The 453,475-nt window shown below is 36.2% G+C and overlaps 5 protein-coding genes and 1 long non-coding RNA gene across 24 annotated transcripts; 5 read left to right on the forward strand and 1 right to left on the reverse strand.

The window, feature by feature from the left end:
- Positions 1 to 8,894: 8,894 nt before the first annotated feature.
- On the reverse strand, positions 8,895 to 10,360 carry LOC102689666 (coiled-coil domain-containing glutamate-rich protein 1). Its single transcript, XM_006631104.3, has one exon. It carries the CDS (start codon positions 9,918 to 9,920, stop codon positions 9,258 to 9,260), a length of 663 nt encoding a protein of 220 aa, XP_006631167.1. The 5' UTR covers positions 9,921 to 10,360; the 3' UTR covers positions 8,895 to 9,257.
- On the forward strand, positions 10,351 to 71,069 carry iars1 (isoleucyl-tRNA synthetase 1). Of its 2 annotated transcripts, XM_015348263.2 has the most exons (35): positions 10,351 to 10,442; positions 15,164 to 15,300; positions 16,548 to 16,671; positions 17,804 to 17,960; positions 18,612 to 18,731; positions 19,218 to 19,300; positions 20,900 to 21,017; positions 22,095 to 22,242; positions 25,525 to 25,612; positions 27,351 to 27,411; positions 28,103 to 28,198; positions 29,704 to 29,826; positions 31,704 to 31,795; positions 35,230 to 35,328; positions 40,741 to 40,867; positions 42,694 to 42,767; positions 43,483 to 43,677; positions 44,258 to 44,344; positions 45,337 to 45,420; positions 47,966 to 48,110; positions 48,462 to 48,582; positions 49,034 to 49,125; positions 49,423 to 49,500; positions 49,915 to 50,036; positions 54,475 to 54,577; positions 55,309 to 55,392; positions 58,582 to 58,756; positions 60,111 to 60,223; positions 61,474 to 61,569; positions 62,620 to 62,796; positions 62,954 to 63,074; positions 63,405 to 63,530; positions 66,847 to 66,990; positions 68,178 to 68,330; positions 70,514 to 71,069. In XM_015348263.2, the coding sequence occupies exons 3-35, from the start codon at positions 16,553 to 16,555 to the stop codon at positions 70,594 to 70,596; spliced, it is 3,804 nt and encodes a 1,267-aa protein (XP_015203749.1). In that variant the 5' UTR covers positions 10,351 to 10,442; positions 15,164 to 15,300; positions 16,548 to 16,552; the 3' UTR covers positions 70,597 to 71,069. The 2 variants fall into 2 exon arrangements, with proteins under 2 accessions (XP_015203749.1, XP_006631076.2); XM_006631013.3 differs by lacking the exons at positions 10,351 to 10,442; positions 15,164 to 15,300 and adding an exon at positions 15,352 to 15,458.
- Positions 71,070 to 75,887: 4,818 nt separating this feature from the next.
- atp2b2 (ATPase plasma membrane Ca2+ transporting 2) lies at positions 75,888 to 245,004 on the forward strand. Of its 14 annotated transcripts, XM_069189445.1 has the most exons (27): positions 131,864 to 131,962; positions 132,620 to 132,696; positions 159,332 to 159,862; positions 184,110 to 184,307; positions 190,948 to 191,205; positions 192,616 to 192,741; positions 195,209 to 195,334; positions 196,311 to 196,343; positions 197,853 to 197,945; positions 201,696 to 201,737; positions 203,551 to 203,715; positions 205,076 to 205,290; positions 205,722 to 205,964; positions 220,947 to 221,188; positions 221,488 to 221,722; positions 226,383 to 226,562; positions 226,837 to 226,924; positions 227,736 to 227,842; positions 229,536 to 229,727; positions 232,135 to 232,348; positions 232,556 to 232,767; positions 232,917 to 233,024; positions 233,288 to 233,470; positions 234,559 to 234,645; positions 236,297 to 236,346; positions 238,419 to 238,451; positions 238,611 to 238,722. In XM_069189445.1, the coding sequence occupies exons 3-27, from the start codon at positions 159,664 to 159,666 to the stop codon at positions 238,621 to 238,623; spliced, it is 3,642 nt and encodes a 1,213-aa protein (XP_069045546.1). In that variant the 5' UTR covers positions 131,864 to 131,962; positions 132,620 to 132,696; positions 159,332 to 159,663; the 3' UTR covers positions 238,624 to 238,722. The 14 variants fall into 14 exon arrangements, with proteins under 14 accessions (XP_015203688.1, XP_015203689.1, XP_069045546.1 ...); XM_015348207.2 differs by lacking the exon at positions 238,419 to 238,451; XM_015348206.2 differs by lacking the exon at positions 238,419 to 238,451 and having other exon boundaries at positions 234,559 to 234,730; positions 238,611 to 238,655.
- A 15,663-nt stretch (positions 245,005 to 260,667) lies between these two features.
- Positions 260,668 to 264,642, forward strand: LOC138238444 (uncharacterized). Its single transcript, XR_011189490.1, has 2 exons — positions 260,668 to 261,455; positions 262,999 to 264,642. It is a non-coding gene; the product is annotated as an uncharacterized lncRNA (long non-coding RNA).
- A 15,425-nt stretch (positions 264,643 to 280,067) lies between these two features.
- Positions 280,068 to 323,613, forward strand: slc6a11b (solute carrier family 6 member 11b). 5 transcript variants are annotated; one of them, XM_015348193.2, is made up of 15 exons: positions 280,068 to 280,116; positions 282,361 to 282,594; positions 285,241 to 285,375; positions 285,525 to 285,665; positions 286,692 to 286,776; positions 289,704 to 289,836; positions 298,915 to 299,049; positions 309,429 to 309,532; positions 310,622 to 310,746; positions 313,282 to 313,394; positions 315,224 to 315,361; positions 317,054 to 317,156; positions 317,615 to 317,715; positions 318,000 to 318,170; positions 320,292 to 323,613. In XM_015348193.2, exons 2-15 carry the CDS (start codon positions 282,375 to 282,377, stop codon positions 320,442 to 320,444), a joined length of 1,857 nt encoding a protein of 618 aa, XP_015203679.1. In that variant the 5' UTR covers positions 280,068 to 280,116; positions 282,361 to 282,374; the 3' UTR covers positions 320,445 to 323,613. The 5 variants fall into 5 exon arrangements, with proteins under 5 accessions (XP_015203679.1, XP_015203680.1, XP_015203681.1 ...); XM_015348194.2 differs by lacking the exon at positions 280,068 to 280,116 and adding an exon at positions 280,619 to 281,515; XM_015348195.2 differs by lacking the exon at positions 280,068 to 280,116 and adding an exon at positions 280,619 to 281,452.
- A 45,401-nt stretch (positions 323,614 to 369,014) lies between these two features.
- slc6a1b (solute carrier family 6 member 1b) lies at positions 369,015 to 381,905 on the forward strand. Its single transcript, XM_006631020.3, has 15 exons — positions 369,015 to 369,833; positions 371,192 to 371,588; positions 371,888 to 372,019; positions 372,432 to 372,532; positions 372,819 to 372,928; positions 373,088 to 373,220; positions 374,016 to 374,150; positions 374,240 to 374,343; positions 374,783 to 374,907; positions 375,165 to 375,277; positions 375,548 to 375,679; positions 377,913 to 378,015; positions 378,241 to 378,341; positions 378,805 to 378,972; positions 379,803 to 381,905. Exons 2-15 carry the CDS (start codon positions 371,351 to 371,353, stop codon positions 379,908 to 379,910), a joined length of 1,803 nt encoding a protein of 600 aa, XP_006631083.1. The 5' UTR covers positions 369,015 to 369,833; positions 371,192 to 371,350; the 3' UTR covers positions 379,911 to 381,905.
- The last annotated feature ends 71,570 nt before the right edge of the window (positions 381,906 to 453,475 follow it).

A 453,475-nucleotide genomic window follows, 5' to 3' on the forward strand; every position in this document is an offset into this window, starting at 1 on the left:
CATGTTCAGTTGTTGCTTGGATTAGTAATTCCTTGCCGTGACGTTATGTAGCACAATAAGCGCTGGAATAGTTGTCTTTGCTCGTAATTCATAAGCAGTGAAAGATGTATTTGTCTTAGCAATGTCCCTATATCCAGACAATGATCATGATTACTAACAAAGACGACGCAACAACAAGCCGCAAAATTACCAAATAATGTCTTTGTGAAAACAGAATGTAACAAGAAACATACATGTAGCTGGAAAAAAAAGCTCCAATGTAAAGTTTGCACAAAATATACTGTATATGTATGTAATTAATCATCAATCTGTAAATATTAGTTGTGGGAACTGAAAGAATTTACAGAGATTCAGGGCTGAACTCATGGGGAAAGGGAGTATAGGAAGTGAAGAGATCTCTAATACTGTATATACTCGTAGCTGAAGCAGTGTGGATGAGACTGCTAAAAGTTGTGCTGTATGATGGAAGTATTTGAGAAACTTGTCTTTTAACAGTAAGAGTCTCTGTTTTCCAGCCTCTTGGCTTCTCTTTTTTGATTCTTAACTATCTTTGATAATAAAATGACTTGTTTAATAATTGTATTAATAGCAATTTAATAATAATATTATGTTTTTAATAATAGCATTAATAATACACACACATAATCACAGACGGTTACTCTTGACGCTGAGTTCCAACATGGGAACAAAGAGCTCCATAACTTGGAGGATCTTTTTATGAACAAAATCTCTCTGAGGTCCTATGTTTTTATTACTATTATTCTTTTTTGTGAGTCTGACAGATCTAGTTCAACAGCTATAATATTACATTTAGGTACTTCAGTGAGATAATTATGTGTGGAGCAGAGGAGTGTATTGTTTGTATTGGTGAACCAAGCACTGAGTCCTGTGATCCATTCTGATTGACCACAGTCACATGCTGGGGGGGGGTAAATGTTCCATTTGAGTATCAATTATCTGTATATGCCATGGATGTTGTGGATGAGGCTAAGTAAAAGGACCACAGTATTTTAATCCAGCCAAAAAGATAATCTTAGCGTTTCACCGAGGCATTTACAACAGTGAAACAAAGGGGAAACAGGACGTACCAGTATTATGATCCCTCTGGTCAGTAGCTCAGCCTTAAACAAATGTCAAACAGGAATTCATACAAAACACTGAGGAGTATAGAAGCTCAAAGTGGCTATTACCACTTTAGTAATAGGATAACTTGATCTACAGTAAAGTAGCTTACAAGGGCTATGAAGCTACAGTACTTTACATGCAGGCACTGGAAAGAGACTTAGAATCTGTTAGGATCTTTTCTGTGTATTTATGTTCATACATCCATTAAAGAAAATATTAACAATAAATTAGAACATAAGTAATTTTAAACACATTTTGCAATAAACCTAATTTAAAATTCCTCTAAACATATATTCTTCTGGAGAAATTACGAACAGTAGTACAAATTTCTGCCCATGTTTTATATACATTTCTACTGTTATACCTTTATTATGACCCCTCTCTTAGACATTTTCTGCTGGTAAAAGCATGTGACTTCATCTTTAGTTTTTTCCCTACATGTCATCTTTGTCAAGTCTGCACACTGCTAGAACAGTTAACTCCATCCCAGGAGGATGTCAAAATCAAAACTATTCCCCCCCACCGTCTCTGCAAAACGTGCTTGCAAATGTATCTGTCCATGGGAGTTTGTATTTGAACAAGCGCTCAAATTACACAGGGTCAGCATTTTAACACTGCTGAAATCTAAGGCCTGTCACCAACTGCCCTACATAAGCTTTCTTGTGCTTTTGATTGGATACAGGGCCTGGGGAGGCGGACTCTTAAGAGAGTGCCTTTGCATTGTGGGTGTGTGACAGCTCAGCCAAACACAGCCACAGCGAGTGAAAGGGCTTCAGCGAGATTTGCTCTGCCTACCCTTTATTTCATTAATCCAACTCGAGGCTTCTTCAGTGCGTGTGGGGGATGGGTTAGGACCCCATTCACCATCCATACTGCAGCCCCATTTGTTTCTGTAAAAGAGGGGGAAGGAAAACTTTTCTGTAATATATCGTTGAACAAATCCATGACTACAACCACACGATTGGTGTTTTTTTCATACAGCTCTTTCACCCCGTACAGTAGTCTTGTCGACACGGGAAAAGAGCACTGCAACTTTCTTAACTGCTTTCCTAACGCAGCTCAATCTCATCAGGAGCAGGAGGGCCATTAACAGTAATAGCAATGAGACTGTTAACACCACATCCATTAATGAACCCTGAATGTACCTTCATCGACTTTTAATTCCTTTCCTTCACGCCCACTTTCAGACACGTCTTTGCTCTGTCTGTCTTCCTGTAATAGATATAAAATGCAGACATTCTGTAATCTGGAATATAATAATATACAGTGTGTATGGTAGATTACGTCCTGCCTTCACATTTTACCCACCCCCTGTCCTTTCGCCTTCTTGCTCTCACTCTTGTTTTCTCATTTCCTAGCTTGCCCTCTCCAGCTCTCCACGGGGAACTTTCTTCTCTTGGTTTCTTTCTTTTATTCTTTTATTTGGTCTGTTGGTGTTGATTTCTTGAAAATTTTTCGAGATTTATTACAATGAAGAAAGAGGAACAGATCTCGTAAAAAAAAATGCCGATCCAGATGTGGAAACTTTTAGCAACAGTCTCAGAAGACAAAACAGCAGCGATGCAACATGTTAGGCTAATAAATCTGGAAAAACCCTGGGATTACCCTTAGCATTTCAACTGATGGAATTTTATTGTCCTTCCATCTTACACTATTCAGACATGAAAGCACAGATCTGTTGGCTGGGAGTGGAAAAGCTAATAAACCTGTAATAAAGAAAGCACAGAATGTTGGCCTTAGAAATTAACAGAAAAGAGTTTTTACACACTTGCTTTCCAGCTCAGGAAATGGTAACTACAGTAAGCCTAAGGAGTCTTTCAGATTGACTTTTTTTGCAGTGACTTTATTTTGTAGTGATGATTTTGTTCAGATTGTCATGAATTCTGATAATTCTTCAGATAGAATTAAGATCAGTCAAGAATTCTTGACCAATTCACCTTTTCACTTTAGAATTTGTAATAATTGTAATTGGATAAAATTATTTCTCTGTTTTGACTTGGTGATGCTGCTCCAAAGAACATTTCTGTGTATAAACAAAACTCAGAACTAAGCACTGATCACATTCCTATAGTCACCAAACCACAAAACACACATTGCATTATTTACATCTTGTTGAAAAGGAAACAACCCCCTAATTACAACATTACCACTTCCTGTGCACACTGCTTTGAGTGAAATTTACCATGCTTACATTTGCTTATACATTTAATTTAAGTGACACATTTCCAATTCATACTGTGTGTCTGTACTCAGGATTTTGAAGTGGTATAAAAAAGTTGTGACAAAGTACATTTTTCTGTTTTTTTTTCACATTAATTACTGCTGACCTTTTCACATTTACATGACTTTGCAAGAAGTATCAGGAAAAAAAATGGGCAAATTCTAGTATCCTCTCCAAGACAGGGAAGTTTTGTGAGACATACTGTAAGCAGGCAGAGTTCTCTCATTTTCTTTTGTGAGGTAGCGTCTAAACTGGTAATTAAGCATTTTGTTGGAGATAAACCTACCTAGAACTACCGTGTCATTTATGTATGTGCTTTTGAGAGAAAAATATTATTTTCTTCATAGATAGGAACAAGATTAATACAATTGCCATCCATTTTTCTTTCCCACGTGTTTTTATTCTTGATCATGTAGACTAGGGTTTAACTTAAACAAGACTAAACACCATGTTCTTTTGTGCAACAAAAAAAAGGAAAAGCACCTCCAATAAAGCTGAGAGTTTAGTAATGGATAATGTCAACACACTTAAGCACAAAGCATGCCACACTGATCTCTTCAGCCAAGACAGCATCATACAGTATAAACAAAAAGGCTTGTATGATATTGGCAACAGAAGCTTATCTGTTAACTTTTAATGTGTTAGGTAGATCATGATCTGGCTCATTCATTTTTCTTCAGTGGTGACAGAGATCGCCTGCCTTTACTTCGAGGGTATCGTCTCCTTGTCTCCTCGGCAACACAGAATCTGCACAAATACAGGAAGTGCTTTTTCTCAGTAATGTTTTTCTCAGTAAGTTAGCAATTGATTATTTTTCAAACAACAGAAAAGGAACTGACCTGATACACGACCTTACCAGATACTCTAAAAGACAACATTACAGGCTTGTATCATGTTATGTACAGGATGCATTTAAGGTAATTATTATAATCTTCAATCCACATGTATTTCTACAGGCGGATACAGCAGGGTGTATGTATACATTTTTACTGTAGATTCTGGATGTAACAGCATTTAAAAAAAATTGTTGTGTTGTGGAGTATTGTGGGATCCAATGAAGCACAGTGGTTAGCACTGCTGCCTTGCAGCACTGGGACCTGGGTTCAGTTTCAGACCTGAGCTGCTACCTGGGGGTTTGTATTTTCTCCCTGTGTTTGCATGGGCTTCCTCCCACTGTCTGAAAACACACTGCTAGGTTAATTCTCAGGCTTCTGGGAAAAGTGGTGCTACATGTGAGTGTGTTTGTATGCCCATGCTGCCCTGTGCCTGTGGCTTGCTGGGATAGGCTCCTTCTTTCCTCTTTCATAATATGTCAGTCGACTACTTGGTTGTTTAAGATATCACGGTAGTGTCTATAAATGACGGGTCTTAAAGGCTTACCTTGAACTTTATCAGATGAACACACCAATTCACTTAAAAAAAGAAATCAATTTTATAAGTCATACAGAGCACACAAAGCTGTCATACTGTATATCATTAACAATAATGTAATTCTGCGTGTGATGTGCTTGGGTTGCCATGCTAATATGTCCTTAATGTAGACGTAATGGTCTTCGTGCCAAAGCACTGCGCGCACAGTTAGTCTTCTATTTAGGTCTTTCAGAAGAACTAAAATGTAATTAAAAAACATTTCTGAAGATGATCGTTACAGCCAGATACTTAACCAAAAAAGAACGTTCAAAGGCTCATATGACAACCTCTGCTGTGGCTAGAACATTTTCATCATTTTGGGATTGGTATTGCATCCTTGAACAAGTCCTGTCATGTGCAACCACCTCTTAAGGCATTGTTCACATAGTCTGTTTAATACGCCTTCATAGTCTGTTTCAGACGAATTCAATGTTCAGATACACGGGGACAGACTAATTGTACCTCTCACTTCAGGGAAACCATCTAGGAAGCACCCTGGAGCCCACTCCTTTCCCCCAGATATGCAAGCTTCACACAATGAGTCTTTCAGAGCACTGTTTGCATTCACAGATTCAGAGCCACTAGCGCTCGAGCCAAAGACTTTAAAATTGACGAAATTGTGAACCAGAGCAAACCGCAACGATTGAATAACAGGTTGGCCCAAATGCAACGTGAAAAACTCACCACCCACGCAGAAATGTTTTGTCAGAACACATCACTCTGGCATACACTGATCCTACGCTAATGCGAAAAGTTCTCGATAGACACTAAGCAAATACCTCGATACCTACTGCAGCAGAGAAGGCTCCCCACTGGTTTACAAATGGCCTCTTTCACTGCACGTACAGGAGGTGTTGTAGTTCATTCAATGATTCTCAAACCTACATCGCTGGTGGAACTGAGAGTTCTGAATCAAAAGCTATGGAAGAATATTTAATACAGTTTTAAATAAAAACATGTTTAGTCAACAAATTTGCACTTCTTTTATTTTCTGCAAAAACAGCACAGCAAGTGGCACACATTAACTCCATCAAGCATAGTACACAGTCCATACTGCGCATTTCCAAATATTTTACATTAGCAGTTTTCAAGGTGAAGCATTCCTGATGGGCAGTAATATAAGAAGGTTGCAGATGATTTGTTAAAAACTGGCTATTTGAACCTTCATGCATTTTTGGTTACGAGAAGTTTATTGATCTGAGTGACTCGTTCTTGTCTTGAAGGTTGCCAAGGAATTAACTTCCAGGGCTTAGCTTGGCAGCTTGTTCCACACATAACACATAGAATTCAGAAAGAAAGTTTGGCAAATTGTGCTGCTTAATTTTGTGAAATGTCAGATTTATGATCACATATGTCCAATCAAAGCCTGAGTTTCTAGAACAATACAATTAGTTTGAGAATTAAGGGAGATTTCACCACCAGTATTTTTTTAATGTCTTTTAATGTTGTAAGTCACAGTGTGATCTAGAACATTAATATAATAGCCACAAAATATGATTGCATGATACTAATATTATGAATGCAAAGATTAAACCTATATGTTTCTTTTTTTCTTTTTACTGCGAGTATTAGGGTGTTGCTAAAATTGATATTCTTGCTTATGTATTGTAAAGTCGTTTAGTGAAAATGCATCTTCAATATTTAGATTTTAAGGATTTTTCACAGAAATCATGCAGAGTTTTTGTGTTGGACTGAAAGCAGTTGTATACAGTACAAAGGAAAAAAAATTGTCCATTTGTGGCTTCTGAAGGAAAAAAGAGCCATGTCTATTTACTGGCGCCAGAATTTCATCTACTGGCACTGTAAGAATTACGCCAATGCTCGAATCCAACATCATTATACTAGATTTGCATTGTTGGCTCCAAATGTGTAATCCACCCTTTAAAATACCGAGCATGTAACAGTGTTTTATGATAAAACATTACTTTAGTCCAATTATAATTTCCGATAAGATTATATGTTGTAACAACAATTGGGGGTGTTTATCATAATTATGAATTTGCAATTATAGTTATTGTATGGTATCATGTTTTTTCAGAACTCAGCATTACCAAAATGTAATCATGCCCATTTAATCTCAGCCATCCATCCATTTTCTGTAACCCATTTATCCTTAGCAAGTCGCAGTGAGTCAGAGACAAACCCAGCAGACACAAGGGTAGAAGTGGGTCTATACTCTGGAAACCTAAAACACGAACATATATTTTGCGCATATTTTGCATAAACGTGAATTTAAACAATCGTTGATTTTTGTTGGTTTTGGATCCATTCATTGCTTTGTCAATGAAAAATACGGATGACTTGTGTAGGGTGACAAGGTGGCACAGTGGTTTGCATTACTGCCTTGCAGCACTGGGCCCCTGGGTTCAATTCCTGGGGTGCTGTCTGTGTGGAGTTTGTATGTTCTCCCTGTGTTTGTGTGATTTTCCTCAAGGTGCTTTGGTGTCTTCCCACAGTCCTTACTGGTAGGTTAGTTAGCTTCTGGTGTGTTTGTGTCTCTGCCTGCTCTGTGATGGACTGTGTCCCATCCAGTCTGTACCCTGTCTTACACCCATTACTTGCTGGGATGGACTCTGGCTCCCCCACAACCCTGAACTGGAAGAAACTGAAATGAATGCTCTGTGATTCTGCTTTAAAATATGGTGGGCCTTGTAATAAAAGTCATCTTGCTGTGACAGCTACAACTGTCATAGCATTCTGCTACTAGGTAATGCACCAACTGTTAATGGTTAATTTCATTTTCATCAAATCCCTTACAGGGCGATAACACTGCAGGAAGCCTAAATGTAATTTTATATACATTTAATTTTAATAAATGGTATTGGTAGCCCTTTCAGGGTTATCTGCAAGAGAAGACATTTGTAGTTATAGGATTAATAAAATAACCCAGACCTCGTGAGAGCCTTTCATTCATTTCTAAGAAAATAGCTCCTTTTATGTGACCATTCTGTATTAAACTCGCAAAGCACCCCGAGTTTATATGTGTTAATATGTGAACACATGCTTAGCTCAATATGTACTCTGGAGAGGGAGAATTTTCCCCAGATGAAGAGGCTTTCTGATTGTGGGTATTAAATAGGATGACTTAATTGTTCACGTCAGTGACTTTCAGCTTCATGAATTAACTAGGGGATAATTACCTACTCTTTAACCACTCAATAACCTACCCATCATAAACTTAAATATTTAGGCAAGCAGGGACTAAGTAAACCAAATTAATCTTAACACCTCCTCCCTGTATCTTGGAAGAGGCACCACAGTAAACTGCTGATATGGAAGTGCTTAGGCCTCTAACTCTGCAGATCTGTTTATTTTTCCAACAGGACCCTTCTTAAGTGGTGCACTTTGTAGACCTTGTCGAGTCCTTAAAGAGAGAGGTGGTGTTCTATAAGAATACCTTGTGAGCAAGGATACTTTATCAGAAGCCCTTCTTCATGCAGTCTACTGTATATTACAGGACTGCAGGAAACCATGTCATTCTTCTAGTGTTAAAAGAGACAAGAACTCTGCCTACCAGAAGTCTTTCATAGCTAAAAACTGCTTTTCTAGGAGGGATATTTTCAAATCTTTTCAAATGTGAAGATAGTGAATAATATATTTCACATGTACTGCTTTTTGATTTCGCCATGCCTTGCCTTTTAATTTGATAACCGCAGAACAGGATGCCCTATTACAGTAAAAGACGTTTGCTCACTATTTCCCCTTTTTTATGTCCTCTTTATCGATCATAAAAAGCACTTGGTACGTCTCCATAGTCTACAGAGACAAAAGTTTGTTAATGTTTTTAATACATAGCTGATCGAATTCTACAATCGCCTTTCCTTCGCACATAACGTACTTATTCATAAAACACTGAACCTCTGCTAGTTCAAGAGGGTGTGTACTAGATCTCACTTGCCAACGTGAAGCAGGCATTTTCTATTTCTTTTAAAACTCACCCCCTACGCTTAAGTCAGCTAAAAAGACTAAAAAAAAATTAAAGTCTTTCACTTATTATTGCTCAACGATCAATATGTGATCTTTTAAAAAGTAGGCGTATACAACACCAGCCATTTCAAAGAAATGGAAAACAGTTACAAAATGGCTACATTTAAAAAAAAAGAGAATAACACTTCAAAAAACAACGGACTCAAGACAGTGGACGTTATCACTTTTATTCGAATAAAGTTTCGGCACAGTTTTTACAATTGCATTGGCATCAGGTAGCAGTGGGTTAAAAAAAAAAATGCAAAGAAAAGTCCGACCCTTTCAGAAGTCCGACACCGATTGGCTGTTTGGGAGGACTCCCACTTAATACACCCTCCTTGTCTGGACGCAACACAACAAGCTCCGGATAAACATTTGGCAAAAGAGACCGAATGAACCAACTTGGTTACAATGACAAAATAAATACCTTTTGGTTTTTTTGTACGTTATATAAAAAAAGAGGTCGTGGTAAACGGCACGTTTGACAACACGGACAGGACATGTTGCCAATCAGTCCCCTCCTCAGCAGACAGATCTAGGAAACCGCGTTAAAGAACTCGATGAAATCCTTCTGCATGAAGTCCTCACTCTGCAGCACGTCGTCCTCGGAAGGGAAGTACTGCATGCTCTCTTCCTGGTGAATGTCACCAAAGCCGAAGAACGGGCGCTGCTGGCGCTTGGCCGGCTGCCGGGGGGACAACCTGGCCGAAGGAGGCGGCGACGGGTCCGGGCTGTCCATCAGCGCGCCCCGGGCGTTCTCCAGCACGCCCAGATAGGAGTCCATGTCCGTGAAGTCCACCTCGCAATCGGACCCGCTGTCCGTGCCGACCGAGTCGGACCGCATGTGCAGCAGCTGGTACTTCTCGTGCATTAAGAACTGGTTAGTGTTCCGGGGGGCCCTCATGCCCGGCGCCCTGTTGCCCTTCACGTTGACCGGGCGTAACGACACCGCGCCCGGGGGCCAGGGGGCTGGCCGGCCCTTCCTGCGGTAGCGCTGGGGGTGCCCGGGCGCCCTGCCCCTCCTCCCCTGGTAACTCGGCCTCCTCCCGCTCTTGTGCCAGCGATGCCTGCCGCTTGCTCTCCTGGAGTCCCCGAGCTTCGCTTGACTTTTCTCGGCGTGGCTGTCGGCCCGGCCGCCCAACACCCGCCACTGGCACATCAGGCCCTTCCCGCACATGTTCCCCTCTTCGAAAAACATAACCTGCCGTCTCCTCCTTCACATAGTCTTCACAGCTGCGGGCAGCTGTCTGGAAACAAAGAATCGGTTTCTCTGTTTTATCTTCCTCCCTGTGCTTAACCACACCGCTATCCCCTGTTAGTCTACCTTTTCACGATTTTTTCTGATTTTATCTTTACCACGGGCTTTTGACAGTACATAGCCTGGTGGTATACCTGCCTTGCAGACAGCTTGACCCGCTCCCGGCTGTCTATTAAGGTTGACAGTCACACCTCTTTTTTCCCCTTCCTAATGGTTAGCTCTTTCTTCCCCTTAAAGATATGTCCAAAGTCAAGGGGTTAATGTTTTCAATGTTTACCAGACCACACGTGAAACAACCTAAGTTGTTTTCAGTAGTTGTTACTATTAAAATTCATACATGTTCTCTCCCCCTAGCACCACAGCCAACCACACTAACTAACAGTTAACAACCTTCGCTGTGGGCCCCAGACGCTGGTATTTATGGACGTGGATCAGCTCAAATCAACGTGGACAGAGGGGGAGGTAGGTTTTTATTTTAACTAATTCATAGACTTCCCTGATTATTTTAATAATAACATACACATACTATTGAATGCTGTACCGTATTTTCTGAAATTACGAACACTTGTGTTTTAGTTCTATATACTGAAGCATGATTTCACAAAAAACGTTAACATTTCTTCCCGATTTAGGAGTGGTTTAGCTTGTTGCGGTTAAAACGCTGTGAAGAGCTTAACGCCAATCTTCTTTTCTTTGCGTAACTGTCAGAACGCACCGTGAAAGAGCTTTGCAGGAAAAGCGTAAAATAGTTCAAGAATAGTGTAACAAACCTTACAGAGAAAATAACATCAGGATGAAACCTATTTTCTACACAGGCAAGGGGGGTGCGACAACTGTGTTTTTTATGCGTTCAAAATTTACACGCGGAAGTCCCAGCGTTTCTGTAAACAGTTTTCTGTACTTATCACTAATTGTTGAATGTTTTACAACTGCAGCGTTACTATGTCGTTGCTTATACAGAAAGCACAAAATTGTTTTACAGTGACGCTTTCCTAATTAAAAATGGTCCATTCCGGGAATTATTATCGTATTAGAGACTTAAGCTAAACTGCCAGGATATGTATACTTTAATACTATTTTTAAGCACGAAAACGTGTGCTCTGTTATTTCCCATAGTGTGCAATATAGCATGCATTTCCACCGTCTGAAGTATTTTGTTAAAAGTCCTAATGTATTAAAATGGAGATGACTTGTAAGTGGGGCAGTTTTATAGAAAGTAAGTTTTACGGTACAGATTAATTCATAGAAATGTCTCATGTTGGATTCGTGGGATAGTGATAACTTTCAAAATTATCCGTCTGATCATTTTTATGATCAACAATAACTACTGGGGGACTGAACAGTGTTTCTCTATTGCGTACGTGCAAAACATGTGCGTCTCGTCCGAGTTTTCTCGGACATATGGTACAGTGCATCACTAATTTATCACGACTCGGCCTACCCTGAGGGGATTTTTTTTTTTTCACCATTTACATTTCTTTACCTGGTACTCGATTACTTTGGTGTTATTTAATAGAAAATATACACCTCAAGGATTGGCCAGCCCCATATAGACTTTTCGAGGCTTCTCCACAACATTATTATGAAATATATATACTCTTGGAAATAAAAACAAAGCACTAACTCTCAATTTTGAAAGAGTAGCTCTTTCAGAGAGCAGACTCCAATAGCCAAGGAACAATGTACATTATTCACGTATTAAGTGTAACATGGTCTTAAAGTGTTGTTTTTGGAAACTAAAAATGTGTGTTCGTTCAGCATTTGTATTCAATTTGTGGGTGTGATCACAATGAAGCGTGTCACTTTGAGCAGCTGTTCCACATCCGAGCTATACTGAGACCCAGGGCTTCAGTGGTGGGATTTTAGTCTGTTTTTCTGTGTGTTTGCATTTTTTATTCCCTGTTTGCGCTTGAAGCCGGGTGCTAAGTAATGCCTGTTTTGTTTCCGTGTTAAGTGTGCGGTCAATCGTGCTGCTACATGTGAGGCTCCCAGATTTCTCACATTTCAGCTCAAGTGCATTCTAAGACTTGACCACTTTAGTCATAACTGATTGTATTGCGTTTTGACTCTTGTGGGATGCATACCGATATATACGTCATAATACCTGTCCTGTGGTTTTACATCGACAAGCATAATCTGTTAAGACGTTTGCACTTTGCTCAAATGTGAAGTGATATTAATACTACTATTATGTAATTGTTCAAATGTGGGTGGAGAACAAAGAATGTCTTTATTCTATGCCATACAACATTTATCTGTCAGTTTCCTGAGAAGAGATCATTTTAGTCTCAAACAGAGGTGGGCACTGACAAATTCAACCCAATGACTTCTTCAGACCCAGTAATGAAATATGAACCAGAGAATAGAAGTGGAAACTACTGGGAAGTGCAGTTCAGACTGAAAACAGGAAGCTTTTTTTTTTTACAAAAGGTTGTAGGGTTTGTGGGTGTGTGGAACAAACTATTCAGCCATGGTGTTGAAGCTGATAAGCAGACGTCTTTTAAAAAAATGGCTGCTTGCAAATGAATGAGCTACACAGGCACCTCATCCCATTTGTAACCTTTCTTATGTCCTTATGAAAAAGGCCACACCGTAACAAAAAAATTTAATTGTTAGGAACTTTGTAGAGTAGTGATATGTCTTTATAAATACCTAGGCACCCATAGTGTGAAAGTGTTATTTCATATGCAATATACTATACACATATTTTTCTACCAAAATAAAATTTTATCACATGAAGAAGGCTCCACAGCCGAAACATTGTGTTTCCTTTCTTCTCTTTTCAGCATGGAATAAACCTATTGTTCCCTTACATTGTGTCACATGCTCATAATAGTTTAAATTGCAGGATGTGGTCAATTTAATAAACAAGATTGTTGTAACAGATTGGGGAAGAAATAAATATGTGGATTAATTGGAGGGTCTCTAATTCACACATTCAGAGCTTTTTAGTTCAGATGATAAAGTATAGTGGAACAAATTGCACAATTAGTTGTAATTAATATATTAAAATAAAGCCACGATGAGCTAACATCTCATAAAACAGTATGTAGCATTAAACAAATAAAATCTACAACACCTACTGCCCGTGTTAGAGACTCATTTCTGAATATGAATGCAGAATTTATGCTTCACAAGCATGTTTCTTCATAAGGTGTATTACTGCTGTTAAAGTCCCTCCTTTTTTTCTGATAAATATTTTTATCTGTGTAAAATATCTCCTTCACTCATATTACTTGATTCATTTGCTAATTAAAAGAGCCTCTGTACAATTTTGTATAACTAATACACTATAAATATATTCGTAAAAATAAAAATGGCCTCCTGTTTTGGGGCTGAAGAAGTTCTTTACAGTAAATAAAAACTTGTGTATATTGTGTATACACTTTCTTAGGACAGCTCAAAGAGCTAACAGATACCTGAGAGGTTCCTTTCTGGAGCAAAGTCCGACCAAATATTTGCCTTTTTCTTAAACAGTCAAATAAATTAAAACACCTAAAGATACACTACAACAGTGAAAATAAAACACGTCCGAGTGCTGTACAGAAGTTATAAGGAGTTTTATTCTAAAACAAGATGCCTGTTTTTCATGTTTTGTATGATGTATTTATGCATGTATGAACATGCCCAACGTGAACCTAACATAATCTATGTACATTGTACTTTCAGTATGTATACACCTACAGTTTTGCTAGCTGAATCTTAAGGAATGTTTACTAAAATTTAAACACATCTCAAAGAGAACAAGAGCTTCATTGCCTGTAGTCTGCATTATCAATGCATCTTTCAAGTACTGTATCATCCACCACTGTTGCTTGCTTCTCACCCATGTCAGGATACATTCTTTGATTAGGTTGTAAGTGGCTCTGTGGCTAAGGACCTGTGGCTGGAAGGTTTCCGGTTCGTATCCCGCAGCCGGCAGAGGAATCCTACTCTGTTGGGCCCCTGAGCAAGTCCCCAACCACTCCAGGGGCGCCATATAAATGGCTGACCCTGTGCTCTGACCCCAAGCTTCTCTCCCTGTCTGTGTGTCTCATGGAGAGCAAGTTGGGGTATGCGAAAAGACAAATTCATAATACAAGAAATTGTATATGGCCAATAAAGTGATCTTATCTTATAAATACAACACAAGTTGATTTGTGTGTGCTACAGGGTCAGGACAGCAGGAGATTTTATGAGAGGCTCCTTCACTGTTCATCTGTTTAATAATTAAAGAAACTAGATAGACTAAAAACTCAGTGTCAGGATCTTGTAGGCTAAATTAAGGAAAAGTAAATGAGTAGACAGGTGCAATATAAGCCGAGTGTGGATACTCAGACGGCTGTCCGCGATGGTTGTAGTTTCTTAAATGGCAAATGGACGGAACAATCTTCCAAAATGTTTGTGTTGAAATCCCTGTGAAATGGTAATTGTAGCCATGGTCTGTTGTTTTAAGAACACAGGAAAGGCTTGAAAACATGAGGCCATTCCACCCCACCCAGCTCGTTCGGTTACTTCATGCTAACCTGAGGACTACACCCAGCTGTCTCTAAGAGGCGATTATTTGAAAAGATAAGTCAGAGAATAAAACTATTAGATATTCATTAAATAGAACATATTCATCACAGCAATAAAAGTCAGCTTCAAAATCCAATGAAAACGCCTTTATTTTTAGAGGCTGATCAGCGCTGTTCTAGAACAAATTCCTCTACTACGGTGAAGACATTTTTACATCATTTGAATAATATGCTGCGCCACCTTGTGGGGATAAAAAGTCATTGGTAGCTTTGCTTTTAAATGTGCTTTTCGTTTTTTCTTGACGAATTCCTTACACCAGAGATATTCATATAATTTGTAAGGTGTGGCGAAGTTTACTTTTGCTGTCTGATAGGTTGTTAATAAAATAATTAATGTAATATTAATATATCTATTATTTGCGTGTCTTCAGGAAAATCATATATTGGGTGTTATTCTATTAATTATTTTCGTAATATTTAGTGCACATTGTTTTGTCCAACTCGTTTTGTCATGTTTACATGAGATTTTCTCGCGCAGATAGAAACTATTATGCGATTTAAAATGTCTCATTAACGGTAGCCATCTTGACAACTCAAAACAGAGCTCCCCAAATTAGATCACTTAAATTAAAATGGTGTACAAAATACCATACCAGTTCCCTAAATTTCTATTTCTGTCTCCCACAGTCCTTCGGGCGACGTCTGGCGGAAGTAGAATACTTGTGACCTCATGACGTAGCCTCACTTCCTTTCATGCTTTCGTCCAGTTGCATCATTTTTCAGGAACCGGTTGTCGTTGCTCCTCTGGGTGACATACAGTGCATGTGAGTTTTTTCTCCTTTCACAATAAAACTCCTGACATTACTGGAAGTGTTTTGTGATGCAGCGTTGACTTAATTTCATAAACCTCTTGATGTTTGTTTCTAGTTTTGTGTGAAATGCATGGACAGACTGTTATTGCAACTCAGCTACAGTATGAATGGTTTGTCAGCATGTCATAATTTATAAACCAAGACCTTGATTGATGAAAGGTAGTTTAAAAGATGTCGTGTTGTGGAAACATTTAAAGAAGTTCTTCAGGCAAAAAAACAACATTTCTTTCTTTTTAAAAACATGGTTGAGGAAAAAAAACACTGTTTAAAGACATAAAATACAAGACCTTAAATGTAAAGTGAAATACGTTCGCAAGAGTGAATGATCAATGAGCATTGAATATGCAAGAAAATGAATCTGTTAATTCGTAATTTCCGTGATTCAGTTTCCTCTGTTAAAAATTGGTGCTTGTGTACGAGGCGGGGAGGATTTGGCGTTTGGAGATAGAGACGCTGGGTAGCAGGGCTTTTGGGTTGGAGTTCTGTTATTAGACGTTGTTTTTTCAGTTCAGCGGGTTGCAGTTGTTTTCTTCATGGGCTGGGCTTGTTGAAGTCTTGCAGTCGTAAGGGAGACACATTCAAACCCTGAACCCTTTCCTCGAGTCAAGAAGGAAAAACTAACACCTGTCTCCTGAGATGCACAGACCCTTCTCCAGTCCCGAGTGATCCTCAAGTGCTTACTCGAAACCGATCAGCCCTGCTGGGAGAATAGGGTGTTACTTAAGTTAATAACGTTGCAGCTTTCAAATGATGGGATCTAGTTCTTTTTATAACTTGTAGTTGCAAAACAAGCATTTCAGCGTAGAAAGATTTGGGGGCACAAGTGCCAAACACCGGAAAGTCACTTTCTTTTTATCGTGCAGCATTTTCATTTGCACTTTTAGAATTACACTTGGTGACAACTGTTCTACGTCCTTCCTAATTCATTAAAAGGGTCAATCATTGTCTGTTACACTACCTTTTGCATTAAATTACAACAGAGCACTTGACAGAATTGTTATTATCAATAAGCAAACAAATGAGCATAATGGATCTGTATTGCATTTTACTCCTTTCTTTTGGTTTGCATTCTTTCTTTATGTATTTTAGCTTTTATTAAATAATGTTTATGCAATGGCTATCCAGCTGTGTTTTTTAATAAATCAAAGCTTAATATCGCTTGTGTAATCCAGAGCTAAAATGATGTTATGTGTTCTCAGGCAGGATGGTTGAGGCAGTCCCAGAATCCATTCATTTTCCCTCCGAAGAGGAACATATCCTTCAACTGTGGAAAGATAAGAACTGTTTTCAGGAGTGCCTCAAGCAGTCAAAGAACAGACCGAAGTAAGTACAGTGCCACTACAGGAAAATGAAAAATAAATGAAAAGCCTTTATTGATGAGCTATTATTATCCTTACACAAATGGGTGACATTTAACTGATTTCTTTTCCAGTGTGTGTTGAATCAAAGCCTCTGATGTTCTGCTTTACTTCACTTGGATTGCTGTCACAGTGCTTTAAAGCTGTGGTTCTCAAACATCTTAGATTGCATCTTAATCTAATGTGCTGTACCCATCAAGGATGGGCGTAGTCTTGGTATCTGCCCATAACTCTTAGTGCAGTATTGCAAGGTCTACATGCCAGAAAGCAGGGGAGATACGTAACTGCACGTCATATTTTAAAGGTGCTTAATATCCATAAATATGAGTACACCTGCTTAGAGTGGAGTTGTATAATCCATAATACACGACAGAAATAACTGGTCAAATTCTTGTCTACTTGCTGTGTTGTCAAACTACCTTGATAAACAATGAGCTGTTCTCTACAAATTGGAGGTAAGATTTATTTTGAGATATCAGGCTTATATCTTTGTCTTTTACCTACTGTCCAAACTCCTGCTTCATGTACCCTCCAGAGTTATTTAAAATAGACAATATTGAACAGGGAATAGTTTCAGATGTGAGTATGGCGAAATATGTTTTCTTGATTTTTCATGACAACTTTTGAAGGTTTTGACAATCAACACAGAGGTTGTTTACGTAACTAAAATGTCAGAACGCAAGTTTGTTTCTCCAGTGACTGATGGGAAGGCCCTGTACTCTTGCCACACGTTCTGACACTCTATGAACACAAAGCTGTTGCATCTGTTTATCAATGATATCCTCTAAAACATTCACATTATGTCAAATCAATTTATTTTAGGCTCCCGCATCTTTGAAAATGTGCGAAGTATGAAAATATTGAGGACATTTCTCTGTTTAGTATTGGGTTAATGATTGCTTTGTGTCCCACTGATACAGTCCCTTATTGTTGCTTGGTCCCAGAGTGTCCCAGTCAAGGAGCATACCAGCACAAGCCATCAGCTTTAGCTTTTAGATCATTTAAAAAAAAGGGGCAATAAAATATACAAAATTCAAAACATGCGGAATGGATGTGCAGTCTGAGCCTGTGAAATTGAATTCTTGTCGAACTTACAGATTTACTTTCTATGATGGGCCTCCATTTGCCACTGGACTCCCGCATTATGGACACATTTTAGCAGGCACTATTAAGGACATTGTGACCAGATTTGCACACCAGAGTGGATTTCAAGTGGAAAGGAGATTTGGGTGGGACTGTCATGGGTTGCCTGTGGTAAGAAGACTTTTATATGTGCATGTACAGTATACAGTATTTTCTTTAACGTGACAGTGAAATGATAAAAATCTATTATTTTTTAATAATATTTAATCATGTGGAATTGTAATGGTCTCAAACCACTGTGATGTTGCGTGAGCAAGACACGAAAGTCAGTTTGTGCTATAAAATTGTGATTTTATTATAGAACAGTAACAAACACAATAAGGTGTAGTTTAAACATAAAATACAACTTTTCCTCCAAGGAGCAGGATTGGACGTTTCTGGTCTAACAGGAAAGTTTGATTTCCGTGGTTTTCTGGTCCACTGTGGTATGAATATAGTGGTAGTGAAATTCTTTGAACTTGTTTTGTCTGCAACCTAACTTGGGCCATTAAATGATGCTAACCACAGCTCTAATAGATGCTGGGTGTTATAGAATTCAAAATACAGCTTTTCATGGAGCAGAAATGAAGATGCCTGTTTTCTCTTTGGTCTTTCCACAGACATTATTTTTCATCCTGTGTGACTTTTGCTTTGCTGTTAGTTTTTCTCTGTGTTGTCCCAAAACATCAGCTTTTAGCCGTTAAAGTTGTGTGGGTAAGATGTTTTTAATTCTTCCATGATTTTGGATCTTGCTGAACTCAGTCCATGCGTGTTGTCTTTTAGGAATATGAGATAGATAAAACTTTGGGAATCAAAGGACCAGAAGATGTTGCCAAGATGGGGATTGCAGAGTACAATAAACAGTGTCGAGGCATTGTGATGAGATATGCAAATGAATGGGAAGTAAGTATGTTTTTATTCTTTGCTTACTTAATAATTGCCTTTTTTGCTTATGTAGAGGGTGTATTAGAATTTATATAGTTTTGGCAAATTCACTGGAGGTTTTGCATGCTTTTATTTTTATTTTATATATACTTTTTGTGTGATTGAACCACTCAGCTGGCAATGATATGCTTACATAACTGCATACATTGTGTTTTGTGGTGAAGTTGAAGGCAGGTCTTTTCTACACATTCCAAGTAAGAAGTTGTTTCAAATGTAAAGTTTACGTTTTCATGTACACTTGACATGCGTTATTTTATGTTAGGTAGTGTCCTGTTATGTGGCTTTTTAAGACACAAATTTGAGCACCATGTGCCCAGAGTGATAGATATGAATGTAGTTTTGCGCAGAAGTGAGTATTTTAAAATAGTTTTCATTGTATATAAACGTATAATGCTGATACTCACTAAAACTGTTCCTTTGCTCCTGTACATCATTGTACATCAGGTGTCTGTAAGAAGAATGGGACGCTGGATTGATTTTAAGAATGATTACAAGACTCTGTATCCCTGGTTCATGGAAACTGTTTGGTAAGTGAACCATCTCCTTGAATTATGGGTGCCCATTGTCATTTGAATTAATTTTGTTATTGGCTCAGTTCTGACAGGTTTCGTAGTTTTTTTTTAGATAGGCCCAGAATTTACTGTAATATTGATTATCAATTAAGAAAGCTCACAGTGTGTCCTGGGGTGTATTTGAGGCGGTTATGGAAAAACAAAGCAATTGTTTAGCATGTCTTAGTTATGTGCAAGTGAATAATGTAAAACCAGATCTTACCAGATTCGAACATACCACAATTTCAGTTCAGGTGTTGCTGTGCCTTTAATTGATTTTTTTTAACTTGTCTGATTGTGTAAGAATAGTGTGTTGGTAACTGCTTTCTTAGTTTATAACCTAATGACATTGACTGATACCTATATAGTGATGTTATTAACTAATCCAGTAATTCTGAAGTTTTAATTTGTTCACTATTAACAATGTTTAATATCTGATATCTAGTTTCTACCGTTTGGGGAAAAATGTAAAATTAGTGCTATAAAAGAAACCTATATATATTTGTTGTTCCATTTTCAGCAAATTCACACACATTTGTGGTGCATTCCATTTAAAATATTAAGAATGGGAGCTTACAAGCTTGAGTTGGTTGTAATCACAGATTTCTGGATTCTGTAAAGAAAATGAGAAGACACTTATTTGAATTGGGAAAAAAAATGCCTTACTTGTATTAATATCCAACTGTGGTGTTGTATTTTGTAATAATAGTGGAAAAAGAGCCAGTGCATTGGGGAAGCTCTTTACTAGATGGGTATATTGTACAATAACCTAACATTCTCATGATTGCATTGAAGGAAAAAGTCTGTTAGTGTGAAGGTAACTATTGATGGGTATTACTCAAATTTAGTGGTTCAGGTGGGGAGCTGTGTCAGCATGTGTAGGCCACAAAGGAACAAGTAATAGGTTTACTCCACGCTGAAAACAGAAGAAAGGAAGCACAACGTTGTTTTTGGGATGGAATAAGCCTATTACTTGTTCCATTACTTAAATTTATCTGTCCCTTGTAATGTTCCAAAACCAGAAATGTAAGTGTGATCATTTTGTGATCATACTAGATCCCAGTTTTCAAGTTAATCTTAGAAATTGGCATATTGAAAATAATAAATATTTAGTGAGTACCACATGGTTTTTTGATAAGGTGTGTCGTGTGGAATGTATGTCTTTGGTGATCAGCTTAATTTTGGTATTCCAGATATTTTGGAAATCAACTAAATCTATTTTTTTTAAGACAATGAAGATGGACCCAATTGATCAATATGTTAGGTATTCTGCCGTGATAGATCTAATTTTTTGTGAGCTTTTAAGTTGTCAGATGGGTGTACTAAGCAAACATAGTGTAGAAATATGGCAGAAACAAATAAGTAGAAATTCCAAACTAATTGAAAAACATTATTTTAATTTACAGTATATTGGAATAGCCAAATAATGTTTTGTGCATGTCACTTGAATTTATTGTTGCCCTCTTTACTTGGAAGTACCATATTTATGTCTGCTGCAGTTAGGTTACCACGGCAAATGTGTAACTCTCCTGTGAAAATCCCACATTTCATATGCGTCATGGGGTTCTATTTCAGGTGGGTCTTCAAGCAATTGTATGACAAAGGACTGGTGTACAGGGGAGTGAAGGTCATGCCCTTTTCAACTGCATGCAACACACCCCTGTCCAACTTTGAGTCACATCAGAATTACAAGGTAAAGCAAACCAATTTTGTGTTTTCCCTTGTTGATCAGAGTGCATGACAACCCACATGGGATGTACTTTTGTAACAGAAACTGTCTACAACTGTCTGTCTCCCTACATATAAAGCTCTATTCACACTGGGCATGATGCAAATACAAGCAGAGAATTTAGAAGTACAATCCGCACTTTTAAACAATAAATCTCACCTTGCACGACGAGATGTGGCTGCACTGACCCTGAACTGACGCAGGGGTGATGCGAAACAAAATGCAATTCACTTCCACTTTCCCACACTCTTCACATTGCTGTGAGGCAACACCGTTTTGCCACCTACAAGACATTTTTCAGAACTTTGGCAAGATCTGGTTCCATTTAGCTTTCGAAAGTACCATTTCTCAATGTTGTACTACACAACTATAGGTGTAAGTATTTAGCATTGTCATCTCACAACTGTATGCACGAGAAAGCAACAATGCTTTTTACCCAAGTGCTGCAAAACACTTGGATTTAATAAATTAACAAGTGTTGCTGCTGTATTCAGAACACTTTGAAAACCTAGTTCTATACTTATAATCCTCTAGGTTTAATGATCATTTCCATAGTCTTGCTGTGCAAGTAGTTGAAGGTATGACTGAGCGATTAAAAATAATTTGCTTTAGTGTAATCACCTTTCGTATAGATGAGTATTACATCAGCAGCTTTCTAGTCAATGGGTTCTGTGCCAATGTCGAGTGACTGCTTGTAGAACTTTTGTAACGGCCCATGGGTGATGAGAGCAGCATACTGTAGCATGAGGTGAAACGTTTTTAATTCAGTAGCCCCAGCTGAGAATGATGTCCTAATATGAAAAATATTATTTTCGTAGAGATAGTATTTTCGCTCCTTGTGCACTTCCTTTTCATTGTATCTGTATTGCTTCCAGTAGGAATATTAGATATTACTGCAGATGTATCATTATATTCTGTGAAAACTGTATTGCGCTTGGAGTAAAAAAGCCTTGATAATGATGGTTAGGCTTAGTGCTCTACAGCTACCTGCTTCTCTGTTGAATCCAGTTATTTGCACTGTCGCAATATTTTTCCTTTTAGGATGTCCAAGATCCTTCAGTAACTGTCAACTTCCCGCTGGAAGAAGATGAAAGTGTTTCTCTAATTGCCTGGACAACCACCCCTTGGACACTGCCCAGTAATCTTGCCCTTTGTGTGAACCCAGAGTTAACATATGTCAAAATAAAAGGTAATTTTGCAACACTGCAGCAACAGGTTGAAGGAAACTGAGCTGTTACGTGCTGTATATTTAAAAATGTTTTTTTTGTGTTCTTTTCAGATTCATCTCACAATACAGATGCATTACATGCTCAGTCTGTACATGATTAGTCATGCTTATGTATATTATGATCTGTACATATTCTGCATATTGAGTTGTTGTCACTTCTGGCATCATTGCTATCTTATACCAATACACTTGACCCATGGATTTACATCAATCGAGGATCTGCCTGGCTCGAATCATAAAACTCCAGCCTTGTAACATACATGAGTCTGGCATGAGACTGAAGCATGTAATGCGTATGGTTACTCATCCCAACATTTTATTAATCACACAACCAGAACAAAAGACTTTTATAGTTTCCTGTTATTGTTGCTACATGCAGTGCAAGATTGTTTATAAATCTGATTGAAGGATCTGTATTGTTGCGTGCACAGGAAATGTGCTCGGTTATACCCATTTCGTGTAAAATGTGAGATCATATAATTGTTGTAATGTGTTCTATTCTGTTTACTCTCATTTTCAGTAGTTACAGCAAACTTGAATCAGTTTTCATAGAAGCATATATACAGTAACTGGCATTAGAATATTGTCCAGGATGTGGCTTTAATTCCAGTTTTGAATTTATAGTCTTTAACAGAGTAAACCTAAGATAAAAAGTTAATTTGATTTGTTTGGGCGACTTCTGTGAATTTCATGATTCGAGCCAACCAGATCCTTAATTGGTATACAGTATATCCATGGGTCAGGTGTGTTGGTACAATCATCACCGATCCCAGAATGGCAACAGCTCAATATGTAGAAAATGTTCAGATGAACAGGTAAAGGTTTATTCCATGCTGAAAGGAAAAGAACAGTGTTTCGGCTGTGGAGCCTACTACAATACACATAAACACGAGTAATCATTTACTCTGAGCATGTAATACATCTGTATTGTAAGATGAATGTTCTGTGAATATTTTTACAGAGGCGCAGAAAATGATGCTTCACTTTAGGTTATTTTGTTCTGCAGTTTTACTGCAACAAGTCAAGTCAGCAAATAAATGTCAGTCTAGATCGAGATGATGCAGCATCAGTCAGAAGTCTACTTTGAATGAGTCATTTTTGAATTATCATCTGTTTGAAAAGCAGATCTACCATCAAAAAAAACATATATACAAAACTGCACAATTGTTGTTCAGAACAACAACAACAACAGATGAGGAATGATGAGATAATTAATATGGAACAATAATGAGAAATGCTCCAACACTCTGAACTACCAGAAACAAGCAGATTCAGAGGCTTTATGTACACTATTTTTGGGTTTAGTTGGCCGGGCACTGTCTCCCCCACCTACATGGTTATGTGACATTGGGTGGCTTGTTTTTCAATTGTAAAAGCAACTCAAGCAATCTGACTCCAACCTGGCTAGCCTCGGGCGGCTTGGGCCTTTCACTGAGAAAGGAGGCATTTGATTAGCCTAACAGGGAGTTATGAAACAGTCTTAAGTTGTAAAGGTGCTCAAGTGGAAGTTGAGTCCTGTCTTACAGACATGATTGATTTAATTAACTGGGTGGTGCGTGAGTAGCCTAAGGTGTCCTAGGCTGGCTGCTCCACAGTGATCCACCTCCTCGCTGGCACTTACAGTGCGCCTGTGACCTTCAGGGACGGATGCTCTGCTCCTGTGAAGAGCTGTATTTCCTGTAATGCACCATGGAGCTCACAGCTTGTTAATGGGTGGGGGGGCTGGCAGCAGGTGGCAGTAGAGAGCAATTTCAGCCTTTTTTTTTATTCCCTTGTGCTCGTACAGTGGGCACAGTGGCATGCTACGATATTCCACCATAGGTGACTTGGAATTATGGATACAAAGGAAATACTTGCAGATCCCTAACAGTCAGGAAACACGTGAGAAGCATAAGGTTTTAAGTATATTGGAATTGCACTAATTATTGTAGAAATTATTTTAGGGATGTTGTTGCATGTGTTACTTTGAGATAATTAAGAGTCATTAATTTTTGCAGAAACATGGCAGAATAAAACTATTTAAAGTCCTGCGAGTGAAATGCACTCTCAGTAGCCTGTATGTATGCATCTATGAATGAATCTTTAAATAATTTTCGGTACTTAATTTTATCCTTTCAGTTGTGTGTTTACTTGTACAATCTGGGGAGACAGGTGACACGCTAGATCCATTTTGACAGTGGGCAAACCAGCTTTATTCTACAGAGTAAATTGGCTAAGAAACACCGTTTTTATTTATAGAATACAATGAAAGCATAAAATAATGCATCTGTACCTGGCTTGTGAATGATTGAATGGCAACCATTTTAAATATCCAATCTAACATGTACAGCATTTGCCACAATTGTACAATAATTAACCACAAGTAAGGCAGTAGTTTTAGGAGAGAAAAGGAGATTGTTCAAAACAGTCACTACAAAAGGCCAGTATAACATGACACCCAAGTCAAGGTGGTATTGTGAGTATCTTTCTCCCTGAGAGCTGAGGCTCCGTTGTTGACCTGGTTTTATTAGTGACATGATCTGTATTTACCAGTAGGTGGGGCTGTTAAGCTGTACAGTCTCTATCCCCGGACTGGCATACTGCAGGGAGAGAGAACCAGAATACAAATGCAGATTGTGCTAGTGTTGTGCATTGCTCCTATCAGTGCACATCACTTGGCAGTCAAAGCATTAAAGTAATGTATCTGCAGAATGCGAGGAAGTCAAAATCTATATTTACACTACCTTACTGTTAAAGAAATATTATTGGAATTATGATTCACATGTGGGCTTATTTTTATCCCCTGCTCCTTAATTTAGTTCTGTTGAATATGCCCCCTCATGTTTTAAGTGGCACAAGCAATGCTTCTAGCTATTTTTGTATATTAGTCAATTGTAAAGAAAAAGTTCCCCTTTTCTGTGATGCTGCATATAAACATCGTGCCCAGATAAATGTCATCTTCCTTCTGTTGTTGGGCATTAAGTTTTACTTTTGTTTAGGAAGAAAAAAAATGCTTTATGATCGGATATAGGAGGTTAGCCAAATAAAAGATTGAACTGCCTGGGATAACTAATGGGCTCATTATAAAGAAACAATTGGCAAACTGCCTGCTGTCTAAATGCAAGATTGTCCTGAATGTCCAAGGTTTTGAACAGATGGCGTTCTTTGGGTTGTATAATTCTTACCTTATCTTCCTCTGGCAATTGCACTGTTTTGTAATGATTTCAATTGGCCTAATCTTTTAATTTTTTTTTTAAATTTCAGATCACGCTACTGAAAAGGCTTACATCATGATGGAAGCCAGGCTAGGAGCGCATTACAAGTCTGAGAGTGAATACACCGTTCTCGAGAAGTGAGTGCGTGTAGTCTTCTTAAAAACCCTCGAGGTCTTGTACTTGGGGAGAAATATTTTTTTTTCTGTGGATTGTGAACTAGGCCAGCTGTTTAAAGGAGGATAAACAGAAAATTGACTAGTTATTGTGTTACTGTGGAGTTCGGTATCACCATATTAAACGTCCTGTCTTTGTCCTGGCAGTGTGGTGGCTGGCACTGGGGTAATGGCTCCCATTCTGGGTGGAGGTACATGTTCTCCCCATTTTCTTGAGTTTCCTCTCAGTGCTTGGCTTTGCTTCACCCTTCCAAAAACGTGACCGGGACTGATGTGCCGTCCGGGGGTGCGGTCCCGACTCGTGCTCTGTGTCTGCTGGGTGAGACTTTGGCAGGTTCCAAGCCTTTATTGCAGGGGTTTAAAATCATGCGTTATACGGACCGGGTTCGACCTGCTCAGTGCAGGTCAAAGCCAGTTGCAGTCGGAGCCTCTGCCGAGATGTAAGTCATGCCTTATCTGTGGTGCCTAGCCCACAAACCAGGCAGCACCTTAATGGACTCATATACACAAAGCACTTCCTGTGGTTCTCTCCCCATGTCCTCTTGCTGGGTATCTTGTTCCATAGCCCCCAAAACCTTGTTTTAAATATATTTCCACATAGTCGCACTTGTGTCCTTAGGTTTCTGCATTTCGCTGGTTGGCCTTATAGCCTTCTCTGTTCAAGACTGAAAGGGTTCAGTTCTTTCAGCCTGTCAATCGAGGACATTCCCTTAACCGCATGAATATGCACCTAGACGGGTTCCCCAGCAGCAGTATCTTTTCAGTAGTGTACTGGCCAAACCTGCACACAGTCTGTATGGGAGTGAAGAAGGTGACATTGCTTTGGAAGAAGGATGGATATAATTACTTTGACAATTAGAAATGTTTATACCATACTTGCTTCTGACGTCCATTTAAAAAAAATGGAAATAAGTTGTTTGACCCTGGGTAAACTAATGGATGGATTACATTTCAGCTTGGTAATTAACCAATTTGTAGCTTTGCCTTAGCGCTAATGTACATTTGTGACAGACATAAGCGCTGCTGTTTATTGGAGTGATGTTATTATTTTGCATCACTTGAATTCCTCGTTTGCTTTAAAAATACCCCGTTGCAATATTCAGTATTTTGCGAGGTGCTTAGCATTGTCACCTTATTCTTTATTATGGCATGAAAGTAAAACTTAAAGAAAATGTTGTGTTATATAGATGTTTTTAATTTATAACCAAATCTCATAAATTCAACCGGTTTTTAGTTTTTGTTTATTTCAGCTGTAATTTCAGCTGTTTATTTCAGCTGTAATAGTTGGAAATTCAAACCAATTTGTTTTGCATATTCAGAACTTTTGTAATAAACAACCATAATTTTCCTTCCGTCATGCTGAAATATGTGTCTTTAGGAGTGAAAATGGTTCGTATCGGTGAATAAACAGAGCATGAGCAGCAAAGTAACCAAGTTATCAAATCTGCATTATAAGAGAATGACGTGAGACAGAACGCATTACACAGCCCAGTGACTTGGCTGTAGCTCTGGAGAGATGTGTGGGCAACATGTTAATGTCCCATTGCAATGAATGTTCACCAGGCACAGTGCTGGAATGAGGTAGATTTCTGGATACCTTATCCAGAATGGGGGGGCACATTTTTCAGTTCATATTTTCTAATGCAGTACAGTAAAACTCAAGGCTGTGACCTTGTTAAAATGTGTGTGTATGTTGTTACAGGTTCCCTGGCAAGGCCTTGAAAGGCAAAAAGTACAAACCACTCTTTGACTATTTTATAAAGGTGCGTATACCCATGGCAGGTGTCTTTCTGTGTGTTTCATAGTGATCTGATATACAGAAAATACAGAAATTATTAAGACTCAGTCAATCGGTAAAGGAAGATCAGAAAGTTTCCTCCAGAAAAAGGTTTTGCATCGGTCTCGCTTGGCAGTCACCTGTGAAAGTCATCAGGTCTGATAAGTGTGAAACTAAGAATTTGCCTCATTTGGCCCGTAAACAAGGTCGAGGCTAACTATTATTTTTAGTCACTTTTCGATAATAATGGCATGTTCTTGGTTAGCAATTTACTGATTTCAGATATTTCAGAACATAACCCCCACAGCACCAAAGAGAACCATTTCCCTCACCACACACGATCTCCAAGGTTCACACCATAGTATCCCAGTAATCGGTAGTCTTAAACCCATAACCGTGAATTTTGAAAAGTCCCATAAAAATAATGCTGAAAGGTTCCAGTGATGTCAGTGAAGAGAATTTAGTATTTCCTAACAGAGTGCCAGTATAGTTTTAACTTTGGTGTGACCTGATTACAACAAGATCTGTTTCTGCTGCTCTGAAAGACCAAGGCTGGAGTTATTTAACAAGAGTACTAGGTGTGAGCAAGGAGAAACCTTGTCCAAAATGGTAAACAGAGACTACAACTCATATTTATAGAATGTATTCATGTTTAATTGATCATTTTCTCTTCTTAGTGCAGAGACAATGGTGCCTTCAGTGTGGTGTTGGATAACTATGTCAAAGAAGAAGAAGGTACAGGTGTTGTTCATCAGGCTCCTTATTTTGGGGCTGTAAGTAAAAGTCTTCTACTCTTCCTGCCTAAGCGTGTATGTTTCTTCAGTTCCAGGGTTAAATAAAGTATGCCCTGTATGGGTTACTTATTGTCAGTTACAGAATTCTTATAGCAAAATCCATGTTAGCTGAATTTCTGAAGTCAAATTTGTAAACATTGTACTGCTCCATATGGTACAAAGTATGTGAAAATAATAGTTTTTAGGTCTGTGCCTTAACAGAGGGCAATTGAGGTTGATTTTATAGTTCCAAAGATACACAACCACAAAACCACTGACAAGGGGGAGGGGTGTAGTTTAATGCCCTGATTTTCTCAGGCTTTTACCTCTTTTCCTCTTGCACACCAAGTGCCAGTGCCAAACCACTCAGTGAGCCTGTCTGGTGTCTGGTGTCTCTCTTCAGTGCTGCTACCCCAACTGTGGCACATGGCATCATACAGGGCATATGACAGAAGCAACAGCACAAGTCATTAACCCCAGTATTACAGGGCAGTGGTACTGCTGGATGTCCTATCATTTTTGTACAAAGGTACAGAGCCATGGAGAGGAATATGCTCACAAGAGCAGCTATAATTTTGTTGTGTGGGCGACCACACTTACCCAAGAGAGGCTTTGATTGCATTATAGATTTTTGTGTCTCTTGATGGATCCTATTAAAATCCTGTCCTACATTTCTGAAGGAGAAATGTGTCCTCCTACACAGCTGAATTATCTTCACCTATGTGCCTAGAAGCTGTGATATTTTGATGTGTCTGCCAAAGAAGAGAGAGAACCCATAGTGCTGTATTTCTTTTCAGTTACAAAAGACTTGAGGGAGTCAGTAGAAAGGATGTCAACAAGGCTTGAGTTTGATAGAAGTCTGAGTATTGCAGTATATGGTCAGGTACCTTTTTTATAGACCATACAGGTTACAAACTGTTGTCCATTTATTAAATCTTGTTAGATCTTGTACTGATAAAACATGAGCTGTATATAGGTTTTGCTATTTTTCATATACAATTGAAAAGATTTATAAGAGGCGCCTTTTTTATGGTTACCACAAGGATATAATCTATAAAAAGTAGACATTTCATTTCCTTGAGAAGGTGAAGTTTTCTAAGATCTATATACTAACGTTGGCACACTGGAGATTTTTTCTATTTTCCTACAGGTAAGGTAGAGAACTCATTAAGTTAGGCCAAAAAAAATGGAAAAGACTTCAATAGAGAAAATAATAATAGCCCTTTTTTACGAGACAAATGAGAAAGGCAACTGTAATTTATGGGCAAGGGTAAAACTTAAATAAACCACATCCTTTAAATTTAACTCAGAAGTGATTGCTCAAAGAACTCTAACCAACTAACATAAATTAGTTTCTTTGATCAAGATTTAAAAAGGAGGAGAAGCCTGAAATCAAAGGAAATGGAGTTTGATTTTTAGATAACTGTTGCATTTGCGTTTCTTGTTTGGAATTACTGACTGAATGGCTTGAGCAGGGTTTTGTGACTGCTACTTTGTCACCACAGGATGACTACAGAGTTTGCATGGATTACAAAATAATCCAAAAAGATTCTACCCCAGTCTGTCCGGTTGATGCATCAGGCTGTTTTACTGCCGAAGTGAAAGAGTTTGCTGGACAGTATGTGAAGGTAGGTTCATGACATGATTTTAAACTTGCACATCCATCACAAAACTGCCTTACAGAACTGTAAAGTGTAATGTTTTTACCCTGATTTTTTTCACTAAAATCTGCCACAAACTAAGCTGTTCAATATGCTGAGTATAAATGAAAAGAAAAAGCATTGTTGCTGTTTGAAGTTCTTCAATGTTTATGCTATTGCACAGACATTGTTACCTCACAGCATGTAGCCATGCATTTTTGCTGAAACATAACACTCTGCTGCAGTCCCATGTGAGCATCTTCGAGGAAAAGCTGCTGTTTTAATGGGAAGCTGAGCCAGGGGCTCTCATCACAGCAGTAGGGTGAATTTGGTAGTGTTCCTGTTGCTGTCAGCCTGAGGCAGCATGGAGCTCCCAGGATGCAGAAAACACATTAAACAGCTTCCAGTGGGACACTCTATATATGCTATCAGTCCATAACAGGAAGTGACAAGTGTGGTACCGACTTCGGTACATTGAGCATATTTGTATTATGTAACATTTTCTATTGCTAGGCGCAGTTGGAAACTTTGTTCAAAACCATCTTATACATCCTGACAATAGAAATATAAAATAAGTCCAGGTGCATGCACTTTATGATTGCTTTGTTAATCTTTACCCGGTTATAATATTTTAATTTATTCTGAGGTTGCTCCAGTTTTAACGTTCACTCTGTGTATCTTAAGATGCTGGGATAATTAGGTTTTTGCGGTATTGTTCTGTATTGAAATAATTGCAGTTATTTCTTGATGTTTTTTTTCTTTGAGAGTCTTAATTGCCAACATTTTGTGAAAGCTTCGTTTATAAGGTATCTCAAACGGTGGGTGTTTCTTTTTCACTAATGGAACTCTGCAGCAATCGTACAAGGCATGCTTCACACTGTGAAAACAGCGGTAAAACACTTACATCATTTGCCCTTAGAGACTACATGTTCAGTGCTTTAAGCGTAAGTTATTTGTTGCCTTGGCACCACCTTCAAGTCAAAGGTAACCTGACTTTTTCAGGCCTGTTCATTAAAAGGAGTAATAGAAATCATGTATGCAGAAGACAAATTAGAGCAGACCTTGTCTGCTGCTCATTCAGATTTGCTTTGAAAGACAGCAGAATCATAGTACAGAGTAACTAAAGCAACCTGTTAATTCTTTTCTAGGTTACCATTAACAAGCATAGTTCTTTCACTGTTTCAACAAAAGACCAGATCTTATGCTTTTTTGTGCCATGTGCAAAGAATCAGCTCAAACAGGAAATATGGTCCAGCTAGCAGACTCGGCAGCCTACAGTTGCCTACAGTTGCAATAAGAATGGCACAATTTCATGTTTTTCTGCGCAGGATATATCAAAAGACATAGAGAATAGAATGGATGGAAGCTGGCTGGCAGGGTCTCAGGATATAATATCACTTGTCATATTTCTGGTGTTTTTGTTTTGTCAAATACATCCAAGTGTTTGAGATAATACATATTTATTATTGTCCCACCGTAAGATCTACACAAAGACACGAAAAATTTCATCAAAACATGGGAGCTGCCTCATTTCAGCTCTTCCTCGTGCTCCAGCCCTTTTAGAACAGCCTCTCTCTGTGCTCTTCCTCAAACGTGTGTCCTTCCAGATCACCCACGCTCCACACTCTTCCTCATGCTCCAGTGACACATTTTGCCATTGTACTGCATCAGTGATCCCTTTCCCCTCTGCTTTCTATCTGAATGGAAATGATTTCTCAAAACATCCAGCTGAGGCAACTGTTTTTCATGTAATTCTCTGTCACTTTGATGACACGGACGTCACATCAAACATGGCAAAATTAGGTAAAATTTCCGATTGTGCCTGTTCATAACTTTAAAAAAAGCTTTTCATTTGTTCTCTGTAGGATGCAGACAAACACATTATCAAATTGTTGAAAGAAAAGGGCCGTTTGGTGAATGCCAGCACATTCAAGCACAACTATCCATTCTGCTGGAGGTAAGTGTTAAGCAAACTTCTTGACCTCCCTATTAGGATTGTAATGTCTACATCAATAGTGAAAATATGCATGCTTGATGTTATTTATTCTTAACTGGTTTTAGTCATGTTTGGGTTCACTGCATTGACAGGAATAAACATTCTGATTCAAGGTCTTTTGTGGTTTATTGATGTGAAATCAAAGCTGGGAGAGCAGTATCCTATGAACCAGGGCTTGGTTGTATTTATGAATCTGAATTGGGGGGAAAAAAAAATCAAATTAAAGACTGTGCCCTTCAGTAAAATCTGCCTCTTTGAAACGTGTTCATAGCTTGTCGTTCTGGTCTTTCCAGTTTAAATGAGGCACTTCGTCTGCTGTAAGCATCTCCGGTCATTTTAAAAAAATGACCACCTTGTCCTGTTGGCCTTGTACCTGCACCCCTGACTTAAACCTGCTTTACAGTCTTAGGTCTTCATGTTCTGATTTTTTTTCAAATGTTCTTTAAAGTGCACGGGATAAATGGTGTTTAGTCACAGAAATATGATTAGAACTGGGTCTTTATGTGGGTATAGCGTGGGAATCACAAGTTGCTCATGTTGAAAAGGGAGTCTCTAAAGGCATTTGCTCAAAAGCCCCTCAAGACATGGCTCGATTGAGTGTTGGTAGGTGATTGTGACCGAGATTCCCCAAATAGGGGGCCACCACGTCTCCTCAGCTCCTGGTGAAACAGTGACTCTTGTGACCATCTGGGCTCTCACAAGAGAGACACGGCACACTTTCCACCTGGTTCTACCTCTCCTATAAGGCTCGGTGGAGCCTGCATCACCTTTGCAGTGTTGAGTGTGTATAAAAAAAAGTAATTGGCAATCCGTAATTAAAAAAAAAAGTTAAAGAGTTAAATTGAATCCCCCTTTTTGCCTGATTGTGCCGTACATTAGGCACGTTCTGAACATAATCCCTGTGTGTGATGGTGAGTGGGAAATCAATGGAATGACAGAAGTTGGGGAAGGTGAGGTAACCTTTCTGTTACTGCCGTGATTTAAATGTTTCGCCGTATCTCAGGAGAGCACTCTTTATTTACTTCATGTGAATAGAGGATATTGCTTCCTCCAGTAGACACCGAATGTCCCTGGAGTCCCATTACTTTCTGACCTCGAAAATTCAATGCAGTATTGGCAATGTAAAGTCGGGGGGGGGAAACACGAGCTGACACAAGACTGCTTTTCATCCCTGTCACTTGTTTGCATATCATGTCAATATCTTTTCTGCTCCCTCAGCACTCGCCTGGGTCAAAAGACTAAATCTGAAAGGTTGTGGCGTCTTGCTCGTCCAGCACAAACTGCTGATGAGAAGGTTTAAGAAATGATTCAGACTGACTGTTTGGTCAGTTTTGTTGGCAGTTTTTTCCATCACTTAGGTATAGGTATAGGAAGGTCATTGTGACTGGATGATCCTAAAATACATAGGCTCATTGAAACACTCTAAACATGTATCTTATATTCCTTCTTTTTTAATGTATATCATGCTGCCTTATTTTCTAGTTTTACAGTTCATACAGCCTTTCTTAGCCTTTTCTGTTACTTTGTCATGTAGAAGAATCTGTCGTCAGATGATTACTGTCCCCAGGAGCCATTTGTTTTTATGTACAACTTGCAAATTTGGTGCTTTCTCCTTTTTTTTTCTGGTTGGTCAGATCTGAAATTACTCTTAGCCGAGTGTGTTTCAAGCCTTTTGTTCCTTCTCCTGGAAAACATGTTATTTTGTTGGGTCTGTGGCTTTTTAATAAGCAGGACAATGAATGCCGTCTTCCTTTTGAGTCCTTTGGCTCAAATTGAAATAATTTGATTATCAGAGTGTTCGTTCCAGTTTGGTTTAAGGAATTTGCGCTGGAAGATACCGATGACGTGTTTAATATGATTTTTAATAGAAAAGAACCAACTGTAGACTGGCTGAATGTGCAACTCGGAATTCTTAGACTTTTTGGGCAGTTTTCAGTTTTTCTGTGTTTTTCAAGTTTGTGTCTGTCTGCCCTTGTGCGTGTATGTACGAATGTCCAAAGCAACTTCTTTTAATTTGGGGTTCAAAATACATGCTTTACCGTTGACTGTTCCGGAACAGTTGTTTGTAATGGCTTTTGCATTTGAATTTGTTAGTTTGGGGAAGAATTGGCAGGTCTGCACATAGTTGGTTACTTCCGTTAGTTTACTCCTAAATGTCAATGTAGTGATTAGACAGCCGCAGAAAGTTTAAACTGTTAGTATTCATTGCATTTTTTTTTAATTGAGGCCTTTGTTTGCTTTCACTTATTCTGAAATTGTACACAGGTTGAAAACAGCTGCAGCTGGAAATTAGCCCAAGCAGTTTCTCTTCCTGTTGGCAATGAGCTACATTTTCCTATCCTTTTCAACAGTGTCTTCTGGACTGTTGGAAGCATATACAAAAAAACATTCTGGATTTTTACTTTATTTGAGCATCATGGAATGAAGCTCCAAGCCGTAGGCTTTCAGTGCAGTATTTCAGTGTGAAAGCCTCAGTCTGCCAGCAGATGGCACTGATGACACCAGATTAATGACGTTTAGTGCTGGTTTTAGACAAATGAATGTTGATGCCCTGACATTTCTTTTCAATACTGCTGGATGAAGGACTTGAAACTAGTCCAGATCTTAGCTGGCTTGAAAAAATCCCTGTTTCCTCTAGAAGAGGCATAACCTTTAATTCTCCTTGAAATGTGACATCACTAGAGCTGTCCTGGGATTGCCCTTTGAGCATTTGAAAATTACCTTTCACTTATTACTTCTGTGATGAATTGCTAGGACTTCTCTGAGGCAGAGTTGGTGTTTTTATTTATTTTTGCTTTTAATATGGGAATGCTGTGAATGGTACATAAACTTGGGCACTACACTACACTTAAATCATAAAAAGCCAGTAAGATGAAATAGTTTCAAGAGAACATCCAGACTTGAGTTAGTCTTATGTAAAGGAACTTACTTTGTATGCAAAGCAGTAGCTACACTCTCATCAATAGCTGAGATTTAATTATAAAAAAATCTTGTCTGTGTTTAGTTTAATTTGTCCAAATTAGATTGGATTTTCATAAGAGAAAATTGAGTAAAATGTAGGTATTCACAGCATAAGTAAGGAATGCATTACCGTGAAGATATGCATTTCCAATTGAGCTCATAATATCAACAGTAATGTTCTTTGCTTTAGCAGTTGCAGTGAATTTATTTTTCTTTAAAAAAAACTTGTTTGGGTGAAGACATTGGAGAGTATGTGGTATACTATGTGCACAGCTGTCTTCATGACCATGGGTATCAACACTTTGCGTGCTTAAGATTTTCATGTTAAATCCTTTCATAATCAGTAGGATTTTGTGTGCTGTTATAAATTCCACTATTTTCACATTGCAGCATTTCCTTCGTTTATTTTGTTGTTTTTTTTTTTGGATTAACAGATCAGACACCCCGCTTATTTACAAAGCGGTACCAAGCTGGTTCGTGGGAGTGGAGCACATGGTGGATAAGCTGCTGGAGAACAACAGCCAGTGCTACTGGTAAAGCATGTCTTCTCTCTCCCTGTTGTCTGTCTCTTTTCTTTCCTTGCCTTCTCCTGAAATGGTTCATCTCGCAAAACTAACAGTCCTCATGATGATGGAGTAGTGCGGTCTGATCTCTTTGTCTTGTCAGGCCCTCACTGCTTCACTGCAGAACAAGGATTCGCAGCCAGTTGTGGTGGGGTTAGAGGTGACCGATTGAACCTTCGCTATTTCAGTCTCCCCATCCTGCAGAATCCAGGGACAGAGAGTCCTATCCTAAAATAATCCATAAATCCACACGGATTTATATAGCGCACATGCTCTTTATTATTTTATTATACACATTTTTTGGTTCCGAATCTCAGGCATAAATGGTTGAGTCACTCCCACTCGATGTAATCCATTTATAAATCATAACTTTTCAGGATAGCGTAGGTGGAAAGTAAGCGTTAGGAACACAGACGTGATTGCTGTCAGCATAGTGCACAGTTTTGCAGACATGATGCTTTTATAGGGATTCAGAGTTTCTTCGCAGAATAATTGGTTGGGTCTTGAAACGGGGGATGGGGGCTTACATGTCATTTACAAGCATAAGAGGTGTGCTAACTTTGTTTTGCACATTTTTGACTTGTGTACAGTGGGATGCGTTTCTGGCATAAATGTTTTTCAAAGACAGCTTCCTGTTGTTATAGAGGAGCTACAAGAAATTAATCTTAATAACGGGGTTTTTATTTTCAAATATTTGAAAATGTAAGTGATTGTTTAAATGATTTTTTATCTCATATTCTTTTGTTTGAGCAGGTTCAGTTATTTATACCTCTAGCTCTTGATTTAGTGCTGTGCCATACTGTGTGTTAATCTTATGTATAGTCTGTTTTCATCACAGTGTGTTGTGCAAGTTAGTCCCCAGCTCGGTGCAGTGTATAGATGTACTCGGGCTTCGTTCAGACTTGTCCCCTGAGGGTCCTGAGTGATCCAGGAGAAATGAGGTGTGTGTCTATTACACTTTCGGATGCAACAAAGCTAAGAAGCCTTTTGTGTAAGCTTTACTTAGAGGATGTTTGAATGAATCCCCAGATAGACTTGTCTCAGATTGGGCATGTTACCTTGGTGCTCCATATTAGTCTCTCATTTAATCAGCTTTTTCTTGTTTGAATGTGATTGAAGCAGGCATTTTACACTTAGGTCTTAATAGTGTACTTTTTATTACTTTAAAAGTGCTGTAGTGATTTGTATAGTGTTAATGATTGACTGCTACTGTATCTTGAATCCCAGGCAGCTACAGTTTAATGAAACTCTGTAACTAAGCTAATTTATTCTTAGATTACCCCCCATTAAATCTTGTGGGCCAGTTTTCAGCTTTTAGAAATTTCAGATGATTGCTAAACATCTTATGTACCAAGTGGGTGGTCCTGCGAGGGTGTTGAGGAACATTACTTGTTAATTGCCTTTTTAGTATTTTATATGTAGCATAAAGCAATAGCATATTAATAGAAATTTTCTTGGCAACAGCAGTTTTTACTTTGTGCTCCCCATACATTACTGTCTGGCACTGCAGGGCATTTTTTCTAGTAGGAAATCTATAGCTTGTGAAAACCAATCATCAAATGGAAATGTAGGTTTTGCTGGGAGGCGACAATTAAGCTGGAAGCAAGAATGAAAAAGGAGAATCTTTAGCCTTTATGTCAGACACACTGAGGCTTTGAATTGAGGGTTTTGTTTTGTCACTTCATTTTTCCTCCTATGAAATGGATAAACAGATTAACTACTGTGACTCACTTTTAATTGAACCAGGATCCTGAAGATAAAGATTGTCTTGGATTTATTCTTTGAGCTGTCGGGCAACACAGCTTTAGAACAGTTCGATCACAGCTTTCACTTATTATGAAAACACATATATATATATATGAAATATCCAAACACATTTAGCACGTGACAGCAAAATAAACTGTAAAATCTAAATATAGTGTGGAAAGACAAATCATTAAATTGATATATTGGTTGCTTAAATAGAAATGCCTTCTTCACAAATGGGAATTGATGAACTCATTGCTGGCCTGGTGGAACCTCGCTGTGATTTGTACTGTGCCGGTCTCTTGGGGCACTATTGTGTTCCAAAAAAAAAAAGGAATCTGAGGAAAATAGAAAAAAATATAAGCAAAATGCCTTGGAGGTAGCTCTAACCTTTGCAGTCCAACTTATTAAAGGAGGCTTTGTGTTTTATTTTTAGTGAGAGAAATGGCAAGAAATAGAGGGGAAAAAGGCAATAATTTCCAGCTCGTAGATGTCAAATTTAATATGAGGAAACTTGCAGATAATTACTAAAATTATGTGCAGCAGGGCTCTGATTATTTAAGGGAATAGTTCTGAACGCTTATTAAAATGTTCTACATATCTGGCTTCACACGAACAGGTGCGTTTCAAGAAGAAGAGGGTGCATGAACATTCTCTGCTTTCCTCTGGAAGAATATACTGATTAAGTTAATAGGAATTGTCCTGCGATGTTTTGGCACAAAGTCCGGGGTGTAGTCCACCTTTGTGCCTTATGCTTCTGAGATTGCCACCTCCTCTAGCAGGAGTAAGCAGTTTTCTGACCATGGATGAACAGATAGAATATATCAATCCTAAAGGCATGAGCGCAAGTGGGGTTATATAGTGCAGGTTAGTCCTTCTTTCTCTTTTATGGCTTGGAGCTCTTGTTCAAGAATTTTCTCCCAGTAAATATTCTCTTTTTAAACCTATCCTCAAACTAAAACATAACAGTTATAATACTTCCTAACATGTTAGTCATTCTGTTCTGGTAAACAAGCCCCCCTTTGATATTACACTATAGGTTTTGGGTGGGATGTCCCTTTGGGAACTCCTTGGGGTTTCTGCGCCCCTGCATGGCAGCAGGCCGACACCCTTCAATCGAAATGAACGGTACAACATGAGCCAGCGCACACACATGGCACCTGATTTGAATGTGCATTTTAGAACCGAGAACACAAGGCAAAATGGGGAAAAGCGGCCCAGCTGCATTAGCGAAGCCGATGTTTTGGCTTCTTTCAAGAAGTAGTTGGATGAGATCTGTGGATTAATTGGCACCTCACTACCAAACGTGCTAGCTCATCCGATTGGCCTCCTCTAGTTAGAAACTGTTCTTGTGTTCTTAACCACTGGTCTAGATGCAACTTGTTTGACTCAGAGGTATGGTGATCATTGTGGCTTGCCTGGATGTGATATAGACTTGGCCTGTGGTTTGCCATGTTGGCAGTAAGATCTGTCCTCTAGTGAACATGGACGGCATGTAGATTTACATTGTGAGCAGGTGAATGGCTGAACAGTGCACTGTGAAGAGTGCACATTTCCGACACAGGGGATGAGGGCTGAGCATGCCTACAGTATCTGCTAATGCATTGAGGCAGATTGACAGGTGACACATCTGAAGCTAGAATATTAAAAATAATTCCATTGGTGATTCCAAATGGAAAGTACAACACAATGCCTGCATGTCATTTACGGAGCTGTTGAATAGAAGCGAACGTGTATTGGTACTAGCGAACGGCATGTCATTGATTAATTCAATACATAAACTGCACTTTTCAAAAAGTGATTTATGGTGTGAAGGAGATTCCTGACCTTATTAAACAAATGCGAAGAAGGTGGCTTCTGATTTGATGTGTCACCTGCCATTGAGCACAGGTTAGAAGTGTGTTTTTGAAACTGTGACTGAACTGATATAGATTTATTTCTTTGGTGGACCTATTTGAAAATGGCATTAATCTAGTGAATGTAGACTTCAGTCAGAGCCTGCCTTATACTCATAGAACCTTGTCTTTTACCATCAGACTTTTATTAACACAAATTATATGCACTCAACACAAAATATTGTATTAAATGTTAATATGTGCCAAGTGGAAGAAGTAGTATGAAAAATATATTTTGTTTAAAAAAATTGGATAAATATGGGTCCAAGTTATAAATGGCTAGATAAGATCAACAATTATTGCTTCTTTATTTTATGTGCAGACATAAACACAAAAATCTGAAGAAGTAATACTTAAATTTTGGAAAGTTGCTTTAGAAAGGAGTAATTTTGGCACAAACAAGAATAAGTGTATAAACATGTAGGTCCTGCTAAACCGAGATGGTCTTAAGGGACTGTTGGAAGAGTTGTGTCAATAGCGTTTGAATAATTTGTTTGATCCAGAGAGCTCAATAGCTGATCTGAAACACTTCTGCCTTATCTATGCTAAAACTATTTTATCATGTTTTTTTCTGCTGCCCGAGATGCGTTCTAGACTTTTAGTGGAACACCAGAGTGAAATACTTGCTTAGTACATCTGCCTTTTCCATTCAACACTTCACACTTTTCCATTGTTATCCCAGGTAAATTGTGCTTCATCCTGGATGATTCTTTTGCTGTTGAAATTCTGATCGCAATATTTCCTTCCTCTCCTTGACTTTCTGATGTCCCTTTTAATATGAGTTCTTTGTACTTTCAACTGGTTCCTGTTATGTTTAATTGTTTTGAAAAGTGCTTTCTTTTCCCATATAATTTTCCAAATAGATATGTTGAGCCATTTGGGAAACTGTTGTTTAGCTTTTGTTAACTCTTGGGATAAATTTCTTTGCTTCTCGCTGAAGTTCTTTAAACTGTTACCATCCATCTTCCACTTATTGTATATCTACCCTGTCCCCTTCTATTTCTCTCTTTCTCATTCCTTCAGAGTCTGCTTTCCTGAAATTGCAAAGGTTTTGACTTTGGCTCAGCCTGTACAGTTTTGCTTTGATGTGAACCATATTATTAAATGATCACATAATCACAACTAATAGTACTGGTTTTATTTTTGCGCCCCGATACTGTCTTGGCACAAACACTCATTCAAGTGAGAAACGGCACTGTCACTGAGATTGTATTTTTCTGCATTTGTGGTTGAGCATGCAAATCCTGAAATTTCAGCTGTGAGTTTAGATCTCATTGCTTTTGTAGGTGCATAGCCACCGTATGTGTATAAGATGGCTATTTGTAGTTTATGTAACAGCGTTTATATTTTATATAGAAAATGCAAGTTAACTGTAAAATAAGCTAATAAAGAGTTTAGCTTTATTGCAGTGTAGGTATGGAAAGACCTTACAGTTTAATTTACTTCCATGTTTGAAGCTGATCTGTTTAATGAATGCAAGACTCATGTGGGTAAGTGCTCCTGGCTATCCACTCTGTGTTCTTGATTCAAGAGGCTGACCCATCACTATTTTCCTGAACAGATGTGTGGTGTAATAAAAGAATATTACATAAGCTTTCTTGCATAACACTGCATTCCTGCCAGAACCATGTTTGAAGTTTTTTTCATCTCAGTGAGTGGAACTCGAGTTCCTAAACTTGTAGCCCCTCACCACTCTGGAAGACTAACTATGTTCTTTCTTTTTCTGTGCACTTGATTTCAGGGTTCCCGAGTTCGTGAGGGAAAAGCGGTTTGGTAACTGGTTGAAGGAAGCACGTGATTGGGCAATTTCCAGAAACCGATATTGGGGAACCCCAATTCCTTTGTGGGTCAGCGATGACTTTGAAGAGGTCAGTTGAGATGCAGCCTTGTTAAAATGCCTTTTGATAAAGAAAATTTGTTGACATTTTTAAACTCATTTAAACTTTTTATAGAATATTGTAAAATATCAAGTATTTGTTAGAATGGTATTATGGTTTATTTGCTTATTCGGCTGACTGAAAAAGTTTACTTTAAAGTGATATAAAGTAGAGCAGTAGTTTTTTCACAGTATTTTACAAGTAAATGATCCTTATGGATTGGATTCATCTAATAAGCAGAAAATCATTTTAAAGAGCACACTGCGTTATAGGGAAAGCTTTGGGAATTTGATTTTCAGTAGTTTTCATTGACAGAGTCCCTTGAAACCAGTTTGCTAAGTTATGTTAATTTTTTGAACACCAATTCCCATCTTTATTCCTGCTATGTTAACTTTTTTGTTTCTAAACTATTGCCAAGGACAAGAATTTGTAAGGCTGCAACAAAGATTGGTTATGTATTGGAATATACATTCAGATTGAGATTGAATTGTTTTCTTAGCCCCTGTGTGGCCTGTTCAGTGCCAAAGCCAAATAGCATCATTATCCTGGGCTTCCTGTTTCTTTATTTTCCAGGGTTTTGTTTTCTTGTAATAACTTGTGCCATAGATTGTAGCATCTATCAAAATACAATAAAAATAAGGGCCACTGAAGAATTTGATTAGCTTTGCCATCAGGTACCCCCAAGTATAATCGCCACTCTTTAAAAGTATGTGAAATGCCAATAGTTGAATAGTTAATAGTTGAAATTCTCATGTGAACTTGGGAAGCCCAAAATCTTACATTTTTAACCCCTCAGAAGCAGAACTACCCTTTTCACTTGCTGTGCCCGAAACATTTCTTCAGTATACAGTTCAGTATATTTCAAAGGGAAAGCACGCAGATCTTAAATTTACACGTTTAAAAACTTGACAAAGTTCAGAACATTGCATCACTCCCACGAGTATACGAACTACATCCTCTTTAAGGGAAAGAGCCATTGGAGACGGTAACCTAATTTATATTATCTTAAAATTAGGTTGTTTCACATTTTGAAAAATGAAATGAGCCTCTGAATAAAAGAAGGACAGTGACCTGCTTCCTGAAAATAGCATAATGACTATTTCCAATCCCAGATCTCTGGAGTGCATCTGATTCCCTGAGCCTTGTGCAGGGCAAGAATGTAGTTTTCCAGTTCTCCTTGCTGTCACTCTCTTATTTAGGTCATGTGCCTGACCCTTTAAAGGAAATTAAAACCTAGCACTTGCTTTTACAGAATGAAATAATGCATGCAGTGTGCAAAAAGGGCTCTGCTTTTTTTCAGCTTTATTTAAAATCCTGTCTGCATTCTTTGATTTTCTATTGAAGAAATACAATGAGCAATGCAAGCCTCTTAAAAACAGTAAAGTATAAATATATATAGTTTTAACAGTTATAATTATATATAGTATAACAGTTACTTCCATCAGTACTTATTCTGAAATTCCTCTTCTTGTCATAGCAGATATAAGATTTCTAATTTAGACTTATTATCTTTTCTTGTAGACAGTGTTGGGGTGCGTTTGTGTCTAATCACTGAATAAGTTATGCTGTACCATTTTTCCTCTTGTTCTTGAAAGGATACTGCTTAACATTTTTTGCCATCAACACCACAAACCCAAAATATTTTAATATGTGTAATGAAACGGAATATTGCTTTTTTTTTCCAGACAGCTTTGATATGGAGTGTAGTTGGCCAGCTTAAGTAAAACAATCCTTTTAGTTAAATTAAATGATGCAATGGAAGCACTTTACTAATTCTTCCGGACAGATTATTTTAAGATGTTTTTTGCTCTTTACAGGTGGTGTGTGTGGGGTCAGTGGCTGACTTGGAGGAGCTGACAGGAACAAAAGTAACAGATCTTCACCGAGAAAGGTGAGATATCTGTACGCTGCTTTGATTAATCTGTTTCCTCCTGTGGGCCTATGAAACTTTGATAAGCAGCTTCTTTACCCAATAGGAGCACTTCTGATGTGTAAAGCATCCCAAATCAATCAAATTAGAACCAGCAGTCATACAATTCAGGGAATAGCTGATGTTTGTTGTCTGCAATACTCAGTACTGTGCTGTAGGTTGTAATACCATGACTCATTGTATTTAAGTACCAGAATACTGCTTATAAAGTGTGACCCTGGGCCGTGTCTCCTGCTAATGATTAAAAAAGCTACACAATTTTTAATATCTAGTGATGTTTAACTTGCAATCCAGCCTGCGGCTGGAACAGCAAATGTTATGAAGGATAGACAGTCATGCTGAAAGCTTTTATACGTTCTCATTAACTGTAAATAATCCAGCTACGCTATTTGGAGAGGATTGAATTTCTGTTTTATCTCTTTAGGCAGAATGTTTTTTTTTGTGATTAGTTTTGCTCCAGCAAATAAAAAAAAAAACTTGAATTTGGCAAGTCATAGAACGTACAGCTGTTACTTTTCTTTTCTGTATCTTTAATCCATCTCTATTGTGTCTTGGCTTTTTTCCCCCGAATCTTTAATCCATCCCTATTGTGTCTTGGATTTTTTTTTTACTCTGTAACGCCTGAAGTGAATCGGATTCAGTATTTCATGCCCCGTGTGTTACTCTCTCGCTACAGCATCGATCACCTGACCATCCCGTCCCGCTGTGGGAAGGGGGAGCTGCGGAGGGTGCCGGAGGTGTTCGACTGCTGGTTCGAGAGTGGGAGCATGCCTTACGCGCAGGTCCACTATCCCTTCGAGAACCGGAAGGAGTTTGAGGATGCCTTCCCAGCCGACTTCATCGCTGAGGGCATCGACCAGACGAGAGGATGGTAAAACGTGAAGCACAGAGAGTAAAAAGCAGAGGCTGCATTTGCTGGGAAATGTCACGCTGTGGCCTTTGTTTTAAAACTGCGGCTGTAAATTCCGGACCTATCAGGAAATTGAGTCTCGGGTGTTTAGAAGTGTGAATCTGTTGGTAGCGTTTGACTTGCACGTATCAATGACTGTCCATCTCATCCATGATGAGAAATACCAATTTAAGATTAAAGAGCACTAATTGTTCACACGTTTTCTTTATCGTTGTAAGAGGGGCAAGAGCAATTTACTTGATTTATGAATTATGATTTCAAATGGTTGAAAGGGAGAGGAAATGGAGTGAAATGCTTCACTACAGGTCAACGGTGTTTTGAGATTATCCCATTTTTTTTCCGGTGAATTTTTTTTAAAAATAGAAATACCAAAATCGCCAAATATTTTGTATTGTTTTGTTAGAAAACATTTCTTGACGGCATTTTTAATCTATGATATGTTATGTCTATAACTCCTAATTTCTGTGAGTGAAAAGTTCACATTTTCCTTTCTTCTGTTAGACGAATCGACACTGACATTTCTGGCTTCATTTTGTTGCAGGTTTTACACACTACTAGTGCTGTCAACAGCTCTCTTTGGTAAACCTCCATTCAAGAATGTGATAGTAAATGGACTGGTTCTGGCAAGGTTAGTTTGTTTTTTCTCTTTTTTTTCCTGCGTTATGTTTTAGAACTCACAGTAAAGTTTGCATTGGTCATAATAGCGTGGTTGTCTACAATTATAAATCTCTTAATAAACTGAAGCTCTGCAAAGTTTATTTTGGTGTTTATACTAGAAACATGTTAAACCTTTCAGTTGACATATTGTAATTGTAAAATAATTAAAGCATTTGACAAGATACACTGTGAGTGTGGGGTAGATCAAACACTTAAGTATTGATCTCCCACAGTTCTAGACTTGGCATAAAACGTGTCCCTTTGTTTTAAGGGACCATTTGGCCTGTCAGTGATGATTAAGAGATGAAAAATAAGCATCTTGTCATTGTGTATTACCTGCGTGTATAGATGGAGGTACAGAGGGTGTAAGAACTATAAGACACAGTAGGCAGGAGAATGGTTGACACAGGTTTGCCCTGGGCACACGAGATATACAGTACTGCCTCATCTGTGTTAAGAGTGTGTCAGACATAGCTTCTTTGTCTTCATGCAGACTGAGGTCTGTGTAGTGGGAAGAGACCAAGCCTTTGTGAAAGACTGCAATCTGTTGTGGAGTGGTGACTGCCACACCATATGTTAAAATATGTGGAAACTAGGAAAGATTCCAATTTTCAAGGGTAACTATGTAGGAGGAGGATGAAATATGTGAAGTTAGTATGTGTTTGTTTTTGATTGTCCAGTGGACAAGCCACCAGATACTTCAAAGAAGATGTGAGTCTAGCTGGCATTTATTTGTGTTGGTTTAGTTGTAAATATGGGTTGATAGCTAAATGAAAGCACCTTCTGTGAAAACATTTTGATTCTTCCTCTGTAACTCCACCATTGTCAGTCTTTCTTCCAGCTAGAGGATGAGTCGAAAGGCAGTGGCGATCATATTTCCTACTGTCGCGCTGGCTATTTTCAAAAACTGAGATGCTGAAGTCTTTTACCATGAAGTTAATAATCTTTATTTTCTTCTCGTAGTGATGGACAGAAGATGAGCAAGCGCAAGAAAAATTATCCAGATCCTGTTGAAATTGTGAAGAACTATGGAGCAGACGCATTACGGTTAGCGTTATTCTGTTTGTGCATATCTTTTTTAAAAGCATTTTTATGGTTGTTAAAAATCTCATTAGGTCAGAGCCATGTAAAATAGGCTAGCAGACGCAGAACTTGAAATGTAGTGGAATTAATAATCAGTAATCCTACCTGTTTTAAATGTGAATCATATCTCAGTTCATGAGTGTACTGAAAATCCATTTTCTTCAGTGCAAAATCTAAATTGTTCGTGTAGTTTAGCCTCTCAGAAGATTATTCCTTTTAGTTTGATTAGGGTTTAGAGCAAATAAAATTGTGTTTTTAATGAGGTGAGGTGTTATGCTGTTGGAGAGATGTCTGTGACCACAGTCTTATTTTGTTTGCATTAATGACCACTGAATTCCTTCTGTCTTTTTAGCTGAGCTTCAAAGCATTTAATAGTATCTATGGAAAGTGGTAAACTAAAATATACAACCAGTTTGGCAATTAATTTTAATGGCTTGAGGTACGTACCACAAAGATAAATTGGCTCCACAAAAGGGAAAATTGCTGCATTATTGTGTTAATGCAAAAGTATTGACTGGGAAGATAAGATGGTGTCTAAGAAACAGGAATGTGATAATTGTTAATATCCTTAATCTGCATCAGAGCAATTCATATTTACTTCTTTATACAAAGTCCAATGATGCAGAAATGATTGGAAACAGCATTCTTTTTTAATTGCATTCTTTGGCCATCTTGCTGTGTACTTCTGCTATGCTAGTGATTACCCGGGTACTTGTGAATCAAGAAATCGTGACATTAAGAATGTCTTCCCAAGCCAGACAGCTAGTAGTGATCTTGTTCACAAAAGCTTAAAGACTTTGTGTGTTTGCTTGCCAAATGTCTTGTTGAAACCTAGTACACGGGGTTATAGAACACTCCAAAAAACAGTGTTAATGAATGCTTATCTTGCATATTATGCAATACAGTTTATAGAAAAAATAGTCACTTTTAAGTATAGAGGTACCTAGTGTTCTGCAGGGTTCAGGAATGTGAAACCCATCATCATGTGTCAATCTTGAGGCTTTGGTGGGCTTGTGCGGCACTTAAAACTAATGAAGTATTGAAAGTTCCAATAAATATCCAGAAGTTTAGGTCTCGACCAAAATGAGAGAGAAAAACAACATGGCTGTAAAAAGACTTTAAAATCATTTTTGTTTTAATTATGGATGGATGTGGTCTATGTTCAAACAGAGAAGGCTTCTAAAAAAATGCTGACTCCCGGTTTAGACTGAATTATTCCAAAAGTCAATTGCAACTGCATGTTGTTCAGTATTGTCCTGTTACCACTAATGATCACTCATTATCCTCTGAAAGAAAATAATTCATTTGCAGGGAGCAAAATTATACACTGCGACAGCAGATACATATTTGATAGATTGTGGGAGTTTCAGTTAATTTCCTAGCACATCTGTGGCCACTAATTTGTATTGGTGCTTTGGTATGAATTTTTCTGGTGTTTGTTCATTTGGGTTACATTTTATAGAAAGTCACTGCTGGAAAAAGTATTTATTCTAAATTGCTGTGCTGACCATTACTGTGGTGCTGTAAGAATTGATAATATATTTTTTTCTCAAAAGAGAAAAAAAAATCAATGCTAGGAAAAATGGAAATGAACAAATACCTTACATCTCCTTTTGACATGGTGTTTTGAACTTTAATTTCTGAAATTCCTCCATTTTTGTATATCTGGGGAGAATGTTTTACTTAAAGCTTTTCTTTTACAGTCCTTTGAATAAATTATGAGAAGAATGCAGGAAAGTGCATTAAGATTTTATAGCTGTATGGACAACATGTTCTAAAGATCCAATCTAAAAGTTTCTGTCTTTTGTTTTATAACAGGAGTGTTAAATTTAACACTTTCATGAAAGGTGTAGGTATTGAAGCTTATCAAGAATAAGGACATCTTTTAATTTTCATAGATGGTGTTTTATGGTGTCCAAATATGATTGATTTATATTATAAATTTAAAAACAATGTAACCTCAGGAAACATTGCTGTTATGTAGCAGATGCATATGTTTAGCTGCAAGGCAGTATATTTGCAGCAGTTTAAAGTTTTCTTTAATTGTTTCTGCAAGATTTTCAGCCAGTGCATCTTTTTAGTGCAAATGACTTAAATGTAGTGCAGATGTATATTCTGCAAAATGTAATTTGTCATCTTTGATGTTTTAGCATTCATTGGGACAATCTAAATAGTTTAATATGCAAATTTCAGTACTTTTTTCCCCCATTTGCTTTACTTGTCTGTCTGAGAACAGTACGGGTTTGGTTATAATTTCAGCATGACTGAACTTTAATGCACTTATTCCATAAGCAAATTTGAATTTCATCACATCTTGACCTGAGGATTTTATGTTTAAATTAACACAAAACGCTGTTTCTGTTCTGGAATTTAGGGGTTCTTGTGCTGGGAACCTAAAAACATCCAAGACACTCATGTTTAAGTCAAGGAATGACTGCCTGACCTCATTCAAAATAAAGAAAGATGTGAGCGAGTGGAAGAATTTATTTCCTTTAATATTTTCTTCAAGGCTGTACCTGATAAATTCCCCAGTGGTGCGTGCAGAAAATCTTCGCTTCAAAGAGGAAGGAGTGAGAGATGTGCTGAAAGATGTCTTTCTTCCCTGGTACAATGCGTACCGCTTCTTGGTTCAGAATGTTCAGAGGTTACACAAGGTACATGAAAACTCCATCCCCCCACTTTTTGACATGTAAATGTGCTAGAAATGTTTAATACAGAACACATGTGAAAAGATCACCCTTTAATTTAAGGAGCAGATAGTGGTTTTGCCTTGTGGTTACTTGAAGCTGCGGTTATTGAGTTTTTTTTAAATAGGAACAGCAGAGTAACTTCTGATAGTCTTCCTCCTTTTTTCCTGGTGATATTATATGGGTGAAATGAGCTTTTCCTATATTTAAATAAATAAATTGGTGTTCTGTGTCCCATTTTTGTAATAAATATCTTATTTTGCCGTGTTTTAAATGGTGCCAGATGGCATTCCAGTATCTTTTTGCTTCATGTTGTAGGAGGAGGAAATCCAGTTCCTGTATAATGAAAGCACAGCCAAGGAAAGTGACAATATCATGGACAAGTGGCTTCTGTCATTCACACAGTCTCTCATCCAGTTCTTCAAGGCTGAAATGGCTGGTATGAATCAGTGCTGAGTTTGTCAAGGACTACTAGAAAGCTTTCACAGATAATGTGTTAAGAAGAAGAAGAAGAAGTAAAAAAATGCCACTCTTCTTTAATTTTCCAGTCATTACCCTTTTTCCTTAGAATTGTTATTCTAAATTTATGATTCTGATTAAGGGGCTATATAACTGTTTTTAAATATTTTTAACTGAAAAAATGTTTGCAGGGTTTATCATTAACGGCAAAAGTTGCATTTGACGTCGTAAACCCCAGTGATGTGTTTGTTTTACTTACGTCTGCTTCACCTTTTTTTTGCAAAGTGAAGTGCGCGAGAATAATTTGTCAAATCATTCATTATATTCAGTTTATTTGGCAGTCCGTGAAAGAAAAATATAAGTGCTTTCAACTTTCCTAGCTTCATGCCTAATGTGCAAGGAGAAAATTAATTCAAGATTCCTCTTTCTAGCTTATAGATTGTACACTGTTGTACCAAAGCTGGTCAAGTTTGTCGACATGCTTACCAACTGGTATGTGAGAACGAACCGCAGACGACTGAAGGTAAGCTTTTTAAACGTATCTGAAATCTTTACATTTTAGCATAGGAAACCTGTCTAAAGTAGAGAAACTTTCCATTAGCTGATTTCTTAAACAAATTAGCGTAACACCAAAAATAGGTGTTATACCATATAGGCATTGGTAACATTGTTTACAAAAATCGATATCCACAATAGCTTTAAACACAGTTTAAATGGTAGATTTTTTAAAATTGTTTACAATGCTGTCTTCATACAGAATTTAAGGTATGAGCCTATGCTTTAAAAAAACAATTTATTTTGTTGTTTTGCTGGTTGGCAGGGGGAGAGTGGGACAGAGGACTGTGTTTGGGCTCTTGAAACCCTGTTTAGCGTTCTCTTCTCCATGTGCAGGCTAATGGTGAGTTACAGTAGTTATACATGTTCATGTAATTCGCTACTTATCAATTTTTGTTGCTTAAATGTATAAATGTTTTTCTGATACAGCTGAATCATTGCGTCTTTGAACATATTTGAATCTTTCTTGTGTACTCATTAATGGGTGTATTTAATAGCTAGTGTGTTAAGTAACCATTTAACCATATTTGCTGTAAAATCCTTGTCACCTGGCCTTCCCACTGAATGTTTTTTTCACCTGTGCCGAGGTGAAGGGAAGAATGTGATTGATTTTGAAGTTTGTGAATTTCGCTTCTTTTGAGTTAGTGTTGCAAACAGGCTGGGGGAGTAGATTATTAAGAATGCAGCTGTGGATTTGAGACTGATTGATTGCGATAAAGGAAAGGACAACTGTGCCATTAGATTTGTGATTCTGCAGGCTCCCTTCACTCCATTTATTACTGAGATGATGTATCAGAACCTGAGACACTTGATCGATCCAGCCTCCGTTGAGGAAAAGGACACTGGCAGCATTCACTACCTTATGCTTCCTCAAGTCCGGTAAGTCTAATATGTGCCTTAAGCGAAATACCACCACTGTGTCAGTCAGGCTTACTTGAGGTTTATCAGTGATGATGTTGGGACTTACTGTGACATTTTATCAAACAGTTGAGCAAACAGTTTCTCTTTGCAAAGAAATACTGAAAACTTTGGAGAGAACTGAATTGATTTGAGCAGAGTACAGTATGTGACTGTGGTCAGTGGACATTTTAAGCTCTTTTATTTCTATACTGTAATCTAAAAGGTAAGAAAAATAGAATTAGTGGGTTGTCAAATAAAGCATCATCTAAAACATCTCTAACTCTTGTTTTTTGTTCTTTTGTGTGAATATTAGACAATATAACTAAATGTTGCTAGAAGTTATTTTCTGAACATTACGTTTTTTCAGTAAATTTTTGGAGTACGATGCGTCATGCACACATTTCTAGTAAATCTTTAAATAATATTGCCAAAGCTTAGGTTTGAGATTAAAATAGCCATTTTATCACGCAGTTACAGTAATTTCAATATTTAATTTAAATGACTCTAAAAGTAATTAATTCAGGATAGCTTTTTTGTTGCATCAAGATTTGTTTGTAATTTTGCAGTATACATAGATATCAAAAGAAGTAACCACCCTTTTATAAAATCAGTCAAATTCTATAAGGGTAATGAAAATAAGTAATACAAATGCCCCTTGGTTATTGCATGTAATCAGTCACATTTCCATTTGTTCAACTCTGTGGTGTCCCTGAGGATGTTTGGTAGCTTTTCCTCCTATTTTTTTACTTGATTGAAGTAGTCCTTAGTCTTTTAGTTTAGAAGTATATCCACACCAAGTAAAGTTATCAAGTATAAGAAAGCTGATTATTCCTGGTAATGGTCTCTGCATCTCAGAGCCTAGCTCAGAAGCATATCACACACAGGTCTATGACAGCAGCCCATTGCAAGGCACGCACAAGCACATAGGGATCATTTAGAAACATCCACTGTAAAAATCAGAATCGCCAGTTCAGTTTTTTCATTGCTTATGATATAAACTGCATAACCAGACTAGTCGACATGTATTTGGAAGGTGGGGAAAAAACTGAAGCATCAAGTGAAAACCCATATGAGAGGGGAGAACATGTGAATTCCACAATCCAAAACCAAGCCCAAGATGTAAGAGGTGGAAGGCAGCAGTGTTAGATGCCATTCCCCCATGCTGCGCTTTGTAACTTCATTAACCATTTCCCAAAGCAATTAATAATGTCATCCTCTCTAAATAGAGAGGTGTAAATGTTTGATATATATGAAGATATTTGTCTGAACCCTGCACCCCTTTGGTTCTCCAAACATATCCTCACCCCTTCTCAATAATCATTCAAGTAATTTTTGTTTTTGGAGATGTACTGTAGGGAGAAAAAAAATAAATAATTGCTTACACTTATAGCACTTTTCTGGACACTCCACTCACAATGCTTTACAGGTATTAGGGACTCCCCTCCAATGTGCAGCATCGATGATGCGAAGGCAGCCCTAGTGCGCCAGAACGCTCACCACACATCAGCTATCAGTGGGGAGGAGAATTCATAGATGGGGATTATTAGGAGGCCATGATTGGTAAGGGCCAATGGGAAATTTGGCCAGGGTTACACCCCTATTCTTTTCTAGAAACGCCCTGGGATTTTTAATGACTACAGAGAGTCAGGACCTTGGTTTGTCGTCTCGTCGAAGGATGGCGTTTAAAGTAAAGCGTCCCCATCACTATACTGGGACATAAGGATCCAGGGGGCCTGCAGGGTGAGCGCCCCCTGCTGGCCCCACTAACACCTCTTCCAGCAGCAACCTTAGTAAATCCCAGGAGGTTTCCCATCCAGGTACTGACAAGTCTCAGTGGGTTGCCAGTGGTGAATTGCAGAGTGATAGGGCTGCTGGCATATCACTCAGGCAAAAATCAGGCATCTTGCACCCTAAGAACCACTGGTCTATATCGTTAGGTTTTCTGATAATTTATTGGGTTCTTCTCTCATTTAATTTTATTGTTATTCCTTAGCATTTCTTTTCAATGTTCCTAATCATATTGGAGGTGGCAGTGTTTCAAAATAAATGATGCAAATGGTTTTGGAGATTAAATTTAAGTGACTTGAAACAAATTGGCTGGCATTTTTTATTTTCTAGTGCTCATTACTCTTTCCTGATATCATTGAATGAATGAAAAACTTATTTTGAAATAAAACGTCTGTAAAAGCCACAGGAATAGAAATGTTGCATTTCTTATAGAAAGTATGGAAAGGGATTGTCTTGAATTATTTCAAAATTGTGTAAGAATGAAAGTTTCATAGTTAATCCCATTCTGATTTTTTATTACAATTCCCTTTAAACATACAGAAACATTTTGATCATGGGGTTATACGACATTAAACCAAAATGTTAGTCATATTTTTTTATCTATTTCAATAAGCTGTTAATGTTCTAGTGCAAGTATTTTTAAGTTACAGGTGCAGTCCCAAATCAGTATTACAGTAGTTTCTCTTGTACTCTTGCATAACTTTTTGAAGGAGGCTTTTAACAGTGTGGTTACAGTTTCACAAATTCGTGCAGTTCTCTAAGCATTAACCAGCTGGTCAAATTTAGCAATCTTTTTCATACTCTGATGATATGGTTGAAGGTGACCTATGTCATGCGTATCAGAAATGAACTGATTAATTGACTGGAACTTCTTGATATTGAATGTCAAAGCTTAAAATTGTTTAGTTATTGCATACCTTGCAGTACCTTGAGCATTACAAATACAGCTCTTTGCAGAAGCTGAACTGAATTACTGGGATCTCAGTGGAACAGTCACAGTTGTGGACATTACAAGTTGTTGAGTTAATTTGTCTTCCTGGTGGTGCAGAGAGGCTTTGATCCATAAATATAATCAAGAAACCGATTTGATTTATTGAAAAGTGAAGCCAACAGAAGTGCAGCTGAATTTATATAAGATACTTATATTATTCCATTATTATAAACCTGAGAGGAATAAAAGCAAAATCTCGCATTGTGTGAAATAGGTAATAATCTGGTTGTTCTTTAATGATAGTACTGCATACTTGATTTAGTATAAAAATAACGGAATTCTCAAATTCCTTTTTTCTGCCCTGTTTGCATTATTATTGTTGTTAGGTTTTGGAAGCCTTTGTGAGTATATCCTTTAAATTCCTGCTTTTGGAATGTACATCAGGCTGCAGTTCAATTAGTCAGTTTGAGATGCATTTACAAGCCCTTTTTGCACAGCTTTTAGCTTAATGGTTGATCTGCATCATCTCTTCGTCACATTTTTGTGTTCTTTTGACACAAAAAGAAGTTCTATTAAGCTCCAGAGGTCATAATGTACTAAGCAAACATATGCTAGTAATTTATTTGGTGGTCACAGGATGTCTGCATGCTGAAAGTAAAAGCTTTCTCCAGATAATCCCACCTATTGCTGCCTGTTGAACAATATTATATTGTGGCAATAGTGTTTATTTTGGTGCCTCAGAAAGTGACAGCTGTAGAGGGGACAACAGTTTGCCAAACATTTTAAAGGCACATTAATTTGGAGTTAAATTAGGTTCGTATAATAGTATTTCGAGTAACGACTGTTTCAAGTATACTGTTGAAACAACTTGGTATACTGAGAGTGCAGTGAGCAACTTTTTTCAGTGTCTGATCGGTGTGATTTGTGTCTTAGAATTAGGAGATAGGGGTCAGTCTTCATAAAAACTCAGCTAGCTTACATTTATCAATTTTTTTTCAGAGTTGTTAAATTATACAGTAATTGCGGTGAACTAAAATGGCAATAGATTTTACCCTTTTTCTCCAGAAACGTCTCCATTCTTTCCAGAGCTTTATATAACTTATCGGGTTTTTCTGGTTTTATATTTAAATGCAGTACATTCTTGTTTTCTATTTTTTGCATTGTTAAAATGCATTTATTGTCATCATATGCACTAGTATAGGGGATGTAAATTACTTTTAATAACTCCATAATCTTCAGAATATTACCATTATTAAAAATGGCGTTAAGTAGGTAGGGGCAGGCTTCTGCTCATGATAAAATACACACTTTTAACAAAAGGTAGGTTAAGTAAAGCTATTATTTGGTAATTGTATTAGAGATGTGGTACTTTAAAAAAAACCTCTCAGCAGTTTGTAAGTTCTAAATACCAAATGATATTAAACATGATTCTCATAAAACATGTATTAAGCATTTACTATTAACAAATTACTTACTCTGTTATGTGTTGAATGTTAATATGAACCCATGCATATGTTGCACCTAAAGCCAAGGAGTTGTTCTCATAAATGTTGAAATTGTAAATTCATAATTTCACGTTAAGAACAACGTTGATTTCTGGCCCATGAAGTGCAATTTGTTGTTGCTGTTCAGGAAAGTGCTTCATCTGTATCTATATGTGTCTCCTGAGCCAGTGTGTCCTTTCTCCTTCTATTACAGAGAGTCTTTGATTGATAAGCGTATTGAGAGTGCTGTGTCTCAGATGCAGTCCGTCATTGAGCTGGGTCGTGTCATAAGGGACAGGAAGACCCTTCCGGTGAAGGTAGGCTATGGTTTGAAATCTGTTGCTTTGAATAGAAACTTTGTGCTATTCCAGCTGGAGTTGTTGGTGCTGGTATAATTGTGTAATGTTACAGTAAAACCTTAATGAGAAAAAATTTAGTAGAGTGGTATTACATTATGTACATTGATTGGAGGAGTGTACTTTGGTATTCTCTAGTTTAGACATTACATAATTACCTTTTAACGTTCTTCTTCTGTAAATTTTTTTCCTCTTCCACTGCTTTCCACTGTGATAGTAGACATCCTTGGAAATGGTTTATTTAGTTGTGTGTTAGTGCACTGTAATTTTTTGCATGTTTACTGTATGCTTGTGCTATAACTAGAGTCTTTTAACTTTGTATTTTATCTGAGGAGCTCCTAAAATAAAATGTCCCTTAAAAAATCCTTCTAGTTTACTAAATTTTGTATACAAGTTTCCATTGATTTGCTGATGAAAGTATTCAACTGGTTTGTATTACATAGATAACCGGATTGAATTTCTCACAAAGGAAAAACATAATTTCATTAGTAGCAAATGTTTTTTTTAAGGCATGGCATTTTGTAATGAAATATTTTCCCAAGCTTGTTGTACTGTTAAAATGAAAGTTAGAATTTTCCAGATAAGGTTTTGCTAGAAGAAAAAAATAGGCATTTCACTTCCTATAAATAGCTGTGACTTTTATTTTATTGCTTCTTTGTTTAAAATCTTTTATTGCTTCTTTGGCATTTTAGTATCCTCTGAAGGAAGTGGTAGTCATACACCAGGATCCTGAAGCTCTGAAAGACATCCAGGCTTTGCAGAAATATATTTTGGAGGTGAGTTAGCAGAGAGTTTTTAAAATTGTTTTAACCTTTCATCTAAAATAGAGTTTTGGCCTGTGTGAAATACCAATAAATGAAATGTTAGTTTGTAACAAAAGCTACATCTTTATTCTGTCATTGGGATTGTTTTGAAGATGTACAAAGATACTTAAATGTGTCTGGGACAAAGCTACCATGTATGGCTGTAAGGGTGAAAAGTGAGGCTGAGCTGTTTTGCTGTCTGGCTCTGGTCATATAAATGCCAAGAGACAAAAGGTCTTCCAGAGAAGATGCAAAGGCCAGCCGAGCTGAACTCATGACGAAACAGTATGTTAGGAGGACTGGTTCAAAAGAATTGATTACGTAGGTGCATATGATATGGGCGAATGGGCATTTCTCTGAACATGTACAAGCAATCTAAAAAAAGCTGCAGATGGTGGAATACTGTTTTTCCACGTCTGTCACAGGAGTGAATGTCATACAGTAGCAACACTTTACAAAGGTTTTAATGTAAGTTTATTTTCCAGGTAATTGTACCTCTCCTTGTGCCATAAAGCTATAAAACTTGATTCACTGTGGTGTTTACTAATCCAAATACAAAGTTTAGCTAAGAGTTTTAGCTGAATGGCCTGTGAGGGGTTTCTCTGAAGACTGAATTGTGTTAAACTACGTTAGCATGTCTTAGTTTTTAAATAACTTATGGAATATTTCACAATACAATATAATGTAATTCCTGCTAAGGACAGCTTTTACTTAAGTACAAAGTTGACCAAGAACCTTCTCTGTTAAAATAAATGTCAAAAACCATTACCCAGCTGTTAAAAATAAGTTTGTAATTTAATTATTTGGAAATCAATTGTTACCAGATATACGTTTTATTTTTTGTGGCTAAATCTCATTGCTACTTGAGCTTAATTATGCTGCATGTGGCCATATCAGAAACTCTTAATTTAGAAGATATCAGTTATTCTAAACACTTTTAACAAACTTTTAACAGTATTTAAAAAATGGTATAGCCACAATGAAATAAGTGGGGCATACACCATACAACAAAAAATCCAGTGATCATTAAATTTATTATTGCTTTCAATATTACCTTAATGTAAGCACTGGTAGTCTTGGAGGTTTTTTGAAGTGTGTATTGTGAATAGTGAATGGAAACTGTAAAGTGTATTTGAAACTCAAAGTTTTAGATTTATTGTTATGTGAAACTAAACTTGAATCTTTTTGTGTCTTCTATATTATCTACTAAAATTCTGTAAAAATGGAATATAAGACCTTTTCTTTTTTAAACAACTGGTTAGGAGAACATGTAGCACTATTTGTTTTATTGTGGTGAAGGAACTATGCTGCTTCCCACTGAATTATTTTATCCTCATTAATGTTCCTTCCATGGAATCTCATACACTGAGTGAGCTGAGGTGTTAGTTATATTAGAAAATTTTGTCTCATTGGGGTTGCCAAGAGATAAGATTGTAATGCATATTTTAAAGAAAATATAACATTTGGTTTCAGTGAGGGTTTTCAACAAAGTAATAAAGTAATTAAAAAACAACAACAAATTGAAACATTTTCTTTTATGTTTGGTGTGGCGATGGAAAATTGTACATTTAATGTTTCCTCTTAAATCTGCCATTTTGTAACCTTTTTTTAGTCTTTCATAATTTAAATTTATGCTGCTTTCTTTAATACGGGCATGTTGAGCCCTGTATCTGGTTGTCTTGTGCAGATGAACTTCTCAAGTGCACTTTTGGTCATCCTGCTGTCTTTTGTTATATAGCCAATGAAATGGATGATGGACAGGGAAGGCGTGACACGTAGCTAAATATAGATCAAGCAGAGCTATGTTAGTTATCTACTGGCAGAAGACTCCTGGTCGGAAGGAACCCTTGCAGCATTGTGATTAATTGTTGCCGTCTTTCAGCAGGGTATTTAGAGGGCATTGGCACATGCGATTGAAAAAAGAAAATGTTTCCGTTAAGGTATAAATGCGATTAGTTGCTCAACACCACAACGATTGATGTCGAGGGGTGGTATGCACACTGTGGTTTAATTATGTTACCATACAGAGAGACACACCATACAAGATGCCATTACTTTGGAATTATAGGAGGGTTGTAACAATGTAATTTGGTTTTGCTAAAGTCATTGGACCAAATTAATGTGCAGATGGCTTTTAAAAAAATGGTGCTGTATCCAGTGATATCCTATGGTGGATTTGCTTATATTAGCAGGCTAGAGATCCAGTAAAGAATACTTTTTTCAACCCAGTTCAGCCATTTGAGATTTTGCTGTTTTATTTTCAGGAGTTAAAGAATTGCCGGTGTATCTGATCATGGATTTTATAATTATAATTTACAGAAGCATCGGATATGGTTCTGAGAATTAATAAGTCTGCAGTGATACAAAATGCACTGAAAAGCCTATTGAGATTTTACTGGACAGTCAATCTTATTAATATGATAACTTATGCGTGAAGTGTGTTGTGTTAGGCAGAACTAGGTTAAGAGTAGATGCTTTTTGCTGTCAGGAGAATGTGCTTTAAATACTGCAAGAACTGCTTTTCATAGACCATGGATTAGTTCTAGACAAAAATGCTGTTTTAGCTTTATCATACCCTGAAAGTTATAAGCTGGATGTGCCTGCATGATAATTTTGCAAGCAAGCTATTTTGTGGTTTGGCCTCATTAGTTTTCATATTTTATTTAAACCACATTGACAGTTCTGAAATCAGTCTTAGAAAAAACCCAAACCTTGGTTGTTTGAAATAGCTTCTCCTAAAGACCTGTGCTAGACTACAGGGAATTTCTAGATTATTTCCTAAAAGTGTACTGTAAATTGCTATTCATAGATCCATATGTAAATATCCCTCCATAGATTTGAAGAGACAGACATGCATTCTGTCATGCATCTGTAGAAAGGGATTTAAATGAGAAGAAATACTGTATTACAGAACAGACCTGTGTCTGTTTTCAATAGTGGTTTTGTCACAAAGGTTCCTGAACTCTCATAGCACAAGGAAACTCACTTTAGGCAGGGCATGATTTAGGACTTCACAGAATGTTCCAGTGGTAAGTGGGTGATGTTTTTTTTGTCCCCAATGTGTCATCTACTAGTAATATTAATTATTCTAGGATGCATTACTGTAAAGTGGGGGGGGGCATCTCTCACTTCTATTTATTTTTATAATTCTTTGTCCTCTAGGAGCTGAATGTTCGCCACCTCACCCTCTCTACCGACAAAGACAAATACGGCATCAGATTGAGGGCAGAGCCGGATCACATGGTTCTTGGCAAGCGCCTGAAGGGAGCCTTTAAATCTGTCGCAGCATCCATCAAAGAGCTAAAGAGTGAGCAACTGGAGGTGTTCCAGAAGACAGGTGCGTCGCTCTTGCTATAGTGCACTTCTGGAAACGTTTTTACTGTGGTCCTCTCTGCTGCCCGGTTGGTTGTGTAAATGTTTACCCCACGAGGATTCGTACTGCCGCCACTCCAACTCGAGTTTTGTTGGAAACAGCCAACAGCAGCCCTTGATTTGACATCTTTCTGTTGGAAAGGCCCGCTCACACAACATCCGTTTAGTTGAAAAATATATTTTCTCTGGGTGAGCTATGACGTATTTTTGTCTGAGAAAACAAGGATGTTTCAGGGCAGATTTAGTAAATGGTCAAATGGTGCAGCACCAAGGTGCACCTTGAGAGGGTTCGTTTTCTTCTACTAAATGAGACTGAGGATATTGCTGATACAGAAAAACATAGGAGTTGTAAAAGTAGGTGATCATCTTTTATACTACCCATGTCTCACCAATCATTGAGATGCATTAGTGAGAATGCTGATAAAAATACAGTTTTTACCCTAGGATGACAGAAAGTACTCTTAGAGAAGTCTTTGATATTCTGAAAGTATTGCTCTACTCTAGCTTGAATGGGAAGAATGTGTTTTAAGTTTTATTTACAAATTAGACACAGTGGGTTTTTAGAAAATGTAGAACACTTACATAAGTATGCCACTTGTCTGAGTTCTGTGATGGATACATCACAGATACATAGAGGATTTTGTATTTGTATAGACAAAATATATGTGGAAATGTGGGAAAAAGTAGGTGACCTCCATTTAATATTGAGTTTCTTAATGTACTCGAGCCTGTGAAAATAAGATTGCTGGTCTGTTTTTATCAAGTGGGCTAAAATTTGAAATGAAATGTGTCTTATTTGGCTCTTCTTCCAAGGAGAATGATTTTTTGTTCCCACTGGAAGACATGGTTGTACATTAACAAGTATTTAAAACAGGTACCTGTCTGATATATTCCTTTGACAGTAATAATAAGCACCAGATCCCAGCCTGCCTTGTTAGCAATGTTAATTGCTTTAATTAGTGTCATCTTCATTACTGCATTAATGTTTTTTTTTTTCAGACCAATGATCAGATTTTAAGTTGTATGCAACCACTGCAATCTAAGATTTTACATATTGCCAGTACTCCTGTTGGGGGAAAACAAGAAAATGGTTATTGAATTTTTGAGCTATTATAATTTTTGAATATGATCTGTTTTCCTTTCGTTTCTGGGTAATGATCTTGAGCATGGACAATATACTTTATCTGCTGGGGTTTCTTCTAGACAACATAGTTTCTATTATTGGTACAGTTTTTAGGATGCACACATGTGCTCTGTGTGATTTCACCTGGTGAGTAAAGGGAGTTGATTGGTTGATTTCATCGCTGTGCTTGTTTCAGGATCTATTGTGGTGGATGGGCATGAACTTCATGCGGAGGACCTGCGTCTCATGTACACCTTTGACCCGGTCTCAGAAATGCATGCGCAGTATGAAGCTCATTCAGATGCACAGGTACAGACCTGGAAGTTGCAGTATCCTGAATTAAATCAAATGAAACACATCCTGAATTAAAACTGTGGCCCACAAGTCTGATTTAGTTATAACACAAGTGCTCATTAAAGAAAAACACAACAAAATAATGCTTATTACGATGTAGCATTTCTAGATGCATGTTTTATGGATAAAAGACATGCATGTGGGGTGGATTATAGATTTTGTTTTATGGAAAAATGTTTTGAGAAGGAAATCTGTAGTGCTTTGCTGCAGACTGTTCTTGAATTCAGATTTTGAATTTGTTTCAGCATGAAGTGTGCTACATTGGAAACTAGCAGTCCATGCATCTGAAGTGATGCCACCACATTCATGTTGAGCTGTCCTAATAGCTTGGTTAATTTGGCTCTCATTTCCTCCAACTCCCAAAAGGAGTAGTTTCTCAGTTACAGTTGACAAAAACAGACATTATTACCTTTTATTCAAAATAGAATAAAACCTAAAAATAAAAAAAAACACCTCAGTGTGAAATTGGAATTCTGTCAGAGGGAGAAGACCAGGTGTCATGAAATCAGCACAGATTAATGATCAGTCCAGCAAGTGAGCTCAACTCACTGGAGCAGGAAATGAAGGTAGATCTTACCCTGCCAACCATATGGCTGGCATCTGATCAGAAGGCTTGATTGACAGAAAGTGGTCAGAGAGAAGCCTGTAGCTCTGACGGGATGAACTGTGAAGGGAGATTGAAATTTCTCAGAAAAGGCCACGGGATTTAATACATACAGTATCCGTATTCATGAAAAAACAAAAAAGAAAGATTTCTCTTAATTCCAGAACACATTGTCCACGTCATACCCAAAAATGTTTCCTAATTCTTTTAAATGAAAATTTCCTTTTTTAGGATCAAGACTGAACATTCGTAAAACTACAATGCATCTTACAAAACCGCTCTGAATTACAGCGCATAAATGCAGTTTTAGTTACTTGGTGTCTTAGTTGGATGGGGTTGGGGGAGCACACAATATATTACATTTTTAACTGGTTACTCCCAGATGTAGACCTTGGGTACCCTTCCATGATCAAAGGTGCTTGTTTGATGAACCGTTATCAAATCCTCATGTTGCAGCTTTCATTAGACTGAAATGTATTATTTAGCTTTCCTTTCTGACATATAAATTCAGTATTCTTGACATGTGCTGTAATTCAGACCAGTTTTGCCAAACCCATCTGAATGTATTGCTTGAGGTAACACAGGTTGCCTGTACTCCTAGGTTTTGGTTCTGCTTGATGTTACCCCAGACCAGTCTATGGTGGACGAAGGTGTGGCCCGGGAAGTCATCAATCGCATTCAGAAACTTCGCAAAAAGGTTGGGTTTGCGGACCTTGTTTTCCATAGCTCTGAAAAGTGTTGCCTGCTTTAAACTAAAACATCTGTGGAGTTCATTCTAAAAAAGGTGAATTTCCAGTGTAGAATTTGTCTCCTTAAGAGGAAAGGAAAATGTTCACACGTAACCTTGCTTGTTAATTGTCTTCCAGGAAAAAGGTGGATGACTTCAGAGTCACGTACTGTAGTCTGCAGACTTTTACAGAAGTTTGTGACTTCAAAGTGCAGGCAATAAGTCATTTTTCTTCTAGTTACTACTTTGCTAATGTTTAGATAGCTAAGATCATTAATTTTTCCAAGCTTCTGGCTGCGTTTTTGTTGGAAATCTTTCCATTCAGCTTTAAACAACTTGTTTCTTCTCCAGCAAATAAGAAATGCATTGAAGGACTGTGCAATTGTAGTTCAACATCCCATAAGCTACATTGCAAGAAATTTTAATTCTGACCTTCAAGTGTACCGGGATTTAAACTGTAATAAGGATTTCTTTAATAACTTGGTCCCTTAATAAACAAACATTTTCCGTTCAGAATTTGGGCCCCACTTGTCCCGAGGAGAGTTTGGCAGCTAGCCAACATGAATTCCTTTGTAATTGAAAATCAAGGAATTTTCCATCTAACCACTGCTCAACACTGCGAGAGTAGCAGTATCCATGATTCTGGATGGGAAACATTTAGGTGTCTTAAATGGATGATACCTTATATTTCACAAGTTCTTTTAAATAATTCAGTTCTCTCTTAGAAAAGCACACATTTAAATTATGTAAAATTTTATTTGCTCTCATCTCTGCCTTTTATTTAGTCACTGAACACATTAATACAGATCAGTATGGTTAGAAGTGTCACTGTTAGGTCTGCTCAAACTGTAATTGGCAAAAATGAATTTGGATTTACTTGTTACACTATAGAAGTAGAATAATGTAGTTCAGTCCTCTGTGATTTGGAAGGCACACAAATCAGTTCTGCCTGAGGAAATTCAATGTATGTGTCAGTGAAATCGTTCAACTGTATCTTAATTGTTTTTGTTTCTGTTAAAGGGTCACCTGGTTCCCTCTGATGACATAGTTGTTTACTACAACTCCCAGCCTGCCAGTGAATACTTGGAGAAAGTTATCCAGGCTCACACTGAATTTATACTAGCAACCATCAAAGCTCCTTTGAAAGCCTACCCTGTTCCTAAGAATGCAAGTGTAATTGTTCAGGAGAAAACCCAGGTACCCCAGATTGGTTGTTCTCTGTTGTGTTCTTCACCTCATGATGCCCATTGTTCTGAGATACCAAAGTTATTCCAAGATGCCTGACACAAAGGGCATTGTGTTTGCATTTGGGCTGTTTCTAGTGGGGTGATGTGCTTTCTTTGTGAATTCCTAGCTGAAGGGATCCGATCTGGATCTGACAATTGTGAAGGGAGCTGCAGCTGGTCACATTCCTCTTTCAGGACCTGCATGTGCCTATGTCAACTTAAAAATAAAGCTTGACAACAAAGAGCAAGGTAAGGCTTCCCCCCTTCTTGGCTTGAAACACATTTGCACTTTTCTTAGGCAGAATAAATCAAGTGCACACACTTTCATTCCACCACTGCTGGCAAAGTCTGTAAATTAAAGTATTTGAAATCCCCACCTTACATACTTAAAAATAATTCTGCATGTAAATGTTCTTTTAACATTTAGAAGATTTATATTCTGTGCTCTGCAAAGCTTGCATTTTATTTAGGACACAAAAGGCATTATTTTTAGCATAATTTGGTACATAATTTATGTGAGTGCATTTGGTTTTGGAAAAATGCAGAACTGACCTTTATATTCTTGCCCTTGACTTGCAGTTGGTGTCGTTCTGCTGGAGAATCCTAAAGGAGACAACAAGCTGGGTTTAGAGAGGCTGAAGGCTGTGTGCTCCTGTGTTTTTGGCCTTCCGAGCACACAGTGGACTGTGTACAATGGCAAGACAGGTGAGCGATCGAAGTCAAAGGAAGGGCAAAGATTCAGGTGTTCTAGTCAGTTAAAATAAGCCAAAGTTTTAATTTTGAAAGATAATTTATCTTTTTTTTTTTCCTGTTGGTCTTTAAATTTTATACCTTTAGTATAAATGTTTGGGGAAAAATATGGGCATTTTTTAATGAAGATTATTTTTTAATATCTCAGTTATGGCACTGTTTCTTAATTGTTTATTTGTTAGCGAACTACAGTAATGTTTTTTGCTATTTCGTAGTTCAGCAGTACTTAATTTACAATTAATTTCAATAGCTTTCGTTTGTTCGTTTTTTGTTTTACATTAAGGGAAACTTCTGTTTATTTCTGAATGGAAATTCAGAAAGGACAGAGTTTTATTAATTGTTTCTGTGGCTGCTTCTACTGTTTAATTCCAGTCTTGCATAAAATTTTATTCACATTACACCTTTAATTACACATTTATATTACCAAGTATAATATTACCACCTTTTGGGCAGTGTGTAATGACAGTCATGTGATATTTTATTGCAGTGTAAAATGACACTGTATAATGTAGGAGTCAAAATACCAGAGTTATTCATAGAACGTTTTGTAAATTTTAAGCTGCACTTGGAAAAACTGTGTCTTGGATATTAATTTCAACAGACTTGGGAAAGTCGGCCCTGTATTTAATGTACTTTTCTTGAACATTTTTTAGTGATTTATTTCTAAAGCTAAAGTGGGTCAAAATATCCCCTCTAAATATTATATTAATTGGTATTAATGAACTATTTGCCTTACAAATTGATGTGTGTAGATGGCACTTTACATTTATGGTGTTGTTTCATGGTATCCTGTGAGGTTTGAAATTAATTTGTACCAGGTAAGTCCATGCTTTCTCTAAATATGAACATACACAATACAAATCTGTAAATCTTTCTTCAATGTTAAAGGCCTTTGAGAGCTTAGATTATTTTTTTTATTTGATAAGAGTTAACAGACATCTAATGTTTCTGTTGACATTTTTATTCTCAAGGCTCTTAGCCTTTTAGAGTTGAATCTAATCCTATTTACAGGAATGTAGTAACTCTGTAAACATACAGTACAACAAATATATATTGCAGTCCAGCAGGCCTTATGTCACCCTTTATCTAAAATTAGGATCATTCGTGAGATATTGATCAATTGTAATGAGCTCAATTAAGATAACTTTGATCATCAGAATAGCTGTCATATTCTGATCCATATCATTTCTAAATTGAAAAGATCACTTCCAATTTAAAAGTTTTTCCAAATTTTAGAAATTGATGTCTTATTAAACATTCTATGTTGGGGCTCATTGGCAGAGTTAGAGATGCCTGCTTTAGGGTAACATTTAGTGGCATGTTATGAATTGAAACAGCATTATTTTATATCTGGAGTAACAAATGAAAGTTAATTGTGTACAACTATACATCGCTGTATGTCACTATATAACTTTCATCCTTTTGTACATTATGTGCTGCTGGAGCTCAGTCATTTCAGCTATGAAAAGATAGTGTCAGATAGCTGCTAACTTGATTGATTAATTGAAGGACTGACTAACAAATAACTATATGAATTGAACAATAAATGTGCTTCTTTTTACTGTTTTTTTTCCCCACTATTTCTCTGAAGTATTTTTGGCTCATATGGCCAGCAAATGAGAAATAATAGCTTTGCTTTGAATTAATCTTTCCTTTGAAAATAAATTGAGCAGACGGTTTATGTGAGATATGCCAAAGGCTTATAGCAAAAGCTTCAGGTGAATAGATTTTATCTTGCGATGTCCTAAAGTAAAGTGAGGCTCCGATAAAATATGATTGATGGTCTCAAAATAAGCAGGCTGTGGGCAAACATTTTGACAAACGGCTATGACATGTCTGGTACAGACCAGCGTTTTGAAGTGTGATAGCTAACATCTTGGGAATTATGAAGTTTTCAGATTATCATAAGAATTGTGTGAATTTGCAGGTTCTATGGTTTTAGAAGCACGATTAAGACATTTAGACAGTTGTGTTTTTTCCTCATCATTTACCCTTTTCCATCATCTAAATTTCTTTGGTTGAAGTGTGGTTCAGTCAACTGTAAATATTCTGTAATGCCCAGGCTGCGGGGTCCAGAGCAGATGTACTGTACAAGAGGAGTGGCTGGTTTGTTACCCAGGGTATCTGTTCTTTTGATACAGGTCAAGTAGCTTTTCCTGCACTGTAACTGCTGTGTGCCCTGAAAGTCTGCGCAGGCTTTTTTCTGTTGAGGGATGAGCAGACACCAGAAGTGACTGCGGCAGTAGTCGTCTCCGAGTTACAGATGGAGAATTCCACATCTGAATGCCCACTAAAATTAAAGAGACGCGGGACCTGGCAAATCGCGCAGACTGCGGCACGGGAAATTGAGAAACCCGAAAGCCTTTCAACATGAGAAATGCATTATATTTGCAAATCTACGATTTTTTCCAAAATGATATCTATATATCTTAAAGCTGTAGAATGTGGTGGTCCTAGAATAGTGTTGATACTGGTGTCCAGTACAGGTAAATGGTGGAAGGTAGCTTTGTATAGTTGTACTCAGTGGAGAGTGTTCCATTGTAGGGCAAGAAGCTCTAAATCCCAGTGTATTCCAAAGCATTCGTTTCAGACCTTTGAGTTCTTTCTGTGTACTTTTTACACTTAAAAAATCGTTTTTACAATGTGTTGAGTATGTGTTTGGGTTCATCTTTTGTGAATCTGGATCCCAGTGTATAGGACTCTAATTGACAGTGTGCAAATCTCATTTTCTTTTTTCAATTAGATCTTATTTAAGTGTGATTTATATTTATACTGGATGTTCCCATTTTTATTCCTTGAAAAGACTTTACTGCCTGTTATTTTTAAATATAAAAAATTCCCACCTTAAACATTGCTGTACTACATTAAGCCAATTAAAATGTTTTGAGGATCAGTCAAGTTTTTCTAGTCATTATTTAGGCCTCAAATAAAAAAACACAACTTCATGATAATCTTCATGTCTTGTGAGATCTTATACTTGAACTGTATATCTCCTGATTGAGAAACTGTTGTGAACGTTGTTTGATGGCTTTTAACACTTTTAGAATGTGCGTCTTGGAGTGGAAATTTCACTGAATGCCTGTTTGTGATTTCTCGTCCTTTGACAGTTTGAGAAACACAGGAATCATTGACTATTTCATTTTTATTTGCCTCTTTGAAGAAAAAAATGTCACGTTATTTTTTTGCACATTTGACGACCAAGCCAGTCTTCTGTCCGAAACATGAGTTCGGAAGATAATGTGCGTTTGATGTTTTCTCGTATTTTTTTTAGAACTGAGCAGCAAGACAGACCTGCTGGCTTTGAACAAAAAGACTCTGACTGTGACATCGGGAGCATCTCCCACAGAAGACCCCAGTTCTGAGACAGTGCTCTGCCCCTACATTAACCTGCAGCTGCTCAACGCAAAGCCACAAGGTCAGTTCACCTTCAGTGCAAAGGCCCATTAACGAAGGATCGGTTATGGTAATTATTTTAAAATCACAGAGGTACTGTAAAAGGTTTGAGGTTGCTACTGCTGAGGAGGATGGTGTTTTTCCACTCAAACTGCCAACTTTGAATTGAGAGTTTTGAGAACGGAATGATAGAGGATGTCTCGGCCACCATATTGTCAGTATCAGTAGGCCTCTGACTTTTCTTGGTTTCTGGAGGGACCATTAAAGACAAAGCAGACCGCAACAGCCCACACACAAGTCAGTTCAGGAAATGTGAAATACTTAGAATCATAGTGGGGAGTGAGGGAAGAACCGATGGTTGCAACAGTGCAGAAATTCAAGACTAGACTGGCATAGCTTCTCAATAGGCACAAATCAAAAATGGCGTCGCATGACGAAATTCAGGATTGTATTTTGAAGTTGTTTTTCGTACTGCTATGGGCAGAGAATTCCTTTCTTGAAGACCCTGGTGATGAGTGATGAGTTCGGATAAAAAGGTGAGATGGAAGCATTAACAGCTGCCATGCCCAGCTGCAGTATGTATAAATAGTGAGGACGTTCTGATGACCTCTACTTTACAGCCATGCTATTATTGCAACCACTAAGTGGGTCCTAGGCAATCTGTATCTCTACTAGCTAATGTACTGTACTACTAAATAGAGGTGCACAGTAAAACCGGTATCCCAGTAAACCATGGTCCTTTAGTCAAGCGGTACGTACCGTGGTACGTTTTAGACCATACTGGTACGTTCTGTAATTTCCGGCAGTTTCCAGCTTACAGCTGACAGCTTTGTTACTTACCATGAAAGTTGCTTTTTCAGATATTTACTATGTTATGCAGATTCAGAAAATAGCTAGAATATTTGCAGTATGAGCAGTATGAATACAGATCCTGTAGTGTAATTTACCAGATTGCCTTAAGCGCTGTACTGATTGTTGAAATGTATAAAGATGAGAAGAAGATGTCAAGTAGTTGACCTAAATACTCAAGGATATGTAGACGTGCTCTCCTTGTGGTTGTAGTGCCCTGCAGTTAGTATCCTTTTTAGTCTTTTGCAATGGTTAGCACTCTAGACCCTGAATGTTCAGACTTCAAGCCACATTGCACTCTGTTTTCAGCTGATCCAGATGGCCCCCTCTCTTTTGTAAAACACTCTTTTGCTCTTCTAGAATGCCAGAATGGAGAAGTGGGAACTCTGCTGTTGGCTAACCCCTCTGGCCAGAATGGGCTTACATACGAAGGGCTCCTGCAGGAAGCGGCAAAGGTGTTTGGGCTGCGAAGCCGAAGACTCCAGCTATATCTTGACGAGGCCCTGAGCGAAGGTAAGGCCTTTCAGCCCCAATGACTATAAAGGCTTAGCTTTTAACGCATAGTGGAGGTATATGGAAGAAGACAATGGACTTACCACTTTTTCTAGAACACTTTAAGTATGTGTGTAGCAGCTATCACCTTCTGTTAGAGCTTAGTTAATCTTCAGTAGGGAGAGAATTTCTAGTTAATGAGCTGTAGCGTGCTCCTTTGTTCCATCACTCTTCTGTCAGGGCAAAGCAGAGGGGAGTCTACTGCCACTATAATCTTGAGCTTTGTTTTTTTAATCACGGACTGGGACAATGGGTACAAGTAGTGCATCTTGGGACCCTTGTTGAACAAGTTTCAGTCTTTAACAGTTACCACTGACTTGCATTTTTACAGTCTTTTTTTTTAAGAATTCGAATTTTTAATCATGCTTGCGATGTTAAACTGAATTATGCCTATTGTTTTAGATGGTAAAATCTTTTATTACAGAAATGGTAATAAAAAATAAAGAATCTGATGCTTCCATCGTGCATATCGCACACCCCAAAAATGGAGCAGGATCGTTTTTCCCCCTTCTGGGGAAACTTTGGAAGAGGATAGTTTGCAATGTTTGTATATTTGACTTGATTATAATTAAAACCATTAACATGACCAATGGCCCTTGTTTGAATTTGAGCTTATTGGAATATTTGTTTATAGTATTAAAGGAGATGTGGAGCATTTTGCTCAGACTTGGTAGTTCACTGAATTTGTAAAGGACTTAATGTGAAAAGACTGATTACTTAAGATTTTTTTCTCCAATATCCATATGCAAATATGTTAGCAATTAAATGTATCCGTGAAGTTTTATTCATCAGTTTATGATACATATTCATCTTTTAATTAGAATAAAGGCTATGGAAATGCAAGAACATAGATAAAACAGGTTTTTAGGGCATTAACAAGTGATGGACAGTTACAAAATTAGTTTTTTTAGGGATCACAATCACCACAGGAAAGCACCTAGCTTATTATAGGCATGATGTGAAAAATGTTTTTGGTCAATTTTAGTTTCATATTTGGTTATTTAGCTGAAAGTTTGGAAGTTTTTTTTTATTGCCAAACCTTGTTTATTGTTCCCTTTCTGCATTCCTCAGCTTATATAATTCTCTCAATAAAAGTAAAAAAAAAACAGTCAAAGAGTAAAAAAATCTCTTACAATCTTAATGGCTGTTTACATTTTGTTCATCAAATGCTTTTGGCAAAAACAATTTGAGACTTTATGTAATTTAAAGATGGTATGGTCGCCTGTTGTTTTTTCCTTTCAGTAAAAAATCCATGTTTACCAAATTTTGTGTATTCAAGGTTAAGAAAGAAAATTAAAAGAGCTAAACATATGCAAGTGAACAAAAAAATTGGTTCCAGATTCTTTGATATATACTGAGTATCCGGACAAAACACTAAGGCAGTGCCTTATTGACAATGATCTATTAGTGCTTAGAACTTGTAAGCACTTGAATAAAGGTTCTAAAGTTGTCCAGAGTATTTGTTTTTTTTATATACTTGAACACACGAAAGTAGGTCACATCCCTCAGGCACCTAGAGCTCTCCAGTCTGACATCTGAAACAATGAATCAGGGCTATGATGCAGAAATATTACAGATACATTGCAGGAAAAGTTCTCCATTCATTTCAGAGTCTGTTCTTGAACGATGGCAGGTTTTTATTATCCAGTGCAGTTGACGTGCTGCAGATATTTCTGGTTATTTATGGTGTTTCTTGAAGAATTGCAGTTTTATTTTCAACAGTGGTAGCTACAGTTATTTGTGATATCTTACAACCTAGTATTATCTGTATTTGATCTACATTTAACATTTTGAAGCTAAATTCTTCAATTCGCCATAATCCATTGAATTTTCTTAATTTGGAGAGTCTTGTCAATAACATTGACATCATACTGTTTCATAGTGTGAGATATTGATTGTTTTAATCCGTGTTTTATTTCTGTATTTTTTGACAAATCCCAGTTTGTCAAAAGATGCCATCAAGATATATAAAATATTTAGAAAGTGCATCATCATAAGGTTTTATTACAAATAATTATTTGTCGAGAATTTGACAAGACATTTGGGAGTGTTTCCTTTTACAGATTTTGTGTATCTTACATTAGCAAAAGCATCTTTATTTCTTATTATGCACACATTATAAAATGCATCTTTATATATTTCAGAGATCACAGAACAGACCTCAGTGAAGACACTGAACATGAAGATGGTGTTTGTAAGAGTTCTACCTACTACAGCAGAAGCATAAATGTTTTTAAGAATTGAAATGGTATTCACTATTGAAAATGTAGATCCCAGATCTAAGTATTGTACCACAAATTGGTTGGTTTAGTCCAGGGTTTCCCAAAACTGGTCCTGGGAATCCATCAAAGCTGTGAGGTTTTGTTCCAGCTGAGCTCTTTACTTAATTGATCTAGCTGCTTGATTGAAATCCTTGTCATTGTTTTTTTTATGCAAAACTATTAGTTACTCACAAAATGTAACAGGTATCCTTAAGCATGTTTATGAGCTAAAAACTGAGTTCATATCAATCCTATTATCAGATCACTTAAGGATTTATTAAGTTAGTGAGAGCTCAGCTAGAATGACAGCCAGCCTGGACTATCGACGCGGAGGAGGGTTGGGAATTGTTGACTTTGTCTGCATGCAGAACTTTTGCAATCTGCATTTCCTTTATTGTTTCACTTCTAAAGTTCTATGTAATAAAAGGTAGTAAAATAATACAGTACATGTGAGGTCAGATACCCTCCTGTATTTCCATTGAGTCGTAAATTTTTACAAGGATTGTTTTTTTTAATTCAGAAAGGATGTTTGTGCTCTATTCTTTGTATGTTTTTCCTCAGAGGGCTGTCTCAATATCATATTCCTGCATAGAATGGCTTTTGATATCAGGAGTTCAAAAAACAGAACTTAAATTCCCTCTAGAAAGATTCCAGTTTGGGGAATTTTATCTTCCAGAAAAGCAGTTGGCATTTTTCTCTCTTGGAAGCATTTTGACCTCATACAGCCTCTGCGCATGTCCAAGTCAAGGTCATTCTCCCTTTCGGAGATATAAAGGATAAAGGAAATGCTCTGTGCTGTCACACTGTTAATTCAGGAAAAATGTTTTTTCAGTGATTCGTGTTGGGAGTTAAATGACATCATTCTTAGCCTTGCTTGCAAACTAACTACAATTTTATTATCTCCTAAATTGTGTAATTCTTGGCATTAGGTCCCTGCTGTGGATTGGGGAGTTAACGAAACAGGAGCAGTTGTTTTAGGTTCTGTGGTACCTTTTCATCAAGATAGTGTATCTACATAAATTGGCAAAATGTGAGCTTTTGCCATATTGGCGATGGGAATCATTTGGTGCAGAGGTATGCATAATAAAATGGCTTAAAAAATGTTGTTCCTGTGTTTTCTTCATATGCAGTACAAGTCAGAACTACTGTCTTCATTCTCATATCCACCTGGTTTGGCAGTTGAACTGTAAACAAAGTGTGAGTTAATCATTGATTAGACAGACACCTTTGATCTGTAATTTTCAGGAGCTTCACCCATTTGTAAAATCCATCAAGTCACGACATGTGGTCCATATAAATCACAGCTAAATATAAAGAGCAGTGTTCCAATGGGCGTGTACCAGAGAAGATTTAACATGCAGTTAGATGAAAGCTCAGAGATGAACAGCTCGTTCAGCAGTTCACTTCTGTTACAGATGATGGTGCTGTTGCTGAAAGGCAGTTGTGTAACTCGGATTCCTCACGAGAAAAGACCTTTTATGTATAGCAATACAAATTCAACATTTCATTTTGGGAAAGCATGCATGATTTTGATGAGTCTTTGGAGATTTATTGCATTCATATCATGTACATTTCTACTGACCCAACATTGCGTATTGTAAATTTCAGTCAATTCCAAAGGGAAACCTTTTAGCTATGTTTGTCAAATCATAAGTGTGATGTACTTGAATCCTGGATTTTTTGTTGTAAGTACTGTAGAGCTTGCCTCAGAAATGTTTGTTTATGCTAATGTTAAGCAAAACCGAACTGTTAATGGTAGTGGTTACAAAGACATATGCAGGGCTGGAGCATTTTCCCATTTAAAAATACTAAGCTATGCATTTATTTGTATATTCCTCATTCGCATTCATTATCTTTTCTTTAAATGTCCTTTGTGTTTTGTGTGATATTTTAAATATTGTTATTGATGTAGATAAGTTGGTGAAGTGAATTTGTTAATAATCCAACAATTTCACTTCACATTTGAGGATCACTTCATCATAGGCCCTTTGTGCATTCGCACTCAGTCATTGCTAAAAAATAAGTTATTTTGCAGCTAGCATTAAAAGCTTTTTAATCCTGTTTTTTTTAAGCCTCTGGTGGACATACTATAAGTGTACTATTTGTTGAAGACTAGGCTAAATGAATGAGGTGAGAAAGCTTGAAGACGGTCAACATTCAAACTTCTCTCTGCATCTCGCAGGTGATTGATAACCTACTAATATTTTATTTGGCTGATGCTTTTATCCAAAGCAGCTACATTTTATACAGCTGGGTGATTTACTAGCATAATATGGATGAAGTGCCATGCTCATTTACAAGCGCCTTCCACTTGCAAGTCCAGAGCCCTAGCCTCTACTCCATATCGCTGCCCAGGGTTATGTGGCTGCTGTAGTTGTGTTCATCTTTGATGTGTTTCAAGGTATCTTTCAGTTTATTAGGTTATGAAAACGATGGAAAAGGACAAAACTTTAGAAAAAAAGTGTACAAAGAAAATATAAACTTAAAGTTGTAGTTCAATGAACCTTTAAGCCCACCAACAAAGACGATTGACTAACTGGTTTGTGGAACATGCTGTAGAAAGCCTTCCGATACCAAAGCATTTGCAGTTGCCTGGCACTTAAAATATCACTGTACTAAAGACACCACCACCTGTGGAAATTGTCGTGGAACAGAAACACCCTGCAAATGAAAAATGATAACTGATCTTCAAACTGGAGACACTTTCTTCTCTGGCATTATGCCGGCCTCATCCACAGAAGTTTTGAAAAACCCGTCTGCTGCCCTGTGGTTATATTTCTTCTAAACAACTGAAGAAAGTGTTTTGTCTGGAAAAAACCCTGGAACAAATGGCTTTTTAATTCCTTACAAAGAAGTTTATGTTTAAGAGACCCATCTCACCCACCACTGAGGTGAACCACACTCCTCGGTGAACCATGGGAGCCATTTTGCCCCCATTACACAGCAGTTCAGATGAAGATGAAGAAGTGGGAAATTAACTCTTTGAATTAAAGAGGAACTTCATGTACTGTAGGCTAGACTGTGCAAATACAGTGTGTAATTAAGTCAGGAAATGGGTGTTAAGATCCCTACACTTGAGAACAAATTGTTCATTGGCCAAGTCACTTGGAAATATATAGAATTATATTAATATATATTATTTTATTATACATATTTCATGTCTTAGCTATAAGACATCATCTCATACAGTATAGAGTCCCCTGTGACCATAGTGAGGTATCATCTTATAAATTGTGGTCCAGGATGAACAGTGTAGCCCACTGCTCTACCAGTGCTACAGACGGCAACACCCTCATTTCTTTTGGGGGGTCTCCCATCTCAGTACCGATCAGGCCCACCTTTGCTTATTTTCTGTGATCTGACAAAATCAGGCTACATAGTGGTAATATAATGTAGCTGCTAAAGATCTTCCCATCATTTCTTAGTCACATAAGTGTTCAGGGTCTGACTAGTTACAGGTGTCACTTGTGAGGGTTATGATATTTAGGGCAATGTAGCACATCTGTTGCTTGTCACAATGTGTTATGTAAAATTGTATAATAGTCTGTGGACGTGATCCATCATGACTGGCTATAGCACCTTGAGCTCTGCTATCAGTGGTGTTTTCTGCCAACCTTGCTATTCCAAGGAAAAGCCCTAGAGATAGTCTTGATGGATGTGGTCATCCCACTGTTGTGTGGAGGAAAATGTTTGCACGAACACCCACGGTCTTAGCTCTTGTGTACAGGCTAGGACAATCTGCTTGATAATGAAATGTTCCTTAGCGTGTTATGAGGTTAAGATGAAGAATAAGACCTAATCTGCTTTTTTGAAAAGACTTCTGCTCTAGAAAAAGTTCCACATAAAACCACCTCCTGGATATAGCAGAAATTCAATCCGAATCCAAAGTAAACATTTTTCCATCTTCAATGAATGTTCCCCTTGGTGTACTTTATAGTGCAATATTTGGACTTTCTTTAGGAATGTTTACGCTAAACATTGTACAAACATTTTTTCTTTAATTTCAGTTTAGTTTAACATTCCAGCAAAATATACATTAATATGCATTTAGAAAATATTTCTAAATAATATGATCTTGTCTATAACCTGTTTAAACCAATAACAAATGGCTAACTATAGTGCAGAGTGTGTTAACAGTTTGAATAAAAAAATAAGGAGCTATATATTTGATTAAAATGAACTGAAAAGGAAAAAAAGTGCCTTGCAGGAATATGTATTTTGTCGGTCTGTCAACACAAAAAATAAGCCTCTGCATCTTTAAACATTTAGGGCTGACGGTAAGGACTTTGTCAATGAAAACCAGACCGAGTGCCCCTTTTTTAAGGTCTTTCTTTTTTTCCCAGGCCTTGCTTGTGTGGTACGTAATGGAAAAAATCTTAGTCAGTTAAAAGTAGTTTCAGCTTCTCTTGCCCTCTCCGGCAGGATCTTTTACAAAACTCAACACTCTTCATAGGAACACATAGCAACAGAAAATAGGTAAGAAAGCATTTGGTATAGGGTTCTAAAGACGTAAGAATTATCCCTTGTATATATGCTTTCTTAGAGCCCCTGTCCCAGATTTACAAAGGGATTTAAAAAAAATAAAAGTTACATTCTTGCGCATTTAAATCATTATTTTATTGTTAAGAGCGCAGTTAAATCAGCTGAAAGTTTATATAAAAACACACTGATCGGTGGATGATGCGAAATAAACATTCATGCTGCACCTGGACCAGTAATGCAGAAATGGACTAGATTTATTCTAAGATCTTGTCAGGTTACAACATTTAACGTTATAATTTAGAATCGAGAATGCAAACTGTTGAATTACATTACATTTTTAAGAGTTATTGCTTTCGCAAAGGTTCTTAATACTACAGCAGATCTGACTATGCTACAAGTTGAACTGGTGATAACGTCAGTCATTCCTGTTTGCAGGCTCTTAGAATAATGTCCTTAAGGCGCTCTTTCAAAACAGTTGTTTACTGTTAAAAATACTTCCGTGCGTTAAATCTAAGATTTAATGACAGAACCCCACGTCTCCTTTACTTCATGTCTAACAATGCAGACATTTTAACCCCAATATTCCTTTAAATGATCGCTACACACCTGCCTTTGATATACGGACAGGTATGTCACCTGTCGAAAATTTTTATAATGAGATAAAAAAAAAAAGATTTTGCATTGTATTCGCAATCTGTAGTGTCTAGGGGGCCCTACAGGTAGAAACCAAGTCATGGTCTTTTAAGTTTCTTGGTTGATCCGTCTGGGGAGTCACTGTGGACTTGCAGCAAGCTGAAAACGGATCTGTTTAATTCCGTGCGTTTAATAAGGCGCCCCTGGAGTGGAGTCGCTCTTCTGCGGCTTAGCAACAGCATCCCTCCTCTGACGGGATCACTTCGCTTTTGTGCCGTGCTCAGCAAACGCAGGTAAGACGACGTTTATTATCATAAGACACATTAGCACCGGCGTTGAAATCAGCCTTTCATTTGGCGTTTCAAATTACAGATATGATTGAGCAGCGCCATATTTTAGTATTCTGTGGAAATGTCATGTGTATGACCTTGCGGTGGTGCATTTCTCAAAATGCGCTGTGCATGTTAAAATATCCCGTTTTTTTAATATATTTTAGGTTGAGGTTCAGCAACTTTTTTTCCATCATGTGACTTGATGAAAAATACTGTATGTGATTGACCTGTTTGCGCTTGTCACTTAGGCTCTTAAATGAATGTAAGTTTTAGTTTTAACTGGTATAGATTTTTAATATATATATTCCTACGTTTTTTTCCCATCTTATTACTAACATTCTGTTCGCTAGAACATTAAAGCAGGAATCTATTAAAAAAAGTAGCTTATCCTTTTATCCACACTAAGGTCACTGAGATACTCCGATACTGCAAATAAACTGCTTTTGAAAAAGTTTTAATTTGGGGGAATTTTAGTATGTCTAGCCTAAGAACACAATGTTGAGATAATTATTTTATAGATTTTTTTTTTAATTTTTGTAGTTGGATATTATGTAAAAAATACAAAATTATCCAGCAGAAGGTCAGATATATAAACCCCTTCAAGGTACGAAGAGATTCAAAGCTTGAATATGTTAGTGAAAAAAAATCCTAAAACAGTGTTTTTAAGACCTACAGTAATTTGTAAAGACTATTTTAAAACCTAGTGCTTTTAAAGGAATAAAAACTGAGATGCACTCTGGAATTTTCATATAATTGAAAGTGGAAACTAACCTTCTCAAGATTAACCCTTATTCAACAAATGATACAGTAGAAAATAATTGTTCTGTTGGCTTTATGTTCCATGGGAATTGCTTTTCAAAGGATTGTTAATCACCTTCATTTTCAATGATAAAAATGCATTTTTACTTAAACCATATATTTGATGATGAGCAGATGGGCTGAAGAGGGTTTATTATCTTTAAACATATTCCCAAAACATAGGAAGATCTATTTATGATGTTAGCTTTAATTTAAGCCATAAACCAGGCTTCAACTGTCTAAACTGGACACTGTCATAACTGGAGATATTACAAAATGTTTGAGAAGAAATCATACCAGGCAGAAACTGACTCGTTTTCTAGAGGCAAGAAAGTGTTAATTCATTGATAATTTCATTATTCATGAATTATACTCTTATTGTCTATGAATTGATTTACCCACACTGTGGCCAAAAACGGCATCTCTGGTGGTATTTAGTAATTTTATATTTAATTTGTAAAGCTTCACTCCAGCTTTTCTTATTTTGCCCAAATCTGCATCCTTTCACCTGAAATTAGGAATTCCAGAATGGTAAAGTGTGAGGAAAATATATTGTAATGATAAACATTGGCCTAGTCAGAGTGTATTTGTTTATATCCAAGGGTAAAAGACATATCACAGGTATTGCACAATACAACTACAAAAGTGTATGTTCCTCTCTTCCATATTCACTATTCACCAAAGTCATCTCTTCTGTCTTAAAAGATGGCTTTGGTCACTGCTGCCAAAGTTTGGTAGAGTGAAGTACAGTGCTTCAGTCTTGACTTTATGGGACCTAGCCTTCACGGGAAATGATGTGGTGCAGTAAACCTAACAGAAAATAAAAATTAAAGGAAAGTCGAGTGTAACAGGGTGTGCCTGATCCAGACACAGAAGTGATGTCTCCCCCTCTGAAATCTAGACAGTGAAGAACTCTGTTGCAGCAGAGGAGGGGTCTACTAGCCTGGTGGAGCTATCCACTGTCAGGGGAGTGGTGCTACTGTATCATGTGTGTTAAGATCAAATCAAGGCACAGACAGGGAGCACAGCATGGGTTGTATTAGCAGAGTTCTCCAAATGATTGTGACTGAGGTTCAAAACCATTCATTTCCTGAGTCCTTAACTGTGTATAGCTCGCACTGGATAGGAAGGTCTGCTCAGCAAATCTAAAATAATAGTGTGATACTTCAAGGGACATTTTTTGTCCATGAGGGAAGACATATGCTGTAGGTTGAGATGTAGACATTAGACTGACTTGAAGCCAGGCCAGTGTCAGGGCCCTCAGAAAAAAAGCATGGGGTAACAACCTAATTTGTGTAAGAGGTCCCAAAAACATGCACTCTTCAAAATCCTTATTGTTATGAGAACAGAAGAGAGTCCAGAGTTAGGAAAAGCCACGTAATCTACAGTACCTGTTTACTTAGGTGAAGTAAACCAGACAGACTTTGGTCAGGTCTGGTATTCCTTAGGAGAAGAGTACAACTCCCTAAAAAATCTGTAAAGGTTGTTTTTAAGCCTAGTCCTTTTAAAGGAATGAGAACTGAGATACATCCTATAATTTGCGTAGCTTTGAATGCGGAAACTGACCTTCTCAATAATAAATCTTTGTCAACAAAAGATACAGTAGAAATTAAGCTTTCTCTTGGTTTTATGTTCTGTCGGAATTCCTTTTCAAGCGATTGTGAATAAATTAGCTTTTCAATTTGTAATAATTGAAGACTACAGCTCCCAAAAAATGAAATAGAGAATAAGGACATCTTGGAATCTATGCCTAGACAGATTGCCATTTCTCCAGCCATTTCTCCAGGACTGGTGCAAATCATAAAAAGAGGTGATTGCACTTTTGGCAGCACAGTCCTGCCAGCCTATGAACTATATCAGTAACTTTGCAGTATGTGTTAGGATACAGGGGGATTGAGGTACAGAGGTACAGAGAGGCATAACAAATTCCTAACATATAAGATGTTTAAATTTGTAATGTGAAAGCAAGCACACAAGCTAAAGCTAAATAAATTAAATAAATCATACTGTGGTGAATGAAATTGCAATTGCTTTCTGCCAAAGCAGAGGTGACTCGCTTTCATTTCCGTTTTGGTTATGGTTCAAAAGTTTTACAACCTAGTGTAACAACCGTGCGTTGTTTCTTAATATTTAAATTTTAAAATTGAAATGTTTGATATAGCTTGTGAATGGACTTAAACTGCAGAATGATGTTTCTCTCTGAAAAGAAGTGTATAAAAATAACAGAACATTATGGAGTGGGATCAGGGCGAATGTGTTTCGGGATCATTCTAAGACATGGGTGGAATATCCTACACAGAATGAACTTAAACACATATATCAGTGGGTTGTATATGTGAAGTTTTTTACACAGATCACATATGTGCATTAACTTTTTACCTGTCTATAAACCAGTACATAAGCTATTGATTTAATGATCAATGATTTCAAAATACACAGGGCCTTCAAAAGATTCCACATATTGCTGCAAACTAATGCATTTCACCTTCCGTTTGTTTGTTAGTTAAAATTATATTATAGAGCACATTGTTTTTAAGAGTTTGCTAATATTAATCTCTTTTAATTATTTCTGTTATGTACTGTAACTTAGAGTATTTAGTGACGATGTACACAAAATAGGTATTTGATACAGCCTAAAACAAGGTAATTGTACTTCTAACAAATCCAGGTGTGCAGTTGTACATGTTTTACCATATGTGTTATGTACATACTGTATAGTGAACAATCTATCACTACTGAAGGTTTAGTGCACACAGTAAGTAAACACAAACATTAGTGCTTCATTTATACATTTATTCCTTTCCCTTTTTCCTTCTAGTTATAATGTAGGCATACACTGAACACAAAATAAGAATTGCAATAGCCCAGCTGTAGATGCTGTAGTTGTAGTTGTGGAAAGTTCTACTGTCTTAAAGGGTCTCTGATGTAGGTAAGTCTTTACGAAGTGCTGTTCCATATGCGCTCTCCTTCATGTAGTCACAGGACCAGAACTTATGACTGGCTGTGCTTGTATATGTCTCTTTATTGGTTTGGGATAGCCTGAGTTAAGCCAGTGAACCCTGGAGTGGAAATGAGGCATAGTAGTACCCCATGTCATTAATGATCCAAGCAAATAATGCTGTTTCTAAACACAACCAAAGTTTTTCCCATTAAAAAATAAAATAATTGCTTTTACATTGCATTCAAGTTATTTTTTTCCCCTGTTGGCCATATCTGTTTCTGAGGGTTCTCAAAATGTTTTCAGCTACACTTTTGTTTGGTACAGTAAATAACTACAAAAATGTCACCCTGTATCAACCTCTATGATCAGAAGGCTGGAATTTTCCAAGAATTTAGCAAACGCAAAAAGTCTAAAGCACAAATAACCCCTTTACTCATCTGTAGTCCTGGAATTCCTGATTTCCTCATTTCAAAATTCATTCAATTACTTCTGTGCTGTTCTTGTCCTGGGCTCATTTTCCTGTTATGTCTCTTGATAACTGTCTTGGCATAAAAAAAGATGGAAATTAGGGTTGCATCTGTGGATCTGTCTGGTGAGTGTTAGTAATGAGATGAGACTGTGTTTATTAATCTGTCATGGCCTAGGGCACACTTAACACCTGTCAAAGCAGAAGTGTTGAAGGTGTATCTTCTGCGGTGGTTGGCAGAACTGGACGTTTCTCTATGGCTCTATAAAGAAAGGTTGAATTGACCGGGTCTGGGTGGCCAATATGTCCAGGTTTATGATAATTCTTTGTACAGAATAGGAAGTAAAAACAAGTTGTTTATTCATTGGTTCCATATTACTGTTGCATGAATTGTTAAACGAGGTGTTCACCTTATTTGACACAGAAACCTTAACAGCAGTTCATATGAATGCTTTATTTAAAGAATCTCTCAAGGGATTAGTTCAAACATCATTCACTGCAGTGCCTTTCTAGAGCAAATTGTGAAATGCCAGCTATGAGACCTGCTCTGAAATTGGTAATGCAAGGGAAGAAACAACTTATAACAAGGTCTTTTATCAAAATGAGAACGGTTTGCAAATTAAAGCAAGGGTACTGTCATGATATTTAACCAGTGATTAGCCAATCATTTCTAAAGAAAACTGTTTATGTGATTGATTGCTGTCTTTTTTTTGTGTAAAAAAATGTGTATTAATTAAATGCATATACTTTTTGTCCTAGAACAAAAACACTTCTTTTATGGCAAAACAGTTTTTTATTTAGGAGCAACCTCTCTTGTTTGTCACCCATTGTTTTTATCACTTAATTGCCTTCCTAATAAAAAATGTCATAATGAATATTAAACAAAGGCAATGAAGAGGCCCATGTGAACATTTAATACTCATGTAATGTAATCAAAATGTCAAACCACAAACTGAAGTGAATCAAAAACTTTCTACATGGTTTGTACACAAGCAAAGTTAGAATTTGCAATGATAAAATTGTCTACTTTATCTTTTCCATCAAGTGTCCTAAAAACAGGCCAAGACTGATCATGTAGAAGAGTACAGAATTGACAGTTTGATCTCAAGCTTTGTTTCAGTTCTAGAAAAACTATAAAAATTTCATTTGGTTGGTTTCTGGTAGCTATGTACAGCAACCAAAAAGGACATTGTCTAGAAACAGTTCTAATACAGTATGTGCACCATATTAGTGCTTGACTTCAGCAGATGATAACAGTGGAAATATTAAAAAATGATTTAAAGTCGTGAAATTCAGTGACAAGGCCCAGGTCAGATGACTGCTTCAGGACCCACAGTGAAATCGGACCGTCGAACAGAAGTGGGAGCTAAGTAAGTGTGCTACGCCTGAAATCACAATGTAAGTCATTGCGCCAGGATTTGTGGGGGTGTGTAACAAACTGCACGGCCATGCTGTTGAAACTGATTCTCTGGGATTCATCTAGACAGTGGCATGATAAAATCCTTAAGCAGACAAATGCACAAGATGGGCTCGATTGCTTTCTCTTATTTCTAACTTGTGAAAGAGGTTATGGAACCGAAAAAAAACCTCAACTCCCGCATGGTGCTTGCAACAAAGCACCTAAAGTAATTCAGCAAACACATGGTAAATGGTTTTCAGCCAGACAAGACAGGTATTGGAACTTTTTGGTCTGAATGAAAAGTGTTCAGTCTGATGCAAACCCAACATAGAGCATCATTCAGTTCATGCCTTCCAGCATCATGCTATAGGTGGGTAGCTGCGTCAGCTTGCGTAGACTGCAAAGGAACAAGTAATAGGTTTCCATGCTGAAGAGAGAAGAAAGAAAACGCAACATTTCAGCTATGGAGCCTTCTTCAGGTGTTCTGCTCTCACCAGCAGAGACTGGGAAGCTTGTCAAGACTGAGGGGAATATAGATGCAAAGTACCAGCAGATCTTAGAGGAAAACCAGCTTCACACCTTAGACTGGGTCAAAAACTTACATTTACCAAGGACAAAGACCCAGGGACCCAAAGTCAAAATTGTTCCGTACAATGTGGCACACATTGTAGAAATATGGACTGCTTTCCCACGTTGTCAAGAAGATGTAAATGATCAATTAAAATAAATAGATATGAATTGTGGATTCTTCATAATGTTTTATTCATAGAGTTTGAATAGTTTTTTATTATGTTTTTTTGTTAACTCATATTACTTTCCTCCTTCATTTAACCCTCTGTTTCATAATCCTAGATTTCACTTAGCACTTTCAATCCTGTCTTGTATGTATGTACCTTGTTGTTAAACGAAATTAACCTTCATGACCATGGGAACATAACACATGGTCATAATAGAAATATTACCCAGAAAGGTCTAATAGAAATCTTGAGGTTTATGATATTTATACAAAATTCGGAAATTTATGAGCTTAATAATCACTCCTCATACAGTCTTCGTCTATTCAGCCTCAGAGATGCAGGTCGATAACCCATAACAAATTCCATTTCAGCACTAGGGCTTGGGTGTGGGCAGTCTTGGCAAAAGATGTGCAGAGGTGTGATTGATTATTTAATGACTGATGTGGCACATGGAATATTGAACTCTTAATTTAAATAAAAGTCATTAAGAATAAAAGGCCATAGATTAGGCCTGTAATAGCTTACTGTACAGTATGTGCCCATTTAAAAAAGTGCTAGCTCATCCTGCCATTGATCGTTAAGTAAGTCAACTCAAACATCTGTATGTAGGACAGAGTTGGAGAAAGCTTATATAAAGCGGAGGTGTGTTACCCTGCACCCAGAGCACCATAGTGGGTTCTTATTTTCACTCCAGTTGAGCTTTGAATATCATCCAATACCTGGATTATATATATTTGGAACAAGTCAAGGTTTATTTGATGCTGAAAAGAGAAGAAAAGAAAAGAAACACGATGCTTTGGCTGTCGAGCCTTCTTCTACTGACGCAGCTACCTAATTGAACTACCTCAATATTTGGAAATACATTTTCAGATTTTCATTTTTTCCTCTCATTTTTTTGTTGACATGCTGAAAGTACTAAAGTAGGAGTGTCGCACATCTCATTCTGCTCGCTTCTACGTAATGCAAACCTCTTGAAGTTAAGCTTTGTTCTTCACAGGTTAAATATGACTGGAACCATAGAAATGAATGAGAAAATAATCTCAGCAGAGGCCTGCTGGTGCTCTGTTTAAAACCTGAGGTTTATAATGAATTCTTTATTAATTATATCAGCAGTGGAGGAAACTTCATTGTGTTAACATCGCAAACTACAGTAGGTTCGTAGATGTCATGATATTGTTTTCAAGGAAAAGGCTGCTTGTTCCATACACACATGCTAACACTCAAGAGGCCTGGCAGCTTGGCGAAGCTTTCTTAATGTTAATAGCTTCCAGAGCTCTGGTATGCCATGCCAGCACTGAAAACAAAATGTCAAGAAGCTCTTTTTTCAATTAGCTAAAGAACTTGTAATACTCTGTTCCTAACGTACGTTTTGTTGTGAGGATTAATTCTGGCTGAAAATAAATCTTTTAAGAATTCAACAAAAAGGGAAAGGCAGCCTTTAGTCCTTTATATTAGTGTTAGCATCTAAAAAAAGTTGTTTTATTTCCCTGAAGTAATCTTATTCTACCAAGCTGCCCATGTGCGCAGCTCATGATTCTGATTCAGGTGCAGGGTTCTGAACCTGCCAAAGGTTGAGATATTATTCAGTTAATAACAGTGGATCAAAGAATGAAGAAACTATAGCTCCTGACTGTGTTGTTTACTAAAGAAGAAAATGAGTAAGATGGCAAGGAGTTATACAATAAGGAACGGTGTGCTTTAATCAGTCCAAATTTGCTTAAGGAAGTAAGATCAGGATTCCTCAAACTTTTTATACGGTTAATTATCTCAAAGGGAGGCACAATTTATATGTATGATAGTATTTAAGAGGAATGAGTTCAAATGAGGACTGAACTTAACTCTTTCAATATCTACAATTTGTTTTTTGTATTGATGGGCATATTTAGGTCCAGTTAGAAGAACAGTACATCTTATAAACTAGGCTAGTAGGCCTTTATTCTAAGCAATATATATCTTAAGAGCAGAAAATGTATTTTTGATGATGGCCATGTAATTTCTTCAGTCTTTATTGTCACCTTTATTGTCTCTTCTAGAATTCCACAAAACATAAATAGCTCTGTGATTGTCTATACTTTTTAGAGTAGAAAAAAGAAAACAACTTGTGTGGTTTCTGAGCATGTTTTAATAAACTGAGTGTAAAGTTGGAATGTAGTAAATTTGTTTGAAAAGAAGCATAGTTTTAACAATATTTCCTGTTTTTTTTTTAAAGATGATCTGGTGAAAGCATTTTAAGAAGCAGCCGTAAAGTTAATTAATTAAAGTTCATTCCACAGAGTTTCAAATCTTTGCTTTAACAGCCTCACACGCTATTAATCCAAAAATACTTGAAAAGAGTGAAAATCAATGTTTCCTTCAAATGGTCCCAAACATCACCTTCAAGGGGTGAAACTGCGATGTGTCAAGTCTTTCAATATCAAAGTCACTGCCTAGTTAAATTAAATGTAACAGACAGGAGATAAAAACATATTCCTTTACTCTTTGACCTTTGTCTCCTATGCTGTGGAGAATGACATTCACCCCTGTTGATTGAAGCATTTGGCTCCTGTTTGTTATTTTTTCATTGGAATGTAGCCTCGTCATGTTGATTTTCGCAATGCATGAGCATCGTGCTTGATTGTAATTAATTATGAATTGTGATATTTTTGTTTAGTTTTTCCACAGCTGCCGAAGTATAATCAGGTTTTCTTTGTTGCTTACAAAGAACAAATCCTCACTAATTAAAAATTAATCCCAGGCCCAGTTAAGAAATAGCAATACGTTGGTAAAGACACATTATCCTGTATGTATAGGGGTGCTATAACCAGAGTGATTATTTTCCGTAAATACACTTTGTCCTCATGTCAGAGAAATGGAACCAGTCACTTACATTTCTTGTTCAGAGACTTAACATTCCTGACATGCCTCTTTAACTTGCAGTATAATGGCTGAGTTGCATTTATTGGTTATTAACTTATTTTGACCAGGCATGGGTATGACTGTGTCATTCTGAAATTCACAACACTGCTTATATTAAAGGTAGCAGGGGCCGTTTTCATTCAGTATTAACACAGCTACAGCTTTGCAATCCTAACCATGTGCATATACATATCTGAGGTATGTGAAGAGGAGTTGCTGAGGAAACATATTTTAATATTATGAAATTATATAGAATTGAGATTTGTAAAATAGAAGTCTGTGGAGAGCGTTCTTTTTGGGTGTTCAGCTTGTAATTGAATTTAAAAGGCCCAGTAGTAGTGGCCAGTAGATGTTTACATAATATGAATAGTGACCAGTAAATTAAATCCAAAAGGTTCACGAATTTTAAAATAATAAAGCCCAATTAGTGTATATGTCTGGAAAAAGTTAGAAGGTCCGCTCTTTATAAGAAAGAGAAACACATATCAAACCAATGTCATAAGGGGCAAAATGCAAAATTTAAATTGTTGTGGATGGTTATGTTTCAACAATAGTTGATTATTCTCCAGTAACATTTATTGTGTTTTGATCTGCTTAGATAAAGGTCTAATTCAGATGAAAAATATTGACCTCCATATGTTACTTAAATTAATATTGCTCCACAGAGCTTGTTCAGTTTTGCAAAGTTTATACAAACTTTCATGGACTGTATCTCACTCTTTAGCCTCTCAGACTTTTAGGCTGAAGAAGCTGATGACAAACGACCCTCCAAAAATAGATCTAAGATATAAAAAATCTTTTTAAAAGGAATTTTTTTTAATTTTAAAGTTACATGCAGTACACATAAACCAGTATGTGTGAACTGTTCCATTAAAATGTGGATTGCAAACTTTATTTTCCGTTTAGTTGAGTAGCAACAGTTGCTAAGATATCAAAATTTGTATAGAAAATGTTCAGTCACATGCTAATCAAAACAAAATGCCATTCTAGGTCTTCAAAACACAGGGCAAAATCAGATCTAGGAGAGCTGGTGTATACAGTATAAACCAATCTCAGCTGTTCTTTCAGTGTCTTTTTATGTTTTTTTCTGAAGGGAACATAAATGACAGATCTTCAAATTATATCTATAAAAATAATGCTTTGATGGTAATAAAATTAGTCATTCTTTCATATGTGACCTACTTTTCAGCTGTAGCACTGTGTAATGAAGTCGATACATTAGTGCCATTGAAAAGAATAGATGATATCCAGTTCTGGGCAAATGGTGCTGAAGTATAGAAAACCTACCTTTTCAAAGCTTTTCACCATGTGAATGTTTTCTATATCTGCCAGTTGTTTTTATAAGATGAAATGTGTACATGGTGCAGTCCTGGCAGTTGTTGACCATCTGTCAGTCAAGTTGTGCTTAACTGGAAAGAAGCTGGTTCGGAAATGTGTTATTTTTTCTCAGATAAGAAACTAAACTCCTTCTGGTTATATTGAAATAGATCAGATTTGATTTGATTTGCAGATTTGACAGGACTATAGTTGGTCAAGCTGTTTTTTGTTTGGCCTTATTTTCTCAGAGCAGTAACTTTAAAAAAAATGCTAGCAGGTTTGTCAAGTTTGTACCCTAGTCATGAGACAGCAAAGTGACTGAAGTGAGTAGCCCCACTGAGTGCTTGCTACACAATTTTATTCTGGTCCAGCTGAATTAATGTATGCTTAAGTCAATGCAGCTTCTTTTGTTTTCGTGACAGGATGAAGAATGATCCATCATTGATTTGTTTATGTTTGTGCATTTCTATGGGTTGTTGTCCATCAGTGACCTTGGAACCTGTAGAAGAGATATCATAGTACCTAAATTAATGTTCTAAATTCTGGAGGGCCCTGAAAATGTCCTTTCTTTTCATATCAAACCTTCCTCCACCTTCTTCTACCAAATAACAAAATTCTAAATTAAGCTGGGCACATCGTGAGCTATTTCTTTCTCCGGTTTCATCTTCATTCCATTAGCTAATGGCTTAAAGGATTAAGATATGTGGCAAGATTAAACACAAATACCTTCCATACTAAACAAAATACGGGCAAATTTTGTGTAGTGTTGTTTGTCTACATGAAATGGAAAGTCAAACTTAGAAAAAAACAAAGACCACTGTAATATTTTTGATTCTGTTATAAAGTGAAATGATGACTAATGTAGTGTTCAGTCTTAGCTCAAGATACTGTATTTACAAATTTCTTATGTAATGTACTGGCGCAGTTCAGCTCTAATCAGACTCTGTTGGGTCCTTTTTTTATGTGCTTTGCAGCATTAGTATGTTATATGAATATGATAACCATTGAAAAAAATGTTTTGCTTTATTCAGTATGGACATGTAATAACTGTTGTGAAATAATGAGAGCTCCTTAACAAAAATGAATTGGCTATTGAAAAAATACATTATATAAAAATCTTCAATCAGTTTCTACCGTAAACAATATAATACTATATGTTTTCTCGTTATAATGTAAAAAATATTTTGGTGGTATTATTTGTTTTCAAATCAGGTTTGAAAATTATTATACATTTAGAACTTGACACATCACAGGTACAGTATGTGACACTGACAATCCAAACTGGTGCGCTCACAGAACTACTTTCATACGAAGCAAGGCAGCTAAAATGTTGGCTAACGTTTAGACACTTTTTACTCAGATACCACTTCAGAAAAAAGTATTTTGGTCTCAGAAAGAATAGCAGTGCCTAGAACCTGCTGTAACATCCCTCTGTAGTACTCCATCCATGTCAAAGGAGAACATTGAAGCTGGAGACTCTCCACCTGTGCTCTCAGTTACAAGAAACTGTACAGTGTACAGTACTTTGAAGCCTGGTAAGTGAATGTGGACAGCTACAGAGGGAGATGAAAAGATGAGAAACATACAGAGGAACAGCACCAGACACTCCAGGCTTTCCATCACCACACTTCACTAAATGACTAGGAGTTCATTAATGCCTCTGGACTGAAGTGACTATTTAATTATTGAGTATTGAGTACAGTATACCGTAAGGTACCACCTCCCGTATTCCTTCCTAAAAGCACCAGTTTCTTCTAGTTAGGTTGCAAATTTAAGAAATCTATAGTGCTGTCTTTGTTTTGCATGCAGTTTTTGTTTGAGACAGAAATCTAGCAAGAAAAGCAACTGATCACCAATTGGGAAGGCTGTTTATTATGTTGTCTGCTGTGGGTATGAATTCCTCTTTGGTTACAAACCTTGAGTGGCTATAACATCACATTTTACTGTTGTGGTCTTCGCGTCAAAAGTTGGTTGGTTGCTACACTTATTAAATTCTAACTACCCAAGTGAAACTGCTTGATTCAAGTCTTAATTCACTGTCATGGTAGATTTAATAAGGACATTGCAAACTAATGAATAGCAATTTCAGCAGATCATATTGTTTTGGCAAAGTAACGCTTATCAGATGGCTGGTGTTGCCTTAGTGTGGGGGATTGTTAATTCTTTATGAATTTGAAGCAACACTTAAATATCAGAGTCTTGAAAATGACATAGAGAAAGATTAGATAACATTGTGAATTGTGAGTGTTGTTCTTGACAATAGTTTACTTCTTAACCCCTTAGTTATAATTAGATGTGTTCCCAGTATAATCAATAAATAGCAATTTATTAATGCATTGTCTTACCACAAAAAATGATTATTGTTTCATTTTAAGCCATTGCGACATTATTGTATGCTTTTTCATTGGAGCAAGTGTTCAATGAAGCACTTGGTGAAATGTGTACCAACAAATATGATCAATTCATCAATACGCACAGCGGACAGTATATCACATAAATAGCTAGGTTTTCATTTAGTAAGCCTGCTGAGCAGTGTTTATTCAGATGTTCTTTTACAGAGCATCTCTCAGATTGAATTCACGTCCTGCTGATGAGCTGTGCTAAAAATATATTATTATTGTTGTTTTTGGATAATATGGTTCAGTTTATTTACTCCCTACTTCAACATGTTTTCGATGTCATACAAGTATTTAAAATACCTTGGGCTTATGTTACATGTAACCGCAGGCTGAGTATTATTTAAACGCTAGCATGAAATTATAAACATTTTATATTTTAAATATTTTTCTTCTACTATGAGTTATAAAAACATCCATCCACTTTATCCAGTACGTGAGGGAGCTGGTAATGGGCTCAAGGTGGGAGACACCCTGGAAGAGATGCCTGTCTTTCACAGAGCACACACAGACACAAACGTGCACACACTCACACCAGGACCAGTCTTCTCATGAGCCAGTACACCTACAGTACCAGTATCTCCTGTCTTTGGGCTATGGAAGGAAACAGGAGCACCAGGAGGAAACCTGTGTGAACATGGAGAGAACATACAAACTTCACATTGATATAACCCCAGTAGTTGAACCCATGGCCCCAGTGTTGCAAGGCAGCAACACTAACATCTGCACCACTGTGCCAACCCATAAAAAAACAATTTAACACAATCATTAATGTCATTGTTATTACTTTATCATATTCCTACAACCTCTGTCAGGCCACTCTTTCAGTATTTTTCAATTGTTCATGGCACAGTTGTTTTCTGTAGCAAAGTGTAAACTGTTTTTATTTAGTTGAGAACAGTACTAATATACTTCAAACATGTATAAGCCGGGACAGTGATGCAGAATGCAGTATGATCAGCTGTCCCAATTTACATTTGCTGAAACTGTGTCTGTCTGAGATGCTGCACTAGAGATGCTTTCTAGTTCCAAATATTCACGTTCAGGTGTTATTTTGGGCCAATTTCCATTCCTCTTCATTAATTAAAAATACTTCAAACCTGACTTCAGCAAATCAATAATTTACTTTGATGTCTTCCAAGAACACCGCTTAGTGGAGTCCTGTACATGTGATACAATACCTTAAAGGTTTGCGTATGTTATATGAGGTTGAGGAATGAGTTCACCGAGCCTGTATCACATGGCCTGATCACTGGATGGATGACTCCCACCAGTAATTAGTCTTTTTACGGAGGGTCAGGCTTTAGCATTAATCTTTAATTATTTTCATCTGAGGATTTACTTGTCCAGTGACCCATTTTCCTATTTTCTTGCTAAAGAAAAGGTATGCTATATCTTGTATTAATAAAATCTGGATTTGAAGGTTCCACATCAGATTGTATGGAGGATTTGCCTTTAAAATGAGTTTCTTTTATTTCTGTTTTTGGTTGTACTGTACACATGCTCCTAAAAAGCACAGGTTTATGAGTACTAAGACTTTATGAACTACTGTAGGTACTTGTGTGTTCTCATATTACATCCTAGGATCAAATTGACAATCCTTCAGAAGGTCACCACTAAGCCTTTAATTACCTATTGATTACCAGGTCACTTGAGACTTCTTTTTATAAAGCACTTTGACAGTGGTCCTTCTGGTATTCCTACCCTTTTATATATTTACATAAATTGTATTATTTATATAACAGAACAAGTAATAGGTTTATTCCATGCTGAAAAGAGAAGAAAGGAAACACAACATTTCGACTGTGGAGCCTTCTTCGGGTGTGAGGAACCCGAAGAAGGCTCCACAGTGGAAACGTTGTGTTTCCTTTCTTCTCTTTTCAGCATGGACTAAACCTTTACTTGTTCCTTTGCAGCCTACGCATCCTGACGCAGCTACCCACCTGAATTATTTATATAACTATAGCAATTTTGTCATGCTTATCACTGCACTCAAGATTGATTATATTACTGCAATATTGTTGCTAATAGATTTAAGACCTGTCATTCTAATTTGAGGTTGAGTTTTTGAATACCTGAAACTTCTAAAAATAGAATAGGCCTACTCAGATACCGAATTATTTGAAGTTCCAACCCCTAACAATCCTGTGTCTTTAGAACATTTTCATCAGTACAGCGGTCAAACCATGTAATGGACTAATTACCTTGTAATGTACTATTATATGGTATTTTGTAGACTCATTACAATAGTAAATTAGGTTAAAAACAAGGTGAACTTGGCATCGGTGATCCCTAAGATACTTTTTTTTTGTTGTTCTTCAGCTTATGACAAGAAAAATTGGAATAGTCATGATTTGGAAGGCATGTGAATTCTTAACTGTATCATTCCAAAGTTGTGTCATCGTAAAAGAATTAACTGCACCAGAGGGAAAACCAGATCTAATAAAATCCCACATTTATTCTGGCACGTGGTAGGACTCGCTGCTGTAGGCCTTCAGAATATTGCTGTTTTCATGAAATACATAAATAAAAAAGGGCAGAAAGGATATCAGTCTGATCACTCAGCTGGATAATTTGTTCCCCACGTGTTTGTTTCATGCTGTGACTTTGCTTAGGCTGGATTGACTGCTGTGAACCAGGGCAGTTTTCCAGTGCGACGTACTTGTCAGTCCTCAGAAAGCCAGAAGTGATAGCCTTGTCTTGCACATTCTGTCTGCTCAGGCTGTTTTATTAATGCAAAATTGCCCCCAAATCTGCCATCAGTGCCGTGTTACTGGCATTATCGATGATGCTCCTCTTTCTTAGGTGACCCGCAGACATCTCTAAACAAGCGTCTTTGAAGGAACACCTCATGTGAGGTTTTATCAATAGTATTCTAATTATTATTAGAACCTCTAATCTGTTGCCTTTACTGTAGGAAGCATAATCTTTGTTGCTTCAACTTTGCAATTTGATTACCCTAGTTTAGCCTGCTTCCTTGTGTGAACAGTTTCTTTCTTTGCGGTTGTATTTTGCCCTCGGAAGAGGTTATACCTTTCATGTAACATTTTAAGCTCTTCTTTTAAATTATGTTGTCCCTGCTCTGCGATGCTATTTTAGAAATATAGGCTACATTTTACAATCATGATACACAGCATAAAGTGGGGAGGGAACACCCTGTCAAACCCTTTTCTTAATCGTGGTAAGCCACACCCTATCAGTCACAAATGGCAGCATTTTACAAAATGATATTTCAGTGGACTTCCATCTTACTTTAGCCAAATGTAATTAAAATTTAGTACAGTTAGTTACAGTAAGTAACCTTACTGTTAATGAGGGCTTAAAGAGTCTTCTATCCCCTTAAGAGGCATCTAAGATACAATATTGGGGAAATGATTCAGCATTATTTTGTGAGACTTTAAGTGACAAGTTAAATTGTTCTATGTAAAATCTGAACGACACCTTACAGGGACCTGAAGCAGATGTGTGAAATGACAATGAAAAAAAGAAGCCTGTTATTTTATATCTGATCAAAGTGTGGAATGCAAACAAATTAAGTCTAAGCACACAAATCATGGGAAGAGATGGTTCATTTCCATTCCTGCGTTGCATCTGCAAACTATTCTTCTAAATGTAAGTCACGTAATAAGCTCCAGACAAGTCAAATTAGCGGCAAGTGACATTATCTTGAGACCAAACAATGCTGAGTGAATCAGCTTTTCTTGCAGGTGGGTTGCAGTCAGCATCTCTTTCCAAAGCCTGCTGTGAGACCTGAAGCATAAGGGATCCATGTTGAGACCTCACAGCTTCATGATCTTAAAGATGAAACAGCATTTGTTAAGGGTGACACATTGTCTGAGGCATTGTCTGAGGCTTGAAAAATGTTTTTGGTAAATGGAACTATTATAAAGGCATTTTAGTGTCATTACCCCCAATTCCTGGGCTGTGGCAACGAGCTGCGTTCATGGATTATTAGGGTGATCTGGATCTCTGGAAATGGTTTTGAAAGCTGAGTCTCGGCACCTAAAGAAATGGAAAACACAATGTGCTAACCAAGAAGACGCAAAGCAGGCTGTCATGAAAGAGGTTCTGAGTTGTGTGCATGATTGTTCGAGTTTTTTTCCACTTAAATGTGTTGTGGATGAGCAGTTAGGGCTCTAGAATCAGCACTGGCAGGTTGTGGGTTTATATCCGAGGTGGGTCACTGCTGTAGTACATCTGGACACGGTCTTTCTGAAGATTCTTTCAGCAAAATGACCAGCTGCATAAAAGTATTTGGATATAATTTAGATTAATAAAACCACACAACAAAATGTTCTAGTAGTATGTAGTACAGTCTTTTAACCAGTGTTGTTAAAACACTAGCTTAAGGCATGTGTGACCAGTAGTAGTCACTTTTATTTTAGCTTGAGATGAAATGACTCAAGTGAAATTGTTATACCCATTTATCTTGCTTTTTTGTCACGATCTACATGTCATCTTCCACTCTTTTCACAGAGGGAAGAGTGAAGCATTAATGGAAGTCCATTGGAGTGGCTACAAAACTTCCATCTAGGTCATGGGTCATGGGGATGATCTTTCCCAGACATAGAATGAAAACATTTAAACCAATTTAAAACCCAATACAAACCACTCATCTAGAAATGAGGGTTCCCAGTCCTGGTTCTGCAGGCCCACATACTTTACCTGCAGGCTTTCATTCCAGACAAGCTTGTTACTGAATTGAATCCTTAAATGAACTAACAAGTTGCTTGCATGGGGACCTTTCAGCTGCTCCAGACTTGGAAGATCTCAAGTTACTTATGAAGTGGAATAGTTCACTTTAATCCTATTACTAGATCAATCAAGGGTTGCGTCGTGCAACTCAGGGCTGAGAGAGAAAGAAAACCAGCAGGGTGTTTGGGTCTGTACTCTGGTGTATTTTTACAAATGCTTTATTCTTCCTTCTGTGGGAGGAGTGGAAAATTATTCCCCGCTTATGATAAAAATCCTTCCTGACATGTTTCTGCCCCATTACTAAGCAGTTTTATACCAAATGAGTATCATGTCTTGGAGTTCTTTTGATTCACTATGTTTGCTGACCCTGACAGTGCCACATACAGTACAACAAATGTACTTCAAGCTTTAACACAAGCTGACAGAGACTTACTGTTGCAAAATATACACCAAAAATAAAGAATGAAATTCTGTCAAGTGTTATGACCGCGTTTTGTTCTGGAGAAGCAATTTTACTGTTTCTTTTGTTATATTTAAGTATTTCTAGAGGGTTTAATGTTGTAGCTGAGTACTGTGGCATTTCATAGTATTGCCACACTGATTTTGGAAGGGCTACTGAATCAGGCACCTCTGAGCAAAACCGAACAATAATGTTATGCAAGAAATACAGCTGTTGAATAACTGAATCATTAAAGCAGAACAGGTTAGTTATTGCTGGAGTGGCGGCTGTTGTCAACTGAAAGAACATAGAACATTATTTATTTCATTGATAGTTTTGTGGATGAGATAAATGCATCAATAATTGAGTTGTCACATACAGAAGAGCTAAGTGGAATACTTACAGTAGGATTTTTGGCCCATGTCTGTTGTGGTTCGGGGCTATTAATGAGAGAAGTGGGGGATGGTTGAAATACTGGAAGAGCTGTAACCACTTCAAGTAGAATTTTTGTAGTGATTTGGGAATGAACGTCTGTGCTAATAGAAGGTACAGGATCTTCCTCTACGTTGGATTAGAACTAGTTTTACAGCAAAGTCAGACAAAAGTGCTGGTTGTTGATGCACATGGTAGTCTAGTTACGTGAGGTCTAATTCATAACACAGTTTTCTGAGAGTAAGGATAAGAAATAGCTTGTCCTTGTAAACTGCATGTTATAAAATGCACAGATGTTACCTGTCTAAAGAAAGTACTAAGCACCTTAAATCTGTGTTTTTTAATAAGATAAATGGATGCAAACTTTATAAGCACATTTGAGGACATTGTACTGTATCACATACAGGCCCATTTGTTAGGCTCATAGTCTTCTGATTTTGAATTGCTTTGAACAGCGTTCTGTCATCAATTCCCAGAAGTAAACTTCAGGACACATTGATTATTTGACAGCTAAAATCCTCTGCAGAGTTGTCTGTAAATACTTTTTTAGAGCATTCCCACTTTGACAGTGCTCATAGTATTTGTTTCTTTTCTGTGGCAAACATTTGATATATTTTTTGTTATTGACAAAAACATGCAGTTTAAATTGTATCACTTTTGAATATTTTACAGCTTGTATATATATTATAGCCTATGGTGATAACATGGTGATAATTTACTCATGCAGGGATGATACAGTACTTGACTTTTAGCAAATAGCCGCTTTTCATTGCTTATGGTTTTTTAATATGCAAAATAAAAAAGTCAAATGTTTTGCCTCAGAACTTTAGAAACTTAGATGACTCAAACCAATAATTGTATCTGAACCACTTGCCCTAAACCTAATGAAACATGGATATATAAATGGTGTTTAAAACATTTAAATGTTTAATTGGTATTCTTCACAATAGGCTTTGTTACAAATGTTAAAATATGCTCTACAATGAAAAATATGGTCGCTAATGGAGCATAACGTTATTAATGATGTGTATAAATTATTCATTTTGTTTATACAAATAGGTCGTAAGGTTGTGCTGATACCTAGAATCTACATGCTGTTACTAAATTGCAAGATTTTTCTATATTTTGCAAATGTAAAGTAATACGTTCCTATGCAATGGTGCATTCACATTTATGAAAGCTATGGGATTTCTAAGTCTTGGTTTTTAGTCTTACCTTAGGTTGTAGCTGAAAGAAGTTGACATGATGCACATGATATTAGCAAGGAGCAATATGAACCTTCTCTCATCTAATGAACCTTTTGCTCCCTGTGTGCTATTACTGCGCTATACCCAGTGTGGTTTGCTTTCTTGGGAGAATTAAATAAACAATTTACATTTAATTTAACAGCAATAAAGGGGCGTAACTCACTCAATTCACTTTGTTAGGCTAGCTTTTAAGCCTTGCAGTAAAAGAAGATTTTAATTGCATCATTGTCTGTCGTAATGAACTCTGCAATACATTGCTGGTGGTGTTTGTCTTGTATTCCATGTTCATCTTAAAAAGAAACGAAACCCCGACCTTTTCATTAAATTAATGATTTTTTTAGCGAATGATGATTTGAGAATTCATGCATTCTGCTTGCTGTAAGGCATGGATTGAAGTGCAGAATAATCTGTGTTATTTTGGCCTGCATTACATCAGTCTACATCAGAATCTCAGCAGCGGTGCTATATAATCACTGCTATCGGGGGCAATTACCCTCCCAAAGAACAATGACTTAAAATTTCTTTCTTTCTTAAGCTTTTTATGTTTGACTGATTGTTTATTGAAATACTTGCTTGTCATGGTAGGATGTAACTCTAAAGACATCACTCTTACAAACTCCGTATGTCGATGAAAAAGTTCGAGACAGATCTTCCAGTGGTCCCTAGTTGTATGATGGTAGTCTCACACTCAAGGTTTCTTAGATTGTTTAAAAGTTTCTCTCACCATATTTTACAAAATAATTTCGACAAACTCCAGCAATAATAACAAATATCAAACTACATGCATTGCATCTTGAGTCTTTTAAGCATATTCCTCTCTGGACAAAAGGACAACTGGGGCAAAGCTGAAATGCACCCTGTGAAAGAAACAGAGCTAGTATGAGGAAAACTGGACAAGCCTGAGTGTTGCTGGCTTTAGCTGTGAAGCTGGAAATAGCACGCTTCTAACTTTCTGAAGAAGGCCAGTAGATCATACACATCCACATCAGAATCTGGAAAGGTGTGCTTGTTCTTAAAATTGGGTTTGAAATCGCACATTAACTGCAGACACCTTTTACTGGATGGGGAATCAATTTCATTAACAATTATCAGGTATTTCTAAGGGAGCAGGAGGTATATTTGGTCATTGCGATACATAGTATACCTGGAAAAAAGTGCAGACAGAATGTGTAGCCTGGACATACACCATTCTGTCCTGCACTGGGGGAGAATATTTCTATTAACTCAGATGTTTCGTTAGTTTGTTCCTACTCCTTTACAAGAAGTAAGCGAATGAACTGTAAAACCATGTTGCTTTTATCATTAAGCATGTGTTAGGTGTCAAACACGTCATGGACTTTAATATACAGAATTACCAGCTAGTAGCAAGGATGCACCCAGTTGTGATTTAATGACCTCAGATGAAGAGCCAATCAGTAAAATACTCTGATAATTCTTGTCAAACTGAACACTAAAACCTAATGCAGAAGTATGAATGCAGCATTTATACTTCCTTGTTTCCCTTTGTGTGCTTCTGTAAACTGTACTCTGGTTTGAAATGTACCTTGTATGGAGAATAGTGTGCTGAAGATTTCTTGCTTTTACTTAGATGGCCAGCTGTCAGCATGACTGGTGTTGATTAAGTTCATTTAAATCTGTAAAACATAGAAACAAATGGGAAACACGCTGATTCATGATTTGCTTTTTTTCTTCTTCAACTGCAAGATGAATCAGACATTTCTCCCCATCTGCAGCAAAGAAAGTTACAGGATCTGCCCTTATTGGTTTGGGAAGAAGACGGACTGGATTCTTGACTCTAAATGAGTGCCAGAAGAGATAATAATCCGAATGGAAACAAATAGAAGACAAAAAAATCAAAAACCCACCATACTCTCTTTAATGTGGATGCCCACTAATACTCTTTTTGCAGATATGCCTTTCATACCTTCTGGTACATTGTGTGGTAGTTTTAAAAGCCCGGTGGCTTTTTTGAATTAAGACTTTTTTCTTCACTAACCCAGCCAGATCTTTAACGGCAGTTTGCAGCTGACAATCTGAGATAATTTTGGAAGTGTTGACAGGAGTATCTTCCAAGATCCTTTTGTTCTGATTTGCTCAGGGGCAGGAATGTCTAGTATGAGTCGCTTACTGAGGTTCCCAAAATGTTTTAGGATGAGCCTGCTTTCTTGGTGTACGGTATGCCTGATGTTCTGTGTTGAAAATGACGATGAACAAAATTGATATACAAATTCATTACTGTTTCCATCAGCTTCGTTTCTGCTGTGCCCCCAGTCATTTCTAATTGTGTCCTGTGCAAGACTTCCTTATAGGAAATCCTAGGAGATCCTTTTCATCCATTAAGAAGCCTCAAAATGTGTAAATTAGTTTTAAATTCTGTTGGGATTGTGTTTTGGGATTTTCTTCTTTTAGAGAATTCATTTTAATTTATTTTGAGATGCCCATTCTCTTGCTGCTGGCTATTTTTGGTTTTGCTAATTTAAATAGAATGAACTGATCTTTAGACCCATCTTCCCTTTGTAAATTATCAGTCTTTTTAATTAGGAATTCACTAAGGGTTGGGGTGAGTTTTGGTTACAATGGAATCCAAACAAAGTAATGAATAACAGTCCAGAAAAAATTCAGAAGTCTAGAATTTTACAATTTATTTATTATTTTTTCTGACACTCCTCTGTGTTTCAGGTTGAGATTACAGAGTACCATGACAAGTATCCATTATCTAGAGTACTGGTTTCCAGTCCTAGTCCTGTATCTACAGTACAGTATATCTTACTGAGCTGTAAATCACTGTTGTTAATTGACATCCTTTAATTGATCTTGGTTTGACTGCCTCTGTAGGTTTTGTTTTCACAATGTCAACATACAATTAGGACGTCTCTTCTCAACTTGTATATTGAGTGTCTGTTTTTTTATTTCTGGCTAAAGAGTTACTTGATGAGTGATCAATTTACAGTATGATGAAGACAAACAAATGAAAATGACAATGTATCAAACATTCCAGTTGGTCACATTTCGGTCAGCACACCTGAAAAAAGGGCTGTTCTGAAACTCAGAAACCAGTAAAGGGTAGATATAAATTTTAAATCCTGTTCGATTTTTAAGAGCTCAAAGCAAATTTAAAAGCCTCCAGTAGAAATTGGAAAACCATTATCTTGTGAAGAACTCAGCTGGAATGAAAAAAAAAAACCAGGAGACACAAGGGTCAGCTCAGGACCAAGGCTGGGACCATTGAACTGTATCATATTGTCAACATTTTTCTCTATTTAAAGTGAACTGTTGAGACGTGGAACTGAGAAACGTGAACCTTAGCTCATTTTCATACTTATTCAAAGGGAAACGTTGTTTACTGTTCGTTGTTCTTCATTTTTTGAAAAATAGCATGGGCAATGTGATCCTGTGATTGCACATACCACAACAAAGGCTTAAATTTAATTGACACTACTGTACTACACTGACATTTCTGTAGTTTATGGAAAATAATTTTGAATAAAACTTTGGATTTTTAGGTAAAAAAAAACCTGAAGAAATGAAGATTTTGCATGTCGCAAGTATTTAAAAAATCTGTATGAAAATTCTTCAGTGCCACAATGCTTGTTGTCCACTAAGGCTGAAACCAAAATCTTCAATCTTAACAATATTTATTTCATGTGTTGCAGTGTTGTAAATAATGAATAGTATGTGGACATAGTGCGAGTGTCAGTTCCTTTTTGGAAGGTACATATGGCCATGTACCAAGCACTGAAAAGTGAATGTTACATTCTAAATATAGGATAAACCCGGTTGTCTCTATTTTAAGACAGTGCTGCTGGTGAGAGATCTCCAGCTCTCACGTAAAGGGCATGGGAAGTCCTTTTTCCAGCTCAGTAAGGACCTTGAATATTGACGGCATGCTTCTGTATCTCATCTTGCATGAGATACATTTGCGAACCGGGGGTGTTTAGCTCTGTGTTCTGAATTAACTTTTGCTGTAATTCATTACTCACCTACAGTGATATTTCAACTACGTCTGGCCTCTGCTCTTCTTTATTGCAGCTTCAGAATGAATAAACCCCTGTGAATGAGATGTAACTGATTTTGTGAATTTATTTGAATGCAGAATTTCTTTTTCTAATACATTTGAGCGATGGAGACGTATTCATGCCCCTAGAGTGTTGCTTTCTTTTTTTACAGCAGGATAAAAAAGAATAAATGGACTTAAACTGCTTGGTAGCACATTTTATCAGCAATCCTGTTACTTTGTGCTGTGCTTATCGAAGACAGACGGGTGGAATTTGATAAAAATAGCTGTGCAATCCATTATATATTGTCCTGTAATGATTTTGAGGGACAGATTATTTTGGATTTAGAGGATAATGTTGAGGGTTGTCTGTGAAAACATTGCAGTGGCACAAGCTGTGCAGCTGTTGAGGCTACAGTGTTAAAGCTACAGTAGAGAACTGGTTCACTCTCACTCTTGTTCCCCCGACTCTTAAGATTGTCCAAATCCAAGAAATCCGGCTGAAATCAAACGATACAATCTCTTTTACTTTGAAAAAAACTGGCAATTATTTAACTGTGGTCACCTGTTGTGAAGGGTTTGCTGCAGCTGTTCTGTACTGCCCTTATGTGATCTCATGGAGCTTAGATTTGACTTGGTTGTAACTATGCAGGACACCACTGTTTCTTTCATAATGTCACAGGAAGAGCTCCAGCTGAGAGTTGCTTGCTGTCTAGGCCTCAAAATGTGTTTTCCCATGACAAATACATTGTCTCTATGGAAAAGTGTGATCTGGCTGTGCTGACTGTTTATAGTACCGAAGAACACAGGATGTTTATGTAAATTATCTGATACTTTCACACACGTTTTAGAGTAAGTACTATTTATTTTTTTTTCTGTTCAGCATACAGATTTGTAGCAGTGTTGAGTGGTGTTAACTCTTTTTGTTGTTCAGGGACTACTCCTGAAATGTTTGCTCTGCAGTAAGTGAAGGTTTATTTTTTGTTGTCCTGTGCCTACAACTCTAACTACATAATGCATATCTTGAAAATTTCAAATGTGTGTATTGTGTTGGGACAAAGTACTTTAATTGTGGGTAGCATTTCTTTTTTGGCAGATACTAAGCTTTCTGTAGTTTAAAAAAATAGTTAAGAACAGCAAGAGTACAGTACATTCATAGCCCTAGTGGAGAAATTGGAAGGGAAGCTGATTAATTCCATAATGAAATAATGAAAGTGAAGTGATATCTAGGCATAGCACAGTTATCCGAAAAGTGTTTTCGTACAGCTCTAGGGCCTGTTAATACAGAATAATTACTATAGCTGTCATTTATAATACTTAAATGGTAGCAAAATGCAGAAATTAAATGACATATATTTAGTGAAGTTGTTTGGTCTGTTAATTCATTTTTTGGAGATTGTTTTATCTTTGAAACAGTGCAGAACAGAGACTGTCTGGTTATTCTCAAACTTCAAGAGTATCTTTGCACATCAGCAGTACTAAATTAAGAACAAAATGTTTTTCATTCAGAGTTAACGTACATGGAAAATCTTGAAGTGAGCCCATTAAGTCTTAAAATGGAAAATAAAATGTATACTCTGTGCTTACGTGATTGTGGGAACATTTGCTTTAACAATACTGATGCCAAGTTCAGAGACACTTAGGGGGTAGGAAACACGTGGGAAGATCCAGTTCAAAATTTCAGATATGAAGTCAATCAGGATTTGTTTCTTTTTTAACATCTGCAAATATTTATATATTTATAATATACTGCAATATGCTGAAACATTGTTATGATTCTTGTAAAAGTGTGGTTTTGGCTTGTTCACTATGTGTGTATAGTACTAACAACATGTTGTCTCCTCTATACTGAACTGTATGTTGGTTTTTGACCTACATAAAACTATAGGATTCATCCGGAAGTACTTGAATGTAGGACACTGCACCCATGCTTATTCTAAGAACTAGAATTATTCATTAAGAATCTGTGTGTCAGGTCTCTGTGTAGGTGTTATTAATTGTTTTGTGTTTGCTGCTAATACACCCTGCAACCACCTGAAGCTAAGCAGGTTGGAGCCTGGTCAGTGCCTGGATGGGAGACCTCCTGGGAAAGGTATTACCATTTCTGAACTGGCTCCATCAGTCTGCTCTCCTCCCCACTGAGAGCTGGTGCGTGGGGAGTGTACTGGCGCACTCTGGCTGCCGTCAGAATATCCAGGCGGGGCTGCACATTGGTGGTGGTGGGGGGGAGTCCCCATTACCTGTATATAGTGTAAGGAATTTGTATTAATTATTAATTATAGTGAAAAAAACAACTTTCAGTGATTTCTGTGTAGATATCAAGCTTGAGAAATGTGCATTCATGAACATCACATCCCAGCAGTAAGCAAAAAGTAGTTTTGGATTTTTCTGTTTCATCATTCGAAAACTGTCTTGTGTGTTTTACAGAGTAACATTGAACACGTGGGAGGGCTATATCACAATTGCCACAGAGAGTGGCAATGTTTCTTGTTGGAAGCACGCTTAAAAGTATAATAATTATTGGAAAATAAAAGACGAAAGTAATTTAAAGAAATTATGCAGCTGCTGAATTATTTTGGGATTATCCTTTACAATATTAATATTGTTTAGTCCCATTGGTTCCTCTCTTTTTTATGTTTAAGTTAGTAATTTGTGGGGAAACAAATATATCTGACGACATGAATTTTAAGTTCTGATTGCATGTATATACTGTAGATTGCACGTACATCTGTACATAGAAGTAATAGAAGAAAATAAGTTTTATTTTTCTTTTGCTAGAGTTTCAGAGATCGAACACATTCGTGTTCTAGTTTCAGCATCATGTGACTGACACAGCTAGTGATGGTTTCTTGAGCTGATTTAGAGGAGTTGGCTGAAAATGTGGCCAGCCATTCTGCTACATTACATTGCTGTAGGCTATTAGTATGCCTGCAGTATGCCATCAGTCTAAACAAACCTTATGGCACAGTAAATAACTATCCCCAGACTCACACTTTGCAACCTAGTCAAACATAGTCAACTCGTGTAAACCAGGTACCGATGGAGATGAGAATATAAACTATATTTTCCTCTCAAGGTGCATGCATTTGTAAGATCAAGTTTACAATAAGAAACAGAAATTATATTTAAATTACATTTAAAAGCAGAACTCAAATGGGAAGAATCCTATACTGTACATGTTCAAAAGTATGGAAATAACAATAAAAAGAGAAAACATATATGTGAGATAAAACAATGCATTTTAAGTTGTGATTTTAAAACACCAATGGACTTATAGTCTCTGAAGACTGAGGAGAGAATACTGCAGTTTTAGTGCAAGTGGTAATGTTCTTATTTAATTGCAGCTGTTATCAAGCTTTGATTCCTGTTGATGATGAATGATTTGGAAACCATTTTATAAATATCTGTGCTGGCATTGCTTTTTGCTCTGTTTATAGTATTGTAGGTATTAAACGAGTGGGGTCATTAATGATAGTGATGTTGATGATCCAGTGCCATCCGTGTTATGTGATTTTTATGAGGTATCATCTGATCTTTACTTGTGGGGGAAATGTACAGTAAGTTGTCCAATCCATGACACACTGAATCGACAATAACGGAAAATCTTGGCTCCATCAGATAGTAGTTTCTTACATTTTGAGCAATGGAAAATACTGCCCAGTGGAAAGAGCCCTTATAGTCATGAGAATAAATAACTTGATAATGATAATGGCAGACTCAAAAGAACAGCTTAAAAAGACATTAAAGTGCCCTACGAGATATTATCGATGAAGTCATGCAGACAGGAGTGGGACATATAAGAGAACTGCACACAACCTTTAAAATGTGTCAACTCACTCCAGGGGTTGCTCATTTCAATTATTGTACATAATTAATTGGCTGTTTATAATAATTACATAAGCGAGAAAATGGCCCCCTTGGGAGGCTGTTCGGTGCTTCCTGTCAAATTGGTTTATATGCTTTTGGGAGCCCGCATTTAGGTGACTGCAGGAACACATTAGCATGTCATGTGGTCCAGCGTGCTTTCGTCATCTGATGTGCTAACAAACTGGCATTTTTAATCTAAATAGATACTTCAGGAAGCAGCTTTGCTGTATACGATTGGATCTTCACTTCACGTCCATTGTAAGGGACTTGCAAGGGTGAAAGATTTCTTCATGTAAGATCTCATGTGCACTACTGGGGGAATTCCTGTCCTCTTTCCATCGGAGTTCGATTGTATAGATGTTTGGAATTTCATCTTTATTTCTTTACCTTATCAGGCCTAAAGTTAATTAGCTTGTTCGTTGTCACTGTTGTTAAATGTTCTGAAGGCTTTAAGATTCATCTGGATGTAAAACAAAATCAATACAAACGTAATTGGATGCCCATTTCTGAAAGTAGAGAAAAATACACTAAGCCTTATACAGTTTTGGTGTCTTTAGAAAATGGATTAGTGACATTTCAGTTAATCTGTCTTTTTGAAATACTTTGATTCACAAGCTATAGTGATTTATTTTGGTATTTTCAAATTCTGTACTGCTAACTGGCTTTTACAAGTCTTTAAATGTGTACTTCCTTAAAAAAGTATCATAACAGCAGTGTGAACACCTTAAAGCCTGGATTCATCAGATCTCGTAAGCTAAGCATGGTTGGATGTCGATATTGGGCTGTGGGACATCTTGTAACGGACACGGACTGGAACCCATGTCAGATCTTGTAGAAGACCCTATGCGATGCGGTTAGAGCTGGAGAAAACAGGAGGCGTAGTAAAAAGGAACTCACAGGGGTTTAATAGTGCACAAAATAATAGTGACAGTCCGTGAGACGGTGTACGGGGAAGACAAAACGGCATCCAAATCCAAACGGGTCCAAGGGCAGGTCAAAGCACGGTCCGAAAGTCCATCAACTGGAAATCCATCCTGGGACGTGACAAAGTTAAAATCCCCGGGAGAGGGGAGCACACGGACAAACGAAACATGGAGGTCCAAGGGTGACGGGGCGAGATCCTCCAGACCCCGGGCTCAGGAAGCAGGAGGTGTCGGGGATGAGGCCTATGCCCTCAGGAGACGGACGTAGGGTTTCCTGGTGCTAGGCGGGCCTCGCGACATCTTACCCTAATGATGAGCCCCGAGGACTGGAGGAGCTGGTCTTTAAATAATAACACTAAAAGGGTACACCTGGAGAGCTAAATGACACGAACAATAATGAGAGCAGTGGAGCGCCCTCTAGGGAGGGATGTCGGGGGTGACACATCTTAGAAAGTCGTATGTTCTCATACAGACAAACCACTTGAATGCAAGTTACAAAAAAGTGCTTTCTGGGACCTTGAGACATAAAGTATTTCTCTGCTTTAATAGAGCCCTATCATATTTTTCAGAAAAGATTAAGGGGGTGTTAAACCATTCATTCATCCTGTGTCATAAAGTTTCTTATCCTGCTGAGGGATGCAGCAATCTATAACTGATCCTGAAAATGTAGGGCACTCAGTTGTCAGTGAAGGGTATCGACTTTGAGCTGTATACAGTACATATGAAGATATTTCCAAGCCCTCTGGATTAAAAAAAAGATCAAAAGAAAAAAAGACGTTGTAAAGCATCATTCCATAGGAAATAAATAATATACTCTTACTGAACTATCATATCCCCACTTGGTATTGTTTCATATATATGTGAGTGCTTCTTTTAATTCTTTAATACATAATTATTTGACTCAGATCCAGCCGCACACATTGAAAGGTTAAGTTCTTTTGTTAAATATCTCTGAGGATTAACTACGTTCAGTTTGAAATAACACCCTCCCTCAGAAGGGCAAGCCTTGTTTTATGGGTATTGTAATATATTAGCCACCCCAGAGTTTGTGTAAAGATCTTCTGGAAACATGCCCAGGAGCCTTTTTCCGAGATACGTTTTGTCCAGTTCCAGCTCTATCGGTGCTACTACTTATTAGCCTTAGAGTCAATGTTTGCTTTCACAAAGAACAATAAGGAATCTACAGATTGCTTTTTTCTTTCTCTAGTCTACATTAATTAAAGCTTGCCAGTATACAAACACAAATGCACATTTATAATTGGGTTGTGGCTGGTAGCCATCAGATATTCTAAAACTGACAGGCCATTCATTTTAATAAAAAAATATCCATCTAACCTTCCAAAGCTAGTACTGTAAGCTTTTCATTTATTATTTGGAATGAAGTCATCAAAGTAAAATTCCCCCTGGGACAAGTCCACTCTTAAAAGCACAAAGTTCAGATATACTTTGAGGTACAGGATTTCAGTGCATTAGCTGATCTATAGTCATTACCGGGAAGCACTGAAGTCTTTCAGGAGAGTATGAACTTCACAAATGTGTTTGGATATAAGCACCTCTCTAGAATTACAGTAAAAAGGAGAAGCAAGCAGTTGGGTTGTTTTCATAAATGCTAGATAAATAGGATGTACAACAAAGATACTGTATAGTTATCCTTGTGTAATTCTCTGGTTGACACCAGATGTGTCATAAGTACTTTTGGGATTTTAACCACATACTGTAAAGAGTTTCAAACTCAGTTCCTGAAGGGCCTACTATAGTATCTTCAGGCACTCTGTGTTACATAGCCTAATTTTTAAAATGAACAGCAGAATTACAATACAGTACTCCTAACTAGGCTCTAAGTATTTTATTCTATAGGCAGCTGTGCCTTTTTTACTGTACAGTACGTTTTGAGTAATCCACTCTAAAAGGCATTAAGAAAAATTACATTTATATCTAAGTAAGAAAATGACTAGGCAAATCATTTAATCAACTTCTCAGGTTGGAACAAAACACAGAGGACTCTAGATCCTGGCAGGCCATTTACAAATCTTAGAGTAAAACCTTTTACAAGTTTTGAGGTTGTTGATTATCTACTGTATGTAAAATTAAACATGGCCTTGACATAGTGTTTATTGGAACTGTTTTTGTACTAGATAAAGTACTGAAGATAGTTTTCTGAGATTTCCTAACTAAACAATGCTGTGTTATTATTCCAATTTCATTTACTCTGTATGTGTTCTTGCTACCATAATAAGCAAGCTTTTGAAGTACACCAGTACTGTGATCTGGAGTGTTACCAATACAAATGACAGTATATCTTTAATTTGCAAGATTCAAATCCTTCCTGTTTTTATTTTATACCCACTTAATTTGGATTTGCCAGTTTAACCTAAGTCTCAGTTTGCAGCTACAAACTGCAGTACTTCATGGAGAGAATGACAAAGGCCAGACAGGCTCCTCTTACAGTATGTGCCCAGCCATTAGGTCATTCATCTTTTAACATGCAGCAAACGCCTGACAGGCGAATCTGCAGCTATTGGAGGTGCGTCTCTCCCTGACATCACTGCCAGCCTGCAGGTGCTCATGAAGTCTTAGGAGATGCAATTTTGTCAGGAGTCAGGAGAATCCTGGCCAAGTAATCCCAAGTAATGGATCTTTACAAATTAGTCAATTCTGCCTGGGAAACCTGGTCACAGTCGACTAGTGATGTGACCCAGACTAGAATATGCAAGTTCTAGGTCATTGAGCTCCACCAGCAGTTTGAGAGAGCATTTTCAATGTCTGAACCACTAAGGAGTCCCAGAGTGGAGTGATTTCTTTCTGTAAATCTTGGGGAACAGGACAACAGGCACCATGTTGCCAAAAAATGTGGCACATTTAACCATCAACATTCAAGCCTTTGTGTAGTACATTTTAGTGTAATGCTTCACTGTGTATTAATTAAAACTTAGCCTTAGGTTTACAAAGGGTTATGCATTGAATTGACTTATAATGAGGAAATAGGCAAAATATTCCTGTCCTGTGTTCTTTATTTTTGTTGTTATTGATCTTGTCATGGGTAGTCTGTAGCTAGTCTCATTTTAAAAGACATCCTTGAGACACTGAAAATTGCCTGCAGGTGATCAAGGAAGAATAGCAGGATGTCCATGTGGACAGAAAAAGCTGTCATATTTTATCTTCACAGGTTAAAGATAACCTCTACACAGCATGAAGCACTCAAACTGTGAAACATGGTGTGAACAATCTTCACAGTAGGCATCTTTGAAAAATAGTGCGCAATGTGACTTTAATTTGTTTAATGTAAATGTTGTATGCATTATGAGCTATAGAATGTGCTTCTGTCATGAAAGGCATCATATCTGAGGCATACCATATGCCTCACCATAAAGTGTTTAAAAATTAATAATCTACACTAATTGCAATTTAAAAGAAGAAGCAGTTAAAGTGTATGTTGGTGTAGTACCTTTTAACTTGACCAGACTTTCCTTTGTTGTGTTTAAGCAGAGTTCCACAGTGGCTTTATTGTGAAGTTACGTGGCCTGTGTGGTAATGACTTCATTGAATAACTGATGAACGTGCAAGCATCTCGATTTTAAGATAAAAATGAATTTCAGATTGAACTTGATACAATTTGGTATTGGATGATGAACAGAAATTTAAATAAAACACTGAAAAAAGGTTGGTTCAAAATGGATTTTAAAGTTATCTTGAATGTTGTCACATACCAGTTTTTCAGAAAAAACACTTCTCTCATTTTATGGTTCAACATTGAAACACATATTCAGTATTGAGTGCAGAACATAGAACTACTTAAATCATACTTGGATTTGATTTCTAGCACAGTAGTTTAAATTATTTACGGTAGTTGCATATTGAGTTGTTTGTTCTGTATGGTTATACAGTATGCCTGTTTCTCTGATATTATATTATCTTTGGTTTCAGTCATTTTCATTGTATGATATGATAGCTTCTGCATAGATCCATAGGTCTTATCTTTGTAACATTTTTATACCAGAGAACTCAACATGTCGTCAGCTTTAGAGTCTCAGAAGAATACAATGTTCTGTGAATTTTCTCAGTTTTGTTGAACAAGCTTACTAACCCTGAGTTTTCCTGAGAGACTTTTTTTAATCTTTCTGCCCTTTTGTTTTTTCTCTCACTATAGAGTTCCACTTACTCTTACTTTGTCACAGCACTTAAAAACATAAAATGCCACTACAGAACATTACCAATGACACTTCCTGACTAAAATGTGTTCTTGCAGCACTTTATCAAACTTCTTTATGTTAAAGAATGTCAAATATTTCATTTAGGTTTTATACCACATTGCAGGAAAGTGATATTTAGACTTTTTTTATTTCATTTTATGTTTGGTTAACTAACTTTTTTTGAATGCTTTGTAACAATAACAGTTGATTGCCTACTATTGAGCATAAGGAGGAAACAGAGGGCTGTGTACTTGTGAAGATTTTTGAAATGTTAAGATGTTCTGCAGTAATTAAAGACATCAACATGGAAGAACAAATGTATTTATTGTGCACTGAACATCCAATACTACACGGCAGTAACTGAACTGTACTGCCACTGTATCTAAAACTAAGCATTGCAGGACTATTTGACTGTACAACATTGTGTTTTCTTTCCTGAAGCTCCCTTTTATAAGGGAGATGCCACCTGCTCATCCTCCCTTGCAGAAGCTCACTAGGGGATCCTGTCATCCATTACTCAAGAAGGGTGCCCTTGCTTTGACCGTGAGATGCAGTAGCTATACTGCAGGGGACTGTTCAAATGCATGTCACAGAGTGTGGACTGGCTGATTGCAGATCTGTGATACAGCAGGCAGCCCTGGTTAGCATTCATCACACTGCTTCACCTGCTGCTGTTTAATCATACACTCTATTGTCATTTAAGCTGCCTGGTACAAGCCAGCTTTCAGCAAATGTGCAGAAATTGATCTGCGCATGAATTGGGGGGTGGAGGGGCGGGGGCGGGGGCGGTGGTGGAGGGGGCTGGAGAATAAATCAGAGGAAACTCTTAGAAACCAGTCTGATTCTACTTATACATTAATGCTGATAGCCGGACAGCCAGAGAGCTTCAACAAGGAATTTGAATCCTGATATTTTTCTTCCGTTTATTTAAGATATTGTTCTCAGAACATTCTTGTTTTTCTTAAGGGGACATACAGTATATATATATATTTTATCTTGTATGTTAGTGGCGAAAGTATAGATCCTTGAAGGTGTTCTATGTAACAATGTTGCTATTCAAAAATAAAATAAACATGAATACAGCACTTTTTTAAACAAGGCCGGTTTTCGTTTAGTTGGTCACTAGTCATTGACTTACTTTTGAGAATATGGAGTATAATAATACGGTGATCTGTAGGGAATATCTGCTTGTATGCAATAATACTGTCACCCTGACCTCTCTAGATGTGTATTAAGACTTCTCAAAGTTGCTTTTAGAAAATGTTATATTTTAAGGTAGAATGGGTACAGCCTTTAGAGAATACGTGCCATTATTTATTGCAAGACTGATGTATATCCTTGGCAAATCATATCTGGGTCAAAGAATATGTTTTGTTTCAATTATGTGACAGTGACTTTATAAGGTGGGGCAAAAAAATGTGTACTTTTGTATCAGCAGTACACCAACCTGCAATATACACCGTGTTTGCTTGAGCATCTAAACCTGCACACACTTTATAGGCAAATGCATTGCCAGTTATTCAAGCTCTGTCTTGTGAATAACAATACTGTCAGGAAGCGTTTTTCAGGACCCTATTCAGACAATAGAATCCGGAAGGGAGTGCAACACACACGGGGAAAAGAGGACTAGGAACCGGGCTGGTAGACGAACAGGGGGGCGTGTCGACGGTGTGCTGGGGCTCAGGGGGCGTGGCCAAGGCAAACGAGGCTAAAAGGAGTCTGTAGGGAAAGCCAGGGCAAGCAAAAGGTCCAGAGCCTGGTAATCCATCCATGACTGACACAGACCCAGATAGTCAGGACGCCGTTGCGAAGCCAATGCCATCGGTCTACTCCCGGACTCGCGGGTAGGCGGGCTTCCGGGCTATTCTCCAAAGCAGAGCCCAGATTGGTAGGAGCGTCTGGCTTTTATAGGGAGGGGCTAGAACAGGAGGCAGGTGGAAAATCCACACAAACCTGGAAGTGCCCTTAAGAGGAGGGACTTACGATTGTGACAAATACAGAAGGAACCCTGTATATAATGTAGATGAACTACTACCTGGATTGTATTCAGGTATATTTAAATTATAAATGATTATTAGTGCTAACGTGTTTCCTATTTTTTAATTTTATCACCATTGTTTATATCCAATCTGGAATCCCTGTTTGTTTTGCTGCTTACAGTAGCTCACTGCTGCAGTTCAGTAGTGGGACCATGATGCCCTGTTACCGGACTCTGCCACGATGCCACCTGTCAGAGCCATTTGTTTTTCCACACATACAGTAGCAGGTTGTTACTGCCTTGGAGAAAAGACAGTACTGATTGGAGGTCCAGTTTTATAGACGGGTGAATGTTGTTGATTTGTGAAGCCAAATTTAGCGCAAATTAATGTAGTTAATATGAATGGCTGATAATCCACTAAAACCTTTGAGAACTCTTTGCAGTTGGAAATCTAGACTTTAAGGATCCATTTTTTTCTCAAGTGATTTGGAGCTGTGTGTCACATTTGTTTTCTTTTATCTTTTATGTTGGCATGTTTTTGTCGTTTTCCGAACGGACACAAAGGTACAAATGTAAATGAACGGACTTGCACATGTATTTCATTGTTCTTGAAGGGAGTAATTTATTTTAAAAAACATACAGTACTTAACTAGGCTACAAACAGCTGTCTAACACAAACATAGCTGTTACCAAGAAATAATAAGGTGCTCACAAATGGCTCCAGTATATTTTTTATATGATCTTCTTTAGTCAACATCTTGTTGACTAAATGTTTGTGTAAAGTATAAACTCACCACAGTGTTGCCATAGCCAAGGAGAATATGAAATAAAGAAGAAAGTGAGTGTTCATCCAGCTGTGAAATTTCTTCTGACAGTTGAATATGCATTCATCCTTTAGGCAAACAGCAGATAAAGCATCTGAGAAACAGGGATTGCACATAATATTAATATTGTACTATACTATTGCAGTATTGAAATTAGGATTATACTTCAGTTTTCTGTCTTAATTCTTAATGTAGTTAATGTTTTCATAAATGCAACACTTAAGGGTTGTTATGTTATGTGTTATGTGACTTGAGAGTTATATCTGTGTTTGGGCTCTGAAGTTGCAGGCATGAAAGTTTTTTTTTAATGTTACCAGTTACTTTTTCACACCTTGGCTTGCTGCTACAATCTCTGAAACCTGCAAGACACGTCTTTTAACATGGTGTCACAGGCAACACAGCCCTAAATCGGAGGTTCAGTGCCGATTGGAGGATAGGTGCATCAGTCACATTCAGCACAGCAAGCCTGTAATCACCTAGGACACCACTGGGGGCACTGTTGCCTTATTCCACCTTACCCTCTGCGAAACGCATCCAGATTTGCATGGAATCCATGATCATAGAACTCAACCTACCATACCTTCACTGGTTGGGCTACAAGGGAGGCAGAGGACAGTGTGAAATTACAATCAAAGCAATGGCCCTGAACTTGTTTTTAAGTGAAACGATGTGTTGGCATTAGCAACTGGGTAGTGGCCTTCGTTTTACTGACTTAGATTTCTGTCGCAATGTCTCCTTCATCCATTCACAACAATATGGTAAAATTTAGTATAATTATTTGGCACAAAGAGCCTAAAAACAGAATGAGTGCTTTAGAAAAACTCAGATATTGTAATTTATCATGATTCAACTTAAATTGGGAGAAGTTCAACCATAGGCCTTTAATTCAGTTTTTATGCTGTAGGTAAAAGCTTCAACAGAATGGTTACCTGTATATGTTTACATGCATTATACATTATGCATTTAAGAGGCAGTGCATTATTTAAAACTCAAATAACGTCATGAAGATACATTTTTACAGAAATACTTGTATAATTTCTTTGTCTAATAATGGTTGCAAATCTCTGTAGTAATTCTACAGGAATTGTACAGAAATTGTACTTCCTAAAAATGATTAAAAATAGATATATAAACCGCCAATATTCTTATAGCATTTTGAACTGAAACCCTCTTTTCGACAGCACTTTTCCCTTTACTTCTGTGCAAATCTGATTGCTCTTTGGTAACCGTGACGCTTCATGCATTTCATTTGTATAATCTATTGTAAACTGTTTTTTTATTCTGTTCATTTACTTTTAAAAAAACTTTGGGAGTCCAGCAGTAAGGATCATACTTGTTTGGGACTAAGTTGCTAGCTCTATGCTCTATGCTAAGTTGTAAAGTCTGTGTTGGTAATTCGAAAATATGGTGCATTAGGTGATTGTTAAGCACTATTGTTGAGAATTTCCTGAATTAATTTACTTAATAAAAATGAGACCAACTTGTAGTCAATGCAAATCACATTGTGCAAAATAAACAAGAAACACAAACCACAATTGCTATCATGTTTTTTATAGGACTGCACCTAGATCAATGATACAAAATTAATAGACTTAGAATTGCTTCAGTGTCTACATATTAAAAACAAATACTGTAGATGCAAACGCAAGAGAATAAAGACATCATTTTAGTCAATTGGTGTTTGTAGTCTGTGCTTAAATTCCGCAAAATTGCCAAATCAGTAATACAACTAAACATTTGAAATACACCACAATGACATTTACAGGGATATATTATGAGGATTAACAGCAGTTGAGCTGCTTAAATCTGCAGCCTGTTGTACGTTTCGCTCCTATTTTGTAAGCTGTTACCAGATTTACTCCTGAGCAAATTTCATATAGTGTGACTTGAGAATGTTCAAGTACCCATCGTTACTGAAAGAAAATCATTGTGCCTTCCAACTCAATGTCTTTAGGTGTTGTAATCCATAAAGAATAAACATAAATATTTAAGTAAAAAAAATAATTAAATATATAGCACTTTTCTGTCATCTTCACTCAAAGTGCTTTCCAGTACACTCACCACACATCAGCTATTGGTGGGAAGGAGAGCAGAGTAATGAAGCCAATTCATAGATGGGGATTATTAGGAGGCCACGACTGGTAAGGGCCAGGGGGAAATTTGACCAAGATAATGGGGTAACACCCCTATTTTTTTCAAGAAACACCCTGGGATTTTTAATGACACCTCAGTATTACTGTATGTCTCATCCAAAGGATAGCACCTTATTTGCAGTATAGTATCCCCAACCCTACTGGGGCATTAGAACCCACGCAGACCACAGGGTGAACAATCTATACTGGTCCACTAACACCTCTTCCAGCAACCTCAGTGGCCAGGTACTGACCAGGCTCACAACCAATTAGCTTCAGTGGGTGGCCAGTTGTGAGTTGCAGGATGATGTACTGTAGCTGTGGGCATAACCAGTCCTTTAATGGTGCAAAATCAGGTCTAATCATGGTCAGAAATTCCTGTTTATCTGATATGGATAGATAAGTGATTGTTGCTGTAGTTATTGACAGAGGATATCCATACCACTCAGAATAAGCCAGGCATTTGGCATACTTACTGTATTTATTTTTCCGTCCTGGAATGTTTCTCTAACAGCGATGCTGCTTCAATAGTGCAGCAGTTGTTTAAGCCATTTTAAAATGAACTTATGAGGAGAGGTTCACATACGAAAACCCATAAACTGAACATTCAGTTTGCACATTTTGGATTTTCTTGAAGTTAATGCTCAAACTATTGACTGATAAAAAGACCACTGAAACAAGCTTCTCCCACTTACCATGTTCAGTTTAGTACAGCTGGCAAGGTATTCTTAAAAAGAGCCAGGTAAACTTTTTTTTTTGTTTTCAAAGTACAAGAAACCTGCTCATCCTAATTACCAGTGTCATATGGCAGTCCTGTCCATTTTGCCCCTGCCACTGAATACTGTATAGCCTAAAGGTGTATTACATTTCTTCAAGATTAGGCCGGATTCCTAATCAAATTATCCTTTAAGGCAATCTTGGGAGAAAAGCGTTTCATTTTATCGCGGGGGGTAATTCAGAGTTTGGATGCTCTAGATTTTTTTTGGCATTTACAAACCACATGTTGCTCTGAAGCTCAGCCACAGCTGATTGTGAAATCACTGATCAACCCTTGTAAACTGTCTGTTTTGACTTAGAAAACATACACAACATGTCCATGTTTAGCTGGGTTGCTAAATAAAGTCATGCAGTGCTGCAACATTATATAAAAGGTCCACATTATCCTGCTACCTGAGTACCTTATTTCCTCACAGCACATAGAATAAGAGCAAATACTCTTTATTACCCATTAATTGTATTACACATATAATAAAAGCGCTTTTGTCTTCCCAATTAAAATGCATTATTTATTCTCACTTTTGTGTATTCTATTAAGTGATCCTTAGCATAATTATTAGGCTGACTGTATAGAATATTAACTCTGTAGTTCAAGTTATTGCAAACAATTTTTCGAACCATTGCTATGGACTGTTTAGTAATCTTGCCACCTAGTGGCTCACATTTGGAACTAGAAAAAATAAAAGATGATTGAAATATTGTCTGACTGTACTTGATGTTATGACTCTTTTTGTAATTAAATCTGATCTTTTGGCAGTTAATCAAGGTGTTAAGCATCTGAGAGATGTGGCAGCATTGTGACCAAATATGCTACTGAAAAGCCAAATATAATTCTGTCCTTAAAAATGTCCCAGCGGGAGCAACAACCACAACATTGTTATAGCAGCTAATTTCTTTTTACAGTTATTCAAAGGTAACATTTTATTCTGAAACATAATCTGTGATCTTTTTAGCATTCAGTACAGAGGAAAGTAAAAATTGGCATTATGAAAAATACTGTGTGCTCTTGTTGCAGAGCTCCATTTTAAAATTAGTGTATTCATACTTTCTGACTTGTCATACCTCATCTCAGTATGTGGTCATGTGGTGCAATCAAGCAAAACTGGATTGCCTGAAAAAGGTTTTCAATGTTAACAGTGGAGTGTTGAGTGTTTAAATATCTTGTTAATTGGTGATAATTCATGTGTATTTCTCAGCACAAAACATTGCTCTGTACAGTGTGTACAGTATAGCACACCTATGCACTTTAAAGCTTGGAATAGAATTAAATATGATAATGTACAGATATATGGAGTTGTAGTCTGTTTTTTGGAATGGCTTATTGTATTTAAGTTATGTTGTTGATTTGTTACTGTGATGTCTTTTATGGTATTTGGCATTTATGAGCTGAGCATGTTCTTTAGATTATATAGTGTAAGATTCCAGACATATTTCTTTAGAGCCTTAAAGAAAAGGATCACTCTTCCTAGATGTTTCTATGGTGCTTTACCAAAATGGAAGGCTGAGAATTAAAAGAAAGAAATGCAAACTTGATATGACATCCTTCATTTAAATGGGCATTTACTTTGTAATTTCAATATAACGCCAAATAGAAAAGGTATTTATTAATTGGTATGCTAATAACACTTCATTGTAAAACCGTGTTTAAACACTATGAGTGAAACCCAGCCAGGTAGTTAATAATTTATGAGGTGTAACTCCAAACTTCTAGATATGAATTCTAAGACACTGTCAGATTATTGTGTCAATCTCTAAATGTTGTACTGTACAGGATGTCATGTATTGATTATAAAAGGAGCCAATGGAATCAATTTTTCAGACTTGATTTCTTGCATTTCATTCATTCTAAAGTGCTTTCCAGCTAGGAACAGACCCACTTCATCCATTCCTGAAATTTACCACCCACCTGGGTAACGCATTGCAGCCCCACTTCACAGCAGATCATATAGAGAAGTGAGAAACAGCTAAATTTATAAAGTCTTATGATGCCGCATGTTTCGGCTAGTTAGTTAGTTCCTGCCCCCTGCCCCCCCCATAAAAATACTGTACTCCATAAAATCTGTGCAAAACCTGATCTAGCAAAGATGTTTTGTATGTTATGTCACAATCCTCACTCACATTACCAGGCTGGTAGGTTGCATAGCAACAACAACTTGGAATACCAGAGAACATTCTCACCAATGGAATGTGGCAAAGAGAAGGAATGAAAATCTCTCTGAGAAATGTCATTGGAGGTAAATTAAGGTAACAGTAGTGAACAGTAGTGAAGATTTCATGGTCCTAGAGCCCTCTACAATTTATCTTCAGTGTGGAAAGCATAAAGTGATCTGTAAATTGTAATATTCCTGCATGGTCCCACAAAATCATTTTGAAACTCCAGCTTTTAAAAGCTTCCTCTTAGCCATTCAATTTGTTGTAATATTCCCCAAAAATCAAAATCTTGCTAATAAAATGAGAAAGATATTTCTGAAATGCAAAATTGAATGTAGGGTTGTTTGGAAGAAATGAGCAATTGCTATTACAAATACCTGGGCACCTCATAACCTCATGGGATATCTTTTGAAGAAAAAAAAATGGCCTTGAGTTGAATCATATACCTCATTTAATCTGGGACCAATCTTGCAAATTGAACAAGGGCAGGTATTAGAGAAATAATGTACAATTCAAGAAACAGAGAACCATTCTGTGAGATTTAGGTTTGGCTGTACAGTATGTTGCAAAGCACAGGCTGCCATTGACCCCTCTCATTTCAAGTACTATAGATGGGTAGATTCATATCCTTCATGATGAGCTGCCTGCTGTAGAACACTGTACCCTTGTACCCTTGAGCAAGGTGCTTCAGTCCAGCTGCTCCAGTCCGCCCTGCTATACCAATGGACACCGGCATTCTTGAAGGTAACTCCATCCACTTAATGCTACAAACACCAGAATAGGTTCCAGCCTAAGGTCTCATAAAATGGTAGAATTTGAGGAAGGTTATGTTATTAGTTATGGAGGAGATCAGACGACTGACACTGAACCAGTGTAAAATTGCACTTTTGAGTTCTTTATTCTCTGTCTGTATGCTTGTCACTAACTCTCCTTATATGCAGAGGCTCTTCTGCATATGGCTCTGTTTTCCTCTTACTGAAATGTGCTCATCTTATTTACCATTCCCTCAGAGAAATGCATCTTCTAAAGGGAGGTATTCTCTGCTCCACAGCACCCATCTGGATGGCAGGGAGCTTTTTGACACTGCAGGTTCCAGGCCACTGCCTCATTGCAGCAGGCTGTTGAGACCAGAGCTGAACATGAATCAGCCTTCTCGCTTTCTGTCTTTGATTTTTTTCAGCTTCCTAAATGACTTGTACCTCGCTATTTGAAGTGCAGGCGTTCTTGCGTGTGCTCCTGTTTATTTTCACTTTGACGGCTGAGATCTAAATATTTTGTTGGCCCTCCTTCAAACTTGATTTTAGGTGTCACAAAAAATACAGCACCAAAAACTATAATGCGAACCAAATCGAAAAGCCTCTTCTGGCTTAAATGGCTTCTGCTAAGGAGATGCATGACATTTTCATGCGCCTAAAATAACCTGCCTATCCATTTGTGTTCTCTTTCATGACACCATGTACACTTAAACAACAGCAGATGAGCTCTAGTGACACTGGTCTTTCACTTCGTCTTGTCCATGGTCAGTCTCTGAAACCCGAAACCACCTGATATTCCTGAGTGAGAAGCAGCTTCTTTTTAAAACCTGAGCTTCACAAAAGGCTTTTACTCCTGAAACTCTATTTCAGTTCTATGCGATTATTCTTTGACTATTCTTGGCATTTTAAAAATGCAAAATGACTACAATTTGTAATTAAAAAGATACAATAGACATGAAACATAATAATAAACCCTTACTTTTTTTCCTTTATATCAGGATAATGTAAGTTATGCCAGTATAATGTAACCCAAATCTGTCCAGCTCCCATAGTGAATTTTAGCCAGCAGGTTCTCTGTATATTTACTGTACTTCCACTAAGCCTTTTCTCTGCTGTCGATAGTGCACTCACCTTCCCACCAAAATTTACTAATGCTTACCACTAGGCAACATAGTGTGTAGCTATCGTATTTACAGATGGAGAAAAGAGTTTCCCAATCTTCTGTTATGTCAAAAATTCCACATTCAGTCTCTTTATGAGCAAAATTGTTGGACAGTGCTTCTGAGAGAATATGACCTCCTTGCTTGGGATTCAGAACCCTGTTCTAAGAGTGTACAGATCAGAATGTGGAATGCAATTCTCAGATCAAGGCAATATTGACATACAGTACAAGACCTTTATACGTTAAGCCATGAGCCAGTCACACTGTCCTAATTTTCCACTGGTTAGTGAATACAGCCATGTACTCTAAATACAGAGGTGTATATTGCTGCACACATCTTGATGCTATATTTGTCACTGGGGGGAGGGATACTGTATGTGATATGAGCTTGATAACTATGAATGTCATCCTGCAGAGTAATTCAGTGTCTCATAAAATAATATAAATGTTATTTGTCATGAGACACATACAAGCCTAACTGTGCAATGTAAGGTAAGCATATAAAAGTTAAATATATTAGCAATTTTTTTTTGAAATTCTTAACAATACCAAATGTATTAGTTAACTGTATATTGAAATGATGACTGAACAGTTTCCATAATTAAGCTTGCATTGAATTTTTTTAAAAACAGAACAGTTCCAGCTAACATAATCCTTAGTAGTTCCCAGTTTTCAGAATTACTTCATCGCATAGGTCCAAATATTTTTTTATGTATCCTGTTTGGATTCCCTACATGACATTTAAATTGAATCACCATTTGAACTTGTGACATACTGTAGCTTACCTTATGTTGTGTGTTTGGATTTACTTCTGGCATGATTAGTGTTGTTTCATGATGTGATTTTTGTATGCTGCTGCCAGTTCTTTCTGCGAAACTGCTATTTACCAGCCGGCATTGTGATCATTGCAAATAACAGGGATTGGATAGGTGAAACAACAGTAGCACTGTGCTGCAAGACCCTTGGAAAGCTTACAGTGTTGCAGCTTTGCTAAATACAATATGCTTCTGATAAAATACATTTAACTATTTAAAACAACTGGAGAATATATATCAATATTTTTATAGAAGGGCTGCATTAGGATCTGCATATCCTGCCCTGTAATGCTTAATTTTTAACAGATGATTTGTTTTGTCCTCTCTTTTTTTACACTGGTTATCTGACAGTGGAAGAAACGAGCTGTTTATTATCCTTTCTTGGATTTCCTGCTGTTTCGTTTTCCAAGACACACAGTCTTTCTATGTGTATATTTCAGAACCGCTGTTTTCTGTTGTGGCTTTAGTTTGTGTTTGAATGCATGTTCAAATATGCATTTTAAGTAGGTTGATGATTAAAAGAACAAAATGGTTTTGTTTAGTAGCATAGACTTAGTGCCTTTGTGATGTCTGTGAATAGCCTCATTTGATGTTTTGGCTCTCTTTAGCGGAGGAGAAACTGCTATTAGTAAATCAAGTCCTGAATGGCAGCCACATAACACCATCTCAGGCAACCGGAGCAAAATTCTCACTCTCGGTAGCTTTAAATTCAGGGCTGCATATCTCCATTTAAAGACATGCCATTCCGTATGAGTTATTTAAATAGAAACTTGCCAGTTTGTTTTCAGTTTAAGCATTTGCCAGTGAAAGCCAGGGAAGGAAGCAGAGAAAACTGTGCAGAGAATGAAGGATCGAGCAGTTGTGATTATGAAGATGTTTGAATTGTGGGACGAGAGACGATGACAGATGTGTGTTTTAGCACTTGAAAAATACACTGCGTCACTAATGAATTATGCAAAAGCACTTGCTTAGGAATCCAAGAGCAGAAAAATGTGTTGAAATTTGCATAGGAGGAGTGCAGCATCCCCCTTAATGATACCTGTATGAAATAAAGTAAATGGAGCTGCAATTTGGAATCGATTTCCATCATAGTCGTTTTCATTTTCCAGAATGTGAAATCTTCACCTTTCTTTCTGTCGGAGATTTTTGACATTAAAAAAAAGTAGGACGCGTACTGTAGCATATACTGAATATATACAGTAGATGTAGAAAGTAAAAGTATGAAATGTACTGTATGTACTTATTAATATCAATTGGTTCGCAAGCTTTAACTTTGGTTTCCCAATTTGATTTTTGCTAATCAAATTTTGTAGACCTTTGTGAGTTTGCTTTGATGTTCAGTTTTAAATAGACAGATAAGTATGAATTAAAGACACAAAAAACTGCTCTTCAATCTCTCTTGGGTTCATTTGGCTTTGCGTCCTGAAAGTTTAAAGTGAAATATTGATTCCCATTCTTCCAAAAGCTAAATGTAGTTCAGAAGAATTTAACGATGTCTGCAAATGAGACATAGCCAGTCTGGCCTTCTTCCGCCTTTTTTTTTTATTAGGTGATTGATCAAGGAATCTCATCAAACCATTTCCTGAAAGAAGCCAGGCTATCAGCTTCAACAACATGGGTAGTTTGTTCCAGACTCCCACAACTCTTGATGTAAAGAAGTGCCTCCTGATCTCAGAAATTCTTTCCCTTCGGTTTTTTTTCTGGCATCCCCTGGTTTGCTTTATACTGTTGATCTCCATTGAGAGGACTTTGTCAATACCTTTGATTCTGAATACCTGAATCAAGTCATCTCAAAGTCTCCTTCCTGTCATAGAACAATCCTTTAAGATGTGAGTGTACCTGGTACTGAGGATAGCAGCATTTTTTAATGTGGAGTCAAAAACTACACATAGTATTGTAAGTGAGGTCCTACTGGTGTAATGTACAGTACATTTTTAACATAATATCCATTCTGATCTTTAACTGAGCATTTTAATTGTTTTCTCACATTGCCTAGAGGAGGAAAATGATGTATGAACATAAACACCTTGATACACGTTACTGTACTTTGGAAGTATTTTCTTGTGCTTGACTCTGGGTGCATGCATCTTTCTTGTAATGCATGTTGTAATACAATAAATGTTGCAGCACTCTTTGTACAGTGTAATTAAAAACAGTTTTAAAACAGTGTAAAACACAATGTAAATAGAAATCCTTTAGGCATAGTTTCTTAGCAGGCGCTGACAAAACAACAGCAATTTCAAGGCTACACTTGTGTTAATCTCCTTTTTGAAGGTTAAATTGACATGTCACCTCTTGCTGTCAAGCAGACTTTGTGTGCGTAGCCTGGGTCTGAGTTAAGTCTCTATCATTTCCAGCAAGAGTTTACTTTTTAATTGGGTTAGCAGTTCCCAATTGGGAGTGAGCTAGAATGGTAAATTATATCAGCCTACATTTTTTCTTTCCCTATCTCTTTCTGCAGCTGCAAGGTCAGGATCTCTTTTAAGAGCTAGGCTGCACTATTGGGAGGAATATTTTTTGTCTCCAGTGCAATATCTGCTCCAGTTTTCTTTTGGTACGATATAATGTATGTATACATTTATGTAATGTCCCTGGCACAAAATTCGACACAGACATGCTTCCAAGTAGTACAAGCATATCGCAACAGTAATTTTTTTTCTGCTCATTTTCCAAACTGGTTTGGGAAACCCTATCCTAGACAGTTTTAAAATAAATGATGTGACCCCTGGTGTGCATTAGTGGTCTCCAGAAAATTGGTGAAGCTGAGAAAACTAGTCATTTTCTTCTTAGGAAAATACTGGTGAGGCAGCAATATCAATATTATGTAAGGTCTGTTACTCTGGAACAAACAATGCAGATGTATGTTGGCTTCATGTTAGTATTATAGGCTGGCCCAGAGGCCTCTGTCTCCAAGAGAGGTGAGGACTAAGACTGCTGACTTTTCCAATACAGAAAAGCAGAATCAGTGGCTCCCGGGGGAGAGATAAGCTCTCACAGAGATGTCAGGATACACATACAGTAGACTTCCAAAAGAACCATGGAAGACTGTTTTATATTAGCTTAGGTTGTATTGAACCAGAAAAAATGAACAAGAAACCATTTAGAAATTACAATACCGTTATAATAGTTTATTCGTTGTTTTTAAAATATCTACTAATATCATTTGATCACATATCTGTACAATTTGTAACCTCATGTTGATAGGATTTTTTGTGATTTCATAACCATTATGCATTGTAAGTGGAACATTGTCCTTCAGGTATTGCATCAGTTTTGTCTATTGTATTGCACAGGTGCAGTATGATAACATCCATATCTTACTCCCCAGTCTTCAGGTAATGCATTTCAGTTAATTGTTCTCTATGAAAAACATTGCCGTGCTGTTTGTGTTCCACTCTAGTGTTTTTCTAGAGTTAGGTTTTCCAGTAATTGAAATGGATTAGATATTACTGAATTTCAAAGAGATGAACAATGACTGCAGTTTAAGATCTGGAAAGTTTGTACTCTGATTCAACTTGTAAAATATTTTTACAGTAGGTGTACAATGTGACTAATGAAGTAGATGGTTTAAATCAGTCGGCTGCTATTTGACTTTAAAACTAATACACACTAATTTAAAATTTATGAAGGGCTGACCGTTGGATGGAAAAAATGTTCCTAAACAATGATTTGCTAAACTGATCTAAAATTCATTTTTAGGGCTCTGGTTAAAAAACATCCTGAAATTCTGTGAGAAGACAATCATATTTACAATGATGAACCTATGGAAATTACAATGATGACCTAAATGGAAACTTTCTTTTATCCAGAGAGAAAAGAAATTAACCATTAACTGTTAAAAACAGCAAATGCAGCAGTGAAAAGTGATCCCGAAGCCTAACTTTGTCATATGTGTGTTAGTTTATCCTAGGTTCAGTTTTATATATTACTTGTCTGTCAGCTGCAACTTATTGTAAATTACTAGATATACAGTATTCTTTTTGATGATCTTATGATAAAATGGAATGACCCTTACAACGATTCTTGTAAGTACATCTGTACTTTTCTCTTTTAGATTTAATTTTGATCCATGTAGGAAAAGATGTGTTTTAGGCTGTTTGTACATTATAAGTATTCCCAATATGAAATAGAAACACTTTGCATAGGAACTATTTATAATAGAAGTATGTATTTTTATGTGCAAATCTTTCTATAAACCAAATTAAATAATTTTTAAATAAAATTTATAATGATTTTACAGGATCAAATTCCCTATTAAAATGCAATTTATTATCTATTAATTTTGCAACTCACTTCAGAAACTGCTTTATGTTGGTGACAGTTCAGTAGAAAACAATGATGAATATTGTTACACATTGACATTCATTGCTATCAAACTGAAATTTTGAAATGTCAAGGTAATGTTATTGATTTCCGTCTCCTATTTTGTTACATATTGTACTAATAGATACAGTATGTAACAAAACTTTACACTTTACACTATAGAGTATTTTCCATTGTTTATTTTATTTTTATGTAGGATACATAAAATCGTAATACTAATTTTTGTAAAAAGTGTTACATTTCCTTACTGTCCATTTTCATATTTTGGAGTTACATTCTAACATTCTAATTCATAACTGTAAGTTACCTGAAGATAGACTGGACTTTTTAGGTTCATGAAGGAAAGAAGGTTTTTGACAAACTTTAGTGATTTTAGTTTGGATTATGTTTCATTTTCCTCATCAATTTGACTTATCAAGCATGGCAGTTAACTAACCTACCCTTAGTATCTGTTATACTGTAGCTGTTTGACATCAACTCAGAAAAAGGTGGAATGATACTGAATACACTGTTTGTGCAGAGTGTCTCTTGAAATATACAAGTCAAGGCCAAGATTTAATGTGTCACAACAACTGCTCTCAATTATATTATATAACACCCAAATCCTACATTGAATATACAGTACATGTATGTGCTTATTGGAAGTGAAAAAATATAAAATGTTATATTATTTTTGATAATCATATAAGAAATGTCTGCATTCATGTGTAATTCCTTTTTATTTGCTGTATTTTAGTATGTATTTAGGAATTATTTACTGTAGTATGTACTGTATAATACCTGTGTTGAATGCCAGAGATTTGTGACATCTTGCAAACTGATGTGTGTTTTCAACCTTTACAATAGGAAACATTTATCAGTTACAGAAACTGCAGCTTTGAAGTGTATACCGGTCTTTGTAATAGTTAACTACCTGGGTTGGTGATTTTTTTTATTTTTAATGAACAATGTAAAAGTATTAATATGTTACTTTTTTTTTCTGCTGGTTTTAAAGAGTTGGTAATTAACCTTTTCTGGAATTGATTGTATTGGAAACAATTGTCTAATCAGGATACAATGTTTGGAAAAATGAATGAGTTACTGAACAAGTAAAAATGTCCAGAGATCCATCTTTTTCGTGAGAAGTTGGTTGTAAATCTTTTGTTAAAATGCAGGCTCTTCTCCTTAACAGTAAAGAATAGGTGGATGGACAGACATACACATCTTTTTTATGCAGGCTATTAACATATTAGTTTATATACTGTAGTAGCATAGTATATTAAACTAGTAGCTTTATGGAGGATCCTGGTCAACCTAATTCTAAAGCCAAGTCTGCGTAGCTTATGATGTATGCTTTTAATGTGTTTGGAAACTACAGTAAATTTCATCTTAAAACAATATGAAACAGACTCTTATAATTGGAATCATCATTCTGCTTACAGACAAATATTAGGACCAATTTGTGAAAGGAGAATGTCTAGGGTGAATGTCTGAGAATGTGTGCCCTAAAGCAGTGGTTCTCAGTCCTAGTCCTGGAGTACTCCTGTCTGCCTGCTGTTTTGTTTTCTAAATATGCACTTAATCACCATTACTAATTGGTACCTGTAACTGATTTGCTTGCTTATTTAGACTTTTCTTCTGCACTCTGTCCTTGGTTTCAGAAATACCCTAGTTAAAATGCAGTGTTTTCAACAACTTCAGCACATAGAACTTACTGCAGTGTCTCCTCAACCTGGTAATTAAGAATTTGCTGACTAAACAGCTTTTCATAGGCAATCAATTGATGACGAACAGACAAAGGTGGGGGAATGATACTTTATCAGACTACTCCCAAAGTGAGTCCGTTTTTTTCCAGTTGCTTATATTTCAACTTGCAGTCCCGAGACTCACAAATTACCGAAATTTCCAGAGTTACAAACCACATTCAGCTTTTTAAGTGCTGAAGACAAAATTTGAAAAAGAAAAATAGAAATATTTGGAAACAGAAAATTAAGCAAATTTAGTTTGAGATAAAGACTTGGCTGCTTCAAAACCTAGACAATTTTAAACCAAGACCTAACTGTAGAAGGAAAAAATAATAACCAGCAAGTAGAATAATAACTGGCAGCAATTATCATTGGTGATTAAGGGCCCAGCAGACACAAAAAACAACATACACAGGAGTATTCTATAACAAGTGCCAAGACTTACTGCCCCTAGGAAAAATAATGGAGTAAATGGTGAAACAGTCTTAGTGAACAATAAGCTAATTCAATGTAGGTGTCGCAAAATCTTTTGAAAAGGTTACCAATTAGATTATGAAAATAAATTTGTCTAACGATATTTCTGAAATCATAATTGCTCACTGCTTTGAAACATTTATAAATAACTGATGGGTTTGACAATTTGTGAACCGTGTTCTGTTATACACATTTATACAGTAGTTCATTTGTAAAGAAAATAAAATCTTTTAAGAGTATGTGTTTGAAAGTGTCTTGGATAAAAAAAAACTTCATTAAGATATCCTTGTCGGTTTCATCTTGGCCTGAATGAAATATTGAAAATTTCTAGAGATACAGTATGCTTTCCACAATGCCTTCATGACCATACGCGAAGAAAAGTCCTGGGTTTGAGACTTTAAAATACATAGGTGAGTGGAATTGTGTGAGGTTAGGGTTTACCCTTCCTCCCAAAAGTCTGTTATAAGCTCCATTTAAAGACGCCGAAGCTCAGTATCATTCTTTATGATCAGTATCAATAAGTATATGCAGTGCTGTATTTACAGAATTTAGCATTTCTAGTGTGTGATTCAGAGGTAATGGAAGGAAATCTTGGGACATGGAGGTTATCTTGACTTGCAGCTGGGATCAATATCAGCTTGAGTTCCCTGACTTTGCAGATTTTGTACGGCTTGTTCTTTCCTTGTTTTCATGGGCGTTTTCTGTATGGTTTCCCTCCAAACCTTCCGAAGATATGCAGGTTAGGTTGGATTGGCTGCTCTAAATGACCATTTCCTGCAAGTTTAAAGGAGATTTCATGCTGGGGTGTCTTGTTCTGACTACAGCCAGAATTAGCTGTGAGACCATGGAGCAGTGGTTCCAAATCCAGGTCCTCATCATAGGTTGAATAATTTCAGTGTTTTATTAAGGGCGTCCTTTGAAATTTGCTTTCAGGTATCAAAATAAGGAATGGATATTTGTTGCTGTCGGAACTACTTTTGGTAGTGATTGCTGCAGGCTGAGTTGAGTCCGAGAGCTCCTTCATGGGTTATAGCTGTCAGTCTTGATCAGCAGCCAGCCAGAGGTTATTCGTTTGAGATCTGCATTAATGTACTAGTTTGTGACTTTTCTTGAAAGGAAATTACCTACTATATTATTCGCAGACGAATGTCTGTCCTTGAAAAATACCTCACGCGGCAGACTGGAATTCACACTAGCTGTAACAGAAACCACTGATACATTTTCACAAAAGTGGTACCCAAACTAGAGATTTACTGTATGGCTTGCTAGTATAGATGTTCATGTGGTCATGTGATGGACTAGCCAAGGCGAGCACTGCTGCGTGCTCTAAGTCCTACTGTACCTTGCAACCTACAGTATGCTTTTGAAGTGACTTCCTGTGATCCTCACCAGGACAAGCAGCTTTCTTATAATAGATGGGTAGATGGCCTTCCTGCTATTTAAAGCTATGTGATGTAATTGTACATGATGGTAAAGGACCATGCACACTTACCATACCTCCTATCTACCGTAGACTGTTATAGCTACAGTATATACTTCTTCACACAAACAGTTTTGTAGTTTCCCCAGCAGGCTTGGTGTTTATGGAGCTGTGACACAGCTCTCACTGATAATGCTGAAATCTCTCAGGTTCCCGATCAGTCAATGAGAATGCTGTTGTGAATGTAGATGAGGATACTATGGTTGGCCCATGCTTATCCAGCCATGATGTACAATATTTTAAATTCAGTCAAGAACTTTCTGTCAGAAACATGTTGTTATGGTTTGTTTACAGAGCTGTGATGAAACTACTATGAAGAAATATTATTCGGTGGATACGGTTAATTGTATGTCAATCAATTCGTCCATCCATTTTCGAATCATTTGTTTCCAACGTCAAGGTGGAGCTAAAGTCTTTCCCAGCAAGCAACAGGTGCAAGGCAGGGTATACCCGGGATGGGATGTCAGTCCATTGCAAAGCTCACACATGCACACACTCCAGAGCCAATTTTTCCAGAAGCCAATTAAACTACCTGTATGTCTTTGGCCTGTGAAAGGAAACTGGTGCACCCAGAGGACTCCATGCAAATATACTGTAATGAGAACATAAAAACTGCATGCATATTGCACACCAGGAATTGAACACAGAGTCCCAGTGCTGCAATGCAGCTACTGTATTCTAACCACTGCACTGCCCTTGTACTACATATGAATGTTTATGCATGTATTTTACTTATATAATAAATATAATATCTAATACTAGTGTGTTAGTAATACACTAATGAAGTTCACACTTTTTGTCTGTGAATACTGGTATTCCAGTTGAGTACCATAGTTCGTTTATCAGTCTCTATTTTTCATGCTGTCAGCTTTCTTTGAAACGTCTTAGAAAAACTTCAGCTTCAGTGTAAAGCTGTCGAAAAAAAGTTGCGCAGTTTAAAATATGTTTTAAAAGGTTACTACGTTAAAATAAGGTTTAATCCGCTTACAGGGTAAGAACTGAGAATGAGACTGACAGTGAGTTTAGATTAAGTCAGGGCAACATTTTCCTGCAATTTCCAATGGATTTCATCCATTTATTATTTGATTGCAAGTTTTTATTAACTAATAACATCTCTCACGTTAATCTCTCACGTTAACCCAAATGCACACATATATTATTTTAAGTTATGTAAATATTTAAATACTACCAGAGTAATTACTTTTTCACTTTGAATACTATAGCAATGCCTAATGGATCATGGGATGGATTTCCTCTAATTACATTTCGAAACTGTAAATCAAGGATTTCTATACACAGCTAAGGAAATAGGACTATAAAAATGTTGATGGTGATAATGTTCGATTTTGTCCACTCTTGTTTGTCCTTTAGAATAGGACAGCAAGTAACCCTCCTTCTGGCTTTCAAAATGATAAGTGACTTAATAATAAAAATAACTATTAATGATAACAATAATATTAACAATAAAAATCTACTCGTATTTGTAAAGCACTTTTACATAGAGGAGGGGACCCATTCCATTCATCAGTGAAGAGTAGCACTCACCTGAATGTCACATGGGAGTCATTATGCATCAGCAGTCCCACTGCACAGGAGATCAGGTGGAGGAGTGAGAAATTCCTTCTATTGAATTAAGGTGGAGAGTTTAGGAGTCTAGGTAGGGTATAATGGGTGTAATGGGCATATATAGGGTACAATGTGTTCTTTTAGCTGCTTCAGCACGCCAGTCTGAACTGATAGTTAAGGACAATTTGAGAATCATCATTGATGATGATCAATCTAGAAAAAAGCACGACTGCCAGGTTTATTAGCAGAACACTCACCGCAAATTTCCGAAACCATTTAATGTACATTTCCAAAACACGTGTATGCAGATACTAACTGTCTAACAGAATGATTGAAAATAAAGTAATCATGGAAAAGAAATCAGGAGCCACAGGAGCATCACGCGGAGGCTCTCTGTCTGCAGAGTCTCTTTTTTCTGCTGCACAGCTAATCCTTTTTTGAAACGAAAATTACTGGGCTGATTAAGCATCTGTCCTGTTTTGGAGTATGATTTTTTTCCGTTAATTGGACATTACAAATCTTGCGTTAGTTCGACAGCGTCTTTCTTGAGTAAAGCTAACAACACTGACTATGTTTTCATTCATTTTGATCTAAAGACATACCCACACTCAAAAAAAAAGTAATAAACTGTGACAATGTGAAAAGCAATTCCTTGGCACCTTTTATTTTGTATTCCACTGCAAGGCTTCTGAACTCCACAATTGAAATATAAAGTAATCTTTTTCACCCTGTCATATTGGATGTACAGGTAGTTGTTTTTTTTCCTACTAATGTATCCTTATGTTACTGTCCACTTTTGGAACCTCCACTGTTTTTTTCTTGTTTTGTTTCCATTATGGCTTCTTAATTGTTATTCTATAAAGCATTGCTCGACAGCTGGCCTCTGTCGCCCAGGTGACAATAGGATGACTCACAGCATTAGGATGAGGTAAAAGCAGCACTGCAGATAACAAGCACAAAGGCAAGGGAAGATGGACTTCTGGGCTGATAGGTCTGACTCAGGGGTTAATAGCTTGATAGCATCCTGCAATATTCTGCAATGCTCTTTAAGTGCTTACAAAGATAGTATGCAAGGAATACCAATGTATTAATATTGCAGGTCTATGAAGCTGAAATTCTGCTGTCCTATTCTACTAGGATGTAAAAATTGCATTACACTTGGAAGGTAGCTCTGGATCGATTGAAAACTGCTCTTATCTAAGATTTCTAATGGTAAAATTTGTATATTGTCAGTATGTTAAATGAGACGGTGGGTAGACTATGTTATGAAACTGTTAGGCTGTTATGTCAGAAAAAAATCATACTACAGTTGGAAGACTTTTCACCCTGGGTTTTACAAAGTGGAAAACTGTGCCAGAATGCAGATAGATATGGGGTGTATTAAAAAGAGCCTTACATCTTTGTAAAGTTTTGAATCAAATGACAAAGTAATAAGCATCTGCAATTAGTGTCATATTGAATTCTATTCTTATTAATGTGTCAGAGGAAAGTTTATACGTATTGAAACTCTACAGATTTTTTCATGATCTGCACGAGTATTTGGTGCATTGCATCCTTTGAATCTGGTGCAGAACCATTGACCTTCAGCAACCAAATTAGTATTTGACTACCAATCCTAAAAGTAGTTCCCTGCATAGAAATACTAGGGATTTTACAATAAATAGATTGGAACAGTCTTTCACGGTGTTTGGAGTTTCTTTAGTATATTTTTAAGTTTTTGATGTGAAAGCTTTTCTGTACATAAAAATAAAACTAACATTATTTGTAAATTATGTTTACTTGAAAACCAACTGCTTTTAGGTTGTATTTCTGTACAGTTTATTGATATGAGTAAAGTCTATATTTGAGCCAGATCGCTCATTGGGTTGGAGATTATTCTGGTTTCTGAACAATTAACAGGATTGAAGGATCTTTGTTCATCTCCCAGATACTCGCAGTAATGCTGGAATCCCTTTTTACAGTTGTTTGTATTGCAGCAATTGAGGTGAAGTATCTTGCTCAGGTGTGCAACAGCAGGGCCTACAGCAGCCACTCAAACCCATGACATACAGTTTTGAGTCATGGAGCCTCTGTAGGACAATTTTAACTGATCCTCCAGTAGTGCATTCCTGTCCCAGGGTCCTGTGAATTATGGAGTTTGTATTCCTTATATTCCAATAATACTACTGAAAGATTACAGTAAAAGAAAATAAATGGAAGAAATAGCAATGCACCTATAACAGATTCAACAAAGCAATATTAATGTTAATGTAAAGCAAATTTTTCAGAGTAACAAAAAACACACAGTACTGTCTATTACAGGACTGTAGTCCACCTGCATTTTACTTGTGTATCCTCAATATCAATATAATTAAAAAGCAGATTTCTTATAATTTTATTTGATCAAGTGGAGATTTTTTCAGAAGATCATCCTCGTTCTACAATATTTGTATTTGATTGGGGGGGCAATGTGGCTTTGATCAGTCCTCCTCCTTGGAATTTTCACAGACGGCTCTTGATGGTGCTTGTCCTTGAAGGTGTCTTACTTTTTCTGATGAAGTGGCGTCTTCCTGGTGGCTTGCCATGTTCCCCTTTCTGTCATTTTCCTCCAGGGATGCAGTTCAACTGAAAAAAAGGGGGCAGTACATTACATTTATTGTGTGTGTGTGTTGCTCTTACCACCTCTGTTTCAGGCTTGTGTGCTAGATTTGCCTGTAATGACTGGCTTAATGCAGTATTATACTGTATCTAGTCATCTTTGTGTTTTACAATGTACCAGTAAAAGTCATACCAAACAACGGCATTCCAGTGTTCTGCAGTGCCCCCCACCGATACCCCCCCCACGACTATCTCCCTCTGTCTCCCCCCTGTTGCTTTCCTGACATGGTACAGGCTGCAGAGGGACTCCTGTAATGTAGCTCCGCTTATCAGACCCTTACAGATGCTGAACAGTGATTACTCTGCTGTGTAATTGAAATCATTTTGGATTTGAGATGATATCTTAGCCAAGTAAGTAATGATGCTCCCTGCATGAAATTAAATAAAAAAAAGGAACAAATGTATTTTATCCCCCATTTCCTTTTTTATTAAATAGTAAGAGAGAAACAAAATGAAGAGCATGATGTGTGTAAACCTTGGTTTGCTTGTTTATCGATAGAAACATGCTTCTCTCCTTACGGAGGGGAGAGAGTGGTGTCAGTAGTGTGTGTTTGTGGTGGAGGTTGTTGCCTGGGCAGGAGGTGGCTGGGGAGGGGGGAGTTCATTTGGTTTCAGACCATGTCATATGCGCTTCTGCGAAGATAATTGTCTTACACAATATTGTATAGAGAAGCAATCATGTTGTGAGCAGCTAGCGGGATGGTTTTGCCTTTTATTCTGTCCTACGGAGAATGCAAAAAGAAATGTTTTCTTTCAATTTTTGGATGCTGAGATTGATGGGATTATGCCAGGCATCACCTCAGTTTCTTCTTCTTTAGTAGTCCCCTTGGACATACCTCTGCTAGAATGTAATTTGCTTGCAAGTGGCAGAGGGCTCTGTGCAATCTCTTATTGCTGAGACTGTTCCAGGGGCGTGCGGCGATATAGAAAGTTCTCTTCCTCAGGACGCCTTTGGGTTTTGTTCTGTTTTTGTTTGTGAAGAAGAAGCAATTGATTCTTTTTCCACAGGGATGGACATGGCTTCCGGATTGGTAGTAGTTTCATTGCGTAAAGCAGGCAGTGGGAGATCACCTGAGACTCTGAGGGTAAGAAAAAAAACTGGTGCGAGTCTAACTCTCCAAAAAGAGTACAACGTGATCCTTTTTAAAAGAGTGAAATCATTACTGGTTGATCATAAGGAAGGATGTCTGGAAAAGAATAAATACTGTATATAATGTGTTAAGAGCTATTTGAATATGTTTTGTGCATCTAGCGTATAGCGCATTTGTAATTTATAATTTAAAAGCTTGTAGTGTAATATATTCACAGAAAAGCAAATGTTAAGGTACCTCTGATGGATTCCTCCTCCTCCAACACACAGATCTATGTTTGCACTACCCATTAATCCGAAAAACTGATTATGATGTGTAAAAGCTAGATTTAAAAATCTACCTGTCGATTTTCTATAGATATTAAAGATACAGTAATTAAATTGAGCACATTCAAAATGTACTGTTACAACCTAATTTTATGATTTTTTCCCCTCGTTTCACTGCTACAGTGTGAGACAAAAGTTAGATTTTATGGTTTAACCTGTTTCTACATATTTGACCTTCACCTGGTTCTCCTAGTAGATAAAACTAATCTAATTTGACAAAACATTCCAAAATTCTACTTTGTCATTGTTGATTGAAAAAAGGCAGCATTCAATATCTTTGTGTAAACATGAAAGTGCACACTTACTGTAGCTCTATCGTCTTGATTAGGTGGTATGTAGAATTAGGTGGTATCAGGTGAACACAAAACCAAAACAATCTTAAGCGGTGTACTTTCTTTTTCACCACACTGACTATTAAAGGTTTTTTTATTTTTTTGTGTTGCTCTTGTGGCTAGCAGAAGAGTGGTACTAGCCTAGTTGACTGAATTTACTATTGTCATGCCCTGACCTACTGTAAGAAGAGGTTATTTCTTTTTGGTGTTTAACTATGATGCCTTGAAGATTATTTGCTTCACATTTCCAATGGACCTTTATTTATTTTAGTTTATTGTTGATTTTATACTCACTTTCTGCACATGGTAGTTTTTAAAGAATTAAAAACACGGCACAGTATATGTCCTGCATAAAATGAGCAGTCAGAAATGCATTGGCAAAAAAAGCTTCCATGCAGCTATACTGTACGTAACAAGTGAAAAATGACACAAACTACATTTAAAAGTTTGTCATTGCTTCATATGCATTGCCCTTTCCTCAAGGAAAATTTAACAAACACTTTCCTGCCTTATTGCTCAGCTTCTTTTTCATTGTTTAGTTTTTAATAGAGAATATGAATCATCAGAAGCAGGTAAAAAAAAGAAGCTATATGTATGCTTTGTGCTTTTGTCAGACTCACTGTGCTATCAACGACTGCAGAAGGCTGAGCACTCTATAGATGTCATAAATTACAATGCAGCATTATAATCCCGTGTATATCCACTGGCATTAAATGAAATAGCTCTTTGTTTAAAAAATAGAACAAAAAATGTAATTCCTAGACAGTTATTGTATTGCTTTTAGAAAGAACATAAACTGTTAAGTATTTTTTTCAACAAAAGCCTTACAGCATTTATTTTCTTTGACTTTTATATTATTTAAACCAACAGGCTCTGATCCTGAAATATTTAGTTTCTCTGTGTAGATTTTCTTTTTTACAGGTAAGGATTTGTTTTTCCTGCGAAGGAAAAACTTTTTCTTTTTTGTTGGCTTTCAAAGGGTACAGGAGAGAGCACTGGCCTAATTCTGATTGAACCCAGTGGAGTTCTTCATTTTAATTATTTATTAAGAACTGTAGGGTACTGAAGTTGACTGCTTAAAGTATGGTATTTCTGAATCATATGTGATTAGTAAATGCAAATCTATATATGACCACAGATGTCTGTTTCTATCATCCTAATAAGAACACCTACAGTAAATTAGGTATTTGGACTGTCAAATACAATGTTTCAGCAAATGTGGGCTGTACCTTCTGTTTATTTCTCTTATTTGCATGAACGTGTAAGTAAAGCTTTAATTAGCGCCTAACAGCTCTTTACAGCCAACATGAACAGAGCCATTTCTTGAGAAAGAAAGGAGCAGCACTATAAGGACCATCAAGAATCAATATTTAATAAGAATTCAAGCAGGATTTGTTTAGAGATTTATTTTTAATTGAATGATGGTTATGAAACCAGAGCTTTGGATGTTGTTAGTGTGGCTTACCTACTACTCCAGTCTAAAGGCTTGAGATGCCTTACAAGACTGGAACTTTTAAGAGTTCCTGCATGAAGATCTGAAGACACATTTTTCACTATTTGTCATTGCAGTAATGTCTTTAGTGAATCATAGGCAGCATAGTTTTCAGTCCTATAAGCTTATGTAATTTGAAACCCGCTGAAAAGACTGGAGAAAAAAAAAATCTGAGATTTTAATTGCATACCATTTTAATTTTCTGTATTGTTCACTGTGTACATATCTGAGTACCTGACACTGAATGTGTCATTAATGCATGTCCTCAGTGTCTGTACTAACGATTAAGGAGATGCTTTATATGATCTACTGTACCTCTACTGTTGATTTGATAAGTTTCTAAACCTGATTGATAATTATGAAAAATCATCAGAAACCTTTAGTCTACAAGACACTGAACTAATAGTGTAGGAATTGCCCATGTAGTCCTATACAATGTATACAACCTGTAAGCCAAAGGATTTGCTGTATGTTTGTTTTGGTTTATTTAATATTTCAGGAAGGTCTAACTATAGACAAGTAGATATTTCGAAATAAACATTTTGCTGTTCCAGGCTTCTTTGTTTTATCTCATTATTTCATTTTTTATTAATGTGATGTTATTTTGTACTCTTTCTGATTTTTGTATATTCTGATACATAACATACAGTATACAGAACATTCAGCTGAAATTGATTTAGTTCAATATTTTAGACACATAACCTTGATATCAAACAAAAGAAAAAGTAAACATATTGATTTTATTCAAAATAAAAAAAAATCAAAGCAAAAACACTCAACATTCATTTTTAATTTAGTACAGCTATGAAATTTTTACATTTGAACAGCCACCAAACATGCAGATCGTTTTCGTGCAAATGCCAAGCTAAAGCCATTCTGTTGAGTTTTGTTTCTTCCTGTAATGGTAGCTAATGCAGCCTGAAAATTATTATGCAGATGGATATTGGCCACAGGTTATTGTTTTTGGGCTGGTGTGGTGTCCCTAATCTTTCTAGGTCATGGTCTATCTCTTACAGAGCCTGTTTTTTCTTTGCACCAGTGTGCTGATTGGTGAATCAGTATGTTACTTCCGGGCAACATCTTCGACAGACAGCCAATCTCCAATCATCTGGATAACAGGTGATTGTCATTTGTTAAGTGAGGTGTCATTGTTCTGCTATCTCAAGTACATTCACTTAATAAGGAAGTATCGTATACTGTGGCCACTTCTATTAGAAACTTGCAGTAGTTTTGTACTTATTTTAAACTAATCTTTTTACCTACAATTTCAGTCGTGTTTTTCAACTTAGCTGTTAAAGTGTTAACAATTTTTACTTAGTTCAAGTATTAAAATGTGTGAAGGCATATGCCAAGTTTCTGAGCTCCTTAGTTCAAACAAAATAAATGGTTCTTGTGTTTGATTACCAATACACTGTTCGTGCTGTAAGGAAAACACATTTCTTAGTGAAATGCCTTAGTTTCAGCAACCTGATTGATGTCCAGTACCCAAGAAAATCCTCTTTCAACCAGCCTTTGGGTCTCACATGGGAAACCCTGTTGGAATTTAGTTACTGAAGACAACTAGGGGTTTTGCCATGAGAACTAAAGTCAGAACAGGTGATGCTCATAGTGTAATGATGATGAAAACACAAATCCAGTAGTGTAACGCTTAGTTCAGGACCCTATACAGACTGTATAATCTGGAAATAAGTGGAGAAGGACATCAGGGGAGGGTAAAGCAGGATAGTATCGGTTGACAAACAGGGGGCCATGACGATGGTGATCCAGTGCTCGGGGGGGGGAGTGGCGCAGGCGAACAAGATCAGATAGTACAAGGGGAAAATCCGGGGTGCAGTCCAAAATCCAAAACTAGGTTAAAATCCAGAACGGGGTCCAGGACAGGGACAAGGAATAAAACCGAGGTAATGTGGCAGAAGCTCTGAGCCCCGGACTCAGACGGTCAGGACGCCGGAGTGAAGCCGGTGCCGTCGGGTCTCTCCTGGACCCACTGGTAGGGGGGCTTCCGAGCGTCCATCTCCCAATGCTGAGGCAGGAATAGCAAGAGTGCCAGGCTTAAACATGGGCAGACTAAACTGGAGGCAGCTGGACATAATCAATCTAAAAAATGAAAGGGCTGGAGCACCCTTAAGAGGAGGGACAAGTAGTTCTCAATAAGTATTCTTATACTTTTGCATTCAATTGTCATGCAGCACATTGAGAGTGACTGGGCATGCCAACCACTTGGCAAGAGCTTGTATATATACTGTACGTCTGATTACAAAAGAAGAATATTTATTGTGTTTATGCTCCTAGAATAAAGGGATTTGATTTGCTTGTTAAATATGATACAATTCCATCCAATTTTATATTTTTTTCAGCAAGGTCTAACTATAGACAAGTATTATTTAAATTTCATTTGAGTTGGGCCTACAGACTGATATAATCTGCATCTATTAATCCAGTCACTATAGAAATGCATTTCTTAGATAGGCCAAAACACATTTATTATAATGATTAATTATTATTAACAAAACACCGTTATTAATTTCTTATTAGCATCAACATTCAGCTAAGACAAGAAATCAAATTAACCTGTTAATGCTCTCCAACAATTTATAGAGGTGCATAGAGTTTTTCACTGGTACATGGAAACAGCACCCATTCATACAAGGGGTTTGCACAACGTCTGTTGCCGAACTCAGTCCCAGCTATTCTTATTTATTTGGCGTTAACATTACCGGAAAGAAGAAAATCACAAAAACTGCGTACAAAGTTTTCAGCTGTCATGTGAAATAAAAAAATAAATTTTGCATTTCGTGTTGACGTGAAAGTGTTGCAAGCAAATCCTTTAAAAAGAGAAGTGTTATACTTGAGAAGAGCTATGTAATCAGTAAGGGTTAAATGTTGGTAAGTATTTGATCCGGTCTTACTTTGTTCACTGTTTACAATTTTCAGTACAATTAACTTTTCCTGAGAGCATAATTAACGTGTTTCAGCTTGATTCATGACTTTGTTGATTAGCTATTCCATTGTACTTACAAGCTGTCTCAGTATTATGACTGAATGCAGAAGATCTGTCCCTCAAGGGCTTGCAACCAGAAAGATTAGGCATGTTCAGAGAAACTTGAGATACCTTAAAGTAGAATGTCACAAAACAAATCTGTGCGTTGTAGCATTTTATATTTTTTAACAAGCAAAGGCTTAGAGTGTATTTCGTATGATTCAGACAACTCAGCCACAAGTGATTGACAGAATTTAGCAGCTTTTTAAACTTTTTTTGCCTAGAGTAAAAAGGAAAAAAATCCATCATGCACCAGCTTCAAAAATTAGTCACAGTGACATTTGCCTCTGCTAAAATCCTTATCTTCATAAAAGGGTGTTAAAAATATCATGATTGATGTTGAGAGAGATGGAAGATGGAAGTAGTTAAAGGCTATTTCCACGTTGTCACTGTCAACAAACTGTAGCTGTCACTTTGTCTGCAGATGATGGACATTGTGACCTCAGGGGACAGTCCTCATTTTGCTTCTTGTTTGTTTGATTGCGCTAAATCTGCTCCAGATCATCTAAAACTTCTCTTGAAAAAATATTTTAATTAAATATAAAAACTGAAGGTGGGAAATTCTGGTTTTTGTTGACATAATTTCCTATTCACAAATAAATTGTACTCTTTATTTTAACAGTTATTCATATGGGGCCTTTTGTTCTTGGGTATTATGGTACCATATGTATAAATAAGTGAAATAAACAATTTTTAAATCAATGTATTTGTTTTAACTAGAATATTAAATTGGAAGATCGGATAGGTTTTTATTTTGCCTGCTCAGGTATTCACAATGTTGATTTAACATTGCGAGCTCCACGCATTTTCCTCATTTACAGTACTAGACCTCTTCTTCTGAAGGGCCAAAACTTTATGATGCAGAAAATCTGTCAGAATGTCCTTGACATTTCCTGAAGCTTTACGATGCTCTCTAAAGGAAATTGTTAATGTTAGAATGTGATGTCTTTCTATAAATTCTCCAAGACACAAGCCTGTTTCACTGAGATTTAATTTGAAATAAAATGCATTTTTAGCTGTTTTATTAATGCAACCTTTCCTTTTGGTGGATTCCTTATTTTGTAGAGTATATACTTGAAAGCGTAGTATTATCTTTTAATTTGTTGTTTCAACAACATTGTATTATGTACACATTATGCCCACTGGGTTCACATTAACTTCTGGAATGTTATTCATCTAGTTATATGATCCAATACTCTGTTTCGCCATGGAATTCATTAGGAATTTCTGTATCCTACTGCTTCGTTCAGTTTTTTTTTGCTTAAATGATCTGTGATCAGTGAATGTTGCCTGCTTTAGGAGAACACGTTTTTTTGAAGCCTTATTTATATGTTGATAAATCTGTTAGCATTCCTTGGAATTCCACCTGTCAGTCACAGCTTGATTTTAAATTCTGCTTTCATTGATTTGCTGGATAAAAAAAAAAATCTTCCAGATAATATCAATACTATTCACGAATGGCTATGTGGAAGGTATTGCTTAAGCTATGACATTTATTAATCTGCTCTGTGTGGCAGACTTTTCTCTGTTTTCCCCATTCTATTTATTCAGAGGCACAAGTGAGTGCACCACCACATCTCACTTTGTCCTCTTCACTTTTTCTACACAATGGCTGTGCTGGAGTGCTGGAATATATTTAGAGCAATAGCTCCCCAGTGATTTTTACACTGTGATCTGGTACTCATAAAAGGGGCAGCACATTTTTTTTTGCTGAATGACCTTGAAAGCCATGTGCATTTTAAGTAATGCTGCTTTCTTCCCATGAAAAATTGAACGTGCACAATCATACTGTACTGTACTGTATATCGCACCACATTATTTAGATTCAATAAGAAGTTGTTTTAGAATGCATGGCAAAACTTATTTAATTAAAGGTTTTCATCCACACTGTAATCAATAAAACTTATAATGGCAAGATCTGAGGCTGATTTTAAGGGAAATCGTTCATTGCAAAATCTACAAGTCTTTAGCCTTTAATGTGCTTTCTTTTGCTTTTTTCCCTTAATATACTGTCACCAGTTCCTGTAGTGCCTTAAAGGTTTTCCTGTGCAATAAACAGTGTTGAGACACTGCAGCTAAGCATGTTATGCAGCTAAAAAAGTGATAATTAAAGATCAGCAGCACTTTATATACAGTACTGTATATGTATTTGTTTCACACAGGAAGCATTTTAAGATAATGGGCCAAATATGATATTACAATTTGTACCCTTTGATGAGTGGATACAGTAGTTAACTTGAATACTTCTTTTGCATTTTCTAGCTCTGCTCCTTGATTAATTAATCCCTTGTGCAAGAGAATAGCCTTCAGCTTGTTTAGAATTATTTTTTCAAAGGTCTCATCTTTGAAGTCATATTCAACCCATCTTACTTTGTATATGGTTGACTGCTAAAAGATTGTGTGCCCAATCTTAATTTTCAACATAAACACTGGCAGAGTATTACTGTATTATTAGAGGCAGGTTTTTTGTTCTCAGTTTCTAAGTGACAGATGTTATACTACTGAACAAAACGATGAAAGGTTATGACAAATATGACAAAACACCCAATGTTAAATAATGTGAAATAAGAGTGTGCACAGTTTTTGTCAATACTGTATAATATGAAGATACATGATTCATAACTTTATTTTTAGAATCTGAATATTAACCTGAATATAAAAGCGAACATGTATTTTAAGCTTTAATTTATTACACTATATAATGATAGATGGTGATAAGTATAATCCTAATGATTTTACCTATATTAGTACAACATAACATTACAAGAGAGCCAAAAAGAAATTCTATTACTACTTGCATTTGTTATTATGATATCAAGCTGTGACAATATTTAGAATCCACCATTTAACAAAAAATATTTGTATAATTGGTACCATGTGTTTTCCTTAAGATAGTCAGTAGGGGGTCAATGGATTTCAAAGCAAGTTGGTGGGCATACAGTATTACATTTCTTTTCTTCTTTAGCAAAGGTGGTGAGAAAGATGGTGACTTTATGTGTTTTAATCCCAAGAAGATAACTCCTGTTTTTTCCCCTTGTGGATTTTCTACTTCAGAATGATGAACATACAAGTAGATGTATTATGAAAGAGTTATTTGACAGTGACTAAAATATATTATTACTACTGTTTTTACACACAACCTGTGTGTTTCAGAGCACTGCACATACCCGTCTTGATACCTGGCAGCATTTCTGGTTTATGAGAAGGTCAATCTGCAAATGGTCCCGTTTAATGTCCTAGTTTTACTGTTTAGTGAATTAGGAAGCAGACCAACATAAACTTCCATCCATTATCAGAAAGCTGCTCCATCCTGCGGAGGGTTTCATGGGGATCTCAGACCCATAGAGGGCAACGTGAGACTTCACTCTGGATGGAACACTGGTCCAAATGAGAACACCGCGTTTTCTAATTACCACACATGTATTTTAATTAAACAGAAGGATCGATTGATACTTATATTGATTTGTTTGTTGATTTATTACTGGTGATTATTTTTGCTGTCATTATATCGCTTTTATATTCTGCAATATATGTCTGTCAGTCTTTTGTGTTCCTCCCGAATAAGCTTCAAACTATCTAAAAAAGTTTCATGAAAGCTGATAAACTCCCACCATATTGTACCGATTCCTGTGAGAAGGTTTAGAACTTGGTGGGAAGCAGTTTTAAAACATATCGATAAGGGCTGGTAGAAGCTGGCCTCATTAAAACCTCTAGGAGGGGTGTTACTACCCATACCTGGTCAAGTAAGGGACACATAGGTTATTATCCTTGAGTCCCAGAGTTGCCATAGTACCTTCCTTATTTGGCCAAAAGTTTCTGTGATGAAGATGTAGAAAGACTAGAGGGGAGGAGATATTATGGGGGGTTGTAAAATGGGAGGGTAGGTGGAATGGCTAAATGATAATCAATTACTGCAGTGTGCAATTTCTTAACCAGTTAGGGTTAGAAAATTGCCTGTTAGTGAAAGTGTATTTATTTCTACGAGCTTACTCCTGGTTTTTGAGATTCCTGTGGTTTGTGGATCTCCCGTTATGTACCTTCAGAATAAAGGAAGAAGACTCACCTGACTACTGTCTCTGGTCTGATTCATCTTTGAGGCTGTCCTGACTGCTTGCCTCAGGTCTTAACATCAGGAACTCCCATACAGTACAATTTGAATATGTCTATTAACTTAGCCAGCATGCCTTTGGAGTGTGCAAGGAAACTCATACAAACACGAAGAGAACACTCTGTGCTCTTAAAATATAATTGATTCCTTTCTTTAAAATATTATGGAAGAAAAATATTGTTTCTGCCAGGAAGACAGAATGATTTTTTTTGGTGTAAGATACATTTAGTGGCTTCAAAACACATAAAGTATGTATAAGAATGCATGTATTGTTATACAGAATATCTTAATACCAGTTTACCATGAACATTCTTCCTGATTCTTTTTTGAGGAACAGGGGAGCCCTAAGAAAAGCCCTTAAAGCAAATCTCATATTAATTTAATAGGGAATTATGTATTGCTTCGTATGTTATTGCATTAGAAATGTAGACACCCATAGATATCTCTTTAGTCTCGTAGTGCTGACATGGCCCATTTAACTTAAACTTTGATGGAATATTGGCTTTTCCAGTACTTGAAACCCCAAACTATGCCACCCTGAGAGTTAATGATGGTTGAGCCACTGGTGTTTTTATTCCTTTCAGCCTCAAGAGAATGACAAACTGCAAATCAATTAAAAAAAATCAATGTAATAAGTTTACATGCTTGGCTGCTTCCTTTCCTTATGAGGCTTATGAGGAACTAGTACCTTTGTCCAGTTCTTCATAGCTACTGTAATATGTTGGCGCAGCAGTGTGTGGGGAAGGTTTGCGAATGTGCTGAAGCTGAATCATGTTCTTTGGAGGCGGTTGATGCCTGCTCTTGCCTTTGTTTTTTTGCATGACCTTTCCTGCTTCTGTCTCGTTCTGATTTTATCTGAGTGTCATGCCTGCTCTCTGGGTCGGTGCTCTTTTGACTAACCTCCTATTGTAGGTGCAGCAACAGCCTGACACTCTTGTGAGATAGAGCATGGTGTGCGTTATTGCCTCTTCTGAATGACCTTTTCCAGCAACCTCACTCTCCAGGAGGGGAGGTTGGAGCGTTGCTCCTGCAATGTGAAATGACTGTAAGGTTGTTGCCTGTGCTACAAATAGTGATTTATGCAGGAGCCTAATGGGCAGTACAGCTGATCTGAAAATGCTCACTATGCTAGCTGGTAACTGGCCTTGAGGTGGGCTTGAGGCTGTTTGCATGACTGTTAAGCTATGCTGCTGTATATAGTGTACGGTATTCTCTTGCAGGAGTGGAGTAACATTCCTCTGGTGATTAATCTCGCTTAGCATACTCTCCATTTTTTCTATTTGGGAGATTTAAATTTCTGAAGTAATGTATCAAGAAAAATATCTGGGGCCCAATCCTGACTTTTTTAAGAGTTGTAATGACTAAGTATTATATCTAGGTGTTTTGACACTAAATTGACCCAAAAAAATGTGTGACATTTTTTAGGTATCATGAGTTGGCAGAATTCTTCTAATGTAGGACTGAGACATTATTGCATATTTCTGACTCAGCTGTCAAGTGACAAACAGCAGATGGAAATCTTGGGTCAGCCATTTTTAAGAAAAAGGAAAATTAAACACATTCTGCTTTTTTTCATTGTGTGAGTTCCTTGGCAGTTTCTGCAGGGAATCTTTATTTTTTATTTAGGCCATCTGGATTAATTAAGTTAAGTTAGTGAAATGCATTTTTCATTTGAGTAATACAAACCAGTTTATGTAATGCAATCTACATATTTAATACACTTTAACAAAATAATGTTTTTTTAATCAAAAGCCTTGCTGCAATTCTCATTTCAAGAAATCTAACAGATTGGGATGATAATCATTTCATTAACACAGGAAGTAGATCTACAGAGATTGCACATATATTATTGGGTGTTATGCATGACGTTTATGGTACTGCACATGTTTATAGTATAGTATACAGTCATTTATTTGTGATACATTGAGTCATTCACAATTTTTACATCATTTAAAGTTGAATGTATATAGAATGAGTAGTTTTCCTTAACTGGAAATGACAACTTAATGCAGGCAAGCAGCTAAACACACATTTTGCAAATCCAGCTTTTCCTGCTGTGTGACAACACACCAGAAATAATGTTAAGGTACTGGGCTGTTTTGGATTTATAGATGATAAATTTCAGTATCATTTAATTAAATTTGCTGTCCCTCTCAGTTCCTGTTGAAGGTTAAATTATGGAATTTAATTGAATTCACCTGTTGTTCTTAAAATACAACAAGCTTAATTTGAGACATGTGCTCTATCATATACTAATGAGAAGATATAATTACTGCTTACCACTGACAATGTATTCTAACCTAATTAGAAGCTGTGTGTGTAGTATACAGAGTAGTTTAATAGTTTTCTTTTTTCTCATATTCATTATTGTATTACATCTTACAATAAGTTATAAAATAAAAAATAGAATGTAATCTTAAAAACAAACTTCAAATACTAATACCCTGTATACTTCAAGAAGCATTATTGAAATATACATCTGCACAAAGGGTTAAACTCAGGTTTACTTTTTTAGTTATGTCAATGAAGTAAGAGCAATGGTACATTATTTAATTGCGCCTGAGTATACAGAGATCATACAAGATCAATATGTATTATCAGTGAGCATTATAAGCTTGGAGAATTGAATGAATTTAATCCTTTTCCCTCTTTTCTACTGGGAATTTCAGGTCCAATCTATTAGAATATGATGAATTACTGTAGACAGGTCTTAGGTTACTGAAGTGCTCTCTGCAACATCAAATCTGTGATCTTCACTCCCACACCACTGTATTTCACTTGAGTGATTGTCAACAGCTCCATAGCTGAAGGGATTTGGGATGTGGTGTGATTGGGTGCTCCATCAGAAGATTAAACGTGTGCCTTTTATCATTCAGAAATGGATTCTCCTCGGGCAAGCAACCAAAAGAGTTGACAAAATTGCGAAGCAGTTATGAAATGTGGTGAATCGGCAGGTGGCAGTGGGGTGGATACCCCACGCCAAGTGCACAAACAAAAGGAAAAAAAAATGTGGGAGCAAAACTGTAAGTTTATTATTTTGCAATTGTACTTTAGCATGTGTTTCTTCCCAGTAATGAAAGTTGCAATGCAGTTACAGATCAGCGGGTTCAGATGTGCTCCCGGTAGTTTGTCTGTTGAACCAGGACTTTACCTGTTTCATTTGTAACTTACTTTTGAAGGATTTCTGTGGTGTGTTTTTCAGGAGCACTCGTTAAAACATTTGCTTAAATTATCCCATTTGTTGCTTCATCAATTCAGCCCAGTTCTCAGCCTTTTGCTGATTTTGTAATAGAACAGATCCACAGTTTTGACACATGCCTTATAGAAGGAAAACATTACCGAAAACATCGACAGTATGTGACAAAGAAAAAGCAATGCTTCTATTCTTTTGAACATTGCAATGGTCATGGAGTAAAAATAGCAGAAAATATAGTGTTTTCTGTATCTAGCCAGCAGCCATATCACCCTGCATCTCACAACTGGCAACCCACTGAAGCTAAGCAGGTGTGAACCTGGTCAGTACCTCCTGGGAAAAACTAAGGTTGCTGCTGGAAGAGGTGTTAGTGAGGCCAGCAGGGGGCGCTCACCCTGCGGTCCAGGTGGGCCCTAATGCCCCAGTATAGTGACGGGGACACTGTACTGTAAATAAGTGCCGTCCTTTGGATGAGACGTAAAACCGAGGTCCTGACTCTCTGTGGTCATTAAAAATCCCAGGGCATTTCTCGAAAAGAGTAGGGGTGTAACCCCGGCGTCCTGGCCAAATTTCCCATTGGCCCTTACCAATCATGGCCTCCTAATAATCCCCCTCTATGAATTGGCTACATTACTTTGTTCTCCTTCCCCCCCCCCTCCCACTCTGACGGCAGGTTGGAGTATTTTTCGGTCGAAGTTAATGGCAACGTCAGCTCAAAGATTTGGTTCAAACCACCAAATGGAGACTGGTGTGCCCACAAGTGGACCTTGCTAATGGGGGATTAATGCTAGGAACGAGAGATATTGTTTTCTGTATCTGTGAAATCGAGTTTTCAATTTGTTAAACGAATGCAATCACAAAGTAAGTGCATTATGGGGAAATTTCAATTGTGGCTACACTAAAGATAATAAGCAAACAGGAACTCCATGATGTATTAGAAATGCTGTAGAGAATGCCGGTAGCTGCTAATACATATTTTTTAAATATACATTCCATTTAAAAAATATATTACAGCTTATATGAAAGGCAGATGCATTAAGGCTGCCTTTATAAAAAATAAATCAGTCGAGTAACAGTTTGTGTTCAGCGATGTGAAAAACATAGCATGTAATTTTTATGCACTTACTATAAGGGCTGACATCCCCAGAGCAATATGTGATGTGATTCATGAAAAACTCACTATGTCAAAGGTGACTGGTTCTGTGCTTTTCAGACTACAATCCTCTTGCACACAAATATGACTTAAAGCAAAATGATGTTCCTTGCTATATATCCTATATTGGTTTCTTAACGAGAACATTGCTTCCTGTACACAAGATTCTCTCTGGTGTTTCAATCAAGGACACATTTCAAATGTTACAACTGGCCCAATAGGTGCAAGACTAATTTCTAAATGCACTAGGCTTTAATTGCCAAGGGTCCTGCATATTTATGTTACATTTACTGTATGTGGAAGTAAAAGTGAATTGGTCCATTGCTGAAGGTCAATAATGAATGTAATTATTTTCTTTTATATTCTTTTATTATTTTTATTTAAAAAATAAAAAGGTTTCCAAATGATGTTGTAATTGTAGCTTCAATTAGAAAAGCATCCTATAAGTCAGAATTTGTGAATCTTGCTTCTGAGAATAAAAGGAATGTACAGTACTATGACTCATTAGGAATGTTGGATTAGATTAAGTTACCTAGAGGGAGAGGTACTGTAGGTCTAAAAAGCAGACATGAAATCAGGAAATTCTGATTCTATTCTATAATTCAGCATTTGTGTTCCTCTTTTATAAACCTTTGTTACATTGAAGTTGAAAGGTGGTTGGATCAAAATGGACAAATATTTTATTGATGAATCTGTATCTGTATAGGGCCCCAACTTGATAAAGCCTTGAGAGCACTAGTTATCAGTTCTGCAGAGCAGTCTACAATGCATTTTATTTTTCATTTTAGTTAATAAAGCTAACAAATCTTTAGCATATAAGACTTTCTAATTTGGATTTAAATTATATCCTTTACACTGACATTAATTGAAGCTAAATACAGTCTAAGCCTGATTAGAAGCAGCATACATTCCTAGAATTCCTGCTTTAAGATTTCCTTAACCTGTTTGAATCTTTTACAGAAGTGTAATGGTCATGTGTAGAAGATAGGAAAACAGACTTGGAAAGACCAGATGGAGGTAGAATATTACATTTTTATCATTTGTTTTTTCATTAGTGCGTGAGAGGCCTTCAGAATCTTTGCTACACACAATCTCTGTGTAAAGAGATTGCAATAATTATTGAGATATAAGTAAATGCTGACCCTTCAGGTTCCAAGAAAAATAGATTAGGCTTTGAATTACTGTAAATCTTTGCTTATTCTTTATGTGCTCTCGCTAGCTACCTTTCAAAACCACAGACTTTTCATCAGAAAATGAAAATGCTACAGTGGGAAGATGCAAATGCAAGATTAAAGAGATCTCTAGGACTGCATTACATCAGAATGCTGTGGTTCTTGATTTGTTTGGTACAGCATGAGTCTCACTAGCTAGATCTTAGATCTTAGAGTTGTTTTATAAAACACTATCGAGAAAGCAAATTAGTTGATTGTTTGTAACAAGAAGATACATGTTACTGTAAGTCACGTGTTGGTGGCATTGGGCTTGAGAAAACAGTTATCAAAAAGAATTAGGAGTTTCCTGTATGTAGTTTCCTCATTGTCCTTGCCCAGACAACACAGTGAACCACCCTATTGTAAATGTTCAAGTGAAGGTTAAAGCATATTTTAAAAACAGTGAAATATGCAATACAGTACATTGGTGAAATCGAATTTATGATATGGTGCACAATTGTAATGGCTATATTACAAAAAGAACATTGCAGCTCTAAAATCAGTTCAAGGAAAGGGCAATGAAACTAATTCTTGGCAAGAGGATACAAATGACAACTAAGAATGCATTTCAGAATAAAATTAGGAATCCTGCTTGTACATAAGGGGCTGTGGGTGTCTAGAACAAACTGTCTGGACAATATCTTTGGAGCAATATTGCTGGGTAGCCTGTTACAGACTCCCACAGCCATTTGCGTAAAGATGTGCCTCCTCTTCCCCCTCTAATGTCTGGAACCTAAATTTGCCCCAATTCTCTAGAATCTCCATCCCCAATAACATGTATTTCTGCAAATCTCTTGATATCTGCTGAGTTGCAAAAAGACATATTCACAGCTTATGTGTGTGTATACATGTAAACCTTTGTTAAAGACACTTTTGTACAATTAAAAAAATCTACTGTGTTTGTCTATAAAATGAACAGAATGCATGTATGAATTGGTTAACTTCTCCAATTCAGGGTCACAGTGATCTGGAGCCTGTTCTAGCCAAGGTGAGATACAGTACATCTGCTTGGGATGCCAGTCCATTGTAGTGGAAAGAAAATGTGAATCAGCATAATAAGTTAATCTATGTCATAGGTTTTCAATAACTGTCAGTTCACAATTAGCTTTCCTGATTATAACTCTGTGATTCTGTTGCAGGTATATGTGATTTTTTGAGTTTCAGTAATTCACTGTCGAAGAATGCCCTCTTTTTATTCACAAGAGTGAAATGGCACAAACTCATGATGTACTCATAAATCTTAAAATAATCACGAGAGAGACATTCCAAATTGCTCATCATTTGCCATACAGAAAATCATCAATTATGTGGCTGATGAGTGAGCCCTGTCTTAATCACAGGTGGATTATATTTTTTCTGAGACTGATAAATGACTTGTAACAGAGTGTAACAAAAAATCTGTAACTTAAGGGTGCATACATGTTTTTGTTTCACAGAAATACTTGATTCTATAAATTATAATTGTGAGGAGTTTGTATGTTCTTCCTGTGTTCTGATGGGTTCCCTCTATATAGATTTTCTCCCCAAAACATATTGGGTTAATTGGGTTCTGGGCCACATCATGCACATTTGAAAGTTTTAACACCATGGCTGGTCCAGACTCAGCCTCTTTTTTATAATTCCCCAAATATTATTCAGGCTACTGCAAATAAATTACAGATACCACATACTGTAACAGCTGGTTCATGTGTGCAGGTCTTCAACACCACATTACCACAAAGAAAAAGTCAAATAAAAAAAAAATGCTGCTATCTTAACACAATCATCGCATCGAGTTTGGCTGTTCTCAAAATTGGAATACTTCAATGGCAGACAAGTGAAAGGTAGAAATATTATTCCTGTGAATGATACATATGATTCACCGCCAAGAGTGTCAGCTGATGGCGAAAAGCGGATATGTTATACTGTATGTTGACAGATGTTGACAAATAAACCTGAAACTGCACACTGAAAGATGGATGAATAAGCAAGACCATTTAAACTCTTTTTAGACATTTGCCATATGTTGTCTTTATTGGTTACCAGTTTTCAACAATTGGTTACCAGTGCCTTTCTTTTACATAATTCATTAATGTCGAATTGCCTTGAAATTTTCGTTTTTTCTTTAAGATCTTCGCTTTAAAATGCTGTATTCTTGCTTCATTGTCTTAATCACTTTGTCTTTATTTAGCATAGTTCTGAAAGGTGTTGATTGCTGTTGAGGACTCTGGCGAGGCCACACAAACACTTCATTCTTTACCATCTCTATAAAGAATTATTAAGTGGGATAAATTACTTAAATACTGGATAAATTCTGTTCATTTTACACAATTTGAGTTGGAGGACTTTGCTGATTTGTAAGATTATATTGCATGTAAAGAAATCATAATAATTAGTGGCTGAGCAAGGACATCGATTTCCAATAAAATCTGATTTTAAATCTGACTTAAACAGTGTGCACATTTATTTATTGTTATCCATTTGTTCTCATGGATTAACTTCTGTGTTATTTGAATGGTATTCTACAACCATTTTTCATCAGCTACCCCGTGGAGGCTATAGTTCAAAATGCATTTTCCGCTGTTTCCAAGAGTTTTTCTGATGTTGAAGGTGAGACTACATTTCTGTGCTCATCTTCTTCATTATTTTGTAAGTGGGCTGTATTAGAAAAGCTAAAATACAAATACAGTTTGTCAGATCCTGCTTCCTCAAAGAATTAACTGGATCACAGACATAAAAGATTTTTAGCTTGAGGGATTTGTCACAAAACTACTCATAGTGACATCTGAAGCTGAATTTTATAGTGCCATATTGCCATATTTCTTTGTTATCTCTTTACCATACACTGCCTTCAGTTATGGTAATGAAACATACTCTAGTGCTATGATCCTGGAATATTGAAAACTGGTACTTATCTCGTTGAGTTTATTTGAGAAAATATCCCCTTGAATGGGGCCAAACTTAAGTTTTAAGGGGCCTGTATCATCTTTTGCTGTACCTTTTCATTTAACAAATATTGACATTCTCAAGTTATTTTACAGTGCTGCAGCAGTCTCGTCTATTTCCTCAAATGGTCGATTTGCCATATTGGTACCGAAAATGTTATTTTAGAAAGAAAAATGTTATTCACAATGACCTTGACACTAATTGAAATTCAACATAACATTGCAATACTGCTTAAGAAAGAATTTAAACAAAATGCCCTCCTGATGTTGCAGAGGCCTTGTTATATTACTAAAGTTCACTCCTACTGGTGCCAGAGTTCTGTTTCTAGGTTTCTCTCTGCGCCAACCTGATGCAGTGGATTGATAAAAGGGCTCACAGCTTCCCAGCTGATGGCAATTCGCTTTGGAATTGAAGTTGGCTTCATTTCTGCACAAGTAGCTATTATTTTATAATCAAATAATGAATGCTTCCCTTGTGCACATAAAGCCTGGGATTTCCTGCAGCGTTTAATCAGTACGGTCTGTAAAAACCTGTCTGGAATTCAATGGTGCAGCAGATTAAGGATTTAAAATCACGCTGTCAATGTGGATCCGAGGTTTCATAGAAGAGGCTTGTCCCATAAAGACAGAAAAGCAGGAATTAGATAAAAAATACAGCTTTACAGCTTTACAGCTGAACACACTTTGATCCACTGGAGTTAATTTTCAAACTTCATTTTTTTTTTTGCGGCTGCGCAAAGCCATATTCCTGAGAAAAGTAGTGAAACAAGTGGAGGCCAAACCAGTATCATGTCTGATGTATGTTCACTGGAAATATTATTAAGGTTTTACTTCCTTGGATTGCTGTGTATGCAAATCTATGCAAACTGTGGTTTCAAAACCAATAAGTGATGCAAGTGATTATATTCATTTGCCTGTAGAGCACTGTACAAATGGTAAAAATACTGAATTAATGTCTCCAGAGCAACGAATGCCCGTTGTTGGGTTATTTTGGGTACATTTGTAAACTTGGTTGCGGAGTATCAGACAGCATCAATACGTCATTTACACTTTAAAATTGTATCAGGAGACAGAGCTCTTAGAGACACCGTTAGAGTTTTGTTCCATCAACAGTACATCACCTATTTATTTTTAATTCTCATGTCAGCTTCCAGGAAATAGTAATAATGTATGCAGTTGCCATAGCTACATGCCCTGTTAACTTAAGAATTCCAAAATTAGTGTCTCGACAGGATACGTGTAGAAAAGGCAAAAAACATTGATTTCTGATTATGTGCTGCCTTTTTAAAAGACGGCGTTAATGTACTTATGGGATATCTCTTTCATTAAATGCAGTTGTGAAATTAGGCATTTAAAAAGCAAAAGCAACTTACTTTTTCTGAAGAATGTAGAATACTGGAAGCTTTGACCCTTACTCTGATTTATTTTTGGATAAAGCTTTGCCTTAGATCGAGGTGTTCACAAGAAATCTCAAAACCCGTTTTGCACGGGTTGTTCAGAATTGTCTTGTCAAATAAATCTGCTTGATGTGTTTTTCTATAACAGCCCCTAAATCTATCCTCCATTTTTTTGGGTAATATAGTTTGATAAATGCATGATTCCCCCCACCCAGTATGACTGATGGATGGGTTTGAAATCAGTGTCTTAGAATGTTTTGCACTCTGCGATTCAGATATTACAATGGTCTTTATTTTTTGTATTTCAAAGCACCCTGTCTAGTGCTCTCTAACTCCATTAAATCAGCTCTAGTGGAGACCAATCAGCAATTTATATTCTTGTGTTGCATTGTAAGAAAGATAAAAGCAGGTGACTGTAGGCATCGGAGGCAAGCTGAGTGTTTGATGACCCTGTACAATTACATAACTACGTTTGCATGCAACTGCTTTCACATGTACATGAGAGAACAGTTGTGCTTCAAAGGAAATCTCAGCGGCTACTGGAACCTCGAATGCCATTAAATCTGCCCCTTGCCTTCATGTCTATCAGATCTGCTCGTAAAAATGTTGTTACCACTTTTCAATTAAAGTTCCACTAATAAAAACGGTAAGTGTTTCAATTGCTTTTCAAACAATTTCTTAAAGCGAATTTTTAGACGACATATATTGTAGCTAAATTTCAACAAGTTTCATGTCTGTAGTGGAAACAGGCAGAATCCAGTGATGAACTGGTTTATTGTTACAGTACATTGGTGATTTGGGAGGGTGAGTGGCAACCACAGGTAAATAATTAGTGTAAGTTGAGCCCTAGACTCACCGTAGTCTTGAATAACTCTCTTCTCAATGCTTGAGTATTATGATGAAATAATCTGTTGGATCATTATTTGTTTCTCGATATTCTACCTCATTAACAACAACAACAACAACAACAACCACTTCTGATTTGCTTTGAAACGTGTTAAGCCAACCAGAGGTACTGTACATGACTGAAACTATCGATTCAGGAGAATATAAAATGTACTTTTACAATTTTTACATAAAACACGTACTGTATAACAAACATAGATGTGAACATTTAAACTTAATTGTTACCGGAGGATTCTTCAGGACTCCTGCTGTTATATTGAAATATTCTATAAATTTCACATGAAAACATATTAAGTACTCCTTGTGCTCGTATATTTTTAACCTGGCTATTAATAGCTATCCTATTTAGCCTCTTATATTGCTTTTTCATAATAATGAGTGTAATTGCACGTTTTCAATGTGGTATCTGAAAAAATGTTAAGAGTAATGTAAATTGGATTTAATGTAATGGCTCCATGTGTTTACTTTTCTGAGCCACCAGTGAAGATAATATGCATGAGGGAAAATTATACCCTACATCAAGGTTTTTGCTTTAGTGCCCTGTGCTGTACTGCTAATTTAAATGTGGAGCAAAAATAGAAAGGTTAAATGGTTTTTGAGATAGTTCCTGATAGAGTGAAAAAAAACATAGTGATGTCTGCATCACACTAATTATGGAGAAGCAAAATCTCATTTTTTCTAGTCACATTTCAGAAAATAGAGGCAGGGTGCAGCATGTAGCCATGTCTGCTTTGAGGGGTATTTCTGTCATCTTATTTCAGATTCTTTTTTGGGATATTCTGACACTTACTTAGAGTTAATAAGAGTGTGGTTTGTGTCGTTTTTAATAACAATAATGAAAAATCCTCAGAGGCAGACTGAATAGGATCTTGGCTAATAGGAAAAGTCTCAGAAATTTAGGATCTGAATATATTGAAGTCCTCCTACGCATCAACATATAAGCCAAAGCATGTAACCGCAAATTATATTGCTAATCAGCTGTAACATTTTGTAATTGCCTTAAAGAAGGAAACTTCTTAGCTGACGCATTCCAGGAAATGAAAAGCACTGTACATAAAAATGCATGCCTATGCTGTAGTAATTACCACAGAAACAGATATCAGTGATGCTTAGGACAGTGCCATTAAAGACATGACTTGATACAAAAAATTAATAGAATTAGATGTAACCACAGTTCTTCTCGGGGATGAATATGGTGATGTACAGTAGTCATCAGAATATAATTTCCCTGTTTGTACAGTTCAAGATGAATGAATCTGGTGTAGTGAATTATTTAGGAAAAAAAATAATTCCTGTAAAGCACTTGACATAACAGCTAATACCAGGCTAAGGTCAATATATGTTTAATTTTATGTGAGAGTCATGATTTACCCATTTAGTGCCAGTTCTGGAAACAATGAGTACAAAGCCTTTACATTTTCGCATATTGTACATCTGTGCTTTTTCTTTTTTTTCTTTTTGGCTTGGTTTCTTTAATTAATAAAACCTGTTACAAATGGAAATCTTCTAGTCGTGATGAAAAGACGATAAATGTACTGTACTGTATATTTTAAGCAACATAACAAATTTAATTTTATGTTCTTTGTTATAGGAGATCCTTATTATGGGACTTTTTTGTTTACAGATTTAGCATTTTAGACAAAGCACATAAGCAGCCAAGGAGAATTCTGTCAAGTAAAAAGGAGTATTTTTAGTTGTCAGTCTCATTTGCGAGGCTTTGTTTTTGTTTTGCCACTAGAGAAGAAAAAGATTAGTCTGCGTGCTCCAGTACCAAATGACATCACTGCACTGGATTACTGGAATGGGGAAATCCCATCATACTGTAGTTAAGCAATCTACTGATCCTGCCCCCATGTCATGTTGTAGTGGATTAGTTCTGGACTATTATATAATGTTAGCTAACTGGAAGCAAAGATTTCTTTCTGAAACGTATACAGTATTTATCTGTCCCATCTGATTCTATAAAGTTATATACAGGTTAAAAGAGACAGACTGCATTCATGTTTTGTCCAGATTGTACAATTCTGCATTCTCCTTTTGTCCAGTTTTTTATTCAATGGAATTTAAAATCATATCTTCAGTTTGGTTTATAAAAACTGGATTTGGGAAATCATAAATATGCACTTTGCTTTAGATACGTATTGATGACTTGAACTTCTGCATGTTTCCAGAGTATCAGATACAGTAAGTGGCCCGATCTTCTACAGGACGTCTTGTGTATGAGAGTGCTGTCAAAACAGAGTAGCTGCCATTTGTGTTTTAATTGTGAAGGTAAAGATGATGAACGTGGCTTGAGCGCTGCAGGTGTGTCTTTGTGATGAATGTATCCGAATGCAAACCACCTTCTCTTGAATGTGTATGAAGGAGAGGATCACTCTTTCACCTTAAGAGTACAATTGCTCGTTTGCTGTTTATGACTGCAGCAGCTGGCCAGCTGTGTCTGCCCTGGTCTTCCTCTTGACTGCACACAAGAAGAAAGAAAAAAAGAGCACTGGGGGTTTTATCTGAATTTAGAATCTACCAATTCATTTCATTTTCTTATTGTTTACGTTGAATGGCTTTTTGAGATATGGGAGGAGCAGTGCCATAGTAATTTGTGTTTTTTAATGCAATCTTTAACTTTGAGTTATTTTCACATACAGTACTTCGTCCCTTTAGAATGTAAGTTCATTCCATGCCATTAATCCGCATTTTCCATAAATTAAGACTTTTACTGTGTTTTTATTAATTTGGTAATTGCATAGCATGGTCAGATGTATAATTCACTGATAACACAATACACGGGTGTTTATCATTGCAAATCAATCTAATTATGGAAACAGGAAGCAGCATCTAACAAGCCTTTGACCCAGATATGATATACTGTATAGCAACTGGGTTTGAATTTTAAGTATGCTACATCAAGTAATGGTAACATATTCCTGCAAATAGACACCAAACAGAAATCTGATGACATTTTACACTGATTCTCTAATAAGATGAACAAATAATTTATTTATTTTTTAATCTGACTAATGGTAGTTTTTAATGACATTTTATAGAGGATTGCATGGAGCTAAAAAAGACTGGTGTAGTATTTTTCATAAGTCCTATACAGTACGTAGGACTAATGTACTGTATATAGTATGTACATTGTGTGAAACTGAAATTTTGGTAGGTGATTGCTAAAAGAATAGATTAGACACTGTGGAAGACTGCAGTTATTTAAAAGTTTGCAGCTAGTGCACATATTCGAATCACTTTGTCTAACCCTGTTGCTCCAAAAGTGTACAAGGCTAGGCCATCTGTGATAGCATTTTTAATACAATTACCTGTATAATATAGTTTCTGTCTCCCAAGTCCACAGTTGATTAAAACTCCCCAAGAGCCATTAGTTTTCTTTAATTTGACAGAACTGGCACAGCTGGTAGACTGGCATTTCTTAGAGTGGTAGTGCAAACATTAATCCATTTTGATAGGGCTGGGGACTTCAGGAGATTCTTCTGCCCGGCAGCGAGTCTTAAGCTGGTAGCCTGATGGAAAACATTGCGTGTTGAACAACCTTTGACAACTAATGCCCATAATGTTATTTTTGTCTCTGGTGCATTTGTAAATTTATTAGAAACTTTGGTTTAAGCGAAACCCTGGCAGATGTGAAAGGTGTGGCAAAAAATATTGAAAACAGATTAGACAGAGATACAGCAGCAAACCTTTTTAGATGTGGTGCCAAAAATGGGATTTTCATACTGTATATACATCTGCCTATATAATACACACATAATCTAAATACATAAATGCCAAGGGTGCCAGTGCTTAATTTAGGATGTAAATATTGTACTAAGATGGCATTAGGGGAACTTTTCTTTGTTATAATTTATTCACTTATATAGCTAAATTTGCAAAGAACAATGCAAAACAGTAAAAAAGTCAAGAGCATTGCATTAACAAGTAATATCAATCGCATTAAAATAAACAATTACACAATAAGTATCAGTAATGTTGGCTCTAATTGTTTTTAGCTCTTTATATAAGGCAGAAATATCCTGCATTACCAGTCAGGGAGTATTTCTAGTGCCTACACTGAAACATCATACTGTAAATACACACAGTGGTAACCATCACCAGTATACTGTGTTCTTTTCAGATGTGTTGTATTCACATCTTTAAACATCTCTTCTGTTTTTACACTTGTGAAGTAGCTATTTAAAAAAAAATAGCAGGTAATGTACTTTGTGCTTAATTGTTTTTTAGCCATATATTGCTGGTTTCAAACTATCTTGGAAAAAAAGAGCACATTCACAATACAGTACTTCGAGGTGTAATTGGTTTGAAGAGGCTTAGGTGGTCTCAGCTACAGCCTTAGCCCCTGCCTCCTACAGGCTTCACTACTATTAAACACTAGACAGCTTTAAGCAAATGGCTTCAGTACTATCAAAAACTAGACAGCATTAAGCGAACAATACTTTGGGCTTTCAGTAACAAAGAAGAGAATGGTCTGACAATGAAAAGAAAATAGGACCTTTGGTTTCGTTCAGTGCAAAAGCATGTTGCCATTAGTGACACTGGCAGGAGGGCCTTGCTGTCTCACTGCATACTCTGACACTTGTTAAAGGTTATATAACCTTTTCAAGAAGACATAAACCAGCAACATTTGGGTTATGTAATTCTGACCAATTGCAGGTTTCCTAATATTTTTACACTGTATTGGAGAAATCTCTTTTTGTGAGGTTAGCAATTCCTTTCTCCCTGCATGTCCCAGTGACACATCTATGTGTAGCTTACTACAATTACAGTTGATGGTACTTAAGACAGATTGATTTTGATGATCAGTTTACAGGTCCCAGAGCGCCTGAATTTACATACCACTATTCTCTGATAGGGGCAAAAAAAAATCTGGTCACTAGGCGTGCCATTAACTACAACTTGGTCTGCCATCTCAAGATTGAGAGCTGTGCTTAGATATGGTTTATGAAGGATTAATATTTCATGCTTAGAATTTGTGTGGTCAAGAACTTTGAGGACTTAGAGTATTAAAGTATAAAAAGAATTGGATATCCTCTCCAGAGATAAGGTTCTTTAAAGATCTAACTACTTCCTGCCTATCTAGGGACATAGTCACTTGCAAACTTGAGGCTTAAACAGAAGATAATGGGGTGAAACATATAGTGCATGGATAATACATTTTTTAAAGTGAAAACAGTATGCATAGTAATGTAATCTAAAACAGAGAAAGCAGAATCCTGCTGTGTGTCTCTAGAATCAAAGCAGTTACAGTATGTTAGGGTGAAGTTGGTCATTTTGTTGTGTTTTCGTGGAAGTCTCAAGAATATGGTCTGGGGGCAGTTATTTACTCCAGGTATGGGTCAGAGAAAATTCACAACACTTACAGCTACAGATGATGACTCTAGATTGGTTTGAAGAGCTCTGTGCTGTGATGAGTGTTACAATGCCTCTGGGAATCAACACTATATAAATTATGGTGGGTGGTGAATACAGACGGTACGCTTCAAAATTGTTGTTGGCTGCAATTATATTTAAAATAATAATAATTATAGATTCCACAAATAATGTATTATTGAGTAGCACTTACTGTATATAAATAGAGGCAGATATGATAACTCTGGTTGTTTTAAAGTAATGTAAAATAGAAAACCTTATTCATTTGAAGAAAAAAGGCTAGTGTCAAAGTCATATTATATACACCTTCTGGGAAAGTTGAATATTGAAAGCTTCAGTATTTCCCATTTTGATTCCTTACCATTGTCATAAAAATGTGATGACATAATTATAGTTATAGTGTGTTGCTTGGTTTCTAAATTTAAGTGCACTGGTTTGCTCTAAAGAGAAGAAGTCTATCTAAAAATAAGTTAGACTGGACTATTTTGTGCACCTGAAGTACAATTTCCATCCAGTTCCACATTTAGAAATGTGTTAAACATTAGAACAAGGCTGCTAAATAAAATCTGTGTGTCTTGTTTAAAACTTATAATGTTAAATACGTAACAAAATACGTCACATTTAAAATGTTATGTTGTTTGCTGAAAAAGAATGATGTCTCTTCCTGCTTTTTTTTTTGTTGCTCATTTACAATGCTGTTTATTCATTTTCCCTCTGTGGAATTCCTTTGTGCGTGAATTGTTCTCTTTACCAGAAGATAAAGTTTATACGGCAGCCTGAATTCACTATACGAAAAACCAGAGTCCCATCTTAGGCTGAAAGGCATAATGGTTGAGCTATTAATATTCATGAGCCATCTCACAGAGCTATTGCTCTCGGGACTGATCGAAGTATGGCACACTGCTGCCGCTGCTGCTGAGAGGAGAGTGCAGTGCATGTGACACAGACAGCACTAACACAGTTCTGAGAAGGCAGCTCTGGCAATGACAGAGCAGCATCTCACAGCAGAACCTCTTGCTGCACCAGAGTCTTGCACTCTCCCAGCCTCCCGTTAGGCACAATGTGGCTTCTTGGATTGGCTTGGTCTTTTCCTTGATGAACCATCTGCCCTTTGTGTTAGTGCGTTGAAGCCTGATTCTTTGTTTTTTCTTCTCTTTGCTTGCTTTTGAAGGATTAATGAACAAGATGACCATGTAGAAAGTCACAACCTGAGACATCCAGAATGGGAAACTATATATGGAGCGGAGCTGGTCTGCAGCCTTGAAAGTGGGAATCCTCTGGACTTTAACTGGGCTTTTGGTACTCCTGGATGGTATTATTATTATTATTTTTTGTAACCAGAGGAATTCTTCATTATATTTCCTTTACAGACAATCAACTGGATTTCTTCTTCCCTTTTTCAAACAGAGCCCTTGATTTGTTATATACCACTGATCACTTAAGAAGCGTTTTGTTTTGTTTTTTTAACAAATTCACCTAAAGCGACAAGCAATACTAGCCACGATGGGGGACATGACAAATAGCGATTTTTACATAAAGAACCAAAGAAATGAGGCCAACCATGCGGGAGAGTTTGGCTGCTCTCTGGAAGATCTGCGCTCCCTTATGGAGCTGCGAGGCACGGAGGCTGTAGTCAAAATCCAAGAGGACTATGGGGACACTGAGGGGCTCTGCAAGCGCTTGAAAACATCGCCAACAGAAGGTAGGCTGTTTGCTGATATGGGTTGCAACTGTGGCTTCTTCTTAGAAACTCTTCTCACTGAAGCCGAGGATGGCACACGGCCCTTTTTTCCTGACTGTGCAACTGCTCAGTCCAAGCTATTACTGTTAAACTTAAGTTGCCATTAAAGCAATTATTACAAATTACAGATGTCTTCGTGCCTACAACCCTGTTTGTTCTTAACTAAATGGCATCAGCGCTGGCCACAAGAACACATCTAAGTTTCCATTTTATCAAGCATTCACACAGTGGAGTTAATGCGCAAAGAATTGCTCACTGACAGCAGATCAATGGTTAAACAAAATGCACATCTTTATAGATCTAAAGCAACACCAAGAAGTATACTTAAAGACTCTGTTTTCTTTTTAGGATGTTAGTTATTAGGTGAAAATGTGGTCTTTACAATGAATAAAATTCTAAACCTGATACAGGGCACAAGGAAAAAATGAGCTACAAATGATCCTAAATTGTCAATGTAATGTTAAACTCTTTAAGCTTCAGCTTTAATTGAAACTTTGTGAAATATATGAATAGATCTATTCCATAGATCCTCATATTCCTATTGTAATTTTCCATCTTAAAGTTCTTGAAAACCATAAATAACTAAAGAAAAAGAGCTTTTTATTCCTTAGCAAAGTGCTTGCATTATTGTGTAGTTTGTTTTAATAATCCGTGACAGCAGAAAAAGACCTTTTATAAATTTCTGCATTCGTTGTTCATGGCCCAGTTAATTTTGAACATGCTTTGGTAGTGTCACAAGCTACAACACTGTAACCACAGATTAAATCCATTGGGCTTTACTGTATGTCATTTCAGTATTCTGAATCTGTGTCTACTTTCTGAAAATATACAATTAGGCTGAAAATAAGGCGCAAGGACCCATTTGACAGCCTCAAGAGAAAATTAATTTATCAGTGACATTTTTCATAGTATTAGAAAACCGAACAGTGGTGAAGACGTTTAATTCTTAGGGTACAAAAGACATTTTGCCGAGATTATGTGATAGTATAATATAGTTTTGAGAATGGATAATTGTAGCAGTTTTATTATACTCTGCAGAAGAAATGCCATGGTTTAAAGAAAAGCCCCAAAGGGGCTTGTAGGTGATGATGTCTGTGAACCTCTAACTCTTATGTCTAAAAAACAAACATTATCTTACCAGATAGCCATTGTTCAACTATGAAAGTCTTTAACATTTAAACTGGAAGTCCGTGTCTTCCAGCCAGATGCAATACTAAATTATTCTTCTGACACCCCACATTTAATTAACGTTGCAAGAATCTGCTTACATGAGTGTCCTCTAGTTAGTGTGATGTAAAACTTGTATTGTTCTGTTCATGCAAGTCAGGTTGATGGTGAAAGTGGTGCCTGGTAATGAGGACAAATGATCATATCACATCATGTTCACGTGCTGGGCAGGCATTCACTTTCACAGCTCAGTTGCCTTCATGTGCTATTTTATCTTTGTCTTATAGCATTATTAGTTATGTGAAAGGTTATTTGCTGTTTGCAGCTCTTTACTTTGCTGAGGAGGATCTTAAACCAAGCAGTTTCGCACGACGCTCCAAACTATTAGATTGGATCCCTCCACCATATACAGCCTACATCCCCTGAGCTTCAAGTTTCCGACATGTTCACATGCTTCATGGATAATGAATTCTGTGCTGCCAGTTTCGGAAAAAAATAAGGGTAGATGGGTACTGTGGTGTTGTCTTCTTTCTAGGAAAAGGAGATGGAAGTATTCAGGGACTCAGTCTTTAGAGAAGTTGATATCTTAATGTACTTAGCAACAAGTAGTCTAATGTGGTTTGTTGCCTGTGGTGTGACCAGGTTGGAGACCTCCCAGAGCACTCCTGGTGAACTCAGTTGTCATGGCTGTCGTTTAACCAATAAAACTGCAAAGGGTAGGTTTATGGTTCTAGAAGACTATGTTTGAGAACAGTATCCTACCAGTTGTCTCCACTGGTGACGTACTTTCATGACAGCTAAGTATAAGTGAGTAAGAAGGAGATCAGAAAATGAATGTGGTTAAAATACTACAGTAGACAACAAGGGTTTATGTTACAGTTCATGCACCTTCCTTTTGGAACAGGTGCGACTCCTGCAAACCCAACTGCACATTCAATTATTTCTATTACAATGTTGAGCATAAAAACAAAATCTAATAGCCCAGTTCTCATTCAGTATTTCTTTTTTTTGTATTCTGGACTCCTAACGTATTGCATTAACTAATATAATTAAATGGGTTAGAAAATATATTAACCTGTTGTCTGGATTTCTTTTGGCTCTGTTGGCTTCATCTGGCCCTATATTTGTATTTTTTTAAATAGTTTTCTGAATATTCTGCTAAAATATTCACTTTAACAGGCACTATAGGATTGCTGTTGTTAAACATTTTTATATTTATTCTATATTAATTTTTTTCGTATTTGATCAACTTCTGGGGTGGTCTTTTCTGGGTTCCACTGTCAGAAGTTATAATCTTATAATCAGTATCTGATGCTTTAGAGAAGTCGTCCTCCCATGTGATTTAAGATGTTCTATTTTCTTTCTGGTAGTCCATCAGATTTCAGCAGAATTTGACTCTGGAGTGGTGCCCTAAAAATAAATGATCTTTCTAAATTTTCATTCTTTATTTCCCAGTGGAGCTTAAACAAAATGTTCTCATTTGCAGGGGGAGGGGATAATTTACTACAATTAACAGGAGGCGGCAAGTGGTTTAGCAGATTTAAAAACAGTTTATTATGTGGGTGGATATTTTAATTTCAAATTTAATAAAACATAAAAATGGGCATAAATAATAGTTGCTGAAACCTATTTGGGGTACCAGCACAAATGTTTGAAATAAATGAAATGGAAACTCATTTATTTGAAGACACCTGCAAATTAAAATTGTATATTTAAAGAAGATACAGCTTGCTTATTTTAATCTAAAAATGTGAAAACCCAGCTTCCCGTCTAATTAATGTTTTAAGAGCAACACTTTCACCCAACTGAGGTGCACTTATACTTAATGAAACCAGATCACTAGGTTCCCTAATGTCTGTTTGTCATGTTACATGAGACAAGTAAGCATTGTATTATGCTTGCTTTGTCAAAGTTTATTTAGTTACATAACAATCTTATTTTGAAACCTTATCCTTTCAAAACAGTGAATTTAATTTTTTATCAAGCGTTTAAAGTCCTCTACTAACTAATCAAATGTCTTTAAATCAATTATCTGTATAGTATAGTACTATGTCATTTTTAATTGGATTTATTGCAAAAATATGCAAACAGAATTATGTGTATAATTCAATAGAAACATTTCAACACAGCAGGAACACCCATGTTGTGTACTTTAGTTGTGTAGTATACCTCACTATCAAAAACATTACAATAAATGTGTGTTTGTTACTGTATTAAAATTTTATACAGTACTAGCATTGCTATATAGATTATAGTACTGTATATTACATTATACAGTATATAATAGTATATTTTATAGGTATAATTATATTGTAGTTCAGGTGGGTAGCTGCATCAGCATGCATAGGCTGCAAAGGAACAAGTAATAGGTTTATTCCATGTTGAAAAGAGAAAAAGAAAACACAACTTTTCGGCCGTGGAGCCTTCTTCAGGTATGTGTATATGATAAATTTATCAGCAACTCAGTAGTTAAGATTCAAATTCAACCTGTCATTACTGTAAAGTGAAGTGTGTAGTATTTTTTGTAACCAGACATGTTTCTAGAGGAACACAAACCTACACCACATTTTAGGTAAGATCTCTCAAGTTTGTAAGATCACTAAATGAAACAACAGCTTTAGAAAAAATCTTTTTAACTATCATTACTACAGTATTTTGTCAGCAGTCGGTATATTGTTATTACTCAATGATATGCTCTAGTAAGTGTAAGTCATTTGTCAAAAAGATAATTCAATAAAAAAAAAAAACAGGAAAACTGCTGCTAGTCCAACTTCAAATGCTGCCTGTCCTTTTTAGTAAGATGTTTTAGGACTAAATGTAGCCCCTTGTAGTGTCCTCACTGTGATGCGAAATAGAAAACCCGATATCTGGAATTCCAAGTCCTTTTTGGAAAGGAACAATTTGATGCCATGTCTATCTGGTAGCAGTCTAGCTGGAAAGATATAGTAATATCGTTGATATTTTGAGAATGTTTCTGCAAAGCTTGAGGTTACAGTTACATGGAACCCATAAGTAGGATTCAATTCTCCATTTTCATTATTCTCAATTGTTGTCTGGAGTATGATACCTTTTGACTTTTCTGGACAGGGACACAAGCTTGAAAAGAAAATGAAAAGCTCTGTGAAGTTGTGGCACTGATTGTAATTCCTAGAAGGGGAGCCTCGTTTTGTAATGATATGCATTTGTTGTTAAATTTTGCATTCCACCTGAACAGCTTGTGCTTCCCTAATGATCATGCTAATCTACTCTTCCAGCTCCGATTGTCATTCCCCTCTGAGTTATCCTATTTAATCTTCACACCACCAGGAATTGCCAAGATGGAACACAATCTCTTTTAATAAGAACTGTTTTTTCCTGCTCCCAACTTGCAGGTCCTTCATTCCACTGGAAATTCTTAAAAAGAGAATCTTGAATCTCAATGGACAGATTATAAATTACATACTGTATAACCACTTGCTAGGCAGTAACAGAGCCTTTCAGATAGATGACCTTGAGATAAGACTACACCAGTGAAAGGCTATTAGGAGTCTCTGTTTGAAGGAGTGTCATATTTAAGTTTTATGTACAGTATGCAGTTCCTATAAATGACTCATATAGCTTCTTTGGGAAATTGGCTCTTACCAAAATGTGCTGCTGTAGAGTATGTAAGAAAAATGTGGAAAGGAGTGTACAGTGGTATGTTACATTTATTTTAACATGATTTCCCTGGAACCCTTTAGATCTGTTTAATTTTTCAGTCTGGTAAATCACTGTTACTCAGAAGTCTAAACTGCTTTGTCCATTTAGTCGCATGATGTCATGTTAAGAAAATGATAATGTCATGTCATGTCAGAATTCCAAGTAATGTCTTACTACTTGTAACATTTACAGTCGCCATACTTATATGCTTATGCATCAAATTTAACATTAGTTGTTATTATTTGGCATTTGGCTCAAATTCCCCTGCTTAAGAATAAACATGTAGTCTAGACACATGTATAGCACAGCGTTTGTATAAACAAGACACTTTTGCCATCCATATGTTCTGTTCAATATGGTTATAAGTCATTCTATATTAAGTTAGGTTGTTCAGGACTACATGTAACCACATAGTTCTTGCTTTCTAAATGTTGCTTTTTAAATACAATGATATTATAAATAAATATAAAGATTATAATAAAAAACATGGAGTATTAAAAAGTACAATTATTCAGTTAGGTAAAGACGTCCTGGTTTATTTGCTCTAGTTTATTTGATGCCCCCACTACTGTCTAAATCTATCCATTGAACATCTGCTCAATTTCCTTAAAGGTCTTTGGGTATACAAATATGGGAAGTTTTATTTTTTAGGTTTGTGCAAAATCCCATTACATATATTTGTTTTTTCTGAAGAGATCTCACTGAATGTTCAACACAAATCAAAGAGAAAGGATATCCTTTTACAACAGACATCTTTCTAACTTTACTAGGAACTGTATTGTGCTAGTACTGAACTATCGTTGTTCATGCTGTAAGTCTTGTTCTGTGCAGATTCAGTTCCCATACAGTAGTGATTGGTAAGAAAGTTTGCATTCATATCAATCCCCAGTTGTCTTTGAAAAAACAGTGATATATTGAGAAAATCTGTTTCAATTGATTTGGCAAAGATAGACTTGGCCTTTAAAAGTCATAAAAGAGATTTTTTCCTCTCAAAGTTTCTTTGATTTTCCTGCTTTGTATTGTGGTACAGGAGCCTTGCATATTGCATTCTGTGCTTTAAGCCTGTTTGGCTTATTCTGGTTTTCCCAATGTTAATGTGAATGTTACAGAGAAAGCTTTTCCTACTGTATTTTGTGCAATTACCACATTCTACACACTGTGTGGTATTTTAGATTTAAATATCTTTCTGTCTCAGTTACATATTCTTGAATGATCTACTCTGCCTTTGTAAAAATAGATCCAGCAACGAGTAAGAAGTATTACAAGTCAGATATTTCCTTTGAGTCCAAGTAGTTGCTTCGACACAGTTGCACAGTCCCTTTCACAGATTCATTCCGACATTTGACACTTGCTCACACCAGAAAGGTGCTCGTGCATTTCCTTCTTTATTGGTTGTCAGACCTTTTCACAGGAAATCACAGATGTTCTGATGGCATTTTCAAAGCACCGTGTTCGGGGAAGAAGTGAAAGGTCCTTTCAAGATGGAAATGCATAGACATCACTTTGGATGAGTGAACTATGACTTGTAATACAAAATGGCCTGATGCCCTTGGATGGTGAATCATTTGGAGTGTTCTACACCTTAGTCTTCTGATCTGTCAGTTCTGGACACAGGGGGATCCTGACAGCTGCCTTGCTGAATTAACTTGGTGACGGCTGAGGAGAGCTGGCTGCTGACTAGGATTGGTTGCATTTTTATTGTTGTTCACTTAATTTACAATTTGAATAAGCTGCCCATAGTTATAGTTCTATTCAATAGGTGGTTTCCAGTTGTATAGCATTATTTAAGATCCCTCCTTTTCTGTTGGTACTGTAACTCTTCACATTCACAGCCCTTCTGGATGTTAACCTTGGTAAATTTGCTATAGTGTACTTGCACTATGGTTTTGCAATGACATTCTGTGGTGCTAACTTACTTTTACCGTGGTTTACTACAATGGACCATGGGAATGTCATGATATATAAATGTAAGTGTTCATGCAGAATGTTTGCTATAATAAAACTGTGGCATTTCCATAGTGTACTAAACCTCAGAGAAGGCATGCTAAAACTATGGTAATACTATGGTAAAATTACAATAAAAGTGGAAAACTATTATGGTTTTCTGGTATAAAGACTATGATTGGCATGTTAACACTTAATGGAGTGTTGTTTCTGGAGTTAATCTAGATTTTGTAATAGAGGAATTTCCAAACTCAGATTATGTGCTACAGGTTTATCTCTGAAGATGGTCCTGCACAGTCAAAACATTGTGTTTCCTTTCAGCATGGACTAAACCCGTTACCTGTTCCTTTGCAGCCTACGCATGCTGACGCAGCAACAGTACCTACTTGAACTGCTTATAATATTGTTATGTCAGCCTTCTCCACCTCATTTAAACCTTGTTCATATAGGATTTGTTATTGGCAATTTTAAATGAACTCTGAGGGTAAAATGGACCCAAACTGTTCAGTTTAGATAACCAGAATGATAATCAACTGTAGTCTAATGTAATATATTTACAACTCAAAGCTCATCAAAGTAATATACTTTTTTTTCAGAGCAGGAGTAAGTTGTTGTGGTGTATTTCATGTATAAATGGAATTTTATCATAGATCATGTACATTTCTTGATTAACCTGATTAACAGTACAGTACAACATCTTATAAATCTTTGGTTTGCTGTACATTGTTGAAAAGAATAAATGTGATAACCCAAATATGTTAGCAGTGTACAGTATGATGTTTGGGACCCTTGTTATCTGGTAACCAGAATAAGAAGGTGCCTCATTTAAAAAATGTGTACATCAGAAAGGCACATGCATCTTGCACAAATCAATTAAAACAAGAGTTATGATTAATTTTATCCTGAAATATTTTGGACTGATAATTCTGAAACGCAACACACTTCAGATGGAGATGTTGACCCAAAAACATGATCAAGTCTACTGTTAACTTGTATACTATATAGCATAATAATATCCTCTCCTTTCAAGTTCCCATCATAGTTTATTCCAAGAATAAATTATTTCATGTTCTGCACATAAAATAGCACATTATCAACACAAGGACATCTCAAGGTCACCAGCAAATATTATATTAAAGAACATTTAGCATGATTTGTCTTTTCGTTTTCTCAAATAAACATTCATTTGATCATTTTTATTCAGAATGCTGTAGCAGGGAGAGGCCAATCAGGGTTTATGTGGCAAGTACGGTAGTTATGTTTCTGTGTGTGAGAATGTGTGTTGTCTGATGGATTCCTGAATGATAAATGATAGATGGATCACCTGGTGTTCTGTGCAAAGGGGCTGCCATTAGATCTGTACTAACTTTGGCTTTTGAAAGGCATGGTGAGTGTAAGGGAACTGTTTAATTATTTAATGTCTGTGTAGGAGTGTAGACTGCCTACCTACATGAAGCATACGTTCTACTATTTCAAAAGACCAATGCCCCTGTTTCCTTTGTACACTCATGGGGTTTGCTGACTTACTGTTTATCATATATTCAATACCAGCTAAAGTGAGAATGATAATTTAAGATGCACCTTCTCTAGGGATGACTTGTGTAAGCCATATAATATGAACATATAAAGACTTTGAGAAAAAGATGTGCAACCACAGGAGTGTTAAGGCTATTGTTTTTTTACTGTACTGTGTCTATTGTTTTAATTATTATAAAATAATTTCAAGGATTCTAAAGAATACAATGTACTGTACCTTTCCCGCTGAAAGGAAATGGCATTACAGGCCTACTTGTATAGTACATTACATTTTTTTAATTTGATTTTAGAATAGTAAGGTGTTTTTCGCAGTTTTTGTATTATGTGAGCCAAGTTTGGCCCAATAATTTCTATAACAATTATTAAAAAACAAAGAAGTGAAAAGAAAAAATCTTGTGAATTGATGGAAAATTTTACAACTGCTTTTTTCCTTAGTAAATTGGGTGCTTGGTATTTGTCTGTACAAAATCATAGAAATTCTGCTTTAGCCTCCCAAAACAATCTCTCCAAATCCTTTTTTATGAATTAAAGAGGAAGATATTGAAGTATCTGTTTTTTGCACATTTTCCCTTGTCATTTTCTTACTTCCCTATCATCTGAGACTTAACTGTGTGCAGTTCAGCTCTTCACTATTGTATATTAAAGGCTGGAGTTCTGTGTTAGGAGCTTGTATCAAATTCTGTGCTCTATGCTACAAAGGTAGAAAGAAGGTCATAAGTAAGAGCTTTCAAGAATGAAAATAATTGGTGCAGATATACTGTATAAAAACTGTAGGTAGTTTAAAGATTAATGTCTAACAATTGTAATGAGGTTTTCTTAACAATAACAAAAAAACAAAGATTCTGTATTACCTATGAATATGAAATGGCAGTTCATTTTTTAACCAATCATGCTGAGGATGAATTTCAACTCCTGAAATGAAAAACCAAGCCAGCCAGATCTGTAATGGTGCTCTGTGTGTGGCTCGAGTGATTTATGTGACTTAAATTTCTGTTCTTTTGCTTTACAAAAAAAAGACAAAATATACAGCAAAGCACTTAAAAGTTAATGGTAAACGGGAATGCTGGGTTCATGTAAGGTAATACTCTTGCCTTAAAAGATTAAAGTTAAGTTTAGGAATGTGTACTCATGTCGCTGTTCTTAGAAATAAGATTAATAATGGATAACTTTCTAATTTGATACCTTCAGGTTTACTGACTAATCTACTATTCAAAATACTGTTAAATGATAAAATGCATTAGATTAGCCCTATAGTTAATGTAGGTCACAGAATGAAGGTATGGTATACGTTTCTTGACGCAATGTAAGTCTATCACAAACTTTAAACAAGTCTCCCTTTACTGGTTTACTTTCTAAGATGTCACAGTAAATGAAGAGTCACTGAGTGGTGTCTATTTACAGTACATATAGTGTAATCGTACATTTACCATGATATACAGTAATTCGTCTTCACTACCAATTCTACTATAATCTGTTTCAAGTTTGTGGCTTTGAAGAATGGTACTGTAGGTACTGTAATTTTTTGAGAGCATGGTACTTCTTTAGCTCAGATATTGTACCTACATAGCTTTTTGCTTTTGGTGTTCACAGTTACAGTAAGAACACTAACTACAAAACAAGGTGAGATGCTTGTCACTCATCATCATAGTTTCCTTGTGTTTACCTCATTAGTTCCTCAAGTAGAAACGACAGGAGCTGCTGATCAGAGCAAGGGTGGTGGGAGTAACTACAGTACATGGGCTAGTTGGACCAAATAGCATCCTCTCGTTTGTAACTCTTCTTATATGATCAATAATCCCACTTCAGCATTTGATCTGAATATATCTGCAAATGGGCAAGCACAATTAAAGAAACAAAAAGGGGCTCAATTTCAATTTATTCAGTTTTTCAAATTATTCTGATGTAAGGGTGCACTGAATATGGCAAGCAGAATTCTGAAAAACTGCAGTATTTAGATTAGTGCCTTGTTATTAAAAATAAATATTATAGTTACATATTTTTCAATGTGCACTTTTTTCCTTAAGAATTTGGTATGACATATACAAACAGATATTGTACAACAGCACAAAGGATTCGATTTATTTTTTGCCAATAATACACATATTAACATAAGTATTCAGCCTAATCTTAAATTAACTGATTCTGCTTTATTACTTTGTTTAGATGATAGAGCAACAAATCTTCTTCCATCCAATAGTGTCCAAGACTAGTCATGATGATCTGTTTCCCTTATAAACCCCATGAATGGGGGATTTTTGATGGTATTCAAGTCATTCCTTGGTCTTTTTATCCTTTTTTTTGGCATTTGAGGCACATTTGCAGTGTTGTAATGGTTTGTTTTTTCTTGCTCCTTCAGAACATTGCTCATATTCACTCTTGCCTTTTTCATTCTGATGTTATAAAGATATGTGCATTTTTCTTTCCATTTTCAAATGGATAAATATCTTAATTGATGGTTCAACTAAATATATTCTTAATGAGTTGCAATATGTTCAGAGCCAAACTGCCCAGGTTCTAACTAAAACCTACAAGCATTTTACTGCTGTTCCAAATATATTACTTTAAAATTAAATTTAAAAATAAAAAGTAAAATGCTTACTTTTAAGGCTTAGAATGGAAGTGCTCCAGATTGCATGAGCAATTTCGTATCACCCCATATACTGTGTTTCCAAGTTGTCTGTGCTCTCCATACTCCAGTCTTCTTTCTACAGTATGTCCAATATAAGGTGAGAAACTGGGAGATCATAATTTCTACTTAGTTGCTGCTAGACTGTGGAATGTGTTTTCCTCTCATGCTAGATCCTGTAAGAGTATTAATGCTTAATTTCATTAATATTGAAGGATTTAAGTTGCACTGAGATAATTGAGTTCCAGTATTGGCATGCCCAAAGATTACATTTCCCCAAAGAACTTTAACAGCACAACACGAAGACAGACATACAGTACTGTAGCTCAACACAAACTCTGATCTGTTACGGCTAACTATGGAAAATGCTATAAAAAATAAGCTTTCTTGTTTGCACCCCACAAGAAGAAGATTTGACTTTTGGCACACATTGGCATGAAATGCCGTATATGGTATAAACAGCTGTGTAGGTTTGTCAGAGAAGGATCTTTCTGCTAGTGACTTTTTCATGGCCTACTTTCTCAACTGATCTGCATTTTAATGTGCGTCATTGTGATGGGGATACATCTGACCCCTCAAACAGAAATCTGACACTGACACTACAGTTGCTCGACACATGACATACGCTGTCATTGCTTCTTTTTTCCTGTTCTGTTTAATGGAAAAAGCAAGCACTTAAATAGTTTTATAACTAAAAAATGTTTTTTTGTAATTAAGGAGCAAAATTGGAGCTTATATTATGTTGTATTTGGAATCTGGACTATGGCACTATATATATCACTTGTATAAATATTCTGTAATTAAAGACAAAGGTGAATTTTAAGTTCATAATAAAATAAAGTTCTGAACTACATTTACAAAGTGAATACCATTATGAGTGTGTATAAACTTCTCCAGTGATCTGTGTTGCACTGGTTTGATATTAAACCCTTGGGTTGCTTCTTGTCCAGGCCATCAGTCGTTTCGAAATGGAGAATTTTAGTGTCTGCAGCAGCTGTTATCTAATTAAGTTGCCATTTAACATTAGCATACCATTTCTAGCCTCATTAATGAATGAAGCAAATGTGGCAGATGTTTGATAAATCTTTTAGAGCCCCTTATTTTTTCTATGACTCTTCTGAAAGCTAATTCCTAAGGCTTCTGAACTTTCGATGGAATGCATACCTATTCCATTACTGCATCGCTGGTTCTTTATAGCACTGGTGTGTTGTAAGAAAACCCTACAAAACAGCAGCAGTAAAATATTGGCATTGGCGATCCAGGCTTGTTAAGTCTATCTCCTGTTCTCTTTTCTTGTTTAGAAAGCAATGCCAAAGTGAAATTTTGCATGTCATTGCATTAATCTTTCTGCCATTGCGTAAATATGTATTGTCACAAAGGGTAAAGGGTGAACCTGCTCTTCTGACTTAAGTGGATCAGAGGCAAAAACATTCAGCATCAACTTTCTCCAGTTTAATTTGTTCTGTCACCCCTGCCTAGGGATTTCTCACATTACTCTATACACACCCGCCCCCTCCTCTTCTGGATTAACAAAGCATCTATCAACCTAATTTTATGACAAGAGAATGAATGTGGTGGCGAGGGGAGACAAGGAGGCAAAACAAGTCTGGCCTTCTCCTTGTAAATCTCCAAGACAAGCTTGAAGATCTAGGTGACACTGTACTACCGTATGATTCCACTTTGAAACTGTTGATGTCTGGGATCTTTTCAGCTAAAAAAAAAGACCCTTTTCATGTTATCATCGGGGTGTTTTACTGTAGATCTATAGGACACTAAAAAAATCTTTGCACATTGCAATGCAACATCACATTCCAGTCCCAGTATTCTTTTACAGAGGAGACATCCACATGCTCAGAATAATAGTCATTATCTAATGCACGTAGGCAGAGGAAAAGCACCCATCAGTGTTTGGAGACCATCCTGGTCTCTTCATTTTGCCTGTCAAAAAGGCTCATATGATCTCCAGGTTCCAATGTACATTTCACCGCTCTGAGTGTGTAGTTGAACCCTTTGTAGAACTAAACCAGATATTGTCAGAATTTTAGATATACTGTAAGGAGTAATTATAAGTGGTACCTAGCTATTTTAAGTAAATACAGACAGTTAAACATGTTTTTCTCTAACTCCCTGCCTTTTTATTACATTTTTATACATATTTATTTTCATTTGTGTGGATTCCTTTTTGCCTTATGCTTGTCTGTCCATCCAGCCATTTTCTAATGTTTCTTCACCTAATTCAGGGGGGAAGCCAGGGCCTCATATTTGTAAAATGAACAATGGTTAAATATAAAGCATGATAAAAATAGTTACATTGTTATAAATGAAAGTATTTGTGAATGAGATTTATGAGTGAATTGAGAATTCAAATGATTTCAGATTTAGTTAATGTTACCTCCTCCCTAGGGGGTATTTGTGAACTGGAGAGAAGGTTATGCTTCCAGCTTGTTTTGTATATCACCAGCCTGCAATCACTTACAGAATGATTCAGTCCTAATACAGTTAGCAGTATTTTGATAGTCTTGGTGTTTGGCAGGTCTCTGCTATAAATGAAAGCTACTGTATGATAAAGGAAAGGTATTCTCAGAAGACCATATTTTATTTCAATTACAGTGTAGTTTTTGATGCTTTTACTGTTATCCATAACAGCTACAGTACATAACACTATTGATACTGTAAGTGCGCTAAAATAAAATGCATGTGTTCTTTACATTGTTACTGCCAGTCTCAAGCTTTATTTAGAGACAAAATATTTAGCATTTAATTTAAATCTGTCTTTGCAGTGCAACCACACGAACCAACAATATATGGAGAGGTATTGATTCTGCAGAAGAGAATCAATATTTTTTATCATCACACTCTCTGTTGCTATGGAAACTAGTGTTTTTGGACATAGTTCTGCGTCCTGGAAAACCACTCTATCAAAAGGCATTCCGTTTTGGGAGCAAAATATATTACAGAGCTCATTTCGGAATAAAAAAACTGGCCACTTTCAAAATGTGTCTTGATAATGTGTTCTTACAAATGTCAGTATATTGAAATGCTTCAGGCAGCATTCTAAACATACTGTACTGTATGCAGTTCATAATTTACAAAGTAGGTGTACAGGTGAGTGACTTACTGTACATTGGTGACCTACAGTACAGTATTGTAAATTTTATAGTTAGAATAAAATTACATTTTACATTGCTAGAATGATTACAAAGCATTCCAGGTGCTAAAGATAATTTGGTAAGGAGATTTGATTTGGGCACATTTGCAAAACCATTGGCAAAAAGACATGTATGTGCTTACATGCATGTATTTTTGCTATGTGAACTACTTCATGTGAGTATATTTAATAATTAATCACATTTATTATGTGTTTGGTATCCTAAAATTGTAGATTTTGAGATTTGTAAATGGGCTTATTTAAAGAGTGGTACTGGACCCCTGATATTCAGTAATCATGTGTAATTACATCTATGTGAACTATATACATTTTGCTGTGGCTGAACTGACACACCACCTGTTTCCATGGCAACCCAGAAAATCTGTACAGTATGTTCCAAAGATATGGCACCTAAACTACTCTCTTTAAAGAGGTAATTTAAACACAATTGTATGCAGATACTTCTCTGTGCCTTCAAACCTTGTGTTTGTCCATCTGAAAATAGCTGCCTGCATGCCTTCTGAGCCATGCAAGACTGTGGTCTCTCAGAAGTATTTAAATTCAGCCTGTGTGGTGCTTCTGGTTTCCATGGAAATTTATTTTTAGCTGCGGTAGAAAAAAAAGCAACTGTTAAAATATGCAACACCTTTTATTATGACAATGTAATCGATTTTTTTTTGCTCCATTCTCAAACACTCAAAACATTGTGATTTACCAAATTATTTGTTTCAGAATATCCAAATACAGTAATGACAATTACTGTATTTGTAATGTATACTGTACAGTAATGACAATGACATACATTACTGCATATGAGTAGCACAAGACATTGAGCTCTGTTATAGTCAGATCAGAATAGGTTCTAAATTAATCGTTGATCTTTTTTTTTAATTTTCAACTTTTCAGTCTTAATGCTACCCACCCTATATTTGACATCTCATTATTAGTGTATGTGTGTCCTGCTTTTACACCCAAATTAATGAGGGTATTCTGCACTTCAGTGTGTGTCCCCAGAGTCCTCAGATCGCACAATCACAGTGATTAATGAGGCAGTGGGAAAAGAGGTCAACTTCAGATTTTCTGTATCTTACACTGGATCTTGGAAATAGACTGTTTCACCACTTCACTGTTCCTACTCCCAAGTTGGGAGTCATCCTCGGAAAGGGGGTCCTACCCTCTTATAGTGTCAGAAACAATTAACTGCTAATAAATAAAAACAGTCTCCACGGGTTTTTTTCCAGTGAAATACAAACGGTGTATTTCACAGAGCGGTGGCACTGTGGCTAAGGAACTGTGCCTGTGCCTGGAAGGTTACCAGTTCAAATCCTGTGGCTGACAGAGGAATCCTACTCCGTTGGGCCCCTGAGCAAGGCCCTTAACCCCAACTGCTCCAGGGGTGCTATACAGTAGCTGACCCTGCGATCTGACCCCCAAGCTTCTCTCCCTGTCTGTGTGTCTGTGTCTCATGGAGAGCAAGCTGGGGTATGCGAAAAGATGAATTCCTAATGCAAGAAATTGTAAATGGCCAATAAAGTGATCTTATCTTACCTTATAATGTGTATAACATTTTTTCGAGTAAATGTCGTTTTTATAATGTAGAGAATGCATCATGACTGTACAGTATGTTTTGTAAATGACAGTTGCATAATATTGATATTATCAATAATATCAGTAATTGACAGTTACATGGTATTCATATTTTCTTTTTGTTCTGTCTTGTTAAACTCTGGACAGTCAATTGTCTATCCTTTTTGTATGCAATTTAATGAGATGCTAAAAGAAATACATGTCAGGTCAGAACAGTATGTCAGATCTACCTTGTGAATTTTTTTTGGAGTGATATATAATCTAATTACTATCACGTGAGTGTTGCCGAGTGGCCGCAGAAAGTTACGCTGTTCTGGGTTCCTCTGGAACCCACTGGTATGTTTTATGAGGTTGTCAGTTTCCTAGAATTGTTTTGACCTCTGTTGAAGGTTAGTGATGACTTGATTTTTATTTAATCTTGCTGTGTTGGAAAATGTACAGTAGTGTAGTTTATTCTATTACTACAGTATAAAAGGCTCTAAAGGACTTTTGTTAAAATAGTACTGCACTACTCTTCTTTTTTCAGCTGTGTTTTTTTTTTGTAAGTTACAGGTTGTTACATCTGTCAGCAAGTCAGTATCCCTAGTTTGCTTCTTCATTATTAAGACATCCTTTGAAGTTTTTTTAGAAGCTCTTTTCATTGTGACATATAGTACTATGTCCAAAAAATATTTCAGGATGTCCTATATGTCATTGCATTCTAATCCCTGCGTACCCGACAGCTGATTAAGGAATCTTTTCAATCATATTGCTCTTGATTCTGAATATAGTTAAAAAGAAGAGTATTTTCCCCTTCCAAAATATGTGGCTTTCATATGTAGCAAGATCTGTCATGGCTTGGCATCAGTCCCATACTTAATTAAAAATAAATTTCACGATGATTCTGTTCAAGATTTTTTAAAACTGATGCTAAACCTGATGAAATCTCTCTCTGTGTGACAGATGCTCTTGGAATTTCTTTACTGCATTTATTTTTGAGTATTTATTAAGATAGTTCAGCTGGGACGAAGTTTGCAAGAAAATGTGCTTACCATTCAAGAGTAGCCAGTTTATATAAATACAGTATAAAACAAAATTGAATAGCTGGCTGAATTATTGAATAAGAACTGACTAGATTGTCAGAAATTGTCTGAAATAAAAATGCCAGTGTTTTTTTTTCTAAATCAAAGTTAAAGACGTATGGAAAGCTATTTGATTATCTTTTTTTTCTATTTGCTTTCTGTATGAAATTGATTTTGTGTAGCACAAAGTTATGCAGTTTTGTGCACTCTTTCTTAAAATGGCAGTTCTAACTGAGAAGTGACAAAACACGATATAGACCTCAGCATGCTAAAGAACAAACATGCTTCAGGAGGTAAAATAATGCAACCACAAGAATAACTTGATCAATGAATGCCGGGACTTTGATTGTGAACATCTTTACTTCTTTCTTATTTATTTGGAGGCATGCTGGACTTTAGGTCCTAACAGAAGTTCCATTGATTTAGTGTGAAAGTATGGAACAGCAGTTCAAAGGGAAAAGACTGAAATCCATCTCATATCCTAGAAATGAGAACAATTAGTCAGCAATTCTTAAGAATACTCACACTACAAATGATGTGAAACTGCCTCTTTCCACTGTTGGCTTCTAAAGGTTAGTTGTGAGTTACTCAATCTCTAGTTTCTTGATAGTTTCATACAACCATCCATTTTCTACCCACTTAATCTAATACAGGGTTGCATGTGGCACTCTGTCATCCTGACAGTTACTATATACAGTATACTGTACAGTATGTGTCAATAATATAATATCAATATTTTCTTTTTGTTCTGTCTTGTTAAACTGAACAGTCAATTGTAATACCAATGTAAGGATGCTGCCTTGAACAGTACAGCACTTAAAAATCATAGTCATAAAATGTCTTAGCAATATGAGTTTGAAAAACTTTTTTGGTAGAAAGAATAGCAAAATTATTACGTTCTCTTCTGTAGCTACTATAGTATAGTTATCAAGGTGCTGCTGAGAGAACTGGGAGCACATACAGTAATACAAATGAGAGGAGGCTGTTTGGTCTATCCAACCTGTTTAGTTGATAGATAAAGGTTGTTAAAAGAACATTGATGGTTTTTAAATTAGTTTTCTTCAGAACTATGACCCAGATAAGTGAATAAATTGGTATAGTATGAAAAGCCTAGGAGACATAAAGACTGAGGAAGATGTAATCCTAACAGTAGTAAAGGTTAAAAAAAACAAGAACTAACCAGGAACCTTCATTTGAAAAGTTCCAAAACAAAGCTGTATTCTCCATTGCATTGTCTTGGTGCTCATTAGTCTGTAATACAGCTTTAACTGGGGAAAAATACATTTGAATAGGCATGCAAAAGGCCTTTCATGACAAGCAACCCTCTAATGCTCTGATGTTTTCTTATTACAAGTTAGTTGGTAAGCATACTCTGTACTCCAAGGGGTTGCTTCCACTAAAGATGTGGTGTGATTATTCCCTTAGGCTTTGATGAGGGAGATGTTAGCAGTGGACTCTGTAACCTGATGGTATGCAGAAGAGATCAATGAACTCCCTCCTTGCAATGCGTAAATGAAAAGGAATATGAAATGAGACTATATTTAGTCTTCTGTTCTATTCAGAACTTGGAGCTTCTGGTAGTTCTTTTTTTGTTCTCAGACGCATTTTCAATCCCTTTCCTTTGTACATGGTTTTCAATCCCTAGTGGAGGAACTTCAGGTGGCTACGTATAAACTGCTTCATCTTATAGCGCTGGAGATATTTACATTTAAAGTGTTAGAAAAAAAATCCAGCCAGACTGCAGATTGGATTAGTGCATCTCTTTTGTTGTCAAAGTAATGCAAAGTGCATGATATGAAAGGAACATTCCCGCTTAACAGCAAGAACTGAATTAAAGTATATTCTTAAAATAATAACCTTGAAAATGTGTGCTAAAATACTTTTAAATCCCCCCATTTAGCATTCTTTTTATGCTTGCATGCTTTACCATAATCTCTATTTATATTTTAATAGAGATTCAATACTGAGGGTCACAGAGAAGCGAATGCTGGTTGTTATCGTGGACCAGTTCTACTGTAATCTAGAGATCTATAGGTACACAGCTGTAATTGTTTAGCAGCTAAAATAATAAGAGGATCCAATCCTATTTATCAGGTACCCAACAAAATAAAATGTGGAATCTTATTTACCCAGCTGCAGTTGACAGTTATCAGCTCTAATATTGTCTGCTTCCTGTATGGTTTGCTATGTTGGATATGGCAGTGAGGTACATACTGTAGTGCTCCATATCAGTTTGTCTTAAAACACAAATGGAATATATATATATCACATATTTAATACATGATATAACTATGTATAATATATAATATAAATATATTAATCTCTAGATCTTTAATATTCTAAACAATTAATTATACAAAATAGTAACATTTTTAAAGATTTAAACATTTTAGCTGCATACTTCACTATTGTGCTGTCAAAAGGAATGAGAATTAGGAATGGCATAGTGAAACTGTGAATTTATTAGAAAAAAAAAACAGACACATGTCAAAGTAAGATAAGCGTTCATTTTCTAAGAATCAAATTATTATATTATTGAAATATATATATTATTTATTTGCGTTTAGTAGACAGGTGCCAAAGATTAGTCCTTGTTAGGATTGGATGACCCATCTCACTAATATGACTGAATTTGCCTGTATACTTGTATATATTTTTAAAATGAAACAATTTGTGTTCCCATGAAGAGGTATAGAATACAGGATTTTGTTACTGAGGCACTGGGGCTCTTTCCAATGTGCTGTATTGTATACTGAAGGGATTATCCCAGCATACTGTGGAGACCTTTTTTCCACAAGGATTCTAGCTGATTATTCAGGGATTTATCTTGCAGCTCCAAGAGTTTGGGTATTTTCAGGCAGGAAGAGTGTAAAAACAAATGTCCAGACAATGGGATTCCAGTCCTGGCAACATCTGTCTTAAAGTTCATTGCCAGCTGCCTGAGGGGTTATTTTGAGTATTTAGACCTTGGGAGTCCTTTCTAACATAGACCTGCCAGTATCCTCTTTAAGTACGTAAAAACAGAACGGGAGGCCTTTCTCTTTTTAGTCAATGTTAACTACGTTCTGTGTGACAAACTCCATCACTGCATACAACTTTTCTGTCTCCTGAAGGGATTTAAGTAGGCTGTTCCTTTCCATTTGATTAATGTTGAGACTTCTTTTCAGTCCAGTCTCAGGCCTGGTTTGTTAATGCTGTTTCTTTCAACTTCATTTTATACAGATGTACAGTACCCCAGGTTACTTTTTTTTAAATCTTGAGTGACAAATTTAAAAACCAAGTGGTGTTGTCCTTTTCTTTGGAGAAAGTAAAAAAATATCTTGAAACCTATACACCTTTCATTTTTTCTCAGCCCTGAAAGGCTAAGTCTAAGCCATGTCTGAGTGATATTCTGGAAGAAGAGAAAGAAAAACTAAAAAAAGCACTCTTGAGATGTGGTTTTTGTCTGTCAGTAGATACATTTTCCCCACTGAAATGGAAACATTTATCCAGCAAACTTAGAATTCAATTACAGGGTTTCTGTTCACATAATAAGGCAACAAGAACTTTTTCAGTGCAATGGATTGGTGGAAGGCCAGGAAACCAATATTGTTGACATGAGGAAAGATTTTGCAATTTAGTTATCATTTATATCCAGAGATGTATAACCTCAGTCGAACCCCAAAGAACATTATAAATCTTGCTTAATATGCCAGCTGTACATTCACAAAATGAAATGCATATTCTCTAAGGAGTGCACATTTTTGCTATTGGTTTTTTGTCTGGGTTTCATTCATCTTTTTGGCATCAGTGCTAATGGACTGTGAAAACTGCCAGTTACCAGGCTGCTTTCTCAAAATACTGAATTTCAAAATAGCCGAGGCTGTTGAATGGCTTTAGTGATATATGTTGTTAAAGGATCCATACAAAGCAAAAATGGCTTTTACCATCTAGTATTTTGTAATGTTCTCTGAGGAAATAGATATACAGTAGGTTTAGTGTACTTTTTAAAAACAAATATGAGTATATAAATAAAAATGTCAGAAATTTCAGAAAGTTTCAGAAATTATTTTTATTTTAAATGAACTGGGAAGCTTAAGACATAAATCCATTGTTTTTTGTTTTATGAAAATGCCATATATTTTATCATGCTCAAATGGTCTTCTCAATAATGACCTGAGATCATTTATCTTGCTTAAGCTAGCAATCTCATTGCTTTCAAAATGTGGGACTTACAAAAATAAAACCTAGTTGATGAGGGAGCAGTATATGGTACAGTATTACATGCATCATTCAATGTAAGACCAGTCCTTTTGATTCTTTACAATTGAAAAGCAAGTCATTATTAATACTGACATTCCCTGCCGTTCAAAAGTTTATGTTATGTGTTTTTGTCTCCTTATTTTAGTGGGATTTTCCTTTAAATAGAAATACTAGCTACAGTACAAGAAACATCCCATCACAATATTAATTGAAAGAAAGCTAAGCACTGTATGTTTCCTATTGAAGTGTAGTAATTCAACTGACATGGATTTTATTGTGACTTACAGTAACAGTAAGGACATTATAGCTCTAAGGCCTTATAGAATTTGTAAAAGGACTACCTAAGTATTAAAGTAGTGCTGTATCCCCATCCTGTATAGGAAGAGCTGGTGTGTGAGGCAAGTGCCATCTGTTGGCTGCAAACCTGGTGGTTACACAACACCTATATACTGTACTTGCCCCACTTCATAAAGAAAACTCTAAAAAATGTTCTTAAATCTGAATGCAGATGAGGGCCAACCTGGTGTCCATGTATGTCTTACTGGAGGCAGGCATTTAATATCCAAATTAATTGGTAAAAAAACATAGACATACATAAAAGCAACAGAGAGATAGTGTGGATTGGGAACTTTCAGAACTGCCGATGAAAACGACGATGGAAGTACCAGTCATGGTGAGGCCTGTGTTGTACGTCTAGCTACTAATTCTCATTTTGTGTTTAATCTCTTAACAATTATAGAATGCCTTCACAATCTGAAAACCCAATTTACAGTACTCCCTCTATTTTTAAGGACACTCAAATGAGAATTGCTTTTGCTGGACACTTACTGTGGGCCGGTTGGTGACAATGTTCATTTTGTCCAATGAAACGCACCATTAAACTCTTCTTCCAAAGGAACCTTTGGATTTATGTTTGCTATATGTTTCCTTGTTTACCGAAGGCTTTGGCAAGATGTCCGAAAAATGCTGCATTTTCTTAAAAGATCCCTCTGGAGACTAGATTGGGATTATATTTACAATTTCAGATAATCATAACTAGGAATAGGTGACATATTAAATATTTTGTGGAATTACCTTAAACATTAATGACAGTGAGAAACCAGTTTTACAGTATGTGCACAGACAAAAGGCAATCTCAGATATATTTTATTGTGAGTGTTTATTAGAAAGTAATTGTAGTTCATGAAACACTCAGGGTTTATTGTGTTTATTGAGCAAAGGGAAATTGACTTCCTTATTTCTAAAACTTATATTAAAATTAAATCTGTATCTGATTTTTTCTTTTTCTTCCATTCTGACATGAGATCCAGAGTTTTTACACGTAAATTTACTTGAAAAGTTAAATCCAGCATAGTTTATTATTATTGTTTAAAGAGATTTACTGTTAAATGATGACACATCAATAGAAAAATGAAGTAGCTGAGCTACCGTTCATCCGTGGCATACTGCTAAGTATGCCTGAAGCTTATGTGACCTGTTATAGTGTCAGAGTAATTTGCATGGCATATAGTTTGTGCAGAGGAGTGTAGGGCAGAGTTTCAAAGTCTTTTATTTCAAACTTCCTTACATACAGTGCATGAAAATAAGAGAATTGCTAATGAGTCTGAAGTATAATTGAATACTATGGAGGGCAGGAAGCCTGAATCGTGTAAGCAACCTGTTACATTTTTATATGCGGGCATTCATAATGAAATGATTCCTCTCACTGAAAGATAGGTTTATATGCTTGTACTTACATGGTTACTGTAAGTAACTGATGAGATATTCATCTCACTGAAATAAAAAAACCCAACACTATTTCTTAAAGTTACAGTAAATGCAGTATGTGCTGTGGTTTCCATTCCATTCTTACAACAGGTGCTTTTTGTAGTCCTTTCTTAATGTGTAACTTTGACTGTTGATAGATTTTAACTTAGAATTTCACAAGATCTGCCTTAGAAAATGTATTATTCACTCTTCCTTGGCGCTATGAGAATAAGTATCTATGATGGTACACTGGAGAGCTTTTCGATAATGATAATGTAATCACAGCTTAAGCAATCTTCCAAAAATACCATGGGATTATATATTTTGAGGTGCCCAAATAACAAGTAAGAATTCAGTATACAAGAATTATTTTTGGTTCTGTCTTCTCTATAAGGTGAGAACATTATACTGGGCCTGGTGCAGGATGGTATGCAGGGCCTCTCTCAGTTCATTTATCTATATTGGAACGTGTGGGGGGACGTAGAGTTCCCATTACACACTTTATGCTTTTGTGGGGGGCTCTATAGGTTGCCCTTCCTATATCTCTGCAGCTACAGTAGGTCCCTGTCTTCATTGCACACACGTAGAATCCAATTACCGGTTGTAAGCCAACTACAGTACCTCTTTTATATCAAAGTTAAACAAACACAGAACGTTACAGAATATTAAGACCTTTGTTTCTGAAATGTTTTTGGAATAATTGACACAATCACACATCCCTCAAATACTTCTCAGTGCATATTTTATCACAAGGAATAATGCATTGGAGTGAAAAAGTAACATGTTTTGTAATGCTGTATGAAGAATGCTGATTTTATACTGTATGTAAGGCTTTCATGAATTTATGAATTTATGTTTATATGTAACACAAACACTCCTGTATTATTTTGTTTCATATTCTAGAGAGTAGTCTAGTACATAATTGATTTGTTTTATGAGGTGTTCTCTGTTATACTGTGCATCTTTTTCCTGTAATAGCTATAGTCGGTTGTAAGTGCAATTTATTGATGAAGCTGTAATAGTGTCCTAATTTCTTAAAATGTTTTATTTACTTAAAAAAGGCTTTTAACCAGCCCAGATTAAATAAAACATTCATAATTTGTCCATTAGTTTTTCTAGTAATTAATATTGTAAACGTACAATATCTATGTATATACTTTATACACAGAGCAGTAAAGGTTTTAGTTTTGGTTTTGAAATCTCCTATTTCTAGATCTTACGTTGTTTTTTCTCTTTGTTTATCTGATATCAGATAAAGTTTTAAGAATTTAAACCAGATTGCAAACACATCCTTTCTTTCAGTTTCTACTGCAGAACATAAGTCAACGTTTGCTCATGGGCCTGGGTAATTTAAACTAGTCCTAAATTACAATGTCTTAAAATACTGTTTAAAGCTATTTAAATGTGTCATAAACCTTGAAATTAAAATGTATTCTGTGCTATATCATTTAATGTCTTGTTCTCACTTTACAGGCTTGCCAGGAATTGAAACAGACCTAGACAAAAGAAAAGTAATCTATGGGCAAAACTTTATACCTCCAAAGAAGCCAAAAACGTTCTTACAGTTAGTCTGGGAAGCACTACAAGATGTGACTCTTATTATCTTAGAAATTGCAGCCATTATTTCCTTGGGACTCTCATTTTATCAGCCTCCTGGGGAGGGGAATGAAGGTAAGAACCATTCCAATTTTTAAAGTAAAGGTGTATTCTTTTGTTTTTATTTTAAATGATGAACTGCATTCTGCAGTCTTATTCCTAGATTGAGATGCTACTGAAATTATGTTCAGTGAGCTTCAGGTGTTCGTAACACCATATGTGTACTGTATGTAAAGTATGTAAAGTCAGCAGCCTTCACCAGCTCTTTGTATCCATTTTGCAGATGATCATTGTGGATCTCTTTTTATTCTTAATAGCTGCATGCTCTTAATATACACTAGCAATTTGAACTGTATTCTAATCTCGCAGTCTATTTTTCAATAGGAACAGGAACTTATGCTGCAAGGTTCACTTCTCTTTAATTCTTAAAGAATTAAATTAAATTTTTCTGCAATGCATTTATTTTTTATGTTATTTAAGTGACTTTTTGCAACGTTCATACTGCATATTAGAAATAAAAGCAATCTGAGTACAAGAAAATGTTAGGAAGGTAACAACACAAATGTTTCAGAAGGCTATACGGACGTAACTGGGAGTTGAAATGAAAGAATGATGTGCTAACAGATGTGAAAAGGTGTACCAAATGAAAAATGAATTGTCTCTGGGGGCCTAAGCAATAAGAACTCATCATGGAGAAGAGTGCAGAATCAATTATAATGCCCATGCAACCAGAAGTGATGACGGTTTAAAAGACTTCTAATTAAAATGTATAAATTGTTGCTAATCCAACTCATTCATTAGAAGAAAAAAAGTCCTGTTACCAAAAGGCAACCATGTCATATACCTTTACTGCAATATTAGTAAGAAATTTAATGGTAGAAGCATTATTTATGTATATTTATTCTGAGACGGAATGGTACTCGAGGATGCATCACAGAATGTCCATTTCCCTATGGTCCTTCGGTACTCAGTATGTATTAGAAAATACAAAGTGTTATTTCCTTAGGAGTCTTTCATAAGAATGGCAATGCATTTAAAGCTATTTAAAGCATCACACCAACATCCATTGAAAAAAGGCATTTCTGAAGTTTGAGTTAATGAACTGCACCAGAGATGTCATTAAATAAATAACCTTTAGGTCCAGACCATACATCAAACCCTTCTGCTGTAAAATATGCAATAAAGAGATAGCCATTAAGCCTGAGTGCTGGAAATGCTGAGTAAGTTATATCCATCATTATAACAACTATAAATTCAATGACATAGCATGCTGCAAATGCTTATTAATCTTTTAATTTTTGGGACCCTTAAGTGAGTAAAAGAAATAATGAAAAAATTACAGATGCTCTGTAATATTAAAGCACGTGGAGAAAAACAACAAGTGAAATTTATTTGATTCGCTGCAGAGTGCGGGCTCTTGGGTTCAGTGTACATAAAGAGCTGCACGGACACACTTAATGTGCCTGCTAAATAAAAAATCGATATACTGGATCAGATGTTTTATATATCCTAGGGACCCTGAATTGGAATGCAACAATTTATTGGGCTCACAGCCCACTGGATATTGCAATGTAAGGTTGTAATGTACAGTAGGTTTTGTTAGGTGAAGTTTTTTCTCTGGTTAAATCAAGATCCTGGTTGTTTCCCCAAAGTGTTACACTTTACTGAAGAACAGAAAGAAGCTGTTAAACTACGTTAATAATGATCCGGTTCAGATTGTTAAGAGATGTAGTCGCATCAGCATTCCAGGAACAGGACTCGGTCAGTAGAGGCATTTTACCAGAGCATAAACTAAGCCCTCTAGTCCAGATATTGATGGATTCAAGCTACACTATCAAATTGGCCAACTGTAACAGATTCCCCAGAGAGTGGCACTCAGTGAGATGTGTTTGGAAGGTACTCTGGGCTTCAGGTCAGCTAGTGTTTACAGCAGTTGCCCCAGGAACTTACCAGGCACCTGTTGTCAATGAGGACTGTATTACTCCTCTGACTGCTGGTAACTTGCCAGGAAGATACTGTGTGTTGTGCAACATTTTCCTAGAGGGTTGTGTGTTCTATTACTGTTTCCCCGTGGTGCTACAAAGATAGATATTAAAAGGATAATATGTTATTTTTCATTTAAAATAAAAAAAAACATAATTGTAAGTGCAATAAATAACATGGTAAAACCTAAGCTCAGAACACCTGTTGCATTTGTAGAAGTTTCTATTTTTTAAAAAACTTTTCACTGACTCCGTAGGAGTGGTATCTGTAACAGATATGTTATATCATTACATATGACTGGATGTTAAGCACCTCTCATACAACAATGTACTGTATTATATGCGCGTGCAACAGTGAGTTAACTACCTTGATTGCTTCATATAAAATCAGGACAAATTTGTGAATTATAAGTTTAATGGCCTATTTAATAATAAAAAGGAACATTTTACTATTTGTTCAAGTTAAGATTGAATTTTACAATACATTAGTAACACTGCATTTACTGTAGAATATCATACTGTTACAAAATTAAAATGACAGAAATACGCCAAGCTGGATAATCAATAATTAAAAATAAATAATCATAATCCCCAAATCATAAAGATTATGCCAAGAACATACCCTATCATCTGGCACATGGGGTTTAACAAATGTTTATTAACAATGACAATAACATGCTAACCAACACAAAATGCAACATATACACCTACATCCTCGTCTCTCTCCTTGTGTCTTTCTGTCTGTCCCCTCTCCTGCCTCCTCTCTCAGTCTCTCTGCCCACCTGTGTTTTTTTCCCTCTGTTCTCCGACTGTTAATGGTTCTTAATAATTTACGCAGAACTTAAATTACCAAGCTAAACCAGATGATTCCTTTGATCAATGTGTTTCGCATCCCATTCAATTCAATAAATATCTCAGTTCCTACTTGTTTTTCAGACGTGCAAATGTTGACACCAGCTAGATGATGACCATCATCAACTGCCTCTTCCAATACTATTGTACAGTTTTCTTTTCCACATTATTAAAAGAGTGTGGCTGCTTTGAAATCAGTCCCAACGACATACAGTACATGTTAAACAACAACATTTCTTCGGTCTTGAACAGAGGAGACTGTGAGGGGACTTGAATCAGTCTTTAAGTGTTACTCAAATCTCCTGACAAAGTCAACCTAAAACATTTTTTCAGGATTTATAATGATCAGAAGGTGAAACCAAGAAGAAGATTTAAGGCTGTGTTTAGCACTTGGGACATGAGGGTCCTACAAATCTGGAACAAGCTACTGTACACAACAGTATGAAGCCAGTATCCAGTATTCTGTATTTCCCTGAGATCTTCAAATCATAAAGCTACCTGTCACCAAATGATGCAGATGAATTGAATGCATCCTCTTTGTTTTACTGTTCAGATGTGAACGTGCCACACTGACCCCCCAGTATACCACTACTCTCCTGATACAAATTTAGGAAAAAACAGACAAATATGCTGAAGATAATTCTAGACCTATGCAGAGGAAAATTATCTTCCATTTTCTCAAATGGTATGATGTTTCTAAAACTTCGAGTACTATAAAATACATATTATTTCATAGTGGACATTGGAAAAAAAGCATCACTACAGAAACATTCTATAGGCTATAATAATATTTTCCAAAAACAGAAAAATGATACATAAAGATATATAATGCAGAAAATTATAGTACCAAAAAGTTGTTTTTGGAATGATTTATGTTTATACTCAAACTCACCAGTGGATGTAATTCTGATACATATCTAAAAGTATGCGCTACTCTTTTTATTTTTTTAAAAAACTTCTAATTCTAATATGTAAAGTTAATGTTTTTTATAAAGTATAATTTCAGATTAAATTGTTTATATAACAAAGGAATGCCCATTAAGTGCCTCTTTTGTGACAAGAAAAAAACAACAAGAATGTGTACAGTATCTTTCTTCTTTTATGTGTAATTTTGAATTGAGCACATTGATGTAAGGAAATTAATGTATTCTGTAACTTCATTTATTGAACATCCTTGCAGAAGATCATGATGTATTTACAGCAGAGAACAACAAATGCCATGCAAATATTTTTCCCCATTCTTCTGGGATTGTTTCTAAGTGATGTTAAATGTCACTATTATCTAACTATTCCTTCTGACAGTTCAGCACCATGGAGAGCAACCAAGCATAAACATTTCATCCAGCATTCAAAATTGCAAACAGATATGTAATATAACAATTTATTCATTAGTATTATTAACATACTTCTCTTTTTTAAAATAATGTTTTTATTTTACTAATATAGCTCATTTGATGGAGCTGTATAAAATGTGTAAAAGAAAATGCTTCAAGTCTCATCTTCCATCTATTTCTCTGCAGAGATGAGAGATGGGTGTCAAAAAGGTGGCTGGTTGTAAATTAAACAACCACAGCAGGCACAAATTAACTTTAAATGAATCATCTGACATCAAAGTTCTGGTTAGCATGACACTGAATTTAAGAAAAAAATCTTTTTTTTCTTTCATTGTGGATCCAATCAAAGCTTTGTTTTATGACCATTTTGAGTTAAATGTCTCTTTTCCCAAAACATTAATAAAAAGAAAATAAAGGGATATAATAAAAAAATAACTATAAATAAACTATATTTCATTTTAAAGCAAGTAAAATGAATAAATATTTAAAAGGAAATCCAGAAATTAAAGCTAAAAACATGTCAAATATTTCAGAAACTGAATGCACACTTTCATATGCCTAAATACAGCACAGGCTGCAGAACCAAATGTGTTCCCCGTGATTGTTTATGATGTCTTAGCTAACAAGGCAGCAGGGAAACATCCATAACCAAATATTAATTTAAATTGCTCACTCATCAATGAATTTATATTTAACTGGGGTTGTTTTCCACCCCTGCAGTGTTAGGAGAGTAACTGTGGCATCATACATCTGTGCATTTGTTTCCAGGAAACGTTTCTAAAGGAACCAGAGTGTAAGTGCTCTCTAAAACATTACAGTACTTCCTTGGGGAGATATACTGATGGCAGAACTGTGTTAGTTATTGGCAAAATAGATTCTTCTACGAACTGATTGAATGTATTCCTTTCTAAAAGAAAATGATTTAGTTACAAATTTATTTATTAAAGTTTATCACAAGCTAAACAATTGTTTTGGTTATTAGAAAAGGGTTTGGCAAAGTGTATAAATAAGTTCCATTGCTATCTGTTATAATGAATATTGTACTAGAATTATATTAAAATATAAGAACCTATCTCAACTGTCATGATAGATCATGAAGCATTTAATATTTTTTCATTATGGCTGGCACAACATTATCATTGAAGGTGATTGTAAAATTAAAAAGGTGACTGTAGAGCCAAGGAAATCATTAAAATGCAATCAGACCATTTTTACTCACTGAGATAAAAATTAATAATGTAGGTCAAGTACAGAGTCACGGACTTCTAAATATAGAACAAAATGACTCGACTGAGATTTCACTAAGGCATCCTAAGATGTAGACATAGCATACATTGTTTCCTGTAGAGGCAAAATGTATTTAAATTCAGACCAGCGTTTTTTAACTTAAAAGATAATTCTTTTAAACCCCAAAAATGAATTATTTTTATTGTTTTATGAAGCTTAGCTTAATTTAATAAATGTATCATTATAGCACAGATACAGTATTGTTATAGCTATTTTCAAGAGAGGCAACACTTACAATCTCTATACTTTTTTAACTATGATATAATTTAGTCTCATTCGTGACTATATCCTTATAATATATCCTTATATTATATCCTTTTTTTCAAGCAATTGTTTGCTGCAATTGAATATCTCTCCTGATTCTGAAATAAAAAAATAAAATTGACCATATCACTACACTTCATTTGAGTTGTGACTATTAAATTAATTTAATAAATATATGCTTGTGAAACACTTTTGTTAACAGGGTGGAAGAAATGAGCATCATGGAACTAAAAGTGAATGTTCTATTTGAAAGAAACACACAGTGTCAGAGATAAATTAATATACTGTATATCTGAGTGCCCCTACCTGTTTTAAATACTTGCATGTTTTCACATTGCTTTCCAAATCGCTTGTTTGGTTGGAAAAGTGTGTAGCCAGCAATTTGAAACAGAAAGCTGTAATGAGAATTTCATTATTGAAGTAGAGTATTTTATTAAGAAGTTATCGCTTTATCATTCATCAGAAGCAGAAAGGAAGTTCCAGTGATAGAACCTTTGAAATGTTATTGCTTTGTGATTTGTTAAAGTAAAGGTCTTTTTTCATGATGTGAAGAAATGGCATATTGTACTCTAGATGCCAATGGAACAGTAAGGAGAGTACAGACAATTTCATTATGGAATGACTGTGGCAAAAGGAACCTTCTCTTTCAATTAGAAACGTTTAAATTGGCAAACAACAGATTCATTTACATGGCATAACTTTCAAGATCTGTAAGTTAAATGGAGTTAAATAATTCTCCATTTTTCCATCCATTTCAAAGCATGTGCAAAGTTATGGATAGTTACTTTCATTCCACTCTCTAAAGTGACTGGCTTCACTGAAAATGGTACAGAAATACATTTCTTTTTGTTGACTGGCACAACATAAACTCTTCATGAATGAAGCAACAATAGTGAGTTGGTGTAGATTTGCCAGTTCATCCTCACTTAGTGAATGATGCTTATGAAAGGGTTTTCCATGACAATCTCTGACGCTGTATGTTGTGTCTTTCTATAGCATGTGGGGAAGTTTCAGCTGGAGCCGAGGACGAAGGAGAGTCAGAAGCTGGCTGGATCGAAGGCGCTGCGATTTTACTCTCTGTTGTCTGTGTTGTACTTGTTACTGCCTTTAATGACTGGAGCAAGGAGAAGCAGTTTAGAGGTTTACAAAGCCGCATTGAGCAGGAACAAAAATTCACTATTGTTCGAGGTGGACAAGTTGTCCAGATTCCTGTAGCGGAAATTGTTGTTGGTGACATTGCACAGATCAAATACGGTAGGCATTTTCTGAATTCTTCTAAAAAAAAAACCCTGAAAATGATCATAACTGAAAATCTGTTTTCTCACATTTGAACGCCAAAAATACTTTTTAATATTCTGGCCCTAAGATGGCTTTCCCACCTTTTACTATTTTCTTTTAATACATGTGATGCTTTCTTTTAAATACAACTGAGTAAAATAGTATTACTGTTAAGCAGAACCCTAAATCATAGTAGTATGACATCTTCAAGCTGTCTATATTGTCTGGGTTGTTTGGCTCTTAAGATTCCTTGAAAGGAAAAATTGAAAAAAAAATCTTTCCTGTGATCTCTGCCCTTCTTATGCTTTACATTATGTCAGAATATATGTAAAAATATACATCACAAAATTAAACATTCAGCTGACTATCCAAACAGATGTTTATAACCAGTCCAATGCTACCCACTATAATCCATATGGAAACAGGTGTTAAGGATTTGGCTTGGTCTGGACGTCCCAGAACATTCAGTTTCATGAACATGAGATCTCTTTGGAACTCAATCCAGCTTTTGATCCTTTCATATGCTTGTCCTGCAGTGACATGAACTTTTCATGAACATGAACACAGATTTCACACTGTGAAACAATAGAAAATATTATTGTTTCATTTTATATTAATTTTATATTAATATAAAACATGAATTTAAAATTGTGGGACAGCGAAGATGTTAACATTGACATTTTATTGTATAATAGTTCTATGAATTTTATTGGGTTAGGTATATTGGATTTGTTTTTAAAGAACCCGTTTAAGAAACAGAAAAAAATGCTTTAATGTCTAGACTAATTTTCAGGTGTGAATAAGTAATGGAGCAGGTGTTTTTTTAGTCACCAGTTGACCATTTTGCCACCATTTGTGTTAGTAATAACTGCACACTGAAAGCAGCCAAGGATAAGCCATGTGATCAGGGTGGCACATTGGTTAGCATTGCGCCTTCACAGTGCTGGGTCCCTGGATTCAATTCTGATCCTGGGGTGCTGTGTGTGTGTGTGTGTGTGTGTGTGTGTGTGTGTGTGTGTGTGTGTGTGTGTGTGTGTGTGTGTGTGTGTGAGTGTGCTCCGGTTTCCTCCCACAGCCCAAAGGCATAATGGTACTGTAGATTCATTGACGTCAGGGAAAATTGAACCTGGTGTGAGTGCATGCGGGACTGTTTGTGCCGTTATGGACTGGTGTCCTGCCCAGAATGTATCTTGCCTTACACCTTTTGCATGCTGGGATAGGCTCCAGCTCCTCTACAGCCTTGAATGTGATGAAGCAGCTAGAAAATGGATGGAAGGATATAATAATTTATCATATTTATTAAGCTTTTAACTACAGTACTGCTGAAATAGATGCCAAATGTATTACAAGTGCAAGACAGCTGTTTTTTTTTGGTTTATGTTTAAGGTGACCTGCTTCCAGCTGATGGAATTTTGATACAGGGGAATGATCTGAAGATAGATGAAAGTTCTTTAACTGGAGAATCAGACCATGTACGAAAATCAGCCGACAAAGATCCCATGCTTCTTTCAGGTTAGTGTGTATCACATGATTCATTATGTACCACAGTATACAGTATTTATTTGGTAGCCTCGATGATTATGGAGAGGCCTTTCATATTACTAAAAGTGCTTCAGTAAGTTCCAACATACAATAATATGTTAAACCACAAGCCACAACTTTCAATGAGAGTTTATAGGTTAGGGCATTTGTTGATTTTTCAGAGGTTGTTGATGATTATATGATTCAAATATGAATATCTTCAGCAACAGTCCACAGCTGCTCCCTAGTTGGTTGTTGCTATGTGTTAGCGAAAATAACCCGATTGAGTAACCCTGTGTCTTGAATTAATTTGAAATCTGTTGGTTGTTGAGCCACTGAGTCATGATGAAAAGGGCTCTTAATTATGAATTGAATATTAATGAAAAGAGTTTTCTTAGCTGTGTGATTTGGATTGAGCCCCCTTCAGACTTAATTTGTGAGTGAAAATTATATGTGTATCCATTAATTATATATAGACGCATCTTTGAGAAAAGTACGTGATTTCAGTTAGATTCTTTTAGTAACTCTCCTATTGTTCTTCATAGTTTTACACGGTATTCCAATAAATATTCAAAGTCTTTTGCATGTTCAAAAACTGAATTCTCAAACATCATTGCAAAATTAGCATAGCATTGCTGGAATGGACCTGGTATTATTTGATTAGAGCTCACTCAGTTTAGAAAAGTAGCAAGTTTCACTCAGTTGGCAAATGGCCACTCCTGTAACTTGTTGAGTGCTTGCAGTGATGTCAGTGATAGATGCAACAGTCCTCCAGTCAGCACTGAGCCTCCTGTAAGTTTGGTACTTGCAGGTTGTCGAGTGATGCATAGCTCTAAAATTGAGCTTTCATCAAGAGCATATCCACAAGTCCCTGTCTTTCCCAAGTGGGTACAGGAGTCACTACCAGAGAGCCTAATCTTTAAACAATTGCACATTCCAAATCGAGCAATAGAAGATAAGAAAATAAATAGTGATTCCAAGTTTAATTTATATTAAAATTGTGATAATTATTGACATTACACTTTTTAAGCCATTGGAATTATATTGATGGAGTGTTGATATATGTTGTACCTTAGCTGGGTGTTTTAAATCATTCCTGAGGTTGTAAAAAAGCTTGTATGTCTTGCTGTACAGTGCTTTTCTTTAAAAAAGGGCAAAGAAGGTGAATATCATCACATTTAGAAAGAACCTTTGTACTGCAGATGTTATCAAAATAAAGGCAGAAATGCCATAGGAATTAATTAGCTTGAGATAGATGGGATATTATACCCATCTGATTTAATCAAAGAAGCTAGTGGAGAACTAAGGAGGTCAAGAAGACCGAGAGTCAGTCTGCCAACTACAGAGGCTCAAAGTTTAACAGTGTTGCTGAAAAACGTCTCGGATGGCAGACTTTGCCGTCCAATTAAATTACCTTTCACTTCACCCAGACATTCCTAGTGGATTAAATAGGAAATGAGTAATAGAAAAGTTATATACAAGTTTAAGTTCATCTGGAACATTGAAATGTTCATATGTTAATTTCATGATGCTCGAGACTGGTTTATACAAAAATGCCATAGTGAGTTTATATTTTTCTTCTCTGCTCACAGCGGAGATACTGTATTATCTGTATTATCTATAAAAAACATCCATCCACCATCATTGTACTGTTCAATATTATATCTGTAATGTTGTGCTATTGCGATGGGACTAGTAATGTGATCCTGGAATGTATGAGAACCCAAGTGCTGGACAAGAACTGTGTTTGGGAACCTACAAGCATCCTGCAGGGAACTGCAAAGGACTGAAGTGAACCGGGCTGAGTGGGGAGGAGAGCACACTCTGGAGTCACAGAAAAGCTCAATCTATAGCGAAGGGGCGATTCCAAGGTCAAAATCCAAGTTAAAGTTCAAATCCTAAGCCGAGCCGACACTTTGAGGTAACAAGCCATCCGGAATCCGAGAGACACGCTGCGGACAGGAGCTGGGGTCAGAGCCGAGAAACACACGGTAGCCAGAGGTGAAAAAGACACTGTAGACAAGGCCAGGTGAGGTGAGGAATCCTAGAACGGCATCACTAGAGAGACAATAACAAGCCCCGGGAAAACAAAGAAAACAGTACCTGGAGGGCTCAGAGAAGAAACTCAGTGACAGAGCCCCCTACCTCTGCCAGGTCCGAGTATTTATGTTAAAAAACACTTGGAATGGAAGTGGATGTAATCCAACTTCAGGTGCTCCAAGTCCAAAGACGATTCATTTCCACCGGTAACCGACGAAGGGAGACTGATTTGACAGTGAAACACAAAATGGATGCCGCATCACTGCCAGGACATAACTAATACTGTATGTTGGGGAGATCTGGAAGGGTTAAAACAACACATGATTAGAGCTTTGGAAAAGTAGTTTAGCTGCATGGCAAATAGAAATGTGTGCTATTTCAGCTCCTAATGACCCAAAACATGTGGTGTTTGTCCCAGGTACCCATGTCATGGAAGGATCAGGGAGAATGTTGGTCACAGCTGTGGGAGTTAATTCTCAGACCGGGATCATCTTCACCCTGCTTGGGGCTGGTGGTGAGGAGGAAGAGAAAAAGGAGAAGAAAGGTACAGTCTCGACAGATTGTCATCTTAATTTAAGGCCAGCGTCTGGGGCTTTGGGGTTTCCTTCACTGACTACTGTACAGTACATCAGAAATGTGTCAGTTAAGACAAAAGTGGAATAACAGCGAAGACTTTACCTTTGTGTGTACTGTGGACCATTTCTGGGGTACCCATAGAAATAAAAACTGAAAAATATGTAAACCAAATATTTAAACAGTATATCAGTACTTACAATACACTGTATAATGTTCTTTCTAGGTTTGATATCAGTAGTACTGTATGGGTTTTTTTTTTTTGCTTTGCAAAGGCAAAGGCATAGCAGTAAAAAAAAGCAACTAGAAGTGAAATAAATGCGAATTGAAGAATATCACAGAAACTGAAACTTGCGAACTTTACAATATTGGTCAGGTGATCCAACATGTTTCTTTCTATAAGACGTACATATAATCACTTTAAATTAAATGCACCAAATATTGGTTTCAATCATTGCATCTTTATGACAGTAATGCAGTTGTCATTCTTTTTCTGTGGGATTATGGACAAATGAAAGACAGCTTCTGTATGCGTAAGGTAGCCAAATTGTGCTTGAAATGGAAGTGTTTTAAGGCATTTGCATGTTTCATAACTGTTTCTTTGAACCCACAGGAGTCTCGTCTAATGTTCCACCAGCATAATTACATTTGCAATCTTACTGTTAAGCTGCTTCTCATTGTGATGTGATGCTTTTCTATAGCTTATATCCAGCATCTATTTTAATATTACTATTGCTCCAAAAGTATAATTTGCAAATTGAATTTTATCAGTGAAATTTTTATAGTCAGATTTCTGACAGAATATGTCAGAATTCCTGACATATAGAAATACTCCCACCTACAGTATCTATCAAAATGTGGTTCTCTGGGTAAAAAGTGTTAAAATCTCACATGACATCTGCGTGTGCAAACCTTACTGTCTTATCATTCTGAAAATTATAACACAGGTGAGAGAGTGGAAGATGGAGAGCAGCTACCAGGTACAGTATTTCCAATTTCCATGTACTGTATCATCCACCCCAGCTATAGACCTAACACTAAAGTTGCAGGTGGCTTGAACTGCTTTTCCCCAACCCACGGCACCCCACTAAACCAACACCCCCAACACCTTCCCACCCTTTCTGTTCAATTCAGGATTAGGCCATGGTGATTCTTGACTTAAAAAGGAGAGCTGTGCAAAAATCATCTTTTTAAGTGTGGAAAAAATAAAACATTTCATCCATGTTTCTGCATTGACTATGCCGATTCTGAGGTTGATCTAATCCTTTTGTTCAATCAGTTTCTATGCATGGTACTTGTCCATTAAACACTACTATAATCTAAGAGGCTAGTGTTCCCAGTAAATATATATCAATATATACTTACTGAATAACTTATAGAATAATTCATTGGAAATTTAATTTAATTTTAGATTATTTCCTTCATAGACAGATTTTGCTGGCCTTCCATGGTTCAGAGGCTAGTTGCACTGTTATACAGGGTTTGCATTACATTTTTATGTATGGGAATGATTTGTACAGTAGATACTCATTACCACAACACATCTTGTTCTCTTTTTGGCCAGTTGCAGTTTCATCAAACAATGCAAGTAATGTTTCCTTATGCTAAAGATAAAAATGTCACACTCATGAGCTTGCATGCAATATACTGTAAGTTAGGAATCTGTATGAATCTCACTAGGTGAGTGAGACCTTACATAGAGTAGGTTCTGCTCTATCACCTCAAAAGTTTGTAGGGATACTGGCCTCTTCTGGAAGTGATGGAAATGATGATGGTTGATCTGTGGAGACAAGATGAACTAAAAGAAATCTGTTTTACAGTGTACAAGTTCCTACATTATGGAAAATGTTTAACACATACACTGCATTACATAATCAGGAATGACAAATAATGGTAGAATGATTTGTGTTTTCCTTGAAATCTTTCTGGAAGAATGTTACTGTTATTATTGATGTGTTTGTTCTCTAGCAATGTGTGATGAAGGTAATATTCACACTTTAAGTATGTGCTATGGAGTGTTGATTCATGCTGCCTTATCTGAAATCAATGATTAGTCATTTCTCCTTGTTTTCTTCTAGTACTTTTTGGCATTCCATGAAAAGTGCAACACAGATTAATGTTTTGCATGTACAAAACTGCAAATGCTTTGTGCTTCTTGAATTACTATTCCCAGAAAAGAAGAGAAATCAATCGACTGTTTACTTAGTTAGCAGCAGGAAAAACTGAGATAACACAAGTGCAAGTGAAATCGGTCTGTCCTTGTGTATTGTGTCATTGGTGGTTGTGCGTGTTTTTTTGTCATTCCATACTATATGTGATGTGTATTACTGTATGTTGTACCGTGAATGTGATGCTTGACACATTTCGTTACCTTAGTTCCATATACAGTAGTTTAAAAAAGTGCAGTACCAATCTCAGTAAATAAGGTATTTTCTAAATCATGTTATTTTTGTTCACTGTTATCCTTTTTTATCCATTATTATTGCTAGATTGCTCCCATCCCTCTTCCCACCCCATCTCAACAATAGCTACAGATGGTGCTGCTGGTGCAAATGCCTCTGGTAATACCAACTTAGTCAATGGTATGTGGAGAACACAGAACTTGCTTCTGTCTGATGGATATCCTTTTTCTCCAGCTGTTTTGAGCCTTCTCTTCTGCTGACTGTAGTGCTGTGCTAAATGCATGTCACCAACCTGTAAAAACAATCCTTTATTTTCCATCACAATGTAGAAGTGCATAATTCCAAATAGGAATGCCACAATAAGTAGTACAAGCAATATTTAACAAAAGGATCCTATGAGGAGTTTAGGAATACAGCCCCGGTTTCCAGGTGAATACAGGTGAATAATTGCATACAGGGTTGGTATTAAACTCTGGGTCACACAGCCTGTGATTGCATTTTGTAACTAATCTTCAAAGAATATTAATCTTCTAGAGTGCATTGTAGCCAGGGGAGTAGCCTCTTTATAATTGCTTTAGGGACCCTATATTGTTGTTGCAGCCCTTATTCCCTTTATGATTATTTTTCCCTAGGGGTTATACTTCCCTTTCTGTTATGTTGTTTTTAGTGAATAAGGTGCTCTGTGTGGTAGAAACAAGTTGAAACTTTTTCATCTGGCTCACTGTACTTTAATTATGGCCAGCCTGATAGACCAGACAAATGTGTTGTAGCTGAGCCCACAAACACAGAACACTACTGTATATACAATATGTTAAACACAAGTCAGTTTAGATACAGTTAGAGATTTATCCAGAATGGAGCTATTGTATTAGCGTATGGATGGTGGTGTGCTAGTATGAAAAGCTCTAAACCACTTACTGTAGAACTGTATCTGACTAATCTACAAAACCGAGCATTTTTTCAAGCAGTTAACCGAAGTCAAATGGATCCTTTTGCTTTACTGCACACTTCAAATGTTAAATATTGTGATCAGAAATTTTTAGATATTGTGGCAATTCCTTCAGCATGTGTACTTTATTATCAAGTAGAACATGTTACTAGCATGTTGGCATACTATGCATTCTCTCTTCCTACCTTTAACACTCACACCCCCATCTCCCAGTTTTTCCCCTTGAAAAGGCTTGATTACAGTATATAGAGTCAGAACTGCCACATGTTTTCGCAGGGAACTTTCAATAAAAGCTATAATGGGATTAATATAATTTTTACTGGAACTGAGAGAATGCAAAATACATTAAATGGAATTTATTAGCCTTTAATTAGTATAATCTCAAAGGGATAACATATCCCCCAATTTTAAAACCATCACCATTTCCCCCCAGGATTTATATTTTGTCCAAATTGTGTTCATTTTGCCATTTTCAAATAATTTAAAATTCCAGCATGTTTCTTACAGACTCTGAATTATCATCCTTAAATCTCCACTAGAATTGCAGTTAACCCCAGGTAATCTGGAGGTTGTGAGGCTCAGCTTTGACGTGTGACTGTCATTTCTTCAGGGTGTTTAAGAAGTATAAGGTACAAAGATAAATTCACAAATAAAGACAAAGACATTAATGTGTAATTAAATTTAAACTTGATATTTCAAACTTTAATAACTGATAAATGTAATTTACATGTTGCACAGAATCATGTGGGAAATTAATTCTTTAAGCAAGTAAAATAGCATATGCATATGCAACGCTTGCTTGTACTTATTTGAAAAGTACAGTAAGCAGGTAATTATTTTGTTTACAATATTTAAGAATATTTAAGAAATTTCTAAAATCCAAGCATTTTTATTTCATTGAGAGTAAGATGTGAAAATGTAGTAAGGAAAATTGATGTTTAAGTACTGCTTTCTTCCACTTTTTTAAATGCAATACACACTCTTAGACACACAGACTGATCAATATTTGCTATTGAGCTGTGCTGAGAAACAAGTAGCTGGTGTACAATCAAACATTATGATTATTGGTAAGGTAATAAGAAAAGATTACATTAGCATTTGGTTCCTCTGCTTTGTGACATCTTGCATTTCTATCTTAAAAACACTAATCAGACTGGAACTGAGCTATGTCTCCTTGGGATGACAGCATGTTTCTGTAGCAGGATCAGTTCTTAATCTCAGTAGCAATGGAAATGAGTGTAATTTCCTAAGCACAAGGTCTTAGCTGTGATTTTACAACTTGTACAGTGAACGCAGCAGTCCATACAAGGGATTAGGCAAAAACAAAATACATAACATTATGGAGAGGTGCTAAATGTTTAGGGGGACGGTCAGGACTGTTTGTCATTTACGACCCCTTGCTTTTCTTCTAAAAAATGTCCCGTGTTTGTTACTGTTTTTCCTTGTTTCTTTTGTGCTGAAGCATGTGCTCTTCCTTTTAACACATCTGTAATGCATGCTGTGTATTGTGTTGTGCCTGTGTTGCCTTCCCACTCATGTGCGTGTTTAATATGTGAACACTGTGTTTTTAATGCCCTGTACTAGGTCTTAATGAATTCCTTTGCATAATTAATATTTGGAATTTCATCTAATTGTTGACGTGAGTACTGTCTGTTGCTGAAACCAGTCTTTCATCACCAAATAAGGTCTACATAATACCTGTTACAAGGAAGTGTTTACGTAAGGCTCATGCCAAATCCTAAATGCAGAGTAATTCATTGCAATTCAGTAATTAAGTAATTGATTGTTATTAAAAAATTATTGTGTTCCAAAACTGAAATTTATTTCCGGTTGGAGGGTATATTTTATTTAATACAATACTACTCACACAATAAATGAAATATGTCAAAATCTTTATCCACATCTGATGGATAAATTACTACACTTTACAGTAGCATCTAAAACCATTCATACACTCATTTAATACACTGTAAATTTGAGCCAAAGAATAGAGACGAAAATAGGAAACTCCATCTAAAATTAAAATATTGAAAACAAAACAATTAGATCTTCTTTACCACTTTTGGTATAAAAATATTGAATGCTGTTCAGTATTCTTTTAGGTTAATAACTCCAGATGCCAAATTAGGAAAAAATGTTGTTATAGTTGCTGAAACCCAAATACATACAGTATACTATGGAGTTGGTTATTATTTCAGGAAAGGAAGCCATCAAACTATTTATCGTGCCAAACCACAGAGGTTTTTCTTAGGTTTCAGTTGAATGTAAAGTATTCATTTTCATGTTCTCTTCACTAGCATGTGATAAATATAGAACTAGTAGACTTACCTTTACTTCATATTTTGTTCTACAAACCGGTTCAAAACATTTGTACAGTATATACATATTCATAAACACATACAGTAATTACTGTATTTGAGTGTGCTGTGTATCACAAAAACGGTTCAGTATTTTATAGAGTCATTTTCTTCAAGTTATTATTTTCCTTTGCCAAAAAACATCTGTTCCCAGAGTTTTTAACAGATGATGACTGCAGAAAAATATTTAAATCCAGACACCAAGCATTAATAATAGAACAAAAGTGAATTTGCTTGAAACAAGCGACTTATCTAATTTTACAGAACGATATCCAGTAACACAGCAGTTTTCCTATTCATGTTACTTCTAAGCTGATATACACCGCATTAGGAGTATTTTTTTCCTTGGTCATCCATTAAATATGCAGGACTCTGTTAGCACAGGACTGGAAATAGTGACTCACTGGACAAATCTAGTGATTAACCGCAGGACAAGCAAAAGCTTAGCATAAATCTCATTTATGATGGAGCATCTTGTGTATGTTGCTGTCATGGAGATGTAAAATAAATATTCATTTTCTGTGTCTTCCTTCTTTATTTAATTTCACTGTAATGTCTTTGTGATAAATGTTTTATTGTCTGCTTTTGTTATTTTTTGTTGTGTGTTGTATGTCTTCATCATAGGTAAAATACAGGATGGAAATATGGAGAACAACCAGAGCAAAGGTAACCTGCTTTCTATTTCCGTTTGTTTTAACTTGCTTTTTCCACAGTTAAAACATGAGCCCACTGCTTGATCTTGACCGCCTTCGTTTACAGTGGTTTCAAGTAGCCTTCCAGTTGCTTTCCATGTGATTTTCCAGATATACAGTATTGCTTTTTTCCTGATATTTTTTACTCTTTCATTCAAAATAAGTATTTTTTGTTTTATGATGTTAGTATGAACTATTTATGTGCATGTGCTTTTCAGTTTTAGTATCTGGAAACGAATTAATTAATGATGAATAATTCTGGTATCTTAGAAAGTTTGCCGGTAATATTATTGTAATATTGTGTGCACCACGGGTGACTGGTGAATGTCTCAATTTATTTCTTTGAACTTTGTATTTTATTCTTGTATTGGAAATGGTATTATTATGAAAATAAATATATGGCTTTATGTTTTCAGAGGTGTTGTGAGATATACAAACACACGTTCATTTGTGGCATCTCTTTCTTTTCACTGCATTTTACAGTAGTAGTTTAGTTTGAGACTTCCTTTTTACCTTATTTGTAAACTCAGCTGTGTTACTGTATGTTCTTGCTTGGCATACAATGCATTTAGTTCTGGAATGTAAATTGTCTTTCCAACACAGGAGAGTGGAAAACCTTGAGGTTACTGCTGTAATTAGTGTTGTTAATGACATTTCTGTGTATCACAGGTTCAGGTTTTGAAGTGTCAATCCGTTATCCCAAGAACCTATGAGCATAAAATTACTACAATACGGTCCATGTGATAATAATAATTGCTTACACTTATATAGCGCTTTTCTGGACACTCCACTCAAAGCGCTTTGCAGGTAATGGGGACTCCCCTCCACCAACACCAATGTGCAGCCCCACCTGGATGATGTGATGGCAGCCATAGCATACCAGAATACTCACCACACATCAGCTATCGGTGGGGAGGAGATCAGAGTAATAAAGCCATTTCATAGATGGGGATTATTAGAAGGCCATGATTGGTAAGGACCAATGGGAAATTTGGCCAGGACTCTGGGGTTACAATTCCTTCTCCTTTTGAGAAACGACCACAGGGAGTCAGGATCTTGGTTTTACGTCTCATCCGAAATGGACGGCACCATTTTACAGTATAGTGTCACCATCACTATACTGGGGCATTAGGACCCACATAGACCGCAGGGTGAGCGCCCCCTGCTTTTCCCACTAACACCTCTTCCAGCAGCAACCTTAGTTTTTCCCAGGAGGTCTCCCCTCCAGATACTGACCAGGCTCACACCTACTAAGTTTAAGTGAGATGCCAGTTGTGAGTTGCAAGGTGATATGGCTGCTGGGTACTGTACTCTTTTTGATATGTCTCCTATACGGAAATAAACATTATATCATTGAAAGTGAAACGTTTAGGGGTTTCAGACACATTTTCTTCCTCATTTAATATTCTTTAATATTTAAAGCTTGAGGAAATGTGCTTGAGCTGTGGGACCAGTGATGTTTGAATGGCATGTGTTGCAGTGACTGCGCACTTGCTTACCGCTTTTGTTCAAATGCCCCCATGAAAAGCTGTTTAAAAGGAGTTTAAGTGAGAAAATGTCCACACAAAGATTGCATACATGTGTTTATGGACATGTGGAACATTTGATTCACAAAGGGTGGAAGGCTTACTACAAACTGAGTTCAACAACAAACAAAAAATGTCAATAATGCTATCTTTTCTTAGGTTTCGGGAATCCAGCCTTTGTATAATCCAGATCCTTTTCCTCACCCTTTCCTTTACAGCAAAATTCATATAGTACATTCAATGCTGTGCATTTTGTTTTAGCTAAGAAGCAGGATGGCGCAGCAGCTATGGAAATGCAACCTTTAAAGAGTGCCGAAGGTGGAGATGCTGATGACAAGGAAAAGAAAAAAGCCAGCATGCCCAAGAAAGAGAAATCTGTCCTTCAGGGCAAATTGACTAAGTTAGCAGTACAGATTGGGAAAGCAGGTAAATTCGAATTAATTGCTTCCAAAAGCACAGGGTTCTCAAAAAAATAAAATGTTGTAACAAAATTTCTGAATGTTGTTTGAAGGATGTAGTTTGGTTATGTTAGACAAAATTGTTTCAGTGAGGCTTTTACAAGGTTCCTGGAGGAGTGCAATTTGGTTATGTGAGATGTTCAGACTTAATATTGCAGCCTCATTACATAATACATTTACACTGTGCGAGATGTGCAAGAACTTAGAACTTGCTACTGTATTTGGAGGTGTTTTCTACACATTGTTAAAGATGTGTCCCCTAGAGTATACACATTTGAATGGCCTGCCCCCAGTGTTTCTTACAAAACGGTACAGTAGCTTTCTTCTTGATGGTACACCATTTTTAATTAGCTAAGTTTGTACTACAGGCTTATAAGGATCCCAAACTTTTTCAAGCTTCATAAAAATCAGTGGGAAATTTATTATGAGAAGCTGTCATACTGATTAATTGATAACGTTTATAAATCCATCCTAACGTGGGAAAAGCACCTCAATTGTATTAATTAATCTTGACAATGTATTATGCATGAAGACTGAAAAAATACAATTAAAAGGAAATTTTAAAAAAGCAAAATGTGGAAAATCAAACGATATATACTCCCCCACCCTTTTTTTTCTGTGTGTTGTGTTGTTTTTTCTTCTTTTTGCTTTTCTGTTTTGTTTTTCATTATTTTTAGACCAATACATTTATTTCCATTTAGCATTTCAGCAAAAGACTGTAACCAAGAGTTAACTGATTCTACAAAGATGTGACGAAAGATGTTAATCGATATAATGTTCCTTGTACAAAATCCATCTATCATAAAACTCCAGGGTTAGAAAATAAGCTGTGAGAATGGATCTGCATGCATCTATTATTGACTTGCTTCTAGTATGGGTACTTTATCAGGTTACTGTAAATAACAGTGACCGATTCCTCAACCCATTGCAGAATGGCCATACTTACACATTTATAAGAGAAAGGTTTTTTGTTCTTCTCCAGAATAGTTGACTCTAAGACCTTCTTCCGTGAACATCTTTCAGAGCCACCTCATATGTGCAACAGTATTTTAAACAGAACCAGAAAAGCCAGACACTGGAAAACAGAAATTAAAAGGCACTGTAAATCTATACTAAACTCAATGTACCTTAAGGTAGATTGTTATAAAGTGTCTCTTTCTAAGAATGTTCCTGCAATTTAATAACTGTGGCCTTAAAATGTTCACCTAAAAGATTACATTAACAATCTATAGCCCTGGTACTAGCCTGCGTTTGTGTGAACTACACCTATATATACTGTTATACAGTATGGTCATTTAACATTTTTAACATTTTTTGGTGGATTGCAGGTCTGGTGATGTCAGCTATAACGGTCATCATTCTAGTGCTGTACTTTGCCATCGAGAACTTTGTAATGCAGAAGAGACAGTGGCTGCCTGAATGTACTCCAGTATACATCCAGTACTTTGTCAAGTTTTTCATCATTGGGGTCACAGTCCTAGTAGTTGCTGTCCCTGAAGGTCTTCCTTTGGCTGTCACAATCTCACTGGCCTACTCTGTGAAGGTATTTTGCCTCGTGTTTTCTGTTGTATACACAATTAAAGGAAACATCAACAACATACCCAGTATAAAAAATGCCATAGACCCATCGCTGCCTTTACAGTGCCACAGAAATCAAAGGAGAGTGGTTTAATCACGTCAAGCAATCTATGAATCTTTTCAAAAATAAGTTTTGCTCTTCTTTACTATTTAAGAAAACAAACTCACAAATTCAAAATTATGTAGGAAACGAACACAAAGCATATTTTTACTTTACCAACAAGAACTTCATGTAGAAATGATATGATAAAGTTTATCTTTGTTTTATAAATAATGCGATTGTTTTCTTATAATATGGTGCACTGTATATGTCAAATGGATGTGAAAATACTACATGCAGTTAGACAATAAGCACTAAAGAAAGTTTAAGCGATATTAATTTAATTTTTTTAACAGAAAATGATGAAGGATAACAACTTGGTGCGACACTTGGACGCGTGTGAGACGATGGGTAACGCGACAGCAATCTGCTCTGACAAGACGGGGACTCTCACGACGAATAGGATGACCGTTGTCCAAGCCTACATTGGAGATGTCCACTACAAAGAAGTCCCAGACCCTGATTCCCTGCCTTCTAAAACATTGGATATTCTAGTCAATGCCATTGCTATCAACAGCGCTTACACCACTAAGATCCTGGTAGGTGGAAAACGTTTCTTTTTCTTTATCGGCTACTGTTGCCTATGATGCTAGGTTTCAGAAAAAAATCATTTCATTCTGTCGTTTGCTTGATTTAGTTCAACCCACTCTGCCAATACAGCATAGCAGCAGTAGTGCTTTGAAGGAAACTGATGTCAATTTTATTTTCATATTTTTCTCAAGAGATGCTGAGAACGTTTCACTAGACTGTAATGGTTCAATACACACCCTCAAACGTGACCTATTAACCTGATATTAACTGATCCACGGAGGAGTATTTAATTATTTCTCTCAATGAAGAATTGTGATTTTAAACACCTAATGGCATGAGTGAGAGAAAAAAAATAGCTAATTTTAACTAGGATCCCTTGATATATTATAAATGAAGTTGTGCATTAGACTACACTATGTAAGAATCATATTATCAAGTCAATATGTATATATTCCAAATTAGCAGAGCCCCTAAAGCATAATGCTTTAAAATAGAAGCAACCAAAGGTCTTAGAAGTTAATCAAAATGCACTTAAAACAAAGTCAACATGGGATGTGTCCTATATTCCACCCTGTTCTGTGGAAGAGAAGGTCCCATATAGCAGTAATTGGAATCACCCATTTTGCCATCTGTTTCAAAAATGACAAAAGCAAGTCTTCTCATGATTGCCTGAAAGTCATTAAAGCAGAAATATTTCTATGTGATATAGTTCAAGGGCAGTTTTTGGAATGTGCCTGTTAGGTGCTTAGATGCTACAGCCTGTAGTAAAATGTAGTGTTAGCACAAAAGAGTGAAATAATCTGTTACATTTATGTTAAACATTGCTCAGTTATTTTTGTAAAGTACATTCAAAGAATATAGGCACATTATAAATACCGGTACTGATGTTTGTGCTATATAATTGGACGAGGCCTTCCTTTTCTTTAATGCTCTTGGATACTCATAAGAGGATGCTTTGGCAATTCACTTTTCCCAAAGGGAGGCCTTTGGAGTTACCGAGGCTTTTGTGGTTTGTGTGGGGGTTTTAGACAACATTTCCTTGTTCATAGGAAAACATCTATACAGAGAAAAACAATAACATTTTGAAGGGTTATTGCGCGTCTGAGAAATGTGCATTAACTAGTGTATTTTGCAAACCCCTTAAACTGCTGTACTGTATATGACTGGTTTAGGAATCTTCAAGAAGCTGTCTTATTATTAAAATGTCCAATAGAAAAAACAGAGCTGGCCTTGGAGAACATGGGCAAATGTTGTACCGACGTGCAGTAGTGTCTTTGTGGAGATGTGTGGCATTGCAGGCTTTCTGCTGGGCCAGGGATTTTCCGGTTCTAGGGCTGTATGATATGCTGGCCCCTTCTCTTCCAGCTGGTTCCAGACAAGTTCTTTGGGCGGTTTTGTGCGCCACCTGTGTCACTATCAAAACTGTCACCGGTAAATGTCAGAATAATCTTCTCCCCTGGGTCTCGAGATTCATTATGCCATCTGCCTTGCTGACACTAAATGAACTCTCTGCGGCTGATTCAGTTTTACATACGTACTGTACAGTATGAATTCTGCTGACTATTTTTCTCATTCAAATATTTTTGTCATGGATAGCGGATTTAGAAATGAGTGCAGTAGGTAAGTATTTCTTTAGTAAAGAGTATGCAGCAAGAGCTTTGGTAGGCATTTGATGTGTTATTGTGAAGTATGAATTTAATATATATAATATTAAATATAACTTTAATAATAATTTAAATTTATATTTGTGTTTATTAGCAAATGTAAAAAAAATATCTTGAGGCATATTGTAGTCAATAGTCTTATAGCCTAGACATAGCATTTTCATACATTTATCACTCTGTTCAAAACAGTCCTGTTTATGATCTTTTAATTAAACATTTCAATTTTGTCCATTAAAATCCAATTAGGTGTCATGCCATTCAATTGCAAAACCATGAATTTCTCATTACTTTAGCACATCATGGGTGTGGTAACCAGCTGACAAAATAAGCATAAGATAATATCAGGTTTGACCAATTTTATAATTGAAATACATGGATCCTATCAGCAGAAAGCAATTATACTTTTAAAGCCACAGATGAAAAACTCCCAATTCAGACAAGAAGCCTTTTTGGGTGTTTGGGTGTATGTTAAACTTCAGAACATGCTGGTTCTGTCAGAATTTTACTATAGATTGACCGACAGTTGCCATCAAAATAGAACATTTCTAACTGCTTGTCATATTGCAGTCTACTTTGACACAAAAATATGTACTCATGTTTTTTCTGGATTTTCAGATTTTGTCACTTTTAAAAAAGAATTACATAAAGGAATGAACATGAAAAAGGGCAAAGGATGAGAGGCAAGGTGTTTTTAGTGTAATTGCTATAAATTAGTTAAAATAATTAATTGTAAAACTCAGAATCAATAAGTATCCATGACAATGTATGATGTAAAGAAGAAATATATATCATCCCTCACAACTAGTCAAATGTAATCCTGAAACCACACTTAGTGGGTTAATATTATTAGCTCAGCAGAAAATCCACAAAATTGATTAGAGCCCCTTTTTTGGTAGTATTCCTTGATGGCATTAATTATGGTTTCTGCCTAAATGGTGGTCTTTTCCCCGGTTACCTTGTGTGTAATTATTGCAATTAATTATACTGCCAAGCTCATCATGCTCATATTTAGATCACTGGAAAAAATAGCCGCCCTGAAGGTCTAAGAAACAGTTCCTGTGACCTTGAAAATGGCTGCTTAAGACTAGTATGGATTCAATACAGATGTTTCATTTACCCTGCCCACTCTATATGGTGGCTTTCACCATTTTACACATCTTATGCAGAGATAAGTTACTTGCATTAAGGTTATGTGAGTAATTGTGATTTAAATCATAGTTGCTTTTTACTGGGTCATGTTTCTAAAAGTAGGATTGAGGTTCTAATACAAAAGTGTTTCAAGAAGTAAAGACAAGTCAGCACTGGTTATACTTTAGGTTTTCTTTGATGAGTTTAGTTTACTCTCCGTAAAGTGCGATTGCTGCCTGGGGAGTTTAAGTTCTGGGACAATAAGCAGAACTCCCTCATGGGGAGCACCTCAAGAAAACTGTACAGTGGAGCAACAACACCAGATCATGGCATACAAAGTACTAGCATTGTATGCCATTCAGTTATTCATTTTGATACAACATTATACAGTATATTGTGACTGCAAGAAATAAGTATATTAAATTTAAGGCATGCAGAGCAACTCTCAGGGGAAAATACCTGTATCAAGAGATCAACCTATGAGCTCAGTTAGCAACTTTTCTCTGATGGGGGTCTTATGACGGTCTTAGGTTGCCTGATTGGTTGATATGTAAGGGTTTGAGTTTGTCTGACATGTCAGTGTGATGAAGCCACTGTTTAAGTGTTTGTTCCTAACCTACCCTACAGATACACCCTTTTAAAGCAAATACTATATAAAGTTTTACTGGAGACAGTCCAGAAATCAAAAAAGAAAACCAGCTTGGACCTTGAAAAAAAAATGTAAGTGTGCTTAATGAAAGGATTTACAATTTTAATCTCCTTATTTATAAAAGACATTGCATCATAGCAGATCAGCCTTGAAAATCCTAGTTGAGAGGCAGTGTTTTCCTTCTGGTAACTAAAACAAAAAATAAAACATGAGGGGACTTGGGATGTACAGTACTCATTGCGAGGACAATGAATACATCCTAAGTCCCCTCATGTTTTAGGCAAATGTATAATTATTACATTTAAAATATAGCAGAAAAGATAAGATTAGTTTTATGCTATGATTTTAATTGCATTTTTTTCTCTCCTGGTCTTAATTACAGTCAGTGAAGCTTCTTAAAGTTGAAATACATGAAGAAATGTAGAAATACCAAAGTAACTGTGTAGTTTGCAAGGGACACCAAAAATAATAATGTAATGCGCATCAACCTGTCTTTGGTTATTGAAGAGTTCAAACTTTTTTGTTTGGTTTATAGGAATTCCATTAAAATATCAGTTTACCAGATAACAGGAAGCTACTCTCCACTAGTCTGCAAGAATATTGGAAAACCACATGTTTATTAATATAGCTAATTATATATATATAATATATAGCTAGTTTGGCTGGGGATTTTGATATTATTGTCACTCTGAACACTCCATTACAGTATGTAAGTACAGTCAATTTAATTGTCATAATTACAATTATATTAACACTTGATTGTGTCAGATTTCTAACATATGACATAATGCATGAATGTTTCAGACACTGTTGGTAAAGATTTTAATAACCAACAATTTTTTCAAGGTACAGTATAGTACATACAAGTATATTGTAGTCAAATATAGGAACCTTGATATACCTTAGATTTCCTAAAGTGCAGTCTATTAATTAATTCAACAAAATGTATCCCATTTCTGTTAAAATGTACTTGGCACGAGAACTTTACATCTTCAAATTCGGAATTAAGGGTATTACAAGACTTTGCCTCTATGTTTTGAAGCAAGCCATCCTCCAGCCATCTGTTAATACCAAGAACTGAGGAAAAGTCTGTTTCCCTGAAAAAAAAAAAAAAAGACTAAGCAGGCCCTCAGCTCACTCTTCATGCTCAGCTTCCTGTGTTGTCATAATCTGTCTCCTGGGACGGCAGAGGATAGCTCTGATATCCATTTCATTTTCATTTTCTTTTCTTTTATGTGGGCTGAAGTCAGCATGAGCTTGTGTTCACTGAGCCACACCATTCCAGCTTCTGTTGCTCCCCAGTTCTGACAGAGAAAGTCACACAACCTCATGACATAATTACATCTGGCTATTCATCTGGTAATCATGGCTCTCTGATTAACTAAAAAAAAAGAAACCAGAAAAAACTAAGAAAATTGAAATGGAATTATGACTTCATTTTGTAGCTTTTAATCCAAATATTTCGGACAGAAAACAATCTCTGCTTTTACTCTTTTGTGTCTGCCTTAAAATGAGTTTTTTTCTCCAGGAACACGATACTCTAAACCTTTTCTAGGTGCAGAGTTAAAGTTTTGGCATGTGTGTATTTGCAGGTAGACATTAGAGATAATTTCATTTAAATAGAAAAAAAAACATTTGTATGGACTAAATGAGTCTAACTGATAACTGTTATTAAAAACTAGAATAGTCTTTTTCACTCTGTGCTTCTTGGAAGCAAACTTCATGTGTTACTGAAGCAATTACTATGATGCTTTGAGAACAAAATGAAATATCAAGAAATAAATATAATGGTCTAAATATATGATGAAAATGTATTATGGTTTGTATTCTGTATTTTTAATTTGATTTATATATTTTTTATATTTATATTTTCATTTTTTACTGTTCCTGTAATCTTTAGTTAAGATTGCATTGTGAGGACATTGTATGGAAATGCAGATCTACTGTACTCCAAGCAATCTTTAGATTAAAATGAAGTATTATTCTTTATTCATGCTGATTTCACCTACTATTTTGTAACTTAATTATTGGTAACACATAGGCTGTCTGCACGGGCCTGAGCAACATTTCAAGAGAACTAATAGGATCCAAAGATCTTTTTTGATGGAATTAATAATGTCCTTCCGCAACAATTTTAATATAATTGTACTGTTACACTGTAAGTGTAATCAGAAAAATTAGCACAAACAGCTGTAGCACATTTTATTGCATATTTTCTACGACATTCAAGCTTACCTTTGCACATGCTTTCCAATTATAAAAACTATTCTGCATTTTTCAATAAACAAGATCGATGCCTGCTTTGTAATTTCAGAGAGTATAAGTTCTTAATACATATTGTCTATCACAATAGTCTGACGCAAGGGCTGATCTTTTTGTATTTTTCAGACCATAAACTGTACCAGGATCTTCTCCACATTAGCCTAATTAGCCAATAAAAACTAGCTTACATTTTTTTCCAGTTTTGAACACATTATATTGGTTCTAATGTGGTTTAAGTTTGGATAAAAATAGCTCACTTTTCTCTGACCTGGGTTTTGTTAATATGATTTTATATAAAATATAATGCTTTTTTAAATAAACCATACAAAATATTATTTCTTGTGGATATAGCTGAAATTCATAATATGTTTAAGACGCTATCAGAACATCCAATCCGGTAAGGATAGTTTCTATTGAATGTCAGGTATATACTTGTCTAACTTGTTTTCCAAGATCAGAATTGGATTATTTTGATCTCAGGTTCCTGCTGTCATCTGGTCTCTGAAACCTTTGAGTCACAGGCCAAAGAAGGCAGTTCAAATGCTGATGTCATGCTCACTGTCTAAATCATTGATGGGCATTCTGAGACAGTTTCAGAGAAATGCTGAGTGTCTATCCACTACATTATGCTGATCAGTGATAAAGAGAAAAGACAGCACACTTGAACCCACAATTATCTGAAGACAGGGATGCAATTGGTACCTCCTGCAACAATTGCACATACTGTATTTAATGCTTAGCCTATGAAAGAATTTGGATCTTTAATTTATTGACCTCCATGTATTTGCGCATGGAAATAAACTTCAGATTTATATCTTCCATTGAAATCAATATCTATGTAATTATTGCATTAAGGTACATTGGTGTTCAGTTCCCAAAATGTATAAAATCATATTTCATTTAATCCTAAAAAAATGATCTAGTTATAATCTTGAAAAAATTATTTTGATTGTCTAACATAGATTCTTTATGTACGTGACTCTAAACTAAAATTGTATTCTACAAAAAAAGTTATCATTTTGTACATATTGTGTAAGTCTTAGGAATACAATGAAATGAACTAAACAGAAAGCTGTAATAATTATTTAATATATTTATAGTAAACATAATTTTAGAAGAATTTGCTGTACCCCACAGTTGTTTTTCAAGGGCATTCGTTAATGTTAAAGTAAATTTTTACTTCAGAGTAAATTACCACAATATAATCTGAATATTGTAACTTATTTCAGATTTTCTATTTACAGTACACTGTATTAGTTAGCAGAGTGACCCTGAATTCTTCAAGCTAAGAAGAAAAAAAAATGCATGAAGAATTCATTGTCACCTTGCCAACCAAAATAAAATACACATACTGCCAAGTGTGTCGTGGTTTGCTTAGACAGCTGGTTACTATTTACCCTGCAGCAATTACCTTTTTCTGTAATAAAGGCATTCAATTAGCAAATCAATATGATTTCTAATTTTCAGGGTTTGATTCAATGCTAGCAAAAGAAGTAATTAAATGGTTTAATGTCTTTAATGGTTATTTCATTGTATGTTGTTGTGTAATGAGTGACATACGGTAAACATATTCTTTTTTGTATTATTGATTTTGACATAAATGAGTGTTGCCTCTGAAATTATGGCTTGGTAATTTGTGACAACAGTGATAAAGAATGGAATGCCCAAACACTGTTAGCATTCAGAGCAGGGAATCAGAATCAGTTGCATTAATTAGAATAACTACAGTATATCTTCAAATCTCTTACCAAATCTCGCACCAAAATCATGGTAATGTTACCTGATTTTATGGCTTATTTAGGGTCTTGTGCTCAGAAACACATGATACAGACTTGTAGACTCAGGCTGAGACTTTCTGTAAAAATGTTTTTTTCCCCCTTTACATAACTGGTTAGTCCTTAGGCTTAGTGTATTTCTGTCTACTGGATCATACATGCCTCTTTGCACACCAGTAGTACAGAAAAAGAAATGTGACTTGAACAGCAATGGCCAGAAGCACATACTGTGTGCACTCTGCACAAAAGACCAATTTTAAGCACTCATAAGAAAGAATTTGGAAATTTCTGGATAATCATCTACTCTTTTTTTTCTGACCCAGATGAGTACTGATGGACTAACAGCAGCAGCAGACAAAAAACTGTTTTCGTTTTTCATTTAATCAAAGGAGATTATACTGTATACTATAGCTTTTGTTAGTGCCCCTACCGTACATCCCTTGGAGAACATCAATTAAAGCATGCACAGGCGAAACTTCAGTAATGAATTATTATTGATTATTACTGGAGATTTTTTAATGTGTTCTTCTGTATCTTTGTTTTTTTATCAAGGCAGAATTTAAGCCACTGTACCTGAATAAGACACAATAAGAAATATGCTTTGTACAGTCATTTCAATATGAAATGTCTTTGAAAGCATGTGTGTGTTAAGTTTATTCTTATACCCTGGGTATAAAACACCTGTGTAATGTGTGTTTTCTATAAGCAGATATTTTAATTTATCATCATCACTTCTCAGTGAACAGCTGAATAGATGTTCACCATAAGAAGCTTAACTTTGACTATCCATGTTGCTACTGCAAATTTCTTCATTTCTTAATTTGTTTCTTCCACGAAACCTCCCTGCAGATTTTTTTCTTGCCTTTCTGAATTTATTCCAGATCTTCCTTTGTCCTGCCTGTTTATCCTTTCTCCTGGTTAAGCATCCAGCCCATCACTTCTTAAGCTTCTTCATTCTAAAATTCTACAGTAATTCTGGTTGGGAAGATTGGAATCTTAAATTGATAAGCACTTCTTAGAATCACAATCCATACTAAAAAAACAAAAAATGTTTCCAAGTACATGCAATATAGTATTCCATATGTGAGGCAACAATGCTATCTGAAGATATATTGGTAAGTGGTCAATTGCACCTCTTCTGTTTAAGTAATAAGTCAATTAAGCTTAAATGCAGATGTCTTGAAAAGATAAATGGACAATGCATTTGTACCACTCTTAATATAAACCAGTTTTATATGGAGTTATTATATTGATTTATAATAAGATTAATAAGATTAGTCTAGTAGTACTTCACAGCACTTACAAGAATCACCTGCAGAGAGAGAAGCGTCACCACTGGGGTGAGCAATCAACAGCAACTGAACAAGCCGGACAGATCAGACGGGGAAAAAAAATCTAATGCAAACAAAATCCTTTTTCTGTCGCACAATGTGATAAAGGATCCAGTCTGATACATTTAATTCTTTATTGTTTTAGGAGTGTTCAATTTCTTTCTTGAGCACTTTGAAAGTTTGATACACTTTATGGTTTAGTCACTATGCAATAGCAATATTCATACGGACAAACTTTCTTCTATCAAACAGTGAAGCCAAAGGAGCCTTATCACACACTGCTGCAGGAAATCCATTTTAGTTCGATGCCATAGTTAAAAAAGGAGATTTATCATTCAGGTAAAAATAGGCTGCCTTCCTCCACATGGTGTGAAAGCTCTCTGAAGTGACTGAACAAGGGCCCTTGGTGTCTTTCTGTTTGAAAGTCATTTTCTCTTTTATCATTTATATATTGTACGGTGGTCAATAATTCAGAGCTTTTCACAGTGGGTGACTTTTAGTAGCATTCACTCTATTGAAAAAATGAAAGAGTTAATGCGGAAATGACCTTTTGGGGGACACAGCAGGACGTTGGAAGAGCCTGTTGTTCCCGGAATGTAAAATGAAGAGCCCTAGGTAGGGAAGGCATGGAAGAAACAGATTTCATTGCAATGGTGCCACACTGAAAAAGGAAATGCAGTTGTCAGCTCACTCATTGCCATATGCTGATGCTCACTGTAGAGCTTGAAGACTGGGGAGATGGCAGGTGTTCTTCGACTGTACCGTTGCTTGATATTGGCAGTAGTTTTTTAAAAATGACTTCAAAGATGACTGAGCATCCTCTAAAGATGATAGTTTCTGTTCTGTTTTCGGAATTGAATCTCTACGCGCCCATCCATTGCAGAGTCAATTAGCAATTTGATCTCTAAAAAGTCCAAAATACTGTGTTGCATTTATAAAGCTGAAAACGAATGGCTTAATTTTGAAGGGCTTCATTTACAAAAGCTTCTCTTGGCTGGGAAGATGAAACTGTTTTTACAGCAAAAGCCATGTCCATTATTGCCAAAGAGTGATAATTTAAAGTTACAAGCTGCCGTAAAAATTAATTACGATTCTCTTATACTCACTATGTCCAATATACAACAGTAGTCCTAAATAACTGGATAAAAAGAGAGCTTTTGAATAAAAAAACACATTCTGATAAACATTTTACAAAAAAAGCTCTTCATAATTTCTGTGGTTCACTGCTTTCTTGGAAGAGAGAAGATCCATATGCTGTATTTCTAGATTAATTAAGCAGTCTTCAGGGAGCCATGAGTGTTTTTATTTCAGAACCAGTAAGTCTTTTTTAAAGACTGTAAGAAAAGTCTTTTTTTATTTTTTTGCCATCCAGATGTTTGTATTCTTTGGGCTCATTAGATACCTGAAAAGTAAAAAAAATACAATTATTATTTGCTAGAAGATGTGCAATGGTGATTTGGACTACCCCAGGATGTTTCATTGTAGAAGGGTTGGAATCTGTTTTTTTTTTCCATGTGACAACTTGCATATCAAAGACTCAATAAAAAGGCAATTATGGTTGATGCGTTTTCTCTAGAAAAGCAAGTAACTTGGTTTGAAATGATAATGATCTGATAGATCATTCTGCTCCATTTGAATGTCTTTACAAGTTAGCAAAGTGAAGTCGGAGAAGAAAAACATGTTTGATTTAATTACCCTGGCAAAGGTTACCATAGATTTTAGCATTCTGACGTTGGAACCAATGTAAATGTGTCACATTTTATCACTTTTCTAAAATATTGCATTCAAGAAACTGTAATGTATGAATAATTCAGATGTACTGAACTTCAGTAGTTAATTTTCAAGCTGATAATCTGAAAAATAGTGATATCCACCAACTGACCTCCTACCAGGGTTAATTTTTTTTCACATGATTTGCCTGGTATTGTTTTGTGGCGAATTTGTGTCAGCTGCATACGTGTTATAACGACTGTTTATATAAGCTTGAGAACTGTCTTCTTTTATATTACTTCTGGAGACCTTAGGCATTTTAAGCTAAATATACTGTATATGTGTGGGCATGCGTGGGTGTTTTTGAGAGAGGAAAAGAAAATCACATAGCATTAGGCACCATCCACTTTCCTCACGCTGTAAATGTCTAGATTTGAGATGCATTGCCCCCTTCTTGTGTGGCTGGGATTGGACTGTTCCGCACTGCAGTGTACTGTGGTTTTTTGTATTTTCAGAATTGAGCATTGTTTCTAAATTAGTCTGCTGCTGTTGAAAAAAAAAAAACAATCGCTCTGTGAACACATTGGTCACATATTTATGAAGAGCTTCTTGCTTCTTGTAGAATGTTCTGTTCTATGAGCAAGTATCTTACTGACACATGTTTCAGGCCATCAGAAAGTTCTGTGACAAGGTTTGCAAAACTGCAGCTTAACATAAGCCTTAAATAGCAGTAAGTTAACTATTGATTTCTATTTTACATTTAAATTGTGTAGTAGATTTCAAATAGCAGACGATGGGATGCTGAACGCTGGAAACGATCTTTTACAAATGTCTTGATTAGTTTGTTATCCAAAAACATACAGTAGTATATTAATTATTATCATGGAAATTGTTTGATGGCACTGAATACATAAACATCAAATTTAAAACTGAAGGTAGTAGGAGATAATACAGTTTCAGAATCCTTTAACACAGATATAGAATTCTGTATAGAATCTAAAATTAGAACAACACACTTCTGCCTGTTATGATCTGGTCACTGACTGTATAATTACAAATGATGCAGTGAACTGTTAGTCTCAATGACCTTGACTGTCGTTGTACCCTTCAATAAATTGATACACCATCTAAGATTTTGGGGGCTTTTCCTTGTTTTGTTACACTTGTGTCTTTGTGCAGTCGAGACAGATGTTCTCTTGTCAACAGTCTGAAATACTAGTGGATAAATCTGAACATCAGAAGCCACAGGATACTTTACAACAGCTGCAAAGGTCATCCTTTAACTCCCCGCTGATCTTGAAAACTACATGAGCCTTACGCTTGTTTAATTTGCTAAGGAGAACATTTTACTCTACCACAAGACATGTATGTCCGATAGTATAGGTATTTACCATATTATCTGTATGCCCAAGGCAGCCTTCTTACAGTACATGTATTAAGGGTTGTACTGGTCCTTGTATGAGGAGTTTATTGTAATGTAAACTGTATTATTACATGGGATATTACTTATTAGAAACGGAATTTAGAAAAGTAGAGAAGAAATTAGATTTATTGAAGCTGAAGCATTGGAAAATTAAGAGATCTAATTAACAAGCTCACACCTGAAGCATTGTGTTTTCTTCCTTCTCTTTTAATAGGTTTAGGGAATAAACCAATTACTTGTTCTTTATTATGTAACAATTTCTGTGTTTGGGAAAACTCTGGAAAAAAACTTAATGTGATCAGTGACAAAAAACTCTTAACGCATTTGTGTTCATTAACACATTTGGATCGATTTCTAATATGGAGAATTTTGTAAAAAAACATGTACAAATACAGGTACATTGAGGAACATAAAGTAAACTGTTCCTTCCAGAATAAACACATTTCATTCACACCAGCAACACAGGAGCCATAGCTACCATATTAATTGCACAGGTAAAAAGCTGTAAGATTTTTAACTTTCTCATGAAGGAGAATAAATAAATAAAGCATTAAAAGGGAAAGGAGAGGTGAAAGCTTAACTTGTGTCTTAGTATGCACTTGTTCACTTTAAACCATTGTCATACTGTACTGTAGGTGTCTGGAACACAACCCTGTAAATTTGGCTGCTCCAACTTCCTTTCAAATGTGCTTGCTTCTTTTACAACTGTGCAGTGTGCTTTTGTCCTCATTTACAATTTACCTGTATTCATCTGTTCTTAATTGTGCTATATGCAGCCAAACAGTGCAGTGTAACAGTGAGTTACATGACAAACAGCAGTCTGTATAAACTCTACAAACCATATATGTGGCCAGTGCCTGTTACAAGTTAGGCACCTTTAATTATGTTGGACGATCATGGAATCTGACTAATTTCAATGCTCATGTTAATCTGTTAGGATGGGGCTCTGAGCAAATGTTCTCCATCCCTGTTCTTTATGTTCAGCGTCTTCTTTATTTCTCTTTTGGTGGAGGTCCCAGTTTCTTTAGTTCAGCGCTGAACTGCAGATTGCCTAGTGTTTCTATAGTAACAGGAATTAGAACAGACTATTTATATATAGCAAATATTCAATGTGCAATACAAAGGTGGAAAAGATCAAAGCTCTTTCGAACAAAAAAACTTACAGAAGATGATGCATAAAATATTAGTTTGGGTGCGCCACAAGCTTACTGTACATCTGAAATTGAGATGGGGTGAGATGTATTTCAATCATACAAATATAGAATAAAACTTTACCTCTTAGGTTTTTTTCTGATATAGTTTAATTAATTAAAGTTTAATCATTTATACTTGTTGCTATTTTTTAAAGAAACCCTGAGTTATTTTTTCACTCATGGAATTAGATTTTCTCCTTTAAATACAAAAGCAAGCAATATTCTGAATTTGAGACCTGGGAGAGCCACTTATTACTTTGTGATGCATTGTCCTGTCACTTTTAAGTTAAGTTCCCTTAAAGTTCTTTGTAACTTTTTAGTTGTCATTTTGGTGGATGCAGACATTTAGTCAATACGCTGTTTAAAATGGGTGAGCTTGCAGATATGAGCAAAATGAGAAATTCCTCTGGTTCTGATGATATTCCTTCAACCGCCACCAATCAGTGTGGTGATCCTGCAAATGTTGATTCCTGATTGGTTAGTCAATTAATCACATACTTTCCCAAGTGAGGCCTTGATTAACAGAGTCCACAAAAAATTCAAAGAGAATTTTTTACTATATTGGCACTGCACAAGACGAGTCACCTCTCTTCAAAGAAATCAGAAGGCTTTCTAGGATTCTAATCTCTTCTATGTGCTAATTTTCCTATAGAAAACAACTGTTTCATTAATTTTTTGCTCTCAATAGAAATACAGTATGTCTCTAGAAAATGCAGAGGACTCAAGGACTAGAACTAGCCACTGTACAGAAATGCATTTTAAACATTTGAAAATTTGTTTACAAAACTTTTGTTTGTAAATTTGTGGTCATGATAAGTACAGTATTTTAAACATTTCATTGTTTTGCTGTTTCTTAAGCTAATTTAATGCTCACTATATTTGGAATACATTAAGTTCATAAGGAGTATAAACATGTGAGATGTTAGTTGGGTTTCTATAAAAGGAATAAAAATAGTAAAAGAATTCTATATGGTATAAATATTTGAAAATGAATAAATATATTTTAAAGTTAATATGTCAAGAAATCATGAGCTGGAATAAAGTAAAAATTAGGCTGGGGGACTCGAGAGAAATTAAGACATCTTGATTGTTCTTCCTGTTCATTTTCCCACTTTTTATTTTGCCCTTTGGATTCTCATCATACAATACAAATATGTATAGAGATTCTTATTTTTTTTTTTTTATTCCTCTAAAGCAGCTATGGCTTTAGAGGATGACACTTTTGTCCAATAGACTAAGAATCCCACCATAAAGCTCTGCAGAAGCTTTTGTTATGTACACTGTATAACAATGCACAGCTGCCAGTCGCTGAGCAGTAGAGACAGAATATTAATTTGGTGTCTTATTGTTCTTTAAACTGCATTGTCTTTGTGACAAGCTGATGGCTCTGAGATTCCATATTGCAAGCAAGAAAGCAAGTAAATCTCTGCAGTAGTACAAACAGTAACAAATTAGACATATTTAAAAGGAGCTACTTGCTAGAAAAACTTTATTCTGATACTTCCACTCATTAACTAGCAGGTACACATGAAACATAAATTACAATGTGTAATTTAACTCTTGTAGAAATAAGATGAATTCATCTGATTTAAGGTAATGTCTCATTAATGATTTCTTTAACAATACTTTTTAGAAATATGCCTTGTTTTATACAGGATTTTGGGGGTATTTTACAATATTACAGTATATGTGGTATTTTCCATCCAAACAAAGATAAAGTTGGTATTATGCTCTCCTTTTCAACATGTCTGTTCGATCATAGATTGAATAGCGAGCCCACAATGGTGATCACAATAAAGGAAATGTATACTTTGTGCATGTGATGCAGTTTTTACTTCTTTTTGTGTGTCTGCAGCCTCCTGACAAAGAGGGTGGTCTTCCCAAGCAAGTAGGAAACAAGACAGAATGTGGGTTACTTGGGTTTGTTTTGGACCTGAACCGGGATTATCAACCCATTCGCAATCAGATCCCTGAAGAGAAACTTTACAAGGTCTACACCTTCAACTCTGTAAGGAAGTCCATGAGCACAGTAACTAAACTTCCAGATGGGAGCTTCAGAATGTACAGCAAAGGAGCTTCTGAGATCGTTCTTAAGAAGTGAGTGCTGCACCAGTCTATATGTTTAATTCTGAAGGAATTCTCACAATTGCTTTCACAACCTGTGATATGAGGTCAATGATTCAAACTCTTACTAAAAGTGTCAAAATCTCACTGTGTTGGGGCCCTTTTTGATGGCTACCCACTTTCAGCAAGAAGATTCTGCCTTTACTTTCAGATAATGTTGTTAACTCATTTCAGCTAACCAGAACGTTTAATCATAGACAGTATGTCGACGATGCAGGTGTACAGTATGTGTGTACTGTATGACAAACGTCTGCTCTGTATGACAAATGCAGGTGCTCCCGCATCCTAAATGCAGCTGGAGAGCCACGTATCTTCAAACCTCGGGATAGAGATGAAATGGTCAAGAAGGTGATCGAACCCATGGCTTGCGACGGACTAAGAACGATCTGCATTGCTTATCGTGACTTTCCGGGAAACCCTGAACCTGAGTGGGATAATGAAAATGAGATTGTGGCAGATCTGACTGGAATTTGTGTTGTTGGCATAGAAGATCCAGTAAGGCCTGAGGTGAGAGAGAGTTCTTAAACTGAAGAAAAAATATATCTTTTTTCACAGTTTTGACCACCGTTGGTTCCTATTTACAATCTTTTTCTGACTTTGTGACAGAATGGAAAATTATTCTTGTGCCTGACGCTGTAATTTGTTCCTGTCTTTGGGGAGCTTGGGTATAAAGGTTATAGATGTGTTAGTGCTGATGTTTGAAATGATTTTCATTTCTTTATTCCATGTAATACAGGCAGCTTGAGGCTCTGTCATTGAAAAAAGTATGACTAGAATAAACATAGGATTCCATTTGCTGAAAAATGTCACTTTAGATGGAGACCAATATCATGGGAAGCATATCTAATGCTTCTTTATCACCTGGATTTGTATTTTAATCCTATTTTAGTCTTCATGGATAACAGTAGAGATATAGAGCAAAAAAAATGTATTGTACTTTAAGTTATAAACTCATATACAGTTAGTTTTGATGTTAGAGGTCTTTACCGAAAACATTTATGCCATACAATAATATGGTCCAATGTGTGTTCGGGATGGCTAGTGTACAGTATCTGCAAGTTGTCTACAGAAGGTTTATCTAAAGCAGTAGCATCTGAAGGATTAAATTGTTAAAATCATCCACTTAACACAGTAATAATCTGATTGAAGTCATTATGCCTTCATTATTAATTCATTATGAGTTGAAACACCTTTCCTTTTGTGGGCGGATTGGATTCTGACAACCCTGGTGCACATTATTGAGGTTAAAACGAGTATTTAGAACTAAGTTAATCTGTCCATTCTGTAAATTAATTTTCCTCAATTAAAAACATCCATCCATCCGTGCATTTTCACTTCTGCTTTTCCTGGTGAGGGTTGCGGGGAAGCCGGAGTAACCCCGCAAGCAACGAGCGCAAGGCAGGGTACACCCTGGATGGGGTGCCAGTCCATCGCGGGGCCAGTGCAAGCCAATCATACACGGGGACAATTTGGAGGCCACAGTAAGGGCCTGGAGGGGAAATTCGGCCCAGACTCTGGGATAACTCCCTGCTCTTCTCGAGAAATGCCTGGGGATCTTTAATGACCACTGACAGTCAGGACCTCGGTTTAACATCTCATCTGAAAGATGGAATTAGAAACATTTTTTGAATCCCCTTAAATGTCTTTTGAATTGCCAACATTTTATTTTTAAAATGCTACAACAGAGCATACTGTACAAGAAATTTGGAATACTTTTGGATAATTCATCAAATTGATCTGAGAGAAATATGGTAGGCCTGGTTTTATTTCATGGCTCTTTGTGTGTAGGTGCATACTAGAACGCTTGGCAACTTTTGAAATAAGCTTCTGTGGTTTCCCAAATATATATATATATTTAAATCAGTAAGAAAGATTACTAAAGAAACTGTGACTTAATACTGATCAGCTGTTCTTGGCTTCAGTCAGTCTCAGACAAAAAGACAAGACGCATTAAAACCATGTCCTTAGCTAGCAGTACCTCTGAGCCCACAAAGGAATTAGAATCCAGCTCTTCTCCTGCATAATTCAGATACTGTCTTTTATCTTTTTTCTGCATTTCTTTCTTTCTCCTTCCCCTTGTCTCGGGGGCTATGCTGTATTATAACTGTCAGCATGTTGAGGTCTCCTGCAAGAAGCAGATGATTTCTGTGTAAGAAAATAAAATTGAGGAAAAAGAAAAAATAAATTGCACAGATTCCATTTGTGAATCCCCATAAAGGAAACACAAGCAGCAGAGACTTTTTTTTTGTTCTCCCTTTTAATAAATTGCTTCAGATGGCTTAGTAATAAAATGTCAGAAAAACCAAAGAGACTTAATAAGTCTTTTTCGATATTAACTTGAAACAGAGTCCAGTCCATGCCCTTCAGTTGTTAATTCTGTATCGCTGTTTGGATTTTAAAAAAATATGTATTATCCTCCCAGCTTTATAATTGGAATTAACAATTCTGTTTAACTCAGAACATCAACATACCCCTTCACTAACCCAGGACAACTGAACAGATGTTTGCTATTAATTTTACTTTGTTGACATGTCAGACAGTAAGCAGTTCATCTTGTGCAAAAAGCGCTAAGAGTGGTGCAAAACAATAAGAATTTGACAGAATAAAACAAGTGAAACAATACTGAATACATCAGTTACAACCAACATAGAGATGAATTGTACAGTCTCAAGGGCACAGACTGAAGAGGTGGATCAGGAAGAGGTGACGAGACACTGTGTGTCAGCTGCTTCTAGGTATCTGGTTTTACTACAGGGGTGCAAGAAAGAAGAATGTGCTGCACAAGTGACAGGAGAGCGAACAGAAGGACCAACTAATTTATCTGTGGAAGGAGACCAGAGAAAGAATCGGGGTATGAGGACAAATGAGGGGCTTAAGATAGGAGGAACAGAGTGGTGAAGTGAACAGTAAGTAAGGCAAGGATCTTTAGTGGACAGATGTAGGTATTTCATTGAGAGTTGGAAGAAAATGGGAGAAGGCAGAGGGAGAAGACCATAGGAGAAGGGAGGTAGGGAGGTTGTGGTAGAGTTGGAGAAGGCCGTTGATACCAGGATGCTCTTTAGGATGAGAGTTGAGGTCCAAAGAGAAAAAGAGCCTGGATCAGGAGGAAAGAATTAGGGCAAATCCGCGTACTTGTATCTTTTGATTTCCAAAATCAAAATGTTAGTGTCTACTGCAGGATACATACTGTAGCATCCACTGATCCACTGATAGTGCTGCAGTAAGATCAGTAAGGACACGTCCAGTGAGTCATTTCAGAAGGTCCCACAAGTGCTGGCCGCAGTCAAAGAGCAGTGCAGTCTCAATGCAAACCAACCTCATTTGTCTTTGGCACACCTCTGCTGCAGGTGTCTAGTTTACATCTAGATTCATGTAGTGACAGTGATGAGAAAGAAGGATGTAATTTTGTCATTTCTGAGTTATCCACATCAATGTCTCTGTACAAGAAGAAATTTGAAGATTTTGTATTTGCAATATTTTTCCATCTACAAAAAAACTTAAAAATTGGACAGAACAAATTGACAGCCCAGATGGAGAGCTTTGGTGCAAATTATGTCCTGAGAGTAACTGTAAAGAGCATTTGCACTATTTTTTTTCTTTTTCAGCAAGTTAATATCTACAGTCTACAGTATTTGTTGGAAAGTAATAGATTATTAATTGGGGAATGCATTGAACCTTATTTACTTTTAAAATAAGGAGTTGTGAATATACTACTTGAAAACTCATATAAGTTTATATCAGTGTGCTTTATTATTCATACAAGTCACAATAAGGGTACTGTATATACTACCAATTATACAAAGAAATAAACTTAATTCCAGTTAGAGTGCACAGCTATTTTTTCAGAAATTATCTTACTTGAACTTTATGTTGTTCTGTATGTATATTGAGTAGCAATGAAGGTATACCCTTGTTATTTGAACACTGAAAAAATGCTTAGCTATCGTTTCTTACCTTTAAAAGACACGTAAATAGTATTACATTAGGCAGAGTGAACTACATATCTAATGTTACAAAGTTAACTGCCACCTCTGCTGGTTTACATTATTAATGTAACTCTCTTCTTCCCCTGTGTTTCTCAAATGAGTTAAGTGGAGCTTGACAGAAACCTTAACAGACTTTTTATGTGATATATGGAACTCAGTAAATGTTTTGCTCTGTGCCCTAGCAGATACTATCATTGATTCTCAAAGCACTGGTTCTTAATTTCTGTTCTGAGCGTGTGGAGCCTATTTGACAGGTGTAATCATACACGATAGGTTTATGTTCCACAGTGCTTACTGTATGAAAACAATCCATTTACTGTGATGAATTATTGATTATGTACTGTAAATAAATGTAAAAATAAAACAATAGCCTCAGAAGTAAAACAAAATCGTAAGTCATTCCATTATGCTCGTCAAAATTTACAATGGCTAAGGTTTCAACCTCAGGTTTAGTGTAGATTGTAGATCCATAGAAATATACAGTCGCTAAACAATCTGTCATAAGAAATGGCTAGTATAACATTGTTACAAAATGTTTTTTACGAGATAATTGCTAGGTAACAGACTTGAAAAAAATGCTTTTTAACAATGGGAATTTCAAAGTCTAAATTAATTATCCTGGTGATGTGTTCTTTAAATTAAGGACATTGTTTAAGGATTTAGAAAAAAATGTTGATCCATTTTTTAAAGTTAATGAAATGTAATGTTAGCTAAAGTCTGTTATCCCCACAGCAATCACAACCAAGGCAGTAATGGGTAAATACTATTATTGTTTTGATCTTGCTGAATTTACAGTTACTGTGTTGTATTTCTGCTCTGATCATTTAAACTTTGTAACTCAAAAGTTTTATTCCTATCAGTAATAATATTGTGTTATTATCTTACTGTATCATCTTACTTCCAATAACAAAAATATAATTTCATTCATGCAGCAAAAGTACAACGTGAGTAAGGAGATTCTTAATCCCTAATTTTATACTGAGGAAGTTCAGTTGCATTCAAGAAATGAAAAGACTATCCTTCAGATTTGCTGTGTAAATTTATGCGTCGCACTGTAGTGTTCCAATTTAAAGCTGTGCTCTTTTGATCTCCTAGCAGTATATAGGTTTGAAGAGCAGGTGTGCCTATACTGACCTTTTGATAATTAATCATGTTTTTGATTGATGTATCTCTAATGATAGGTCCCTGAAGCCATCAGAAAGTGTCAGCGGGCAGGCATCACTGTCCGTATGGTCACTGGCGATAATATCAACACTGCCCGGGCCATTGCCATTAAATGTGGAATTATTCATCCAGGGGAAGACTTTTTATGCATAGAAGGGAAGGAGTTCAACAGAAGGATTCGGAATGAAAAGGGGGAGGTAAGAAACGTGTAGAAAAAGTTAATCAGCCTAGTTGTTATTGGTGTCATGTATATGCAATTTTAATGACTTACATTAATTATTCTTTTTCACTTTTATCTTTAAATAATCCAGCTTTTTGTTAACCAGTTTGCACATAATCATTTACAGTAGTACCCCCTCTAATGCTCCTGCTCAAACCTTCTTATAGTTTGATTGTCTCTTCAGTTGAAAGAATGAAATAAATAAGACCAAATTCAATGTGATTTGGAACTTTTATTTTCTATTCTCTTAGATTGAACAAGAACGAATTGATAAGATCTGGCCTAAACTGCGAGTGCTTGCAAGATCCTCCCCAACTGACAAACACACCTTAGTTAAAGGTACGAACTGATCATTCTTATGGGTTTTGATGAATAATTAGATTCTTCTTGGTTTAAAAATGTTCTAGCCCAGGTGGCACAGTGGCACACTCATTAGTAATGCTGCCTCGCAGTGCTGGGGCCCTGGTTTCAATTCTTGGGGTTTTGTCTGTGTGGAGTTTGTATGTTCTCCCCATACGCATGGGCTTCCTCTGGGCTTTTCGGGTATCCTCTCCTATCAGTCCAAAGCTACAGTATACTGATACTGTTTTTTTGAAACCCCTTGCTTGCCAGGATAAGCTCCAGTTCTCCTGTGACCATAAAACGGTTAGAAAATGAATGGATGGATTCTAAGTCCAGTTTGATAATAGACTTTTGGACTTTTAAGTACTGCATGAACTGAAATTATGATTGCTTTAATACTCCTTATGGCTAAAATAGTTTTTGATGTTTCCGATCTAAGAAACAGTTGATTTTTCAAAACTCTTCATGTGGTTCTGTAGCAGGATTTTGTGCAAGGTTTATCGGGAGGTTCGTTTTCCTTTCCAATTTCTTAATATCTGCCCAGTTATAAGATTCTGCCTTAGAGTCCACTTAACTTTACTTACGTTAAAACCAAATATTCATCAATACCATCATTATTTAGGTTGTAAAGTATTGCGTTAAGTCAAACGTTAAAGTCTGAGAAGGTAGAATGAGGACAGAGACAAAAATGGTGCTTTTTTCAAATAATAAAAATTAAAAAAAGAACATTACAAAGATGCACGAATGGATAGAGGGCTACCAAAGACTGTATAGATAAATGTTTTGATGGTGTTGTTGGTTTTGTCAGGTATCATTGACAGCACACAGGTTGACCAGAGGCAAGTTGTTGCTGTAACTGGTGATGGGACTAACGATGGACCTGCCTTAAAGAAAGCAGATGTCGGCTTTGCTATGGTAGGAAGATTAACTTACTAAAATTGCATTGTGTTTCAGCTATGTTACCTCTCCTACAGTAGGTGTGTGACAGAATCAGATGTGCATGGTTTGGGTGATTATGTGCACAGTTTCCTACCAGGCTTCTACTCTTTATGTGCACAATAAACAGCAAGCACATATAACATTTCCAGTAAAAACATCTGCATGGAATTGCCACTGAGCTGGTCTGTTGTTATATACTGTATTTTATTTAAAGCGCTACTGAGCACTGTATCCCAAAACGTGAAAGATTGAAATCAACACATCCATAGACATTAGTTGTAATGTCTTGTGCTGGTTGTTTTCCTTTATGACGATCTGGAACTTTGTACTGTACATTTACTATTTGTAAAAATGATCAGAAACCAAAAGGGCTGTCTCCTTTACAACGCTCCTGAAGGCACCTGCTTCTGCTGCATTACAGGTGACTAGAAATTGAATGTGTGTCTCAGGTGTTGTGTCTGCGGGGAGCATCAGAGTCATCCGCTTTTCAGGTTTAGTTTTTATCCACGAAATCCTGTTAATGATATTAGGAATAATGGAGCCTGGGTGCCCTCTAGTGTACACTCTTAAAAATTTACAAAAAGCTCAATAAGCAATGGAAATACAATCCTATTTCTCATATTTCTTATAACTTCTTTCTGTTGTGGGGGTTATCTGATTAACTGGTTAGGTTTTTTTAATGTATCCTTTATCATTATCCTGTTGTGACCCAGTTTTAAAAATGTATGCTGTCTGCTGAGACACTATAGAGTTATACTGTATGCTTACAGTATATTTACATTAAGGAGTTACAGCATTCAACTGACTTTTTTGATGTGTTGCTTTCTAGTGTTGTGACTACTGTACTGGAGCTCAAAGAAACCCAGAAATGTCCTTTGGCTGTCATTTTTATCCCTTTTTTCTGACGATAAATACCAGCATACTCCTATTTTGCCTGAGGTTATTCTTTGGAAAACATAAATATGATAACAATACCTAATGCCATGCAGGGGCAAAAACAGTGACTGAAGTGGTACAAGAAGGTAGAAGCTTGCTTACAGCAAAAAATAACAGTGTTCAGTAAATTCTTTAGGTTTGCAACTCTGCCTTTCCCACTCATTTTTCACTTTGCTGCAGTTTTGCCAGCAAATACTGCTGCATGTACAGTACTACTATACCAGTACCACGAGAATAAGGCATTTTATTCTACATAATAACACATTTGGAATAGCTAGTTAGTTTTGTCCATCTGGTTTGACGTTGCCAATTGTTTATAGACCCTGTTCATTGGCAACGGAGAGATTATGAAACATGTAGCCAGGCTCCTCGGCCAAACTTACCTGCACAGCACTCATTGACTGACAATCTGTGAGCTCGACCTAATAGGAGCCTTCTCACCAGCTGGAGGAGCAGGGTGTCTCTCACTGACATCAATGCTTATCTGGATATGGCCAGCAAGTTGCAGACGGTGACTGTTTGCCGGAAGGCTGAGAGAGCCCTGGCCATCTGATCCTAGCCTAATTAGCCATTTGTTTCCTGCACTTGGGGAATCGCTGTTCACAGCTGGCTTATGACATGGCTCAAGCTAGTGAGGCAGTGAATTTGCCAGCTTTTAAATATTCTAAAGCAAACTGAGACATACAGTATCTTGGCCGATAGACAGTTTATCTTCTCTCTTTTTAACTTGCAGGGAATTGCTGGTACAGATGTGGCCAAAGAAGCCTCAGACATCATTCTGACTGATGATAACTTTTCAAGCATCGTGAAAGCTGTGATGTGGGGCCGCAATGTGTATGACAGCATCTCAAAGTTCCTGCAGTTCCAGCTGACAGTGAACGTGGTGGCGGTGATTGTTGCTTTCACTGGAGCTTGTATAACCCAAGTAAGAAGTGGGAATGGGGTGCACAGAACTTTTTAAATTATAGTAAAATTATAATCCCAAATTATTTTCAATTTGAAAATCTTTCTCAGCCTTGAAAGTGGCAGCATTGATCATGACAGTGCTTTATTTAATGCTTGCTTATTTAAATATTAAAATCTGCTTTCATATGAAGCTGTTTTGAGGCTATTTTGGTTGAAAAGGGAAATCACACAGTTAAAAAAGTATTCAATTTTTCTGTGATAGGCAGAAGTCAATGTAATTTCCATTTCAAAACCGGATCTTAATTGTGGTCAACACAAATGTATCTATCGTGCATGATGTACTGTATTTGAACTGGAACTGAAGTGTGATTCAAAATTAAGTGAAAAATAAAAAATGTGCTCTAAAAATGTATTATTTTCCAAAGGAAATCAAAGCTATGAGCATAATATAAGTGTCTTTTTAAGTCTGAAATGAACATCTCTGTTATGCTGAGAGTTTTGGCAGCAGCCTGAGTTTCTGCTTTTCATCTTTTTACAATGAAATTGTCAATTAGCAAAAGAACAACGTACTTTACAACATCAAGAAGTAAGACATATATGATTGAGAAGATTTGTACGCAGCAAGGCTCTTAGTCACAGAAAAAAAAATCACATTTGTTTCATCATATCTCAAATGAGATGCATATTACATAATTTACATTGGACATAATTTTATAATAGTAAATATTAATAAGTATATAAATATAAGTTATAATAAATCCATTGGATTGAAATATATGTAGGGCACTGGGGAAATTTAGATCACTGCCATAAAGTCTTTCTAAATTTACAAGGGAAGGCATTCAATCTGTAAGCATTAATATAAGGATTTCCCAGAGGATTTCTTCCTGCAATAATACTGTTTAGATCAAGGGACTCTAATGCTCTAGATTGGAACTGTTCTCTTGCCGTTTGCTTGAAACAGAAATAGCACCACAAATTAGTCCTAGATCCATGCCATTGAGCCAATAGCCTAAAAAGACACTTAAACTTGTTAAAATTTAGTCAGAACAAAGCTCTGTACTTGGCAATATAGTTTCCATTACTTTCAATTTGCATCCCTTTTAATTCAGTTGTATAAGCCATTAAAGCTAATTTGGCTTTTAGGCTGATGAAATAAAACTGGAATTTCATTCCTATATTTTTTCTACTTACATTCACAGATTCATTGAGTAAAAATATAACAGCCTTTGTTAAAAACAGATGGAGCATTTACTCATCTATATGAATTGGGCCACAATAACATTAGTCTTCGCAATGCAACATTATCTTCCATATGATGTAGTAAATGCTCTTGTGTTCCTTAGTTGCTATCTGTAATGGATGGAATGCAGACTTATAAAGAGAAAGCAGAGTTACAATTATAAAGAAAAGTAGCTGGATTCATCTATAAACATCCTTTACCTTTAAAATTATAGGCCATAACCAAGCTTCAGGAAGCAAATACCTCTCCAGTCTTTAAGTGATGTTTGTCAGAGATTGTGGTGAGCAGAAAATGGCTTATCAAAATGAATATAAATTTAACTTTAGCCAACATACCAAGGTAATGCGTATTTAATGTGTAAGCCTCAGTTTCGAATTGTTTTCCACACATGAATGACCAGCAGAATGAATTACATAATGTGCTGTTGTCAGACTGAGCTCCCGGGCATTGACATTTTGAAATAATGGAAATGTTTCTTCCTTCTTAACAAGTGGTTACCTGCTATACTGTAGGTACAGCATGTACAGTAGCTGAACCTTCTTTGTCAGTACATTTTTTAGTGAATCAGTGTTTTTCAATGTTGTCCTTCTGGGACCTGGTTGAATGTCAAGAGCTCAGCTCCTCACTAGCTTCCTAACCAGTCTATTACCCACCCTGGCTAGACACCATGCTCTACAAGTACCGTCTGGAGTTTTTTTGCTTGAACTTACTTTGGACTCGGAGAAAAATTCAGCTTATTTAAGTTCACCATCTGATGCCTAAGAAATACAATTGTCACTTGTCAAAAACCCTTGAAGACCACTGTCTGTATATTATTCTCCTCTTGAGACAGTGTTTTAGGTAGTACAACTTTGGTTTGGAGTCTTAGTTCCATATTACAGCCCTGACCTGGGGAAATGTCATACTAATTACAGTAAATTCACTTACAGTACCACAAAACAGGGAGCCTTGAGTTTTTGGAATATTGGAGAAGGATGCAACTGTGCTGCAGGGCATTGCTCTACTTTTGCCTCATGCCAGACATGATTTCATTTATTAATATTCCAGATCAGAATACAGGATTATGATTTTATACAAAATTAATTTGTGACACAGATAATGCACCTTCGTTGCAAAAGAACAAGTGTGCTTTACACCAACTAACATGATCTGTATTGTAGTGTTGTTCTTTATTTTCCTCTAGGATTCCCCACTGAAGGCTGTTCAGATGCTGTGGGTCAACCTGATCATGGACACCTTTGCCTCTTTGGCTCTGGCTACAGAACCACCAACAGAGTCCCTTCTGATGAGGAAACCCTATGGAAGAAACAAACCACTCATTTCACGCACAATGATGAAAAACATTCTTGGTCATGGTGTTTACCAGCTAACCATCATTTTTACTCTTCTGTTTGTAGGTGAGTGATCTTAGCTGTGAAAATTAAATATTGTTATTTCCTCCCACTGTTCTTGAAAGGATATCTTACATAGTGTATGTGGTAATACTGCAGATGAATTCCCTTGACATAAAAGGTCATTTATAATATGGGGTAGTGGGGGTGTATAAAGTACAGCCAAGGTTAAGTTAATCGGGTGACAAATAAATTGGTCATGTTTTCCTTCAGGTGAAAGACTTTTTAACATCGACAGTGGAAGGAACGCACCTCTCCACTCCCCTCCATCAGAGCACTACACGATTATCTTCAATACTTTTGTTATGATGCAGCTCTTCAATGAGATAAATGCCCGTAAAATCCACGGAGAAAGAAATGTCTTTGATGGTATCTTCAGGAACCCAATCTTCTGCTCTATTGTAGTGGGGACATTTGCTATTCAGGTAACAGACTATAGTTTAGTTCAGGAGCCAAAAAGTGATTATTTTTACGTCGGGGTGAAAGACTTCTTTTCTGTTGAGACTAAAATACCTTAAATAGGTTTAGATGCTGAGATAGCCAATGATGAAAACTTTCTTCCACGTTGTTACAGATAATCATCGTGCAGTTTGGGGGTAAGCCTTTCAGCTGTTCCCCTCTAGACATTGACAAGTGGATGTGGTGTGTATTTCTTGGAATGGGCGAACTGATATGGGGACAGGTAATTTATAAAAGTTTAAAATGTACTGTATAGATATTGTGCATGTAACAGTTCATTCCATTATATTTGTTATTTTGCAGAGAATATTGACTTGACTCCTGAGAGTTAAAAAGAATATTGCCAACTAAATAAAGAAGGAGTTTTCCATATGTTTTTTTAAAGCCTTCACAACAAAATCAAATTGATAAGAAAATGCTTTGCCTAACATTTTCTGAAGGCACAGTATTTTTTCATAATACGTGACTTTTTGACTTCTTCCCCAGGTCATTTCAACAATTCCAACAAGCAGGCTGAAGTTCCTGAAAGAGGCCGGCCAGCTTACCCAGAAGGATGAGATGCCAGAAGAAGAAATGAATGAAGATACTGAGGAAATTGACCATGCGGAGAGAGAACTGAGACGTGGGCAGATCCTGTGGTTCCGTGGACTCAACAGGATCCAGACTCAGGTAAGAAGAAATGCAAAATGATACTTTCAAATCGCTGTACATTTCTGGTTTGCATACAGTAAGTTGTTATGTTTAATGCCTTTGGTATCCTAATACCATTAGGTTTAGAATTATTATTATTATCCTTGCTGTATGAAGAGCTTGACAAATTAGTGCAGACTACTGTACCTTCATTCAAATATTCAAAAGCTTGTTTTTGATTGTTTTGGAGGAATTGATTCTGCTGGTCTTATGTTGACATCACCCACTTTGATCATGTTCACTCTGAAGGCACATGTGCGATCTCAGAGCTGGAGAAGTAACATCTCCCTTTTTCTTAAGCTGTCATTACATTTCTGTCCATTCTAAAGAAAATAAGGTTCACTCCCATTTCTCTACCCCCACCCCCATCCTAACACACATACTCATTCCAGATTTCCACTTGCACATCTGTATTCCCTTTGAAAATGGCTCCCTGCTAAAACAGATGAGGACCCCTGGGCCACGTCATTAATATAAATCCACCACACTGTCCTTGGCAACTAATGGCAAGGGAATTAGTCCAGTCTTCCTAGTAGAGTGTAAAAGTTTAATTTAGAATGATTTTAAGTGAGAGCAAATCTTACTTATTATTTATTAATTAATTTACAACTAGTCTTTCCTACTCCATAGTCATTCATGAACTACATAATAGTAGCAGTACCATTCATAAAGTATTACTCACTAATGAATAAAAATGATGGGTTTTTTTTGCTTTCTTTTGTTATTCATTGTAGGTATTCCATTTTTATTATTATTATTATTATTATTATTATTATTATTATTATTATTATTATTATTATTATTTCAAATCTCTACAACTGGTTTAAGGCAGTATACCGCAGTACTAGTCTCACAATGAATAACACCCATATACTGTATATATAATAGCATATACACAGAAATTATAACACAGCCTTAGTCATATCAGATTCCTCTTCCTGGAGTTGCCTTCCTGCACCTTTTGCCAACTGGGCTAGGTGAGAGGAATGGCCTCCTCTCATTTGTACATGTTCTTGTGTTCTTGTGTTCAATCTAAGCAGACTGTCTCGTTCTCTCCTCCATTGCAGATTGAAGTAGTGAATACATTCAAGAGTGGTACTTCCTTTCAGGGAGCTCTGAGGCGGCAGTCCTCCACCACCAGCCAACACCAGGATGTAACCAATATTTCTAGCCCTAGTCACGTATCGTTGTCCAATGCTCTTTCTTCTCCTGCCAGTGCTTCTGCTGCTACAGCTGGGCGTGAGTGTGAATTCTTAGTGTGCACCTCAGTGATGCCACCTAGCCTGGACTCGGGAGTATTGCATCACCAAAACTGCCTTTACCGCTAATACTGTGAATACTGTACCATTGATTCCTCCACAAAGCAGTTCAGTGACTCTCAGGGGTAACATAAGAACATCCTTTAATTCTTTGGAAGACTTTTTTGACATTAAAGGAAAGATCTGATGGCATAGTGGTATTTGAATGTGTTTCTATCCTATATTTTCTACCTTAAAAGTATTTTATGACAATTACATTGACTTTTTTTCATACTGTAACTCTTTAAGTTAAAATTGTGCTGGCTTGCAGACACTTGCCAAATTCTAACTACAGTAGAATCCTAAGTTCATTTTGGCTTTCGTTTTTTATGAGAAGTGCTTTTACATGAAAAATTTCCGTATGTGAGAGATTAAAAATAATCACGTGCCTTTGCATACAGTGTCCGTATACTATGTCAACAGGACCCCAGAAATACAATACTTTCACTGTTGATTCAAATTACATTCGGTACAGCCTTGAGGTCTGCATCCATTTATTTGCCTCCCATATTTTCAAAGGAAATTTGAAGCAGAGGGGCTATAATAAAGACTTGGGTTCATTTTCCATAATTCTATTATGATATTTCTAGTACAGTATATGGGTCACTCGGTGGCACATTGGTTTGCATTGCTACCTTCCAGTGCTTGGAGCACTTGGCACATTTCCTGGAGTTATCTCTTTGTGGAGTTTGTATATTCTCCAAGTGCTTGCATGGGATTCCTCTGGGTGCTCCATTTTCCTCCCACAGTCCAAAGACATACTGGTAGGTTAATTGGCTTCTGGGAGAATCAGCCCTTGTGTGAGTGTGTTTGTGTGTCTGTGATGGACTGGCATCCTGTCCAGGATGCATCCTGCCTTGCACACATTGCTTGCTGGGATAGGCTCCGGCTCCACCTTAACCCTGCAAATGATGAATGCAGTTAGAAAATGGATGGATTGCTAGTATTATTTAAAACACGGGGCCAACGATACAGTATAATAAAGGTGTTTATCCATATGTTTGACAGAACCTAATAATAAGCAGACATTCAAATTGTTCAAGAGTGTCTAGACGGTGGCATCTCTGAATGAAGCTTTTTTCTCCCCCCCCCATCTTTGGAAATTCTTTCCCTTTAATACTTTTCTTATTGGTATTAAATGTAGCACATGGGTTCTTAAACTACTGGTCAAGACCAAACCTGGGTAATGAGTACCATTCCCATACGTCTGGGGCTCTGGGGCAGAGGCAGGTATGGATCTGCATCTCTTGCTCAAGGACTTTATAATGTTTATGTGCTCCAGCCTCTAGAATGTGTGAAAGACTTGTACCACAGTTCACATGGGAACCTTACCCAAAGACACCTCCCTCATTTCCCCAAGACAGACAGGCCAGAAGAAGGCTGAGGGATGTACTGTATTAATTCTGGTCTTTTCCTAGAAAAGTTTAAGAACCCACTATTTAGCACACACATCTCTCCAGAGAGTTTTCTGTTTTGTCTGAATGTCAAATATGTTTGTTTTCTTCAGAGTGCTAAAGAACCCTGGCCAAAGGGTGCACCAGGCGGAGTGAATTTCAGGTTGTGAGTCCTACAGTGTGAATAAATTTCCCTGACAACAAACTCACCAGGCTGGGTAAACATTCAAGTATAAGCCACCAATAAACCAAGTCTGTATCACTTCATATTGCATTCTAGTATTGCAAAAGACTCTCTGATATTTCACCTCTTTTGGGCTAAGGAGTACAATTATCTTTCCTTGTTTTATGCCAAGTCTCACTTTACAGGACTAAAGCAAGAGGCTTGCTTTCTAGCTGCTGAGAAGACAGAAGATGTGCCTGTGGAATTAAGGATTCCTGAAGTCTGTCCGTCATAGTCCTGTCAAAACCTTCATATTGTTGTTGTCTGTATTTTGTAAACCAAAATCTCAAAAGTTGAAGTAACTCATTATGTCCTGTGCTTTGTCAGTCACGTCAGTCATGTACTGTAACTTCTGCAGTGCCAGCTGTTCCCGGTTTAATGCTGGGCAGTACCATTTAATGTGATCTGCCCTGACATTCATTTTCATCCATTTTTAAAATTATTTTACATTATTTTTTCCAGAAAATAAATTTTCATAGCTGCTTGCTGACTTATAACTTCTGAACAAGTAAATGCGTTTTTAACTAATGAAATGTCAGGTCAAATCATGTTTGATGTTTATTGTAGCTGTTCCATGTCTTCTAAAATCTGCCAATCTAACATTCACAGCGTATTTCTGAATTTAAGTAAGGAATTAAGTTTGACATCTGCGTGTCACCAAAATGGTATTATCAATTTTGCCATGCGTGAATCACATTTAAAAGGCAACCATTGTTTCTTTAATGATTTATTCCTGAAAGCATGTATTTTTAAAAAATGCTTCAGTATTTAAAGCAGTTCAAATGATAAATATACAGTAACTTATAAACAGAAGATTTGTACTTATTAAAATTGTTACCAAGATAAAAATATATAATATGAAATATTATTAGATGTTGTTTAATATTAATATGTAATTTGAAATGTATTAGAAAACAGATATCGAGGAATGAAAAGACAGCACTTAAAGTAGATAAGTTAAATGCAGATGTTTACTTTATAAGTTGACAAGTACTGTAAGAGGACAACTCCGATACTCATTATTCTAGAGATCAATGATTTAGACAAGCAAGACTGTTTTCTCTAGACACAGAATGTTACCAGCCCTCACAAAATAAGTTGATCTTAAAATAAAAATATCACAAGATTCTGAATATTTTAATAAAGGAATGTGAGCATACTCTACTGTAGACAATGGAAAAGTTCACTGGATGTTAGCTCGTAAAAGGGCATTCAGGAAACTTATTTGACAAGTTATTTAAATATAACCTTTGGAACATTTTGTTTTAGTGTGGGTAATATTTGTCCTGATATCATTTTATAAAGGGACATTTATACAGCTACAGTCTATTAATTATTCTTGGATAACTTTGTTAGGAAACATTTTTAAAAACATTAAATGCGTATAAAGAGTGTTTTATAGATTTTTATTGTTTGGTTTGGAATGTTAAATTGCAAAATTTAAAGAGAGAGAGAACCTGTCGGGGCCTATACTTGAGTGTTTACTTCAGATGTGCATGGAGCTGAGCTTGTAAAAGAAACTAGATCTATTCACCAACTCCAGGCTTCAGCATAGAGCTTGTCTGTGTGCCAATGTTCATTGTTACTGTGGATCAACATGTCTTGTACTGCATGTGTTCTTCAATATGTTGTCTGTTTGGCTTTGAAGCTTCTAGGCTGCCTCCATTTTGTTTTGCAGTCATGCCTTTAAGCAGCATAAAGCTAATTATAGCTGTGTCCTCAAACCAGTACATTTCTTTTCTGTGCTTCTTGTGTCTATTTTGTAGTCTTTGTGGACGTCTTTTTTTTGTTTTTGTCTTCCAAATATCTGCAAAACATCTTGAAATCTGAACTTTTCTTCCTACTTACTCTTAACTCACTGCAAGACTTTTTCAACATGCATGGGTTTTTGCGTTGCCATTTTTATTAACATGGCTTGTCTCTAGGTATACGCCATTGGATCTTTGCATATATAACCAGTGCTGCCTGTAATTTCTTCAGTGGCTTTTTTTTACTGACAGTTTTTATTGCAGTCCCTACCGAACTACCACAATGCACGAAACTGAGTGAGTTGTGTATGCTTCTAAAGTCTCGTGACTGTGGACTTCAGCTATCTGCGCCACCTTAACGATGTGCTGTCTCTATCTTAGTAAATACTAAATGAAGGGCTGTTTTGGGTTTGTTTTGGAATTGTGACCTAGCGATTTGTCGTTCGTCTTTTGCAGATACGCGTCGTGAAGGCGTTCCGTAGCTCTCTCTACGAAGGGCTGGAGAAGCCTGAATCACGAACCTCCATTCACAACTTCATGACTCACCCAGAGTTTAGGATAGAAGACTCTCAGCCCCACATCCCTCTTATTGATGATACTGACATAGAAGAAGATGCAGCGCTCAAGCAGAATTCCAGTCAGCCCTCATCACCCAATAAGAACAACAATGCAATCGATAGTGGCATTAATCTTACCACTGACACAAGTAAATCAGCTACCTCGTCAAGTCCAGGAAGCCCGTTACACAGCCTGGAGACTTCCCTTTAGCTGAACATATCTTTGCAAAAAAAAAACAGAAAAACATGTCAAGAAATGCAACAACAGAAGCAAACAAGAACAGTGAAATACGAATGAACTGCTGGCTTAAAAACTGTTCTCGATGTGCTAGTTTTTGCTGCGTGCAGAAAATAGGGCGCTCCTTCTGGAGTGATGAGAGAGAGCATAATCCCACCCACTCACCCTTCCAATAATGACAGTTAACAAAATAAAGCGCTCCTGCATGAATGTACATGACCCTTTTTTAAATTAATTTTGTTTTTATTTCTTTTTTTTTTCCTGTGGGGACTGCTGTGGACTTTCAATTTAAGACAGCTTACCCCGTTCACTGGTCTGTGACTTTTTGAAGTGATTGTGTGGCATGGACTTAATTGTATAGATTTATTTAATTAAAAAAGTGTATTGAAGTTGCAGGGCTCAACTTGCACAGTAGATTTGCACCAATTGGAAAAAAGAAACTTATAAATAATAGCATTTATTAAACATATATATATACAATTTTCTTCTTTGTTTAATGGCATGTTGCCTTGTTTCTGCTTAAATGGCTCTTAATACTTTAACTTATTTATGTCCTAAAGAGAATGTAATTTGTTTACAAAACCTGTAGATACTTCCTTGTTTATTTGTAGGTTTCAAACCATTCTGCAGATGTAGTTTGAGCAGCTCAAGTTGTTGAATACTTCTGTAATATTGGACTCTAGGTGTTTTATTACAAACTGTGTACTGAATTTGCCTGCTATTTTGTTAAATATTGTAGATATTTTTAGAAGATAACAAAAGAAGCCAAAATATATTGGAATATATTATTTAATGTGGCATTTTAGTATTACATGATTGTGGGGAACAAAACTGAAAGGCTTCCTCTGTTTCCAAATACAAATCTTAAGATATAGGTTCATTTTTTTCTTTGCTTTGTTTGCTTTTTTATTAAAATGCTTGAAATTCATTTTTGGTCAGTCTCCAAACTGAGAGGGCCATTCTGGACTGAATTTAATGAACTGTCTGCTATATAAACAACTGCTTGTTTAACGGAAATGTTTTAAATTACTTGTGACCATCAAAGGTTGTGATGGGTTTATAATATTAGAAACAATTGCAAAATAAGTTATATTTGGCATTATCTGTATGAAAAATCAAAGGTTGTGTTGAAATTTTGTGATATATTGTGTTGATTTTATTTCTTTCTTTTTCGTTTAGTAGTTTAGGGTTTTTCTTAAAAAGACACAAAATCACAGCTTTAGGGCTGTTGGCATTTTGAACAACTTAAAAAACACTATGGATTGTTGATTTTGACTTTTTTAAAATGATCATTTTCTGCACTATCTGGATCTGAATGAAACTTTCTGTGGTGTATATTTCCGGTAGATGTGCTTTTGTGTGATTCTAACCAAGCTTGTCTTCCTGCAGTCACTAAATATACTATAGCATCTCAACAGTATTCAGTAGTTGTTAACTATTTATTGTGCTTTCTAAAGGTAAGGCAGTTTGAAGAGATATCATGGAGGATAGATTAATAAATGCATCAAGATGTTAACAGCCCTTGTATTATTATTATTATTATTATTATTATTATTATTATTATTATTATTATTATTATTATATATTGGGGCTTACATGGAAGCACGAAGCCGTCCTTATATTGGAAAAATACAGGTTAAATCCTATTTTCTATACTGTATGGATTTGAATTAGTTGGCCTGCATTTGTTTTTCTGTAAATCTAAGCAGCTTCTGACCCTACTAAAGGGTGGAAAGGCTTTAACTGTTGGCTCAGGCATTTGTGAATGACTTTATTGAAGGGACCATGATTTAAAATATGTTCAAACAATCATAAAAATGGTCTTTTCTGTAACTTCTTGTTAAATTGTTTTTTTTTACATGTTCAAAGAAAAAAATCAGACAACTCCTAAAAAAACATTTGTACATTAATCAAAATCGGGGTTTAAAACAATTAATGGTATTAAATCATACATTCTTTGTAAATAGCAAACTAACTTACTTCATCTGAGATGCACATACAGTAAGTGTAGGATTCTGTTAGCAAGGACTGTACAATGTACACTTTATGTGACACAACATTTGTTTTCAAGTCTGATTAGCTATTAAGTTACAAGTACAGGTCAAGTATTCTGAACTGGAACAAAGTTTTTAACTTTGTTGCTTTAAATTTCTGATGCTGTTGTTTGCAAATGGTACTATATATGATGAATTTATTTAAACAAAACACTGCAATACTTAAAATGCTTCTACATACTGTCCTTAGCAGCATGAATTTTGTGGAACAAGAAAAAAAGCCAGTGGTATATTTGGCAGTCAAGCCATTTATGGGTAAATGATATGTGTTCATCAATCTTGTTTTTATGATTTTTTTATCTAGACAATAATTGTAAATAAAGAACTCTGTGTCTCTGTTCATTTAATACTATGCAAAAAGGTCATGCTTTCTGATTGTTATCTCCTCTTTGCCCCTGATCCCCTGTCCCTAGAGTGTGTTGCTGGAATGTTTGTGGTTTCAAAAGTCAGTAACCAATGTGATGTACATTATTTTATAGTTTGAAGAAAGTTATGAACTGTGACTCTTGTTGCTTACTGTCTATAACACAATTCCTGGCAGAAGCACAAGTGGAACAAAAGAAAAAGCAGAGCATTAAATAAATTTCCAGAGCAGCATGAAATATGATGGTCTCTCTCTACCAGTGTGGCATTTGTGTGACATTTGCTTTAATGTAAAGTAGGCTTCCATTGTTGAGACACTGCTTATTATCCTGAATAATGACCATTAAGTTCCTAACAACAGTGCAATCTGTGCCTCTGTGTTTATATCATCCTGTACTCCAGATGTAACAATTACTTTTTAAGGAGCTTGTCATGCTCCATGAAAATCTCATGCTACTTGATACAGGGGATGAAAAGTTTAGTCAACAGTTTTCTGGTGCATTAATTGAGCTAATGTTGATCCCAAGTGTTGGAAAGTGCCTTTCAGAAAGCAGCAATCAAACACTGAAGAGATAACTGACTGGGATTCTGTCAAAACTTGATGAATCAGTTTAAACTATACAATACCTCTGTGGGGTCACCAGAGATGGTGCAGGAATGTTTACAGAGTTTAGTGCTGTATAATGTTGCATGTTGCGTGTCTCTCAAGAGAGATGTGCAAGGTACTTCGCTTGGTTCTAAACATTCAGAGTAACAGGACCTGTTGTGTTACAGTTTGATTTATTGAAAGACATGGACAGAAGTACCATAGTCTAGTAGGAGAGAGATTTAGGAAGATGGGCACAGGGAAATTTAGACAGACTGAATTTGTAATCAGATTTATTTTGAAGTAGACTGTGGCCCTTATGAACAAATACAATCTGTAATCTCCAGTACAGAAATGACCAAAGTTTTGCTTCTTTTCCAAAAGATTGTACTATTTTAGGCAAGGTGACTACTCTTTGATGTATGTTTTTATTTGAAAAGCGTTTTGCAAATGAAGGAAATGAATATGCATCAAGAAATTCTGAGACTGAGGAAACTAAATATCATACTATACGTGAGTAATAATTAAGTTAGTTTTAAAGACAGCATTAATAGCGTATTGTTTCTCACAGTTTGTACACAGACAACAGTTTACCAGTTTACCCACTGTACTGTATAAAACAGGGGTAATATGTGGGGAAATATTTTCATCTACCTGGTTTAATGGACAACTAAAAGGTGAAAATGGTACTTTAAAAAAAACCTTACAAAAAATTCAGTTTTTAGCCCATTGGGTTTTAGAGATGTTAAAGAGAAAATTAACTGGGGTTGGGTGAGGAGGAATTCAACATTAAGGTCTAATGTTAAAATCATTCATCTATTCAGTCTGTGTTTATCAATCTGTTATTTTATGGAGCAAGTCAAGAGAAATAATGAAGAGGTACTCAGTGTTGTTTTGATACCAGTAAACTGCATTTACCTTTCTGAAATTTCAAAACAACTTTCTGTCTTAGTTTATTGAGATCTTCATCATCATTTAATTCAAATCCAATATCATTTAGAAAAGTAACATTTACAAGGATATAGTAGTCTTCCTTTAATGGCAAATATATGATTTTTCATTACTAAACCATAGGGGAAATTGAATCAATTACCATTTCTGAATCATATTTCACAAGATTGGAAGGAGACTATATTGTGTAATACAATTAAGTACAATATATTGCTTTCCTAAAAAAATATTTGTTGAAAAACAATCCTTAAGTAAGGAAAACTGGAATTTATAAATAGTCAATTGAAATATTAATACTGCCATAAAACTAATGCAGTTTATCTGAGCATGGTACCTTTAAAGTAGCACAGAGATTTTGTCAGTGTGTCGAACCTTTTGGAAATGTGATGGCACATTTAATGATGTGAGACACTGCCACATTGTGGCAATCATATTATATACATTTTATGTTTTTCAGATTTTTAAAAATTATTTGCAATATTTTTGTTTTTGATGCTTTTTTTAAAATAAAGCCTCATACCAGTATAGTCTTTCTCTAAATTAGTGTCAGGGCTTATCTTTAAAGAGCAAATTCTTTATTCAATCTTACCCCACTGTACCACTGAGCTGTTGAATGCAAGCTTTGACAATTTGATTAAATTGGCCATTTCACAATTAATGCTGTTAATAATATTGTAGGTGACGCGAAGGAAACCCCAAGATCCTACAGCACTGTCGAACAGGCATGTTTTTCTTATGCTTTTTAACATTTTTGCTTACTGTTATTTACAATGTGCAGCACCAAACCACTTAAAAATACACACAATTAAATAATCTCTTCAAGAACATCCTAACGCAATTATTGTACATTCCCAGTTTAGAAGGTATCTACAATAACTGTGAGGATTACATTATACTGTATTAATATTTGGTCAAGTCACAAACACATTTCAGTTAGAAATGTACAAGAATTAAAAGGCAGAAAATGAAACTGTGCATTCCAATACCAATAAGAAAGATAAGAATACACTTTCAATCGGCTACATAAAGCAAAGAAAGCATGGTATGCAAATACTGGCATACTAGGTGAAGTAAGGAATTTTAGTTTAAAAAAATTCGAAATAAAAAAAGTACAAATAATTTATGTTCAAGTAACTTTGTTGAATAGCAAATAGATTTGATATAACCAAGTATTATAACCCAGTATATCCACCAGATTTTCAAAAGATGGATTTACGTATTAACTTTCGCTACAAAACATAAAAGTAAAAGAGTAAATGGAACCATTTTGATTTGAAACTGATTGTTTCGACTTTGGCAACATGCTCCGCTAGAGGGCAACATTTAGTTACGGATATAAAGGCAGGAAAACGAGGTATTGGAGAGCTAAACGTAAAAAAAAATCAATGTCTCCACTGTACTTGTTTTTGGTGTATTTATTCTACGGAATTGCCTTTACCTTTATTGGTAACCTGCTTATTATTATTAACATTTCTTATTTCTATATTCATATTTAGTTTTAGAATAATTTATAGCAGTATAAAATTAGCTATGAAAGCTTATTTTGGTTGTTTGCTTTTAAGTGGCCTCTTTGCCGTCTACTGGACATCCATTGCAATTCTGCAATTCTTATTCTGATATTTTATATTCTGGTAATTTCCTAATTATATAATAAATATCCTAATTCTGATATTTATTATAATACTAATATTCGAATGTGAATATTCAAATCCTTCTTCCCTGTTTCAAAACTGTGTATTAAACAGCTGTTTTTCACTATGATAGCCTATTGTCTACAGTGTGGTAGACAATGTGTGGTAATTATTGGTTAAGGCGAAGCAGGTTTGTCAGTAGCACACCTGAACTTCCAGCTTGCTCTTCACTTTGGGCTAGATGTTCTAACTGTGACAAATTACTAGTCTGTCTTGCCTGATAAATTCAAATTCTGCGCTGGTGGAGTAAAGCTGTGAACAGCATTATCTTAAAACCTTGCCTGAGGTTTTAGGATAATGTTGTTCCTCAGAAAACTATAATACTAAGTAGAGATTATATAACAGTACAAAGTGCATTGTACATTTCTAACTAAAGTCGTTCATCCCATCAAATAAAAAGAACTGAACGACCTAATTGTTGCATTTCCTATTGCTACTATCACTCGCATGTAGGAATACTATAATGAGGGTTTAGAATGCTACAAAGGTCACCCTAAGTACCCGATTAAACCTAAGCAAACAACTGAACCTCAAAATGAAATTTGATTCAACCTAAATCTTTCTAATTAAAGTGCAATTCAGGTTTTTTTTTCTCCCTGTAAGCACATAAAAATATGTTAGATTTTTGTCGTACTGGATGAAGACTTCCTCCCCTAACAGAAAACCCAAAAGTTGTGCAGTAAAAGAAGATACTGTACAAGGCATATGGAAGTTACTGTACTAAGAGCCAGCACAAACCAAGATCAAGTTTACACAGATATAGTATTTGACTAATTCCTCCAGCTGCAATTGCCCCCTAAGTTTTTAAAAGGGAAAGACATTTCAAAAGGCCAAGCTGATTTTTCAGCTAAGTTATTGCTTTTTAGTGACCAGCCTCATGACAGCTTGATTAATTGCTGCTCTTGTATAAATTTGACAATGTAAATGAACCATGACTCCATGGTTTAAGTTGCAGCCGACTGACCTACACTGCTGGACAAGATGATCACTCTCAGTGAAGCAAACAGCCTTAAAATGAGGACACAAAACATTCACATACTGTAAATTGTTTCTTCTCTGATATTACACTGATATAAAACCCTTCCCGAAAAGACTGTACTTCTAAAACATTAATATTCAGAGCAAAGAGTTGATGAATGAGGTTTCAGTAAAAATAGAATACTTATTGTAGCACTTAAATCTTAGATGTAAAACAGATGTTAGATGATATACATGAAGTATATTTTTCATTAGCAAATATTTGTATGTATTTTTTGCCTTTGCTTTTCTCTGTTGGAGGGCAAATGTTGAAGGTATCTGCATCAATGTGTCTATGATCTATTCCAGAGAGCATCGAAAATCAGTTGTTGTTTTTGGTGATCTATGACATTTTATTTGATTGTAATGGCATTTTTGAAAGACGCAGGTTTCCTGTGCAGCACTGGATTGAATATGATGCCATCTTTTCTAAATAACTTGTAAAACCTTAGTTAAAGGTTTGCAAATTACACTTTGTGTCATTAATTGTTGACTATTGTTTCCACAACATGTACTGATTACTAGAATTTAGTTACACTGTAATAAATTTTGCTTTATGTTAAATCAAAAATGGAATTTGCAATCTATAATCTAGAGTGTTACCTGATAATCTGCTACTTATTATTTTATTTTATCTTCAAGCACTCATATGGGCAAAGAGATTGAAAGGTTTAGCGCTGATGTCGAACCTGTTGGATGTCTAGAAACGAATGTTTGGGAGTGATCTGACATTACCCCACAACATACAGTATAAACACAAGCAGACGTTCCCAACATGCATTTCTTTGCACTCTTCCTTCGCTCTCTTATAGTAGCTCCTTGGTTAGTTGCTCCTTACCAGACAATCTGGCAACCTGGACCTTTATAAGAAGGCAAGGTATGACCTGCGGAGAGCTATCAGGGACGTAAAAAAGGCAATACTGTAACAAGATGCAAGCTGCCTCTGCCGATGTGCGCCAAATGTGGCAGGGTATTCAGACAATAACAAACCATGAAGGCAAAATAAGCACAGTTACATCCACTGAAAGTGATTTCTCTCTCCCGGATGAGCTGAACGCCTATTACGCTCGCTTTGAGAGGGAAATCACCGAACTGCAGGCGCCTGTGCTCCCGGCCACTGATGATCCAGCCGTGTCTGTCACGGAGGCTGAAGTCAGGGCAACTTTCAGACGGGTGAACACACGGCAGATGACTGGTCTGGAAGGCGTTCTTGGACGGGTCCTAAAATCCTGTGCAGACCAGTTGGCCACGGTTTTTATGGATATTTTTAATCTTTCACTTTTCCAATCTTCTGTTCCTGTGTGTTTTATGAAAACTACCATTATTCCAGTGCCAAAGAAAAATACTGTGACCCGTTTTAATGATAACAGACCAGTAGTGCTCACATCCACCATAATGAAATGCCTTCAAGGCAGATCATTATACACATTGACACAATGGTACCTGAGTGCTTAGACCCCTCCAGTTTTTATACTCGCGTAACAGGTCCACTGACAACGCTATTTCCCTGGCTCTTCACACTGCAATGACTGATTTGGAAGACAAAGACACATACATCAGAATGCTATTCATTGATTACAGCTCCGCATTTAACACAATAGTTCCTTCCAGGCTAGTCAGGTCAGGAAGCTTAATGACCTGGACTTCTTGGTCATCAACACCTCTCTATGCAGGTGGATTTTGGATTTCCTGACTGGCAGACCACAGACTGTGTGGGTAGATGGAAAACGTTCTTCCACGCTGACCATCAATATACTGTAGGTGCCCCTCAGGACTGTGGGCTTACTGTGCTTTGCCCCCTGCTGTTCTCCTTGTTTACCCACGATTGTGTGCCAGACACAGCTCCAATTCCATCTACATATATGCTGATGACACTACCATCATTTGCCGAATCATTGCTAATGATGAGACAGCCTACAGGGATGAGGTCAGGAACCTGGTGGAGTGGTAGCTTGACAATAATCTCTCCCTCGATGGCAGCAAAACCATGTAGCTGGTCATTGATTTTAGAAAGCAGGGAGGGGAATACACCCCTATTCATATCAAGTTCCTGAGTACCTTCATCACTAATGATTTAATGTGGTCCCAGCATGTAGCTGGACATACAAAGAAAGCAAAACAGTGCCTTTACTTCCTCAGACAGTTGAAAAAATTTGGTCTATTTTCAACTGTCCTTACCACTGTCACAAACAGTTCTTTCCGGGCCCTATGCAGACAATACGATCCAGAATTGTGAGGAAACACTAGTGAAAAAGTCATGCAGGAGAGGGTATGGAGACAGGGGGCGTGTCCAAGGGGTGCAGGTGTCCAGGGGGAGTGAGTCCAGGGCGAACAATCCAAGAGAAAATCCAAACGGGTCATCCAAGACAGAAGCAAAGTCCAAGGCCAGGAGATCCATCCAGGGGATTAAAACCATGAACCGGGTCGGGACCGGCGGAATCAGGAACAGAAGGTTAAAAGCATAACGGAGCCAGACGCAGCAGGACCCCCGGGCTCTCACGAAGTGGAATTCAATGAGGAACCCCAGGTGACGTCTGCGTCTGGCTTTTAAGGGGGAACGGAAATCAGAAACGGGTGCAGGTAATGGGGGAAAACAAGGAAGGGCTGGAGCGCCCTTAAGAGGAGGAGTAGCGATCGTGACAGCCACATTTTACAGGTGTGCTATTGAGAGTGTGCTCACATGTGGTATTACAGTGTGGTTTGGCAGCAACTCGTTGTCTGACCAGAAGGCGTTACAGGGGGTGATCAGGTCGGCCCAGTCCTTCACTGGAATACAGCTCCCCTCTATTTCAGACATTTTTACAACTTGCTGTCTCAGGAAGGCTGGGAGTATCGCTAAGGATACCAGTCATCCTGCATTCTTATTTGTCTCCCCCCTTCCCTATGGTAAGCATTTATAGGAGCATAAAGACACGTATGTGCAGGTTAAGAGACAGTTCTTTCCCACAAGTTGTCAGATTACTGAACTCTACCCTTACCACTGGCTCACACTGATGTGTTTTTTTTCAAAGATGTATGTTATTTAACTTGTTGTTGCTGCTGCTGTTCTGTGTTTATGTTTTTGGTGTTTCCTTAATATCTTTGTGTTCTTTGTATTGGAGCATCCATGCAGATACGTACTTCATTGCACTTGTGCATCTGACAGTAAACTGAACTGAACTGAAATGTGGGCACATTTCTCATATCCTTATTCTCATGGCTTCACTGTCACACTCTTCGTTAAGTGGAGTAACCTCAAAGCTAAATCTTAAATTTGCTAATCACCAAATCAGCCAACTTGTAGGGTTTGTCTGAAAGTTTCAAAACTATTTTGTTAAGTATAATCATTGTCTTCAAGAGCTTTTAATACTAAATTACGAGCATACAGTAGGAGTAATCTGAAATCACATAAGGCATATCAAATTCTCAATTGGATATTCAAGACATTTTTTAGTTACATTAGTATTTTCTATTGGTGTTTGCTGGATATTTCATGGGCTGTATTTCTACATGGAACTCACGTACTGTACATTCTTAACCTGTTTTCACCATTGTCACATTTAGCCAATTTCCGCCTGGAATTTCCTCCCCCTTAAACATTTGTTATATCTCTGCAGCAGAACATAGCAGGAGCCTGGTTCAGGTCTTAAACTGAAGGTAACCCCCATGGCTTCGAGTGTGAACAGTCAAATTTCTTATATTTCTTAATGTGTCCACTCAGCAGACTAACATATGAAAAAAAAAAACCCCAAAACAGCAGGGGAAAATGTTTTTTTGGTCTGCAGAGGTCAGATTTTTCAACTAAATGCATGTCAAGGGCCTGGGAATGATTTGAAAACCTTGTTCTAGCTTGGATAAAAATCTGGGACAAATTGATCAATTAGAAAAAATTCTACATCATGTTTTGTGAAAACTGGACCTGGAATGAAATTTCACGCCTATAATAAAAAATCATAAAAATATTGAAAATAATCATTGCAATTGCTATAAAACCCTTTAGGCACTGCTAGAGAGCCTTTATCTGCTGTTATGCTATTAAAAAAAAACCTCAGAGTTGCCTTCTGGTGTGAAAAAAAGGAGAACTGATAAGAAACTGATAAAAAAATGATTGATTACCCCTTCTGAGTCAATGATTGACAGCTAAAAGGCAGGCGGAATTCAGCTCGAGGCTTCTAGAGGAAGTCTTACCCCCTAAGGGCTCTGAATGGCTGAAAATACAATGAGTGACAGCGGTTTTTACCAATCAGATCGCCTTATTGCTAGCGGTCGTTCTTCAAACATTTACTACAAAGTCAATAACGTTCAATAGTCTCCAGGTCTGGAGATAAGCTAGTCTGGGTTATTTTGGATATATATCATGCTTCAGAAGGTAAAAACATGGGATATATATATATTTGCTGGTTTTTGCTTTTGCTGTTTTGTTGGTAAAACTGTATGATATTGACATGCTGTGCTGGCCGGGTGTTTTTATTGGGATTCTGCTAGTTCATTAATTTATTGGTTTATTGCATAATAGTGTCATATCTGTGGAAACAAACTTTATGGTTTTGTTGTGATGATATTGGAGAATACGTGCATGTGAGAAAATTTGTGGAGCGGTTTCAAAAAAACGTTGTTTATCTTGCGTTTATCTTTAAAAAAAAAGTGTCATCTGTGGAGACAGACGTGGTCACCAGTGACCACGATCCGGGCTAACTTAACCTATATTTCTACAGCTTCAAGGTTTCGTCAAAAACGTATTTGCCTTCTTTTATTGTAATTCTTCTCACTTATTGTTGTCATTTCTAGCTTAGTATTGCTGTTGTGTGTGAATGGAATTAGTGAAATGCTGAATTGTAAATTCTTTCTTAGGTGACGTTTTATAAGATACAGTAGAGCTGGTTTTGAGAAAGAAAAATATTTATGGTGGTGGTGGTGGAGGGGATCCCCATTACCTGTAAAGCGCTTTGAGTGGAGTGTCCAGAAAAGTGCTATATAAGTGTAAGCAATTATTATAATAAGTTTACTGTTGTAAAAGTTTTCATTTTTAAGATTTTGTTTGAGAATTTAAAGTGCTAGTCATCTCTATGATTCCTTTACCCAGAATATTAAATTATTTATCTCCACCTCCACATAATCCTTATGGGTCTCAGACCCCTGTAACATACAGCACTTGTTATACAGTACATTGCAGTATTATTAGAGCTTATATTCAGTGGAGTCAGGGCTGCTACTGATACCATATAAGCAATCACGTTTTTGAACAGCTTCTTTCAGTACAGGATGTACTGTGGAGATTAATTCGGGATTTGATGTAAAGTGTCTGAATAGACATCTACTATGTCTTATTGAAAATGCTAAAAAGAGCTCTTAATGAGATTGCTTACAGTAGCTTGTAACATAAAAAGTCAAAGCATTACCAGAAACTGGGTGCCAAATGTAAATGACTAACCTGATATATTTGTATCTGTTAAGCTTCTTTAGTCTTTACCATTACAAAATGCTTTTATTTTACTAATGGCCTATTAACAGCAGGAAAGTCACACTCCATTTCAATTTCATCTTGTCACTTTGATTTGGTACATCATCTTCTGACAATAATTAGGTGTTATGGTCCCTGCTGTGTATATTATGGTATTTATGGCTTTGACTATGCAGATAATGAAAGCTGTTGATTGGGAAAGAAAATCTTAAAAATGCTCTTAATGACAGGTAAAACAGACTAATGAATTCCACACATTGAAGTATTTTTGTTTATTGGCTCTGCAGCAACAAAGAACATGTGTTGTGAATGATAATTTGTATTGTGCTTATTTACTGGAGGAAATATATTGTTTTCACAGTATTAGGTAACAAAAACTCAACCATTTTATAATTTTAGATGGTGAGACTTTTTACATACTGTACGTGATTCCACAGTGGCTTATTCTAAAATGAGTTGTTTTTTCATTCTAAGCACATAAAAAGGATGACCCTGTTTAAGATGGCCTAAGAATTTTAGCTCCAACATTATAAGGGCTTTCTCTGTAGGGGCATATTACACTATGTTATTTAAAGAGAACAATTTTCTCTTTTTGTTTCAAATGAGCTTTTTTGAAGTAAAATGATTCCAGTGAAAAGCACACTCATTCACAGGTTCACACTAAGATGTGATTTTTTAACATGGCACAATATTAATCCTTCTTTTCCCTGTTGGCTGATTTCCCACTAAATTAATTAAATGATTAATTTGCCCAACGTTTGTGCACCAATTAGTCCCATTATCTTCTTCTGAGAGATTTTCCGTATATTCATTACCTAAAATTTTGCATTGGGTTGTGATTAGCATTATGTTCAAATAGAACTACAGTAAGAGGAAATTTTATGGTATATGGTACTTACCATAGAATGTTGATGTTCATTATTTATTATTATAATGAAATAATTAGTCTAGAACTAATCTCATACAGCATAATCACACAAATATAATATTAAGAGGTGGTGAACAACTTACATTGTGTTGAAAACCACATCTGTGATCCTCAAGCTGTCTCAACAGCCTTGAGAAATGTGCCAAGAAATGTCCAACTTTTAAGCATCCTTAATGTGGGTAAACACATAAACATTTCTCCCGTAAATGTAAAATGGAAAACTTATTTTATTCTGGGAAGGGATACTTTGTGCCCCCAAGCAGTCCTTGGGCTAAATGTTGTCCAACAGTGGTTTAATAGACTGTCTTTAAAAACAACAACTGACATTATTTAGCTATTAAATCCTGTTGTTTATATTACTGGTGGAAAATCTTATATCGTATTCATGTGTGTTCTCCAAATCACGAGAGTGTCTAATATCTGTAAAGGACCTTTACTCAATCACTAGAGTCCAAAACTGATTCCTGAAAACAGTTTCCTGTTGGATAACAGGATAATTTTCCTATCACACGCTGTATGGAAATGGAGCAGTATTTTCTCAGGAGTCCTGAGTAAGAAATGATATGAAGAAAGGTATTACCATAAGCAGTTAATCTGCACAGTTAAATAGCACGTGTACAGGTTTTACTGTATATAACCACATACACCTAATTTGTGCAGTTACACACACATGTATTTGGAGATCCATATTTTGCTGTTGCTTTACCTTAGTAAAGTACTGTATCTGCAAATCAATTTGAATAATTCTATATCTTTTGTGTTACAGTACTAATATTATATAGTAATAAAAATGGATTTTCTTTTTTGTTTTTTTTTTACTGAGAAATAGTTATCTTTGGTGCTAGGCATTTTTAACTATAGCTATGTGATTGTTTATGATTCTTTGAAGTTCACATCCTCCAAATGCAAAATATATGTAATGTAAAATATACATATATTTAAGACACATATATTTTAAGTCAGTAGTTATTTCATACTGAATCCCTCATATGCTCACAATGCTTTCTGTGCATTATTTAATGAACATAATGCAAAACATTGCAGTAAAATGTTAGAAAGAGCCAAAACATACATTAAGAGCAAATTATGTTAAGATATATATGCAAAAATCTGCTTAGGCAATTTGAAGATTTTCCTGTTTTCAGCTTATGGAAAATGCAGATGAAAACAAGATCTTCTTGACAGAATCAAGGTAACTGCCAATGCAATTCATTTGATTTCATAACATGACCAGACAGTTGCTATGACTAAAGCAAGTAAAGGCTTTAGAAAAGAAGAAATATGACAGTTCCAATAGTTCCTAGGAATAGTGACATGACCTCTCGGTAACATCCACAGAAGGACAAGTAAAACTGATGATCAACTCACAAAGAAAGAAGGTTTTGCAAGTACAGTTTTGTTTCCAAATTAAACTTAATGAGCTTTAACATTCATTCACATCCTTGGTGAACTGTCATTAAACATTGATTTACCAAGAATGACCATGACTACATTCTATATTTTTCAAATCAATTAAAAACTAAAGACTAGTATGCCTTACATACAGTACATTATATTCCATGTATAAATAATACATTTGTCCAAAATAACTACTGTATTATAAGGTCCAGTTGTGACCAAGGTAGAAGTTATTGACAGATGCCACCACCAGAGTTTTGCCAAAATATACTGGTAAACTTTGAAATTTACCAGTCCCTCAGTTATACCAAGGAAATCGGGGCCAGAGATACAAAACATCTCCAAAGCACTGTTACTCAAGATTTAGTACAAAGATGACTGCCCGATGGAAGAAAATAATATGATTTCAGGTGTAACTTTACACTTTATTGTAGCTGTTTCAATGAGCATAATATCTGCCTGTTTATCACAATTTTATAAAGAAATTTGTGATATACAGTACATCCTGAAGTTATATAGTTTGTACGTGTCGGGGCCAAACAATTAATAGGATCTATTTTCTTACAGCACACATACAGATACAACACACATACTCTTACTCTGTTAGGTACTTTGCTACATACTTTACTCTTAAACCACAAAAGACAGGATCAGGACAATGTGCAATACAAATTAATGTATTACGTTTGAATGTTGCAGGATATTAGCATTGAACGAAGACGTGACTCTTGTTGAATTTCTAAACAATAGATATAAAAATCGTGTTATGTAAGAGAAGCCTCCAAAGAAAAATTGGGAAATCATCCAGGGACAACAATTCCAAAGAATGCTAGCAGAGATACTTAAAGGGCTTAAAGGGAATAATTGAACAGATGTAATAATTAATTATATTAAAACTTAATTATTATATAATAAACATTATTATGTTTTCTCTTCTGTTCATTACATACTGTAAATATTTATGATTGTGTACATTCGCTGCATGATTATGAAGATGTTTTGCTCACAATATTCATAACACTACTGGAAAGCACCTCTAGATTGTTTTTGTATTATTAGAAGGCACATTCTATATAAATAAAATATACAAAAGCAATTATAATGTCAAAATTAGCTAAGAATTAAGAATTGCAAACATCTCAAGGGGGTAGGTCTTACATATAAATCATATTTACGATTATTCAGATCTTCCTGTTAATAAAATAAAAGCAAGCAATATCTACATTTCTACTGAAAAAATAGCCTCAGTCAGATCATTCAAGATCGTATCAATACAGTATGTTGACTGGCCATGGATCTTTGTTTAAAGAAGGGCTTTTAACCTAGCTAAACCACACACACACTGTTTGCATTTTAAGGTTTATATTCTACAACAGTTGCCATGGATGTGGACCTTCCCATGATGCACAGTGGCACTGAGCATGCTCAATGAATAAATAAATAAGACCCATTTTTCTTCCTTTGTTTTGAAAGCTCTTTAAGACTTCCTGTTGTCAGCCACAGCTGCGAGGAATGCTTAATTTGCATCATATCTAAAAGCGTGGTGTGGCAGACTGGCAGTGTCGTGCAAAGTGACTGCTAAAACCTAGATTAATGTAGAATGAAACAATTTGCACTTTGTTTCTGTGGGAAAGTTCAGCCTCTCAGCAAGAGGACTTCTTTGAAAACCCTGTTCAGGGGATTTCTTCAGTTTGGGCGGAAAAAAATTAGCCAGCTACAAATAACAACTGCATGCCTGTGTCTGTCATCACTGATATCCCTTTTCTGCCTCTTATGTTGGACTGCTTGCGTTTTGAAATTAAATATACATCTGTAATGCACAGGGATGCTGCATATCGCGACCGTTGAAGTGCAGGCAGCAGAAAAAGGAATGGAAACCATGAATATGCTTGTGGCAGGTACAAATTTCAGAAGTGACACAAAACGTTCTGAGGGAAAGGCACACTCTATCTCTGGAATTTGCCATTTGCATGCAGGGATGTGTTTGGCACACCAAATGAATATTTAGTGGGCTCCCACAGCCCAGTGGAGATTAATGCTAAATAAATTCAAGTCCATGCACAGTCTGATTTCCCCAAAGAATAGACCTCTATTGGAGCTGACTTGAATCATGCTGGTTTTCCTTTGCTGAACTGAGGTAGTGGTAATTGACAGTCCTTTAGAAACAGCCAACACTGGTGCTTTTTTGAAGGGATTGATTTTAAAATTACATTGCCCTGGGGTCTTTGAAGGCTAGTTTGGAAAATGCAACCTTTAATAATTGTTCTAATGAGATCACCGTACCTATAGTTCCTGTTAGGGAAGCTCGGTTGTGGGAATGACATGGGAAACTGAGAGTCTGTTCCCCCAAAAAAGAAATACGTTTCATTTAAGGAAAAGTTTCTCTTGTTTGGTTTAATTTGCTTTCGTATTGTTTTTCTCTTTCTAATGGCTTTAGTGTATGTTCATTCAAAGCATATGCCTTTTACAAGTTTATAAATGAGCTTGCAATCAGATTGGAGTTACCAGAGTGAGGCTGTGTTTGATTTAAAAAACTTTTGTGTGTCTGTTTGCAAAGACGAAAATACAGTAACTGCATTGTATCAACTGAAAACAGTGGTCACCTGTGCTACTGAAATTTCTATAGTGCGAAGGTTACATGTGGTATCAACACTACTCATTTTTCTTGATTTACTGAATTAACAACTTTCCAAGGTACTGTATGTAACAATTGTATAAATCCTGACCTTGAATAGTTGTTATAATATTCTATATTGGCTTTGCCCTCAAACCTGTTCAATAAAATGGCACTGTGACTCTCAGGTAGACTTTAAGCTATTTGTGGAAGTTGGATTATTACTGGATTTATTGTTTTTTAAAATGTATTCAATGGGCTGGTGTTTTTATATGACCTGGTACATGATCATGAATGAATTGCATAATTTATTTTAAAATACCCCACACATCCTTATACATTTCTCTGTGTATTTACTTGTGCATCACTGCATGTGACTGTGAATCAATTACTTTGCTGTGTGTCTATCTGACCAGCAGGGGTCAGCAATTGCAATATGTAATTATGTTCTGAATAAATGACTTAATTTTCAGATTCCTTCTACTTTATTGAGAACAATTTTCAAGCACAATGTTAAAATATTTAGTTTACCAATCTGAGGTGGTTCCAATGTACAGTATTTTCTTCAAGCTTCAAGCACAATTTTTCCTATCTTAGATTTTTAGTTTAAGTTTGTGTACTTTTAGAGATGTTGATGCCGCTTAACCTATAAATACATATACCTGTGATATGTTCCAAAAATAACAGCAAAAATACATGACACTATATGACTTTTAACAATTAAGATGAAGAATTTAGATATATTATTGCATTCTAAAATTAATGCATGGTTTTGATTAATATCTTACTTGAGTAATTTTTAATCACATTTCATAAGAGGCATGTTAACAGGTGCTCATTGAGGTGTCCCATTAGATCAGGCAGGTTAATATAAAATGAATTGCCAATGGAATTATAACTGAGTAGTCTTGGATTAATTGAAAACTGGACCTCAAAAGGAGAAGAAGGAGGACTTTTTTTCAGATATTTGTCTCCATCTAGGAATTCACACAATTTATAATAATGATTAAATTTAAAAAAAAAATCCATACACTTATATAGTGCTTTTCTCCACTCAAAGCGCTTTACAGGTAATGGGGACTCACTTCCACCACCACCAATGTGCAGCACCACCAGGATGATGGAGAGCAGCCGTAGTACACCAGTATGCTCACCACACATAAGCAATCAGTGGGGAGGACAACAGAGTGATTAAGGTAATTCATAGATGGAGGATTATTAGAAGGCCATGATTGGTAAAGGGCTATGGGAATTTAGGCCAGGACACCCGGGTAACACCCCTACTCTTTTCGAGAAACACCCTGGGATTTCACAGAGTCCCAGAGAGTCAAGACCTTGGTTTTATGTCTCACCTGAAGGACGGCATCTTTTTTATAATATAGTGTCTCCTTTACTATACTGGACCCACACTGACTGCAGGGTGAGCACCCTCTACTTGCCCCTCTAACATCTCTTCCAGCAGCAATCTTAGCTTTCCCAGGAGGTCTCCTATCCAGTTACTGACCAGGCTCACGGCTGCTGAGCTTCAGTGGGCTGCCAGTTGTGAGTTGCAGGGTGATATGGCTGCTGGCCTCATTTATATCACTATTAAAATATAACAAATTCTGATAAGAATAATATCAAGCACACATAACGTTACATGGCAGGATACAAAGGGGAGACAAAATAGACAGTGACACAGAGCTGATGCCATAGCTTTAGATGACCCTGAGAAACATGTTTTATGTGTTTTTAGTGGAGTGTGAACCTAATTAAAGTTCAAATGTTATCCAGCAATTTTTATAGGGAAAAAAACAATGTCTGGACCAAACTCTTATAATGGCAGAGCGGTGGCACTGTGGCCAAGGATCTGCGCCTGTGGCTGGAAGATTGCTGGTTCAAATCCCTTGGCTGGCAGAGTAATCCTACTCTGTTGGGCCCCTGAGCAAGGCCCTTAACCCCAACTGCTCCTGGGGCACTGTACAATGACTTACCCTGTGCTCTGACCTCAAGCTTCTCTCCCTGTCTGTGTGTCTGTGTCTCATGGAGAGCAAGCTGGGGTATGTGAAAAAATGAATTCCTAATGCGAGAAATTTTATATGGCTTATAAAGTGATCTTATCTTATAGGGGCTAAGAACTGACAAAATGTTCTTTCCACACAGAGTGTGATGTGCAACTGTGTAGTGACAAATGATATGTGCATTACAGATACAGTAGGCATGAGGACAGCAGAGCATATTCATAGACTGCTTCCCACTATGAAATATCACTTTTCTATTACATTTAGTTTTTTTATGTAAAGTACACTTTGTATAACAATTACACGCTTCCTAAAGAAGCATAATCAAGTTGTAGTATACAGTATGCTAGGAATGTTACATTAAAGTAGAACACACCACTGTTCTTGCAAGGATTAAATTTGTCCAATTTAAGCATTTTTCACATAGTTCTTTATGATTATACCAGCCAAGTATTTTTAATACCTTCCAATGTGCAACATTTTTTAGGCAGTTTACTTTAAGAACATTAAATCTTTAATTACAAACAAAAGCAAATCTTTGTCTTCCTTTTAATCTGCTTATAATTCATTACAAGTGGTTTATTTTGTTTACTGTAATCTCTGTCTGACCTTCAGTTGTATTTCAAACTTTTAGAGGCGTGTTATAAATATTACATGCTGTGTTTTGTTTAAAACCTTATACACTATGGCAGTTTAAATTTAGAGACCATTTACCGTCTATACAGAACACTTAATGTATACATGCAATCTTTCATTCGATGTACATGTATTTACAAATAACTACATAGTTTGCTTGTTAGTTTGCAATAACCTTTTCTCCACATGTTAAAATCACATAGATCTCAAATAATGTAACAGGGATAACCTAGGTAGTCAATAATCCTTGGTTGAAGGGAACTTGACTGAATGTATGCTAATTTCAAAAGCTTAATGAGAAAACTTATTGATGCATCATAAACCTCAAATTCTTTATAACAGTTTCCCTGTTCAATCAGAACAGAATAACAAGATAGATCTTCCCATCAGTCTTGAGATCTTGAATTACAGCCTTAAATAGTAAATACCTGTACTTCCCATGACCTTCATGACAAAAATGTTTTCCTCTTCACATATAAAGTTTTGAATAATTATAAAGCAAAATTACTACTACTCTGGAACTGTTTCCTTTTTAAATAACTTTGCAGCATTCCTACAAAACCAGATGTTGCCCAATGTTTCCCTAGAATAGTTTGTCATATAGTTAATACTATGATTCATCTAAGTAAAGCATGCTTTTTCCTACAGTACCTGCTGGAAATTGAAATTTATTTTGTTTGTTGTATAGGAACTTTATAAAGGTTTCTGCATAAGATGGTTCAGTGCAAATAGAACAGACATTTTTTCACCTGCAAAAAAATGATGGCTTTTTTTTCAAAGAAGAAATATTATTTTTATGTATTGATGTATTTTCAAGTAGATACACTGCTACTCTATATGTCCAGTAAAATACTATGGGAACCTTTGGTATACAACTGCTATAAATAATTAAAGACAGGTTTTTGTAATCCTATGCAAGTGATTATAATATTAATATAATAGTTTACTTCTATTGTGGCCACAAAATATCAGACAAGTGGATTTATTTGAATTCACAATTGATTAGTAGAAATTAAATTCACTATGCCAAACACATTCTTCAACATGCATTAAATAGTTAAAAGCCTGCAATTCACTCAAACATTGCACTTATGCTTTTGTTTCAAAGACTAAATCTGAAATATAATTGTGTTTGGTTTCTGGTTGCTTAGAGTACAGTCTACATCATCAAGAAGACTTGGTTTCACCTGTTACAGCAACCCAGTGGCCTATCAGTATTGACCTTTTTAAGTTGCATTAGGCATATGGTGGCATAATTAAAAACAGCAGTAAATCAAGCCTTTTAATGTATGCATTATATAGCAGAAGCCACATACAGTCAGCTTGACATATTCTTTCATCTGCATTTAAGTAATGGTTTCTACAGTACATGGTCAAACACGTTTATTTTTCAACAAAAGAAAGAACTGCAAGAATTATCTTTGCATTTGAAAATTGTTTTACATGTGAGCCAACATTCATGTGTAATTATGGCTGTTGATAATACATTAACCTTAGCATAAATTTCCCTAAAAAAGTTAATACAAATTACAGAGCAGACATAAACCCAGGATTGCCCATGCATGTCGTTCAATCAAAAATAAAATTAAGATCTGATTATTACACAGGCGAAGGACCGAAAGATTTTACGTTTTGCCAATAAATCCTTTATCACAAGAGTCGATTTAATTGTTCCAGTCATGCTGCTTTTAGCTAGGCTGTCACAGTTGTTTAATCACATTCCACCATAACCTTGGCCTTTGAGAACATACTGGTAAAAAGAATGTTTTAAAGGCACAAAAATAGCCTACTAAAATGTAATGTGTATTTCTACTCTCTATCAAATGATGTTAATTAAAAAAACAAATTGGCAAATTTTGTCAATATATTGAAGAATGAAGAGATGAGAGAGACGCCCTGGAAGTGAGATAATAATATCATTTTCTTGTTTTTGTATGTTTTTGCAAACTATGCAGTCTTGTGGTTTGGCATAGGCTTTGTGCTCAAATATATATAAAGATGCTGCTTGTCCTTGGTCAGTAAGATAAGGGGCATGTATTTGGTAAGCTGGCTGTACACCCAGAATATGAAAAGAACTAGCTGTTGTCTAGTCTGCAACTTAGATATAATTAATTGGCAGGTGTTGCTGTTTTATCATTTGTTTAGAATATGTCATAGTAACTCTTTTTGTTTTAAGGTATAAAGGACCATCTTCAGCGACTTATTTTTTAAGTCTGGTGGTTGCAAGCTGGACTTCCATATGCATATGAATAAAGAGACTTCTGCTTCACAGACACCTGAACTTTGTCATTTGTTTGACGCTACAATTTGGCACTGCGAGCAGGGTACTCCCAGCTGAGGGGACTCTGACAGAGAGGTGGAGAGGAATAGTTAGGCGGCCGCTTCTAAAAAAGAGGTAAGGACTCCTCTTTTCTAAAAAGTCCCTTATCCTCTCCATGTTGCTGTCGAGGGTTTTTCTGAAGCTGAAGTGAGTACAAAATAATGAGTTTATGGTGTATGTGGTGGTAGACTTCTGATACGTATGCTGGCTGTTTTCCCAGTTGAAAGATACTGGATGTGTTTTCCCAGTTGTAAGATACTGGATGTGTTTTCCCAGTTGAAATATACTGGATGTAGTCTCCCAGTTGAAAGATACTGCCAGAGGATGGTGGGGTCGAGATAGAGGAATTGCTGAGAAATAGCATTCTGCCCAGTTAGTGTTGTAAACCCAGGACTGATGCACCTGGTATCTGCTGTAGGCTGTGTTCTCTTTAGTTGTTGTGGAGAAGCTGTGATCTCAGGGTGATAACCTGAGCTGTACGTGTAGTGGAGCCGGGGACAGTAACTTGGTAAGTTAAAGCTAAAGGAAAAGAACTTGGTTTGTGTGATACTGTAATTAGCATAAAGGTTGCTGAACACGTGGGTGGTCACAGAGGATAGATAATGGTTTGATGTGAAGAAAAATTAGTAGAGGTGTCTGACTGGGTGTCAGAGAAAAAGAAATTAGATTAATGTGAAATGAAACTTCAAAAGAAATACGGACTGTCAGACGGAATATGGTCTGAACAGGAATATACTGTAGAAAAGTGTATGAACAATGGGCTAAAAATAAGCAAATAGAGACAGGACATATATTAGGGAAACATTTGAGAATTCGAAAGAATATCATAGAGAAAATGGAATGGGAAGACACTAAAATCCCTGCCGGAAAAGCTAAAAGCTTTGGCAGAACGAAATGAAGTTATATATACTGAAAAAGAAAAAGAAAAAGAAGAAATAGAACGCCTCAAGAATGAATTAGGGAAATGCAGTAATGTGAACGGAACACCTAAATTATATCCAGATCTGAGACCTTTCAAAGGCAAAAATGAGGACTGGGACAGATATCCGACTGGCCGTATCCAGACGGGGGGGTCGGATTGGGACGACACTTGGTACAGTATGATAGAGATAGAGACGGGTCCTGGCAAGCCCCAGGTCCCAGGGAAAAGACAGGAGTCTCCAAGAACAGTTAGAGGTATAAGCAGGGCTGAGTGATCTAGTAGTGAAAAATCAGCAGACAAAGACCGGTACAAATCCAAGCCTGAGCATATAGACCGATGGGCTAAAGAAGTGACACATCCTAAGTCAGGCATGCAGCAAACCTGGAGTGCACTTCAAGAATTAGACCTATAGAATCGGCAATGATTTTGAGAAGAGTCGGTGAAAGAAAGGCAGGGCAGTTAAAACAGGTGTGTGGAAGAAAGAACCTGGGAGAAGGGGGGGAATTAGTGTGGATATTTCTGAAAGAACATTACCCACCGAAAACTGATTGGAAAAACAGCATGTCAGCAGAAGGAAAGTGAGGATGTCTCTGATTTTACAGAAAGGTTTATAACTCTATGGATAGATTACTCGGGGTTAGCAGATGAAAACTAAGTGAATGAAGAAGTACTTCCACAGTAATAAAACAAATTTACTTGAGTGGGTTAAAACCTGATGTTGCCAAGCATGTGCAGCTACGCTTTCCTGATATTATGGAGAGCGGAGACAGATTTGATTTAATAACTCGCGAAGCTAGGAAGATAGAGCAAAGCATGTATGGTAAAGTGCGAGCACTGCAAATGGGAGATATAGAAACTCCCAAAGAGGAGAAAAAGGAACAGCCAGTGTGTCGCTATTGTAAGAGGCCGAGCCATTTTTATAAAGCCTGTAGACAATTGTTAAAAGCAAAAAGACAGAGTGACAGAGGGGGAAGGGGTCCCTCTCATAACCCTACTGATAGAGAGGGTCAGAAGGGGCTGATATCTCAATTAAAGAACATGTCAGAAGCTGAAATGAGAGCCTTGCATGAAATAATAGATTTAAACTAGAAACCTAGTCTTATAATAGTCTAATAATCTGTTTTCCCAGTGGGTTGCTGCCACTGCCTCTGTGTCTACCAAACGCTGCATTGTTCGGGGTGAGATGGACTGAGATCACCCTCAGTCTGCTGGAACAGTGGAACGAAGGAACAGAACTCTGAAAGATCGACGAAACATCAGACTGAAGGAACACCACGGGTAGATGTTCTGCCTGCTGTCCTGTGTAGCCTGCGGGCTGGATCAAACAGAACTGTGTAACAGAACCTGTTTGATATCATCACGGGCCAACCAACGAAACTTCCTGGAGGGCCAAATCTGGCTTATGGATCATTGATTTTGCTATCTCATTCTCTATTGTAGTACTGTAGGTTGTTAATTGAAGAGGTGCACGGGGCTGGTGAACAGGTGCTGGACGCTTGGAGACCTCCAGTAGAGGGAAGACATGACCGGATACCTGGCAAGTGGGTGTGGGTGAGAAAGATATACCCTGCCAGATGTTGCAACCCCGCTGGGGAGGGACCATATCAAGTGCAACTGACTACCGACTCTGCCATCTGAGTGACAGGATGAGATCGCTGGATCTACGCGTCCCACTGCAACCGAGCCACTGCACCGGAGACTGAGTGAACATTAATTATTATGTTGTCAAGTGTAAGGAGTTTTACTTTGATAAACGGGGATATGGAATCAATACTTTATCAATCTGCCACAAATAATAACAGAGCTCGTGTTGGGTTTGTACTGTATTGTTATAAAAGATGCTGATTGGAGTAATCCCCTTTAATAGAGGTGATTATTTAGGTTTATAGGCATGGGTAAATAGCTATGAGTGTAACTCGGATGTATTAGAATGGAACAAACTGTATGCTCAATCACAGTTCTAGACCATCCTCTATTAGGGTGATAAACAGCTGTTTAGGTGAGTGAAGACTACACAGTACTTGTATTCCAGACAATTCTGAGCACATTAATGACTTAGGACAGCACATTTATGCTGAAGCACAAAAAAAATATATCATAATTATAATCTAGATGATTGGGGCATTGGTGTGTGGCTACAGTCTGTGCTGGGAACATGGGGAGGGGTCTCCAGTTCAATACATATTTGTGGGTCTGGTATTATTCATAACGATCATATTGTTAATATCCTGCTTGAACAACATGTGGACTAAAGCTGCTGCTTCTGTGCTAATTGTACACCATGAAGGGAACACAGGGGTCAAGAATGATTTCCTGGGAAAGGTTTCTGCATCTCTTATCTAGAGGCAGAACATAATTAGTAGAACAATAAGGATCTGAGGGGGGAATGAAGAATAAAGAGATAAGAGAGACGCCCAGGGAAGTAAGATAATAATATCATTTTCTTGTTTTTGTATGTTTTTGCAAACTATGCAGTCTAGTGGCTTGACATAGGCTTTGTGCTCAAATATGTATAAAGATGTTGCCTGTCCTTGGTCAGTAAGATAAGGGGCATGTACTGTATTTGGTAAGCTGGCTGTACGCCCAGAATATGAAAAGAACTAACTGTTGTCTAGTCTGCAACTTAGATATAATTAATTGGCGTTGCTGTTTTATTATTTGTTTAGAATATGTCATAGTAACTCTTTTTGTTTTAAGGTATAAAGGACCATCTTCAGCTACTAAGTCTGGTGGTTGCATATGCATATGAATAAAGAGACTTCTGCTTCACAGACACCTGAACTTTGTCATTTGTTTGACACAACAATATACTCTTCTTCAATAAAAAATATATATATGTAAGATATTATTGTCTCTTAGGAGTGGACTAGGAAAATAGTTCAACTACAAAAGCAATATTTTTGTTTCTAGCATTTCAGCTAACATTTACCCAGTCTGCCCAGAATATAGAAATTCTCTTTACTGTTTTTTATTCAGTTATTTAATTTCATTTTCGAGAAAAAGCTAACCCAATGAAATCCTACTTTTGTAAGGATTTGATCTATATTCTCAGCACTACTTAATCCATTAAAAATACTGCCGCCATGAAGTAAAAAACAAAACAAGATCACTCTTACACTAATAAGCAGGACAGGCTATTTAGTTAATTGCGTGTAATTTCAGGAATGGAAGGTGATTAAAATGCTCATGACTTTGGCATGCGGTTGTCTTCTATAGCAGTAGAAATTGTGTAAGGTGGTAGAGCCAGCTGTCATTATAGCACAATATCAGTGGGTGGACAGGGCATCAGCTGTTGCTAAATTTATATTACAGTAAGGTACTGTACAGGCAAGAGCGTGGACTCTATTCTTAGCAAAGGTTTGTTTATAGAGAATCATTATGATTACCATTGACTTCTAATATGAGGGGTTAACCAGCAGAACTGCAGGTAAACAAATCCACCAAAAGCACTGCAACAGTTTATTCACTTTGAGACCTGAAAAGTTTCCTTTTGAATATTAACTTGAAATTCCTTCTTCATGTACAGAAAATACAGTAGCATCATGCTGTAGTGCTCTTGGGGAAAAGGCAGGTCTGGATGGGTAATGTGTTACCTCATTACCCGAATGTCAAATGTCAGAATGCCAAAACGTCCAAACCACGAGCAATGTGGACACTCACTCCCTTGCACTGATCGGGGGTATGAATAGTACAATATTTTGCATTCTATATTGGAATTGATCCAGGCCATATACCTCTGATTGAACATTTAATCTTGGATGCATGAACAATTCCAAGTTTATTGTTTGTTATCGGTGTAATTCTTTAATTCTTTGGAAAATGTATGATAAGGCTCATGCATCATCCACAGCTGGAATTCCAAATGTATTCTGGCTACATCAAAGCATTACTTAAATACATGTGAATAATTTGTCTGGAGTTGTGGTTTTCACTTGTGCATAAATTAACAGAAAGACTTCATTTTCTGAAGATCCGATGAGTAATTACGCTACCCAGAAAAGTCTTCCTGCAACTCAGCAACTGAGAAGTTTAAGGTTTTCAAACAGGTGAATGTAGACTGCAATCATTGTTAACGCCATAAGCAACCAGCCACAGTGAATGAGTATGAAAAATATATTTCTGGTTTGGTGACTGAAACAAGGAAAATACTACATAAATATTATTTAAGCATAATGATAGAGAGCAATACTTCAGTGAGTATTATATTCACTCAATTCAATATCTGAGTGGAGGTTTTTAACATGAAAGGTGCAAAAGGCAACTAATTAACAGTGAGACGTATTTCTGGCTACAGTTGTTTGGCTCACTTGAATGATAATACAGGTTCATAGCCAATAGACTTGGTGCCATTTTTTAGACAACTGGCATCTCACACAAAACAAAAGGTGGTCCTTTAATTAGAGATAATGCACAGAATAGATGGGCACACCTTGAAGCCACGAGATCACAAAAGATCATCTCCCCCGGTACGGAGAGCAGTGTAGTGCAGCTACAGACCATGATGGATTGTACTGCTCCTGAGACGTCTCTCTGCAGGATGAGCATACTGTATGATCCCTCTGCATCAAAATCCTATTAAAGTACAAGTCCCATGCATTCAGAATTTGAACTTCTCAGTCCTGTGTCCTTACCAGGAAAATATCATAACAACACAAAACAGAAAAGCACATCAAAGAAGGCAATGCATTAGTTTAGGGCTTCAAAAAACTTCTAAAACTATGCACTTTTACTTCTGGATATGTACACTTTCATGTAATTTGGATGAACGTTAATTATAACACAAGACCAACCAGACATGCCTATACATCAAGCACAGATGATGTTAAGAACTGACTGACTGAAGACAGACTTGTTAACACTTATCTAAACCTTATGTCAAAAAGTAGGATGTAAAATCCAGGTCTTGCACTGTAAAGAAAGAATTCTTATATCAAGAGCCCCCTCCCCATTTTAGTACTGTGTTCTGTTCATTAAGAAAAAACGAAACTCCTAGCTCTTGGCAAGTTTTGTTTTCTCATGGGATTGCTAGTACTTTTGTGGCCGATGATCTTAATGGCCTCGTTGGTAAGCGGAGGATTAGTAATTCAAGCAAGCACTGAATTCAGTGTTGTTCAGCCAGGCACTCAATGATCTAGTCTTTCACCTTTTTCAGCATGCTGGCACCAGGGCTGTTTTGTGAATCTGTGCTGTGTGCGGATGTGTGGTGTTTTGTGAGGGGTCAGTCTGCCTCAGGGTGCTGTCGAAATGCTGTTGGTCCCCCTGTGCACACAGTTCTGTTTTTATTCACCACTTTGCTGTGATCTGTTTAGGAACATCTTTTTCTGTTACTTGAGCTGTTTTGCCAACAATCAGCCACTTTCCCTCAAAGCGCTCTATTGAAAGAGGTGTTTGACCTGCCTTGCACTATTTTTGAGCAAGGCTTTAAAGTATTATTGATTCAATGAACATGCACTTTAAGTGTTAATGTATGGTACATATATAGCAATTCCATAATTTTAATGAGTCAATCTTTTTCATGTTGTTTGTTGTAATTACAGTAGCAGTGTACGTTTAATGACAGAATAAGAAGTGACAGTGTTTACTGAATTTACTTAACATTGAATGACAGCATGCATTATTTTCAACAAAATACTAATAAACTGATAAAAGACTTTATCTTACACATAAAGTACATACTGTACACAGTTATCTCCAATATATCACCCTGTTAAACGTCACCTTTACCTAGTCTTATTGATAAAGCTCAATACATCAGTATGTTGAAATTCACATTTTTTCCAAAGGCTACAATATAGTGTATATATATAACAGGAAATATCACACTGTAGCGATGTAATTATGCATTTTCTCCAGCAGGTATTACAATGAAACTATGACATTTCCATTATTTGTATTTAATCAGTTAAAACAATCCCAAAGTAGCTTTAGGAGGAAACATCAGAATATTATGTGTAATTTATGTGTTCATTCTGAAAGTAATTACAGTGAAAGAATATGAAATTACTGGTATTTACTAATTAATTATGTCTTTACACCAGCAGTGAATTACAATACGATATGAGAAGAATTAGTATTTACCCCAATAAACCTGAATTGCTTTCATAATATTCCTCAGCATGTCCAGAGTTCTTATGCATCTCTGGGTGTAACTTTATTCATTTCTTGAGAATGACAATTAACTTACCAGTCAACCAAACTTTGGAAGAAAAAAAAAACATTTTTCTTAGCAATACAACATTGGCAAAATGTTACAATTACACATTGTGTAATTGTGTTTTTCCCCCCAATATACTTTTGGCAGCAATGTTTTTTTTAATTCTATTGTGTCCTCCAGTGTAATGAGACAGAGTTGATACAGGCATCGCAAACTCCCATAAGGAAATTTACACACTGAAACAGACAGGAGAATCTGGGAAACATCATGTCATATCCACGCACATTTGAAAAGTATTAGTGGTTACAAGTACTTATGAGAGCTTGCTGACAGTTTTATATTGCTTTCAACCTGTTTTCTATGATTGTAATGTATTTCCTGATGCTATGTCCCCTGTTAGCATCCACTAATTCAGTTTTTAATTACACCATATAATTTTAACAGTAGACAGATATAAATACAGTGCTGATTCACTTTCATTGATAGAGCCTACCAAAGAAAATGTTGAAATTAAATTGAGATGGATGGTCTGATGTAACGATCCTTTTGTAGTGAGATGTCAAATAAAACTACACACATTACTACATCAGGTGTTTTATTTTCAACATTGGATTTTTATTTCCAAATTTTATTTGGTTTTGTTTCCAAAGTTCCTCTTTGTCATCTAGATGACACATCCAGGTCTGTTGCTGTGCCAGAAAAAATGTATTTTGGGCATAGTGCTATGATTTTGGAAAGCATACAAAACAATTCTAATAGCTAGAATTTGTGCCGCAGTTCCACAGCTACAGTATACAGAAAAGAGTTGACATTTTTTAAATGGTGTGTACCCAGAGGAAAGATCAATCAGTCAAAGGTTAATGGTACTTATTAACTCAGTCACTGGCAACTAATCAGTAACAAGACTATGGCATGCAGCATCTATCTTAGATCAATTTACTTCCTTTGCCATATTTAAAATAATATCATGTTACATAATTTACAGTTTGATTGATTTGCGTATGGGCTGGTGCTCCAATTTACTTTGTTTCTCATTAATTCTCTAATGACTTTGCTAGCTGTGAACTTCACTAATGGTGGGAACCACAATTATCTCTAATGATATAACTGCTGTTGAGCATCCTTGTAAACAAATCCTCATGTACACTGCTGGTGTTCAATTACATCCTTCTAAAATGTGCTCTGCTATAGCCTGCTGTGATTGCTTTTGTATTTACAATTTTTATGTAAAAGAACAATGCTCCATTGTCATGAACCATTATTCTTTTCAGGTTGCTTCATTTATATTTCCCTTATACTAGAAACACTAAAGGAGAAATTGGATGCTGGTCACATTACAGTATGCATCCATTCTATCCAATATTTACGTTTTTAACAATCCGTGGATTCTAAATGTACAGGGTATTGCCGTTCACAAAAGGCCACACAAGTTCCATTAGTAATTTTCTTTTTATTATATTAGAACATGAACAATATAATTTTGTTGAGATTAAAATAGGCCTGACCTTATATTATAGCAAGGGGAGTCAATCTCTTACATATTGTATTTTAAAACCTTTGAAACCAACTGGGATTTCACTGTTGTTTAACAGAAATTGTTGGCCTTATCTTTTTTTTTGTAAAACAAAGCTAGGGTTAACACTTGATCAATATTAACTAAATTTAAAAAATATGGCCTTCTGTGATGAATTGATTTAATCTAGTCAGATTCCAGATTCTAATAAATGGACCATCTATTTCTTTTAGAGACACTTCTATGAAGGTTGTGTAGAGAAAGCAGGCAATTATTGTATTCTCTGGGCACTACTTTTATAAGGATTCACACTGAGTGTGTTGCTTAACTTTGTTTTCATTTTTTGCTTTCAAAGACAATTTTACATGCTTTGCAGGAGCTAAACATCTGTGCATGACAATTAACAGTGATATAAACAGTCTGCAATTTTTCAGCTTAAAGAAACAGAATTCATTCTTCCCTTTCAGTTGCATCTCTAAGGAGAAGCCAAGGATGTATTTTCTGGCAAAGTTTTCTATTACACTTTGCTAGAGTGTTATAAAGTTTCCTTATTGTATAAAATCATAATCTGTGAAGATGATGCAGTTGCAATAGCAGAACTGAGAAAGAACATTATGTACTTCAGAAAACAGTAACTACAAGTTACAGTATAGTACTGTACTGTAGGTGCCAGCAGTCATATCCATCTGTCCATCACTTGTGCGAAACCCTAGATTACAGTGTAACATGCACAGGAAATGTTACATAGTGCTGAATCTAGTTTAACTTATGTTGTTTTTTTCCTTGATATTATCCCCTGCACTTCTTTTTAATAACTTTTATGTCAATATTTTAAAATGAGTATAGGTAACCCAAGTGAGTACTATTAAGAATCTAGCACAGAAAAAAAACAGGTTCCAGGAAAGGGATTTGTGCTGTTTCATGACGTTTAATACAATATAAAAATGGTGCATATTCAGACTCACACATAAGGCACTGACAGACAAACAGCACATATCTTAATGCAGTGAACATTATTTACAGAGACACAGAGACAGAAAGGAAACTTGGTTCTTTGGTAATTGGCCATGGGAAGTCTGCTCTTTTATTGGTTCTATAACCTGCTGCTGTAGTTTCAAGATGTTTTCACTGTGCCGTACTATATTTGACCAATATAATACCATGACCATATTATGGTAAATGTTTCTGGGAAGTATTGCTACTGTACATCGCAGCAACTCCACCTTGCTATGTAGGTGAAAGGTTTCTCATTCCCTAAAGGAATTTTACAATCTTGTAACACATGTTATCCTTCAAAGAAGCTTCTAAAGCCTGGAAATAATCTAATTATTAGTAAAACTGAACTATTAGTGGTTTAACTAGAAAATTTATGAATTTTTAGTTAACATACATTACATACATTACATGCATTTACTTTAAGGAGTATATTTGATTAAAATAGTGATGTAAATTTAATCAAATTACTTTTGCTGTATTTTTACCAGAAAAGCAAAACTACAGTAATGAAGAGTACAACAGAATGTATAGATAATTAAATGGATTATAAGAAATAATTGCAGTGACGTATTTAGCTGAAAAATATCAGAGCATAGAACACAGTTAATGGTAGCTTATGCACATAAACATGTATTAAGATTTATGTTTTTTTTTAAAGACATATTCTGCAGATTTTTATGCCTTATCTACAGAGACCATCCAATGAACAAGACTCCAATACAGCAGGTCATTCTTAACTTCCACAGCCACAGTTTCAGTCTTAACAGTAAAACACAATGTTTTGTGTGAAAAAGCAAAAGGAAGTATACACTGACTATGACATGAATGCCATCAACAGAGAGCTGCAGAATTTTCCCTTAGGTATTATTTCATGTTGCTCATTAAAAGAAGTATTTGTTTAGATTAAATCTGACTCAGCTCAACGTCCTTAAATACAGGTACTGACTGGTCATAATGTCCTAAGTAATGGAATGTGTCCAAATTAGGTTATTTTATCATACACAATGCAAACACAAGCATTCAGTTCAGTTTCATGTATAAGTAGAAGGGAAAGCCTAGTGTAAACTAATAAACTTACTTTCAGCAACAACCTACATTGACAATAATGATGAATATGAATCCTGCAAACTACATTAGACATTTGCCACGATGCACCCTTTTGTGAGGGATTTTCATTAATGTTAAACACAAGTAAAATGAAGAGACAAAAGTGTGGGCTTGAAGAACAATTGCTGCAAAACTTAAAGATTTACTTCAGGTTATTGTGGTCCTTACCATTGTGCATGCGTATGGTTTATGCTTATGTATTATAAAGCCACTGCTGTGAACTACATATTATTATTCAGTCTGTCATACAGCAATGCAACAGTTCCTTGGCAATGCCCTGATATCTTGGCGGTTAAGCCAACATGTGGGTGGTCCTGTGTTTATTAACCACTCAACTCACTCCTTGGCAGATGAGATGGTTTTGTTGCCTCAGTGTGAAAAGGGGGATGGTGGAGTTAGCTTTAACACTTGATGAATACTTTATTTGATTCTGTTCATGGGCTGGTTGCTGTTTTCCTGAGGGGAAGTTTTTGTTTGATCTCTTTGATTTTAATTTGCACTACATTGTCGTTCCATCAGGCACAAAAAAAAGTCAATTGCTGGCCAAATATCAGCAATTTAGAGATCTGTCCAAATTCTGCAAATAATGCACAAATAAAAAATAATGTTTCCCTCCATGTAAAAACATAAAAACAAAGATTCATAATATTATTCATTATTTTTTTAAAAATATTAAAACATGTGTTACATTTACATTGTATTAAAAAGACATTATTTAACGTTTTCATTTTTCCTTTCAAATGCATAATTGTATAGGCAAATAGCTTACAGTACGTGTTTCAGGGGCTAAGATGTTTCTAACTCAGTTCACTAGGTGCGTTATTTTTCATGTGCCTTTCGGAATCAGCAGTACACCATGTAGGTACAGAGGTGTGTCCCTGACCATGATGTACATGAGTTAGCACTTAGAAAAAAACAGAGCCTACAGCATTTCATTAATTCACTTTGTTGCCTTTAGTTCAGCTTCATGCAAATTAAAGGCAAACAGAGCTGGTTATGTTTCAATACAAATTTGAGACAAAGACTTCTATTTGAGATTGTTAAAGTAAGGCTTTCTTCTCTTTTTAAGCAGGGAATAAACCTTTACTTGTTCTATTTGAGATATTTCTCTAACTAAAATAGAAAAACTACACCCAGATATATTGTATATATCAGAAAATACATGTAATATCTCAAATCCAAATTCTAAAAATGCTACTGACTTCAGTTCCGATTCACTTGCATAATCAGTTAAGAAAGTATTCCTATACTGTGACAATTTGAATAAAAACCTTTCTCTTTGTGGTTGATGGAATGCTAACATACTTTCATGTTTAACTGTGTTGTAATGTGTACTGATGCCCTGAAAACTAGACACAAAATAGAACAGTCAGTTCATATAATTTCATGAGAATAAAATTAACTTTATTTTATATAACTCCTTTAAAAGTCTCAAAAGAAAATGCCTTTTAAAGGCTTCTCAAAACTCTTTTCAGAAAAAAAAATATTTTAAAACAGTTTTTATTTTTATTTTTAACAAAAACAACTTCATAGCAGTTTCTTAAACCTTTTTAAACTGAAGCATTTTTCCTTTTTTGGGGCGGTGAGTTCAGTAAATCATTGTACTGTAACTTCAGTATTCTCCACCTTGGTTCAAAACTTAAGTTTAAAATTGTACTTCATTTATTTTACAGAGGAAAAAACTTGTGAGTTCAAAATGTTGAAATACACATGCGGTATGTTAACATTTGATAAAACACATCTACTGTCAAACAACATGATAGTGTGCTTCATTTGCATTGCTTCACTTAAAATACATTTATCAAAATAAGATGACCAGTCACATGCAAGATTACAATCAAAACAATAGACTAGCAGATGATCAACTACTCCTTTGTTTTGTTGATTTCAAATAAGGGGATCTAGTGTTGAATCTGATGTTGACGTTTACCCAGGATACAGAAAATAAGACATTTTAAAAGCTACAGAAGGGGATTTCAATTGAAAACTCCAAACAAGCTGTTCAGATGCGTATCATGGTTACTTTAAATTACAACAATCAAACTAAATACACACAGTACATAAAAGACTGGGTGAGCAAAACACTAAGACAATTAGCTATAATTTTCCGTTGTCAAAATTATGTTGAAACTAGATGGATTTGTTCTACTATGGATACATAAATCACAAGAAAGTATTTAGAGTTTTCTGTTCTACATTCAAGGTAGCTTTATCCTTTTGTTAAAATGATAGATGTACAGTATCCTAGCAACATCTCTGTCTAGCCTGCCATTACAATCTCTCTAGATCCCTGCTGACATACTAACAATTAATTCAGCAATTTTCTTCAGATGAAACCGAATTCTGTTTTAATTCCATCAATTGTTCAGTAGTACTGTGTTAATAATTATTAGATAGGTGTGATAACATGTGATATCTGTCCATGTGCAATGTACAGTATATGGTGGTGTGAGAGAGAACCCTGCTGAGTCAAAATTCTTTAGTCCTGGGTTTGATTCCAGATGAATCTATTTCTTTCTCTGTTCTGAGGACTTCAATGTTAATTGGTGTCTTTTTGTTCCCTGCGGTGGATTAGTGCCTGGTGCCCTGTGTTCTTGAGATTAGTAGAGCCCCCTGTTGCTGTGATACTTAGCTGAAAACATTGTAATATACTGTATTGTACTGTATAATACACTGTTATAGCACTCCATTAATAGCAAAATTTTTATCTTGATTTTTATGCAAAATGTTTATGCTTTTAATGCATATTTTTCTCCTAAAAGATGCTGTAGGCATAGGTTAAGATCCCATCTCCGGCTTCTTACTATTGTAGTACTTTCAAAGTGCTCGCTTGGGTTTAGAAAGAATGTCAGATGGAATCTTTGCTCTTACACGGACTCTTGCTTTCATCGGCACTGACAGCGTTGGTACACTTCCCTGCCAGGTGAAGTTTGTATTTTGATTTGTATTCTGTCACTGCCACTGGGGACACCCTTCCTACCCTCTGGTACATTGTCTATGATTCTTTCTGGAATTGTATCATTGTATCATTTTTATGACATTGATTAGGAAATTCTAGCCTAGGGGGAAGAAGACCATCTACTGTTCCACCAACACCACATACAGGACTAACCTAGTTTTCCCTTAGAGGTCTCCCACCCGAGGTCTGACCAGGCCCAGTCTTGCTTACCTTCTGACAAATGACAAATGAGAAGCTCAAGCTACAAGGTGCTAACACCAGCTGTTGTTTTTTATATGTTAATATGTTAAAATGTTAATCTGAATTGCTGCAAAAGAGAGGAGGTCATTCAACCTTTCATACTCATCTGGTCCAATTTTAATCACATAACTGGTAGAGGTCATGCTGGGAGCAATCCCTCTCCCACTGACAACATAAAAAAGGACAAATTAATAGAGTAACTGGACAAACTGACCCTTCATGTCTCCGAGAGGTGGGAAGAAACTGAATCCCCAAAACGTTTTTGTCATCCTTTATAGCTAATACAGTATATCTTCACTTCTGATGTTTAAAGAACGTTAAAAAGAAGGTGATGAGGTGACCTTTTTACTGTTTTTTGTCTACTGTTAGGATCTGTGATTACACATCTGGCACCAAAATCCTTTTATAATATATCTGCCTGTCTCAAAACAAAATCCATGATTAAATACAATGCTCTTAATGCATATCCTACTCTACCTCTCTGGAGTATCTCAATGTTAAGTATGTTTCAATGTGCTTTTTTGTATATGTAGTTGAAGGGTTATGCTTGCCTCTAAGGTAAGAGGATTGAACTTGCATAATACTCCAGTAAATGTGACTGAGCTTCCTAAAGCTGAATAAAATTAAAGTGAAGTGGTTGAAAGGTGGCAATTTTCTATGGGCATTGAGTTCTACATTAGACAACGCTGTAGTTCATTGGATAACCTTTACTCCTCCTTGAAATGAGATAGTTCTTCACGTCTTGATGTAGTACTATGCAAGAACTTATGCAAGGTTTTGTGATACAGAACCTTGTCAATCTCTTTACTTTGAAGTTGACATGCTGAAATATTTTTTAGAAATAATACTACAGTATATGTCTTTTCATTCAGAAGGATCCTATTACACAGAGTAGGTATAAGAACTTTGTGACTGAAGTGCAGCCATTTTACATTAGGTTCCCACTATTGCAGTAGACCAGGTGAAGAAGCACAAAACTATCGTGCCTGATGAACTGAGGGGGACATTTAGGTAGGCCAGAATAATTTTGCTTTGAAATTAGTATACACCTCATATACAAAGCTCACCTGTGGAGTTCAAAGGAAACAAATGATTGGCCAGATTCTTACAATTCCACTCATAAACCCTTGCTTCAGTGTTCAGCGATGTTGAGAATGTCTTTTCTAACTGTATAACTTTTCTAGAACATTTTATTTCTTACAGTGTGCATTACTAATGGGAATGTGGTCTTTCAAAAGACCTTTGTTGTTTTTATTCTGTTGGAGAAGTACAAAACCTTGGACTTAAAGTCAAGACAATAATATACCAAGTGAGACGGAAGAGGATCAACATTTTTATACCATTAAGCTTGCAGTAAATGCAATACATGAGCTGCACAGTCTTGAGCAGTCTACATGCAGCGACGTGATTTTTTATTAATGTGTTACAAAGCTGCTAGATTCAATTAATGGCAACTAATTAAATGTGTGTTGTTTTGAGTGCCTGTGCCTGCATGTCATTTATTTCTGACAGCTGGTACATTATGTTGACAGGAGTAAACAGAAAGACATCAGTGAATGATTCTGTAGCAAAAAAAAACAAACTGATTCTTACATCACCTCAATCCATGACGAAGCATTTTAAGGTTGTGTTTCAGTCCTGTGTTACTTAATTGAGAACAAATCTCTGATAGTTCTTCTTCTTCTTCTTTTTCACAGCCTTAGTCCCAGACTGTCCTGGGGTCAGCTGCTTTGGTTGCTCTTCTCCACTTGTCTCTGTCTAGCACATCTTCCTCACTCACTTCACATACCTCCATATCTTTTCTCACACAATCTATCCATCTCTTTCTAGGCCTGCCTCTTCCTCTGTTACCTTCCACCTCAAATTCCATTACCCTCTTTGTTACTTCCTCAACGTCCCTCCTCATGATATTTCCATACCACCGTAACCTCGCCTCTCGCATCTTCTCAACCACATCCACCACCCTACATCGTCTACGGATTTCTTCATTTCTGATCTTATCCTTCATTGAAATCTCTGATAGTTCCGAACCAAAAAAAAGGGCCTAAAGTCAGATTAGTAAATTATTAATTACAATATTGTGGTCCAATTAAATGATTAAAAAGCTCATCTGGAACACTCACCAACAAACACTGGCCATGAGTACCTAGACTTGGAAACCTTGCAGTAAGACAACCTCAAAAACAGCCTAAGCTCTGGAAGCTAGAGGGCAGTATAGTGTACATTATATTGACAACGAAGACCACACTTGTACTGCAGTTATAAAGCAGAAATTGGTTAATCTGGCAATGAAAGGTAATAAAAATAAAAGTGTTACTCAATGTTTTAACTGTGAACCCTTCTTCAGTGTGTCTGGAGGTCACACACCTAAACATCCTTGTCTTTTTACAGATCACACATTGTCACAGCCTCCTGCTCTAACACTAATTAAATAGAAATACTGTGGTGCTGTTTATACAATAACTGAGGGATTCACAATCTTCTTTGTGCTTTGAGTCAGGATAAAAAAGCTGAAAATGATTCTTTATTTTTCTTACACTCATTTCTTCATCGATACAATATTAATATTCTGATGTCTACTGTTTCCAAAGCCATTGCTTAATTTAATTAAGACAGTCTTTGAACATGAGATGAGATTTAATGGACACTTCAGAATTTCAGAAACATTTTCATCTAAATATAAATAACTATGAACTCTTTTTTAAAATTGAAATAAACATCTTGCTTACTGGGATAGGCTCCGGTCCTGAACTGGAAGAAACAGTAAGAAAACAGATGGAGGAATGGAAGGAATTTACATGTTTGAATCAGGGGTGCACAACTTCAGTCATTCAAACTCTGTAATTCAGTAGATTTTACAGGTCTATTTATATGTCTGTCACCTAAAGAACTGGTCCATTTATGCTGATAATTAATTCAAAGAGGTAATGAGAAGTCTAAGTGAGCAGATACTCAGGCCCTCCATACTGGGGAGCTGGTTTGAAAAATGTACAGTAGCTCAAAGAGAAGTGAGCTAACTACAGATCCTCACGTGCATTGGTGTGAGAGGCCAAAATCAATTAGTTTAACCAGCAATGTGGTCAATCTTTTTGTAGTTTCATCAGATGTTTCCTTTTTGTTTTCCCCTAGTTTTGAAATTTAAAATTAAATTTCAATAACGAATGCAGACTAAGCAATCACATATACTGTGAGCCCCCATTCTGTAGGAATTTAGGGAGCAATAGAGGCCACTGCTGGCAAACACAGCCACTGCCAATACAGAAGTGTGCTTATGCAGTAAACTCCTGGAGCCGCCAGCCTCAACATGCAAGTAATAAAACCTGCATTTGAAACTGCAACCTCAAGACTACATGAAACATAAGGCACAAACTGTGACTACATCGTTCTTTTCAGTAACATTCCCCATAATTCACATTGTATGCAGGTTATTATACATTCACCATACTGCTCATTTCAAGATTTTAAAATCCCTACTGTGTTTTGTCAAATTTTTCAGAATTTGAGTAGTGGTGTGAACAGGAAAGTTACATTACTTGTTATTTTGTGAGTTTAATTACAATTATGATGAGTCTTACTCTTATGACTCCAAAATCAATCAGGATCTTTTCAAAAACCAAATACAAGGAGATTTAAAAGTAATGCATGTGAATGTGATTGAGTTTTCAGCAGATTTTATTTCCCTGTAAGCGTATCTGAAATTGCATTCAAAATATAATTTTCTGTTTTGTGTTTAGCTTAGTATTAATATTGTTTGTCTCACGCTATCATAATTGTGGCAAAATTCTTTTTTTAGGTAAATAAGTGACTTCACTTTCCTGCATATCAAACATATCCAAACGCACAGCAAAGGCATGCAAAATTGTCTATGCATTGTAGAAAGCTTAACCTGAACCTTAGTTCAGGAACCCCTAGTCCCTCTATCTGAAGCTAGGCCTTGAAGTAACTGAGTTTGAACTGAACTCCAGTGACTGCAAAATCAATCAGAATATTTTCAGAAACCAACTACAAGGAGTTTTAAAAGTAAAATGTGATTGAGTTTTACCATATTTACCAGCTTTACCAGCAAAGGCATCAGAAATTGTCTATGTATTAAAGAAAGCTTAACCCTAACCCTAGTGCGGGAACCCGTAGACCCTCTATCTGAAGCTGGGCCTTGAAGTAACTGAATTAGAAATGGGCTCCAATGCCACCAAAACCATGCCATGTTTTTGTGCCAGGAATATCTTAGAAATACAATTACCACTAAACTTTAGGTCAAGCTATAATAATGTTGCCTTTAAAATGCAAATAACAAGAAAATTAAGCATGTGGAAAGTGTTTTTTCCAACATTGAAATTTTGTCCATTTTTATGACCAACTGGCCAATGAAAAATTGCAAAAGTGGTCCAAATTTTTTTTTCAGGTAAACAGGTGATATCACTCTTCCTGCATTTCCAATATACCCAAGAGCACAGCAAAAGCGTCAGAAATTGTCTATGGATTGTCAAACGCTGTTCCGAGTTTGCACATCTGTATTCCCTTTTTCTAAAATGAGGCCTTGAAGTAACCGAGTTGCAACTGGGCTCCAATTATACCACAATCACTCAGAATCTTTTCAAATACCAACATCAAGGAGTTTCATCGGTATTTAATACGAAAATAGATTATGAAATCACTTTATTATTTGAAAGTTGTTCTGAGGGTTATCTCATGCAAGGAGTTGTGGTATTAGTCCACGATCCTTGAAATGAGGGCACTCGCTGTTAGGACAGTACTGTACTGTTTTAGGGTTTACAGGCATGTGAAAAAAATGCTTTTAACTTAGAACCGAAAAAAGCCGAATTGCATTAGTTTTGGTTTTATATTTGGTAACAGATTGAAGCAATTTAAACTCTCAGCATCTTAGGTGGTCTTCACTCTTATGTAGTTTGCTGATTCCCTGAACTTCAAATATATGTCAGATGACTATTGAACCTTCAGCAATAAGTATATAATGAGGGGCTTTCTGTCTTCTCTATTGCTGAAGACATTTGGAGCTGGGAATAAGGCCCAGTTGGCTACTTTTCCATCCTGTAGTGCACCCCATTTTTCTAGCTAATAAACTGAGCAATCAAGTGTGAACAAATCCTAAGAGTTCATAAAGTCTTATCAAGAACACATTGTTAAGTATCAGCATGAAGCTAGTTATTTTTGTTAGGATACCAACTAGGCACCAGAAAAGTAACAAGCTTTTTAATTCTGTCTGTGCAGCGCTGGGGGACTTGCCGCAGTATGGAAAGGGAGAAACAGGCTGTATGAGGTAAAGTGAAGTCGCTCTGCAGAAATTTAAAATAAAAATGAATATACCTATACATTCTTGTAGATTACATTCATACTGAACAAAACACCTAAATGCGCACTTATTATATATTATATATACACAAGACCTTAAGTCAGAAACAGATCTGCGAAGGCCGACCCCAGAAAAAACATGTTGCTAATAATAGCGTTTCCTACAGTATTGCGCAAAACATACACAATTTTAAAGGGAATTTCTAGCACATCTACCTTGAAACATGTTTTTTAACTTGTAAAGTATTAATTAAAACGGAGATGACTCTGCTGAAGACTTGTTAATTACAAGATTATGTTCTATGATTTAACATGCATTTGCCATCTCTACTTTCAGCAGCAAGCGCTAATGGAAGAAAATTGTTCTGTGATAATAAGAACTCATCAAGGGAGCCTGTCACTGATTGTCAGCGATATTTTGTGTAGGCTACTTTCTGTACCGGTTGTATAAACTGACTTTTTGTAGTTGAATTTAAAAAGAAATAAACAATACGTTGAATAAAATGCAACATTTAACCAATGGACAAATAAATCAAAGACGTACTGTAAACCTACTGTACACTGACTGCACACCCATAATAAAAATATAGGCGATGTAACAATATAATTAACGTGTCTAAACAAACTCTGCGTTTTTTCTGTTATTGTTCGTATTAAGATGTATCTAAATAAGCACTTGTCTCAGTTTACTGGATGTTACAGATCTGCAAAGTGGAGCTCAGATAACGCCCCACCCCTAACTCTTCGGCCTTGAGTCTGAAGCTTTAGGGCTGTTCTCCTTACGGTATCTTAATATTAAGGATACAGTAGGCAGCTCTTGGCACCTTAATTCCCTCATTTTACATTGGCATTTGCTATTTACCAATTGTCGTGTCACTTACGCACGACAGTCAAGCCAGCCTGTATCAAAATAATGTGCTTTGCTACTTCGTAACGAACTCACGATGGTTGAAAAATGTTTCTGTGGCTCTTAACACTTTCGGTAACGTTACGCACTCTGCTGAATACTGTATGTGATGCAAACTGTATGTATCTATAGAACCTCTAGAACACACAGGAAAGCAGTTTCAGGACTTATCCATCTTCTCATTTCTTTTAAAAATACACCGCGTCTTTTTTATTGGTACGCTGACATTTGTTCTACCATCTGAGATTCTTCACCAATATTTGCTTGCAACTGGACCCTTGGGATTTGGCTTTTGATGAACTTTTTTTTTTTAGAAATACAGTAACACGATTCGTCGTTATTGAGTTGTCAGAGTGATGCATATACAGCAAATACACCAGGGTGCTTCGCTTTATAGGTGAGCATTAACAGTATTTGACTAATGCCATTCCGGGCGTTAAAAGGCAACGCTGCTCAGAAGGTAAGCTTCACTTGTGTATCAGAAAACAAGGTCCAGTTTCTATTCTTTCTCTCCGTCTGTACTCTGGCGCTTTCTGGCGCGTTGTAAATTACACTGCCTTACTGGTAGGCTCAGTGTTGTTGTTGAGCACATGGCTGGGGTCCAATGAGAGAGGCGTTTGTGACCAGATCACTAGTCTGAAGCAAAGCATTTGCAAATTATCCATCGACTGGGTACCAGATAGCATCTTTGCAACCGGCATCTTCGCTTGTATAGAGACAAAACAAACCCCCCTCCCCCCCCCAAAAAAAACTTCCAAGTCGGATCCAGAATTTTCTTTTTTGGCCGTCTTTTTCTGACCATCCATCCTCGAGAAACGTGAATTGCGGGCGCTCTTCGTCTGAGCCAACAAGGTTTACTGTACAACCTATATTGGTGAGTAATGTGTCTTCATCTTGTCAACTTCGGCATTCATCCGCTGTGGAGAAGACTTAATTAATCCTAATCTTATCGAAGGTGAGCTTGGCTCTCGGGGTCTTTGGCTCACGCTTTGATGTCATTTCTCATTCATATCAAACAGTTTTGCCTTTTTTTTTCTTGCGAAGGTAGTCGCTTCTATTTTCGAACAAACAGACGCATTTTCAGAAAAATGAAACTAGTCGGGTCTCCATGCATTAAAGAGCATGTTTCCACTATATCCTATTATACTTTGTAGCCTGAGGAAAACTAGGCGTTGATCCCTTGTGTGTATGATGCTGAAAGTTAACCAAATGCGATGTTACAGTAGAAGTATTTTTTAAAACCAAATAGAATAAACGAGGTACTGTACGGTAAGAGACTTATTTTCCTTTCCCCGTGTCTTGCAGGCTGTTAAAACGTCATGACAGCTGAAAAGACTATTCCAGTAATTAATGGAAAACCGGACGAGGGAATGGACCCCGAAGCGTCAAACACCAATTTAGTTCGCAGCAATGACAAGAAAGTGAACGAGAGGGGTCACTGGAATAATAAGACTGAGTTCGTGCTCTCCGTCGCAGGGGAAATCATTGGACTGGGCAATGTGTGGAGATTTCCTTACCTTTGTTATAAGAACGGAGGGGGTAAGAGACCGGAGACTCCTGTATCTCTTTTTTATGTTTATAAGAATATAACAGAACCACCCCGATAAACCGATCGGAAGATTAGGATATGCACTTCGCTTGCGAAGTTTACGCTTAGACTTTATTTGAAAACGGCCTCCTGTACCCAGAATAACCCCTCCGCGGGGCTTTCGCATGATGTGACAGTAACATTTGTGATCCCTTCCAGACGGCTATTGGTCTGGATTCAAACCGCAACAGGTGCTGAAATGTGCCTACTCCGTAATGTCTGTCACAGCAAAGGGTATAGTGTGCGTAAAGGCTTCGAGTTGTGGCTCACATTAGGGTTTGATTTAATGTTTTTATCAATACTTTCCTGTTATTATCTTTGCAGAGATCTAAATACTTTTGAATGTATTAAGTGTGGTCATGGGGGCTCTATGAAGGTGTTGGCAACATTGGACCACCGTAAAATAAAGCTTCATTTATTGTATCATACAAAATAATAATGAGAGAAAACATCAGATACCATTTGTACATATATTAATTGTGATATTGTGATATTAATTGATTAAGTGTGAGATTAATCAAACGAGTCAACCAATGTACATAGTTAAATTTCAACTTCAATAAATAGTAGGAGTGATAATTGATTGTATTCATTTTGGAAACAGACTCTTTAGTTTTATTAGAATTCTATTTAATTTATATGGTACACAATTATACAGTATCTTATAGGAGGAATCTAGCACTGTTGGAACTTTGAGAATGTTGGCAAGAATAAAAATGTGTCAGCTGTATTATCGCACACCCCTTTTAAAGATACAGTATGTTGGATATAAAAGGTTAATATTTTCAAATCTAATACTAGGTTAACACTGGAATGAATATGTGCTATAAGTCTAAACATGAACAAAACAGTGTAATACTATAAGATGGAAAGCATATCTATATTAGTGTATCTATTTTAACAGACAAAACATATTTATTCCTTTCATAAAAACCTAATATATAAGTGAGGCCGTGTAAAATCAAATTAATATTAAGTTAACATTACAAAATCAAAAAGTATCCTTTTCTAGAAAAGAACAGGATTGCTAGCATTAATGTTTTTCAGGAACAATTCAATGTTTTTTTTTTTAGTTTCCCTCTTGCTCATAAAAACGTTTTCATGTCCAGAATAAAGAAATACTGTATGCTGTTACTGAGCAAATATTCTGAAGTATCTTTAAGACTCCATTCTGTCCTGGGTTGTCATTGAAATTAGTAGTGAACTTGTATTTAGAATTTATAGTTAAATTTGGCAAGTATAAAAATTAAAATCTCAAATAATAAAATACACTTTTACAACATACCGTAAATTAATCTTTTAAGCAAGCATGATTATGTGTCATGTTGCTATCCAGACCTCCACCTGAGGCTTTTGCTGCTAATATGGTATTAATAAAACTTAAAAATAAAACTTTAATAAAAGAAAATTTGCAAATAAGAGTGGCCATTAATCTTGTCTAGCTTGTTTGACATTTAGTCATGTCACTCGTTAATCTGAGGTTCTTATCCATTCATTTCTTGAAAGAAATTATGTATTTGACTCAAACCTGGTAGTTAATGGTTTTTACTTGTGCCATCTAAGGTGAGCTTGTCTTTTGAGATTTGAGCATGTTAATTTTTGGTGGGATTCTATAAGAGTGTTTTCATTTTCCAGCACGTTCACTGAACCTGTCTGATATTTGGCCATTCAGGTGGCACATTACAAGAAAAGTCATTATATGAAATAAGGGTCATCTTCTACTCTACACATTTGCAGTTGTCAAGCAATTAAAAGGAAACTGCTCAGTAAATAAATTAATGTCAGTAAATAATTTTTTACTTTTTTATTATATATGTTATTATACATTATATTATAGATTTACGTCTCCTTGGAGTTACATCAGATAACCCCAAACCTGAAGCTGATATAGGAAAAAGAAAAAGGAAAAGCTTTCTATTTGCAAACCACTTGAGAGAATTCCACTGCAAGCTAGACCTACATTATGTTAGCATGAGTTTGGATTTATATAATGGGTTTCTTTTTGTGTGAAACTGAGGAAGAGACTAACTGCTTGAGAGGTCTCCCTAACAACAGATATGAAGGGATACTGTATATTTTGAGTGAAGTAGAAGTTTCACGTTTAACTGGAGGGATTTTCCTTGAAAATTTAATTGACGTGGCTCATTGTTTTGTTACCTGCTACCAGTGACAGACGTGATTCAGTATTCTAGTGACTGAGGACCCTAGCTTGCTGTCATATCTACTGAATTCAAGCATTACATAGAAAATGGGGAGAATAATGTTTTTGAATTGTTTCTATTTCACTAGATGAGTTAAAACAAATGCACTTTCAGGTATATATTAACACATTTGTTGAGAAATTGAAACTGAGCAATCAATTGACAGTCCTCCCAAAAACCTGTGCTTTAAGTTCTACTGAGATGTTCACCTGTGAAAGAAACTATTTGTTCAACAATTATTCTAGACTTCAGTGGTGTTTTCGTCCCTGAATGTCCCTAACTTTGACATGGTCTTACACTCTTTTTCTAAGGATCTGTTGGTGGATGACAGTAGAAATAGGTTTTGTTTGAGACACTGTGCCTTGGACAGTTCTCATTGATATTCTTTATTTACAGGTGCCTTCCTAGTTCCATATGTGATATTCTTTATCTGCTGTGGGATTCCAGTATTTTTCCTTGAAACTGCTTTGGGACAGTTTACTAGTGAAGGAGGTATTACCTGCTGGAGGAAAGTGTGCCCACTTTTTGAAGGTAACTGTGTGAATATCTGCTGTTCTTAACTCTTGGATTGCATTGGTAGCATATGGTGATGCATGAGCTGTGCCTGTTTTCAAGAAGAAAATTATTTGGAACAAGATCTATTGTAACCTTTAATATTTAGGAACATTGTTGTTTTGCAGGTATTGGATATGCCACTCAAGTCATTGAGGCACATTTGAATGTGTATTATATCATTATTTTGGCATGGGCTATTTTTTACCTGTTTAATTGCTTCACCACTGATCTGCCATGGGCATCCTGTGGACATGAATGGAATACAGGTATGTACTGTATCCTTACTGTAGTTCTATTATATATACAAAATTTATAGTATTGCTGTTTGTGGGTAGATGCTTTAAATGATCTGAGTTATTTGGCTATGTTTCTATAAAAAACGTCTTTTTCGTACAGTACGTTTTCATCAAAATATAGTTAGTATCAACTGAAATATTTGTCAATGAAGAAACCATGACTCCCCATTAGTTGCAAGGAAACCTGAGATTTTACAGTTACTATCTGAATGAAAGGCGTAGTACTGTCAAACTCATTACGATCATGAAGTCTTATGCCTTCTCATGAATGACCAATTATGGAATCTGTTTTAACACATCACATTCAGCAGTATTCTAATATGTACCTAGAGGTCTGAATCTTCCTGTAAAATTTCTATGTCCAGACTGCTGTATTTCTGACAGAACCTGCCAATAAGTCTTAAAGAGTGTTATTTTCATCATCAACATCATTTGTCTAAAGTGTGTAGTCTCTTTCAAGACAATTGCAAATTCAAGTCCCCATAAAGATAATTGTTAGAGCATCAGACCTGAAATACATTAAATACTGTCAACCTATCCATTATCAGATGCCTAGCTTCTTATTAATGGGAAGGATCACAGCAACCTGGGGCTTAACCTGGAAACATATGGAACAAGACACCCTAGATGGGACACCAGTCCAATAAAGGATGAGCACATGCACACGGGAACAATTTGGAGACTAATTTTCTCAAAGTTTATCATACTCTGCAAAAATGTATAATATCCTTTAAAATGTATTCTAAATATTCCATTGACAATGGTTTCATGTATGTCTTAGTTAGGGATCATAATAATTAGCTCCAGTCTAATGCCTGTAATTACAATACCAGATGCATTATCAGACACACTGTTCACTTCTAAGAATCTAAGTAGAGTACGCTAAAATAAAAACACATTGCACAATATACAGTCAAGTTGAACAAGGATCAACTATAACCTGTTTTATTTATTATAATCAATTCTTGATTAACATACTTCTTTCCTCACTATTAGAAAACTGCATGGAATTTCAGAAGCTGAATTCTAGCAACTGCACAGTCAACCCCAATGCAACATCGCCTGTCATTGAGTTTTGGGAGTAAGTACTTAGATGGTGTGTTCTTTGTTTGTTCTACGACTACATTTCTATATCCTATAAATATGTACAGTACCAGATGTAATCAGTGAAATGGACTTGTAATATTGCAGATAGTGGAAGTGTTTTCTGTTATGTCATAAATTGAGTGATCTTGATTCTCAAAGTAGCTGTGAGCTTGGGAATAGAGTAATTGGAATGTCTTTGAAAAGTAAGATTGAAACAGCCTTGCGGTGAAGCTGCTGCTGTGTGGGGTTTCACATCACACTGTTCTTGGTCTGAGCTACCTTGGCAGTTTCAAACGCAGCTTCCAGCATCACTGATGGACACTAGACCTGTGAGCACAAGTTTGCAGTCTAGATGCCAAGTTTTGGGAACTGTGGCTCAGTGAAAGACACTTGTTTGGAGTGAATGTCCCTATTATCCAGACATTGGTTTGTACAACTGGGTGAGCATCGCCAGGGTTAAGTGGACTGGCCAAGGAATTCTCATTTTGTTGCACTACCCCTTATTCTGTAGTTTGCTGGGTGCCCATGAGAGCGGACAGTCATCACTTCCACCTGCATCTGCCCTTTGTATGTTGCAATGCCTGTTGTAGGTGTTAAGTGGCTCACAGTGTAAAAAATAGCAGATGGCTTGACTGCACACATCCCAGAGCACATATGCACTGCTATTATCCTTCCTGTGCTGGAATTGGAAGGTCATAGCGAGTGCTGAGTCAAGAAGATTGCCAACCAACATAGGCGTCTGAAGGGCAGAGATCCATTGTTATTGATGATTCTAAGGTGCTTCCAATTTTGAGAATTTGTCAAAAGGTGATACTGGCTTTGTTTGTAAAAATGGGACTGTTGCTTTTCCATTGTGTTTTGATTAAAGAGATTGCCCTTGCGTTTACCAGGCTAACATCTCACTCATTTGGAAAGAGTAGCAGAAAGTCTGTGACCCGTATACTGCCTTTTGTTTGACAGTGTCTGCTGCTTTCCATCTGAAGTAATTGACCTCATGGCATTGGTACTTAAGAAATAATACTTAAAACTTTAAGATTTTATTTCTATCTTGGTGCAGGAGGAATTATCTGTGCTTGATATATGGCTACGTCTGAGCTTGATTCATGCTTGCATATACAAATAGAAAATGGAAACAAGAAGTGGTTTACATATTTCAGGGTTGCTTTCCCCTGTTGTGGACCTGGCTGTTGGAGTTTTTACATTTCTGTGTTTGGAAAGTTTCATAAGCAAAGCAGAAACAGGATGCATTGACAGCCAAAATAATTTTGGCATGATGTGTGCTATGAACAGTACGCTTCTTATAATGTACAACTGAAATGCTTAACCTTCTAGTGTTATAATTTGTCATTCCTTTTACATTACTGTTGTCAGCCAGCATCATGAGGGCACTTGCACAGCTAGAGATGGTATGGACATTGTTTTGGCATACTCTTTGCTTGTTTTATGGTGTGAATTTGCTGTAACATCGCCAGTGGAAGGCTTAGAGAAAAAACAAGCTCAAACAATTGTAGCTATTTGCTTTCCGACAGGATAATATGAAGTGTGAATACAAGTATACTGTTGAATAACATTTTAACTGTACCGTTTACTATACTGTAGAGAATGTTTGTGTTTTATTAAGTTATATTGGCAGTGTGAGGAAGGAGAGCAAAGGTCAAAATATTGTCTCAGAGGGCTGCTGTTTTTACGTTTTTATTTATAGAGGTACTTGTAAGGAAAACTTTGATACAATAATTTTAATTTTGGTAGGTGGTCACTTCAAGCTCTACCACAAGCTCAACAATAACGAGGAATCTTCCCAGTTGGGGAGGTCTTTCAGACTTTTTCTCCATGCTTTGAAAGGAAAATTGAAGAGATGTTCTGGATACGTTATTCTTTAATCTCTCAGAACATTGTCACCAAGTGTAGTGTGGTTAAACAAGCAATGCAGTGTGTAGCAAAGAACCTGCTGTGTACTGTAGGTTTCACATCACACTGTTCTTGCTGATTGATAGTGACTTTAGCCAGTGAGTTGGTGACAGTTGAGTGCTACATTGGCAGTTTCAAATGTTAGTTCTGCCATCACTGATGAACACTAGATTTGTGAGCCTAGATGTAATTTGCAGATCTGCAGTCTAGATATCAGCTATTGAGAACTGTAAATGTGCTTGTTTGGAACAAATGTGTTCTAAAATCCAAACATCATTGGTTTTATGAAAACTCTCAGAATGTTATAACCAAGGCTGAATGGTCTCCTCTCCTACGTAAACATTCTTATGTTCTTTAGTCTTTATCTACTGTATCATTATCTGTATGTACTTTATCTACAGCACTTAGCAGTATGTTGAGCTATTAAGTTAATGAAGTACAGAACGTATGAAGGCCTTTTGGCATTTTGAATTTTTTTATTTAATTTAATCAGAATTAATAAGGATTTCAAATATGTGTTTGAAGTGTGATTTTTTTAAAAGAAACAGCACTGGTCCTTTAAAGATGAGCAAATCTGAGAGATTATGCAAGGACAAAGGATATTGTTTTTAGACATTTCTTGAAGAATTTAAGTACAAAGTCCTTGATGTACTCTGTGGTGTGCATTGGCTTTTTATGCTTGTTGAGTCTCATTATCTGATCATTTTGTTTATCTTAATCATTAGATTTAATTATTTTGCTATTAATGTAATGTATGTTTTCAGATCATTTTTGTTTGATTAGAGAAAGCAGGCTTTTACAAATTTTCACACATCCTAGCTCTGCTGCAAGTCAGTGGAAATAATAGACTAGAAGTATTAATAGTGAGGATTTCTTTTTATTCCATATTTAATGTTTTTTGCATTTCCTTTGTTCCAGCTGACAAACTGGGAATCTTTAAGTGACTTTTCTAAAAAGTGTTTACTTTGCTTGAGTGTAATGCATTCACACTATTTGTTTTTACTTCTTTTGTAGAAGACGAGTTCTCTCCATATCAAGTGGAATTGATCACATTGGAAATTTACGATGGGAACTTGCTCTCTGTCTTCTCTTGGCTTGGTTCATATGTTATTTTTGCATTTGGAAAGGCCCCAAATCTACTGGAAAGGTAAGTAGTAATCTCTTAGCTAGAAAAAGCTTGCTAGTGTTTATTTAGTACTTGAGGGATAGGACCTGGACTTCATTTTAAACATAAACAATGTTTGCTACTACGTTTTGAAAGAACAATAGCCATCTGAAGTGTGGGGTTTGTTGAAGAATAGAGAATGCACCCAGAATAATAGAATGGTACTATTGAAGCAACCTGTACTCTGAATATCTTGTAAATCTCTTATCCTGTTTAATACAGAAAGTTAACATGCTGTAGGTTCTATATACTTTGCCACTTTTTGGTCAACAAATTACTTGCTGTATTGACCAAATAATTACACAAATGTCTTTATTTAGAAACTGATGTGACTAGTTGTGATCTTTAAAACTGCTGCCCATGTGTTAGTCATTTGTGACTTGCATGTATTAATTAATTGCAAATATTACTAAGGTACTTGAATTTACAAGAATAGTTAAAGATAGAATAGGTGCTGATGTATATTTGCACAAGGCAATTTTGTATCCTTTTACATCCTTCGTGGCCTCCTGACCTGACTAACTCGAACACAGATCACATATGCATGGAGACTGGCTGTTTGAACTTCAGCTTCACCGAACAGCACATTTCAGTGCAAGCTCAAAACAAGAGGGACTGGAAAGAGAACCACTTTTCCACTTTGAGACACAAGGAAGGAAGTTGGAGCAAGTTCATACTGCAAGTTCTAGCGCTGAATATTCTGATGATGGCCATTGTATAGTCTAAGATTAGAGTTTCCAGCAGAAAAGGTCGCACAAAAAGTGAAGACAGAACACAGTGCTCAAAAATGAAGATTACAACAACAAGGTGGTTGTATTCCTTAGTCCTGGACATTATCTAGGGAAAAGACACTTCTCTTGCTCAGGGGGTTGTGTAAAATTGATGTGTTACAGCAGTCCAGCCCAAGACAAGCAAAACAGACATCAGAATAGTTATAAAACAAAAGACAACAAAATAAATAAAAATAAATAAATACATAGGTGTGTGCAAAATGTGCTGACCATAGTCACTGTAAAAACAATAAAATATGTGCAAAATGTGTTTATACAGACTGATTGTCCAAAAAGTACAATGGAGTAAACATGCTGTCCATGGAGGAGCAAATGAAGGGCTAACAGTCCTAGCCTAGGGCAGCGTTATACACCCTGACCACCGGGAGGAAAGACCTGCGGAAACGTTCCCTTGAACACCGTAGCTGGAGCAGTCTATTGGTAAATGTGCTCCGCTGCCCAGTAACAGTCCCATGAAGCGGATGAGAGGTGTTGTACATGATGGCTGTGAGCTTGGTCAGCATTCACCTCTCAGCCACCACCTCCATGGGGTCAAGCCTCATCCCCAACACAGAGCGAGCCTTCTTGATAAGTTTATTGAGCCTATTTGCATCTCTTGTCATGATGCTGGTGCCCCCGCACACAACAGCGTAGAAGATGGCCGCCGCCACCACTGATTCATAAAAAATGTGTAGCAGTGTTCCACACACACCAAAGGACCTGAGTCTCCTAAGAAAATAGAGTTGGCTCTGACCTTTCTGGTACAGGGCGTCAGTGTTACCAGACCACTCCAGCTTATCATCCAGGTGTACCCCTAAGTACTTGTAGGAATGTACGCCCTCTATGTCCTCGCCCTGGATGGAAACAGGGTTCAGCAGAGACTTTTTCCTTCGAAAGTCGAAGATCATTTCTTTGGTCTTGCTGGTGTTAAGCTGGAGATGGTTAAGATGACACCACTCCACAAAATTGGTAATCAAGCTCCTATATTCCTCCTCCCTCCCCTTTCTAATACACCCCACAATTGCAGAGTCATCCGAAAACTTCTGCAGATGACATGTCTCAGAGTTGTACCTGAAGTCAGAGGTGTAAAAGGAGAACAGGAATGGAGCAAGGACAGTGCCCTGTGGAGCCCCAGTACTGCTAACAACCTGTTCGGACACACAGCTCTGTAGCCGTACATACTACATACAGATAGTCTATAATCCAGGACAGCAGGGGAGTGTCCACCTGCGCCGCCCTTAGCTTATCTCTCAGTAAAGGTGGGATGGATGGTGTTAAAGGCACTGGAGAAGTCAAAGAACATAACTCTCACAATGCTCCCCGTCTTCTCCAGGTGAGAGTTAGCTCTGTGTAGCAGATAGATGACTGCATCCTCCACTCCCAGGTGTGACCGGTAGGCAAACTGCAGGGTGTCCAGTGCTGTACTCACCAGGGTTCTGAGGTGGTCCAGTACAAGCCTTTCCAGAGTTTTCATTAGGTGTGATGTAAGGGCCACTGGTCTGTAGTCATTCAAGACTTTAGGGTGCCCCTTTTTGGGTACTTGCACCAGGCAAGATGTCTTCCAGAGCACTGGAACCTTTTCTAATCTCAGGCTGAGGTTGAAGATATACTGCAGCACTGAACCCAGTTGGTCTGCACAGATCTTTAGCACCCTAGAGCTGATAGCATCAGGACCCGCTGCCTTCCCTGCATGGAGTCTCCTCAACTCCCTTCTGACCTGGTCAGCTGTAATGGATAAGCCGAGGAGGGCAGGGGAAGATGGAGTAGCAGTAGGAGGGATCTTATGATAGGGTGACTGAGGACATGAAGAGGGTGTCTGGGGTGAAGGCCTGTGAGGTGAATGGACAGTGGACCCTGTATCGAATCTGTAAAAGAAAAGATTCAGCTCATTGGCCCTCTCCAGGCCTCCCTCACTCTGTTGGCCGCCGGACAACTTGTATCCAGAGATCTTCCCCATTCCACACTTCTCTCACATTGCTCTCCCTCAGCCTGTCCTCCATTTTCCTCCCATAAGCCACCTTGCTCTCCCTAACTCTTACCTTCAGCTCTTTCTGTGCTCGCTTCAGCTCCTCCTTGTCACCTGCCTGGAAAGCCCTCTTTTCCCTATTTACGATGGCCTTCAGATCACTGGTGACCCAGGGTTTATTATTGGAGAAGCAGCGCACTTTCCTGGTGGGCACTGCACTGTCAACACAGAAGTTTATGTAGTCAGTGAAGCAGTGGGTAAGACCATCAATGCCATCTCCATCAGGCTCACAGAGTATCTCCCATTCCGTTGTTTCAAAACAGTCCATCAGTGCATGATTAGCCTCAGCTGACCATCTCCTCACTTGGTTACTGGTTGCTGTAGTACAAGAGGCTTGTACAGAGATAGGAGGTGAACAAGGTTGTGGTCAGATCTGCCAAGGGGGGGGAGTGATGTGGAGCTGTAGGCATTCTTGACATTAGCATACAGCAAGTCCAAAGTCTTGTTATCTCTAGTAGGGCATTTAACAAATGGACCAAAAGTAGCCACTAAAAGTGGCACAAGGTAAAACATTTTACTTGAATTTGTTGGTTGCTTTGTAATGCATTTCAACACTGATACTTAGCTTTAGGAAAATGCATGTGCCCGCAATGTTGTTTATACTTTTATTTCTTGCTATTCATCCCCTGTTCACAAAAATTAGAAACATAATTGTAATGTATCATCAACAACAGAATATTAACTTTTTAAGAATCTATTTAGCAGTCCAGTTTGCAGTACAAAACCTAACACAATGATCAGATGAGTCAACTTACATCAAGCTGTACAAAAGCCTAGGGAACTCCTTACATTTCATGGTAATTCCCATTTTGGGAATGTTTTGTAAGGTCTTTCTGGCAGTAGCAAGAATGAATTAATAAAGTAATCAATTACAGCCTGTCAGCTATCAAAGAAACATCAGTTGCTACTTACTTTGACTTTCAATAGAGGACCTAAAGCAATTACTCTCCTCCCTCTCTTGTGCAGAGGTAGATGGTTTACTGAATAAACCTCTTTTATTTGAATTGTCTTGCACCCGTAGCTGAACTGAAAGGATGACTGAAAAACTGATGTTCTAGTTAAGCGTCTTAATTTGGTAACTGATACTACATCACCATATTAAAAAGACCTAAGGTCGCTCTTGCTTTTCTTCTGTCAACATGAGGTATTGTGTGGTTAAAATATTAATATTAATATTATTTTTTCATTTATTTGCTTTAATTTTTCTTTCTTATTTCCTTGCAGTAAGGTTAAGGGAGATCCCCAAGTATCATTTAATGTTACCTGGAAACCATCAGATGAAATGTACTTGAGGGAATTACAAGTAAAGCTAAAATAGATGTAGCAATTTCAGCTGATGCACTGGAGCCAATGATGATGTTTTTAATCTGAAAATTTATTTTGGGGACATTAACTGATTCGTTCAAGCTCTGAACATTCAATATTTAAATAATTAAAACAAACTGCAGGAAAAAATACTCAGGAAATAGTTTACAACCTGTTGAGAAAGAAAACCCTTAAAGACATTCAGTGTATTATCTGCGTGCTTGATAAACAAAGCAGTGTTTTGGCCTTCCTCTACCTTTGCCTTTTACCCAGAATTCCCAACATTATAAGGGGCTACCGTCCTTGTGCCAACAGCTAAGATTCAGTCGCTAGCCTTCCTCAGAAGGATTTTCTATAGCAGCCTTTAAAACGTCTAACAGACTCAATGAAGCATAAAGAAACGGCAAAGAAAGGGAACGAGATGTGTGAGGAAAAATAAATGAGTCCACATTGTGCAGGTCCAGGAATAGGAGCTAGGCAGCAATGATTATATCTCCTGAAGTGCCTTTTGTTTAAGCATGAAGTAATAGGGAAGAAAGCCCCTTCATGGCAAGGTTTTAACAGACAGCCTAAGATTGATTTCTGTATTCACTGGAGGAAAGTGGAACATTCATGAGATGCATGCAGAGTTTCTTCTCTCCCGTCTCCTCTGTATGAGGAATTACAGCATCTAGTGAGATTTTTTTTTGTTTACCCCCATACAGATCTGAGCATTCAAGACGATCACTAAGCTGCTTCAGGCTTTTGTGAGCCCATTTCAGAGTGTTTCTCACATAGCTGTGGCCAGAGTTCTGGCAGTCTGCTAGGACCGTAAATTGAGATTGAAAGTATTTACAAGTGGGTTCACAAGGAGAAAAATGTTGGAAGTAAAGCCGAATCTGGAGGAGTAAATAGAGAGGAACACCTGTGTTCTAAAAACATTTGCTCAGCATGTTAGGGAATATACTGTACCGTACTTAAATATAAAGTTAATTTTACGAGTACAGTTGTGTCTGTAAGGAGTCGTTTATATTTTGACTTTTGTTTACAAAAAATGATGCATTTGTAGTTGTTTTTTTAAAATACAATACATTGAAAACAGAGCAAAAATATTACACACACTAGTGTCAAAATATTCCAAGCATCTGCATCCTATAATCATTTGAAACATACAAAGTTTATTTCGCTCTTATTTGTCTCTTGTTCAGTGAATTAAAAGTTGTATCTATTGCCAAAAAGGAAGTAAGTGCTCTCCCTTAGAGTCCTCCTCTTTAACCTTTTTTTACCTCTCTGTTACCCACAATACTATGTTTTTAGCTGTCTTCAAAAGATCCATTAATTTACTGAAAAAACGTATTTATCTTTGTCCTCTAACAATGAGTGACAGCTTCACACTGCTCTTAAATCTACTTCCATAGAAGCTGCATTTAAACTTTGAAACGAACTGCAGGTTAGGTAAGACCATAAGAATAAAAAAAAAAAAAACTAGGGCAACATGAGAGGCTTTGAATAAAAAAATACCCTAATGTCCCACAACAGCAACATTACCTTTTTTGGTTTCATTAAAATTGATTCTACCAAAATGAGATGGAGAGCTTATACAACAATCAATATAACATTCTTGCTTGGTTTCCAGACTGCTGTAGGTTAGTTGCTTGAGTATTCAGAATTGAATTGATTCCTTAGTTTGATTTATCCAAATGTGTGCTTGCACTAGGTTATATAGGTTAATATAACAGATGTCAGAAAAGTTAACGTTTTGCTGATCTTTGCAATGCCTGAATCCATTTTCTGCAATTAAGTTTCTGTCTTTAAAAGATCCAAATAGGTTTTTACCAGGAATTAGACTATAATCTGAAGATATACAGTATAATCTACTTAGATAAAAAAGCAGTGTTAATTTTTTCTGTCTGACAACTAAGAGTATTTGCACATACTGTAACACAAATTAATACCAGGTTTATTTTAACCACCTGAAATACAGATGGGCAAAAATGTTTGTAATAGGTACCAGATTCCAGGAAAGTTAACTGGTAATTTTCACACCTAATGTGATTTCATCATATAAATGCATAAACTCAGAACATCTCTTACCAATTTCATGTACTACTAGATATATGTGCTCTCTATTTCTGTATAATAATAATTCCTTACACTTATGTAGCGCATTTCTGGACACACCACTCAAAGCGCTTTACAGGTAATGGGGACTCCCCTCCACCACCACCAGTGTGCAGCCCCACCTGGATGATGTGACAACAGCCATAGTGCGCAAGAACGCTCACCACACATCAGCTATTAGTGGGGAGGAGAGCAGAGTGATGAAGCCAGTTGGGGGATTATTAGGAGGCCATAATTGGTTGGTAAAGACCAGGGGGAACTTTGGTCAGGATGCTGGGGTAACACCCCTACTCATTTAAAAAAACACCCTGGGATTTTTAATGTCTTTTTACAGTTTTAGTGTCCTCATCACTATACCTGGCCATTAGGACAAACACGGACTGCAGGGTGAGCACCCCCTGCTGGCCCCACTAACCTCTTCCAGCAGCAACGTTAGCTATTCCCTGGAGGTCTCCCATCCAGGTACTGACCACACTCACCCCTGCTTAGCTTTAATGGGTTGCCGGTTGTGATTTACAGGGTGATATGGCTGCTAGCATATATATATATATTATCTATATATATGCTGTGTATAGATTAATAGTATCAACGTTTTGCAACCTTTGCTTAAATCAGATAAAGACGAATGACTTCCTGACATCACTGCCTTTCCACGGGTCAAGCATACATCAGTGGTGGCCCAGTTCAGTCCTGGCAATCCACTGTCCCTCTGGTTACCTTTAACACTTAAAATGTTAAACACCTGGAACAAATGCAACCAATAAAGTATCAAGTAATTCATTTTGGTTATAGCAGATACTTTGGCTTCCCTCAAGAAACTCCTGGATGGGATCTTTGGATCAACCACCGGATAGGCCAGAATGAAGGCTGTGAATGGCCTGACAGTGACTGAATAGCCTCCTCTTGTTTTGAACTTTTCTCAATATTCTTAAGTTAAGAAACTGAGAATATAGGTGAAGTGGAATCCCAGAAATGCCTTGTGGCTGTTCACGATCAGTCAAGAATCTGACACTGATGTCACAGCCCTGCTCTGATTACCAACTTAAAACTTCAAGATTTGTTTAAACAATTAACTGGTTTTCTTTCCAGGTTTTAAACAATGTAAATGCTAGTGCTACAAAAGCTTTTGAAATCTTGCAGTCTTTGGCTATCACTGCCCTAGGGGAATTTAAAAGAAGGAAATATATATATATGTACTGTATATGGTGTAATGCCTGAAAAGTAGTGTTTTTGTTGACATACCCTTCTACATCATGGTGATGATACAGTTAATAGCCTATGTATACAGGTATTAGCAGATAATAGTGTTCCAATAGTGATAATGTGATACTGTATGTGTTTTCATTTTTATCATGCTTTGGAATTTTGTTCCATGTGTATCTCAGGAACACTCGATGTCCTGTGAGTAGTTACAATTACAGTAGGTACAGTACAATTGCAGGTACACTTTGAGCTTTCCCACGCTGCCAGAGGAACTCAGTTAAACTCTTCCTTGAAAACTCTTGAGAGGATAGTTTTGTATTCAAATCCCATCTTGTCCTTAGTTGCTCTTGACAAACAGCCAACGAGAGAGAATGTATAGCCAGTTCCAGTAGAGTTTTTGTCAGAGGAATTAAAAGGGCCCAGGAAACATTAAACAGGCAATAAATTGTGGAAATGACTTCTGTAGGTGCCATACCAAAGGTCTTTAAACCCCTGTCCTCTGGCATCTTACATTTTGTGGTCTTCTATCGCATAAGCATCAATCCTATATAAAGAAAAAACTTGTATTTCAACTGCAAGCAACAATATTTATGGAGGCAGAAGCCTACCCTGATAAACTACTTTGAACTATATCCTGTTGAAATGTACTGTAGCTGTGATTCAGGCTCTGAACATTAAGTTGACAAGTTAATTCTTACTGAAGTCCAAGTGTTCTATTTTTATGTTTTTCATGTAGCGGGAGACATTTTTCTGAGTGCTTTTTCAATCAACCCACTCGGCTAAAGCTCTGCCTTCTCCTTCCTCCTGAGATTTACCGTTTAGTGTGCTTTAAATTAGCCATTTTCAGAACACATCCTGACTAGCTGGTTATAGCCTCTGAAGGTCTAACCCTTTTGCCATAGTTTCTTGGTCTTGCTCCCTGTCTCATTTTTCACATTGTTTTACAGATTTTGTCATCTGTTGTAAAATGGAATTACAGAACAGTTCTAGATTTATTTTAAGCTAACAAAAAAGATATAGTAGTCACCTGTGTGATCAAAAACCTTTTTAAAAAATATATTTTCCTAGATCCTAGTGGGATCTCATTTTTTCTCTCTGGGAAAGCGTGGATCTGTAGCATTTATACTTATATCTTTTCTTATGAATCAGCTTATCAGATGTTTTGAACCTCCTGTTTAAGAAACATTACATGTACTGTACCTCTCACCTTGACACACTTTCTTCTACATGTGTAATGATACCTAACTTAATAATAATATGCCTAAGAATCACAAGATGGCAATGAAATGTGTTTTACAAAATCTATGCTACTGTATAACTTTTAACACAGTGCTCAATTAATCAGATTGAATATTCATCTCTAGTTCAGGAAAGTTGTAATGTCATTTTATTTGATCAAAATGCTCAATGCAAGGTTTGTTATGGAATGGCCTTGTTCACTTCTTTTCTTGATCATTTCTTTTTTGAAATCCTACAGCAGAACTGTATTTGTGCTTAGAACATGTTTGCTTTTGCAGAGAAAAAGCCAAAAAGCAAATTCAGTTTTATAAAAAGGACATCTCTTTAAATATGAATGACGGTGTTGTCATCTTTCTCTTAATTTGTGGATTTTTTTCTCTTATATTTTAAAATATGTATTGTTTGTTTTTTCCACAGGTGGTATATGTCACTGCTACATTCCCTTATGTGATGCTAATGATCTTATTGATACGAGGAGTTACTTTGCCTGGAGCTTCTGAGGGGATTAAATTCTACCTGTACCCTGATATCTCTCGCCTCTCTGACCCGCAGGTAGGGACATTTCTCCTCGGGGCTAGTGTTTAACAGCTTCACAAGACACTGCAGATGAAAATGCTTTGTAGTCTAAAAAATTATTTAATGAAAGCCCAGTGCTTATACACCAAATGCAATGTATTACTTAACAGACCTACTAAAGAAAACCTGTATGTGGAGGTGAAGGATGTAACCTGGTGTGAACTTCAATGAACTATAAATGACAGGCTTTGCTAAATATACAGTATCCTTGCTATATTTCCTTCTCGACATGAAATTCTTCATAAAACTTCAATTGTAAAATTGCTCACAATGGAAAGGCAGTCTAAAAGCAGTATTAAATTATTTGTTAATGCATGAAGACATTTACCAGTTCTTTGAATTAAGATAATCCCTTCACTTTTAGGTACTAAAAACATCATATTTGTAACGAGAGATTCTTGAAGTTTATATACGAACATTTACTGTGGAATTTTGGCACCCAATCCATGTGTTTGGCTCAGATAAATATTTTTGAAGATGTAAGGATCTAGGATAGGATACAATACATATTCAGCATCTTAAAACCCTTACAAAAATAGTATTTACTCGTGTAAACCTTATCCATTTGTGTTTTAAATTATTGGAAAAGACAGCACTGCTCTTTTTCTTCAACATTAAACAAATGAAGGCCCCGACTACATGACCTTTTAGCCCATGGTTTTGTGCATAATAACACAGAAATTAACGTGGGTGTGTCATGGCTAAATTGAACTTCTGGACTTGGACAATTTGGCCTTTCTAAATTTCCACCTTAATTGAATGAGAGAAATTTCTTGTTTCTCTGTGATGGACTGGCATCCCATCCAGGGTGTATCCTGCCTTGTGCCTGTTGCTTGCCGAGATAGGTTCTGGCTCCCCTGCATCCCTGTATTGGATAAAGCTATTAGAAAATGAACGGATGGAAATGTCTTGTTTCGTCCCCTGTTGAGTCATGGGACTGGTTTATATCATCCAGGTGGGTTCTGCACTTCAGTCATTGATAAAATGGGTTCCCTTCTATGTGTGAAGCACTCTGAGACCACATGTACTATAAGCTATGGTTTTTATTATATAATGCTTTGCTACATTATATTGTTAAGATTTTGAAATCTTGAAGAGCATTTTAGTGAAGACAGGGTTTTTAGTTTCTAGTAAACTTCAGATCTGCTTTGATATTGAAAGGTACTGTACATGATGTAAAAATGGAAAGTATAACCCTATTCATTTAATGTTGATTTCCCAAGTTTCTAGGCAACAGCTCAGAGAAAGCAGTTGCTAAACTTTTACCCATCTAGTTGTTAAAATGAGGGTGACTTCTATACTCAAGCTCCTGTCACTCTACTGAAGTGAGATACTTCTAATTCTTGACAAAGGAGAGAGAAATTAAAGTCCCTGTGAAATAGAACTCGGTCGTTTTCCCCTTGTCAAAGGAATAAGTTATCTACAGTTGAATTTATTTACTATTATACCTCATTGAGGTATAATCAATTATTATATCTCAATTGAGGTATAATTGAGGGAATTCTTTATTGCTGCAATTTATACATTAACTGACCTGATTAGGTTTTGTGAGTGCAATAAGCTTTTTTTTATCTTTAACGTGCAGGATGTGGTTTACATGCACTTCACATAAGCTTTGCCCTGGGAAATCATTGTCTAAGCTTATTAAATTTTAATTCTATTGAATTGAATAACTGTAGTGAAAAAAAACTCCTGCAGCTTGTGTATGTTTGTCTTGGTGACCTACTTTTTTGTTAGTCAAGTCTTCATCTATTGTTCAGTATTTCTTAATTTGTTTTGAGGGGGCTGAGCTTTTCTCAGTTGAATAGAACCGTTTTACCTCCTGCACCTATGCTTATGAAAGCGCACATTAATAGTGCCTGAAATTATAACACTTACGATTATGTTAATGACTGTTGTGTACTGGGTTAAATTCCCGCTATTGACTGGCATCCTGTGTTTCTAGCATACTTTGTGGGTCTATATAACCTTTACCATGAATGAACAGCTTTCTGATAATGGATAATTGCCTTATTCATTATTACTGATGTAAATAAAATATTTTGTGAAAACAATCTGACACTGAACATCATGCAAGGAAACACATTCCCAAATGTTAGGGCCTCATTGGAATTATACCGAAATGCGTGTTTACATAGCTGCCTTTTGCTTTGACCGGAGAGGAAATTTTGTTTCAAGCTCCCCTGTAGGATGTGAGAAGCCGATTGTAAAAAGAAAAGTTGATTATATTTTTCATATTATCAAAGTTCTAACTATTTAAACATTTAAGAAGCTGGCTCTTTACACCAAAGGAACTAACCTGGCTTTTCAGTAATTATTATTGACAAATGTGTGGCTGTTCTAGTAGCTGTGGCCCTTCCCCACTGCAAGAACACTTATAATGGCCTCTATTGTAGTGTCGGCACAAATCCATTATATTCCAGAGGACGTGATCTGGCAGAAAGTTCATACAGAGTTTAAAACAGGTCACTAGCTCTGCAAGCAGTGGAAGAAAAATATTGACTTACATTACATATTAGTATGGTACAAATGTACAATAATGCAAAGCAGCAGCATTCAAGTTCAAAAGAAAGAAGTAATCAATGAAAAGATGGTGGGTGTTTAGTGGTATGCAAAGTATTGTACAGTACCATGTTTATCATTTCTCCTACCGTATGTATCTCATCCACAATGCTGGAGTTTTGAAACCCACACAACAAATTGCACACACATTTCACACATTTCACACATTCAGCTGCAAAAGATAATTGTGCAATTTAAATTTAAAATATTGTTACTTCTGTCCCTTTTCCCTCTACTAGCGTTTTGCAAGGTAGCAAAGCCTTATGCTGCTTTGTCATACTATATATAGAAATATACAAGCTTTAGATGAATAGTTGTAAATTATTATTTAAAAAGCTACCACTTAAACATACTGTAAATATTTTGCTTCCCTTATTTGAAATAAAAGCAACTGATCTTGTGGGCAGGAGAAGCATAGCCATTTGGATTGAATTGTATATCATTTTGGTAATTTACTAAAACTGATTATATAATGTTTCATCCTTTGCTTTCCTTTGTTTCAAATGCTGCACACAAACATCTTTTTCTAGCTGTGCATGGGCTGTCAGCATCTGTCCTGTGAATTGATTCTCTGTTCAGCAATGCCAGTAGATTTAAGATTCTGGACTGCTACAGCATCCCATCAGCCATCCTACAGTGTAACATTGTACTATGACTGTGGTCAGCCTTGCTCTTGGATCCTTCCATGTATCTGCTTTACAGATTGAACTGTTACTTTTCTGTGTTCTTTTAGGATATCCTAATCTGCTATGAGAACAAGTTATTTAGCATTTCTGTCAGTGGTGTGGTTGGTACTGTGCTTTATTGCATTTAATTTAGTTATTGAGTAAAAGTCTTCCTACCATTAGAAAAAGTAAACCAGCCACATGCTGTTTTGATGGCTTGTAAAGCAAAGTGCATATCGTTGGTCATCTCTGTATTAAATATGTAAGCCAAGCACATACTGTAGCTAAAGACACACACTGTTGTTGAGGGGTAGTGCCATGCATCTACTGCTTGAATAAGGAGAGAAGTGAAATTAATATTGATGCACTGCTCTAATGCTTGTTGAACAATCTAATTAAAATACTGGTTAACTTATACATATTAAGTTTCATACTATTCCTTGTTTGGAATTTGATTTCCTTAATAAAAAGTGAAAAACGTGTTTGTGATCAGATATATCTTGGATACACAGCTCTTTAATTTAATTTAAACAAGACTTAAACTTAAAATTCATTCCTGATAGGAAAATTCAATTATCAGTACTAATTCACTTGCAGTAATGAGATAGTAAATGCACACTTCCAATACACTAAACAAATATGCATTTAATCAGAAGAAATATTCATAATTAAAATCTGGTGAGGCAAGAACACCAGTCAATAATGTTGAAATCATTTCCAAATAATTACCATATACAAATAAGTTTAAAAATATGTTTTGTGTCAGTCAAGCAAATATTGTATAAATTTAACACATTTGTCATAAAAACTACATACGAAACTCTTGCTTTTGGACAGATACTGTAACATAGCATTCTTTCCTGTAGAAAGTTTACAGGAGTAAAGGAGGGTAATTTGTTTTCCCCACAGACATCAACTGGATTGGTTTTCAATCTGAAGAATTTGAATAGAAACAAATTTTCAGGAAAACAAATGTGTATATTTCCTAAAAAATGTTATTTTCTTCACTTTTACGGAAGTTCAAATTGCTCCATCAGTAAATGCACCACATTGGAATGTAGGCTGAACACTATAGTCCATACAAGGGGCGCTATGGTTGTGCCTAACTAGATAAGTGGTAGTCTCTAGGTCATCAGTATAACTGAGAAATTGTTCCCGATTTTGGTTAAATTAAGGTCTATTACATTTGAATCTGGAGTTTGCCATTAGTTGAAGAGACCAGAAGAATACAAGAATTGCTGCACAATTTTGTGAGTGTCTCCAAGGATGCATAGATCACAGTACACAGTCTGACTCACCTTCTTGGGGGACCCTTTGGTTTGTGTACATTGTTGGTTTTGGAGGTAGTTTTACATGAACAAATTCAATATTTTTAGTAATGTGCTGTCAACAATCTTATAAAACACTACTTTATATGTAATAAAATAATTGGGAAATTTTTTGAATGTTCTATTTAGGTTGGAAGAAGAACCAGGAAGCTTTAGGTCCTCCTAATCGGGAATTGTTTGATTGTCTTAGTCCAAGGCTCTTTAAACCTGTTGCATTGTTCCTGGGCATTGGGCTTGTGGTCAGTGAGAGCTGCATCTCTAATCAAGTGTACAGGGCCTGTGAGATTTGCTGGAACAATGGCTGCACCTTTGAAACTATGTTAATCAATATTTGTTTTTTCCAATTTGAGACACAAAATGAAAAAAAATAACCTTGCCAGGTTTGAAAGAATTTCAGTGTTTGTTTTCTTCTTGTAAAAGCCGTTGAAGGTCACATTACCCCTGCTGAGACAAAATTAAAGTATTCAAGTACAGTACATTCTCCATGCTGGAGTGCCTTGGATCAAGAATTAAGGATTAGAAAACCCTGAAATAACATTTTGTTCTCCACCATCTGTGTTTCCTCCTTGTTCCCCCTAAAAGCAATAAATAAAATATCTGCCCTTGCATTGTATTTGAATGTAGAATGAATACATCTGCTCCCAGTTACTGCAAATGAGGTTGTGGTTGCATTTAAAGTTTTATTTTTAAGCATAGTATTGTACCAAATAGCTTTGAGCATGTCTCAGCTAAATAGGAATGGATTTCGAAAACAACTCCAACTCCAAGGTTTGGGCTGTTTATGCTCCCTTAGTATGATTAATTGGTGACTAATTTCTTCTTCTGTAATGCATATTTAAATACTGTACAGAATACAGTTTTGAGCTGTATCATGTTCATCATTACAACAGTAGTCTCTTGTTTATGTTTCAGTTTGAAGACTTTTAAGTCTTTAGTGGTCAGTTTGTTTGCCTGTTTTTTGCAAGGTTAAAGATGTATGTGTGAGCACTGTTTTATGATACAGTACCTTCAGGAAAACCCACTAAACCAATACTTTTGCTACCATCCCTGCTCCACACTGCCTCCAACAGTTTTCACTGTCTCAAGGATTTATTTTAAGATTAATTATCTTAAACAGGGTCTACGTTTGTGCTTCATATTAAAGGTTTCTACTGCCACTTGTGCAATGGGCAATGATATACTGGATTTGCTACATAAGGTGATTGCAGAATGTTAGTCTGGCCTGTTTTATAACTTGCAGTAGGTAGCATGCCCTCCTGATTGTGGAATTGAAATAAAATCACTAACAGATGGCTTCCTCAAAAACGTATCTGAGTCAATTGTTAATCTGCCAATTTCGAACTCCTTACTCTGGAACAGTGTCACCATTCAAATGTGAGATTTTTTACATTTTTGTAGAACTGTTATGAATTATCTGTGTGTTAAATGCTTTTATGTTTCAAAGTTGGAAGGAGAGGACTGGGGAAAGAGATTTGTTTCACGGCCTGAGTTTATATCTAACAAGTGACTGTTAACCTACTTACAATTATTTCTCACAAAGTATTACATTTCTTCGGACCTTAAAAGGTAATGTCCTGTACATTCAGAATTCGGTGCCTTCTTTCAAATACTAGTTATGACACTGCAGTTTTATTCACTTAATGTAAGTCTACTTCAGAAGTCAAATCATAAGTGTGGTCATACCCTGGGTTAATTAAGGCAAAAGAAAGAGTGTATAGCTCAGTTTCTGTATGTTCAGTGGGTGACTGCTGTTTGAAATGGTGAAAGGTGAATTGCACAATACTGGATAAAGAAAAACACTGCATAGTATTTGAAGAGAGAGTCCCCAACACTAATATTTAATTAGCTGTCAGATGGATCATAAATCCCTTGTTTACTTTATTTCCTGCATTTTATCACTCACCCTCTGTCATCAGCTCTCTTGGCTTCTATCTAAACCATCCTACCTCATTTTCACGGCTACACTGGGATCCCACAGCCAATCTGGTTTGGTCAGAGATTTCTAACAGCACACAATCTACTGAAACTCACCACTGGGTTTTAGCTGCAGATTTGGGGATGAGGTGTTCTGAACAAAATGAAAGTGCACAGTGCCTAATTTTTAACCCAAAACAAGAAATGTACATATCTGACAACACTGACATTTTTATTATTACAAAATGTTACCTGCTTCCTGTTTAGGCTTTCAGCCCTGCACAACCGTCATTAACCAAGTAAGAGAAATAAAAAAACAGGTTAGTTTAAGAAGCATTTCCGATGATTTTGACTTCTAACATCAAAAGTGTGACATGAAATTTGCTTTTAGAATCCCTCCTGTATTGGTTGTAAAGGCATGCTTTTTAGGTGTAATAAGAAAAAAAAGCTGTGCTACTATACCGTCATGTGCATTTCTTTCATAAAAGCAATTGCAGTACATACTTCAAAACAGTGTAAAGTATGTTATAACAGGAAAGTTTAATGCTCTTCACTTTATTTTCTTTTGTAAATGCATGAATCGATTCAACAGTCAGTTCAAAACAAAAAATATAGCAATTTACTCGATTATTGTATTTCAGTATTTGTGACCTCCCCTTGACTCTCAACATTTTTATTCTCCATTTAAATGTTCAGTAACCCAGCATGGGGAGAAAACAGACACTACGATTTTTTGCTCATTTAGTAGAGGATGCCAGTTATTTTCTGAAAAAAAAACTGTTTACATTAAGGATACTGTATGTTCCCACATCATCCATTTGACAGCAGTTACCATTTTTGGAAAGATGTTCTCTCACATTCTGTACCCAGATTGATTATTCCCCATGTTACTCCTCCTCCAGCACACACAAACAATATACAAAGAGTGGATCAAGTGTTATTGGAAGGTGTTAGTAAGCTCAGAACACTGTTGGTAACTTGTTTTATCTGCTCCTCACTGAGCAGCAGTGATAAGCAGCATGAAAAATCTACTTAATAATACTGCTGGTGTATCCAGCACATGACCAAACACAGCTCCCTCAAATGAGCCCACAACAACAACATCAACACAATCCCTGGACCGAATCCTTAGGAGCAGTTGGCCGCACGATAAAAGCGTCCGTGGTACGCTTGTGATTTAAAATAAAACAGGACATAAATGAACATCACCGTAGAAAGGATGGTTTTGGAATGAAGCGGGTTTATTAGCAGAAGGTCAAAAGTGTTTCCCTGGAAACCCTCAGAGGGAAGAAAATGCTGCCAGTTGTCAATTGTTTCTCAGTAAATGAGATTAGTGGCTCATTGGTTATGTGAGAGCATTTTAAAAAGAAATGTTTCATTTGTCACTGCTTCAGTAAGCCTGTTTTGGTGTCTAAGGTTCAAGTCAGTGCTTGCTCTTTTGTCATTGGGGTACGTAATTCTTCACATACTGCATATTCTTAATGTCCATAGTGCTGAGTTGTTTTAATAATTAATAATGATGTGTTTGTGATATTACATACACTCTACTTTCAGGATGTTTGTCATGTGGGTTTTTGAAAGGTGCTCTGATTTCCTCCCACCTTATAAAGAAATGCTGGTATCAACTTTATCATCTGATTGCCATTACCCTTAGCAGGCATATGTACTTTTCTGATCATGGATAGACCTCGGATATATAAAATGTCTTAATCTGGTGGTGTATAGAGAGTTTGTAGGCTCTTTAGCCTTGTCTAAGTGTGTGCTGCACAATGCTTAACAATAGTTGTCTGTTGTTTTAATTCAACATGACATTCAAAAAGCCATCAGACTACCATAGCTGATTAAATATTATGTGGAGCGTGCATGTCCGAGTACAGTAGCTGTCACATTTCAGTGGTTTAACAGGAAAGACCCTCACTCAGTTGCAGATACATGGATGCCTATGTTAGTGGCAATATTAGCAAAGTTTGTTTCTAAGGTCACATTGCAGAGCTATTTAGATTCACTGTAATGAAAGCTAAAGTAATAATGAGGAAGGCCTATTTATTTCCTTAAGACATTTATACTGTACATGTGCTTTTGCCTTAGTAATGTACACAGTACTATAAAAGCAGTAATAAAGTCAAATATTTAATATTTTACATTGGACGGGTTTTGTTTATCTACATTTTTGTACTCAAAATAAGATATACATGTTGTATAATGTCTACAGGGTAAGTAAAGAATAGTTACCATATGTTTACTAAGAATTTCAAGTTGCAAGACATCCAGTAGCTTAGCACTAAGCAATAAGGTAAGCACACATACTGTAGGACCATGGAACATTCTTTATTTTTTCAAATTTGTTTTCATCATTTTTAGATGTGACTGAGGGGCACAACACTTACCAATATGCAATATCATGTTGACATCTTTTTTCTGCAGTGTAACTTTACAGAACTGTCAGACGCACTATCAGCAATCAGTATTGTCTTCAAGATTATCAGAGGACTTGTGAAGTTTGTTTTGGCTTATTTCTGCAGTTTTCATGAAAACCTCTTATATTGAACTGCTTGCAGTGCAGTGCATTTATCTGAAAAGCAAACCGGTGTGTCTTGATTAAAAAATTATGTTTGACCCACATTTGCATGTATCCCTTTGGTTTTCATTACTGCAAACTAATTTCATATTGGGAAAAGCTCATTTAAAACAAGATGTAGTGCAAATATCACACAATGATTTAATTACCCATACTTTTCAGAATCATGCAGGTAGTTTGTCTGAGAATGTTGTGCAAATAAAGTTTATAATTGCTTCCTCTGGAAGCACAATGAAGTGAATACTTGATTGCTTAAATGTCCTGTGTAAAGTGAACAACAGTATACTTTTAAGACCACACTTTGCTCATTGTCTGATGTATTAAAACATGGATTATATCCATCCAACCTTTTTCTAACTGCTTAATCCATTTCAATGTTTTATGGGAGCAGAAATCTATTCCAGAAAGCAATGGGCACAAGGCAGGATACACTCTGGATTCGGGGCCAGTTTCCCTAGAAGCCAGTTAACCAACCGGATTGTCTTTGGACTGTGGGAAGAAACCAGAGCACCCGGAAGAAACCCACGCAAATATGGGCAGAGCATACAAATTCCTTGCAGATAGCACCCCAGATCCACAGTTGAACCTGTGACCACAGAGCTGCGAGGCAGCAATGCTATGGATTATATATAAATTTGAAATGTATATGTAGAATATAAAATAATACAAAATGATGCAAATGTGTATATACTGTATAGGAACAACTTTCAAGCAACATGGCCTGTTTTCTTCTCACAGAACAAAACCCTTACGCTGGAGTGTTTCTGTATTTCTGTAAAGGCTTCCAAGGAATATCATAGCCATTTTCACTTTCTTATCCATGTCGGAATGTGTTCAATGCATAGATGTTTTCTGTTCAAATCCATGGTAAAAAATGAAGTATGGCAGGATGAGATGGTGTGGCCTCCTGAAGTTTTAATTTATGTCCTCTGAGCCTTATATCCTCAGTCATCATTTATGCCTTATAACTTTCCAGTCACTGATCAACTGAAGCAAAGATTATTTGCAACAGCAACATTTTTCAAGACAATGCATTTTCTACAGAATGTTTTTTCTGAAACATATGGAAGATTATAGCCAATATGCATGCATTAATTTATTTTCAATTAGTATCACTGAAGGTGTCTTAATACAATATGTGTCCCCAGTGTATACACTGCATATATTCTTAATGGAAAATTCTTAATTCTTAACCAGGAAAGAAGGTGCTAAATAATACTTAGTAGTATTCATGTGACACAATTTAAGGAATAATGCATAATGATTCTGTTCTCATCCAAATTGATCATTCTTTTTACTTTCCTTCAGGTGTGGGTGGATGCAGGAACTCAGATCTTCTTCTCGTACGCAATCTGTCTGGGCTGTCTCACTGCACTAGGAAGTTATAACAGTTATAACAATAACTGCTACAGGTAATGTGAAAACATATCTTCATTGAAAGTGAAGTGAGTTAAAGTGAACCAATACGTTTCAAATTGGGAACTAAGAATACTGTTGTTTTACAGGTTCTGTGCATGTTATGCTACAGTACAATGTCAATGCAATCATATTCCAGCTGCAATATTTAAAATAAAAACACCAGAAGCACAAACCATCAGTTTCTTCAAATATACTGTACATTTGTAAGGTGCTTAATATAATAGGTCCCCCTTGGCTAGAGCAGCCCCAAGGATCTGCTTACAAAAAAAAAAACACAAAGGTGTTCAAAGTCAAGTACTTGAGGCTTTATTGCAGACTTGTTCAAAGATTACAATAAAAAATTAAAACAGCTCTCTCATGCCACAATCAAAACCCAACCATCACTAACAGTGTGCATGCTTTTTTAAAAAACAATTTAATAAAACCCATGTGTGTGCACTTTTACAGTATGTCCCTCAAGAATAATCTAGTACAAAATCGACACTGGATCTATTTACAGAAATTAGAGACCCAGCCCAGTGGCGGCCTCTAGTGACAGATTGTTTTGTAATTGCAAGCCTTTCTTTGTTAGGCCCACCACAGTGCTGTATGCATTTATTTTCTTTTATTAAGGGTGTCACAGTGGTAATGTGGTTGATACTGCTGGCATAAAACTCTTGTCCTGTGTCCTTAAAATTCTGGGTTCTGGGTTTGATTCTGGTTTGGGATACCATTTGTGTGGTATTTGCATGTCCGCCCTGTTTTCATGTGTGTTTTCTTTGGGTGTCTTATTTCTGCCTCCTTTTAGAAATGTGAAGGTTGGGTTGGGTTTGATAGACTGCTTTACGTGGTTCACCTCCAGCTTTTACTCCCCATTCCCTGCTTGCTGACTGAACACAGTGTGATATGCTGTCTCCTGATCATGTTTGTCACATGCAAGAAGTGCTTATGAGTTTGCTTTATAATAGTGAGATAACTCATTTAATTATCTTGTAAAACAAAACTAAACAGAGTGATATGCATCTACAGTGTACTGTGCAAATTAGGAAGCTTTTATTTTTCTTTGTACTGTTGATCAAAGTAAAAAATGTGTCTTTGTATAGGGATTGTATTATGCTGTGCTGTCTGAACAGTGGGACCAGTTTTGTGGCTGGTTTTGCCATTTTCTCTGTGCTGGGATTCATGGCCTATGAGCAGAATGTTCCTATAGAAGCAGTAGCAGAATCAGGTACGTTCTCTATTAGAAAATGTTTTTGTTCAATAAGTGTGACATATAACTGATAAAAAGTTACTTCAAAAGTCATCAATTGTAATTTATTAGGGCCACTGACAGGCATTTTATGCCAATCTTTCTTAAGATAGGATTACAATTTGGTTGACATACTGTATGTTGGCAATTTAATTTATGTTTGCTATACATCTCTTCAGGTAAAACTGATTTCATTGTGTTAATTGGACATATAAATAGATCATTGAGCACAGACGTAGCTATTAGTCATGACTTTAATTAACGTACCATGCCCTGCTTGAGTAATGAAGATTGTCTGGCTGCTATCAGCATGATTAAAAGCAGTCTGTGAGAGAAGTTGCCTGGAGAGCATGATGTTTTGCTTCAACAATCAGTACATTAGACACACATCCTGAAAGGTAGAGCGGTATGAGCCCAGAATTGCCACATCCACCTGATCCATTTTCATGATGACTGCACAAGACATTCCATGAACAAATAGCCCACATCTGAACAGACTGTATTTCACCAACTACATAAAATAATCTGCATGCTTAACAGCTGTTCAGGGGAATCTATTGACAGCTGATAGACAGAATTGATATCGTTGTGTGGGTAAGATAATATCTAAAGTGGTGACAGAGTCAGTGTCGCAATGTTTTATTCAATGAAGAATGGTGTTGCAGTTTCAACAGAAGGCAGTTTGTGTGGAGATATGATGGTAGGTGTGAAGCTGATTTTTGCATTGTTGAAGCATAAAGATGGTAACTGACAACTGGCAAGAAGATGGAAGTGTGATTGTCTTGATCTGAGGAGGAATCTTTAAGACAAGAACACCTCTGGTCAGATTGAGTATAACCTTATTCCTTAGCAGTACATAACCAAATATCTTGTCAGTCTGGAGGTTTTGATTTTCTAACAGAAGAATGCATGACAATACAGTTCTAGTTTTACAATGGGCACAACTTCCAGAAAACAAGTGTTGAGGTCTTGCTATGCCCAACTTTGTTTTCTGAGCTTAGACCAGGATCTGTCTCTAGAGTTAATTGTAGAGCCGATTCACTGTGAAGAACAACTGCAGCCTTCACCAGCACAAGACAAGAATATCACAGCATTTTGTCCAGAGGCAGATCAGGTCTGTGTGTCAGTGTTGGTAGGAGTGCTAATGTCCAGAATGCTCGTATCAATACTACCTTTGCAATGTTTTTATTTTGACTGTCTCAAATTTCATCTGAAGGTTTATGATTCAATAATCTGTCATTTTGCTCCCATTGTCTGGGATTTTCTTTGATATTCATATTTAGTTGTTATATCCTTATTTGTTTAAATTCATTAGACCTGAGAGGTGTTTGTTTTGTACTTCAGTGTCTGTAGTCTGTTTGCTTAAGAAAATTTTGTTGTTAAAGGTTATAGGCAAAAATCCAACATGATTAAATATGAGTATTTCAAAAAAGCTTTTCACAACAAGAATGTTCATGTTTATCTAACTGTCACTTTAAAACAAAATTGATCTTTTTCCTCCCCGTGGCAGTGAACATTATTACACAATTGCTATCATAAAGGCTTTGCAGGTTAAAAAGATCCACGTCACCATAGCAACCAGTTCTGAGATGTTTCTTTGTCAAAACCCTTAGGAGGGTCTACTGTTGCCCACAGAAAGTGTGCACTCTTTTATTCTAAGATAAAGGAAAATATAGCTTTTCATTTCATCAGACTGTAGCAGCCCTGTACCTATCTGGTCACTGCAGGTGATTTCTTTCTCTTCTTCATCTTTCACCTCTGTAGCATTTGTATTTACATGTGTTTTAATAAATCAGACCAGTTAGTTGGCAACTGGCTATTAACAAGGTGTAACAGATTCCCCCCTTATAGGCAGATCACCATGGGGAATCTGCACATAAACTCTGCCTGAGCACAAGGGAGATTAAATAGCCCAAGGAACCACACTGCTTTTATCCTCAGCCACCCTTGTGGTTTACCTATTCTGCTTATTTTCTTCCCTGTTTTCACCCCTGAAGCAGTGGAAAATCGTCACCCAGTCGATTCTGTTAGGTCGGTCTCACTCTTATTTGTCATTCTTACTGGTGAGCCGACACAGAAACGACCGAGGCAGCTACTAGGCAAGACCAGTCTTCGCCAGACTGCACTCCACCTAAAGAGTGTGTAAAAAGTTTGGAACAAATGCTTTTCAAGGATCTCACTCTGAGATCTTTTAGCACTCACTACCCAGCATGGCTGTGAGGATCGTTTCAGACCACCTCTGACTCTTCCCTGAGTGCTTTTATGGGCAGCTGGCATCTCCAGGTGCACCCAATTCCCCATTTGGGAATGCAAGGAATGTATTCCTGGACCTGTTGCAATGCCGCCCTCTGGTGGTTCAACCCCATTGCCATCGTCCTGGTTCATCTGCTCTGCTACACAAAAACAAATAACAGGGATAAAATCTATGAAGGGACAGTACCAGCTTTCTTTCAAATACAGTTACACATGCAGCTGTCTTATCAATTCCACTAATACTGAATGTGTTTGTTTTAGGACCTGGTCTGGCCTTTATTGCTTACCCTAAAGCCGTCACGATGATGCCTTTATCACCATTATGGGCAACACTGTTCTTCACGATGCTCATCTTTCTCGGATTAGACAGCCAGGTAAAAGAAAATAACGGTGATACCACCGAAGCTCTCTCAACAAGGGCATTTCTTCCATGTTGACTTGACTTTTGAATTTGGCCCTGAACAGGGCGTGCTCATCGTGGCCTTCCTGAAGTTCCCCCTCAATATAACGGGTGATGCAATTTCTCATGTCTCCTTCAGATCTGTATAGTGGGGCTGCTGGTGCGTAATGGCTGCCACAGGTAACCCAGGAGGGCGCTGTACTTCAGTGATGGTTGATGCATACAGTATCTCCCCCTGCAGTGTATGTAAAGCACTGTGAGATCTTTTGGGATAAAAAGTGCACTATAAATGCAATGGATCATCAATAATAAATAGAATGATGACCATCTCCATTCCTATCTGGAACTACTTTAAACTTCTGGTATACTTTTTATACTCTTGGTGTCCCTTTGCATGTCAGAGACAGCAGATGTACAAAGGGCTTGTCTTGGTCTAATAACTCCTATACCAAACACTTAAAGCCCACCATCCAAAAAAGGTTGGATTCAATAATTCATTCAAGAAATTCCGATGAATACTGTACAGCTTTTTAATAACAATTCATAATGCAACGTATAGAGAGATGATTAAAATGCAATGATACTGTTACAGCACAAGAGAGGCATAAAACATACTGTTGTGGCAGTTAAAGTAAGAAGTAGCTAATTAATATATTTACAGAGTCAATGTGGCTTTTTAAATGATCTTCCATGTAAAATAGATCTGTGCATTATGATTTTCAGTTTCCAGAAAAACTGTATGGAATTGTTAGAGATTATATATTAAACATTAACGATATTGAGGAAATAGGTGGTGTACCATTCCCACACACTCACACACAAACATTCATCTTCTTCTCATCATCAAAACACCAAAAGCAATCCACGTCCTTTGCAGCCTTCGAACTTTTTTTAACATAGCAACCAACCAACCAATCGCATTGCACTGTTATCTAAAATGTGTTATGCTCTTGCTCTCCTGCTCATAACTGCACATGGAAACAGAAATCTAAACATGAAATGCCAATTTCTGGAATTATCGGAGATGTATTTTAACTGAAGGAAAATGGACAGAATGGACACCCAAAGTGTCTTTATTTGCCAGACTGCTCAGTACAAATCTCTATATCCAGCAGAGCTGTTTCACTACAAACCATGATGACATCGACACAGAATTATTAATTACAATATCTTCAATATTTCCCTACATAATTGCACTAATGTGGGATGGCTTAGCATGGTGGGTAATCCTTTGGATTCATGACTGACAGGTTGACACTACACACAGCGTGGTTTACCTTGATTGAGGCACTTTACCTTAGTTGCCCCAGTCCCCTCAGCTATTGTAGAGTATATACAGTAACGGTGTTGGGGGAGTAATCCCTGCGAACTGGTGTCCCATTCAGAGAGGGAGGGACATGCTTTCTAGTCCATTTAACACTACAAAATCAAGATGAGCACTGGCCCAACAAGCCTCTATTGCATTGGTATGGACTTCTTTAAACATTAATTCGACTTTTGTGTTGAATTAACTTCACTCCATATGTAATACGATATGAAATATTATAACACATATATATTTTAATAATTATCTTGATAATGATATTCTACCGATTTAATCAATTAGAACCTTTTAATTTAAATAAAGGCTTTACTCATAAAAAGCCTAAGGTATCTGCTGATAAACCTTAAGTGTTTAAAGTGTACAAAAAAAAAGCCATGTGGCTCTTTTTAAGTGCCAGTTGAGTTAAAAATGTGGTTTGGGTTGACTGTTTTAACCTGTTTAATATTGTGTTTGGGTTGTTTATTTTGCACTGTTGGCAGTTTGTCTGTGTGGAAAGTCTGGTGACAGCAGTAGCGGATATGTATCCTAACATGTTCCGAAGGGGACACCGAAGAGAACTCCTGATTCTTGCTCTGTCGGTGGTTTCGTACTTCATTGGATTGATAATGTTGACAGAGGTAAGATCATTCTTTCTCATGAGTAATTGGCTTACTTTCCAAATACACAAGTGAAACAGTCAAGTCAGAGTGGTTTTTCTTATTTTTTCCGTATGGGGGCAAGTAACCCCTGCTGCAATTTTGTGAATGTGGCACCAGCTTTTAGCTAAAACCCATGTGTAATAAGCCGTGTGAAAGGACATGAAATTAAGTTAGACACTACTACTGGTCCTTTGTTTTATTATTCGCTGGTATGATAAATTTCACCTGTTCGGTGATAGCTTTGTTTGTTATACTTTCTATATATGAATAAATATTCACAAGGCAAAGAATGGTTTGGGACAAATGTGGATACTAAAACACTATCAGAAAGCTCACAAAAGCCCTGTGGTTCCTCTTAATATCCAAGACCAAGTCTGTGCTGCTTGCTGCCTGCTTTATAATATGACTGGTCAAACACCGGCCGGCAGGGGGATGGACTCACTACTTTTTCGGACAGTGTGACCTAAGATCCCTGAGACGGTGGTTCAACCCGGAGTCTGTGGTGCTGTCACTCAGATCAGTGAGAGTGATACTTGTCATCAAGAATACTTGCTTTGGAGTAGGGAGTGTGGTATAACAGGTCACTCCCCAGTATTCAAACTCCCTTGCAGTTATATCATCAAGGATTTAGCCTTTTTCTGTGCACCCTGGCTTGGGGTTTTGGAGATGCCTAAAGCAGTATTTTGAAGATGGGGTGTGACCACACATGCTACACAGGGGTCAAATAATTATTTAGGCAAAAAAGAGTGAATGCAGACAGATACTAACACTGTCACTGTCAGGGAGAAGACATTTAATGGAAAGGTTCCTACTCTGAAGACACTCATTGTTCTCAGCTAATGCAATGTTTGCACTGTCTTTGTCTTGGAACTTATTCATGTGCCCCTACTCTCTCTCCCTCAAGGCCTGGTTATCTGCTTTCTGTCCATTTTGTGATTAATGTTATCAATGAATCCTTGAAATCTGGTCTTTTTCCTATGAGCTTAATGTCTACTACTAGTAAACCATATTAAAAAGCCCAATCTGGACCCACAGCTACAGTATGTTGTAATTTCCAATTTACCTTTTCTTGCCAAATATTTTGCAATGGACATCAGTGGCACAATTACATTTTATATGTCATTCAATGAACTCTTTGAACCCTTGCTGTCAGTTTAGAAAGAGACAATACTAATACAGCTCTTGTTAGGGTAGTTCACACTCATGCCACTGACTTCTGAAATAATGTGCAGATTTTGGTAGTGTCAACCAGGGCATCTTACTTCATCATATGAAGAGTTATAGGGATCTCAAGTGTTTTCTTCTTTGTCTTAGCTCTTATTTGGCTGCCAGGCACCAGTTTCTAAATTATGACACTTCTAAAGCTGTTGTCATGTCAATTTCCACAGTCACCTTTCTGTGTAAGGTTTTCATTTTGCCCCTTAGCTTTGCAAAGTTGTTGTTGGTGGTATTGAAATCAAGTCCTCGATGACATTTAGAAACCTAGGTGTTACTTTTGACCCTGAGTTGTCATTTGAAGAGCATTTTAGGAGCATCACAAGGGTATCTTTCTGCCACTTGACAGCAAAAGTACAAAAATAGAACCTTTTTTCTTTCTTTAATTGCAGAATCGGAGTAAAACTCCAAAGTCGTATGCAAAGTCATGTCTAACCATCTGTTTTTTCTTCACAGGGTGGGATGTATATTTTCCAGTTGTTTGATTCATATGCAGCCAGCGGAATGTGCCTGCTGTTCGTAGCAATCTTTGAGTCTATATGTATAGGCTGGGTATACGGTAAGAATCATGGTGATGCCCTGTTAATGCGTAGGTGACTAAAGAATCGATTGGTGCATACTTGTGCCAAATTGTGTAGCTTTCTGTGTATGTTCAAAAGAATAAATATAATATTATATTGTTAAGATAGTGTCAATGACAAAAATCCTGTAATGATGGAGAGACGTACTGCATGTTTTCTTCTCTACTAATCTTATTATTGTTGTTTTGGTTCCCTCTGCTGGTCAGTTACAATATATTCCCTTTTGGTGTGATTGTAAACGAAAGTGATAAATGTAATGGCTTTCTTACACAAATGTAAATTGCCTCCTTTTGACTTCATTTCTTATCTTTTTAAAAGTTCTAGCACATAAATGTTTCACGGATGACAAATAAGATAACTTTACTTGGTATTGGTAACAAAGTTTATTTACTAATTTGTTTTAACTTTCTTGGTTAAAATGTTTTTTTTTTAACAGGAAGCGATAGGTTCTACCAAAATATTGAAGATATGATTGGATATAAGCCAGTGTTTTTTATTAAATGGTGTTGGATGTTCTTAACTCCAGGCATCTGTGCGGTATGTTGAAAAGTTGATTGAAATCTTTTTCATTTTTCTACATCTGGAAGTTAATGCATCTGAAAGACTGAGCTGAGTGTTGCTTTAAATTCCCCAGCTATGAATAAAAAGGATTTCGGAATAGGTGTATGCACCAAGTGAGCTCATTTGAGTTAAATACTTGCTTCAAGTGAGAATATTAAGGTGCAAGTAAAATCAATTCATAGATTGTTAAATGTTTCTGAAATGTGTGCATAAGGTTGAATCCTCTTTTACATTTGTTTTTTATTGCTTTTTTATTTCAGGGAATCTTTCTGTTTTTCCTAATTAAGTACAAGCCTCTAAAGTACAACAATGTTTATGTGTATCCAGACTGGGGATATGGGATAGGCTGGATGATGGCTCTGTCATCCATGGTCTGTATTCCTCTGGGCATTATCTTCAAACTCTGGACAACAGAAGGAACCTTTTCAGAGGTAAAGAGCATTTTTTAGTGGTTCAACACAAATGCATACTTTTATTTGTTACGACAAATGTCTAGGGGTAAAGGGGTGTAATATTTAGGATAGTTTTTGGAAGCAGGTGGGTTCTGGTGAGGGACTTAGGAAGTGTGATAACAAGTGGCGGCGCTAAAGTGATGATTTTAAGGTGAGTGGTACACAATAACACACAGGGAGAGGAAACTAGAGCAGTGCCAAAGAAAAGAAAACAAACAAAAGAGCTGAAAGTGAGGGAAAACTGACCTAACTACAAAAGAAAACCAGAAACACTCGGTCTTCGGCATCTTCAAACACCCTAGCTAACCTTCACTGACTACCCAGATCCATACAAGACAAAACGGCACTCAGCCCTCCTAAACTAGTGTCACTAATACAGAGATCAACTACATGTGCAGAATGTACCCAACAACCTAAATACCAATAAGGGAAAACGAGCGTAGACACAAGTAACAGGGTACAAAAGAACACAGAGGTTGATACATTACGTCTGGGCAAGGTAAGGGCGAAATGCGAGGAGACGAACACAAACCAACAAAGCCGAAGCTATACGAAAACACACACACGAAGCGAAACAAACGAAAACGAAGAAGTGAAGCCGAAGCAAAACCAAAAGCAAACCAAAACCGAAGCCAAAGCCAAGCCGAGCAGGAATGAAGTGGAACGAAAGGCCCCTTCATTCTGAAAACCTCCAAGTTATATACTGAATAAGCTGAGTTCTGATTGGTCGAGTATTAATTGAAGATGACGTAATACGGGAACAATGGTGTAATGATGGACCAATGGGGGAGGGAGGACAATCAAAGTGCGGAACATAGAAACAAAAATACACATGGACCACACACTGGGACGTAACACCCCCACCCATAAAAACAAACATCTAATGTTTGTTAAAGCAAGAGGAAAAAAACAGTAAGCTATACTCTACCCCCTGCCAGGTCATTTCCTAAAATAAATGTTACCCCTTTAACAGGTAGCGAAGGACGTACCCCAACTCTACCAAACCCCTTACACAAACGTTCACACAAATACACAAGTGAACTACGAATACCAATAAGGGAAAACGAGAGTAGACACAAGTAACAGGGTACAAAAGAACACAAGAACACAGAGGTTGATACAATACATCTGGGCAAGGTAATGGCGAAATACAGGATAACACAAACAAACGAAAGTACGAGGAGACGAACACAAGCCAACAAAGCCGAAGCTATACGAAAACACACACAAAGCGAAGCCAAAGCAAAACCAAAAGCGAAACGGGACCAAAGTTAAACGAAAGGCCCCTTCATTCTGAAAACCTCCAAGTTATATACTGAATAAGCTGAGTTCTGATTGGTCGAAAGTTAATTGAAGATGATGTAATACAGAAACAATGGTGTAATGATGGACCAATGGGGGAGGGAGAACAATCAAGGTCAGGAAGTGCGGAACATAGCAAACAAAAATACACATGGACCACACACTGGGGCATAACATGTATGAAGTGTGCTTTAAAAAAAAACATGCTTTAAAAAAATGCTTTATTGCAGTACTGTATAACTGTAGTTTCTGCATGGCATGTTTACGTCTGTATCTTACCGTTGCTAAGTCTAGAGAATGGTGCAGAGAAAAAAATAATGAAAGGCTGGTGTATAAAATGCTTTGTCAAAATATAGTATATTGCTTTAAATTTGTGTCAGCTACATGCTGTGTGATGAGAAAAAAAGACAGAATACAATATACAGTAGGTCCAATATGTCATCTAAAGAATTTTTTTTGTTTCCTGGCACACCTGTAAAATTAGTGAAGAAGCCCATTTCTGATGATGAGCAAAGGTTCTTTTAAAAACGTAATAGTCAGGATCTACAAGCAAATATTTGAACAAAGAAGAAAAGGGGAGTCTATATAAAAAAGAAAGAAAAAAGGTCCTATGTTTTCTCGTTTGCAGTGTGAAATAATATATCTATAGGATGTACTGTGTGATTGTTAGCAAGTTAGCAAGCAAACCCAACTCAAATGTTTATCAGATGCAAGAGGAAAATTGAGGAAATATTTAAAGTGTTGGAAAGTTTGTTTCTTTCTTCAGAAACTTATTTTTTTTTTGTGTCTTGATTTCAGAAAATTAAAAAGCTAACCACTCCGAGCTCAGATCTGAGAATGCGAGGTAAACTTAGTGGGAGCTCATTGTCCTATGCAGTAAATGACTGTGATGCCAAACTGAAAGGGGATGGGAATATCTCCACTATCACAGAAAAAGAAACACATTTCTGAAAACTACTACAAAAAGGAAGTGAAATGACTTGTTTTTTTATTTTTGTAAAAAGAAATCAAATATAGAGACACGCTTGTTTTGCAAACTATTAACAAGTTCATTTTTAAAATATGCATTATGACATAATTAAAAAGGTGACATTTTGTTAATTGTAAAAATAAATGATAATATAAACATTTCATGATATTAGTATCCCATTGTAATACCTGTGACACTAGTAAGTATTTACTGTTAGAATGATATCTATGTAAAATGTGTTGTAAAACTTTTATACCTTTGATTATTATTGAAGAACTCTGTATAGATACAGTATGTTTCTAATTTGTAGATCTACTCAGACCATTCCAAATTTAAATGTATGTCTACGGGTTGAGAGATGATTGTTTCCCCTGCTGTGGGGAAAGACCTACTGTAGTGTAATTCTTGGGTACAATTCCTGTTCTTGTGCTTAGTCCTTCTTCATCAGCATTTCCATTGTTTGCTATCACTCGCAGGGCGAGTTTGGAGAATACTATTTTTCCTAGAAATTTTATAAGACAGGATTCTTACATTACACATGATTAAACTGAGTTTAATCAACGCTGACAGTGGTAATGCAGTTTTCCTTGATTTTCTTCAAACTGTGGCTCCGATTACTCATTTTAACATTTGAAAGTCATCTTTCTTTTAAAAAAAAGGTTCAGATTGGTGTACCACATGACTTTGACTTTGTTTAATTTTTCTAGTACTAGCCTCATGTGCATTATTATATTCAGGGAAAAAAAAAATAGTTTGGTTAGTTTTAGTCAGTTTGCACCGGGTTAGGAAACCTCATCTCAGGATGATGATGCTTCAAGCACATCACTGATGTTTATTTGTGTAGCAGGAGCAGAGCTGCAACGTAAAGAATTTACTAAGAACTCTGTACACATGCATACTCCTTTGGTGTGGTCTACCCTCTCATGCAGTTTTAACAGAAAAGTTTTGCTTGTAAATGTGCGCACTTAACATCCATTTAACATTTTGTTGTAATTTTTAAACAATTCTGGAAATTTTGTGTACTCTCACCCAAGATGAAAACTTTTTTTGAAAACAAAAATGTCTGTGAAGACTTCTGATATGTTATACAGCAACTTGTCTTTTTGAAGTTTGTTTGTTGTATGTACTGTATGTTTTACATACAGATTTTGGTGTTCATAGGGCACAAGATTTTATTGTCTGCTTACATTTAAAAATAAATATTAAAAAGGAAAGAAAATTAATGTTCACTAGCTCTTTCTGTGCCTGTGTAGGTTTAAAAATAGGATAAAGTCCAATGATGTACTAGTACATAATTTTGTTTAATAAATGTTTTGCATTTTTGCATTTTTGTTGTATAGATTGTGCTACCACATCAAGCAAAATGCATTGGTCTGTTCCAGCTCTATAAATAAGTAAAACTGAAAATGCAATTTCTTAATTGCAGTTTCTTTGCATTCACCTATCTGAGTTTCAAGATGTGAAATGTCTTTAGCTCATATCTTAGAGCCCACTGAAACAGATGATGTGTATCATCCATTGGTTTTCACCAGTTCAAGTTGTTTCAGTGTGGCAGATTCTAGATGTGCGCTTTTTTCTTGATTTAAAAATTTACAGAATTTCGGAAGTCCACCCTTCTTGTGTAAAATCATGTTTGCAACATTAATTGGTTAGCCCCTTCAAAGAGTGGTTGATTTCTCATGGAAAGTAAACATGTGAATGGTTCCCTAAAGATGAATTTCTAAGAAGCAATCCTGAAAATAAATGAACTTAATCAACTGTTTCGTGCACCACTCTGAGAAACGTCTTTGATAGTATCAAGATGCACTTTAAATCACTAGTGATTCATCAGTATACAACAGTATATGATGCAGTTCTTACTGTTAATGCAAGTTTTATTTTAATGCAAAGTAGGAACAAGAGGATTATATACAGAAAATCCTTTTGGCCCTTAAACAATTATCTGCTTTTTCTGAATCGACCACAAGAAATGCTATTGCCTTGTTTTGGGTTAACCGAAGGGTGGGTTCCCTGGTTTCTTCTCCTTTTGAGAAGATCAGCATTGTAAAAAGAACTAGAAAAATATAACTATAAAGCAGCAAAGGTGGAAAAATGAATACTTTATTGTTTTATTAAAGCAATGTTAATGTGAAGCTTTTAGCTTTCTGCATTGCAAAATAAAGAGGATGAATGTACAGTAGTAGCTTTTGGCACTGTTTTTCTCTTGAGTGATGAATAACAAAAGGTTTTCTGTTTTTCTTAAAAATCTAAAATAACACGTTAACACATATTTAATTTTGAATATATTGTCATTGAAAAGATGAATGTTATTGATTTTGTATGAAGTTGTTTAAAGAAGTAAAGACTTATGAGATTTACTTATTTTGCATATAAAATATATCTTTTATGTAGTGTTTTACAAACATGAATGTAAGGAAAAACGAAAGTGTGTAACTTGAAAGTTTGTTAACTCTAACGGATAGTTTAACACATCAGTAAATTGTGTATGTAACCTCAACCTACTGAATTACTACATTAATTGCTCTGACTGATTTGCTATTTTGTTGACTTCAACTTTAATTCATGAGATTTTCCTGGATATTCTTGATAATTTCCTTACTTAGTGGATTGACTGTTCATAAAGAATGTTTTCAGTTACATTTTAGTAACAGTTATGTCCAGAACAAGTGATATTAAACTCAGATTGACTCTATTGACTGAGTCAACTTCCATAAAATACTGAAACTGAGAATAAGGCAATGGTTGTGCTGATGTTTGTGAACACCAAGTTTACAAATCAACCATTACAAATATTGTGATAATATTCAAATAGATCTTAAGTGGCTTGGGCACAAAATAAATCTTTTGGTGGGAGGACTGAATTATTTAATTAACGATGATCTTTTCCAAGCTGTCAACACAAAACCTGCTTGGAGAAAATGGGAGTTTGTAAGGAACTTTTATACACAGGAAGTGCAAAGCTATGAAACTTGAGATTTTTTGTTTTGTGTTCGCTGTTTCAAATTTGGTCATTACACTGGCGATTTACTATCTTTTTGTCATTAGAAAATGTGATTGTGAAAGGTTTGTTGGTGTCAAAACTGCTGTTAGTTTCTAAAGAGAGATTTACCTGTGAAAAACAAAAGTAAAACATTGTATTATTTGAAACTGCATTTGATCCGGTCTTTTCTATTTCTCTCCATATCTCTTTGAAATTGCTAAAAGAGTTACCAATTTTTTGTGTACTTCTGCTGCTGATTGCTGCAAACAAAGCCTGCATACTGTAGATCTAAGGTAATGAAATACACTGCAATGTAATCAAAGTATAGAAGCTAAAGCTACAAAGCTTAAGCAACAGAGCAATACTGAACCCTAATGGAATGCATTTGATATTTAAGCAGAGACGATAACCCTCCATAGAGTGCATAAGCACTGCACTGTCAGGAGTGGGAGAGAAACAGGCCTAGTATACAGTACCTCCTGTGATTGCTTGACAGTTCACTGCCTGAGGCCAAGCCAAGACCAAAGACAGAGAGGAAAAAATGTGGTCTGAGGATAAAATTTACTAAGAACATGCTCCTGTATTTATAGATACAGGTTGCTATACGGTGCTTTAAAGGAGGTTTAGCATCCTGGTAACTATGGCAACTGTGAAACTGGGTGCTGGCAGAAAAGTGTCACATGACTCCAACATGAAGATGGAAAACACAGTGGCACTCAGCAGTGTACACAGCAGTACTACAGTCTAATCCAGTCCCCGGTCTTTTACTTGAGTGATCTTCTGTCTTCTGTTGTTATTGTTATAATTAGTAGTTGTACATTACTATCTATTTTAACAGGAGTCATATTAGTAGTTGTCTGATGTTTAAACAGGACCACTCATCTTCTAACCCACCGGGTCTTCTCTGTTTTGGAAGTTGGCTACAGCCACCTCTTTAATTATTTCACTGGTAATTAATGGGACCAATATGCTGCTGATTCTGTTGCTGTTCAACACGACTCCTTATCTTCAGATTACCCTGACTTTTGGAACTAGAGACCCCTAAAAACAAAGGGCAACTTTTGAAACATCCAAATATAGCCTCATATCTGGCTGGCTGACAAATTTCAACAACTTTAAAATGGTACACATTTTTCTGCCAAATGCTCCAACATTATCTGCCTTTTTTATGCCTATATGGGATTGATTTATAGATGTTCAACGATTTATAAAGGTAAGAGTGTAATATTGTGCTACCGAGGTGGGACTTGGATGGCGATCCAAGAACGAGAAAGAACCCAACAACAGACCGCAGCGCCACATCTGCCTGCACCCACTTGCAACTGCCCAGCACACCTGCACGCTGGTGGAGCCGGATTCCAGAGATAAGCATTCCTAGACAACGAGCAAGACAGTCGACATGCAGTCAAAGGGAAAGTGTCAGGCAGCCAGACAATCTGCACTGTGCAGCTATGTACACAGACAGCTGCAGAGCCGTAAGCTGGAAAGAAAACATAGGGTTAGTACCAACAACTGCAGCATGTGAGTAAGCCAGGGAAACACACAGACCAAGCTCAAGGGGCTCAATGTCAGAGCACAAAGCCCTGTCAGATATGGGTCTATATTGAACACCACATCTGACCAGGGTGTGGCTGTCAACCAAGTCCAGGTGTTCAGGGACTCCAGGCAGTCCTCTTCCATGGCAGCTGAATGGGGATGCTGGAAGGTGATGACATAACTGGCTGACGTGACACTGCCAGTTTGTGACATTACGAAGAGTAGTTTAGCACATTAATACGAGGCCCCACATGAGGGACCAGAGTGCTAAAACTTTCAAAACGTGTAAAACCAACCAGCTCGCTAAAGATGATTAAATTAGGAACTTAAGCTACAAAATTTCCAAAATGATGCAACATTATGGTGTGAAAGTTATTAATTATGTACTGAATAATCCCTTCAGTATCCGTTTGTTCACAAATATTGATATATTCTTAAAATAAACTTTGTGTTCAGCTGTACATGGGCTGTAAAAAATCGTTTTTTAATCTGTATTGGAAAAGCATGTTTTCAAATCTTGAGACTGCATTACTCCCTTAGGAGGTTTGATTTAAATTTAATCACACTCATTTCTTTAAGATAAATCAAGTCAATCAATCATTTCCATCATTAGGTTCAGATGTATGCAGTCTTATTTAAATGTGTGAATTAAAGCCATTATAATGATATTTACCTGTATTTGCATGCCACTAATTAAGCTTCACATGCAATCAAAGATGCATATATTATTTAATGAAACTCTTTAGAATTTAGCATACAGGTAAATGCGGGTGTCTAAATCGCAGTAGGTTCCATTGTTTGCATGAAATGACATTTTAATTTTAAGTTAATTTTCTCGCCTTTTAAATTCTATTCTACCATGGGACCAAACGATAACACTGTTTGATCATTTATGAAGGATCAAAATCACCACAAGGCATTATCATACATTTTACCCTTTTCTATTTTTATCTTTGTGTTAAACACTTCACACCACTTTGCTGAACACTGTGGGTAAGCCATAAGGCTCATAATAAGGCTACTCAAACAAATATATTTACATTTTGATTTAAAAGGTTTAACTGTGTCAGAAATTCTAATTTAACATTATGTTCCAACAATAAGAAGCTTAATAACTTCTGACCCTTTCCAACTCATTTTAAACTTCCAATTAGTCCCTTTCAGAATTCCACAATGACTGAAAGTAAAATCCTCTTGCTGTGAAAAACCGCTGAAATTCAACTCCAAAAATATTGATGATTTTCATCAGTGCAATGTTGTGACTTTTGAGGTTTTTTTTAATTTATTAGTTCACTTCACCTTAAGTTTGGTCTGATAACTTGAATCTAATGAATTAAGCACATACCTTTTTAAGCCTTGCAAATGGGTTTTACTTTCCCATAAAGCCCGAGTATCAGAAAATAGATTAAAAACTATAATCCTAACAAACAGCAGGTGGCAGCAGATTCAAAATATTGAGAAAAAGTCGATTACTGCAGAGCTGTTTTGCTGGAATGTTTCTGAACACAGAAGGATCAGAGGGTTAGAAATGCATACAATGCTGTTTTCTTTAAGTATTTTAAAAATAGTTTCTAGAATGCTCCCCTGTTTTAGAACAAAATACATTTCAAAGACACACCACAGTACGTGATACATTATTTGGTGTTTGGTGTTGGTTGATTCAGTAATATTTAGCTACAGTAAAAGGAACATTGACGTAGTTAAAGGAATGCTGATGAGAGACCTTAACACTCCTGTCCTTAAAAATGCTGGAAAAAAAAACGTTAACATTAATTTTTCAGAGATGTTCATTGACATTTGATTGGATGTTACTGTTTACAGGTTTATTTATCCTTTTCCCCAGGAGATATAATGTACACTCCCCGAGTCTAAAAAAACAGAACACCAATGATAAATACAATTTTCTGTATTTCTTCACAGTTCACAAGAAGAAAATGAAAGGAAGAATGAATGGTCATTAGTGCATTTACTACCTTATTTTGGTCAGTTTTGTATTTGTATTCAGGTTTTAGTACATGTCAGCTACCTTACTGCAAATGTAATCTCTAGCTCTGGTTTCTATAGAAACTGCACAATGGCGGGGAGCATGGTGAGAAGGCAATTTCCTTTATAATGAGTGAGCAACACAAAGAAAATGGTGGAGAGACCTGAAGCAGGTCTATGTACTGTAGTTGGTGGGAAAATCGTAGAGAGGGGGGGTGGTTTCCTTTTCATCTTTTACGTAATAAGTTATAATATGTTGTTCTGTCTTGGGGAGGGGGGCAGGGGGCTTATTGTTGTCACAGGACAAAAAGTGCCCTAGACTGTGATGGATGCACTCCATAAGTAAAGAACAGAACATACTGTACAGTACAGCATTTGCAATGGGTGAATTGATACGAATGAAAAAAATGAGATCATTTAGTGTCCTTTATGAACGTTCTTCCTTTAGCCAGTAGCTTCAAATACTGATTTGACATTGGTCATTTAATCAGCCTCAGGAATTGTACTAGTAAAATATTAAAAAATCGTTTTTTTAAGTACCCTGTTACAAAAAGCATATAGCAGCATTACTGTTGCCAGCCTTACAGTCCTCCATTTTGACCTGTTTTGTAAAAAAAATGCTATATAGTTTACAAGCCATTTTTTTTTAGTTACAATTCAATCTTATATCTAATCCTTAATTTTGTCTAAATATGGAGCTGTTTACTAGCCACTGCTACATCCTAATAATTACACTCAAAGATGCACTTAGGCCTGCCTGGAAAATCTAGGATTCTGACACAGCATATCTCAAGAACTGAGAGGACCTATGTACTGTACAGTATTTATTGCCTCATCATTCTGTTATTTTAATGTGATTCTTATATAAAATGTGGATCCATATTGATTGCAAATAATGTCACAAACAGTCCTTTTAAAGTAAGACTTGTAAGTAAAATGTGTGAAAAGACGTTGTATGCACCCATGCACTTATATTTCATGCTTGATCGAGCCGAGTTCACAAAGTAATTGTAAGACCACAGCTCAGGAAACATTTTGGTGACGTATGTGGTGAGGCATAACAAGGTTTATCTTTAGATAAAAAGAAAAGTCTTCTTCTGTTATTACTAATAAACCAATGTAACAGAGACCTGGTAAATTCATGGATTAAGTCAACCTAGCAGTCATGACAGGTACTAGGGGAGAGGTGTCATATGTTGTCTGTAATGTGAGCCAGTTTAAACAAATGCTGGGTATTTTTGGACAAGGTTGTACAAAAACTCACCATTTTTGTACGTCTGCTGAACGTTTTGTTTACTTCTGTGCATATTTAACAGCGCAGCAGCGATTGGTTTCCACTTGATTTAATAATGATCTAAGATGACTCATTCTTTCTTTAAACCATCATTATCATATAAAGTCATAGCTGCATGTCACATGGAAATTAGAGAGTGCATGTAAGAGACATCAGCTGACCATTCCTTTGCCCTTTGGTGAAAAATCATAACACCCATACGAAAGGAGAGCAACTGCTGTCACTCTGTAAAGACAATGAAAGCGTTAGAGCACTAGTTTATGATAATGCAGTTCGTCACTGTGGGCTGCTCTGTCAGAAGCTATAAGGACCTTATTGAAGTAACTACAAACAGATACTGTATGTGAGAGGCAAAGAATGAATTATGACTGCTCTCTGAACTAGTAAGATTGTACAAATCACCCATAACGTCTGAGTCATATAATTCAGAGAACAAATTCCCCTCTGCTCTACTAAAAATACACCTCAAATTTAGACTTCAAAGGCCATGTGCAGTAGTTACAGCTTTTTACGAACATACTTCTTTCTCTTTCTGTTATGTTATATGCCGTGAATGATCTGTTAGCCTTGAAAATGTAGTGATCGGGATGACCCACACTTTAACACATGGAGGAATGCAATCAGTTAAACAAGATTCACATTTGTTATTTTTAGGATCGCTTACAGTAGGGCTGGCCAACCTTTTACAAACCAAGAGACAAGAAAGTAGATTGTACAGTGTTAAAAAGCCGCACAGCTTTTTTGTAATTTAACAAAAGGACAAGCATTAACATTTCAATATGTAGACTACTTACAGTACATATGTACTGTACATATTTATAGTAAAATAGTTTTTTTAGAGAGTAACTATTACATATTTATATTATGTGTTACTATAATATACTACTATATATATATAAGTGTTTAGCTAATTGTGTATTTATATACAGTAGGTGTGTTTGTTCTAATACATAATTTTTATCATGCTAAGTGTAACATCAAGTGTCTTCTACAAGAAAAAAAGCATGGGTGCAGTTTCTGGTAGGCAAATTCAAGATTATGTGTAAAATAAATACTTCTCTGTCAGTATGAGGATGGTTTGTAATGGAATGGAACTGAAAGTAAAAATATATCTCCCATTCCATTTTTGTCAGATGCAGTACAAATAAGTATTGTCTTGATAGGTCATTTTTCAATCTTTTATGTTCTCTTCGTGTGATCGTGTGTATCTGTATGTATTTTTTTTCACAGATGCTTTAATTAAAAACTAAGGGAAGGTTCACTACATTGTCATTATGTGTGGGTCATGATAACATAATCTTAGAATTAGAAATGTATGCGTCATTATTACTATGCAGTACTGTACGTATATGTTACTGTATATACTAAATATTGTTAAAACATAGTTTGATTGACTATTAATATTTGACTACTAATTTATTTGGCTGTTGTTTCCAAAGCAACTTAACAGTTGCACCATTTACACAGCTGGGTAACGTATTGGACCAGTTTGGGTGAAGTACTTTTCTCAAGGTTATAACGGCAGCATCTAACCTGAGATTGAACCCACAACCTTCCATTTATCCTCATCACTGCTGCCCACATCTGCTGACTGAATGGTTCGTAAATGAGATTAACTAACATGCTCAATCCTCCTCTACTCATTTCAATATTTTATTCATTCAAAACTCATTCTGGTTCTGACAGTCCTTCCAAATTACAGTTTAGACATCCTGTGTTACTATTTATCTCTTGTAGTTTTTTTTTGTCAATTTTTTGAGAGAAACGTTTCAAAACATAGTGTCGCCATAACATGTAATCTTGTGAGTCACAATTCATACAGGGCAAATACTGTGTAATTTTCCTGTTAGGATTTTGTTGGCCTTGTAGCTCCATTACCAAATAAAAGAGAATTCATTTTAACCCCTGATTTAATTCTGTTTTTAAAAAGAAATTAAAGCAATTCAAACAATCAACCTACACAATTGTATACCATGCATGTAAAGTATTCTCAGCATTTTTCGCCGTCTTTAATCTGAATTTAAATATTTGCTGATGCATGATCTGCATTTGTTTTCCTGAGGCGGAGATTTAAATCGTAATGTTGTGGTCATCCAGTTAATAAAACGTAAGACAAAAAAATGATATGCACTATAGAGAAAAATGGGACCAAGAGTAAAAATCATAAAATAGTGTAGCCTGTTCTTGTGCCCTTGTGTTAGACACAATATGTACCTGAGCTTTAGTTTTGCATCGCAAACCTGACTGATCCAGCACTGTTGAAAAAGTATTTCCTTTATTATATTATGTCACAAAGCAGTTATCATAGCCTATTACAGTATGTATTATATATTAAATATTCATTCTTTTAGGGTTGACATAGTTTGCATTTGTACTGCTAGAGCTTTTATTAATATAAGTGTGTGATAATGTTACACTGTATACTTTATTTTGCACGTTATGTGCAAATAATGAACTTACACGTTGTCTGCAGGGTTGAGAGAATTCTTTGCTTTATCATTAAATCTCCAGGTTTGTTGTTCATTCGGCCCTACCAATGAGCAGTCAAAAGGACAATATTTTCAGGTGTCTTAGTGTACTTTGTTGGAGTTGTTTACTTTCATCGATTTAACATTTTGCTTCTCCTTATGCGTGAAGATTTAATTTTGATTCTAAATCTTCTATATGCTGAAGAATCAAGTAACAAAAAAACTAATAAGCAGTAGAATGGATGTGCTCAGAAGTACCCAACAACCCCTTTTGCCAGCGCACTTCAAAGCCTGATTATGTGTAAATGTCATTATATCATAACGGGAATGAATCTCACTTATACGATTAGATTTGCCTCTAAAATGAAGTGAAGATTTCAAAGTTCTTCCTTTTCTAAAAAGGGTAATTGAGGTTAAATCTCCTATGAATTAAAAGAAGAAGAATTCCTAAATCCATAAACAAAGCATGTAATATTTAGCCTCAGAATACAGAAGAGGACTTTATACAGTATTCAGCATCATGAATGTTTTGCTTTTTGGATATCTCATGTAATGAAAAATACCTGCACTCATTGGACTGAAAATATTTGAAACATATCTAATTTGCTTTTAGCATACTTTTATCAATCCCCGAACCTTACTATACATTTATGACTAGATTATTCTTAATTGTACTGTACACTTACATTAGTTGCTTACGTGTTATTGTACGGTTCGACACATAACAGCTTTGTAATGTTTTTGTATTTAGATATTTTAGGATTTATTTTGGGATAGAAACAAATGCTGTTTGTGAACCCGTAATTGTTCACATAATAACATGGACTAAAATACTAATGTGGTTCTTCTTTTTTAATTTTCTGCAACAGGAATAAATACACATAGAATAGCATCACTCTGACTGAAATTAAATACAGTGTATGTGATCTTTTAGTTATTAGTTTAAAAGGCTGCAATGCAATGAATGTTTACTCTCCTGATCACTGAAACATAATGCAAAGACTTTATTGTAACGATTCAAATACAGTAGTTTTTTTTCTTAAGTGAGGACTGTGTGTGATAACTGTGCCTGATATAAGGATCTCAGGGTTTTGTGTAATTTAAGTTATTTATAACGTAATTATATTGCAGTGATATGAATACCTTTGTACAGTACTGCCCTTTTTTCATTTCAGTCCAACAAATATTTGAGTCCTGCTAAATATAATCTATTTTATTAATGAGTTTAACGTGCAATGTGTTTAAATTGTTTAACATGGCAATATGTGCACATATATGTCATTGACAGTTGAGAATTTGTGACATCTGTTTGTTATCGTCTTGTATATTGACTGCATACCTGTATCTAAAAAAAGATGGTATATGGTTGTTGAATTAATTTTTTTAACCTGTACATCATTCAGAATTAATGAGCAAATTAATTTCAATAAACTAAAAGGGCGGAATCAGAAGTCTTTTTTAACTGTTCCACCCCTCAGCGTTATGAACTGGCAAGAGCTAATTAATTTTAATTCCCAGTCGACTACCTGCTCTTAAAAGATAGCATAACACTGAAAGGTGTTCCTTGTAACATGCATATACATCCCTTTCTCTAGAAATTAGTTGTCATGCTAATAAGTCCTAATAAAGGTGAAACATCTGGCTGCTAACTCTGATGTTGCCCACAAAAATGAAAATTAGACGTCTATGTAATAGGAGTAGAGCTACATTAATATCTGTCTTCACTGGTCTGCAAACATCTATACCATGCAGACAAACCCAAATAACAACGAAAAGTCTGTCCATGGTTAACTAGCTTTAACTTAAGATTCAGCAGTTCTGTTAGACACTAATGAACGTGACAGAGAGATGAAATATTGTACGTACAGAAGACAGTATTTGACATGACTCGCCTAAGCGAGGGAACGGCTGTCTTTCTGAGGGGATAAGCTGCTCATGCCACCCTCGCTATTTCAAGGGCTGAGCTGAGGAGTGGCTGCAAGGGTGTCGATGGTGGGGCGGGGGGAGATGAGGCGAGAGAGATACGCGCAGGTGCAACCCATATACAGTGCAGTATACAGGAGAGCGCGAGTGTGCAAGATTGGGCAATCTTACCTTCCTCCCACACTTCTGTTTACATGAGGCAGAACAACATGCCTCTTCAGATGGTTCTGCCTTCTAACACTAATCTTGACATCAATGTACTGTATTTGTATTCCAGAAATGTCTTGAACTAAATGCTCTTAACACAGTTTACAATTTAACTTATACCTTCTGAAACTCATGCAAGATATCGTTCTCAAATGCACCTTTCATTTCGTAATTGATTTTATTGCAGTAGTGGTATAAATGAGGCAATTCATCATTCAGTGAAGTTAGTCAGATTTTCAGTGGCGTTTGGAAGACCAAAAAGTTGAAATCTAAATTGTCTTGCAATATTTCTTTTGCAAACTCTTAAGGCTGCTATTTATTCCTCCAGTTTCCAATAGCTTTTCTCTTTGGAAATATTGAAAGATTTTTACACTGGCAAGGAACTAACCAGGGATCAGTAAAATCACATGTGAAAAACATAATGTATTTTAATGCAATGTGAGCTGATTCTGTTTTCTTATACTGTAGCTTTACAATCACCTATTGTATCAATTGCTCTGAAACTCAATGTTTAGTCCTGCAGTGCTCCAGTCTTGTGTGCTTTAATTTGACAAGTTGCTGAGAAATGTTACATACATCCATACTTCATGTAACTCACAGCATAGCCTTGAGAAACTAGGAAAAGGTCAGTTTTTCTTGCTGTTGTTGCCAACAACAAAAACTAACTCAATGATTTCCAAAGTACTTGGCACAATTTTATGGTTTTCCAGTGGATTATTTGTTCCAATGGAACTGGCTGTAGGACTTTGAGGATATGTGGTATAATGCTTAACATCTTCACCAATTTAAGAGTTCCACAATCTTCAAAGAAAGCAACAACACTTTAGCATGAATTGCTATGTGCTATCCGAGTATGTTTTTAATTCTCTGAGCAGTTGTATGCTTTATTTTTCGTGTCAATGAATGGTGATAATCTGTTGCACAATTAAAAAAATAACAAAAACTAAAACCTAATGATATTTTCAAATACGTTCATTCAAAGCTTAAATTACATACAAAGAATACAGTATTTTCATTAATAAAAGATAATGCAGACATATTATGTAACATCACCAAATGTTCATTCTCATTTCTGCATGACACAATGTTGTGATCTGATGCAGCCAATTAAAATAGCCTTATGTAATCATAATAAAAATCAACCGGATTTTAACACAACGGTGTTCCCTGCAGTAAAATCAAGTGCATGGAACACACATCTTCCAAAAGTTCTATTTTTAATTTATTTCACGGAATTAATGTGAATGAAGAACTTCTGAGAAGCCTGTTCAAATATGTCCTAAACAGCTGAACATTGAAGACCTTGTTTTGCAATAGTAGCCTCCTGACCAGCAGACTGATTTCTTCCTCTTTCACTAGCATCTCCAGAAGGAGGGGGGGCATGTGTGGAATACGCAGTACGTTCTTATCCATTTTTAAGTCATGGGGGTGACACAATTCCTAACACATGCAGAGTGTATTGGCATCTTTTTAGCTATAAACATCAATTACAACAATTTTATTTAATTAATTTTCCTGTTGCTGTTCTGGTCCGATTACTGTCAAATAATTCCTGTTACAATATGGAAAATCAAGAAAAGGGTATACAAAAATAATTTATGTGACAGAAGTATAACAACATGGGAAATAAATGTATTCATACCACTGAAAAAATGTTATCGGAAGCTGGCCTAGCAAAACAAAATGTACCAATGAATTGAAATATGAATAATTATAAGACATTCAGTATTTGATTAAACAAAAGATATCTGTAATAATATTGGCAAAATTATAGCACATTTTCTAAAGACACAATGTTCAGTTTTTCTTCATGGCTTGGAAATATGTAAAAAATGAACTCTGTAAATGTACTGTAATATTAAAAATATTTTTCATAAAGAATTTGAAGGAAGCATAACACTCAGCACTGATTTCATCATGGAGGAAATCAGAATTGTTCGAAGATCTATGCTAAAAGATTATTGATCCAAACCTTAGTAACAGCTATTATACTTATAATGTCTTTCAAGTATGACCTCATGATTCTGTCACCTGTGGCAGTGTTCTGTGCCAACATTAAAAGAAAAGATGTGAATTTGACAGATAGCAGCTATTTGTTGCCTAACCAAACAGTGAAGAATTGCATCCCTTCTGTGAAGAATAGAAAAGGATCTGTTCTGTTGGTTACTCAGTACCCTGGTCCTGGTTTCCTGTGCTTAGAATTCAACATCACTTGCCCAGAGCAAGAACTTTAATCTATTATATGAAAAAACGTACAGGGTATAGGAAATATTTTATTATATGATGTACACTATCAATACATTCCTATTAGTGTTCCATTTAAAGAAGAATTACGATGCAAATTCAGTCCCAGTTTTTACAACGTATGTATCTAAATAGGCTCTGCTATTTAAAGTGACTCAAATACAATTGTTAAGAAAGACATTTACCTGCATTCCCAAGTAATTTTGCTGTACTCTCACCAGGAAGGGCTGATTACTCAATCACTAGATAGAAAATAAACTGCTGATATACATTTGGCCAAACTCCAATCATATAATTGCTGAAGAGACCTTAATTAAACATCATCAACCGTTAAAAAATACTTAAAGGACTCAGGGCCTTACTGTGGGGTGAAATTTCCTTCAACCAGTTCATTGAAATGCTAGGCAAGCTTTTGGCAATTGTATGAAGAGATTCAGGGTGACAGCATCAAGGAGAAGGAAAATTACTTTTTCAGCCATCCATTTTTCCCATTTTTGTGAACAGTGAATCACAGTGTAATTGCAAAACATTCATGCTACATAAATGATTGTCATTTTGTGACATGCTCATGATAATGTAAATTAAAAATAATTAATGTTAGAAGACATCTCTTTTTTGTTGTCTGTAATGGAATTTATTTAGAACTGCATTAATGTTCTGGAGACCTTTGGCTCTTTGAATTAGATTTCATGTGTGGTATACTCCACAGGTTTTTTTATTGCCACACATTGCTTCAAAACTGTGCTAGTTCTTTTTTTGTGAGACTATTTAATGAGGCTTTCTAAGTTTCAAAAAGAAGAACAAATAGTGCAAAAAGACCAATATTCTACAATGCAGTCCACATCCCCATCAATTTGCACGAGTGGTATCATCCTTTAAGTTTCCAAACAAAGAACCTCTATACACAAAACCATTTTTGTTTTGAGTATTTGTACTCTTTTAAAAGCACCAGACACAGCACCAATCTGCACCATGCACTCAAAAAGACGTATACTGCAGATAAACTCTGGCAACAGTCCTGTTTAGATACCTTAATTAAATAAAAGTGTGTAATTCTCTATTCCAAAAAGCACACCACAGCAGTTTTTCTAAGAAATAAGTCAGAAATAAAGAAAATGTGTGACCCAGGTTAAAATCTCACATGATTAGACTACAGGCGCCAGAACAAATGTGTACTGCACAACCAAGAGCTGCAACGAAGGTTCTTCTTGATCAGCAGATCTAATCATTTCAAATCTTCTAACTTAAACATTCAAATGTGGACAGATAGTATCATATTTAGCAGTGGGACAGTAATTATTGGAGCGCTGTAATCTCACAGAATGTCATTAACACGTGTGACCTCTGCAGAAGCAGAAAGTGAAAAGGGAAGGAAAGCATGATCAAACATGATGTTCCAAGTTTTCAATTTAAAACTTTTTTTTTCAAATATAATGCTTGTGTGTGTTTTTCTCCTTTTTGTTTCATTTTTGGGGAAATCCGATCCTTTGGGAAAAAAAAACGTTTTTTGGGTCAACAAAGCATATTCAAGTTTTAGCTTTCTCTGCTAATGTGCACCAAAATACAACAGGTATTTTTTAACTGAAATTGACAGCCTCCATATTTTGTTGGTTTACTTTGTAAATCATAGATGGATGAGGTATTATTTGATCTTTGTGTCTTATAAAATGCTATCACACCTTGATTTTCTTTATTCTAAGTAATGGATTTTAGTTTCAGGATCAATAGATACATAAAACAAGACTTCACATTTTGCACCTTTTTAACCTATGACCATTGATTTTTAGTCTATCAATAAAACATCAAGCCAAAACTAATAAAATATGGAACTATGTATCAGAAATATAAACGAAGGAAAAAATGTCTTTTTATTACTTTAAGCGTTTCAGATTAATTTAATTTTGATAGAGCTGAACATTATTGTTCTATAACGGAACAAGTAATAGGTTTATTCCATGTTGAAAAAAAGAAGAAAGAGAACACAACGTTTCGGCCGTGGAGGCTTCTTCAGGTGTGAGCATTGTTCTATAACCTCAACCTAAATATGCACACATACAAATATACATAAGAAGAAAGGCCAAAAATAGGCATCTTTGACTTTAGTATGTATTCTTTTAAAGAGCAACACATGAGAGTTTATTACTGTATGTTAAAGTGGTGCTGTTGTTCTTGCAATACACTTTAAAGCTTCCCACTACAATTTACAAAAATTAAAACTAAAAACTAAACAGGCTAAGAAAATAGCTTAGCTACAGATGTTTTTTGAAAAAGTACTGAAATCCACTTGAAGGTATTAGATAAACAGGCTAACAGCCCATAGGAGATTTTGCAAGTTTAATAACCTTTACTAAAATCTAAATAAATTATTTTTGCTGCAGATGACTGAACATGCTAACATAGTATCTCATTTTATTTTAAATCCCCGTGTTAGGTAAAGCGGAACTATTTTTGCATATTTTCATCTCAAAGTGAAAGTTTAATAAAGGAATTTTTAAAACCCTGTGCTGTTAGGATGTTTTTGTATTTTAAAACCAACAGGACTATAAGGCCAAACCATTGTATTGTAAAGGATGGTATAAAATCTAGGGTGTCTCCAGAAAAATTGAAAATTCAAACATACCCTTCAGTCAGTGCAACTTGTCATTTAAGATGATAATTTGTAACAACACTACCAGATCAATTCCAAAACTGAATTTGACATAAAAGAAAAATGTATTTACAGTAAAATGTCAAGTTAGAGAATGGCGTGATCATTCAGGCCTTGAAATTTGCTGTTTGACACAAATATCTAAAAGCATATTCCTGTATGTGATAGAGACACCAGTTTGGAAGCCTTTACTTAAAGATTGACTCCTATTTGAGATTATGGTTCAGGATCTTAAAATACATAAAAAGAAAGAGGGCATTGTACTTAAATAAACTGTATCAATGTGTTGCAGGACAAATATTTTACTACAGCTGAAATACAAATTACAGTATCTTCTTCAACCTAGAAAATACATAATATTCTTACATTTTACTGAATCATTAGAATTAATGTGCAGGCTGATTCCTTTGCTGCAATTTGGAACATACAGTGTAAGTTCTCAGATGCAGCTGTAGCAGTATTGTGTCGGTGTTTATGTACTATGAATGTATTTTTCAAAGACACTGAAAGGCTGATTCAACTTCATCCTTTTCTTCTATTGGAGCCCAGGGAATGGGTTTCATACAGTACATCTCCAGCATTATATGTCATAAATGATTGAAACGGCAACAGGAGGCTGAAGAGAAGCCGGCTGTTCATGTGTACGTGAGATTGTTTGTGGTTGTGGTCAGTGATTGATATTCATGGAGCTGCTAGCTGCTAACCTTTATGACCATTTGGATTGAGTGTTCTTTATTTCTGTTGATGTGTTCAATGAATTATTTAATTTTGTCATTTCAAGACTCCAAATTGACAAGTGCAATGTCATTAACATAATCATGAGTTATTTCTTGATTGGATTTTATTATCTTAAACAATATCCCAAGCCACAGCACACAGCAGCCATTAGAAGTACTGGGTCAATTTCCCATAGGTTTCACTTGACATGCAAAGGAATACAAATGTCTCAACCATTTAATTCCTTTTCATTATTTCCTATTGACAGGTGCTATTGTTTGTTGCCATTGGTTACTGTGCAGATGATTCAGGGTGACAGGCATTTAAGGATAGTAAAATGATTAAACCTATCCATTTATTTCTGATTCATCCTAACTGTGCTGATAGTGCTGCGTACAGGTATACCTCATTTGTTTGTGTGGTGATTGTATAACATTAAATTGCAAACTGCAAATTCAAGCTAACATCTAAAACCTGATGTAAAACCTTTAACTTCCGAATTCACTTTGAAACTTAACACACATGATCCACTCTATTCTGTTTCGAGCGCTGAGGATTGTGTGGCATGAATTATGGATTTTAGAATCAAGCTCCATTTGCTTTGAAGCTAATAAACCTCTTAAACCATGACAAATATTTTTTTTCTTGCAATTTAGCTACGGGCATGCAGGGAAATTAAAAAGGTGTCAGTCGTGTTGTGGGATTGCAGTTTCAATCTTAGAGGGCAACTTATTCATAAAGTTACTCTGCAACAACCATTTGGAGATGTCTACAATTATTTTGGAATTTATTATAGAAAAAAAGATGTATTTATAAGAGTATAATACAATTGTTTGCAGATCACAGTATAGCAAAAGGAGAAATGTGTATACTGTACCTATATAAAGAATATTGGCCTTATGTAATTTTTTTATTTGTCCACCTATATATTTTAATTGTATTAGTAAAATCAATGGCCAGTCATAAAAAAACATTCTGCTGTCCTAATCAATTTTCTATAATTTGAAATCAAGATAAAAAAACAACTTTTAATAGTAAATGTAATTTTCAAGGTCAGTGCTGTGGCTTAGTTTGCTGCTATCCATGCTTTTGTTAAAAACCAAGTAAACATGTCAGCAGCATTTTGATGGTTTAGGTGCCCTTTTTCGCGGTGAGTTAAAATTTGATTGGGTAAGAACCCTTTGTTAACGTTCCCATTTCTTAGTAAATTGCTGATGATTTATTGTTGATTCATCTCTCGAAATTCAGGGCCATCTTCAAGAGGCGAACTTGAATTGCAGATTTACAGTAGCATGTTTTGAAAAAATATACAAGTCTGTAGAAGTCCTTTCAACTCTTTTTAAAACAACTTTATCTAAAGTATCTTAAAGTATTTTTAGTGCCTTAGAACCCTTAAACTTAATTACTTTTCATTCTCATCATTCCCATTGGTCTTCAGATATTCTTTCCACAAGGAACAGCAAATGGAATACTGTATCTTTCAGGCAGTTCATAGAACAATATTAATTGACTGATTTTAATCTGTACTTTTCAAGCTGATAAAAATAATTCTACAATTGCTACTACCAAAAAGAATATGCAAAGTATATATTGTAAAATAAGAGACGTAATGCACACATTTGCTGTGTCACAGCCACCTATTGCTCAACTAAACTGGACCTTTGGTCATGCAACCAAAATTTTGTTAAGTTAAAAAAAGAAAATTGTATGAAAAAGAGAGGTTAGCAGAAAATCTATTTTTTTAAAAAAAGCACAGATTGAGAGTGTGCACTTTGCTGAAATTGTACATCTCTCTCTCTCATCTCTTGCTTTGTAACTAGAGAAAATTGCTTTCATAGTAAAGGGCATTGATCTAAAAAATGGACAGACTCTTACATTAATCAAAATTTGGCTTGCAGCATTCTGATTTTTCAAAATCATTAATTTTCACTTTGAAGTCATGGGGCAACTGGGATTATTTGACTGCTGCTGACTTCTGATTTTGAATTTCATTGTAGATGTTTTAAATGAAGTTTTACTGTCACACTTTTGGTGCATCTATTCAGTTCTGATCCCCAAGGAAATAAAATACCAGCTATAGACCATGCAGTAGCTTTCAACAATGATAAGCATGTAATAATGTTGCTTTTTCTGTGACTCATTATTAGGATATTGTAGCACATTTTTCAATATTCTCTTTGAATTTGTCATACTTTACAGATAGTTTACTAAGATTTCTCCACAATGTCACAAAATTGAGTAAACCCACTGCCTTCACTTACAGTTCTCTTGAGGTTAAATCATTGTAGGATATCAGGAGATCTATAATTTACAGGTCATTTGCACAGTCTGTATTTATGGTAGTTTCCAAAAACGTTAGTTTCTCATGTTTACCACAAATTATTTCTTTTTTCTTTCATTAAAGTTTGCACGTTTTATTATTTGTGTTTTTATAATAATATTTAAAATATATTTTGGAACTCTTTACAATAAATCTGCTTGTAAGCACACATAAATTAATTTATTAAGCCTTGTCAGAAATGTAAAGACAGTTATAAATCAACATTGTCATATATACAGTACCTGTAGTTCATTTCTTGCATGTGAAAGGTTAAAATTACTGTATGTAACAGAACAGCTGCATAAAACTATAGCCAAATCATGTTGCTTGACTGTTCTGTATGTGTTAATGACAGTAATTATGCTGAGTGGTAATACTGATTACCCTTCACATATTTTAATGGAAATGCTAATATATGAATGATTGCATTTAGCATAGCTGCTATATTTTTGCATAATGTTCAATGCCTTTCAAATAACTTCTAGTTTCATCGGTATTTTCTATATATACAGTGCCTTACAATAGTATTCAGCCCATTCCAGAAGTGTTACGTCTTGTTTCATTACAAATGATATATACACAGTTTTTGAAGTGAATATTTTTTAATCAAAACTTAAATGCATGATCTGAAAGGGGTTAAATTTCAGCAAAAATGGCAAAAAAAACTCAATTAGTTCAGGTGCACAAAATTACATCGAAAAGTAACAGAATTAGTTCATTGGCTTCTGTCTATGTGCCGTAATAATATTTTGCAAGATTTCTGAGACACTGGTCTCTGTGAAGCCTCTAAGTCAGGTAGTGAATTTCATGCAAAAATTCAACCATGAAGGCCAAGGAGCTTTCAGAACATCCCAGGGATACATTTGTAGAAAAACACATGAAGAGGGTAGAAAAAAAATTCAAAGTCACTGGTCATTCCTTTGATCATGGTGAAGAAATTCATTAAGAAGTGAAAGGTGCTGTATATTGTATTCCCAAACTCTGCCTACATCAGGGTGTCCCTTCAAATTGAGCAGCTGAGTTGCCAAAGCAAGTAGTGACTTTAAAGAGCTACCTGTACAGAGTTCAACAGCAGACATGGGAGAAAATGCCCATGAGTCAACAATATCCTGGTCCTTCCTCAAAACGGTCTTGAACGGCACAGTGACAAGAAGGAAACCATTACTGAAAAAAACCCACAATGAAGCATTTAAGTGGTACTGCAAACATGTAGAAAAACATGCTGTGGTCTGACAAGACATAATAGTGAATATTTGGTCTAAATATTAAGTATTCCATCTGTTGAAAACCTAACTTAATGCTTTAGCCAAAGCTATTATAAGGCATGATGTGGAACTATTATGTTATTGCCCTGCTTCCCAACAGCAGGGAAGGATATGGAACAAAGAACAGGCAACAATTAGAGGAAAACTTGCTTCAATCCTACAGCATAAATACAAAAATTCACCACTTAACAGGACACTGACCCAATAGAGCAGATTAGCAAGAAGAAAGTGAATTCCTTGAGTGGTCCAGTCAAAATCCTGACTTGAAGCAAATAGAAAATCAATGGGCAGAAATTGCATCAGACAGCGTGCAAAATTGGTTCTGACTTATTCAAAACGACTCACAGCTGTAATTCCCACCATAGATGCTTCCAGCAAGTATGGCCACAGGTCTATGAATACTTACCCAGATGTTATAATTTCCTTTGGTTTCTGTAGTTCATGCTGTCATTCTCCTATAAATGTGTTCAGATTGAGCAATCAAGCTTTGATTAAAAATACTTTAAAAAATGTGTATACATAATCTGTTATTCAGCAAAATAGGACATTATTAGAATGGGGTGAATACTTTTGAAAGGCTCTGCATGAATTTATGTAAAACTCAAAACAGATTCACGTCTTTCATTTTTCCTGTTTTTCTTGTGCTGTTTAGAAATGCGATGGTTTTTTGAGTGCATAGTACTTGAAGTTATATTGTTGGCACAGCATTTTATTAGCTCTGAAAATGTCAAAAAAATAATAACAATTGGGTATGTAAGTATTGTTCTTGCAATGTATCACAGTGAAACAAACTACAGTGGTAAGTACAATTTTACTACCAGTATATTACAGTAAGTAGTAGTTGATTCTGTGCTTTTAGATACAGTATGTGAATAAAGCGTAGACAAACTGATGTGCTTGTATCATTACTATGCAGTGCTGTGGAAGCTGAAATGGATAGTTGTTCTTAGTCATATGGGGAACGAGGCAGGTGAAATGAAATATTTCAACAACAACTGAGCTCCAAAGACAGATTTGTGTTATAAAACTGTCATTCTTGCCTTGGGAAGAAATCCGTGGCCCTGTGTATGAAAAACAACCAACACCTGCTAGATATAGCAAACGTGCTGCCTTCACATTAAGGAATGGAATATTATGATGGAAAATTAAAAAGCATTTATAAAATGTAATGAAATAATGTACAGTGTCTTGAAAAAGTATTCAGGCCCTTGTGGTTTTCATATTTCATTATTTTAAAGTTTTGGAGAATTAAATAATGTTTGTTGTACAGTATACACAACTTTTTCAACACATTCAAAGCAAAAAACAAAAAAGATCTAAATAGTTCACATGAAAGAAAAATGAAAAGGTCACAATTGCATAAGTATTCAAACCCTTTGCTGTAACACACCTAAATTAAATTATAACCAAACCGCACCACGCTGTTTTTGGTCTCTGTGAGCAATAATAGCGCCTCTTATGAATGCAGAGTAAAAACTCTTCTCTCTGAGTGGTTTCCTGGTGAAGTAGGAAATGTCACTCAAAGACTCCACATGATGACTAAAGGAGAATCTAGGTGCAAGCTATACAGTGTACAGAATATCTTATTTATTGCTGGAATTCAGCTTCTTAAAGAGGTAAATGAACTAATTTACAAGATTTTATCAGATCTTCAGGCACTACTATTTTATACACCTGGAAACCTGTCAGAATTAAAAAAAACTTCACATGAAGAGGATATCATGAGCACAAATCAATGCTTTAGCATTTTATTTTACTGAAACTAAAACAAAAAATATTTTTTTACCACGTTGTTAAATCATGCTTAACAACAAAAGCATGCATAATGACACAGAACGATAAACGTCTAGAGGGAGTTGCAGACTGCTTCGTTTATTTTGTGTGACTTGTGTTATGTTCAAGGTACATAATGATATGTCATTCTGAGAGGTCATTACATGATTCAAGCATTATTTATTTATTAACATAGACATGGAGGCTAAACTGAAACTAGTGATTCAGCTGTTGCCATAATCTATTAAAATTCATATTTTGCAATTATTTTTTTCTCTCCTTCTTCTTTTTGAGGGCTGCATGTAAGACCCTTTGGGGTAAAATTGTCAGAGCTGGTAATGGTAACCTTTATCTGATGTGGATATGCAACCACACTGGCCAGCAGCAGTCCCTTCTTCTGCCTGGTCCTGTGGTTGACCCTGGGCTGTGCTGATGTCATATGCATCACTACAAGATGGCAGCAAGGGCATTCTGCACTTTATGCTGTTGTGTAATTCAGAACAGCAACAAATAACATACAGCTTACTGTATGTATGAATGCATGGGTGGTGCAGGAATGAATATATGAATGAAAATCCCAGGGTGTTGCCTCCCAAGAAGGCTGCCTTGAAGGCTTTAGAGGTATTATAGCGTTAAATTGTTCAGGTGGGCACCCTCACCACTGCTGCATCAGGTCAGCCCCCCACCGTCAGGGACTTGAACCCAGGCCTCCAGCATCACTCAACAGGGACCCAGCCTCTTGAGCCAAAGGGAAATCTCCTTTCCATAAATAACCCTTGAGAACTGGGGTTAGGTTTGGCCTTTTGAGGCCACCATAGGCTGACTCACCCTGGAGGTACTGACACCAAACAAACAGTGAGTAACATCCATTTTGAGAGCGCTCTCCATTCACACCACAGTACTCACTCATACCTGTGTTTAAGTATTTGAATGTATGTGAAATTAGGTATGTTTATGTACGTGAATGTATATGAAATTAAGTAATAGCAGTTACTAGTCAAGCCCTGAGTGTGCACCCCCAGGAACTTATCTAGCAACCACTCAATGGAAGGTGTATGAATGTTGTAATTTCTGTGCTATCTGTACCCCGTGACAGGCTCCTCTGCGTATTAACTCATTTTAATTAAGAAATGATTGTTCCAATTATATCTTTCAAAGCTCAGCTGAAATGAAAGGCCAGAAGACACTGTGGCTCCTCAGGACCACGGCTGCAAATTCTTTGAATAGTTGAGTGACCAGATGGATGGATGGATGGAGGGTTTAATGAATAGCAAATGAACAGAAAAACCAAAACAAAAATGGAAAAAAAACTTGTTCCATAGGTGCCCAATAAATATGCTTTACTTCAAGTGAAACTCAACAACCATCATTTCTAAGGCAGTGCCACCAAATGTTGTTTTTAAAACAAACTGAGAGTAAGGTAATAACATACAATATTCAATTGGTGAAGCCATGCAATGTCAAGTTTTTCATCTATTCGTTTTCAGGACAGTTGTCCTAGTGTAGGATGCAGCATGTCAAGTTGTGTTGTGAAAGAAATGATAAAGAACAAAAACGTATGCAGATCTCTCACATCAGAAGAGCTGTAACAGAATGTGTTTAATTTGCCATTCATTCCCTCCAGGTTAAAAAGCCATGGTAAATAGCCAAGACTCTCATCACCTATACCTTTAACAAGGCCTCCAGCCACAATTGTTGGGAGAGGTTAAAATAATGAATTCTGCCTTTGCCAGAAAGCCTAAAGATATATTTCCCTGACCTTACATAAGAGTATTTCTTAAATGTAGAAAAGTGACGTTTCAGTTATTCAGAGAATGCTTGGATGTCTGTCCAAGTACAAAAGAAACCCTGTTTATCTTTATCCTTTAGAATTGTTCTGAAAAAATAATGACACTTTTTTTTCTTTGAACAACAGTGGTTTAAAAGGGCATTTACAGTTATTGAGCTTTTTTATTCATAGTCTGGATAAGCCCATCTTTTAGGCAAGAAATTCAAATATCTTCTATAATAGAAAAATGGTCTATTCTGTTTTTCTTTTGTCTACCTCAACATACGGTAGAGCATATTTCTTCCAACAGGTATTAATGAAATTAACTAATGATACTATACAGAGAGGCATATGATTTCTGCATCTTGTAAAAAATATTTACTTACAATATTTTGTATTATATTATTATTAAATATTGTTCTGTCAATTAATAAAAATATATAAATTAGAAATGATTTTTTTACATGTCAAATGTATACCAAGTAAAATATTAAAAAATAAATCAGGTTCTTGTGTTGAAATTTGACAGCTATTCATCCTGAAGATTAAATTTTGTCAGGAAATGTATTGAGATAAACCTCAACATTTTTAATGGCATCATTTAAAGTAGCTAACATGAATAACTGTGAAAAATGTCACAACCAGCCTCCAAATGTTTATATATTGTAGATTCAAAAACACTCTCAAAGGACAATACATTATTTTCCTTACTTTGTTTTCTTGTTTCTTGCTGTTGTGTTTTGAAAGATACACAATACACAATATGTTTTTCATAAAATTAAAAAAACAAATATTTCACTTTGTAGAATCCAGTATTTACAGAACAATGTATAATACATTACCTTTACAACAAAGTGTGTGTTTCAGCTTGCATTACAAAATACCAAGATTTTGCATTTGTCTTTGATAACGCTGACAATTTGCATTATAGAGAGAAATAACCTGAAAGCAATGTCAGATCTAATCTGCTTTAATAATCAATGCCTGTGTAAATACAGTGCCTGTGAGATTTAGTGTGTTGCATTCCTTTGTACCATGACAGGCACGTCATGATAAAAATGTAAAATTCATTCATGATTTTTTTGTAATTCTAGGTAATCATTTATCGTTCCTGCTTTTTGCTTTACACATCTGGGAGACACTGATCAAAAGTCAGTAATATTACCTTACGCGTCACATAAAAAATGTGTGACAATTTCTAGTGTATGTCAGCCATGCTAATGAGTAAATGTATCAGTTTAATTTTCTTGTCATAAGTATGATGACATTACAGATAGACACCGTGAAAGTGTTTCAATCTGAAAACTGAACTAGAAGATAGCTTTTAGTCAGCTTTACTTAAATTGTAAAGTGACTCCGCTTTAGGTAAAAATAAATATTTGCTAATTTCTTTCTTATTTTATCATGTTTCTTGTGAATATTATATTCCACTCCAGCATTACGTAGATTTTCTTTACTTTAAAATTCGGAGAACATAATGACAACTTAATATCTGAACAACAATGCTTACTGATAAATGGAATCACAAATAATCTCAAAAACAGACTTGAGTGGGTTTCACATAGGAATTTGACTTTTTTTTTACTTTTAATTAATTTTATGTTCAATGCAAGCCATCCAGGAGTGGTAAATGGTAAAAGAAAAGGCATCGATGATAAGAGGCCACTGTACTTGTCCAGATGCTCGTAACGTATTGATCCACCTACTATTTCTTGAGGAATCTCAGTGAAACAGCATTCACAGCATGGATTGGCAGGGCGATCAATACACTCATGTCTTCTTTCATAAAGAAGTATTTTCACTTCTCACTGATAAATCCGCTTGAACTTTATTTCCATCTGTGTCCTTTGCATTTACTTTGAAGTACTGAATAGGGCCGACTTTGATTTTTCTTCTTCGAGTACTCCAGTCATTCTTTCCAAGGCTTCTATGCACCATACTAATAAAGGGATGAACGGCATTTCCAAGTCTGGAAGGCAAAGTGGCAGTATTGTATGGTTGTAAAAGCTAAAGCACAGGCCAGATTTCTGGTTTTGTTCCTGTACAAGATGCCCTCAGATGCAGTTCAGTGGTAGCCAAATGATGTGGATCTCACAAGACACAAATGCAATTGTAAAGCAGGCTGAAACAAAATGCAGAAGAAAGTCATTAATTGAAATTTAGCTATATTGATATATAATTGGCTCATAATGTACTGTAGTAGCATCTTAAGAGTTACAGTATTCAACTAATCAAAATGGTGTATATTAAAGTACTCTAAGAAATATATGGTCATATACTGTACTGTGTACTGTATCATTAGAACAACCTTCTATTAAAAATTACCCACTTTCATTTTAAGAATTATGATCATTCCAGTAGTCCTTATTCTTAAAAGACACTTTTTGTTGTCTTTTCCTGGTTTATTGATCCATAATAAACTACTTGTAACTTGGAGTTAAAGGGGATGGTAGCTTTCTTTACAATGAATTTTCGGACACCTGGTGACCCTTTAGCCCTGAAGTTGTGAAGTAACTGAGGCATGAATGAAATTAATCAACGGTAAATATGATAATTGATGACGTTGTAGATGTGGTGTTTAATTGTCTAAAATGAGCGATGCATAATGGAACTCAAAATCTGTCACTTGGGATGTCAGCTCTTTTCCAACGCAAACACACTTATCTTGCATGACCAGAAGGTCTCAAAGCTCATAAACAATCCATGACATGTGAAAGGAGCTTTTCCTTATCTCCCTATCTGTTTTCCTTAAGATAGAACACACGCAAAAAGGCAAACCTTGGATTATTATATAGTTTTGTGGGTAAGAGAAACTAGAGTAACATTGAAGGTTAGTTGTTGCTTAGGGGGTCAGACTAATCCCTCTGTTAACTTTCATTTTAAGAGTAGAAATGTATGACAAGCATCAATATTCCTGAAGGAAAGTGCTGTCAACAGAAAACTATGGCTTAAAAGGCATTCATACTGATAGAAAATAACCTTACCATACGACAACTGTATCTTTTCAATTTACGGTAACAATGGAAGGCATACAGTATATTAGTTCTCTGTGTCTGCATGATACAGTACCTTATTAATTCTAGTCTGTCATCTAGAAATGTCTGTTATGTGCTTCATAAGTGATACTTATAAAGCATACGTTCGATTTTTATTACTGACAGATGGTAGTAAGTCTTGGCAAAACCTTAATGCATTTTCCATCCAGATGTATCAAGGTCTATTCAAAAAGAACTAATTCATGCCTCATAAAAAACACCTATAAAAAACCACGACCAACTCTGCAACTGCGGCTCACAGTCAGAAGCTCTGAGGGTGCTGTACGAACTCATGGATCGCCAATATGTTTGATCAAACTTGTTAAAGTAGGGGTAAATGCCTTTTTACTTTGCCCATGTTTAAAAGATGACCATAGGATGGCACGTGCACAATGTCTTGTCTCGATACTCTATAGTCAACATAGCTGACTGGTGGTTAATTATGATTCAATTGAATTGATCCATTTAACAACCTACCAGTGAATCATAAGTTACGTGATGTATAACCTGAACGTGTTAGCACAGGACGGCCACAGCCATGAAGCACACTTCACAGGAGACCTGTACAGTATTTCAGAAATCGATAAAGCGTAATAAAAAAACACCCCCACAAAATTAAACTTAAACCCCAGGTTCTGCACTTAGTAACTGACCACTTTCTACCAACCTCAAATTGATTGGATCTGCTCTAGATGGCTTTGGTAACTAAATGCACCTGGTTCATAGGAAGTCAACACAGAATCTGAAGACAATATTTTTGTTCCATTTGTTTTGTCTCTGTATCGCTCTATATTGCAGGTGATTGCTTTATTGGTTAAGTACACATGCTAATGCATTGGTGTGTGTACCTGAGTACTAGCTAGTGTTATAGGATTAGGTTTTCAATACAGATTTCCCTTAGTGTGAGCTGAGGCTGAACTGGGTTCTCTGCCTGACTCAGCATTTTGCCTGATGCTTACTTGACTTAATGTTTGTCAACTTTAAATAAGAGAAACATTTGTGAAAGTACAGTACACACTAGTGCATACTATTGTGTACCCATACTACTATCTATTACTATTACTATTTAATAATATTACTATTATTTCCTGTCTATCCTGTCTTTCTGTTGCTGTTGGTCTTTGACTCATTCTGTCCTAGTTTCCATGGCGCACCTTGGTTGCTGTTATCTGTCAAGATTCCAGTTTTTTGCCCTGAAGCTTTACTTCAGTGGCCTCATTTTAGACTGTAGTATTGCTCTGCTCCATTCTTACTGACCTCTCGCAGCTCAGATCTTCCCCTCTACGTGATTCTAACAATAAACATTTAGCAGCTGACACGTTTCATTCTACATGTGCTAAGCTAAGTCTGCATTCATCGCTAAATTGGAAAAATGCTGTTTTTATTGCAAAACCGAGAAAACTCCATTCAAAGTAAAACCTTTTTACCTTTTTAAAAAGGGTGCTCTTTAATCCCACAGTAAAAATTGGAGATTTTAGTTTTTAAATGTTCTGAATCTAGGATCACAAGTTTTTCATTTAAAGCAAAGCTTCCTTTTGTGCTATTTAATGTATTTTTGCCCATATATCTTTGGTAGGAAGAGCATGTTAAACTAGAAAACATTTTTTTTTTTGGGTAACACTGAACAGCCTGCTGTCATATATCTCCCAAACACAATAACGTGCCTGGCTACTTCCAGCAACATTTAAAGATAGTCATTTAAAGAATGCATTCTAGCTCTAAGGCAGGTGTGAGGTGCCAAGATGTTCCTGAAATGAGAAAATATTCTGAAAGATGCACAGTACTATACAGTATGTTGTCATATAACACTTGGTTGGAAATTATGTTATAAAGTGTCATTAAATAGCTCAACCTGAAACTTGTCAAAATAGTTCACCTTCACTCTTATTAATTGTGATTGCAAATTTGTTAGGTTCATTGAGAAAATATATGACACCACAGAGCCATTAGCTAGTTGGTGTCAGACAAGAAGAATTTCAGATGTGCTTTTTGAATGGGGTTAATAATGATATTTATCAAAATAAAACTGGCTGATATTTCTCATTATTTTTGAACAAGGATATGTGATATTTTTATGCTTGCACATACCCTGTATTTATTCTGCAGTGTGCCTTGTTATTAAGAGCAATGAGCATTTGGAATATTTGATGTTTTATGATATTCATTACAGTTTCAGAATACATAAATTAGGTGCTACACCTGTTAAGCCAGAACATTACACCTAATGGAGTGAAAGTGATGTTGAGTCTGACTTAGTTTATCTAAATGGTAATTTTGGTATCCCACTTCATTTCCTTAATGAGAAGAGTGTGCCCAGGTTATGAAGGATGCCATCAAAATACAAGCCTCTCTGCAGTTTAGATACACAATCATAATATTTTTCACTTTAGATGCATTAAAGTACTTAAAATAAATGGTACATGAGTGCAGGCATACTGAGAACTGATCGTTTGTAGCTAGAATTGGAGATACTACAGTACAGTATATGGGTGTGCATTTTGCTATTGCTGTTAATTTGATATTTTGGACATGTCCAATCAAGCCGTTTCCACAACAAAGTTAAGCAAAAGGAAAATAAACAACAGAAAGTAAATTAACCCAATCAAGTGTGATTCACCAAACCTGTCAGATATGAAATAATTTTAAAACACAGATAAGACTAAAGCTGGCAGTTATGCAACACAACAGTAATAATACTGTAGGTTTATTAGTAAACACTATTCAAGAAAGTCTGTACAATAGTAGCCATGTAGTATGCATAACCAAAGTAAAAATAGAAAGAAAACAAATTGACCCAGTAGAACCATGAGTAAAACTGAATTACGTATCATACATTTTAGTGAAAAAATATATTTACTTTATGTGACTTTTCAGAATGACAAACTTACAGAGTTTGTAATAGATTTGGGCAGTGAATTCAACAGATGTGGTGTTACACACAAGAAAGTTCTATAACCAATTTGAGAAACTTGGTCCTTAGTAGAGTAAGGGTGCCCGAATCAACAGATTAAGAGTATAATTGTAAATCCTCAAACTAATATGAAAACAGTATGAAATTGCATTGAAGTCCAGAAGGTGAAGAATATTCAGCGACCCAATGTTGGAGACAATCAGCAAGTTATTACCCTAACAAGGGCTGCTTCAATACTGTTTTTCTGTCTGTATCAACCCTAACTGAAAAGGTTCAAACAGCTTATTAGGTGTAAAACAAGATTGTAATTGAGTTGCCACAGCCTGTTCCAGAATATTTAAGAGAAAAGGCAGACTGGAAATAAGACAGAAGCTTGAGGGTCCAGGTGATTTTTTTTTACTCAAGTATGATAGCAGAAAGATTTAAGTCTACGGGGATAAAACCTGATTTTAGGGACATCGATGACGTTAATAACTTGGCCAAAGGGCAGAGAAGGCACTACAGACTCCTTGACAGTTTGGTTGCTACTACGAAGAGAAAATATTAGAAACAAAATGAAATGTCTACATTTAGAAAAAGGAACATCTTTTTGTAATATTTGTAATATTATGAAGTCGAGACAGCTGTTGTGAAACAGAATAAAGTTACATTCTACAGTAAGTATTAATCATGTACAATAATAAATGTGTTTACTGTGATGGAGGTCATGGAAGTACAATATCCATATTCTGAAGGAGGGAATAATATTTAGGATAATTTTACTATAGAGGCCTTTTTGTCAGGACAATTGGACAATGTTATGACTGATATGTATTAGACATTTTCTATCTAGCTCTGTTGGCTTTTGGTCTTAATTTTTGAAGTACATCTCTCCTCTAACTAACTCTTCAATGCTAAGCTTGGCTGACCAGCAGTAAGCCCTAGTAAGAAGACAGTGACCTGAGCTGCCAGTCCCCCTGTCAGACAAACCCAGGAGAAGCAGATGGAGGCTGAGGAGGAAAAGAAGAAGCAAGCAAACTAAAAAAACAATACACATAGAGATTGATTGCGGTAACATTCCTTTCAATTACTCATATTATTTATGATGTTGTTCTTTATCAATTAAGAAACTCTTAGCCCAAAGTAATATTGCAGGTGACAGGAAGCTTATATCATTGGTTCTTTCAATAACCAATATCTGGTACAGTACATCTGGTTTAAATAGCAGATCAATTATGTGCTTATGACCAAGTGAGTTTCATTAGAGTCTAACCTTAACCCTGCTCTTCTTTTCTGAACCCTTTCTTATGTAAAGAAAGAAATTAAGTTCTAAGCACTCTTCAGAATATGCAATGAGACGTACATTTGTATAGCAAACAACAGTAAAACATGTTGCCAATATGTTTGTTCTTTGTGTTATATGTTGCTTGTTGTAGAAATGTTCCCTGCTTCACTTGATTTTTTAGCACTAAAAAACCTTTTGTTTATTGTGGAGTTTTAGTAATTGAACAGTTGTATTATTTCCATTATTGCCATTTAACCATGCAAGTGTAAACTATCCACCAAGTGAATTGAGTCCCTGAAGTACTTCAAAGTCTTACTTTTAATTTGCCTATGAAGAAAATTTACTTTGGAAATGTAAAAAGATGATTCCATTGAACAACTTGCTAGTCCAAAGGGATAGAACTGAATTACCTTTCATTTAATACATTGTACAATCACGCTCCAAACAGGCTTCTGTCAGTAGAAATATTTTTTAAAAGCAAAACTGATAACATGTACTGTAGCACAGTTTTAAGTCAAAATGTTACTGATTGCAGTCATGAGGTCTTTTAATTTAGGAATCAATCAGGTGGCAGCTACAGCATAAAAGATCTTCAAGACTTTCCCTATTCTATGACAGAATGAGAATTTTACTTTGGATTACAAAATAATTGCAGAGTAAAGTGTTTTTAATCAGAAAAGTTCACTTCTCCGCACGCTTTTTATTTTTTTCCAATGGAGAATTTTTTGTTTGAGTTCAAAAGACTGTTTTTAATGCAAATTCAGCTTTATGGAAGCAATTGCTCCTCCTTCCACATTGAGATTAGGTTGTTGCAAGTGTTTGATGAAGGTATCCTGATAAGATAAAGTTAGCTCTATTTAGAGACACAGATCCAGTTTAGATAATTTTAATAACCTTCTCTTCTTTTTTGACAGGTTTGTGCAAAACCCAGAATTTCTTGGGCTTATGTAACAAAAAAGGAATACGGTATCTCTCTTGATTTTAGATTGGTTTGCCTCCATCTGCAGATAAAACTGGTAAAATTGCTGATTTTCATGGTAGGTAAGTAATATTAATATTTTTGTGTGTATTGCTTTTATTTATGCAGAACTCAACTTACTCTGCAGTTTAATCAGAAAGCCACTAAGCCATTTATAATCATGTGCATTAGCAATATATTTTTCAAACAGGAGACAACCATTCAACTCATAATACCTGCTTTAATTTTTTTAGTCAAGGGTTCTACATATAATTGCAATATTTCTGTTTAAATTCCTCTGTTTAATAAACACAAATATATGAATGCAAAAATACTCACAATAAAAGAATATATCTTCAGGAGTTTAGGAACAGTGATTCTTAAAAGGCATTTAAGCAAAGTGTGTTTTTAATATGCCATTTTTTTCTGAACTTTCTTGTTGTTGCAAGTATTTTATCATTTTTAGCAAGGCAGTAGGTTTCAAAAACATAAAATGTTACATTTGATCCCAAGTCCATACAAAGAAAATGTAAATTACTCCATAAATCATCCAATTGCTTTAATTTGCTCTCCAAGTGATCTTGAAAAACAGCTGAAGAATTATTCCCAAAATTGCCATCCGATTTACTCAACTAAATTTGAAGCTGCATTGTGTTGAGTTAAATACTTATTGATCGTTTCTTTCCGTGAGAAACCGTCCAGATCTATAAGATGTACTTTGTTTTACTGTTGGATGTGACAGTTGATGAATGATGGTAATTGTCTTTTTCTAAGTTGCTAAGTGCAACTAATTAGCAAAAACAGAAAAGCAGCTGGGCCTTGTAATGGAGATACAAACTGTCAAGTTGAAAGTTGTAATTGCCTCAACCAAAACCTATTCAATTAATAGCTGAAGGTTATAATTGGCTCACCAAAAACTTGTCAATTATTGTAATTGGTTTGTACTAGGGTGGGGGTCTCTTTTCTGTTCTTAAATTTAAATGCATACAATTACAATGATTTCCCTAACACCCTAACAACTTCCTCAAGAATAAAGAAGGGTATTTACTGTATGAAAAGGTCATTTCAGGTTAAGGGTCACAGCCCTGTACATTTCTAAAAGGAGACCCTCGAGATGGAAATTAAATTGATCAGTTATTATGTTTGATGAATCTGTTTTGAAATCCAGTGCGTTCTCTGGATTCGTAATTGGAAAATTGTGGGTTCAAGTTTGTTCTGAGTCTGACTTTCTTACAGAAAGGCAATTCATCTCCTTTGCTCTGGTCCACCCAGCTGCAGATACAGTAATCCTGTGATGGACAAGAATCTCATCCAGTGGTAAGCCACATACTCTCAATCCACTTAATGCTACAGAAACCAAAATAAGTCCTAGCCCTGTGATCAATATGTTTTGGAATGGAATTCACTTTGTTGAGAAATGAAAGTTGCATTAGTCTTTTTCTGAATTACCGAATTACTGAATTACATCCATCCATATTTTAACCACTTGTTCCAATTCAGGGTTGTGGGGGTGATGGAGCCAATTCCAGCAAGCAAAGGGTGCAAAACAGCATAGACCCAGAACAGGATGGCAGTCCATCACAGGGCAGACACGCACACACTCACATCTCGGGCCACATTTCTCAGACCCTGAATAACCCACCGGCATGTTTTTGGACAGCGGGAGGAAACTGGAGGACCTGGAGGAAAGGCAAGTGAACATGGGGAGAACATGCAGACTCCTCACAGACAGCACCCCATGTCCAGGATTCAAGCCAGAACCCCAGAGATGAGAGGCACCAAAGCTATCTCTGTGGCACCAAGCTCTCCGCTTCTAAATTACATCAAGAAGTTAAATATCATATCAAGACACTGAAAAATGTGTTTGAATCAATATTTTTGGCGCAATTCTGTGTGAAATAGAACTAAAATCAAGCTGTTCTTCTTGGCTTGTATACTCTGTCTTCATTTTAAGTCTTCGCAGAGAGCATATTTAGTTTAATATGTGTCATGTTTTTGTTTATCTCAATATTTCAACAAAAGTTACTAAGAGTGCAGTACTGGAGTAATTCAACAGTAATTTAAACAGAAGCTCCTTTGGCATAGAAATACGTGTATCCATCTGAAGTAACTTCCTTGGAGAGCTGTGAAAGCAGAGAAAAAGGGTGACGAAAGCTTCAAGGCATGTTTTGTACTTCAGCTTGGGAAATGTAGCAGGCGCACATTGTAGTGAATGGCTGTGCTGTTGGGCATGTCAGGGGCTGTGTTTTTCTGGGAGATTGCCATCTGCTGGTAGCCGGGTGCAATATGGCTAATTGCACAGAGCAAGCTGCCACCTTGCCTGATGGTACAGTCTTTTTGGTGCTGAGGTACTGAGCTTGCCTTCAGAGTAAGCAAAGAGAGCTCAGTTTTCCACCTTAGGTCTAAGCTACAGTGAAAGAATAATGTCACAGATTATATGTCAGTAACTAACAGTGCATTTAATCTGACACTTTACCTGCTCTTTCAGCATTGTGGTTTTCTTTATGATTAGCATTTGCAGCATATTTAAGTCCTTTCAGTCAAAGTATTTTATGATTCCAGAAGACTACATCAGAGGTACTCCTAGATTAGCAAACCCTATGTTCTGCCGCCTAATACAGTATTACAAATATATAACTCCCTTATCAAATGATTAAGAAACTGTCCGGTGAGGACAGTTTGACTGGCATAGTGATGCCTTTCACCTGCAAACAAATAAAAGTTCTGATTGACATACCAGCATGACCTATAATGTGAAGTACTGTAGATTTAACAATATTTGAACATCAGCTCTGACCTTCTTAGTGTTTACGCCTTTAACAGAAAACTGTACAGACTCGGGTATGCAGGCAAATGAAGCCTTTAAATTGAAAATGTATTCTAAATGTAATCCTATACAACGAAATGCTATAAAAGGAATAAATGTTCACCAGCATGGATGTGGGTAGCCTTGCAGTGGTCTTTTATATCATATTTGTTCATTGAAATGTAGTCATTTATCAAATTTAAAGCTACAGTATGGTTAAATAGAAGTTTCGGGATGGTATTGCCCTGCTACACATTAAGCTATACTGTACTGTACATGAGCATAAGAAAATGTACAAACGACTCATTCAAATTTTCATTCTTGTTTGATTCTGTTTCTGCATAGTCAGTACTAGACATAGATTCATGATGATTCCAACCTCCAAATCATGTCTTTAGAAGAGTAAGTGATAAAAATGGAGAGAACTCAAGATCCGAAAAAACAGTGATTGATTGTTCTGTTTGATTCTGGTTGGACCACATCAGTTTCAGTAAGATTCTTCAGTCTGAACAAACCCCTTAAAAAAATCTGTTGGGGTGTTAGTTTGTTGTGACAGAGCTCAACAGCACTCCTGTTAATGACGTAACATCACCCTTTCAGGCACAAAGGTTGTCACAGTGACAGCAGTGTAGACAAAAAATCCAAATCTTTGACTAACCTGCAAATCTTAACGCTTCTGAAAGAAAATGATCAGGTTACGGGCATCTGTGGTACATACAGTACTTGTAAGAGTTAATTTTATAAGTGACTCTTAGACGTGGACAGCTGAAAGCTATCAACCTGCAAATGCTTTTACCTTATCTCTTTCTAAAGAAATTTTAGCCACGCATGGAGATATTAATTTTCAAACATCTAGCGGCAGAGTCCTTCCTCACTTTTATGTAAATGATGGCATGGCGCAAGTCAGGCTGAGAGCTATCCAGCCCGTTTCCATAGTGATGAAGGGGGAATGCAGGGGATAAGTGGAGCAACATGGTTAAAGGAGATTGCACCAGTTTCAACAGAAAGCAGGAAAGGTTTTATTTACTGTTATTTCTTTCCAGTACGCACACAGGAAACTAAGAAGTGTTGCTTTATAAAACCACTTCAACACTGAAATTTAGTTCCACCGCATAATCCTGAAAGCAAATGATTCAATTCATTTATCTCTCTATAGTTTCACAAGACAGTGACTTCCCATGCCCCTAAAAGCTAATTTGGGCAGTCTGTTTAGTTATGCTCAATCTATAAGCATTTTACAGTAATATTCATGCACTAATTCAGAAATAAGTTTTGATTGTATGATGTTGTGCCGTTATCATAATGTGTCTTTAAAAGCAAGTACTATACATATATAAATAAGATAAATGCTTGAAAATGACACTTTGTATCTTTAACTATGGGAAGGAATATATATTTGTGCTGAATCATTGATGGACATCAACATGAAATGTTTCATGTTATGAAACAATGCACAGAATAAGGTCAAATTAAAGAAAGTGTTTTTTTCTTCTCCAGAAACCACGGATTTCCAAGAAAACACAACATTTGGAGATAAGACAGAACCAAACTAAAGGTCTTGGTAACGACAGCTCTTGGAAGCATGACACATCAACTTACCAGGCAATTACTAGAAATATCAATCACCAGTCCATCTTAAATACAACCTGTTTCCATTATCAACTTTCAATAGGTTATGTGCTCCTGTATTTAGACATATTTACATTGAGTCAGTTGACAAATTGTAATTCAAACATCGATAGTGCTGTCAGCTTCTGTCAGTCAGTTCTGTGGTACTTGATTGTAAATAAAAGTCTTGAGATAAAGCATCAGAACTATATTTGATAAATGATTTGTATAATCAGATGTGGTCCAACTGATTTACCTGATTTATCCTTTTTCTGCTCTTGGCAGCACTATCACTATTAAAACTATCTGTTATTCAGTTTTTTTTCTTTCCCGCTATACTGTACATTCAATTGTGTAAGAACATTAAAATGTTCTTAAATGAAATGAGGCCATTCATCCAATCTAACCCATTTCATTGCCGGTAGCTAATTAATAGCAACCTCATTACCAGGGCTGGTAGCTTGTTCCAGAATAGATGTGCTGAACATACTATACAGATTACTTGATAAAAAAACATAATTGCATGTTATAAAAAGGCGAATATAAACCATAGACCTGGGGAAAAAAAATGTAGCTGTACTTTTTCTAAAATGGCTTTTACAATGTACAGTCTGCTATGTTCCACCAGCAGTGAAATAAACCAAGGAGGAGGCGATTAGCTATTTTCTTACATAAAATAAAAAATAAACCTTTAATTCCAAAGTCATTTAGTAAAATTGTTTCCTCACAAACAACGCAATAAAACCACATCTATTGTGTAAAGGGCTTCTTTTCAATTGTATTCAGGTAGGTGATTGCAATTCGAATGTACGTTCCTGTGCTGTAGTATGCTACTGTGTATACACGGTACAGTTCTCCTGTCCAAATAAATGCCCTGCATGTAAAAAAAATGACTTTTTGTGAAGGTCAAAACCTGAACAAAAAGTAATAATTTAGTTCAGTGTCAGACTGTTGACCTCTACTGAAAAAAAACTGTAAAAATATTATACTGGGAAGAAAGCCTTGGGCTCTTGCTGTTCTTACTTAAGATATTTTCAGGGCTCTGTCACTACAGGGTCGTCTACTTTCTTGTGTGTTACTGTTTATTTGATTTATTTTTTTTCTGCAGGTTGGTGTTGTCTAAGAAAATGTTGTCTGAAGAAGACAGCTGCTCGTTACATGTCTGTTTAATCTTCAATTCTGGACCGTACCTGAATTACATTCGTGCCTTAGGAAAAATGAGTGAAAAGCAATATCAGTGTTTGTAAAAATAAAACAGCATATCATGACAGAACTATAGACAGCTGGTTGGGTGGCATTTATATAATTACTACACAGTGATATACTATCAAAAAGCACACCTTTTTAACGTGACAAGAAAGGACAATGTAAAGCCTGCTATCTTCAACCAGCAGTGAAATATAGCAATCAATCCCTAATGAGCCGGAAAATGTATGATAGTGTGACAGTCAACTTTCAAGCAGAGGAGATTGTTACAACAGTATGTTGATATGAAAACTCTCCTGTTTTGTTTCTTCCCTGCTTTTTTATGTAATAGATTTCATTTTTATCCACTTGAGGAAACAAAAGCAGGAAATACTGTATTTGCTGTTTATTTTGAAGAGACTGGTTTTGATTAACTGTTTTAAATGTTCCTATACTTTTGGGTACATTGTCAATTTAATTCAAGGATGCCATTAAGTTAGATCATTAGTTGCTTAATTATTTTGGCCACATGTATTTAAGGAGAAATGCAGTAGACCAGCTCACTCAGTTGTAATAGGCTAGGGAGGAACATGCAAGCCCTATAAAGCTGAGACTTATTTAAAGCACAAATCAGACATTAAAAAAATTAGAAATACTACACAGTGTAAGAATTAAGGCTCTGTAATTAGTTTTGAAAATATGTGGAACAGCTGCAATGCCCTAGCATTCCCATTTTTGAGCTCTAGTAAACCAATACATATCAATGTACTGTAAACCACTGGTTAAATGAACTAAAAATGGGGACGGGGTCTCTGTTATTGCTGAATGTCCATTAAGATTTCAGCCCATAACATACTATGATATGAGAATATATATAAATATACATGCTTTATATACATGCTTTCTGTATCTTTTTTTAATTGCAATCAACACTGCAAAAGAAAATTGTTCCTGTACCTTTTTTATATATAAGCTCCTTATTTAATGTACTGTATCATAAATCTATTGTATTAAACTTGCAAAAGCATATGAAACACATTGTAAGCAACTGACTTACCCCTACGGGGCACCATTTATTTTTCCGGATTTTGAATGTACAGTATATTTTTGTACAGTCTTTATTTTTACCATGTTCTATTATTTCTGCATTTCAGCATTATTGCGAGCAAAGTCCATTATTTCTGATTTTACAGGCAAAATCCCCTTTAGTAGATTTTGTCCATAAAATCCAAAATCCGTTGAAGCAAAGGCATTTCTGCTCCAATACAGTTAGTTCTGTTGAGTAACTGTTGCTTGGTTGATTGGTAAGATGATTATTGGGATTACATGTGAAATGTACTGTATTATCAGAAAGTTCTGAAAATGTTACCAAATTACCCTAACCTCACCCACTTTCTCCTATCTACAGTATATACTGTATAAATACCACACTTCTTGCATTTGTGTGTGTCACTATCACATCACAGCCTCCACACCATCTTCACCCAGTAGCAACTCCCTGCTCTGTCTTATGAAGGGTTATTGTTCTCATTGGGTACCCAGAGTTAGCCACTATTCAAATCACACCTCTTCTCCCCCCTTAATGAGAATCTGACAAAACTACTGAACAGTATTATCTGGCTGGTTGTAGACTTAGAACAATTTTCTACAGACATGCTCTCATCCATGATGGATTGTGAATTTTGCCATTTTTAGGGGCTTCTTATAGATTGTGTGAAAAAGGAACTGAAAATGCTTTTAAAATAGTTTTGTTTTAAATTGTATTTCTTCAAACCAATAAGTTCAGAACTCCTCTGGTTTGCAGTTTGCTTTATAATAACGTTTCACAACATACATGTATGTGTTAGGTGGTGAATGCTTGAAATTTGTATGACGCTAGACATTGAGTTTTGATATCTTTATGAAACTGTTCTTTAAAGGTTCATAAAACATCAAATCAAAGCTCTTTGAATGACAAGGTATTAACTGTTAATTGATACACGAGTCACCTATTGAATTCATGGTACAGCTGTGACTCTGAAACTAGCACAATTATTTGAGTAGAAGATTTGAAGGAGATGAGGGCAAAGATACTTCTTTAAAGCCAGGCATTGCAGATACTGTATGCTGTCTCATTTTCTGTGCCCAGTGTGTGAGGAGGTGATAAGAAATTGTTTCTAGACACCAGACCCACTGTAGTTTGGCCTCTGGATAAACACACAGGATCGTCTGTCCCTGTAATGTTTGAAATAAAAAATAGCTCTAGTGCTACTGATCTGCTATACTTGCATGATTTTGAATTTTCAGGTAGGTGTTTTGTCAAGAGTATATCAACGATTTTAGAACTTTTTGTTACTTATCAAATTTAAGGGCTAAAATGTGTGGACTGTAAAACCAGAGCAGGTGAACAAGAATAATCATTTTTTAAACGATAAACAATTCTGATTAATATCCAGTATTTCACAAAAACCTTCGAAAACATACATTTGACATCATGAGTATGCCCTTGTTTTCTTAACATGAATGTTCCCATGTTTATAAGACTAAATAGAAATCTAATCACTAATTTATGTAATTTTAAAATAAGCGACATATTTCGCTGAATATCTTTGAATGTTAAAAGGATTAGCACAGATTACATGGAAGCTGGAAACACAGGAACAGCCGAAGTAATGTTAAGAAATTGTAGAAATATTGGATATAGTGCAAGAATATGTACAAAATGTGTATGTTCATTCTAAATGGAATGACATTATATAATTTTTAATCGGGTTGCTTTAAAGTCGTTGTCAATATAAATCACCTAAAACATTTATATTTGGGAAACTTGGCAACAAAAGCAATGGTTAGTTTGTAAATTTGTTTTATTATTTTATTTATAAATTGATGAAAAATAATTAGTATAATAAACACCATCAATTCATAACTACAGTACCATCACAAAAGTAAATATATTCTTCCAAGAATATGGTAAAGCAAGGTTCAGCATGTTCATCTCCTCTTGGAAAGCAGCATGTGGAATCCTGTGCGAAAGATTGTTCTATTGTTGTTTTAAGGATGTAATGAATTTTAATTAACCTTAGTATCCTAATCTGAACCCTTAATAGAGTTTCTATAAAACTTAATGAACCCTTTTCAGATCCCGACTTTGCAAAATCCCATAGGAGTGTAGAAATGGGCAAAGGATCCGAGCTGTACTGTTGCCTAGCAACAGATGCACAAATATTACAATTGTTTAGTTCACTCTTTATGGATTATTACCTGATATTTTTTTGTCAATTGAAAATGGGTCATGCTTTAGTTCAGGGGTTGCAAAATTATACTTCGTACTTCTACAAATTATTATAAATAGATCAAGCAACCTCGTGTAAATAGCCCCCAGGTTATAGTTATGGTTATATATGGTTATTTTGTTACTAACATGTTATTAATGTTCAATAAATACTGGTCATAGTTACATTAATGTAACACCTTCAATAGTATATGTTTATTATACTGTATTTTCTGTTTATAAAATGGCATAACAAATTCCAGGTATCACTGAAAACAGTATGCTTTGTACCTTCTGTAGCACATATTTGTCAACAGTTGTCTCCCTATTCTTTACCCAGCTTTGCTTTAAAAAAATATAATATGGTCCAGTTGATTTAAGATAAAATATCTATGGTTACAAAATACAAAAAAATGGAACACAGGTCCAAGAAGTCTCTTCAGAATCAAACAACGTTTCTAACAATAAAACAAACGCCATTTTAATGGGCAGAATGTGGCAGAATGATATTGGACCGCTTTTATAATCCATAAAAATGGCAGGTGGGGTGAATCTGGCACTATATGTCGTTGGACTTGTTTTTTTATTTATTTTGATGGCATTGACTTTAAGCTTTGCACAAAATTCCAGACTATTGTTTCATACTTTTCAGTGATTGGGGCGAAAGTCTCTTAACTCATCTAGGGATTTCCTTTGGTTCTGCAGTATATTACTAACTATTTATGTAAATCTATTTCTGACATAACACCACATAATGCAGGATAAAAATGGAAGCCTTCTATTCTTGTTTTGCTTTTGTAAACAGAAGACAAATGAGTCTGAGCGACAGTTATGAATAAAATATGTGCTTTGCTTGTAATTAGCATATTAATGAGTCAACCTAGGTTCTAATCAGTTTATTCATGAGCCAAAATAGCAGGATGTTTTTGCAAGAACTATGCAAAAGCCTGAACTCAGAACACTGAAAACAAATCATATCTTTTCCATTTTTAATTAGTACTAATAGTTAAATGTTTAACCAAAAAGGGAATGGAATGCTCTTATATACAGTAGTCAAAGACGCCACATTCTGAAATATCTATACTGAATATCATTTATAGTAGGGGATGCAAATTGGTGTGACAGCATAAATACATTCATGTTTATGTATTGTGAAGAGGAAAACAGGAATTCAAAATCCTTTCTCCACCTAGCACATTGAATTGCCATCAACATGCTCAGCATCACTAATTTCAGGTTAATGTCTTCTTTTAAAAAAAAAATCCATGAATTAACTCTAGGCCCATTCAAGGTGAACTTAATTAGGAACTGAAATTGAGATTTACTAAAATACTTGTTCAAAAGAATGTTGGGGATGGGGCAGGGGATGATTTTGACTCATTTATTCTTTTCTCTTCCAGAATACCACGGAAAATTGTGTCTGCTTTGTTTTAGCGTTTAGTCTGTGGAGGGCTATGGTTATTACTTTGTGTGCAGCAGGTGTCTGCACTGCTGTCCATCGCTGTCATATAAGTTCAATTGTACCAATAAGTGACCACCTGGTTGTCATCACCTAGAGCAGCTTTTAGAATCATTTCATGCCTGGCAGACTGTAAATAAATCCTCATAGGAAGAAGATCAATATTTCTATTTGATAATGCAGTGCTGTTGTGATGATGAAAAAATAGAATCTGTTTAAAACATTTTAAATCACAAACTAATGCCACAGTAATAAAATCACACAACTTCTGTTTGAGAACAGCCGGCCAATAGTTCGCAATGAGTACTATTTTGTATTTTTATATTACTAGGTTGTTTGTCTTAATAATGCAGTCATCTGAAAAACAAAATGATAATCAACCTATAACTTATCAGTCAATGAAGAAATGAAAAGGTGTCGATACAGTTAGTAAAGGCCAATTGGGCATTAGGCCAACCAGGTGGAGATTTTAATAATGTAAAGTGGAAAGTATTTTTGATTAACCAAATTAAATAAACGTCTTGTTGAGGCTTTCACATATACCACTTCATTCACCTTCATTCTACTCAATGTTGCAATCCCATTTAAACAATGAGCACTAAATCACTTGTGTCTCACATTGTATTATATTCTGAGATCTCTCTATTCATTTTTGTGCATACCTGAAATATAAAATTCATATTACTATTTGTAAAGCAAATACAGTACACTACTAAAATAATTCTAATAGTTTTAAGTGTCTGAAGAGCTCTATATACTTATGCTTTTCATTTTTTATAAATAAAAATATTTTTACACTTTAAGTTTAAGTTATACAATTTAAGTTATACAACTAAAGTTATATATATCTAACAACAATACAGTAACAATATAAATTCAGAACATTATTAACTAATCTCTCTACAGCTTTTGTATATGTATATATCTTTGTGTAAAGTATTCCTATGTTTAAGTTACTGTATTTTGAATGATCTCCCCCCATTTTCTTACTAAAAGCCGTTAACCTATTGCAAAGGGCTTTAGGACCTTTGTCTATTAAGCACCAAAAGACATTTCAGTCTCATTCCAGCCTTGTATATAAAGCGGAAATAGAGTATTGATGCTCCATCTGGATGGCTGGCTGCTTGGTACCTGACCTTCCTACAAATGAAGAGCACACTCATTCTGCTCCTTCAAGCATCACATCTAAGTAGTTCTGACACCAGGACACTCTTTTCTGTAGCTAAGAATGAAGAAAGGCTTTGATTTTCTGACACTTTTGCTATGTTGTCGACTCTTTCCAATACAGATAAAGATGAAATCAAAAACCTAAGGCTGTTTCCAGTTCAAATACATGGGTCTTCAATAAATTCACGCCACCTGCCACACACGTTCATGGTGTCCTCCATTTCAGAGTACATTTCAAACTGTAAATGGGTAAGCAGAGAAGTTTAAATACATGGAAAATATCTGCATCTGGTCTGAAAATTAATATACAAATTATCCTAAAGAATATAACCTATGTGCATGTGTTTTGTCTACTTTAATTGCTAGTGTGGCTTCTGTGTTTTGTTTATTTCTACCTTCTATAATTAGCATTTTACCTCTAAATAAATCTAAATAAATTAAATAATTAACAGGCCAATATACTAACTAATATCTAATAACTAATATAGTAACTAATATCCCCCTTTTTATAGAATTGATAACACTGAAGTAACTGTAACTGCTATGAGACTAGAGTCCACTGTCCTTAGATGAACCCATTACTGTTATGAAAACCAATCCCTAGTTGTGTAGAAAGCCATTGTCCAAGTATGGTTTTCTATCTTAATCAGCACTTCATGATATTGCATTTTGACATCTTGGTGAAATGCCATTTCTACACCATTCAGAAAAAAAAGTCACATTTGATAAATATAACTTGGCTGAAATGCCATTGAAAATGAACCAGAGTCAGAACTAATCTACTTATGGGTCAAGTTAGGTAATAAAGATGAATGTTTGAGTGTTATTGACCATGATACAATAGATCCAACCACAATAAAGAATTCATTCTGATTATATATTAAAGTTGTAAAATGTTTGAAATTTAGAATCCCCAATAAAGGTTTAATGGACTGCACACATGAAGGAAGTTAAAATGTGTAATTTAAATCTAAAGATACAGATGACTAATAAAAAAAGAAGGGGCAGGTTTCTATGGTTAAAGGTTCAGTATAAACTTTTAAAGTACTGTGAGTTAACCAGTCCTCTTCAGACTTAGATGAATTAGACCCAATCAGGCATTCTTGTTACATTGTGGCTCTACTGTAACACAATTTTACATTGGTTTATTCTTCTTTCAGAAGTTAGACTCTATTCTCTGTTAATTATGAAAACAAGACTGGATGATATTTTCTATTAGAGCTGTCTTTTGTTCTTGTTTTCAGAAAGTGTATCTTTTCCATGTTGGCATGGATTTTGAACTCTCTTCTGGGTTAGAATGGGAAGAATTCTACTAAACCTATTGAAAACTATTACAAAGTACAGTATCTTGTCTTGAAAGTCAAGATACATTTACAAGACATATTGTCAAATTCCATATCCAGTGATATTCTAATCCAGTTTTAACAGTTCAGAAGTATTAATGCTACCACTTGGATTTTGAGGTAAATGTGGAATCCTTACTTGTGACTATATTTTTTAATGCTAGCTGTAGTTATTTATAGATTTTCAAAATGGATACTGCAGCAAAAATTAGAGCTTTTTTACAGTCTCAACTTCTTCTAACAATGTAAAGAATGTAGCAAGATGTCTTGACTGTGGACACTATGAACAGCAAATGCAAACATTTCCAAATGTGAGACGTTGGAGCCGAAACAGACATTCACTTCTTTTTTTAATAGTATAGATGCCTGGTACAACTTGTGTGAAATCATTTAGCACAAATCATGCATTAAATCCGAAAATTGAGCCCCAGTAAGAGTATGTAATTGCTACCTTATGCAGTCTCTGAGGTTCAGCGTTCAGTTGAGTGATCAAGTGTGCTGCAAGCGATTGCCAAGCTCTTGAAATTTCACTGCAGGTCCATAAATGTGTTGCATGTTTCATACTCTATCCCCAGAGGGAAAGCAAACCAGATGGGATTTTAAATGCTAAATTTCATGTTCTACCGTTTAGTAGGTTAGTTCACCCCTCATTTGCTTACCATCTGTCATTGTTTCTGTTTTATTATCTTGCATGCCTTTACAGAAATTTTAGATATCAATGTTTTGCAGGGTCATCATAAGATACTGTACTCTCTATATTACAGCTCAATACATCTCAATTTAAATAGTGCACATTACTATTAGTACTTTATAGAAAATACCACCTAAGAACCTCTCCTCATTGTTCTTCTGGAACTGTAATTTTAGTCTTTGATCTAAAAAAAAACGTATATGATCTTTCTTCTGCAAGAATGCCAATTTAATTGATAAACAGAATGTAATTGTAGGTATCTCTGCTGGGTGTCTAGAATTTGAAGTGGCAAAATACACATGGATGAGTACTTTAAGGGGATAATACTCTTGGAATGTGATTATTGTAAATTCTGTTTCTTCAGTAGTGCAGTGACCAGTATCATGTCCCAGTCTACTGGATGCCAGATCCTATGGAATAGAAATGTAAATTAAATTTAAAATACAAAAACACAGCATTTTTCCAGTCACTCTTCTGGAAAGGGCATGATGCATATGATCTTGCCTGTCTTCATTTTCTTTTTGAGATGGATATGGATAGGTTACAGAATTGCTGTACAGTACTACCTCACTAAGCACAATATTGATTTTTTAAAATAATGTAGATCAGTATTTAATTTCATAGTTTGCAGAATTCGCATTGTGGGTTATTGATGAAATAATAGATATTTGGGGAATTACAGTATATATGAAACTCATTGTGAAATGTTATATACAGCAGATACTGTACAGAAGATTTACGCTATTGAAGAAACTGTGAATTTGTTGGACCAGTGGTATGAAAATAAGGATTTAGGAGCTCTGTGTATGTGACATTTATTACAGCTCCCTTCAATGCTAACCAAAATTACATTCGTGTTAATAGCGTCCAGATTAAATACAGTAGGTTACATTTAAGCATTCGCATTGAACATAACGTCTCAAGAAAGCCTATTGTACGCCAGTTACAGAGGTTAAAAAAAAATTGAAATAGTCTGCGTTTATTACTGAATGTGTTTGGGAAAGTCGTTTTTTACTACGGTTAATTGTGAGTACTAATTTGTGTTACTAACGTGGAATACTTCACATACCACGTGGCTAATGGTTACTGGTTTGATTACTTTTCCCAGTAACAGAAATTCCGGATACCAGTCAGATGAAAAATGCAATCGTTTTTTTTTTTCAACCCAGCTTCAGTTGCGCGACTCCGTATGTTTTCACTCACATCAAACCATTCTTACTGAACAGAACCTTGCTGCCTAATCCTCTAGTGAGAAACTATTAATTTATCTCAATATAGAGTTAAATTCTGTATTAAGTGTGTGTTCGTTTAAGTTCTTTCACAAGGGCATTTTATTTCTGTTGACAGCAAGCTAAGAAGATTAGAAGCGCAGTTTTCAATTTATCTCACACCCCCAGACCCCAGTTATTGACGAATTTCCTTATCACATTTTGCCAGGAACCAGTCAACGATTGACATCATCTTCCGTATCTGCCAGTTTCAAATTTTTGATTGTTGCTGTAATAAATTAGTTTGCGGTTTTCTCCCCCAAAACCCATTTTCTGCACAGTTTGTTGTTTCCAAGTCCTCAGTTTTCGGGATCTGGCTGGTGGGGTTGAAGTGGGGGGTAACAAAAAGTGAGTATAGGAGTTTGGGGGAGGAGTGTGTGTAAAGAGGGAAAGGGGGAGCAGAGAGAGGGGGTGATATGTGTTCTGGGAAAAGGTTGGAGATTGAGATAGCGCTGAAATTCAGTGACGCACTTCTGTATGAATTTGAGAAACATGAAAGAAGTATTTCATCCTGTTTTAAGGACACAACCGACTGGTGTGCGAGTCGTATTTTTTTAAAAACAAAATACAACGAAATGCCACCTAAATTCAGTTGCTGAAAATGCTGGAATGGGAAATGAATGGTTTTAATAAACACTGCTTAGTTTCCCATGAGCTTGTACGTACGAAAGTTCGAAATAGTTTGGTCTCGATTAAAATAAACATATTCATACTTGCCCAGTTTTGGCGGGGGTGGGGGTGGATGGGTCAGAGATGAATAGGTTAACTTTATGATCTTTCAACCGATACCCTTACAAAAAAACGTAGAGACGTTACATAAGGTAGTATCTGACTGTGACCACTATCAATTGTTGTAAAATATTGCAAATACGTGAAAAACCCAAATCATATAAAGCTCTGAGAGAAGAAGACGCTTCAGTCTAAAACCCGCTGCGATCTCAGTGGTGGATATGCTGTACACGGGGAGGGCTGACTTTCAGATGACATTGACGCTGTGTAGATGAGAGTGGGGATTTGTGCTTCATGTAACGTCTCTGGCTGTTGATGTTAGACGGCGGCACAAGGCGAAGCTGCTCCTACCTTGCTTTTTTTCCTTCCAGCACCACACGCGTCTGGACAGCACCACTCAAAAGGCACTTGGCTTCTTTTTTCCCCAAGGATAGCGTTTTCCGCTGTTTGCAAACATTTCATGGAAACAACTTTCTTTTGTTGGTCCCGACAAAATCACAAGTTTGGAACTTCAAGAGAAATCAACTGATGCTCCCATCGTCTCAATACTGACTGACTTCACAACATTATTGTGAGTAAGGCTGTTTGTTTTGAGCCGTTAAAATGTATAGTAGTAGTAATTATTATTAGTGGTAGGAGCATGGACATGTTATAGCATTTTTATCAAGATGATTGTTTGTGATGATGATAGTGGTAAACAACAATAAACATTCTCAGTAGTATTGATTTTTAAATGTTGGAAGGTAAATGAAGAAACAAAGTGGAGGTAGACACGGGCACGCTGATAGCTAAAAAGGTGTTTAGTGTGTTACTTACTGAAGATCTGTACATAAAATTGCAACGCTTAGTCTTCCTTTGGATGAACTTGGAAACATATATTTGTACACGAAAGAAGAGCGCAGGATCCCGGCGCGCAAAGCTTTACGCTTTAGGCATCCTTTTGTTTTCGAATCCGACTGTGTTTCAGTGCTCCAAGAGAATGCTGTCAGTTCCCGTATCCATCAAAGCTACTGAAAAGATAACCCTGTAAGATATGTATTTATCAGCAGCACCACATTTAGTTCCTAACTATACCCTTGATACTGTAGAATAACTGCGTTTGCCCAACTTTTAAAAGCTTGCAATGTGTGCCTTTTAGGAAGCAATGCATAATAGATTCGCCAAAGTTTTCAGAAAATTATTTACTGTTTCAATACCAATTTTGATTCGTTGGTAATGTATAACCGGAAAGATACAGGAGGTACCTCATACGATTTTCGGTTTTCTTTACGCCGGCATACTGTTTTAAACTGTTTGGTCTATTTCGTTGAGGTGCACCAAAGATAAAGAAAAAAAAACTGTATCTGTATTTTTCTGCTTCCAATTAATTTCTTTATCTGGCAGTTTGGTTAAAGCCCCTTCAGACAATAAATGCATAGGAAATATACGTGAACAGAACGTATTGCGGAACAGACAGATTCATTGCGAAAAATGGCACTTCGTTTATTGGTGAAGTAATTGTCTCATGTGGAAGAATTAATAATGACATCTGTATCACTGCCATGAACTGCATTTTCGTTGTTTTTATAAACGTAAAAAAATGGAATTGGAATATTGCTGCTGCTCTTTCTCGATGCATGCGTTATTACGCATTCCAGACTTGTTTACTAAACTACATGTAAAACGGAATGGTTCTTAGTGGGCAGTAAAATCTGACGTTTTATTTTATGAAATTTCGTGGTAGCCAGTACTGATTGTTGATTCATGTAATATTTAGCTATTATTCCAGTCATGTAAAGCTGTTAGGTTGTTGGTTACAAAAAGAGTCTTATGAAGGTTTAGCTGTCATTAAATTTTCATATGATAAAGTGCGCATTTCGTAGTATTTCGACATATACTTGTGTATTTCACCCATAGAATACTGACAGATCCTTTGTTTCATGTTCTCAGGTCAACGTCAATCCTGACCTGCAAGCTGTATCAGCATCTATTATTTTTTTCCCCAATATTTGGTCCCAAAGTTGGGTAAAGACCGCGAAGCTGCTGTCTACGTGGACTGGTGCTGAAATCTCCCGTCCGTCTGCCAGGACCTCTGCTAAATCCAGAGACATGGCGACAAATGGTACTAAAAGCTCGGATGGACATATCTTAACTGAAGTTAACGAAGCGCCTACAACTAACGACAAACCCAAAACCTTGGTGGTGAAGGTCCAGAAGAAGAAAAAGGACATTCCAGACAGAGAAACATGGAGTGGGAAATTTGACTTCCTCCTTTCTTGCGTTGGTTATGCAATTGGACTGGGCAATGTTTGGAGATTTCCTTATCTCTGTGGAAAAAACGGTGGAGGTAAACATGCATTTCCTTGGCATCTTTTTTTAAAGGAGTTTCCAAACTACCATCAGCAAAATTGGACATGTCGAGCATGTACCTGTAAGAAAAAAAAAGAAAAAAGAAAAGCTGATGAGTCAAAAGTCAATTGTGTTGAAATGGTACTTGTTTTCTAAATGCACGCGCTCACAACGAAACCGCGAATTTAATGTGCGAATCCAGTTATTTTATCAGTGGATTTTTAACAGAGATTTTATAAATGTGTGAAAATATTTATTCTGTTTTGTTTTTTTTTTCACCTCTTAATCCCTGTCCAGGAGCCTTCTTGATTCCCTATTTTTTGACCCTCATATTTGCTGGAGTTCCCTTGTTTCTGCTAGAATGTTCTCTCGGTCAATACACGTCTATCGGCGGGCTTGGAGTCTGGAAACTCGCTCCCATGTTCAAAGGTATTAACAGGAAAATATTTCAAGGGCGGTATTTTCGCCATCATCTATTATGTGGATATACGCACTCGATTGTATTCCTTAAGTGTTGGACCTTAACATGTATAATCCCGTTCCATTTGAAAAGTATTTAAAACGTTGTTGTTGTTGTTGTTGTTGTTTTTAATATTACGCTTATAGTCGTTGATGTGTTTGGACTTGAACCAATCGGAAATAGTTTGGATTGGACGAGGATTTTGGTAATAAATGTGCTAGTCCAAAGGTATCCTTAACATTTATTTTGGGAAATGTTATTAAATGACACGCATATTGTATATTTCATCATCTTTCTATTACCTAGATTTTTTTTCTGAGCTCAATATCCCAGTTGCCTTGTCCATTACTGAATAGATTGTGCATCATTTTCATACTTTAGGTGTGGGCCTAGCTGCTGCTGTGCTGTCGTTCTGGCTTAACATTTACTACATTGTCATTATTGCCTGGGCAATTTATTACCTGTATAACTCCTTTACCACAGTAAGTACAGAATTTCTTTTGAAAAAATATTAGCCAGACAACTGTGGCTATTTAAACGTTTAAAAGTATGCTAATGTATGTAAAGAGAGAATATAAAGATACTAAAAATTAAAAAAGTGAAACATTAAAGAATGTTTTTTTATATATAAACGTGAAATGACTACATGCTTTGATTGACTTTTTTTTCCACGTTGAATCAGCAGGTGATGTTCTAGTCAGGATCTGTTCAAAATAATGAGAGGGAAACGAAGAGTGTGGTCAAATGCATTATTCTTGTGTTTTACAGGACCTTCCATGGAAATCTTGTAACAACCCATGGAATACAGACAGATGTTATTCAAACTACAGCATTGTAAATACCACCAACCTGACCAGTGCAGTCATGGAGTTCTGGGAGTAAGACCACATCTTTGTGACGTCGAACACAACACAAAAGCAGTGAACACCTTTGTCTTATCACTAAGGCCCAGTACAAATTTAAAAAAGACACTTTGAAAGATCTGAACTTGTTTGTGTTATTAGAAATCTCACGCATGTCAATTCTGGTTTTTATAGACGCAACATGCATCAAATGACAGACGGATTGGAGAAGCCAGGCCAGATTAGGTGGCCACTAGCAATAACGCTTGCTATTGCTTGGGTTCTTGTTTACTTCTGTATCTGGAAAGGGGTGGGGTGGACTGGCAAGGTAAGAGTTTTGTGTGGTTCCCTGCTATATCACAGCCTTGCATAGTTGCAAGTTCAGACGTAATTCTAAAAAATACAGGCTTGGCTATCTGATATGGAAGACTTACTGTACAGGGATATGTGATCCATTTATTTATTTATTTTAAAATTGACACATTTTATTAATTATTATTATTATTTAATTAATTATTAAACAGAACTTGTTATTTTTCATTTCTGCTTAAGACATAGTATTGGATAGTTATTTGGCTCCCAAGTGTTCAGAGTGTTCAAAGGAAACTGTTTATTAGAAAACATCACAAAAGCTAACATGGTTTCATGCATGTAGTGTGCTCTAAAACTTAAACGTTTTTTTAAACCTCCTCATTGCGTAATGTATGTAATATATGTTATTAACTATAACAATTGACTGGGGCTTAATTTGTATTGATCTATACTTTGAATTGATTTACCTTAACTAAATACACAGATCAGTGTTGTGAACAGACTCTGATTTTTGGAGGCCCACTGTTATTACTGTACCATTCATTTACCTGGCTGTTTTAGGTGCCTAATTGTGTTGTTTTTACTATAAAAGGTCTCTGAAGTCTTTTCTGTTCCAAATCAAGATTAAGTACATTTTACGCTTAACCTTTGATATGTTTAACCATGGAAAGTTCTGTACAGATCTATTTTTTTGTACTGTAATGGGACTTTGACAGTGGCTCAGATTAACAGCACTGTAGTGTACATATGCAGTGCTCTCATGCTCTCATACTCTCAACCAGAATTGACTGTGTTTCACTTTGTTTTCCAGGTGGTTTACTTCTCAGCTACATACCCTTATGTTATGCTTTTCATTTTATTTATCCGTGGAGTCACTCTTCCCGGAGCAAAGGAGGGAATCTTATTCTACATCACTCCCGAATTTAGCAAACTTAAAGAATCTGAGGTAGTATTTGAACCAGATGTATCAAATTTCAGACCATAACATTCTTGAATCAGAATTCTCATCAGGAACATATTCCTTTCTCTTTACAGGTGTGGTTGGATGCAGCAACTCAGATTTTCTTTTCGTATGGTTTGGGTCTTGGTTCTCTGATTGCACTGGGGAGTTACAATCCTTTCAATAACAATGTGTACAGGTAAGGGAGTGATTTCCACGTCAAGGAAATTAAACCCCTTTTCAGGAATCAAATACATTTTTATAATACTGTAGGTTCATGGAATGGTTCCCTTCTTATTTTTTGCCTGTATTCCTACTAAGAAAAAGAGAGAAAAAAACTCTGGCTGTCTGGTCATGTAGGTCCTGTCTGTAAGAAAGTCAGCTGCTGCAGTTCTTAGCCTAAGGGATTTTATAGGCTTCTGTCTTCTGTTGGCATAGTAGTTGGATTTTCAGGCCTGTATAACAAATTAGCCAGGGAAACCCAAGACTATTTGTGAATATGTGATTTAAAGCTGCCATTAAATCAGTAGCAATTAAAGCAGTAAGGGTTAAAAAAGATAATTGTATATGATTTGTGGTGAAATGACCAAATATATCCAGTAATATCTATGTGTGTTTTGTTGTTTTGTGCCACTTAGGGACTCTATCATTGTGTGCTGTATCAATTCTTCTACCAGTATGTTTGCTGGCTTTGTCATCTTTTCTATTGTTGGCTTCATGGCACATGTTACAAAGAGACCAATAGCTGATGTGGCTGCATCAGGTAAGTTTAGTACTGTAAATGATCTTGCCATAGTCAGCATAAGGTTACCTTTAAATATCTAAATATAACATTTTGCATTTGCGAACTGGTGTTTCAAACAGAATATTAGATAAATATCTAAAGTAAGCATGCAGGAACATCATCCTTTGCATTTTGTGAGCACAGATATAATTCATTATAAAGTAACTTGAAGAACATCAGTGTTAAATTACAAAGTTAAAAGTTATGTTAAAATATATTGTGTCTTTCTTTCTAAGGGCCCGGATTGGCCTTCTTGGCTTACCCTGAAGCTGTGACACAGCTGCCGATATCTCCACTATGGGCTATTTTGTTCTTTTCCATGTTACTTATGCTTGGAATTGACAGCCAGGTAACATTCTGGAATTATTTCCCCCAAAAAAATTGTTTTAGGAAGTTTTGTAGTGCATCTCACTATTTTTGTCTGTCTTTTAAATATTCTAAGCATTATGGCATACGTTTTAGGTTAAGACGAACAGGTGCATTTACATTTCTTGGTAAATACTCACGTAATCAATATTTTCCATTAATGGTCCTGATCATTTTAAGAGAAGCAAACAAATAAGGTTAATTAAGAAAAAATATTTCTCTCCCTGAACTCTTTCCAATTGTCGTTCTTCAGTTCTGTACAGTGGAAGGATTCATAACTGCTTTGGTAGATGAGTTTCCACGTCTCCTGCGAGCTCGAAGGGAAATCTTCATTGCTGTGGTTTGCCTTGTGTCATATCTGATTGGGTTATCAAACATCACTCAGGTAAGCATTTCACTCGTTTGTAGTGTTTTTCATGTAGTTGGTATCCGACTGTGATCTTTTTTTCTAAACCAGCCCTGTTACTGGCACAGCTAAAGTCAGACTTTTGGCTTTCATTTAGAGTCGGCAATATTTTCTTTGTATAGACAACAATTTCTAATCTTCAGCTCATACACTAAAATCTCTGGATCTGCGAGAGAGGAATACGGATGGAATAGACTTTACTGTGTACTGCTGTGTACCACCATTTTCATGTTTTGAATCCACTGATGCCTGCAGGTCAAGGATCATCAGACAGAGGAGTGATGCAGCTCTCGCTGACAGCAGTGCAATCTCATTGGTGTCTGACTAGTCATATTGGTTGCTGAGAGGCAGACCTAGGATACCCTTACTGAGAGAAGCTCTTCGAACCCACTCAGCATTTCGCCTCTTTGATGTGCTCCTAGTCACAGTTAATAATATGAAAATATAATGTCATCATATTTAAGGCATGTGGTAAAAAACATACATTAATCTATCCATTTTCTAACCACTTTATCCAATACAGGGTCATGGGGGAGCCAGAGATTATCCTGGCAAGCAATAGGTGCAGGACAGGGTAGACTGGATGGGATGCCTTTGCATCACAGGGCATATACAGTACACAGAAACACACACTTGCACCAGGGACAGTTTTGCCAGAATCCAATTAACCTACCAGTATGGATTTACTGTGGGGAGGAAACTGGAGCAGCCAGAGGAAATCCACATGAACACAGAGAGAACATAAATAATCCACACAGGTAGTGCCACGGGAATTGGACCCGTAGTCCCAGGCCTGTGAGTCAGCCACCACTGCCCTTTTCCACCTAATAAAAAATGGTATGACCCTAATAACCCAGATATGGTGAATTTAAGCCAGGGCAATGTCACTAGGTGACTATAACAGGATTTTTTGCTACTGGCAGCACACAAAAATAGGGTTGGGATGAGTAGGCCAAGGTTTGGTTTACAATCAAACAAAAACTCTTGAATTCTCAGGCCTCTGAGGTGTCAGTGAAGGACTTCAGCTCTTCCAGTCAGTTCCAGCTCTCCTGTCAGGCGTTATGGACCATGTACCTGTCAGACAATGAATGGCTTGATATCAAGGAGCATGTCTGTCCTTCCTCATTCTCCCTGTTCTTTACAGGACTTGAACCTGACAGCTAAGATGTAAAGAAAAATTTAGCATTCTCAAAATTGATTGTTGTAAAATAAGACAAAAAACAAAACAATGTTAAAAGATAATTTCATATTAAAAAGATAAAGAAGACAGTAGATTTACCATTCTCTCAATATAACTTAAAATCAGAATAGAAGGTTTTACAGTTTTGATTTTGAAATCCAGTGCTTTGTTTAAAATAATCTAGGACTAATGGAGAAAGCACTTTATTTAGTTTAATTCCTGCCAGAAGACAAATGCTGAAAATGTGGGTCAATGTCACTGTCCTTATTTGGCTGATAAACATCTAAAATAATGAAATCATACTCCCTGTTACTTCTACTGGGCAGAAAGCATAATTTTAAATGGTTTCTCTTTTGTAACCCATTTCTTGTCTCAGTAAATATTCTCGATGATTATTAAGCATAGACATCAAAGGCATCCACTTTCCTGTAGGAACATGACATTGAGCTCTTTTGCTTAAACCTTTGTATTTTATATTTTTCTAGATTTAGCTGTGTGTCTAGCTATTTCTAGGCTTTTTATTGAACTCAACAAAAAATAAAGGTTCCTATATGCTGTCAGTTTATTTTAGGATTACAGTGCATCTTTACTAATTTGTTGTTGTTTATTTGTAAGCAAATAGATGCATGCAATTTTTAAAGTAAATAGATGTATTTAAATTTTATTAGCCATGACTATAAAGTACATTTTTAGAATAAAATGAATAGAACCAATAATGTTAGAATAATTTCAATTGGAAGAGTGTATGTTGTCCATTCTTATTGTTTATCTGAAAATTATTATCTGAAAATTCTATTAAGATGTTTCTTCAAATTCCTCACAGATCTTCTTTAACAACAATTAAATACAGTAGGTAATTAGTTCGAGACTCACATAACACTCTGTTTTAAAACAATGTATCAATACTAACACCTTTACTATAGTATAGTACTTTGTGCTAAACCTTTATAATAATGGTCTCATGTGTAATATTTTAAATATTTTCCATAAAAGTCACAACCAGACTGACTATCAATGTGATTATGTCATCAGGGTGGGATCTACGTGTTTAAATTATTTGACTACTACTCAGCCAGTGGGATGTGTCTGCTGTTTCTCGTCTTCTTTGAGTGCATTTCCATATCCTGGTGCTATGGTATGTATTACAGTCATGATGTAAAACTCACCTTAAAATCCTTATGCATTTAGTTATTTTTTGTCCATTTATACGGGAAACTATAAAGTATGAGAGCATGTTTTTAAATCCCTTTTCTCTGTCAGGAGGCAATAAACTATCACTTTCTAATTTGATAAATTCCCGGATTCCTGAGGAGACACTAACAGAACACATTGCATGTCTGTGCATTTCTGTCTCTTGAAGGTGTGAACAGGTTTTATGACAACATTCAAGAGATGGTCGGATACAGGCCGTGTTTATGGTGGAAGCTGTGCTGGTCCGTCTTCACTCCTTTAATTGTGGCTGTAAGCATCCTTTTTGTTTCTTTAAATGATATTTAAACATCTGGTTTGAATAAAATATACAGAATACAAAATTTAGTATACAGCATATACAAAAATATATACGTACAACTATACATTATATGCAAGATTTTATAGATTATATTTGACCAAATCATAAAAATGCAAAAAAAATGTCTGTCTTAATGATGGCTTGATGTCTTTTTATTCTCTCTAAACCTCTAGGTAGGTTGGATTATAGTGTACAAATAAATGACTGAAAAGTACAAGAATAGGAGGTTTCTATCTTGTAAAAAGGTTAAAAGATTAAGAAATCAGGGCATCAGAAAGTCTCGAATCACAAATTCACTGCTCTATGGCTACACTTCTGCCTATGATGTTTTCATGACTGGTTGTCAGAAAACTGCATTGACTCAGTTCCTTTTCAAGGGTTCTGTAGGGTAACACAATTCTTGTGTTGCTTTAGGGTGTGTTCCTCTTCAGTGCGGTGCAAATGGTTCCACTCACCATGAACAACTATGTTTTCCCGTCATGGGGACAAGGAGTAGGATGGTGTATGGCTTTGTCTTCCATGGTGTTAATCCCTGGCTATATGGGTTACATGTTTCTCACACTAAAGGGCTCATTAAAACAGGTAATTTCTTTCACTTGTTTGGTTGCTTTTATATTGGATTTTTTATTTGCCATCTCCTTTTTTTGACAGTCTTAGGCATCAATTGGCCACAGGACTTTTGGGAATATAAAATATGACATTTTGTTATATTACACAGATTATGAGTATTTCAGCTTTTCATGAAAGACATACTGCATTGAGGGTGTATATACTGCATCGTCCTTTATTACAGTATTCAGGATTTTGGGTATTTAGGATCACTTTAGATTTTCAAATAACCATACAACCCCATGGACCATTATTTAACCCACTCCAGGGTAAGAAAAAGTGCACAACAGTATTTATCGGTAGTCTTAATATAAATGGATAATATGGAAAGAAAATGAATACTGATATATACTGTTATATTCACACAAAAAAACTGTTGTGAAAAAATATTTTAAAACGTAATTAACTCAGGCCAATAAGAGCCATGACACCTGTCTATCATTGTTCTATTGGACATATTCAAACAACTGAATAGAACTTCAACAGCAGGTCTAGTTACAGACCATTACTATACTGCTGTGACATAAGAAAAGCTATGCTGGTCATGCAGAACCACTGTGTCAGCTTCTGAGAGAGCTGTTGTTTTACAACAGGCTTCAGACCTGCCAAATAAAGAATGGAAAAGCTCGCCTACCGTATTTGCAGCATCTGTGCATGAAAAGTCTATTCTCCATTGCTATGCCTTGGTTACAACCATTTTAACTTCCTAAATAAAATATACAACTTTATATACTGTAGCATCACCAACTACAGAATCATCAGGGGTATTTATTTAAAGTGAATTCTTTCTATGTGCCTTCCAGCGTCTTCGAATAATGACTCAGCCTTCGGCAGACATTAGGACTCAAGAGAATGGACCCGAACAACAGACAGAGAGTACCAATCCTACTAATGAGGAAGCTTATATTTAAATCCTGCTAAACAAATGCTCACTTAAATGCAGAAAAACGTAATCATGGTTGAACGTGACCAAGGACTTCCATGTCTGAAATATATTCACCTACCTCCAGGGGACAAAATGTGACCAACCTGATTACAAAAATTGTTCTTTTTTAATTTGTAAAAACTTACCCAGCAATGTCCTAGTGATAGTTTGTATTGCATATGCAAAATGTTAGACTGTTAGAGTTTCTAAAATGTTAAACTGTATCTACAGAATCACTACAATTTAAATTACACTTGAAAATTGAATTTTAATGTGTAATATATCAAACCAGAGAAAACCGCAAGGCCCAATGTGATTAAATACTATTGAGCTAACGTTTCAACTATTTTCATGTAATTATGCTATTAAGCAACATAATATTGTTGTGAAATTAATCATTAGAATAGATTAAATATGATTGTACAATAATTAAATATATAAAAAGAAGATTAATGTGTTTACGAGGCAGGTAAATGCAATATGAAAATTGTGTTCCGAATTTCAAGAATTAAAAGCAATGATTTTTATGGGAATGTGCATCAGGCAAGGACAAATTCTTGTGATAGATGTGTTACGTTTTGTAACCAACATTTTTTTTTTTTACAAATTATTCCTTGTTTTTTTAAATAAACAAGCTGTTTTGTTCACCCACAGTCCTGGGACAAATTATGCATAAGCACATGCCCACTTGGGATTCTAAATGGCAATTATCAGAGCCCTTAAGGTAATAACTCTTCTGTCACTAAACCAGATTAATGTTGCAACAGACTGTTACAATTTTATCTTAATTTTCTAAAAATCTTTGTATGAGATCGAACTCTTTTTTTTAGGATTGTTGAAGTTTTCTACTTATTCAATTAAGTGAGAAGGACCAAAATCATTAAACACATAAAGGCATTTATTCATGTGTGACATCTAGATTTGATGAGACCAAAATGAACAAATCTCCATGTTTATGCAACACACAGGGTAAAAAAACGTTGTTATCATTCCAGCAACATTTTATCAAGTGACAGTCCAGAATTCTAAAAAGTCAGACCTTCTTGTTTCATTAATATGCCACTCCTCAGGTACTCATGAAAAATAAATGGTGAAAGTGACCAAATTTCTCCTGAAACTTATTAATAAGTGCTGTGAAGGGCTTAAGCCTAAAGTCAATCATTTTATTTTAAGCCATAGTCTAATTATATGACTGTGCAGGTTTCCAGTACTAAACCTAACTAAATCTTGAAACCTTACCACCAAACTTTAATTGTCATCAGACAACAGGCCAATCACAGTACAGGATATTTTAATTTTTATAGAAAGTATATAAATAATGGAGTACTTTGGCAATAAAAATATAGATATATATAGAGTCATATAAAAAGAGAAAGAGTTGACTGTTTTCTTTTTCCCTGTTTATTTAGTTTACCAGTTAAAAGCACAAAGCTTTAACTTGCAATTGCCATTGTATTTACATAGAGAAACCGTTAGTTTGCTTCTGTGGCAGCTACAAGCAACAGGGATCTGGTTAAATAAGTCATTTTTATTCTCTGCAAAGCTATATAATGAAAATGTGCAATGAATAACCAACTGTTCAGTGAATTTTGTATAAAGTTACTATACTGCAGTTTTATCTCTTAAATAATGTCGTAAAACTGTACTGTGTATAACATGTAACTGTGAATGTCTGTATGACCTTTGAAGTTTCCGTCTAAATGTTAAATAATATTATTTGCTGTTTTCTGCAATAATATGTTGATCTCAGAATCTTAAGCACATATCTTACTGAAATGTAAAAATAATAATAATAGGTACTATGTCTAGTAAAATAATGTTTTGTATATTTCTATGTTACATGGGCCTAATGTATAATAATAATATTCTATATAAAAATAACATACCATGTAAATGTCTTTAGATGGTGTTATATGAAAAAAGCATGACTGTCCTATATATGTTACTTTCAAAAACAAATAAAGAATTATAGATTATGTGATTTGCTGCTTCTTAAATATTTGCTGGGACAGCATGAAATTCCATTTTCTTCTCCAAGTTGCATATCTGTGTAATCCACTGGAGTTTAATAAGCTCCATGACTGCCTCAAGGTATCATCATCATTTATGACTCATGTAAAGTAGGCTGCAAAATGAGGTCATTTAACCAAAAGAAGTTTGTAAACGTTTTGCACCACATTTGAATTGCTGAATAAGTCTGTAACCTTACAGTGACATTTCTGCTTTGGATATACAGTATTTGCTGTGAGTTTTAAAATATTTATAGTTTTAACTAAGAGCTTATTGATGCCTTACATTACAAAATGTTATATCTTCAGAAGTACAATTAAGTATCCACTTAGTTAATGTCGGATTGATAATGTCTAATCTTGTTTCTTTTCTGGCTGTTTCATAAGGCAGTATGGACCTGCTAAGAAATGATTGGTAACTGCAACGCTGAAAAAGCTGCTTGAAAGTGATACTGGAAAACACCCAGAGCATGTTGTGTTGGGAGATAATGTGATTATTAAATTAATAAGAACCAGCATGGTTTTCACTCATCTCTACACTCAGTAGACCCCTGCATCACATTGAATTTAATCCAAGACCCGTCAGATAAAGTCTTAATTCCTGCAAGAAACCTAAACAGAACTCAATCGAAAACTGGCAAAATGTCCGAAAATTTCCAGAAAATATGTTGTAACCCAGTTTATTTAAAGCAGTTAAATTCCCGTTTTTAGTTAACATCGAGTGGAAACGGATTCACCGGCTGAATGAATAACGAAACAGCACTTACTAATAGCACTCTATTTTGTCCCCATCAAATATTTAGATTCGGAGTGGATTATTTGAAATGCAGACAATAAACATTTCTTATGTCAAGTCCGAAAGCACAATAGTCATGACAGCGTCTTGTCTTCTCCTGCCTGTTGTTTGCGTGTGTTTAATGGAGACCTTTTTAAACTGTGAACGCAGATGTCCTGATGTATACTACAAAGAGGAGGTGCAGTTCCACCTCATACGTACTGTACACTACAGCCCTGCCCAAGACTGAAGCTCGGTAAAGCATTGTACAAAACCCTGATATTTTATGTAGGTCAGTTGTGTCTCTGAGTAATGTGCAAAGTAGAAATTCTGTGATCTAATTCTAAAATAATCCCGTTTCCCTAGAAGAGGCCTGCCAAACGAGTGGATAACTTTTTTTTTTTATTTTTAGATACAGTAGCACTTCGTTTTGAAGAAGAGGAAAGTCTAAAGTAAGTACTTCAAAGTTTACCGGCACGAAACATTGTGGTCTTTAAAGAGGTGAAGTAAAAAATAAATGTCGTTGTTTTTGAAAATGTGTCAGCTGTACATATTGGATAAAAACAGTGCTGTACCACTGTTAGTTTTTTGGAATGACCCCTTACAACATCTTCGAGGAAAGGATGACTAGATTAAACAAATATTTATATACGGGGGAAAAAAACGTTTTTATGTGCAGCTACAAAACTGACGTGATTTCGTGTTTATCATTTTAAAACTTAGTTACTAACTTTTTCGAACGATACACACGTAGCTCGATTAAAATGGCGAACCTTTGAATTTATAGATTCACAAAATCAGAATTACAATCAAGCCGCTGTAACGTCAATCCTGTATGTAGATTTTGGAATGGAAAACTCTTGCATCACCAGCATTTGCAAAACTTTCTGATGAAGAAAATTACATGTACTGTGAAATGAGCCGTGAAAAGGTACAATAGCATTGCTTTACGTTATTGTATTTAGGAAAACACAAACACAATGGACGTGCCACCAGCCTATCGCAGGACACATACTGTACAGACATACTGACTAGTAATGTCATTTACTAGTACGTCTTTGGACTATGGAGTAGAGCACCAGCACAAACCCATGTGAACACAGTGAGAAAATGCAAACTCCACAAAGATGATCTTATGTTAGTATAGAAGACCTGTTCACTCAGATGGAAAGGAAGTTCAGGCGTTTTGTAACATTACCTGGGTTTTCAGGTAATTAAGTAAGCGTAACACCATCTAGGGCAAATGTATAATACATCAGCTGCTTAAAAAGAAATTCACAGGTTGGGCCAACTTGTATGTGGTCCCAACAAAAAGTTAGCAAAATGGCTTTTGTTGTTTTTCTTCACAAATGTAAACACCTTATTATTCATCTCATCTTTTCCCGCAGTAAGTGCATGGTTTTGTTCTTATCTCTGTCCTTTAAGTTCCAAATAATTGATTTTCCATTTGTGTGAGTTCTGTCATTTGACAGAAAGGTAGGGAGGCCTTTGAACACTGAGAAGGACTTGTCTTTTGCTTTAAACAGATTAATAATGAAGACCCGTTTACTGCTGGCAGTTATGCTTTCTTTCTGCACCTGTGGCTTTTCAACTGTGCTTCATTCCACGAAAGGAACAGAACTGCATGAGGATGCAGAAGCCAAGACAGTAGTACCAACGGCAATGGAAGTGAGCTTTAGAATTGTTGGTAAGTTTTCAATCTGTCACTTGTTTTATTCAGGAATAGGATTTGATCTAATCTACTTTGTGAAAAGGGGAGACAGACATCTGTTGTATGTGCTTTTTTGAACTGGAAGGCAGGGATAACCATTGTGAAACCTAGCAATTGTTCCATGTGTGGAAATACATGTACAGTATTTGTATGGATTCCCTATACAGATTCCCTAGTGATCACTTCTAAAAGATACTCATTCATGGCAACACTAGAGAGAGACCAGGGCTGTACTCAGATCATAACCTCCCCCACCAAAATTCCTGAAGGCAGAGCATTGGGTATTCTCTGTAAAATGGCTTCTTTTGTAACGAATTAAAACTTATTTCGAGCCTTCACTGAGCTGTGCTGTGACTTTACTGTCAGCTGATTTTTGTTCCAACTGAGCTGGCTTTTTTAAGTGGAGCCCGAATAAAAGGAATAATTTTGCCAATTGACCTTTTTGAATTATATTTGGTGTTGGGATTTGAAAATGTAATCTTGTCAGGAGCAGTAAATGAAGAAAGGGGTCAATTAGTCAGATTATCGTTTCAAGTAAGGTTCAAATGTGAAAATGAAAATGTAGGTGAATTGAGAAACATCAGGCAGTGGAGTCACCAAGTCCAAGAGTAGGAAGCTCATCTTAGAGATTCATCAAATGCTGTTACATTTTGTGTTAACCAGCTGATTGTCAGCTAACTTCTTCTTTAAATATTACATGCTATACATACTGCTTGATCAGGTCATGAATGGAACAGGTGAAACTAAGCACACAATCTCTAACCACCACTGGTATACACCCATTTATACCAGAAGACCCATGACACCTGAAGAAGGCTCCACGGCCGAAACGTTGTGTTTTTTCTCTCTTCTTTTTTTCAGCATGGAATAAACCTATTACTTGTTCCTCTGCAGCCTACGCATGCTGACGCAGCTCCCCACCTGAACTAATACACAATGTTAGCAGCTGCCTGCCACACTAGCCCCAGGGCAAGGAATAATTTACCAAATAGATGCTGTAGGCTCATTCTGTAAAATGTACAGACTTCAAAATGTAAATATAGACCTGCCATTTCCAACTGATTGCTTTGATGTACTGGCACCTGAAACACTGTAAAACGAATGATACCATTCACCTGGCACTGTACATATACTGTATGTGCTTGCCTTAGAAGACTGTATTGCAATATTCTAGGCTAAGTATCCGGGTCATTTAAATCAGGAATTGCTTTACTGCATGTTAGTAAGCACGTTGTCAGACATATTCTCCTTCAAAGGAACAAGTAATAGGTTTATTCCATGCTGAAAAAAAGAAGAAAGAGAACACAACGTTTCGGCCGTGGAGCCTTCTTCAGGTGTGAGAGAGACAGGGCAGTAGGCAAAGGTAAAGTAGCGGGAGAACAAAGGTTGGGAGAGAGGAGGAGTGAGAGGCGGGAGCAGGGGACAGAAAGAGAGGCCAATTAAGAGGTGTGAAGTCAGAATGGGTGCAGAGAGGTGTGAAATGAAACTTCCAATGAATGGAGAAAATTTAAAAGAACAGTAATCTGTCGTTAAGGGAAGGGAGAATGTGTGATCCTAACTGCAGAATAATTTTAGTTTCGGTGGTCTTTCTGATGTATGAGTTCGGAAAACCGTCTTTGAGAACACAGACGGAGAGATTAGTGTGGTCGTGGCCGTCAGAGGTGAAATGAGAAACAATGGGCTTGGAGAGATCTTTAATCTTCACAGCCCTGACGTGTTCTCTGAAGCGGTCTCCGAGTCTCCTTCCTGTTTCTCCAATGTAGATGGCTGGGCATTTACTGCAAGAGATACAGTAAATAAGGTTGCTGGAGGTACAAGATGCTGTCTGGGTGATCCGGAATTGTCCTGAGGGGCCTTGAATGAGTGTGGTGGTGGCTGTGTACTTGCAGGTGATACAGCGAGCTCTGTTGCAAGGGAAAGTGCCTGGTGTGGATGGTTGTTGAGGGCGGTCAAGGGAGCTGTGAACAAGGAGGTTACGCAGATTAGGTGGTCGGCGATATGAGATGATAGGGCGATCAGAAAAGAGGGCCCCAATGGAGGGATCATCCTGTAGGATGGAAAAATTCTGGTTAATGGTCCTGGGGATAGGAAGTGTGTTAGGGTGGTAAGGAAGCACCAAGGGAATGCGGTTGTTAGGGCGGGAGTTCCTGATCGGGTTGATGGTCCGGGGGGTGTTTTTGGCTCGGGCAAGGGCCCTGTCAATCACACTGCTGGGATATCCTCTGTTGATAAAAAATGAGTACATTTCGAGGGCTTGGTTCTCGAAGTCGATGTCGTCGCTGCATAGTCTTCTTCGCCTCCTACACTGGCTATGTCCCTGACCTCTACAAACGATATATTGATGATTGCGTCGGTGCCGCCACATGCTCCAACGACCAGCTCGAGTTCTTCCTGCACCATTTCACCAACTTCCACCCGTCCCTCAAATATACAGTTCACATATCTTCCACCACTCTTCCGTTTCTAGACATCCACTTGTCTATCAACTACCCCCGACTTTCCACTTCAGTTTATTACAAACCCACTGATTCACACAGCTACCTCCTGTACAGCTCATTTCACCCCAACCACACTAAAAACTCTCTTCCTTTTTCACAGTTCCTTAGGTTACGAAGACTATGCAGCGACGACATCGACTTCGAGAACCAAGCCCTCGAAATGTACTCATTTTTTATCAACAGAGGATATCCCAGCAGTGTGATTGACAGGGCCCTTGCCCGAGCCAAAAACACCCCCCGGACCATCAACCCGATCAGGAACTCCCGCCCTAACAACCGCATTCCCTTGGTGCTTCCTTACCACCCTAACACACTTCCTATCCCCAGGACCATTAACCAGAATTTTTCCATCCTACAGGATGATCCCTCCATTGGGGCCCTCTTTTCTGATCGCCCTATCATCTCATATCGCCGACCACCTAATCTGCGTAACCTCCTTGTTCACAGCTCCCTTGACCGCCCTCAACAACCATCCACACCAGGCACTTTCCCTTGCAACAGAGCTCGCTGTATCACCTGCAAGTACACAGCCACCACCACACTCATTCAAGGCCCCTCAGGACAATTCCGGATCACCCAGACAGCATCTTGTACCTCCAGCAACCTTATTTACTGTATCTCTTGCAGTAAATGCCCAGCCATCTACATTGGAGAAACAGGAAGGAGACTCGGAGACCGCTTCAGAGAACACGTCAGGGCTGTGAAGATTAAAGATCTCTCCAAGCCCATTGTTTCTCATTTCACCTCTGACGGCCACGACCACACTAATCTCTCCGTCTGTGTTCTCAAAGACGGTTTTCCGAACTCATACATCAGAAAGACCACCGAAACTAAAATTATTCTGCAGTTAGGATCACACATTCTCCCTTCCCTTAACGACAGATTACTGTTCTTTTAAATTTTCTCCATTCATTGGAAATTTCATTTCACACCTCTCTGCACCCATTCTGACTTCACACCTCTTAATTGGCCTCTCTTTCTGTCCCCTGCTCCCGCCTCTCACTCCTCCTCTCTCCCAACCTTTGTTCTCCCGCTACTTTACCTTTGCCTACTGCCCTGTCTCTCTCACACCTGAAGAAGGCTCCACGGCCGAAACGTTGTGTTCTCTTTCTTCTTTTTTTCAGCATGGAATAAACCTATTACTTGTTCCTTTGCAGCCTACGCATGCTGACGCAGCTACCCACCTGAACTATATTCTCCTTCAGCCTATTGAATCCTCAAAAAATAATGTAGTATTGGATGTATTTCCTCTACAGCAAAATATATGCTTTGTTATTCCAAACTAAAGTTGACATTTTCTTTTTCTTTTTTTTAAATTTTAACATTTGTTTCTTAAGTACTGTGGAAAAAAAACTCGCAGAATGTCTGCTGTTCTAAAGCTGACTTTTCTGAATACAAGTTTTTTTCTGAATAGGCTTAATCTGTTCGGAACAGTAGTCTTGCAGAATTCTGTAAGGTGTGATTTCACAATATGGAATTGTGTTACAAATACTAGTATGGCCAATAGCCCATGTGCTTTAAATAGTGCCATTACACACAAAACATATTTTAAAAAGTATTTCTTTAGTCCTGTTAATGCACTATATTTATTTCCTCTGAAAGTAGTTTTATTCTTCTTAACTAAGTGGTTGAAGATAAAAGGGCAAATTATTGTTTACTTTCCACAATACTGAAGCACAAACAATTTTTTACAATACCGTCAGAAACAGTTAGCTTTCCAGCGCTTATGACAGTTGAGAAGCTACAGTGTATACTGTACAGTCGATGACATTATCTTTGTTTAATGCTTAAGGTTTTTTGTCAACTCAGAAATAGAAATCTTTTTAATTATTGACTCTTGGTTAAAAAATGAGCCACATTTACGGTATATTTTCTTTATGCTTGAACTTTTTTGGTTATACGTGACATTTTTGGCAGACAAACACAAGAAATCTTTGGAATCCACCAGAGTTGTCATTTACTGCTGTTTGTTAAACAATAACAGTTCAGTCATATTCAGTGAGTTTTGGTCAGCTGTTTTTTTTACATCACAATGCTGCTTTTGGTTCATACTGTAAAGCACATCTGAACACTGCTGTTATTTTGTTGACAGTAGTTTCTTCCCTCATGGAAAACAGCTCCCTTACTTTGACATTCTGCTGTCTCAAGGGACAAATATTTTAGGAATTTAGTTCACATTTTTACACCTTTAGAATAATCTTAAGAAAGTGTGAAAATAGGCCCAAGTCATCCATTGATTTATATTGGACTGTCCTTTTCCACCCTTATAATGTATTATGCAAAGATTATTTTGATTCAGTCTCTATCCGCACAATGCCCAGTAAATTTAATTGGGTATATTTTATTGGCTGTAGGAGATGCATATTCAAAGCCCATTCAGATGTACGGCTGCTGTGATTGGCTAGTATCACAGAGTTGCCTTGGAAACCTTAGAATTGAACCATGAAATGCTGAGCATTGCTTGGATTAGCAATAATATGAATCCATACATGGAGAGGCATGCAATGTGGTTTTAATTATAAAGGGCATTTTAGTACAACTTGATGTCCTGTATCCTAATTTTATAGTAGGTTACAAAACTGTGATTTATTGTTGTGCTGGTAAATTGGAGAGAAATTGCAGTGCCACAGATTTATGGCAAATAAGGTAATCTGCCTTTGAATGTATACATCTGAAGCCTGAAACCATTTTTTAAATAAGTATTGTGTTTCTGTAGAGATACTAAATGTTCATTACAGTGGAGGTTAATCTATTAAATGTTTATTTGGTGTGGTTTCCAGTAAACGTAAGAATATTTTTCACTGGCATATCCTTGGAAATAAAATGCTAATTTGAAATTTTATATTTAACCCTCATGAAAGGCTTCAGCCTGTTCAGAATCCTGCTGCCAGGTTACTAACCCACAGTACCTTGATTTGATCACTTACTGTCATGCTGGAAGACTTCACACTGGGTGCCATTGAGTTCCTGAATTAAGGTTAAATTAGCTACAGTAAGATATAAAGTCTTTCATGGGTCAGTGCTTTTCTACCTTCAGAAAATTCTCAGCACAGAGGTGCCCTATCCCTCACTTCTGAAAAGGCTGTGCTTCTGCTTGTGCCAGAATACCACCTTCAGCTGGCTGGTCTTCGAACCTTCAGCTGTTATTGCCTGTGTACTGAAACTCCCTCCCGATCAACATCAGAAGTTCTATAACTATATTTTAAAACTATATTGAAACTATAAACTGCATTGAAAGCATTTCTTTTTCAGTGAACATAAGTGATGGCTTTTAACTGGAATTTTTCTTGCTCTGCTTTTGCAAAGGTATCATCTTGGATACCTTAGCATGAAAGGTGCCATTTATCAAAAAGAAACAAACACAGTAGTGCTACTGGCTACCCACGTTAATGCATTGCAGTCCAGTGAATGCATGAGTAATTTAAACATATGCATTAAATAGATCTCGGCTTGGGCAAATTTAATCTTCTTGAAAACATTCATGCTTTTGGAAGAAGTTGGTTAGTGCTTCACATATCGTTTCCAATGTATTAGATAATTACTTTTCTTCCTTATAATGCTTTGTAGTGGCCAGTTTCTTCATCTGATACTGGTTTGATGTACAGTCAAAACTCATTATGTGCAGATATGAAAAAGATATTATACATTTTAATTCTGTAACTACTTAAAAGTTCAGCTTCACCTAAAATTTAAGGTAGTGTAATGGCGTTCCATTGTCTTTTGCAATGAAATGATGCCAGTCACTGAAGCAAATTGTTTGTTCCAAGGTTTTTAATATGGAAGTGAATCAAATTCAAGTTAGCACAAAGGTTTGGTGGTTAACTTAGCACTGCTTGGGTCCCAGGTTTGATTTCTGATCTAAGCCTTCATTTGTGTGTAGTCTTCAAGTAGGATTTTATTCTGGATGTCTTGGTTGCCTCCCAAATCCCAGAGGAACACTGGCTGGATTACATGGTATCTCTACGTTGCCCATGTATACATACTGTATGTGTGTACCCCTGTGATGGACTGGTGTACTGTCCACACTGTACTGTAGTCCTGCCTTGCCTCTGAGCATCCAGGATCGAGTCCATATCATTGTGACTGTTTGCAGAAATAAGCAGCTTCCTGGATGTTACTGTATGTTTACTACTTCTCAGGTAGACAAGCATTCTCCATTCTGCAAAAGTTGAATTTTTGAAGTTTTGTCAATCCTATACATCTTGTATATACTGTACATATGTGCATGTGACATACTGTATATATAATCAATACTTTTCCTGTACCAAATTACAGTGTTCTTTTCTTCTTTACAATTAACAGCGGGCCTTTGGGGTACTTACTGTAAATGGCAGTAGTGTGATTCTAGTTGTTTCTATCAAATATATTCACACCTCTCACTAGCCTACAGAAATGGCACAAACAGGGCAGCTATTAAAGTCTAATCTGGGCCATAGGAAAACACTGGACAAAATTACCTGACATTATGTATGCCTTTAGCATTCAGCATACTTACAGTACGCATTTTATGTTTCAAAAGTTCAATGCGCTCCTAAAGCTAACACAAAACAACTATTCTACACATTTGGAATTAATTTGCATAACCCCCCCAAAAATTAGGACATAATTTAAGTGCAGCTGTTCCATGAAATTTACATTCAGAATAATTTTGGTAGCATTCAGATGTGGAGTGCTTCCCTTTTTTACATCACAGTTTTTGTTTCCCATAACAGAGCTTCCAGCTGAATTCAGTTCATATGATATAAATAAAGATGGAGCCATTAGTTTAACTGAGCTGTCAGAAATCACTGAAACTGAAGAAGAGGATGCCAGCCAGCCATTTCACACAGCTGATGCTGATGGTAAGTGTGGTATTTATGAATAATGATGATAATGAGACATAATCATACTTATCTATTTCATTATCTATCTGTCCTTTTTCCCAATTACAAGTGGGGTGTTAAAGTGTTAACTGCTGTCTGCTGTTGGGCTTAAGATGTTTTTAGCTTAGGGCAAAAGACTTGATTTCATAAAGAAACATCAGTGAATACTGTGAATCAGTTTTGTGTGAGAAGGTCTAAAATTGATTTTAACATACTGTACCAAGGCAAGCTGTTTAGTTGAAGATAACTATATTTTTCATAAAATATATATTTTCAGTTTCATTAGTATTGGCTATAATCTAATTTAATTAGAGAATACATGGCACACAAAAGGCTTAGGGTATTACGTATATGAAAACATATTCATATCCTTTGTGTTTATTTTAAACTGTTTATCCAAAGGGTCAGGGTATCAGAGTAAATTTACCAAAATCAAATTTTATGACTGACATAAGGAAAGACACACTAGTGAATGCTTGGTGCAGTGTTATACAATATAGTGCTCTGGGCTTTCTTCAAGAATTAGTGAGCTGTCTTGTTGTATTGCTTTGTGTATGGAACCTACATGAGCTCTGATGGGCTGTTCATAGTCTTATTAAGTTTATGTGCAAATGACCCTTAATGTAATTTCTTTACAGGTAATAATATCCTGACACAAAATGAGTTTAAGCAGGCTCCCTGGGTTTTTGGTCTTCCAGATGATGTTATTAATCCAGTAAAGGAGGACAAGGAAGGCCATCTGATCACTGAAAAGGTGCATAATGAAAAAGAGTGATAAAAGACTCTGTGTCAGTGTGAAGTGCTAAGCTTCTTCAGAACTATCTCGTGCTTCTGACATTTAAACAATCGATGGGACTTTCTAATGATTTGCTATAGTTCACTCTAAAAGCGGTGAACTCATCATACTTTACAAATGTCATCACTATCTACATCTCTGAATGGAATTGCCATGTTAATAAATATCATGTCCTTATGATCATATCACATCAATTATACATGCAGTTATACTAGCATTTCTATATTCTAAATATTATTCTTTGTATATTTATTTCTGTTTTAATTTAAAAAAACTAAATGGGTAAATACTTAAAATAGTCATGTAGTTTTATATCTCATTTTATATATGTGCTTTTTCATCGTCATATGTGCAGTGTATTTTCAATTGCCACAAACATATTTAGTTAATTCTTCACATCCAGTCTAAAATGCTTCTTTCTTTGCAGTAAAGTCTGTTACCTGTTGAAAATAAATGCTCCTTGTGCAATTCTGTAACAAAAGGGGTTTCTATTTTCCTTAGCATGCTTTTCATCCCCTGTAGATTGTACAACACAGCTAAATGCCAAATGTATGGCATTGCTTCTAAAATATGCAATGCTAGTTTTGTTGTACTAATCATTAAGAACATAGGAAACACTCAGTAAATTGCTTTTTCTAAATTGTAATTGCCTTCATTTACATCTTTCTGTTCTAACAGCAGTATTTATATGAATGTGGTGTTTATTTATATTTTAGTTTTTCAAATTTGTCCTTTTCAGTCAGTCTGAAATAAATAGAATACTGGCATTTTTTCAAGCCATGTGCAACATATGCTTTGACTATAACAAAGAAGCTTTGCTGAATGTGACTCAGAAGCGATTGGTTACAGCAGCTACTGAAAAGATAGCTCCACTCATTTTGCGGAGGCGAATATGTTCAAATATTGTAAAACTGAGAGAGAGATGTGAAATGTGAATGCTTTGGAAATAAGTTGCTTTTTTCTGCATTCATCATCCACTGCATGCATGGTGCACATCGCAGGCATGGGTTCAGATACCATTTTTTCTTGTAACGTATTTTCCTTTGATAAATTAAGACAGGGAGGCTTTCTGTGTCAGCCAACAACTATTTCTTCCAGCTGGAAATGCGTTTCATTTATCTCACGTTAGAGGAAATAAGGGAGTTCAAGCAGAGCAGACTTCTGGGCTCTCTCTTCATAAACTACAGCAACTGATCCTCATGCCAAGACTAGGACTGTTCAGTTGCTTTAAAAATTCTCTAGGCTTTTCGATGGTACATTTATCATAAATCATGTGCAGTAAGTATAACAAAATTGCGTCTGAGCTAGCTACAGTATAACATCTGGAAGGATGGTTCCCCACACCAGCAAAGAGTCTAAGAGTTTACAGTCTGCCTTTTTTTCCACTTATACACAACACATTTTAGGAAAAGCAAAGGCTGTTTCTCAGACCAAGAGTTATCCTAACACTTCAGTACAGAACAGAAACAGCCTTTAATCCAGTGGCTGGCCTAATGTATTGCAAGTCAAGACTCTTGCAGAAAACTTCTCCCTCCCCAGCCTAGTAACCCAGATAGTGGTCTAACCTGGCCATAGTGATGAGGTGATCTAACCATTTAGAATTGCCCTTTATGTGTTTACAAAACATTTAGACCAATTTTAAACAATTTCTTGTATTTTTAGTTACACAATGGAACGTCACCATCATGTTGTCGACAACCATTTGTACCAAACAGAAGTGAAGAAAGAAATTTCCAACAGACAAATGCCGGGAGTTTAGAAAACATTAACTTTTTAAAAATGTTCTTCTATACACTGTAATGCAATGTACTGTATGTGGTGTGCTTTCATTAATTAATTTTATTTTTACTGTAATTTTAATCGGATTCTGTGATATCGATCAATGTATTTTTACCATACTGAAGCTGTGTTGAAAACATTGAAATTAAACATGTCCTTAATTTATAGAACCCTTATTCTGTAGATTACACACTTCTGTCCAGACCATCACAGTCAATTGGTCTGTTGCACACAATGATTAATGTATCATAATTCTTGTCGGCACTAGGCTGCTGACATCGATCAAGGTGGTTAGCAGAAAACCTTAATTCAGTGCAAAGAGGATTTGACTTCTCAGCTGGCATGAAGGTGTGGATCTCTTCATACGTTTTGCAATTTGTTTCATGTTTTTTTTCTTTCTCGAGTCACCAGGTTAAATCACCTTATATCCCATCATTCATTGGATTCTCTCACTAATTAGGCGAGTGTACATTGATTCATTTCTTTTAATATTTAGTAATTGGCTTTGTAAACAGGAAAGAGACTGGACTTTTGGTGTATAGCAGAATCCCAAGTGTTATGTGATTTTAAAACAAAACAATTCAGTAGTGTTGTTTTTTGTCTTTAATTTCAATAGTGCTGGCCTTTTCCAACAAATTACATTTCCTGCTATAGCTTGATTACAAGAGCTACTCTAGTGTAGGTGTTCTGCCTCTGAATGCATTGAATGCATAGTGTAGGTGGATGTTTCACTAGATCTTTATGAGCTTAGTTTGGACAGCTGAAAGATCTCTGTACAGACCATTTGTACAGTATGGCTGTCTGGGTCATTGTGGGATTGTAAGATATTCTAATTCATGAATGTACTGTTGCCTGAAGGTTAGTATATATCCCCAGGCAACTGAAAGCTCCATAGATGCATTTTGTTATGACCACAATAAACAAGCTATTTTGAAGCATGCAACCTTATCAAATGTGAAGATTAGCTTTCTCTATTCTGAGGCTTCTCTTTCCTTCCCCAAAGCTGAGGAATCCAAAACTGAAATCATTTATCCAAAAACACCTGTCAGTGGTCATCTTGTATTGTTCTGCATCCATGAGCTGTAATGTAGAGATGGTGCAGTCTAATTGCCAGTTTTTATAAACAAAAAAATGTTTATGACTGTGACATATAAAATCTCAGAGATGTCTTTGTTCTTTGCGTACCTTAAATGTTTGTAAAAAGCACAAAAAAGGTAAAAGATTAAGGCAATGTTATGTCCTTATGTTGACATTCAGATGATTTCTAGTGTTTTAATTATAAAATGTTATTTGAATTGCAAAACAAATAAGGAGAATATAGAATTACTGTATGTACCATTTATTTCCAGCACAGTTTAGCTTAAGAAAAAAATGTCACCCAAGGTATTGTGGTACACTCTAATTTATGCTTGACTGACATTTCAGAAGCCTTTAAAATTATCATCTGACATGGATTACTGTATTAAATGTATGCCACATTCCTGTGCCAGTACAGAGGACACGAAGGAGTACAACCACTGCACAGTGCTATTGTTTCACCTTCATGTTGAGAAGATTGGACTGGCTCTCAAAAACCTTTGCGGTTTGAAGCTTTCCACATTTTCTATTGTTAGGGATGTTTGACATACCATACAGCATTTTCTTAAACAATTAATTTTTATAAGGAGGAATCATTGCTTTAAAACACAAAATGGAGTGTAATTGGAGCTTGATTTTTGCTTTTTGTTATTGGTTCCGGTTCTGTCATAATTTGACACTATTAGACAATTTCAACTGTTAGAAATGAAGTTCAGCCGAAACATTAACTTTCAGTTTCTTTAGTAAGCTGCAACTAAATTTCACATTCAAAGACATAAGTTTAGGCCCCAGACACTCTTCTGTTACAAATTAAGAACTGATTCTAATTGAAATAATATTTAATGATATTGGCTTTTAATACATGCTGTGTTCTATTTAATAAACACATTTTTTCCACAAACTGCATAAATTATGAATATTTACACATAAGTTCAAGTATTCTTTCATCTCCTTAGCAAAGTCTACGGTTTGTTAATTTTTTTTTGGCTATTTTAAATTAGTAATGAAGAATGCTAATACATCTCCTAAAATACTGTATACATTTTATATTTATCTCCTGTAAAAGGCATCTTACAATTGCAGTTCAGGATCCCTAAGCAAGGAACAAGCAACCAGCCATGTTATTGAAGCTGGTATCCTGGTATCCCTCAAGAAACAGCTGGATGAGATTATAGGGTCGATTGAACACTAACTACAAAATAAGATAGATGGACTAAATGGCCTCCTGTTGTTTTGTAACTTTTCTTATGTGTGGTTTATTTTAAAATATTTAGTTTTATCTTTTGATCTAGATTTTGTTAGCAGGTCCTCACAAGTGTTTTTCAATGCATTTTATTTCTCTTTTTTTGTAATACTCATCTAGAGGTATTCTGTGCAAATTGAAGAAAAAAAATGTAGTTGAATGATACACTAAATGAGCCTTTGGCCTTTAATATGGTGGTCTGAGAAACATTTGCTAAAGCTTAGATACCACTGCACAATTTCAGGTGGTAGCTTTTTACAGTTGACTTTAGAGGCAGTACTGGTAGCAAGAAGTATCAGTTTTAGGTCTTTTAGCCATGAATGGTAAGGATTCTTTTCCATGCTCATCAACTCACAGCTGTCAGGGGCTGTCTTTTTACTAGCAAGGGATAAGTCAGAGATTTATTCTAATTATCATGCTGACAGGAGAGAACAGCTACAACTTTCCAAGCCATCAGTAAGGTATGCAGCGGGCAGAAAAGGTCCAAAGAGAACAAAAAGGTTCAGCTCAAATAAATATACAGGTTTGAGAATGTTTTAATTACTAACAAGGTCAAGTTCTTTGTCTTTACGTCCATGTGCTATATACTGTACAGTATGTGCGTTTACTATGGGGTTCTGTGCTGTAATTTGTTGCATTTGAGATGAGGCATGAAATTGTGCGCATCAACTCATCTCTTAGTTTCGTAATAACTTACTTCCCTTTGAATTTTTTTTAGATTGGCCCAAAATAATCTCAAGCATTCTATCTGCTTTTTCTTTTATAATTTCCACTTGTTCATCCATGTATTTTGGGCATTGCGATATATACATGTTCTAGCCAAAAAGTTCAGTTCTGCAAACTACTGTATGAATGTGGTATTGAATTTATAAATGCATGTATTCTTCTTTTTAATTTTCAGGGAACACTACATAGTGATGGAATAAAAAGAATAGAACTAAAATCCAAAATGCTCTTGTACTGCGCAAAATTTGTGTTAAATGTCATGCTAAATCTAGATTTCATGAGCCTGGGATATTTGATAAAGTTTATCCAAGTGATTTTAAGTGGCCCTAAGTACGGAGATTGATTACTCTGAAGTTAACTCAGATTGTAAAAGACAATATTTACTGTATGTGGTATGACGTACGTGAGTCCCGGAGCTCACCAATCACTAAACACTTTGTGAAATAATCTGAGAAGCTGCTTTCCTCTCATAACTGTTCCTGGTTTGTTCTGTAAAATGCATGCAAAAACAAAACTATGAAAACGTTTTTTTACCTTTATGTTTTACCTAATAAGGATTGAACCATTTCTTTCGTTATCAGACAGAATTTCAGTATTCATTCTGCTGCTGCAATCATTAGTAACATCATCAATAAAAACAAATGATCTACTGTAGTTCCAGAGGTGGCGATGCGTGACAAGGCCATGATATTACCTTCACTATCTTAGACTCACCAAGCCAATCTCCAGAATAAATTTAAATCTCTTTAATTCCTAGGAGTTATTTAGGCATGCAGCTACATCCTGAAACAAAGTCTACAAAACCTTCATAATATTTGATAAACTAGTGACCTTTAGTGTCATCATGTGCAATTCACCACTTACCTTGCTTGGTACAAAAAGGTGGGGAGAAAAGCTTATTGTCATTAAACACAACAGCACTAAGCAAACAACCTAACTTAACCTCTAATGTTTGAAGAATGTTTATTGTTCTGTTTTAAAGGGATACACTCTGATCTATGTTTCATTTTCACAATGCAAGAAATCTTGCCTTTTGTCTTGTGTAAAACCAAACCACCAGAGTAGAACATGCAATTTTCTTTCATGTTCCCACGTAAACTTGGCTTGTTGTTTCCTGCCCAAAGACATGTTGAAATCAATCGGGTTTAATTAGAGACTTGGCATTAAAGCTCTCTCTTGTCGTAACAGTTTTACATACAGAGATAGCAAACAAGTACATCTTTCAACAGTTACAGCTTCAAAATGGAAGAGTTAAACAGATATCAGCAGTATATGTATTGTAAATATGCATATATGGAAAACTAGGTACTGCACATTAGGTATGTATGTGGAAAATCACTTAACCACATTAAATGCTGTGCACTTTTGTAATTTTTTAGTTCTCCTCTTTTCTACCTTTCTTGCTCAAGCTACCTTTTTTGCTTCAGGACAGATCGGTCAAGATAGATATGGTTATTTTTGCTTCGGGTACACAGTAAGACATACTGTGTATCTTTCATAATATATTGTGTAGATAAAGGGGTGGCATGATTCTGCCTTTAAGCCATAAACTGATGAATTTTCTGTTTAAAATAGTTTATGTTTTGTAAAAGCATTTACCTTCAAAAATGAGTGATAATTAGGATATTCAGATCAAAATGTATTTTTTTTCAAATAGGAAATATTGTTCGTAAAAACCTGGATAAAGATAAAATACCAGGAATGTTTTTCAGGGAGCTCAGGTTTTGTTCCACTATATTTGATAAAGCTACTGAAATTATCAAAAGGACTGTTTTAAAACAAATCAACATCTATGAGGTGGTGGTGGTCTTTGGGGCATACAGTATGCAGTGCCTTTCTTTCTTCAGGCGTTTTGTAATAGATCACCTTGGTGTCATCATGAAGTCTGTTATTGCCTAGTAAGATTCTATGACAGTTTAGTTCATTGGTTTTACTGCTTCTGTAACAAACTGCATCACAAGTTGTTTTATTTGCAAAGGTTCCTTGGTTTTCTATATTTTGCTCTTAGCGTATCTGGGAATTTTTGATTTAGCTACCTATTCAAATGTATTTTGAACATCTCCAACTACAGTATCTCTATGATGATCCTTTAAATTTTTACATGATGTCTTATTGTATTATTTTAACTGTAAATCAAATATTACTGCATATACTGTATTTAGAATTACATGTCATAAGATGGCATTTATAAAATGCATATGAAACTGTACAAGCTTATTTTAAATTCAATATTAATGATTTGCTTAAATTAGCATCTGTGTGGTACAGTATATGTACAGCAACACGTAAAGCTTTGTGACCAGCTTTGTGACAGACAATATTTGTACACACAAGAACAGGGGAAAGAATACAGTATATTATATACAGTACACTATAATGTACATTGAAATTGAAATAAATATTAAGGTAGATTAAACACTCTGTACATTTCGTAAAACTTAAAGGGAGCTGGAATCACAAAATTCTGGAAGCATTTATCAGATAACACATTAGAGAAGATAAAGATTTAATATTTGGCACAAAGTAAACGGGAGGCTAGAGCTACCTCATACTCAAATCCCCTTCACAGTCTGAGCACTTTGATACTGGAAGCATGTCTCTTTCCTGGGCCACATATTTGGAAAGGATCTAGACCAACGAAATGTAGTCAGGAAGGTGTATTACAGAATGATTAATAATTCATTAACACAATAGGTGACCGACTCCATTCAGATAGTGACAAATAGATGGGAGCCCTTGTAGGCTGTCTTTCTTGTAGAAAGGCAATGGAAGGCAGCCAAGACTAGCTGTGAAAGGAGCCAAATATTAGAAGGCTGTTTCCCTCCTATGCTAATGTGTGGGAAATGGTCAAATGAGGTGTTAAGATGAATGATCCTGGCAGATGAAAAATAAAAATACGCTGTTTCTCTAAAAAAACAACTGTTTTGAATAAAATTCCAAAGAAAAAATATAAAATCCAGATTTTAAGTTTCTAATTGAGGAGTCTTAAAGACAGCCTTGTTCTTGCTCAGATCATTGATGATCTTGTATTTTCATGTTGTTTATCTGTTAAGGTTGTGTGTAATGGTGGATAGAAGAACACAGCTATAACTCAAAGAAACACCGGCTGTAAGGGTAAGGGGTCCAGTTGATCTGGGACAGATGCCGACAAATTAAGGAGTTTATTTTTGACGGTGGTGCGTGTTTTCTGAATTTGCAGTTCAAGCTGAAGATAAATGACTGTCCGCTGTCCAGCCTTCATTTCATTCCTGTACCATTAATTCAGTTGAAAAGGTTTGGTAAAATTGTTTTTTTTAATTGAATTATGGTAAAACTCATAAAAAACTGTAAATGTTTTCCTAATCCATGGATTCCTTATCCATCCAATTTGTTTCAACGTAACTAATGCACCTTGTGACATGAAGAGAGATCCATTCTGAATGTTGGCACATTTCTAGCGATCGCCGATTTCCCCACAACGTTCAACATAAGCAATATGCTCCAGTGCTGAAAGAAAACATCCATGCCGAGCACAAAACAGTGTGCTCCGTGGCTTTGCTACAGTCTGCGCCAACAGTTTTGCCTTGGATAGACTTGCCTGCTGCAGGGGAGAGGGAGATGAAAAGCCTTCAAATGAAATTCTTCTCTATAAGTGCTTCTCTGTGTGAGTGGGTGTGTAATCTCTTGAACCTAGGTAATAGGAACATTACAGTGGAGATAACGTTGCGTGCAGACTGGACACTTGACATCTGCAAATGCCAGTCAATATGCACAGGAAAGATGGACCTTTTATCCTAGTAATATTTTTGTTTTAATCTAACTGCATTTGACTAGTGGGAACATACTAACAATAAAACACGCATGCCTTTTTGGAATTTAAATCAGTAGGCTTTTGCTAAAAACTGTTTTAAGGCATGCTTATTTCTGTTTTATAAATCAAATCAACTCTCTTATACAAATGACGGCATTGTAAACACTAGGAAGAATGTTTTTTAAATGAAATACTTTGAAATTGGCAACACATATTCTCTCTTTATTTGTTCATACAGTAGTGTTATGAATGCAAAGGTGCAGATGTTTTTGTTTTGTGAAAATACCCAGATAAAAGATACAATCTTATAAATGCTATGTTAGAAAATATACTCTACAATTGCTTGGTGTTTGGATTCTAAAGGATGGCTAGTTGACACAAATTAAGGAGTATTTATACTGTAGGTGGAATTATATTTGGCATAAGTCTATGTGAGACTTTTAAATACCTCAAAACTTGTAAATACCTCAGGCAAGTTTTGAAAATACTGTTTTCTTATCCCTTTATTCATTGAAAAAATTTCATCTCAGTGCGTAGCCTTTTGAAAACACATACTGCAACAGATTCTGTTTTTCAGTTTTTAGCTATGAGAGACAGACTTTGAGGTTATTATGGTTAAGTATCTGGTTCTGCATTGGACCAAAGGAAAGATATAATTTACTAAAATGTCAAAGAAGAAACAGGTGTGGAATGAGACATGAAAAGGTTTAACAGCTGTATGTCAGATTAGAGAGTAAGAAACTTACAGCACAGGACCAGAAAAGTGTCACATCTTAATAAGAGTACCACATTGAATTTGTTAATTTTGCCTCGCCTTTCTCTTCTAATGTTAAATTGGAGTTGTTTTGTGAAAACAGAAACAGTGACTCATGGTTCAGTGTTTGGGACAGCTGCTTAGACTGTTAATTAAAGTGAATGAATTAAACAACCCTGGCCAATTTTATTTTCCCTTTGAATAACTTAGAAGCTTTGAAGGCATTTTAAAAGGACCAAGGAAAAAAAAGAACTGTGTTTCTGTTGGCTTTTAGTCCTTTTTGAAATTTAAACCTATTCAGTTATTTTGAGCCCTGAAATTGGGGGCTGGTGACTAAACCAGGAAGTCGGATGATGTGATTCCATTTATTAATATGTTTCAGTTTTTGATGGATAGGCTAAATTGATGAGTCATAGGCTTTGATTTGGCATACATAAAGATTGAAACATTACACTTCCTATTACTTTACATTTTAAGCATTCTTATTTCTCGTACCAATTAAACAGTCTTGTTGTGGAGACATAGGCCTCATTTGTAATCACAGTCAGGAGCAGAGAACGTTTTCTGCAAGGCATTACACATTAGTGAAGAACAGTTTAACAGATTTGGATTTCACAAATACACCCAATTATTCCCGAAGTTCCTATACCTTTATTTAATCAAAACTGAATGACTGCTTCTTACATTTGTTTATGAGAACAAAGGACTAAATAAATGAAAAATTGTTTCAAAATGACTGCAGATTCCATTAATATTAATATTATTTATATTTACAGCTGAATTATGACATACAGTATAGGTTAATATAGAAAGGACACAGTTTACGATGTATTTTTACTAAACTTAAGTTAAATGCCTCGTTTTACTATTGACTGACAGATCTAAATTACCATCTTAAAAGAAATCAAGTAAAAACAAACTCATTCTGTTAAATATGGAGCAAGAAACCTGTGTAATGCAGGTTACCTACAGTATATGGTTCTATCTAGACAGAGGACAATACTTGAGAAAAAAAGCAATTATTCAGATTTATTTTCAGAACAATGAAAATTACTTTGAAATTGATGCCAGGTGCCTATAAGGTTTTTCTCATTTGTAACGTGCTATAATACATCATGCTTAATTTTCATGTTGCACTGATTTTAATTAAAGTAAATGGTTTTAGAAACTGTCCAAGCCACTGTAACAGAACAAATACAAGAAGTGAATTGGGAAATCTCTAGAGCAAACACCAGCTTCCAACTGTGTTTAAACAGTACAGAAATACCACATGAAAACCATATCAGTTTAAACAGAACTCATCTGGCAAATTATGTACTTTAAAACTTACTGTGTCATTGCTGGAACAGGTTTCATTATGTCTCTGAGTGAGTCTTGGCATTCACTCTATCAAAACACTTGACAAAAATTCTGCAGGTTGGATTAATACAAAATATTGTTGCAAAAAGGGGGTGGGATGTTAATAGTAACAATAGAACAGTAATAATGAGAGTCGGTCAAGTCTTGTTTAAGTGCAAGCAAATTCTGAAAGATATATAGTATAATAATAGGTCCTTAGAAGGGAATAATGAGTAGGGTTATGTAGCTTCCTTAATTTTTCCTGAAGAATTTGGGGGTGGGAGGAGAGTTAACAGGCAATATCTTAAAAAACAACAATTTATTAACCAACACAGGACACAATCTATAGCACAGTTTAAGGTACAATAGTTTCAGAACCCAAACACTGTGTCCAGTGTTTCCCACTCACTCAGATTTACCAAATTTAAAAAGTCAGATGTAGACACAGATCTTTAACTGGGAATATACTGTAAATCTGTTTCCATCGAATGAAAAAAAGAATCTTCCAGTGGTATGTTCACATTATAAATGGATGCTAGGAGGAGATGGACAAAACTTTGCTTGGTGGATTTTAAAAGGGAAATCAAATCTTTCCACAAATATTAAAGAATGCAATTCTTCTTCTAAATTTAAGCTGTGTCTCTTCAGTGCCTAGTACCTGATCGGTTTTGGTCTGTGAACCAGGAATCCAAATGTTGAATGCTATGTGCAGTGACAGACGTTGGTACACTTAGTTTTATCATCTTTGCTTCTCGCCTGACTTTGTGCTGTAGCTCTTTTTCTGACTGTCTTTTTTAAACTGAACTTGGCTGCTGGGAAACTCCAGTTTCATAAGCTGTCAAACATCTGGTGTCTCCACTCAATTGGGGATGCATATCTGATCAGATTATCCCACTGTATAGCTCTCTCATAGATTGTATGCCCTTCTATATTGTAATTTTGATATCGTCAGTGCCATAGACTAACCAAGACAAATGGAACTAACAAAATGACAAACAAAAAACATTTGACAAATGGCATAGCCTGAATATCCATACTATACCAAGACATAAGATATACTTTTCAAGGAAATGAAAAAAGCTAACCAAATAACGAAGCACATAGAATTAACTATGTTCATGTACTATTGAGTGCCATCAATATACTAGTTATTCATTTATTTGCTTAAATACATTTCACTTAATAATACTGTATATCAGGTAGTGCTTCAGATAAATCTGAGCTTTATGTGAATTGTTCAAAGAATAAGGTGTCACAAATATTGCTATAATGGCTCTTACTATTATTCAGTTCCTGTGATAGAAGCTGAAAAGAAATTGTGCTTCCTGCATAGGTATGCAACAATCCAAATAAGCATTCAATGCATGCAGACTTCATTCATACCCCAGTTACACCTGTCTCCCTGTCTCCAGGGCTCTTTGTAAGACCCAGTATTTATTATGAAATGCACCAACTGCATCACAGGCAATAAATAGTGACAGTAAAATAATCTGGTTTTGCACAGCAGACCATCATTCTCCTTGGCCAGAATTGAACAGATTTACAATATTTGCATGTTTGCTGAGGATTTGCTGAGACATTTCAAATACGATTTCAAATAAGGACAGTGTGGCTGAATCTTCAAAAATCTGTGTTCTGCTGTGGCTAGTCTTTTAGACATGCCTTTTAAATATTTTTCTGAAGGAAACGCAATGGAAATATTTCACTTTGTAACCAAAAAATTATTGTGAAATATACTGTCAACAGACAGACCAAGAGCAGGGCAAAAGCAGTATTTCTGCAGGCTTTCAATAGAATTACATTTCTTTGTCATTTGTAGTGTTTGGTGGATAACTTATAATCATGACACAATTCAAAATATTTATAGTAAGAATTCAGTACTCAGTATTCAGTACAGTGCTCTGGGGAAAAGCTAATTGAACTAGAAAATTACTACCTTTCATTTTGTTATGCTGCACTTTAACCTTACAGACAAGTCCTGAATTGCTTTTGTATTACATAAAGAATGAGCACCGGTCTTTCAATCCAAATCATTATTCTTTTTGTGAATCCTAGGTCAAAATTCCAAAACTAAGATGTTACATTTTACATGCAATATCAACTCCTCTCATTTTGTGTATTGTTGGACAAGATGAATGATGCTTTTATTAGGTTTACATCCTTGAAATCTCAGTTCACAGTTTAACCCCATTTAAAAGAAATCTATAGATATCCCCAACTAAACAACTGGACTTAATTATCTAGAGAACAAAGTACAATGGCATTGATAAATGTTGCTATTAAAGCGCAGGCGACATTATGTTCATACATCAGGAGCTAAATGCCTTGTGTTTGTCTGAGTCAGGAAAAAATATTGGTCTCCAGGGAACAGAGCACTTGTTAGACGTTTCAAGGAATCTAGGTTGTGATGAGACCTGAACTTGTTGCAATTACACTCCGAGATTCTCAGCAGTGGTAAGATCACTGCAGTCCAACAGAAAGTTAATCTATAGGCTCTTTGCTCCTGCAGGAGGCCTCTTTAAGGTTCTTTTGTACAGTATGTCACATAAAACACCATAGTAAAGCCATATACACTATTGTCAGCAAATTCCAGATATGTTGGATACAACAGACAAAAGAGCAAACGAGGGACATTTTTTACGATTTTAGGTTACAGCCTTTAATATAATATTATTATATTACAGAGCTTTCTAACCCTTCAGTATGGTTATAATGTGATGCTGAATATTTCTGTAATACACTGACTTTTATTTCTTATAGCACCTGCATTTAATGAGATAAATCTCCACTTTCAAGTGCCTAATCCTCAGAACTATTAAACATATTTCTATTTTCAATTGGAATTCATTATCATTAAATTTAAAAATCAGAACATAAATCATGTCTTTTTTTTTCCTTTTCTGTGACTTCTGGTGATTTAATTTTACAGTAAGTATAATTCATTGAGGTATTTGTTAATTTTTAATTAGCTCTTTCCTTGGCAAAACCTTGGATGAAGGTATCTGCCAAAGTAAAAAAGAACAAGTACAAGTGTTATTTATGATCCACAAACGATAGGTTGCACAGTTGTCTATAAATCATTTTACTATATTGAAAGGAAAGAATATGCTGTGTTATACAAGAGATTCATACTGTGAGGGGACAGTGGTTTCTGAAGTAAAGTAATATGTCTTAGGAAATAATAAGATAAGGTCAGGAACAAGTTTTCTCTTGTGAACATCTGTCATGCTTTAGCCTGGTCTGCTGATTTATGAATAACCAGGACTGTCTTCTGGCTGGCTCACAAAAGTGATGCATCTTTAGGGCTATAAAGGAATCATCAAATAATGAAAAACATTCTGACCATCAATTCTCAAGTGAGCTGTAAGTATTGGAGGAATTAAGTCATCACAGTAGATGTCAGTCTATGAACACAAAACACGGACTGACCAGATCTCAGTCACAGAAAGCAATGGAATCACAGACATAGTGAGTTAGTGACATCAATACTAATACTTTTAGTTATAAGTTATAGTTCTTGGCTCATATTCATAATTAAAGTATTTCAAAATACTTACAGCATAATGAAGAGAAAATACTGTTGGTTTTAAAATCTGAAAACTAGTTAGGAATGAGAACTACTGACAGTTGTTGTTTCACAGACATACACAAACTGGATCAACAAGAGACAGAGGGAATTCACCAGTGAAATGTGGCTTATGTGAGCGGATGGTTTTTGTTTTGGGCTAGTATGAAGACCAGAAAATCACATCAGCAGATGAATTGTAGTAAGCAGTAGAATGCCAAAGATGCCACCTCCTGTACCTGGTACATTAATCTTGTTATATAAAGAATCTTGAGATTTCCTGGTTCATACTGTACCTAGAGCTGTCATTAATTAACAGAAAAACAGAATAGAGGCTTATAAATCTTAATACGTGATTGGAAAAACTGATGCTGGATAGAGGGTTACCTAGTTTGGTTTGTAAGAGTTTAAATCATGAAAAGCTATTAATACTGTAAATGTTGTCAATGACAACATACATGTAGCACAATTTATTCTGATGAATTAATAAGATTAAGTGTTTACTACGAGGTTTGTACTGTAGTATGTGTGGCTATGTACAATGGATGTAGATGTACAGTATAATTGCCAGAAAGAAGTACTTTCTCACTTCAGCTGCCTCCATGGTTCAGTGCACAGCATGTAATAGAAAACACACCTCTGTCTATATTGAAACTTTGTCAGTTGTTGATTCATCAGTCAGTGTGGTGTGCGTTTGTTTCTGCGCCATATTTCTTTGGGACTAAATATAACATTATTTCTAATTACTTGGGCTGTCTACCTAAGATGACAAATAGCTCTTGACACAGACATTGCATCTTCTTGCTAACTATGAATTTCTTTGAGACTGACAGAAGCTGGTGTTTCTTGACTGCATCGTGCCTCTTCTTAATTATTGCCTGCACTGCTTCCACCAGTAAGCTGCTAGTAATAAATAAACCAATTACTGACTTTCAGCCTGTCATCAAATTTCAGATCAGGTCATTAAAAAACTATTGACTCTTCTGTGAAATTATTGCTGTAAATTATGATGAAATAAGGGAACTTAGCTAAGGTTCTTTGAAGTATCCTGTTTGACGTACCTAGGGTTTTCAGCTTTAATGGTATTTAGAAGTGATATTACTTTTCCATATTATAATAATAATAAACTTTATTTTATATAGCGCCTTTAGAAGCGCTTTCAAAGTGCTTTACAGAATGAGAACAACAATAAATAAAATAAAAAATACACAAGATAAAACACAATTACAATATACAGGGGAGACCATGGATGGTGGTACAAGGAAAAGCAGAGGGGGTGAAGAATGGAACCAATTAAGTAAAGGCTCTTCTAAAGAAGAAGGTTTTGAGTCTGGATTTGAAGGAGTTTAGAGAAGGTGACTCTCTTATATCCTTGGGGAGAGAGTTCCAGAGCTTGGGGGCATAGCAGGAGAAGGCCCTGTCACCCATACAATGTAGACGGGCTTGGGGGACAAGCCGTAAGGAGAGCAGAATTAGAAGAACGAAGGTTGCGAGGAGCAAAGACTTAGGAAACCTTGCATATATGGGGAATGGGTTATGAACTTCACTGTGTATTTAATCATGAACGAAAAGAGACAGTAAATAAATAGCAAGGCTAGTTTATGCTAAATGTGGTGAGTGTGAAATTTTGGGACCTGTACCTGTACTTAGAAAACTTCCCTTTGGTCCAAGTCTGAGAACATAAAATACTGTATGTTAATGATAAGAGCTCAGATTCTTGCGAAAATTTAGAGTAAGCCATCTATCATGTGTCAGAAACACAAAGTTTTGCACAATTTGTAATATTAGGAAATACCATACTATCCTGTGAAATCACTAATATTTACAAAAAAACAGTGATTTGATCCAAACGACAAAGGTTAGCACAGGTGAAATGGCAAAGTTAATTTCTTGTGGGTTCTTACATTGTTCCTGTTTTACAGCTGAGTGATTGAAGTCTCAGGGATTAAATATGAGCTCAGGGTCTCAAATACAGTTGGACACAGCTAGTTCTTCATATCCATATTCAGGAAGAATGAGCCATGTAAATTGGGCAAGTTTAGATTTTAGTGGAACCCTAACCAAGCATTGCTGCTTAAAAAACAAACCTTATTGCTATTTTCATTCAATAGCTATGAAGGCTACTTGTCATATTATAGGGACAGATTATATAAAATCAGTTTTTTCTTTGTGTACAGTACATTATGTAAGAAATATTGTCTTGGCTATGTCTGCAGTCTTTTTATGATGCAGATGACAGAGGAAATTCTAGGACAAGAAACAACTTGTACATACTTGAAACATTTCAATTTCATGGGACTCATTTAGTTTACATGTATTAGTTTGTTTTAATTATTAGTTTTAAGGTATCAAAATACAACAATATTGTAATTATCCAGCAACATCTTTAGTTTCATTAGAAATATTACTATTACTATTATTATATCTTATAGTTGTGAAAAAGATCATTACATCCTGTAAAATACTGTAAAGCAGGTTAGTCTTTAAGCAGAATTACACAAACAAGATAATTTCACAACCTGATATTGTGTTGTATTGTATCACCACTGGAAATGACATTAGTCATTTTTACTTAATGAGTATGGCAGTTCTGAAAAATTGGCTTGTTTTCATCACTCTGCAGAAATCAATGCAGTTATCTTCCAAAATGGCTGTTATGAAAAATGGAGGTGAAGGGTAGAACATTGAGTTTTGGGGTCGGTGAATGAAACAGAATAGAAAAGACATCTCCTCAGCTGGAGTTGTGTTTAAGGGTTTATAGATTTTGTAGGTGGTCCTGATTGAAGATAATTACCTCTGTGAGCTGAAAAGGAGCAGCAGTTACTGCCTGAAGAGTCATTGTATTCCTTTCGGATACGTACAAAGGGCCTACAATCTGCTCAATAGATTCTCTCCACTATGAGGATAACAAAGAGTGTTTTCACCTCACCTAAGCAAACAATCATGTAAACTGATCACAAAGCTCCTATATGACACAAGAAGGCCTTAAAACTTGAAGTGAGAAATTTGAAAATAATTATCTTGGCCTTCTCTGTTACATAATGGCCTAGACAAACAGTAACAATTAACTACATAAATTTAATGTTTTATACAGTATATTGTATAATAAGTCATTGTTCTGATTGCTGATTAGGTATGGTGGAATGTCCTTACAATTGATTGTGCATTACATTTTTTAAACCTAATAATTCTCAAGGAGAATGTTTATTAATTGAACATAAAATGACATTAAAAGTGATCAAATTTAAAATTATAAGAGATGTTTTAGGAATATAACAAAATTATACTCACCTACATGAAGAGCCATCAATGGCGTTACCCTGTTTTTCTTTATTACTGTTTACTTATAGTCCATTCACTGATTCTATGTTAATTATAATAGGATTTCCTTTACTTTCGGGCTTGACACCTCAATCAGCATTTAATGGCAAATTCAGAGTTCATAGAAAGGCCATTATGCTGTATGCAGCTTATCTAAGAATCAGATGTGATTACCTGGAGAACACAGCACTGACAAAAAATAAGAAAATAGAATAGTAATAACAAAATAGAACAGGTTTTCATGTTATCTGAGGTCAAGGTAGTAACACATCCAAAGAAAAACATCTGGGCAAACATTGCTATGATGAACCAATAAGCACTACTAAAATTCTGATCAAATTTCAGTATTTTGTTAATCTGACTAATTTGTCAACTAATTATGGGTATTAATAACATGTGCACACTTCCCAGCTCAAAGTCATTAAAAGTTAGCTTGAATAGTGTTTTTCAACAGACCATGCAGTAATCTCAGACAGAAGTAATAAAATAATTACAAAGATAAAATGTTGTATTGCATTCCATGTCTGTTGTTAAAAGATGAAAATTATTTTTTCTGCTTTACAATAAACTAAAAAAAGAACACTCATTACCTATAATTTCATTCAAATAATTTGATTGTCTAACAAAAGTATTTTGGGAACCCTCACTTTAATATTTTCTATGCTTACCTTTTGCTGCTTTACAGCCAACATCCTCTTTTATGGTATTTTGAAGTCAGTCCCTGACTTTTTTTTTAATGGATATTGTGCCTGTTGTTCAAGATGTGCTGCATTGAGATGAAAAGATCAATAGAAATTGGTTTCTTCTTTGCAACAGTAGCCTTCAATTCAGTCCACTATAACTCAATGGGATTCAAGACTGGTGACTGAGATAACCAATCCATAGCTGTAATCTCCCTTTTTTGCAGGAAATCCCTAGTAGTCTTTTGCAGGATGTATAGGGTCATTAACTTGCCGCAATACAAAATTCCATCTAATAAGCCTTCAAGCGCTGGGTAACATATGAAATTTTCTGCTGCTTTCATTGATCCTTCTACAATATAAAGGTCATCGGTGCCTGAGGACCACAATCATGCCAACACCATCAAACAGCCTCTACTCTATTAAAAACTGGGCAATGGACACTCTCATTTTTATAATTTTCTTCTCTTTCCCCAAAAAGCTTTCTTGATTGAAAAGTCATGTTTACGGAATTTGTTTACTAAAAAAATAATTGAAGACATCGTGTAGCTTCATTATCTATTAAACAGAGAAATGTAGTTGGGTTTTTCTTACCCAGTTTTCAAATTGTATTTAGGCTTTAAAGGGGAGTCCCCATTTCTCAGACCAGTTATTAAATCTCAGTAGCAAAATTAATTGGCGGTATCCGAAAATCTTACTAGTTCGGAATGAAGCGCAAAATCGTGAACTTTAACAAAGTACTGTAGGGTTGCCATTTTTGTTTGCAAACAGCTGGTCTCACCACAGGCTACAGCGATTGCTTGTGAGAATTGTGGTGTGATGCAGCCCTTCCTGCTCACTATTAACTGTAATGACTAATGTAATGTGATGTACTGTACGAGCGAATAATTACAGGTTGTGAAGCATTGGAGAAATGTTCCAACATGATCAGCATATGGAGTAAGCAGTATTTATTGAATTTCCTTCCAAAGTCAAAGAGCAATATTTCAATTGAAAGAGATGTACTATATCACAAGCCTGTTGTTTACAATGTCATAAGGCCGCTTCAAGTCACTGGAAATGTTGTTGTCTCGTTCTGAATCGCAGACAATGATGGCAATCTGGCTCTGTGCATACCTGGAAATTTCTTCTGTTTTGTGATATAAATTGAAGGTTTTACACACTACATTTTGCTTTCATTGTGCTTTGAAATGCGCTCATCAATGCCGTTTCTTTCCTACCCAAAAACATAAAAATAGTGTTGCAGTTCCCCTTTTAGGATGTTAGGAAGTTTACAAACAAGAGGGCATTAGGCCCGTAGGAATTAGACCATTTGGCTGATTTGGTAGTTACTGTAATCCATCTGAAGAGTACTGTACGTGAGCCCATGTCTTCAAAGATGTGATTCACTTGTTGGTGCCTGCTTCACAACTGCCACAGCTCTCAGTGTAAAAATGTACCTCTTTTTAGTTTTCATTTATACCGTGGTATAATGGTCCACTCTTTATTCTGAAGAAGTTCATAGAGTTTATTTTGTCACTGCTTGTAAGGATTTTGAAAGAAATTGTTTTCGTCAGAGAGCACATTGTTTCCAGAGCACCAGTTTTTGTTCTATATCATATTGAACATACTGTAATTGTACACAATAGTCTCAATGAGGTCTTGTTAGTACAGTAACCTGGTAATATGCCTTGATATAAATTCTGGAATTTTAACAACATTTTTCTTAACAGTGTATACCAAAACATCTTCTGTGTACAAAAATAGTTAAGATAAAAAGAATGACCACCAAAATGCAGAATCGATATCAGTCCAAAGGGTTCATTTGGCAAAAGACAATGTTTCTATAAATGCTTATTGAAAAGAAGTATGATTTATTGAAATGAAAGACAATCATTTGCGTTCACTTGGTCATCTCTCCACAGATCAATTCCTGGTTATCTCAAAGTCATTATGGGAAATAACTTATCCTGAGCCTTTTTATTTACTTGTCTCATCTTATATCTCATTGCAATATGATCCTATGAATTTATGTTTTTGTATGTTTTATTATTTTTATTTATTTTAAAAGGTTTGGAAATTGACTGCTTCAAATCTGATTACATAGTGGCAAATACAACACAGAAATGAAAAATATCTTCCTTTGAGATTGAAAATTTTCCCTGACTTTCCCAAAGACAGTCTTAGGCAACCATTTTTTTATTTCTATAATTTATAACTTAATTTTACAGGCCACGAGCCTGGAGTCTTTTCTTTGGCCAAATAATACAAGACACGCTTGAGGCAAAGATATTTTGAAAGGAATAGAGAAGAAACAGATAGCATTCACTATTTAGCATTTACTGCATTTCATAGTACACTGAATACAGATCCCAGAGAATTACACACAGTCTTTTTAAAGCTAAAGAATGCTTCTAGGAAAGCTGCAAGAAAGGGCATTAAAAAGAGAAAAAGCTGGTGGTCCATGATGCCTTTACACAGAATAGGCTAGATTTTATTAAAGACAGGTTAATGTTACGAATACTGTAGATCGTACTTTTAAGTAGACACACGAGATAATGTGGAAACACTTGGGAACAGAGCCCTGTTTTTTGTTGGTGTTTTATTGAGTAACATTTTGAGGTAACTTCTTTTATTTTTGTTTTTGTACTCTTCAAGGGTCTCACATCCTCTTCCAAAGATAATAGAGCAAAATATCATAAAAAAAATAAAAGTAAGACTTTGAGACTCATGCCCTTGTTCCCTCAAAAAAATGGCAGGTTAAGATTCTCAGATTATTTAGCTACTGGCAACCAAACAAGCTACAGTAGATGATTAGAACGACCTCCCCTTAATGTAACTTTCCATGTTTATTCATTTCTTTCTGTAGCCCGTCCCATATTTCACTAAGTTACAATTCGAAGTAGCAACCAGTTTTGCTGTCTGGTTTGTTCATTTTTTGTCATGGCATGTAAGGTCATTAGGTATTTCACTTACCTAAAATACATGTAACATTTTTTAAAGAATGAAAAATATTCCTAGCACTCCTGCCTCAATTCTGGGCTGCGAGATTCTGAGTGGAGTGACCATGCTCTCTAAATTGATCCCTATGTGCTCAGGCGTAGTTCCATTTAACACAACAATTTAGCCCTAACCAGAAATGTGCAGTTTTCCTATAATACTTGGCTAGATGAGTGAGCTAGTTTATAATATAAAAATATTCTTGTTCACATACTGTATAGTCATTATGTGTTTTTGTATAAGACACTTGTCACATTGCACAAAACAGCATTGCTAATATAAAGAGTCCTTTAATTCACATGAAAAATGCCTTTTTTGTTTAAACAAAAACGCAGTGTTGTAGAAAATTATTAAGTTCAATACATTAATATATTCTGCACATAGGGAGAGCTCTAACATTTTAAATAACGTTTTGAAGGACTAAGATGTCCATTTTCATGTGGTTCTCTTTCACATCCTATTTGTTTCCAGTACCAAAGCGCTCTTGCCTCTAGGCTAAGCATGTCTGGTAGACCTTTTCATGTACTAAACCAAGAGCTCTAGCTGAGCCTGTTTTTATAAGATTGAACAGTCATGTAATATGAATTTCACTGATGATATTGTGTGTTCAGCATATACCAATAATCCTAGTAATCTGACCATTTAAGTCTTATTGTTGGTGAATACAAAAGATGAACTCTTTCAGTTGTTTTTCAGCTTCAGAGGTTTGATTTTCTAAATATGCACCATTGGGATATTGCTACACATAACTGTAAGAATAATGCATTTACATCTCTCCATCCGAAAATATTTGTAATCAGCTAGGTTGTTAGCAGCATTGCAAAGAGCACAGTATGTGAAAAAATAATAGTAATAAGCAAAATGATTTTGCTTTCAATAACGTGATGTTTTTGTATTATGTTGTGCAATGTTAAGACAATAGTCCTGAAATGAAGAATAATTTTGTATTGCAATTTACAAGGTCATTACCAAATTTACCAAAACTAATTTTACCAGAACACAATGCAAAGGCAGAAAATAATTTCTGATAAAGCTGCTGAAACCTCCTCATTCCCCAGAAACACCTGGACATTTTCTTCTGAGAGTATTCTATTATAGTTGCATGTCCGAAGAAATGTAACATTAAACACTCATTACCATGAAAACTGGTAGTTACCATTTGTACATGCTTCGCTGACTGCATGCAAGATAATGGCTCTACAAAAGTGACACAGGCTGAAACTTTTTTTCCTCTTGTTGTGAAAGAGAAGATAATTTGCTCAATCAATATAATTATCTGAAACAAATATAGCACAGTCAACAATCACTTTAAAAGACAAAAGTGAGGAAACAGTGCTCTGGATTTGGAATCTGAAAAGCCAAAAAAGCTATAAATGTATATTGTACATGATTTTTAACAGAATTTATGTTTCCCCTACTTTTATTGAACAAAAGAAATAGCAATAAAAAGGCCAAAAGAATGAAAACATTGGAGTCTTAATAAGTGACAATGCAAATAAAATGCAAGAAACAACTTTAAAACTGATAAACCTGGTGTACTGTGATAGAATTCAAATAAGCTGAAAATATATATGACTGGAAGTCTGGTAGGAAAAAAATACTTAAAGTGTTCAAATGAATAACTGTTGAGAAATACAGACTATATAATTAGCCTTCATTTGAGACATACTGTACTCTATACAGCATTAATACATGGGCAGTGTTGAGTGTGTTCTTTTGATAATGAGGACATACTGTACCACACAAACTGACTGTTCTGTTTGCTTCATTCTCCATGTGCATCTACAAGATTGTACAGTGTCTCTTTAAAAATACATTTGATGCCTGAGGCTTGTGAGTCTGCAAGACACTTCCAGGTTTTTATGTCAGATTTACACATGATCATTAATAGTGGGCAATCTCCACAATTTTTCAGCCTTTTACGTATTGGAAAATTAATGCTTTAAATTCCACACAGTAAAAAAACCGTTTGGAAATATAATAAAATATGTTTTTGTTAATGAAAGATTATGCAGATTTTGTTCTCATGTTTTTCGATAAAAAGACATTTTTATTGTTTTAATAACATCGTACTTTTCTGCAGACAAAATTTGGACAGTATTCATTCCCTGGTTAGGTTGTCTGCTGTGTTTCTTTTTTACAAGATACATTCTATCCAGCACAAAATGGTTCCTATGTACAGCCATATTCATATTTGTAAGCAGAAAGTAGAAATATTTTTCTCTATGTTTTTCTTTTCTTCATATACTGCATGTAATCTAGCTGAAAGGCTTAAATGTTTTTTAGTTAATTGGTCAAAATATTTTGCCTTAGATCTTACTGTTTGAGACATGTTCATTTTAAGTTCCAGTCTACAGTATATTAGGATTGTTGGTTGCAGACGTAATGGTGAGTGGAAAGCTAACATTGAAATATCAGTGAAGGTCTCAATGCAAAGTGTATCTACTGAATTTCTACAAGACCACATAAAAAGTCGGATTTATTGGCAGCATTTGGAAATATATAAACAATTACAGAATCACTAATTAATCAGTATAAGAGTTTTAATAAGAACTTAATTGAAAATGGTGAAATATTCTAACAGTTCAACATTTGTAACAGTGATACGTTAGATTCAATTTCAGTAACCTGTTAAGTGTGGTATTTTACAAGACAATTGTTTTTTTCAGAAGAGAATATTTCATCAACTAAAAAAAAATGAATTGTTGTGCTCATTGCCTGTGGTCTGATTTTGACATGTAGGGTAAGACAATGCATGAAAAAAAAATATTTCTCTTACACTTTGGAAATACAAAGATCATTTTCAAAATTTGAGAAATGCTTTTATTAGCACACTTAATCTGCTTTATTACATGGTGCCATGGGTCACAATTTACTAGATAATTAATTTTACTTTTCCATCATAATAATTCCTGATAATTAAATCAAGTGATTAATTAGCTCAGGAAATCAATTTGCAGATCTTTAGAATTTCCAATTGAATATTATAATAATTTCTTGGGGAGCCTGGGGCTGAAAAGGTGAAACTTTAGAAGTTTGATGTTTACTAATGATCTCGTTAATGTTTGTTTAGTAAAAACTTATTATGTTGGTTTCTGATAAATCTATTATTAGATTCTGAGGAGTCATTACTTACATGAATATAAAAGGTGCAGACTATTTCCTAATATGTGCTTTCATTTGGAAAACAATTTGCAAATCCATTAACAAAATTAAATTACGAGTTTCTAAAGTAAAAAAATTCAAACCAAGTGTTCATATAATCTAGGTGCAACATCTCCTCCTTTGTATCTGATGTCACAATGTACTGGCTGTATCTGCATGATTTAGGCAGACTGTTTTTTTAAAACTAATTTTAATTTATTGCAGGAACACAATTTATCTGTTATTAGTCTTCAGGCTTTGATTATAAGCACATCATTTTCTGAATAAAGATCAGTTAGTAACGATTTTCCTGAATATTGTCATACAAGAAGATGATGATGATGTCTAAAATATTCTTAAGTGTTTTACAATTATATAACCCATGAGATGTGTAAGAAAACTTTATACGATAGAACATTACTGTCATCTTTCAGATTATCACTTATTTGGTCTTCTTCGGGTATTAAAATTGAGAGATACAAACGAAAACCCATGCCCAACTCTAGCCTCAATAAGCAACACCTACACTGTTTCAATTTATATGGAATTGATCTCTCTCACCTATTATTCTGGATCAGCACTCTCGTTTACTACTTAATATTTTAATAGCATTGTAATATTATATTGTAACCCAAGATATTTCAAAATGTTATCACACCTATAATCCTGCATTTTAATTGCTAAATTGATCATCACCCCTTTTCTAACAAACCCCCTGTTTTAAACAAATGTTCATATTTGTACTGTGGTACTAGAACTTTATATTTTTGTCAATGGAATGCTGAGTGGATACCTAAAGTACTGAATCTAGGATTCTTCGCTATCTAAATGTGACAAAGGGATGTTTGTCTTCCACTGAAGAGTTAATAGGTCTGTAGTCTGTCAGTTGCTCTCAGTTCCCTATAACGTCTAACCTTTTCCCTCATATCTTTGAAAATGAGACTTTTGTCTGAAGTGGTAATATGCTGGATTTAACTTGTGAAATAATCCAGAAATGAATAAATCAACTTTGCTGTCATCTACATACAAATGTAATCAGTGGAAACTGCACGTTGCTATTTTAAGTGAAGTAGCAGAGAGGATTTATGCCTGCAGAGCTTTTTGGAAAAATTCTTGTGTTAATGGTAGTTAATTTTAAATTTAAATATGAGCTTTGGTGATGTGGCATTTCAGGAGCTATAAGTGGTTGTCCAAAAAGGACTCTCATTATGCAAGGTCTGTATATAGTTTGCTGCATATTCACATTAATTTGAATTTGTCGAGCGCTATCTGTTGTAGCATCTACGTCTCAAAGTTGCGATAACTGGCTGTGTCCAGGGGCGATTGGAATCTGTGCACAGTGACTTTTTCTGACGAAATCAGCTTTCTGCAATTGCTCTGTTTGATCCAATCTAATCACACTGTTCTAGCTGTGGCTAAGTGCCCAATTCAAGCCTCAGCATGCAAAATGTATGTTCAGTCAGGTCTTGTTTTTTAGGCTACATGGGGAAGAATTCCTCAAATGTGACGAAAAAGATTTCTACAGATTTCCATTCATCACCATGTCCTAAGTGACCTTCTATAGAGCACTCCTCCCCATTATGTTCCTGTCTTGTCCATTGTCAGAGCTGATAACATCAGATTGTTGTGCTGAAGGCCTATTGCTAAGTCACTGCTGATTAAGGCCCTAACCAAGAAGAACACTGAATCATTTTAAAAGGCTTTATTAGAAGATGCCTAAAAAATATTTTTTTCTGAGTCATTGTGCTATTGTGTGGGATGAAAGCAAAAAATATATTTCCTTTGCAAACAGAAAGGGTCGAGCGAGAAATAATAGAATCTTAATTAACAGTTTCAATATCAGTTCAATTTTCTGGTGTGTTTTCAGCAGTTCTACAAAAAAAGTCCATCTCATTGATTTATTTGGTTTTGCATTTGCTTGTATTATGAATAGAATTGTGTTTTGTTTTTTGTTATATTGACCAGATTTCATTGAGGAATTACCACATTAGAAACCAGGTCAAATTTCAGCACAGGTTTACTTTTCATTTTAGACTCTATTCTTCTAATAGTATTGCAGATATTAAGGTTTTTACTCGGGGTGTTCTACTTTTTTGCAAAATATTTATTTATTTTTAAACTGTATTACAGGAAAAGTTAATCAACTATGAAGTAACTGTAGCAACCTGATATCAATAACTAGATTATTTAATGTGCTTAGAATACATTTAATTGCTGTACTTTTTCGTTTTGTGATTGCTCAGATGTTTGTGCAGTTACTTATTAAAAATATGTACATATACCTTAAATGTATTTTTTGTGCAATCTCACATACAAATAAATATATTGACACATACGAACCCTAGTACAGAAATGCCCCTTAACTTTATTTTTTAGACTGGATAATAGAGCATCTGCTTTGGTGCTCGGCTAAATCTGTCTCTGTAATTTCATTACAGGGAGGGAGGTGTTGCTGCAGAAGCCCAGGGGTTATTGTTAGTCTTGTATGCATATGAAAAGGGTATGTCTATCTCCAAATGCAGTTGTACCTCTGCTGTGGAACACTTTATTATAGCTGTTGCTGGTGAAAGGAATGTAATGCAAATTAAATCTTCCTCACACACACCTCCAGCCCAAAAAACAGGTGATGCAGTTTTGTAGATACACCGATAACATCATGTAAACAGAGGAAGAAAAAGCTGCCTGGAGGAACACGGAGACAGTGACAGAAACTATACAGCGTGTCTCTGAAGGGTGAAACCACAGCCAACAAATATCCTGTCCCTACAGGCTTTGCCCATTTCTGACTCTGTCGTCTGCAGATAAAAGATGTGAGTCTTCTAATAGCCAGCCTCTTTTCTCTGCTTCTGGATAGAATGTGACATGAAATTTTCAACAGCCAAAATTAAGACACATCAGCATTTCTCTCACGTTTTTTTTTCAATCGTGTTCAGGGATTCTTAGTTTTTGTAAAAGTGGTCAGAAATATGATTAATCGGGTAAGAGGGTAAAAATAAGCCAACAAATTGGGATAGATTAAATTATAAACCCAAAACACAGTATAGGTTTGTGTAAAATGTAAAGATGTACTGGACCTTTATTTAAGAAGACAGAAGTACATTGTCCATACCATAAGTACTGTATATCAATGTGATACATTTGACTTTGCTTTCATTTTTAGAGCAGTCTGGTTCATAGATAATGGATCCTATGCCATTACAGTCTATATCTGTCTTTCAAAATAACCCAAATAAGTGCTTTAAAAATAGCACTCAGATTTTTTTTTAAGGAACAGCGTTTCACACTAAACATGCATTTACTTTCTTTTTAATTGAGAAGGACTGTTTTGTCTGTTTCTAAATAACTGACTTTGGTACAGTTGAGATTGTTGGTCTGTAATCAAGGTCTCTGTCAGTAGTCCCAAAGTGCACATCTTAAGTCCTTTAAGAATAGATTGCTGATTACTTAATGTGTAAGGGCAGTACCTGGATAGAGATTCTCAAATTGGCATCGGTGAAGTTTTATCTGGAGTAGTTGTCTGCTGTATACCACGTGGGAAGCAACTATTAACTTTTTCAGATGGAACTCAGTCTGCTTGCAAGCTTCTATAGTTGTGAATCATTCCATTACTGGATATACTTTAAATACAGGTATATTAATTACAGTGTATTTGCACTTTACCTTGTAATTTTATTATATTTATACTTTGAAATACATGTGTTTACATAATCATGTCTAAATATGTAAATACATTATGTAATTGTAACAAATAGGGGGTTACGAACAGGGACGTGCAGAGTGGCTATAGGGGCTCAAGCCCCTGCCCCTTTGCCCTCATTGGGCCAAGTGCCCTTTATTGCCTGTACAAAAAAAGTCTAACCAATTTCATTTTTTTCTCGCCACTTGGCAATTCTGCTTCTGTATTAAGTACGGATCTCCCGTTAGGAGAAAAAAATGTTGGGCCTAATTGATCATCCGAGCACAAGTGCCTACGTACGCCTCAATAACAGAAGAGTCTTGCCTCACAAGAATGATAACATCGGTAAACCGGTACGACGATGAATATCAAAACTGCCTGTAGCCTATTTACAAAAAATATACAGGCTATATGAGTAGTAATTCCATTATCATTTTTGGATATCTCTGCCAAGTTATTTTTAGGATACAACCAATAAATAATTCCTAGATTAATTCGTTGTACCTAGATTCGTAAAGGCACTTAATAGCATAGTTATTACTTAAGATACATGAGGTCCAAATACAGAATGCATTATGTCACCTAGTCTTCCTAAAAATGTAGAGTGCAGGGAAGGTGTGCTCAATGTGGCTAACAATAGGCCCCAATAATATTGAAAAAAAAAAACAAACAGTGCTTGTCGTAGATCAGCTAGAGATCCACAGCTGATATTAATTAAGATGTGACCTCCAGCAAATATCTAACAGAGAAAAAGGCAGGCTATAATCCCAGCAGAGAGGGGGTTAATGATGACCTACAAGTAACAAATGGCATGCTGTGAAAACATACATTTATAGTGTAATTACTGGTTCAATCATTCTGTCACAGACTTACTACATACATTAACATGTATTGAAAAGTGTAACTAAACTACAATATTATTAATATTTCCAAATGTACAGTATGTACACATCATAACTTGAGGTATTAAGGTTTGCTTAAATAAGAATTACATAATGCAATTAGATTATCAGACATGATTTTTAGCTATGTGGGGTTTGCATATGCAATTCCTTAATGTCTTATTTATTATGTAATATTTATTATATTAATAAACAATAGAGTATAAAGGTGAAATAACCAACCTATTTTGTAGATTAATTGCATGTAGCAAGACCCTTATCCCAATAGCTTGTACTCTACCCTTAATTATAACTCTGGGTTTCTTTGCAGAACATAACTTCTTATGAAAATATTTATAATGTTTTATAAATGTGTTAACAGCTGGCTTATTATCCCTTTAGTATAGTGCAAGTGTAATTTTGTAGTCCTAAAATAAAGTTTGTCAATTTCTGTATACAGTACTGTATGTATCATAATATTATGATATATTGCTAAAAATCTTGCATAGCATTAAAAATAATAGTATTTTATTTTTGTGTCCTACTGTATATCAACATAATGCAGGTTCTTTTAATACTTCAGATAGTTTTTAGGGGCTCAGATGGCATTATATTTAAGGTCACCACCTTTCCCTGCAGTAACCTTTGCATTTCCCAAAGACTACAGGCAAAGAAAGGTATCTGCTTGTGGCGCTAATCAGGATTTTTACCCTCAATGATTTTTGTCAGTTTTTGCCTCAGTACGTGTGCTGTTCATTCTTTAAATGCTAGCAGCACTCGTCTTTATGCACTTCATTAATGTGTCAGGTGAAGAACATAGCAATGCCAACACAAAAAAGTTTAAAAATTGCTTCAGTTGTTCTCAAACAATAGTATATAGATTCTACTGTATACTATTCATAATCATAATTCCTCTAACTAGTAATCACTAGTACATCTGTCCCTTCGATCATTTTAGATAAAATCCTAATGTTTTTAGGAAGATATATTGAACTACATCAATGGAATTTCAGAGAAATGCACTGTGAGTTAGAAAAAATTAGTACTCATGAAAGGACAACTTAAATAAATAGAGAGTCAAGTGAATTATATGGTTCATATTAAAACGATTTATTTTCTCCTGATTTGCTGTTGCAATTTAATGATGTCACCAGTGTGTGCCTGAAGGACCTCATTTCCGCTGTACATGGTTTGCGTGACTTTGCTAATAAATCATTATGCTAATATTTAATGCCACACTACTAAAGCTTAGTTGTGCACAATTTCACGTCTGCAAATGCTACACAGTAACCACATTGGCATTAGGACAAACTTCTGCTGCAAGGCAATGGTGAATCAGAGGACTGATGAGCCTGAGATACTTTTCCATTCTCATCTGTCAGAAAAACTCAAGGAATTTCAAAGTGATGGGCAAACCTAGCAGTAGAAGTCAGATTTCCAGGCACTCCTAAAGCAAATAGGGGGCTGTGTCAGCTGTTACTAAATTAGGACCCAGCCTTTCAGTGTCTCTGAATTAGCTTGACTTAAATGATTTTGCTGCCAAGAACATGGGCAGCTTAAACATTGTTCTTCAGTTCTATGCAACTGCAGGAGGCAATTGGCTGCCCAAAAACGTGATGCAGTCTTGGATCTTAGATATGTGAATGTAAAGAGTTTACAGCTCTACATGTATACATGCTTTGTAGGATAAATTGTATGGTTCACCTGTTTCAGGCCATTTTATTGCAATTTAATTCGTTATTCTTCAACATTTTACAGTACTGTGTAATTGTCACTGCTAGAGGAAATGTGTGCAAATGAGTACACATGAACCCCTCCAGGGCAATTCAGAACTGCTCTTACAAAGGATGGTGTGTTAAAACCACAGGAGAACACAGCAAAAAAAGTGGAAACTCCCCAGTCATATTCTCCATGGTAAACTTTAGTAAGAGTTTTTCTTGACCAAAGGAATCAACTAGCTGAATCAATGGAGACACTAGCTTCACATGCAGGTAGAGCACTGTGATTTGAGATCTCTAGTCAGCTGTGAATGAGGCTTCTCAGGTGGCACTCCTGGCGGCAGGACAGGGTTGGGACAAATTGGCCAGGGTTCTCTTCACTCTCATTGAAACCGTAACTCCTGCAACTTCCCACCTGCCAATAGGAGCCGGAGGATCAGTGATGGACATGCCATTCCTCCAATCAGCACTATCTCCCCTGTCAGGCGCCATGGAGTTTGCAGCATATGGAAAGGTGAAGGGGCACAAGAGGTGGACAGATCAGAGGAGGTCGTCTGCCTTTCCTCGTTCTCTCAGTGCGGCCCAGGAGTCGTCACTGGGAGCCAGGATATAAAAGAAACAACAGATGATTCCAATTTGGTGGGAGGAAAATGAAATATACAGTACAAGAAATAGTCAAAAAAGGACAAAAATGGCAAGCAGTACGTGATAAAAACAGTTTTGTCATTATTTGAAGACATACACCTCTATCACAACCTCCTGAGTTTTGGTCCCTATGTTATTTGGTACTGTATTTTGCCAGTTGTGTACAAGTAGCTGCACATGTTTTCAACATTTATGGACAAAAGCCTGCTGGCCAGAAATGTGTTGTTAATACTATAATAAAAGCCAGCACTATACTGTGAATTGAATCCTACAAAAACCAACAAGTCAATGAATTAATATGGGAGGGTGCATCTGTTCCTGAGATATTTGATTATTATCCACACTAAACCTTAAATTATCATATGAGTAGCAAATTATATTTAATTGTGACCTACATTTCTTATCCTCATTATATTCTTACAAGAAAATTCTTTACAAGAAAAAAAGAAAAATACAATGTTTTTTCAACAAAGGTGACAGATGAAAAAAATGAAATTTTACAATTTGTCCATGAACTAGTGCTTTTCTCTAAGCAGTACACTGAAATGTAAGTAAACAAAATACTCCAACAAAAAAAACGTCTTTATTGCAAAAATGAGACAATGCCACCTTTATATAGTTCATTTGGAAATCAAATTTTCTTTGGATTTGTTGTGTTCTGTGAATTGCATTTAATGCCTAATTGAAAGGTACAAGGGATTAACACAAGTCTCAGAGAACACAACGCTAATCATAGTCACAAATCACAAAAATGGAAAATCCAGCCAAGTTCATTTTGGGTGCTTTTCACATCTCACATACTGTACATGATGGGCATCTGAATTATAAAGTACAATGAATCAGTGATTTCCCTTAAATCCATGCATTGATCAAGCATCTGTCACCTTTATTTCATTGAAGAAAGAGAATAATAGAATTAACATTTGCCATGTTGGTGTTAGAGGCAGTTTTCTATTTTAAAATCTAAAAGAGAAAATAATAAAGGGATTATTTATTATTTCTTTAGAAGAAAAAAAGCACATCATTTTGTAGTCTCGGATTTAAAACCCCTACACCCCTCTTTGCATCTTACAGCAGCAGAATTTCATTTAATAGATTAAACTCCCCACAAAATAAATATAAAAGAATGTCATCACCTATCTTCATAATGAGTAAGTTATAATTTACTGTAGATCTCTAAAGCCTATAATGTCATGTATTGATTGATAATAATCAAGGGAAAAGGTTGAAAATTCACTTCATGTTGTTTTTATATTCTCAAATGGTAATGTAGACCTTTTCTAAGGCATTTTTCAGAATGAGTAAGAACAAATCAAATATTATTGTGTTGTTTGCTATTAACAGGATCACAGCTACAGTTTTATTGTTAGACTTTTTTATGTGCACGGATCTTTTTTAGGACCAGTTCCCAGGGTAACATGAAGATGACAGGTTAGCTTGGTACACATGGGCACTCTACCTGATCATAAATAACCCTGTGGGGAAATGGAGACATACAGTACATTTCCTTTACTGGGTAGAATCACTGAACCTCCAGGGAACTCGCACACAATTGGCAACAAAAGCCAACTCATGCTTCCTGATTTGCTTTTTTAATTTTACATCTTTTTTATTCACCTGTCAGTCACACCAAATGTAGTTAAAGAGGCTACAATATTGTTGGTTCCTTATTCACTGAAATATATCATCGCAGGGAAAAAAGGCTGCCACATGTATTCCCAACAGCAATCTTTAATTTAAGATGCCTGAGCCATCCCTGCAGATCCATCATTGCGGCTGGGTTATCAACAATAAGTGAACTCTCTTAGCTCTTTGTTGTTTTATAATTTCATTTGAATAAAATGATGGCAGTTATGCATTTCCACTTCAGTGCTTAGTGCAGCACAGAGACCCCAACCCAGACCTTTGTAACCTGCCTCAGGACATGGAAAGATGATTGATCACTGTAATGAAAATTAAACTTACCAAATTAAAATGACTTCAATTAACATTACATTTAGGACCATTAAAGCACAGTATGTTAAGAGGATATATTCTGTCCTCTGTCCTTATAAGTGTTTATTTGCGGTACAGAAATAGTCATCCAGAATCTTGTCAATCCTCTGCACCAATGTGATGGGATTATACACTGGCCTGGCTGCCCTGTCAGTTTCACTCTGCTTCACTTTTCTGTCCTAAGTAAGGAGCTGCACAAAATAACATAATAAAGAATGCAGAGTGTAAACTAAGAAGAAGGTACAACCACAGCTCATCTGCTTCGGAGTTTTAGTCTCTTCGGCAAAAGAAAAAAGAGACTTCTTCTGTGCCTTGGTGCTGTGTCACGCAATTTCCTTTCATTGTATGTGTTTCAATCGCCTCGTATATAGTGGAAATGTATTGTTGGCCAATACTGCACAGTTTTATTATTGTTTTTGTTATTTTCTCTATTAGACAACTTCATGTGCATAATGTATAATTACAATGGTTTTCTCTCTTACTGGGGCATATAGTTTGTGATAGCATATTTACCTAACCTGAGGGCCAAAAAGAAATTCTGGCTGACAATCAGCTCATTAATTCACAATGAAAAGCTGCAGGAAAGCAGTTATTGTAATATGGTTTCCTGCTGTTGGGTTGTTCTGCTTGGGAAACACAATGATATCTATTCTGTGTGTGTTTAATTTGCCTTAGCAGAGAAACTATAATGCCCAAATTAATGGCTCACATTTGAAAGGGTGCTTAATGAACTCCGAGCTCACGGCTAGTCTCAGGGCACTTAAGCTGTACAAACTAGGTTTGCATACTTTACAATATTTCTCTGTGACAGAATGTGGAGCTCTGGTGAAAGTAGAAGCAGTGACTTTTAAACCTCCAGTTTGAACCATATACTGTACAAGCATGAGGTCTGGACAATATCCACAACCTTGATGAGATACTCTGCTTCTTCATCTTCTCACCTATTTATTATCCTCTTTTAGTGGAACAGATATTGCAAATACAAATTACAGATGAAACATCTGGCATAGCTGAGGAAAACCACATGACAGTATTACAAAATAAATGCTTTACTTAAAGATACAGTAACACCAAAATGAATAAAATCCCCTACAGCATGTTTACTGCTATGTTCATTGATGCCAGTTTGTATTTCACTAAGTGTTACTGTAGCTGTTTTGGAATCTCAAATGGCTCTGAGCTAAGTGGGTGACAGCAGGTAACCTGATAGCCCAGCTGCTGCAACACCTGTTCTCTTTCCCAGGTCACATCTTTGACCTCCCATTAGCCCAGACATATTTTTCTCATGTGGTGTAGTTTCTTGAGCCATCTAAAGGCTACCAAAGTTTCCGAAAAATATTTTTGAATGTTTCCATCAGCCTTATTCGACATATCATGTCGCTCCATCGGAATGAATCTCACTTAGAGCTGTTCTCTTGTTCAGAAGTTTGATGGAACAACTATCTTCAGCCCGTGTGAAACATGTAGCATGACAATATTGTAAGAAACCATTAGTATCACAAAACTGTGAAATAAAGAAGGCGTCCCAGACCAAACTTGCCATTATGTCACAGTATATTGTCAGTTGGTTCCATTTTTCTGTTTCACAACTTGCTGCATGTGTCGAAATGTCAGAATTTTGCATCAGTGTTGACTTGCACCTTAAGGAAGGACAGTTCCCGATGTAGCAGCCAATACATGCTGATAAATCAGGCTTCTGATAGACTCTGTGAGTCTTTTTTTTTCTGGATTGACTTTTTTTTCCCCCCAAGTTGAAATTTCACTAGATGGATTACTGAAACTTTGTAGCTGTTTGGGTTTTTTTTGCAGTGGGATGTTAATCCATAGAACCCCTAACCTACCAGTATTATCATCAGTGAGAAAAGGAGGATAACATTTTAACTGTGTACTCTGATAGTCTGAAGTCCTAGAGTTTTGTAAAGTTCCTTATTAATCTATTTTTGTAAACGGTTACATATACAGTAGCGTGTGCTTGCAAATACATGTTCATTGTTTGTCCCTGTTTTATTTTTTGCTGGCAAAACACTCCCCTCCTGCCTTTCATGCTCCATCCAGGTTGTATCCTGCCCTGCTGGCTTCCATAGTCAGATGTTTCCCAGCCCTGGACAGTGACCTCCCTGGGCTCATAGACTCTCGTACTGTAATGGAGTCCTCCATATGTACTGTATACTGTAGTGTCAAAATAGAAAAAGATCCACTTGAAACAAGGGAATAAAGAGGTTGCTCGTGCTGAGTGACCATCACTTCACCAGTGCTTATGTCAATGCTAGATCAACCTTTGCTACAGTTCATTGACAAATCTAACAATATGTTGTCATTCAGCAAAAGAAACACTGGTGAACAGGGAATCTCTTTCCCAAAAATTGTAGATTGAGTTGAGAAGGCCAATATTATCCAGTTGTGTTGGCATTTGGTGATTTAGATTACATGCCAAAATTTAAATGTCTTGACAAGGAACATTTTGCTTAGCTAGGTTGACATCTAAAGGCATTAAAATGTAATGAAGATATAATGAAGATGGATCACCTATGAGCAAAACCATTGTGAGCTATGGTTCTGATGTGTCATTCTAAAGATACAGAGACTAGGATGGGCTGATCCCTATTGTTGCTCCTGCATAGGCTTGATGGCTCTCCTGCAAAGGGCTGCTATCAGAAATCTATGTTTTATCTTTATTAAGTTCAATAGTGAAATACATTTCAATAGATTCATTCTTCAGTTTCTTTTCTGTACAATGGCTCTCTAGTTTAATTACAGTAACCTGGCTACTTTTGAGTTTCTTTTACAACAAAGTGCTGACCATTGTGAAAATCAAAATAGATAACAGATGCCGCAGTTTCTCTGGTTTGCGTTACCTTCCAATGTGCCGTATTTGCTTTTTTCCTCCCTTTGTTGTTCTCCGTTTCAATTCAAATTGTGCTCAATGAAAAACACAGAAATAAATGACCATTGGCCATGCATGGGCAATGTAAAGACAAGGTTTTACTGTTCGATATGTGATCCTGTCTCGCGGAACCATACAGTAACGTACAGTAAAATCACTGAATATTCCTTCTCAGCTGTTCCTCCAGCTGTTATTAACATCACCCCCCCAGGCACTGACACAGTGATTGATGGCACACTTACACGACCATAACTTTCCCATGTCAAGCCTATTATCGTACATACTACAAATCACGGTGGGGAATTTATGGAAATGAGTTCTCTAAAGAGGTAGCATGGAACTGATTCATTTCCCCATTGTATCATACAAGAACATGTAGGAACCCAGAGGAACTGAAGACTGGTTCAAATTACAGATGCACACTTTTTTTGTTTCAAAATAATTTATAATGAGTTATACTGTATATATAAACAGTCATTTACATTAAAAAACAATTCACCAAAGAAACATAACTTCCCAATGAAACTAATGGAAGACCCATATTATACATCATATTTCTTTGTGCATTGCTATTGAAGTATTATCTTCACATACTTCTCAATTCTGTTGGCTATTCTGTTTTTTTTTTCTTGGTTTTCTAATTAGTTATTTCTCTTCTGTTGTCTTTATAAATAAATTAGATTGAAACGTGAGTACAAACTATTCTGTATATACACACCTACTGTATGCTCTGAATGTGTGAGTTTTTGTTTGGGCTCATAGCCCCAGGTCATAAATAATTATTTTTATCTTATGAGTTATTTTATCGATTGATTGAGTTTATTCCCTAGAAATGCTGTACTTTGGTATAAAACAGTCAACAATTAAGTTCAATGGTTAATATTATTCCTTTGACCTTTTCAAATTTCTCATCATTTCTTCAGATGAAATGCCAGAGTGAAAATGGATAATGGATTAAATCTGATGGAAATGTCTTGTCAGGCTCTCAGGGTGAACTGTGTATCCCTTGAGCCATTTTAATATCTACTGTTTAGCTTGGTAAACTCAACATACATTAAAACACTGTTTTAGCCATTTGATACAAAAATCTCTTTCCACACAGGTTCCACTATAGGTTGGCAAAAAACATAATTTAAAGGTTTAAAACTTTAAATATCCAATTCCTGGTCTCTAAAAAGGAAAAGAGGAAACAGACAACAAAAGTAGAAATTTAATAGAAATCAAAATGGTCTTAGATTTATATCACACATAAAATATGGATCTGTATGTGAAATATGGACCTGGAAACAAACATAAAAAGCACAGACCATAAGCTTTTATGGCTTGGGAACAATATAAAGGTGTATAAGACTGATCCAAAGTAAAGTACTCCTGACAGGGCCGAAACAAGCCCACCTGTCAGAGAGATGGATGATTCACATTACCCTCCTATGCAATTTGGTAGAGGGTTTTTTCTACAGTAGAGAATGTTCAAAGAAACTGGTATATTTATGTTCCTCCTTTTTAGACAGGACCATGAACAAACTGAATAGCCCATATCCATAAATGCCAACCTGTTTATAAGTTTGGATGTACAGGTCAGGCTTTGCATTAACCTGGCTAGAATCTGACAGTTTATACCCCACTGCACAAAATATTAGCATCATAACAGAAATTTAGAAAAAGTATAAGAAATCAAAAGCAATATACTGTATGCAAAATTATCTTTGATAAATCATTTAAAGATTGCACCATTCTAAAAGGGCTTTAAAAGTGGTGATCCTGAGCAGAAATGTAAAAATACATGCTACAGTTCAGATCAAAGCTTAGTGGCTATGGTTTAATATTTCTTAATTGCTAGCATACATATTTATCATTTGTCCTCTCATTTTCTAACCAAAATATCATTTGATCATTTTATTTTTAATAATAAACTGCTTGGCTGAGGGCTAATCTCCCAGACAAAGGATGAGGGGGCTGAGACCCCCATAAGGAGTGAGGAGTCACCAAGGGGCAGCTGCAAGGCTGGATTGGTGGGAAAGATGTACAGTATGGATGAAATGTATGAGAGGGAGAAATGAGGATTGCATATAGTATTTATTACTGTATGTTGAAGGAGAGGAAATAACATCAGGTTGATTCCGAATTACTGAGGATGATTGAAGTTGGCTGTTGTAATTCCTCCCAAACGTTTGTTATAAACTCCATTTTCTGAAGGATGTAGCATTGGTGTAGTGACCGACACCCAAGTGTCTTTTTTAAAGCTAAACAGGATATGTTTTACACTAACTTCAGAGATTTAGCAGTTATTGCCAATTTTAATATCCATTATTACATGTTCACATTTGAAGAGTAGTTTATTTGTAGTAAAGACCAGTTTTCATTCATTGTAACTTTTTTATGTACTGTATTTACTGTACCATAATTAAACTGCAAGACACAGATCTGTATGTTCTTCACCATGAATTCATAAAAAACACACATTGTTCCTTTTGATTTCCTTTAGTGTCATAATATGCTTCTCGATCAACAATAATAATAATAATAATAATTGCTTACACTTATATAGCGCTTTTCTGGACACTCCACTCAAAGCACTTTACAGGTAATGGGGTCTCCCCTCCACCACCACCAATGTGCAGCATCCACCTGGATGATGCGACGGCAGCCATAGTGCGCCAGAACGCTCACCACACATCAGCTATTAGTGGGGAGGAGAGCAGAGAGTAATGAAGCCAATTCATAGATGGGGATTATTAGGAGGCCATGATTGGTTAGGGCCAATGGGAAATTTGGCCAGGACGCCGGGGTTAAACCCCTACTCAGGGCGTTTTCGAGAAACGCCCTGGGATTTTTAATGACCACAGAGAGTCAGGACCTCGGTTTTACGTCTCATCCGAAGGACGGCACCTGTTTACAGTATAGTGTCCCCATCACTATACTGGGGCATTAGGACCCACGTGGACCACAGGGTGAGCGCCCCCTGCTGGCCCCACTAACACCTCTTCCAGCAGCAACCTTAGTTTTTCCCAAAGGTCATTGTGAAACAATGACCTTTGATTCACCAAATTGAAAAATGATAATCATTTTACAGTTAACAAGCATAGCACTTGATCAGTTCATTTTCCCTTTATGTGTCTAATACAAATAACCTAAAAATCCTTTTTAATAAAGGATTTTTATAAAGTGTGTATATGACAATATAGCAGGTCTGTTTAATTCATTCTTTAAATGGCAGATTTGATTGAATGGTATTTTTATATTTAAAGATAAGGGCAAGGGAATGATGCAAATCTACAAATTGAGTTCCAGTAATCCAGGCTGAAATGTCAAACTTTTGCTCACTGCATTCACTTTAATTAAGGATAAAACGCACTTTGGATATAGTTGCCACACGCATTCAAATGCACGTTTAAGGACATTTTCATTCTTTGAATTTACTTTGATTTTACTTGTGCTTCTACTTCTATGTCTTTGTTTTCAACCCTCATAATCTTAACATAGTGTGACATTGATTGCTATAAGCACAATAATTTCCATGAGTCTTTACTGCCCTCAGGTGGCTATTAAACTCAAAGCAGTCTTTCAAAAACTAAAAGACATTTTGTGCCTGGCCAACACTTCTTAAATGTGTAATTGTCTATTATGCACTGGTGCAATACTTCAGTTTGTTTTTCAAGGGCTCAGTTAGTGTACTTAGCATAATGCAGACAAGTTTTTTTGCTGCCAACATCCACTCCTTAAATCTTACTGCCAAATTGTTTACTATCGTATTTCATGACAATAGAATTTTCTTGGAAGCTGTCAAAACTGTTTGGTGTTCTAGTTTCTTTTCTTTACATAGTCCATTGTTTCAGCCCTCAAAGCCAAGAAATGTTATTTTCACATGCCTGAAAGACCAAGGGTGTCTTAACGCTCTCAGTCATGTTGGAACATCCTGTTTTAAGCCCAGCCTTGACATTATGGACAGCTCTTCCTTCTGCCATCGTTACTTTAATCAGTCTTAATGTGATTCTAAGCAGAAATTTTAAAATACACACTACATTAGAGATCAAAGCCTAGAGGCTATGGTTTAATATTTCTAAATTGCTAGCGTACATACAGTATGTTTCATTCCTCCTCTCCAATGGCATTTTAATCATTTTATTTTTTTAATTTATCACCATTTTTTGTTTGGTGATATATCCGCCAGGAATTATAGAATGTGGTTGTAGGAATTTATAATCAGGCACAATAATAAAACCATCATTTATCCTGTATTAATCTTGAATGAATAATGAATGCATAGAAGTATTTTAAATCTGAATAGACAAGTTATGCTGTAATTACAGTTATCCATGTAGCCTCTGTATAAGGCATGGTATATGCTCTGAGGAAGATGAGACTGAGCCTCAAAAACTAGCAACTTGATGACTTGAACATTTTGTGTTTGATAGTAATGGAGTAAAATTAGATTGCCTTTTGCACACACATACAGTACATGTATTTGCTGGTAACACTGACATATATATTTCAAACTAGCTTGGTAACAGTTAATACACCATGTATTTGATCTTAAGAGGAGATTCATGAAGGGGTTATTATTGAATGTAATCAGTCTTTGTCTGTATGGGTGAGAATGAAGAAGTACAGAGACCTCTAACTCATCCATCCATTAAGCCTTTTAAAAGGAGCGGCATACAAGGAAGTATAGTGCTGATGGGAGAGGTGGTGTGTAATGCAGATGCCTAGTGTGCTGTTTCACTGGAACCTGGAGAAACCCTGACTGCCCAACCTCTGCCAGTACTAAAGCAATTGTGTGCTGCAATCAGAGGCATCCTAGCCACAGTCATCTGGTGACATGACCCAGCGTCTGACTTGAGATGTCTGGATTACTTACACTCAAAAGCAAGTTTCTTTACCAACTGTTAACTGGGTACAGTTATCCTTCCGTGACTTTCAGTTTTAAATGGTTTACTTTCTGCATTTCAGTTTCCTTGGTTGGATTTCATTTTAAACCAATGTTTTCTCATATTTTACAGTGTTGCATTAACAGTAAAGTTATAATACAATAACAGTGGCATGCATTTCTTTGACAGGTGTTGGGAACGGTATTTCTGTCCTTTATTCTCTGCATTATGAAAGCCGAAGGTCCCTTTAATTAAAAAATGTGGTACAACATGGCTACTTAATATTCCTACTGCAATGTACAGTACAGATTGAAAAACTGTTTCCCCCCATTCCTAGCGTTCAAATGGCAAACATTAGTGTTACATTAAATAAATCCTCTGAGTCTTACAGATTGGACAGTTTCCTATTTATCCACAAATACCGCATACCGTAATGTTGATTAGTAATCTTGACAGACCAAATTAATCTTGCTGAAGCCAGTTTCATAACCTACAGTAAGATTAACACTGGCTGTCTGTGATTACTACAGAAAAGGGTTGTTAACTCAGCGGATAGAGTTTTTGGCAGCTCTGTCTCATCAGTAGACGTGAGACAATAGAATCCTTAAGAGGTTATATAGTATACTGTATAGCATGGTCTCTGTTGGAGACCTTTGAGTCAATGTATATGGCTTATATTTCCATAATACTTTATCAATAAATACATTACAAAGAGGTGTTTTATTGTGAATTCATTAGAAATCTGGCTATGACACAAAGAAAAGTAGAAAATATTATTTTTTAATATTTTGTTGTTTTTCCACTATTTACATTTCTAATACACAATCCTAATTCTTTTTAACATTCTAATATCTCTTTCTGTTTTGAATAGTAGAAGTTGAAGAATAAATTGAATTCATCTTATTTGCATATGTGTCAAAAACACCAGGGCACGTGATAGAATTATTTTTGGTGTTATCATTTGGTCATGCTTAAAATTAATTCTAACAGAAAGAAAATATACATGTATAATGAGAATAACAGCAACAAGCTTCGTTTTAGAAGGTGCAAGAAGCAAATAGCCTTTCTTGGAGTCACATTTGATGTGTGTGGATTTCCGTGCTTGCACAAAGAATAAATTATAATGTTGTAAAGCAGACTTACAGTGCCACATGATGGTCAGTACTTTGAATTGCACAGATAACAGCTTCTATTCAAGAATGGCAAAAAGGTAATTCCAGACAGACACAAATAATATACAATTTAAGTCTAAAAGCAATGAATGTTTACTATGTGAACTTTTACATATAGACAATATAGGCTTACTGCCAGAGTCGCATTACATCATATAGTAAGAAATTATGTTTCATGGTGGTATGACAACATATTTTCAATTGGTCCATTAATAATACTTCAGTGCTATTTTATTTTTTAAAAATATTAGGTATTTATGGAACAACATCCTAATTTCATATAGCTTGCAATACTAGTGTACCAGATACGTCAAACTTGTGTCATAGCTACAGATTAGTCTTCAAAAATCTCTTTTATTGTTAAAGCTATTGTTATTGTTATGAAACCAGACTCTTCCCATTGCTTTCTCTTGTGTTCATATTAAATATATATATATGTTTTCTATGATTTCCAGTTGACACTCAGCAGGCGGGTTTAAAAATCGTGATAGGAAAATGTCCATTTTTCTTCATCAGGAAGTCTAGATTGTCCCCATTTCTCTTCACTGTAATTCCCTTGCTGTTTTCATTTTGTATCTTTCATCCACTGCATCTGCCCCTATCTGAGCAATTACACTGTGAAATTTCAAACACTATTTATGCTCAGATTAATGTCATTTCAGTAAAAGGATGCAATATGAGCCAAAAATACAAGTATTATGTTCTCTGTTTATACGTTGCTGAAGAAAAAAGCCTGTATTACATTGTGATGATGCAATTAACTGTCCGTGCTCCCAGTTGATGCTTTCAAGTGATTATCTTCAATTTTAGAGAGCTGTTTATATTTGCCTTTTTTAACAATGTCAAAACATATAGACTAAATGCCTGTAATGTCATTGAGTGGCCAAATGGTGCAACTCTTGCTGGTTTCCTAATAAAGATACCATGTAGGAGGTTTAATCTTTCAGTGTCTGACACTGTGGTACAAGTTAAGCAAGCCTTTGATGTACAGTTGCAGTTTTATCATAAGCTAGTTATTCAACAGGTGGCCAAAATAATGAAATATTGTTTTCGAATCAGTATCTATTAGTATCATCAATTTAATGCAAAAACAAATAAATATTAAAGACATATTTTAACTGTAATTATCTTAGTTATGTTATTATTGTGTTTTTTGCCTACCCCAGGAGTAACATTTGTTTGTCTAAAACCCCTCAGTCTGTTTGTCCTGAAAGCTTTACTCTTGACCTTATGCAACAACCTTTCTGTCAGTGCAGCTGGATGTGTTGTTCATCATTTCAAATGGATCACTGCCTTTCCTGCTTTCAGTAAGGCCTTCACAACAAGTCAAATGTGGAGCACAGCAAACAATGTTAAATTGTTTCTCCTTGATGAAATATAACTTTCCTTCTAAAAATGAAAATGATTTTCCAAAATGAGTTGTTTTTTTTCCCTTGTCATTTTAATGGTTTTCTGTTTGACTCCTCTTTTTAAATGGTTTTCATTTTTTATTAATTTCCACATTTATTTATATTTTCATATTTTCCCATGCCTGATATGACAAAATCTTATGGTCCTTGAGTTCAAAGGAGCGTGAAATTAACATTTGTTATTGTTTTTGCTCTGGAGGAGGGAAGGTAGTTATGAGCCTTAATGAACCATTTATGTTGTGTTTTCCAAATGTGTGCATGGTTAATTTTGATTACTATTACTTTTTACAGTGTAGCTATTTATGCTGCCATTGAATTTAAAAGGCTTTTATTTGTAAAGCAGAACAGCTTTAAAGAGTCCAAAAAGTTTCGTCTATGATTTTATGTTACCTAATCAAATTGTATCATAGCTGTTTTGAATCCTATACAGAATATAAGATATTATGTACTCTAAATGACTATTTTCTTAATGAATGTTCATGTATTTAGTCATACCTACAGGAGATGCCTGTCATTCATTATGCTTCATTCATAACACTGTAATAGATCCCTATAATCAACAAACTTAAACATAACTTTACTTCATCCACTGTCCTTCAGTGTAGTTTCTGTGACTAAATATTAAGTGTTGTAGTTTTGGGGGACTTTCTTGCCTTAAGATCTGTGATGTGTTCAGAAAAAAATTAAGAATATGAAAGGATTTCATGCTACGCTTAAATGGGATTATTCTCCCACTGGAACAACGTAAAACGTCTTCTAAACTCAATGCTTCACAATATGAGTATCACATTATTCTAGCAAAGCTAATTTTGCAATCTTCCTAATTTATCAAGTGTTTACTGGCACATGTGTGTTGCACTACGCTGTCATGATCTATAACATCATGCATCTCTTTGCTGATGGGTTAGAATAGTAAGAAAAGGAGGAATAACAATTTAAAACTTTTGCTTTTTAAGAAATAAATGTTTTTTATTTCCGTATGGAATGCTCTCAGCACAGGTACAATCTGTGTGAAATGCCAGTGTTTTTGTGCTTCAAGGGTATAATATTGGTGTTTTCAGTGAATTGGCAGAACATTTATGAGCATTGGATATATGTTGTGCTTTATTCACTCTGTATTCACAATGTTAATACAGTCTGTGGGTACACACCTTTTATATACTGTACATTCACATTCGTATCTCGAAGCACAGCCTTGGCAACAGTTATACCATATGACAGTTCATATCATGCAATGCAAAATGTTGCCTCTCTTGTTTGATCTCTCAGAATGGTCAGTGAAATCCAATTCAAACTCCTGGATATAAGTGACATGGCATTGTTGAATTAAGCAGGCAGCATTTATCAACACACTGATGGTGGAATGTATGGGGGAAAGCAGCATTCATACTCGCAATAAAATCATACTACCCCTTCTGTTTGTCAAGGGATTGTTTTACACACTCCTATTTCCTTTTGCATGATTGGATTAAATAGCTACTTTGTAACTGATTATAAAAAACACAAGCTGTATGTTAATCTGCTGTACTGGCAGTTCCTATGCAATGACGGCTCCAGAAACATTTTATTGCTATTTAATCAGTCAATCAGCCCTTAGAATGATGAGACCCCCGCAAACCACAGTAATAATGGACAAACGCAAAAGGGACAGAAAGCTAGTGCACATGTTCACATTCTCTGAATTCTCCTTAACATGTCCGTATTTGATTTTCTTCAAGTCAGCGTTTTTAAATCTTGCATTAAAGTTTTTTAGTTTTGTTAATTTATTCTACTAAGCTACACATTCGTGTGCATGCAGTGTTTTTGCTTTTATCGTAAAGAACCATGAGATGATAAGGGTACTGCCTTCTTTTTCAATCTGCTTTTTCAGAGCCAAGCAGTGTTAAAAGGAAATTACCTTCAGCCAATAGGAATTAAATAAGGAATTTGTTTCACATAGACTTACAGTATCTCTGCAAATCTTAAGAAGCCTCTTTTTATTTCTATGAACACCTGTCTACCTTGTAATATAGGGTAATGAGAAAAATGCAACAGCAAGGACTAAGAAAATTTGTTTGTAGATCGACTTATCCTGGATGCAGAGCTCCAGCATTCTGAACTCCTACTTTTCTGCTAGAATAATTGTTTTAACATTTATTATAAGCTTTATATATATTGCTGTATACTAACAGACTAATAGAAAGTGAAAAGCCATCATTTTACATTAATGAAATTCAGTAAATATTATCACCAATTACTGTATATATACTATTATTACATACAGATGTAAATATCAGCCATTTGATCCATGTAGTGTGGGATGTGTTTAGTGGAACAATACGTACAAAATATAATTTCATTGGAAGGGATGTTGTAAAAAATGGAAGGGTAATTTAAGTTCCTAATGAAATGTTAAAATAAAGGAAACAAAAATCTGCTTACATCCAGAACTGATCTGCCTTTGTTCAATTTTGATGCTAAAAATTCAGTGAAGTACGTCTGCAACATTTACAGGAAGAGAAGGGGGCCGATTGCTTTTTGTTCAGTGTGCCTTTAATAAAGAGAGCAGCAGGGTTGCAGATTATATAACAACCCCACCTCCTCACATGTTTGACTGTGTGACTGTCAAAAGGATGAAAAGAGAGCAGGAGGGAGAAAGAGAGAGAGATGGAGAGAGATGAGAAGGGAGAGGGTGGGTGGGTAGCTGTCAGAAGAGGAAGAAATAAACAGCTTCTTAGATAGGTGCTGGTCACTTCACTTGTTAAACTCACTTAGGCAAGCAACTAAACTTAAACTGTGCAGCTCCATTGGCATGTTAATGGGATGTAACTAGATTGATTAGGCACTTTGCATACATTCAATATATTGAATTGCTTTTTCAGCAAAGCTGTTAGAATCCATTGATATCCTTTCGAGTGTTTCTGAGAAGGAAAAAAAAAAGAGCAAATCTTACAAGTGCATTTCCATTATGAAAAGATGGTCTTTGAAAATCCAACCTGTCATCAGTTGTATAAATCTAATCTTTTTTCATGTTTTAAAATCACCATTTGCCTTTTTTAACCACATATGGAGGAGTTAAGCCAGAGTCGGATTTGTTTCTCAAAATGCAAATTCTTATTTTGACTTTTCAGTGTGGCTCATGTGCTCAAAAAGGGTATGTGTGGAGTGGTTTGCATAATTATCAGGAAGTGCATCATCAGAACAATGTGTTTGGGCAGTCTAGTTTTGAAATAATGATGTGTTTACTTCTTATTTAATCCCAGAACTGGCATATGACCGTGCTCTCCATTTTGCATTTTCGTTTTAATATGTATGACAGCTTACAGCAGGGGGAATGATAACTTGTCTCTATCAGTAGGGAGCGATCTAGTGATGGAGTACATACACTCCAGCTCTAAACCTGTGAATATTATATTTGTTATACTGCTGCACTAACCTGGTGATACTGAAACTGAAAGCACTGCACTGGAAGCTGGTCGCAGTGAAACACAGTCGTGGTCAAAGAGCAAAGAATGGTCTAGCTGGGATATTGTCAAGAGGCGGTTTTCAAGCTGAGGGGAGTCTGAGAGCATGGTCAAGGACATGCGCAAGGGTCAGTACACAATAGGTTGGCCTGGATCCCTGGGCATTTACAGAAGGTGTCCCAGAAACTGAGGACCATGGTCTGAGGTGATATCCGAGGGGAAGCAAGGGGAAGCTGGAAAATCTCTTGGATAATGATACCTGCCATTTGTGGCGCTGATGGCAGGCTGGGTAACAGAATAAAATGGGCAATCGTAGGAAACCTGTCGACCACGGTAAGGATCATGCCTCAGCCTCTGGAGTGGGGGAGACCACTGATTAAATCCGCTGAGATGGAGGCACATGGACACTGAGGAATGGGAAGGGACTGAAGTCACCTCCTGAGGGCAGAATTCACACTCTTCCAGTTCATCTGTTCATAGAGTTGCTGTTCCTGTTTGGCTGATTTCAAATGTCGCCTGCTTCCGCGTATTACAGTAATTGTTTTCTGATATGTCCAAAGTTACATAGGCTGCACAGGCTTTTGCCAGGAGTAGAGACTCTAAATATAAAGCTCAGTCCTCCTGTAGCTAGCTACTGGATATGGCCGCTCTTTCGAAAGTTGTTAAATAGTGACAGATGTCCTCATCTGGATTGTATGGATGTGATTTTGGTCCTTTGCATGTGACTGTTTTAACTGTCATAGCAGCTGTTACTGGGGACCAAGAGGACAAATAATATTTTCTCATTGTGTCACTGCCAACAGACACCTCCACGGGTGAAGTCCTTTCCAATATACTGGGGACATTTGCAGCTGTAAAGGCCTCCAGTGAGCCTCCTGTTTCTCCTTGTTCCTTATGCGCTGTTCTTCAATAACATGCTGTCTAGGCAGCAGCTTTCGCTGAAGGTTTTCTGTACCAGTTGTGGACCCCACTCTCTCAGGTTCTTTCACTAGTTGGACTAGTGCCAATTCGTCACAGTTTGCAAAGAAAGTCAGAACAGATGGTATACACATTGACAGTCACCCATACCACGTACGGACAGCTCCGGTGGCAGTTTCAGTCCATGCGAAGATGTGGCTCGTTACCGAAGTGTTATGGGGGTGCGAGTTGGAAATTGCATGGAAATCACAGTATTTAGATGAGAAGCAGCCACAACTCAGATGTTATAGTTCTTACACATACTGTATAATGCTTGGCAAAATGTCACTGACATTCCATTACATGTGTGGCCAGAGACAGATTAGATGGCTTAGGCTCAAAAGTGAACCTGAATTCACCAATCCCTTCAACAGATGCAAAAGAGAATTGAAAGGGACTGCCCCCTCAGAGTTTTAATCTGTTTTAAGGCAAACATTGCTTTAAAAGGTGTTCCTGTGTAGCAGTTAAAAAAATACCTCTGGGTATGGGTGATTCATACTGTAAGTAAAACATAGACCTCTGTGTTGGAAAGTGCAATGTTTGCCTCTGTATATTCGTGTGTCGGAACACAAGGTTGAGTGTGAGAGCTAAGACCATGACAAGTGCACATGGATGCAGGGCTAAGACTGTATATATTACAGCTATCATGTCTTTTACTTCATCAACGTGTCAAACAACTCCTCCTATGATTCCTATAAGACTAACACTTTATGAAATTTGAATAAATAACAGTATGTATATGAAAGAATAAATAACAGTAAATGAAAACATGTTCTAATATATCCTTATATTTAATTTTAAATCCAGCTTTGTGCCATTTACTAGCTTCCAGAAATAACTGATCTTTCCCACATACTGAACCTTTTACACAGCTGGATTGAGTACAACGGAGTTTATCGTTACTCAGAATAATGGAGTCTATTTTAAAGTAAATTATCCCAATACTAATCCATTAGTGTTAATGGGGTCCTGCAGATAAGGCTGGGATTACACTAAAGACAAATGTGTCTTCTGCTATTGTCCCTTGAAAACATTGGCATGTTAATGCCAGCAGGTGTAGCTATTGCTCTTTTAGATGAATAGCTGAACTGTTTTTTTAAAACGTACATAATTGAACGTGAATGGACATTGCTTTAAAATAACCAATTAATTCAGTTATATTTACTATGTTTACTGTTTAATAAAAAAATATGAATGTGACTCTATCTAGGGTTTTACCAATTGATAGGGTAAAATCAGTGTTGTGCTTTTGTTTTTCTTCTTAGCTGTCAAATAAAGACATTCTTGAATACCTATTATCTCATAAAATAAACATCTATAAATGAAATAAACATGGTTTTTAATATTTTATGAAATCCACTACATAGTGATGCTAAGAGTAGAAAGAACTGCTCAGACTTTTCCTTGCTATTATATTGGTGGGTTTATAGCTTGCCAGTGAAACTTAAATAACAGCTTTTAACTGTGCAAAATAGACACTTTATTCCATCTAGTTTTAAATGTTATAGTATTAACACAGAGAGACTAAATTTTCACTTCTGAACATCAGCTACTGTTGGTCTGATGCTAGCATACATAGATTTACTTAGTGGATCTCCCTAACTATACTACATTGCAGTATTCGGACTTCCACATCCAATAATAATTTTATTGGAATTTTTCTGGGAAATTTAAGTAGATGAAAATTAAACATTTTTATCTAACTATTAACTGAAACTGTACTTCTGTTTACAGGCTATCTGTGGTGATACCAAATTTCTGTTTTTGAGTTCCTGCTGGTGGTATACTATAGAAATGTCCAGGATAATCAGAGACAGAAATTGAGTAAAACTCTCATACCCACTCTGCGCTTTATTCGAGAATTGAATCACATATAATTTGTTGTTGCTAGTCCTTTTGTACCAGTTGTTGTTGTTAATAGCAATACACTGAGAGGCATTAAAAACACAACACGAATAGCATCTGATGTGTTTTAATGCCACTTGGTACAGTATAAATTAAAAGATGAAACACATGCATCAATAAACTCCACTAACCCTAGCAGCAGAATAAGGGAATTGTGCCAAAACAAGCATTATAATGCATTCAGCATTTTTTTCACAGGATACGGCAAACACAGCAATGTGAAACAAGACAGGATAATCTCCATTTCTGTACACAGAAAAAAGTCATGATACAAAAGCATTGAAACAGAGGTCTCTGCTGACCTCCATGATAAAGGAGGTCATATTCTTGTGGTGGATCTGAACTCTTCCAGTACTGATGGTTATCTGGTAAATACATCAACCCACATTCAAATTTCACAATTGGACTAGCTCTTACTTAAGATCTGCTCTTGTTTTCTACTTCAGTTCTGGATGTGTTAATGAGAGTTTAAAAATGCAGTTTAGTAATCTGTTTCTTTTTGAAATACAGAATCTGTGCTCAGTGGTTCATTTATTATTACTCTGCCTTTATTAAACAATATTCAGTGTGAAGTTCAGCAAAATATTCTGTATGTTTTAATTTAAAGGTCTTAAAAAGACTCAATGTAATAACAGCCTATTTTATAATGCAGTGACCTTATTCCAGAGCTTTTCTATGATATGACAAGTAGCATCACATTTTTATGAGCTGAAAACGTCAATAACAAGTCAAGAGCCATAAATCTGCTTCTTCTGTTTTATCTGGCCCATGCAAAAACCTGTAGAAAGATATTACTGCTACCAAAATAAACAAATGATGGGTGTGCTTTACAGCACTATGACTAATTCAGATAGAAGACAAACTATGTGAATAAGCTCTAATAAAGTGCTTAATTAGTGGTTTACACAACCCCAACAGAGTCAATAACAGTGAATCAAATACAATAAAGAGAAATAGAGGTACAATTTACAATAAATGGAAAAAAAAATGTGGACAATAATTTAATCACAACAACTAAACAGTTTTGACATAATATAGTCAACTGGTGACTCATGCATTAATGCATTTAGCATTTTCAACAGGATAAAGCAAGCACGTCAATGCATAAAGAAATAGGATAATCTGCATTTCTGTAGAAAGAGCAGAAGAAAGTTGGTTTCTTCATGCTTGAAAATACTACAATGCATCTCACCTTAGATTCTGTAAAGTCCTGAGTAAAACAGAGGGAAGCCCCTCCACCTTTATCATGCTATCTGCATCTCTTATCTTATCTCTTGTAAATCTGTGGAAGTTTATTCAGTCCCCTTTGCCAATAAAAATCATTATGTCCTCCAGCTTTTGAAGAAAGGTTTAAAGAAAGGGCCCTCTGTTCAGCTTGTTTTTAGGTGTTGGTATCAGTTGACTCATCTGACATCCCCAGTTGAAAATAAATAATTTCAATTCAGTACTCCATATTTTGCATCTTTCATAAACTTGTTTTCCTTAATTGAGGGCACTGTGCTATTACTCAGTTATTGTTTCATTCCCATCTGTAAAATATCTTGCCCACTCCTTTTTATTTCTCTCTTTTTTCATTCAATTTATTTATACGACAACTGACCCACCAGCAGCAGGACAAGGGATAATGAATCTGATTTATTTGGATAATTATTCAACCAAAACTTGCATTTCCTGTGCAAAGTGTTTATATAATCATATCACCCAGACCAAAAAAAAGACTTTTTATGTGCAATAAAAAAGTTTCAGAGTTAAGAATGCCATTCTGAAAAGAACATTTTGTCCCTATTCATAGAAAAGGCTTTGATGCAGTCACATTCAAATCTGATATCTAATTACTGGCCACACAGTGTCTCCTTTTAATACTTCAAGCATACTACAAGTGAATAATACTTCTTGCGTAAAGAAAAATTATACATTTTTACTAATTTTTCTTTGTGTTTACAAAATGAACCTCAGGTATTTTCTTTTCACACTACAATTTCAATTTCTAGGCTTGATTTGAGTTTTAAAAGTATTTTGTATGTTGTAGTTACACAGTACAAATTTTTATTTTTCTAAAATGTCTATTGACTACACAGACACAGAATAGGGTTTATGTTACTTACCCAAACTTATACTGGAAATATACTTAATATTAATATAAATAATATTTAATATAAATACTGGGATTATACTTAATATGACTGTGGAGCAACATATCCACTGTCAATAGATATTATGATACTGTATTTCTATAACTATGCACATTAGCCATAGGTTTTCTTTTATTTAGTCCCTTTCATTTTAAGTCAAAACATCCCTTATAGAAGCATCTTACTGCCTAAAGAAAATGCTAAACATTAGGGCTTGTGTAATATCTTGGGACATGTTACCACAGGGGCTACCTTAGCAACCATGTGAATTGTTTCATGGTTATATATCCCAGGTATTTATCTTGTGATAATTCAATCCTATTATATTTTTGATGTGTACTGAATGTGCTGGTATACTTTCCCCACAGAACTGTACTGTACAATTCATATTGATAGAGCAGGTACGACACTTATTTATAGACTGTATGATGGCTCACCCTTAAACCCACAGGTCGTTAGAATATTAATTCATATACTCATATGACTGCAGTAATTTATAGATGTAACTAAATAAATATATACTGTATTAATTTCCATACATACTGTATACTGTATGATGTATTAATTTCTGTTGTACTTCAAGAGTATCACAGCATAGTTTTTAAAAATAGTTGTCCTAAGAACCACTTGAGCAGCTCAACCACGAAGAGAGTTTGCTTCAAGTGAGGTTTGAGCTTTGTGATCCACAGCTTTGGGCTCATGCCTGAGTCATACCACTTGCTGACTGTGACTGGGTTCTCCAAACAGCAGAACCCATTCAGCAAACATTTTTGGTGTCGCCAGCAACGGCAATGATGTTGGTTGTCAGCACAACAACTCCTGTGACGTCTTGGGCACCTGCAGGCCCTCAATGTTGTTAGCGAGGGATTTTCTTCACCTTCAATCACAGCCAACCCTCCTATGAGTCATTGCATACAGTGGCTTGTAGCATGTTCTAGAGGTGAATAGCTCAAGAGATGGTGAGCTTCTTCTCAGTTTCCCTTTTGTGAGTATGAGACACGTTGCTGTGAGCTGAGATGCAAAGACAGACTGGCAATTATAAACTGTGTGGGTATATAATAAAAAACATTTGTCTTCCTTTCAAATTGTATTGGTAGAGGTGAGAAGTTTTCATTAAACATGAAGCCTCTGAGGTAATGTCTGTCTTTAGTTTAGATTTCTTTAAGATCCGTGTAGCTGCAGGTTAGGATTCTCAGAAGAACAATCCAAATCTATTATGATTACTTGCCTTGCGACCGAAGCACGCGGATGGGATTTTCTCTTTTCAAACACCTGCTGTTGTTTGTTCGAACCTGTATTGTCATGCCATACTTTTTGAAACTATCTTCCTAAAAATGTTAGATTGTTGAAAATACATAATGTCCAGGACAATAAGAAATAATCCTAAATCCCGTTGATTAAAAACATTTAAAAAGGAGTCATCTTTAGGGTCCATGTAATCAAAATTAATATATTTCCATGTTTGTATTTTTAAGTGGAGTAATAACAGCCAAAACAGCAGACCTTGTCTCTACCTTGTTAACCCCAAAAGTGACCTTAAAACTCTTCTAGTTTCGTTAGTCTTTAGTATTTTATAGCAGCATACAGTACCTACTTTTGGACTTCACTCAAAAGTGGAAAGTTGGAGACCCCTTAAACACTAACATTAATACAACGGTTCTGTAACTGCCAGCATTCCCCATATTATTATGTATATACAGTAATGTATATAGTAAGCATGTATGAAAAACAGCAGAAGGATACATAAAGAATAGTTAATTGAACATTTTCACAACATTTGGAACACTTGTTTGACACTTTTGCAGAAATCTTGTAACAGTGTTAAAACTGTGTTCAAATGATCTAAAAGTCACGGCCGAGAACTATTCCTGGAGTAGGGTTAGGGTTAGCAATGCCATCATACTTTGACTTCAGCTAACATCATATTTGCACTTCTCAAGTCAAAGGTAAGACTAGGTGATATGAATTGCAAGCTCAGCATGTAAGATTTGTGGAAGCACAACTTTAGCTGAATCACATATTGATTCCTAATGCAAACTTCAACCTTGGATAATTTCAAAATAGTTACATATACTGTACATGGGTGAAATACAGCAGAAAGATACAGAAGGAAAAATTAATAATTGTACATTTTTTACAACTTTTACAACACGTGTTCAACACATGTGTGGTTTCCACACCATAATATTACCTTGAGTCCATTCTACACAGAAATGTGTTTAATCAGAGAAAGAAACATATGTTTAGTGTCTCTTACACTATCACTGTGGATTATTGCCCAGTGTAATTGACACTGATAACGATATCAGGTTGCATGGCACGAACAGATGGATGATGGTAACTACATCATACAATATTATTTAGGTGCTGGTCTCTGATATGCTCCAATGTCTGCAAGGTCATAACAGAGAAAGGAAGTAAGCGATCATATAGAAGTTTATGGTGTGAAATTTCCTCTCTGATGACACTTGTGGACATCAACCTCTGGGACGGTCTATAACACTGATTGATTGATGCTTCAGACAATAATCTATAGAATAAGGAACTCCTAGAGTTTTAGCTGTCTGCAACAGGCTAATACCTACTTATTTTTTCCATCATACTGGTCATTAGAACTTGAAGAGTTTTGGCACAGTATACTTTTTTTTTTAAATGTGAACAGGTTATGTGGTGTTAATAGGTTTATAAACATCCATCCAATTGCATACAGTATTTCAAAAACTCATATGCTTTAGCTGGCTGCAACACAGTTATTAAATGTAATACATAAAATATAATTAACAATAAACATTTAATAGTAAGTAATGCTTGCTGACTAACACATTTTTAGCTTGTAGAAAATGTTCAGAATGTTACTTACAATGAGGAATTTCAACCTGCAAGCAATATACTGTAGCACAGAATTTTTCCCTCATTGAAAGTCTTTGCCTACGTCTCCCAGGATTCAAACAAGATGTGTGAGGCAATGTTAAGAGTACTGTATCTACTATCACAGAAATGATTTCAGAAAAGTCAATAAAATATGTACAGGCATTTTAGATAGATATTAGGTAAATATGCATCTCATATTAAGATTGACTTGAATTGTTTAGTCTTACTGAAGTGACTCACCAGGAAGGTAGCTGCCAAAACAAAGGTGTCTGCGCTTGGTTTGGCAATGCAAGGCAAAACAGATGAGCAGCTCTGAATCAGTTGACTGCAAATGTCAATCTAAGGTGTCAGCAGGCAGTTTAATCTAGTACATGCCATTGACAACTTCACAGAGAAGGATACTATGGTTGGATTGCAGTGCATAATCCCCTTAGTACACATAAAGAAGGCAGTGGTCTACTAACAAGTGGGGAAAAAGTCATATGGTAAGATAAGTCATCCTTCACCTTTTTCTCAACAAGTTGATGAGTATATGTGTGAGACACACTAAAAGAAGCCTGTAGGCTAGAGTAAAGGTGAAGGGTTCTGGTGGCTCTTTTATCATGCTGGGTGCTTTTTCCTGGTATGGTTTGGGTGCACTCAAACCCTTGGAGACCAAGGCAAATGCCAACAAAAACAAAGCCATTCTGAGTGATCGCATTCATCCTATGGTGAAGCATTTCTATCCTAATGGCAGTAGAATCCTCCAGGATGGTAATGCCTCCTTCCATAGGGCATGGGTGGTCACTGAATAGTTTGATGAGCATGAAAACAATGTAATCCACATGCCAAGACCGTACTCAGTGCTCAGATTTCAAACCCAGCTGAACACTTATGGAAGATTCTGGAGTGGCGCCGGAGACAGTGTTTTCCACCACCATGAAACTCTAAATTTGGGAATTTCTCCTGGAAGAATGGTGTTGCACGCCTCCAGCAGAGTTCTGGTGAAGCAGTTCTGGTTTCTCACGGTGGCCAAATGACCTGTTAATATAACTTTATATTTGTGTTTTCCTTTTTTTGGCAGTTACTGGTAAATAAGATCTTTCATCATTCAGATGTCAGACTTGAACTCACTACCAGCCATGAGTCCAAAGTCTTACCTACTGTGCATACCACCTCCCTTCAGTATATATGAATCCAGTATTTCCAGTACCAAATCAAGTTCTTTGCTTTACAGAAAATATGCACTATTCAATATTTAGTCAGGTAATAAGTAGTTTGCCCCCCTTAGACTTTTACTTTTATTACTCTTTGTGTGCTTATTTTCTCTTTTCATAGGGTTATACACCTGTCAAATGAAGGCTATAGGCAGGCGATGGAATGGGTGCAAACATTCACCTGTCAGCAATGGTCATCAGTTTTTCATTTCAAAACTATTCCTGTCAAATGTTGCAGGTTGCAAACGCCATTTAACCTAGATTCCTGTTGAATAATGACAGAGAGTGAGACACAATAGTGAAAGCAGGTGGTATTGAAAACCATTTCAGTGGACGACACAAACTGTGCTTTGTCAATCTAAAACCATCAGGTCTTTAAATGTCTTTCGTATATTGACCCTATGATCTCTTTCACCTCACTACCCTTTGACCTCTCTGCCAGCACAATGTGAACCTACAATCTTTGAAAGTCATTTGTATTCTTATTTGGTAGTATTTGGTTATTGAATTGGAGACCTTTGCGTGCATTGCTTTTCTAATAAGAAGGCACTCATTTGAAATGTCTCCAATTGCCTGCGAGATTCAGACAGCAGAAGCACTTTTCCTTCCTGTCATTTTGATGCCATCATCATTGTCATTCCTTTAAAACAAACACTTGTCTCATGCATTCAAAATAAATCCTCATGTTCTCCAAGTGTACTTGCAGTATTTGTAGTAACTTGACTGTTCTCATAGTAAGTCAGCTGCTGAATCCTACTGGTTTACTAAAATCTCTGGAAGGGTTTACAATATATGTTTTCCCCTCAGAAAATTAGCCTAAAATATCAAAGAGGACTGCATTTCCCAATGTGTTTGTTTGAGATAAAAAGTTATTGTGGTGGGGATTTACAATGGATAAGAAATACCTGAAATGTGGTAGTCCCACTACATATAAAGAGTACTTTTTATTTACTTTTTATTATTCCACAAGGAAAAAGGAAATCAGGAAAAACCTACAGTAGCTGCTAACCACATATTTTTCTTGAAAGAGGAGACTTAATGAAGCAGCACATTGGGAAATCTGAAACACACCTGCTTTCTGACCACAGACTACATTTCAGCCTGCAGGCAGGCTGAAATTTCAACAACTGACCTTTAAACTTGTTGACAAATTCATTTTTCAATGGCTTGCAGCAAACAAAGGAGCTTTGAAGGTTTGAAGGGCAGTTTGAAGTGTGATGCGAACGTTTCCTCTGTGTTGCATATCTCTGTCAGATGAAGAAAATAAAACAGACTTACAGTATATAGAGAAATGTCCAGAACAGGTACTGTAGGAAAATTGAAAAGCTTTGATTGTTGATCAACTATTCTGATAAACCAATGAGAAGCAGATGGACACCATAGACTGATGGAGTTGAACCAAGGGTTGCCATGGATTTTCAGAGCTCGTTTATATCTGAGAGACAAAGTAGACAGAAAATTTGGATCTTACAACCTAAAAAATGCAGTCAATCAAGGCTGAATATTTTATTTTAACCAAATGTATTCAGTCTATGAGTATATAAGCATTTTGTTCTTATTTGCAGAACACTTTAATTTAATCTCTGTAAGATAACACTATAAAAACAATCATTCATTGCTTTGAGCCCTGGGTAAAATGCAAGGCAAACAAATTAAATCATACCGAAGTGAATGACCTACACTGATCCTTTGGCACTATCATTTAAGCCATTGATGATAGTAACCAGAGCATCTTTTTGAAAGGATTGGCTCAGAATGCTTTAACACGCCGTTTCCCAAGCCCTTATGTCAGGGAACATTAATTTTGTAAATGAGCTCTTTTAATGTGAACCACCACATTCAAATTATGAGAAAAACAAATGAAGAAAATCCAACAAAGGCACCAAACATATTGTACACAATATTATTATACAGTACGTAGTTGGTGTTTGATTAATGGAAAATGATACATAAATACCCACTATACACCTGTTGTGAAAATGTAAATTTATTTTAAAATGATACAAGTTGCATTTGCATGTATTGTGGAATTACTGAAAAACACTCCTCACACCCTGAGCAGTCTTTAGACTGCAGGCTGGAATCCACTTTTTGTTTTCATTTAACGTCAGAAAGTGCCATGAAAGCTGTGGTTCCAATTCAGCAATCATGTTGGTCTTTATTGTATTATTGTTATTTCAATTGTGATAGCAACCTCTAACATATGTAGCATTGTAATGATAATCGTGGCCTATAACAATTAATGTTGATGATGCATTGCTATGTGTAATTTAGTAACGATAGTTGTCTGCGGCATACTTATTATAGTTGGAGTTCAGTAATGCAAAATCTTCATAAAGTACTTGTAACATGGAAACCGTAAGGGTGACACAAAATCACTTGAAATTCTAGAATTGCAGTCAGACAGCTGAGTAATTTTTCACTCCTCTAACACTTCTGCTGTGTAGTGAGGTGCATAATGGCTTCTGCACATTACACAGGAGGTAGCTGTACTTCTGTGTTGGGCGAAGTTGGTCTATTTCTGTATAAATACTGAAATTATTTAAGATCTAAAACATTTGGAATCTTGGGAATGAAAAGTACTAGATAAATACAGGCTGCTGTGATGATGCTAGGTGGGGGGGATCAAGCCCAGTTCATTTAAAGCCAAGAATTAGAAATATGCAATTTGAAAAAAATACTGATTATATACTAATTTCTAATTATAAACTATTCACTCAGAAGTGTTTGTTTTAAAGCCAATATTAAGCCACATTATATGGAAACCCCATCATTTTAACAACCATACAAATGAACTAGTTGCTAATTCCAGCAATGGGACCCTCATGTCCTACATCTCAACAGCCCCTCCCCCTAGATGGAAAGTCCAGTTCGCCATTTAAACAGGATAAATATAGCAGGGTTCACTTGAACCAAATTATACAATCAAACAATGGAATCAAGTGGAGCTGGATTAGATAAAACACATAGATTAAATTATGTATAGCGAAAAATAAAATGTTCAATCAGAGTAAATAAAAGAGGGCTCAGACTGGTTCATACTGTAGTTACAACTTAGTCATGTTTTAGTTTGCAGTGTAATCCTGTATTGTATTGTGATTAAGTGATGAAAGTGGCCCATATGTAATTTAGTGGTTGGGTTGTCTTGCATTATACTGAAGTTTGAGTTAAACTTAATTAGATTAATTTATTCAGCATGTAGGCCTTCTGGGGAGTATTAAATGTAATATTTCTTCAAATATGGTTCAGATGCTTATTGAGATTTGAGATTAGAGTATGCTAGTTCTGTTTTAATTTACTTATAAAATTTGTTTAAATAATATAGTACAGACATACAACACTGTCTACTCTGAAGGGAGGGGTCAGTATTTGACTAAAATAAAAGAATTTAATTAGCAGAACTGTTTCAAGTTTCTTTTTTACTTCTGGCCCAGTACTGAAATTGACACTGTTGGAGTGACAGTGCTCTTTTTAACTTCATAGAGTATGTTTCTTGTGATGGCTCAATGATGTGGTGGGAGAAAAGTGAAGTTGTTGATAACAATGGTTATTATCTCAGTTTTTAAGACCAATTACATCAGTATCACAAGAAAAATGCTATCAGCTTGGTTATTTATATTTTTCAAAAACCATCCCCACTTTTCTATAATTATATCAAGCCTACCATGAACGAGTGTCTTCCTTTCTGTGCTCTAAAAAAGAGATAATAGATCAGCTTACAGTGAAGCAGAGTAAAGACAAGTGCTCTCTCTTACAATGGGTCCATAAGAACTGCTCATTAGATACCATGGTAAGTAAATCTAGGATAAAGCATATTTTATGATGATTTTGTTTAATTTTTTTTGGCCAGTGAGTTCTTATACAAAAGATAACAATGCATTAAGCAGAGCAGTTCAGACACTGCACCATGAAGCCAAGATAGTGTACAGCAGCCAGTATAACATTAATTAGAGCTGTCTAGTAGGCAATTTAGATTGCAGTGCTGTGTAGAGAATATAAGTCAAAATAGTTCTGTGTCTATGCTACATTTCCACAATACTTTAAAAGCAACATGATTTTCTAGTGGTATTGGATACCTTAATAAGCACTGACATTGGATTATCTAGTGTTGAGTGTTATTTTAGTAAATCATGCCAGGATTATCATTACTCTTGGTAAGTGATATCTACAGTATATAGAGTTGTCATTATGATAAATATATAACTTAGATAATACAGTGAGTGTATACTACGAACAAGTTTAACCCCAGATTTGGGGTGTTGTGCCATTAAACTGTCTGTTGAGATGGTGATTGAAAGTGTTTGTGCATCATTTTGCGCAATTCAACAGTCACATTATGGGTTGTGTAGGAGATGAATTGTTCATGTGAACCAAACATAGCTGGCCTGACACGTCATCCCCTTGCTTACTGTGAACAAGAGCTACTAAAAGCCAATATTCATTAATTTCATGCTACCATTGAATTTTAATGAGACGTGCTGCTGAGGGTAGGCAAATTTAACATTTTAGTATTATTTGAAATTGAAATATTAGGGAATCAAATAAATGCAAGCAGAATGTAAGTAAATGTGTGTTAATGAAAGCAATGTATCGATACTAAACCAAAAGACATTTAAGAAAATGTGTTACCTGACACAGCACAGACAAAAACACAGCTTCTGATTGATATTGGTGGTTTCATGCACTGTCGTGTCATGATAACATACAGTAACTTATACCAGCAAGCAGTATATATGCAGTCACACACACAGC

Source organism: Lepisosteus oculatus, chromosome 4 (genome assembly GCF_040954835.1).
Source record: "Lepisosteus oculatus isolate fLepOcu1 chromosome 4, fLepOcu1.hap2, whole genome shotgun sequence".
In the NCBI taxonomy this organism is placed as follows: domain Eukaryota; kingdom Metazoa; phylum Chordata; class Actinopteri; order Semionotiformes; family Lepisosteidae; genus Lepisosteus; species Lepisosteus oculatus.

What these genes read in the sequence shown, in the direction of transcription:
- LOC102689666 (XM_006631104.3), bottom strand. Translation starts at nt 9,920, where the DNA reads ATGTTTTTCGAAGAGGGGAACATGTGCGGGAAGGGCCTGATGTGCCAG.
- iars1 (XM_006631013.3), top strand. Translation starts at nt 15,419, where the DNA reads ATGGACAGACTGTTATTGCAACTCAGCTACAGTATGAATG. An exon ending in TTGCTGGACAGTATGTGAAG is followed by an intron (nt 29,827 to 31,703) that starts GTAGGTTCATGA and finishes TGTTCTCTGTAG; the next exon opens with GATGCAGACAAACACATTAT. An exon ending in AAGCTCATTCAGATGCACAG is followed by an intron (nt 60,224 to 61,473) that starts GTACAGACCTGG and finishes CTGTACTCCTAG; the next exon opens with GTTTTGGTTCTGCTTGATGT.
- atp2b2 (XM_015348202.2), top strand. Translation starts at nt 159,664, where the DNA reads ATGGGGGACATGACAAATAGCGATTTTTACATAAAGAACCAAAGAAAT. An exon ending in GAAAACATCGCCAACAGAAG is followed by an intron (nt 159,863 to 184,109) that starts GTAGGCTGTTTG and finishes CTCACTTTACAG; the next exon opens with GCTTGCCAGGAATTGAAACA. An exon ending in CTGGAGCTTGTATAACCCAA is followed by an intron (nt 229,728 to 232,134) that starts GTAAGAAGTGGG and finishes ATTTTCCTCTAG; the next exon opens with GATTCCCCACTGAAGGCTGT.
- slc6a11b (XM_015348193.2), top strand. Translation starts at nt 282,375, where the DNA reads ATGACAGCTGAAAAGACTATTCCAGTAATTAATGGAAAACCGGACGAG. An exon ending in CCTGTCATTGAGTTTTGGGA is followed by an intron (nt 286,777 to 289,703) that starts GTAAGTACTTAG and finishes CTTCTTTTGTAG; the next exon opens with AAGACGAGTTCTCTCCATAT. An exon ending in TAACTCCAGGCATCTGTGCG is followed by an intron (nt 317,716 to 317,999) that starts GTATGTTGAAAA and finishes TTTTTATTTCAG; the next exon opens with GGAATCTTTCTGTTTTTCCT.
- slc6a1b (XM_006631020.3), top strand. Translation starts at nt 371,351, where the DNA reads ATGGCGACAAATGGTACTAAAAGCTCGGATGGACATATCTTAACTGAA. An exon ending in GCAGTCATGGAGTTCTGGGA is followed by an intron (nt 372,929 to 373,087) that starts GTAAGACCACAT and finishes TGGTTTTTATAG; the next exon opens with ACGCAACATGCATCAAATGA. An exon ending in GGGTGGGGTGGACTGGCAAG is followed by an intron (nt 373,221 to 374,015) that starts GTAAGAGTTTTG and finishes TTTGTTTTCCAG; the next exon opens with GTGGTTTACTTCTCAGCTAC.